The sequence below is a fragment of the Pieris rapae genome, chromosome 6, assembly GCF_905147795.1.
Source record: "Pieris rapae chromosome 6, ilPieRapa1.1, whole genome shotgun sequence".
NCBI classification, from domain to species: Eukaryota; Metazoa; Arthropoda; class Insecta; order Lepidoptera; family Pieridae; genus Pieris; species Pieris rapae.
In genome coordinates, this window is record NC_059514.1 from 7,611,876 (window position 1) to 8,126,857 (window position 514,982).

Sequence of the window (514,982 nt, forward strand, 5' to 3'; positions counted from 1 at the left end):
TGTTCCATTCGTTTGTCTAAATGACTTATTAGTCTGGCCATAAATACTGTTACATAAAATCTTTTCTTTTTTTCATCTCTTTAATTGTTTTGAAATTAAAACTAGTTTGTGTTTGTTGTTTTTAAATACTTCTATCGATTTTATCAAATTACAATACGGAATAGGTTGTTAAAGAAAGGATTGCACAAAGTAGCAAAACAATCACCAAGCTGCAAACCAAGTGTCTAACAAACGTTACATAAACCGTACCAACTTTTTATTGATTTATTGTAGAATGTGTAATAAGTGTAGAGGCGTAAAGTCAGGAATACCTAGGTTTCAACATTATAACCAGGGCGTGCGTAGTGGTCGGAGATACGTACGATACCATTCGAATAATTTACCGTCTCCTATAAAAATTCACATAAGAATCACCCTTCTTATAATACAATAGTGGATTAAACACAGCGTACATACACAGCGTATAACATAAATCTATAAAAATATCTAAATCTATAGCATAAAAAAAGAAAGGTAAGCTCGAGCATTATTTTATTTCGTCCATAAAACGAAAACCTCGCGGAGGTCCACTGTCCCCACGGTGCCATTCTATGTTCGCCCCAAAAATTACACGACCTCAGTAATTTTGTGTTATTCTTTGAGGCCCGGGAGATTCAATGTTATGATCTCATTTTAGTTAGAAAAAGTCCCCCGTCCATTGTCTTGGGGCGTTTACAGAAATCTTTTTGAATTTCACTTGTTTTTCTTTTGCGTAAATTGCATGGTTTCTTGAATTGTCGCACATCATTCACAAAATTAAACCTGTTGGAAACTTATAGATCTTTTCGCTTAGAAAACACAACTTTTAGTCGTATTTTAATCTTAGAACTCTACAATTCTGACAACATATTTAATTTTTATGCTTACAAAACGCAGATTGTTTTATTTCTGATTTGTTTTCCATTACTATACGTTATTATTTGTAACCTTCAAAAAGAAGTAAGGATCCTAATAATCTTAATGTTATTTTATTGTTTTTGTAATTGCTATGTAAAATTCTACCTTTTAAGATAAAGTTGCACGCCATTGTGTAGTAGAATATGCAAACTTCAGTTAGTACACACATTTTTGATATTCATACAAATTAATTATGGTTACACATTATTATGAAAAATGAATTAATATGGATATAAATATGGATTAAATATTTTATCATTTACAACTACAACTTACAACTATTATTAAAATAAACCATTACCCTCTTTTAGCGTAACAATTTAAAAATATAAAGATATAGTAATAATGTGATATCTTACTTAAATATAAACTTTGAACTAAATTAACTTCCTTTTCTTCAAAGTGCAAATAACAACAACTAGTCTATAGTTTTATTAAAGAAATAATGTAATTACATTATCGTAATGATTTTGTTTCTACAAACAAACGTAAAAGTAACTCAAACTTATCTCAAGTCATCCCATTTTCGCGCTTACGATACCTTCGGGTCACACTTCAGACGAATTTTACGACTCCTATTTCTTACTTTATGTACTTTTGAACATTTCGACGTAACATATAAAATTAATTCCCTAACAGAGTATGTCGTTACCTACCGTGTTCTGAATAAAAAAAATCGGTGGCGCTACTACCGTTTTAAGTCCTGGCCTCAGATTTCTGAATCTGTTTCATGATAATTTTTAAATCTAATAGGCACGTAGGTGATCAGTCTCCAGTGCCTGACACACGTCGTCGACTTTTTGGTTTTAAGACATGTCGGTTTCCTCACGATGTTTTCCTTCACCGTTCGAGAAAATGTTAAAGCGTACATAGGAAGAATAAATGGAAAATGCTTAATTACATGTAAATCTTGACCTTGAAATGACATACCTCAATTTGAATATAAAAAATTATAAAACGAGCAGATAGCTACACTATATAATGTTTGATCTCGGATCGGATTATAGATAGAATTTCAGGATGTGTATGTGAATAGCGTACGGTGACCAAATTTCCTATATAGACTTTTCGACTACAAATCAATTTTAACATTTGAGTGGCTTCAAAGCCCTGGTAATAATATATACTAATCTTGTAAAGAGAAACTGTATAATATATTATATACAGACTGAATGCTACGTTAAATTGCTTAAGTAACTTCACAAATTCATGGAAATTAAATGAAAAACTGATAAAGCAACTAAATGTTCTGCATATATATATATATGCTCGGCTAGTTTATTATTATTCTAATAACTGTAAGACAAATTTTAATATGAACCTAAAGATACCACATGTCTTCATATTTATGCCAGAAATTATACTGTAAGCTATCTTGTAATTGTTTGACCTTAAAATAATTAAATAAAAGCAATTACAAGTAATAAATTATAAGCGTCTGCGTCGTCCACATTGTAATTATTACAAGTCATTATTTATAACTGTTACTGTCTGTTTCGTAACACGTTGTTACAACTAACAAGTCCATAACACGAGCAAAAACAGGAACATTCATATTGCAAATTGCAAAGTCACGCCCAAGTAGGTATGTACGTAGTAGTGTCACCGCGCATACAACGAAAGGGGCAAATCTGTTGTAACATTGGCTTAACAGCCTGCGATTTGCTCCGGCTTAAGTGATAAGCGTTATCTAAACATATTTTGTTAAGGTATATAGTATACTGGAAATTCTTTTATAGTACACATAACACTATGTTATTCAAATAATTAAAACGCCAAAATGTGGACAAGATATTTATTGTAAGTTTCACGGGGTACTCACTTCACTTGTTTCACTCATCTTGAGGAACATTAGTTTAGCAGTAAAAAAAACTAAGTTCTGGAAAAAATATTTTTTTTATTAACAATTCGTTATCATAATATACAAAATCATACTTAAAAAAAGAAAAGAATAAGAGGTTATGCATACGTTATTAGGCAACGGGCGGCCCTATCGCTACAAGCAATACCCAGGCAACCCTAATATGGAACAATAAAAAAAGAAACACCTACAGAGGGCAAAAAGTACGAGATGTTCTTTTCATGTCACTTGCCAAAACTGTATAATATACACCGCGGTTGGATAGTTGAATGTAATAAAGAACATCACAGGTTCGCATAAAATTCATTTCCTGTTTTAAATTTAGAAAGACTGACACTAAACACTACTGATGTTGATTTATGGGACAATTTATATTTATTGTCAAATTTCACTCACCAAAAAGTTTAGATTCCTATTTTTTATACCTATGATAGCAACGCATCTAGATCAGACGGGGCTTAGAAAAGGATAAAAAAACGCTATTGCTTTCAACTGGTGACTGGCAAATGCACTCTCCGCTCAACGCGTCCACTAAAATCACATAGCACTCTGCAAAACTTTTCCTGACATCTACGTAACTATTAGACTACAGCTAACTCTATACGAGATTGAATAACAAATATCCTTGAACAATATATTATCAAGGATATTTATAGATCGAGTTTAGGACGTTGTCGGTACTTGGTGCGCTATCTGTCATACTGATGAATATATTTTTTTTAAGATTTTACAATTGTAAATATCTAGTATTTGCAATTGTAAAATTTGAGTTACAGCCTATAAATGTTCAACTGTTGAATTGATTATTTCTTTACAATTTATATGTGACACATGAGTTTGATATGTAATTTTTTGTGTGTAATTCCAATAACAAGTATACGAGTAATACAATCCAAACTTATTTTCATGAATCCGAATACCACTTTATGAAAGCGTCTAATTAAATAAACAAGTTGTTACTCAAAGATGTTCTCAAATTGTTCGTCCAAATGTCGTCTTTAATTATTCAGGGATTTCGTCGCCTCGTACAAACAGTCGCAATGTTCAAAGATTCAAGCACATGTTGCAAACTTGAATATACTACAGAATATCATTATTTATCCCTTTAGAGAGGTTTAAATATGCAGCATTACCAACACTTTACAGCCAACTTCCTTCGCTTTCCTTTCTTGGTCTTAAAATTGAAACAACCAAAAAGCAGCTCATCACATGTTGCCTTTCTCATAGCAACATATAGTTCTTATGTTCAAAATGAAAAAGTAAAGGTTATGAAACAATTTATTTTTTTCACTACGAAAAATGCATGTTTGTATATTATAGTCTATGGGATATTACCTATTTTACTTATGTATGGTCACTGGTAATTTGTATGTTCAGTCACATTTAATTTTTTTCCATAAATTTCATTTTATTACATTGATGTGTTAAGTTAAAAGTATTATAATAATCTCCTACTGATTTCGTTGAATAATTTAAATAGTACGAAGAACAAAGTTTATATTTATTTTATCGTGAATTACAACTAACAGGGATTTAAAAAGACCATTAGTTCTACTGTATTTAAGCCGTTGCGCAGATAATAAAAATGCAAAAAATTAATTAAATCCCATGACGGGCTCAAATTTCCTTGCTAAGTTTAATCTCAAACGGAGCTTTGAAAAACAATTGGCTACGAAGCCGGGAACAAGATAGATTGCCATATAAATCTTCACCGTGTCTAATTGACGGCTTGGTACAGCCACATTGCTGATTTACTAACTTTATTTGGAAAAGGTCTTGGAAAATTAAGTAGATAAAATCACTTAAAGCCGTATTACTCAGAGTGGTTCATTAATTGAGGTTAACTAATGAATTGAGAAATAATTTAAATTAGTCCATCATTATCCAATTAAGTCTTTATTTTTTAAGGTTTCCTAAATTTAAAAGAAAGTTTACATTTATATAGCTTACTAGCAGACTCGGCAAAGCGTTGCTGTGGCTAAGGTTTTTGTAATATTACATAGTAGTAAACTATTCAATGGAAATGGTAGAAGAGCTTAATATATGAAACGTTGGTACTTTTAACACAGCGCCATCTGTTAATTACATTAAATTCCCACCAATACTCTAATGCCGAGATCTATAGAGCGCGCTTTGACTTAGCTCAAACTTTACTAACGAAAAACTTAGCTTAGTGTACACTTAGCATAAACTATGATTTGGTATTTATAGACATTTTAACGGTAAGATTAAGCTAAGCACAAGCTAAGACAGAAAATGACAAAATACAAAGTGATGTTTCATTCCACGGAATACCTTCTTTATTATTCTTTAAAAAAGTATAACAATAACAAATATTTAAACGTCTAAAACGGTACACATTTATTGATATCTATTTATTTTATTATTGCAATAACTAGAATTTTACAAGTTTACCTTTAGAAAAATTATTTCAAAGTTAAATGACATAATTACAGAGATGACAATAATTTTTTGTTATGTAGAACGGATCGCATTGTTATGACAACTTGTATTTACAATTAAAAATTTTCAATCGCTTTTTCACTTTTGCTGTTTCTGTTTGTGTGAGCTGTTACAAATGTTTAATTATACTTTAAAACAACGACTGGCTTTGACTTGGACCTGGACCTAGCTTTATCGAAAGTGACATAATGGAGAATATAGAGAGAGAGTTCTTCTTAGATATATATATAGAGATCTTTAATAGAAAACATTGAAAGGGTAGGAACTGCAGCCGATATGAATCCCCGAATACCAAAAGTATATGTTCGGAACGAACACAACCAAAATGAAGCTAGGACTACGGTCAAAATTGACAAATACCAGTAATATAAATATTGCTTATGCTGTACTGCATAATATAGGTATAGAGAGATGGGATGCTTATGACGATGGCGATCTTGCTGATCAGACACCAGAAGTTGAAGAACACAAAAACAATGAAATATATCCTACCGGTCTAGCATTCCGGCAATCCGTGATTGCCCAATTTAACTACGTTTTTGGTAATAAAGAAAATCAAACAAAACTTATTGTATTTTAATCATTTATTTTCCGATTCTTTTTTTAACTGTAAAGCTTCTAATGATAATTTATTTTTTTGTTAAAGAATCTATTTCTAACTGATTTTTTAATTTTAAATGTTCCATTTCTATCTCATATTTTCTTTTGTTGTTGTCCAACTCTTGCCACAGCAATTTTTTTTAAGGTCCTCAAATGAAGGTTTATTTTTTCTGCTTGCTGATTGACTTTTAGTGGTGACTTCAACACTGGTTTCCGTCAACCCAGCTTCTTCAGTCCAGTTGCGGCTTGTTCCCGGCTGATTTACATATTTAAATGTGGCATCTATAGTGGACGCTCTTGCCCTCTTTGGTCTCCAGCTTTCACTATTATTGTCATGATCAGTACCAGCTAAAAAAGTAAACAGTCTAATAAGTAAACATTTAGGAATGTCTTTTATTGGCTAAGATAACCATTAAATTTTTGCCGCGGGCTTATACCTAATTAGTGAATGAAGTGTATGAAGATCTTTGTATTTATCTTACAGCATATTGATATTTATAGATAGTGTAGATACTTACAGTATGTGACACGGTAGAGAAGATGAAATATCTTAGATATTAATATTTTTAGGCAAACGAAAATAACAGATTTGAAGCGAGAGTTGAAGTTAGTTTGAATTTTGTTGTCAACATATGTCACTGCTATAGGGCAGATACGACAAAATAAAAAGTCAAGTAAAACATATGATGGCAAAGTAAATTTTGGGCCATTATTTTTGTTAGGCTTATAGTCAAAGTTTTTGGTAAGTCGTCGATTTCGTGGACTTGAGATAAAGCTAAGCCAACACTCCGAGAGATTCGTAGTTTGCTCTATAAATACCAAATATGACTTAACTCGATAGTTTAGTCTGAGCAAAGTGTAAGTGCGCTCTATAGATCTCGGCATAAGTATTACTGCTTCACCGGACCGTTAAAAAACTTTTGACTTTCCTGGTGTTGGCAGATTTTTTATTTACTGGATTTCATACTTCCTTTACGAAATCGTCCCTAACCCTCGAAATAAAAGACGATGAATTAGTGAATAAATGAATCTAATGTTCCGTTTTAAACATATTATATTAATAGAAATCCATGGATAATGTTCTTAGCCACAGCCCACATAACCTGTTTTACTGTTTTTTACATGAATTTGACAGAATAAATATCTATATTCTAAATAGTATTTCAGTAAAGCCTATTAATTACTATAACATAATACTAAGTCGACATTTCAAATTAATTTAGCTAGTATAAGTTTTTTAGGTTAAACAAGTATATTTATCACTTTAAGGGCCTATAAATCCTAATTAAAAATTTATTCTTTCTCGAGTTGACTGAAGCACAATGAAATGAAAAATTTAAGTCCCAAGGTTATTTATTATACGTTGACTTGACATAAATTGTACAGCGAATAATCATTATTTAGTTTAATTTCTTCAAGTTATTTTTATAGGCGATTTTTTCAACTGATATTTATAGTCCGATCTTGTTAAATATTTAGATTTAAAAATAAGGATATTAATATTTTAAATTTATTTATATGAACGTTTGAATGTTAGGCAAAAGGTAATAACAATATTCTCCTTATTTAATTTAAACATTACGATATTTTCAAATCAAAACACTCGAGATTCCCAATTTATTTTATATTTCCGTCACGGAATCGAAAAAACTCGTATATTGAGTAAGAAACCGCACTGATTGCACAAAGGGGTCCCGTGGGGTCGAATTATCGTCACGTCCCAAACCCCACTTCGTTAGACCATGTCTGATGACGTGTTATCCAGATCCGTATCCATAGAGAGACAAATCAATAAAATATATTTAATTAATATTATAAAGCTGCAGAGATATTCTGAAGTATTTCCGAACCAATTCAACTAAGGGTCCTTCAAGAAAAGAGCGTACCAATTCTTAAAAGGCCGGCAACGCACTCGCGAGCCCTCTGGCAGTGAGAGTGTCCATGGGCGGCGGTATCACTTAACATCAGGTGAGCCTCCTGCCCCTTTGCCAAAAAAAAAGGGTTTGTTTAGATAGTGCAAGAAGGTCCTTCGCTTTTGTGTCATCAATCTAGGAAGAGTATACAGGGTGGTCTTATAGCTCAGCTCCGGTTGTTTCTTTTTCTTCTTTTCAGGAACTTACTGTTTACCATTATGTCCAACACGCTTCGCCCGTCTTAACGAAGGTGAACTACGAACAACGGTTACTATAGCATAATGATTATAGCTAATCGGTATGTGTATCTTGTAGGTGTAGACAACAGTACTATTATATATAGTACCATGGAACTTGTGTATGTGTGATGACGTCTGTAACCTATGTAGAAAACAACAACCTAACGCGTTATCAGTGTGTGAATGGCTTTTGAGTTTATACTGTCTGTATCAAAAGCCTTACATGCATCTAATAGAAAAAAAACGTTGTCTTCCGCTTATATTAAGATTAAATTTAATTTGCATTTAATAATAACCGACGTTCGTAAATGTTAATCAGGTTACATATATATATAATATATAAATAATCTTTCATTTTTTTCTATAATAGTGAGATTATTTAGAGATTTTTACTAAGAGATCTAGTACGCTTTATACTATAGTCAAAGTATCTTACGAAGATTCTCAAGTCTATACAGTCTATAAAAATCTGCCAGTGCGACCTTGCATTTCTTTCCTAGGTCACCCTAACAAATAAATGTTGATTGCACAAAGCCCTCAGCTCAATCCCTCTGATTGCATAGTTGATTTGAGCTCTTGACAGCAAAACTATAACTAAATCTGTTTTTTACTGAAACTGTATCATATTTTATATCTGCACATACTTATTAATAAAATAATTATTATTTATAATGTGAAAATTTGGGGCTAAAAACAAGATTTTTAGTTGATTCATTAAATACCATTACTACAGCTTGTTGTTAGAGGGTCTGTTACCTAGGTAACACTAAAAATATTTAGAAAATGAAAAACGGTTAATGTTAAGTTGCAAATACTTTTATTGCATTTCGAAGTAACCTTTGTTCCTCTCTACACATCGTCGCATTCGATGGAACCACTGAGAAAAGCAGTGGGCTCATTCTTGCTTAGGGGTTTCTTATATGGCATTTTCGTCGAGTCTTAGCTCTAGTTCTTGGTAATAAATTAAAAAAGTGTAACAAGAGTTTTAGATTTGCCGCCAATTCACAAAAAAGGTTATCAAAGAGTTCTAAAATTTAAATTCATAAAAAGTTTTCAATAGCACTGTTTCTGACTGGCCAGTTCTAAAGACTTTCAGTGTTACCCACATATTATGTCTTAATTTTATATGATCATAGTATTCTTACATGCACCTAACACTCTGAAGACTTCCATGTTATATATTAATATTATAATTTGAGTAATAAATATACAGCTGCTCATTAAATTATCTCTTAGTAGAGGACATTGGCACGCTGACTACATCACCTGATTCTTTCACCATTCGGGTGCTATGTCGCTACGGAGATGTAATTGGCCATTTCGGTTGATTTGTTTTGTAAATTATCACGTTTCAAATTACCTTTTCATCGTAAAGGCTTTAAGTATGTTTAATGGTAGATTAATACTGGTATAACACGGCAAGAAAGTTAAATAACTGATAAGCCGTCAACTAATTTAAGAAAGCATAAGACTAGCGAGAATTTTTTAGACCCTTAAGCGTAAGTAACATTAAACTCTGTATAAACATTTATACGAGTGTAAGAAAAAAATATAAACGAGAGAAATTCAAGATAACTTTTATAAAATGTAAACGAATTTTTATAGTCTTTATGAACTAAAATTAGGCAGCAGGTGCTCGAAATAATTATGTATTCAAAAGGGCTTCTAATTAATATTGCGGTATTTAATTAGCCAGCCTTTGTATAAAGCGAACATATTATTGCATAAATTTTCACCTACTTTTAAAATTGTTTCGACACAATTTTAATACGTGTTTAAAATAAATTTGTTGTGATCAAAATTTTTCGAGCAATTCGAGAAAACGTACAAAATGAAACGTGGTAATCAGATGCTGAGACTTGAGAGTATGCTTAAGGCAAAAGCTAACATAAGAATAAGTTTTCTTGTTTCGGAATTCATAATAGATTGACAGGTTATATCAGTGTGACATCAAATAATTGTCTGTCAAGAATAGTTTAAAAAACATTAAGTACATTGTCAAAGGCATTAAGGTTCAAGTGAAAGTTTTCACGTTACGAATACTTGAAAAGTCCATTACACGCCTGACGGCGTTTGCGACCTTACGCCAACTTGTTTGTAATTACGCAGACACAGCCCGAGATTTCATTTAAACTTTGTGACAGCCGCCAGTAGCAGCTTTCGGCAATACTAAAAATTCCTACATAGCGTTTTAATGGAAAGAATGTGGACTTTCAATGACAACTATTCTATCCATTACATCTACGCTTATGTTTCACCAGATTCGATTTATTTAATTATGTAGAGATAAGATAATTACATATATTATTTTTAGACTTTCACCATGGACCATAAACTGTACAGGATAATGTTTGTAGCCATGTTAGGAGCTCCTGTAAAAATATATATATACATCGATTATATATTAATGATCGTAAAATATTTGTGGTTGAAAGGTTGTAACGGAAAATGGATTTTATAATGAAAACCGATCGTAGCAGTAAGAATGATGTCTTTTTAGAAATAAAAACTTCACACTTGGTGTTGGGTTATATGTTTTAGCCATGTCTGTAATTGAATAAATAAATAAATTATATTGTCTTATAGATCCCTTCAGAAATTTGTTTCATAGCATTAGTAAGATGTCTTGAGTAGTATAGATGAGTGTGTTTTAAAAGTAATGTATTAACTTTTGATACTAACTGTATAAAAAAATTATCTTACTTTCTTAAAATGATTTATTTTTTGTTTGCCTTATTGAATGTTAAATGTTTTTAATAGTAGAATAGTTAATGTATAACAAACTCAAATTCAAGTCTATTCATGTAGGTAACATAAAAGGAAGGGAAGGGAAGAACTGGCAATAATCTCTCCGTCATTCTTTTAAATTGACCAGTTTTTTTTTCAACTTATATCAAAATCAGTTAACATTTACAGTTATACTATAATATTTACACGAACAAAAATAGAATAAACCAATCCTAAAACAAAAACAAAACCATTTCATTAAGAGGCTACGATATCGCAAACATAGATACACGATTCAAAATTTAATGTTCGAGTTAAAATCTGAAGCCAGAAAGTTTTTTACTGTTTTAAACTAATCTTAAAACTGGATGTCGATCTCCAAATTGATCCCAATTAAAATTTATGCGGTTTAAGTGGTAGAGCTAACGATATACTTATGGCTATAATTGCTTAGTCTACTACTTGTTTGTGCACCATAACACTGCCGAGACTCACTACATCTATCATCAAATACGCAAAGCAAATTAAATTTAAGATAAAATTACATTATTTTTTTATATGCAAACTGTTTTATATCAAACGGGCAGGAGGCTCATCTGATTTCAAGTGATACCAAAGAAGCTTACATAAACAAAGGACTCGTGCGTTGCCGGCCTTTTGTATGAGCTTAAAAATATAAAAATACAAATTTTACACACGTCAATTATAGTACAGTAATATATAGTCACAGATTATATACACATACAAGCAAGGAAAAATCACTAAACAGTAACGAACATTTAAAACATATGCCTCCGTTCACGCAAATAAGCAAACATATGCTTGGTATAAAAGAAATTATACTCATATAAACAATCACTTAATATGACTTTAAATTATACAGAAGTATGTCAAGCCTACAAGCTATTAACTGTAAAAATTGTTTGAATCGAGAATCGAATTTCCATGTGTGTGCATCATTTTTGTATGAAATCCCGTTTAGGCTTATGAATTAATTAAATAATAAGTATTCGTCATATTAGAGAAAGGGTTAAAACACTTTCGTTTACTATACAATATGTTTTTTTTTTAATATTTTCCATATCGGATTCTTCAGTTCAATAAATTAACGTTTATGCTATATAAACTTTAATTTTATAATTTGCTAAGAAAACATTAGAAACATATACGTACGGCAATATATAAAGGGTCCCTCGAACGAAATAAAAACAGCAAAATGAAGCTGCGAGACCGAGCCGCGAATTTTTAGGACGACCCACTCGTTTCTAGAGCCGAAACTCACAGGTATTAAAAAAAAGTCTACAAATACTAACGCGTAATGAAACACGAATCGTGGAAAATGAAAAGCAAAATCCTCTTTTAAATAAACCTGAGCGATTCGTGTTTATTCATAATACGATTACTTTTGTACTCAAATATTTATACGAATGTCGTGTGCGTAATATGCTTTCTCAGGTATTTGAGGATATAATGCCTCTTAGAAGCTGTGAACTGTAAACATGTCTATACATGTCCACAGTTCTCTGTGTGTGTACCGATTTTTCGATAGATTGACACCGCTTTTTAATTTAGTTTCGTTTTCGATTAATATCTAGAAGACATTGCTCGATTGAAAATCGGCTTAGTAATATGGACTTATGAAGTGTCGTTAACAAGCACTGGCCGCCGCAATTTCATGTCTCTTTTATTAATCTAAAGCTAAGTTAAAGCTTATAAACAAGATCACCTTTTTGTTCCTGGTACACGTCGTTGACTTTTCTATTGACAGGTTGGTCTCTTCACGATTTTTTTTCATCAGTACTTATTACTAATATGTTGGTGGATTCAGTTCGCACGCTTAGATTTTTAATAGATCCGTTGTGCGTAAATGCTAATAAAGCTAAATGCTAACAAGAATAATTTATTGTTAAGTAATAATTAAAAATCCATTTGATGGTGATGACAGTAAAGTGTAGTTTAGTTCAAAGATACTTGATTTCTTCTCTCTTCAGATTGATTAGTAGACTAACACTGCTCGTAATAGTAAGATTGCTAAATTTATCTTAACTTAAATAACCGTAACTACTTCTATATTATGATTGAGCATTATACGACAATCGTCACATTTAAGCGTGAAGTCCTTGCTTTACTTTTTGATTCATTAATTCGAATTTAAGTATGAAGTATGAATTTATTGCGAAACGACATTTAAAATTTAAGTCAATATTCTTTTAGAAGGTAAAATGTCAAGTTTAAGCGGGCCCCAATCAATAGGTGATTGATGAGAGCTCTCTCAAAATGAGACAGACTCCGTTTATTTAAAATCCCTTGAGCAAATTAAAATGGATGGATTTTTCAAAGTCCATCCATTTTAATTTTCCATGTACATACGCAGTACCTAATAATTGTATTTCCCCTTTAGTATTATATAAGAATTAATATATTTTATCTAAAAAAGAAAACATTGTTTATAAGTTATAAATGACGTTCACATTAAGTTTAAAAAATAATAAGAATAAAATCAATCAAAAAATATGACTTCCTCTTGCTGTGGATGTTAGCTTTCATCTCTATTAAATAAAACACTAAAAATAACATGGACTTAAAAATATATAATTATGCTAAAACTAGCAGTGCGGAAATCCGGCAAATGTAAAGAATTGCAAACGTAGCATAATACCACTTGGTAATTTTGTAATCCATTCGTTAAATTCAATTTCAAAGTTTTAAGTAATATAAACGAGGTTTAAGTGAATTATGTGCCAGTTGGCCACTGCACCACCCGGAGTTAATCGTTTTTCTACGAAAAGCAACCAAAGAAACGTTATTTACTTCTTGAACGAGTATTTTTAGAACTAAGTTTTACGTAAATGCATTAGCTTTTTGTAAATTCGAAATTCAAATGAAATTCGGCCGCGGCTATATCATTGTCTTAAAATAGTTAATTTAATGTATCTCTTCGGGAAAAAATTCGGGGACTTAAGAGCACATTTAGAAATTTACTTCTTAAGAAGATAATTAATATAAATAAATTATCGATAAAATAAGAGAGAAAACGTGTAATAAACATAAACTCTAGTGGCTGGTGAAGATGGGCGTGACTTTATTAACAAATTACAATTAACGATGATATTGATATAATTAAATATATCTACAAATACGCTCAAACATATATACCTAAATCTTACAGCACATAATTAAGCTATGTTTATTTTAGTAGTATTTAACCCTGTTTTATTAAATTACACTTCAGACTGTCATTAATAAACACTAACGTAATTGTCACGTCCATTAATTATTAATCTCCACAAAGCTATTAGTTACACCAATCGTCAGCGATACAGTTGATTGATCTCAGGTACCAACATTCTAAGCCATACATTAATTTCGCTTTGAAACCAACAAGCCTGTTTGTAGAGACTTTGTGGTAAACAAAGCCGACCGTTATTGCACCTCGGTAGTCTGGGCTATTTCCGTGATATTAGATGCATTTACGAGATCAAATTACACAAGTAATCATATTCACATACCCAAAATGTTAAAATACAATAATGATTCGTACTGGTTCAGTAGTAGTAAAAATTGTCTAATGAATTTTAGGAAAAAGGTTTGATTTTTTTTAAGTTAAAGCTCAAATTTTTTACACCATTTAAATTATTAAATCCGTAATAAAATGTTTGAATGTGCGTTTTATATACGTTAGGTATGATGCCCTTCTTTAATTATGCCCTTGTATATAATGTCCTTGTAAACGATGCAGGTTATTTTAAAATGCGATTATTAATACATCGATGACCGCATTAATCAAATCTATAAGTTAAAAATAAGTTTTCAATGAGCCATTTAAGTTTTTTAACTCCATAAACGAAAGCTGTCAACGCTCGCCATTGAAATCGGCCGCCTTTAATTTTGAAGCCAATAAATTCTGTAATCCGCCAACGGAATTTATATCTGCTATTTAACGTCAATAAAAGAAGTTTGCTGACTCACAATCTATTTAACATACAAAGGCAAAGTTAATAATGGTTTCACGAAATATTACTTACCTAAAGTAGAATATCGGCAGCGACGGCTAAGACAAAGTATTTCTAGAATCTTCTCTGCATTTGAAACTTAATTTTATTTATAACTAGCAACCCGCCCCGGCTTCGCACGGGTGCAATGCTGATACTAAATACACCACAGAAAATCTGTTAACGTTGTATATAAAAATGTGGGTTATCCATAAGAAATAGACATATACCATCAGGGACTTTTCTGTAGTTATTATTTATACATATAAACCTTCCTCTTGAATCACTCTATCTAATAAAAAAAACCGCATCAAAATCCGTTGCGTAGTTTCAAAGATGTAAGCATACAAAGGGACATAGGGACAGAGAAAGCGACTTTGTTTTATAATATGTAGTGATAAACAAATATTGCTTTTAACAACGGCTTTTTAAATGGATGTTTTGCATTAGATACTATCGTTATGTTGCTATGTGTTTAAAAATCTTTATTAATTTTGTCAATTTTGTGTAATTTTGCATAACTATAGATCATAACGACTTATTCGTATAAATTAACAATGTACTACTTTCATTAAAATTTAATGGCGAGAGAAAATGTTATCGTCACTGAGACAAGAACAGACTTACGTACGAACACAGAAAAATATTTTTTATTCAAACCATCCTCGAATTGCAACGAAACTCGTTCAAGAAAACTCTCTTAAGTTTCTGAACTGAGTTTGTATATATAATTGCTGACATGTTACAGTTACCATTTTTTTACTAAAATAACCTTTTTCTTTTCTTAACTTACTGCTCTGCAATTTTGAAAGACCTTTGAGTAACAAGTGCGGGGACGTAGCAACTGCTGTAAACGAAACTTGTTCTTAGGAACAACTAAACGTTAAATAAACATTTTATGTGTATTTAGACATCACTGAACAATCTATCACAGATACACGCGTTCTCAATCCGTCACTTCCCATTAAACTGATCGGGCTCCATTGAGCCTGGGATTGCGTATGACAGTATACTTGTTCGAATCTAATCGTTCGAGAGTCACGCAAATTGCATCGCTTGTTTACGACAATGTCTACCTAACTCAATTTGCCTACTATTGTTAGTAGGGACCGTTAACTCAAGCTTTTATTGTGTCGTGTCATAAACAGACTATTCTAATTTCGGTCGATAATGTTGCATCTGCCCTCCTTTACGATATTGCGGGCTTTTGAGCTTGTCTGCTACTTTTTATCTTATTCGCTTTTATATAGTTCCATTTACTACAACCATTAAAAGTTCTACACATTTTATATTAAAACTACTGGCTATTACGTAAGTAAGCTTTAAGTAATTTAAATAGAGATTTTAATGATAGACTTGCATAGGCATAGCAACGATCACTTTCTCGAATAACTTTACATACTGTACGCTATATATACTTTACTTACATTAACTAGCTGAACATCTTTCAGGCCGCTTGTATAATGGCTAGGCTGTTAATTGAACGGCTAATAAAGCTAGTTGGCTGCGACATACATAAAAAGATAATTTTTTGTGTAATACCAATAACTAAATATAAAATATATTATTTAAAAGGAGTTCCCTTAGGCAAGGTTCCGAAGATACTGGCAGCGTTCCCCCTTTGTATAGCTAGACTAATTCTTTGTCCGAGGTAGCTGCCAGCTATTCGGTCTTGTGATGTCGGCTAACCTTTTTGATATTTGATTCCCTAAAAAGCCTTATAGCCCTAGGACCTCACGGACCAAGGGTCTCGACACCAAATAGGACAAAAGCATATTCAGAGCCTAGGCCTCTAAATATATAAATATTAAATAAATAAATATTTTATTATTATATTTATATTTTAATTATTAGATTTTAAGCTTAGTTATTCTATTTTGTGTAAAGTTTTGAATAAATATGCATGTCTGTTAGATGTCAAACATAATACACGCTTTATTTTCAGTAACAAACATTCTCCGTAAAAACTGTAAGTACATGTAAGTGCCTAATAATTTCGAACTGAAACTCCCATTCAACAAATGGTGGAATCGTGAGGCATTGTCGTCTGGTATTCGGCTCGAATTGAAAAGGGATTCGCTATCGTGCGACGCAGCTAAACGACGATCGCAAAGCTGAATACCTACCGATACAAAGAACTAGTCGGAATATTGATGCTTTCACGTCTGGATCAATATAAGGCTTATTGAATTGCCTGAATTTCTAATCAGGGAGTTGTGGTTGGAACTCAAGGCATTCTGCAGTTCCTTTGCAATTGCGGGTCCCTTAGGGTGATATCCAGAAACGCCTCCCGTACGATAAAAACCTATTGGATTTTAATATACCAGAGTCGCGTTAAGTCACGTTTCTAAAAATCACCCTAGAGCTCTTGCTCTACTGGTTTGCTGCAGGGTTGAAAGATAAGATATGTATTTATAGTATTAAATAACAATTATTAAATATTACGAACTAAGGCTTTTCAATCATTCAATAACAAAGACAATTGTTACCTTTTTTAATTATGGCAATAGTTCAAACTATATGCCACAAGAAACAATTATTACTTAAAAATGGTATTTAGTCAATACTATCTAATAAAACTTTTTAAAGAAATTCAAAAAGAACGTCAAAATTGTCTGTGAACGTCGGATTTGATAATCAACCATTTCGAGATGTTTTGAATAAATTTTAGTTGAAAATTTGAAAATGTTGCAAAAATTAAATCTACAGTGTGGTTACTGCTATAGACCAACTGCCAGGCGGTTAGCAAACTTCAAAGTTAAAGACGACTTCGAATGCTATTCAGAAAGTTATATTAAATGTTTCTGGGGAATGTGTGACCATCAGAGAAATGAAAGTAACTTTGTATCTAAAAAAATTGAGAAAGGTTGTTATTTATTTATTAAGTAGAAGTAAATTATTAAGTTTATCTGCTATAACTTAAAAAAAAAATGAATAAAAGTCACCATGTCGAATATACTGTCCAACAAAAATATTCAGGTGCCATATAAATTAATTATACTGCCTCACCAAAGTAATGGGTAATTTTAGTCAGTGTTATCTTACTACCTTTATTTTCAATTCCCAAAATCAACATAGTGACACAAAATCCAGGAACTATAAAGTGTAAAGCAGTTGTAATTACTCTGTCATAATTTTAACCGTCTCAGGTGTTTAGTGCTTAAGTCCTCCAGATTCGATGCAAAAGAAAAAGTGTTTGAGGTTGAGAAAAGGCTCTAACTTGCCTTAAAAGAATATTCAATAAGCAAGTGGTTTGATATTGAATGGTGAATTGGTGATTGGATTTGATATGGAAAATTGGTGAATTTGATAAAAAAATTTACTTAGTCTTGGAAATAATATTATAGACTCAAGGCAAAAATTTATAACAGTTTTAGTTCAATAGATTATTTAGTCAATAAAACTTTTTTGTTTCAGTGATAACCAAACAACCAAAAAGACAACTACCATTCTAAAATAACAACAAAATATATTTTAAAAATTAGCTGTTATAAACATATTTGATTTTCATTTAGTACTTGTCGCACATTAACATTAATTCTTGACTGTTCAACATATTTCTGAAACCTTGTCCATTCTTTCAAATTTCTATTCATTGAATCAATTATATCATCTTCTTTAATGTATTTAAAATTTTCATCAGTTTTTGTAACTAAAGTAGGATTATTCCATGGTTGTTTTGAGCTGGGTAATATTTTTGGTACAGCATGGTAACATAGACGTGCATCTTTGGACATGATAGCTATATCACCGCTTGAAAGTAAAATGGCAGAGGGTTCTATTGACTTTTCATGTCCACCAAGTAAAAATATTGCAGATTGACCAAAACTGAAATAAATCATAATTAAATAAATTGAAAAAGTTTTTAAAAATATGATTTCATCTATTGATATAATGAATGAATAATAGAGGTAACTATTTTTGATATGTACCAAACTTTTGTTATATGTTATATTCATCATATAAAAATAAAAGTTGAGATGTCATTTGTACAATATTGATTGTAGGGTATTTGTATACAAACTGTCTTCAACACTAATTCTGTATTAATCAATATATGTACTTTAATTTAAAATCTATTACTTGAAGAGTGTCAAGATTAGTCCATATATAGTGAACATAACATTTAATTGCTATTAGAAGACTATAGTTTTATTATAAGGGGATATGTGTATATTATGTATTAGAAGCATCTATAACACAATAGTTACCATATGGACTTATGATTGTCAGCTTACATAAGAAACTTTTATTATTATCTACAAGTCTAGCTGCTAAGATTTCAATTAAAATTATAAATCCTTACCTTAATGAAAATAATGGTGCCTCCAAATTTACTTCAGAATGATCTGTATGAGCAGATAATGTAGATCCCATGTGGTAAAAATTTACAATTGCTGCTTCAGCTCTGAATTTACTATAGCCAAGACTCAGGGCTATTACATCACATAACTCAGCTAATTCTGCTGGGAATACACCTTTGTTATCTTCAATGTAGATCTGGAATTACATAGATTATATTTTAGAATATGAGAAATTCATTTATTTTACATTTGGATAAATAGGAAAAAGCATATTGTAATAGATGCATATATTGAATATTACTATATAGTATTTAATAATTACAAATTGCTTAGATATATCTGTTAATCTTAAAAAAAACTATTCAGTACCATATGAAATGTGTTAAAAGAAATATTAACATTTTACTTTTGTGTCCCAATCATGATGGTATCCTAAAGTTGCCCATCGCAGTTTCTTTTGTAGCTTCCTATCTACTTCTTTTTTCTTAAAGCACTCTTCCCACCAATTATCTACATCAGTGTCTATGTCAATGTTCCTTTTATTGGGCTTTCTGGCATAGTCTTCCAAACATTTTCTTATCCAGTACCTTTGTCCTAAGCTAGTAAATGGATTTTTTATAATAATAAAACCAGGGTGTTTGCTCAAAGAAACTGCATTCCAATTAGAAATGTCATGTAAACCTAGAGCTCTTGTTCTTGAATCATGTTTTATTGTAAATGTTATGTTTTCTACCTGCAATGCATACGCCTTCTATAATAAACAATACCGTATGTTGCTTTTGTTTTGAAATAAATTCATGGGCAGAACTTACCTCTTTAGCAAATTTAAAGGTTTCTATAGATATAACCTCATCTAATGAGGGTTTTGGTTTGTTAGACTTATAGTACTTGAATTTTTTCATAAAGCAATCTTTGCTATCTATAGATCGCTTCATTCTTATCTGATAATCAGACCAAATGACTACTGGGCACTTTTCATAAAGTGTAAATTCATTTCATTCATAAATAAGTAATATTGCAACAAGTTCTAAACAATAACATATTATATACTGTACTTAAAGTACAATTATCTAATTTATAGTTACAATTAAATATGCATACAACACATAATATTTAAAATTGAACTTAGACAACAAAAACACCTCTGAACTTTCAGGAATCAGCAAGACCCCAGTTTTTTTAGACACTGACAAAAAATTCGAGAGCTGTCAAACGACAGCTACAAGCTATGTCAGCTATCAAAAGAGACAATACTAAATCATTGGTCGAAACCTCAAAACTGTCTATATGACGTTAGTTTTTTCGTGTCTTGAACTGTGTGTTCATACTTCATATTTTTAATACTGAATAGTGAATAGGTATTCACTATTCAGTATTATATCAGTAGGTACTGATTAGTGTTTAAACTAATACTAAAACTATTACTTTTATTGAAGTATACGTTTTAAATACTGATTACTATTTTTTTCTATAAAGTAGTATAACTGTTAAATAAATAATAAATAGTGAGTTTCTTTCATTTACCAGAGCAAACAAATAACAATTTGAATGAAATATGAAGTCTGGTCAAGAAGCCGAAGATCCTAAGGTACTTAGTTTCAAAATTAGATTAGAATTTTACTACGAATTAAAAACACATGCATCATTTAAATTTAAATCTTATAACTAAAAAAAAAAGGTGATATGAGGGGTTTTGTTTTCAGCTTTGTACAATATCATAATATCCTAAAAACGCAGTAATTTTTATATAAATTAAAGTTGTGTTTTTTTATTGTTATTATTATTTTTTTCAGGTAGAAGAGTTAGATGGCAAAGCAAAGTTACGAAAATGGCTTAACATGAATTTTAGAATAGAAATGACTGATGGAAGAGTTCTTATAGGTGTATTTTTGTGTACAGATAGGGATGCTAATGTGATTTTAGGTAACCTTTTTTATTTTTATAACATTTTGAGATTAAAATTGTTTTTTTGTATAATATTCTAGTAAAGTTAATTTTAGAAAAAATATTCATTTCCACTTTTTGAAAGCCTGCACAACTATGCAGACTTATATAAACTTGTGTTAACAAGTAGAGTATGTACTTTAATGTTCAAATATTACCCTCATATTGCTTTTTATTCAAAGTAATGTAAGCAGAATTATTTGGTATATATGTATATGAAAAATAATATATATTATTCTTTTAAAGGCGCTTGTTCAGAATATTCTAAAAACAGTGATGGAGAACCACAAGAACCTCGAGTATTAGGACTAGTTATGGTTCCTGGACGACATATTGTGTCTATACAAATTGACGATACAACACCACCACAAAAATATTATTATGATGAGTAATTTTACTTTGTCATTAGGTATGTTATAATAAATTTTTATTTAGAAAATAGTAAATGTTATTTTCATTCTGGTCACAGTTTACTGGTGTAGTGTCTGGTTAGTTAAGCTATTTTTACAACAATAATCTGTAGTAAATAATCTTTAAATATTTTACATTTTGTAAACATGGTCTTTAAATATATTTTTTTGATCACTAAGTTTATACATGATTCAAATACATACTCATAATAGATGGTAGAATTTTTATTCATAGTTTTTATGTAGATTATGTAACAAAGTTTTAAAAAAATTATCCTCTAAATATATATTTTTTGAATCATTAGCAAAAGGATTGTAATTATTTATATCTGTCTCTATAATTAACCCGATAAAATTATTTAAATCTGAAAGAATATGATCAACACCTTTTTTTGGTTCATTTAAGACTGAATCCATGAATTCTTTACTCAGTATTTTAATTAGACAAATAAATGCATGATAATGGTCTTTTTTTATGTTTTTGTAGAAAGCTGTACTTGTGTTTCGGATGTCTTCATCTTCGTCTTGTAGTAAAATAATTGCAGATTTAATTGAATTAATTTTAACTTCATCTGATAAATTAATAAATTTATCTGCAAGCTCATTGTTAGCTAATGCAGCTATATATCTCATGTCAGTTTCATTTTTGATAGGATTACAAAAATCATAAATTATTTTGGATATGAGATTAGCTTCAGAATTTGATAGAATTTTTGCTGCAAATGGAATTAAATAACGGATTTTATATAAAGACTCTGTCTCATTTAACAGCTCATTTACAGTATGAGTACACTCAAGAGTCATTAAATGATTGTGTGTAAGTGTTTTGGATAGTTTGTAAATAAATTTCCAGGCCCCATAGCAATTTTTGCCAATTCCTGATGATATAATTTTATTTGCAATACTTATCAACACTGTAGGAATATTTTTATCTTCATCAATTTTCATATAAAGATGTTCACTGTGTTGTTCAAAATCATCAAAAGTTAATAAAATGTGTATATTATCTGCTATTTCATTCCATGTTGCAGTTCTTATAAAAAATTTAATTCTATTGTTTGCCCATAGATATACCCCAGGCAAATAATTATTCTTTCTTGCTTCACAACTAACTTTACACAAATTTGGAACTTCATCTAAAAACACCTTATCAAATATAGTCCAACTTAAATAAGAACAGCGTCCACGGAAAAGACAACTGAACTTTTCTTTTATTTCATAAATTTTTTCATGTGTTAATTCAGATTTGTATACTTTCAAGAAACCTTCCAGTAGGAACATAATCCCATGTAAAGAGTTTTCAGAAATTTTATCGTAACTCATCAAAAATGTGTAAATGTCTTGAAATGAATAAATATTTAAAATGCAATTGGAAGCCAATCGCCTTACAGTGTATATTTGACTACCAAGCAACAATTTAAAATTCTGAATTTTTAGAATTTCTTTTGATTTGTATGAGAAATGATATCTTCTAGCAACACTTGCTAGTATATTTAAAATTGGAACCAAATCGGAATGGCTTAATAAATTATCATCAGTATTTTCCAATTGATTTCCAATAAAATCCCATAATTTTGGTGAATGAGTTCTAAATTCATCACATGCAACCGTGGACACAGTTTCTTCATCAAGACCAGAAGCCTTCTTCTGCCCTATTAATTTAGGGATAAGTGCCCCATACAGTTGTAGAGCGGCGTTTCTGGAATGAATGAAAAATGTATTATTTGCAAACCAGCGTAAAGCAACTATTATCGTCACTAAGACAATATTGGATATGATTAATTACCATTTTTTTTATGTTTCTTTTTGACACTCATTAATATTCAGAAAGATTTTAACTCATTATTTCAACCTATAATGACTTGAATTGACGATCTGGATTTATACACAAAAAAACTTGTAGTATGATTGCTGTAAATATATATATACTGGTACATTTCATGATTTTAGTTTAAAATTTACATCACCTATATATTTTACAGTTAATTTGTATAAACAAAATTTTATAGCGCGGTTTCCTGCATTGCTATAAAATTTGCTACTGGCTAACAAATAGGAATAAAAATGTTTCATGATAATGCAACAACATAACTTTGGCTAAAAAATAAAGTAATTAAAAAAAACGAACCTAATTTGCCAGTGTGAACTCCTTAAGTTATTGAATGCAAGTTCTGCTAATTTTGCTGAATAAAACATCATTTCTGAAGCGAGACTACTGTCCATCACGATTCGAGTTAAGAAGTGTATGTGGATGGCTTTGGGCAAATCTTTTTCAGGATTACAATCGTTTATACCATCCAAATCCATACAAGCTTCAAGCAAAATATTCATGAAGTAGTGAAATAGAGGCTGTAAAATATGGAGTATTATTATATTATATTATATATGATAGGATATTTTATAATTATTTTTGTTAATCCTTATCATGTTAATACCCTCCGATATTATTATTGCCTAATCATACTGGTATAACTTATTGCGGAATAGACGTAATACGATTATAAACAAAACAAATATCACCAACCGTTACAAATTTTTTAACAATTTAAAGTTTTAAAAAAATAAAAAAAAACGAAGTTACCTTTCCTTTCTTCATATCGCTGGAAACAATTCTATGTACCATGATAGACAATCCAGCACCCCTTCGAGTAACAGACGCCATTTTAGCTTCCAGTAATAATTCCTTTAGTTTTCTCTTTAATAAAATCAATGGTAATTTCGATAAACTAGAACTAACTGGTAGTGAAGTTAAGTGCTGAATACTCTTTCCTGAAAAGTAATATATTTATTAAATAATATTATTTAAAAACTTTACAATTATGAGACATGCTAAATAAGCTTTGGCCGTCTGCCCTTTATTTTTAATTTACAGCATTAGTATCATTGACATTTTTATAGATTCAAACCTAAACAAGTGCTGTTTAGCGGAGAATTAAATTCTGGATTTAATTTATTATTATTTATTTTTAATTATATAACATATAAGTAGCACCAGATTAAAAAAGTAACAAAAATATTAATATTTAAAAAAAGCCATCTAATATCTTTGGCTAACTATCTTGACTTCATGTGCGTGGTAAGTTTGATAAAAAAAGTGATCTGATATAATATATACATTTTCATATCCACATACATAATTTTTATGGAAAATTTTAAATTACCTAACGCAGATCCCGCTGCTTCTATTGCACCTTTATGTCTGCACGTTTCAAGAACATGCACTATTACGTTCAAACATTTATTGCAGATATTTTCATCTTCTACATACATAATTAATAAAGCAGATATATCACATGACACCTGAAACAAATTATCGTATATGAAAAATATTTTCCCGATGTTAAATTTTCAACCATTTGTATCCAAAATTATTTTGAGTGGGTATGTCTAAATAAAAATATTTCATTTGTTACACCGCCATCTACCGATCCTTCGGCCTGCTCTGCAGTTACACATTCAGTGCCTCAGTCTTATATATGTCACGGTTCACAATCTATCGATAGTTTACAATCTTACTAGATAGATTGTAATATATCGATGTTTACAATCTTACGGTGACATATATATTATAAACTCGTATATATATATTACAAAATTGAGTTTGCTTTTTTATTCTACCTGGCGATTCAAGAAAAAGATAAGTTTTACTTACCTTCACATTCAACCAAAGACAATTTAGCACAACTTGATGCATACCAGATATTTTTGTTTCATCATTATTTTTGATATTTGTACTTGATTTTTCTATTAAAGATTCAACCAACTCATTCATTCTTGAAAAGTCATAACTAACTGCACTACTCTCTTCACTCATAAACTGATTTGATATTTCTTCTAAAACATCAACAAATTTCAAAATTGTTGTATTTGGAAAATCAAGCTTATACTTATACTGTAAGCAACTTTCAATAATAACAAATAACAATCCTAGTATTGAATGAAGTTGCTTTCCATCATGTATAGAATCTACTACATTCTTCTTGAGATGTATTTCATTTGTCAGTTCATTATACCAGTGTTCAAAATACTGTTGCACACTTCTTACTCTTCCATCTATATTTTCTTTTAGTAAAATACTAATTAATAACTTAAATATAATTTTTCCACAATCAATATCAAAAAAGAATTTGCTCTCTGTGCATTTTACTACATCTTCAGTCATATAATTAAACATTAACTGACACTTAAGATCATTTGAATAGTAATTTAATAATACTTGTAGAACAGATTGCCTTATATCATCAGCGGGGTCCTTAAGCAAGCTTAGTAATTTTAGAATAAAATCTTTGCTTGACAGGTGCCACATATTTACATTTTTAAGCATTTCTATTAATGTTTGTGTACTTTGTTTTGATGACTTTTTAGGAACAGCATTCAAATGTTTCAATATAACATCAATTAGTTTAATGGATGTAATTTTTCTCTGATAGTTGCCATTGAAATTAATTGAAGCTTTGAGTAGCTTTTGCAAGTTTAGAAAGAAATGTTTGAGTTCTTCAATATCCTGATTTATTAAGAATGTACTATGTAGATGTGTTAAAAAACTGCTGAAGCTATTTATCATGTTAATTCTTAGTACAGTGCAATCAGAGTTTATATTATTGTATAAAAACTCAAGTATTGTGTTATATTTTAGTCGATCTGGCAAACATTTGCCATGACAAACGCAAATAATATCAAAAGCTTTAATTCGTATATGTGGATTATTATAACCAAGGCCCAGTTCAATAATTTTCTCTGTATCCAAACTTTTCTTGAGCAATGCTAGTTTATTACCCTGCTTCATGACACTTAAAGCACTTAAAAGACTTGATTCTGTTTTCTCCTTCAATATAGCAAATAAAAGTTTATCTAAAAGCATAGGGAATTTCTTCAATGTAATCAAGCACCAGTAGTTATGAAAGTTCTCTATTGCTTTATATGAAGTACCATTAAATATAATGCATAAATCTTTAAGAAATATTTCACACCACTCATCATCAGATTTTACTTTTTTAAGTACAGCAAAATACATATCAGATCCACAAGAAACCAGGCCAGGTTTATGCAAACTGTAGATTAGACCATGTAACCATCCATTATCATGAAGTAATGCATTAATTGAACTCTGTGATTGTTCAATAACTTCTGTTAACATAAGAAACTTAGCTTTATTCCAGTAAAAGCCATTAATCTCTTGCAAAATGGTGTTGTAAATATCTTTGTCTAGTATGGAAACAAGTGTTTGAAATATATTTCGAATCAAATTTCTTACACCAGTAATTGGATTTTCCCAATTATCATTTACTACATTCAATAATGTTATTTGATTATTCCTATTGAAGATACTGGATTGAAAATTTGTATCAATTACTTTTTTGAATGCTGATATAATTTTAAATGCTATGAAAGTATATTGAGAATATTTATATGCCTCTTGCATAAGCAGTTTAAATGTTGCTTCCAATATTATTTCCATCAGTTGAGTTTGTTGTTTATTTTTCTGTGTAAGATAAGATGATTGAAACAGACCATACATTAGTGTCATTGCATAGAAAGCCTTTTCTTTGTCAAATTCTTCTAAAGCATTGTTTATGATACTTAATATATTATGTAAATGAATATCCTGAGTCTCAGAATGTGTTAATAAAGTATAAAAACAAGTAGAACATAGTAATTGATCATCAAATTCAAACAACTTAGTCATTATATGTTCCCATAACTTGTCTAGTACTTTTTCTGTTAATTCATCTTTACCATGTACTTTTTTTGTTGAAGTTAACACCTCCTGAAAACATATTTTTTAATAAACATAAGGATTATGTTAAATTTTAAATAAAATTGTTGTTAGTGAATAATATATTTTTTTTATTAGTCACCTAATTAATCTCTTTATAACTTCAAGATCTTTAGTTATCATAACTTAAGCAGTATTTAGTAGTAAAGTCACTCCCATACATTACTGAACTGTAAAAGTAAAAACATTAAGTGAATGATGAAAACATAAACTAGTTTTACCTGTAATATTAAAGTTGTAACTTCATATGTTGGTACAGATAATTTCAATAAAACATTTTCTCCCATATCCATCTTTTCATTAAATGTAGCCTGTAAAAGTAAGATTGATAAATACTTAATGCAGCATGCCACATAGTATTTTATTAACAAATATATTTACCTTAACTTAGTTACTTAGAGAATAAAGGATTTATATAAAATAAAAGCCGAAATATAAATAATTTACTAAATAACTATATTTACAATTTGTATTTATAAATAACAACAACTAAGCAGCATCTTTAATAGGTTCAAATCCCTCTTTCTGCATTTGGACTTTGAATATATTGTAATCTCGCTTCCTATCAAAATGTGAGACCCATTTTGGAGGACAAGAGTTTTCAAACAGTTTCCTAAATTCAGCACAGGCTTTAGGATGTTCAGAATTATCTTTAACATTATGTTCATCTAAGCATTCCCAGAATTTGTCTCTAGCATCCCAACATGTTTTTCTTTGATGTTTATCAGGGAAAGACATTATTTCTTAAACCTAAAATCAGGAATATGGTAGTTAAAAGTATGAAGGACTAGGATCCCTGCCCGTCGTTCAGCACTTTTAATCGATGTAATCGCTTTCAACAACTGAGACATTTGATTTTTATACTTACTTTGAAATGTTGTCACCGTTTCGTATTTTGATTTAATAAAAGGGTGTTAGCGAGGGTTTTACAAAAAAATATATTTAAATAGCATTTATTTCATCTATAAAGTAACACCTAATGGAATATGGGATACAACTGAACTTAATACTTAATCTCTATACAACTCATAGATCAAGATTAACTCAAGTAGAGGTAAATTTAAACATAACCTAAAATTGATAGCACAGATTATTATTACTTTTTAGAATTGTCAATTAACATTTGGTAAGAAGCTGTTATGTAGCCTACTGTGGCCTTAATCATGACCACAATTAATAAATTATCTATACATAACATAAAATTATAACTATTGTCATAAAAAAAATCTACACGTAACATAATACAAGTGCATTTATATTTAATTTGCAGGTTTTTGAAAAGAAACGACAAAGATGATGTACATAATACATAATGGATCTAGAACCAGTCTATTTCACAGATCCCTGTTAACAATGTCTTTGTGCCTGCTTTCTCAGCTGATGTCCGACATAATCGACGTTAATAGCTATTTGCAGAGTTCGTTAACAGTAACGATATTGCATACTTTATGCTTTAATAAATTTTTATTAAATTTCGCCAATATCGTATTCGTTTAGTTACAGTTGAGCCTTCTGGCAATGTGGGTGTCATGGACGGCAGTTCACTTAACACCAGGAAGGCTCCCTGCCCGATTGCCCCGTTATATTAAAATAGGTGGATACTGAAATGCGTAGTTTTTACAACATATTTTTAGTAAAATATTGACTCTTAATGTTTATTTCATTTTCCTAATCCACTAAATCATACCTACCTACGCTATATATAAAATACAACGACTCCTATAATGTTGGATTGCCATCGACTTCTTTTAATTTTTTAGTTTAATAAATAAAAATTACAAAAAGTGATACCTACTTACTGTAAAAAAATTGGTGAGTTATAATATTATGTATTACGTATACAATACTACATCATAGGTACCTCGTCCATCCCGAATCAAGAATAAAAGTATAGTAAATTAAAAATGTATTCTATACATGGTAAATGTAACAATTTATCTGGCTTATTTTTATTACATAAAAATATGTTTCGTAATTTCTTTATAAAGGTAATAGTCCATTGATAACTTTTGATGTCTTTTCAAATTTATTCATTGTAAAGAAATGGAAATGCTTTACATCTGTTTCGTTGTAAATCAGATTGACTAAATTCTTGACAACTTCTTCGCTCGGTTGATTTTTTATATCATCCATTATTTTTGCATCAATATGAATTTTACACAAACTAATAAATTTCTCAACTTCGCCTTGGTTATCGAATGGAAATACACCTGGAATTATAGGAGATGTAATTCCAGCTTCCTTGCAATTAGCGATAAATGATTTGAAAACATTAGGCTCAAAAAAGGCCTGGGTTATAATAAAATCTGCGCCACTGCTGATTTTTTCTTTCAGGCTTTCTATGCTGGCCAATTTCTCGCAATGCCCAGCGACACCAACAGAGAAATAATTTCCTGTATGATCTCGTATAGATGCGACTAAATCCGACGTAGACTTGAAATCAGATAAGTTTTCGTCATAACCCTCTGAAAAAAATGAACGTGTAAGTTCACGATACATCGTAAAATTCGTATCGTGGTAATTCAAGGACCTATTAATACCTTTGTCTTGTGTGTTTAATTTACTATTCAATAATAAAAAATGCGGTGCCTGTTTTAAGTATTCTAGCCTGCTGTTTTATGATCTTAGTTGTTGTGGTTTCCTCACGATGTTTTCTTTCACCTAACCAGGTCTACATAATGCATAAATAGCAAGCACTAGCACGAGCGAGATGAGTGTCTAAGATCCATGCATAAGAAATATGGAACTATAATCAATACGTCGTTGATCAACCATCATAAGTCTCAACTTTAAACGCAACTTAGCTATAAATACTCAGCTTAAATTATAGAAATTAAACTTACCTCCTTGAACGATGAATAAATTGCAAATTTCTTTAGATTTTAGAAAATCTAGCACTCTATATAAATATTCTTTCCTCATTTTATGACACGATAAGTTGAGTAAAACATTTTTATTTTTACTAGCTAAAGTTTCAGCTAATTTTAGTGGTTGGATATCTAAATTATTAAAATCGTACAATTTGGCATGCCATGTTATTGCATAAAAGGCTGGTTCTAATTTTATACTGTTTAATTCTTCTTCTATAACGTTAGGAGTTACTTCAAAGGAATAGGAAAACTTATCAATATTGTTAAGTATATCTGTTATTTTTCGCGCCATCTGAAACCCATAGATAAAATCCAGTAACGATTTCAATATTATTACAATATTGTGAAAATATTATGACATTAAACGTCCAAACTTTATTCAAAAAAAGTAGTAGTGCATTGATACCCTACTTTTAAGTTTCTAAATTTGATTTATAGAATAGTTATGCTATAATCTCATAAAATGTAATTTGAGAAGCTTTTTGTTCAATGATAATACCAATAGTTCTTAAACTTTATCCTAGAAAATGCGTTAGACTGAAAATTACCTTCTATGGTCGGCTGCTATCATTTATGCCGTCGAACACAAACTGAACTGAAATGTTATCTCCGTTACCTGATAAAGTATAGGGTATTATTATTTAATCTATTTTTTACATATCAGCTTATTGTTTTTAATATAAACTTTTTATTATTTGATATATCTTGTTTATTACTTATACGTGTATGAACAAGCCACATAAGTATTGTTTCTAGTTCTCGTCTAATCAGTTTTTAATTTTTGTGATTTCTTGAAGTACCTACATTTTACCTGGGTTGTTTTTAACAGTTTTGTTTTGGACATTAAGATTAATACAAAAAAACTTATGCAATTTGTCTCTTTATATAAGTCACCTTATTGGGATAATTTTAAATCACTATATTTTTAAACATAACTCAAAACTCAAGAACGGCTGGCCCGTCCATTCAAATTATCTTCAGCTAATCTGAAAAACGACATTTATTAACTGGTAGGCGGTAAAAAGTACGCCAGGTCTTCTAGAAGTTAAATAAAACAAAGTTATGTAAATCAGTTAAATGTATTATGCCGGTCTAAAAAAAAACTTTCGTATCACAACCAAAATAGCACAAAAAATACACCCAAAATGCAGACAAATACCAAAACCCTATCATATTAATGCTTACGTGACGATTGGGTAGTGTTGAAATATCCATAAATAAATTATTATAAAAGTTTTCTTAAAGAAAGTCTGGTCTTCTTATCCATAAACATAAGCCAAATATTTTGTCCCGTTTCTAATGCAAAGTGATACGAGAGTGATAGGGAAAAAACATACAATAACTGAGGCTTAGCGTATGAATAAGATGGGTGTTCAAGCCGTTACAAATCTACTCGGTATGCTACATTGATTATTTTATAAAATTGACTATTAATATGCTGAATGACGGATTATAATACAATGGCAATATTTGTCTAATTGTGTAAAAGCATCCAAACACCTACTCTACGTTTGCTAAAAAAGATACACACTTAAATACTTACGTATGTAAGTTATTGTTATGGTTTGATAAAGCTTCGTTTATTATAAGAATCATTTTGTCTGAAATCACCTGAATTCGTAATACGGTTAGTATGAAACAAAAAATTGTTAACGCATTTATTTATTTTAGATATTTCAATGTATAGGACGACTTGGTGTTTTTTTGTTTACTATTAAAATACGCCTGTTAACCCGAAAGGACATGTATGCATTACGTTAATTACATACAAAACTGCTTTTATTCAAATTTAAGCTTATTTTTGTAAATGTTGCTACGAATGTCACGTGACATTGCATTAAAGAATTAATCAACTGGCCATACTCAGAGTCTTCTATCAAATTGTCTCTATATAACTAAAGACCAATGCAACTTAGCGTCGGAAGTACAAGATAAGTTGACGACTACATGGTTAAAGGAAACATTCCTTTTGCTTGCTTTATTTTAATGAACGAATCTGAGTACTGCGTTTGAGTCTATTTTACTTTAAAGTACTAAGGAACCGCCATTTGATTAACCCTGCAACTATTTCTCGGTTACTTTTGAAGCCAGGTCAAATTTTTTATCAGTTATGATCTAAGATACTTTGATATGTCTATATTATTTTGAAACTACAAAAGAACTACAGAACTTTAACATCACACGGCTACATTATTAGTCATCAAAAGTAAATCAGCAATTTACTTGCGACTTAATCCAGTTTGTTGTAAGGAATGATTGGTTTCATGGTTATCGTTTTAAATATCGATGTAACTTGTTTGGTTTTTTTACCCAAGTTAGCTTTTCATTACAACATTAATGGGGATAAAAAAAAGCTCAGTTATGAGGGCAACACTGTTGAGCTTTGACAGTTATCGGTCCCTTTTCATACGTACGCATGTGTAAACAAAAAGTTTTTAAGCAAATACAACGTTGTATATATTACAATATCACGGGAAAATTGTCTAACAAGGAATAAAGGTTTAAGCATTTTTCAAAAGCTGTAACTTAACAGTGTTGCCAACTTTATTTTTTACCCCGATCATTTGTTAGATGATAGAAAGACGCACAGCATTCTGAATTGACACAGAATTCAGTCTTGTTGCCTAAAACTAACGGTTATAACATTAGGAGGTAGATTATTATATACAAGGTATCGCATAGATAACAAACTTGTGGTAACTGATGAAATATCACTTTTATATTCGGGCTATCTTCGCATGAAATTCGCCACCACAATTATTTTACTTAAAATGCTTACAAACGAATTAATACATGATTATTATTATTAATACTAATTTATAATATTGTCTCATTGTTTTATACCTAACCGATGCCCTTCTACGCTTTTTTTATTTCGTGCAATGTTATGTTTACATATGTGATGAGTATATATTTCTACTTATTTAGTGTCTTATATATAACGGTATATTTTTTTCTAAATATGTAACAAACAGTAATACTAATGTAACGGAATGTATTGAATCACATTTTAAAGAACGTCCTTAAGTTAAACTTATTTAAGTGGTCGTTAAAATAGGAAAAGTTTCTATTTACAACACCACCTAGGAGTATGATCACGACTGCATAAATTTAATACATTTATGGCAAGAGGCAGTCGTGACTTAGGGTATGATTCAGGGGCGCTAAGAAAATCTTTTGTCTAACATAGGTCTTAATGCGAATGAGAGATAGTTCGTACTTGACTAAACTCTTAAGTCTCTGTAGACCTAACGCTAAGAATAAGATTTGGATTCAGAAACTTTGCATGTAACTTTTGTATGATGAGTAAAAGGCTTGCTGTAACTTCTTTGTCGATAATATAGCTTGTCTAAGCATGTCGATGTCTACTCCTAGATAGCGATTGCTAATAGAAAACTGCAGAGTTAAGTCTACAAAAAGTATACTCTATATTGACTCCATTTGTTCAGTAAGTTCCAGAATCGGACTTTCACTAAGCGGTAACATATTGGTGTTGGGCGGTAGACTATGACCTTGCCAGCTGGGCTGAAATTTAAAATTATTTTTTAAAATATTATATGAGGGAAGAAATAATATCTATTTTTTACTTTATTTGTGTTTTGTTTAAAGAAAGTTGTATTTTTTAGCTAATATTATTTGATTATTACTTACATGAAATAATTTTAGGGCCTGGTCATGGAATGATATATTTTAGAAAGTTGTAGAAAATATTCAATCATTATCTATAATATCGTAAAAGCAATGATCTACATCTATATGAGCAGACTAAGTAATATCAGCTAAGTGCCGACAGTCTAACATATTTTGAAATGATTGTAGTATCAGCCAATTTAATAACTCGACCATTATTAACATCTCTCGTTACTATATGGAAATACCGACAAACCTCCGCATAGTTTATGTCTATCAAAAACTACAGACTATAATTTCCATACAGCTCTATAATCTACTCTTATTACATGCAAGTGTAATTTAACAAGCCAAAAATTTGCAAAATAAAACAAAAAGATATATAAACTTTAATTTATTTAAATAACCTTGCTTCTAAATAAAGCTATCACATCTTACACATAATACGTCATAACTTAGCAACAAACCTATATGTACATATGGATGTCTAAAGATATATACAGCATAATAAATAGATAATTATAATATTAATAACTATAGGGTCTGTATCAATTAGGAACATTGTGATTATCTGTGGTTACCATAAGTTTCATATTGTAATAGAGTATAGCTATAGTCATAAGGAATTATTATATCTATGGCCAAACATTGTTGGCCAAAGATCCGAGGCACATATTATATTGCTCATTATGAATTGTGCATACAGTGCAAGTATGAAATTAACCTATTTGATATTGAATTTTTTGGTCAAACACACTAAATAACTACAAGATCAGAAACTAATTAACAACCTAATTAATTTTAGCCACAAAAAATCATAGCCTTCTTACAATAATATATGAAACTTATGGTTCATGGGTTTAACCTAATTATGTCCTCTAATACAATATTTGGCAAGGGGATTTTATCTTATACGTAAATAATAAATATTTTCGTGATAACAAGTGTAATTACTTGACAAAAATTTAAATCCCAAATTAGTATTATTTATTATTTTTTTATGATATTTGGCAGTTTGCGTAGAATGTTTAAAGCACTAGTTATTGTCATGCATACATTTTTATCAGAATAATATAAACTACTATTTCCTTCGAATAAAAACGCGTATTCTCCATATCGTTGTGTTGTGTGTTCCGTGTCTTTTCCATATAGTAGGAAATATATCGAAGAGACACGTCTTTATCCAATTTACGGTAGTTTATTTCATGTGTAACTGGCAACATATTTATGTTTAGAGCTAGATCCACTATTTATTTACTTCAATACTGCGTGCAACTACTGTGCTACATAACAGACAATGGAATTTGGCCTACCTGGCCTTACATAGAGGCATCTATTTTATAAGAGCCACCAGAAGAATTTAGTTAGGTAATATCACTCTATATATTTGTTTCAAATGCCAAAATAGCTAAATCAACTTTTGCGTGAATAACTCTAGTACTATATCGAGCTGTACTAACTACTCTACTCAATTGATTTGTTGGAATACCTGAAAGCAAGTCTGTGGTGGAAACAGTGAGGCATTCCATTGTCCTGGCCACAGTGGAGCGTCCAAGGAACTTTCTCCTTCTTGGGAGTCTTTCACCTCACACCTCGACATCTCGGAAATCTGACAGGCGGTTTGAAGAGTAGATGGCAAATTGGACCAATTCTCGTTACCCAATCTATCCTTCATAATATTTATTTCCATTGAACCTTGGTATGAAAATTTCGCTTCTTCTTCGTCCTCAACTTTGTGCTTCACTCTGTTAGGGTCTTCCACTATTGCCTGAAATGCTAGTAAATCTCTGCTCTCTGATTCAGTCAAAGGTAGGGGTGGTAAGACCGGTTGCTGTTGGGCAATTTTATAGCTCTGTTGGCGAAGCATCTGCCGCCTGCTTAAACCAACTTGTATATTATGTAGAGCGGTCATTTCGTGAACGGGAACATTTGGTGGAGTCATTTGCTTTTGAAGTAACTGACGTTTTTGCTGGAAAAGCCTATGTTGCATGAGCTGTTGTTGCAAGGGCGGTTTGCTAACTTGAGAAACAGAGACGCCGTGTGACAACTCTGAATTCTCTAATTGAGCGACCATTTTCGGACTAGCCGGCATCGGGGGTGATGTACTCGAGTAATGGAAGGATTCAGGTAGACTAATTCGCTTTGGTGTAGGATTTTTGGTATCTAAGTATGTAGTGAACGAAGCGGCGAATTGATTATGCTGAATTTGCCGCTGCGTCATCTCCTCTGCTGGTATCGTCGATTGGTACTGAGTTTTCAGTTTCTGAGCCTCTTTTTGCACCAAGTGCAGTTCTAGAACACCTTTCGCTTTGCAATTCTCATTTAATTTTTGACTGTTGAATGCCAAACTATTTTTTTGGGCATCGTCGGGTTGTGCGGCTTGTTGTGCCACTAACCCGTCACTGGCTCGTCGACCTTCTCTAAAATCGACCGGACTCCGAGTAATCGCTCGAGGACAACTTTTATTAGTGGATTGGTAGTTAATAGGGTTATGTCGCGCTATGAATCCGGTGCCGGCCGTTTTATTATTGTACGACGATATATAAACACACGGATGCATTGGACTCGTATTTACGAGAGAGCTGTTCTCATACGACAATCTGTCCTCGTTTGACGTACAACTGGGTAAACTGCTTGCAAGTTCACTCGAGCAATCCGAGAGTTGATAGTCGATACTTTCGAACGCAGAAAAGTTGCTCTGCGATGAGTCACAACTCAAATTTTGACTAAGACTCTTATTGTTAAAAAAAGTAACTACCCCGCTGCTAGAACTGGAGCTCGCATAGGAACTTAATCTGTTTTGGACCCCGCTTGAAGCGTTCACATCCTCCATATCCGTTTCGCAACCTTCGTCTGTGGATGAGGAATATTGCTGCTGAAATTTTGTCGCATCATTTGATGTTCCGGGCATGGCCTGGGTATATGTTTGTCCGGTCGTATATCGATTTAAAGAGAATTTACTATCAGGTCTATAGAGAGTATTCTGGTAAAGTTCACTGGCAGCTGACAAGTTACTTTCGGCAGGCATTTGTGGCAATGTATTCTGTAGGTAAGAGTAAGAGGGGATATGATTTATGTAGTCTTTAAATGGCGGCGTGCTCGTTTGTAACCTATTCATATCTTGGGCGGCGACGAGCCTACTGGATTCAAGTGGTTTCGGCTGTTCTAATACACTACTGAGTTTGGAATCAGTAAATTGAGACGGAATCGGGCTAGTACTTAAATTGACAGTACCCTTAAGGGGTAAGGGGGACTGCTGCAATGTGTTCATAAGTTTCGCAGCTTCGGAGCACATGGTGAAGGTGGTGGAATTAGGCATCTTCATGGAATCTAAGTTGAAATTAGTCGCAGAAGCGGAGTTTTGGAGAAAATTCGCAATTGCACTATTATCAGCTGCGGACGTTCTTCCGCAATCAATAGCACATTTTGAATCAAAGCTGGATGATGTTAACAACCTTCCGTCTGCTGTCTTGGGTTCAGGGCCAACTGTCGTCGACTGTTGCAAAAGCCGTCGGCAATCTTCACTAGATTGTTTAAGTATGTTCTGTTGTTGCTCATATGTTGAAGTGAGAAGTTTATGCGTGGGAGTATCGTTGAGCTTCGTTCCTAGCCGTTGGTTCGATTGTGCCACGTCGACGTTTCTCATAGAGAGAAGTCTTGTGGAATCAGATTCGTGCGATCGGTCGTTGACTAGGAAACTTCTGTGTGTGTCAGAGGGGTCAGAATTTCTCTGAAGCAGTCTTTGCTCGGTCATGTTGACCCCGGCAAGGGATAAAAGACGCTGAGTTTCTGATGTAGACTCAGAAGATGCAGGCATGTTTGTTCGGTTGTAGTCCCTCTGTTCGCCGCTGTGTAGTAATCTGGAATTGATTTAAAATAAAATTAAATAATAATCAATATAAACGCTTCGAGAACCTTGCTTTTGCTACAATTAATAAAGACGTGCTTTTAATAAGACGAGAGATTCTTAAGACTAACAATATCCATATCCATATCCTATACACCAATTTAGACTCTTAGTCAAATTTAAGTTACAGCTAATCATTTTAATGTTATTTGTTTTTGTGCATACATAAAGATAAAACAAACATTTCGAAACATTCATAAAATTAAATTAATTTTTATCCAAATTTCCAAAATGTTTTTATTACCTATTATGTTGCTCCCGCCGATCCTGAAGATCCCTCGCTAGCGCCTGGTCCGCGACTGAAGAGGGTCTGCGCGTGGGCCTTCGCTCAGTGAGGCTGGCCCTTGCCCTTAGCCGCTCCAACAGCAGCAGGTAGATGGCCGCGTGATGATCGTAACTGTTCGACCGAAGGCTCTGTTGGTGAAACATTTCTGTGACTCCAGGGCGTCTGGAGTTTACCTACATCCTATATTTGATTGCTGAGTTTCAATAGGAAATTGAAGTTTAGTCCCGATAGGACGTAGCAGGTCACTTATTTGTTAATAAAAAAATATCAACAAAACAGACGCTAACATGTACCTACCGCTTATGCCGTCATAACATTACGTACCTACTAAAGACTTATTTTAAAAAAACAACAGACAATTAAATGATCTCATTTACTATAACTGTAGGAAATGATGCCGAGTTTCCTGTCATTTTTTGTTCTAGCCAATTGACGCAAACGAATAATAATTGATGAAAATGAAATATTTTATTTAAATAAGAAAATATCGTGTATGGGCAGTTATATAACAAAAACCTTACCTCCTTCGTTTTAACAGGATCGATACCCAAGCTTTGCATAAGCCGTAACACCTGTTCGTTAGGTTCATGGCTATGAGCCACATGTGCCGGACTCCTCATTGGATCTCCAGATATGGTTGGAACCACATACGGCTCCGTAGACATCCATCTGTGTTTCTTTATCTGCTCAATAGTGTATCGCTTCATTGGTTCCAGCACTAACATCTTACGGATGAGAGACTCGCATTCTGAAACAGAAATATTTTATTTATTTAATACGTTGAATATACAGTATAATAATTACTATTTTTATGTAGGTATAATGATAATAATAATCATTCATAATTCAGAAATAGATAATTAAAACTATTTTTTTAAGTTTTATGCTATCAGCATCTCTTTGCAGTATTGCGATACTTATTCGTTGAGCGCAGAAAGCACCAGAAGCACACATTTAATTTAATTTAAACTATCTAAGTATACGTTAATGTAATTAAAATAAGGTTTAATTTATCTGGATAATTAAAAATAAATTGCCCATTTGGCATTTGGAAAAAACGTCACGCAAAATTTTTTAACAATCTTTTTAGGGTATCTTCCGATAAAACACTTATATTATTATTTATCTTTCGTTCGATATTGTAAAATCATATGGGAATTGTATTTACAAAACTTATTATATGTATTATTTTAATCTTTGGTTTTTATCACTTGTCATTTTTTCAGATTAAACCATCAAAATTGTTTATAAACTTTTTGAGGGTATATGATACAATTTAGTAACAGTAATGTAAGTACAATTACTAAATGAGTTAAGATTTTAAGCTTTCTAAAAATACCTTACACCCACCTAATAATTAGGCGCGATTTGCGTCATAGCGTGCCTAATTATAAATTAATTAATAAGATCTCAGCTTTAATTTAGCTTTGAGTTGCGTGTATTGTTGGCCTAATTGGAAGTATATTTTTAGGAATTACTAATAATTCGCCGAAAATAAACTTCGCTTTCCATTGCTTACTTATAATCCAAGTATATAGTAACATTGGGAAAATTACACGGAAAGAAAGGTCCGCAATATTCCTAAAAACCAAGAACCCAAAAATGTGCTTGATGAAACAGCACAACATTTTTGCGTATGGTCCCTCAGATAAGTTTACTTAAAATTGTTCTTTAAATATAAAGAAAATATGAGTGAAATAGCAGCAACTTTTAGCACGTAAATTAATTGTCTAAGCATACCAAGCCAATAAAATTACTACTGGGTCAGTGGTTTTACGTGATATTGTTCTTATTAAAAGAACCTTCGAACCAAAAATGAACAAAGCCGAGCGTAAAATCCGAGTATGACGTCACAGTGACGCGCGTTCGGACGTCAACTTAACCCCGACAAAAGGTCACGAAAGGGGTGGAGGCTTTGGCATTCACACCTTTGAAGGGTGGCTTATAACTCGATTACATTTATATTATATTGATCCTCTTACAGATTTTCCGACGTTGCATTCTGAGTTAACAGATTATACATTTGATGACACTTAAAATGTGTACCATCATTGTAGAGTAACCACAAACACTGCGTCTATTTCGTTAGTAATTTTCAAATGATCAACGCTTTGTGCGATAGAACCAGAAACTTTATTTCTTCACGGAAACTCAACGTATTTTTTGTAGCATTATTAGGTTTTTCTAATGATATTTTAAAAACTAAATCAATTGTCCTATATATGTAATAAATAACATACTCCAAATACAAAAATATGTTTGACAAACAGAAAAGCCAGTAACCACCGCATGTTAGAAGGATTTTTAAGTATACAAAAACAAAATCTTCAGGTTTAAACCAATATGACAAAGACATAAAATAATGCCCATTGTGGCTACAGTATGCGCGTGACTAAACTAATAGTTATTCAATTTTAACACGGATATACTTTGAGCCATAGACAAGGTGACAGGTGACGATAAGACAAAAGCTGACGTCACTACTGACGCTTTTCCAATACTGCGTGTGGTTTTTCTTTTATACTTCAGCCATGCTAAGAGGGCACAATTAACATTCATTTGTTTTTAATTTGCTTGTATGTATGTTTGGTATTTAGCACTCGTTTGTTAACTGTAGATATAGATCTTAGTATATTGAGCAATGTATCTTACAATTACGTTGTACGTGTTTCTAAATAAAAAAATAAAAATTATATACGAAGATTTTTTTTAAATAATTTCTGTTAATTATATTTATGTTTTCAATGTGTATTCGCCCTAGACTTTTGTGTATTATGTGGTGTAGTTGAGGGATATTGGAAATGAAATAAATTTATAACATAAGCAAAACATTGTTTAACTAATATATATGAGTCTATACTATGACGAGCATCGCGTTTCTGGAATATATAAAAAAAATTTACAACGTGCGATCGTTTCACCGATCGTCTACATGTGTCAGGCATAGAAAGCTGTGATCACATACTTGCCTATTAAGTGAAACTAACTAATAATAGTTTTTTTCTGTTTATGTAAAAAATTTCGTTTAGTCTCTGAAAGATTTTACATAATATGAAACAATTCGTTTTTCAAATCATTATTTGGTACAGATAAACAATAAAACGTCGTTTTAAATGAGATATGGTATAAACTCGTGTAAAGATTCTCCAACACTAATTGGCTCATTAAAAACTATGTGAACAAACTCATACAGCTTTGGTTCTTGCCAGTACAACACAAGGTGTAAAAACCAAAAACTTTGTATGACGTACGTAGACTTTAAACACTTACAACCACTTAAATATAACCAAATATTGTTATTGTATGCTAAAGACGCGTAGTCATTATAATGACAAAATAATAAAGGCAAAGTAAATAATTGTAACCTTTTCAATATGTTTTTTTTTCATATAGATATTTAAATGTATGGTTTTCATTTAAAACACACAACGTCTCAACTTAACTAGTTTTTCGAGTCCTCACAGTTAAAACTGAAATAGTTTTAAGATATATAAAAAATGTGTGCCTGAGTAATGAATAATATGTTTTTTGTTTTTCACTATGCGTGTATAGATCGACTTGCTTTCTTAGATATTTTTTAAATCACGTGTCAATGCTAATATTAAAATGTTTCTCTATATAATATATGCATATATATACACAACAAGGCTGTTATTTCGTCGCTTCTAAAGTTAGTTATGTAGTCTATTTATTATAAGAATTATTATTAAAATCGCATGCGTCATACAAAACTAAAATACAGTTAATTGCCTTAATGTGCTGAAAGACGCTCGACCGGAATAAATAAGTTCCATAACCAAAATAAACTTCTATAAATATTCTTACAAAACAGTCAAACGGCAAATTCGATTATAAATATTAGGTTTCGTCCGCGTTTTCCTCCAATTTAATCAATTCTCTTTTCAAATCGAAATACCTACGTAAATTGCAGTAGTCTTTTGGTTTATGGTGCTGTTTAGAATATAATCTGTCTAAAATTAATAAAATCCGGAATCATACACATTACAAAGTAGAAGTAAATTGTTTATTCTATTTTCAAAAATGTTACTTTCATTACGCATACGTGTCGTAATCCAACGTTTTGGCTTACCAAAGCTAAGATTTTGTACACAATTTTCGCTATGGTGATATTTTACTTTACTATACAAATAATATATTACTACAATGACATTTCTCAATATAAATAGGCGGCAGAAGTTTAAATTAAACTTTCATTTATCTCAAGACAAAATTTAAAGAAATAATTCGAATACACATGTCTCAGAAGTCTCTGAAGGTATAATTCACGGTTAAAATGTGATGAAATGAAACAGTCTAGTATCGCTTACTAACCCAGAAATAGAAACCAAAACATGCCGCTATTTTCCTTCTTTCACTTCCTACAAATAAATTCGATGAGTGGTCAATTCAGGCTATTTATAAGTTCAGACGCAGGCTGCCCGATTGACGCAAGTGTAAAAATGCGCGGGTGTAAAGTCGGGTGTACATGAACTTGTGCAATTTCACTAGCTGCGTTTCGTCTTATTATTCGTAATTAAAATAATATATTGCACAAACTTATGCGTTATAGGATTAGTTAAATACTTAATATTTCTATAAATATATCGAAAGTAAATATTAAAGTTTAAGAAAATATTGAAGTTATAATATAAAGTTTTCGCAAGTGTTTTTTTCTCTACCAGATATAAAACAGTAAGATATTTATGGATTATTGATGTATAATTAAATTATAAAATGTATACTTATCTCTGTGGACTAGTTATTTAAGAATAAAATTGCCGTATGATCCGTAGAAAACGATGTATCGGGATGTCATATTAAAATTAGAATGAATTAAAAAATATAAATGAAATTTAACAAAAGAACACTCTTTGACCTATTTTTAGAACTGGATAAAAACTTAGATGCCGTGAACTTGGCTTTTGGAACGTACGTCGCGTCGCTTGTCAGACGTTTGCCAAGCGATCCATAAATGTAAACACGCCATATAGCATTATTTCTATGATCTTTGTGGCAATTTTACATTGGCAAGAACTAAGGACTTAGTAAATATTGACGCATACGTCTGTGACGATAGTCAGCTCAAGTTCACCGACTGTTTAACGGTGAGCTAAAATTGCTCAATATAAGTGTAAACGACCGCTGTCAAGCCCTTTAACTTAGGGTTGAAGTAATCCATAATTTGATATAGTGAAATAAATACTTCATATTTCTCACTTACGATTGCTGTAAAGAACTCAAAACTTCGAGTTATTAATTACTGTCACTTATATTATATAATTGTATACAATATGTTGTATTATAATTTTAACTAAAAAAATTAAATTTATTTTTATTTATAAGTAAGTAAAAAGAGAATAGTAAAGAAAAACATTAACACAGAGCCATTTGTAATAGACAAATGGCTTTGTGTTGTGTTGTTCCTATAATGGCGTACAACAAACCACAATTAGATTTCCGGTATTCGGAAAAATCACACTATTCGGGAGAACATTTACACAAGCCTTGAGGGCTTTAACTTACTTTTACCTTATCGAATAGACTTAAAGAAAGACTTTAAGAAAATATTTTAAGATCCTAACCAGATTCTTTATAAGTATGGATATTATAATTAAGATGGGTTTTAATTTGAAAATCACTTATTCATAACTTCAAGATCCCGCCAAAACGCTTCTCTAGGCAAGATGGCGTCGCACCAGTCCTTACGACGTACCATGCTTGTTAAACTGCTTGGTAAACAAACGACAAAGCTTTACCTATTCAATAATCTTAAAAGAAACTTATAATTATTTTACTGTCAAATAGCTTGTTTTACTTGCTTTATGAATTATGATTATGAATAAGAATAACACTAATGTAATATACATGATATTACATTTGTGTTAATCTTATTCACTGCGTTTAAAATTGCGGTTCCTATTTATACATTTATGAAAATATGAAAGCTTTATTCTGTTTAAGTCAATTACGTTACATAACAGTGAATTATGTGTATTAGCACGTACGCTGTGTTACAATGTAAATGTATTCCTCGACAGTTCTTAATCAATATATATACTCAAGACTGAGAACCTATTTCTTATACAATTGATATTGCTTGCTGATTGAACCTTCAAATCGAGTGCTAAACATCGAATAAATGAATCATTGGTCCAGGCTTTGAAGATTTGATAGTAAAACGAAAAAAATATGAAATTGTATATTAATATATAACGGGTACATTAATATATACTTCATCATTTTGTTTATTTATTGTGCGAAACAAAACATAATATATAAAAATAAAAAACTGTCTGTGTACTTATGTACACGCGTTAGATGTTTACTTTCGCGTATGGAAAAAAAACTAAAATGCAGTAGTGATTAACGATAAATATCAAAAAATAAAAAAGATTTTATTTAAATAAATAAATTATTAGTTAACACTATTACCGTCGTATATGAAATTTGTTTAAAAACCACCAAAATAATATTTATTTATTTACACTGTTGAATTGTACTGTTACGAAACACGTGTTCTAAATATAAAAATACTAGAATATAAAACTTGAACATAGTTATCGATTTCCATGCCACCTAGACTTAACTTTACGATGTCGAATTTAGGTGTTGTGCGCGGGCATCGTAAAAATTCACTGTCATCATTTTTCTCCATCGCGCCAAAAGAAGTATAAAAATAACGTTGCACATGATGATGAATAAATATAACAATTAAACATATAGAGTAACAGAAGTGAGCACAACAATTAATTGGAAAATAAAACTCCATAATCGATGATTTAATAGAACCTGCAGCACCACTCAAAAGAGAACAACATATTTAAATTATCTTTATCATTATTTGGCGAAGCTGCCAAAAAATTGAAGATGGCAACTCTTGCGAAAACGTCATACCATGTATGACATGCACGAATGAAATTATTTTCCTTTAACATCGCATTTGAAGGGCATTGAGTCATAGACACCTTTATGTAGATTTATAAAATGTATTTTAGTGCATGTCATTAATGTAATCATTTACTTGCAATAAACGATTAATGAGAATTTTTTGAAATTAGGATGTTTGCCTAGGAACACGACTTCTGTAAATTGTAATGTTATAAGTCTTACTGGTACGAGCCGTAGAATGTTATTACTTTCGGAAACAACAGTACCAACCTTCGTAGCAACTTTTTCATTGCTACAATTCCTATATTATATATTACATAACGTACTCTTAAACAGGTCTAAAAGAAGAATAGTAGAACAATAATATAAGCAAAGAACCGAAATTAAATATCTCTTACAAAGAACAACTTTTAAAAGAATTTTATGCGTTTTGCAAAGTTTACAAATATTTCTTTGTAACTCAACATTCTACAAAATATTTGTACGCAAGTTTCAAGATTACTGTATTATTCATCAATTCTAGCATTATCCATAATCTATTGTATAAGAAATGGGATCATAAATAAATGCAATGTTTACTGGAAAAAGCTCACTTTATATCTAGAATTTTCTCTAGAGTATATTAGTAAAAGCTTATTTTAGTGTTAGTAAATGACTCAGTAATACCAATAACAATTCTCCAATGCCTGATTTATGTTCAGTTTTACAATAAGAACTTACCAATCTACATGAAAATCGCGTCTCTGAATCCGACCCCAACAATATTAAAAACGTCAAATTTCAGTCAGAAATCACAGTCAATTGTAAATTTTTTTAACGTGTATAATTTGCGAAAGTATTGTGTAGATAAAGTGACGGGACTAATTAACATTTCTTACGTCAAAAAGTTCCGACGCGAACAAGCGTCAATGGTATTATTTCGAGCCCGATGGTCGTGTGCTTATTGAATTAAGACGAAAATGCACTATTTGGAGGCATTTAACAAAGTACTCGCAAAAAAAAATTAATATACAAACAAGTTTAATTAGCTCGTGCTCTTAATTACTTATAATTGTAGTAAAGTTTGTATTAGCCACTTTTAATTATATATTTAAATAATAAAAAATATATTCATATTCATGTATGGCTTTTCAATGTCTTAACAGTAGAAGCAAGCACATCAACCAAAACGAGACTTCCTAAATATTAACAACTAGTATAAAGATGTTTGCAAATAACCACTACAAATATAACACGCCAGAAACATTAGTCCTTTGAAAAATAATACATATCATACGTAAAACGTACGCACTTATTTGACAAGACGATCCAAAAAAACATATGGTAGCATCACAATGTCTATAATATATATGCAATAGTTTAAAATCCGCTAGTATTTTATCTAAATACGTTTTAACAAAACGTGTCTCTATTGAATTCTAATGGTTTACGTACGTTCTACGTCAATCGCTTGTAGTAACAATTCTTTTTCCATTACGTTGATGATAGAATCATGATGATTAAACTACTTACATTGATTACATACGATTACATCATAATATATAAGCAAACTTCTGCGCAGAATGCTTTAGAATACTTAAGTAAAATTAAATCAAATATGTTTACAAATTCAAATATATATATATATATATATATATATATATAAATATTTGACAATTTCCATTCCGGCATTATAGTCACTGACATGAAAGTAGTGGGTACCTAAAATTAATATTATTTATTAGCAATCATTTATATAATTTCCACGTTAGCATATCGCAAATATGAGCTAAAATTTCCATATTATTTTGTACATTAGTATTAGCCTTATCTGTTGCTATCATTTGCGTCAAACAATCAGATAATGGTATTAAAACAACGATAATTTTCGTTATTACTCCCGGTTTTATAAGGATTCCCCAAAGGAAATAAAATTTAGATTATGATATGATATATAATAGGATACATTTGTATGTATCCCATTCTACTCAGACAGGTTCGTCTGTTTTGGATTCGATGTTTGTTACTCTTTAGGTAAATATAACTGAACGAGGAAATTCAAAGTAGTTTTGATTATACAAACAGACCACGAGCTGAAGTAAACCGCTAGGTACGGGTTTTGCAATTACGCGTTGGTGATTGAAAAAAAATTGTTGTAATTTGGTCTTACCTACGTTAAACAAGTGTTTGACGAGAAAAAAGTGGGGAATTACGAAATCGAAGTTGCTTACGTCAGAGTTCAATCATGAAGCTTCCCTTAGGGACGGCACTTTATAAATTAAGCAAAAATATGTGAAGCAGACATCATTTATCTGTGTTGAAAGTTCTTCATTTGCGGGACATTAGCTTAATTTTAGGTATTCTTTCTCTGGATCCCAAAAAAAGAACTGTCAAACTTTCATTTTAAGTGGAGCTCATGTATGTAATGTGTGGGCGCTACAATAATCAACCCTGCTATTACAATAAAAATTGTTCATTGCTGAAATGAGCCTTTTATAAAGTAGGAAATTGCACAATATACCGTTTATTGAGTAATTAATAACAAATAATAATTAACGTGTGCTAGTTATCTACGTTATTTCGTCAGTAGTTACGTATTTAGTTTTACTAGACCGTAACATTCGGAATATAACTTTAAAATTGTTTTAATACTTGATCGTAAACCAAAGCACTAATATTTCATGACGAATTGACAATATAATAATTATTTATAATTGAATTAATGTAATAAACCCACAGATTACAGAATGCTGATTAAAAATTAATATGCGAGCATTAAGTTCATTTCTCTCAATGTCCAATTATTAATAAAAGTATTTATTGATTGTGCCCTTTAGAAATGATATGTTGTTTGCTTTACAATGTATAACGCAGATACCGAGAATTGTTCGCCAAAATAAAAGGGAAGTATAGTTTAGTATTGCACGTTAAGAAACATTAACGTGACTTGCATCATCAAAGTTATATAATTTATTTATTTTATCGAATAAAGACTTTATAATGCCTGTAAATGTCAACATACGGTTTAATAAATTTAAAAGTTATTTAAGTGAGAAAATATTCTCATCTATGAAAACGTCTGCGTTTTATTTTAAATGTAAAAATAGCAGAATAATTCTTATTCGTCAAGCATTGATTATGTATGAGATTTGATTTTATAGATCTTAAAACATAAACTTACCTTCACTCATGAAGTAGGGTATCCTAAATCTTCCCGAGAGCACCCTGTCTCTCAACGATTGTAGAGTGGAGCCGTCAAAAGGCAGTGCCCCGCAAACTAACACGTATAGCACTACACCGAGGCTCTGAAAAACATAGTTACCAGTGTTAGACTGTTTATTATCTGAAGAAACAAAATAAATATTTTTTTGTTTTTTTTTTTAATTTAGAAGAAAGCAATGTATGTCAATATTCTTCTGTAAATTAGTCATAGAAATACATGATCTAGATTTTAATTATAAACAATATATTTTATAAATATAATCATTAAAACAATAAATCAGTGGCCCCATAACCTTTTTTATGTCTGGCATCTGATTCCTGTATCTGTTTCATGATCTTTTGTCAATATAGTAAGCAAATAGGTGATCAGCCAGTGCCGTCAACTTTTCTAGTCTAAGACAAGCCGGTTTACCCATGATGTTATCCTCACCGTTCGAGCGTATATTAAAATGCGCATAAAGAAAGAAAGTACATTGGTGCGTAACAGGGGATCGAACCTACGACCTCTGGGGTACGCTCAATCCACTAGGCTAACACTGCACTTTAATACGATTTGATATATTAACAACAATGCAATTGAGACCTATTTATAACGAAAAATTTCCAACGAAAATATTTTTATAAAATCTTATAAAACTCATTCAAATATATCATCGGATAAATGTTCCTGAACTAATATAAAGTATTCAAAGCGCCATTTACGTAAGCAGGACGTCATAAATTGCTGAAAAATTGAGCATTTTTGATAGAACTATTCTAAAACGGATTTTGCACTTCTGCAAAAAGCTTAATTCCGCGTGCTGATGATTCAAAACTCTCTTTGTAAAAACTATAAAGGGTTCTCTTTTGGTTTACATAAAGAAAATGGATAAGGTCTAAATGGCTCTGTCTTACTTGTTTTTTTTAAATGTACATGGAGGCTCCTGACTCACCTGATGTTAACTGTTATTGCCGCACTGCTGTATCGCCGACTTTTTTTATATACCTACATATTTAGGTATTTAGTCAGACAAGATTTAAATGTTTATTTGTCCAGCAAATAAATTGCTCCAGATTCGAAAAAAAAACGATTTAATATTATTATTTCTAGCAGGAAAATTACTATTGAATAACAAAATCTCAGAAAGTAACGTGCAGAGACCAAAGCTTACAATCAAAACATTAGGGCTATGCTATACACAACTTTCAAGTAGAAATAACATATAAAGAACTTACCCATATATCTATTTCCGGTCCCGTATACCGTTTGCCTTCAAAGACTTCTGGGGCGGCATAAGGCGGGGATCCGCACCAGGTAGCAAGTAGTTCTCCCTGGGCGTAGTAGTTACTGAACCCAAAATCTGCTATTTTTATGTTCATGTTTGCGTCCAAAAGCAAATTCTCCGCCTAGATGAGAAAAGTTAGTTTAACGAAAAGTTTTGCAAAGCGTAAATACATGTGGATAAAAGGACATGGAAAGGTTATAATAACTATGATAACGTCTCTTGTATAATCTGTGGCATTATTGCTTCTAAACGAATGAACGTATGGCTCTTTTAATGCGAGGATTTAAAAATGGCATGAATTTAACTTGGTATTATTCGGACTATGAACGCCACAATAGCTAATAATTCGTCTAAAGCTCTAAATGCTTAGTATGTTTACAGTAATTTATACAAAATAAAATTCGTACCTGGTTCGAAAATTAATTTTCATATAACTTTCATGACATATACCATGTACCATTATACACCATTACTTCATGTGTTTTCTATATAATGCAAAATACAAATCATTTGGCAAAAGAGCTCTGACTTCCCAGCGTTATTTATCTTCTTGATAGGAGTACGTAATGTTACGAATTCGGAATCCGTATTGAAAAATATTAACAAGTGGCCTTAATTATGAGGTTAAAACATGGCTGTTGACTTTAATAGTAAGTCCACTAAAAATCCAGTCATAATAAAATATACCACGGAGTTCTATAAGTGGAATTACAAATTATATGTTATTTCCAGGAGGAGGAGCTTGTCCCGGTAGAATGCGATAGCGACCCCGGAGCCTCTGTAACGCGGCATTGTAGGAATTTGTCGAGGTGTTTTTAGTGGGTATTGTTCACCCAGTCTTTGAATAGCAGAGATTTTGGTGTGGGTCGAGTCCAACATACCCCTACAACTTTTTAGGGCGGGGGGGATGCGCAAATGCATTTCCACCTCGAATAAAAAAAAGGAGAAGGAGCTTGGAGAGGGAGTCTCTCATCTTATACGTGATTACAGCCAGCACAATATTTGTATAAAGCCTTAAATAATTTTATTACAATAATGCCTTCCATGAAGGCTTGAATTTTATATCTTATGCAATATGTCTAAATATAGCTTTGTACACATTTAATATCCGTGAAGTTCAAACTGCCAGATGCAATGAGCAGCGAGGGTGCCGACAAGAAAAGAAAACTTGTGCTTACACAACTCTGAATGAAAATCTTCGTATAAAAGGTCTGACTTTATTGTACAATAAAATACTACTGATATAAGCTATCTTTTTCTGTAGGTACTTAAAAATAAAATGAAATAGAGAGAAAAATTTTCGAAGGCAATTTAATTTTACTTCGTTGTATCTATCTTTGTTTGAGTTATTTTTTAGTTAGAGTATTTTCACACACGTCATTGTTCTGTATCATACCAAATTAAGTAACTCACTCATTCGCTGATATAGTTCTTTCACTTTTACAAAAAAAAACACAAATTCGTTTAGAAGCAACAATGCAATAATTAAACAACGAATATCATCGGAAGCAGTATTTTCAGAAAATATTTTACTTCTATTAAACCAAGAACGGTTAGCGGTTTAGAAAAATCAGAATATTTACTTTTCTCTCGCAGGCCTTATTGTGAATTAAGCGAACTTAGTACTAACTTTGAGATCTCTATGTACAATCCGCCTCTCGTGACAATATTCCACCGCCGATAGAATTTGCCAAAACTTTCTTCTTGCCGCTTGCTCTGCCATCCGCCCGTACCTTGCGATGTAATCTAAATAAATTAAGGATGACATTTTTTATTAAGAACAAAAATACAGTAACCAGAAGAACATATTATCCATAACAAATACTATTTAAAAGCCTTTAGTAATAAATATTAATCAATGCCATATTCAAGTTGTACAAAAATGTATTGATCTTTCTATAAAAATAGTACGTTTGTACGGGTTTCATGTAATGGATATAGAGATAAAAAATTAAGCATTTTTGAAGAACATTTATGAATTACAGTCGAATTTCAACTACTGGGCGACATCTGCATGAAACAAAATTTTATCTTCATCCATCAAAAGGATTTACATTTTTTAAATTCTCTTTTGTTTTTAACCGCTTTCATGTTAATGTAATGAAACCTCTTTTTAATTTGTTGTTTCACTCTATACTTTATGCAGTTGGAAATTAAATTAGTGCACAAACGTTTATAAAACATTAATATTTAACATAATTATTCAAATTTATGTTTTTATATGATTTGTTCAAGTCCAATCTTTAAAATTATATTATATACTTTTTTTAGATGCGTTTTACAATTTATTGATTTCATAAATGGTGAAAAATCATCATTTTTGCTTTCTATGTAGAAATGTTTTAATAGTAAAAGAAAATATGAAATTTAGTAATTCTAGTGTAATAAAGCAAAAGAATAAAAACATCCAGTGACAAACTAGCACATTTTTAATTGGACTGAAATATTTTTAAATAAAAGCATTTTCAAGATATCGATACTTTTAAATATAAATGGTATATACAAGACCCTTTTACTAAATCAGAATAAAACATATATTAGAAGCTCAATTATAATCTTAGCTTATCGTGAATATGCGCGCTCCTTTATTACTGAAGTTAGCTTAGAAATAGAATTCCAATATTTTTTCAGATTGATATAATATGTAAATCCATAAAAGGCCACGAACGTAATACAATTCCAAAAATTGCTTTCTAAGATGAATATAAAAATTGGTATTTTCTACGTATATACACAGTGCCGGACTAACCACGTAGCAAGAAAAGCAAATGCCTACGGGCACCACAAATTTGGGGGGCCCCGTAGCATTCCGTTTGCGTTCCAAACGTACCCGTTACAAAAACATAATAATTTAAAACTCGATTTCTTCACGTTAAATTGTAAAAATTAATTAAGAATTTTACAAACTTTGTTGAATATATATCATATTTTTTTCTGAAATATGTCTGCATTGAAAGTGTTACTATCTCTAAATTTTCCGATATTAAATCCAAAAATAATTTATTTTGTTTTATTTAATACCCTAAACTTGAGAATTCTTGAAAGAATTTGCGACAGGCCCTGCGCTGGCTGTATCCGGCACTGTATATACAGAAGTATTATTTTAGAATTGATTTTATTTCAAATGTTTGCCTTTTACGAAAGTGGAGAGATACCAGTGACATTGCCAAGCAACCACTCGACTGAACTGAAGGCAAAAGGAAACTGGACCGCCCAAAACAGACCTGGGATTAAAACATCGTTGCAGAGGCGAAGGAAGCTGGAATGATGTGGAATGAAATTAAGATGCATGCTCAGGACCGATAGGGTGGTATTCTACGCTTGATGCCCTAATTGAGATTTGGGCCACATAACACATTTCATGGCGAACAGCTAATAATTACGTGTTTTATAACAGACACAACCGATGAATCAATTATATTTTTTTATAAATTCAGCTAAAACTAAACCCGGGCTACACCTTTAAAATATAACCGGGTTAAAATTATAAGTAAAAACAAACAAATTTTATCTTCAAGTGATTGATAAATCAGTTTAACGACCTGCAAAAAGTCCTTTTCAGACTTATTCTGATGGCTTAGGCTGATGTAGATTTCAATTGTTCTCAAAATAGACTTCCTGCAGAATCAGGTCCATACATTTGAATATTTTATATAAGATCTGCACTAAATTGCGTTTTGTGTCCGATGACAGTGTTAATACCAGTTTGGAGGTTATTCTTACTACGTATTTAGTTATGAGAATTATTTTATGACAATTTAGCTATTTTTCAATTTGCTTAACTCTATTTGGGTTCCGAGTATGTTTCTGACTAGAATGGGGCTTTGCAGTTCCATATATACCTTTAGTGATTTTCTAAATAAGATTAAGTGCCTTCTATATTAACGATACAAATTGTGCTAGAAAATAATTAATAGGTACTAATAACACTCTTAAAAAAGAACGTGACTTGTAAAAGTATAAAACGGTTTAATGTCAGACTTTAGATATTAATGCGAATCGGTGAAATTTAATTTTCTTCCACCTGCATTTTATGAATAATCCAGCCGTGCACCTGCGCCGGCCACCTGTCATTTCGGACTATGAATAAGAAATACTATTCTTCAGAGCTTCTATTGCTTTACGTAATCAGTAATATGTTTGTATAAATTATTTATTAGTATTTAAATAATCTACTTTTGCTTAGGAGAGAGGCTTCTACGAGAGGCTGCGACTATTATTGATGTACAATCCAATCAAGGTCATGAATTTTAAACCAAACTTAAAATCCTAACTAACACACGTTGTAATTAATTTCGTTAATCGATTAATGTATTTAATGAGGCGAACGCCCAACAACTTCCTTGTTTTAATTTCTTATCAACTTCTATAATAAAGAAAATACTCAAATAATTTTCCACTGCTGAAGGTCGCAAAAACTAATTTAAATGAATTGTAACTATTGGAATTTCCTAGTGTATTGTAAAAGATATTAATTAATAATTTGATACTTTTTGCATCATTTTCATCAAATGTTTAACCGACTTAAAAAACCGAACTTTATTCGACGTGTTATTTTTCTTTTGTATGTTTTTACAGATCCGCCGGCTGTTGACAGATCTGGCAACATCTGACAACATGTCAAATAATTGGGATTTGAAGGGTATAGGATTAATGTAATTTTTGACATTGACTTCCAATAAAAATTTCGGTCAAAAATTGTTATGCTTGAGTTTACGTATTATACTTAGGGGAAATTGCTTTGTATATTTATGCGTTTTAAATAAATAGTTCTTAACAACTTATATGATAATTTCGAACTTCAGCACCAGCCACCAATTGAGTCATTAAATTGTTTGTTTATCTTTAAAAACAGTTTGTTTCCGTATGTTTCGACACCAGCCATTTTTCAAAGCAGGAAAATAAAATCACTTCCCATTGCTAGCATCTTAACTGCGTAATTTAATACTTTATTAAGAACTTCCGAGTACTTTGTATATCCATGTAATTGAGGAACTGTCTCAATAAAAGCCCAAGTAATCCCAATTCAGATATGGTTTATTCGATACTCGGCTTAACGGATTTTTTATATACGCAATTAGTACTAGCTCATACAGCGAAGAAAACTCTAATATGACAGAAACGCTCTGACCTGTCAAGCAAATTTAAAAAAAGTGTGAAGAGACACGCCGTCTATTTTTTGGCCAAGCCGGTTTCCTCACGATGATTTCCTTTATCGTTAGAGCGAATGTTAAATTCGCACATAAAATCCCTTGGTGCACAACACACGCTGAAGACACTGGGCCAACACAAGTTATCTACTTATAGGAGCCCTTTTAAGTTGTGTTTAAGTTAATTCATAACATAATTATAATCAATAATAAAATTTACCTCTGAACGATAGTCGTGAACATGTGCTACACTAGTTATCAAACGACAATCACATTCCGAATTACTGTAAATTTCCATAGACGAATTTCAGTATCGTCAGCTGTGCGCAAAATTGCTACCCATCCCCTTCCCGGTGACGTCATTGCCAAACTGTTTACGTCATGCAGGGGTCGACAATGGTTGGTCCGTTTAGAAGTAATAAACTTCTAAACGTTGGGACGGTTGGGACGTTGGTATGTTAGTAAAAATTGAGGATATTTAAATTTTATGTGGTTTAGGGAATATCTTCACTAGTTTGGTTCTAATTTTGTAAACAGCAGGAAAACAGATGCACAGAGTTTTAGTATGTTTTTTTGTATATTCGCACATATTATTCACTAAAACCTGTTGCTCGTATATAAGGAAAACTAGGTGTTTTTATACGGATAGAGGAAAGAAATATGCAGCTGTCATGTTCAAAAAATAACTTACGAAACGATTATTAATACCTAAATATATAAATTTACGATTCGATTAGAATGTTTTGTCACTTTTGTTTATTTGCAAAATGGCACACTCGCATACTAAAAATAATAAAGCCAAAAATTCTGGCCTTTCGATATGAACGGCTTTCGCTTCTCGAAAATTTATTAAAATTATTTGGATATTGAATTTTAGTTTTTCATTTTATGCTTTGAAAATTTACTTACTGTGTTTCGTTAACAATTTCCTACCTAAAATCTATAATTTAAGTTTATTAAGTGAAGAATTACATTTTTTACATCAATAACAAATTATTATGACATTACCCTATCCAGTATAAATATAATATTAAGGGTATTCTAGTTGATAGAGTTGAGGTGATTCGCGACTTGGGAGTGCTATTTGACTCTGCTATGTCTTTTAGACCTCATTATAATGATATATGTAGAAGAGCTAACCGGATGCTATCCTTTATTCTTAGAACCGCTAAACCATTCAGGCGAGCCGACTCCTTGATTATCTTATACAGCTCTCTCGTGAGAACCATGGTTGAGTATTGTTCAGCGGTATGGACCCCGATATACCAAACTCATATAGATAGATTGGAGGCTATACAAAGGCGGTTTGTCAGAGCATTGTGCTATAAGTATGGTCTTAGGCGAAAAATAAACCAATATGACCAGCGTCTTGCCCACTTTCAAATGGTTAGTCTTGAAAGGAGGAGGTGGATGAGCGACCTGTGCACTTTGCATAAAATAGCAAATGGCTCATTTGACACCTGCCTTTTGGAGAGGCTGGAGATCAAGGTACCGACGCGTTCTGTGCGCATCCAGGAATTATTTGTTATACCTATGACTGATAACAATGTTTCCCAGAATGCTCCGCTCGTAAGAATGTGCAAATATTATAATGCTGTGTGTGCTGAGGTTGATATTTTTCACAATAATATTTGTAAATTTAAAAAGATAGTTCATAGTAAATACTTGCAACCTTAATTACTAATTTAATTGATTAATGTATATGTATATATACGTGTGTGTGTGTATGTATATATATATTTTTTCTTTTATTTTTTTGTCATTCGGTTTGATATGTGTATGTTGTTTAGTTGATATTTAGTGTAAATGCTGTATACAGATTGGAAGTCAGATTTTTAAATGTTGTTTAGTGTGTAATAATTTTATGTATGTAATCAATCTGTTTTCTGTTTTTGTACCTAAATGTGAAAATAAAATTACATACATTGAGCGATGGGGCATAATAATTTATGAAAGGCGAAGGTATGTCATGGCACAAAAAATGTTAGAAATCACTTTAACACTACAACCTATCTTAGAATAAAACCAAGTACCTCTTAAAACATTCTATATTCTGATAAGAAGGTTAAAACGCCCATCCTTTGAGTCCTTCTACGTATTGGGACATTCGTAGGTCGTAATTAGTTATTTATATTCCAAAAACACCTACGCGTAACATTGACAGTACCTACACGTTCCATACAGAATCAACCTACACGCTAATAATAAAATATATAATAAAAAATGCGCAGGCTTTGACGCTTAGATATTTTCTTTAAATCACTATTAGTGTAGTCGAGTTTAAAAGAGTTTGCGTTCGTAGTAATAAAATAGTAATTATAAGAGAGGTTTAATTTACTTTAAAAGTGAAGATCTCTTCAATACGATAACAATATTTCATACAATTAATACAATAATCCTGTATAACGTAGATACGTTACAGGTATACAGGACGAAAATACAGCTAACACTGTTTGTAACATAACGATTATATTGACCAAAATCAAAGGTCCCGGCTGAATTATATTGTATTAGGAGTACCAAATACCTATACCTATTAAATATATCGCTATAACTGGATTTTAACTGTAGTACTTTCGAAGAAATATCAATCGATAAAATATTTCATTAAACACAAATCCTTACCTAAAATTAGTGTTGAGAATTGTCAGAGAGCACAAAAATCTATAATACCTCGGATTCGTTCGATAAATCACGGGAATGGCGGCTATTTTTCAAATATCAACTCAATACCGTGACTGGTGTAATAACTAGGGTAGCTTTGCCCCGGACAAGCCATTAATATTATCATTTTACCACAATACTGCGAGGTAGATCGAAATTCGGTGTTCTTTATTTAAATTAACGATGTCACGAACGTAAGCATTCTTATCCACGATTTAGTTACGAAGAGAAATGATGTTAATTTTATTTGTATCTATGTTTTATATACAAATTAATTTAATGGGTTTGAAAACATACATAGATATATATACATTATAAATATACAAGTGTTTGAAATTAAAGTTAATTAAGTAAAAACATACGAAAAAATTACGCACTTAAATTATTATTTTATATTAAATTTTATTATTTACTAGTGGCCAGTCACGGCTTCGCAAGGGTAGACATTTATTAAAAAAAAAAATATTTTTCTATAAAAAAAATTTAAACTATTAAGTTTACATTTTTTTTAATCTAACATTATTGTAGATTTAGTAGGGATACTTATTTTTTTTTCTTGTCATTAAAATAGCCTTTATTAATCAGTGATAAAGTAGCATTCAAATGGTGAAAGAATTTTTAAAATCGTTCCAGTACTCTTTGGGCCATTTCGTTACAATTACTTATTCCGTATATATAAAAATAAGGAATTTAACGTTCTATTAAGGTATAGATGCTGTATCTTACTCAAAATAACCATCCTATTTAAAGCAATATTTCACTTCGGGGCCAAAAATGTTACTGAGTTGTTTTGATTTTCCCTATATTGTTGAAACAAGGAATCCTAATGCCTTCTAGTTTCTAACGTTACGCAAGTAACTAAATTAGATTTGAATGAAATGTTTACAATGTAAATGTAGTATGACTCACCGAAGATTTCTCCCTTGCTCGCGTACTCTGAGACTATGTATATCATGTTCTTCGTTTCCATGACCTGTAAATAAAATATAGTATTGTTATAAAGTCTAAATCAAATATACAGTATTTACAATTTTCTTTACCTACATATATTAATATTAATAATTAAAAAATTGATAAATAGAAAATTAAAGCACATTTAAAAAGTTTGGTCCCAGCAGTATACCTTTAATTCTGATATAATTTCCTCGCTGATTTTGATACTTGATTGATTATAAAATAAAAAATAATTGATTACGAAACACGGGTTGAAACGCCTGGGGTTTTCTTTAAAAAAAATGCCAATTGTGAAGGGTCATGTTTTTCCTTTGAAGCTTCTAATAGATCGCTATTAGAGTCTTTCTAATTTCATATTCAATGTGCAATTATCGGTTTTAATCTTAAGATGGCATCATTTAGACTTTATGAGTGTATGATACCAAGTGATATGAGTACCAAACCGTCAAGTAATTAGAAACTCTTTAGAAAATTTAACTAACTAAATAATCTCAAAACAATTTGAAAATAATAATTACAATATTAAAGTTCATTACAAAAAATAATTACATCGAATACGGAAAGATTGAAGTCATTCATCGAAATTGTACCAATTCAAAAAGTCTTAAGATTCTTTACTTAATCTTAAGATTGGTTGTTCTTAATTTAAATATCCACTTAATGGGAGTGTTTCAAATATTCGACTCGTTTTATTCTTATCTCAAGACATCTCAAATTTGTTCAGAGATTCACTGTAAAAGGTTTAACTTGTTCCACACTTTCTGATCCAATTAGGAAAGTAATTTGTGCTCGCGAATCACTCTAGAAAATAAATGCGTTCTAAGCTTAAAATAAAACTAATCTGTATAATATTATTAAGCTAATAAACTGCAATGTTCTGTATATTATTAATTACGATGTTAAATCTCAATATAAGTTCTCAAAAGAAGAACTGGCAAGAAACTACTACACACGCATCCCCACATATGTTCAAGATTGTTTTTTTTTTTTAAATCAACCATTTTTATTCTTGACATGATCAAGGCATTCCTTTAAGTCCCTCTTCCTTGTACTAGCGTCACTGTATTTGGTATTGCCCATATATTTTAGAACGGAATTCGCGTATGACGAACAACGGGTTCAGAATTGTTTAGAATGCGTTAATGTCCTTAAAGAGAGTATTACAATTAAGATACTAACTCTATTTTTGTTCCGTAAGATAAAGATGTATTTTACCAAAATATAAAAGGTTTTCAGTCAGTTTTTATTATGTTATGCTTTACAAATAAAATAGTGACATGATATCCCTCTTTGTGGCCGAGTTGTCAAAAGCAAGGCAAAATTACTAATAAATTAGTAATTCTACTAATCAAAATCCCCACTTAAATAAAGTTAGAATTGTATTATTTTTCATTAATGAAAAACCTAAGGTCGCGCCAATGAACTGTTAGCGGACACGACGAAAATAAAATTTAAAAATAAACTTATATGAAATGACGCATCTTTCCTCATGTTTACGATATACTGAGCAATTTATTCGAAAATCACTTTTTCAGTGCGAATTTTATTGCAGTCTTTAAGTTTATGCGTTAAATAACGTGTGAATTTACTACCTAATTCAATGTATCATTGTATGATGTAGTACGTAAAAAGCCGCTGCCGCGTTTGTAGGCGAGGTCCATTTAAACTTCGTAACACATTGAAATGTTTTCATCAATAATGACTATATATCAAAGTCGCTTCTAGTGTATTGTACGTATTTTGATTTTCATGAATTTTACTAACGTCTTTGAATTACAAAAACTGCATGTTATATTGTATAACTGACCTAATTTGTGGCGCAATTGCACATTTCCTGTACACTGCTTATTTATCAAACTTTAATAAAAACCGATAGATAATAGTACACTTATTTGATAGGCATTATTTAATTCAGTGACATAGCCTAAGGTTTGTCTAAATAAATTTAATTTAATAGCTAATTTTGTGAAAAAAAATATTCAATTTTCTTTAGAATTTTCTGTTTTTTTTCGGTAACACTGATTGTTTTGTGAAGGCACTGAACGATATATACGACATTACAAAAAGTGGACGTTTGTAACATGTTTGTTGCCATGGCTATAATAAAAATGTAACCACTTTTTATAAACGCTGAAATATTTATTATAAATGAAATAAGGCTGCGCCAGTAATACGTTTATAATATTTAAAACGTTACATCTGAAGAGTGATGCCAGAATAAGTTTATATAAATGTTAATAAAGCAGTATTTATATTTAGATCGCACGAGAATATCACGTGAAAGTCTCTTGACGTAAATAATACGTATTCTTCTCAGAATCTACTTGTGACAAAGGCAGAACCTTATACAAATGTCACCTATTTATATAAGGAGAAAAGCTATTAGAAATAATGATAGATATCTAATTTATAAATTGAATGATTATATTGGTGGTAATAGGAAACACGCATAGTAAATATAAAGAGTGTTATAAAAAATAGTGGCGATACGAGAACAAAATTCAAAAATACCATTCTATATTTTATATTTTTAATTTGTCAATACATTATTTTCTTAAATAATGTATTAGGTCAAAATAATATCAGACAGTATGTCTTTAGTGCGTTTGAATTGTATTTGATACTGGATTTTAAATCTATTGTAGCTTCCAAGCACATGTGCAAAATTTCTTAAATGTAAACTTAGTAACTGAATGTAAAATTGTGGTGATGTGATTTCAATCAGAGTAATCCGTAGGGAAGTGAAGTTTTATTAAATTTGATTTTGTTTTATGGCCTGCTTACAAGCCCTAATTTGGAAATAATAACGATAAATATTGAAGTGGGTTCTATTTTTCGATTCTACTATTATTTTTAGCAGATGCATACTCTTTCTTTATAAATGTTGTGCATATAATAACTAAAATATTACCTCGTGTGATACTATACATTATATATACCAATTTGGCTGTTATGACTTCATCAATTAGCGTTAATGCAAAATAAAGATAGTTTAAGTAATAAACTATCTTTATTTTTGGTTTTTGTATTGTAATATAATAAAAATATATTTTGTAATTGTAATATGATAAACATACAATCATATTAAATACTAAATTAGAGTTTATTGGTGCACATACAGGTATCGAACCTACGATCCCAAAGATGAGAGTCGTACTTTGAAACATTGCGCTAACCGGCTCACTTATAATAATTTATTAAAAACTTATGTTTTTTTTTATAACCACATACTATTAACGCCAGAAATCCATAAATAATGATAACAATAATTTTTAACGTTTGATAATATCATATTTCATAACTATAATTATCATATTAATTAAATCATAAATAATAATTATTTATACTTAATTTAATTGGATATGAACCGTAGTTAGTAGATACTCACGAGTTAATGTATTCTAGCAGCGCTCTCAACTTTGTTAGCACCCGACCAAAATAATGATGTGCTTCAAGCCTCCAACTTCACCTTAATTTAAGTTACATAGAGATTATTTTATGAGAGCTTTTAAAATGAATGTTTAACTATTATAAGTTAGATAACATTCCTTGCCCTATCACGCGAGCAACATTATTGAAATTTAGTAGGCTTAGACCAAATCAAAACACTTGTTTTACGGCCGCTTTCTATTATCGATCTATAATCCAAAAAAATTTGTAGTCCCGAGATGTTGCGATTGAGCCATCGATCGAAAATCTATATTTCTATATGACAATACCTGCTTTGAAATCTTTGTAATAAAAGGATTTGTCGCCACTCACGTGGTTTCGTTTTACGTGTTCCCCTTATTTGTGTAGTATCTCACTATATTATTACATGATTTTTTTATATAAAACGTAGACATTTATTGTAAATTCAAATTTTTTTTATATAACATATATAATATTATATATTTTATATATAACAGCATATTAAATTGCGAGTAACAGCAAAAATTGTTTGCATAATAGAAGTTTACATTACTGAGTGTTCAATATATCTTTATTTAAATCAATACATATTATACTATGTTCTTTAACATAAATACGTAAAACCATAAATAGTCTGTTATGAAGTAAGCAATCTAGGTAATACCACCTATTTAAGCTAGAACCAATGCTTATTATTTAAAATATATCTATATATTACCGAGTATTTAAATAATAACATAGTTCTCAACCGTAATTTAACAATAAAACCCATGTTATTAACTGAACCATTGATTGTTATTGTGCTTATCTCACGGAAAACCACAATAATGGCGATGTAGAAACTAATTTTAAGAAACTATGTCGTAACAATTGTTTATGGTAGTTTACATGTTCTCATATACTTTTAATAAATATGACGTACAAGAGCTAAGGTATTAATATATCTAATGTCGATTTAATATTTAAAGTTTATAAACCGACAATAAATACGACATAAACCTCTTAAATACTTATACAAATGTTTGTCACATTTACTCGCGTTTAAAGTCACATGAGTGTGATAAGGATAACACATGGAATACATGAGAAGACTAGTGTTTACTTCGTATACCAGATATCGTGCGCATTTAGGGATTTATAAGTTTTGTATTTACGACTCAGTTTACTCAGTCATAATCCTTTAATTTATTCCTTTTGGATATAATTGAACAAAATCTAATCGCGAATTTTACCCTACATAGTAATAATAATAATTAAAATTGATACAGAGATAATTCGCCTTAGGGTCCTTCAAGAAAAGAGCGTATCAATTCTTAAAAGGCCGGCAACGCACTCGCAAGCCCTCTGGCATTGAGCGCCCATGGGCGGCGGTATGACTTAACATCAGATGAGCCTCCTGCCCGTTTGCCCCCTGTTCTATAAAAAATTAAAATAAATTTATAAATTTGGTCTCTATGGCAGTATACGTTTAAATTTGGGAGCGTTTATTTGCTGTATTGAGATATATATTCGTTGATCGCGCAAACCACCAGCTCTGGGTTCACCGGTACTATCTATCAGACGCCAACTTAAATCTTTAATTAGCGCCTGTTCCCTTGAACCCCAAAGCCTAAAAATCTCTACTCCAAGGGGAACAAATTAATAAATTATAAAAGATATCTAAAAAATTAGAATGTCTTCAAACAAGTTTAATTAGTAGAAACTAATATAATAAACACATAAAATACTGTCGTTTTTAACTTTTGTATTTTTTACATAAGTATTTATAAAATTTGTTTCTTTGTAAGTTTTATTTCAAATATATGTATGTAACATTATTTTCAGTTTTGTAAAGCGGACGATGTATATAGGCACCCAGAACCCAGGGATGTCACTAGTGGGTCTAATAGTATATTATTATTTCAAATGTTTTTACACTCCGAAGAGATTCCAATCGTATGATTGCTGGGGATATTTTAGAACAGGCTCTTGATCCCGCAAGAATCAAGAAACGTAACCGCCCAAGCAAACCTGGTGACTAGGCTAGGACTAGGTGGAAGGCAAAATACGAAGCCCAAGACGGAACACATTAGAGACTCTATATCTCATAATTTTTTACTGTGTAGGTTGAGAATATTAAGAAGGTCAGTGTAAGTGCGAATAAAATCTACTGGCCTAATTTAAAATCTATTTCACCATTAGAATGCTGATCCCTGAGCAATATTTGTTCATTTCAAAAACAATCCGCATGAAGACGAGACAGACCGCCGTACCATGTGTATTTTTCAAAAACAAATGACGATGCGTTAACGTTGAACAATCAAATCACGTACAAACGATACTAACGACGATTTCACGTGACATTTAACGACAAAAGTACATACAGAACGATGCAATATGCCTAACGGTATATGCCATTGTGTCGATTTAAATGGTTAAGCCTGTGCGAACGGAAAATTGCACGGAAGTATGTGGAAAAAACTGTTTAAAAAAGGGTAATGTCGCCCGATCGTGGAATGGGTTCTTTTATCATATATGTATATAATATCAATGTGTTTATTAAAGTCAACATTTGCCTATATTTAATGTGATCTGTGCCCGTACTCAGAAACTTACAATAACGAAGCCGACGATTTTTTACAGGTCGAGATGAGCTGTAAATGTTCATAAGGCCAACAGCTCTTTATTGATATTCGTATTAGAAGTTACATAGTAAGGACTCAGTTATTGTTTGCTCAAAGTTTTCCCACACAATCGTAAGGTTGCGATATCAGAGCTACGGAAATTGAAAGATCTATATCTAAATTGTATACAAAAATGTCGCGTTTTCGCTATGAAAGGTACAGGAGACTTTAGCAAACTTACCTCGTAATTAACATACTGTCAGCCCATTTTTATATGAACTTTGTGATATTTAGTCTTATATTGTTAAGATAAATATTGAAGCAGGCCTAAGTACATACAATATTCAAACAAATAAATCTCACCTGATACAGCTTAATAATATGAGGATGGTCCAGCCGTTTCATTATATCCACTTCTCTGTAGACTTTCTGAAGATTGCTGGCATCTAGTTGTGATTTATCTATTATCTTAATTGCTACCTGTAACAAAAATTTAAATATAAAATTCATAAGAAAATCTATTATATTGTTAACTACCGCTTTAACCAAAACAATCAATGAAACAGACCCAGATATATGTCTGCCCCACATCAGAGATTTCATTACATGCGGCTCACGTCTACATGTTATGAAATTCCAATAATGTGATGGCATGGAAATCTAATAAATGTTATTAAAACAGGTTTTCCGTATAGCAAATCCTTATATTTATAACTCGGTAGCTCTTAGGATTTCATTTCTTGTGGGAATCACTGAATTCACATTTAACTTTTCTCGATAAATGGAACGCAACAAAAGAATCCACAATTTATACCACGACTGAAGGCATCGTTCAAGCAACAAACTCGTAATTATAATTAGTACAGATAAGTAGAAAAACAATTAGCAAACAGTTGTACAAATAAGTCTGAGTCATTGTCTGAAAACGTAGTCGAAATCGTTGATAATGTAAAGAAGTAATGACATTCGAATCTATGTTAGTACTACGACGAAAATCACCCGCTGCGACTCCAGCAAAAAAACGCAAACACATTTTCTTATAGTTTTTCCAAACGTCCAAGTTATTCATAATATAGAAGGCGAGATAAAGGCAGTGGAGATTATTTCAAACATATCACATTATAGTTCCGTGTTCGACTATAATGTTATATGTTTAATAGTTATATATTTATCTGTCTATATGTCTAAGTGTTTAGATTTACAGATAGAACATAAGATAGTTTTGCTCTTGACATGTACGTGAAAATGGAACATTCATCGAATTGATTTATTTTTAAAACAGACATAAACAAATTTTCATAGACTGTAGACTGGTAAACATAAACATATGGTATGAATTAGAATGTTTTCTAAATAAAAGATTATCACATTCTGAAGATTTGAAATGACTAAAGCCCTTAATGATTTTTTCCCATTAAAGTATCAAAACAAATCATCTTGCTCGGATTTCGAGTGTACGCCTATTTCTAAGCCAAATCTTGTTTTCTTTTAAGTACCACAAAAAAAAAACAAAAAAAAGTTACATCAAAACAGAAGTAATAAATCCAACTAAATCTTTAAACGGAAGAAAACAGTTATTCGGTGATTTGCCTTTAGCCACTGACGTCACACGGGCGTCACTCGCCAATTGACGCGATTAGAGACGACCTCACGCTCAATAAATGTTTAAATTCAATACTGGAAACAATATTTCGTGTTTTTATTATTAGTCATTTTATGTTCACGAATACCTAAGAAAATATAAAGCACGCGTCGAGATGTTATTATTCAAAATCTAGTAAATACTTATGAAATTGCAACGATCCAAAAAACCGTTCTATGATTCACTTTCGATAGATAACATGATTTACGTAGGTATTTTTGTGACGACTTTTACATGAAATAAGACAAAATAAAGTTTACAAATTTACATACATCTTCCTCTTATTTAAGCAATTTATAGTAAGTCGATTCGAATCTGTTTCATTTCCACTGGGTCACGCTCATGCTTGTAACATTTTGTTGATATGTCCGCTAGACTCCGACATTGACCTCATTGTCTCGATCTTTGCTTATAATTTGGCTTCCACGTTATAGGAACTTGTATTGCAGGGTTTTCCAGTACACAATCTTTTAATAATGCAGAAAATTCACTAGAAAATCGCTTAGGCCTATAAGAGATATTACTGTATTTTAAAATAGAATGGAAACATTGACGTCGTTAATATTTACGATTATTTTAAGCGCTGTCAAGTAAATTTTACGGATGATAAAATTTGTATAAAGATATCACTGACAGATTTGTAATAAAATATTTATATAGTTTCCAAAATTATTAGTTTAAAAATAGATATTGATCCTATGAATATTAAATTAGAAAGATTACTCATATTTAACTCTTGTTTACGTATTATAATTAAAATAGTGACGTATGTTTTTTAAACGCAGTAGGTCATTAACCTCGTGTCATTCAACCTTTAAGAAGCTTACAAAGGGTAAACTTGACAGGTGAAAACTTAAAACGAATTTTAACTTTTATCGGTACAAACATCCGTATTCTTAGTCATATTGCCTTGGGTCTGCTATGAAAGAAAAATGGAATCATTTGGTCAAACTAAATTTATTTAGAAATTATTTTTTATATCGATTTAAATGCTAAGATAATATGTACAATAAAAGATTGTAAAACTATACAGCACTTGATTCCTTGGCATAAATCCAACTGTTTCGGTGTTTTTTGATATTTTTATAATAACACTTTTAAAATATCATATTGACGCAAATTAAACGATCACCTACTTAATGTATCGTAATAAATGTAATAACTTAATAATTAAACACAAAACAATAGTACTGGAACAGAGGAGTTGAATAGAACTCGTGCCTTAAATGTTTCGTAGAAGTATCCATTAATGTATCTTGTTTAATCTTATTCAAGGATGATTCACTTTATTTGAAGTACTTTTAAAGGTATAACGTTTATGTTTTTTGTGGGCTTACACATTGTCAGCGAGTGAAGCCGCAGGAGAAAGTAAAGAATGTACTTAAAGAAGTATGACGCAAATATTGTCATTGACTAACTGTCCTCAACAAGAAGTGTGATAATGTGATTAAGCGACCATCGATAATTGATATTATCAACTATTTAATCTACCTCGTGACTGGTGTATATGTGCTCCAGACAACATTGAATACACTCCATAGCCTACGTGATATAGATCAAATTGACTATAAATATACCCGAATAAGATAATACTAATATATAATAAGATAATAGTCTATTAGGTATCCCTCATACCTGTGCCACCCCATGTGCAAATATTTAATCAATTACCATCTAAAATTCGCAATATTGATGTGTTTGACAAATTCAAAAAGGTAGTAAAGATGCATGTTAGAGTGAACACTGTTGACTAAAATTGAGATGGCTAATGACGTCGTGTATCTCGCTCCTATATACATATTAATAATATTATGTTTGTCATGTAAATAAAATATATTTTTTTGTAATGAGAAATAAAGTTCTTTAAACATAAAATAATTGAATAAAAAGGAGGGTAATTGGCCTAATCGCTTTCAAGGGATCTATTCTAGGCAACCACTGTGAGGACATAAATTAAATAATCTGAAAGCAAGAAATCACAACTACATAAGATATACAATTACTTAGACATAGATAATGGAACGAAACAAGGCAATTTAAACATATTTAAATAATTAACAGAGATACGATGTGGATATGATGCAATTAGATTGATTTATGAATAAAGGGACATGGCTGAAATCCATTCCCGTTTGCTGAAGGAAGAATTGGAAGAGGTGTCGTGATTATTATCGATAATTTTTGTAACCGAGATTGCGAAACGCCGCGATAAAGCTACTTTAATTGTGGTATAGATGTGAAAATGAAATGTTTTTCGGTAAAATACAAAAATACGATCATTAATTTCCTGGTGAATATGTAAACCTATACTAAGCTATCGTAAGCCGTAGTTGTGTACAGAAACTGTTGTGTAGGCACAGGTGCGGTTCTAGAAATTAGCTCTCCGCTGTGTAATTATTTCTAGACGTAAACGGTAAAGTCTCTGTCACGTAAATTATTTTATAATACTAAACTCCCTTAATCTTAGTATTTTTTTAAGATATCAACTAACTTATTTGGTGTAATTACATTCGGCTTTTGGATTACTGTTTTTTAATTCCTATACTGACTTTAATAATTTATTGCAGTGGTCGTCACATCTCTATAAATAAAAATGAATCACAAAATGTTTGTTAACGCAAAACTCGAAGATGATTTTTATATTCCATAAAATTCTTCCTTAGAGTTTAAGTTCTCTACCAGGAAAAATATATAGAATATTTAGAAAAATGTAGTAATTTTTGAGTATTTGTGATTTTTATTCCTGAATAGCAAACAGCCTCAATGGTAATCATAGCAAAACGTTTCATATAAGTAAAAAAATCACATTAAAGCGAAACGAAGTTTGCAAGGGTGGGTAGTTTTGAATAACACACCTATTTTCACACATATATAAGCTATCGCAGTATATAATTCAAAATCGCTAAATGACCTGCATCATGAGCAAACCCTTAATACACCACCCACATTCACACCGTCACACAGCACAGCCGAATTAAGTTTTAGGAACGTATTTAATATTTTTTATCAATTTTAGTCCTTTCGAAATATTATTACCTTTTGTATATACTTGTACTCCATATATTTAGTATACTTGTTTTTATTACTGTATATAATTTATGTTAGCTGTAGAACTACGAATTCAATATTTGAATATAGGGATAGTATTATTATTATATACCTACCTGAAAATCATCACCTTCAAGTATTCGTATGTGTTAGTTGAACATCTCAAACCCAAACAATAATTTGCGTCAATGCTTATCATATACTTATGAGATAAACCGCAACATAAAGTACCTATTATATTGACGTAGTAGATTTAAATCTCTCTATGACGACAAAGACAGTACCGATTATCTGTTTCCTGACACATAATTATTGATTTATTTGATTTAAATATTGTCTTTGACTATAGAATATTTAAATATATATATAAGTACGAGTATAAGAGCTGCGGCTTCGAATATAAAATATATATATATATATATATAAACGTAAAAAAGCAAAATAAATAATTAATAAGTAAGTAAAATAATTTAGTAATATCATAAAAAAAATTATGCCATGTACGGCATTAAAGGTTTTATCTCTAAAAACTTTAACCCTGGTTTTTACGGCCTACAATGAAATTCTAATTAAAAACAACCCAGGACAGTCAAAGGACTACTTTAGTTCGCAGGACATCCAACCCTGGGTCAAACAGCTATCAACAAGTCTAGACTACGATCAATATGGTGTGAGCGAGACGGGACACGTGCGAGAGGGAGGCACGCACCCCCGTAAGCCTCCCTATTTCCCGACTTGAGATTACATAGGTTGCATTTTATGTTTACTTTGAATTATCAATCTCGTCACATTTTGAATAAACGTCAAACGATATACGTGATAGTGAAAGTGTTTTTTTTAAGATTCATATTTCATGTGCTTTCTTTTCTATAGATTTCAATAACAAAACCTTACAATTAGCGCTTTTAATTCAGTTCAGTCAAGTCTAATATCAACTTTTCATACTTCATTGATATGAATTAAATATAGGGAATATTCACCTGTTAAAATTCATGCAAAATATGCCCGGAATATTCAAAATATGAAAGACATGGAACGTACGTTTTCCCTTTGTTGAGAAAAATCGCAATCTGTCAGGTACTCGTAGTAAGGGGGAGACATAGTGCACTCCATTCTAGTACCCCCCGCCCCGTAGTACATACTACGCCCTGAATTCAATTTAGCAGTTACTGTCAGTTCACATTTTTAATCTGTAAGGACTCATACAATTTATTTAAGTCTTTCCGTTTGGATAGATACAAAATTTAAATGTCACGAATGTATAGATTTTTAAGGTCGAGTTCGGCTATTGATCTGGATATATTATTTTTTAAATAGAAATCGGGGTCAGGCTAGGAGCACGATTATCAAACCTAGGGTTCGAATATCGTATCAGGTTTCTAAATTTGAATTGAATAAAGAATATCTTTACGTGACCAACATATCTTCATCCTAAAAATTTAAAACAAATTCATATTCAGTATTTCAATGTTGGTTATTGTTAGTTCTGTATTGTAATTTTTTTGGAGATGGGCACGTAGCGCGTTATACAGATTACAGATGGTCTAAACTCTAAAGCAGCAACCGAATGGACTGGTCCAAAAGGAACAAGAAACAAAGGAAGACCAATAGAGCGATGGGCTGTTGGGATCGAGAGGGTAGCTGGTAGAAATTGGATGACGATGGCACAAAATAATTTAGAATGGAAAAAGTTGGAGGCCTTGTTCCGGACAGGGGCCGCATCTTAGTTAAAATTGTATTTATATCTATTTTATTTAATTTATGTAAATAGGATGTGGAACAATAAAGGCTTATTTTTATTATTGTAATTTTTTACAATTTTTTAAGTTTTAACTTAAACGCCACTGGATTTTACCATATAATACATGTAAACAGTAAAACATGCTTTAACTTGCGCATGAGGTGTTTAATAAAATTGCTGTTCGTGTACTAGTGAACAACTTAAATGCAAATTCATTCTTTTGGATACTGTATCGAGAGATAAGAAAAAGCGGCTTACAAAATAAATACGTGACGTCATAAGTATATATGTATCTTGTTGAATAACATTTTGCTTGTTCATTTTATTATAAGTTTTTAAAAGAAAATAGTATTACTATTTAAAGGGTACTATATAACAGGTTTACTTATTTAAAGAAGAGATTCTACATATCTAGTCTCTAGTACATCATCAAATCATGAAATCTACGGTAGTTATGAGACAAAAAAGAGGGCTTAACATATTTAATACCACATTGGGCACATGACAATATAATATGGAATAAGATGATAAACAATACCAAGTTAAGTAATTTGTATATGCATTTGTTTTTACCCATTTGTTTTGCGATTAAGGAGACGAATTGGTAGCTGTTGAATAGTTGTGGAATAAATAGGCTTTGTTTTATACAAATAATATTGAACCAAACTGTATTCATTCAGAAATGAAAGTCCAACCACAAATATAGAAGTGGTGACCGCCAAAACGCGCAGATAACAAACTCTGACGCAGAAATCCAAAATAGATAACGCATTTGCGTCAAGCGCACATTTTTTAGCGCGCAATGTAAACTGAACTTGGCGGAAAGATTTCCTGACAAAGTGAAAAAAAATTACGCAAAAACCGTTCGCTTTCTCCTCAGAGGCCCAAGTATACGGCTGAAAAGGACCTGCAAATCGGCATTTACCATCTTTGGTCGGTATAGCGGTTATAGCGAATTATGACTCCTGTATGTCAAATAAGCTTATTTGACATTCAGGAGTCTGACCAAGTGTAAGCAAAATTTCAAACATCCCCGCCATATGAGAGGATTACTTACTTAAGAATAAATTTCAAATAATGTTTTAATTTGCGCTCCTAACGTCTATCAAACTTTATGTATAGGCCGATTAGCTACTAGTACTCTATTTAACCAATAAGCAAAATATATTTACAAATGCTTAAGCGGCAAATATTTAAGCAAAAGTCACGATTAAGTTAGTATGTAAATAAATTCATTTAAATATGCATCGTATATTCTCACGACTGATCACGCAAAGTGGACATGATCACTTTCTGTCTTTGGTATGAATCAATGCGTGAGACCAATTAACACGGATTTCATGTAATCGTGCTAGCCTAACATTCGTCAAAAGATAGATAAATGCTATGATTTTCTCTCCTGAGAAAGAGGGGATTTATGGCCAATTTTCCAGTACTTTTTAGATCTTAATACACTGACAGTCAAGTTTCTTTTAGACTGCGAAACTATTTATTAAATAAAAGTTATAAGAAGTCTGAAAACAGTATTTTGACTACAGGGAATCCTCAATAATAAGCAATTAGTACATAAACATAGAACAGCGAACTACAATTTTTGACTCACAAATATAGCAAATCCGTGTAGGTTGCCATTTATTAAGGAAGGTTATGTGATCGACAGATTGATAGACGTGTCATTCAATCTGTCGAAGTGATGACACAGTATTGACCATCACCTTGGCGCTAATGGTAAACGGGAAAAAGCCAAAAATCCATGCAACGCACACAAGGCCGCTATATTTCTGGATCAACCTCACACTGAACCGACTTTTGCTGATTGATGATTATGTTCTTCGAAATATTTCGCAGATGTTAAGTCAGTACTAACCTATTCGATAGATCGAAAATAGTTTGCAGTCTGTTTTCAAACATATGAGGATACAATGATTAATACGCATTCACCTCTTATTTTAATTTACAAATCGTTATGTATTTCACCAAATTTTCTTTTCGTAATTCTAAAAAAATTTAATCTATATTTTTATGTTACAGATTATAGAGTTTTAGAGAATGTAACAAATCCTGTTACCCTCGCTTTTGTACTCAATAAATACTATACAAAAATGGAACACTTTATTTGACTACGTTTGTGGCATATCAACAATGCAAACATCTCGTTCAATGTTCAACTGAAGGCCGCGACCAACCCGTTATTTCAGTGCATTGAGCACGCCATCCACTTGTGTCTGCTGTGGCTTTCTAAACAAACGCGTCTCTAATTAAACATAAATCAAAGTTTGAAAGTGTAGTCGTCCATTTAAATATCGTGAGTCATTCACGACAACGCCGGTATTCGGCCAACGACCTACTTCTTGGATAGGTGTTCAGTTCAAATGCCTTTTGTCTAATCCGTAATAATTATAACTGTATACAGCCGAATAATATTCAAGAGTACGTAACGTGGATTCCTTCATTTGCCCATATCAACCCAGCCAAATCTATACTTATTGGATTATTTTCTGATAAAACGTGGTTTAATAAAAACACGATCAACTAAGTGTATCGTTTCATATAGATGTCATTTGAAAAACATAATTCCCTATAAAATATACATATTTTTAACGAATTAGTAGGAAGAAGTAAAAATTGAACTTTCGTGAATCTAATCGCTACGCAGGTTATTGTCCCATTTAATTAATAGTTGACACTTAATTGGAGCGTCGTCGTTGCATTGATGATTTTTAAAGAACGTTTTAATAACAAATTAATTTCTATGCTAACTGAATACATTAGATTTAATATTATTCGTGGTTCAGTTGCTGCTTGAGAGACTATAGAAAGGACTACCATAATATTGAATATATAACGTAACTTCGTTATATACTTCTATGCTTCTCCTACCTTTTATATCTATATTTAAATATATATAGGGGGTAGAAACAGGTCTCCCCCAGACCCATACAGTGAAGTCACGTTGTTAAGAATTCACAGCTTGTTGGCTTAACAACAGAGATAATTATGGCAATTGCGTACTTATCCAATATTCTTTAAGAATAAAATTTCTTATATCCTTAATAAAATGTACCTACCAGATAGTATACATATATTATCATGGAGATAAGACCGTCTAGACCGTTATAACAAAGAAACCTAATTGTTTGTTTCCTTTAAATCACTTCATCTGCTTGATGCCATTACAATGAAATAAATTTATTTACTTACCTACATAATTATTATTTCCAGTCATGCAAAAGCTAATGAAAGTACTCAATAAAACTTACAGCTGGATAATTCTTCGTCAACGTTAGATCTTTTGTAACTTATAATAATATAAGTAATACAGGCAACTCTTGTGGACTCACTCAGAATATTAAAGCAATTGAATTATACATAGGTATATAAGAGTACCTATGTTCGCTTTAGTACTGTAAATGTATACCTTAATATTCTACATAAGGGTTTCCTTACCTCAGTCTTCGTTATTCGATGTCGTGCTAATTTAACGACGGCAAAATTACCCTTGCCAATAGTTCTCTCTATGTCATAAAATCCCACCCTGATGGTGGTTTTTGCAGGTCGTTCCCGTTCCGCCATTGCCGATTTTGAAATCATCAAATATCGTACTTTCACAGAGTCTCCTATTTATGAAAATTACAACCTTAACCGATTGAATTCGTTAATTAACCACGGCACAACATAATAGCACTTTATAGCGTTTGATTTTTTTTCAACTTGTATTGAATTTCTTGAAAAATTCAACAATTATTTTATATATTAATATGAATTATTAACAAATTCACTCATGTCATTGTCGTTTCTATAAAAATTGTATAATACGAAGCACTCCTATAAATATTTTGTAAGTCCTTAACATAAATTAAGTTCATCAAGTATAACATTGCACAACTGTAGTAAATGTATAAAATTATTAACAAAATTACAGAAATTCACGCAGAGGCGGCGCGCGTATCGTAAGTCACTAAATCACACAACGCCGCCGCCTCACCGGCTATCAACCCGGTACTGATAATTGAACATGAACGCTCAACGCAGCAACTGGCAAGTAAAACACTTGCTATTGGAGATACCAGGGTGGCCAGTAAAAGAATGTAAAATTAGACTAAACATTTACTCTTTTCCTTTAATACTCTAATTAATTAGGAAAAAATTATAATACTACAGATTTATTTATCAATTAAGGACCAACTATACTATAATTTACATAAAATTGTCTATGTACAAGCCAAAAATAGATCAAAATTATTTCACCCAAAACCAAAATTACAATCACACGTAGTCACACTCAGTCACGAACAAACATTCAGTCATCGACAGAAAATAAAGATATATATTATAAGCTATTTCATTTTTTTAAACTTTTTATGTTTTTTTTGCAATGTATGTTCTCCCATATCTTTTAGCGATATAACATCATTTACAGACTTCGTAGGTTAAATAAAATATCATATATTTAAATTCTGTTTCAATTATTGATATTTGATAATCTAATAAATTTGTAAGATAAAAAAACGCAGGAGCTTAATAATTTTTCTTGTGGTTTTTCTATATTATCTATAATGGATGTAGTCAGGAAAATTTCGTTCAATGTGTATATATGAACTTTCATTTATTCACTATGGTCATTGTCAAAAAGTCTATGGCATCTTTTTTGCAATGTGATTGTAGAAGGCTCGTATTAACACTTCTTATTGAAATTTTTATTCAATTGAAAGTATTATTTTCGTATGTCTAATTTAAGACGACAAGCTACTTTGTCATTAAATATTGTCATAACTAAGGAAATAAAATTGTATTAATAATTGGAAAGTGCATATTGAGCACCCAAGATGTCGGTAATATTCTTCTATGATTTTGACAAGAAAATATTTCACTAACGGGAAAGGTGATGGGTGGATGAGCTTACAGTCATTGAATGTGTACATAAATATAAATAGTTAGACGAACAAAAACATGAGTCAACGGGCAGATGATCACGTAGGAAACGTGAAAGAAAATTCTAAATGTACAAGCGTGAAAAACAAATCAATCAATTCCAAAGATCCTTCAGTAACACCTGACGGAAAGAGTATAGAAAATAGCGAAGATAAGTTGAACGAAATGATATCACAGTCACTTCATATAAAGCATCACAATAACCTTACAAATGGCACTAGTGATCATTTGAAAATTAATAAAGAACCTATTAATGATTCGACAGAACAACAATCTCCATGTGAAGATACTTTTGTAAATAGTGTATATTGTAGTGACTTAACTCAACACACAGAGAATACTAAGAATGGTTCATCTGAATCAAGTGAGAAAAGGACTCTTGATAGTGTCCAGATAGATGACAATCATTTTCAAGATACAGAAAATGATGGAAAGGTATTCATTGTATCATATGAATCTGAGTTACAAATGCCTGAAATCATGAGACTAATACAGAAGGATTTATCTGAACCTTATTCAATCTACACATATAGATATTTTATACATAATTGGCCTAAGCTTTGCTTTTTGGCAATTCATGATAAAAATTGCATTGGTGCCATTGTATGTAAGTTAGACATGCATCGCAATGTTGTTAAAAGAGGCTACATTGCTATGTTGGCAGTTGATAAAAAATATAGAAAAAGAGGGATTGGATCTAAGTTGGTTCAAAAAGCAATACAGGTGAGCAAATATCTAAAATAAGTTTTACAAATTATTATGCTTATATTTGATTGTCATTACCAGATAATATATATAAATATATATCATTATTGTATATAAATATATATATTCATTTGTTTCATGTTACTTACAAGTATTGAAATCTTAAACATTGTATTTCCATATAACATTTTTAATAAAATTAGTACATATCCAATGTATCTTCTACCCATTCCAGGTCATGATTGATGACAATGCTGATGAAGTTGTATTAGAAACTGAAATAACAAATAAACCTGCACTTAAACTGTATGAAAATTTGGGATTTGTTAGAGACAAACGCTTATTTAGATATTATCTTAATGGTGTAGATGCATTGAGATTGAAACTATGGCTCAGGTGAAAATTGCAGTTGTCCTTTGGGATATCTTAAATGTTGTGTTGTATTAACACTAACAGTTTCAAGTGTGTATTATTCATAATATAAACACTGAACTGTTATTTATATTGATACCTTACCAATGCATCTGCCACCTGGATTTCAGCCAAAAAAAATTTTGAGTCATGTGATTTGTTTTTTATGTAATTATTGTTAAAATTTGTTGACAAAGTAGCTGTATTTCTTACTGCAAATATTAAATAAATAAAATTTGATCTGTATTGATTTTCATAAATGTCATATAAATTTTTTGCTCAAAAATTTACCTTAAGAATTAAGGTCAGGTTGTCCAACTAACATTTGAAATTTATCATGGCTTCATTTACTGCTGTATATATGAAAAAGAATCTTATTAGAATTATAATTAAAAATAGAAGACTATTTACAAATAATTTCATTTCATAATTTATTTAGTTTTTATGTTCAATGTAAAATGTATATTTTACAATCCTATAAATTCATTTGTCTAAAGGATGGCTGGTAAGTAAAGTATGCCTTATAAGAAAATACACTCTTCAAGAACTACAGTGTACATTTATTTTAAGGTAACCACTACCCCTAAGTTATATTAAAATAAAATTGCTGTGATATTAGCAGTGATTTATTGAAAACCAAAAATATATGAATAGTAAAACTTTTAAAATGTAAAAGTTGCAGAATTAGTGGATGCTCCATCATAAACAAATGTATTATTAATAGGATTATATTGCTTAGTAACTAGTTTTATAGCTTCATGTGCCACACAACCACCAAGAAAAGCGGACACACTATGAATTTCTGCACCTCCATAACGACACATTTCATGAATATGATCATCTTTAGGGAATGGCGAACAAGAAACATCAGTCAATATTTTTGAGACACAATTTTTAAGTTTTGCTATATCACTTTCTGGCTCCCATTCTCCTGGTGCCCGACAATGTTCAGATCGAAACATATCAGCTGCTCTTAATAGAATGTAATGCACCATCATTACATCAGGTTCTTCTAAATGTCTAGCTATGTAAGATGCTACCGGCCCACCCGTCTGATATTCTAAAGCTATATTAGATCCTTTAATTAAATGCAAATCATGAGCATGCCTACAAAATAGCTTGACTTCAGCTTCACTCAAAGTGTCACATTGTAGCTGCGATACTATTTGTTGTACTTTTCTATAAACTATCTCTGCATCTGCCGCAGCCTGACACCGATAAATATTTTGCAGTTTAACATAATGTTCTGTGGAAGCTGTCATATCTGGTAATACACCTGTGACGGGTAACTTCCCTTTTCCTTCAGCTTCTACAAACCCTCTCAGGGCAGAACACATAATCCAAAATGCAGAACTATCTTTAGTCAAGTTAATAGCTGCACTGCTATAAATAAGTTCCTGAATTTTTACAGGTAGAAATGTAGGAAGCAATGCTGTATTTACTGCCCTTATTGCTTCTTCAAAGTTTTCTTCAGTTATTGGCAATCCATTTTCATCAATCCTTATGTATTGCTGGATTATTTCTTTGATTTCATTCTTTTCTTTTCTGGTCATTGGCCATCTGTCCAGATTTGTGATTTGCCATTGCTGTACTGCTTTGTATAAAATAACAATCCATGGGACATGGCCATGATCTTTCAGGTCAAGAGTACTGATATTAATGCTATCAAAATATTGTGATAAAATAGGGAATGGAACATCTAGACGGAGATCAACTCGTTCATTATCAGGATGGGTCTCAATAATTGCATGCTCTTTAAACTGTATTCTAAACGAACCTAAAAACCCAACTGATCTACATAATATTAAAGGAATATTTAAATCCCATAAGTGTTGTGATAAATCTATAATTAACTTCTCATTTAATGATGTTGCAATGACTGTACTAAATGATTTAAAAAAATCAGGGTTATCTTTTAGAATTTGATCTGGAGGTTCCTGAACAGAGTGACCCTGAACGGCATCATTAAGCTCTAATAACAATCGTAAAGTTTCAGAGCCTCTGTTTAAACCTTTACTGGAGGTTTCAAGAAAGAAATTACACCCTAAGTCCTCGTCGCTGGTTATGTTTTCATCCACTATAGTTATGGCGCCAACTCCAGGAAGAACTATCGATTTTAAAATCTCCGTTCCCAGAGCTGTTGCGTTAATTAGGCAGATATGACCATTTTCAAGCGCTGATTGTCCATGATCACCCCAAAGTCGAAGTTGCCGGTCGTATTGCTTCGTTTTTTCGTTTTGTTCAGGAGATTTCGGTGACGGGGAAGCCATTTAAACTTATAGTCTTTCAAATGAAGTGAAGCTGTCTTATTAAATAAATATTTTGGTTTTTAATTGATTATTATTATTATTTTAATCACCTCTTATTGTAGACTGCCAATTCAAATCAGATTTATCATTTGGAAAACGTCAAAACCTCATTTCTCAAAGTCACTTCACTTCACTTTGTCATTACTGAATACTGACACATGACAAAAACTGTCATTTATAATTTCCAAACCTTTTAACAAAATTTTAAGTTCTACGAATAATTTTATGGTCTCATATATATTTCACAATATTTGTATTTGACATTGATGGCGAATACCATAAATTTGATTCTTCTTATCTGTAGTATTCATTTGACGAGACTGATAATAATTTATCAAATCTATTAAAATTATAAATGTTGCTTAGTTATTCAATTAGCTTTGTTAAAAAAAGTTCGTGCGTACATAGTACACATGTCAGAAGTGCAACTTTTTTGTAATTTACTAAGGTAAAAGCCCCAATTAAATGATCATTTACAAGTGTATGATCACTCCATGTTAATCTATATTCACACTGTTTACACACTGTATACGTGCTAATGATAATATAAATAAATAAATCAACGTTTACTGCACAAGACGATGTGACAGAATTTCGATCTAAAGTTCTAATATGTAACTACTAAACGAATAAGCGTGAGTTTTTTATAGATCTTCCTTTCTCGCTCTCTCTCAATCAGTGTCAATCGATCTCCCCCTTGTCTTCCACAAACATGTCCATTTTCGTGACGATGCATCCCTAAAAAATTTATCCTCATACCTAAAGAAGTTTCACTTCAAAAAATTAAAGTATAAAATTGAATAATTAAATTGAGATTGAAATTAGCGGTGTGACGTTTCGCGCAACACTTCACAAACACTGTGTGACTTGATACTTGATAGCCACGGCTTGGCTAGATAATTGCAGGGGCTTGAGACAAAGACACATTTCGACAGGCGTGAAACACTAACAAACGAGTTTGTAAAAAATGGTCACGTGACATTCCTTAGACTGCTATTCCCAAATCCCAACTTATATTTCATTTAAGTTCAAGGCTAAAATGAGGAAGACGTAAAATCAAATTTAGTTTCTATTTTAGTCTATTTAGTCAACGGTGACAACTCTTTTTCTTATCGTAATGGTATACCTTTTAGTAGCATACTCTTGGATCATAGGGATTGGGGCCAAGTTGTGTTAATAATCTGTGGCTTTCCGCTGCGGTAATACATTCAGTAATCAACATATTTATCTGTCTAAACTCTAAATTCTTTTTTTACTATAATCATTAAATATCCACACTTTTTCTTTTAGATATTACAATTTCACTCAAGAAATTACCGAACTCACTTAAGTAACTGTAATCTGTATCCGTAAATCGTGTTTCAAAAGTTAGAAGTTAGAACTTGAATTCGCAGTTCAACAAAGTGCAATGCTAAAGTGGATTAAGAATACTCATTCAAGGTGAATGTGCACTGAAATGAATTTACAAACATTATTCCAGGATTTTAATCCCAGGTAGTTCTTCTAAATTTTATAAAACATATTGACTACTCATATTTAATATAATATAATATTTTTTCACATTATTTAATATAATAGACATTCATTACTTATTTAATTTTTTTTTTGTTAGTAAATTCGTCGTGCACACTTGTTTGTCAATTTTTACGGCATTACTGGCTTTAAAGTTGGACAACACAATTGATTGGTCCTACTGGTCAGTTTTTGCACCAATATGGATTTGGAAATTTCTTGTGGTTCTTGGTGCTACAATAGGAACCTATGTTTGGTGGCAATATCCACATTTCAGGTGTGTTTGCTTGCTTTTAGCTAATTCTGTTATTATGTTTAATTTATTAACTTACAATAAAGAATTTTATAAAAAAATATATCAATGTAGCAAATATATATTTACAGATTAGAAGGTGAAGCCTACATACATTATAAGGCAATGCTCATTAGTCTTGCCATACATTTAATATTGTTAATGTTTGAGCTGCTTGTGTGTGACCAATTGACTACATATCGCCATTTTTGGATTCTTATTTTCATACCATTAATATTTATAAGCATAGTATCTATTGCTATTTGTATATGGTGTGTAAAACATGACCGAAGTTATGAGGTATGTATCAGTTTATTTTAGTAATTATATTACTGAGTTATTCTGTGAAACATCTTATGACAAAGATGTAAAGAATATATAGTTAGTTTCTTATTCATGTCAAATAGTACAATAAAGTGTATATGATAATTTGATACTGAAAGTAAAGTTATATTTCATATTTATGTGTAGAGTTTCACTATAGCCTATATTCCTATCCAATGTATATCCAGAACATATCATATATAACTGTCACACATAATAAGGCAAGTACTTTATCAACATTTAGCGCTTGTATTTCTTTTTAAATGGTCTAGAAACCTTCAACAAAAGAGTATCATATCCCTCAAGATGTTAACACCTGGTGGTATTTGTCACCTTTGCCTGCAGGTGTCATTAGGGCTTAGCGCATTATTTTAAATACCCTGTTTGCTTTATAAACAATTATAATAAAACTATTTTTTTTAGTTGGAACTATTTTGTGCTGTTAACATTCTACAATTCATATTTTTGGCTTTGAAATTAGATACCATTATAACTTGGTCTTGGGAAGTGGTTTTTGTGCCTCTTTGGATACTAATGTGTCTTAGTTTGGTTGGTGAGTATAGTTCTAATTATTATGATTACAAGTATTAAAAATAATAGCAAATAATGATGAAAATATATATTTTCTAATCCCTAACAATAAAGAAATGCTATGCATTGAGTAAATCTTATTTTATATTAGCCAAACACCATTACAAATTTACTACACACAACATGTCTAACATTGAAGCAATGTTAGGTTAGGTTTCCAAAAGTATACACAGAGTGTTGCTTTGTTTTCATACAAATTTTTTTTACCATTCTATTATGTATTGTTTGGGCCCTGTCCTGTAAATTAGGATCACTATTTAGGTGTATAGTCTAGATATTACAAAAATAAATATAAGTGTCATAAACACTTATTCTATTTCATACAAGTAAAATGCCTGTTAACATACTTAATAAAAATAAATTTCTAATTAATTAAGCTAGTTTTTGCTAGTTAATATGAAACACAATGCAAAACAAACATTTTATTTATTTATTTTCCATTAATTAATTATTTATTATATTTATAAATTTATGTGTTAATACAACTTTAAAAGTTTCTAAAAACTGTTTAAAATTAATATGTAGATTCAAAGTATTTTTTTTATTTTTTATTTGATGTTGATGATGGTGACCTAAATTCAAGTTTAATAGTTATCATATTTTTGTCAAGTCAGGAAATTTTTTAACCTAATTCTGCCAACTCCAATGAATCTGAAATTTCAATACTTAGTATTGAAATTCCGAATTACTTTAGCAAATGCTTATATATTTGATTAGGCGGAAACTATTCTTACCAGTTCTTCTTGCCCGCTCTACGCCCTTGACTTGCGAACTGGTAGTAAATGTAAATTTAAAATTAATTTAAAAAAATTGACATTCATAACTGTACTTGTTTACCGATGCGAATAAAGATATTTGAGTTGAGAATCTATTGTATCTGGCATTAAGATGGATCTTGAGTCTGTAATTGAACTTGAGATGCTGTAGTGTCTAGAGTCTAGACCAACGGCTAACGATCGAAGGCGTTATATTAAATAGGATAATTATACATACATATACATTCTGGACTATGATATTTTTATGTATATTTTCAGGTGTGCTATATAGCATAATGTTCGCGGGTATTCTTCTACGCTCGCCCGAAGCCAACATCCAACAGCGGAGAACGAGTTTTAACTCCGCCATGGCCTATACATTCACTGTTGTACCTATTTTGGTGTTCCTGGTTAGAAATAAAACATTCCTAATTATAAAAACTTCCGCTATTCAACTTGTGTTGTAAAAAAACAGAAACCGCTAAACTCATTGTGATCAAACTTTTACTCTTCTAGTTGCGATTTGTTTTATTTATTACTATGTGGCCTGTACTAATACAGACAGTGTTTTTTTTTAAATATATAAAATTAATGCATATTTGGTTAAATTAAGTTAAAAAAAAATACAAAAGCTAATTAAAAAAACTTTTGAAAATTGCTCCTGTAATCTTTAGTATATTGTTTTAAAACACAACAATTATGTAAAGATTACTAATCTTACATTTGTTTAAAGTAAAATGCATTTATATCCATAGGTTCTACTAACAAATAAGTTGGATGATAGTCCAGACAACAGATTTACATACATCGTAGTAGTCAGCCCACTGTTTGTCACTTACGCTACGCTTATTATCATGTCATTCAGCTCCAAAGGAGGTAATAAATGTAAGTATTTATGTAAATTTTTATATATTTCACTATATCAAAAATCAAACCTTTATTAACACACACAATCATGCACTAGTTACATACATAATTAATTAATTCTGTGTTAGGTGTACATTTACTTTAAGTTTTTGTGAACCTGAATCGGTTTAGATTTCCCATAATATGTATATTGCCTAAACAAATATCTCAATAACTCTGGTATACTTTTTTTCATTTATATTCAATAATTTTTTTGTATATGTGTTCAATTCTTAAGGAAAGCTATAAATTAATATTGAAACATGGAAGGGAAATAAATATTAGAATAATAATAATAGGGTAAATTTATTTAACAGGACAGCGAATGACATTCTCTTGCTTACCACGATTACGCAAAGCACTCGTAAAATTTTACACACTTTAAATACAATCCTAGAATACTTATATATGAATATATTTTAGGGTGGTTTGGGATTCGAAAAGACTTCTGCCAGTTCCTTCTATCAGTGTTTCCTTTACTGCAAGAGTACGCAAATATCGCGTATAATAATAACGTCAATCGTGGATCGGTTCCAAACGAACCCGTTAATCAAGAACCTTATAGAGACGAAGAAAAGAAAGTCCATAGAAAACAGAAGAATCAAAAGAAAAATGAAGCTTTAAAGCCCGTCGTACCAGTAACTAGCATAGATATGCCCGATTGAAAATCCAATATTCAATCCTGGGTCAATCAAGAGAATCAAGGTAAATTATGCCAATTTTTTATAACTAACAATTAATTGGTAATATATTTGATCTTAATTGATGAGAAATTATTATAAGTTTAATCAGCAAATGCCTAATATATACCCGCGAAAACGTTGGCCGCCATGTTTGTATTCCTTATGTCAATATAGTAAATGTCAAATTATGATGGCTGACAAAGACAATAAACGAAATAAAGGTGCATATTTAAAAATGTCAACCATTATCAACTGGTTATTTGTTCAGAGAATGTTATTAAAATTTACACTTTTTTCACAATTGTATACACAGCTGTATGCGAGCTTCAGAAAATGGGAATCAAGTTTTACTTTAGTTTTTAGTATTAAATTATATGAAACTCAATAATTTGCACAATAGTATTTAGTATATATTTAATTGCACAATTATCTTTTTTTAATAACTTAGAATGCGTTAAAACTGGGTGGGGTAATTAAACCATAGACAAGGCGAGTCTGTAGGAAGAGTAGGATAGCTTATCTCGCTCCCCCAGATTGTACCAGTTACAGATGACAAAGATAGTATGAAGCAAAGAGAATAAGAATTCCTATATAATTTTGTATTCAGGTCAACTATATGAAACGTGGGTATTATTTTCGTTAACTCTGTTTTTTAAGGAGTGAATTTTGTTTTAGACCATGAGCAGCATGACAGTAAAGTAGTCTTTTTTGTATTTATATTGAACCCTTACTGTTATTTCAATAATGTGTTCAGTTGTCAATAGTTTGTACATGCATAGCTAACAATTCACAAGTATAAGCCTTAAATAGCTATTTAATGTTTTGCCCTCATCACCCCAGTGTAACAGAGACAAAATTATAGCGGGATAGGGATTCATTGATTCCAGTGTCTGATTAGCCCATTAAAATCATCTCATTTTTTTATAATAAATTAAGCGTATTTCCCTATTATTTTGATTTAGTTTTCAGTCAGTAAAGTCAACGTATATTACATAAAATGATTCACATTGTAAGTCATTTCGTACATTATACAAATTCGTATTTGCAATTGCTAATGAAAAGTGATTTTTTTAGTATTAAATTATTTTGTGTGTAAAAAGTATTTAGTCCGTAGTTTTGTGATGCAGATATATATAATTGTACAGAATGACAAGCACAATGAGTCGTCAGAGATCATCAGTCTAAAATAATCTTCCTAACAAAATTAAACGTAGCTAAAACCTATGTATGTCATTGAAGTCGAAAGCTGAATTTGATCTATAGAATTGCTATATTCCAAATCTCACAAAAGTCGGTTTCGGATATAAATTATTAAAAAAGATTGAAGGTAGCCGATATTTTACGAAACAAATATATTATATGTACTTGAACCGAATTTAGAAACAAAGCTTGCTGAATTTGGAAAGTATCTCGGAATTTAAGTAAATTATGAAAATCAATTTCTCTAAATGCTAGATGTCCTTCGTGACATGAACTAATAAATCCTTTGTTCTTTATTTGGTGGATAAGTTATTCGGATTTTATTGTATTTAACCACGCATATTTCCTCTTTACGGTTATTTTTTATATTAGTTTATGTATAACCACTAAATCAAGTCTATGTAAGCAAGTATGACACTTGCTTTAAAAAATCTGGTGAAAAATAATGTACTGGAATTTCAAATGTATAACGTATATTTAATTACTGTGCACAAAACTGAATCATATTTATAAACCTAAATAACTTAGAATATTTAGTAATATGACCCTACAAAATGTTAGTTTTTGGATGTTTATAGTGCGTTCATTTGTTATAGACATGACAATGTACTTTTTATTTTCCCGCACTTCTAGTATTATCTGTGTTAATCATAGAGCTAGTTTCAAATGTATAAACGTTCATAGAAGTATGTTGTTGGAACAATAGACGTAATTTATAATTTTTATAGATACAAAATAATTCGACCAATACAAATAAAGAAAACATTGGAAAGAAAAGTGTACAATAATAACTAGAATATTGAAATGCGTAATATTGTTTCTTAGAATACCACGGCAACTATATATATATATACAACTATTTAGTAATAAAACGATAGCATCCATTTTATTGTTATACAATCATTATATTTGCTTGCGATGATAAAATTGTACCCCAATTAAATGCCGGCAATCATTGTATATCAAGCATTGCTCTTCATATCATTGGTGTTTTAAATATAAATGGTGCTTTAAATTTTAGAATATATTTGTAAATATTGTTTAAAGTTATGTAAAGGGTTCAAATGATGCAAGTAGAGAATATGGATGTACTTAAAGAGATTTAGTAAAAAATTACTGATTCTTCTACTGTTCGCCATACTTTTTTTATTCTTTATTTTACAAAATAATATATAATAATACAATATGTTACATTAGAAACCCACTGTGATTTGAATTAATGTAACTGGTAACTTGGTATGTGTGTCGCGTCATTGTTAAACTTAAACGGTAAGAATTTATTTTCGTATATTAAAAGCAGAGTGATTAATCTGGCGTATATTTAATTTGTATAATTAACCACTATCAAAACTTAATCAACTTGGTTTAAATAAAAATAGCTGGTTTTCGGGAAAGAAATGGAATTCTCAATTGTATAGGCAGCGGCACGTAAGTCTAGCGCTGGTCGATACGTGGAGCGGATTGCTATTGTGTACTGTGGTGCGGGGGACGGAATGCGACTGGAGAGCCAATCGACGCTCTTCATTCCGCTAGCCCCCCTCAGGTTTTTTACTTCTGCGCAATAACGGTCAGCGCTAGAGTTTCGTGCCGCTACTTGTATTAAACTAATCGTCGACTTTTCGCATACTTAGGTAAATAAAATTTAAATAGCTATTTCATTAAGTAGATGCATATTCTCTACGATCTTTTTAAGTTTTAAGTCATAATTTATGTATTTGTTATTAGGCACTTGAATGTTAAGCAGTAGGTGCAATTAGGTACGAAGTATTTTTTTAATTAGATGTAACTAATTTAAGATTTTTGTTGCATAACAATGAATTAATACTGTGATATACTCTTCCTATTCGCTTCTCAGAATGTTATTTTGTTAATATTTTTTGTTTCAAATAAAGTGTGCAGTTGTTAAGCGATACTGTCTTTTTTTAAATCCCAGTTATACGTTTAAGTTTTATAAGAATTAGTTTAAAACTCCATTACACTGACTAAGTGACTAAGTCTACGCCAAAACTCATTGCAGTCGACACGAAATTTAGAACGACTTACCCCATATAATTTCGACCTTACGTAACTTGTACTTGTTCCCAACTTCAGGGTTTCAAAATTTAACACTTCTTAATTTATTAGTTAATAGTTTTGGTTCATTATTCGAGCTAGGTTTCATCATCTATGGTTTTGGCCTTTTAATACAAGTATTATTTCTATAATTTGGGATAGGGTACATTATATTTATTCTCCGAGTTAAACCTAATTAAAATCGCTTCTGTTAATATATATATACAATAAGAAAAGGAGGCCAAGATATATAGAAATATTTAACCTAAAAACATATACAGTAGACAAATACTGTATATACATACCTCCTTTTAATATATTTTTTTCAAAGTAAAATAATTCAAATAAAAAAACAATAATATAAATTTTGAACTACCCTAATAGCCTTGTAAAAAGCAAGCGGTAGTTACTCCAATTATTTCAAGGTCGAGGCTACCAAAACTATTCTCAAGCCTTGCCGCCCAACTTTCCACACCTGGCACCGACGTCGCTATCCATCGATTTTTATTTTGTTTACCCCAGTCATTAAGATGAACCCGAATAGCTAGCATTACACTATGCTAAACTCACTAAAATGACATCTAAAAGTAGAAAAATAATAAATGAAGAAACATCAGATGAGGTTGAACTATTTAACCATTGCAGAGAAATGGAAATTGTATGTTATGCTATAACTAAAGTTATTGTAGAAGCGAGTAATAAATGGCAGAGATCAACAAAATCTTCGCATTCGCTATCCAATAGAAATTATATTATGGAATTGGTGAATATACAGGTACGTAGAAAACGACTTACATTTTAACTAATTTTCTTAGATTCAAAAATTTAAAACGTATAACTTAAACTCAAACGTTAGTTGTAACATTCTTAAAGTAGTATCTAGAACTAGAAATCAACTTTTATTTCGTTATATATTTATTAATTTCGTACTCCTAACTAACATATATTATAGTTAATAGAAAACAATTATACTAAACATATAGTCAAGATAGAATACATAATTTAAACAAAAACGTTCAAATATTACAAAGGGATAAAACTATTAAAAAAATTAAAATTATGCACTATACCTACTACTTTGGCTGTGCTCTGTGATAGTGTAAAAGTGAGGATAAGTATTTACGTAAAGAGTGTGTGGGGTTTGCTCAAGATGCTGATGAATTTATATTAAATTTCGTCATTTTGTTTTAACAACATATTTAAATCTACTAAATTTAAACTACATTTCAGGTACTTGATCAAATAATAGACTATTTAACTAAGGTAGTTAAGTCATTTTACAAATTAAATCCTAAATTAGCTAGATTAAAAAAGGAGAATGAATTAATGCTAAGCAAACACGATCACATTTTCGATAAGTTGTGTAGCAGAAGATTTATAATGTGTCAAGCTATTAACAATTTAATAACGACGATATTATCGACCTGTCTACGAAGAGAAGATTCGAGGAAGATGATCGAATCTTGCTTATGGTAAGTTAGTCTTTTCTTTAATCAATGATAAGTGGAAAGATATGTCTGGTGTTCCGCGAGTAATGCAAAACTGTGGTCTTCTTCAAGAGTATAATAGAAGTTTATTGAGCTCATCTTGTATAAATTTACTTTAACATGAAAAACAAAACATTTTAGGATATTATTATTTGCTTTGTGTATACAACACTTCCATTCTGAAAGTCACAGGTAAAGAAAAACACGTTGAAATAATAACCTTCTATTATTAACTTTCGGTTAAATAAAAAGTATCATAAATTAATTTTTTAAAGAAGCATGATTTCCTTGACTGTATGTACAGACTTAGATAACTACTATGCGTTTACTTAATTATTTTTAATTAATCAATAGAGAAAAACTTCTCGTCGCTACTAAATCGTGCCCATTTTTACAGTTTAGTGGGAATATATAACAACTTGACAGGCCTCAGTTACAAAAAGTTTTCTGCGAAGTTCAATGTCTGCAGCAATACTTATCCAAATGCAATCAGCGAAACAAAACCCATCACGCTAACAAAGATTGTTCAGGTTAGAGTTATTTCATGTTGTGAGGCCGAGATGTTTTTCTTTTGTCAAACGAATAAATAATTTTTTCATATAGATTTCAATAACACTTCTTTCTTTGTTTATTTCAAGAAAAGGTAATAATTTTAATGTTTTTTTAAAAATATTTATTATGAAAATAAATATTTAAAAAAAAATCATCTGCTGATACATAATATCAATATATCTATAATTTGAAAGCTACACTTAGCTGTTCCTCCAGTTATACACGGTTTTAGCTCTGAATTTTCAATACCTAACATTTTACAAAATCGCAGCGTATAGGTAGGTACATTGTCTGTAGATTTAAAAAAAATCTTCGCTATAAGAAACCCTGGCTTAATCACAGCTATCTTCATACCTTGAATGACGTTAATAAAATTACTCCGACCGTTAAGACATTTACAACTTCTCGTCCTTAGCCACCGGGCCCTTAACGTCGACCAAGTAGCGGTTCCACTAGCATACTCCTTAAATGAAGGAAGAGCAGCACTTTCTTTCTTCACAAATGATCATCCATTTAGTTCCATCCATAGACCAAACTTAAGCGCACATAAGAAGTAAAAATTATGGCCTTGTTTCGAACTCACAACTTTCAAGTCCTCAATAACAAGTAGGACCGCAGGCTTGGCTAATAACTATAATAAAACAGATGAGAAAATCATATAAAGATAATTTGCTTCAGATCCTTTCAAAAAGTCGCACGGAAGTGAATTGTCACCGTCTTATCCACTGTCTGGTGCAAATGTATAAACCCGAAGAGCACCAAGATAACGCATCTTCAAGTAGCGCAGACAGCTTAGAAATTTATCAGTAAGTTTTATTATTATTACACTGAATTATTGCTTTACCAATAATATATATGTGAATGCTAAGCTAATATCAATAATTTAATTGTATCCATGGGATATAGAGAAACCATTTTCCAGATTATTAATATATGACGAAAAAAAAGCCCACCTCAAAATAATATAGAAAAAATGCTTTCTTGTTCAAACAATCAGTTTAAGTATATTAAAAGCTATCCCGACGTTTTGAGTCCATTATAACAAATTTAGACACTTTCAGCACGTTAACAAAGCACATAACGCCGCCATCTTCATCTGTATCCAAAATAGATATTAACAAACGCCGAGTAGCTTTTATTGAGAATCGAAAAGCTAAAATGAAGCAAGCGCAGAGTCTCATCGAACCAAAGAATGGGCATAAGAAACTGACTCAAGTTTTAAATCCACAGAATTCTGACTCAGAAATACCTTACACTTCACTTTTGAGCAATGAGTGTGTTTTGGATGTTCTTCTCAATGAAGGTGTGTACATATTCCTGTTTTTATTTTTTTAACTTTTTAACTTAACCCGTGTGATTTTTTTTGTAGTAGGTAATTCAGCCTTGTGCCTCCCACCATCTCAAGTAAAATATAATAAATAATAATTAATATTCTCCTTAATTCTCCTATTTCTAGTAGCGGTTGTAATATGGCTACAATATGTTATACAGTTTTTATGAATTAGCGTAGGTGTGGGCTTAGATATCGCTTGTATGGAAATTAAAGATACAAAGTTAAACGTCAAGAGAAATTGCTCGCATAGAACTTGTACCGTCATCTAGCGGTACATTTAAGCAACTCCGCGAATTTATGCGCACATTTAAAATGATTATTTTTTATGTTTTCATTTGGATTATTTCAGAGAACGTGAATAGTATTCTACAAAGCGAAGAAGTATATATTGAAGTATTGTTAGATACAGTGGCAAACATTTCGCCGTTGCTACTAGGGAATAAAGGCGTTAAGAAACTTAAATCAGGTAATACCTACATATTAAAAAATATACGGCACTATTTTTTATCAAAATATTTAATACATATTTAACCATCCAATAGGTCTTAGGTGTGTCTTGGCTTCTTTAAAGTTTTATGTGGATCATATAACAATACATTACATTAAAATCAGTATGTTATTTATATATAATATATATATTCAGAAGTATACAATATCCCGTACAAAACTCGTTTTAAATCTGACTTCTTAGTATCTGCAGCTTCTTCACCTCATTTCGGACAACCTTTTCTCGCATTCGTGACAACACTGCTCTTCTGTACACTTACAGCTGATAATTAATTTATTGAGCAATTATACATATGAATAATTAAATAAATAGTACAATAGAAATGTATGTATAACACATTGCTAGTGTGAATATGTGAAAATATTTATCTTCAGGAAAGTTACAAGCGAGTAAAAAAGCCGCGCAAAAGGTGACCGAGTATTATCAGAACATTCTATGGGGCGATGTTGGTAACTGTCTTGAGCACATTGTCTTATGGTGGTCCTCAGTTCCTTTAGCCACAAGGTAATATTTTACCACCTTTGTAGCTTAGTGGTTAATGCACCTAGCGAATATGTGCGTTCTTGGTTTATCGAAATAATGTTACGGTTCTGAAGCGGCAATGTATACGAAATCACCATATGAAACGATCCCAAATTTGTGTCTGTTCCTTGGAGCGTCACAATCGTACATTACTTGTTTTCTTGTCAATGTGTATAGGTTTTGTATGAAACATACATACGATTTAGAATATAAAACGATATAGATTATAATTTCGCTTGATTGTGAAAAATGGAATGAATGCAAATATGAATTCAACTGAAGATGGTGTCCAATCATACTCAAAAGAAATACTCCTTCATTTCTAATTAGGTTAACACATCCTTTCAGTTTTTTTATATAATAGTAATAGATAATATACAAAATTATACTCGACCACATCTATGTTTTTAAAAAGAATGTGCTTTTTCACTAGTTGAATTTTATATATTTGATACACTTTTGTTTTAAGGTCACCAAGTGTCAGCCAAAACCTTCGTGAATGGTTATTTTCTATCTTCAATGTTAATAGTAAGTTAAATGCTAATTAATTGTAATTATGTCAAAATTGAAAAAAAACCCAAAACGGAATCTTAATGGGACAACCCTAGAATTATGTGTTATTTTATTTCGTTTAAACTGAAAGGGAATTTATTACAAGGGTTTACTTGTGTTGAACTGGGTGTATTTGTAATGAACGTTACAGGTTTTACAACCCTTTAGCATCCATATGAAACGAAAACATCAAAACCTATATATATTTTCGTAATTTGCAAATCTTTCTTAGTGAAACCAAAAACAAAAGGTTTTAAGTTAGGTTTTTGTGTTTATTTTATGTTTTTTACTTTGTTTTCATTGTAAAGATGTTTTGTTTCCAAATATTAAATGAATGCGTGATTTCCCATAGACACGCCGGATTTGGTACTATCGGCACTGAGAATCCTCGCCGATGCTTTGGGCTGTCATGTTACTTCTACGTCGTGGGATAAGCACTTCGGGTAAATTTTATGCTGTCTGTGAAAAATGTATCGTAACTAAATGTATCATATTATATTTAATTATTATATATATTAATTAAGAGATTTAGATTACACAGCGTACCAATTTTAGACACGTTTCTCCATTAATTAAGAACTTGTAAAAAACATTATGACTGTAAAATCTTGCTGTTGATCTCCTTCAAAAATTCAATATGTATTTTTCATAGAATGCTTTTTTACATAACCAAGGATTTTAAATGCTTGGAAGATGCGTAAAAGTTAGGTACGATTTGGTTGGTTTTTTCTTTTGTGTGGTTGATGGTTTTCTATAAAAAGGGATTGCTAAATATCGTATAGAAAAAATCTACAGATGTAATCAAATCGAATTTACAGATAAGATCGGTTATAAAAGTCATATAGAAAAATCAACGATTCAAACCAAATACGACAAATTTTAGATATATGTAATATATAAGCTTAATTAATAGTAAATGTTCGTAACGAATTTGAATTATACCTACAATTCGTAATTTTCTTTGCATATAGGGCAACATTGACAACCAATTTAAGAATTACATCGTTGGCAGTCTATCCAGGACTCTCTATAAATATAACTGAGGTAAGTTTTATGGGTAAGGTAAATTTTTGTACTTAAGCTAATGATGAGTTAAGTCTAAAATATAATCAATTCACTTTAAAAGCAAGACTACCCTCACTCTCTTCTTTCTTACACTCCGTAATTCCAAATTAAAGGTTAAAAAATGTCGCTTCTTTATGTTGTTCGATTTATTACTTTTAAATGTTTATCTATTGCTGTATTTTTTTTAAAATATTTTTAAGGCAACTGAGACGGGAGCAAATTACGCCGTAATGCTGCAAGAGCTGGTATCCCTAAACAACCACTGCGAAGTGACATGGGACTACATCATGGGTGCACCTTTAGAAGATCTACCAATTGTTGAACAAATACCTATTTTACATAGACTTGGTAAGTCAAAAGTGTTTAAGCTTATCTTTTATTTAAAAGGGTGTTTATGAATTTAATCGTTATTTAATCGTTTGCTTTCACTCGACGACCCGAAGGTCCTTACATAGTCATATTTGATATGATATTATCAATAGTTAAATTTCGTCTATTCCATATTTTAATTAATAAATTATTTTAACCAATCTGATATGACTTAACACGTAATACACATATTTAAACATTATGGCATGCAAAAAAAAAACACTATGTAAGAACTTCATTCGTGGGATTTGAAATCGCTGCAGTGCTAAATTATTTTTTGATAAACCTAATACATATATGAAAAAAAATGTATCTAATTTTTGTGAGTAAATGAAATGACACATAGTAAATAGATTACTTGGCATAAATGCCACGCTGGTTTCTTTCCTAACAGCTATATATCCCGTTTATACCAAACACCATCTTCGGTCACTAGATTGTGACTTTTAAGCACTTTTTATTATGTTTTACAGACCATTCCATACACACCTACCGCTTATGGTGTCTCGCGGAAACTCGAAGACTTGCTAATAACTGGGCAATGGACGATTTCTTCCGCATCGCCCACAAAGACATGGTCGCATGTATGGAACAACTTAATCACTTACGATTCGCAGATCATACATTGACTATTGAATCAGGTAAAAATGTAAATCATTAGTTTAACTACATAACTATTATACAAATCAGATTATACAGGATGGCCAAAAAATCATGGATCAAACGCAACTAGGGGATAGATTATTATCATTTTTTTATTACCTACCTATCATCAGTGCTGTGTGAATCGGACTAGAATCAAACATGGACAGGCGGCTGCTACTACTTTCAGAATGCCTATTAAATGCACTAAAACTTGTAAGACAAGGTCACTTTTTGGTAGAGTATTTCTTTCACAGTGGGGTCCGATGTTAACTTAAAGAGTTGAGACTTTTTTATTTCGTCAAACTTAATATTATCTTCAATATACCCAATAAACATCCATAACTAGGATGTCTAACGCAAGTTTCCGTACCAATCTATCTATATTATAAAAAGAACAGACAGACAGTCTGTCTCTGACTTTATATCCCAACTGTATAAACGATATTATATATTACAGGAATTAGGTTAAAATATACACTATATAATTTTTGTGTAGTAAATGGTGGTACTTTTGTTTTCTATTTAATGCAACTTTTACTTTTTAGGAAAAATCGGGGTTCATGAAAATGTTTGCGCGAAAATGAGAGAAAAACTAGTGTCCGAAGTAAAAGTCAACATTCAAAAATTTAAGGTAAAATTATTGTATATTTAAATTATCTCTGACTTAGACCTACTGATTTACATATACATATGGAATATAAATTTCTTAAATATAATATATTTAAGATTTTAACTTTCGTTCAGAAATTTGTAATAAAAATATTTCAGGATGCCACAGAGGAGATAATATCGGTGTTATCATCTGTGTGTGGAACAACAAGTCTGGCTCATCTGACCATGATGTTCCCAAGCAACGCGGAATGGCGACGCGTCACTGAATCGTTGCCACAATATTCTTCATATGTGCACGAGTTTTTAGGTAGTCGCTTTTATCGCTGGAACATTTTCCTTATCTTACATTGCACTGCTTAACTTATAACGTGACAATCTACGACGCAGCGGCACGACTTTTAGATTGTTCATGAGATATTAATATCCTAATACTATTAAGCGAATTACAAAACCCTTTCTATAGTACCTCTTGGCTAGAATCATTTCACCTAAATCATGTAAGAAGAAGAGAGAGGTACGCGTCAGCATTCACAAAAAATGCACGTTTAATTGATAACCTCTATCGATTTTAGTTAATAAACACAAGACAGCAAGTGCAGATTTAATATAATTAGGTTACTATGAATGACATCTTCCATAATGCAAGATAATTTACAAACCACAGCGTTTTTCGAACGTGACATACTGTGATATATTATATTATTTTATAAAATAAAGAATAAATTTTTTTTTTAAAATAATATGTTCGCCTTTAATCAGACCACACTTTTAGGATATTTTAAGAGAGCCAAAAATTTTCTCTAAATGTTTTACGACAAAAAAGATTTTACCGCTTTAATTTCATTTCTATTGAAAATTTGGACACAGATGTCGAAGCATAGATACTATTTTTTTTTAATGTCTGTTTCGATTCTCTTTCTCTTTCGAGTTTCTTCATGTATTTTGTTTTCTTTTTTAGACAAAATGCTACTCCCCGTAATAAAAGCAACTGGTGATATTACAACTCTAAACATGGTGCTAAGAATAATGTGCGAATCCTGGTTACACCACATTTATGTGGCCAAAGTGAAATTTACGTAAGTATTTATAGCATATATGGGCAACTACCGGGCTGCTGTAAGATATGATCCAGCCCGCGAGACATTTTGAAAAAATCCAATTAAAAAAATATTACATTAGGTACTCACGGGCGACACATTGTAAGATTTATTGCTTTATTATTCTAAACTTGTTTATTCGGGATTATTCCTTCATTTTGCCTATATCAATAATAAATAAATAAATATCAGAGGCTGGATGGCCCGAACGTTCGTTCGTTAATTGAGCTACCTCGCTGATAATTTGGATAAGCGATATACTAACGAGTTGCTCGAGCAGTCAACTTGCTTTGTGATTTTGTTGCATGCTTGAGTGGTTACTAAATATAGTTGTTATTAAGCTTATTGAGCGAGTAGTAACAAAAATTATGTCGGGTGAAAAGAAACGAAAAGTAGGGCCGCCAGTTTCATGAAAAATCAAGTTAATTTTCGTCTATCTTCGTTTATTTTCGTTTATATTCGGTTATTTTCGTTTATCTTCGTTAATTTTCGTTTATCTTCGTTAATTTTCGTTTATATTCGGTTATATTCGTTAATTTTCGTTTATATTCGGTAATTTTCGTTTATCTTCGTTAATTTTCGTTTTTTATTCGGTTATATTCGTTAATTTTCGTTTATATTCGGTAATTTTCGGTTATATTCGGTAATTTTCGTTTATATTCGGTAATTTTCGTTTATCTTCGTCAATTTTCGTCTATCTTCGTTTATTTTAGTCAATTTCCGGTTATTTTCGTTCATCTTCGTAAATTTTCGTATATTTTCTATAAATTAAATCAACACATCGTACAAGACTGACGATAAGTTGTCCAAACCTGATTTATAGCATCCGGGCGGTATGCCGATTGTTCTAATTATTAAAGCTATTTATGTTTGAGTTATCTACCATGTAAATATTAAATTAATACAACATAGGCGAGTACAGTAGCCTATTTCTGTCTTTGATCGCCTTTTGTTTTGTATCCAATACGAAACAATTATTTTTATCAGAAACCTTTGATCTCTAAGTTATACCCTTAGGGCTATCATGCCGCATCACGCTTTTACAAATATTTATTTTCAGTAAAGTGGCTGCAGAGCAATTATTAGTAGATTTCAATGAGGTTCGTGTTTGGTTAAATGAATGTAAATCACTGACTACAACAGCAAGAAAACAAATGTTGCAAAACGAAGTTTTAAGGTAATTATTTTTACAATCCCTTGTAACCTAACCTTGCGGGATCCTACTTTTGTTTTATATGCTGTTTTACTTTACATATCTTTTTTATCTTAAGTGTGTAATTTCTTTTGGATTTAAAATAATATTTAATCAAAAAAATATTTAATTATCTATTATATCTTATCTACCTATTTTTTTCTGATCTTATGTTTGACACCTAAATCGTTTTGGTATTAAAATTTATTTGGAATTAATCTTATATGGTTTTGTTTATAGCTCATCTAATTATATATTTTTTTTATTGATCCAAGCTGTTTTTTCCTATTTTGCTATCAGGCGATGCGAAGGTGTCGGCAGGCTGTTATTACACGCGCCAGGAGATTTAATATCAATGCAAGAATCTACTATGCCGTCAGCGAAGATACGGAAAGACGGTAAAATTTTTAATATTTTTTTTAATACACTTCGCACCTGGCGACTATTATTAGTTTAATTTACCGCGATAAACTACAAAAACTTAATTGCATAATAATATAAACTGTTACATTCATTAAAGAAACTAAACATTTCCGAATTCAGATTGTCTTTGGGTTTCATAATGATTGAAAACTTTGACGATGTATGGATTAATTAATGATAAATAGCGCAATTTGCATACGAAGTTAATAATTTTATATCATAAACAGATAACGTTCACGAATAATGGAAATTAGATCTCATAACTAAATAATATTTTATTAAACATAGCTCTCTATTATTTAAACTTAACTCTATAAATATCTATTATTATCTTACAGATAACGAAACTCCTGATCAGATGATGCCCGCAGAGATGTATGTTCCTAATCAAAAGCAATGGTTGACGCTTCGTGCGAACAAACTCAGTGGACCCGTAGCATTCACCCTTTGTTGCTTAGTTTTATACTAATATCACGGTTTTGCTTTAATTAGGCTTAAAATTTCATTGTACTAGTTGCCGATATTGTTATTATGCCCTTTAAAATATTTCTTCCGCCTTATCCCAATTACATTTAAATTTAAAATGAATAACCAGTTTTATTCTATTATTAAAATATGTTTCAAGATTTTATATTTGATTTAAAGAAGAATATAATTTAGGATCTGTTATTATATTTTTTGTACCATCGCAAACTTATAACTCTACAAATCATAAATCCTGAATAAAAACATACCTATATTAAGACGTAGCGTCAATCCATTAAACGTATTATTGCGATCTCCCAAATCCAAGAAAATTGAAATCATCCAGTGTATCCAAAAAATGGTAGTTACTGGTTAGTAAAGAACTATATCTGGTTGTCAAATTTTTAATACTGACCGCGTAAGATAATTGTATAAAAATCTATAGTCACCACGTCAAACAAAATTTTAGCTAGCTACAAAACGTGCAAAATATTTATTTATCTAGAAAAATACTTACACTATCCTTACAGTACTATACTACGAAAATTAAATATTATAGAATATTCATTACATAAGATACAATATACCGGCTGTGAATTCACTCTGCGAACATATTATATAATATCGGAAGCGCAAGTTTCATGCGGAACCCAAACAGACGAGTTACTCTAACATACTTCCAACCAATGCGTCGTACTAGTTTAAGATGGCCTTAAGAAATAGTTATTGCCTTTAGAAGAAGATATTGCTGAGTTCCGGCTAAAGCACAGCGTCAGCTACATCCCTACTAGGATTAATATATCGGCGAAGTATCCTGCTTCCTTATTACTTTATAAGGGAGTCATTATCAAGAAAATAAAAGACAGTTATCCAGAAAGTTAAATATATTTAATCAATTCAAACACCGTTTACAAGTCTATTAAAATAATTAAAGTTCATATGCATACAAACTTGATTAGTCATCATTTACACACTAATTGTTCGTCGTCTTCGTACTGAAGCAATTCGTTATGGAGCGTCGTATGTAAAACACATAGTACGCTCCAACACGAAAATCCCGAAAATCCGTCGAAAACCAGTTCAACTTCAGAAAACCTGAACTTAACTTCAGGTCACGTTAACTCAAACTGAATATATTAAAACTCAGTTCGAGTTGACCGTCAGTCAAAATCCAAGTATTTATTATCTTGCTATGATGCCATCATACACAAATTGATAAAAAATAACCTAAAATCCAAACTTAGACCTATCACAGTTTTATGCAACTTACGCCCTATTCCCCGAAGTCATAAAAACTAAGCCTATTTGAAATCATTACCTAACTTCGCTCTTTTGTCTCTTTCCACCATATTGTGCTTACGCTCTGATGAAAAGAGACAGGTGACTAGTTAAAACGTTAGACTAAAATATTGTATTTAGTGAAGTATACAAGTAAATTAGGCCTTAAAATAGGTAATTGATTTTATCTACAGCAAAAGTAACAGACTTCAGCAAAATTTAAACTCATTGATTTATAAATAAAAGATTACGCCGTAATCATATATTTCCACAATTCATTACAATACTGTCTCTTTTTATCACAGAATAAGCATAATTTGACAGAAAGAGACGAGTGAGTCTAATTTTTATGAACAAGGGCAAACTTAAACCGTCACAATTCGGTTCTTCTATGACTAGCAATAAACGTAACGAAACTCCAAGATGTGTTTGAAGAAAATTTTGACCTGTCCTAAATATGACAAATACATTTTTTTATTGAATCCCCAGCGTGAATTCGTCTTGCGTCTCTTTCTATCACAATATCTTTACAATGTGATGAACAGAGACAAGCGAGTTAAACTGATGAAAATTGATTAATCTTTTTATGAATAATATGAAAATAATGAACAAAACTACATACTAACATAGACTACTAAACTACAACTATTGTTGCGAAATAAAAAGAAAATCTATAGTTTAATGATACACAATAAATGGTCGAAATTTCTAGCCTAGTGATTAATCTGAGTCTGAATCAGACTTCTTAGACATTTTCTCCTTTAACTTGTCATATTCATTTCTATCTATTAAATCTTGTTTGAGCTTCTCCATATCACTTAAAAGACTGCTCACTTGAACGTTCTCATACTTATCTGTATTTTCATCACTGTCCAGACAGGAATCTTCAACAGCGTTCTCATTTTCATCATCAGATTTTTCCTCGTCAGATTTATCATCATCAGATTTATCGTCATCGGATTTCGGTGCTTCCGTATCTGAAGCCGGTTCTTCTGATGAACTATCTTCCAATTTGTTGTCAGATCTATATGCTTTTGGTACGTCTTCCTCAGCTTTAATGAATAAGTCGGGTTTTTGACGCTTCTTTTTAAGCTGCATGCTTTTAGCAATTACGCGCTTTTGATGGTCCAATTGTGGGAATAATTCTGGAATTTTTTGAAAATCTCCTAAAGAAACCATATTTTACGGTGGTTATTACGATGACTTGATGGGAAATCAAGTTTTGATAACCCAAATATTTTATGTGCAATGGAATCTGGTTAAAACCCGAATAAAGCCTGTCCTTTGATAGCATAAATTAAAACTAAACATATTTTAATTAAAATAAAATTATATATAATCATACTTGTATAGTAAGGTTCAAAATTAAGATAAAGAAAAAGAGTTATATCTTTAAAAATGTATCATATAAATGAAAAAAAGGGAAAAAGAAAAAAATATGACATAAAAATAAATTATATTCATAAAATAAAATCGCAAATAATCAATTCTATGTCATCAAATATACACATTAAGCGAATATATCAAACTAGGATGAGAGCGAGACAAATATACGTACCCTGTTACGTACACGACACCATACGCGCAAGTAAGACGACGACATTTAGAAAGAGACAGATACATACCGTGAGCACAGCTTAATGCCTCTTTAGCCGCGTTCATTTCGGCCTCTTGTATGGAGTGGCCACGTCCCGCCGCCAGTCTTCGACCGCGGAAGTACACGCCCACTGTGTATACGCGTGTGTTTGTTGGGCCGAGGCATTCGATCACCCTAAAACGTTTAATATTCAAATTAAACTTAAAGTTGTTTATCAAATGTTCCAGTAAAATTATGTTTTTTGTTAGCAAGTCTTGGCTGAACCGCTAAACGTCGGAACATAGTACTAGCTGATCTGGTAAACATTGTTTTCCCGAATTTTACTTCTCGGGAAAAAAATTAGTTCAATAAAAACAACTATCGCCTTTAATAAAAAGTAGTAGTTCGAGGGGTATACACAAAATAAAAACTAAAAATGATGTCTAAAAAATAAAATTGACAACCCTTATCAATTGGGGGAATTAAAAATAGATGTTATCCAATATGCAATCGATATGCACACAAAATCTCACGAAAATCGAGCTGTTTCGGAGGAGTTCAATTAAAAACACCGACTACTAACTTGAGAATTTTACAAATCAGATTATTATTATTTTATAGCTTATATATCAGTATTTGTTAAAAAAATTTAGACATATGTAACTGGAAATATATGCTTACTATCGATGCAGTGAGAGAATAAAAAAAAACTTTTCGATACCTAAAAATTATTATATAAACATAAATTAAGCAATTTCAGGCATTAAACTGTTATTATCCCTGGCAATCCGAAACTTTTGGTAGTGATTAGAACCCAGATCCTCGGGTTGAATGCGTAAATAAAAATAAATACTTGTAGAATGGTATATCCGGTTCCCCTCCCTTCATAGATCGCAGAGTGAGACAGCACTGCTGGAGTTTCGACTTGGGGTCGTTCCAGCCTTGGTTCATTATGAACTCCTGAAGGCGAGGGAACAGACACGCATCGCAGAACACCTGGCAATACTCCAAATTCTGCAACATTTAGAGTGGTGGATAAACTTTGATTTAATATTAACTTTTCGCTTAGAAGCAATTGGAAACAAACTGTCATTCTAGAAAAGAGTATACTAATTCACCAAGGGTCGGCAACGCACTCACGCACCTTCCAAGAGTGTGTTAATTTTCTTACAGATCACGAAACGGTAAAAGTTAAAATTCGCATTTTGCCCTTAAAAAATAGACTTAATAAACAAAAAAAAAAACTTAGCAGGCATTAAGATTTTTTAAGTATCAAATTATTCCGCGGACTAAAAGTAAATTTTACAACCGGATATCCGAGTTACCTTATCAATATAAAGTGCCCCAAGAAATGCCTCTAACAAGTCAGCTTTGTGCTTCTTAGCCGTTGGTTTGGCTTTGGGATTGTTGTAAATCGCGTATTCCGACATATTTAAATCATCACAAACCATCGCTTGGGTGCGGTTGTTGACTAGAGACGACCGGAGTAGCTGAAATATGTGAAATGTTATGCAGTTAACTTTCGTTAGTTAACTAGCGTTATCAACTCATTACATATACTCATTGAAAACACAAAATTTGCCAAACAACAAAAAAAAACATTTGTGCAATTCACACATGGTAGAAGTGAAACCTTCAAAAACAAATATAAATTAATCATTTTCCACTATCTAAATGTGTGTGTTCTTTAAAAACAGTATATTTTAATTATACATTTTAATTTATAAGTTTAATATAAATCTTTAATTTGACAAAAACTAAAACAACGAAAGTTTGAAATTCGATCAAAAAAAAAGCGGCAGTAAATAGAGGCTGTATAATGCCTCCTATCTCATTTTCTCCCACGTTAAATCATATGATGAATTGATGTTTCTGTCTCTCTTTACCGCTGCATCCGGTTTGAAATCACGACGATTCGAAAGAAGTTTATCTATCTCATTTTCTCCCACGTTAAATCATATGAATTAATGTTTCTGTCTCTTTTTACTGTCGCTTTTTCGTTGCATCCGGTTTGAAATCACAACGATTCTAAAGAAGTTTCACTTCAATAATACTCACAGACAAGTGCCCCTCGTGATGATCGGGAAAATGGCGATAGAGCTTATCAGACACGACCAATTGGAGTACAGTGTCTCCGAGGAACTCCAAACGCTGATTGGAGCCCAGGGTAAGATTCGTAAAACCAACAGAACGGTCTGTGAAGGATCGGGCTAGGAGACGGATGTGTTTGAACTTCACACCTACGTACAAACCAATCTTTCACTTTAAAATAAGCTATTTTTTTTTTTAAGAAGTAATATTATGAAGCAATTTTCCGAATTATCTTCCTTCGACAAAAAAGGAGAATCGCAAAAGCAAAATCTGTAGGTCGAAGGCCTCTTTAATAAGTGATAATAGCTTTGTTAGCGCTGTTCAGTATATGACGTCATCGTCGTAAATTGTAGCCCAAGATTTTTAGTATTTTTGTTTAAGCTCATCGAGAAAGGATTTTAAAGAAATCAGAATTGTATACCGGTTCTCAGTAAGAAAGAGAAAGAAACTCTCCGTCATATCTTTTAAGCCAAGTGTACACAATACACAGTGTATTTTGACATGACATTTGATATGTCATTCAATGATAATAATAAAGTTTCTACTAACAGTAAGGACAATAAAAAAACCTACCAAAATTATAGCAAGTAAATGACGGTAAAAAAACATAATATCAGCATTAGAATATATTAAATTTACCTATAGATTCCTCAAAAACAGTTAATTTCTGTAGAAATTCAAAGTCCTTGATGTATTGTCGATCTCCTAATGGCTCCTGTTCTTGCAACGAGTGGGCCCGCTCCTTCATCCATATTTCATATAAATTGGGCTCGTTGTGCCACAGAGCTTGAGCGAATACGCGGTCTGTTACCTAAATATATAGATTTATATATCATTTTCTGTATAGGCCCACACACAAAGAAAAGTTATTCATTAGCAAGGTATACATCTACCAACAATTATCACTTTGTATTAGTCTTAAAACAAATGCAAAAAATATTAAGCAAAATGGACATTAAATAATACAGGGGCAATTCTAAATCTGCTGACAAAATGAAAATAAATGTTTGATTAAATCAAAACATTTACTCATATAGGTAACACAATTTAAACTTATGAACGTCAAAAACAGAAATGTATATGAAATACTTCTAATTTTACATTTATGTACTGCCAGTTCTTAAATCAATACACAATGTAGTTAATGTTTATAAGTAATAGATCATATAAGGATGCCAAAAAGTGTAGTCGTTACAATTAGTCCTGACTGATTCTGTAAATTCCATATTTTTTGTACTCTATGGCCCAACTTAATCATTTTCTTTAATAAATAGAATTAATTAAAATTATCAAAGAATGAATTTGTAAGTTTGTTGTTTTTGATCAAAATATGCCCTTGCATTACTATTTATAAAATTTCTTATTTAAAAAATACAAATACCTCTAAGCCAGCATCGAGAAACAACCCGCCCATGAGCGCCTCAAAGCAATTGGCCATCGCGTGACGCATTACCACTTCACGACATAAGTCGGAACCGTGGGCGTATAACATGTATTGCTCTAGGCCCATGTTCTGAAAAACAAAAAATAATAATAAATTATTATATTATTAAACTTTATAATATAATAGTTTAAACTTAATATGTAGATGCAGAAAAAAAAGAAAAAAGCAATGTCAATCACAAATACATTGCTTTTTTCTTTGTATTATATTTGTAAAAACTTCATATATAAAATGTATTTAATAATAAAAATTTTACAGTGATTTATAACTAAACATAACTATTATTAGTATACTTTGAATATTTGCTAGTAACAGATAATAATTGTGGATCTAAAACTTGGGCGCCCGCTTAGGCCAGCATACAAAGCTACAGATTTGCCAAAGATAGATGAAACAATGATAGGGAAGAAAAGAATAAACAAAATAAAGATTTTACAAGACAAATATACCAAAGTAATAGGCAGGGCACATGGCAAGAAGAACAGAAAAGTGGAGCAGAAAGTACTTAGCTAGTGTATAGCAAACGAAAAAGAGAGAGACAACTTAAAAGGTGAAGAAAAATTTTTTGGAATTTGGAGTAGGCCTTGGCCAAAGGGCACATATCTAAAAGAAGATTGAAATAGAAACGTGTTTTAAGTATCTGAATGATTTATTATTATAATTAACAGTTTATAAACCATTATTGTCTATTAATCACGATTTTCAAAGTTTTTCTTAATTAGTTAAAACACAGAAGTAACTAAGTCATCGTTATTGATTTTAGTAAATTGGTAAGTAATTTAACGTAGAAACTACACAAACGCAAGCCACTATTTGTGTAGTGTCTGGCTCGAAGGACCAAAACTGTACCTTAGATACATATATATGGCTATTAACAAGTTTTTTGCTAGAATTGTGCACATATTATGGTACAATGGTACACAGGTTGTTTACGTATTCTGTAAACTACAATGGCGTCCGTATTTGCTAGTAATGGATAAAATTAAAAACAATTATTGTAACATATATTATTGCCAAAGCATTTTACCTTAGCCAAAAGCGCTAAATGTTGATTTTGTACGATGGCAGCTCTATAAGTAGCCAGTCCTCCTTCAGATAATCCCGGGAACATTTTAAATAAATGAATAGAAGATATGAATTCTACAACTGCATCTCCTAAGAATTCCAGACGTTCGTTATGTTTGATCTCCGATTCTGTCTCATTGCTTTTGCCAAAACGCGACATTATGTTAATAAGTGTCACGATTCCTAAAAAAAATATAAATATAATGCTAAACTAGATAGGACGTTCTTGATTATGAATAATAAAATTCAGGGTAAACTAATTAAAACTGAACTTTTCATGGATATAATAAATACATTTAGGATTGAATGTTGTTTGTCATGTATTGATATCCGGTTTTCCACTCCTATTGTTAATTACAAAGGCGAACGCCATCTTTTGGGCAAATATTTTTTCTATAGAATCGCTCTAACGTTGATTTTTTTATATATATAGTACAAAAGACCTGCAGGGCATGATTGTCCGTTGGCTACGGCTACTTTTTAAGACCGTTAAAAAGACAGTTTATAAGAATGGATTTTATTACCTTTCTTCCTAGTATAATGTATCCTACGATCTCCATATTCCGGTTGACGTATACCACAATTTGTTAAGGTGTTCCTCGCATGATCTGGATTAGTCCCAAAGTTCTCCCTATACGATGGATGAGTTAACGCCGTTTGGAGCAAGGCGCGTTGATTGAACTTGTACCCTATTATTTCTTCTAGGCTGTCCAACGATTTGTGGAATCGTAAATGACGGACGAGTACCGGTATCAACATGGCGTGCTGAAATTTATATATAAAATAAAGTATATTTATATTATATAATATATAAGCGCATAAACTTAGCGCAAAGGACGACGCCACAAAAACATATAGGATTTTAAGATACTATAGACATACTTCGCACTAAAGCTTTTTCTTAATCTTGAGAGGCAACCTAGACTCGGAGACAAAATCATTTATTTAAAATATATATAATACACACCTGTACAACATCACACATTAGTCCCGTGGTATGGAATCCTTCAGAGGATATAGCTACAGTGACGTCACGCTTCATTTTACTTTGAGTCCTCATTTCTTGCAATTTCGCTTCTTTTGCTGCGAGCTTTTGCCTTTCATTGAAAGATGGCTTAGCCATATTCGCTATTAAGTGGCGGTATTTGACGTAGTAACGCCATGCTTTTTGGTACCTTAAACGTAGAGACAGTGATGAAATTTTGACACAGACCGGAATAGGAATATTCTAGTAATCATTGTAATTGTTTTAAATTTGTCTACATTTTTTGTACATATACATCGGGTAACAACTACAGATAAAAAACCACCACGAATCATAGGATAAACAAGCCTAGGCCAACAACTCTAGGCCTCAGATTTATAAATCTGTTTTTTTTACAAATTATAATAATTTGTCAATCTAATAGGCAAGTAGATGATCAGTCACCTGCGCCTGACACACGACGTCGACAGTCGTCGGTTCTTAGGATGCGTTCGAGCGAATGTTAAAATTATAACACAAATTACTACACAATTAATTATGTTTTAATTTTTTGAAATGCCCTTCTAATAACGCAACATGAACAAGAAGACTCGCGGACATGCGTTGAAATAAATGATGTCTATTATAAATGACAATATTTGATTAAAACATGTTCAAATAAATATTAATTCATTTTTGTTTTCAAATTACGGACTTTAATTTTGGCAGGTTCAACGTATTAAACATGGTTAATCACCTTAACCGACATTACCAAGTCTTGTACGTTGCACCCTGCAAACAAATACATATTTTGTAGGCCATTAAGACTTACTCAGGATTCCCAGCGTAACTCAATTGTGGGGGTCTTATTCCGAAATGAACGATTTCTGGGTAAAACTTCTTAACGTCCTCAGGGTCCTTGCAGTCAAAGGGTGGACTTCGGTCTATTTGATCCACGCGGACCGAACAGGGTTTTCTACCCGGGTAAGTCACTATCATTCCTACAAATGAAAGACTGAAGTTGACCCTTAAAACTGAATAGGCTTTGAACTACTTGAAGGATTTAATGTGAATTAAAACAGTTTTTACAATTACACATATAAAAAATATTTACAACCATTGTTACAGAAAATTAAACACAAATCTTCCAACTGCTAATATTTTAAATAGATTATGCAAATACTAAAAAAAAAAACTTAAATCGTCACGTTTTTTTTTTCATAAGTAACTGAATCATTGTTTTAAAAAGCAACCTTTTAACCTTATTAACCTTTTGCATTACAGTTTTTCTTAAATAATTTACTACATTAAGCGAGTGTTGTGGACGCGCCTATTAGCTATCGACATAGAATATACTTATGGATAGAAATCAGCAGCGCTTATTAGTGTATCCTCATTTAAACTCCTTCGAAACGGCTTAAACAATTTTTATGACTTTTGTGTATGTGATAAACCAGCCAGGCATAACAACAACAACATCGTTTGAATAGAAGTCGTGTATTATTTATTTGTTCGTATAGTAAAGCTTTATTGGAAACGGTTTACTAAAGATTTTTCATGTGCCCATTTATCAGATTTTAGTTTTGGTTGTAAAACTATTTCGAATTTACTTCCCGCCTCGGTTTTACAAAAGCTTGAAAAATCATACTCCGAACGTTCGTAAGAATTAATTTGCGTTTGACACTTTTCCTCTGGCATATTTTGCAAATCCGACTATCACAAAAAAAATAGTCTATGACACTCATAAATAACATGGCTTTTTATTGGTTTAAGAATTTTTAAATCGAATCAGTAGATCCAGAGATTACCATCATCACCATCACAAACATTACCTCTTATATCAGTTTTGACAAACAATAGTTAAATGCTACTTCTCTCTATATGACAAAGCGAACATAGTTTATTATTACGAATACCTTTAATCTTATCAACGAACTTCTGCCAATGATAATGATCCATTCTATGTACGTCTTCGAGCGATTCTGGTGGAATTAATAAATTGCTTTCCTCTATCAAATATCTCAGTACTTCACACATTGACAAAACCTGTAATCAAAATTTTGACTATGAAAATCGTTATTGGTCTAGAATCATCTAATTTTCTGGTGAGGTTACTTCTAGGAAACAAAACAAGTGAAATATTAAATAAATATAAAAAAGGTAATAAAAAAAGAGGCGGTATAAATAAAATATACCCCCATCAATACAAAGTATGGTGTTTGTAATTAAAGTACTCCGAAATGGCTCAGCTGATTTTCGTGAAATTTTGTGTGCATATAAGTTAGGTCTGCGAATCTTACATCTATTTTTCAGCCCCATGTTAAGGGTGGTCCACGCCATTTAATTTTTTATTTTTTTAGACAATTTTTTTTATAATACAGCGTACAAAAGTACAAGCGTTAATTTTCACTTCCATATGATCTACACCTATTATTTATTTATTAATTAAAAACTTGAATTATGGTTGGATCAATTCGAGCAATTTTTATATTCATTCTTTGAACTCTGAGAAAGGCTTTTATGGAGAGAAAATTAAACACTAAACGGCGTTCGCAGGGACACCTAGTATTATACATAAAAAAGTTGTTTTATTACGAAATAATATACATAATATACGTATAGATACGATTTATTTCATTCTCAATATAAAATAAATATATAAAGTTAAACCCTGGTCTTCAATCTTATAAAACAAACATCGCGAACGCGCAGTAAAAGAACTATAGTCATAACAATTTTACTGCCGTAAAAGAGACACAGAACTATGTCTGTATACATACCTCACAACCACCCTCCGGCAAATACCGCACAAATCTCGGCATAAAGTGAAATTGTGAACAATTCGTGTCAGTTCCTTTACCGAGATCCAAATCGACTAATTCCAATAATTCTTTGAACAAATACTCCTCTGAAAATATACGTTATTACAAATAAATTGACCTTTAAACTAAACAAATTGATGTCATCATGATATTACAAATAAATACTATATAAATAGCTATTTAACGCTATTATAAATATTAAATAACACTCTCCATAGTAGCATATCATTTAAAAAAATCCGAAGCCGCGTACAAATTAGTTGAAGAAGTCAATTAGGTATGAGGGTGTGCAATTATTTAATCAATTACCATCTGAAATTCGCAATATTGGTGTATTCGACAAATTCAAAAGGGCAGAGTAAAGATGCATGTTAGAGTGAACACAGTTGACTAAAATTGCGACAGCTAATGACGACGTGTATCTCGCTCGTATATATACATATTAATATTAAATTTCTCATGTAAATATTTTTTTTGTAATGAGAAATCAAGTCCTTTAAACATTATAGAAAAGTCAAAGATGAGATAATTCCGAAAAAATGCATACAAATTTAACAAACAAAATTAAATTCATTTTCGATAAAATTAAAAAAAAATTACATACCAAACAGATCCAACTCCTGAACAGTGAAATTCTTCGGGGCCGGCTCTTCGATATATAAAATAGTGTATTCAATATTGAACCTTATTACTTTACACGTGGGTAACTTCGCCAGTTTATAATGGGAAAACATAGAAAAGCCAGAAAATAGGAACTCGTGCTCATCGTGACTTATGATCGTCGGTGATTTTATGAGGAAATTTGTTGGAGGCGACACTGTTATTCTAAAACAATAATTTTTTTTTTTTTTACATGAAATAGTTTTACTAAAATACAATTTTTTCGTAACTAGAAATGTTTAACGCTTTTTTTGTAGTTGTCCACTCTTCTCTCTTATATTGTTTCAGAGGATAATGAAAATCGTTGGTTAAACTTTAAAAGTAAAATTAAGAAACAAGGCTAGCTATTTATAATTGTTATCAAACTTATAGTACAAATGCTCGCCCAAGACACCTTGTGTTTAAAAATTTAATCACATTCCCCTTGAAAGCATTACCCAACAGTGATCTATAACTTGATGAAACTAGATAAATAAATGTATAAAATATATTCAGTATTATTTCATTATATTTGTAAGTTTTGGTGCCAAATAAATATCATTACTCGTAATAACATTAGTAATCTTCATAATTTAATCTTAAATTAAATATTTAATCAAATACCATCTAAAATTCGCAATATTGGTGTGTTTGGCAAATTCAAATGGGCAGTAAAGATGCATGTATATCTCACTCGTATATATACATATTAATTTTAAGTTTCTCATGTAAATATTTTTTTTGTAATGAGAAATAAAGTTCTTTAAACATTAAACCATTAATCTTGAATTGTGTTACTCTTATTATTGCATAATTATGAATTTGTATTTAACTTTTGCACCTAAGCCAAGTATTTACTCTAAATTGCAATACTTTTAACTTATGTACATACTTCGCAGGTAAGACTATTACCAAGTAGGGCCTTATCGTCATAAATGGGTTGTACTGTGCATTTCGAAAAGAAATTAATTGTTAATTTAAAGGGGATTATTTTTCTTACCGATAGTGATATAGCTTATCAATATTACTCTGTGTGGGCACACATTTGGGAAACTGCTTTTCGGCAGCGTACACTCCATGTCTTATACCGTAACGCCGTGCTCTCGCGCTACACCTACATAATGGGCCACCATTCATTTCGCCCGTATTATTGAACCTAAAAATTTTTTTTTAAGGTACAGTAAATACTTTTACATTGTCCATTATATACAAGTATGCAAATCATACATAAAAAATTATTGATAATAATTATTTGAATTACAAATTGCATTTTTTTTTCAGTATGAGAACTACATGATTTTATGTGAAAACTAACATGTTTAATATGATTAGAACTGAATAGTTATACAAATAACAGTTCTCGCGTTAATACTCAATATTGAACAAAACTGCAACTAAAAATAATCTATTTCCTTTTTAAGTCCTCAAGCTTTTTGTCTTTCAAAATGCTTATCAGAAGCTGCGACTATTACACAATTCTCGTCATCAATCTTTAACCTATTTATTACAATAAAAATTATAATTCATGGTTTTAAAAGACTCACCATAATTCTGGATGCAATCTTCTTGGGTGACTTTGCTTCCTTTGTAGCTCTAACATCATTCTATCAGTATACCCTTGTAGATTCTCTTCATCTAGACAATCCTCCTCTTCAGAAGATGATGATGATGAGCTATCATCATCAGCTGTTAGAAACATTGTTACTCATGAATATTGTTAAATATTATTACTGGCAACTGGTACGAGACATTTTATACTTCAGATATTATATGATGTACATTTAAAAAATATTATTTTAATATATTTATAGTTAATTCCCCAGGATTTTAAACATATTAGAAAATTGAATATATATTCTATAGCTAATAGACAGTTCAGAAACATTATAATACTTACAATGTTTACACCTCTTAGCCTTTTGCGGTTTCAGTGGAGGCAACTCATCCACCTCAGGTCGTGCTTTTTGACCTCTATGTATAAGATATTTGTAGGAATTTTGGCAAATTTTCTCTAGTTTACGAGTTTGTTCCACACCTTCACCACCATTTATTGGTTTATAGTATAACTCAGCTGGTGAACTTCTATACCACATTTTTGAGTTCTGTAAAATATTTAATAATTTTTAATTATATATAGTTTAATTATTACTGATTACTGTTGAAATAATTATATTCATTTAAAGAGGGAAACCAATTACACTACTGTACATAGTGAGTAGATATATTACAATTTACCTCTTCTTCATCTGAATTGTGTTCTTTAGACCACTTCTCCATTTTTTTTATAAAGTCATCTGATGTTTTACAATAGTTTTTTCTGAAAGATAAAAGTTTTTAGTATACAAAATACTATTTGTTTCATTAAAATAAAATTTACTTAAATATACACCTATAGTCTTCTAAAATTTTCTCCCTGTCAGTCAATGGCCGATGACTAGATGATCGATATGAGCAACTAGATCGTTCCCGGCTTCTATATGATGAATGTCTATGTCTGTCCTCATATCTATCTCTTTCACTCCTGCTATATGACCTATGATCTCGTTCACAGCTGCGACGCTCACTTCTGTATCTTCTATTGTCATAGTCTCTTCCATCATCTCGTGATCTAGAATATCTCTCCTCACCACCTCTGGAACTTCGATAACTGGGACTACGGGAACGGCTGCGTATAGATCTACTTCTGTATCGTCTTTCACGTTCATGGCTTCTCTCTCTTCTTGGACTATAATAAGACCTTGAACTTTCTCTTGAACTATACTCATATTTGTTTAGTGGATTTTTAAATTCTAAAGATCTGAGAGGTGATTTTTCTGTGCTCATTTCTTCTGCTTTCCAATCTTGAGAATATTGATTTTCAGTGGTTGTTGCTTGGTGATAGTAATAATCATTGCTATGGTAGCCAGGTGGGTAAGGAGGTACATATGCTGGGGGTGGGAAGCTGGGTGGTGGTGGTGGGACATAAGGAGGAGGTAGCATATCAATAGGATAGGAAGGCGGAGGAGGAGGTCTTAAAGTTGGGGGAGGATAATTAAAGATCGGTTGTGATGGCGTCTCAGTGATAGGTGGCGGTTGTCCTAATATAGACGTAACTGGCGGTGGAGGTACAAATAACTGCGGAGGTGGAAAAGTATAGTCAACCGGTGGTAAAGACATTTGAATTACTATTCAATTTTGTTCTGAGAAAGTAGATAATTAGTGTGTAAACCGTGTCAAACTAATTTATCGCCACAAAAGATATATATCCTTCTTAAACTATCATTTTTTAAGAAAACCTTTTAGTTATAATAAAAAACTTAAATTCCATAGAATCACTGATGACTTTAAAATTGTTTTGGCAAACTCTAGTTTATATTAAAATTTGTACTTTTACAACTGACAACTGACAACTCCCACTTGACCATTCACCATTATGCATGCACTAGACTCTAGAGCCGCAAAAAATCACCACTATAAAGTTGCAGTCCCATACTTGACGCTGGCTAATGCACAAACAGTGTTAGAGCCAAAAAAAAAAATTGCAGTCTTTTTCCTTGCCATACGATTACTTTTATATTCGGTATGCGATTGTTTTGTAAGAAAACAACCACCAATAACTTCAATTTAGATGTTAGGCTCAAGCTACTGCTCAAGATCATCTCATGCTAAAGGATAAAGGCTCATTCAGACAATGCCCTTTTCTTGTACGTGCTAGAGAAATTATTGAATGCAATAAATGAAGTGTAATATCAAGATCATGAATTGTATGCAACTGTTAACATTTGAAAACTTGAATGCAATTATTGTATCAAATTTTGACACAGAGATAATTGCACATCTCTCTGTTTACATCAATACAAAAATCTTTAGAGAAGTCAAAAGTATATTTGGGAATTTTTATCGAAATGCCTACCAACCAGCCATGGGTGATCCATGCAATAAGTCCAAATTACTAATGTTATTATGACTCTGTAAGTGTCGTGTTATTATTAAATATGTAGTTACAAATGACTAAAGTTTTCTTTTACTATGAACTTAAAACGCTGCTACATTGAAAAAAATGTAACGTTTACTACTTTTTAAATATGATATTGAAAGGGTTTTTTTTAATTTAGTGCAATTATTGTAAGGAGCGTTAACCATTAACAAAAGCGAATTTTCAGATTAGGTATTAGTTTTTATGCCGCATTTACATTCGGCTGTAGTGAGCAGGAAAGTGGGCAGTACGAGTGTGTAAATGCCATACTTACGACGAAGTAAACGCTTAAGGTCGATTTGGTTTGTTTATCAGAGATGTAGAAGGAAACTGTATGTATCTATGTATTATGTGGTCTGTGTTGACTGTTGACTTCATTTTTTTGACGCTGATACTTATAATTGGCACAATGAACAATCTGTGATAAATATTTTAGCTCTAGGAGTAGCTTCATGATGTATGTTAAATTGACAAACAATTAATAAACAAATTTTTGTTGCAAAATAGTTTTTGATTTCAAGTTCTAATTTCTTTAATTTATAGCACTGTGAAATCAATACAATGTCCGAGACAACAGAAAAAATTGAAAGTAATGGTGATGCTCGGAGAAGAATACTTAACATAGCTGTATCAACTGTGCTTTTAGAAAGTGGATTCGAAACAGTAGACAAAATTAGCCTAGAGACGTTGACGGAGATGTTACAATGCTGTAAGAATTCTCGATTTAATTCTCAATTTATATGGCTGTTTCATATCACACTTTAATGTTTTTATTCCTAATATTTCAGTTTTTACAGAAGTTGGTAACTCAGCAAATCGCTACTGTGAACTATCGGGTAGAGTGGAACCTGTATTGGCTGATGTTATGTTGGCGCTTATCAATATGGGCAAGTTACAATATATTTATTACAACTGAAATAACTGATATAACATTTATTTTTGGCTAATTTTTCAATTGCTGATAGGAATAAGTCTTCAAGGCTTAGAGCAATATGCAGCAAGGCCAAATAGACATGTAATTCAGCCACCACAACAAGCACCTGTGCCTAGAACACCTGCTATGTTGTCAGCTGGTTCAAAAGCTAAGCCATCTCCACACATACCGTTCCACTTACCAGCATTTCCCGATCCGCATGCTTACATAAGAACACCAGTAAGTATTTCTTCAAATATTTGCAATTTCCTGCAACAATTTTAACTGTCTTTAAATCAAAGAAAACTACTGTAAGAGGTATTAACCTCTGTTACACGGGTGAAAATAATTAAATCTATGAAAATCTTTAGTTCTGATTGGCTAGTTTGAGAAATAGTAAAATATAAACAACACATTTTCAGACACATAAGCAACCTGTGACTGAGTATGAAGCAATAAGAGAAAAAGCTGCAAATCAGAAACGAGATATTGAGAAGGCATTGACAAAATTTCTTGCAAAAACAAGTGAAACACATAATCTCTTTAATACCGAAGACAACCAAGTTTTTCCATGTAAGGGGATAACACCTTTATTATTTTGTATACAAACAAATTTTAAATCAACCTTGGATTCAAATATTTATAATGAAGCCCTGATTTGGTTTCATTTTCAATGAAATTTTAAATGTAGGGCAGGTCTGTCGGTTTTTTTATATTTCCTGTGTTTTTTTGAGAATGGCAGGAGTCACTTATTTGAAAAACCATTGTTAGAAATTTTTCCTTTATTTCATGTAGTTTTATGCTTTTCAGTGATTGCATGTAAGCCAACCTTTCCGGCATACTTGCCTTGCTTACTACCAACTGACCAAGTCTTTGACTTTGATGAATTAGAATATCACTTTCAAGTTGCTAATAGAACAGAAGATATTCCAGCTGAGAAAAAAGGTAAATTATTTACAATAGTGTATACTTCAACCACATTTCCCAACAGTTACTCAAAGTGACACACAAGACTATACCAGTCCAAAGAGTCCAAGACTATCTAGTTTAGTAATCTGTTTTATTTTACCCTTAAATTACGTCTTAGTAAACATGTGCATGCTGTTATTAAATCATAGAATGGTAATTGGACAAAAGTACAATAAACATTATATTAATGTATACATTGTGCTTTTGATACTTTCAGACCAATCAGACAATGAAGGAGAGAATGGTGGGGATGGTGAAAATGCAAATAATTCTCAATCAGAAAATCCTGATTCTACATTACCATCTAGCCCAGATAGAATTAAATCTGGGGGATAAAACAACTACTTAACTTTTTATTACAATTATGTATCAATCAATAAAATGTTTTTCATAAATTCATTCATTGAGTATTAATCTATGACTTTCAATTTTTATGGAAAAGAGTGAACTCTGTAAACTACATATTTTAATAACAAATAAAGTACTTGTATTTGGCATGGGTACATTTTGGGTACAGATAGATTATGAGTCTAAATGGTAAATTGTCTTGGTTGTAGGTAACATCACAAACCCTAAAGTTAAAGTCTCACTTTGGCTGTTTGACATTAAAATTTATTTCATTTTGTTAATCAATATTTAATTATTATTTCAATGCTGGCATGTATAATTACAAGATTATCATTTTCAAAGAGAATGACTAAGCTGGTTGCAACTTCAGTCCATTGAATAAATGGGCTGTAACTGTAGTCATAGTGCTTTGTGAAAGCAGTGCTAACAATGTTTCATCTTATGAATCTTCTTATACATATAATATTCTTTATGTAGTTAATTATTTATATTCAAAATCTAATTTATTAATTTTTATATGGGTAATAAAGTAAAACAAAATCACCTTTCAAAATCTATATTCTTAAGAAAAATATTATGAAGATTTAGAATTAATAACAGGCAGGGTTCTTACACCATCATTATTGACAATAGTAACTTGAAAGTTTGGTAAGCTCACAAACAATCGCCGATGCACCTCTTGAACACATAGTTTTAATATATCATATGCTTCTTCTTCATTTAAATCTGAAATTAATATACAACTTTATTAATTTTATATCAGTTATACTATAACTAGTAGCCAGTAGTTCTAAGCTGGTATTACCTTTCTTATACTGTCGGTCCATGATACTCAAGCTGAGAAAACCTCCAAACCCATGAGCCGCAAATGGTACCTTCACACTGGAAGCTAGGTAATCCATGAAATAAAGTTCTGGGCCATTTTCTTTATCATAACCACCCATTAAAACATTCACAAAGTATGGTGTCTGGAAACAAAACAATTTGCATTTAAAGTGCAACAACATTTTCAATGTGCTGGACAATTTAAATTCTTAAATCACTGGTCAATCAGTGAAGACTCATTATATGCCAGAGATATCATGTCATAGGCAATATAATATGTGCAACATGTAAATATTCATTAATGAAAAGTTTATTTTTATTTACACTGCTCCGAAGGTACTCTGCCAAGTATCTCCTTGTAAAGTTAGCAGCAGCAGATGGACCAAGCTCATAACTGTTACGCATTTTGTATAGTTGGATATTTTTTGCTATGTATTCTGCAAACTGGGTTGTGTCTCCTGAATCACCAGCAACTCCCATGACAAGCTTGTTGGATATTTTATAAATTTTTTCTTCATCTGAAAAAAAAAGCTTTCTTTACTAGTAATTGAACTTGACTTATGACAAGATACCTCCTGTATTATCAAAAAAATTGTAAAGGAAAAATGTTTCAAAAACTATTACCTCTGCAAGGGAGTGAGAAACCTACATGATTGACATTTGTAGGTTCTTCAACCTATAAAATTCTTTTTCACTGGAAGAATCAGTTATATTTAACATAATGCACTGCAATTTATATGACAATTAAGATAACTAAGGTCTTAACGATGATGATATAATTTTTAAAATTAATTCAAAAAGTGCTAACTCACCATCTTTCATGACCATAATACTGTGACTGTTTGTCTGATCAGCAGCTATCATAACGAAATCCTTGCCTTGGATTCCAAGTAGACATTGTAATTGTATGTTCGACATTGTTTCTTGTATATATTAGTCGTAAAAATGCAAGCCGCAAAACTTCCAAACAAATCACGCATAAAACGACGTCGGGTGATCAGCTAGATTCTATACAAACGTCAACCCGTGAAATGTGAATCTATAATTCTATATTGTCAAGTCATTTGTCATTATAGATTAAACTTAATAAATAGTTTTAAAATTTAAACAGATAAGGTACACTTAGACTAAAGTTTTCTGGCTTATTTTTCAAATAACTCCTACACCCTCTTAATCGCTACTAATGTTATATAGAAGTAGAATAATTACTGCACAAAATGAAAAATCGGTACATTGGTTAATTTGAAAATCATCAGAATATGGTACATCTTAAACATAATCGAACAAAAAGGAAGATTGAGCACTGTCGAATTAAACCTATATTAAAAAAAAAGGTTACCGGTTACAGAAGTGATAAGTTGTGCTAATAATCTAGTTGTACTATTTAATTATGTAATGCTCAAAGGATCATATTCTTCTTCATTCATCATATTTTTATAATCACTTTAAAAAACGCTGATAGTTTGAGGATATACGCTCACGATGGCTGGACGGGAAAGCGTCAGTTCGAAATATAAATATCGCTGTCGGAGCCTGCTGGATAGACTGAGAGAAGAGCTTGATAGGGAAGTTCGGCAGACTGGTGCCGTTACGCGTTATGTAACCTCAAAAATATTTATCTAGGATACATACGAGTATTATTATATCAAATACAGACACGGCATTTTCGACTTTCATTTTAAGCAAATTAAATTTTTTACTACAATATCTTATAAGAAATGATTTTATACTTTTAGATAGATAGCCTTATCCATTTTTAACGTAAGGGAATCAGTGCTATTTCTTGTTTTTGATTTTAAACGTTGCCCTTAGTCTTGTTACCTAAACTATATTCTAAACCATTGTCAATAATTAACGATCAAATTCCTTCTACAAAACTATATAAAAGAGGTTTATATATTATAGTATGTATTTGGGTATTGTATTATAATAGGTTAGGTTTCTTCGCATTTATTAAGAAAATTCACAATAGTTCATTTACAATTAACTAAAATATGTAGGTACCATTTTCTTCGATAACTTTTTGTCATCTTGTAGGTAGGGGCATGATCCCATTGATATAGAAGCCCCACTTCTGATCAAAATACTGTGCAGGAAAATTATGAGATAATTTCAAAATTTTGTACAAAGCTGGATTTTGTCGATAAGAATTCAATATCGATACTGACGTCATCAATTAGTGCAGCACTAGACAATCATTTGTTTATTATAATATAGTTTGTCTATTCAATAATAGAGGTCAGTGAAAGCATTAATGGCAACTAAACAATTATTTAAAAATACGAGAATGTTCCATACCGGAAATGGGTTGAGCCTTGAAAAAGGAACTATGGAATTTTGTGAAGTATGTATATTGTATATACTGGCATTAGGCATATAAGAAGTTGCCTTGGCAACAAACATATTATAAGAAAAATGTTGTTAGGTTGATTAAAAAAATGTCTTACAGAAAAGTATTGTATTTCCCTATAATTAATAAAAGCTTTATAAAACTGATCTATCTTTCAAGTCGACTTGTTTAAAAACTTTACATGGTAGCAGAGCGTGGTTAATAAAAAAAAAGAAAAAGCGAAACACAAAATGTCGATCGCAAGAATAGATCCTCTTACAAAAAAAAACTATGATACATGGGTAATACAGGATGAAGCAGTCTTAGTATGAAACAAATTATAGAAATACATTGAAACTCCTTTGAGTAAAGATCCAAGTGCAGCAGAAACAGAAGGTGACAGAAAAGCTAGATCGGAACTAATTCTTATGATATCTCCCTCTGAGCTTAACCAAATTAAAAAATGCCTATCTGCAAAAGCCGTTTGGAGTACACTAAAAGACATTTATGCAAGCAAAGGACCTGCCCGTAAAGCCATCGTGTAAAGTTTGTAAACGAAGAGGTAATATCTTTAAACACAAACACCATAAAATTTGTTCAAACAAAACAAAGTGCTGGAAGGAAAATAAAGGTAAACAGGCTAAGAAATTTGATTCTTTCCATAAAAATAATTACATAATGCAGTGTTTTTTTTACAAATAATAAGAAATTTAAAAACAACATATGGGTTTTAGACAGTGGTTGCACGTCTCATATAACTTATCAACGAGACTTATTTAAAACAATAGATAGTACATCCAGAAAACTTAACTTTGCGACGGACTTTCAAGACGGTCTTTACTATGTGCATCCAGATCAAGATGAAAGGAACTGTTTGGTCAATGATGATGAGGTTACAAGTTCTCTTCCGAAGAAATCAACAACTTTATCAAGTATTAATGACTGGCATAGAAAACTGGGTCACATGAACGTAAATGATCTGAAATATGCACGTAGACATGAAAACTTAATCGGCTTAAATTTTGATGCATCGGAAGATTTGAATGACTGTGAAGTATGCATACAAGCATAACTGCACCGTGAACCTGCTCCACGTAATAAAACAACTCAAAGAACGACATAATGTTTACAAATCATTCACTACGATGTGTGTGGTCCTATTCAGACGCCCACCATACGCGGAAATAAATACTTTGTTACTTTTATAGATGACTATAGTCGATACTGTAGAGTTTATCTAATGAAAAATAAGAGCGAAGTACTTCAAAAATTTAAAGAGTTCAAAGAGTTAGCGGAAACACACACAGGTAACAAAATTAAGTTTTTACAATCTGATACCGGGACTGAATATGTTAATAAGCAGTTTGACACCTACTTAAAACAGTGTGGCATTCAAAGACGTCTTACCGCACCTTATACTCCGCACCAAAACGGAGTTGCTGAGCGTAAAAACCGTACCCTATTAGAAAAAGCAAGAGCATTGATGATAGATGCAAATGTACCATTGAAACTTTGGGGCGAGGCAGTGGCTACATCAAATTTGGCAAATAGAAACATAAATAATGCCATTAAAAATCAAACAACATTTGAACGATGGGATGGTAGAAAGCCCTGTGTAAAAAATTATCTATACATATTTGGTAGTAAGACTTTTGTTTTGAAAAAGGGATATAATGGTCACAAATTTGCACCTAAAGCAATTCCAGGGATGTTTGTGGGATACTCTGAAACGTCAAAAGCTTTCAGAATCTACGTTCCTTCGAAAAACCATATTACTTCAAAAGATATAAGAGTGATGAAATGCATGTACTACGAACAAAGCAAGTACGAACTTTCACCACTTTATAATGAAATTGAGTCTACAGCAAAACCTAATACCTCCAATAGTGCAGGAACTTAAGAAGAGGATACCCAGAGGGGATAAAATAGCGGAACACAATCCCAACATTATAGTAAATGTGCATAATATTACTGAAAGGGTTGTTATGTACAAATACCACGACAATTGGTTTTGGTAGTCGTCGCGTGATGTTAACCGGACACAGCCTAAAGAATTTTAATGAGACCAGAAAGGGTGAAAATCTAAAGTTACAAGGTCAGGACTCTACGGTGGATGCATTATCATTATCACTTCCCAGCCAACCTGTTATTTATTCTGAGTGGCTAAAGATGTATCAGGTTTAGCGTAATCATGATGAAAAACCAAACCCTTTCTGTTGAGTAATTCCGGCCGCTTCCCCACAACTTCTTTATTTAACTAAATCTCATCAATTTTTAGGTAGGTGGACTCAATTTCTGCAACTAGACTTAAATTTGGTCCGTTTTGTTTGTTAGAGTTCAGGTTTGATGGTCCTGCCCAGTGTTAGCAGCTGATAATGAATAATGCCCTTCCAATCCCACCACACACAGCATCACCTTGTTGCGAGTTTACCCGGGTTTCACCAGTCTGTCAAGCCTGACCAGCCTTTGATCACGACCTTTTTCGCATGTTCTTGTTGTACGTCATCCACTTTTCATCACCAGGTATAAGCTTCTTCAAAAATGTTTCGGTTTCATTGCCTCGTATATAGAGAATCACATAGGAGTACATAGTTCATTAGGTTTCTTTCAGTGAGCTCATGAGGAAGCCAAATATCAAGCTTTTCAAATGCGCCAAAACTGTTTTCTGGTCAATTCCCTCTTTTTTAGCTACGTCGTAACTACTGATATGCCAATCTTGCTCCACTTTTTCAAAAATGTCACCCATTTTATCCGTAAGAGGGTGACCAGAGCGACGTATATCTTTGACATCAAAATTTCCGGATTCAACACGCTTAAACTAAATTTGTGCTTTTCTCACAGACACTGCACTATGTCCATAAACATCGCAATATTATTTCTGCGGCATGCGTTCCTTTTAAACATTTTATGTAGTAAAATTTTAAAATGTATCGAATATCTTCATTAGATTAACTAATCTTGACAGTACGAAAAATTAATAAAAATCACACATTTTTCTAATTTGAACTTGGAATCATCTTCTTTAAAATTTAATCTTTTAATGATACCAACCAGCTAGATACAATAAATGCAGCTAAAGAGATTTCATTACATGTTCATACATACTATAATACGAAAAGAAATTCTCCCCAACCTCATATTATATTGTGCCACAATATCATAATGCGATCATTTAATGCAATAAATAATAAATATAATGTTACATGTATGTTTAAGCACTTCTATACTTTATGATTTAGGTCATGTTGCTAATTGTTAATTTGATTTAGTAATTTGGCATTTGACAATATACATTTACTGAATTAAGTCGCTATTCTAAAGTCACAATTCTGAATTCACCAATCGCAATTAGGTATTTCATTTTATAACAAAAAATATGCCATCTTTTATCCAATTACCAAAAACATTTGATTATATAATAAATAATTATTTAAGACCAGCATCATAGTTTTTATTTGATATTTCATACTTTTCACATTATAACAAAAAATAATAGCACAACATGTTCAAAAAAATTGCTGTGGGTATTTCTGGTGGTGTAGATAGTGCTGTAACAGCATTTCTGTTAAAGAGCGCCGGTACGTTTTTAAATATTCAATTATTTACTGTAAGATTTTAGTAATAATTTAACATTATTATTTTAACAGGCTATCAGGTGGAAGGAGTTTTCATGAGAAATTGGGACAATAATTACGAAGTCGGTTTTTGTTCAGATGAGAAAGATTATGAGGATGCATCATTTGTTTGTCGTAAGCTTGATGTTCCTCTACACAGAGTGCACTTTATAAAAGAATATTGGAATGATGTTTTCACCACATTATTAAAGGAATATGAATCAGGATTGACCCCAAATCCGGACATACTTTGCAACAGATATATTAAATTTGATAGATTTTTTGAACATTGCAGGAACAATTTAGCTGTAGATGCCATTGCAACTGGCCACTATGCTAATACAACTTTTGGACCATATTTAGAGAATTTTAAAGAAGATGAAAGTAAGTTGATATTTTAAACAGCAATATTATTATCAGTAAGCATATTTTATAGCTATTGTGTAGTCACTATATATTTTAAGGCCAAAAAATTTAGGAAGTCTTTTTTGTAGGTGTAAAGCTTCTACAGCCACTTGACAAACATAAAGATCAAACATTTTTTCTGTCCCAAGTAAAACAATTCTCATTAAGAAGATGTATGTTTCCATTAGCAAGATATTTAAAAAGTGAAGTAAGAGAAATAGCAAGAAAGAAAGGTCTTATGAATATTGCTAGAAAAAGGGATAGTACAGGAATATGTTTTATTGGCAAAAAGAAATTCAAAAATTTCATTCAAGAGGTAAAGTCCATTCTAACATGACAATTAGGCCATAATTATTATTCTGGTAGTTTTGATTTTAAAATGACCAATTTTGTATATCTTTGTTTTAGTTTATTCCTGAGAAGAATGGACACTTTATTGATATTGATACAGGACAAATTGTGGGAGAGCATACTGGTATCCATAATTGGACAATAGGACAACGATGTTGTTTGCAAAGCTTTAAAGATGCATACTTTATTTTTAAAAAAGATGTTGTTTCTAATAATATTTATGTTGTGAGTGTAATATTTAATTTCAAGTTATATTATATTTACAGTCTCATATCTAAAGAGGTGTATGTATAGTATTGTAGTAATTGGTTTGGGCCTAGAAACTAACATGAAGCAGAATTTTTCAAAATTTACAGAACTTGCAATTTTCCTTTTCAGGTTGCGGGTACTAAACATCCTGCTCTCTGGAATAATATTTGCTACACCTACCACCCTCACTGGATTTCTGAAGAACCGGTAGATTTAGTTAAGAAAAGTGTATGGAAAGCCTATTTCAGGTTCCAACATACTAAGCCTTTAGTACCTTGCCGGGTAGTTACAAACTCTGATGGTTTAACAATAATATTAGAGCAAAATTTAAGAGCAATAACAGAAGGGCAATATGGGGTTCTGTATAGTAGTAATGTATGTTATGGTAGTGCAAAGATAAAAGATATTCATAAAAACCTTAAACTGCCTTCAATTGAATAAGTCTTAATTTTTTATAGAAGGCTAATACAAAAGTCATGTATACATTGTGAATGTTAATATTATTATGATTGTAAATTTATTTATAAAAATAAATAGAATTTGCTAAAATTAATTATAAAGCAGAAAGCTCTTTGTTTCCAATAATGTCACCTTTTCCAATATTTTTTCTTGAGTGTTAATAATAAGTGATGTTCTGACTAAACTATAAAGCTAAACGAAAAATTACATAACGAAATTAATTGGGTTTACAATTCAATGCCTTGAATTTGATTATAGTATGTACGAATTTAAGCGTCCAAAATCGAATTATTATCTAGTTCGGTTAGGTTAGGTTAGTATATTAATATTTTATTTTAAATAACTGTCCAAAAAAACGAGTTATTATCTAGTTTGGTTAGGTTAGGTATTGAATTGTAATATTTAACCAATTAATTAAATCACGAAACATGTTCTGACATTCTGGCAGAAAGGTGGCTCGATAGCACGCACGAATAATGATTTGGCCGATTAGTTGGCTTTTTGCAACTGACTGGCTACTAGTCAGCCAATGTAATAGTCGGAACTCGGAAGATCTCTACTAATAATTTATATTGAATAGATTAATGTTCCTCTAAATTTTTGTTTCAACATCAGTTTGAATTTTATTTATTATGAGCATTTTTATCCCATAATATCTTTCTATTTAAGTTTTTAAATAGTAGTAGTTTAGTACCTGGAGTTTTAAGAAATAAAGTAAGAAAGGAAATTCACTTGTTAATATACCTACAATATTCTAAGCTTTTATTTAATCATCGTATAATTTTTTGGCATAAATGACACAAATCATGAAATCACAATATTAATGATAGGCAAGCAAAGTTGACTTTAATGCATAATCTGTATTGTGTGTCTATGTAAAAATTTATAAGGTCAATTGTTCATGCTGGTTAACATTGTCATTGTTGCAATGCCAATTACACAACTATTTAGTATCATTTTGTTGGATACCTAGTCACTGTGGTATCTCTGGAAATGTGAAAGCTGACAGTTTGGCTAACAGTGCTACTGTGACCGGTGACGTATACCCGTACAAGAATTATGGCCATGATCTTGCTGCTTTGCCCGGCATATATCTCCACAAATCGTGGAATATGTGTTGGGAAAAGAACGGCCGGATTAAGGGTCGTTTCTTGTATGCTATACAGTCTTCCGTTCCCAGGAAGCCGTGGTTTGCCAAATTGTCGCTTGGTAAAACTGCCACTTCTACTATAATCCGTATGCGTCTGGGACATAACAGCCTTCCAGTTCATTTGCACAAACTCGGTATCGTAACTAGTACCGCCTGTGAGTGTGGCGAGAGTTATTCTGACTTGAATCATGTTTTCTTTTCTTGTCCTAAATATGACCATTCTTCCTTATATACTTCTTTAGTTTCTCTGTCCGTTCCCCTTCCTACCAATATTTATTTACTTCTTCGAGATTTAAATCCCCTTGTATATAGTATTATAAGTATGTTTATTGTAAATAATAACATTAAACTATAATTTTGATTTTTTTCCATTATTAATTATTCTGATTTTTTGTAAATTTATTTCGCTTTCAATTATTTATGTTATGTCGCGATTGGTTTCCTTAGTTTTTTCATTATGCATAAACTGTAAATAATTAAAACAACGAATTATAAAAATCCCATACTTGACGCTGGCTAATGCACAAACAGTGTTAGAGCCAAAGGGGAAAAAAAAAAAAAAAAAACATTATCATTGACAATTTAACAATTGACAGCAATGACTGAAACTAAATAATTATTCTAAAATTTGCTTGATAAAACGAATTAAAAATAACGCTCAATATTATATACGATAAAATTATAATTACATTATATATTGCAATATTTAGTTTCACAAAACTTGTAACGCTAAGTGCAGATACATAAAATTATTATTACACGTAGGTATGTTACTTTCACTTTATCTAAAAGAATGTGATTAATGAAGTTGAATAACATAACAATAATTGAACTATTAACGTTTTTCTTAATTACTTTACAGACTTTAAATATTGATCATGGTGAAGGTATATGGACTTGTTGTTTTGTATAAAGGAGTAACCAGTGCCACTATTTTAAAAGCAGCATATGATTTACAAAGCTTTAGTTTTTTCCAAAGATCTTCTGTTCAAGAGTTTATGACTTTTGTGAGTAAAACAATTGTTGAGAGAACACATCAAGCTTCTAGGCAATCAGTAAAAGAAGGTGAATATATGGTTCAAGTATATGTAAGAGGAGATAACCTTGCGGGGGTTCTTATATCAGATCATGAGTATCCAAATAGAGTTGCACATACTCTTATAACAAAACTGCTTGATGATTTTTCTGCTAAAGTGCCAGTGGCAATTTGGCAGACTGGAGATGAAACAACTATTGACTTTCCTGTCCTCCCAGAATATTTAGCTAAATATCAGAATCCTAAGGAAGCAGATGCTTTGACTAAAATACAGAATGACTTAGATGAAACTAAAATTATTCTTCATGACACAATTAAAGCTGTGTTAGAGAGAGGAGAAAAATTGGATGACTTAGTTGAAAAATCAAATAGTCTTTCTATGCATAGTAAGGCATTCTACAAGACTGCTCGTAAGACAAATAGTTGTTGTAATTTTTGAGGGATTTTGATGTTGATGTCCAATTACTGAATAAAAAATATGCCTAAAACAGTATGAAAAGCATTTTATATGTAATGTGTTAAATATGTGCGTTATAGATGAGTCACTTTGTTCTTAGCATTTTTTGAGTATAGATAAATGTATAATCATGATATATGTATTAAAATAAATATTATAAATTAGGTAAGACTGATATGGATTTCCATTATGTAAAGCCCTTACAGAAAACTTAATATAAATGAGATTATCACGAATGAATCATTTTTGAAATCACAAATCAATGCCACTAAATTATTAGTACCATTTTTATGAGTGATGTTATGTACAATATTATAAAATGTATGAAATCTCAATAAATTATCTTATGTAACAAAAATATTAGTGTGTGCTATTTGCAATGTGTATTATGTATGGTCTTCTATATCAATGTATCTGTAGTACTATTCTAGTAGATATTGTTATATTTATATTGCCAATTATATAGCATGAATCAATACTGATTATAAAGTAGAGGTTGCCCTTACAATTAGTGTTTTCCAAATATGGTTTAACCTTTGGCTTTAAATTCATTGGCTGACACATGTTTGCAATATTTTATTTCATAAAATATATGTTAAGAGAACAAAAGGATGTGAAGAAACCACTTTACTTATGTAGTTTAATGTTTGTCTATATCTTGTTACTAGATGGTAATTTATATATTAACTATATATTATTAGCTATGTACTTGGAATGTAATGGTAACATTTTCTTGGAGAGTGTTCAAGATGCAATTGAGCTCTGTACTCCCAAGCAAAACAGTTACAAGATAAAGATTTGCATGTTAACTGTAAAGCTGTCTAATCAAGTGTAATGTACAGTTCACATTCTTATCATTCTGTTAATAATTTTGTCAGATACACATATTATTGCTGGGACCTTAGAAACTTACAACCTTTGCATATAGTTTAATAATATCTATGAAGCCTTGGAGTCAAAATACATAAAATATCATTATTAACGTAATATTTCGGCGATTGTCTCTCCAGGCCAGAGATGTAACGTGAAACAGCAGGTGCCCATAATAAAGTAAAATATCTGAACATAACTTGTAGTCTTTCTGTGATGAATTTTAAATAATTATGGAACATGATTTTTATTTAAATATAATGTTTTGTTTTGGATAACGAATTTTTATTTTATATAGTAAAGTTAGCTTAACTTTGCAAATAAATGTGGCATAAAGATCAGCCGTTATTTATTTTTATATATTTTTTCTCCTAAAATAATTTTTATTTTTGTCTTGGTTCACGCGACTACCAAACTTTTAAATAAATTTTAGTTTTTCGAATTTATTATATTATCTAATCATTGTGTTTTTTAAATTTTTAATACTGTGGTCTACCACCAATTTCAAAACAAAGAACCTATCAAAAGAAATCAGCCATTTTACTACTATAACTACTACTACTAAACCCTTTAAAAAAAAATGTTCCGGAGTTTCACTTTAGTAATTAATTACTTATGCATATCATTTTTACTGCGGAGATGGTATATGACAACGCGTTAGGACCGGAGCCAACTCAGGAGTACAAGATTGCAGCACAAATAAGGGGGTTGCCTGATTCTCATTCGCGGTATGGACCAGATAGTTATGGATCCTGTGAAGGGGTGGAACGGAGGGCCGATATTAATTCCCTTGGATAGCTTTGAAGAGAGACCGAAAGGCTGAGTCCCCCAAGGGAGGCGGACCAATGTCTCGCCAAATCTGGCAATGTACTCAGCCTTTTCACTAGTAGGTATTTTCTTGTTTGAAGGACCTGGCAGAGGCAAAGATATATGTGGCTGTGTTCTCTTGAGATTTTTAGTATTATTATAAATATGGCGACTGGTGAGATAGGGTAGTGGAATTTTTTTTTATTTACTTATCCACATTAAACATAAACTTCGCCTTTAACTTGCATATTATATACGAAGTGGTCAAGTCCTTATTTTTACTATCTAAACTTGAAAGCCGCGATGATATATACTTGCGTACTAACTACTAACTGACGTGAGACCGATCTTGAATTGGATTATCATGATTCATGTGCACTTTTTACTTTTTTTTTTTTTTTCTAGATTAAGGTTCTATAGATTAATATAAATATATTTTGTTTTTTATATTTAACGACTGGTTGTGCACTTCTTGCAGTAATCATTTTTTTTATTTATTGTTTTCTTTTCTTACTAGGGTTGCCTGGAAGAGATCGCTTGTTAGCGATAAGGCCGCCCGTGGCATCCCTTGTAATTTATATATGTTGTGTTATTTGTGTTTCTTTCTAGCAACGAAGTGTGAATAAATAAATAAATATATGTAAAGTAAGTGGGGGCAAGATGAAAGATGGGGTAAGACAATAAATCGTCTGTAACACCAATTTTCTAACGTTCCAAACCACATTTGAAGTTGCCGCCGTGCGTGGAGGGCGGGAATTTGGATAATTTCGGCATCTTGATTTTTTGGTATCATCAACTTATTTAACCTTACCCAATGATTCGTAACTTTAATGATAAAATGAGTGCCACTGTATCATATAACTATTTCATTATAGTTTTTTCTTCTTAGTTACTGAAATACGACCATTGGCCACTGACTATTGAGATGTTCTTTTTCTTACCAGGAAATTGTTATGTATACAAAGTTACCTTCATTTTCAGTAGGGAAATACTTATTTTTTCAGAAAGTTTCAGCGCAAGGGTAGTCACGTGGTATAGTTTTTAATAGAACCATATACAGTAGTTTTTAGGATTGGATATACCCTTTTCACGAAGATTCATTCTAGAGTGAAACTTCTTGCGTGTGAGACAAGGACGGAATAAGCGAAGGAGAAGGAAGAAGAAGAGACTGAATTTTAATTCAGGAACGTTCTAGAATTTGAAAACGAAAAAACGAATACAGTGAACATTTTAAAACCGGCGTCGTTGGTCGCAGCTGAGCGCTTCCTTCTTCCTCTACAATATCTGTAATACTACATATATTTTTCAGTATCTGTAGAAATAAATATTTTCTTTGAGTAAGTATGCTTCATAAATAATGTTGGCAATAAACAAAGGGCAAAATTGCTTTTTGTTTATTGCCAAACACGCTTATATGTGGAAGGATGGAAAGACAGGAGGTTATACGGATGTTAATTATTGCATACAAGGTGTTTTGACCAGAAAATATTATTTAGGTAACATACCTTCCTACCTAAGTTTAACTACGAATACGATAATATGTATGAACTTTTACCATTCATAAATATTATAAGATTGTTAATATTTTCTCGTAAATATAAAAAATAAAACGAGAGTTCAAATAAAAATACATATATTAATTTTACATCAATATTAAATTACAGCCAACGTAACTATGTAGGTTACAATAATAAAAATATACCTATATAATTTCCATTGAAACAAATAAATAATAAAACAAGGTATTTCCTTATGAATACACCTAAATCTAAAAATCATTATTGACTATAGAGTTTTGCAATTGCTGAATACCAGGTAACATTTAAAACAATCCACCTACAAGCAAGGAAGAGGTCACTTACACTATTCTCTAGTATGGAATTTACTCTAAAATTAACTAATAATGAGTAGTATCAGAAGAATATGCATATACAGGAGTTCAATAAACATTAGATTATCTTTTTGGCACTTGAATAAAATATTTGTTTTCATGGTGCACAATAATGAACCTTTCTCTATAAGAAATAAAGACATTTTTACCAGCGTTTTACAATTTTTACTTTAAAATTTTAATTAATATTGCTAGTATAATTATTACCAAATTGTGTTTTTGTAAATCCAATATATTGGTTACTCTTCGAACATTAAATATATGCATATCCTAATGATTATAAATTTTAGCCTAAATCGAAAAGAGACTGGTATATTGACAAAATAGATAAGTTTGCAGCTAAATTTTTGGCATCAAGCACAGAATAAGAAAACTTAAGCTTTGGAATAGACACCAATGAGGTTATGTAATAAAATCTGTCTCTTATTCATAAAAACAAAATCAGTCTGATTGCACTCTTTTATTTCTTTCTGTCAAATAATGTGTTCACCGTGATGATAAGGGACAGATATGTACTTTCAACCGGTGCAATTGGATTGATAGTATTTTTATGAATTAGGATTATGCGTCCACAACATAGTAACAGCCTTAGCCAACCAATACATCTGTCCTCGGAATGGGTTCATAAAATTTTGACGCGATTTTCAAGTGAATAAGGTAGTAAATAGTAGTAGCACAGTACTTATAAAACCTCTGTGAACTTGACAAGAAATTTCTTTTTTTTTTGTCTATGGCTACAGCCATTATATTCTAACATATATAACCTCATTGGATAGTTAAAGAATCACTAAAGTTTGTTTTTCAATCGATCCCAAGAATTAGGTCTACCACCAGAAATTCCTTTACAATATTCGGCATAAACGATTGAAAAACACGCTCTTACATAAATATATATACAAAAAATAATACAAAACAAAAAGAGCCAACGAAATTTGGAGAAACGTATAAACTGAGATATCTCCATGATTTAACATACTTTTGGTGTCCCGGCACCTTCATTTTACATGATTACATGTGCATTGACCTCTATCAAAACTAGTATTTCCCTTGAAATAAAAATATCTAGGTAAAAAAGGTAATTAAACACTCCATATCGAGTAATCCACGTATTGATACACTTGTCTAATTATTTACGTGCAACTAATAAAACAAATAATTTTAGCAAATTCTATTATATATAGTTCTTGTAAATAAAATTAGAACTTAGGCACCGGGACATCTACATAAATGCCCTTAATACACGGGAATTATAACATACTTATAGAAAATTTTATGTTCTACAAATCACCACCGAAATACATGATACAACGCATAAGACATTAGAATTTCAAAAATCTAACAGTTTATTGATAAATTAAAGGTCAGTTCAGGCCGCAGTTGAGTTGATTCTTCGAAATGGAAAATTGGATGGATTTCCTATGTACTATCAAATTTATATCACCTTTATAGGAGTCCAAAATTAGTCCAGCATTTATGTTTTATACGAAAAACTTTATCATGCAAGTAGATCGTCTTGTTACTTCCAAAAAACTTTTGTATTTTGATTCCATGGCATTTATAAAACTTATTGATTAAGGGAAAGTAAGATTTTATTGAACCGCGGTCTGAACGGACCCAAAAGTATTTTTCCCAAACACGGCAAGTCCCAATTTGTTTTCGGTTTGGGGTCGGTACCTCTAAGAGATCGTGCGTCTCTCCACTCAACACGTGTTTAAACTATCTCTAATTATTAAAATATGTTACAATGTTCCCATTTGTTTTTTTTTTACAATTAATCACTGATTTGTCAATTGATGTGATGAACTGATAAAATCGTCTAAAATGACCATTTGCAAAATCAGTCTTGATTAAGTTAAAATAATCCTCGAAAGCACAAAATTGAGGATTTCAAATTATTTTGCCCCGCTATTAATAAAATAAATACAAAAGACACGAATAAATATACCACAAATATCTTTGACCCGACACTCTAACCATGACAATGAAATTTATATTTCAAAGTGTCTCATACTCTTGTCAATTTACAAAACTGTCATGGCGGCATCACATTCTTGTCCCGTTAACAGATGATAAATGGTATATATGTTCGCATATAAGTGATTGAGTTTGTAATTATAATTGATCATATAATTCTTTGAATATGTGTAACATTAAAATAAACCCAAAAACTTCAAGATTTCTTGATTATTACCATTATTTGTAAAATTTTAACGAGACTACAAAAAAATAAATGGCCAAATTCTGTCCAATAAGGCGATTCGGTCGTGCACGCAGTTTATATAATTTTTATGGAGTTTTTTCTATGTACACTAGATATTATTCCAATAAATATGTGAAGTGATCAAATTTCTTTTTTATGTTCCTGATTGCTTTTTATATGTACACTTTTTAGGTTTTCCTGATATTCCCTTTTCAAAGTCATTTTGTGTCGCGTGCGCTTCCAAATCGGCCCAAATATCAGATATGAAGAAATATTAAATTTAGTCGAATTCGCATGCGATGTTATATGTGATGTTTACTGGGTCTTTCTTATATCTAGTAACTACATGACATACAGATTTTAAGCGATCTAAACTGATAATGGAATAAAGCTGAGGTATTTTGGGGTCAATCGCTAAAGGATTTCGCATAAGGGTCTATGTCATATACCTAAACATTACATTAACAATTTTGTGCGAACATCCAGAATTTTTTGACACAAGTTTAGAGCGTAACTACAACCAAATGAACTGCTCCGAGCACTACTCCGATTAGTTGTAATTTTAAAACCGAAGTTTTTGCCCACGCCTATACGTAAAATTAACTCTTAGAAAGTGACGAAAGTAACGTAAATGCTTTAATGTACTTAATTATTCCACACATACATTTAGTCTACGGAAGTAAGAAATCGGGCGCAGTCATGTCAAGCGAAAGGTTCTATTCACAATAATTATGCATCCTTCACTTAAGTCTACTTATTTTTTTATAAAAGGCATCATTTATCAACATTATTATCGAATAAGGATTAGCAAATTAAATCAATAAATCAACCTCTACGACATTAAAAGCAACGTACCACACACACGCTACTAAAGAAAAGTTTGTACTGATAATGTTGGGATCGCTTTCCCCGGCTTTGCCTTCAATTTGAATCCAGATTCTCGGATCGAAGGTTTCATTTATTAGGGACGTGTATTTTCTTGGTTCTGAAATCGTATACCTTCCGGCAGAAGAGTACCAGCTCCGGGGAAACGGAAGGAGGGAGTTTGGTGTCCGTGGGGGCTATGGCAGGCGTCACCTCACTGGCTGGGAAGGGTGGCACGATGGAGGGGGTGATTCTTATACCCTCCTCAGCCGCTTTTAGCCGTTTTCTATAGCTGAAAGTGACAAATGATAAATTAGTATAAGATTTTGTTTAAATTAGAAACATTTAGTAGAGCCTACAAGTATGCTTCTGACATGTACATTGGCATAATGGTATGGAAGAAATATTGGATTTTTAAATGTTTGTCTATGATCTTACATGAACGTTATTTATAATTCTAGCTTTTTTAACCAAAGAAAACCAACTCAATAATAATTGACCTCGACCGATTGTTATGAGATTTTTTATGTATATTCAGTATGTCTACTATCGGTCTTTTGAACCCCTAAGTGATAAGGTGTCCACCCAAAAAAAAAAAAATTAGGCGAAATATTTTGTTTTTTATATTTTTTTCATACAGCATACAAAAATACACACAATACTTAATGTTAATCTAAACTCTTAGATCAACCCCTATGTTTTATTGTTAGTTAAGAACTTATAACTCTCAGGTTTATATAGACAACAAATCATAGAAAAACCTAAAAAGGTTGCATTCCGGAAAACCAAACAGTCTCTGGGGTAGCACAGCAAAATGTTCCATGTTGGTATTATTACTACTAGTACTAAAAAGGTAGGCTAGGCATTAAGGAGAAACGAATTTCGCGGGGGCAGCTAGTTAAAATATATAAAAAACGTACCGGCAGTACTCGTTAAAGGTGAGTACATAGCATTTGTCTTCAATACAGGCGACCGAGTTGGCGTCCCTGTGTCGGGAGGCGAACACTTCATCTGGGGCGTCAGCAGGCAATCGGCCGCGGTCTGTGTGTTCAGGTCGATAGTACCACACAAGGGATACCATCATTTCTCCTAAAATACAAAAATTATTTCTTTGAAGTGAGCTAAATTAGTTAATTAAAGTAAATTTGTCTCTCATTTTGGAACTCTACTTCATGATAAAAGTTTAAAATCCGTCTTGCGTTCAATTCGCGGCAAGAAACATTTGCTTTAACCTCCTGGGTTCTGTACCCAGGCTTGCTGCCTGATTATGGAAACAGACACAAATGGATTTAGTAACCCCAGAAGGCAGACAACATGGGAAGGAAATGGAGGTAGAATTTTGCCAAAATGGTATTTAAACAAAAAGAATTTTTCTCCTAATTTAATCAGCTTCGAATAGTAGTCTTTCTAGCATAGTATTTATAGTTTTTTTTATAGAACAGGGGGCAAACTATGTAGTAGTAAATGAAAAGCTATATTATGCTACTAATGCATGGTATTACGGTACTTCCTTCGCTTAATACGCATAGTATGTAGCAGTTACCTTAACTTGTACTTGTCAAATCCTTTCGATATATAATAATATTTTTTTTATATAAGGCTAAGTTTAGCTGAATTGGCACATTTTTGGGTGTCAATGTAACGGAATGGAACACTGATGGAATCTTACCATCATCAGGGTTTTCCCACAGACTAGCGACTCTGGCTACAAAGGGTTGGGCGCGAGCCTGCGATGCTCGCAACAAAACACAGTCACCCCGCGCCACGCGGTCTCCACTGGCGTGGGTCATACGTGACCAACATCGCGCTGTGCGATCCAGGCGCGAATCATTCTGAAAAAAGAATTGTATACTATGTCTTAATCATAATTTATACTATTGAAACAGTTATAGCAGTAAGGTAGGTTTTATTCGTTATACATTCATTTGTGCCTACATATTATAAGGACCGCTCCATTTTAATATACCAATGAAATATAAAAATATCTAAATACAATAAATGTGAAACTTTCGGCACATATAGAAACAGATACCTAAACCCGATTATTTAGTGGATTTAAACCCGTTTTAAATGTATATGACAACAATTAAAATTTAAAAAACTTACATTGAGGTAGACTTTCGAGAAAAAGTATTCTCCATCCCAATTCCATCCATTGCTCCACCTGGGGGGCGGTCGCGGCTTGAAGTCTGGTGGGGCAATTGGAGGGGCAACCCTCCTAACCCTGCGACCCACACTACGCCTTCGCCTAGCGCGCCTCTTCAGCCCCGGCACGGGTGAGGAACAGGCATCTTCGATCACTAGAGCAGCCTCGTCCGTTTTAATGACAGTCTTTTTAGACACTAATAACTTGGCAACTTTTTCCACACTTTTCTTCTCACCATTCCCGAATTTACACCGTATTATCTTTTCCTCATCAATGTCCTTCTCCTCTTTCTCAGCTTCCTCTTGGGCTTGTCGCTTCGACACTAATAGTTTTACTACTTTCTCCACAGCTTTCCGCTTGAGATCACTTTCGATGGAGGTCGAAATTTCATCGATGTTTTCTTCTCCACCGTCGATTAAAGAAATGTCGGTTATTAGTTCCAGACCTTCCTTCTTTACACTTTGAGATTCACAACTGCTATCACATATAAACTTGTCCAGTTCGGTTTCTGGATTTTGGGTAACGTATTTACACTTTTGCGATTTTAACGCTTTAAGTGTTTTGGTATAATTTTCACATTTAATTTTATTGGATGTTATATTCTCACTTTTTACTTTCGAAAGTCCGCAAATGTCTTTTACACTAACACTTTTGTCCGCACATTTATCAACGGTTGCAAGCACTCGGCTCTTCTTATCTTCTTTGAAGTTTAGAAGGACGTCAGTAGAGGCATTATTATTTAATACTGATTGCAAATTATGCGTTATTTTTGAATCTATATTTTCTAGTTTGTAAGAGTTTTTACTGGCTAACTTTTTCTCGATTAGTTGGCTCACCGCTGCTATGGTTTCCGGAGTCACCCCACTAATATTTGTGTTATTATCAACAACATTGTTGTTTATATTTAAAGTTTTCTTTGTACTTTGAGTTATATTTTGATTGGTAGGCAAAAATAATGCAGCAGGATTAATGTCATTTTCAGAATTGTATCCCTCTACACTATTTTTCTTAATCAGATTATCTAAAACTTCAGCACTTTTTGTTTTTTGTGCAGGACACAAATTATCTTCTATTGACTTATTTAAAGGTGCAGCAACATTTTGGAGTCTTTGGTCATTATTTGATGCTGGATCTAGAAGCATTTTCTTAGCTTTTGGTTCATTGCAAACGGAATCAGATTTTCTTTTATTGCCTTTCTTCTCTGTTGGTGTTTTAGGTGTCTTTTTATGTTGACTTAATCTCTTTTTTGGTTCTTTTGTTACCGTTTCTGTTCGATTAGGTTCACTTTGATCACTCGAAACTTTGCGTCGCTTTTGCAATTTAACGTGCTCTCCTATTCCATTTGTTTTACAAACGTCTTCTAATTGAACGTCTTTCATCTCGATTTCAAGTTTGGATTTAGAATGCCTTCTTTTAGACGGTTTAGCCGAATCCGTGCCTGTAGTTTCCGATAGTGCCATGGTTGAGTTGTGTTCTCTCAGAGCTTGCGCATCAGGTTTTCTGCAGGGTGCATAGGTGGGGCCTTCGTTTTCTTTTTTAACATCAACGAGAGGGGTGGATCTTTCGTCAGATGACGAGAGGTCTATAGGTGCGGATATAGGCGGCGATATGGCGAGAACGTCGTCATCCATTTCTTGTTGAGATGAAGGCTGTGGAGTAAGTAGTATAGTGGTATCGTCTCCCGCTAGAGATCGCCTGGCCATTTCTTTTCCTAATCGAGCTCTTCTAGGTGCAATAGGTGGCGGTTGTGGAGCGCATATGCCGGCGGATCCTCGCGCTGGTGAAGGTGGGCCAAGTGCTTCCGGGCCTGGTAAATCTCCATTAATCCGTAGGCTGTCTCGTACGTCATAAAGCTCTCTTTTGGGCGAAGCCCCACCCATAGCCGGTTGCGGACACGGGTGGGGCGCGTCTGCTGCCGTCGGAGGCCCCGGGGGCTTCGGCTCCAAGGGCGGGTCCTGAACATACAAAGATAATATTTTTTTATTATCTGTAAAATATTGTCACGGATTACTACGAATATATAAAAATACATAGCCAACATTGTTTGGTTGTGTGACATACAATGTAAATACTCATTTACATTAGAAGAGCAGATGTCAATTAACTGAACGTAATTATAACACATTAGCGGCGAGCGTGTCCCAGCCATAAATCACTTAATTATCTCTTTGATCATTTAAAATTTAAATTACAATCTGTTTGTTTAAAGGTAACGTGGGAATAGTGATCTCGTTATGGACAATAAATAGTTGAGACTAGTTCTTTAGATGCAATGATTTAGTCAGGAACGTTATTATATATTTCTATTATCACTGCATTTATATGAGAATATAAATGCTTTATTAATACTGCTATCAACGAAATATCAGTTTTGACAATGATATTGTTACGGTAAGGATAAAACGAGAGATATATCTGATTTCCATGGTGATGGTTCTCTCTACAGAATTAAATCTTTCCAACAAAATTAATTTGCTTAAACACAACTGACCTTTCCGCTGCTATGTTTGTCTGCAGGGTCAAGCGCGCCCGCCCGCACCTTCGGTCGGAAGGCAGCCCCGGGCGGCGCGAGTGTTGAGGGAACGTCTGGGCCGCCACCGGTCGGGGCCTTACCAGTAGCGGGCCCAATAAGGACGTTTTTTGGACACGCGTTTAGTGGGCACGGGCATCCTCGATACTCTGAAAATAATGTGATATTAGGTGTTTGTATTCTTGTCATAGTCTGGGTAACTTTTTATATTAACTCTTTGAAGAGTTATACTAGTTGATCATTACAGTGTATTGAAAAGCGGCTTCCAAGAATTCTTAACAGCATTTTAGGCATAATCATGTTTTACATAAAATAATATACTAACCAACATATGGTATCCTTTGAGGTGAATGTTGGTAACATGGCGGTGAGCTGTAATACTGCGGTGGATAAGGCTCACTAACACCAACCATCTGGAATTATTAGAATAGCAGATTAATAAAATGTAAGAACTTTTCCGTCAACGATAATAAAATTCTGGTAAAACCTGCATCACACAGAAACCCTTAAACGGAGTTTAAGTTACGATTGAACAATACAAGGCATGTAATTTTACTAAAATTGTTTTGTCTAAAAGATTTGTCTTTAGTACATCATTACTTTCAACGATTTACACGGTCTTATTACCGGGGTATGTACCTTTAATATTATGTATGTATAAAGGTTCATAATATATGTATATTATGTATCTTTAATATTCATTCATAGGGATTTATAGACACGATTTCTGACAGTTTTATATAAAATTGCATCGTTTACGCAACGAGAAACCATATACTATAAATCGGTTGTAGATTGCCAGCAAATACCTTCTATCGCATATATAGTTTTAAAATTCATCATAAACTTATTAGGAATGTTTTAAATGCGTTTCTGTGACTCTAATACTTCGTATGAATTACTTTATTAGCGTTCTATGAATACGCCGGAATTAATGTTAGCACCTTATGTTTTCTTATGTTTAATGTTATTTTAGCAACCTTTTGACACGAAGATCGCACTTCACCACTACAACGCTACATCACATGTGGAGCCAGCTGCCCACTGAAGTATTTCTGAACCAATTCGACTTAGAAACTTCAAGAAAAGAGCGTACCAACTCTTAAAAGACCAATGTTCAACAGGTAATGTAAGTGTCCATGGGCGGTATCACTTAATATCAGATAAGCCAAAAAAAAATAATGAAAAAACCTTACCGGTGAGTCGGGCTGTGGGGGCGGCATGTGGTAAGGTCCAGGTGGCCGGTAATATCGCCCATAGCAGAGATCGGTTGGGTAATAAGGTCCATACTGTTGGAGAACCTGAAGAATAAAAATTGTTTGTTTGAAGTACTTACGACTAATAGACGTGGAAAATACGCTATTGCTTTACAATTTCGGTAGGTCATTGGCGATTAAAAAGAGTGGGGGAGAGTTTATTTCCAGTTCTTCCCGTCATATCTACGCCCTTTAAGAACTTGCAGTAAATATGAAATTAGAAGTATTTAATATGTATTTCTTTATTGACGTCCTTAAGTGTACATTGTGTTAATTAAACAAATAAATGATTTTGAATTTTATATCTATTATCTTCTTAACTTTATTCAAATTTTAAACGCTTATATTGCAAATTTAATTAAACCGTTTCTCCAGAAAATAATCCTAAAAATATTTTAATAGTTTCAGTTAGTTCCGGACAATATTAATATCAAAACCATAAAAAAATATGAAAACATGCGAGCCAGCTGACTAAAGGACAATATTCGAAATTACCAATCTCTTAGAAAATAATAAAAGGTTCCAAGTTGACCAAGATAGCATCTGAGTTTTAAATTCAAATTTTCACTTACAAATAACCGGAAACGGTTGAGACGGAAATTGCGCAGACATTTAAAAACGTAATATTTTCAAATGAATTCAGTCCGCGATTGTCAAATGAAGTTTATCTGCGGCATAATTTTATTCACGTTTATTTGAGTAATTTCAATTGTTATTACTACTACTACTTACGATCATATTTATTTAAAACTAGCCGCACGCCCTGGCTTCGCACGGGTGGACAATTAGTTTATTTTACAATCGACAATTTATTGTAAAATGTTCACAACATTAAAGAACATATCAATATGATATGTTCTTTAATGTTGTGGAACATTTTTTTATCATCAATAGTTCTCACAGCGCTTGCGATGCAAGATATTTTATAGGAATTTTTATTGCTATTAAAATTGCCTATATTAATCAGTGTTAATGAAGAATTCAAAAGAATTTTTAAAATCGGTCTAGTTCTTTTTGAGCCATTTCACATATTGTTACAAACATACATACAGATGTTTCGTCATTATAATATTAATATAGATAACTTTTTTAATCTCATACTAAATATATAATATATCTTGGTTCCTTTGAATACGTATCTTGGTATTGTTTTTCTCGTGCAAGTGAATTATATATTTAAGAAAAAAGAACAATAATAATTTCAAAATCGCCTGGTCATAACGACACTATTTAAGCCTTGACTTGTTTAAGCTATCACGTAATAAGCTTAAAGGAGTATTTAGAATATCAATAGCGCTAAATCACCTGCATGCTTCATGCATGTACTCAACACATACACATCCTCAGTACATCATACCCTCACTTTCACACCATCACACAACACAGCCGAATTAAGATTTCCTTTTTGTATAGATGTATTATATATTCCATCTTCGGCTATTTATTTAGTATAAGAGCTTTTTGTAACATCTAATTTATGTTAGCCGTAGGATTACGAAATAAAAAAATAATGGTGAGTTTGAATCAATGATTTATTTTTTTATTTTTTTTTATATATATTTTTATATATTTTATGATACTGTAATATATTTGTAAATACTTACAGGTGGATGTGGTGCGTGGTAGTGAGGAGTGGGGTGGTACCGAGTCAGCGCCCTTTCTGCATCTGCGCTGCTCTCTTTGATCAATGGACCTGCCGGCTGGTAGTATCCTGAAAACAAAGTTTATATAAGTAAGGTATATATTGGGGTATGTACCCCTTTATTATATGAAATTTATTCCCAGAATTCAGTTATTGTAATGTTTAATGAATCTTTTTTTTATCGATAAGTTATTTTGAAATAAAAAAAGACCGAGTTATTCATGCCTTTAATCCAAAAAAAAACCCATGATATATGACCCACTTTTTCTGTCAATTATAAGTTTTATTATTGTTTTATAGATTTGTATCGTTTTACATCGTGTATATTTCTTTACTATAGTTCGTACTTGTATTATAAAAATAATGATTTAATATGTTTTAAATAACTAACGTAGGAACGATTACACGATACCTACGAGAGCTATAAAGCTAGGATATTAAGTGAGGAAAAATGCTTAGTTGTGTTCGTTTTACATTTTATGACCGGCTTCCTAGATTTAATAGTTGCCATTTAAATTTGTATTTTAATAGAATTATTGTCTGTATTTAAACGTCATTACCGTATTGTGATTTATTTTGTGTCGTTAAGTGTTATGATCTCGGTAATTATCAATTATAGTTTTACACAATAACGACCAGTTATAGGTTTTATGTTTTCCAAGATAAATCTTCTAAAGAACTTAATTATTATCAATTTATTTCTTGGTAGTATATGTATACAATTGATCACTAACAATTACATTGCTTTCAATCCTAAATATATAATTTATCAAATAAATGAAGTACTAATACATTATTTGTTATTAGAACGCCTAGTTGTATGATTGACATTAATAATACATATCCACGCTAATACTTGACAGCTAACATTTCACAAAAGCTTTCAAACGCGGCAAATAGCAATTGAGAAAACTATTTAACATTCAATAAGAACTTGACTGGAGGTTTTCCGGAGTAAAGGGTTCGATTTAACTTATCTTTTCAATAGAGCAATCTAGCTTATCTAGTATCCGTTAGCATTAATACATGTTAATTGAGCTGGCAAACGTCGGCTCTGAAGCACAGATAATAAATAATGTAATATCTTGATGAACTGTGTCGAAACAAATGTTTTATTTTATGAATATTAATGTGCCAGTATATACATGAATTATTAAAGTCCATGTAATGGAAATTTATAATAATAAACCCTAATGGGGCCTAAACTGAGATTTGTGTTTGTTTTATTAATAATTTGTCATTGTACGCAAGTTACATGACATGCCGATTTCCTTCAGATGTATCAAAATCGTACGTCTCATTTTAATATTGAACGAAAGTGAAAATGTAATATATTTTAGGTGTAGTTTGGGGATGACTGGAGTGTGAACAAAAACCTCCACAGATAATAAAGAAGTGTATATTAAAGCGCTTACAGAAATTCCACTGGTTTTGTGTTAAATCTATAACATATATTGGATTTGCAACTTTATTGTGTAAAATACGAATTTTAAAGAACTTCTTTAACATCTCAATGGCATAAACCATCGTTCAACAAAGTGAAGTGACGAGATTTGCACTCTCATCGGAGCAAATATCGTCACTTAAAGATAAATATCTTATGTTTGACATAGCAGCGACCGTATAGTACGTAATTTGAGCTCAATTCTATTTTTCAAGAGCTATCAAACCAATGTGATATTTGACAGCGCTACACAGATTGTGACCTCAGATACGAAATAGATTATGGACCAATAACAATAAATAGCTTCAAAGAGCTCTCTCTATGTTTTCTTATGTTTAAATATGTCGGCTGAATGAGGTTGTGAACGGATGCGGTCGCCCACCTCCGTTGATATGGATGGAAATAGGAACATTAGCAATTGTGATAAAATTCTATTGCTCCACATATTCGCATCGTGCGGTAAACTTTATTTGTTTTAGTTTGTATATAGCATTGCATTTTATTATTTAGTAAGCGTGTTTTATAATATTCGAAAATCTCTACATTTTTATGACATGGACATTACGATTCAGTCAAAATCCGTTATAACGACATTGAAGGGACTACTTATATTTTGCCTTCAAAACCGACGTTTTTATTAAGTCCCTTATACAATAGAATTCAACCGGGACCTTTAATTTTAGTCAATATTTTATGTTGTTTTGACTGTATTTAACTTCTACATACTTTAATTCTGCTGTTAAAAAAATATGATGAATGAATGACTATGAATGATGGACGGTAAGGTGACCATCGTGGTCACCGTACCGTCCGAGTCATTATAGAATTAGAATCTACTTATAAAAACATATTTTAATTGTTAATGTTAGCACGGAAGATACGAAACTTAACGCTTATAGCACGACTAGCTTTAGCTAGATCGCTTGTGTGCCGCGATACCGTTATTTTCGTGCGAGGGCGGAGAGGCGGCCATAACGTGGACTATTGTATTAGAAATGTTTTTTCTGTCATGGAATTAACTTATTAAATAATATAAATTTTTTGGTCATCGAATAGAAAAAATGATATGTTTCTTGATTAGATAATGGCCTTTAACATAGATTAAAAAACATGTTTTTAGCAAAGGTTTACAATTTTTTTTGCTAGGGTCTCTTTTGCTTTTTACTGCAAATAGTACATTAAAATATATTACATACGAAGATGTGATGTCTATAAAGATGTGGTAATTAGCACCTCGTGTAAAATGTGTAATAATTGTTGTAATCAGAATAACACACTATATAAATAAATATTTAAAAGTAAATTACAGAACATTTGTATAGATAAGAAGAGTGGCGAATCGTAAGTCGTTGAAAAGACACTGCTAATTGGCTACAAGTTCTTGTTTCATCCGATAAACGCGTAAGTACCTGTACAATTCTAGGTATAGCTTTTAAATATAAACTTTTACTCTATAACTGCGGTTGTAAGTTTCTTTAAATGAAAATTAGAAATTCTATAGAACTTAGTGCGAAATCATGTCTTGTTACTAAATGTTTTATATCAAATGACAATATATCATGTTTTGATGGCAGTGATATATGTAGAAAAATTTAGACAAACAGTTTAATAAATAGATATTTATTTAAGTTTAGTAAATCTACGGTATATTAAGGGTATGTTAGAAATTCTTTTGTCTAAAATGTATGACAATTTAGGTAAACATAAATGTAACAAAACAATTAAAATATTAAAATTTAAAACAATTAAAGAGTTAAAATAAAGCTACAATAAAAAACAGAATTTTTGTTCAAAAATACAGCAGATTAGGTTCGCCAAAATCATAGGCTTAAAAATAATTTAATATTTTCGCAAAAATAAATGTTATAATAATATAAAATATATATAAAAGACATAAAAGTAATATTCCCGACACATCTTTTTATAGATTACAATCACTTCGACAAAATAACGGTAGGTTATTAATAGGAACGGATAAAAAAGTTTAAACGAGTAATAGATTATAGAGGAACGACCATAAATATGGAGCAGGTGCATTCAGAAACTACACGCGGACAAATCAAAGAAAACTTTTATTTGCTGTCGACTTACGCGACGATCATAATCATTGTGTAAATGATTATAAATGATTTACAATTTTTTAATGTTACAGAAACATATTTCGTATTTTAAATATACTGTCTGGACTTCTAGAACGATATCTATTATGAAGGGCAAAAATAAAAGACGTTTTAAATTAACTAAAACGCACACACATAGAGGCAAGAAGTATAATAACTAGTAGGTACCCAGGACAATTATGAAGTTGGATTATTACTTTTAATTACTTTTATTATTGTATCTAAAATAAACTAAGCATATTTAATTGAAGACAATCATAACAATTGTCATTTATACAAATATAGTTAACTTAATACTTAAAGCTTTAAGCACACACACACACATACAAGATACTATAAATAGTTACACAAAGTTTGTCACATTTATTTACTGTTGCACTAGACTCACTTTTTGCGATGCTTACGATCATATTTTTGAAATCTTTAATAAATAGATTAACAAACATTCGGTTTGTATCAGGGGTTTCTATACAAGTAAAAGGGGCAATATATTTTTATATGAAAAGTAAAATTAAAAGGTATACGTATATAAAGTATTCATAAATGCGTTAAATTGTGAGTATATATTTATGAAAAGACTAGTAGTCCGAAAAGCTTAAAGAAAACATGTTAACATTAAAATGCGATCTCCTCGCAATAAATTATCTTAAAAGTTAAGCTCGTAAATAACTTTTTTCACATCATTAAACTGCAAGTCGTGTATCTAGCGTAAAAAATCATTATTTGCACTCGGCTTTAGATACTTGTTCACCTTGATCCTTTATTCTTTGCAGCTGCTGAGGATATTTATGTTAAATGCTGCTTTGACGGATTCAAACATCTGCAATATTATTTTCATTTATTCTATAGGATTTCTAACGTCCGTACTTGAATTTTTTAAAAGCGAATTGTGGTCGCAATTACAAAGTCAAGTGAAAAAGGCAAGTATAGTAAAACTTTGAAAAAATTGCATAACTATATGTTCGAAAGCAAAAATAAGTGTTTTTTTTATTTACTTTGAGGTTAGGGTTAAGGGGCGGATACTAAAGCCAAGATTTAGAATAGTTTAGATATTCAGGCATCAGATAAATTATTAATTATCAATTCTTAAAAGTACGGCTAAAAAGGGATGCAACGCTAACAAGCGATAGCAGGCAGTCATAGTAAGGTAAAGGTAAAGAGCATTGAATACTCAGAAATACAACACAACATTGAGAATGGATAAAAGTCACTGCATTTTCTTTAAGCTTACAAACATTTTGGAATAAATATCGAGACGATTTAAGAGTGACGGAGAGTTTATCACCAGTTTTTTATGTACTTTAAGTCACGGCAGGAATCTCACCTGTCGTTAAGTGATACCTCCGCCCATGGACTCACATTGCAAGGGTCGCAGCTGCGTTGCCGGTGTTTCAAGAATTAGTACGCTCTTTTCTTATAGGTCCCTAAGTAGAATTGGTTCGGACATACATCAATGGGCAGCTAGTTCCACATAGTGGTGGTGCGCGGCAAAAACTGCCTTAAGAAACTCCTAGTTGTGGAACAACGGACGACGATGCAAAGTCTGAAGTTCTTGTCTGAGCTGTCAGTAAATGTAAATTTAGAAGCATAAAGTTACCTATATGAATATAAATTTTTGTCTGTTTAAAGATGAAACAAATTGTTTTATGAAATAGCTTATTCTAGTAAAATTGCTATATTAATATTTATGACAAGTATTAAAAGTTTCTACGACTCCTAAGCACGACTTCTACTTATTGCTAACTTTAAACTTGTCTCTAATAAGTACGAACTACGAACAAGTGCCATAAAGTAAATTGTTCATCAAGTTTCAAATTAATCAGTACTTTTATGAACTATGTATGTAATCAGTAGTTATAGTAACTACTGTATCATCTACGTATGTTATTTCGATAAATTTAATGCCAGCTAATATCAATTATTATTGGTACTTGTAGAAATGAACAATACTTAATTACTATTTAGAAGACTACTATAGTTTTGACCCCACAAGTTATATACACTATTATTAATTTATAAAGGGGAAGGCAGACACCAAGGATCTTCACTTGCGACAGTCATACCTCTCTCCCTTCATGCACTTTCATGTCATTCACCATGCATGCTCATCAGTTATGGATACTTTTACGTTGTCTATTTCTAGTACCTCCTCAGTTATGGCGTGTACGACAAAACCTACCCAACCCGATTTCGCCATCCCATTCTGTTAACCACTTCTTATTCATTCTTCTACTGACCAAACCACCTAAAGAGGACGAAATGAGAAGGACACAAAAGGGATTTTGTGTCCTTCTCATTTCGTCCTCTTTAAATCCATACTGCTTACGTATCACAATTACTGATCCTATCACACAATGTTACACCACACATACTTCTTAACGCTTTCATTTCCACGACATTTATTTTGCTTTCATTCTTTCTTTACCACACCCAACATTCACTCCCGTATGTTAACGTCAGGATAAGCGATCCCCTATTAGTTATTATATAATATAGTAAAGCTCAAGAATTTGTTTAGTCAAACGCGCTTATCTCAGGAACGATAGAATTTCAAATTTTCTGCGGAACTTATTTTAGGCAATTATCTATTAAAATAGGTCTATCGCAGAATCGAGATGAATGTGGCACTCTTACCGAAATGTGCATTTAAAATAACACATTTAATATAATCCACCCATCCGGAAAGGTATCCGATAATCAGATTAGGACAAATTTAATGTTTAAAAGAAAACCTTTGTTCAAAGCGGATATACGCCAATTAACATTTTCTTTAGACTTCAAGGAAGTTTTTAAGATCAAAAAGATACCTGTTCTTGACATTAAGCAGTTGTAAAAAAATTTTATAGAACGATATCTGTCGTATAAATTAAATTTAATGTTACATTAAGATTTAATTAACTCCCCTTCGATATTATGCAAATTATTTTAAGTGATATTTAACGAGCATGTCGAATATTATCGTTACATATTATTTTATAGTTCGTTTATGGGATTAAATCTTAAATCTGCTTTGAAAATTTTAATGTAAAAGAATTACACGCATTTAATTCCTGATGATTAAATTGTTGAATTGTTAGACAAGAGTATCTTCCAGTAGAAAACTAATCCTATGTCTTCTGTATTCTTCTCATTCGGTACGCTCTTGCCAGAGCGGTCATGATCGCTATGTAGTAGAAGTAGAAGGCACGTCTTCTGTATATTTAACTATAAATCGTATGCAAGTACCTAAAAGTATAGATCAGACCGCATAATCGCTGAGCAAACAGTATCTGCCGGTTGGTAACCGTTCAATTAACGACAGCGTGCAATTAGGTACGCCGCAAAAAGCGCGCGGAGTTTAATATCGCACAGATATCGCTAACACCGATTGTGGTGTAAAAGCGCCACAGATAGGGTTGCCATATATACTATACGAGAAGAAACTCAAGGTTTATTGCTTGCACCGCTTTTCTATTACATGATTTATTTGACTTGAACAGTTTATTTGTAGGATCAATGTTTTCACTAACAGACTTAAGCATCATTTCGACCTGTTCTATGCTGATACGTATTTTTCTTGTGTAACAGGAGTTTAATTTTTCAATTGTAAGGTTTATGTGGAATTTATTACGTCAAGTACCTAAAATCATTAATATGTCAAATGGAACACAAGGACACGGAATCCTAGTGTGAGGGATAATGTACTTTCTCTTTTAACTATGCATCGTTTTTATTTATGTTTAATTAAATAGAAAAACTTGTTTTCTTGTTTTTATAAACTATTTTTTTTGTATTGTACGTTATTTCTTATTTTCGACCAACCAGTTTACTTGAGAAGCTACTAGTAAAAAAAATTCAAACAACAATTTTTATAAAACGCTTTATCTCGCTGTTAAATGCTAAGCTTCGAAAAGTTAATTTAGCGTATAGAGGTAGCCCTGATAACTGCGACGCAGGCGCAGTCTATCTCATTTTATATAATTAGGGTGTCAATCTTGTTGATAATTTCGTAACGTGTGTTGATCATATAATAAATTATTTAATAACACTTTCGAAATAGAACGTTAATAATTTTACGCACTATAATTATTTTTGAACTTTTGGCTTTTGCATTGAACGTTGGGTGAATTAAACTCTAAATTAAAACGTAGTTTAACTTTGTATATAGTGTATTCGGTTTAATAAAACCGAAAACATATTTATGATAAGAAATAATAGACCGGTGTCAGGTGATGCAAACTGGGCAGTGATTAAATACTTCGTAATTTTTTTAGGAAATGCAACATAATATCTAAGATATTTACAAATAGGTACATAGCGACTTAGGCAAATTGTGGGAACAATGATATAAGTCCAAATAAGTCAATACAAATAAATAACATCAAACATCATTCGAGTAATTCGAAAAAATCTGTATACTAAATAACAAAACCCAGCGATATACAATCCAACATACTATGAATTGGGTCATTAAATGTAAAGATGCTTGCTAGATGTTTGCGAGTATTGGTTTAACATTTAATACAACTCCCCATGGGTTTCTCATATAAAATACTGTGATTATATTATATTATTTTGTAAATAAAAAAAAAGTGTCAACATTCAGTATTTGTAAAAAGTTGCCATTCATAAATTAAACATTAAGACACAATTTCTCGATAAAAAATGTATTTACATTTTTAATCACCTAATATGAGTTAAATTATGCAAATATGTGCAAATGATTTCTTTCAAAAGCATATCGATGTAACCATGTCAGATAACGTCAATTAAAATAATTTTACACCGAATGAAAGATCGTATCGTGTATGTCGCAGCCCGATTGTAGAATTGATCACTTCATAATGTGGCCAATAAAATAGTGGTGACTCATTGCCTTAAAACCTGCCAAATATCTGCATCTTCTACTACATTTAAAATAAAGAGTGTTCAGAGGAGATGTTCGAATTAATACCGGCAGCTGAGTTTCATCATCGGACGTCGAGGCAAAAGACGAAATTCCACCCGTATTACCTTGACGTCCGCCGTTCCACAACTGAGCGTTTTTGAAGACAGTTTTTGTCGCGGACCAACGCTATGAGGAACCAGCGGCCCACTGAAGTATTTCCGAACCCATTCGACTTAGGCTCCTTCAAGAAAATAGCGTACCAATTTTTAAAAGACCAGCAACGTACTCGCGAGCCCTCTGAGATTGAGTGCGGCGGTATTACTTAACATCAGGCGAGCCTCCTGCCCGTTTGCCCAATTTTAATTGAATAAATTTGCAATGTTGTTGTAGATCAGGCCACAACAGATGTTTATGTTTTAAATCGTTCGGAAGCTAATATCTTGATTTGTTTTACCAAATTATGTTTGAAAAACTGTATTTTAATCTGATAATTTGATGTAACCTTGGACACGGTTATATTAAATACATATCTTCCGCGAAAACACACAGTTATTTCTGTCTGAAAATGTTAAAAACGATGATTATTTGTTCAGTCTCATAGCGGTAGAAAGACTCCCGAGAAACATAAGCTACTTCCGTGCAAACCATACACTGGGACGGACCGTTGTTTTGCAACAGATAACACTCCACAAGACATAATTATATATAATTGGGTAATTAAGTTTATTACATAAAAACCACGCTTTATTTATTTTTATTAGCATTTATAAATGCGTGTTAATTGTGTATCATCTTTAAATGCCATTTTATAATCATTATAAAGTTTAATTATTGTATTATTTACTTTATTTATATATTTTTTTCACAAAGAGACAACAGATGATCATTCGGAATAATCTAAATATCTACTCTGTGTGTAATTATTTAATATACATACGACGTTATAATTGATCAGCCTGGTCAGTCTTCCCAATAACTTAGAAATGAGTATGCCCCGTTATTGTGCATTTACCTCAAATAAAGAGCAATAATAATTGCTTATATTGTAGAAAATTATGTATGGAATATGTGAAAAGTGATTGATTTAGGAATTTAATACCGTGCGGAGTTCCTTCACACCACTATTGTTTGGTCGTGAAACAATTACTGCTATCGGTACTTCGATCGGAGTGCCATACGTGCTATTATATACATAAACTCCATAATATAAAATTACTTTATTTGCAATTCCGCATAGTAGGTACAAGAGGTACCTACTATGCGGAATGAAATGGAATGGTTATGGAAGTAACAAAGCATTTGTGCTCTGTCGTAGTATCTAGACTTTACGAGTAATGTTTAAAAAAGTTTTTTTTTTTCCTTTGGTATTAAATGTAGAAATTTCAATATAACTCAAATACTCTACTACTACTAATGTACGAACTGGACGATCGCGACAGTAGCCAAGGATCAAGACGTGGGATGAAGAAGTGTTGATTATATGGAGGAGGCCAGGATCCATAAAGGGGTTTTAGTGCCACTGTATGTACATATATCTGTATGCTATATCTTTATTACTCAGTATACAGACGGAAAAAGAGTGGCCAAACATCGAGGCCAGCGAAGAATTATTATGGAGACCAAAACTTTGTAAAAGGGGTTGCACTTCATTGGATGTATATATTTTTACTAAGTACCTGACTCATGTAAAATGCTAGGTGCTGATTAAATTTTGTATCATAACTCTATATCTAGTAGTAATTAAAATTATTCACAAATCAGAGAGGAATGTACCCTGTACTTATCTTGTCCGCATTTACATAACAGGCTTCAGCTAGAACGAATTTTCTTAGTAGATACGTAAAATTACATTAAACAACTCCTAAATCTTTTCAAGATACAAGAATTAAATAACCGTTCTAAATTATCTATGTTCAAAATTATGATTAATTATCTGTAACGTAAAGACTCTATGGCGTAGCTGCACTATATGATATCATAAATGAAGTATATGAATGATAGAATTACATTAAAGATTGACTAAGAGTGACATAAACTTCAAGAAAACAGCGTACAAATTCTTAAAAGGCCGGCAACGCACTCGCGAACTATCAGGCATCGAGAATGTCCATGGGCGGCGGTATCACATAAGATCAGGTGAGCCTCCTACCTGTTTGCCCCCTGTTCTAAAAAAAACACACGCTGTTTTTATACAGTTACATCGAATACGAAATCTTTATTTCTCTTATAAAAACCGTAAACAATTAATAAAACAATCTATGCATATTTAAAATGTGTACCTAAGGTTAAATAACAAAAACCTTTACGTTGAAAGCGATAAAGAAAATTACATGCCAAATGAGGTAATGAGCTTTATAAAAACCAATGGCTTCTTTGACGTAAGCAATCATGCGTTTCATTTTTAGCTGTATTTTGTTTCATTTGAAACGTATTGCATACATTTAAAACGAGTGTTCCTTTTTATATGTTACTATTTTCCCCTATCACTAGGCAAACGATAATTTAAAACGATGACCTATGGAAAGTTTTGTTTATTTGTGATCAGTCAAACGTCGCAAAACTAAATGTTGACAGATCACAATCAAACGCGCTGTGAGGCTCTCCTGGGTCAAGGGGATGTTTTAAATTACAAAAGATTATTATATATATATATATATATATATATATTAATTTCAGCAGTCTCATTCAACAGGATAATGGTAATTTATGAATTGGTTTAAAATTTTTATTACCTACATGAAATGTGTGTTATTAAGATGCTTAAGATGCTGTCTGGCTGTACTCTCAGGGCGCAACTTCGACGATTTAGTTAATAGTCACGGTTATAAGACTAAGAAAGCTGAAGTGAGAAAAATGTACAGCCTTCGCTGGCGCTATCGTTTCTAGTTAAGTTTTTATTTTCATCCCCAGGGTATAATAAGATTTTAACTCGCAACATATTGTTTAGAAGCTAACAGTTACAAAATTAGAAATTAGAACGCGAAAAACGAAAAAATGTCTTCAGACAAAGATGAAAATTTTATTATCGTGTAGTGGATTCCAAACGTGGCAGTAATTATACTTTTGTATTTTAATACAAGGACTATTTAATTGATTGAAAACTTTTCGTGTTTGGATTAATCTTTCAAAGAGAACTGTGATTAACGTATCCGAATGAATATGACATACGCAAAAAAGAGGTCACTGACCGCCGCTATGACGTAATACCTAATGTCTCCACGTCTGAACTTGGATATGGATATCCTAATCCTACCTAGTTCTAGGAATTAAGAACCAATTCAACTTAGGATCTGTCAAGAGCGTAAACAATTCTTAAAAGGCCGGAATCCCATTCGCGAGCCCTCTGGCAATGAGTGTCCACGGGTATCTCAACATCATGAGAGCTATTGTATAAATAATATATATATATATATATGTTCCTACACATTTTGGTGTATAGTGGTGTGGTGGGTTAATGTTTGCGTAGTAACATTACATTACTACTTGAAATAATTTCATTTGTATGCCTGTATCTTTGTAAGTGCGACAAAAATATTGAAAAGAAAATTAATCTATTAAAGCTGAAAGATGATTATGAGAATTATCTGTGACACGACGTGTTGATTAAATAAACAAGTATTGTAAATGAAAGTTAAACTGTTATGCCTATTAATGTAGTTCCCGCCATTTTTAATGAAATCGTGTTGGTTTTTGTATTCATAGAGTCAAAGATCGCGAGGTCGTCGTCCTCACTCGCTATAGATTCGTGATTTTTTTTCATACTTTTTTCGCAACTCTCGTGCATTAACCCTCAGCCCGCCTTTCAGTATACTTCCATAGATAATAACTGTTCTCAACGGCATAGATTAAAATAGGTTTTGAATAGCATAGATAGAGTAATGGCTGAGGTTAGCATAGATATTAGAATATGGCGCATATAGCACTTTATTATACCCTATATTGTAAGTACATATATAGAATATTTAAAACATTTGAATTGAATAAAGCATTTTAGATAAACAACATCAAAAGAAAAATGTATATTACCTGCCATTATATGATGAAAAAAACAACAAACTAGCAGGAACTACGATTATTATTTTTTTAAATTAAACTCATTTTACATCTACATACATAATGAGTATTTAAAATTTTTGAATTTTTAATTCAAAGCTCAAATAAATACAATATAACAAAGCGCATACTCGAGCATAATAGGAATGACGTAACAAACAAAGCCGATAGCTTTTCTCGGAAAGTTTTAATAAAAAGTAACTCGTTGAAGCATTACATCTGCATTCTGCATTTATATGTATGTATACGAGAATCGATGTTTCTACACTGAACAATTATGCGATATTGGCAAGTAAGTGAATAAAAATATAGAGAAAAGTGTTCTAAGTTTTTCAACTTAATAAAGTGCAAGTAGCCAATAGATTAGTACAAGAAGCCGAAATTCAATTTTGTAATAAAATTAGAAATTATTGTTATTGCTTAGATTTGTTTATTTTCTCTTCTAAGTTCTATTCGTACAACGAAAATTCGCAAATAAAAAAAATGCTCGGTCCCTTGAAATTCGTTATAGCGGTTAAACTGTGATATGTTGTACTTTTAGTAATCCAAGTAACGCATTAATATATTTTATATGGATTATTTGTTTATAATCTGTTTGAAACTAGCGGCGGCACTAAACTGGAGAAAGGTTTAGCGAGCTTCAGACAACTGTTTGGAAACTTTCTCAGTTAATGCGGTCGCCGACGATTTGTTGATAATTAGTTTTTGCTGCTCAGCCAAAAGCTTTTATGTATTCAATAAGTTTGTTATGCGGTAATTTGTTTATCTATGATACCAAAAAATGAATTAGACAAAGTATTAAACCATATAGTATGTATATTTTATACATATTATTACTGAAAAATGAAATGTCAAATCTAATTCAATGTTTGACTAGGTGCAGCTGATAGTCAGTACATGGACCCAGAAAGCCCAAGAAAGGGAAATTTGGAAGGGCTTGCAGGAGGTCTATGTCCTACCATGGGGTTCTCATACTAAAAAGGTCTATTATTTTGTATGACGAAGTAGAGTGAATAAAACAAACCTAATTAAATAAACATAATATCAAACTCAAGTATTCATATTGACGGTTAAATGTACAAATGTACATTGAGCAAAGTACGATTCAAAAAGCTTGATATATCAAACCAATTCTAGTTGAAAGATAAACAAAACGTTTTAAAATAATTTAAAACGGCTGCAGGTACTGTGGGTAAAATAAAGTTAATTGTATCTGCACCCCTTTGACCTTGAACGAACGAAGGGTTGTCCCCTTCACAATCTGTACTATTATAAAACTAAACGATGAACGATATACTTGATGATGGTTTTTAAAATTTTATTTCACACTTTTCGGTTGATTATCATTAAATAACGAGGCATTAAAAATATATAAACACGATGCAAAAATCTCAGTTTTGGTGGAAATCACGATTTCTTAAGGCTTAAATTTCTTTTGTAGTACTTTACTGAACTTTATCGTACTATGAAAAAATTTATATAGAAAAAAAACTGTGTCAATCTGTTACTTAATATCTTTTACATTTGCATTGAATAGAAGACGTCGTTAAGTTTACCCAGAAGCCTGTTATTTTGTCTGTGGGCTGCAGCCTTTTCTAAGACAAGCCTTTTGAAGCCCTCTTGATCGCTCTACCTTCAACCTTAATCTTTAAACCTTTAAAAAATGCTGAATAAAAGACGGGTGGATAAACCATATCTATAAATAAAAAATACGATAAATTTGTATTAAAATTTACACACAGATTTGTAATGCCAATTTCTCTACGCTTTAAATCTTAGTACCACTAATGAATATTTAAGTAGGAAGGGTATTTTATGTGCTACAAGGGTGTTAAACGATGACGCAATAATGGGGATGAGTGGATGACGTAACATTTAGTCAATTTTATGATAACGTAGGAGAAACTACCAAAAACGTCATTCTGTACGAGAATTTCTGTGTAGTTTATGAAATATAATTTGTCGAACTTTTGGACAATAGATACATTTTACAGCCAAGTTGTTAATTCGTTTCTATAACCAATATATAACAATAATATACATATTTGTATTTGTTGTTACGTTAAGATTTGATGAAAGTTCCATTTGTTTCGTAAGAAACCACTCTATTAAGCTGAATTCTTAGTAATGACTGGTCACTTTGACTAAGCGTCTGGTGGCCTAGAAATTTATTTATTGCCATAATAAAGTAACAGTCTTATCATTTGACGATGTTATGATTGTATGAAGACCTACAAAATTCTTTTAAGTTCGTCATGCGTGACATTTAATAGTAACAAATATGTGAACGTGTAGTTGCATTAATTAAATCGAAAAGTCTTGAGTGAGATTCAAAAGTTACAAAACACCATTCCGCTACAATATTGCACGTAGAGTATCACGAAAAATATTAGCAATACGAATTTTTCACTGTCCGGATTCTGCCAGGAATAAAGGAAAATGGGAACAGTTTTAAAAATATTTTAGCTTTGTTTCAACGATAGAGATAGAAAATCCGTTACGTATATTTTGTATATACTAGTAAGTACTATGCAAGAAGTTAGTTTTAAACTTACGTAGTTGGGCCACGTGTTGCGCCATGATCGCTGCAATTATAATAGCCGCGACCAGGCTAATGGGTAAAATCCAGGGTAATCAGCGTATTGGTAAGAGGAATAATCATGGCTTTTTAATTAGGGAGTGGACGGGTATTGCGACTGCGAAAGAGTTGCTGCATCTGGCACAGGAAGAGACGCTTCACGAGACGGCGACCACCACCACCAAGAGAAGTTTTAATTTGTTACTTTATACGATTAAGTTGTTATAGCAAAATAATCCAATGCATGTCCTAGATAGTTTTAAATACGAATCGAGTAACAGAGAAAAACAAGCGAAATTGGCTTAGGTTAAAAAAACACTGCGCAAGCTCGACAGAATGAGATCTTGAATGCGGTCGGGTTGGCCTATTTCGAAATTATGAGCTTTTTAATAAATTGGAAATTGTTACAACCGCATTGCATACATTCTCTATTCAATAAATAACAAGATGAACAACAGCCTTTGAAACTGTGATTTAAAATGCAAAGCGTTTTTTTAGGTAACTTTTTAACCATTGGTGTTACGTGGTAGATACATTTCTGTCTGTTTACAAATATTATTCTTTAAATAATAACCTTTATACAGAGAAAAACATTTGTTAGATCTTGATAAGTTTGTAAATGGACTGCCACTGGAGAAGCGATCAATATTTAATGAGCGATCTATTACCTGAGGGCAATTATAGTTTCTCCGCAAATATGATAAAGATACTGTACCAATAGCCCTAGTTATAATTACACTGTTACAAATAAGTCGGTAAAGTGGGTTAATATATCCCTTCTGACAGACACTGAAGACATAGAACGTATTAAGGTTATAGAAGGTCGATGGTCTTATCTGTTTGTAGAACAATGTCCAAATCGGACGTTACTAAGCGCAGACAATTAACTTTTAGGGCATTTTCGATCATTATTTACGCTACCAGCGACAATGTCATGACCGCTAACATATTACCTAGTTTATTGACGTGGATTACCGATTGTCGAGTCTATATAAAATACTACTGACTCGCCCCAGCTTCGCACGGGTGCAATGCTGATGAAAAGCAGGTTTTTATTATGTATTGTTATTTCCCTCGCTGGAAAGCTCCGATAATATACGCGACATATACCATCACGGACTTCTCTGTAGACCTTTTCAATGTGTACAATACTTATTACATTATTTTGATAAAACTCGTAGGGTTCAGCCTGCGTTTGCAATGTAAGCGGAAAAAATGTAATTATTTACGACATCACATTAGAAACCTCAAAAATAACAGTACACTTCTCCACTATTTAATGGATGTTATTATACATATAAACCTTCCTCTTGAATCACTATCTATTAAAAAAAAATCATCAAAATCCGTTGCGTAGTTTCAAAGATTCAAGCATACAAAGAGACATAGGGACAGAGAAAGCGACTTTGCTTTATACTATGTAGTGATGATAGTGATAGTGATACTATCTAGTGATGATATATAGACTTTCGAAAATGCTTTGATTGAATAATATGATGCGCGATATTATGAAAAACTATTTTGTTCCTGAATTTAAATTATGTTCTGTCCTGTTCTTATGTCTGTCATTTTAATTTACTTAGTTCATGAAATAGTCACGATGTTGTCTCGTATTTCTTTAAACATTTTCCTTCTAAATATACAACTAAGTTTTATTCTCATTACGCAGACGCAGATTAAAATAAGTCACATATTGTTATCTGCCTTGAACTAGTATTCAAGTCTTTGATTCAATCATTCAGATACTAATAATAATCTATACACGATAAAACGATATTAAATTTAAACACAAAAAATATGTACATTGTACATGTAAGTTGCTTGCATGTTGTTGCTTTTCTAATTACCCAGACATTTTATCGTTACTAATAAAATTTATTAATTACAAAAAAAAATGATGGAGATTATATTTTATCGATTACGAAAATAGAATGTTACATTTCATTTTTCATTTTTCACATTTAGGTACAAAAACAGAAAACAGATTAATTACATACATAAAATTATTACACACTAAACAACATTTAAAAATCTGACTTCCAGTTATATCTGTACACAGCATTTACACTAAATATCAACTAAACAACATACACATATCAAACCGAATGACAAAAAAATAAAAAATAAGAGAAAAATATATCTATACATACACACACACACATGTTTATATACATATACGTTAATCAATTAAATTAGTAATTAAGGTTGCAAGTATTTACTATGAACTATCTTTTTAAATTTACAAATATTATTGTGAAAAATATCAACCTCAGCACACACAGCATTATAATATTTGCACATTCTTACGAGCGGAGCATTCTGGGAAACATTGTTATCAGTCATAGGTATAACAAATAATTCCTGGATGCGCACAGAACGCGTCGGTACCTTGATCTCCAGCCTCTCCAAAAGGCAGGTGTCAAATGAGCCATTTGCTATTTTATGCAAAGTGCACAGGTCGCTCATCCACCTCCTCCTTTCAAGACTTACCATTTGAAAGTGGGCAAGACGCTGGTCATATTGTTTTATTTTTCGCCTAAGACCATACTTATAGCACAATGCTCTGACAAACCGCCTTTGTATAGCCTCCAATCTATCTATATGAGTTTGGTATATCGGGGTCCATACCGCCGAACAATACTCAACCATGGTTCTCACGAGAGAGCTGTATAAGATAATAAAGGAATCGGCTCGCCTGAATGGTTTAGCAGTTCTAAGAATGAAGGACAGCATCCGGCCAGCTCTGCTACATATATCATTATAATGAGGTCTAAAAGACATAGCAGAGTCAAATAGCACTCCCAAGTCGCGAATCACCTCAACTCTATCAACTAGAATACCCTTAACATTATATTTATACTGGATAGGGTTCCTACTTTTTGTAAATGTTATAACTCGGCACTTCTCAATATTCAGAACCATAAAGTTTTCATCGCACCAAGCAGAGATAGTATTAATATCCAATTGTAATATCCAATTGTGGTCTCACAATCTCTTTCATCAGATATACGTCTGAAGACTTTAATGTCCTGAGATAAATAGACTATGTCCAAAATGTTAAAAACAAAAATATCCAACCGTGCGAAGCCAGGAATTATGGAACTAAGGAGATTTTAATCTAGAACGATAATTCGAATTATGTACGTATATATATATGTATTTTAAAAATACCATTTAAGGTGTCTTTTGTATATTATGTATTTAATATTATAAATCGACATCGTATTGGCTAATACCGTTAGGATATTTTATTTATTTTTGTGAATAAACACACTAAAAGTATATTTGTTCCAATGTAAAGAAAGTTAATCACTTTAAAAGCTAAAATACATTGATAATATTAAGCAATATCGTATGAAAAAAAAGACTTCAAGAACTAAAAACCCAGTAGGTACTTAATTAAAAATTTATTAGTAGCCGTTCTTAATTTCGATTAATTTGCATTTTGATTACGAATGTAATACATAGATTTTGAATAGAGATCGCGGAGTTTCAAGGTTATAAAATTATTACGCGTTAATTTATTGGCATTTGTCTCAATAAATCCAAGGTGATTTATCTGTATTTTAATCTAATTATCATAGGTCAGCATTTCGTAAATTGACATTTAGAATTTTAATAGATTGTCGTATTGCTTTATAGAATAAGGTAACTTTGCTCGATTAAATTTTTATTTATACATATTTTTAAATTTAAATCGAGAGACGTAGGTCCTGTACACACGTCTTCTGCATAAATCTTAACCAAATCACACAAATTTAATTAAAATCGACCTGCCGTTTAAGGAGTTTCATGACAAACGCACAGAAGATTATTTTTAGACTACCTGTATTTCAAATGTTATCATTCGATAAAGTATGTTATTGTTTTGATTAAAACACTTTATTTCACTATCAATAAAATCAAAATATAAACATTGAAAATGAAAATAACACCAAATTAAAAAAAAAAAAATTAATAATTCAGCGAAACATTTTTCGAGACGATAACGATAAGTAATAAAATCCACTAAAACACGTGTAAAGATATCAATAAAATCGCGTCGGTCACACTTTTGAATGCACTGCACAAATAATTAAAATAAAGATATTACTTACGTGCGTAAAGCTTCTTCCACATAACTAGACGCACGCGCACCGTGGGACAGTAATTCGGCAATGCAAAGAACAAATGACTATCATCGTTTAACTGCGTATATGATATCGACTCAATGATAACTACGAGGTCGAAACTGCCTCTCGCGAGGTCTCCAAGGCGACCTTCGCAAAAATTTGCGATTTACATAACTGTATTTACATTATCTTGAAACTCGGATATTGATATAAAAGATAACAAACGTGAGATCGCTAAATAGGAAGTGACAGACAATGCGAATGTCCTTGCTATTTGGCAACTTTAAGGCTGTATTTTGGATTAAGAAATAGTAATAAGTAATATCTGTATTGTATATGAATACATAAGAACGGTGTCGAAATCAAACAAACTAGTTTCTTCTAGTTTGTTTGCATTCAAATACATACAAAGTACATCTTATACTTACATAGCTCTTTCTAAATACGCTCCAATACACAATAATAATGATTGAAACTAGACAAGTCAACAACTTGTTTCTGTCCAACATGCGATCTATGACAAATAGAATCATATTTATACATTATACAAAGTTCCAATGTGAGTGAATTCCACAACTAAGTTGAAAATTAAATATATTCATAACGCCGAAATTGTCGATCCAGGTCAAGAATGCTTGTAACGACAAAGTCTGCAAATAGGGCCCAAACCGAGGAATTAGGTAACAGTATTTGACCCAAAAAAGTAGTATCATAAATCTCTTGGCCGAAATTCAATGAGCTACTTTCAAATAATACATTCAACGAGATAAGATATATAAATTAGGTGATAAATACGTTCATTTTTTTTCTGAAACAAAACATCGGATACGTTCCCAAATACAATTAAACTAAAGAGAAAATATAAATGGACTAGGCAATGTTTACGATCTGAAGGAATGGGTCGTGAAGGCTCGTGGTTTGGATGAAGCTAGGACTCGCAAAGAATTGTATATAGTTATGATATTTACTTCTATTTACTTCTACTTAACCCGCGTGAGTACGTATTTTGGCAAATAGGAAAGTTTTTTGTACCTAACTAGTAATTAAATGGTTAAGTATACTGTTAACAGTTAATCCTGTAAAAATACAGCAATTGCAAAGGCCACGACATGCATCAATAACAGTTTTTTTTTAGTTTTAACTCTTAAATGTATTTATTCATTAGAAGTTTTATCCTTAAGGCCCTATCCCAGCGCGAATTGATGTGTCAATGTAGCGTAGCGTTTAAGATACAGGCTAGGCCTAGTTTAAACGCTAGTGCTCATAGATGTATATTATATATAAGGTTGACCACAATGAATGTTGTAATTTGTGTAATGTGGTATTTGTTTTGGGTCAAATAAAGAAACTTTTTTATTATTTCTTTATTAATGTCTCGGTGTAGACAGCGGGGAGCAGTGGAGAGTTGGGGCACTGAGGCGCGCCGGCCCTTAATAACAATTAGTTGTGTAAAACATTCAATTAAAGTAATTTCATCAATAAAAAAATATTTTAAAAAATTCAGGTAACTTTTACCTATAATGGCTTTGTTTGTTGTTTCATGTTGAATATATGTTTTGATTTACCGATCTCGAATCTTACTACTGTGCTTTGTAAAACTGTGCTTTATGTTTCTGTTTTATATGTGTATTCCGTTTTGGCTTTTGTGTGTAATGTAATTGTTTGGTTATTGTTTAATGTATTAGCTGTAGGAATACTTAAATAAATAAAATAAATAAATAAATATATCGTGTAAACTAAAATCATGTAATATAAATTTTCGTCATAAAATGAATTCTAACTGTTGCAAATCAATTAACAAAATCGTGTATTGATCTTTCAAAATGGATACATAAACTACTCAACTCTACCATGAAACGATGACGTAAAATGGAATGAAACAAGGTAGATACTTTTATGGAGTTTGGCGACCAGATAATGCCCTCATGAAGCTAACAACTAAATAAACAAATACACAAAGCAAATTATTAATTGACTTTAAATATTTAAAAAAAACAGTGGCGCTACAATCTGATTAGGTCTAAGGATCTCAGATTTCTATATCTGCTTAATTATCATTTGTCAATATAATTGGCAAGTAGGTGAGCTGCCTTCTGTGTCGACTTTTTGGGTTTACGGCAAGCCGGTTTACCTTCACCTATCAAGTGAATATTAAATGCGCACATAGAAAAAATCTATTAATGCACAGCCGGGGATCGAACCTACAATCTCTGGGATGATAGTCGCATGCTGATACAAAAATAGAAAACTAAATATACAAATCTTAAATATCTTTATGAAAGTCTTTTTAAAACATTAATAAAATATAATACGTGACTAGAACTTTTAAAGAAAACCATTTCAATTGCGCTTCATTGAACATTGAGTCAATATAAGAGATTCTCTCTTTTGTGTGAGAAAACCAATTTTCAATATCATCTGACGCATCTGGCCCACGCAAAAAACTATTCAGAAATAAAGCGACAATAAACTGTTTATGTGATTGAGAAGAAAAATGTATTAGTCATTCTTACTGCGTAGGTGGCAATTAGTACAGAAAGGAGGCAGACTAATTTGTTTGAATAATATGAGCTGGATACCGTCTTTTTGTACGTCCTTAGTACTAATTATTCGATAGTTTTGTATTTCACGTATAAAGTAAACTGTAAGTATGTAATGTTAATTGGCATGAGAATCGTTTTTCATATAAATCTAACTGGGACGTGTTTTAGGTTGAGTTTGTCAACGATTACGAACAATTAAGCTTTAGTTTTTTAAATACGCCCACGTTGCTCAAGATTTTTAGTATCAGAAAAAGTAAAGTGTATTTAATAACAGGAATCTGCGCGTACGCAAGGGTAATATAAAATTATGATACCTATATAAAAACATATTAAAAAAATATGGAATCTGCACTTCTCAGGAATCTCTAAAACTTTCTATAGTTTTTTAAATTCCCTATAATCATATGTTTATATTAAATTAAATATTGGATAGAATTTAAGAAGTAAATTGCAGATTGACATTGAATGCGGGTGTTCAATGATCCCCATATAACTAATTTATCAACCCTAGTGTAGTTTTCGTTTGAAATTGGGTTTATCAGTAATCAGACAAATGCACATCTGTAGTAGTTTTTGTTTTTCAAAATATTTTTAGTACTTTTTGAGCACTTATGCCGAGATCTATAGAGCGCACTTTGACTTAGCTCAAACTTTACTAACGAAAAACTTTGCTTAGTGTACACTTAGCATAAACTATAATTTGGTATTTATAGACATTTTAACGGTAAGATAAGGCTAAGCACAAGCTAAGACAGAAAATGACAAAATACAAAGTGATGTTTCATTTCATGGAATACCTTCTTTATTATTCTTTAAAAAAGTATAACAATAACAAATATTTAAACGTCTAAAACGGTACACATTTATTGATATATATTTATTTTATTATTGCAATAACTAGAATTTTACAAGTTTACCTTTAGAAAAATTATTTAAAAGTTAAATGACATAATTACAGAGATGACAATAATTTTTTGTTATGTAGAACGGATCGCATTGTTATGACAACTTGTATTTACAATTCAAAATTTTCAATCGCTTTTTCACTTTTGCTGTTTCTGTTTGTGTGAGCTGTTACAAATGTTTAATTATACTTTAAAACAACGACTGGCTTTGACTTGGACCTGGACCTGGCTTTATCGAATGTGACATAATGGATAATATAGAGAGGGAGTTCTGTCATTAATAGAAAACATTGAAAGGGTAGAAACTGCAGCCAATATTAATCCCCGAATGCCAAAAGTATATGTTCGGAACGAACACAACCAAAATGAAGCTAGGACTACGGTCAAAATTGACAAATACCAGAAATATAAATATTGCTTGTGCTGTACTGCATAATATAGGTATAGAGAGATGGGATGAACACAGAAACAATGAAATATATCCTACCGGTCTAGTATTCCGGCAATCTGCGATTGCCCAATTTAACTACGTTTTTGGTAATAAAGAAAATAAAAAAAACTTATTGTATTTTAATCATTTATTTTCCGATTCTTTTTTTAACTGTAAAACTTCTAATGATAATTTATTTTTTTGTTGAAGAACTTTAACTGAACTATTTCTAACAGATTTTTTAATTTTAAATGTTCCATTTCTATCTCATATCTTCTTTTGTTGTTGTCCAACTCTTGCCACAGCAAGTTTTTTTAAGGTCCTCAAATGAAGGTTTAATTTTTCTGCTTGCTGATTCACTTTTAGTGGTGACTTCAACACTGTTTTCCGTCAACCCAGCTTGTTCAGTCCAGTTGTGGCTTGTTCCCGGCTGATTTACATATTTAAATGTGGCATCTATAGTGGACGCTCTTGCCCTCTTTGGTCTCCAGCTTTCATTATTATTGTCATGATCAGTACCAGCTAAAAAAGTAAACAGTCTAATAAGTAAACATTTAGGAATGTCTTTTATTGGCTAAGATAACCATTTAATTTTTGCCGCGGGCTTATACCTAACTAGTGAATGAAGTGTATGAAGATCTTTGTAATTATCTTACAGCATATTGATATTTATAGATAGTGTATGTTGGTGGATTACTTACAGTATGTGACACGTTACAGTTATTAAATTACTGCACCAACTGTACGAGCAGTTGCCTCTCAAATTCCGAGTAGGGTTTCGGTTTTGCCCATTTTCTGTTCTGCATTTTTTTGTGCGCGAGTCCGGTCCGAGTGAGAATAGCCGTGGTCAGTCGTTTAAGCAGGTACAAAATCCGTTGAGCAAGCAGGGTCGTCAGGTAATAAGAGGTAGAAGATTAAATATCTAAGATATTTATATTTTTAGGCAAACGAAAATAACAGATTTGAAGCGAGTGTTGAAGTTATTTTGAATTTTGTTGTCAACATATGTCACTGCTATAGGGCAGATACGACAAAATAAAAAGTCAAGTAAAAGATATGATGGCAAAGTAAATTTTGGGCCATTGTTTTTGTTAGGCTTATAGTCAAAGATTTTGGTAAGTCGTCGATTTCGTCGACTTGAGATTAAGCTAAGCCAACACTCCGAGAGATTCGTAGTTTGCTCTATAAATACCAAATATGACTTAACTCGAAAGTTTAGTCTGAGCAAAGTGTAAGTGCGCTCTATAGATCTCGGCATTAGTCTCCCAGCCTTCAATTATTAAAACTTCCGTAAAATACGTCTGCGCTAAAAGTTTGCACGAAACATGAATTTTGCGAGATTTTTCACAAAAATATTTGACTTCAATCTTACTACCCGTATACAAATAAATCCTTAAAGACACTAAAATTATATCAAATGCATAAGTAAATTGAAGTATATTTTTATTACATCATAGTTGACTGTATGATATAAATTGACATTATTTCACTACATACGTTCACTGAGACTTTAAGAATAGCTATAAGTACCTATAGACTGAATAAATATAATAAAGTTACAAGCGGTATAAAAGTTTTCAATGTTAAGTAAGACTAATATTTGAATATGCTTAGAAGATACTAGCTAAGATTTATGGCATCATAGCGCAGTGATATTAGCGGAAGTGGATAAATCATACTTTTAAAATAACTCATTTTAACGCGTGCTTCCTATTATTTATACAAATTCTTACAGATTGTGAGGAAAATGTATTTAAAGTGTTTAATATATAATCATACAGTGTTTTTTATAAGTTTTATTTCTGAATATGTCAATCAATTAAGCTGTTTAGTTAAGCATTTGGCTTTCGAAGGTTTTTCCGCGAACAGCTAAATAAAGCTTTTTAAAATTCGAACGTTTTCCACAGCTCTTGGGAAATCGGAAAATCGAGTGAATTTTAATTGACGTCAAGAGTTGAAAGCAATTAACGGATTGGTCCAATATCAAGGACATTATAAAAGCAATAATATAAAAGTATTTGATGTGGTTACATACTTAAGTACAACTGAATTCATAAGCTTAGTACTTTAATTCCAATGAATTAGTAGGTATATTCATAATCAATTAAAAAAGCGTAAAATACTGTCCTATTAAAAATTAAATCCATCAGTTGATCGTCAACATAATTAAAATAATGTCATATTATAAAAAGTCAGTTCCTTAATACATTATTCAATACGCAATGTTCCCACACTAAAGCTGCATAAGGGTGGAATGTTTATGGACGCTTTTGGAACATGTGAATAGTGTGTATGTAGTGTACATAGTGATTATGTAGTGCGGTGTATGGGAACGATGCGGGCGGAACGACCTGTCGACCTACTGCCCACTTGATTACTGCACTGAATCTAGTATAATACAAACAGTAGGTCAATTGAGAAATGGAGCATGGTTATTAGTCTGTCTCTTTGAGACAGGAAAACTATTGCCGAAACTATTAAGTCTGATAAAGCTATAAATATTTATGGTTGATTTTATAAATCTTAAGTAGGTTTTTTATATATTTATAATGAATAAAGTGATAACCACTGCCCATGGACATCGTCGGAAATAATAGGCTGATGAAATTAAAAACGTAAATTGTATTGGAATAAATCTAAGGCGAGAATAAGATTATAAATACATAATTATGAGCAATTCGTAATTTAATTTGTGTCAATTTTTATTATTTCATAAAACCAAATAACCTTGTAATCATATCGCGGATATCATTGTATTTTGCAAAGATAACGCTAGACTTAAAACGCAAAAAGTATCTGAAGGTTACGTTCGTCTAATTAAAATTAAACTTAAATACGTAATAGAATAATACTATAGAAAGTATAAGTGTGTTATTTACTAATATTTAATTTATCGGGTAACATGAGATATTTATATTTATTACTACTTCAGTATAGTTTTTTTTACCAAATTTGATTCTACTTTAATAGTTTTTGGGTTCAAGGACATTTTACACAATTCGATAATAAGTTATTGAAATACTATATAAAAATAAACTGTGGTGTGTAGTGGATTAAATTGGACAAAGGCTGAACAAGAAAATATAATTATGAAAGTTATTCAGGAACGATGAACATATCAAGAAATTCTATGCTTCATCTTGCTTCCGAAATTATATACTCAGTAATATAATATTTTTCTGGTGAAGTCTGGTTAGTAATTTTAAAACGATACTGTTAGTTTTCGCTAGTTTTGTGTAGTTTGTGTTGCCCCCAAATCTGTTTACAGAAATACTGAAAACGAAGTAATAGATGATCCGGTCATCAGTGAGACTAAAATACCACTATAAAAAAAATCTTGCCTGTGCCTAGGGATACAAAAAGGATCTGAATGCCTGCATGTTGCACTAAGGTGTATTTAAAAATTTGCTATCAAACTATTTAATCACCTTCTCAGAAGTTACAGATCACTACCGTGTAATGTTTTGAAGCGAAAGGTGATTCGATTTTTAAGACAAGGTGCATTTATAATGTGGGAGTATAAGACCATAAGTTTTGACGACAATTATAGAATTTCTGTTCTTATTATTATGACATTTGCATGCCTATTGTTATAGGACTATTTCTTCTATTCATTCTCAAACTTACCATACGGAAAGCTTGGCATTTGATCGCAGTATGGGCACGTTGACGACTTACCTGTAACAAGAAAATAACATTTTTATTTATTAGTTTATAAAAACACTCCTGCCTTAACAGGTGACCCTAAATTGACACGAGGGAACAATATTAATATACTTTACAGATAAAACAAAAAAAAAACAAACATTGGCACTTATAAATAATATATTTTTTGCCAGCAGCAACGGACAATGAAAAAGGTCCGTTAACCTATGTATTTCGTTAAGTAAATTAATTTACCGAATACTATGCGCCCTTGGCAGTAGGTACTAGCTGAGGGCATATGAAGTAACGGCGGAGGATGTCACTTTGTGACGTACCCATCAGGCACATTGAAGCTAATGCAATGAAGTACTGCCGAATTACTGTCTTTGCCATGTACAACTTTATTAAGTACATCACAAGCGCGAATTCTCGACGTACTCTTTGCCTTTAGAACCAAGAATAATGTTGGATACATGTGTGGATAAAAATACATATAACAAAGGAACTAAGGTCTTATACTCGTAACAAATACTCAAATTTATTATTGCATATCAACAATTTACGATAGCGTGGTGGAAACAAAAACTAGACATAGTTTTTCTGTATATCAAGATGTCGAACTAATTTAAAACTTAAATTCAAAGAACGATACATAACATAAAATTGTAATTACATATTAATTGGCAAATGTATTTTGCATTGCAGTTTCCAGACGCCCACATACAAATACTAGAAGAGTAAAGTTGATAAACAATTAAGTTAAAATAAAATTAGCTTCAGTGTGTAAAATTAGCACAAGGTTTGTTCAACATTTCTAAAAACATATCTACATGGTTTTCAAAAAGTTGATCAAATATTCATACTATTAGTAAAAAATTCTGAATAGTTAGAACTGATGTAGCGTTTTCGTGCAGTTTACGAATACTTTTCAAAATTCAGCGTAATTAATGATAGCGAATTTAGTATACGTCCGTTTTTAGTTTCAAATACGCCCTTCTCAAATTTTCCGTTTTAAAATATCTCGGAATATTCTAATACTATAAGTAGATTTAACATAGTTATTATTATGGGTATACAATTATTATAATTACAGATACATTTTCATGGTTATAAGATATTTACTATCTGAATTGAAGTGAGCAATTAATAGAATCGAAATATTGTTGGCACGAATATTGTTATTATGAAAAACATATATCAATTTGATATCAATTCGCAATGAATACGTGCAAATGAACGTTGTTATTGTCGATAAATAATTCAACACGTGAATTTCACTGCCCAAAATAGTTTATAAGCTATTAAATTCGATTTCGGTCATTCGAAAAAGGTGCGTTTCGTTTCTTAAAATTCAGGCAGTGTGTGTCAATGGAGCCTCCATCCCGTTGGCCTTATGTTTCTTTAAAAAAAATCGCATATTCTATATATACACGGAGTTAGAATCCGTGCGAAATGATAATTGTTTCGGATGAAAAACGGAAAAAACCTTATGAGTTTAGTCCGTGCTTCCGTTCTCAAAACTCAAGCAAATGCGAATTATAAAATTTAATAGAAATATGTACAGATTTGCTGTGGTAATTAAATTAGTCTTGTTTCGTAAATTATCAAGAAATAATCATAGCTATATACCGCGCATATTTTTATGTAAGATGCGTCTTTATAAGCTATCAAGTTATGTTAATATTGTTTATGATGTTAATGCGAAGAAAGGTTTATTATAAAATAAAAGGCAAGAGCTGTGTAAGATTGAGAGATGTAGCGAAAGACTGAGAAGAATTAACCACATAGAAGATTCACTAATCTACAAGTATGGACGGTAGGGACTGGTAGATCCTTTTCATACAATCCAGGATCAAAATAGTCTCAAAACAGACACTACCACCATTGTTAAATGTCTATGTTCTATACTGAGATTTCGTAGCACGCCTTGCTATTTTTTTTATCAGCGTTAGAGAGAACTATAACATACCGATATGACGTACGAAATCGTATCGAATCGTAGCAAATATAGGGAAAAGTATTTTGTCGAAAACTTTGTAGGCTTATATCCACAATGTAACTTCTTAGAAAATTTGTAATTTAACACCCATAAAGGGTGAGTTTCTGTGAATTTAATCAATAATGACATGTATTAATGTTAGGGGCAAACGGGCAGAACGACCATCGTATGTCAACATCGCTATAAATACGTTAACACGAGTTTAATGGGTTGTGAATTCCTTGCTGAAAACTACCTGTGTTTGTCATTTTAGGTTGTCTGGAAACTTCTTTAAGCTTTAAGACCCCATTTTGATCATTGGTCTTCTTTAATTTTCAAGTTTTCTAATATATATTTGTATAATTTTTCATGTTAATCAAGTATTATTATATTATATAGACTAACTTTAAAATTTACGACTTTGTTGAACAGTCCAAGACATAGACTTATATATAGGATTTGATACAGATGTTGACGAATCTATTAAACGAAGAGCAATGTTGGCCTAGTGGCTTTAGCGTGCTACTCTCAACCCTGAGGTCGTCAGTTGGATACCCGGCTAAGCACCAATGGACTTTCTTCCTATGTGCGCGTTTTTAATTCGAACAGCTAAGACAAACAACGTAAGGAAGCCAGCTAACCTTATACCCAAAACGTCGACGGCGTATGACAAGCTAGAGCTAATCACCTACTTCCTATAAGATATACAAATGATCATGAATTTGATACATAAATCTAATGCCCAGACCTCAAAAGGTTTTAAACCACTGATTGTATTAAACGAAACGTGCTTTTTAAGTTAAATATTCTAATAATTTAGCGCTACTGACTTACCCATCAATCCATACATGCATTTTCACGATAGTTAAAATATCTATTTTTACAATAAGCGTATAGCATAATTATTTAATGTTTAAATGCTTCACTGGTAGGGGTTAGTTAGATCGATGTTTTAAGGCCAATAAATACAAGAATTTTAATTAATTAAAACGCAAAAAGTTACTGTTTTTATTACAAACTAGCGGAACCGACAGACGTTGTCCTGTCTTAACTCTGAATATTGATTTCGAATTCGTATGACTAAAAATGTTTCAGAAACAAAGTGTTTATTATTATAAGGCTTTATTATATATACAACATTCTTTGTTTTCAGGACATTCTGGCAATGCAGCACACATTATGTTACTGTTCAAACGCCATACGGTTACATGCAAAATTTTTAATTGTAAAAGCGATATGCACTGACAAAATTTATTCTATTGTAACAGAAGACAGGATTACTTAATATTGAGGAGAATTCTGAAATTTTCTAAAGTTCCGCGCAATTTTCTTATTTTTTTCTTTTATAAGAACCTTCACCTGACAATTACAAAAAAATAATTAAATTTTAATCATTTCGGTGCAGCCGGTTACGCGTGATGCTGTGTCCATAAGGAAATAGGGATTCATTTCTAGATCTATAGATTATCATATTTTTGTATGCAAGTGCATGACGATTATAAGTATATTTTTAGTTTTCTTTATTTAGTCATACATCAAGTGGCGTTTATCGTATACGACTCTTAGAAAAAATGTGATAATGACGTCGATTGTAGTGGAAATTCTTTATTAAAATGTTTAAGGAAAAAGCGCGTCAATCGACATTGGACTATACAGAGGCCTTCATAAAAAGTTAACGATAGCATAAGCGATTTAACAAGTGGTGTAAAGATTTAAATCTATGATTATTGTCAGCTATTTTCACCAAAATATATATAAATAAAGGCAAACCGTCATTTACAATGCTTCCCATTTATTTACACCAGGCCCTGAATTAAGTATCTTCTTACGCCATTTTGTATTTAAAAATTATAATCTAGTTTTTTAGATAACAATAATTAAACAATTCAGTATATATGACAACAATAATAGTTAATAAATATAATTATTATAGTTGGTAATTTAAGAGTTAAAAAATGCTTATGAAGTTATAAAAAAAGTTTGAATAACATTATTTTATTTCAATTATGTAGAGATAAAATATAAATAATATATTATAATATAAAAGACAACTCTGGTTATATATCGATCTACAAGTTTTTAACTTATTATTACGCCATCGTGGGCATAACCTAGTTAAAAATACGAATGTATCCAGTCATAGGAACGAATCAGGGGAGACATCAGAAGGGACTCGCTTCACTAAATATTACTTTAACTTTTTAAAATAGAACAATCAGGAACAATAAACACTTAAGCGGCGTTCAAGCACTCGATGTAACACAAATAAATCTAGTACATTTATCGAACAGCGAAGTTTAGTTTGGATATTGGACTAATTTCTGTCGATTTCATTAAGTATTTTGTATGAAAGTATCGTATCTTTCTCAGCGTGAGACGAGATATATAGGTATTAAAAATAAAATAAAATAAGACGCAATTATTGCGCAATTCCCGTTTTATTTATATAGATTAGCATAAAAGAAGACAATTTATTAGATAGAAATATTTTGGTGGCATAAAAGCCTGTCATAATAATATTAAAAAAATGTCGAGTCTCTTTGTCTTTAGGCGTATATATAGGGGAAGCGGGGTTAATTTGATCTAGCCCAACCCATTGTCTATTATATTATTATATTTATTTAGGATCTATTCGAAGTGTTACACACATTAATTATTCAAAAAATGGTTAAATTAATATTTTAACAAAATCAATGTCGAAATCAAGAAATTCTTCCTTCATTACCAACACCTGTATCAGGCTATCAAGTTCCCAGTTAAAATTGCAATTTAAGATATCGGATTAGCCACTCCATCTCAGAGTTTATTCTAAATGAAAATGGTTTTCCATTTTCCTGTTTCACTACGGATAGGATTTCCTGACTCACTCGAGGTGACGTCATTGTTTTTATCTTTCTGTAACCTATCACTTTAAAGATATAGTGCAAAACAATGATTGTATTATTCATAAATCTAGTTTGAACGAGTTAATAAAATTATCGTCACTTTTATATGTAATATGAAATTAATAAAACAAAATTCAGTATTTAAAATCTTAAAACTAAAATACATAATAAATAACAATATTTTTCTGTTGAACACTATTTGCTAACATAATTTCATAACATACATTCACAAGAGTTGCTTGCTATATTGTTAGTTATAAGATTTAGGCATATAAGTTTAAATTTTTAATGTTTTTATGTAGGATAATTGGTGTGGGAGTTATTTTGGAGTTCTATCGAATTAGTAGTAATTGTTAAAGTAGAATAATGTAGTAGAAATAAATAATAATACTTTTTTTATTTTGGATAGGATTTAGAGAAGAAATAGATTAATAACCCAGTTTAAGAGCTTGTATGAAAGTTTCGTAATTTCACACAATGAGTAGAGGCGACGAGAATCTAGAGAAGCTAATCATGTTTGTAAACGCTAAAGGCAAAAGATCGAGTGGACGTACGCTACCGAAATGGACTGATCAATTCAAAGATTCGTCGTCTTCAAAATCATACGCCGTGTAAAAGCGCTGGATCGAAATCGTTGGGGGAAAATTATTCAGATTTTACCATGCAGCTGACCAAGATATTAAACTTTGTGTATCAAAGTGATCGCAACGTTTTGTATTCGATTTCGATGAAGTTCTCTCAATATCCGTAGCGCTGATGTACTTGGAATTGCGCAGCACCAATGCAATATTGACGCCGGGAGTTACGCGGATATGTCTAAACCCGACACTAAAAATGTAGTCAAACGAAACTAATTCTTAAATAGATATAAATAAATAAAAATAATGAATAAAAAAGTGTTTATTCATTTTTAGTAGGTACATTTTCATTCCTAGGTGTAAGATTTGGAAAAAATACCTGTGTCACTGATCTCAGCTCTTCCATGTAACCCAAACTTAATTCTTAATTCCTTAACATAATTACATTATTTAACCTTATTTTATTTATCTTTTTTCAAATCGTTATCAACACACCTGAGTGCATGAGTGGGTGCAAATGTGTGAGTGAGTGAATGAGTGAGTCAGTGCGTGAACGAGTAGGTAAAGTAGATTTGATAAGAATGACTAGAAGATTTAAAAGAACGGCGAATCTATTGAAACAAAAGAATTAATGTTTTTTTCCGACCGGTTCCACAATGTGGTTATTATTAACTAAAAGGTAACCAACCATAAGGAACAACTTACATACACTTTCACCAAACACTGGCATTTATGTAAATTTTTAAATGTATCAAATGCCTTAAGTTCGTAATAGGTAAATTCTATACCTAGATATATATTTTTTAGGATAATACTTGTAGTATATTTACGTATTCTATCGACTGTCAAATTAGAGTGTCCTGCTTATCGTCAAAATTAGCATTATCCAAGCATATTTTAAACAGTTACAGTCTAAAAATACCAGCGCACTATACGTTTTATATTTAACGATGAAAGCGTGTGCGCGCATCTTGAATTTGTCACACGAGTAGTAAAATAGTAATTCGATGTGCGCAGTAATTTATGTAGAGCTTTCAGTAAACAATGGCATATGTACATCGAATTTGCCTTTAATAATTTAATGGCTAATTAAGTACCTAGTCAAGTAAGAGCTAATAGCAAACTTGAAGCATATTCCAGTCAAGTAAATGAAAGCACATTTTAAAACGAGCAGGTCTCTTTTAGTAAAATAGGTGTTTATCCATTTTCTTTACTAACTTACCGAGAAAAGGAAATTCAATGAAAAGGAGTAAAGCTAACAGAGATCCTCGTATATCAAATTCAGTAGGTTTTTGACAGAAGTCGGAAGTCATACAAAGCGATAAATCTGAGACAGCGTTGAGACGGACTCCCGGACGTCAGAAATGTATTGTCGCGTTCCTAAACCTTTACTTACCCTAAGCGAAGCGCGAAGCGTAAAAAGTTCTGATAATAAAACTAACGACTGCCGCGATGCAAAATCCAGCATACCTGCATACATGTTTTATAGTGAACAAACACAGTCGTGTTCCGGAAATATAAGAAAAAACACAAAATCTTAATTTATCTGTATGCAGAGGTTTTATTTTAATATTAGTATTATGTTTGGGTGTTAGTATAAACTTAATGTAATTGGCATTGAAGTAATATTTGGCGTAATTAATGGCAATGGCATATAAGATTAGAATGGAAGCTGAGAATGTTTGCGGATGTGTTTGCGAGGTCGCTGTAGCTTATGCTTAAACTATACTACAGGCCGTTCAAGTATTCAGCCCCTCTTCCCCTTCTTAGCAATAGTAAGCAAAGCTCATAATGTATTTTTCATAGACAATATGTGGGTTGCCATGTGTGTCAAAATAAACAATTACTGCTAACGTAATCACCAACTACATCCCCCTACGCTCCATGTTATCAAAAATAAGAAAAGCAACCTCTTATAGTGCTTGCGCAATACTTGAACGCTCCAATTAGTTTTGTTATAGATATACATAGTTAATATACGTATAATATCAGTGAATTTAAATATTGGATTTCTATTAATGAATTTATGGCTAAAATGAGTTAAATATTGTTTTTAAACAACAAAAATTATTACGACTGACAGAATCAATACAATGGAATAATATTACCAGCCATTTTAAATGACGCGCATACAAACAATGACCCACGTTACCCAAGTAAAATTACGTAAACTGCTGACGTACTTAATCTCGATACAAACTTTAAATGCTTCAAGCATTACATTTTTAGTTAAATTTTAATAAAAACATAGTCACGCTTAACGTCACGTTTTCTTAATAAACATATAAAGGTGTATTTGAACGACTATATACATATTCATATACTATAATCATGTAATAGGTATTGAATGTTTTGTTCTTATCACCTAACATTTAAATATGGCAATTTATTGACTATACAGTTACGTTTATGAATAATGAAAGGAAGACGATAGACGCAAGACGAAACGTTTCGTTCGATTGTGATTGGTCAAAATATTATGTTTGATATGACGTATCATGTCGCGTGTCATGACTAGAGATGCTCTTGGGTAACCCAAGTTGGACGAAACGAGTCGTCTTTTTTCATCGTCAACTTTTACTAAGATATAAGCGAAAGTGATTATCTGTTAAGGATTTTTACAAATTGATAATGCTATTGAATAGTTCTAAAAATGCTCATGCGTTTACGAGATTAATATAGCAATGAATTTCTGTTCGTTTGTTCGTTTGGCGAATTTTGATCTGGAAATATTTTTGTGGAAGTTTGGAAAAGTCAGAATACAAATAAAAATAGTTTAATTTTCCAATACAACTCGGTTCTACCTCCATAATCTTTGACGTCTTTGTTTTTAAAGAATTAAAAATAAATGTATTTATATTTCAATCTGCTTCGCGTGTGCATTCTTAAACCTTTTCTAAACGCCGAGTATTTGTGTTTTCATGTAGATTCAAGAATTATCTAGATTAAAAATTAAGTACATGACAATATTGTATTTTAAGACATATTCATATACATAGACATATTCCTTTAATAAAATATAAAACAGCTACCAAATTGTGCCTGATGTCGCCAATTGAATAATGAACAATACTAAATGCATAAAGAAACAGTTTTAATACAAGAAAAAGTACCAAATATGCATTTAGTATTTTTCATACCATTAATTAGAATTCCGACCAAATTGTCGGTATTTGACGGTCAATGGAATTGTACTCACACGTGATAAAGTGGATAATAATCGTTTAAGATACTTAAACCAACACTTAAATTGGACAATAAAGTCAGCAATTTCTTACTTCTGAAATTTTGTTTAATTTTTGATCTGCAGCGGTTATAGGTCCATATATGTAATTGCATTGCTATCAAAGAAAAAATAATAAATCAATATCATATGTACAAAAAGGTATGGTGCTGTCAGGTAAGGTACCCGACTGATATTTTGAATTTAAACACATATATATAGATATATGTCTTATTTAGAAGAAAAAACATCTAACATGCAATAAATACACAAAATTATTTCTACTGTTAGTTGTTATTAGGTGCAAAAACTACTTGAGTGCACGATACTCACCGACGTTGGAGTGGTAATCGTGAAGCGGATATAATGGATAATCACCTAGTTTCAACAGGTATGTAGATAGCAGTACAGCATCAGGCGGATCCTGGCCGTGATGCTGGGCAGCCGGCCTCATCAGGGAGCTTATAGAAAAGTCAGTGGTTCGACTCTCGCACCATCCGTTGACGTTGCACAACTTACACTCCTTCATTGTAAATAAAACTATCCGTTTTTTTTGTACTCGGTTTGTACTTGGTAAATCACATAGAAAAATATCCAAATACACACATCACAGGAGATATCACAGCATAGTTCTTCACTGTACCGGTCTATACACTATAAAGGCACTAAGTATTCAGTCGATAACCTAAAAAAGAAACGTCACTGATTTTTTTTCGGCTTCAATGTTTAAACTAATGAAGGGATAGCTGAAAGTGCTTTCGCCTATCCCTTTATATGTGTAAGTGTCTATCTATATACACTCACACATATATTGTTCATTAGTATCACTTCACGCCCGTCTAACACGTAGGTATTTTTTCTAAACTACCAATCCTAATAGTAACTTGTTAAAGTTCATAGACAACAACGCGAAAAATGGCCAAGATTCTGGGATAATTTTTAGCGCGAAACCATCTGTCAAACGGTGATAGTATTTGAAAGCATAATACACTTGTCTTCAGATCAAACGCGCCTTACGAGGTTGGTTACCGCATAAACTATCACACGCACATCCGTTACAAATAATTAGAACACTTTTTGACTTATTGATAAAAACTTACTCTCTTGCTATGTAACTCCCAAGTTAGTAGTTATCTAAATTTCGATAGCAGTGATGTTCCAACCCTTGGGACGCGGAAAACAAAATCTCATTATTAAGATCGGCATCCTACTACACCGGTATCGCTATTATAAGTGACAGAGCAAGGTCAATTTTCGCGTTTGCTAACATTTGTCTCTCAATTCAAATTCAATACTACTAAAATATCTGTTTCATTCTATGCACTCTAACTAACAAATGTATTAGAAATAGAACAGCTGGTGTAGGTTACATCAAATGACTCTTTGTTCCATACAAAACGCCATAAAAACAAACAGAATTCAAATTCGATTGCACAATATAAGCATTTCGATTTATAAATAGATCATCAACATATATGTAAAGTTAGAAATGAAATCGGAAAATCTTGATGTCAGCGAACTGCATTGCGGAGTGTTATTTGATTTTCAAGCAAGCGATTCGCTATTGTTATTTATATTATGTTAATAGTTCTTTCATTTATTCGTTTGCACAACAGTTCAAGATATGTACATAGAAATATGAATTATAAGGCTATGTGTACTAGGATTATAAATATTTCTTATTTCCTTTGATAATAGTATATTACTAAATTTCCAAAACATGCCAATTAGCCGACTGAGTAGTTTTAATTTTTTGTTCGATAGTGATGTTTACACTTTACAGCACAATAAAGTGTAAATCGTAGGAATTAAGAAATATTTATCAAAATGTTTTTGAGCATAAATCTTATTTAAAGCATAATAGAAAGTTGACTATCTCTAGCATTTGTCAAACGGATTACATATAAGTGACAAGCGACATATTTTCTACGTCTTCACTATTCATTCAAAGTGATTTATTTTCGCTTTTATGCTCGTACCATTATCTGTACGTAGAAATTCATAATACATATTTACGAGATACGCTTAACATGTACTTAATGGCATGGTGCAGACGCAATTCTGTATCTACAGTAACTAACAAATACATAGTCTTAAAAAATCCATAGAAAATAAATTTTCATAAAATTTAGTCGTATATGATCCACGGCTTTTATCTCAAATAATGGTTGCAGGTGGAAATAATTAATTGGCATCGCGTCCGTTCTACGGCCGTGATATGAGAACTGGTTAAACTGAACTGAAAAGTTGATAAGTGTATATTAATTTTAAGCTACATTAATAAACATTGATTTTGTAAAACCTATCGATACAATCGTATAAAACATCACAGGCTATTTGTTAACTATAAAGAAGTGTTACATAGGAGAAATAGAATAAAAAAAAAACAAGTCTCAAATTTTAGCAGGCATCGTTATAGTTTTTATTTAATACGCGTACAATTTTTACTGAGCTGCGAACTAACGTCGCAATATGCAAGCGGCCTTGAATCGGAACAAACAAACGTCATATGCACACTCATGTCAAAACGAATCAAAAACTGTTTACATTATATAACATATTTTAAACGGGATATTTTAGATTAAGGGCCTGTTTCACAACGTCCGGATAAGTTCCAAATAAGCTATTTATTACTTATTGGTAGGATAAACAGAATTTTTGCGTTTCACGACTGTCAGATAGCGCTATTGGTCATGAAATGCGAAGTATCTTATTCGGAACTTTTATCTTTCGAATAATTTGTGTTGCATAGCTATTTGGTACTTTATCCATACATTGTGAAACAGCCCTTTTTGAGTTCCTAAATGTACGACTATTTTATTTAGATTTATTAGATATTTAAATTATTGTGTAGTACGTTAGTGACATGCCTTTAAGTTGTGTTAATTTTATCTCGCTTTTATATACGTCAAATAAATACTTATTTGTAGACGTATAACACCTAATATACCCAAGAAATAATCTCCTATTGTATTTAAACACTCACTGCCATAGGTGCGTTCTAGAAATTTTGGACAATAGAAAAGATGTTTGGTTCCTTGTAACGAAGGGTTCTGTAGGTTCTTCCGTGACATAAAAAATGGCCCAAATAATAGGTATACGCACGTGCGTCGACGCAGGGTATCGACAGCTGGCACGACAGCTGGCGGAAGATACCCGCCCCGCGCCCCTTACCTGCTTCACTAATTCGTAATGATCAATATTCAGATATTAAACATACCTGTTATACAAATTTACATCTATTTGAATTTTTAAATGCTCCTGATTATTTAAATTTAGAATATCTAAATCTTTATACGTATATATGTATAACAGGGGCTCATCTGATGTTAAGTAATACCGCCGCTGAATGACCGCATGTACACCGCTCACATTACCAGAAGGTTCGCAAGTGAGTCACCAGCCTTTGAAAATAAATGTCTGTCAAAAGTGCAGAAGGTATAGTTTAAAGAAAGTGTACTTTAAAATGACAAATATTCGTATAATGAGGCAAATTCTGCTGAACAGTTATTTAACCACTTTTATTGCTAAGGTTTGCCTAACTATTATATTTTTCCTGACACGTAACGACATGATTGTTCAAGCCACGAAAGTACATTATTTTCCATAACATTCAGGTTGAGAATGAAGAAGACCGCTTAACCACTAGATTGTAACTGTTTAATAATCAGGACCTGGATGACCGCTCGGTATTTTTTTTTTATAAATCGTGTTTTTTGGAAATTTTATTTAAGTAAGAATTGCATACTAATAAAATTATGAAATATGAATATAATTATCGAATAAAGATAATTATATTCATATTTAAGTTTTTATTTGACTGACATCTTTAAACGAGCAATTCTATGTTTAAGTTGATAACACACAAATAAAATGACATTTTCTAGAAATTATTCCTAGCTAAATCGATTTATCGCCCCCGAAACCCTCTGTATACTAAATTTCATGAAAATTGTTGGAGCCGATTCCGAGATTCCAATTATAATATATATACAAGAATTGCTCGTTTAAAGATATATAAGATAAGATAAGATAAAAAATGGCAACATTTTAAAACACATGCGCAGGTATTTTTAATGACAGCAATTGTATAGAAATTTAAACTTGTTATGTTTGTTAATTTACGTTTACTGTCATAGTTAGAACTCTTTTGGCAGTGGTACTTGGCGGGAGCCCAGAAATACACACCGATGTTCAATGCAGTATATTGTTTTATTAGTATACGTTGCATAATATTACTTATAATGTTTTGATTTTAAAATAATAAGTCTTTAATTTCTTGCCTGCTGTTGTACTTTTTTTTTATTGTCATATAGAATTAATTAGTCAGAATGTAGATTACATGTTAATAAATTACGTAAACATAATACATATTTGCAACTCCCATTTTTGAAGATTGTAATAAACCTGTGTTAAAGTGAGAGTTTTATCACAGATTTCAATTATCACCACCGATTACCGTATCAAGAATGATAATGCGATAAGCAAAATTTCCTTTCTATTTTAAATTGTTTATTATAATTTTCCTTACTTTAGAACTTGATTTTTAAGCTTGTCAAAAATGAGTTTTTAAAAAGATTTACGTCTAAATTTAACATTTACTTATATCCCGAAGGAATTTAGTTTAATATTAACTAAGTATAAAAACTATTTTAAGTCATACAAGTATCATTTTCAGCATGGAGTACATGTTGCGCAAGAGTCTTAAATAACTTACATAAGCAAAGCTTGCACAAACCCACTTAAGAAGCTCAAGTAATTGTAACTGAAAGATAGGTTTGAATTTGTGTACTTAAATAGTTGATCACATACTTGATGATGATGACTCACAGACTTCATGATTTTCCTACATTCAGATATTTGTTTGTTGTATAAATGTTCGATATAAGACCTTAACAACCCTTTATACCCATTTCCAATATTAGGTTTTCCCTAGCAGGATATTTCTTTCAGGCAATCTTAGGCTGAGGCCTACAGAAGTACAACGGTCTAAACTGGTTTTAACTGTTTTAATACTTTTTAATTCACACGTCTCCACATGGGTAACGAACTAATAAGGATTATATACTGTAAAGAGAAAATATTTGTACTTTTATAATTAAAAACATAAAGAAAGATTATTTCCGATTTTAAAACTTCTTTCACAATTTGAATGCTACATTAATTAAACTGACGGGATCTTTTATTCTATAATTAAACTTAGAAAATAAAATAATATTTTGTGTCGGAAAATCAACGTGGACTTATAAAAATAGCTTGTCAGGTTCTAAAAGAAGTTAGTACCGTCTTCTATTAGACATACCTACTCAATTTTTTTCGTGCCTCACAGTATGTGGGTCATCACGATTCTATTGTTCATCTCTGATACTTTTGATTTATTCCTTCCTAATGCTTTCTAATCATGTCTTCCGTTATGTGTTCTCGTTAAGATAATGTATTGAATTAAACTACATAGCGCTTTTAAAGGTCGTGATTTCATACGAATTTAATAAATATTCAATAAAAGTAGAGCTTTCATCGTAGCTGACACCACACCACCTTTTTTAATATTCCTTACTAAGGTATATAATAATATATAAATAATAGTGGTATGTATATATAAACTGGAGATTACAATTGAAGTATTAAAAATTATTGCCACGTTGGCATCTTGCTCGTGTTTTTACCAATTTTAGAAGTTGTATTTGTAAAATTAAATCTTATTATTAAACGAACGAAATACTTTTCTCTTTTATCATTTATAAAAAGTTCGTTCAACAAGTACATATTATTTAGTTTTTAATAATATAGATGTATAATTTAGTACAATTAAATAGAAAACTCTCTCTTCCGCTTATCTCAGTAGCTTAATCTATGGACAATTTATTTATAATCTGTGTAACTGATATTCGTATCTGTGAAATTTTGCTAGCAAAGGGCCGGAGGGCTGGTGAAAGCAGGCCTTTCACTTCGCGTAAACTAATAAGTAGGTATTCAAATGATTATATATCTTGTTTATCTTATTTCTTGAGCACGAATACTTTCAATACAACTCATCTTTAATTTTCTCAACTACATTTGAATATTAGGTAGCAAAACCATCCAAATAAGAAATATTTAAATATATATTTTGGATCAGATTAGATTAGATCAGTCTAGATGTTTTAATTATTTTTTGGAAGACATCAATATTTATGTAATTAATTAAGTTATTCGCCTAACTCTGTCATTGTTAGTAGTGTTGTTCTGTATACTTCCTTAGTTCTACTGAGTAATAATTATAAGTCCACTACTATAAAATAACCAATCATCGAGTATGTAATTAATAACATATTTGTTGTGTTTAATAAACGAGAACGAGAAAAATAAAACGATTTATCTTTTCTTACCTACAGTTATCGCGAATTCTCTAATCAAACGTACCTATAAACTGATATGGTTCGGTCGAAATTTGCATATGAATACTACAATTAACACGCAAAAATTTCATTAACATATAATGTGATTTAAACGAGTCAGAGCTTAAAATAATTTTATCCTAGCTAATATTACAAAAGAAGTTTAAAGAAATAAAAACAAAATTGCGACTGCCTCGTGCTCGTGACTATGGCTGTTTTTCTCAACATTGGTTTTACTTTGAAATAAGGCTTATACACTGTATTTAATTATTTTATTAAGTAAATATGTATAAATACCCTAATGATAGCTAAATGTGAAACATCACATACGCCTTTAGTCTTTATCTAGGGCACTAGGTACCGTGGAGATGGCATCAATTGATTATGTTCCAAATCTATAAGTATTTGGTGTACACGAAAATGCCTGCCAATTTAGTATTAAAGATAATGATCTAAATTACAAAAAGTTTGAAGTGTGATGGCTCTACCAAAAGACGCTTCAAAATATATATTTTAATGTAAAACATCCTTATATAATTCGAACAATTAAAAATCAAGGATATATACACGCAATTAAATATTCTACTTTCAAATTGATTTTATAGCTAATTACAATAAGCAAATAGTTGTACGTAAATGAATATATATGGGGTATTTAACAGTTTGTTGACATTTAGAGAATATGGTAAATCGTAATATGACACCAGCGAGCTGTTTCCATTTACGTCACTTATTTGTTAAATCAAAAGCCGGCTGGCGCGACACAATGAACGAAACCCTGAACTCAAAATTTATGTAAAGAAATTGTAAAGTATAAAGATAGATTTGATAAATTATTATAAACTACATGAGATTAATTCCCGATTGAGATGTGACATGTCGAAAACTAGTTAAGGCTGAACTAACCATAAAAAGCAACAGTACTGTTAACATCCATTCATAATAGCAATCCTTGGACACTTAATATAAAACACAGAAAATCCACTTTGTACACATTAACCGGTGTTTCATTGAGGTTATTTCGCGAACGGAAACGCGCGTGTTTACGCTTGGCGGCGCTTTTCAATTTGTACGAAACGACCGCTCGCCTCCGCGGTTGTAAGTCGACTGGCGTAGGGATGGCGATCTGAGATCGATTAATCGAAGAATCGATTTTTCGAGCAGAAAATATCGATTTTTTAAATCGATATGAAGTACTGTGTCGATTCACTGAATCGATATATCACCCTTGAAAATCGACATTCGATTTTTTCTGTTTTGGTATAAACCATACAATTATTTGCATTTAGTTGAATGTGCCTGAATTATAAGAGTGCTGCCGGTTAAAGAGTTAACTACTCATAAACTCGTGAGATGGCTGTATGTTTAGTATCCTTTACTCGCCTCTCTTTAATAAAAAAGTTACGTTTGTAGTCTTTGACTTTATGTATTTATAATCTGTGACGATTGATATTGCATTATTCATTTGTTGTTGTCGTTTAATGAATACTGTTATTAGCGTAATATAAGTATTTTCATGATTGATTTTCATCAGATTTTCATGTAGTGTTTGTTGCGAAATAATAACTAATTGAGAGTAGGTAAGTAAATAAGTAAAGCGCTTCTTATTTTTTACTTTGACGCTATTATTTTCAGTTTGTTCTGTTAGTTGTGATTATCATTTAAATTTACTTTTACACAGGAATAATCAGCATTGAAATAACTAATAAGTAATATGTGGAATTCTTATTGATGGAAGTGTTCATACTTCATTCACGATTACTTTATGTCCAATTATCTATTTAACGTCAAAGCATCAAATTATTCATCTTGTTTACAGAAAAAATAGTAAAGCTCCCATTATCATTTTAAAAATAAACTATCGCTTTTACTCTAATTTTTTTTAATCAAGTAATCGCCAGGCTAGGGATGGCGATTCTTTCCGAAAAATATCAATTTTTAAAGCAATTCGTACCTTTATTAATCGATTCACATTTATTTACCAGTTATAATTCCCAATGCTTAATATTTAAACTTTTAACTCTTACCTTATTTTTTACTTTTTTGCAATCAATAAAAACATTCAGTATATAAATACTTATTTTTTTTTTATAGTTGATCTTATAGTTTGATACGGTAATAAAAATGATTGTTATTTTTGAATTCCCTGATTTTATTGATAAGATATCGTTAATTGCAATATTAATCTTGTTTTTAGTAAAATTGATACAAATTTACATTGTAAACGCAAACTTGAAAAAAAGATCGATTTTTTAAGAATCGATTTTGTAGGCCTCGATTTTTTCGTGAATCGATTCATTAGACTACGATTCGAATCGATTTAAAAATCGATCTTTTTCGTAAAGAATCGCCATCCCTAGACTGGCGTAAAGAAAGCTGTGTGGCGGGGAGGGAGGGTCACCTGCGGGACGGGAGCTTCGAACTACGCAATAAACGCTCGATAGACTTTCTCATTTGGCGCGCCTAACCGTGTGAACGTAAGCTCGTTTTGCAAATGCAATACAAGTTACCAATTCACACAAGCCCTCTTAGATAACATGTGTCCTTCAAGAGCGAAAAGAAAACGCTAATCTATCGCCTTGTATCCGCGAGCACTGTCTGGAGCAGTTTATTTAAGTAAAGCAGAAAAACCACGCGGGAAAAAGCTATACTTTAAAGCTGTTATATCAGGCCATACTTCTGGTACCGAAAGCTCGGCGCTTTCGCATTAATACGATTGAATATTGCGTAAAATGTTAACTTATGTTACATCACGCTGTGAAATGTCAAAATATTGTAATGTAAGAAATTCGTGTCAATATTGACCAAAGATCATATCCCGTAAACCAATAATACAAATATTTTTACACAATAATTTAGTATAACATTAATATAAATTAAATTATTGTATATTAATAAAAGCTAAATAATAATAATAGGAAAAAATTAAAGCATCTATTACGGTAATTACGGTTTTATTACGATTACAAATATGAATAATTAAATGAAATATAGGTTTAAATTATTTTATTGGCTTCACTATTACTGACTTCGGATGTGCAATCAAGTACTACATCACTTACGATAAAGATTCAATGGACCTTACGTCATTTTGTATACAACGTCAATTGATGAAACCAATTAGCTAATGAGAAATATAGCGCAAAAATAGAAAAATTGTTTTTCATGCTTATAATTAAAAAAAAACATTAATGTTTAGACCGCCATCATGTCTAAATGTTTCCAGGTCAACGATTATGGTAAAACAAGGACTGGCAGGAATGGCTGACTTCTTTGACTTTGAACCAATAAGACAATAAGCCGAGAAGTATCACTCCAATGCCACGTTGGAGAGCTAGATAGGTACCGTATGTAAATAAAATCTTAATCTACATCAAAGATACCGTCTACGAAAACAAGTTTACGGTTAAAAAGTGATCACTATACCTTAAGTTTTACACTGTATATGGATTAAATTATTAACGACTTGACCATTAGGACATAAATTACAATTATATATATATATATTCTATTGAGTGTTTTAATGTTATTTTGTGGGCCAAAGTGTCTATAATAATTGCTCGATAGTTACATACATTCGGTAGAATCGAAAGCATTGTTTTTGCATGCACATCGCATATTTGCACATCTTCATAGTAATAAAATCTCTTTTTCTGTCTTTCGTTATTTCTATCTTTTCACTTCATTTGAATATAACGAAAATGATTAATACAATGAAATGTCTGAAAATGAGAAAAAATGAGATAACAATGCAAATGTCTTAAGAAGCATGACAAATTCCAAATTTAAATACTCTTCAAATCTGTAACGGTATTTATGGCTAGCTTAAATTTATTTAAAAAAATGTAGTCCTATGAATGTTTAATTTCTCTTGTAACTAAAAACACAACAAGTTCGTAGTACAAACCATAATTACATGTTAAAGCCACAAATACAATGTAGTTAATGTTACTCCAACAAAGTACACTCCGTTATTAAAAGTTAATTAACTGAATTTACCATTCCTCCTCTCCATACCCAGATAAGGAGCAATAATGTATGGCTGTAGTAAGGCCAGAGGGACCAAATAACGGAAAGAATCTTGTCCACTGTTCTTGTATATAATAAAAAATCGGAGATTTGTAGTTATTGCATCTTATTAATTGTATTTATATTATTATTTGATTATAAGTTAAACATTCCAGGAAAAGACAATTTATTAGCCTGTTCCATTGGGCAGAATAATGTAAAAGTTGAGAACTGTAAAAGAAAAGCAAACCATCATTTTGTTTCAGAATATCGTTATGTTATAACACATTAAAGTTTAAATTAAATAAATACTTTATATTCATTATAATAACTGAAACAGCAAAATTAATTTAGGTCAGATATTACCGCGTCCTTCGTTAGGAGTTTCCGAGTTACCTTTTTATTCTTGGCAGTTTTCAGTTTAATTCTAGATTATTGAACTAAGATATGTTTATCATATGATGTATATATTATATAATAAACAGCCATTTTAGTTATTTTTGTGTCTCGCAGTTTTGTTCCTGATTGACACATTTACACAAACATTTCTTCGGCTCATTATAATATTAAGTATAGAAAGATATTCCGTGTATATCGAATTTGTATCGTTCAAAAAGCGCTTCATCTCTTTAAACTACCAATTAAAATCTCGACCAAAAACGTTGATTGGAAAAAAATGTATGAGACCTATTAGCCGGCGTGGGCCATTGATTTTGACTCCACATACCGAATAAATAAACGTGCCTTCAAAGACATTTATTGAATTATTTCGTAATTATTGCACATTCTCATGATTCCTGGATTGACTTTGAGACGTGCCTTGCATACGAATGTACTTGATATTTGTTTTGCTTGAACAGCTTATGATTAATGAAGCGTATTTGGACTTTACTTAGACTTTGCTTACGTCAAACAAGTGAGGTTTTGCTCTGTGTAATCTGAGAATTTGAATCTTTTAGTCTAAAGGTGGCGACTGACATAAAATTTTCGCTCGATGTGAATATTCGCATGAATATTTGTTCGTCAGCATGCTCACAACACTTGAATATTCGCGAATCGCATATGCTCCATCCCATCCAGTTGCAGTTCATATGGCGGACGTAGAGGTGCTAGCGACTGACTTGCAATGTAAATGTGGGTACTGATCAACGTTACGAGATGTAACATTCACATCGAGCGTATTACGCTTTCGCCGTTAGTTCACTCAAGATGGCCGACGAATTGCAAGAGCGTACTGACCGAATTGCGTAACTCTCAAACGATTCGCCAAAAAACCGACAGCCGGGTAGAGCACTCAAAACGAGCAAGTTTCCCCGTAACACGACGTACTGACTGCACGAATGCTCGCTGTGTAACATGTAAGTTGGTCAGTTTTGTCACCCACCTTTACATTCAAAGGGATTCGCCAAAAAACCGACAGCCGAGTTGAGCGAGAGCGGGTGCTCGGCGCTCGTATCGAGCTGATCGGCTCGATGTGCTGACATGCCGAATATTCAACTCATATCGTAACGTGCTCACATCGAGCGAATATTTAAAGTCAGTCGCAACCTTAAGGATACACTGCATGCTAAGCAAGAACACATGCCATTTTTTTTTAAATTATATATTACTGAGAAGTAAAATAAGCATATAATAAATATAATATAAGTTATTATCGTTAATACGTAACCAACACTATACATTATAACGATACTGTATAATCAATATACAGTATCGTTATAATGTATAGTGTTGAGTTTTAAAGATTGATAACTAGTTTCCCTAGACGGTATCTTTGATGCAGATAAAATATAGCTTTTATTTACATACCGTACGCTCCTTTCTATATTGTAGACATGTAGCTTTTTAAAAGCATTAGATAGATACATTAGATAGTTTAATATATTGTTTTTGAAAGTAAACGAAATCAGCCGTTGTTTTCTACATTCAATGAAACCTCTGTGCACGAAACGCATCTGGCCGGTGACGACATATTTAAAGAAATATTTTAAATTTGGAATATTATTTGTGGAAAGATATTATAAGGATAATAGAATTACAGCTCACAAGTCATGTATAAAAGAAATGCCGTCGTCACTGTAAAAATCGTTAGTCTAAATAAAATACCCATTTATGCTAATATTTAATACATGCATCACCTCTATATCATCTACATTTTTAATATTTACGGAAATCATAATAATCATGCGGAGGATCAATTAAATTTCATATCCTACCTTTATGGTGTAGTAATAGAAATAAATATCAATACAGAATCTCTATACAATAAAAAGTTAAAACTAATAAATAATAATTCAGTGTAGAACAACACATTATTGCATTAGTGTTAAATGTGTGTGTGTTTTTTTTAAATGATAAGGAGGCAGACGGGCAGGAGGCTCACCTGATGTTAAGTGACACCGCCGCCCATGGACACTCGCACTGCCTAAAGGCGCTAAAAGTAACTAAAAGCGCGCTGTCGGCCTTTTAGTGTGTTGTTTTTTTAAACATTTATAAAACTAACGCCCATATACTAGAAAATCAAACAAGTGTTAAATGTCCAAGGATTTTCCAAGGTTATTCAAGAGTATCTACTATTTTGAAATTCAAACTGGATTACATAGATTAAAAATAAACAGATATCTCTTATGAGAGTAATATTTTAACTTCTGTCAACGTCAGTATAAAGCCGCGGGAAATAAAAGCGGGTACAGTATAATGGCGGTTTTCATACTTGTTTAATTACCAATTACCAACGGCACAATAGCCAAGTGATTAATTACTTACAAACCTTAATTCCGATAAATTACAGTAATTTAATACACTCATTAACATTTTCCGTTCCCATTACGGAAACGATGCATGTACGAAACCGCGAACCAAAACTTTTTCTAAAAAAACACAAAAGGTTCCAGCCAGCTGCGTCCGAGCATCCTGTATCCCATTGATTACGAAATGTATATCTGTCCTTCTCTTTCATACGGGTGTTTCGGGCGTGAAAAAGGGATGACTATATACGTTAAGATAACGGTAGTGCTTGATAACGTATTTTGCCTTGAAGGGCTGAGGCGCCTGAGTGGACAAAAGGTTGTCAACATGACAGTTGTGATTAGCTTCTTTGAGTTTTTATAAAAAGACTAGTCATGTTAAAGAGACCGTTGGGTCAACCGCTTATGTTAAGCAAAAAGTGACGTTTACGCCTTATTATTTGATTGTTACATGCAATATAACGAACAACTTTTGAGTGATGATCACACAAATAAAATTTACTTGAAAAACAAGTGTAACACAAATTTTATTACATTTTAATAACACTTTCCCCTATTAATGGTATTCCGACAACTTCTTCCTGGAAGGAAGGTTTAGGTTTCTAATTTTCATGGTTTTTATTTAAAAAATAACTATTACTGCTAAAAAGATGACAAAAAAACTTGCAAAATACATGAAATCGAGGCCGAAGATGCGAGCAAAAAAGCTTTAAAAAATTATACTTTACTAATAACTAGAATGTAATTTTATCTCATACCATAATTGTATCAATAAATGCATGTCCGATTTAGCGTTTGGTTCGTCTTCTAAACACTAAAATAAATGGAATAACTGTAGAATAAAGAATCTGCTCCTAGGGGACCGCCTATTTTCTTATGATTTCCATCACCTAGATACTTTTGTTATGTAGATTTAAACCTCAAACCTAACGATATAAATACTTTATCCAAAGCAAATATAACCCGTTGCTAGTCTTTAAAATGGTTCAATCTCAGATCTGTACGTAAAACTGTTTTACAAAAACCGATAAAGAGAAAACGTGAACAGTAAATAGTAATTACGGAATCGCAGTTTTTGCCGAACAAAGCTAAAATATCACAGTTTCGCAGCGTTTTCAACGCCCGAGTATTCCCAACTTTCGTTTTTGATATTGTTTTGTTTATCAATGGAATATTGGGTATTCTGTGGGGAAATTCCATAAACCAAACCCGAGGATGTTTTTTACAAATGCCTGTTTTTACACGATATGCTTTGTTTAAAGTGATAAGCGTTTGGAACTTTTCTATAGATTTTACGATACCACATTCGTTACAAATAAATTTGAAAAAGCTTGTATATGGTGTAGTAAATATTACTTATGTCATATATGATTTTTTTAATTCGGGATATTATTATATCATAATACTGTCTTGATGGCTCCAGCTGACGTCAGAGTTTCACAGGAAACGATTTTAAGTCGGGAAAAACTCCATTTACAAGAATCGCTACTTTAGCCCGAGTGACCAATAATCAAAAATTAAAGTACCTACTATTGTAAAATTAAAGACTATTTAAACATTTTTAAAGGTGGTAAAAGGTGCATTTTTGTATTACTGGGTAATGTTAATTGTTATTCATATATTTTTTATTATGCTTAAAATTGCGCCATCTATGCCCAACACTTTGAAACATGACACATATTTTTGTAACCCCAAACTCGTACTAAGTTGAATATATTGATTTTTTCCAAGTATTAACATTAATGCGAGAAAGATTAAGTTATATACTACTAGCTGGTGCATCAAAACGAAGCTAAAGGGCCAATTTATTATGTATAGACACAGTGAAGACTTGACTACGCAATTTTATCTTTGTATACTGATAACAACGCGAGGTTAAGGTCAGTGTTATCAATTACATGACAAATTTGACAAATACACTCAATCGTTTTTATTGGACTCGCGATGTTAAATTATTTTTTTAAACCGAGGTTCACATTAGGGTTTACATACATTATTTTTATACTAGGTACATGGGGCAAACGGGCAGGAGTCTAACATGGACTATGGACACCACACTGCCAAAAGGCTCGCAAGTACATTTTTCTCGCAAGCCTTTAAAAATTGATCTTATATATGCTTCAAGCCTCAGAAGTCGAATTTATTCGGAAATACTTCAGAGGGCAAAAGTGAAAAAGTGCCTTAAAAATCGTCGTGGAAATATAAAAGTATTGTCGAATGACGGACATCGTGGGATACGGTTGGTATTTTTGTATTCTGCATCTATCATCCGAATACCTCATTCAAACATTAATCATCATAAATACTCTAAAAGAATCAGAGGAAGACCCTGCAACTCTATGCAACGACAAGGTATCAAGCCGCTCGGAAAGTAACTTGACGTATACGATCCGAATCGCCCTTCGTTGGATATATAATATTCGTATACACACATTTATATTTGTCACTGACTTCCAAAAATAGTCCGCATAAGATCTTAATAACAAATAGTTAGTTATATCTAATTAACAAAAATACAATAAAATTTATATACATTTAAAATATATAAATATATTACTTAACACTATATACATACGTATATTAATAATTATATTTAAAATTAAAGTAATAAATAATATAGTAGCAATAGTTTTGTCCGCAATTTGCTTTCGTTTTCATAATTATTTTTATAAGCAAGTAGGTGATCAGCCTTCGGTATCTGACACTCGTCGATATTACATACATTAATTACATAAAAAGAAAAATCTAAGTTCTTGATAGAACCAGGTAATGGCTCAGTCGCTGTAATCACTCCTTCGCTTAAAGTCAAAATCGCGCTGTTTTTAACCTAAATAATTGTATTAAATCAGTCGGTCAGACATAATTTATTTTAAACATAAGATGTCATATAATGTAAAAAAGAATCTAACGTCTGGTTTAATAATAGATATTTGTCTTATGTATGAACTTAGAAACTTAAGTTTAGATGTTCGTCGCGATGGGAATCGTGAAAGAAGTCTCAAGCAAAACCTAGTTCAAAATTATACGACGAATCGAACTTTACAAGCGAACAAGGAAGGGACAAATGAAGGTTAAAAATAATAAAACATTTCAAGCATGCATCGCCTACCACATCCGGTACATATGTACATTCCTAGTGCATAATGCAATAGCTATTGCAATAATCGGGTTATCACAATGAGATGAATTGTTTAACTAACAGACATACCTATTTATCGTAAGCTATACTAATATTATATGTTCTCCTGGTATGTTTTTATTTAAAACTGGCATATCTTTATTAAGTTTAGATATATAAATTAATTTATTCTTTGTTTATAATTTTATTCACATGTCTCTTATCTTAAGTTCCAAGATAGTCTAGAGGAGATAAGGCCGGTAAATCTAATAATTAAATGAATAAAATGAGATTTGGCTTTCTAGAAGTTTGTAACGAACCTAAAAGCTACTGGACTTTTGAATACTACTGATTAAAACCAGCTCTATTTATGTCTAAGAAAAGAAAAACGTTAAGCAAGCAGGGAAAAATCTGTTAAAATAAAAATAATTGTGTAATACGTATGGGCTTAAAATAATAAGAAGATTTTATTTAAATATTTGTATACGTTATTGATAGTGATAAATCAAATACAAATTTAAACAAAAGCCAGATATATAAAAAGAGTTATTTTTTTAAGAAGAAATTCATACTAAAACAAAAATATCTATGACGAGAATATACAATGTATAAGGTAAATATATATTATAATACGACATCACATTTTTCACATAACTGCGCTTTTCTCTTCACATTTTAACAAGAACCACTGAGAATCTTCGCCGCTAAGAAAAATCAAAGTTTATTGGAGTAAAATCGAAGTTTCAGCTCTGAGAAATTGGTGTTTGAGGGGATTATAGTATGTTACTCGCAAACTGTGTAGCACAAGATCTGATCACTTTAGTTATACGATAAAAAGTAGTTAGAAGACTTGGTTAATATACTGTATATATTGGCTATTGTCAGAGCTACAAATGAGGTCCGATAAGTCATTCGTTAATTACGCTGGAGAAAACTGACTGGACAAAAAAGTTAAAAACGTCCAATACTACATAGATCTTTTCTATTTTATACTTTCTGTTGTGTTCTAGTAAAAACAGTGTAATTTGATTGATTTCATTTACCGAAATGTAGGTACTAAATAAATGTACGATGCTTGTGAGTTAACATTCACAAATCATGAATTTTGTATATGTATTAGATAAACGATTCTAAAAGACCATTGGGTTCTTATTACTAAAATAAACTAAACTATACTATACTAAAATCTTGACGCTAAGTAAGTGAAGTAGAGTATAAATTGTTGTCCGGATCTTAGACTAGTAAATGCGGAAGCTCAACAAATCACCGCCCTACGGGTTTCATATCAGGCATGGTTTTATGGGAACCGGTTTAACGGTTTAACCGGTATCAATTCGTAAGTAAAAATTAATTCCGCAAATCTTTTACTAAGTATTTCATGACTGAATGTATAATACTTATACTTACGAATTATACTTTTATTATACTTACGAATACTTGGGAGGCTCTCAGTTTTTTTTCTGGTAAAATAATTGTTTGCGGGTTGGATATCAGGACTTTAATGAATAGGTATAATAATTTATGGGTATAGTACAGACGAAGGAATGTTTGCTACAACGCTTAATTAATAAATTATCGATTAAGAACATAGTATTAGTACCTATTAAGGTTTTTAACTTTTGCATATGTGAAAAGACCTTTTCATAGGGATTCCAACCTATGTTATTTTTGTTGGTCGATTTTAAGGCATTACAACTGGATGTTGAGATCGAGTAGGTCTTGTCGTACCTGTACCAAATTGCGGACGTACTAGAGACAAGATAAGTCAAAAGTAATGAAAAAAATAAAATAAATCAATGTCGCTACAACCTCTTTAGGTCTTGGCCTCAGATTTCTGAATCTGTTTCATGATTATTTTTAAATCTAATAGGCAAGATCACCTAGATCAGCCTCCAGTGCCTCACACTCGTCGTCGACTTTTTGGGTCTAAGACATGTCGGTTTCCTCACGATGTTTTCCTGCACCGTTCGAGGAAATGTTAAATGCGCACATAGAAAGAAAGTCCATTGGTGCACAGACGGGGATCGAACCTACGACGTCAGGTATTTGTTGGTCAGGTTTGACTACCGAAACAGACGTGACGTCACTACAAAGGTAGACCAAGAAAGGTTTAGAAAAGTTAATAATATAACCCTTAAATATTCAGTCAATAGTAAAGCATAAGCAGCTAACACAGACTTTTACTTACCCCAACTGACATACTGAATCTAAACCTTAATTCAACAACAAATTGATTTATATTCCTATAGCTACTTATATTGTATAAACCCCTAGTCATCATAAGCTTATACAAAGCATAAACCGTATGTTGGTAATATCACATCAACTAAATGAATTTCGATAGTTCAAAGCGGTAATATTGAGATTTGCGACGTGTCTATTACAGTAATGAGTAAACAAGGGGTTTGTCTGAGTCAGAGCTCTGAACAAAGCGAGATGAGTTTTTATTTCTCATTGTGCTCGACAAAAACGTCTGACAATCGAGCATTCACTGTAGGGTTGGTACTAAAATAAAAATGTAGAGCAGGGAGTCTGCTATATCAATAATACTTTCGACATGTAGGAAAATTTAAGATTATATTTTAAGGGGAACGAGATTTAGATAATTGTGATATGTTTCGAGGCATTCCATTTTAAGGTTTGAAGTGTAAGCGAGAGCGCGGAACGAGCGACAAAGACGCACAATCGGCCTCCGCGTTCGGCAGGATACGTTCGTTAAAAAATTAACTGAAATAAATACCTAATAGATGTAACTTGATCAATTCAATTCCGATTTCCATTCACCTCCTTCTCTTTATCCATACAAAATTTCTATCAAACAAATAAAATTAAAATTTTCTTTTGAAAAATGCAACCATTCCATCAGTATTCTCTTATGACGGTGTCACGTTCAACTATAGTCAGCAAACCGACTTTATACACGACCGATTTTTTTTTACCGATATACAAAGTGTGAGTTAGAGTTTGTCGTCTAGCATGCGGGGATGCTTTTTTGTATGAAAATGCCTTTTCCTGAGATTTAAGGAATTTCTACAGCTGGCCCAGTGGCTTAAACGGACTACTTAACAGAGTGGTCTGCATTGGAATCACGACTGTGGATAGACCAATAGATTTTACTTTATTATTATTAAACATAGTTAATACTTGCTTATGTGAAGGCATCCGGAGTAAAATCGGCATGTGTCATATACGGAAAGTTCACTATGACTAAAAAAAATATAATGATCAGAAATAGATGCGATCGGAGGCCAAGATTCATATAAGATTGTAGAGCCGTTGTATTATTATTTAAACAGGCTCAATTTTTTTTTTCATTTCATATATAATAATCTATACTAATATTATAGAGAGGAAAGATTTGTATGTATGTAACGAATCGGCTCAAAAAGTTCTGGACCGATTTTAAACATTATTTTAACACTTTAATGCTACATTATCAATGATTAATATAGACTTCATTTTCATTGCAAGTAAAAATACGGATATTCTAAACCTCAGTGCAAGTTTTTAAAATTACCTGTTAATGAGTTGTATGTGTGATGTAATTGTAATGATGTGATTGTAATGAATGTTATATATTGCAATTTAATATAATATTAAATAATTTAATTTATTTATTAAATAATGCATAAACTTAAAATGCCTATACAATCTGAATAGCACACTATCAAGGGTGTCAGATAACAATTTGAGATAATACGTGTGAACTGTCAAAATTCATGTTTATCCAACCCTACACAATGGAAACAGCATCGACAGAGAGCGGATTTCCGAACGCCCCTCGTTCACAGGATGAAAACTCCACGTCATATTAAGCACACGCACTCATAGATTTGATTTTTTCAGATGATTGATTTAGTAACATATAGTATGTTGGCGTATTTGTACTTAACGCTACGTTAAACACATAAAATAATATACATACATGCAGTTTATTCCAGGAAATCAGTACGTACCTGCAACAAAAATACACGTTAAAAGGACGCGTCTTTACTCATGCACACACAGATATAGAAGACGATAATAACAGCCGTACTCAGAGTTGTCAACAGTTAACAGATACTTAACCTATTTAGAGAGTTATAAATAAATCCATCATAAATTCAAACAGAAGGTAGAAAAGGAATGTCTATGCTTACTTAAATCTGTTAACTACTCGTCATTTCAATATCGCTTTTAAATATATAATTAATCTACCTTTAGAAATAATTTAATGGACGGCAATAACGCTTCGTACCTGGGCCACGTGTTGCGCCATGACCGCTACCACCTTCAACTAATTATAATGGATAAAATTCAATGTAAACGGCGTGTTGGTCGAAGGAAGAAGTCATGGCTTCGCAACGTAAGGAAGTGGACGGGTATTGCAAATGCGGAAGAGTTGCTACATCTGGCGCAGGACGAGACGCGTTTCAGGTAACGGACGGCCAACCTCCAGTAATGGAGGAGAATGAAGAAGAATAACGCCTCAAAACACACCATAATCATAATTGCAAAGACGAATAATGCTGGAATGACGTGGAGTGAAATTCTGAAATAAAGAAATCTGACCGACGGATCAGAATGGTTTTCTACGCTCAGCCATCTTATGTTCTTAAAGGATATGACTGTAACATATGAGAACAGCAATGAATTTACACCTTTTCGACCACATTTGGCGTTATGTATTCCGTCCAAAATAATCTCTTTCATCAAAATAAAAAGTTTGGTGGAAGAGTTTAGTTCAATTTGAGGAACTTATTAACACAAATTGCCCTGTGTGTTTATCTATTTAATCAAAACTTATTCTACCAATTCTTAGCTTTATTTAACAAAATTTGTCTCGATATAATGTTACTGAACTAGTGTGTACTTTCTAAATTTATATCTATTAAAACAATCAAAGTTTAATAGAATTCAAGTAGTATTTTATGTAAGATCTCAAAGTTCTGAAGATATTCCTTAAGCCGATAGGAATTATGAATACTGCAGGTGAACTTAAAGCTTCTTCGCGGTATGAAGATGAATTCATTCAAGTAGAGCACTTTCGAGTGATTATATGATACATATAATTTATAAGATGGATTCCTTATATTTAGATCTTAATGTTACTGTTTACTGAAAAGGAATTTCAAAAAGTAAATAACACTTTGGATGTCTAAATTGGCATGGCAGACATATTTCTGCATCTGCTTTATTAATACTCCTATTATAAGGCATATAGGTAAGCTTTATGTGCCTGAGACGCATTATCAATTTTTGAGTTTAAGACAAGTCGGTGACCTTACGATATTTTTCACCATATTTAAAAGGCCAGGCTTTACCCTGGTTTGCCAAGGGTCCTTAAGGGTAGCACATTTAGCCAGTAGGTTAGTCCTTGACTCTGAATATATTGATATAAAAAAATATATTTTTAATTCATACTGTCATCGCAGCTATAGTTTACAGCTGACATTTGTAGGTACAAGTATTAATAATCTATAGTGGATTAGAGAAACAGATAAAAGGACAACTATATACGCGTAGATAATCGCGCATGACGATAACTTTTAAGATATTAGAAATACGATATGCAAAAGTAACGTTAACATGAGCAAAATTCATGCAAATTTACTTAAACAACCTATAATATAACAACAAACTTGGGTGTACAATATAGAATATATTACAAAGCCAGGCCGTAATTCAACTATGTGTTAATTAACACATAATGCCTGACACTGGTATGATATTAGGCGCATAGCTAATCATATATGGCTTAACCGATTTGAATTGTTGAAGCTTACGTACGGTTTAGGGTTAAACATGGGCTGTTTAAAAATTGGAGGTAACTGAGTTTTTTGCTGCGTCTGACGAAAAAAATCGATCGAGTTGAAAATATACGAAAACAATTTTTTAGTAACGTATGTGAACAAATAAATTGTTTTTCAGAAATAATGCATTGATTTTATTTCTCTATACTGACGTGAACGGCTTGGCATAAAAATAAGGTAAAATAATTAAGCAGTTTTTTATTTATCAATATGTACACGCCATTTTACTAAAGGGCCTAGATTTATTCGCCGCTGTCCATACGGATATACCTATCTCGCTCCATCCATTTTCATTATTCACCTTGCAGTTTGAGTACTTTTGACATATCCGACAAGTAATTGCAAAAATACAAGTTCAAGTAATTTTATTCAAGATTTAAAAATAACTTTGCTTGCGATTGATCTAATTTTGTACATATAATACTTTATACATATATATTATTTTTCATTATTACTACAGTTTATGTTTGTGTTTAACTATGTGTACCATCTGTGGAATTTATGTTAGCAGTAGCAATACAAAAATCAAAGTAGCAAAATTATTCCTTAGTGTTAAATATCGCCATAAACTAAACTCCTACCTACATTTGATGTTTATTAAGACACAATGTATTGTGATAGTACCACGAACTAGTCGGGATATGAACAAACAAACAGTTGAATTGCAAATAGATTTTCAAGAATTGAAAGCGTTTATTACCCGATTACAAAGTGAATTCAAAAATAAGTTCTCAAAACATATAACAATTGGTAGATCCTTAAGTGTCTGTGGATATGTTACATAAATACTCTGATTAGCTAAATAAATAAGACCGTTATAGTATAAAATATAACGTATAGATTTTCGATCTCCACAATTATTGTTTTTAATCAGTATAGTTAATCCCGAGAAGATGAAGGGCGTGTATGGAAAGAGAACAGGCATGGCGACTATTCGAACTTGCGAATGCAAGGCGTGATTTATTCTAAAAAAAACCATCTAATTTCCTACTAAGTTAGATTCCGACGTTGTGTTGTGAACATAACAAAAAGGGTTATCTGGCACTGCAGCGATTACTGATCCTGACAAATTAAATACTTTATGCCGCTACAGCCTTGTCTAAACATATTAAAGAACAATGCCCAATACTGTAAAATCAACCAGAGCTTGACTAATTTTCCATTCGTTTACAGGTTGTCAATCACATGAAACTTGGTTAGTCAGTATAATAATTACTAGTACTTGGTATATTTAAAGTATGAGCATTTTAACACGAGTAAACTACAGGAGTATATCTAAAAGCTATAAAATTGTGTTGCGTCATCTCTGCTAATATCAAGGACGTTGTTTTAAAATACTCCGTTTGGTCGTAAATTGTGTCAGTGTCATCCTGTTATAGCCAAATTATCTAGCAACGGTGAATCATTATAGTCCCAGTTTTTTGTATTGGATGATGTTATGGAAATCATTTTCTTATTAAATTTAATAATTTAATATAACCTTATTGGTCCCGGAAAATATAACCCAAGATATGTTTTTTATATAAGAGGGGCAAACGGGTAGGAGCACCTGATGCACCGCCTTCCATGCCTGATATTACATTTTATTGAAGGCTCGTAAGGGCGTTGACGGCATTGAAATAAATGGTCCGGTCTTTTCTAATATAAAATAATTACATACTTTAAAAAATAGAGTGTATTAACAGAACTCAAATAGGTCTTAGCATGAACAATTCGTAAAATAGATAGCGATTGTAATGGAAAAGTATTTGTATAAACTTATGGAACCACTCTGTCTGAGAATGTGTATAGGTACATACATATCGTAGGAAAAGTAAATACTTTTGAGTTCGTTATATACCAAAATTCATTTAATATATTTAAAAGTACAGCGCCTATAAACTCATTCGACTTAAATATATTTCTTTTAAATGCTTTTTTGAACTTTAATTTCTAATTTAAACTTAAGACATGTAAACAACTTTAACTGACGGAAATCACTTTCATACAGACACTAAGTGCCCCATTAACAACATAATGATTAATGATATCTTGCATATTAACATTGTAATTGTGTGACTGTTAAAACGATTAATTAAGCAAATCATTTAGAAACTAGCCTCAGTCCGCAATGGATGGATGTATTTAGACAATTATTTTTGCGACCGAACTATAACAGAATCACTCATAAACAAAATTAAATAATATGATAGTAAGTGCATCTAAACCTTCATCAGGAATTTTTGTGACTGCAAAAAAAAAAATTGAAAAGTTTTTGAATTTATCGCGTTACACACACAAACATACTTTTAACATATAAGTTAACTTTTAAGACTTAAGGGATTTGTTTTATATGATGGGTTGATATGTGGATTTAATTAGCAAGAGTATCGATGTCAAATTGTTTAACCTATTCGGCCTCCAACAGTTTAACGACTTCCGTCAAAGCTGTTAACTGATCAAGTTTACGCGCTAATCTTGAAGAATTACGAGATATTTAATGATTACAAAATAACAGACATTTAATAGATTTAGCCAAATATTTAAAAACTGTGTATCTTGGTTAAAAAAAATCAGTGGCACTACAACCTCTTTAGGTCTTGGCCTGTTTCATGATCAATTTTTAAATCTAATAGGCAAGTAGGTGATCAGCCTTCAGTGGGGATTCAGGTCTATGGTCTCTCATTTTTCTTAAGAACGATTTCCTTCACCGTTCGATCGAAGCTACGACCTCAAGTGTGAGAGTCGCACGCTGGAGCCACTAGGCCAACACTGCTCTTTCTGTGTTGTGTATGTATCATGTGTATGTTTGTTAACCTACGAATAAACGAAGATTTCTACGAAGGTAAGTTAAGGACGCATCGAGTTTCCATATATGGTTACATTCTGAAAATAGTTATGTCCTAAATAGATCAAGTATTTTCAGCTAAATTGTTTAAGGTTGTATATATCTTAAATGACATTTTTATATACATATTCGTTTCTCATAAGTCGACCAGAGTCATTGAATAAAAAATATGTTTATTAAAAAATGTATATTAATATATTGGGAAAGCTTCAACACGTAAATATGGAATTAACACTTTTTAATAAGATTACAATCGTGGTTACAAGGAACATCGCGTGTTGTGTAACAATTAATTACTTTATTTATGGAAAAATATGTTATAAAATAACAAGAGTCGTAATATCTTATTTGTATTGTTTAACGCGGATATCCTGGAAACTAAATAATTATAATATAGTGTCTTATATGTATGTGTGTTGTGTAAAATGACCCCATTATTGATAAAGTTCAGTCTTAAACGGCTATTTAATGTTTGCCCTTATCACTCTAATGTAATTGTGGTAATACATAATATAAATAGGACAAACATTTAGCTAGAAATTTAATAAACTATGTTTTAAACTCTCAAAAGGTATGAATATTGGTAAAAATAATTATTAACACTTCGTTCGGGTAATATATTAAAACAGAGGTCAACTGGCGGCCTTATCGCTTCCGAGCAATATCTTCCAGGAAACCACTGTGTGGAAAAATCGTATAAATTTGATTTTGTGACCGCAAGAAGTGCAAAACTACATAAGACATACATACTTACACTAAAATAATTAATAAACAAAGAATTATTGACATATTTATTACTTTTACTTTAATAACATAGAAACGATAACTGGAAAAACAAGAATTTTCTGAAGATCCCAAGAGTTTATTTAAACAGTTTCTTTATCTTCTGTAACACTGACCTTATAGTTTATTTACGTCTGACCACTGAATGCGACAACTATTTATGATAAGAATTATCTTATCCATACATACGCAAGTCCTCAATTATTTTAATAATTTGAAAGTTCTATGCAACTTTTGTATTTTTAATTGTATAGTAAATATTTTGCTTTTCATACTTATTATTTACAAGGGGGGTCAAGAATCTCCAAAAATTCCGTGACGATTACGTCAAGTATTAACTTGATCACTCCCTAAGGCATAAATATCATATAGCAACTTGTTAAAATGCATTTAATTGCGAGTGGAGTGTTAACTAAAATATTTAAATTTAATCAAGTTAACAAATTGAAAGGTTTAACTGAAAAAACAAACAAACAGTCGGAATGAGTACGATGAGCTCAGTTTTAATATAGCGATTCCTACGGACGGGTGCTTTTTAATTTAGCTTTCTATGTATAATTAAAAGTTACGACTGTGCCCATTTGAAATAACAATAGGGTTTTCAAGCTGTAACAAATATAAGCATTTTAAACGATTAAGGATTAAAGTTGGTGTGGTGAAAGAAACTTCCAGAAGGTGGTGTATATTTTGATGAAATTAATGTTATTTATCGTAACTATTAAATTTTATATAACTAGCTGCCCCCGCGGACTTCGTTTCTCCTTAATGTCTTTTATCCATGGCCTACCTTATTAGTTGACATGACATGAACCATTTTGCTATGCTGACCCAGAGGGTTATGTAGAGGGCAGATGAAAATTAAAGGTTGTATTTTTGGATGCTGTGTCATAAAAAATAAAAATAAGCTTCTAGCCAGAGCAGTGTTGGTCTGGTTGTTTCTGTGTGCGACTTTCAGGCTTGCTTTACCTCCAAAAAGTCGACGGCGTGTGACAGGCACAGAAGGCAGATCACCCACTTATCCATAAAGAAAAATTAATGTTCATAAAATAGATACAGGAATCTGAGACCTGAAAATGTTGTAGCGCCACCGATTTTTTCTATAATTTTCAGAAACCTTTTGAAGTTTCAGTCCAGCGCTGTAGCTAAATTCAAACTACCAGGAAGAATGTACCTAACCGAAAAAAATTATTACCACTGTGGCGATTCTCATTATTGGATGTGTCAAGGAGACCAATAAGGAAAATTATGATATATATCATTGTTAAAACTAAAGTCTTGTAATAAAAGTCGTTGTACCAAGTTTAAACACGATTAGATTCGGCCTACTTTCTCCATCAAAGGGTTTACTTTCCATATCCTACCTAGCGTATTCATTCCTCTTTATTCTCGAGTCAATATTTTTAACAATTATATTTTACTTACCACCTTATTAGAAACTATATTCTAATAGAGCTGATAACTTAATGAATAAATTGTCTTTTTATCAAAAATTGTGTTTAAGCGGTTAATACAGTGAAATTAGTTTTATGGTAATTTCTGTTGTATGGATAAGAGTGTATTAATTAAGATTATATTCAAACTCAAAATATCATTATTCATAAATAAGTACACTTATGAACGTCAAAAGAAGAAATTAATTGTAAATTTACATTTACTACCAGTTCATAAGTCAAGGTCGCAGAACAGGCAAGAAGAACTGGCAAGAAGGCTTTCCGTCACCCTTTTTAATCGATAAGTTTTGAGGCATACTTATTATTGCATATATCCTGTATACATGAGGATTATATTCTTCCCAACTCCCGTACTTATTAGTAGCTTACTTATTATTTATTTATTTATTAGAGCTTCACTAATGAAGCTTTAGTTGTGTTAGTGTCAGTTGTAATAATAATAAGTTTTTGTTAATTTTTTTTGTTATTGTATTGTATGGCCAATTTTAGGGAAAAAGCCATATTTTTCTAGTTTGTTATAGTAACAAGGTTAATTCGAAAAAAAATAACTAATAGTTTAAGTATCAGTTAAAGAATAAAAAACAGTTTTTCTTTTAGTACGCTCTAAATAAACCTTCATTTTCTCGAGGCAATTTTCCAGTTTCACTTCGACAAAATAAAATAAGTAAGTGTTTCGGTCAAAGTACAAAGGTTCCGAGTCAATTATAAAATCTTTTTAATCGCCGTGGAAAAAGGGTGTTATGAATTTGAGGTTTAACAAAATTGTTAATTGAATCTATGACGGCACTTAAAAGTGGAAAACAACTTCAGCTTTAATAAAACGTGGACTAAAGATAGAAGTGTTAATTACTATATTTACAAGGTTCATAAAAAATGGTAATCCTGGTATCTATTTAGTCCACATTTTACAATATGGCCGCCTTAGTTTATGTTTTCAGTCAGAAATGATTTTACAAGCTCAGTCTCTATTGGAGCGCGTCGAGCAATTTGCTTCAGCAAGGAAGCATTTGTTTGCGATTGTGATTGCATATTTCTGGAGCCGTATAAACGGGACGAATAAAGATGACCTACACGATCCTAAGATTGATCTGTAGTTTTAAAAGAAATAAATTCTAATAGATTTGTTTTAGTTTATATGATGTTGCTTTAGTAGTTGCTGCGTGCGACCCTATTCCCTGAGATTGTAGGTTCGATCCCCGGCTGTGCACCAACGGACTTTTTGTCTATAAGCGCATTTAACATGGTTGATGGAAACATCGAATAGTTAGAGCTAAATAGAGGGCGGCGTGGTTGTCACGAAGGTTGATATTCCACTTGTCTATTAGAAAACAAATTATCATGAATTTGAAGCCAGACCTAGGTTGTAGATCAATTGTTTTTTTTCTTGAGAATCTTTACAACTTTACACAATACACGTTCCAGAACAGAAATAATTAATACAAAAACATACAAGAATCTTTTAGCAACAAAACTGACCATTTTTTTCAAGAAATCTATTATAAATAAATAAAACTCAATGTTTTGTACGACAAATATGTTCTATCAACAATCTTGCAACTATTATTTCAGCAAGCATCTTCAATAAACGAGCACGAAACCACTTAAAAATTATCTAATCCCGCGTCGGGCTAATTAATATTCCTAGCTCATGAACTGTTTGGAGATGTATTTTAATCTGATCGTGAATTGAAAGGAGAAAGCGAGATATTGCTTTCGATAAATAACTTTTAACTAGAGCTACTGTTAATGGTGTCTTTGTCCTGTCACAGTGGTCACGCGATGTTATTGCTATTATATTTTCCAATACCAATATAATTTAAGTACATATATACAATGTTATTGTTAATTCGACGTATTCCTGTCAAGAAGCGATAGCGCGGTCTATTTTTATTTATATAATAATGCGATAATATTGATTTTAAGGCGAACCATTTTTGAGTAATATCATGTTTTTTACCTTTTATTCAACATAAATAAAAAATGACAAGAAAATTTAAAAAAGTATAAAACACTGGTTATTCATCAATATTAAAACAAGACATGATCCGTCCAAATTTAAAAATGCGAACCTAAACACAACGTCATTATTTCCACATTTATCCACGCACTTATATCGGGGTTAAAATTATCAAAAATTATCAAATAACCAATGATAATAATGAAACTATTGCCACGAATTTGGTACGTTAGGATAAAAAAACGGAATATTGCGAGTACTAATTTGCGATAGATGGCGTTAATATGGATACATCTCATCAATCATAATATCAAATAATTATCTAACAACTTGATATGGCTCGCCATAATCGAATAAATCCGTGTTTTCAATGTTTGCTTTCACCTTATTAGCTAAAGTTAATTTTGCACAAGTCAGAATTTTATTGAACAGTAACCAGTAAGAACCCAACTCCCTTGAGAATGTTGAAAACAATGGACTTGCGAATTTGAGTGTCCATGAGCAGCGGTTTCATTTAACATCAGAGGATCATCCTGCCCTTTTGCCGCCAGTTTATAAAAAAAGACAAACCGCTAACACTGATTCCTAAGTTTTCTCGCAAAGCGCACATTTTGATAAAGAGCAAGTCACATAAAACCCGGAAACTATTTAACAGTTTTAAAAGCCGTTTGGAAGTTTAAACGCTGGTGTTAAGATACATGAAGTATAGAAAAAATACGCCTTCGAAATTCAAATCGTGTTAGCTATTCAACGATGTTATAGCAGCTTTTGGCGGCATCGTAACTGCATTGCGGCAGTTAGTTAATTTTAAAGCACTTCTAGGCAGTGCTTTAGAAACCGAACGAAGACATGAGTGAATAGAATTCGTGGAAACCAATTTTCCGTAGAGGAAAACACTTTGATAAATTGACGCGGATATTTGGCTTTCGACCTGGGTTTAATTTGACTCTGCATATCTTGTGTAGTATTTTACAATTTGCTTTGTGATATAAATACATAAAGGGTCGATATCAATCTTATCCCTTCTCCCCCCAATTTCAGAACGTAGAATTTTCCTTTTTTAGAATCTATGGGATACTGATAATATTTTAAAATACATTTATTAGTACCAGTTTCTTGATATTAAATTTTTACTTTTTGTAGGAGGCGTACCTACTGATAAAAAAGCCTGAGGCGTCCCAGTTTTATTTTACGTAAGATTTGTCCAGTTAAGATACAACGGTAGTTACACTACTGTAAGTTGTATTTCGAAAGAATTTAAGACTATAAACAAATCACGCGAATATCATGTAATTTAAACATGTTACCTATTCATAAAAGTTGTGTTCGAGCAAAATTTAAAATGAATACAGCGCTAAGCGTGTAAATGAGTCCTTCTAATGCAGTCGAGTGCAAGGTAGAAAGAAAATTGCATAATTTACGTCAACTTTTATTCGATCATAAATTATGCATAACACCTTCACACTCCGTTGGGAAAGCATGGAGTCGCTTATCATCAGGGTCGTGAGGTAGACATATATTGCCGTTTATATTTCCGGATAGTTTTCAAAAGTATAAATGCAAACACGCAAAATTTTATGTACAAATTCATATATATATTACTAGCAGACTCGGCCAAGCGTTGCTGTGGCTAAGGTTTTTGTTATATTACATAGTAGTAAACTATTCAAGGAAAACGGAGAACTGTGAGAAAGGTAGACAGCTTATGTGAAACGTTGGTACTTTTAACACAGCGCCATCTGTTAGAATTGATTCAAATAATAAACAATTATTTGCAATAAAATAAAATTGCGACTATAATTAAAGCTCTAAGCTATCCTATTTCTAAGTAAGACTACACTGCTCACGGTGTGCCAAATTAATTTAAAATAGCTTAAGTAGTTTAGGAGTCCATCGCGGACAAACATCGTGACAGGAGATTTATATATATTAAGATGTAAAATAAATGAGTGTCGAAAAACGACCTTTTTCGGTCTGGGCCTCAGGATTATGTATCTGATTCATGACCATTTGTCAATCTAATAGGCAACTAGATGATCAGCCTCCTGTGCCTGACACACACCGTTCACATTTGGGTCTAAGGCAATGCGGTTTCTTCATGATGTTTTCCTTTGCCGTTCCAGCGACTGTTAAATGCGCACATAAAAAGAGGGTCGCACGCTGTAACTACTGGCTTACACTGCTCAATTTATGTTAGCTATGTTATTAATTCTCATTTATAAGAGGTATTATTTAAATTTATTTTGTATATCATGTTTTATCAGATTTGATGTTTAAATAATTATCTACTTACACTTAGATCAGCTGGTGTAAATATTAATTAGTTATTACATTTTTTTTTGATTATTTTTATTTTATGTGTTTTGTTAGTAATAAATGTTATGTCTATGTCTAAATATTTTATTGAGTGGCGCAACTAAGAACTAATGATGTCCGAATTCTAGACGTAGGCGTAATAAGTAATAAATCTATACTAATATTATAAAGAGGAAAGGTTTGATTTTTTGTTTGTTTGTTTGTATGAATTGAATAGGCTCCGAAACTACTTGGCAGATTTGAAAAATTCTTTCACTGTTGGAAAGCTACATCATTCCTGAGTGACATAGGCTATATTTCATTTTCAAAAAAATAGGCATCCTTACTAAAATTACGATAACATTAACATTTGTTTATTATTTGATACAATTCTAACAGATGGCGCTGAGTTAAAGGTAGTAGTTTGGCAAGACGACGTTTGCCAGGTCAGCTAGTATACAATAAAAAGTCATAATGAAACGAATTATGTATTTAATGATGTAAATTAATGAAATGTGCATTTATTACCGTAATAAGGAATCGTATATGTATATGCTTCGGAATTCGGCAAATTTCCAAGAAACTATCCCCAAACTTGGTTCTAACTTATCAAAGTGATTTGGCAAAACTGCTCAAAGTTCCAACTCTTTAAGTGAATGTCTCGACGAATCAAGTATTTTGTAATTTATAAGCTTTCAAAAAACAATAGTGAATATTTTAATTAATTTAAAGTTAAAAATTAAATAAAAAGGGTTTCCTTCTGCTAGTAATAGTAGTAATTTGTCTGCGATAAACTAGACAATTTTAAAAAAGAAGCTTAAATTGTTTAGACAAATATTTAGACAAAAGTAACTCTGTTCGGCAGCTCATGTTCTGAGCGTCGTGGTCAGCAACGAAGCATCTGAAGGGCACTATCAGTTTCCACCGGTTTCTTTCCAGCGCCAATCCTATGACAGTATACAGTTTTGTGGACGATGAGTACTTTACTTGATCCGTCCAGCCGAATCTGGCCATGTGATCTTTGTTTATAAAGAAAAGTATATAGCCATATAAATTAACTTCTCAATAGGACTATGTATAAAATAAAACTTGTGCCATTATTTAAGCGAATTGCTCTCCGTTTAAAGTTGCGAGTGTAATCTCAGCGCATTTAAGTTGCAGTAAACAATGATTTCGAGTGCACACTGCGACATTTAAACAAAAGCAAAAAATGCGGTTTTGCCATATATTGTATTGGATTACGGGTGAAATAGCTTCCGTTTTGTTCTTCCGCGTTATGTCGATCGTGCAAATATAATTTTACTAAATTCGCCTGCAATTAACTTATGTGTGTATATTAAATATAATTGTATTTTTTATAAACCCAGAACTTTACAGACGTTTGACTAAAATCCCACCTGATGTTACGTGACCTGTGGCCTATCGAAGGTCACCCTTGTCCATGTAGCTAAGTCTTTTAGTGAAAATATAAAAAATAGTGTTTATTTGTATTTTAGGAAAATAGCCCCTATTCTATACACTTTTTAACACTGTCTTTAAAGGTGCTCGTCGCTTTGCTTTAATAATTTTAAAAAGTCCAATGATAAATTACGATGTATATAAACAATTGAGGTAAGTAATATTAATATCGAAAATAGTGAAATATAGTGTCAATATATCATTTAGAACTAAAATATTTTTTTTAATAAAAGTATTTCCGAACGATTCGGACTCAGGTTCCATTAAGAAAAGCTCGTATCAATTCTTAAAACCGGCAACGCACTTGCGAGCCTTCTGGCAAAGTGGGTGTCCATGGGCGGTATTACTTAACATAAAAACCATGGCTTTTTATTATATTTTTTAATTACAATACGCAACTACATATAACAAACATTTCTAAAAATATCTCTTTCAATCTTTATATACATATATCAATCTTTTGTGTTCTCACATTTGTAATAGAACTCCTTAATAACTGATATTGATCATGTGTGTTCATGTCGATTCCAGAATAGTTTAGATTTACAATTATAGTATGTATAAAGTATTATAGACGTTCGTAAAATACGTCAATCGGGTCTGCTATATAAATTTGTTATATACATATCCTCCATATTTTATGTTCTTATAAGTAGAGAAGATTAGAAATCTCCGTCAAAGCATAAACAGATAGCGAAGTTATTCCAAGTTTATCAAAGTTTCGAAGTTACCGATAACATAACATGTTTGAAAGTCAATTTCTTAGATAAAAACAGGATAAACGATGACGGACAGATTTATATTATTAAACAGAACTAAACTTTTAGTAAGGAACAAAATCTCTTTTACTTATAACTTTATATCTTTACTTCGAAGGGACCGGTATTCAACTTTGACTTAGAGCCCTACAAAAAAAGAGCGTATTATTTTTTTAATGGCCGACAATGCATTCGCAAACCCTCTGGCATTTCCAGGACCACTGTCATCTTGTCAATCCATGAGCATGGGCAGTAGCAATTTAACATCAGGTTAGCTTCCTGTCCGTTTGCCCCTTGTTCTATAAAATAAGTAGTTCCTAGTTTGTTAAACTACCTATTCGTTTTAATTTTGATACAATGACTGAATTACAATTTTGTTAGAAGGGCTCATTTCTTTGTCTTTATCAACGTTTTCATTGGTCATTCTACCAACCCGAAATAAATATTAGAATCTATGAACGTCCAGTATATAATACTAAAGTTCTTTACAATAAATAATACTCATAAGGAGAGCCTAATGTTGAAAAAAAAATTGGCTTTTAAAACTTACTTATAAAGAAATAATGTATTTATTACATCTATTTAATAAAAGTACCTACTGATTTATATACTTCTTTCATATCATTTGTTAGAGTCCAATCAGTGTAAATTAATTAAGATGTCAATTCAGTTTTCATAAATAACAAGATAAAACATTATTTTTCTTATAATAAACCTTAAAGGCATTTTTGCGTAAACAAAATTAATTAGGTAAACAAATTAAGCTTGACTAAGTAATTCCATTATAATAGTTTATTTATATAATCTAAGCATTGTTTTTTGGTAAACATCTAAATGTTGCGTACATTTCATTTGGTCCTGGAAAAAATGCATGTACTTGTTAAAATACTTTTTTTAAATAGATAGTTTTTTTAAATAGATGAATAGCAATTTTCCATTAAGGCCTTCATAGTTCCACTCGAGCTGTTTTAGCGAAATAGGGATTTTCCCACGAATAGTGCAAGGGCGTCACCTGCGAGACGCGGACCTCAGCTAGGGCCGTCAAGAGGTGGTCAATCGCGAAAAGGGCAGGACGGAAGCTTACTGTAATCGAAGTGCGAAGTAAATAATACTGCAAGGTAGGGATCCTATTTAAGTATGTTTTTCTTAGATACGACGTAGATTAATTTATTAAAGTACATAGTTTATTTAATATAATAAATATATAGTTAGTTCAGTAGTTAAGTAATACGTAGAAGAAAAAAAAATATTGGTTTTTGAATTTTACGTACCTAAACCAAATAAACCACCAAATAAAGTTTGGTTAACCGCAAGATGTATATAATGTTTTTACTTACTATACTACGGTGTAAGTTACAATCTATGCTAATATAGACGACAATTATTATGTTTATAATCTTAGCAACATTCATTACTTTCCAAGACTATTTTCTTTCATAATTATTTGCTAAACAATGGCGATATCCAAACGAGGAAAACGATCCTCTTTAGCCAATATAAATATTGAGAATAATGTGTCGAGAGACAAGTAGGGTTGTGATACATATAAGTATTTTATCAATTTAGTGAGTTCTGTTTTATCTATACTAGTATTACCGATTACATTTTACGTTAAAGTATACAATTGAAAACATCGGTTATTGAATATCGATTCAGAACGCGTAGTAAACAATAATGCTATTCCCAGGTGTAATGTTGTTATGGGTTATTGATTAAATTGAAATAGAAGAAGAGATTTATATGAGAACTTAATACTAGAAATAACCAATACTAACATGCAATTATGATAGTGTTAGCATCAAATAAATGGGATTTTAGAAACCAAATTTTTCAATTGATTTATTTGCTGACAATGAGGTCAACAAATAAATTAGTTATTATTAAACTATCTATCTGGTGAATCTTGTTTGAAGACGTTTGCAAACCATAAGAATGTTACATAACTTTCAGAACCGCATCATTTAAGTTAATTTTTCGAAAAAGAAAACATTATTTATAGCACACTATTGTAAAATACGCACAGTCAGAACGTCAATTGGTGCACTGTTGGGGATTGTACGTACGACCTCGAGTATAACTGTCGCATGTTGACGTACTAGGCAAACTAGTATACGAAGTCCGAATAACATAGTATTACGTAACTGATAGCGCGTATGCATCACTAGACATCTATTTTTAGACGCGTCGTATTGTGTGCGAATATATCCGTCCAGACATATTTATATTGACACTACAATGGTCATACCGATTTATTCAAAGCCACTTATGAATATTATTTGAAATATATCAGACGAAAATCACCATATAATGCCTTCTATTTATATTTAAAATATAATAAAAAAGATGTATGATTTTTGATGCGATGAAACAAACTATACAAATATCTTTTGTACATTGCTAAAATGACCGCAAAATAAGTCTCAAAATCTTTGAATATAAATATTTTTCCGTTCTCTTACATTATTAACGTTCTTTGTTCTACAAAAGCGGTATTTAAGAAAACAATTTGTAAAATAAAATAAAAGATTAAGAAAATGAAAATGACAGCGGCTGAAAGTTAGGCTACGGCCTGAAAACAACGTAATTCCCACTAAACAGACGAAAGTAATTACGATTTGGGGTTGATAACATAAACGCAGATGTACAATTTTTTAATTAAAAAATGAGGCTATTAATACGAAAAGATTATGCGGGTAGGTCTTTTTGTTGCGATAGCAACAAATATTCCATTTATGGAAAAATGTATTTATTTTAAAATAAATAAAAAAATGGAATAACCTGAATTAACACAGCAGTATATCTGTTATAAGATTTAAAGTGGAACTTATTATTATATATATATACATTAATTACCTGGAGGCACTGTGACTGTGGTTGATTCCAAGCCAAAACATATAAGACTTAGCTTATGTAAGCATAAGCTAAGTCTATTTGTATCAAATTTAAGATAAATAATTCAAAATAGTTTTAAGATGGATTTTTTTATTATAAAAAAGGGAAAGGGGGCAGGACGATCTGATGTTTAGTGATAGCGCCGTCCATGGCCACCATTGTCAGACGGCTCGCAAGTGCGTTGCTGGCGTAACAGGAACTAGAAGGTTTTCTTGAAGCCCGTTGAATTGATTCGGAAATACTTCCGTATTACGTACCTATTCACATTATGAGGTCTATTATATTGCGTTGTTTAAGACAACTATACATTATAAATTAGTTCTGTTCCGTAAACTAATAATCATTCATTATAAATATAGCTGCGCTTACGTCTCTAATGGAAAATTATTCAAATACGACGCCGAGCTATTGAAAGCCTACTCGATGTTTTGAATAAGGTTCTAATAAATGACAGTCTTACTTTGTTTTAAAGTACGTATTAGTCTCTTTCTGAGAATACAATTCGATGAAGAAAGAACAGTATATATAAAATAGAATCAAAAATATCGGGTTGAAATTTCACGGAATTAGGTTTGAAGCTTTTAGTAAATACATTCCAATGTTAAAAGCTTAATTAAGTTTAAATGTAATATGTGAAACTACCGTCTGTAAATAGTCAAAACCTATTCAGGCACTATTCAGATTGAACTAGGAACGAATTAGAATGTTAAATACAGATGAACTTACAGAAATTAAAAAGCAATCGTGTTTTTTTTTCTAATAGCAAAGTAGGTGATCAGGCCTAATTTTACAGTTTATTGATGTTTCTTGGAAAGATATCATAGACGTAAAGTCTTTAAGATTACTTTTTAACTTAATTTAAAGTAGGTTCTGAATTAGTCAGAAACAGAAATTATTTCCGATGACGAAAAAAAAATGTTTTTATATTTTTCAGGCGGTTTAAATGTTAATAAATTTCATAGACACACTTAAAGCGATTTTCTTTCCTTGACACTTGCAATTGCTTCAGCTCCCAATGGAGGTTAGTTTCCCTAGTCTCTTAGGGCCTCCTATGACCTAGGTATTTAAAAATGTGTTCCTTTAAAACAACGCCTGAATTAATGCCTGAGAAAGGCATTAATTCGGCCAACGCATCTACTAATAAAATGGATGTACATAGGCTATAGACAATATATATATAGTAGATGCTTTTATATGCAGTTTTATATATCGTATAATATTCATTTCAAAATACACAAATTCATAAAACGAAATAATCCTTAAATTGAAAAGATTATTCAATATTCAGCGAGTTTCGACATTATTAACACAAGGTCAGAGGGGCTGAATAAATAAAAACAGTCATCTTAGGAGATTTTCGCTAAATCATATTTTCTTCACACCGTTTTAGCTATAATTTTCGGTTTACGACTTAGCTGGGTTGCTCATAAAACAAAATTTTTGAAATCCTTATTATATATACTCTGTGAAAGTGATGTTTTGATAATATTTTCAAGTTCAGATATATATTTATTAATTCAGGGAAACCTCAGAGAGTTAGCTCTAAGTGTGTCTTAAATAAGTAGTCGATTTGTTTATTTCTAATTATAAAAACTGATGCGTTATGTATGCTTGAACGCGCTACCTCAACAGCGGGTTTCAATTATTAGTCCTTTGTGTAGTCCATTAACAAGACTATAAGGGTAGGTATGTGTAAATGTAACAAGTTGTCAAAGCCATACATAGCGAGTCTTTTCCTGTTCATTTAAAACATACGAAGGTATGTTATAAAAAACAGGAAATAAAGATGTTTTAAGGAAAATAGTTTAGTTTTCCCAATAATATTAATAAGGTATTAATCCTCTATCGGCCGGCAACGCACCCACACATATGGGTGTCTATCAGCTGTGGTAGCTGAGTTTGGATGTTTGAGCTCGCTTTGGGGTCAAATGTATACAAAATTAAGAGTGTTTTTCTACATAATGATGTTATCTTTGATTTATGCAGACAATTTTATGGATCGCTACAATAAAATCTTTATTAAAAATATGCTGAAAGACCTATTTTCCATGAATTTTCATAATGCTTCTCACTAGTGTCAGTGTTTGTATCGAGTTTGCCCCAAATAAATTACGCCTCGATTGACCTAGATAGCTTCGGCCACTATAACAATGGACTTGAGCTTTATTTCAAAGTATTCTTTATGCAGCGATTAACTACAGTTTGTAGATTATTCTCTTTCATATAAAGGATGGAATTTATATTATGAATCAAATACATATTTTTTTACCGGTTTGTCTGTTTTTAATTCAAATCAAACTAGCCGTCCCTTGCCGTTTATTCAGTGATAACATGTTGTTATATATAATACTTCTACCGATAAATTCAAGTCTTCGATGTGCGACTGCGGTCGGAGGTCCACCTGTACAACAATATAATTTTTGTCTAGATACGCATTTAACAGTCGCATGAACGGTGAGGTGAGTTTGGGATTGATTGTGAAACAGATTCAAAAATCTGAGGCCGAGACCTAAAAAGTTAGTAGTATGTATTTTTTATTTGTTTATTTTTACTTTTTTTAATCCGAGTCAGTAGTTACTAGCTGTATATTTTATAAATGTTTAACATGTGTATATAAAGTAGGTTTTGTATAAAAGGTACAGTACAGTAGGTACTCTACACAGAAATATATACCTATGAACAACCTACTCTGTTTTAAAACAACTTCCATTCGCTTTGATCGCTTCCGTCAACACTGACTTTGTGGACTTAATAACATGTTGGTTTTTCAATTGGTATTTTGTTACTATTTATGTTTAGACAATTGTATGGCATCCTGTCTAAAGGGCATTGAATATACATATTATTACTCAGCGGTTCATCGCGTCGTTTTTTGCTACTTGTTTTATCGACAAGTAGGTGTATACTTGTCCTTTACATATAAAATTGGCGTTTTGTATGAGTGGAACAAAGAAAATTTAAAAAAATAGAATGTATTTAATTATTCAAAGTATTAAATAGTATATCTATCGCTATCTATGCACTGCTGCCATCTGCCTATAAGATGTGCATTGATCCCTTTACTATAAGAAAACATTCGGACGGGAATTAATAAAATCATTGAAGGCAGCCTCGTCTGTCCCATCAGAGTTGCAATTTTACTTTAAAAATTTCTAAAAAAATGGTAATCTGTTGGAGCGAGGTCCGGGGAGTATAGTTGATCTGTCGACTCGCGTTTGTCGATTTGCATCACTGAATTCGCGAGTTTCAAGTGGATAAAAAGAGTTTTATCATTAACACCGCAGGCTGCAGCTAAACTCAGACGTAGTTATCATGGATCGGCTTCGACAATAGCCTACATTTCATGGTCTTTGGTCTTCGGTCGTCCACGGGGCTTGATCTGCAGGTCGAACATTTCACGAAAACGTTAGAACCAAAAAAGCGCTGTGTTTTCTTTTGCGACACCGTCATACACTTCATTAATCCTTCGAGACGTTTCTGCAGCATTGGTGTCACGGTGAAACTCGTTTTAGTAAATAGCACGATATTTCGTGTTTTCCATTTTTTAATATTGGTGACGCAAATAAAAAACGTATAACGATAAAATGAAATGGATCCTGGTTTACGAAAAACAAATGCACGAGTAAATAGCTGTACAAAATTGAATTTCGAATTCCTAACCGAAGAGGAAATATTTCAGGTTCAAGTTCAGACGACAAAACGTCAGTTTCAGCACCTAAAATCTGTGCCTAATAAAATTTGGATCTAATGGTGAGATTTCCGTACATCAATTCCAAAACATTTATACATACTAAGCGCCTAACATAGACTGAATTTTATCCTATGACGAGCTGGTTTATGAGATTTCCTTCGCCTTTCCATTTGTTAATTGTGAATATAGAAAAACCTGTTGGTGCATAGCCGATCACACTCGATCTCAGATGGCTGAGACTCACGCAACACTGGGTTTACACTCACACGTTTTCGCCACACTTCAATAAACAAATTGATTACAAATCAAATCCTCCTATCCCGCCCTTGTCTTCATTTTTTACTATTTATGTCGCATGTTTAAATATTAGCAACACTGCTTATATAAAAAGACAAATTACGTGAATATTTTAATTTTGTTATGATAGATAATATTGGTCTTAGTAAATGAGTCATAAATGTATTCAACGTCTTGGTGGATACCGAGAAACATTAGGTATTTATTAGGGTATTTATTACGATATAATCCATAAGGTATGCTTCCAGGATACCTTATGGATTATATCGACATATTTGGAGTTTGACAGTTGTCATTAACAAACTCCAAATATTTCTAAATATAAAAAAAAATTCTACAAATAGAACATCAGGAAAAGTTTTATGACGTCATCGAACCAAATTTTTTAAAGTCAAAAGGACTTCCCATTACAAAGGGCGTATCGCGGTGGGCGTTTCACGCGTCGGTCGCCCACGTTTCGAAAGGTCAGACAACTATTATGTAAATTCATTACCAGTCCGGCTAATCAATTACTTTGTTATTGAAACTTGTGATGTATGGTTTACGGATCGGCTGGTTTTGAATGGAAGTAGCGCAAAGTTCAAAGGTCGAAGCTAAGAACAGCCAAACCGTTTACGAGATCAGAACAACATACCGGTTATATTGACCAAAATCAAAGATCCCGGCTGAATTCTATTGTATTAGGTTTATGACAACGTCATCGGCTGTTACGACTATCGGTTTTTACGACCAAGTAGTCCCATCGATGTCGTTATAACAGATTTTGACTGTATTTACCATAAACTTTAAATTGAATTAAAAAAAGTAGTATTTAGTAGTAAGAGATACATTGATACACGTTTAACGGATGAATGCGTGGTTTAAAATTGACCAGTTGTTTTACAAAACATTAAACAGTTGTAAAGGTAGACAATAGATTATAATAATAGAGTGGTTGCCTGGAAGAAATCGCTCGAAAGCGATAAGGCCGCCAGTTGCCCTCATTTTCATTTAATTATGTTTAATTTTTATATTGTATTGTAACGAAGTGTTAATAAATAATAATAAATATATTTGTATCATTCCATTGTCTAGATAAGCTAAATGTAACCTTTTTTTTTACTTAATACCTCTGCATAAACCTCATAGACTAACCAAGAACTTTAAAACAATAAAAATCTACCGGAAGCAAGCGTAGTTTAAAAGAATAGCATGAACTTAATATATTAGACAGGCTTGGCCGGCGCAAGACTTCGGAATATATACCTACAGTTTTTTGGCATCGCAATGCAAGTAAAACAATGGGTATCTAAAAAAACTAAAATGTTTCTATAATAACTATTTCTATACTAGTATTTGAAACCTTATCTGCTACGTGATGCTCTTGGCTAACGGCTCTTACAATTTAATTATTAACATTTAAGAAAATATTGATATTTTCACAACAACCTCACCTACTGTCTGTTTAATAATCTGCTAATGACGTTTAAGTTTTTAGTTAGTTTTTAATTGATTTTTCTGTATGTGTCTAAACTTTTTGACGTCATAATTTCTTAGCAAGCATGTTTAGGAGTAAGAATTAACAGAAACAGGGATAGCCTTTAAAATACAACTGTATCTTTATTATAAGGAAATCACACAGCAACATAACGTAGTTTGTGTTAACAACTCACAATATACGCGTGTGTGATGTGTGCGTGTCGTAGAAAACAAAAACAAATAATCATGTGTATTTTGCCTTATTTTTCTATTGTTCTATGGTCAGGTGCAGTTTGAGTAAATTCGGAAAGAACAAATTATCAATAAATATTTATTAAAAGTGAAACTGTATGAACATAACAAACAACCTCATAACCTTCGGTTACATCATCATTCATAGAATATATATTAGAAAATAATTATTTAATTCATTTTGGCCCATACTCTGAAAATAAAGAAGATATTCGACGAATACCAATGGATTTTTGTCTATGTGCTCGTATAACACTCGCTCGTACCGTGAAGGAAAACATCGCGAGGAAACCGGCACATCCCAAATCCCAAATCGACGACATGTACCAGACAGTAGGCTGATCCTACTTGTCTATGAAATAATGATCAAAGAAATGAGTGCAATATAAGGCCAAATGGAGTTATAACGACAATAAATTATTATTTTTAAAATTTCTCATATGCAATTGTTAGTAGAAATAAAATAAACTAAATAAGTTGGACAAAGCGAAATATATGCGAAATGATCAAAAGGATTTAAGTTTATACAAATAGCAATAAAAATCAATACACTGAAAGCGTTTTCCTGAGAAATTATTCCTAGAATTTTTCCGAATGTGTAATATAAACAGAGCGCAAAGCGAAAAGCTGATTTTCAGGAAAAAGTAATTACAATTTACAATTCATTGAAGATGCAAAATAATTTTCTTATTTGTTTACAACTTCAATTTAGCCCACATAAATATACAAAAAATTTTAGTTTATTTTAGTATTATTTTATTATTTAGTATTGAATATATAATGAATAACTTAGGAATTATACTTTTGCTCTACTTTATATTACATCAGCCTTCAGTCTGGCTCTGCACGGCTGGATATTATTAAAATGACATAGTTAGACATATGGTATCGAGTCGATAATGATGTCTTTAATAAAACTGCAGTACCTACATGTTTTTCATGTACAGATGTTTATTGGTATTTTAGACCTTGGATTATCTTAGTTTTCATATGAATTCCTAACTTTGAAAATATTCGCAATCCTTCCTCTTGATATTATTAGTGTAGATCGACTATCTGCCTCTTCTTTTTCACGCAACGGTTAAAAACATCTAAACCAAATTCATAGGCGTACTCCAAATTCTCTTGCCATCAACAAGCACCCACTTTAAGTAAAGATTATCTTTTTACTTCCTAATATTTCAATGAAGTCGTGAATGTTTGTGACTGCTGAGTTTTTTCTAATATTAAAACATCACACATTTGATTTAATACAATGGAGACTCATCTGGGGTTTAAGTGCACAGGTAGATAGTACCGGGAGCGAGTAAATGCTTCAGGATGGTAGCCAATAAGTAAAGGTGCCACTGCACAGGGACCATTTTAAATTTCTGTTAATTTTCTATTTATCCATTCCTAATCATTATAATTATTATTACTATGTATATAACGAATATTTTGAATACTGTATATTGTGTGTAGGAAATAGCAAGGACCTAAAATTGCCATAAACGGCCTGCCGTGGTAAATGTAATCGAAATATTGATGCGTCTGTGCGAGTGTCTGCGTGTGTATGTGTACATAATATTTTAATTTGTATTTTATCTTTCAGACTTATTTTTATTAATCAATTAAAATACAATATCAATATCATACATATCACAGTAGAGGAACGTGTAATAAAAAAATATTTATGGTGCAATAAATTGTACTTCTGACCAAGACGGTATATTATTTTTCATCTATTATTAAATCAAAGGGACCGTAGCTAATCTAAAGTTATGATATCTTTAAGATTACTTGCAATAAGCTATTTAAATCCCCCACACTTAATATCATAAGTTAAAGCCTCAAAGAATTTTTATATGGTAATCTTTGGAATAAAGAATTATTCAATTTACATTAAATATGTTGTAATATAATTTGTATTAAATTTTCCAGTTCATTTGTTATTTACATATGTATTCGTTAAGAAATCATTTCCATAGTGCTTGTGACAGCACGAATGCCTAGATTTTCCATACATCTCGGCAGTTTATTAAATGTGTGATCGTGGTTCCATTTAGTTTCATATACGGTAATTAATATTAAATAGTAACCCCCTTGGTCATAGAAACGAAAACATCAAAGTAGTTTCGTCTCTTTCTGTCAAATTGTGTTTGCGTAACGATGAACAGAGACGATTACTTTCGTTACAAGTGTGCAAATTTGTAATGGGTTATCTAAACAATCTATTAGTAATCTTAAAAATTAAACGTATTATCATATTCATGACTATTTGCTTTGAGAAAACAATAAAGAGGTCGCTTAATGGCTTTCGTTTTAATGTTGAGCTGAAATATTTTAATTATTCTGTTACCTTTCGAGCCAGTGATGGCTTAGTGTCATTATCGTGCACTCTCATCTCTAAAGTCGTAGGTTCCATCCCCAGATATTCACCAATGAACTTTCTATGATCACTTAACATTTGCTCGAACGGTGAAGTAAAACCGAGGAAACCGGCCATAGACCTTAGCGTGAGTCAGGCACAGGCTGATAATCTACTTGCATGAAACAGATACAGACGCTGGTTTAATGTTGGAGAGACGGTCCGAATAAAGCTTCAAATAACGTTTAAAAAATCGCCTCAGAACATATAGATAAAATTCGAAACATTTGTTACCAGCATAGAGAAATGGAAAATAACACCGCACAGGTTTTGAATTTGGGGCAGAGTGCTTTACGGCCGTCGTTAAATTACGTCGCCAGCTAGTCCGTTTTGCAAACATGAAAGTTTTTTCAAACAGTACTTTCGGTGGAATTCACTACTCTACGTGAAAATAATGATGTCGCTATATTGTTACTAAGTGTTTTACAACACAGAGTATTATTATAGTTTTAGGAAAGTTTATTGTAATGTGTAACTTTATTGTTTTTTCTTGATCATGTCACGGTATTATTTTCATGTGATTGAATTTTATATTTACTGAGAAAGGAATCCTAAAGTAACGATTTTTGTAATAATAGTGATACTTAATTTAATATTATTACTTTAAATAAGTTTTTTTAATTTGACTGACCCTCAAGTCTGAAGTATTCTAACCCCAACTGGCAAAATAGATTTTTCCTATTACTTGCTCTTTCTATACGTACAATACAATAATTTGGGATTGCTAATCAACAAGGCTATTTCCTATATAAAATATATGCTATATATATATATGTTCATAGAAAGGAATCGCATATGTAATGCCACCTTTCGACTTTATTCAATATACGAATCAATTACCAATGGGGGTCACCAACCACGACTAGGAAGGTCTGGTTTGTTCACCAGGGGAGTCTCTTTTCTGCCCTTTCCTATGAGATTTTATTAAATTAAGCTAAACCTGGTGGGCTTGTCCACTACTTCAGTAATAATTTTGTGGCAGATTTTTTTTAACGATCTGTGCTTAAGCTACATGTCGGATATGCGATATATGCCTGTCTCGAGCTTAAGATTAAATCGAGCTCTTTCGAATGTCAGTCAACAAGTAAATAATCCACCATCTTTCACCGCTCAATTATATTATAAGACGATTCTTAAACGTTTGTAATACGTACCGACATATAAATATGTTTAAAAAATATATTAGGTATGGCTTCCAACAATACTAGTTAATAATTCAAAGGCCAATTTGACGTCCGTTCAGATCACATTTAGACCAGTAACAAAACTTTAAAAAAATTGTTATGAGTCTACGTCAAAAAAAGCAAAAAACAGAAACGTATACATATAACAAAAAATGCGTATAACACATGTTAGAAGTGAAACTTCTTTATAAATAATTAATTATTACTAAGATAAAAGCCTCAATAGACGATCATGTTCCAGTATATGATCACTCCATGTATTTGTATATCAATATTCACACTGAAACAACAAAGAATCTGCGTTTAATGCACAAGACGATATGCGACAAAATTGCCATCTAAACTTCTAATATTATGTAAGTATTGAATGAATATATTATCAACCAATAAAGTGTATTTTTTTCTCAATGTCCCTTTCTCACTCTCTCTCAATCGGTCTCAATCGCTCTCTCCCTGTTCTTCAACAAAAACGCTGCACATCTCCGTGACGTTTCATCCGTAAAACATTACCCTCATGCGTCTAAGTTTCACTTCAAAATATAGAATTATATTTTATAAAATACTCATCTCATTACAATACTGCGAAAGCATAATTCAGAAAGAGACGAAAGAGCACAGTTTACTTTAACAATCAGACCAATTATTTTTATGAATGGTTATGTGTTTAGATAACAGTACGTATTAATTAAATACGCTCAGGTTTCGTAATAAGTTTCACAGTCATTTGCGTCTAATAATTGTTTCGATTTGAACAATATTGATCTGAGGATTTGACAGGCGCTGCATTTTAAAGGTCACCTCGACCTGACCTTACTCACCTGTCAAACATATACATCTCAATGTATGTGTCTGTTTGTTTGAAACAATTCAATATTACGTCGTAGCTACTGCGGCGTTTAATTTTAAACTTTGGTTTTATGTTCTCAGTACGTTCTTGTTACTTCAATTAGATAAATGAAAGTATATTTTTAATACTGTTTGTTGTATTAATAATATACTTTAATTTATCTAATATTTTTAATACTAAAATAACATATGATTATAAAGTAAATATAAAACCTCTCGCCCTATAGTTTCGCCTGAACTCTTATATTAATGATCTCTCAGTTGTATTCACTTATAATAAGTCTTTGTTCCTGGCAATGTTATTTAATGTTGACGTATACGTAATTATTTAAAAATATTTATCATTTGATATTTTGCAATTTTTTCTTACATATAAAATCAATAGAAAGATAGATATCATGTTTTTAGTAGAAATAAATGTAATAATTCAATTAAAAGTTACACTTAATGAATTAACATTTGTACCAACATCAGCGTTCCTTTTCACAAACAAAATTTGTTTTGGAAAACAGGACGCAAACGGGAATCTCGACTGATGTATAGTGATTATCACTTAAAAACAATACATATGGTTGGGAAATAATTCTTGTCCTTATAGATGTGAAATAAACCTAAATATGTCCTTTTGTATATTACAGGAGGCAAACGGGCAGGAGTCTCTTCGATGGTAAGTGGTACTACCACCCATGGACTCTTGCACTGACATAAGGCTCGCAAGCGCACTGCCGCCCTTTTAAGAATTGGTACAGTTTTGGGCAGCTGGTTCCATATAGTGGTGGTGCGTGGCAGAAATGGTCTGAGAAACGTTCAGTTGTCGAACGACTGACCTCAAGGTTATATGGATGGTTATTGAATGTTTTAAGTTTCGTAAGTTAGTCTATTAAATTTTGCTTTTGCTGTAAAGAAATAAATATAATTAGCAGTATAATTAAATAGCATAACATTAATTCGCAGCATCGTTAATTTAATTCGAAATCATTTCTTTTATACATGATATCTTAATATTGAATAAATATTGTTGACGTGTTAACAAAGACAGCTAATAAACTGTATTCATAGTAAATAACAAAGGAAACATGACATTAATTGAATTTATGAATGAATCAGTAAACAGGAAAATGATGCTCCCTTATTGTCAACCCGTCAACGCAACAAGTCGTCACGACCTTAGTACGCCATTATGACCTTTAAACTACCCACATCTAAATGCGCAATAACCTCTTAAGTCACATTGGTGGCTTTTCTACGCAGTATATAAAAAATTAAATAATAATTTTTATCGATAAGAGATAGTAAAGAAAGTCAATTATTGCATTTTTTCCTTCAATCAAATGCCTTTACATCGCAGTTTATACATCAGAAAAGTATTTGCGCGTTACAGTAATACGCAATTAAATTACTTCAAACAAGAGACTGATGCGACTATAATGCGCAATAACTTTCAGTAAATTTAATAATAGTTTTACTTAAACCTCAATAATTTTAAGTTAAATATTAATTTAATAATTGCTGTATTTATGGTCAAGCTTTGGCGCCTTTTCAGTGTTTATATATAAAAGCATTGTATAATACCAAGCGAACCGCGTCTCTCATAAGCCTCCCTTAAGCGCGAAGACAAAAAGCGATAGTCGAAGGTAGCATCTACTTACTACAAGCATACATTGGGTAAATTCATACAAATCTGAAGTAAATTGTCCCTACCGTTCGGGGACACTCGAAAATCCTGTGAAAAGTCAGCAAGCATCGTTTTGTTATGGTTTCGCGTTACCGGCGGCGCGTTGCGATGCGCAATGGAGACTGCCGCGCACTACGCGAGAAAAGGACGGAATATGGAGACACGCATGCGCCCACGAACGCGGGAAGTTCTAGAAAGCGGTGCAGCGCTGGGTGTAGCTTTGATTAGCTAATTGGAAGGACGAATATTTTAATCCGATGAAAATGGTATTTAGTGCCTGCATGTAAACATTCACCTGGAACACAAGCTAGCCTAATATAATGTAAGACTGTATATTTATATTACGTATGTTAGCAAATTAAATTGGAAGAATTAGGGATGTGCCTCTATAGAAAAATCATATAGACTCGTCCCGTGATCATTTTATAATTAAATGAAAAAAAATCAACAGAAAATAAAAAAGGGGTAATAAAATGGAAAAAGAAGATTCATTGCCGTATGGATTTGTCCTACGAATTTATTTAGAACATTATATATCTATATCTAAAATTAATTCATTATCCGACGCGTAAAGAACTACACACGTATTATGAATTTCGTATCATGCCGTATTAACCTATATGAAATCTTATTGTTTGCGTGACGGAGATTATCCCAAGTGTATGTAGATCTTTATGGGCCACTCAAGAACCTCTATAAGTGAGGACCTCTGAGTGTCGCCGATAAACGTTGGAAATGTATTTAATGGTCATTACAAACTAATTCATTGTTGGCCTAGTGGCTCCAGCGTGCGACTCTCATACCTGAGGTCGTAGGTTCGATCCCCGGCTTTGCACCAATGGGGTTTCATTCTATGTGCGCATTTAACATTTCCTGGAACGGTGATGGAAAACAGCGTGAGGAAACCGACATGTCTTAGACCCAAAAAGTCGACGACATGTGTCAGGCTCTGATCATGAAACAGATTCAGAAATCTAAGGCCATGACCTAAAGCGGTTGTAGTGCCAGTGATTATTTTTACAAACTAATTAATGGTACGAGTTGGTGTTATTTGATTAATATTTTCGTGGAAGTACTAGTTATCTACTTCAAAAGAGCAGTTGACCTTGTGGCGTAAGTAAGGTGGTACGTACGAATCACAGCTGTTGTGCACACAGGTTTAGTGGTGCTTCAATGGATTTTTCTTTCTATTCAACACTTGTTCGGCGAAAGCTAACATCGTGAAAAATCGGCATGTATTATTTATTTATTTATTGTATACATAATTTTAAATAGAAGAGAATTCGGTGTGGAAAAACAAATTGGACACAGTTTTTTTGTCCACTAGGACGTCGAAAATATTTAAATAATGAACTTATAGATATATTATGGGCAGTGACATATACACTATAACATATTTACCATTAAACAACTAAAATTGCACAAAAACGTCATAAACTAACTGAAACATTGACGCTCCATAGATAGCCGATGCAATTAAAACCGAAATAACTAAGTCTCAGGAACAGAAACGCTTATCAATTTCTCAATTTCCCGAAAAGTTTTAGTTATGGCTTATTCCAGATACGTATGATCAGACTGTCTAAAGAGTAAGTAAGAAAGTAGTGAGTAAGTAGTATACAGGATTGAGGTCCACATACTCCTTGTTTGTATTACATATACTACTACGTATGCAAAGCATAAAATACATTCTTGTAGTTGCTATATGAACTTACCCCTTCTAAATCTAGCAATATCCTTACCTGAAAACAAAAACAGAACATTAACATGTGAGTCTAACGAACTATGTGTAAAATATTTACAGGAAAACAAATTGTGGTCGAAAACTTTCCACTCCGATTGAGCAGCGAAAATATTCGCTTCTGCATACAATGCGAATAATTGAAAATAGCCACCGTTTTACTATCGTATTTGTTTGGCATATTTAAATGTACCAACTATTTTCATGTTTAAAAACTATTCGTAGCGTGGAATGAAAGGATTACAATTCAATGTATCAACCGAACGAGTACGGTTACCAATAACGAATTAAACAATAATCATGTTCCGCGTTTAATTTTAATCAGTCAAATTGTATTCCAACACCAATATTATTCATAATTATTCCAAATTCCTCGATCTAAGACCAACTATTTACAAAACTCGGTTATGTATCGTATACCTACAGATTATAACATAAATTACCAGCAAATTGATATATATATTTAATGTGACAAAAATTCTTAATTTTTTTTTTAAACTCAGGTATCTTTTACTTATAATGGCTTTGTTTGTTCCTTCATATTAAAAATATATTATAATCTATCAACCAATCAATCTTAGAACTGTGCTTTATGTTTCTCTTTCAATGTGTTTTGGCTTTTGTGTGTAATGTAATTGTTTGAATGTAACTAAACATAGTTATTAGCTGTAGGAATACTAAAATAAAATAAATAAATATATTTTAACTATTCAAAATGATTATTTAAAACTATAATAAACTTCCGAAATGGTTTTCATGCCTAACCGAGGTGAAAAGGATCAACCCGTATTATTTGAGATAATACCAAGAGTCTGGCGTTCTACGACAGAATGTATCAAGCACATCTTGCACACTTTATGGATCAAGCTACCGCATTTTAGATCCCATCTTGCAAGCTTTGCTGCAGGTTTCTATAACAATTAGCACTTTATTCAACCTTCCCATTGGGTCCCAATATTTAAGTCAAATAACAAACAAGGACTGCCTTTAGTCCATTCGATTGAATAAACTGCGTATTCAACGAATGTATGGAGTACGTAAAAATATTACAGTATTCATCAGGGTATTGGTTTTCTATGATGAAATATTACCTTTGATATTATTGAAAATTCAATATGATTTATACATCTAGATTTGAAAGGATGCTTTGAAGAATACTCGCGATCTGCAGATTATAAATGACTAGCTCCACTGGAATTTTTCGCAATGGATTTTGGATTTAAATAAAATTTAACTTTAGTATAAAACATGTCAATTTCATTGTTAAATTGTATTGCTTCGTGCAACAGATTTTTATGTTTTCTGCTCATGTAATTCGGTACTGTTGGCATAAACTCTCATAACTGAGGTCGCAGGTTGGAAGCCCAACTGTGCATCAGTAGACTTGTCTATGTGCATATTTAAAATTCGTTTGTACGGTCAAGGAAAACATCTTGAGGAATCAAAGGACTCACTCGAAGTGTATCAGGCATAGAATGCATATGAAGAAATAATGATCGCAAAACAGATACATAAATAAGACGAAAAAGATTGTATCGCCACTGTTTTTTCTACTCATAAGTCATACATTCGGCTACTTTAATTAAATACTTGTAATTCAAATAGTAAATAAATTTTAGTAAAAAATTACAACTATTTTACGCACGGGGTGACACTCGTTAATATAAATTCAGCTCGCGTAACAGAATATTGCCTTCGTAATAAGCCTCGAGGTTGCCAACTGCAATACTATTTAATCTTAACTAAAATTATAAATGCGAAAATGAGTTTGTTCTTAGATGAAACCTTAGTAATAAGATCGCTAACTAGATAAATAGCTTCCGATAGTAATTATTAAATAGTTTAATTATATTATATTGTATATATATATATTATTCATGCTATATTAATATCAAATTTAAAAAGTTGTTTCACAAATGCGGGTTTCTATATAATATATCTTAATATATATATTTCTTGTGTGCGTGTGTATGTGACTGAACTCCTCCTAAACGACTGGACCGATTTAGACGAAATTTTTTGTGTGTGTTCAAGGGGATCTGGGAATGGTTTAGATTCACAATTTTGTCCGCTGGACAATGTTTTTTTAATTAATTTTCAATTTATTATGTAGTTGTTGTTGATTTTGGAATGTTTTACATTGGATCCGACAGACGGCGCTACCATCGCAGTGTCAAATTTTAAATAATATTCGAATTTTAATTTTAGTCTGTCCCGAAATTTAAAAAAAGTTTTGTTATCATTGTGTTATATCGTGTGTGACCATGTGCTGGATCGTTAGATATTGTCATAACATATGAATAATAATTTTCATCAAAATGGCTTATTAAAAATTGAAATTTTGAAATTAAAGACGTGTAGACAGGACAACGTCTGTCGGATCCGCTAGTATATTTATATTTTTATGAGATAGATGGTATGACTTAACATCAGAGCCTTCTGCCCGTTTAAAGTTCCGCTTATAATATTATGTTTGTCGCTAAGCTTTCCGCCTTTGTGAATAAAATAAAAATAGTTAAAAAGTTACAGGTTTTCTCGCCCAATTCTCAACGCGTTAAAACCCGTTTGTGCATAAACAGACTTTTCTTTCCATATGTCCAATTAACACTTTCTTATGCGGTGAAAGACATCGAAGGAGAAATAAATTTTGACAATTGTCGGCACGTGGATAACTAAAGAGTAGTATTATAATCTTACTCCTAGCAGTGACAACTATAGAGTGCCTTTGATTTTGATACTATTATTACTATGACCTCCCCAGATCTATAGTATAAGAGATGTAGCTAGTTCTAATTCACAACCAGGCCAAGGATTTTCAGAATGAAAAACCCTGAAGTCCGTAATCCTCTTATTCAAGAGTTAATTCCTTTAAAATCTCTATTGTGATTCAAATTACAAAAGGAATTCTCGACTAGTGTTTACTATCTCGTTACGTTCGACATAATCCGATAACTGAGCAAGGGGCGTTAAATTATTATTGACTAGATTCCGTCTGCGGTTTTCATTTATTTCACATAATTAAATTTGTAATATTAAGTATTGTTTTGACAGAAATAAGATAGTGGTCCAAATCGGAGCTTCATATTTTGAAGGATTGTTTGCTCCTAAATTGGACGAAAGTTGTGGACACATTTTTTCTACAATTTTTTTGCAGACTATTTATTTTATTTTTATTTATTTATTAACACTTCGTTACATTCATCACAATATGAAAATTGAACATAGTTAAATGAAAAGGAGAGCAACTGGCCTTTCGCCCTTTCCAGACAGCGATCTTTTCCAGACCACTATTTTAATGGTAATGAAAAACCCAGGTTTCAACGTGAACTCATCCCTAAGGTCGTAGGTTCGACCCAATGCATCAATGGATGGATTTAATATTATTTCTTCATTATCTCCATGCGAATTAGCCTAGTGGCTTTAGCGTGCGAATTTAATCTCTGAAGACTTAGCTTCAAACTCCGGTTGTGGACCAATAAGAAGACATTCAAAAATCTAAGACCCAGGTCTTTAAAGGCTGCAGCTTTTTATATGGTAATCAACCCCTTACTTTTCCATTTTAAAACCTTTAGTAAAGAGATAAACAGATGACCTGGTGGAAGGGAGTTGCGCGGGAAGCGCTAGACCTAAACCAGTTCAGGAGGGCAGCGGACGTCAACAACAAACGAACTGATATATAACTTTAACGTATATTAAAATAGACATGTTGAAAGTAAAAAGTAGAACAGATATTTCCGGTAGAAACACCGTGTTCAACTACTTAAGCCGTGTGTCTTGAACTGTAGACGTCTCGAACTCGATTTTACAAAAGAATCCGTCTTTAATGAGAGAGCTTAGCCTAAGCTGCACTCCAGTAAAGGAATGTTACCTGGTATATATAAAATTGTGTTCGTACAATTGTTGGATTATTTATATTTTGGCAATATTGTAATAATAATAATAATTCATAATATAGTGACAGTATTGGGAGACTGGTTTCCAAACTAGGTAAGAACCTGTAATATGGATAACCAGGCTTCCATTCCATAGCAAGTCATATACATAACAAAAAGGAAGTTTGTAAGGGATTGTGTATGTGAGTGTGTGTGTATTTGTGTGTGATAGTGGGGAAGGGTATGCATGCGTGTGTTAGTGAGTGTTAAAGGGTGTTTGACATGACAAGAACATATTATTATGTGAAAATTATTATTTTATTACTTCTAGTAGAATTTCAGTTTGATCATAGCTCAAAGTAATTAATATTATGTGAGCGATAACGATTACTACGGCATTTAGAAATGGATAACAAGGCTTCTTGGCTTTTAACGACTTTTAAAAGGTTTCTTTCATTCAGCGTTAATAGATAGTTTCAGATAAGTCCTGGCACACACACTGGTAAACATGTACATATGATAGACCATTTACGTATCCGTATATATGAAATAATAGAACAATATTTATGGGTGTATGTTGAAACTTGAAAACACCAAAGGGCACATTATCTCCGTTAAATCTAAATGGCTTAAGTTACGTTTACGTGTTGACGTAACTCATAATGAATAACTCTGAGTACGACTAAACGTCGTACTAACATAATCATGTAAGTTTTATTGTAAACGACGGATTTGCATACTTCAAAACCCACAATAGTAATAAAAACAGAGGATAAACAGGCTTCATCCTTGCCCTATTAAACGGATCAAGGACATATTATAATCGATACACTTAACCACATCTTCCGGTGTAACTTAAGAATTTCTTAAGACAAATATACGAACTTGTTATAAAATATTGCCTTTAGAGTACGCTAGTTTATATAAAATAAAACTTTAACAAATAACAACGCGAATTAATTTAAATTACATTTCCAGTGTTACGTGGAAATCGTGATTGGCGAGACACAAATAATTTTAAAATATTCAGTTTATATAGATTGTAATAATTATTTATGAAATTATCTTCCATACAATTAAAGAAACAACAAACTCAAGATGCCATTTTTCATCATGGTGTAATGGTTGCAGCTCCTTACAAACGTTGTGTAAAAGAAAAAACTTGGCGATTTAAAAGAGTGGCAGAGAGTTTATTGCCGGTTCTTCTATTCCGTTCTACGCCCTTTATTTGAGAACTGGCAGTAAATGTAAAATTAGAAGCATTCAATTTATCTTTTTTTTGACGTTCATAACATTACGTAACCTACATGAAAATGTTTAATTTAATAATTTTATTAATTAATTTAAATTTAATTTATCCACACAGTCATAAAATTAAAATAGCCTTTATTCGAGGCCTACATTAGATTATATTAAGTCCATGTCATTACATTCTAGTAGGCTTTCGACGGAGTGAAGGCCTTCTCCAAATCCTTCTTTTCTCTTTTCTTTGCCATAAAATTTCCAATCAGCTATCCCTTTTATTTTATCTTACCAGATTTCTAGATGGTCGTTTTTCTTCCCACTGGGCCATTCCAAATCTTGTCATCGCAAACTTGGGTAATGTGACCGGTTGTTTTCACTTTAACTTATTTGTATGTCTGTATATTTGTAAGGCTTCGTATGACACGATTTTTAACTTTGACTTTAAGTTTTAACCGGAGAATAGAGGGATCCATATACCTTTTACTAAAATTTTCTTTATAAGTCCATACACTACAATTACAAAACCATTTCTATAGGATCTTTAATCATCATCGACTACTTCGTGAATCCGATTCCAAATTTACGACACAATCGAAAATGCCTTCTATCGTTAGATGACGTCAACAGAGTTCTTTGTTAGTAAGTGCAATCCAATTGTTAACTTGTTGAGTCAATCATTAAAATCACTGTTGAAGTGACGCGATAAGCTTTTCGAACCGAATAAATCGACACCGTTACGCATCGAATTGTTAACCCATGTTCGTTCATGTTTTCTTTGAAAATATTTAATGATGACATTGGTTGGTTAAAATTCCACTGACCGGAGCAAAAGAATAAAAGTACCATGACGTCGTACCCTGAAACTAGCAAACAAGGTTATTCCGATCGCTAAGAATATGAAGAAATGTACATCTCGCAGTCAAGTACTTTAATTATCCGTTCAATTAACAGCCCAGCCTTTTAACTAAACGGCGCCGTTTAACTAGCGGCCTAAGAAAGACTACCACGCAATATTGATCTTTTGGTGTAAGTGGATGAAAGTGGAACTAAATAGAAATGAACAGGATAGGCAAGTAATTCGTCATCGTCATGGACTCATGTCATTTGACTAGGTGTTTGATCAACTGACTGTACATTTTTCAGGGCGATAGTTGAACGGCGTCGTTTAGTTAAAAGGCTAGGCTGTTAATTCTAAAGCTGAAGCCATTGGGGATGTTAGACCAGTGTGGATTGCCTTGCCTCTTAAAAAGTGCCCAAGCGGGGAGCAGGGGTCCATGCGCTTCCAAAGAAGGGATGATGATCCCTGCAAGTACTGGGCCCGTTCTCCCCTAGCTAGTTGCTAAGCTAAGCTAAGCGTATGGCCCGGTCTGTGAAGGATACTTGCTGTTTCAAGTCTCACAAACCCACAATAGGCGTGAAGAGGCGGACGCAACTGCCCTGCTGTTACCGCATCCCGCATAAGGCGCTTGTTGGTGGCGCCTTGGGGTTTTAGTGGTATGCACAATAGCGAGTCCCACAAAACCCTTCCGCACCAAGCAGTCGCGCCGCGGTAGGGTATGGCGCAATGCATTTCCCCCAAAAAAATAGTCTGAGCTCCTTCAACTAATCATACAAGTCAAAGTGGCAGGTAGAAGGAGACCTGGCCGCAGACGCACGTCCTGGTTAAAAAACTTGAGACAATGGTTCGGTCAAAGCACCAAGTCATTGTTCAGAAGCGCGGCATCCAAAATTAAAATAGCCATTATGATCGCCAACCTTCGCAAGGAGATGGCACTATGAGAAGAAGTGGATTGGGTTAAAATACTACCATTATAGTATGGAGGAACAATACCTACATCTTACCACATACAGTGTACCCCGATATTATAAAAACATTAATTAACTAGAGACGAATAGCCGCATGGCTTAACAAAAATGCGAATCATCCATTTTACGTCACTTTTAGTTAACGGCTAGTTTTCAATTATCCTATAAAGCCTGCGGATACGTCGTGCCCAATTTTCTGTTATGAATAAATCGCAGGCAGCGCTCTTGGGTTCTAGCTATTAGTTTCCCAAAATCTCCATGTTAGCAGTAATACGATTTGTGTATGTGAGGTAAAAATTTGTTTTGGCAACATTCTGCTTTATTTACGACTATATAAAGGGAAACACGTTTTAGTAGATTATAATACACTTTATTAGATATACTATATTATTAGAAATATGCGATTATCAGGTAGCATGCGATTTCGTAATTCAATTGTAATTTATTAAAAGCCAACAAGGCAACACAAAAAAATTAGAATTTATAAATTTTGAAACCAATTTGTGTGTTCTCGGTAATATGGATGGTGTGCACAAACATAACGCATATAATGATTGTTTAGTCATTATTATACTTTATAGAGGCCTATGTGTACCTAGGCCTACCCGTTTTGGGTAATCAGGACATGCTGATTACCCAAAACGGGTCAACTGCTGTATTAGATTAAGTTTTTTATACATATAACTTAAATAAGTGCTAGTATATTATACTGGGTGTCAGCAATAAAGGCTAATAAATAAATAAAATACTTTATAACTTTGATAAATACTTGTGATGATTGTATAAAAAACAGTTAGTTTTATTAACTTCAATCCGAAATCATTCTTGTATACGCGCATCACAGAAGATTCAATTAAATTCGTTTAACCCTGAATTTGATTTCGAGCAAAGAAAAACATGACCGTTTAATGTTTATTTGTTCTGGGTTTGTATAGACGAGCTGTAACACGGAAGCACATTTTAGTATTAAATTACTTATAAAATCATAAATATGTCATGTTGGATATCAAAGTCCCGATAAAGGTGTCCAGAATTAATATTAAATATTAATTGCACAGTGGTCCATTTATCTGGCGTATATAAATGGTTGTGTAATTGAACTGTCGCACTCAATCGTTTTCATCCACTCCATTACGCGGAAAGGTCAAAAATAATTACATTTATTGCATCGCTTTTTGGTATTAAATGCATATAATATGCTGATTCATCATATTTATTAGCCCTGCGCTAGTCATGGCAGAACTCTATTATATAAACGCTTTTGCAAAAAAATATACACATAAGACACATAAGGAAATTTATGTTCTAAGGTACATTTGTTAAATTTAATTTAATTATCTGGTGTACTCTGTGTACTTATAATCGTAAAAATTAACACGTGTGAATTCTGGAAATTTACCTTTTTAATTAAAATTTTAAATACAATAAGTAATCGACATCAGAGACAAGTTTTGTTTTTCCTTTTTTTAATTACCTAAAGTTAAAACTGTAATAACAAGTGTGACCTCCTCTTGCCAAAATTACAGTTTGAGTCCTGGGAATGTTTTTACGATGTTTTTTAGTTTTTTTTTAAGGTAAATGGAAAAGTATATGGTGGAGTTGAGTAGTTTATGTATCCATTTTGAAATATCGATTTAAATTACTTATTAGAAAAAAATCCAAACACTTATGACGAAAATTTATGTAGAACATTTACTATATACATACTAGTCTGGCTTTACAGCCGCTATTCATGTTAATAGTTTTGGCATGAAAAGAAAAGATAAAAATTCATAGGTTAGTTTTAATTTTAACTTTGATTTTTAGATAAAATAAAATTGACACATGTAATAAAAATATCTCGTAACTAATAGAACCAATATTCTAAATATATATTTATTCTTATAATGAACTGATGTCTATATTTATATACCATAACATAATAACTAACCTTAAAATATTCTAAATATATATCGGGTATAATTTACCGCAAAAGCGGCATAAAGGCCGGGCATAAAACATAACAAGTTTCGCACTTAAACGTAGATAATGATATTCTTTTATTACTTCACACTATTGTTGAGATTGATTTAAAATTTAAAATACGCTTTATGCAGACAAATGGTTTATTCCAGCGCAAAAGAATTAATTACCCAACCGAATGCGAGTTGTTTCAAACGAAAACCGTGAAGGGTTGTCATGCTGAGTAATTTTAAAATTCTCAGCAGATTCCGTTAGTCTAGAACTCGGAGATTATTATGAAGAGACTGAGAGAACGCTGAAACAGAAGTATTAGTAGCCCAGACTCCTTCAGCGAACAGGGAACTGCGCAAGAGTAGGAGTATGAAATCGTATCTCAATCGGTCAAATAAGCATATGCTATGCCGAAGTAGGTACTGCTAGACATGACATAGACGGACGCGAGTGAGTCGTGTCCTTTCATATGCCAAGATATATTTTGAATCGCAATTGAATCATACTAATTAAAACAATTTGCTTCATTTGTCAAATTAAAGTAATTACCAACCCTTGTTTTTCACCTTTTGAACTGAATTTTCATCGCAAAGCTAGACGATTTCAATTATACAATCTGCTTACTACGTCAAAGTTAAGTTGGTAATTTACGTTCTACCTATCTTTTCCTATAAAGATGTTGTTATTATCTCTCGCCGTGTGTCACTAAACTGAAGTAAATTAATGTAAAAGCTTATATTAATTTTCAGCAGTGAGGCATAAACAGAAAAAACGGGATGATAGGGGATGACGAAATACACAGCGGGTTAACTGTGAAGTTATGAGTTTGATAGGTGTGGTAAATTGCTTGAAGAAAGTACATAAATAATATTGCTTCTCCCCTTCCTTATTAGAATTTATATAAATAAGAGACTTTTTAGACCCTTCTTTAAAATTACATTTTCCTTGTCAAATTACTTGAATTTTCTAAACTTGAATCTATGCCATAGTATTATGGCATATAATTGCTAGCTTTAATTTTATAGTTTTACTATTGAATTTACTCATAGAATAAACATAATATTCTTTAATTTTATAGTTTTTCTATTGAATTTACTCATAGAATAACATATTTTTTCAACAGCGCTTCCGCATGTTACAATAACATAAGCTAACAACAATGTAGGTTATGTAAGATTACTCCGACGTCGGGATAATTAACGCAACTCATGTAATTTGTAAACGTAATATAGAGAAGCTTAATTTTACCTGGATCATGATGTGCAGCTGGTGACGGCGCTGAGAAGGCACTCGAACAGCCAGGACGTCGCGAGAGGCCGCCTATTTCCGGCACTGAAAAACAAAGAAATTTAAAATAAATTAATTACTACTAGGACTACCCTTAATTTTCCTTATTAAAAGGTATTTACTCTTATTCTAGTGGGAAATCTTTCTATCACTTAGCGAGGTCGATCGTTTAATCCCAACATTAAAAAAAAGATTTATGTTTGTTTCGTGATCATTTGTCAATTTTATAGGTAAAGTGCAGCCGACTGTGTCTGCCACGCCGTCGACTTTTTGGGTCTATGACAAGCCCGTTTCCTCCAGATCCCTTCCATACCCTTCACCGTTCGGGTGAATGTTAAATGCGCTCATAGAAAATGTATCGAGCTCAGGGATGGGTGTCGGACGCTGAAGGATAGTTAGTACCTTACAACGCCAACACAACCTTTTGATCTAAAAATAGAGATTTATATACGAGAGCCTACAATAATATATCTTAATATATATATTTCTTGTGTGCGTGTGTATGTGACTGAACTCCTCCTAAACGACTGGACCGATTTAGACGAAATTTTTTGTGTGTGTTCAAGGGGATCTGGGAATGGTTTAGATTCACAATTTTGTCCGCTGGACAATGTTTTTTTAATTAATTTTCAATTTATTAGTTGTTGTTGATTTTGGAATGTTTTACATTGGATCCGACAGACGGCGCTACCATCGCAGTGTCAAATTTTAAATAATATTCGAATTTTAATTTTAGTCTGTCCCGAAATTTAAAAAAAGTTTTGTTATCATATTGTTATATCGTGTGTGACCATGCGCTGGATCGTTAGATATTGTCATAACATTTGAATAATAATTTTCATCAAAATGGCTTATTAAAAATTGAAATTTTGAAATTAAAGACGTGTAGACAGGACAACGTCTGTCGGATCCGCTAGTAGCCTATAAGTTGCAAATTATATTTATGTTTAAGTTTTATGCTGTATGTAATTAAATTTTATAAAATCTACATAAATCCTTGAACCGTTCACCTCAAAGTACACAATACAATTCCAAGTTATAAGCGTTTGTTTTTTCCGTAAACAGTTTGTCTCATTAAGGTTTCTTTAAGAAGTTTGTGCAATAATTTCACAACTTCTGAGCATTTTATAAATTCAAAGCGGTTGACTTTAATATTTTGTAGCCTCAAAGAAATAGGGAAAAACATGTTTGCGCTTTAAGTATACGAGGTCAAAAAATATCATAATTTACAAGATAAAAAACAAAGTATTTTTTTTATTTAAAATATAGAATAGTTTTATACGTATGCCCACTGCATACAATACAGCTATTAGTAATTTAACGCGTTTAAGGGTAATAAAGCAATTCGGAAGTCACCAGACTTATACCCCATTGGGGGACACCGCCATACAAAAGCCTCAAGCTATCGGCCACTTAGTTTTATAACCAATATGAGCGTCGTGTCAACACGTACAACTAACCACTTATGGGAGGGTGAGCCGTTTAGCGATACAGACCCTTATGTTAACTAACACAAGCACGTAGAGCTACAATATTCAAGTTTTATAACATTAGGGCATTCCTTAATTCCATTCCTTTTTCTAATCCTAATTTAATTTGGATTATTAGGTTTGAACTAGACTAGACGTTTATAGTATCTTTAAAATTGGCGTTTTCAGGTTATTTTTTGACATTATGTACTTTTTTGTTACTTGTGGTTTTCATGTGTTAAATTTAAAAATATTAATTTTTCGTTTATCTTTAGCCTTCTTATGCGGTACACTTTAGAATGAACGGTCGTCATCGCTATGAAGTAGTAGTAGTAGAAGCAGATGTGATGCGTTTCTCGACGTTTCGCCATCATTGCCTATTAGAGGTCATACATTGTGTGAACCTCATATTGCAGAATTGATCAGATCAGTCCAACGCGTAGGTGAAGTTCCGCGTAGTCTAGTGCTTGCCACCTTGACTTTAAGGCGTTCTATGGACTGATCACCACGCCGAGATCACGTATCGGAAGAATTTAAGGAAACGAATTAAATAAATTTAATAATTAATTTATTTAATTTAATTATTAAATTTTTAATTTTTAATATAGAATTTAATTATTTTATATTATTTTATGTACATATCTCGTAATCTTTAGCCTAAATGCGTCATATACACGCATTTAGGCTTTACGTGCTATTTTTATAAATATGTTAAGCTCGCGGCAATAGTATCGACAACTTTTGATATATAATTATTAATAAAATTTCCCTCGAAAGAGAATTCCCTTCCCACAAAAGCAGACTCTCACAAGGGTTGATGGTGAAATTTTCCAACAAAGGATTACAAAAAATGTATGATAACAGCATTCATTGCGAATAAAGAATCGCGAGAATAGAAATAAATATTTTGATATCTCGGCGTTGTCAAACAAAACGATGTGAAAGCTGAGAACTGGTATTAACTCTACGTTACATTCATTTACTCCGTTTTATCTTTGCTAACAGGGTTGGCAAATATACAGCCGCAATGAGCTTTATTGGTGGTACAAATAACATTTAACAATAATGAAGAAAATTGCTTGAATCATGAAAAGTGACGTTGGTCTTATAAACTTTTTAGCAAAACTGATTTCAAATTGCACTAAAAGTTAAAACAATACAGTTTCTTTAAACTGGCCTTTAATAATGTTATAATTAAATGTAATTATTATTTTAAACCTTCTATAGGGGCTTGAAGATTTTCTAAGGCAACATTTTGGAACCGTACAATTAGATTCGTCGATATCATGATCATAAATTTTCCCCGAAGATGTCTTAATGTTTAATATCGGTTCACCGACAGCTGAACAATGCAGATACAAAACTCATTTAACTTTAACAGTGAAAAATACTTAGAGGATTAAATGATACCAGTAGTTTTAAATGTATCAAAACAGAATTGGAATACCTGGATGTGGCGTATGATGAGCGTGCTCTGTTGGCGGCGGCTGCATTGAGGAAAGGGCTGACAATGGCGTGTACCGAGTACCATCTTCTCGAGAACATCCTTCCTGTTAATATATTAGTACATTTATGTTTATTCATCAATTAATTTGTCCTTACAAGTTTTACGTATAAAAAACGCTAGACAATTACAATTCATTACTATTTGAAATAAAACTTAAAAGTATTACTTGAAGTATTGGTTTAGAGCTACACATATTAAATAAGTAGGTCAAGTGAAAACTTTAGCTTTTTTATTGTTCTATTATTTCAGCGTAAGGTATATTTTTAGATCGCCAAAATTATAATAATTTTATATTTTATGAACGAACTTTCATCGGCCAAATTAATCACCTCTTTTAAAAACTAAATTTTTAAAAATATACTTATATAATTTATAGGTATAGGTTATATAAGTATATTTTAAGCGTTAAAATCAAATAAAACCGTGAAATTACTTTCTGCTCATACAAAGGTATAACAAGAAGAGTACGGATATTTAACATGTAAGACAAAACAATTACTGTCAAGGACATGCGTAATATCCTGTAGAATCATTATTTTTACGTTAAATAAGATTGAATCTTAACATAATATGGCGAAGGTTGAAATTGATATTAAAAAGTGAAGGATAAAACGGATAAAGTCCCGAGGCATGTTTACGTCGAACTTACTTCATTACCGGGTATTAATGAGATCCAAAACGCCTACGATCTTTATTACGCTCCAGTGTTAGACTTTATTTGTTTGATTTTAATAGGTACTTATTTACACATTGGAAATAGTTCTACGTTATATTGTATGATATATTCAGATTTGAAATCCGATTAAATAACTAAAAAGAATTTTGATTTACCTGGGCCTATCTTACAAATCACATTTATTTCATACTTTAGCTACTACTTATGTAAATTGTTAACTGTAATTAAAATCATAAAGAACCTTATTCTTTTTGTTGGAGTAAAGGAAAATTGATTGTACTAACCTTTTCACAATTAGCAGTGGCGGTGGTCTGCGTGTGACTTGTAGAGGAAATGCGATATTGCATGCCCGAAACAGTGCAGAAACCTTCATGATGGTGTGTTGCATAAACCCCTGTTATTGTGACATCAGTGTCTTGGTTGACGATAACCTCGACTTTCTGTTTTATATCTGGAAGGACACAGTCCTCAATTTCCTTTTTTGGCTCCTCAGTTTTTACTTCCGACTTCACGCCGGAATCAATTACGTTTTTTGGCTTTTGCGAAAATGATTCGTCGCTGCATGAGTCGGAAGTACTATCATCTTTACTTGATTTCGGAGATCGCTTTTCGTAGCTGGCTGCCAAAATCGCCGTGGCATTTAAGCTGGCCATACGTTTTTGGACTACCATGTCTTTTAAATCCATAACGACTTCGTTTCTGTTACGTTTCTTTTTAATAGGAACGCCAGCTGTCTTTTTCATTTTTGTCGAAGGTTTCTCAGACTCAGATTTTGGTGCAGAAGTTTTAATTGTAGGTTTCTTACGTTCAATATTTTTAGATTTAGACTCCATTTCACTGTCCTCACTAGAAGAAGTAGATGACTTAGGATCCCAGTATTTACCAGCACTTCTAATACCTGGTACTCCCCTTAGTGTTCTTTGTGGTGGACTGTCGTCAGAACTATCAGAACTATCCTTTTCTTTTTCTTTCTTATTTTCATACTCTGATCCAGATGTACTGTCCTGTTTATCAGAATCTTTTGATTTAATTTCTTTCTTTTTGGGAACTGTGATTTTTGAAGTTCCTGGTATTGGCTGTCTTTCAACTGTTCTCATTAAACCTAACTCTACATGGCTCCGACTTTCATTTTCATATAAGCAGTGTACTTTGGCCAAGGCGTTAAGGGAAGCCATTCTATGCTTTTTAGGCCCTGACCACATTGATAATAATTTAAGTCGCCGTTTAGTTGGCTTTTCGTTACCCAATAAGTTAGAAGTATCCTTTAAATCAATCAGCGAATCTTTTGATAGTTCTTTTAATTCTTTAGATGTTTTCTTTTTTAAACTGTCAGTAATGCGTTTATATTTTTTTTGTCTGGGCTTTTTGTTCTTAGGACTACTAGATTCGGAAGAACTCTTAAAATCTTGATCGTCATTTGATTCACTTACACTATCTTCTGATGAGCTGTAATGTTTAGTTTTAGTGCTAAACGCAAACTTTGATGAATCAATTTCTTCATCTGATAGAGTATGTTTCTTCTGTTGTTTTTTACCTTTTTGTGTTTTCTTGGGCGCAGAATCATTCTCAGTTTTAATAGAAGACTCCAGAAATTTGGTGGGGCTAAAAGGTTTTCCAGTGACGCTAGATTTTCTGGCAACCATTTTGTAGGATTTACTGACAATAGGCTTCGGTTCATCATTTATATCAGTTGGATTATTAAGCTCACAAGAGCTGGATTTTTCTTGTATAGGCTGGCTACTTTCTTCAGTCTTCTTGCTAGCTTTTAATTGTTTTACAACTTCTTCAATGGGTCTGTGAGGCGAATACTTCTTTCGTTCTGACTCTCCCTTTTTGTCAATTACTGTCCCTTTGACTCGAGCTATTGGTCGAACACGTCCAACAGTCTTATTTACAGAATTTCTGAAATCAGACAAAATGCTTTTTGGTGAGTCAACTTTCTCTGTGAAAGTATACACATCTATTTCTGGGCCTTGAGCTACGAGCGAACTAGAAGAAGTTTTTTCTTTGATGTCTTCAGTTTTGGTTTCACATTTTAAGGGCAAAAAGCGTTCAGATACCGTTAAATTTCCTTTAGAATTTTTAGAACACTTAACATCAATATCTACTGTTCTAGGAGATCTAGCAGATGTGAAAAATTTAGGCGGCCTGTCAATCTCTGATTTTGGTGTCTTCGGGGAAAGCATTACTGTAGTAGATTTTGGACTAATGCCTTCATTTTTACTCGAATAACCTTCTTGAGTGTCAGATTCTTGTTCTCTTTGAGCTGCCTGATTTTCTGATTTATCCTCTAATTTCTTATCAATAATATATTTTTCTGATTCTGTTGACACGGTTTCATCGCTGAACTCTTCTTTTGGAACTGGTATATTCTCGGAAATTGATTTACCCTTTCCAGCAGAAACTTCAGATTTTGTATTTCCTTTTTTAGCTTTTGCTTTTGTACTTTTGGATACTTTTTTGATGCCATCCGTGCTGCTTGTAGATTCACTATCAAGAACATCTTTAAAAGGTTGTTTTCCCTTTGGAAGAGTCATAACTTTCTTTGCAGGATTAGACGATTTCGTTAAAGGTAGGTTTTTGGTGAGGGTCTTAGTTGAGTTTAAATTTTTCGTCTCTTTTGACTCCTTCTTGTTTTTCTTAAGGGGCGTTTCATTTCTAACTGTATGTGGTTTCGTAACAGTTTTTGTACTTTCGTTAGATGATGAGGGATTGTCTTGATGAGATTTATTTCCGTCTTCCTTTTTATCAGTGTCGTCATTTTTATTATTTTTGGGATTTTTTACTGATTTTTGAAGCGCTTTAACCTTTTTTGGCGAGGCCACTTTCTTTTTGGTTCGTTTTTTGACGTTTTTTGATTTTACAGATGTTTTAATAGATGCTCCCTTCTTTGCAACAATTTTCGAGGCTTGCGACCGCATTGTCCTCAGCAATCATGTGAACTTCCGACATTGACAGCAGATTTTACTTCCTGCAACAAAAATAAGGTATTGTTTTATATATATATTATGACTATATCTATATTATATTAGAAATGAAGAATTTGAAATACGGTATAAAGAAGACAAATAAAATTTGTATTTCTTCATTGATTTTTCACATATACAGTTCGTTCAAATATCACAAACTATTTAGAAGTAGTTCAGTCAGCACATATAAAAGTTCAAATTAAAAATAGTTCTTAAGAATTAAAGTACGTTCTAAAGAGACTTAAATGAAGAAGGATGATTTGTTTGCGCAATAATTAAGCAGCGAGTCTGCCTTTTGTCAAGTTAATCTAATAATACGGCAGCTGAAAGCAGATTATGAGGGTCACCTTATACTGGTTGGGCTTGGCAAGTAGTTTGTACTTTATTAATTGTTTTGATCTTAGAGCGCTGCAGGAAGTTGTTATTTTTCATAGAAAGCGTTAAAAATATTTAAGAACCTAATTAAAAACCCAAAGAAAATTTTATCATGGAACCCTGGAGAAAGTGAGTTATTATATTTTATTTAACGTTTAACGGTATCGAAATAATAAATTATTGATAGATACAAATTAAAAGAACCGAATTATTTACAAAATACAAAGTATTTTAACTTCCTAAAACTCGAGCTTCGGTAAGTTAGTAAAGCGGAACACCGAACAGTGTTAAATCCTCTCTCAGTTGATCTTTTTGCTCGTTATTTCAACATTCTCGAGGAATTTGTGATTTACACCGATTTTTGCTTAGCAAATTTACCGGTTATTTTAACGTGAATCGATAAACATTTTACGCAAAGCCCAGTACACATATTATTTTATTTAGTTTTTTTATCAAACTAGCTTTAGTAAAAGCCCCAGACGCAGTGGAGTAAATATACAATGATGATGCAGCCAAAGAATGTATTGCATCAGATATAATTCGTTATTGTAAGCGTAATTCGTTCTGTATAATAAAATTAATTTAGTTTGAATAAAATGTTGTGTAGTGTTTTGTTAATTGCTTTTAGCTTTCAGCACTCATTCGTAACACTTAAAACACAATTTAATTATTTCTAAGTTCATCAACCCGTACCTACCCGAATTGTAACATAATTTATCAAACGAATCGAAGTAGTCACAGATATCTAAAGATAACTCACAGACGATAAAAAGGGACAATGTAAAAACCACATCGGCTGATTGCACATTAAGTATTGCTAACTCTATACAATCGTAAATCTTCTATCTTATCCATTATATTTAAAGGAATTTATATCTTATAAACTAAACTTAAGGCTCATAATCGCGTATATGAATATACCACCCACATAGCATTAACAAGCGTTTACAAACACGCTGAACGCTGTTTGTGTTGGTACTTAGTACATTTTATTTACTTATTTTCATAGACGGTATATTGATATTTAAAAGGGTAATGTAATCTTAAAACATATCAAAAAATCACAAAGGTTAAATTTAAATAGAAAAGAGCAGTGTTGGCCTTGTGGTTACAGTGTGCGACTAACTCTATTTCCTGAGGTCGTAGGTTCGATCACCGGCGAACCAGTGGAGTTCTCTATGTGCGAATTTAACATTTGCTCGGACGGTAAATAAAAACATCGTGAGGAAACCGACATGTCTTAGACCCAAAAACTCGACGACGTATGTCAGGTACTGGAGGTTGATCACCTACTTCCCGATTAGATCGGAAAGTACGATGAAACAGATTCAGAAATCTGAGGCCCAGAACTAAAGAGGTTTTGGCGCAACTGATTTTTTTTAAATTGTAATACTGTATCATCGAAAATTTGTGATTGTAATGGTGATAAAAAATCTATATTTAATACATTGTCTACTATTAATTGAATAAAATACAAAAATTATACACTTGTCTAAAATCTACTAGTGTCTCTTCTTTCTTTAGTCGCGTCCTGAAGCCGTGTTGTTTTGCACAACCTTCTGTCTTCGGTAAGCTTTCGCCTGTCTTATACTAAAGCCTAAAAGGACTAAGTTGGTCGGTCCACCGAGTCAGTGTCTTTTTACTTATGACTTTCATTGAAGAGTTTTTACTCTACAAATACTTTTATGAACTAATTTAACTAAGTACATTATCAATTAATAATTAATATAATTAATTAGTATCTATATATATAAAAGAAAGTCGTGTTAGTTACACCACTTATAACTCAAGAACGAAAGAACAGATTTGAGTGAAAATTGGTATGGAGGTAGCTTAGAGCCAGGAGACGGACATAGGATACTTTTTATCCCGTTCGACAGCGTTCCCGTGGGACTTGACATGAAACGTCAGTCACTATAAAAAGTGGTATAACAAATAAGAATCAGACTTGGAATAATAAAACGCAAATGATAGCTATGTAATTGACGTATAATGACAGCTATGTAATGACGTATATATGACAATTTGATATTTGTAAGAAATCAATATTCAAAATATTTCTATTAAATAAATACGTTTAATTATTTTTACAATTTACAATCTATATATATAAAAGAAAGTCGTGTTAGTTACACCACTTATAACTCAAGAACGAAAGAACAGATTTGAGTGAAAATTGGTATGGAGGTAGCTTAGAGCCAGGAGACGGACATAGGATACTTTTTATCCCGTTCGACAGCGTTCCCGTGGGACTTGACATGAAACGTCAGTCACTATAAAAAGTGGTATAACAAATAAGAATCAGACTTGGAATAATAAAACGCAAATGATAGCTATGTAATTGACGTATAATGACAGCTATGTAATGACGTATATATGACAATTTGATATTTGTAAGAAATCAATATTCAAAATATTTCTATTAAATAAATACGTTTAATTATTTTTACAATTTACAATCTATATATATAAAAGAAAGTCGTGTTAGTTACACCACTTATAACTCAAGAACGAAAGAACAGATTTGAGTGAAAATTGGTATGGAGGTAGCTTAGAGCCAGGAGACGGACATAGGATACTTTTTATCCCGTTCGACAGCGTTCCCGTGGGACTTGACATGAAACGTCAGTCACTATAAAAAGTGGTATAACAAATAAGAATCAGACTTGGAATAATAAAACGCAAATGATAGCTATGTAATTGACGTATAATGACAGCTATGTAATGACGTATATATGACAATTTGATATTTGTAAGAAATCAATATTCAAAATATTTCTATTAAATAAATACGTTTAATTATTTTTACAATTTACAATTTAATTATAATGATAGTGCTATTGCCCATTCGTATAAACAGTGAAGAGAACTATAAAACTCGGTATTGTCGTATGTATACAGTTCATCCAAAGAATGATGAATGTTTCTATTTGTTGTTGTTGTCGAATGACGCATTTAATCGAGTATTGGAACGGGAACGTGAATATGATCACCAGGAATTAGATTTAGTAGTTCAAACGAATGTACCCCTGTTGAAATACCAACAAAAGGAAGTTTATGATACTTTAATGAAGGCAAACGATGATGAAAATGGTGGTTTATATTTCCTAGATGCCCTTGGTGGAACTGGCAAGACATTCCTCATGTCATTAGTTTTAGCAACTGTTCGGGCGAGATCCAACATAGCGGTTGCAGTTGCTTCTTCTGAAATAGCAGCCACATTGTAAGAAGGATGCCGTACGGCTCATTCAGAATTAAAATTACCGTTAAATCTTCAAACTATTGGAGAACCAACGTGTAATATTGCAAAACACTCAGCAATGGCCAAAGTTTTAGCGGCATCGAAAATCATCATCTGGGACGAATGCACAATGGCGCATAAACGTGCATTGAAAGCACTTAACCGAACATTAAAAGATTTACGCAATGAATCGAGATGTTTTGGAGGAGCAATGATTTTACTGTCTGGCGATTTCCGCCAAATACTGCCAGTAATTCCAAGATCTACGGCTGTCGACGAAATAAACGCTTGCCTCAAATCGTCAAATCTATGGCGCTATGTGACGAAACTGCAGCTGACAACAAACATGAGAGTTACATTGCTTACTGATAAAAAAGAAGAAAAAGAATAAAGATGTAGATGACCTGAACTACATAATGGTATGCGTTTGGTGGTTAGAAAATTGAAGAACAATGTAATTTACGCTACGATAATGATAGGAAAATTCAAAGGTGAGGAAGTTCTTATTCCGAGGATCCCGATGATCCCAACCGATATGCCGTTTGAATTTAAAAGACTTCAATTTCCGATACGTCTTGCATTTGCCATGACCATCAACAAATCACAAGGCCAATCCTTAAAAGTTTGTGGTTTAAATCTAGAACATTCATGTTTTTCCCATGGTCAATTATACGTGGCATGTTCACGGGTCGGAAGACCATCAGCGTTGTTTGTTTTTGCGCCTGATAATAAAACAAAAAATGAAAAAATGTGTATCACAAGGTACTTAAGTGAAGAGCAACCTATGTACTAAAATACAGAAATAATAATGAATGATTAATGTAGGTATTTAATTTTTTTGTATATTTTCCAATAAAAAAACCCAAACTGCTTATTTATTGCCATTAAGGCGGAACAAAGTTCGCCGGGTCAGCTAGTAATTAATAGACTAAGCCGTAATCTTAGTGTCCAATTAAATTATCCCTAATGTAATGTTACAAATATATGTGTCTCTAAAAACAATGTAATCTATCTCCTAATTTAATGCCGGATTAAGTAGTTACTTAATATGAAATATAAATATAATAAACAAAGTTTTTAGTACTACTGAACCCGTTAATAGCTAATAAACGACTTCGAGTCGTAATCCTATAAAATGTATGCGTACATCAAAAACGTCGAAATTTCTACTAAGTATTCATGTCAAAAGCATCAAGTGCTTTCCGAAGATAATACGACACGCCGAATTTTACGTCAAACTTTTCCTATCACATCGTTGGTGACTCCATTCGTCAAAGGTTTATAGGCTACGGGCGCCAGATTTGAGTAAAATTTAGGTAGACAGTCAATTTATTTATTAAAGTTCACCACATCGTACATAATGCTATATCTACAGTATATATAACAAGCTTACAATTATGGTACTTAAATATAAATGTTACAAAAATTAAAGGAAAATAAAACTTTCTAGCAAAACAGCAGAATACTGAATAACCGAATATGTTAAGCTCTAGATAAGTAGTATTTATTCAGTTATATTCGCGAAAAATTTGAATGAGAGGTGCCGCCTAGGTTGTTTTATTAAACGTTTTATATTTTAAACGATAAAAAATCATATTATTCAGCATTTTTAATATTTTTAACGTTCCGGAGGCTCACCTGATGTTAAGTGGTACCGCCGCCCATGGACGCGTATGAAGGCTATAATTTGCCTTAAGAGTAAAATATAATAACCACCATCTAATTTCACACAATCACATCAATTGGATTCATAATTTTAAACATAGAAGGATGCGACAAAAGAAGAGGAATACTGCTCTTTTAAGTAAGTACATAGTCCGTCTAAAAGTTTACTTCCGGGTTCATTTCATCAAAACATGCGTAATGTCTTTACGAACATCATATGAAATGATACTCATAGAGAGAAAGATTAAATCTCATAACAACTAATTCCTCGATGGCTCATGATTGTCAATGAGCTGAACACAGAATGTGATACTATCTTTTGTTTTCAATAGGTAACGCTTATCTGTGAGTTTAATATTTAAGCAAAATATGCGCATATAATAAATGAATACATTTGAATCTCAGAGAGCAGATTGTGTGTAGTGATAGTGAAGTACTAATCACTCAAGAAAATCTAGCATGTTGCTCATTATATATTATGTTTATTCAACGCTAAATCTTGTTTCGAGAGAAGGCAGTCTTGTAGGACGTGTCACGTTTAATAATACGCAGTGAAGTTTTGTGTTTTGACAAAATATGAATTTAAAATTGTAATGTTTACGTCAAGTTTTGACAAGATTTGACAGTTCGACAAGCGTGTAAAATTTGAATACTTCATACAAAAATGAAGTTGAATATGTAGCTATGAAACTTAATATAATATATAAACAAGAATGTTAATATCGATCTTGAAACCCGTACAAATACACTAGCTACCGCAAAACTATTACATATAACAAACCTCATACTTTATGTTTAACACAGCAAAACTCTACAAATTTATAAACCATTTTTAGGGTTGACTCCATGTCGACCTCCATCCATGTATTATTATTATTTGTCTCTGACTTGCGTAACATGTATTTGATAAGGCGTTCTGTTACGTCTATGCACTATAAATTATGAATAACATTGCAAATAATTAGAAACAAGTTCATTTGACAAATGACGGTTGCTTTTAATATTACCAACAAACAGTAGTTTTTATATAAACGACTCTTAAATGCGATCTCTATACTATTTGAGAACACGTATAAATTATGCTTCGTATTTAAAAATAGAAACTAACAGTATGAGATATCAATGCAGATTCAAAATAGTTATGTTTTCTACAAACCTTTGAAAAATACTTTTCCCGTTCCACATTTAAAAACATGCCAACGCAAATGTTTTAACATGACAACCCTACATACCCAAACAATTGCAGAAAACCTACATTTGCGGAAAACGAGCGATATTATTGTACAACTCAAGACAATAAGAGAATTTGTCGAAAAGAAAATTAAGTGAAACATTTTATTTACTTCTTTGATATGATTTGGTTTTCGTGTTTATTCAATTTGTTTTGATCGGAATGTGCACAGGTAGCTAGCGTCAATTGTTAAATAATGTTTTCCAACACAATTTATCAAATGCTTCAACTGCTTATCTCAGGAAGTATATTCTGAATATCAGCTAGTGTCTGGAACTAGCCTGATAACTGATTGCTACTTAAATCAGTTTATTAATAAAATAATAGTATACAAACAGATTTACATAAAAACGCTATATTTTACGAACAATCAACATTTATTAATTTAAAGTATCTTAAATTGACTTAACATATATTTCAATAATAAATAGATATTAACAAATACTAGAAACAGAGAAAAAAAACTCAAACAAGCTCCAAAAATTGAAATTAAAGAATAAAATATAGGTAAGCAAGGACAGCCTTAAAACGCCATCAATTTTTGGTTATGGTTAAAATTTTACGATAAATTATCAAAATTATTGTAAATTACGATTGTATAATTACGATATCCCAGGAAAACATTAAATTCTTAAATAATAGGTTATTTTCCAACACGTTTATAACTTTAACTAGCAATGTATCTAATCTTTAGAATTAGACGACAAAGGTAAATGGTTCAGTAGAAATAATCCAAGCTAATTTGCTTGCATACTTAAATAAAAATATGAAATTGACTCATTATTTAAAAAGGTTTTTATCACATTATGGTAGGGGAGCCCACGATGCTAAATGGGGATTTACTCGAGCGTCGTGGAGACCTATTGGGTTGCAAAGCTTAGATGATAAGAAGAAAAAAATGTTATATGATATATACCTTTTCATCGGTGGGGAAAGCGGCTATAGATGTTTAAATATGTAAAAAAAAACTGTTTGGACATACTCGAGCGCGTCAGATATTGATAGCATCAATGTCCTACGTATTTTTAATAATGTACGTATGTTAATCTGATCATTTGCATGATGGGGGTGGTTGTACGTAAGGGTTAAAAATGAAAAAAAAAAAAATTTAATCGAGCGCGTCAGGTTTTCTAAGGGGGTGTTAAGTGCACCAAAAAAAAAGCTCTCATTCAATAATCTGACGATTTCGATCTGACGCAAACTCGCAGCCATTATTATAATGTGCAAAAAAAATTCGCCATTTTGAAATACTCGAGCGCGTCAGATTAAGATATATATGGTTCAGATTTATATTCTAAACGTACTGTCTCATAATCTGACGATTATCTAGAGGGATTTGCCTGATCTGACAAAAAAAATATTAGAAAAACGGTTCACCCTAAAGGCCATCCCTGCAATTCCATTCCTGGGCGCTTAAAATTGTACTTATGAGCTCGCTGAGTTCAAAGAAATAATATTTCTATGCGTTTGAGTTCTCCCAGCTCGAAAGTCTGATAGAAGTTTCATAGAACACTATTTTTGAAATTTTCAAACCCCAATAACTTTTGAATGGATCAAGCAATTTTCCCGCGGTTGACGGCGATCGACGCATTTTTTAAGCTCTAATTATTTAATTTCATCAAAAACGATAATCCGATATGAAATGTCGAAGTTATGTGATAGAAACACTTTTTTCGGTTTTTTTCGTTCACGATATCTCTCGAACGAATCAACCGATTTTGACCAGTTTGATCGACGTCGTTTTTCAAGCTTAAAGATGGATTAGTTTTTTGAAGTTGATGGATAAAGCCGTTTAAAAGTTATTGCAAAAAACCACTTTCAAAAAAACAAATTGTTATTTTTTTAGATTTTTCAAAATTTCTCAAAATCTATCGGTCCGAATCGGTTCAAATTCACATGAAATCTAATTTTGAGGGAAACGCGGAGAAGGAAATGTAGGCATCACGCAGCTGCACGAACTTTATCGACGAAATTTTGTTATTTCGGCTTGCGGAAATCGTCAGATTATATATTTTTCAATATTCTTGAATTATTTCATTTAAAATAAAAAAAAAATTAGCTACGCTCGAGAATGTCAAGATGACGTTTTTTTTTTACAACTTTGCTGCCCTCCCCTCTCTTTACGTCACTCTCAAATTGTCAGATTAGTGGAATATACACTTTTTAGGATGTGATTAACTCACACTACCTTAATCTGACGCGCTCGAGAATGTCTGATGATCAATTTTTTTTTACTATTCTGATCCTGTATCCTTCACGGGCGGCCTTATATATGGGCCTCATATTTGGTGGAGGTACTTAACCGGGTACAAGGTATCCCCCTGTATATTAATCTGCCGCGCTTGAGTAAATCCCGAAATCCCCTCTTGGGCTCCCCTACTATTAAACGCGTTAGCGTGTCTGAGATAATTAGCGAATTTTTCCTCAGTGTTAAGTATTATGATATTGAATAGAATTAGTGCTTGAGTGTTACCTTGCATTTTCCATAGCAAATGTAACTAACTCAAATTCAAACTCAAAATAACTGTATTCATATAGGTAACCAAGTACACTTATGAAAATCAACAGAAAATATGTTAAATTGATTCTTAATATACATTTACTACCAGTTCGCAAGTCAAGGATATATACCGGGCAAGAAGAACTGGCAAGAAACTCTCCATTATTTGAACTAGAGCGAATCAATACCAAAGATTATTTAAATCATCAAATTTATAAAAAGTTTTACTGATTAATTTCCGTTTAACGACAGTTTCCAATTCATTCAGTAATAATTTTCTAATTTCACTTGGGAGGGACTTATATTAAACCAGTTTCGCTAAAACGTTTGGCTTTCGCCTAAGATGTATGAATCTATTTCGTGTCTTTTGTTTTTTGTCTTATAGGCATTACATTACACACGCTGTCGACTTTTTGGGGTCTAAAGAATGCCCCCATAATGTAAGTAAACATATGTTAATTCCATCGGTGATCAGCACGGGTTCGAAACATCGACTGTCCGCGAACTAATACATATATATATAATACATGCAGAAAACTAATAATATTTCACAACCAGCATCGAAGCGAGAGCTTCACTGTATACGTAACAAAAGTCTAACCGTGCGCATTTGATTAATTAACAAATGATCAGTTTATTTAATTAACAACACACTAATTAGCATACATTTACTGTGACGATAATGGCACTTTTAAATTAAACTAATATTTACTTGTACCTATGTCATAATTCAAGTTGAAGTTACAGTATTTCTAAAATAGACCAAAAAGCTAACAGAGTCAACATTTAGCTTTCATTTCGGTGTTTACTGTTATTCTGAACACAATGTTGGTAACAAAATACGAATAGGACTATTTGCTTTTGTATATTCAAGTGCACATTTCATGTCTTTTATAAGTGTATTTTTATTAATATGCATGGTTCTTCATAAGTTATCATTTTACGTGTCTTTGAATTTTAATGACATTTAACGGCGTACAGATACGGTCCATAACGTGGTAGCTTAAAAGAGATACGAAGGGGCGTTTCTCATAATTTAATGGCGAGCCAATTAAGTTGCAGTGACGATGATAATTAAGTTTACGCGCCTATTTATATTATATTACGGTTTGAGATCAAACTACTATTAAAGGAGTTTTAAAGCGAACATTTAACAGGCTAATAATCTAGCAACAGCTACGTGTACTATAAACGTGTAATAAAATACGTGTAAAAAAACTTTATTTGAAATACTTATACACAAATAAAGCAAGAAATATCAAGTTAATGCAAAAAACAAAGTTCCATATAATTGTCGATCTTAAGATTAAACAAGTGGTAAAAAAACAAGTTCCAGATGACGTAATGTATGACGTCACAACCCACGTCCTCAAATAACATGAAGGCTATTCGTAACAAAATCACGTGCCTATTCATATTTCTATTCAGCGTGTTATATGCAATAATGGTGCTTATGATACATAGAAACTAGAAGGCCAAGCCTATAATAATCCTTAGGCCTATAAAATAAATCCTTTATTCTTCCATATCATAGAAATAGATATAAACACAATTTTAACTTAGATGCTGTCCTTATCCGGGACAAGGCCGCCTCCAACGTTTTCCACCCTCTCGATCCCGTCGGCCCGTCGCTCAATTGTTCTTCCTTTGTTTCTTATTCCTTTTGGACAAGTCCATTCGGTTACTGCTTTAGACCGTCGGTCATCTGTACAACGTGCTACGTGGCCTGCCCATCTTAATATATATATTTCTTGTGTGCGTGTGTATGTGACTGAACTCCTCCTAAACGACTGGACCGATTTAGACGAAATTTTTTGTGTTTGTTCAAGGAGATCTGGGAATGGTTTAGATTCACAATTTTGTACGCTGGACAATGTTTTTTTAATTAATTTTCAATTTATTAGTTGTTGTTGATTTTGGAATGTTTTACATTGGATCCGACAGACGGCGCTACCATCGCAGTGTCAAATTTTAAATAATATTCGAATTTTAATTTTAGTCTGTCCCGAAATTTAAAAAAAGTTTTGTTATCATTGTGTTATATCGTGTGTGACCATGTGCTGGATCGTTAGATATTGTCATAACATTTGAATAATAATTTTCATCAAAGTGGCTTATTAAAAATTGAAATTTTGAAATTAAAGACGTGTAGACAGGACAACGTCTGTCGGATCCGCTAGTATACATATAATTTTAGGTCAAATTGTTCAGCAACAATAATTTTAGAACCAAACCACCTTAAGCAAAAAAGAAGAAAGTGTAAAAGCGTTTCTATTAAAAATTTACGGTCGTCGTATTTTTTTATATCTGAGGTGGAAATGCGTATCCTCTGCAACAATGAAGGTTGTAGAGACGAGAGACAATGAGACTCACTTCAAGCACTGTGGTCTGTGTTATCTAGAGCTATTCCCACTAAACTTGGGTGGAATAAATCAAACTAACAGCGCGCATTGTCACTTTTCAAAAGGTACAACTTTTCTAAATTAAAAATATACATTTTTCAGTCGTTTAATACTTGCCTACTGACTGGTTAATTATTACAATTATTAATTAATTTATCAAAGCAACAACAACACTTTACTCTTTAACATTATTCTTTGTGTCTTATCAAAAGCTTTTGGTTTTAGTGTCTAAATCTTTCCTGTCAATCGTTTTTGGCTGAATTGCATTTTTATGGTAGGGGAGCCCACGATGCTAAATGGGGATTTACTCGAGCGTCGTGGAGACCTATTGGGTTGCAAAGCTTAGATGATAAGAAGAAAAAAATGTTATATGATATATACCTTTTCATCGGTGGGGAAAGCGGCTATAGATGTTTAAATATGTAAAAAAAAACTGTTGCATGGACATACTCGAGCGCGTCAGATATTGATAGCATCAATGTCCTACGTATTTTTAATAATGTACGTATGTTAATCTGATCATTTGCATGATGGGGGTGGTTGTACGTAAGGGTTAAAAATGAAAAAAAAAAAAAATTTAATCGAGCGCGTCAGGTTTTCTAAGGGGGTGTTAAGTGCACCAAAAAAAAAGCTCTCATTCAATAATCTGACGATTTCGAGCTGACGCAAACTCGCAGCCATTATTATAATGTGCAAAAAAAAATCACCATTTTGAAATACTCGAGCGCGTCAGATTAAGATATATATGGTTCAGATTTATATTCTAAACGTACTGTCTCATAATCTGACGATTATCTAGAGGGATTTGCCTGATCTGACAAAAAAAATATTAGAAAAACGGTTCACCCTTTAGGGTGAACCGTTTTTCACCGCCTTTAGGCCATGCCTGCAATTCCATTCCTGGGCGCTTAAAATTGTACTTGTGAGCTCGCTGAGTTCAAAGAAATAATATTTCTATGCGTTTGAGTTCTCCCAGCTCGAAAGTCTGATAGAAGTTTCATAGAACACTATTTTTGAAATTTTCAAACCCCAATAACTTTTGAATGGATCAAGCAATTTTCTCGCGGTTGACGGCAATCGACGCATTTTTTTAAGCTCTAATTATTTAATTTCATCAAAAACGATAATCCGATATGAAATGTCGAAGTTATGTGATAGAAACACTTTTTTCGGTTTTCTTTCGTTCACGATATCTCTCGAACGAATCAACCTATTTTGACCAGTTTGGTGGCGATCGACGTCGTTTTTCAAGCTTAAAGATGGATTAGTTTTTTGAAGTTGATGGATAAAGCCGTTTAAAAGTTATTGCAAAAAAACACTTTCAAAAAAACAAATTGTAATTTTTTTAGATTTTTCAAAATTTCTCAAAATCTATCGGTCCCCATCGGTTCAAATTCACATGAAATCTAATTTTGAGGGAAGCGCGGAGAAGGAAATGTAGGCATCACGCAGCTGCACGCGTTTATCGCACGAACTTTATCGACGAAATTTTGTTATTTCGGCTTGCGGAAATCGTCAGATTATATATTTTTCAATATTCTTGAATTATTTCATTCAAAATAAAAAAAAAATTAGCTACGCTCGAGAATGTCAAGATGACGTTTTTTTTTACAACTTTGCTGCCCTCCCCTCTCTTTACGTCACTCTCAAATTGTCAGATTAGTGGAATATACACTTTTTAGGATGTGATTAACTCACACTACCTTAATCTGACGCGCTCGAGAATGTCTGATGATCAATTTTTTTTTTACTAATCTGATCCTGTATCCTTCACGGGTGGCCTTATATATGGGCCTCATATTTGGTGGAGGTACTTAACCGGGTACAAGGTATCCCCCTGTATATTAATCTGCCGCGCTTGAGTAAATCCCGAAATCCCCTCTTGGGCTCCCCTACTAACCGTCCGTAAATCATTGCTTTACCGACACCAAATATCGGTAACATTTTTACATATATTTATAGTAAGTTTGGTGAGAATTTTATTACTTAATTAACTTAGTCAAGTCAGTTATTACGAAAGGAGTTTTTATTTAAAAAAATTACTCGAACACTGGCAATACCTGGCAGACCCATTAATGAAGTAAAAAGTATTTATTCAAAAAATGTGTAATTAACATGTAATAAATTTTAATTTACAGTTTAACGGGTACTTAAGCATAAGCATAATAATTAACCCTTATAATTAAACACATCACGCCCACTTAGGTTAATTCCGTCCATAAAATTTTATAAATACATGCAATTACACGTTTAGCAGTAATAGAACCTGTTTAGATGTTTCTGTACGAAGCACCTAAAGTGTTACAAGTCAACATTTAGCATAATTAAATAAATAAAAAAAAGAGACTACTGCACTTTTAAAGTATTTGTTTAATTTCGGATTCCTCTATCGCATGTTAATATAAATTTATTCACATTATTAAATGCATTTGCAGATTATAAGCTATCGAGATATAAAGACTATTTTAAGAAGATCTCGATTATCTGGCTTTCTAGGCAAACGCAAACTTAAACAAAACATCTGCGTCATTCCTTATCAGTAGTGCATCACACTTTCATAATAATAATAATTTTAAAAGTCGTAGAACTTTTACGTAGTATCACTTTTTAGCTTTTTAACATTTTAAGACTTAGTTGATCTGTATCCTAAATACCAGCTCGAGTCATAGATAAACCGATGACCAAACAAACTTGTTTCTACAATAACGAATCTTCAGTTATTTACCAATACTGCGATACTTGTTGTATAGTAATATAAATTTTCTTGTTACTGTCATATATTCAGAAACACGTACGCGCTCATAGTTTTTCAAAATCACTCATTTTATACTCCTTAAACCAAAAAATAAATATATAGAAACTCTTTTAAATTGGTATGCAATTATCACTATTTTTATTAATAATTTAAATAAACACTAAGAGTTTTTACAGTACACAAAACTTTTGAAATCTAATTATTTGTATTTTATTATATATATATTAGATGTCGCAGACTTATAGACGAATACGTTAATTGTAGCTTCGCTATTTATTTAGGTCAAGGATAATCCATGAGGGTTTATTACTTTTAATATTCTGCAAATATTTTATCAACACATTGATCATGCTACAGTTTAATAAGAAGACACACAAAGTAGGTACTAGTAAGGAATCTAACGCTCAAACCCAATAATCTCAATCTGTTTTTGACCAGCTAAGATCATCTTAATCCAATAACAATTAAATTTTCTCTGAACCTCCGCAATGTGGGGGAACTGTGCTAACAAATCCATAAGACTAATATCTAGAGATCTACCTTTTAAAGTGTCCTGATGTATGTTCGATCAATGTATACGATCTTGTATGGAGTATTTTCAACAATGCAATGATTATCCTTGAGAACTCATTTCACACGTCTATTTAATAAACAGTAAGAAAATAAAAATAATAATCCTCTCCCAAGCCGGCTGGTCACCGTGAGGGAAAAAGACTATTACCCTTCAAATCCCAAAATAAAAAATAATTCTCTCAAAATAGTCAATCGCCAAAAAGACAATCAGCACCTGTATATTGCAACAATTAATACTCTCACTCTAAGAAAGGAAGAAAGCCTTACTGAGCTAATATTAGCAATTGAAAAAATTCACTGGTCCATTATAGGCCTTAGCGAAGTTCGGAGGCTAGGAGAAGAAATAGAAGACCATGGTAATTTTGTATTTTATTTTAAAGGCGAAACATCAGGCAAATATGGAGTCGGATTTCTTATAAAAAAAGAACTTCGAAAGAATATCGAGGAGTTCTTGGGAATATCTGAACGAATTGCTATTCTGAACATTACAATGCCACAATCGAACGCAAAATGGTCTATAGTACAGATTTACTGCCCTACGGAACAAGCCAGTAACGCCGATGTGGATTCCTTCTACGCAGATCTTAGAAGAGCTATATTAAATTATACACATAAAAATCTCATTGTTGTGGAAATGGGTGGGACACATCGCAAGAGGTACAGAAAAGTGGAGCAAAAAACTGCTTAACAGGTGCCCAAGGTACAGCAAGCGCAAAAGAGGGAGACAACTGAGAAGGTGGATTGACCACATTAAAGAAACGGCAGGTGGTACATGGCAGAGAGTGGCACAGTGTAGAGAGGAATGGCGGGATTTGGAGGAGGCCTTTGCCAAAAAAGGGCACACAGATGCACCAGATTTAGATTAATATGAAAATTTGTTTAAATGTATATAAAATATGTAAGTATCTGAATAAAGGCTATTATTATTATTATTATTATTAAGAAAATAAGGATATGACCCCAATTATGATGCTTTGATGCTGTTTCGAGTATAAAGCAAACAAAAGAAACAGGCAGTATGTGCAAACGTACGTAACTCGTAAGTTCATATTCCTATTCGCATGTCGAGCTATAATCTTGCTTTGACAACTTCAATTAGAAATTTCAATTTTTGAAACCATAATTAGTTTGAGTATTTGTGTGTAAACATGCAGTTCCTAGGGGATGCTTACAGTAATAGATAAATATAATATTCACTCACTGACTCACTCATTCACCATTCACACATTTGCACCCACACACTTACTCATGCACTCAGGCGTATTGATAACGGTAAAAAAAAGATAAATGAAATAAGGTTAAATAATGTAATTATTTTAAGTAATTAAGAATTAAGTTTGTTTATGGAAGAGCTGGGAACCCTGACACAGGTATTTTTTTATTTAAAAAAGGGTTTCCAAATCTTATACATAGGAATGAAAATGTAATTTACTTAAAATAAAATAAACACTTTTTATTACTATTATTTATTATTATTATTATATTTAATATTCAGACAGAACAAAGCTATTAGCGGTAAGCAGTTTTTCCAATGATATTGATAATAGCGATCTTCAGCCGCAGAGCTCCTGTCTGCTTGAGCATCATGAGTATTTTTAAATTTGGGGTTTGATTTATTATACCACATATTTATAGCCTTGGATGTTCTGCGCATCTTTCACTCACTTAACAGATGCAGCGCCTACTCTAAATTGATAAATATTGTATTTTAGTCCTAAATAACGTGGACAGATGTTGATATTTAAATAACTAGTCCTATATGTGTTGTGTTAACATTTAATTATAACGTAAGTTCACCTTACTTAAATAATTATTAAACAATATAAATTTTCTATTCAATAGTCTACTTGTTATTCAAGATAAGATAACTTTCATAATGAAGTCGTCCTTTATATGCGTGAGTCGCTGATATATGTATAGCATTAATACAAACAGTAACATTACTACTGTCAAAATAATTTGAGTTTTTATGTCATGTAACCCGCCTTAGTATTTTTTTATATTATTTATTGCTTATAAAATGTCAAAGTTTTGTCTTTCCTATATTTTTTTATAGAACAGTGAGCATTTCCACTTGCTGACATACGTCTCTCGCTTCATGATTTTCACCATGCTCGTCGGTTATGGGTACTTTTAACTATCATGTCTAGTACATTCTGGAATTTACCCAGGTATGTACCCTACCCGACTTGACCAGCAACGATTGTCTTATACAATGTCTTCCTATTCATCCTTTCATATAGCCACACCTCCTATTATTTTTCGTATCCTTGTCAATAAGTGATTTTGTAACATTTATAATTACGAAATATACGTTATTGCATCGAAAAAGCTTTTTAAACCAATAAGCGGTACATAACATCACTCATCAACGTAACATCACATTCCCTTGATAATAAATTAAATTAAACCCACGCCATATACGTAATTCTGAAACGATATTTTCAATCCATTATATATCACACTCATGTTTACCACAATTTTACGATTAAATATTAGTTAAATCAAATAATAGTTAACGTTAAATATCCTCTGTGGTGCAATTGTACGTGATAGTTAATCGACATTTTGGATAATATTAAAAAATATAATGTTTAAACGCCAGCCTTTTGATGAATTTTCTAGACTTTGCTAAAGTCTTTTTAAATAGACAACTTTAAATTAGCTTTCATTAGGGTTATAGTTACTGGACTGTATTATATCGAAATTAATTCTTTCTCGATTATTATTACACTATTTAAGACGATGTAAAATTACTTACTACTGAATAAAATAGTTATTTTACCGTTTACTAAGTTCAGTACTTTTAAAGAAAAACACATTTTTAACGGATTTAAGTTATGTATTATTGTAAACTTATTTTCTACAGCTGTGATACTTTTTTGACATTCAACACCTTTTGTCTTCAGTCACCGTGACCAAGCACGCTGTAAAGCACGCGAAACGTCGGATAAATTTAAAATTATGTTTAAATGAGTATAAGTTTACACACATAAGAACGCTTATATGCAAACAATAAAATTTGCGGTGGTAGAACTTGGATGAACTTATATTTCCGTAAATTGGGTTCACTCAATAGAAGGTCTTTTAATCTCAATTAAATATTGCCTGCACTTTCTATATTTTGTGGGAGTCTATTATACAATTTTCCAATGCCATTAAAAACGTACACTATAGATGTTAACGACGAACGAACCTGAACCATAATTCTAGAATGGAATCATGTTTTGCAATTAAAGCGATTGTTCTTTAGGGCGCACGTGTTTAGTGCAATGTCCCATCCGGTCGATTTCACTCATATTTTTATCATAGTACGTCCACACAGACTGATTATTCAGTAGCGAGTAATGACTTCATGAGTACGACTCACTTTGGTGTAGTTACTACCGCGAGATATGCTCTTAGGGCACAGACAAGTAACCTTTTGGCCAACCACAATTTTGCTTTACGGGAACTGAAATTAATTTATTATTCTCCAAAGCACACAGATATATAGTTTACACACCGTGTTTGTTACAATGTTGTTTCCAAAAACAATGGACACCATATCGTAACAAATATCCTTCTATAATTTAAGTGCATTTTTAATACGGCCACAAATTTTGAAATCAACACCTTCCCCAAACCCCTCAACAACAAACCACAGTTGACATTTAACTAACGATTTTTTTGTTACAAAGTGCGAAAAATAAAAAATTTACGTCTTACGATCTGAAAAGATATATGAAAAATATACTTCCTGAATGAAAATTCGATTTAGAATTTCCTTATTATAAGCATATCAAACCCAGCAGTAAAAGTTCAACAAATAGATCCTGATAAAATACAGTTAACGTTTGAGTTTGTCTGGCAAACAGTTCAAAGTGACAAACGAGGTACTCGTAGATTTGCCGGTTTCAAATAACTGAAAGTTGAAGCCAATTCGAACGCGTTAGTTCATTCAAACTTTTTCTATTGCGCTCTTACTTTTATTTTACACCGTTGCGCAGCGTTTTACATTTTGTTTATATGTACGTAAATCTGACTAAGTAAATTATTTATTAAAATCTTTATTGAGAGCTGACAGCTGACATTTTCGAAAGCCAAGACGAAACGTTGCGTTCGATTGTGATTGGTCAATTAACATGACGTATTATGTCGCGTATTAGATCTGTTCAGACACTACAGATTAGATCTGATACGCGACATAATACGTCACGTTAATTGACCAATCACATTCGAACGCAACGTTTTCCAACGTTTCCATTTCTGTTTCGTTTGACCAATAAGGGTAAAACAGAATGTACAATCTGTATAACTGTGAAACTCACTAACTCAAACTCCAAATTTACCAATACAAGTTTCTTCGCGCTATAATCGAAATAGTTTACAAGTAGTTTAGTGTACGAAAATCATAAACCAAATGGTACTCGATTATTGACACAAATGCTGCCTTTCATGAATGAAACGGAAATTGTGTTGATTTAGTGCTATAAGTTATTAAAACTTACGATAAAACCTACAGGTTGTCGATGAATTATATACTACATAACACCTAAACGTATGTCCAAAATTTTAGTTTATATTTAATTTAATACTTAATATTATTTAAAAACTTGCTTTACCTCCTTTTTCACGTGTCTCATACACAACATACATACTCATACAGACACACACAGATTTAAATTAAAAGTGAGAAAAATGTACTTGAGATAAAAATAAGATAATAAGTATTATAAAGTACATGTAGCATGTCGACTATAACATATTAATTTTAATAGTATTGTAACAATTTTAATGCCTACTATCTGTCATTGATTTACGCGAAAACCTTTCAATAAAAGGGAATTTATTGCATTATTTACATAAATTCTGTACTTCTCTACTATTTTCAAGAGGATATAAAACTATTTAATCAAGTATGACACCATTTATTCGAAACTTAAAGTTAAGTGATTAATCGGGAGATAATCTTAACCCGTCAAGCACTTGATTAACGGCACAAACTTATACCTCTCGAAGTTGAAGCCTTTATGAATAAAACGTGGCGGAAAGTCGGTGTGAAGTTTTCTTGTTAACTTTTCATTAATTGCCAGCAGCCAATGTGAATTTTATAGCGTAGTTGGATACGCTTTACGAACATTTTCATGTTAAGGTTTTCCTTGTCATATGATATTCACCTCAGGCATCAAGACTTTATACTGTCTTTTATATTGAGTAATAAGAAACTTGTCAAGAAAATTAATCTATTATTGTATAAAATCCTTGTCTTGCTGCATGAATGGCTATTACTGTGGACTGCAACTATTGATATTTTGTAACCATTAAAAGGTTTTTCTTGTCATTTTATATTTACTTCAGCTATCAAAAGAATATATTTTTATTATAAAATGATAAATTAGAAACGTGCCGATAAAAAGCAGACATCAGCTTATGTGAAGCCCCATAACCTTTAGTATATATATATATATACTAAAGGGTGTATATATTATATAATTGGGTGTAGAGATTTTTATATTATTTTATATACTTCCGCGTCTCTTTAATTGGTATTTATTGAAGTATGTATGACTGACTAAATAGAATTTATAATAAAGGCATATTTTATTATATGAATACATTTTTTTCCAACTCGCACCCCTCTGCTTATTAGCCTTGTATCTTTTTTCATAATAATTATAAGTATTTATGTCGTCTTATGTGAAATCTGCCCTCTGCTGATATATTTGTAAATAGTTATGATTTTCTCGGTGAAATTATTGTACAAACCAAATATTCATACTCTATATTTTATTTCTTCTTCCTCACTATTTTCGTTTATTCTTATTGAAAAAAAGGATGTAAGTAAAATATGTGCTGAGCCACAGTGCTTATTCTATCAAATATAATATAAACTTTTTTACCGTAAATTTAGTCAGACTTGCACGTGAAGAACAAAAGTTTAAATAGCAATTGGATTGTTATCATACAATTAAAAACGTAAATGCGGTACCGAAAACTCATAACAAACTAATATATATTTAAAATAGTTTTATATAATTTTTTTGAGTTATGTTGAATAATTATACAATTAGATGGTTCCACCACCACTCTTATTATTCAGCATTTTGCAGCTTATCAACAAATTAATAAAAATATCCTTAACAAATACATTTCAAACGAATTTTAAACTATATTATATAACTGGAAATAATGCCTATGACCGAGCAATAAGTACGTTTTACGTAATAAGTCGTGTTATCGTGTTAATTATTTAAATGATAATACAGGTAATTTTTTCCATTTTGCTGAATCGTCGCCCACAGACTTTGTTTTAAATGTTGCGGTATTTTAAAATTGAATTTTAAATGTGATTCGATTAAACTTTACTAGATTAAAATTATTAAAACGGTGGTTTACTTAATACTATCACAATTTTCTACAGACTCTCTCTGCTCTTTGCTCTTTGATTTACATTAAGTACCTATTATATAATTGTTGTTTTAGATTTTTGTGGAAAGCGCATTTCAGCGATTTCATAAAAACATTTTAAATTAAGTAAGTAATTAATTTTAAAGAATAATAAAATCTAAATCATGTATATATTTCATTTTAAAATCACAGTGGCCTGTATTAATTTAACAATAGTCTTTTCAAGTCAAATATAAATAAGTATATATAAAAAAATTGAGCAAAATCTACGAATAGTATCAATAGCAAATGCCTTTTTAAAACCCAAACGTTATTAATGTTTGAATAATTACATAACTTAGTTGTTACACACTAAACGTCAAACTTCAAGCGCCATGAAAACAATAATTAATAAGTTTAATACCTAAATGGAATGTGGATTTTGTTACAAGCCAGCACAAACTATGCACTAACTCTGGACGAAATTCTGAAAAGTTCGCTGTTACAAGCTTTATGTTAATAACTTCGACTATTTGCAATGCTTATAAGCACTTATTAGATTCATGTATTTAAATATTTTATATAAAATTCTAGCTGCCCCCGCGAACTTCGTTTCTCCTTAATGAGATTTTACTGAGCCTACCTGTTTAGTACATACCAATATGGAACATTTTGCTATGCTATCCCAGAGCCTGTAGATTTTTCGGAATGAAATCTTTTTGTTGGTCACAGGTCGTTCTGTGAATTTTTCTTTGTATAAACCTCAGAATTCACAACATAAGTTTTTAATAATGAAATAAAAAAATAGGGGTTGATTGTAAAGGGTTGAAAATTCAGGGTTATATGTATTTACTAATGTTGTATCATAAAAAAATAAACAATTTTTTTTATCTAGATGTAATTCATGTTAATCAACAATATATGAAAATGATCCTTATTATTTGGTGTTCTAATGAAAGTCTTAAGCCGCAAAAACTTTCCTTGTTAGGATATTATTTAGTTTAATACTTTAGAAAATCGTTACATGTTCATATTCCATGATCATAACTTTAGCATTATTAACAACACATTAAGTACATTCTGAATAGATTATTAATTTTTAAATTTAATCGCAATTTAAATCGCTTTATTACAAGATTTCAATTATAAAATACAAATTATAACTCGGTCCCTACGTTTCGTATATATGTACCTATACCCTTGGCCATGCAGTATTTTTCCTTTAACTTATATTTGTCCTCTCGCGAGTCAAAGATCTATGAAAAGCACTTTGGACATTCTTTTCTATCGATCGACGTCTAGTAGCAATAATGACTGGAATTTTATTTAAATAAAGAAATAACAACGAACAAATAGAACAGAACAAATATTCTAGAACGAAAACGGCATGGTCTTATTTTTTAGAAAGTGAAAATTTAAAATTGGAATGCCTAATATCAGATTTAAAACCGAATTAAATGTGTCTGATAAAAAAACAATATGTCAAATTATATTCACTATGAACAGAAATAATTCCATGCATGGAACCCTCGTTAAATTTTTAGCACCAGGAAAGGAGCTATCATCAGCACCTGAAGGTAAACAGTAAAAAAAACAGAAGTGACAACCTTGATTGACTAATTAACGGCGTTGTCATTTTATTATGTGAACCCTAGTCTTATATTGCAAACACTAAAAGCGTGTTCAAACCAAGCAAACAACACGCTACAAATGAAATTGTTATCATAAAAGGAACGATAAAAGAAGCACGAACGAACAGATTACATATTGAAATGTTTTTAAATAACAAATAAACAAGCAGAGATTAAATCTGCAATATCTTAAACTTATATGAATTATGTTAATTATTTAATAAATCGATAAACTATAAGATATTGGATATAAAGTATTTAGCAAATTCGTAAAGCCGATGTGGTAATACATATTAAAACTCTTATCTGTTGTCTTTTGCTATTATTACCGTAAACATTACTATTGTGTTTATATAAATATATATATAGTACACAACTTTAAATTATTAATTGCTGTTTACGTATCCGTCATTTATATTCCAAAAGCCTTGATTCCCAGCAAAACGCAATAAACCCAAAGGTAAACAAGGACGTATATTATATTGCGTAGAAAACTCAAACGCAGTTAACGATTCTATAAAAAATATTTAATATATGTATATGCTTTTTTTAATAAACACAGGGATTAAAGTTTATCAGAAATATTGGATAAAAATTATAATTGTTTAAAATTGAATTTTGCGGACAATTTTGGTATTACGCTATATTTATGTGATTTATAAAATTTAACTGATGTTAATTTGTAATACTATATTGAAGCTAAAATATATATTATTATAACTGTTTACAATCAATAATAAACTAACGCGAGAGTCAGTCAATCAAATCAGTTGAAAAAATACACCAACAGCGCCCTTGGCCTCAGTCTTCTGTTTCCTCAATTATTTTCCTCATAAGCAAAGTGAAGTGATCCTTTTGTTGGTTGAATACTGATTACTGCTACCTGATTGTGATAGCGTGGTTCTTAAATTTGTTGGTATGCGTTCCTTCCAAAGAATTTCGAATCAATTTGACTTAGGGTTCTTTAATATGAGGGCGTATCAATTCCTTAAAGTCCGGCAACACACTTGCGAGCTTTCTGGGAATGTGAGTGTCCATGGGTGGTATCACTTAACATCGGCTGAGACTCCTACCTGCTTGCCTCCTGTTATATAAAAAATTACTGTGTTTCTTTATTTATTTATTGAGTTTACGACATCATACATAATTCTAAGTCTGATTATTTTACAAAAACTTACAAATGTATGACAAGAATGGCAAACATAAGTTTTACAAAAAAAGAAATTAATAAATTAAAACATATACAAGATAAGATATGCACATCATAAAAAGGATAATTCCATTAATTGTTGTTATTATTATGCAAAAACCATAAACCGATGCGAGCGTATTTGGGGATTAGGTAAAATTATCAAACTTTTTTTTGAAATAGTCTAAAGGTGCACTAATTACACTTTCCGGAACCCTATTCCAGTAGGCCACTACTCAATTTGGGAGAGTTACAGTTTAAAAGAACTATCACTTATATGTGTATTTTCACTTACCCAAAAATCTCAATTCCTGACACATTTTACTGGCCAGTAAAGATTTTATAGGTTTCAATGAGATTTCCTCTTAATTGCCAACTTCGTAAATCAGTAAGATCAACGCTTTCAGACGTTCATTATAAGGTTTGTTCCTAAGTGCTCTAGCCATTTTCATGGCTTTTCTTTGAATCCTTTCAAGCAAATATCCCTTATGTAATAAGGATCCCAAATGCTGTAGGTATACTCTAATAGTGGTCTAATGCAATATTAATATCAAGAGTGTAGTGTGAAGCATTTCTATTATTTTTTTCACTAAATAGAGCATGTAATTGCTCCGTAAATATATTCTGTATACGTAACTATATAAATATTTATATTCATACAAAACCACAGCTAGCTGCTAGTGTAAGGGCATAGACTTGCAACTTCCATAGACGAACTCCTCAGGCATTCAGCCAAGTAACAAAGTTACTCCTAATATTAATTTACTTGCCAACAGCTTCATTTAATTAACACATCTTGGCTACATTTATTACGGCGTTTACATACGTGAGAAACTGTATGTGTGATTAACTGGAAACTCTGAATGTGTTGTGAAGAATTGTTTGGGTTGATCCCTGCTGCCTCGTTTCAACACCAAACGAGCTATATCAAGTCAAATTTTTATCAACATCACCTTAAAAACAGATTAATGGCTTCACTTTCTTTTGTGCACTAGCGAACTCAGTAATCGACTCCCGTTGTCTTCGGTGAGATACGATCTCCAACTATTCAAAGTATGAGAGTATTCCCCTTTTAAAGGCAACGGCACTAAAAAAAGGTGTCCATAGGCTGCGTGACTGCCCCTTTTAGGCGCCCCGTAGGTTCGTTTGCCCCCTATTATACAAAAATATATAAAACCTCAAGAGAGCATACTCGTTTACGTGAAGAAAGCAATTGTTATTTGCAGTGCTCAGTACAAAAGCCCTACTGCTTTAATAAAGATTTTTTCTTAGTAAATGTTTCCTTCTCTCTTAATATCTACGCGCCGTGTAATCGCTGTAGGAGTGTCCAATTGCAGGCCATTCGGGTTCAATTAGACCAGATGAAGTTTAGTCTTACATCTTCGAAAGTAGACCGTTTTAATCTGCGACAAGTTATATATGTGCATTAGGTACTCCAAAGAGCAGGTTTGGTCTACTGGCGATCTTATAAACATCGTGAGTAAACCGGCATGCCTTAGACCCAAAAAATCAGCGTATGTCAAGCTCAGAATGCTGTTCACCTATTCAAAAAAACGTATGTGTACTTAGGTACACGCGTTAGAAGTTATATTTCTTTGGCGTAATAAGATAAAAATCTTTAAAAGAAATGTATTCTACGTTTGTAAAAAAAACGACACTCACTATGGAAAAAAAAGTCGAATATAGCTAATTTCAGGGTTTCGGTATTATATTATGGTGTGCGCGCGCATCGTAAAAATTGACTCTCATCATTTTTCCTTAACGCGCCACAAGAAGTACCTATAACTTCAAAAACAATAGTCACTTGTTTGATTAGCGTAGTAGCCCCACCGGTTTAGATTTTTGCAAATTAAGTAAGTAGGTCTAGGAAAATAATTGGATATGAGAACGTAATTGAGAATGTACGTAGGATTGAAAGGTGCCAATTTCAAATGTTCGAAATAAATTCACTGAACTACGAATATCAATGTGAAGGATAAAAGTTATTGATATGAATCTCGCAAAACGAATGTCCGCCAGTCAGATCCGATAAAATATTCCGTAAATCCGATCTCAGTCCAGAGTGTTTCAAACAGTTAAGCTACAAAAAACGCACACATAATTTTTTTCCGATAATTTTATTTGAAATATACTTATCATAAATTACTTTTAAGTTTAATAAAATAGCCTGACTATAATATATATAAGAATATAGTTTTTTTAGTTCAAACACTTTGCTTAAAAGTTTCGTTTCCACGTTCAAATAACGCCAACACTTTAAATTCATTTGAAATAAATATACAGATCATATATTATTGAAACTAGATCGCTGCAAAATAAGAAGCATGTCAAAATGTCTGAATGTCGAGGCCTGAAATACAGTTTTAATGAAATGACACAAAAACATAAACACCATAGACGACGTATGTTTATAACACGTTGTTTATGGCTGAATGAATAAGTGTATGACGAAGGCAGCTTAAAAACGTGCAGATAAATATCATTTGATAAATCGTCTGATAAAAGAGATCGACTTGAGAAAGTAAATTGCCTTTTAAGCAGTCAATTAAATAATGAATAAAAATCCGCTTTAGAATCCGTTTGTTTGCACTAATTTTAGATCAAGTCTTCGCATGTTATTAAATCAAACAATCGATTTAATCGACTTATCTACATAGTGCACAGACATATTAAAATCTAAACAAAAAGCTAGAGCAGAAAACTACAGAAAATACAGCCTTACGAGCTGAATGCAAGACAATATAAAACCTTTTTTGTGTAATTTTGGTTTTATTTTTACTTGTAGGTACTAATGTGTGAAACGTTGTGGTAGTGTTATAAAACATGTAGCCAGTACTGTTTAAGTTTGTCTTACAGATGTACATGGACATTTTCGTGATATATGAATTAATTATTGTTATCATCGTTTTCTATTATTATAATATTTAAAATGTTTGAAAAAATTAACAAAATAAACATTTGCTATATTTTATTCTGTAAATACAATCAGTTTCATTGATTTTTGTGCATGAATGACAAGTCTTTCGTGCTTGCCAACCCTAAAAAACTATTGTCGGAAGGGATTAAAAAAAATATATACGTGTGATTTCTCGTTCATCATACGCGGCAGTATATTTTGTTTTTAAGGGGTAAAAATAATAAGCGATTTTGAATACTACTAGAATTGCCTACTTACGGTTTTATTCATAAACTTACTATACGTTTGAGCTAAAAAAAATCTTGACAATTATTTTATATTACACGCGCTGTCGATTTTCTCACGATGTCGAACTAATGTAAAAAAGAAATTCCATTGATGCATTGAATTTGAATACACGCCCTCAGGGTTATTAGACTTACAAGCAAACAGTAGGCAAAAGTTTTTCTTTATTTGTCATATAAAAAATAAAATATCATGGTAATTTCTCGTATAGTAGAAGGTAGGATGTGAAACGGGATTGTATGCATTTACTCCACATAACCAGTGTAATCTCCAAATGGTTAGCGACAAATGGAAGTGTAAATTACTAATTGCTGACCTGATAACACAATTTAACGTACAGATTACGAGTTTGCCTTTCCACATGAATTCTGACAGTAAATTAATGATAGAGTTTAGTATAAGTTTAATTAATTGTTTTGTAATTGTGTATTTCTAGTAACAAGGTTTAGGCTTTAGGCTATGTATTTTTGATTGAATTTTGCCATAGATATTTTCTGCTACCGCTACGTATGGACACATGGAACATGGAACACATCGGCGCTTTATTTGATACGCAAAGATAACTTAATGCCCTTTTTGAAAGTTAAAAAAATAAATTGAGAGACCTAATCGTTATTAAAAATGTAACTAAATATATATTGAATTGATTTTATACGTTGGTCACGTGACACAAAACGATCACAGATTAGTATCTGTGATCGTTCTGAGCCAAATCTATAAATTATCTATTTAAAAATTACTTATAAGTAACTTATTAATATATATAGATAATTTACAAACTTATGAAGATTGTCTTAACAGTTTGCATTAAATCACGTTTAATTCGTATGTGTTACTATGCGTTTGTTAATTAAAACTGTTTTCATACGAATTGTCTTTGTAGAGACATTGACTTTACATAGAATACGTATTTCTATGCAAATAATGGTTGATGGAGACTCTCCGGACAAATGTTGGAATATTCGAAATAGACGTAGAAATTCATATTAGACATTGCATTAGTTGAAACAAATATATAGTTTTTTATATAAATATACTTTTTTTTCTTCGGTTTTTATCATATTAGGTACGTAGGACTAGTAAATTTAAATTCGGTGATCAATTCAAAGGCAAAATAGTTTAATAAATAGATACATTGTGTATTTACTAAATTTCGTTTATTAATACAGGTTTTATTATTTTATACATCGATTCGTTTGGTAAGGCAATGACACAGTCTTACGATTTAGAAGATAAGATCGAAAAATTAATGGATATGCGAATAGATTTCTTTATTTTTTTCTTTCAATTAACCTCATAAGCTTTTATTTTAATTTTTAACTACTTTTTATAAATACTTGCCAATTCACTTTTTATTTAATATCTTCGCTTTGGCTAATTCTCCGACTATATTTAGTAACTTATATTCTTATAGATGTTATCATTAGCAAAATAACACTTGTAGCTTACTTTTACTTTTCTTTCAGGTTCCTTGTAACTGTCTAAGTGTATTATATAATATGTAATCTGCTATAGGACATATGAAAAACTATACACCTTTAGACCTTAATTCTGACTTTTATTTATATTTTGTTGATTTATTTAAATAACGATTCCCTTATGCTGGTTGCTGACATGAAAATTCGCACTGAAAACCTGGTAATTATATTATACACTTAAAATAAAAAAAATCATATTGCTAAAAGCAGTATTTGTTTCGTTTCATTCCAAAGCTTGAAGCCATTAAAAAATAAAAATCAGAATGAACCATCGCCCACACAAACCCACGTGTGTCTAAAACCAACATTTGCTTGCGCGATTCAGATGCGCAGTACTCCAATAAACCTACGGGGTCCTAAACAAAGAAGTCTCAATCAATTGAGGTCATAGTGTCCCGTTTCTAGTCCTAGTACTACAATTATATGCACTTTAATAGTTTAGAAGCACTAACTGCGCTTGTGGTTGTGGTGACGCGGCAAAAGAAAAACGCGCAATACTTATACGCCAAAAAAAGGACAGACATATTACAAAGTAACTAGCCAGAAAGGGATAAACTGAGTCATTTTGAAAGCTGATAAAGAACAGAGGGGAACCATATTATGGCGCGACTCCGAACATAAATTAAGCTTTAATTTAAAAAAAATCTACTCTGCTTACGAGAAAGCTTTATGCCATTGTTCTGTCATAAAAGGCGTTACAGTATTAGAAAGTCTTGTTAGATGTCTATTGTAATTCTAATTAAGCGTAAGTCATCTAATGAAATCTACGTGTAAAATTTAGTTAATGAACCGTAGATTTCGTAAGATGTCTCAAGGTTTTGGCCTCCAACAATGAAACGAATAAAATATCAAAGCTTAATGAAGCTTACATTGAGATTTTATTAAGACAAGGTCTCGTAGAATGTACTCAGATATGTTTAATTCCTGTATATATATCAAATGTAGACGTGAAGTCAGGGAACGAGTCTTGTGTGTTCCTTTCTTTATGAACGTTTTGTAAAATTAAATTTTTTAATATTTTTACCTATAGGTCCAAGTAAGTGCAATGCAATCCATCATCGAATCCTTATCCAATTGCGGCACGCACACAAGTTGGCCGAACGCACACTAGCGCAATCCTTACACGAAGGGAAAATCTTCACACACGACACAGATAAACATGTCAACTGCTAGACATTGTTACCCTAATGTCTTACGTTATTCACCACTAAATCACTATAATGCACATTTTATAACACAAACAATACACAAGAACACAGAAACACACAATTATTTCACAATATCACTCGCGTCCGAGTCACGATCAAGCGTTTCGATTAAAATACGCGTTTATGTTGTAAAGTCGATTCGGCGACTGTACTCCCCGCCCTGTTCCAGAGGCGAATGGCGACGCCATATTGAATGCAGTGTTGCCAACTCTTTGAGGAAAAACGCGCTGCCAAAGATTTGAAAAAGCTTATGAATTAAAATGTATATATAATGGATCAAGAAATGGACTGTCATGTTCATTTGAATAACAATATAGCATAAATATACATAACAAAATACACAATGTTGAAAATCAGTGGAAAATGAGAAACTATGAATTTTATCGTTAACTAAACTATTGATGAAATTTCTGAGATTATATTTTGTAAGAGCTAATGATTCAGAGTTCTTTCTTGTTAACTATGTTAAAAGTTGGATTAAAATTAAAGAAAGCTGATTAAGTTGTCATAATACTATTAGATACCTATTATTCAATATTATGTGCTTTAACCAGCGCTTAAAGCGCTGCATTCGCCAACCGAGGTAACTCAAGCATCTATCGGCAAGCATTGGAACAAATATTCCGTAACTTACATTTTATCAATAAGTTTACTCAAAATAACATAAGACTATTATTAAAATATTCAGTTATACAATACACTTGAGCTTAGATGAATTTGCAGCTATAAAGACATTTTATAAGATATTTTTTAAGTTACAAGTTAGCCGCATACTGTAGAGTTTAGCTCAACATCAAGTGGTTATGTACAGAACCGGTAGAGTGCGTTGTAAACCATTTTAGGTCAATTCTTATTTATTCATTATCTTAAATTTTTATACATTGTAATTATGAGTGTGAAATAATTATGATTTTAAATGGGGCATGGGTAAATATAATACTGCGTCCGTATTAATGATATATTTTTATTATTAGTAAGAGATTAAAATCTTGTATTAAAAAAAAACAAATCATTCACTGCCCGTAAAAATTAGTACATACATAAGAATAATTTGCGTTTATCAACAAGAAACAGCGCTGTGAAATTATTATGAAGAATTAAGTTGTTGTAATAGATCCTTTAATAAGTCAGTAAATTCCACCCTAACTCTCCTATAGTAGATGACTTGTTAAGCGTAAAAGCGTATTTACCACAATGAAATTAAAGCTCCTTGTAAGAATAAGATTTTCTAATTCATAAATTCCACTCAATGTCAAAAGATTACAGTAACAGTAATAGCCGTGTTTTATTACTTATTGTTGAGACCTTCCTTTCAACGTAGCGTGGTTGTGTGTAATTATTAAACTCAATATGGTTCAATGTCATATTTCAATCAAATAACTTAATAATTTTAATACAATTTTTTTCGGGCGGAAACTGTTGTTTTTCCGCCTTTTTGTTTTTATTTTAAACCGGAATGAAAATAAATAAGTATGTTGTATACTATAAGCTGTTGCAAACACAAATTTTAATTAATTTAAATTATGTGAAAGTAAACGAAAGTTTGCAATTTTTTGAAATTAAATAATTGCATTAATTTTGTTTACTATGTTTAGCTTAGAAATAAAAATTACATAATCGAGAAAATACATCATATTTGAAAAAAATAGCAAGCTTCACGCTCTTCTTTCTCTCGAATAGATAAGAAACAACAATGTTTCATAATAGATAATAGATTTAATTGCTGCCGTGAAAGCCTTCCGCCACATTAATAATTTGGCATGGGTAGATGATTTTTTGTATATGGTACCTTAACCATTTTTCTTTAGACAGTTCAGATTCACATCAGATCAGCTTGAAGAACTCACGTCTTCATGGTTAAGAATCGCTTTTTCACGCACTAGGTTAACACTACGTCATCACAATCTTTTTATAACACATTCTTTGCGTTATTAAAATTATACTTCTTTTAGCGCGTTAGGGAAAAATGATAAAATTAAATTTGCGCGCCACAGCGTCACAAAAAACCGATTAGTGAACGTTTTAGATAATGCGTTAAAATAAAACTTTTAATGTAAAATACCTTTTTTCTATTGTTAGTATCGTTTTTTATTCTAACACGTGTACATAAGTACACATGTTTTTTTATTATTAAAATGTTGCTACTTATTCTTCTCCCGCATCGTTTATCCTCCAGATTATTAAAAAAAAAGAGTTAAAAAATAAAATGCGGTAATCGCTAAATATTTAGTACCGCAAGCATTTCTAATGTCAAATAAGGACCTGCATATGCGGAATTAACGGAGTCATATCCAGTTTTAGCCATAGAGAAAAATAATGCTGAGGTTGCAGTGCAGCATTCCTGACAAGGCAAAGAAATAAGAATCTTCGTTAGTTCGAAAGTAAACGTGCGATCGTCCGGACGCTTACGGCTTCGGTACTTTTTATTTTATAAGTGGACAGTGCCATTGAACCTTTGTGAATAAAAACCTCTTTGGAAACCTTTTTGGATACATTTGGATTTTTTTACAATCGCATTGGTATGTAACACAAATATATAATTTAGTAGTATGTACCTATATATTCGTATCACATTGCCTTTTTTAAGTTTGATATATTGTATCGAATTGATTTATTTCTATATTTTCACTTTATGTGCACTTAAAACTTATGTTAATGAATTTCGATTTTTATTAATAAAATAAAAGTAATATTAATTTGTTTCATGTTGCGTATAATTTGCCAAATGAGCATCAATTAACTAATGACTATTTTATTTTAAATTAATCTTCTTAACTGGCTAGGCAATTAAGACGACTTTGTATATAAGTATATAAAAATAATACTGGATTATATTATTTCAACATTCGTTGGCGTATACAATATAAGTATACTATTAGAAGCAATATACAACACACAAAGCTTTAATATTTTAATCGTAAAGCCTTATAATTCAATAAAATTTTATTATAGGTACAGTACAAATTTGACTGTTCAATTAAATAAAGCTATATCTAAAAAATACTACACGTTCAGTCTCTTTTCGTTTAATGGAATTGACGCGGTTAGGCACATGTTTATGTAATATTGGATACAATAGGTATTAAGTATAAAACACATTTAATATTAATTCTTTTAATAAAAATATCCACATCGAGAAATTTATTTAAATGTGCAGTGGCTACGCAGGTTTTGAATTTAATATTCATGTTATTTGATGGACAATAGCCTGTTCCAAACTAAATAAACCAATCATTAATACAAACCTCAAACAGATCCTGTCCTTATCGCACTCGTGATACTTTGCCATTATAAAACTGTTTAACTCTTACGCGCAAAAACCTTACAAGAACTAACGACTTGAAACTTATAAACATATATTTTTGCAAACTAAATAGGTACTTCCAAATTAGTCTAGCTTTACGATAGCAAGCATGTTGAATTTTAATTACGATTATTAAGATCTTCACCTTTTCTACAGAACTCAATCATATATCTCTCATTATTAAGGCAGTGTTCGTTCGACTGTAAAATATCAATTCCGACTACCACGACCAGGTATTTTTATTTAACAGTGGCTTTCTATTATTCTAAATACATATATAGTCTTATTCACAAAACAATGTATCATATCATAGGCACTGTGTTCAAGATTAATTTTTAATTAAAGAATTTGTGGTATGTGGTATCACATAACATAGACTGCCTGCATGCTATTCGGATCAAGTTTGCTTATTTGCTCACAATCACCATTTCTATTACTCTCTTTTATCGTGTATTGAAACGACCCAACCACTCTCTGCATTCCAAAACGTTTGTACAGTGTTTACAAAGTGATTTCTCGGGCGTCCTACATATTGCACTGGAAATGTAACGTGAAAATTGTGAATATATGAACGATTTTGTGTGAATAACCTACATTTAATGTTTACCTGTAGAACTGAATTCAAAGTGATATTTTGGGTTCTGAATTTGAATTTACAAAGGGTTTAAAAATATGGTCTCAAATTTCGTCGTAACCATTATCTATCATGATGAGAACTTGGAGAAACTGATCGTGGTTGGTAACACAGAAGGCAAAAGATCACGTGGCCGTTCACCAACCAGATGGACCGATCAAGTGAAAGACTCATCGTCTTCAAAGCTATAAAGTGTGATAAGGGAAGCGCTGGACAGAAACCGATGGAAGCATATAGTCCGCTCTAGATGCTTCGTTGCTGACCACGACGCTCAGACATGAGCTGCCGACTGAAGAGACAGATTATTTATTATATGATACGTGTCTTTGTCAGAACTTTGTAGAAGTTGTTGTTTCCTACTCTATAGGATCATTCAGTGACTGGTTTTTATTTTTTTACAAGCTAAATGGCACAGCTATAATGCTGATTTTATTGCCATCATTACAATTTGTAAATCGGTTTCCAATTCGATTAGATATAGTAAAAGTAGGTTATACTCGCAATATTTACTAACAATTTATAGGTACAATTTAATTGATATATATAAAAATAACCAGGAAAAAGATATTTATTTAACTTTCTAACTCCAGTAGTACGGTTTCCAATCAAGTTATGCGGAACGAGTGTTGGTTATCTATCACGAAATACTATGTTAGATTACGACTCACGCGTGCTTACTATTTTCTTATGTACTTTCTTTGTAAAAATGTTATAACATCTATTAGTATAGTCATATTAAATTCTTGTGGCGTTATCCTCCAAAAAGGGGCAGGAAGTCATCCTTCGAAAACTCCCTTTGGTCAATGTCAAATGTGACCAGGTAGAATATAAAAACTCTTTCAATTCAAATTCCTGTGTGGGAAAGATGGCCATTCGCAAAATGGATCAAATTCTGATTGGTCACTTATTGATTAAAATTCTTCGAGAGGTACAGAATGTTTCATGCATCGTAAATACGTTGTTTTAAATATTTTGTATAATATTCAGCTCCTTTATCGAGCCATTATGATCATTAATCGGCTATTAATTATGTCACGTCATAATCGTGCTGCATTGATGTCATTTCATTAAACAGCGGAGGTGACCTCAACTTGTTGACATTATCTTTATTTTGGGATCACTGGGGAATTAGGCAAATGTTGCTGGATTATAGCGACAAATTATTAGCCAAATAATTACAATACCAACACAACCCAAGTCAACTTAAAATGATATATATACAGTAAAACTAAAATTAGTAGTGTGATTGTTATCACATCATCTTAGTGTTAAATAGACGAAAACTGACTGAACCAAAAAATAGATGATAATAGAAAAGACTCTTGGTTAGATCGCATATTTATTATTATAAGACGAATTGCAATTGGAACTCCCATATAAAATTGATAAAAAGACTCATTTGATTACTAAGCCTATTTCTCTTTAGCTACTTTTTAAGTTCTACACTTACGAGGCTGTTAAATAATTAAGAATGCAGCGTATATATACAAAAAGGTATATATACGCTTTATATGGCGTTACGATCGCAATCAGCAAAAGTAAAAACTTGTTTTGCTATCACGTCCATAGATGTTTGCCGAATGCTACATTCTATTAATCCTACTGATTATTTTATTATCACAATCAAAAGAATATATTAAATATCAGGGTCCTTTGGACATTTTTGAATCCGATATCATATAAAAAACAAAATTTATAACTTTATATCGAATTAAATATTGTGTTTCTAAAATATTACTTTACAGTTTCAAGATGTTAACACAGACAGAAAAACTTAGCTTATTCTTTTTTATGTTTCTGGGGCAAAAGGGCTCATCTGATGTTAAGTGTTACCGCTGCCTATTCACATTTCCAGAGGGATCGCAAGGTCGTAGTCGGCCTATAGCTTGCTGATACGCGCTTCAACACGTATGTAACAGAAAGCTAATTACAGACCAATCTTGTGCCTTATTACATTACGTAAAGCATTTCCTAAATCCATTCTTCTATCTACTATTTTTATGTAATAGAAATTAAGAAATCCGGTCAAGCAGATCATCGTTATACAACTTTCATGCACATTTAACATCGCTGTTATGTAAATTAAGTTTGCATATAAATTTATTAAACTTGTTCCTTCAAATTTTCTCATTTTATTTCTAGCAGTATTCGCCAAAAACATATTCAAGTCATTCCATACTTGCCTTGCTCGCTTGTCATTGTTCGGAATTCTCGATAAAATGATACTTTTTCAATTCAATAACTGATAGCCGTATAATAGAGTCGAGAATTATCGCTAATTGTTACATTTGGATACATAAGGACTATGAAGACTTTAATTTGCCTTTACAAATGACGAAAATCTAAAGCCATGTTATGATGAGGATAGCTTATTTGTTTTGAAGTGAATATTACTTCTTAATATGGAGGATTTTAATTTAGAAATTTGTTTTATTATGTCATCTTCTGCCGTCTCTGCTTAGTTCATCCCAGCTTATACCCTGGCCTTTAATATATATAATCTTAAATCTAAAAAGGTTTATCAAACGAGTCAAAATGCAGTAATAGACCATCTATTAGACAATTAACTAATAAATTAGGCGCAGAAATATCTCATTATGTTGTAAAAGGACACACACATAAAATACAATGAAACGTACTATTCGTCTATTTATATAATCATTAAGTAAATGTCCCCAAATGTTACTTTCACTTAAAACACAGTTTCCCAAGTTTTTATGTTTGCGCTAATAGTTTCAAAACTTTGAACCATTCATTAGGAGTGCACGGTTCATTAAAAGCCGAAGTCACGGACGTTGTGTTAACCTGAATAGGGCGTGACTTGGATAAAAAAAAATACATCCTTTTTGTAAGTAGCAGTATTTGTTTGATGAGGCACTGTAGGTGGTGACTTTTTATCTAACGGGGCCTGTGGGTGGTAAGTGAAAAAACACAGGATGAGTAAATCGCTATGTCATAGATTGATATATCTTATCTGCAACACTCTTTGGTTATATAATAAGTTGTAAGACTTTTGGAACACACAATTCTTTACGTTTATTAGAAAGCTACAGCAAAGCTTCATAAAATCGCATAAGTTAATGCAATTTACCAACAACATTTTTTGCTTGTTATTAAATACCACATCTAGGGAAGTAGGTGGCGTTAGAAACTGAAACCCGTATTTCAAGTATATAAAGTTACATCTCATCTCAAGAACTGTCAAAATATGTATATCGTATATAAGAGTGGTTTGTCTGACAAAGTAGAATTACTTTTAGAGATATGTTTTCTCTTATGTTTACAACATTCACTTACTTACACGAGAAAATATATTTACATGCTTATTAATTAATTGTATATAACAGCAGTAATAAAATTACAACAGCATGCAAGTAAAAAGACTTATTAGATAAAAATACAGTAATTAATTTTTTTTAACAGTTACACCACACGAAAGGAAAACAACATAACATAAAGCAAATAAACAACAACAGTGAATAAAAAATAAATTAACAAATAACACTCCAAAATTGATGGACGTTCTGCAATAAGGGTCTAACTTTAACTGTCAGTGCAATTGTATTTAGCACTAAGCTTAAATACTTTGGCCATATTGCCAGGAGAGAACCGAATACCGTCGACAAGCTGTTAATGGTAGGGAGAAGTGATGGCAGGAGAAAAAGGTTGGGACCAAATTACTTAAGTCAATTATGGGTCTCAACTCTCATGACCTGAGACATGTGAAGGACAGAGTGGTGTGGAAGCAGTAAGTCAATGTATCGGTAAGGCATTTCAAGACAGGCACGAAATTATATGGGTAATATTATGAAAAATTAGCGAAATATCAGAAAAGCTTATATTTTAAAATTATAATATCTAATAATATGTAAAATTCTCGTGTCACAATTTTCTTTCTAATACACCTCCGAAGCGGCTCGACCGATTCTTATGAAATATTTTTATGCAGTAAATCTGAGTTAATTTAAACCCTTAACTTTCATCTACCCTCTACGATCAACCTTTATTTTGTATTTGTTTGTTAATAACTTATAACTTGAACTCTGTGGTTTATACATATATGAATAGAAAAATCACAGAAAAACAAAAAAAAAATTCCGGAAAACCGAATAGTCTCTGGGGTAGTATAGCAAATTGTTCCACGTTGGTATGTACTAAACGGTAGGCTAGGCATTAAGGAGAAATGAAGTACGCGGAGGCAGCTAGTTGTTTATATAAATAATTCACTTTTTCGATACTTTGTTAATCTCAAAAGCTATATTTCAATCGATGAAGACTTTCACCTTAACTTCCAGGAATAAAGGCCAAGTTTATATAAAACATTACGTTTAAGCAGTACTTGCTAAGTAGATAGAGAATGTTTACGGTCGTGAAAGCGGAAAAGTCGTTTGACGATCGACACGACGTGATGTCATTAGCAATCTATATGTTACCGCTAAAGATAGTGAAATTATATAGACATACTAGCGGATCCGACAGACGTTGTCCTGTCTACACGTCTTTAATTTCAAAATTTCAATTTTTAATAAGCCATTTTGATGAAAATTATTATTCAAATGTTTTGACAATATCTAACGATCCAGCACATGGTCACACACGATATAACACAATGATAACAAAACTTTTTTTAAATTTCGGGGCAGACTAAAATTAAAATTCGAATATTATTTAAAATTTGACACTGCGATGGTAGCGCCGTCTGTCGGATCCAATGTAAAACATTCCAAAATCAACAACAACTAATAAATTGAAAATTAATTAAAAAAACATTGTCCAGCGGACAAAATTGTGAATCTAAACCATTCCCAGATCCCCTTGAACACACACAAAAAATTTTGTCTAAATCGGTCCAGTCGTTTAGGAGGAGTTCAGTCACATACACACGCACACAAGAAATATATATATTAAGATAGCTAATTTTAAATGGTTATGCATTATACTTTAAATATGCGAGGTTCAAGAGTTCCAATCTCGTTTTCCGGATTAGGCTCATTGATATTTTACCTAAAAAACCCTCAATTAATACCTAATTAATTAATTTGTCCCATTCGGTGTCGAGACCCTTGGTCCGTGAGGTCCTAGGGCTATAAGGCTTTTTAGGGAAATATCAAAAATGTTAGTTGACAAAACAGGAGACCGAAAAGCTGGCAGCTACCTCGGACAAAGAATTAGTCTAGCTATTCGTAGGGACTCCTTTTAATAATATATTTTTGTTATTACATGTTAAGGTTAGTCATTATATTAGATTTATTTATAAAATAAATATGCATTAATTTGTATAAGACCTGTTGTTAATTATTAATCCCTTATCTGAGATCTACTAGTACCTAAAATAAAAAATGTCCCGTGTATGCCTATATAGATGTTCACAATATTATTAATATTTTTTTTAGTATTTATATCTATTATAGTTTCTTTAATGCATCATGTTTGTTATACGTATATATCCCTGTGATATAGACCATACAGTATAAGTTATTATACCTTAATTTATTTAAGTTATATAAACCTCAATTAAATACTTTATTTTTAGTCAAATACACTGTCTTAGTTTCACAACTATTTATCCGTAGCACATAAGCCAGCGACTCGTGAAAATCTTTATTATTTAAATAACGGAAATTGCGGTGAATGAACGCCTATTTAAATCTTGTTATTTTACGGTAAATACGAAAAATATTTAACACTTCTAATACTTCCATTTTGGTGACTCTAAGTAACCTCGATAAAGCAAGGCAAAGTGCCAAAAAATCCGTTACACTGACATTTTTTTGTATAAAAAAAAGCTACACCAAAACAAATTTATGAATATATACAAATTAATCAGCTAAACGTACGAAGAATGTGCAAAAAATTATCTGAAAAGAATACAATACTTATCCTTTTACTTATAATATGCGGTCTATCATATTTACTAATGATTTACATCATTATTACACATCGTATCACAATATTAACAAGTATTAAAAAAATGTTCTACTATTTTTTTTATTAATTACACACGAATTCCAATTAGCAACGAATTAATAGAAAAAATCAACTTTCTATTTAATAAATAAATATTAGTGTTAAAATCTCATGTAAAAGTGCTGTTAATGCACATCTCGATTGCACTAATTGGTACGTACATAATTACGTGACAACAAAGAATTTCCTAGAGACTGCTGACTTTACTAATTTCTAATGCTTTTCATTTAATAATTATTTATGTAACGTTATATATCTTTCACTACATGACGTTGAATAAAAACCTATATATGTAATGAAACAATGTCAATCCAGGTCACATCTGGAGATGTAACCAATCTGCTTAAAAATCGTATTCAAACGTGCGGTTTCGTAATTTGTTTGTCGTACAATTTCACCTACAAAAGGTGAATAGCCGTGGCGTATCTGCAAGACACAACATGGACTGCCGAAGTTGCACAGGCTGGCTGGGGACCACCTGGAAAGACCACATAAGCGATAAGTGGATGGAGGAAGCAAAGGGCAGATCTAAGTGGAAAGTGCAGGACAAGTCTTTTCGCCATAAGGAGTACATACTGCAGAATAAGAAGTAATGTAAATAACAACAGCTTACGTGGAGTAAGTGTATTATAACAAAACTAAAGAAATTAAGATTGAAAAAAATCTCTTTATTATTATTATCGGATAAATGTAATTGACGTAATAATAGTATAACGACGCGTCTAGTAGTCTGTTTTGCCAATGCTAACCAATCTCAATCGAAAAGCTCCCTCGTTTCGTCTTTTGCTTTACATTCTTAGAAATAAATACCGAGTTCGAAGTGCAGCGAAACCTTTGAATCCGGATTAAAATAGTATCAGGAATTTAATTCTAATTTAAATATTGTCTGCAGTTTGAGATTTGAATTTGTCTCTGTAATTTTGCCTGCTAATTTAATTGTGCTGTACTATTAGCCGTCCTATGTTTTCATGGCAAATTGTTACCATTATACGTTAACTGAAATATGGATGTTCCGCTAAGACCTACAATTTTTAATGTAGGAAATAGACTGCGTTTTATTCTTTCGTTTTTTCGATAATGATTGAGACAATTTGAGCAACGAGAGAGATATGTTTGGTCGATACACAACTGGATTCTTAAAACGTTTATTATCGAAGATAATTTATAGTTTCGACAAAGCAATGAATCAGTATTATTATTAATGGCTGAGCACGGAGTATCCATAGCATACATATACTTACAACATTCCGGAAACACGCAAGGAAATCCACTCGGAAAATGAAATTTTCTATTCATTATTCAAAACAATTTACATATAGTGTAACTGCACTTTTGCATGCAATTTATTCAGTGTTTTTACCCGGTTAAATCGTCTTTATTCAATTTTAATTAAAGCTAATATAAGAGATATGGGTTTTGTCTCTATTAAACCATGAATATTAAAGGCTGATCACCTCAGCGTACGCATTTAGTACTTACGTTACTTGACATAGGAACGTTAATTGAAAACAGAAATATAACATTTATTAATTATTTTCTAGGCATATATTTATGGCATTCTGATAAATTAATACAATGCAATAGTACCAGTAATTTATCAGAATTCCATAAGTATTGTATTATTCTGACCAGTGTTGGCCTAGTGGCATCAGCGTGCGACTCCCATACCTGAGGTCGTAGGTTCGATCCCCGGCTGTGCACCAATGGAGTTTCTTTCTATGTGCGCATTTAACTTTTGCTCGTACGGTGAAGGAAAACATCGTGAGGAAACCGACATGTCTTAGACCCAAAAAGTCGACGGCGTGTGTCAGGTACTGGCTGATCACCTACTTGCCTATTAGATATAAAAAAATACCATGAAACAGATTCAGAAATCTGAGGCCAAGACCTAAAGCGGTTGTAGCGCCACTGATTTATTTTGTATTATTCTACTGCTTGAATAGGTGTATCTAAATGTATTAAAAAACATAACACCTTAGCCCATCCAACCGGAAACACAAAATAAAATCACAAAAGGCGAAAGGAAACACTTTGAATTTAAAAACGTGTCACTGTGAATATCCTGTTATTATTGTGTAATTAAATATTCAAATCGTCGTTACCTATGGTAATCCGTTTATTTGAATACGAAATCAATTTTAGTTGTGTTTTTACGCTGACACCGCTGCAATTACTTTTTCTTTAGCGCTTTTTTATGTTCGGAAAGGTAACCGAGGTTTATTAGGGCAAAAGTAAGCACAAAATCTCTTCAATCAGTGGATTTTAATGCGGCGTAAAATAGTGAAGCTTTATAAAAACCTACAATTCATTTCTATGGACCTTTCTCATCCAACTTATTTGTACTTTTTATAATTTTATTACGCTAGGGTACAGAATTTCAATTATAAATGTAACCCAGAAGTTATTATTGATTTTATTATTTTTGTATAATACTTGATTATTATTCTAAATCCAAACAGAATGACTAAATCTTAAATTTATAGTAGAAATTAACACTAAAATTAAAAATTATTACTAGTAATAAAATTTTAAGCAGAGAAATGTATATAACTACAGCGGTCGGTAGATGAGGGCATATTCTAGTTGGTAGGTATATAAGCTAACTTCATATACAGAGTTCGTTCAAGTTTAAAAAAAAGTCAATGTGAGTCATGACTCGCATTGACTTTTTTTTAACCAGGAAGTAAATAAGAATTAAACCCATGGGTTTAATTCTTATTTAATTCCTGGTTTGTTTTCTTTACCCAATATTGTTTATGCCTGAACTTTACATTTGTCAAAACAACCTAGCAATTAGTTCAAACCAGGGTTTTTGTTTAGTATTCTACATATACAAATACATCTTGTTTGCAGCAGGGAATCAATAATTGCCAATACATAATGTGCACATATTATATGTACACGTACAACGTAATACAAAATTGCAGTTTATGCAAATTATTACGCAAAATTTCGTGCTTAACGCAGATTATGTTAAGCAACGGTTTATTTCCTATTTCATCCATTATTGTAAAAAGTCAGCGGAATGGTGAAAAGACTTTTCAATATATATTAATAATAAAATATAGATTATATTAAAAGAACTTGGCGATTAAAAAGAGTGGCGGAGAGTTTATTGCCAGTTCTTCTCTTCCGTTCTCGCCTTTGATTTGAGAACTGGCAGTAAATGTGAAATTAGAAGCATTTAATTTTTTGTTGACGTTCAGAAGTGTACAACCCGTTGTACATAGTGCATCGTTATTATATTTCTTTTTCAGCCTTTTCTTCTTGGATACAATATAACTAATTTTATTTGATATTAATACTACTATGATACTAATTTTAGTTCCGTTTGCTAAAAAAAATACAGTTTTCCGTCTGCGAGTTTAAATATGTTTGTATTGTATATAAATAGTATAGTAGACCTACGAATTACGTTTATCAATAGATAATTAGTTTTAACAATAGAGTCCCTGGTTTATTTTAAATGTAAATAGATCCATCTTGATATCACATTCCCTTTAAGATAATCTAACCCACTTATTTGACTTATGCGATTACCATAATTCTATTATGTGAAATGCAAACCATATTTCTTGCAGGGATTAAAATAGATCTTTATTGTTGTGTAGAAAACATTGCAGTGAATAACAGTTTGTTTAATCATTGTAACCAGCCGTTATCTTTCTAGCAGAAAGTGAAATAGTGCGGTTTAAGTGAAAGAAAAATACTTATAATTACTCGTCTTGTTAGAGGAACGTCACGTTCTTGACTATATTAGAGAATTCTATTTTACCACACTATTTTATAAATTACACATGGTTACAACATTTTAACAGTATTATATATAACTAATGTTTTGTTATATGAGATCTGAGATTGAATGAACTCAGGATGTGACCAGTAGACCTGCTAAATCTACACAATAACGTTACTTAAATTTCAGTTTGTTTTTTTAAAGAATATATGCTGAAGATCCAGTGGTGAAAAATCTTTGCTTTGGCAAGTTGATGATCAGGGTTCTGTGCCTGTTAAAAAAGGTACTCCAATTAATTCGCGATGTTTTCCATCACCGTATGGGCCAGTGTTAAACGCGCAAAAATTAATCGATTGTGTCAAGCCGTGGTTCAAACCTACAACCTTAGGGATTAGAGACACTCAAACTCACAGATATTTAAATATAAACGATACACTACAATTCAATTCTAATTTAGTTTCTTCTTATGAAGAGAATTATATTATTCTTTATTACTCAAGATGTCATATGGAACATGGTGTAATGGCTGCAGCTCCTTTCAAACGTTGTGTAAAAGAAAAAAACTTGGCGATTAAAAAGAGTGGCGGAGAGTTTATTGCCAGTTCTTTTCATCCGTTCTAAGCCCTTGATTTGAGAACTGGCAGTAAATGTAAAATTAGAGGCATTCAATGTATATTTCTTTTTTGAGTGTACATTATGATACCTACATGAATAAATTACTTTTGATTTGCAAGGATAAAGTCGTATTCAAGGGCCAGCATAACTATGTATTATTTATTACTTACTTTACGATTGTTTTTCTAAGTATGTCACTACGATTTCACTTCACGAACGCATCGATTGCTATACAATTTGTATAGTATATACAATGTAATTTCGTTTCGTTTCGTTCGATTTCGTTGTTTGTAAAAATTCATAGTGGTAAATCGTTAGTATTATTATTTATCTTAACTATTCAAATTTTTTTTGTCCGTGCCACGGGTCGCTCACTCGATAAAAACATGTACTAGATACTTTGATTGCGTGCCGAAAGCAATTTCAAAAGATCGCCCACGTCTACGAAGATTCACGCTTCAAAGGATTAAATGATTCATCTGAATGCGGTATGCGTTTCATAAATGTTTACTCTCAATGGCAGATTAATTCTGATGTATTGAAATATTTCACGCTTTTTGTTCGTGTTATATGGCATTTTTATTATGATTAGTTGATTTATTACTGTTGATTTCTTTAGGAGTGTGCTATCTGTATTTTACGGTATTATATCGTATAAAAGAGGGACAGAAACTATTAGACCAATGATAAATTATTTATTATGATTTCGTCGGTAGCAAATAAGAAATACATACTTCTTCAATGACCCTCAGATAAAATTTAAAAATTCAAAAATTTTAATTTCGTATAAAAACTAACAGTTAAAATATAACTTTTACATAAATTAAAAATAATGTCTCTAGTAACCTTCCTTAACGGTTCGGTGTATATTTTTAAAACAACTGAAAATGATGATTGACCAAGGACTATTTGCATGCTTGATTGTGGGTAAAAACATTAATTTCCGAACGAGAATATATAATTATATTAGTTCAAATAGGTAAAATGAAAGCAAAATTTATTTAATTATATTGGTTACTATGTATTCTTATGAACGTTAATATTTAAAATAATTGAGCGGATATAATATTTGTGTAGATACAAAAAAGCCTTGTTGAAATAAACTTTATTTCTATCAAAAATATACATTGAAATGTCAAAGACTGAAAATCAAAGATCTCTGTCCAGCGTAAATCTAAACGAATGTAACCAAACCCTAGTTCTTACATATTACTTAACAAGAATAATTTATATGCACGAGTATTCATAATCGGAAAAAGACTAAATAGTTTTTGTATTTGTGCTTGAAGGGTATGTGTTAATTACTCAATACTATGCAAGTAGGACAAAAACATTTCAAGGTGATCGCACCGACCGCTATATTATTATGTCTCAGACTTATATGACCCAGCGATTACAAATATAAAACGTGCGTTGCTATTTGAAATATGTAATATGTTTTTAAAGGGAAACAATAAGTATTGTACCTAATAAAATCTTAACCTAAGCTGTACATAAAAAAATATATTAAAATACTAAAATACAAAATATATGTTTCGTTCCTGTAGTAGTGGAAAAGAAAATCCTTGGTTTATTGTGAAACTTGTAGAAATAAAGAATATTCAGGAGAAAATTTAAGAAATACTTTGTAAGGCTTAACAAATTATTAAACGATTCAGTAATAGAAAAACGCTAGTACATCTCAGTATTATCAGCCTTTTTAAAACAATTCGTATTTAACTATACGAATACTACTATCTACTATGAAGTTTTGTAAGTTTTTGTGAGAAAATAAATAAAGATTATTATTACTATCCGAAAGCAAATGTCTTGAATGTTAGTGATTGTTTTTTTAGTTCCAAAAACGCACACAACTACGTAAGTATTTAATATAAAACTTAATTTTTTCAACTATCTTCAATCAATATTTATTTAATAGTTAGTACTGCAAATTATTATTTAATAGAATATATATTATTCAATAATTAAAATATGAAACTTTCGCCGGAATAAAAATTTGTTTAGTCTTTCTGGCGTACATAAATATTTTTATTTTATACCATACCTAACGTATTTAATAAGTTTTAATTCACCTTAAGCACGCCGTTAATTGTTGTAATTAAGCTATTTATCAAGTTTCGCTATTTATACACCAATTAATACTAAATATTACGGATGGATCATGCAATTCACTTTTAATTGGCCGAAAATTTTGTTTACGTAATATATAACAAGTCTTACAACAGTCTTGGTTTTAATACTATTCAACTTATTACTATTTGTTTAAATCAAACCAATTATATATTATAAATATTTAAATTTCCCTACTAAGATAGAGAGTGACAAATATTCTACTGACGTTACCAGTGGAATAGAAGTGGAGTGGAGGAGGAGCATGATCCTCCTACCTCGCCAGTATTATGTCTATGTTCTCATTTTTCTCACTATTTTTAAAACCAATTCAAATCACTGGTCATATAATCCTGAAACTGTGTTTAATAGCCCTTATACCTTAATCCAAGGTTAACAGTGAAATCTCGTTAGTATCAATCAATTGAAGTAAGCGCGAGCTTAGTCAATAGCTTCTATACATTAGTCCTAGACATTTGTATTACAAAGTAAGCTTGTAATCCTTTCGACGTCTGTAAATTTCACGGTTTGGCGAATAGCCGACACGGTCCACAAATTACGGAGTTAAAACGTAACTTGTTGCGAAATTCGATGTGTAATACTTGTAATGAACGCATAATAATGGTACTAATAAGTGTATATTGAAAATTGATGCCCTGATGGTTATGTACAGCGTTTAGTCTCAATTTGTGAATCACATAATACTCTTATATTTTGTAGAGATCTAAGAACGGAATATTAGCGGTAAAGTTGACAGTCGGTGTGTTAGTAGCTAAAGGCAGATGAGGAATTGATAACTCTTTGGCCGACTTTTTTTAATTTATTATTTATCTACAACAGTCTATAGAAGAATAGAAAATCTTGTATGTATATATTTTTTGTTTCAAGTAGTGGATGGCGTAATTATAAAAATGCATTTTCTGCCCCTTATCGAGTTAATCTCACCGGTAGAGTCGTTATGAAAAAGCCATTCAACTTTTCTTATCTCCGATCGTGAGCGTTACATTCGCACACCGTCGTGATTTACTTTGATATTTTTCTGCATACAAGATAATATTGTTTACAGTTCTTCTCAATTTTTACGTACAATTTTTTTTTGCGTGTTCCATGTTTTGCTTGCTTGCTTTCCCTATTTATCGCCATTGGGGTGTTTTTTTTTAAACCCCTAAGTTAAATTTAATTTTTTTTCTAAGAATTAGAGCTATTTGAGTAAGTTTAATAGAAACATATGAACTGCCTTTATTTTTTTTTAATTGGAAACCAAATCAGTCGAATTACATCGTTTTAACAAAAGTTGCGTTTCTTTTCATCACTGCATTATCTACGTATATATTGAACAAAAAAGAAAAATGACCGCTTTAGTTAAAAGGACTGAAATATAATTTTAAAATTGTGACACTCATTATAAGTAAAACAAGTTAATAGTAACTTAAGTTATGTTACGAGAGCGTTACCTACACAACGTTATCCTGATTTTATTATATTATTGGCATTACATTGATGAGTAGGATTTTATATTACAGTATACGGTGTATGAAGACCATGACCACGTCAATAAACGAGAATACATTAAAAATTCATAAAATTTATTCTTTACACATTTTATTTACACCCCGATCACTATTACGTATAATTGGGATACATTTTTTATAGCACTTGAATGAGAACGTAAAACATTTATTGTCATTTAAGTGTTTATGATAAAAATGTACCGCTCGTGATTGTATCATCAAATCTCAAAGGTATGCCTTGTGTATTGATTAACTGCGACCTTCTACAGCCAATCAGTGTATGTGATCTGTTTATTTATGTATGCCATTGGTTCCATTGTAAAATGATAGATCTGCTGAAGTTCCCGAAATTGGCCCGATCGAAAGGAAGTTTAATACAAAATTCTGTTTAATTTTTACGACTCTCTTTTTCTTTCATAGACTTATAGACTATCGTGTTCTTCGTGGTTCGTGCAAATGGAATTTAAATATCATACGATTAAGAACCTAATATGTATATCTACGAAAAGTTACATACAGTGTTTGTATTGTATAAGTACGTTTTCTTATTAGTAAATTAATCAAATGCTCTTGTCCACGTCTTGAGTTAGAAGCAATCTTGTCAGCGTTTATCTACATCTATTCAGGTTTTTTCTGTTTTTTTTATAGAACAGGGGGCAACTGATCTTAAGTGATACCGCCGCCCATGGACATTCTCAATGCCAGAAGGCTCGCGAGTGCGTTTCCGGCCTTTTAAAAATTGTGTTTTTCGTGATTGAGTAACCAACAATTTTACATTGATATATTGTTTTAAACGCCTTCATGACTCTAGTAAAGATAACGTGGTAATGTTCCCGGTGTGACCACTTATATTGTAGGTTGGTTCGTTCAAATAACTTATAAGAAACTGGCACCTACTAGAAAATATTAATAAAACAAATTATTGTATCACCATGCTGTACTAGTAGAAGAGCTCAAGCGGCGATTTCGGGATTTGCTACCCTATTATACGGGTTGCGGACTTCAAACACATCACGTAAATAGTGCTTATAACATACATGTACTTGTTGCGAACGCTTCAACATTGGATCAGGAAAATAGAATAAATTGAATTTGTGACAAGGTGGCCTTTGTCCCACTTAAGTTTCACCTCGACACAATATGACTATAATCCTACCTATGTGTGAATTTATTTGTTATTCAATTCTAATTTGCCATAACCTAAACGAATTTTCGATTAAGAATATAATATAGAATAAACACTGATTTTTTTATTTTGCTTTGTGCACATTTACCAAATACATACCTAACTTATATATGGGAAGACCTTTCCTCAAAAATTTTACATAAGTAATCATAATCTTTTCGCACCATTCTAAAGTAGTAATGATGCTCAAGACGAGCGTCTCACTAAAAGGTCATGTACAGTAAAAGGTAAACCTTTCATTGAAGAAATCGATCTACATCAAGAAAATATTCATCAAACCCACCTTTGTTATAGATTAACAATCTAGGGTTAATATTTGTACAAGTAAAAGAAAAATCTTATACTTTTTACATACCATTTTTATTCGCAAATAATTCAAAAATATTTTGTTTTATATCGTGCCAAAAAGGTATATTATGTCTACATATACAAACAAAATTATTAGACCATTGATTAAACTTTTTTGAAATTTTACTCTATATTTTCTGTCATTAAAAACGTTATGTACTTGAGAATTTTGAAACTGGACACAGTCAAAATCGGCATTCAGTATCGCCCCAAGCATATTACAACAGGTTTTCAGTCAAGAGTTGATTTGCAATCATATCCATGTACGATAAATTTAGCAATGTTAATAAGGGTCATATAACCACATTATATGTTTGCTAAATAATTTATTAATATTTTATTTTTCTATTACGTAATTTCACTGTTAGGGAATTAGGGACAATCAATACTTTTTGTAGCCTAGATGACACATTTTAGCAACACTCCCCTGGCATTGAGTTTTGACATCTCTCAAGTAAGGTGAGCTTGCTGCTTATTTGCTCTTTCTTTAATGCTTTATTTGTAGTAAAAAGTAACATAAAACTTAATGAATACAGGAACCTTACTCCGTAACTTCCCGTAAGAAGAAGTACTAGAGAAGTATTACACATTTAAGTACATACTTAAGCATTAATCTGCTACTGTTATTCAGATAGTTGATGAAAAATATTTGTCATAGATGGCAAAAAGCGACTATGAAATAAATGACATTTAAACCTTATAAATCGTTGTAGAAGTAATTATTTTTACATTAACTCTTGCGTGTATATTGTGATAATTTAGCTGTGATTACTCGTAAAATAAATCAAAGTAGTGGCCTCAATCTCACAGAATGAAGCCTCCGCTAATATTCGTTAAACTTGATTGCGTGTATAATACGTAGACGCTGTCTGTTTAGGTCAAATTGTTAGGAAAAATTCTTATTTATTTTCTTTGTTTATCTCGTCAATTCTTTATTTGAAACTAGTGACCCGCCCCAGCTTCGCACGTGTGCAATGCTGATGATAAGCAGGTTTTTATTATGTATTGTTATTTCCGTCGCTGGAAAGCTCCGATAATATACGCGTTCGATCGCTGCTAAATAAGCTGTAATGGGCTGTACAGATATATATATTAAATGAACAATGTATTCAAGGTATTTAAGTACTTCTCCACTATTTAATGGATGTTATTATACATATAAACCTTTCTCTTGAATCACTCTATCTATTAAAAAAACCGCATCAAAATCCGTTGCGTAGTTTCAAAGATTTAAGCATACAAAGGGACATAGGGACAGAGAAAGCGACTTTGTTTTATACTATGTAGTGATGATTAAAAGTAAATCATTATTTAGGTGCCGTTCAAGTATTACACAAGCACTATATTGGTGTGTGTTAAAGTGATTACGTAAGCAGAAATTATTTACTTTTTTACACCTATTACCCACACATTGCCTATACTTGAAAACAAAATGCACGTACTGTCGTTTTTGAGAGCTTTGCTTTGAGGGGGAAATAAAATGCAGTTAATCTACTTACGTAATACTTGAACGGGCCCTTATATTTATGTTTATTGATAAAATTCTATAACCAAAATGTTATTATTAATATAAAATATTAATATTCCTGACATTTTTATATGAATTAGTAATAACACGCAAAGAAACTTTAATGCTTACGTCATAAAAGTGCTTGTGTGAAGAATCTGCGCATTTAATCCGTTGTATTTTATATATAATCATACATATAAAAAATAAATCAATGGCCCTAAAACCTTTTTAGATTATCCTCAGTTAAGTATGTCTCATGAACATTTGTCATTGGCAATTAGATGAACAGCCTGTGCCTGGCAAACGCCATAAACTTTGATTCTAAAGCAAGCCGGTTTCCTCACAAAGTTTTCCTTCCAATGTTCGAGCGATTGTTAAATGCGCATAGAAAGAAAGTCCATTAGTGCACATCCAGGGATCGAAAACCTCAGGGAGTACTGAAGTCACTAGCCCAACACTGCTTTACAAATATAAACCTCAACAATATAATATTTTGTATTGCTTATTGATTTAGAAAATGACACAAAACATGATAGAGATAATAGCTATTTGTTTTTTTTAGGACCTTTCATATACGGTAATATATATCCAATACATGTTACATAGGCGTACATTTAATGCTTTAATATGTTATTGAGTACTATCTCAAAAAATAATAATAAATAATTACTTCAAATATCTCTTTAACATTTCTTCAATGTAGCATCAGCGGATGTAATTAACTCGTATGAGTAACTGTCGACCTTGACTCCGCATAATTACGCTTAAGCCTCCCACGATTTTGTAGCGGTTTCAATAATACGTTTATTTGGTGTAAATACTCGTATACTATGCCCGACTAATTTGTTGTAAAGAAAAAAGTTTAAACTTTTACTACACAGTATTTACGCACATTCAACGAGGATTTAGTTTCGATTTGTGTCAATTGTTTGGTTTAAGAAGACTAATTGCATCCTGTTCCATTGTTCAATGTGTGTTATGTGTGTGTATATTTTGTAAATTTTATTTTGTATTTTGTAAATCTTTCAAGGAATAAATGAGGCTTAATTATTATTATTAATTGCAACCTACATGCATTATCGAAATTTTAGGATAAAGAAATTTAATTATAATTGTGTATCTATACATTTGTATACAAATCAATTGCTGTTTTTTTATCTCGCTTAATCGCTGGGCTAATCTTTAAATATTTGTCAGCTCAGGGAAGGTTTATACTGTGAGAAATATAAATAATAAGGAAATAATAATACTAAAAACAACAATTGAATTTTCTAACAAAAACTGTTCCTAGCTGGGAAATCTTTGATGTCTTGTAATAAAATAAAAAATGTCAGTTTGTTTTCATAAATTTATTATGTATTAAAATACATTTCTGAAGGCTTCACCTTCAGACATTAGTTTCATTGTATGAAGTCCTCTTAGGTATTCAAAAAATATATATAAAGTTTTGACACAAATATATACGAATAATAATTATATTTTTTTATTGACATTTAGTTACCTAATACAAAACGATGTACTTTAGTAGCTTTTTATCTCAGACGAAATTTCAGGCCACCCTACTAAGAAAAAACTATTCAAAATATATTTACTGTTAAATTGTTCATTAAGATTCTTCGAATATGTTTTCTTATTAGTTAAATCCACGTGCTAGATCTTAGAACGCAAATCTAACGGTAGAACTCAATCAGTAATACCGTTATTATTTGGGCCTAACACCCAAATTGGTTCAACTTGGCCAAACGTTTACGGATAATCAGACCCAAATAGCTTTATTTGTCTTTTATGAACGATTTCTCTGCCATAAACAGTAACCCGAATACACTTAACAATCTCTTATTATAAGCTACTAATTAGTATATTTACAGACGGACTACGATCGACTTCTGACCAATTCCATGGCTAACAAAACGTCACGGAGAAAATAGGTACTTCATAGTCGTAGGCAGTAATTTTAACACGATTATTGTGAGATAAATCAACCTTCCAAATAAATCTTACTTCCATGCCCAGTTTTAAAATAACACTCAATACATGTAGTATCGATCTCTTTGTAATCTTATTTTTATATTTTACATAGAAACTTAATAAGAAAGGGACAAATAAATAAGATAAATTTCATATCCCTTATATAAGAAATAATATATAAATTAGATCTTATGTATATCGTATGTTTTCGATAGTGTGTGTAATCAAAATATTCCTTTTATTTCTAATTAATTTTTATATAACGATTATGTGAAGTGATAACAAGTTCATTACATTAACACTTTCTCAGTGACAAAAATACTTTCTAAACATTACTAAGCAACGCACGATCAGCGAGCAACGCTTACAAAACAAGTAAGTACCTGCCAGACCTACAGTTACCGCCTGAGCTGGTATAGTAGATAGGTACCCAAATTCCTTTAAACAAAAAAAACAACCAGTGGCGCTATAACAGTTTAGATCTCGGCAGATATTTCTGTATTTGTTTTGTGATAATATGTAATATGTAACTGACATATGCCGTCGATTCTTTCATTTGTTTTTTTCCTACACCGAACGAGTGATTAATACGGAAACAGATAGAAAGTCCATTAGTGAACAGCTGGAGATCGAGCCTATGACCTCAGTGATGAGTCGCAGGCTCAAGCCCCTCTCACTGTCAAGACAAATTCATTTTAACCAAATTCAAATGCTAATGTTGTAATCTTTCTGTAACTCCTCAATCATCACGTCAATTGTTTCACGTCTTTTGTAGCTAGTTTAAAAAGCTACATTAACTGAGAAACAAACTATAACAGATGCAGTTATTTTGCAAAGAAAATATTTGTTTGATGTTTCGCACTTTTGTGATATTTTCCCTCAATCCCTTTGCTTGGATTCCCTATGTAATCTTTATATAAAATAACTCTGAGCGACTGTTAGAAATAATAATTTTACGATTCTAAGGAATGCAGTTCTCAGCAATAAATAATAAACATAAGACCGGTATGCTAATGTTTGTAAACTTGAGATGACTCAACAAATATTAATACTTAATTAGCGTGTTTAATAAAGGTATTCGATGACATTTAATTCATTCAATCAACAAATATTAGATAATGTAATTATGGATTTAAAAAAAATTAAGTGTAATTTAATAGGGCATATCGTAAGATTCTTACGAAAAACATTAAAATTCTAAATCTTTTATCAATTTAAATCAACATACTTCTGACCATAAAGGAAAACAAAGTTTCTTCGGCATAAACGTTATATTATTTTTATAATATTCCACTGGCACTGATTAAGACAAGTGCGATTGCTGGCGACCTTTTATATATCAGAAATTTAAGAATTTGTATTATTTAAACAATACAATATATATAAAAAATCAATGGCGCTACAACTTTTTTAGGTTTGGAACTCAGATTTCTGTATCTGTATCATGATCATTTGTTAATCTGATAGGTAAGTAGGTGATCTGCCTTCTGTGCCTGATGTGCCCTCGACTTTTTGGGTCTAAGGCAAGCCGATTTCCTTACAATGTTTTCACCGTTCAGCGAATGGTTAATGCGCTCATAGAAAGAAATTCCATTGGTGTACAGCCAGGGTTCGAATCTACAACCTCAGGGATGTGAGTCGCCCGCTGAAGCCACTAGGCCAACACTGCTCAAACAATAGTAATACCTAGTAATTTAAACTTCCCAATAATTTTACACTAAATTTTTTGAGTCCTGAAACATATAGAGAAAATTTAAATTAGTCACATTATGTATTACCAAATGCATAAAAAATAACTTAAATGCTTATATTTAATGGAATAAGTTATATGATTACATATTTTTATGGTGTATTTTATGTTATCTATCCACGTGAGTAAGGGAATGAAAAAACTGTTGTTTAAAGTACTTGGACATAAAGATCTTTTTTTTAATTGGCTACAAAAGACGTCAAACAGACGGCTTACCGTTAAACGTATGTTTTGTCAAGGCTACGTGAAAAGCGGACCAATGTTGATGATTGAGGAATTAAAAAAAGGTTAATTCTGAATTCATATTGGCTTTTAAGTTGGTTAAAGGAGTGTCTTGGCAGTATTAGTCTTGCACTAATTCAGTTAAAGTTTAGTTTATCATTTAAAAAAATCAAATACACAACTACACGCAATACTCGTCCAGCGAGTTTGGTTATCTTGAAGAAGTCTATTACGTATGAGCAATTATTTAATCAATTACCATCAAAAATTCGCAATATTGATGTGTTTGACAAATTCAAAAAGGCAGTAAAGATGCATGTTAGAATGAACACAGTTGACTAAAATTGAGACGGCTAATGGTTAAAATAAGTTTCTCATGTAAATAAAATATTTTTTTATTGTAAGGTTTATGTTTAAAGTTCTTTAAACATAAACCACCAGTATTAAATAAACAAATATTTCAAGTTAAGCAAGTTAAATTCAGTTCAACCGTAATAGTATGTTATAAAAAATGTCTTACAAAAACATGTACCCAAGTTGTTAACACGGTGGTTCTCCTTCTGTATGTATGTCATGAGAGTTGACGGAATGTGAGGTGCGGCCTCACGAATTCATATACATAATGCTATTAGCTATGGTGTGGTTTGTAACATATAAAAACAGTAATTCGAAACGGTTTCGTTGATCGCTTAAACTAATAGTTGATAGAGTAGCATTATGATGAAATAAACATTTCAACAAAAATTAAGACTTGGGTAATTGCACCCGCAACTGTTAATAATAATAATAATATAATAATAAGCCTCTTATCCTGAACTGGTGTTAGTGGTGGTGGTGTCTGTTTATTTATAAAATATCTCTTAGTTCAGTGTGCCTCTTGGCAAAGGCGTCCTCTAACATTAGTGTTGCTATGTATAACTTGTTTTCATTCTTTTGTTTTTTATTCTTGTAAGAGGGTGATGGTTTAGATCTTCCGCGCGGACCAGCCGTGGTGGAAGACATTTTGTTGATTGCTTGTGTATATAATTCATTGTTGGTGTATTTGTCATTTGATTCCGGTGGTCCGGGGGCACATTTAGTTTTTCACGCAACTGTTACTGGATATCATATCTAAGTTTTTTAAGCCACTCTGTCTACGAGAATCCATAAAAATACTTATTTCTAGATTTGACTTCAAGGTCATCCAGAGTCTTCTAGCAAAGCGTCGTGTTTTGGGGGACGTGGTATCTCTCATAACCAACCTGTAGTGTCATATATAGATTACTCAATATCAATAGCGCTGATTTTGCTACAAGTTGGGATTTTTTTATAGAACAGGAGGCAAACGTGCGGAAGTCTCACCTGATGTTAAGTGATACCGCCGCCTATGGACACTCTTAACTTCAGAGGGCTCGCAATTGCGTTGCCGGTCTTTTACGAATTGGTACCCTCTTTTCTTAAACTACCCTAAGTCGAATTGGTTCGGAAATATTTCAGTGATGAGTCCCTACTGACTCTACGCTATAAATTAATTTTAAACAAAATTTCTAGCGATTTCACTCTCATCATGCTAAATCTGACCAAGGTGCGTGCCGAGACTTGTAACAGTTGCAAAAAAGTTGTGTGCAACGTTTCAGAATGTAGACATGACTGCCCTTCGTAAAAAATCTTTTCAGCTTGTTCAGTGTTACTTGTTAAAACAAAAAAAAATATACAGCTATTTATATGAAAGTTCCAATATAAATATTCTAAATTGAATGACATCTGTTACCGAATTAACTGAATGTATATTTGGACAGTAGACAAAATCTGTTTACTCTAATTCCAAAAGAATTTTAATTCGAAACAGATTTTTACGTTATTTAGGGCGTATGTTACTTTTAGTATCAAATAGTTTGTAACATTTTTCACAAATATTTCGTTGTGTTGAATACATAGTTTTTTTAATAATATAGTCCAATCTTATACTATAAAATAAAATACAAAGCACCTTTAGCGTGCGACTCCCATCCCTGAGGCCGTAAGTTCGATTCCGTATGTGCACCAATGGATTTTCTATCAATTGGCATAAGTAACATTCACATGAACTGAAAACATCGTGAGGATTACTTTACTTTAGACCCAAATATTAAAAATTCATGATCATTTGTAAATCTAATTGAAATTAAAACAGGTTTTTAGGCTTAACTTATCTTATATATATATATACTATGAGAAATATTCCTAATTAAAAAGGTTTTAGACATAGGAGACACAAAGAAGACACCACCTAATGACGCCACCTGGTGTCGCTGAAGCAAAAACGATGATCCAATACTTTGGACACCTTCAAGCCCTGGAATAAAGTAGATTACCAATCAAATTTAAGAAATGAACCTATCCAAATATATATGAATAGTCATGACGTACTATTTATAATAAAGTCTCGACAAATTCTAAGGTCGAGATTAAGAGTAATCTCTTAATCTCACACTAATATTAACGACAATGATTAATTATCGTTGTAAATATGATCGGTAACCATAGTAACAGACTCTTTTGTCCAAAATCCATAAAAATACGATTTTAATAATTAAATACGTTACGTTATCCATGATTGGAGACGAGAGTCTATGACTAGGAGTCTTTTCTAGAATAGTAATAGTTCAATGCTATCAAAAGTTAAAAATTACTCGTCTTGTAAGGGAAATACTTAATCTATTGTAAATATAAAGTAGAATCGACGCAATGGACCGTTAAATTAAACGCAAATCGTTCAATGATGACTTAAATCAATTTATTTGGAAACGTTTTCTTTTTTTTTTGATTTAACGATACGATAATTGTTTATGGTCTTCTTAAGTTTATATAAAAGACCACCGTGCTTATTTGGCGTTACTCTGAAGGATGTGGGGTCCATTCACGGTTAGACAAAAATTACGAGATTGTAGGGACAGTACAGTACGGTGTAGTAGGACAAGTTTGAAACCCTTAATCTTGAGGTCGTTTGAATCACTTTCACACTCACAGTAAAAGGAGATTTGGCAAAGAAACCGGAATTTCTTACACACAAAAATCGATGTGGCCAAGACACACAGGGTTGTGTCACTGGATTATTATTGTTTTTTAATAAATCAGACGATTTCTTGCCTATTGGTCAGTATACTTACAAATAGTAAAGACCGAAGAATGTATGAATTAATTTCTTTTTTTTATTTCGTCTATTTATTTGTCTAGGACACCTCATAGGATTGTATTTTTTTATAATTAAAAACATATTTAAGTAATAGCTGTACAACTAGTTAGTAACTTATTGCTTAACATATTAAAAACCTCATTTTATTAGTTCTCAATTCTCTAGGAACGCTTTCTTGAGTCGCGTCAGTTCGAGCATGTAATTGTTCGTAGGCGAGTAATGATCCGGTCGGGCCACTTACCGGGTCAAAACAGGCTACACTTGGTCTTACCTTAGTATGTGAAAGTTTCTATATCTATTTAATCACATGATAACGCATAAAAACAAGGGAAAATTTATACAAAGCGATACAAAGTAATAGCCAGAAACTAAAACTTTATAAGGCGAATTTTGATTAAGTAAATTCGTTAAAATGTTTGAAAACATGTATGAATGTTTATTATTATTTCTACAAAAAACCTTATTCAGATTCGAATGGTTGGCATACAGTACATTGGGTGCCGAATACTTGGATCCGAGAACTAGCGATGGCAATGGATTAAAAAAATGTACGGGATGCTCGCACGGATCCGAGTCGGCGACAATCTGAAAAAAAGTAAATAATGTGTTAAAAAAGCTAAAAATTCATTAAAATTTTTGGTCCCACTACTCCCTGATCGCCTGAAAACAGGTAGAATTTTTGTGTCTGTGTCGCTATCGCCTTATCATATGAATAAGACTTTAAATAATATAATTTCATTAAAATTAAAATTGCATTTTCGCCGGGAATTAAGCTCATTACATCAGGCCTATACGTTAGAAATTAGAACTATAACGGATGTCATAAACGATAAAATTTTAAGGAAACAAACTTGAAAGTGATGACGTGAGATCAAAAGAATTTTCTATTGAAGCTTTCTAAGGAAATACAGATATACTAAAACATTAAAAACAACTTTTTACATTACAATTTCATATACCTAGAAGCAAGAGCGACTCCTAGTATACATTAAACAAATCAATTTGTAAAATTTAAACAATCACGAATATACTAAGATAATCCCATATACATAGTTCATACTATCAATCAGACAATAGCTATCAAAAGAATTGATACTAACAATAAGACAGACCATTGAATACGCGATTGTTTCCTCCCATTCTTTAGTTTTCAACCAATCGAGGACAGTCACCTTAGCAAGGTTTCTATTTTTTCTGGGACGGGGCATAAAAGCAGGCACAGTTCTGCCGACCTTTAAACTATACTCCTTTCTTAAAATCCTTATCAGTTTGTAAATAAATCTATTCGCAGTTCGTTAGGTAGGCCACGTGCAGCCGAGTGCCATATACCGCTCTGTTATAGAATACTAGCTGCCCCTGCAAACTTCGTTTCTTCTTAATGCCGAGTCTGGCTTTTATTACACACCATCATAGAACATTTTGCTACGCTACCCTAGTGACATTCCTCAAAGTCCTTAAGTATCTAATAAAAAATTGGGTTTAATTGTAGATGGTGGAAATTTTATTTTTTTTATATGTTGTATCATAAAGAAATAAAAACAAAAAATTAGAGGTGGACACCCCATATCGGGTATGGGTATGCAAAATAGATAGTAGCTGCCTCTCAGACCTACTGAATGTGCATATAAAATTTGATAAAAACCGGTCAAGCCGTTTCGGAGGAGTATGGTAACTAACACGAGAATTTTATATACATATAAGATTATTAAAAAAAGCGAGCAACACGCGAATCAGAAATGTAAGCTAGCTGCGTATGATGAATAGGCTCTGATATTCTTTGGCAAATGACAACGCATCGATGTCAATCATTTTCTTTTATCTACAATATAGAATGTACAAATGTTGACTAGCATCAAAAACGCGTAACAACATTCGGCCTCATCGCTTTCGAGTAATTTCTTGATCCAGGCAACAACTTATTACTGGATTGGAAATTGAAGATTGGATTAATTCTTAGTAGAAAACAATGAACGCTTTGAGACTGCGCCCAACTGTCTAATGCTGCATTTACATTCAGCCGTAGTGAGCTGTAGTGTGTGTGGACGAGTGTGTAAGTAAACGTGATACTTCGTCGTAAGTAACGCGTCATTACATTATATATTTGAATGTTACAGCCTCAATTAATGAAGTTAATTTCCTGTTGTAAGCAAGCAAATCGGTTCTATATACTTTTGTCAATGGACACGTGCGAAACACGTGCGCAGTATGGCTTTGTCATTCGTCTATGCAATTAACTTTCAAATAGAATACAATTGTTATGTAAGCTTTATCATCGGAAAAGTTGGAGCGTACGAGTTAGTAGGTTATTTATATAGATTAATTATGTTTAAAGAACCTTAGGCGATGGATGTTTTTACGGGAAGTACAAATTACCAGCAAATAGAAAACTAAATAAAACTTAATAAATAATAAAAAAACTCTGGTATCCTTTTACACTTAGCTATTCCTCTTTTACATTGAATGTATTTTAATGAACAATGTATCTAACACTTTTTTTTCTATAAGTAGGTTATAAAGTTTAACCGTGTTTTATGTTCATGTTGGAATGTATTCTGTTTTCGGCTTTTGTGTATTATATAATTATTTTGATATTGTTTATTAAGCGGCTGTAGGAATACTGATTAGCAAGTAAATGCTATGTGGATCCCTTTTTATGTAATACGAGCCACTGCTTGATAAATAGGCAGTAGAAATACTGTTAATTTAATCAAGATCTCTATAGTGATTGATTTTATCAAAACAACTAGTCAGTGTCATTAGCGAAGAATTAATTATTAGTTTTCCTTTTTTTATAGTACAGGGGGCAAATGGGCTTACCTCAAGTTAAATGATACTGCCGTCGCCCATGAACATTTTGCCAGAAGGCTACACAGTAAGCTCTTTTCTATAAGGACTCTAAGTCGAATTGATTTGGAAATACATAGTTAGTAGCTGAAGCCACCAAGTAGCGATGCCCGACATAAAGTGCCTTATACAACGCTCAAAATACCCGCAAACTTTCCCCCCTGCCACCACCAAAATCTGACCATAAATAGGTATTAAATAAATGATGTTGAAATTTAAAACTATTTTTACAGTATTTAGAGTCAGATAAAGATGTATATTATTATATAATATATAATTGAATTTTAAAAGTACTGTGCGTGCTGCACTCCAATGTTCAATGTTTGATCGGGGTTAAGCATGTTTTCCTTTAATATTATATAGCATTGCAATCATGAATGCAATTTACCTATAATATACTTTTTACCGATAGACGACTCTTCAAACTTTCAACTTTCACTCATTGGTTGCCAGTAAACAAACAATAGTTATGTCATGCTAGAGACAACATTAGTATAATTTTAAAAATTTAAGTGTTTGTATAAGCCTACATAATATTAACAAAAAAATATGTTTATTTTTGTACGATAACGCTATTGACTAAGGGCATATTGTTTATAAAAACATCTTCTCTATCTCTCTCTGTCTTTATATATTGTATATCTTTATCCAATACATAACACGATAACATGATTATTTATTGATTACTTAAAGTAACGTCTACAACGACAAACGATAAAATGCTAAATAAAATACCTATTTTTACCACAAAGTAACATTCAAACATTGAGATAATAAGCTGTAGTCCAATATTACGACGCTAAAGATTTAAATCAAAATTGTAATACATAGTTTCGAACCTAGGTCTCTTCCGCGGATCGATTCGCTGAGCGCCGTGGTGGTCGACCGCGTTGGTTGGTTCCAACAGCGCTGTTTCTGACGATCTCCACCTTGGAAATCTATAATATACGCTTTCCTTAACCCCTAAAAAATCTCATATTTCTTAATATTTCGGTTGCAATAAGTAGTATAAGAATCGGCTTTGGCAGGAGTATTAATTGTAAAAGTACACATCGAAGCATTTAGGACGATTGTATTTTATACCAAAAACATTACAAGTAATTACGTGGTTGCATTCACTTTCTATTTTACGCTTTTCAAACAAAAACAAGTAGCAAATACATTTGATTCGATAACAAGTCTAACTAGTTATTATCACGTATATAAGATACGTGAAATTGTATTTGCAAAAATTCGCGTAAAGATATTTGAAACCACCGATTTTATAAGTAAACGAAAAAAAAATAGAAAATGTATTTAAAAAATAAACGTTTTGTATAAGTAAAGCTCCATTAGCTCGTCCAGCTTTGAAACCAAGCAAATAAATTTGCGAAATAATTCGGGTTCTAATAAAAAAAATACGATTAAAAATAACATTTCTTGCAAAGAGGATGAATGTAATTGTATACGTCTGTTTCATGAAATAAAAATAAATATGAACCTTGTTTTATTATGCCTATACTAATATAATAAAGAGGACCAAACAATATATAACGTAAATAGTGCTAATATTAAATAACACAAACATTTAATAATAATATAAATTTTTTTTATTAACGATTTTAAATGTTTCGTCAATGACCTTAGCGTATCTGCGTCATCGTACCAAAGGAAACGGCTTGAGTAACGGTAATTAATCTATTAATAAGCGATTTGCATTAACCCAATAATTATAGATGCATGCATATTCATATTTAATTCAGTCGAGTGTAAAAACACCCCGAGTTCATATGCTTTGCCGCTCTTTAGTTCTAGTAAATGTGCGATTTCCTTCCAACATGCCAAAATCTTCGTCCGATACGTCGAAGTTCCTTGCGCTAGATAAACCAGATTCGCGATAGTACTTATTTATGATTTTATTACATATTACCTTATTTATTCTCATGTGGTTCGTAGAGTCACACTCAATAAATTTATTTAGTCACTTTTAAAACGACTACATCTCAAAGGTCTCGAGGGAATTATACGGTGTAAAATCAACATGATACCGAAGGATTAGTGACAGGATCCAGGATCAATCGGCTCAGAGGTCGAGACAGTTCAGCTGTTATACGTAAATTCATTAACAATTGAGTAATCTAGGTTTGCTAATTATTCTTCGTTAATGGCTGTAAAGCACTTAGGTAACAATAATTTAAGAAAATCCCGTTTATATGTAATATTAAAATATGTAGTGCTCGCATAAGCTAAGATAGTTTCTGCATCAGTGACTTAGGAATTTACTATTAATAATAATAAAATTAACCTCTAGCTCTGTCTCTCTCTCTATCTTGAGCATGTAGGTCTCTCCCAATCTTCCCCACAAACTTTTTTAAGCTCGTCAGCCCACCATGCAAGAGGACACCTCTTCCTTCGCTTCTTTTCCTTGGTGGCATTTTCCACACAATGTCATAGTGCATAAATAATTTTTGTTTTCTTACTTATTTCTGTCTTTCAGTTTAAAATTTAATACACTACATTCCATTTCTTGTTGATCAGTTATAATTGTTTTATTTGTATTCAACATAATAGAGAATTAAATATATATTTTATTATATTGTTCATTCTACCTTCACGTCGCTAGTCATCCGAATCTTATGATCCGAGTTCGTTCACCTCTAACGTCTCAATAGGTAATAATTGTATTTGTACACACAAAAAATTAAAAGGTTCAAGATACATAAGATGCAGTTGAAAAATATCATGATATTTATCCGATTTAATAGTAAAGTGATTTCGGTGTTAAATTGTTAAATATGCTCTCCAATTTTGTTCATAGCATTAGAACAATTTTTGACTCTACTTTGAATTGCATATAAGTTTGATTAAGATAAGATCTTGGAATACGGGTCTTTGTTCGCGGCCAGTGGTAATCCGATGCCAACTAAAATATTATTTCCTATCTCGAAATCCATTTTTTTCTAATTAATAATTATAAAAAAATCAAATAAATATTTGACATTGGCCATGATCTTGCTTTGTTGTGTGTAACAAAAGGTTATTAAACTGAATTTTCACACGTTTTTGTCTGTTTTATGTAAGCGACGTTTTAACTACCAACATCCGATACTTTTATAAACAAAACATTACAATATTTAATGCCCTATTGTACGTTGTATTGATATGGGCACGAACCCGGTAAGATTTTGACTTAGTGGGGATGTCAACACGTCAAACGTCGCACATATTGTAGTCTGAGTACCGTAATACCTATATCATGACATCTACGCAGGTACGAAAATAACTTTCAAGTTTCATAGAAATTAGAATATGCTGTAAAATATATTCAATAGTGCCTAAAAATCAAACTTATCGATATGCGATACACCTTATCTCTTAATACGTATATATTAGAAATAAAATAAAACCCATGCGGATGTAATAAACTTTCATCTTTCCTTAGCTGGCTGAAAGGACTTTCATTTTTGAATTGCAAGTTTCGTTTAGAAATTGCTTTTGTGCGTAATAATTACCTACGTTTTATTATATAATATAATACGATATAAATCGTACAATATGTTGCTAAGCGCACAAAAGAAGACGGATCTATCAGAGTATTTTTTTTTATGTATCCATTAAAGTCTGAGGTTTTTTTATGGAGGAAAATAGTAAAAAATCATATTAAGGCAAAATGAAGTTCGCGGGGCCAGCTATTTTATAATATTAATAACACCAAAGACGGTGACGTTATGCATATATATTCAACAATGTTTTGTTTTAAATTGTTTTCCATATAGACGTGAAGTATTGAACTGAGTTGCTGGCCGCATTTTCAAAACGTAAATTCATTTAAATTTCTTAAAAATCACCTCATCGATATCGGAATCTAAGTAACATAAACTTGTATAGATTATAATATAGTTATTAATAATGATTAACCCAGATTTCATTAGTGCACGGAAATTTCTTTTTTAATATCTTGCGTTATTAAATTACAAGAAAACGCAAACTTAATAGAGCATAAACATTAGGTTTCCTTCAATAACGGTATTAATTTTTTATTTACTATTTTATATTTGTGACTTGAATTATATAAAGGGACGACTGTTTCACGGATTCTTTGACAAGATAAGAACTTTTGTTTCTTGTACGAAACTTCCTCGTCTGTAATCGAATCCATTCGATCGACCTAACTCTTATTTTCTCTGAGGTAATTTTGTTTAGTATTTTGTTTGTATTATTGTAGAGCGCAACGCATAGTCATGTATAAGTATATTGCGTCTATGTTCGTCGTCCTTGTGTTAGACCAGTGATTCCCAAAGTGGTCTATATCGACCCCTAGGGGTCTATCACAAACTGCAAGGGGTCTACGTCAGCGAAAAAAAATTTGGGGGTCTATGAAATGAAAATAGTCCACGATAGTGGACCCCAATTTTCTCTACTACTACTATTCTAATCAACACATACACTGATAGTACCTTTTTATTTACATCATACAATCTTATAATATCAAAACATATACATTATTTATAAAAGTACCTAAGAAGTTATAAAAATATTATCTATGTTTATAAAATTGTGTAAGTTGTAGGATGTTGGTAATTGGTATTCGCTTTGTGGTCGCAATATATAAATATTTTGAACTTGAAAAACAAAAAAAAAATCAATTCAATTAAAATGTTTAATGTGTTTTTACTTTAAGTACAGTAACACTAAACTTCACTAAGTTAGAAATTTACAAGAAATTAATATCAGGTAGGTAAGTAGGGGAAAAGACACACGGAAAAACATGGCAAGGGGCAACGACACAAAAAAGTTTGGGGAACTCTGTGTTAAACTATACCTTTCATTGTTTTAAGCTGGTCTCCAGATAGCTAAAAATACTTACGAAAATACCTTTAATCTACTACTTGCTTTTATACGGGCTACAAATACCTGGCAAAAAGTTGTAGAAATGGTTTTAAAATTTATTTTCATAACACAAACAACGTTGTAACATAACCGTGTCGGGAGACTTAATAAAGGTATCAGAAGACATTGTAAATACCTATTGAATGACCATTGTGATCTTTGTTTACTAATCGCATCCGCCGTCAGCCGGGTTTGTTGACAAACATCATAAATCCCATGTCAAACAGACATTTGTCAGTGTTGTTGAAAGTTTGCGAGGTAGTGCGCGTTGCATTACATTGTATCGCGCAGCAAAAGTATCTTTCGAATTGGTAAAAGATATTTTTTTTACAATTTTGTTTTTTTTTATGTTTGATGCGGCACTGATATGAATACATAAAAATAATTTATGTGCATGCATTCCGTGGTACCGACTTTTCTTTTAAGCGTAAGTCACTTGTGTTGGGGGAGTCTGAATTTCCTTTACTTTAATATTTATTATAAGTTATAAATTATATCATATATAAACAAATTAGAGCAATAAACATTCTCTCTTAAATAATAAACTAGCTTAACAGTTATAGATTATGCTTGTATTCTATCTAACTATATAAAACAAAGTCGTGTTAGTTACAGCACTTACACTGCAGATCGGTTAGCAGCAGCTGGACCGATGTTAGTTTTCTCTTTTTTGGTGGAGTCTTCTCCGCTCCTAAAAGCATAATAAATAATATAATAAATAAATTCATTAATTTTATTTTATTGAATGCAAACCGCGTGTGGTGCCATCTGTTGACAAAACTACTCATCATTTTACATCTTCATTCTTCTCTCGAAAATGGCAAGCTATAAACCATTTCTGTATGTGCAAACAAAGTTGTATTAATGTTATTACTTTAATAAAATCCTAAATTAAGTTTATGTAAAGTTAGCACATTATACTAGAGCTAGACTGTTAGGCGGAACGAAGTTAGCCGGGTCAGCTAGTATATAGTATATATAATACAATTATTTTTTTGTGAAACAACAACGCTAAAATGAATCGTTGATAATTGACGATTATTATATTAAACTTAAAATTAAGAGATAAATTCTATATTAAAAATTCACTACGATATTAACAAATGTTATACATTTTATAATTTTGTTTTCCTGAACTTGAAACTTGTTGCAGATAAAATGCACAAGTAATGGATACGCTAACCTGGTTGTCGCTCGGGCTGCAATTGGCAGCATTATGCTCCATCGTCGGTGCTCTACTTCTTTATTTGCTGAGGAAGGTGAAGGTCGCTGAAGTTTTGCCTGTTGCAAGTGCCAAGACTGTACTTGTGACCTCTGTGGACTCAGCATTGGGATTACAGGTGTGATTTGAATAACCGACGAAATATATATTATATACGTTGAAAGATTCTAAAGCGATAACAGATGTGTTTCTTAAAATAAAATATTTTTTTTTTCGATTCTACGAAAAACAAAAAACATGTTTAGTGAGATTGAGAAACTGGACTACTGATGTCTTCCGTATACTCTTGTGGTATTCCAACTTAGGTTGGTCAAGACTGTTGCTCGCGCTTTGGCGACATATGATTGCCAGGATTCATTGGAGAAAGAATTGAAAAAAAAAATAATTGCATGCATAAATGAACTGATAGTAAAGGAAATAAAGTACATGCCCGTAATGTACTAAAGTATTCAGAATGATAGAATTAATTCGCATGAATGTTTTGTATTTTTCAGATAGCCACATACCTAAGTAGCCGTGGTTGGCGAGTAATCGCTGGCTGTCGCCCTGGAGGCCTTGGATCTCGTCTGGCTGAGTCCTGGCTGCAGAACAATACCCCTGAAAACCAGCCTACACCACGATTAGTTACCTTAGAGCTGGATGTAGCCAGGGAAGATTTATTGGAGGAAGCGGCGAGAGCTACGGCTCAGCATTTGCCGGCTGGTGAACATGGTATGAAAATACTTGAATTTTAATATTTTACTCTTATATAGTTTGCAATAGCCGAGAATCAAACCCGGATCGCAAGAACAGCAATCTTGTACAGTACACTAGAAGCGCCCGGTAGCATTGAGAGTAAAGTTTATGTTAAGTCTACTAATAATATAATCGGGAGGATAGTAGGGGAGAGATGGCATGAAAGGAACATTTTTGATTTGAAGGATCTTGTTAACGATTGGGAAAATATTTGGAACAGATTGGAGTCGAATAGAACGCGTTTAATATTAAAGTATCGAAATGAATCGCAATAATTATCATTAATCAATTTTTAACTGTTTATTTCTGCATCTTTTAAAAATGTGTATTTTGTCCGTTTCATAAAAGGACTGTGTAGAAAGGGACGTAGTAATTTATGACAGGGACAGTACCTAATTTCAAGGAAATAAGTGTTAATCAATAATTAACAAGAAATGAATCACTAATATACATTTGAAAACAAATCAACAATTTCATACGTATATATTATATACATCAAACTATGCAAAATAAGTATAGTTTGATGATTTGCTTTTTTAAAACCATCAGTGTTTTTTACGCCGGCTATATCTCTCGGCCTCAAGAGGTTCAAATTTAATGATGTGGAATAAGTGATAGGTAAGTAGGTAATAGTAATAAATAATAATCGTATTTATTTATTTATATTATTTTATCTTTTTAAACTAAGACTGACCAGAAAAATAATTAAATATTGCTGTTTTTAATAGAATGACAATCTTAAAGTTTTACATACAGTCTTATAAATTTGAACTTAAAACTAATAAATATTGTCGTTTTTGTTGAGAAAAAATTATAAAAAACATCTATGATGCCACAGGTTTCATATGCCCATTTCGTGAACTCTTTCTACCACCTATTGAGTCAGGATCATCAGATCATCCCGAAATTGTTCTTATTTTACCGGTTATTTAAACTATCCCTTTCAAGCCACTTCTCCCCTATATGGTTATTAAATATTATAAGCCTGCAATATGTTTAAATATTTAAATCTTATTTAGCGCCATCTTTGGGGAAGATTAAAAATATTAATCACTGTGCATAGTTGCTAACGGTTTAGTAAATTCCGATAGATGGCGTTAAACTCAATGCCTTAGTATTAGTCTTCAATAATAGATGTAATTTTAGTGTACGTTTATTGGCACTATATATTAATATAATAATAAAATATATAAAAATAAGAGATTAATCTCTTTTGCAAAAAAAGGAATCCAATGGATATAAGCTTCTCGCTTCTACCCTTTCACGTCACCAGAACGGTGTGGATGATTAAATGAAGTAAAAATACCTTCTCTCTTTCCCGACTACTTCTTACCGATTACATTTAAATAATTATTCAAATATTTATTTTAAAAAAACATGCCGGACTTGATTTCACGTTAAATTAATTCACACGTAGGTATACAGAATACGTCAGACAATTAAATTTTATGTAATTATCTGAAATCGACCTTAGAACGTAAATTGGGTTAATATTGAGTTGTTAAGATTACTGCGTATCTTGCAGGCGTATGGGCAGTGATCAACACAGCTGGAAGTAGCGGTCGTGGTGGTGCTGCCTGCTGGGAGACAGCGCTTAAGGGAAACGTACTTGGTGCTTTACGAGTGGCCAGGACTTTCGCACCTTTATTGGCCGCTGCTGCATCAGATCATCCTTACGCTGGTCGATTGTTTTATATAGGTAAAGAAATGAAATATTCTTAAATAAAAATTCCGAGAGATGGCATCAAAGCAAGGATGCAGAATGTGTAATTTGCTTTCTATATACACCACTTTCACTAAAATATTTTGTAATAATGAAACTAAGTTATTTTAAAATAAATTTATAATCGGATATTTTTCAGGTCTAACATCAGATACGGCATGTGAAAGTCTGGAACGCCTGGATGGCGAGGGTGAAAGTAGTGCAGGGGCAGCTGCAGTTCGTTGGGGCACTTGGGGCGCTGCGCGTGCGCTTCGGGCCTCTCTTCGTGCGCGGAGACTCCACGTTGTACTCTTGCATACACCGGATCTGTCTTCAGCTGAGCTGTATTCGCCTCCAGTGCAATTGACGCCAGCAAGTCAGCCAGCCAGGTATTATTTATTAACTGTTACCAATCATACCCAAACTTTAGAAAGATTTGATTTAGAAGTGTGAGTTATTCGCGTAGGTACGTAGGTATTGTACTCAATATAATAAAAAAAAAAACAAAAAAAAAATATTTTTTTTTATTATTCTTTAAATATTTTCAGCCGACCAGATACTCCGAGCTCTGACGTAAGTTCTTCAACCTGCGCGGTGACTATGCCCGGAGAGGCCGCGGAGTACAGCGCTAAGGTCCTTCCTACGAACGCCCTCAAGGTGTTAGAGGAAGCCCTGACTTCTCCATGCCCCAGGGACGCCTACTACCTTAAGATGAAGCAAGACTCTTGGTTTACAAGAATGCCATCTCTAAGAGTCGCATGATTCCAATTATTAGTTATAACTGACATACTTAACGATACCAAAATCTTTACAAGATTCAAAATCACATTTTAAATTTAACGACTAGTCTGTGGGACAGCCAATACAACTTTTGACATATAAAGGGTATAATAGGTATATCTGTACACGATAAAGTATCAAGTCACAAATTAACAGTATATCGTACATAATTAATCTAACTTATATTAGATTATCAATTTATTCTTAATCACTGGCGATGTATCCTGCACAATATTTGCTTACTATTTATTCCTTATAATTTTCATCTGCATTATCATGTCCTTAGATAGGACATGATAATGATCTATAAGTAGACTAAAATTGTATCCATAAACGACAATTATGAATATAAAGAAGAATAATTTTATAGCCTCTACCGAATGAATTCACATATATGAAATTTTAATCTCAAAGAAGGCCCCATTTTGAAAATTGCTTGAAACTTTAATGGCCAACCATTATGTATATAGACTGAAGTCAAATTTATTGACTCCACTTAGTAATCATGGAATTCACTTACAACACACTGCGCCATGACAAATCCATCGCAACGCAGCGTATAGTGATTACGCATTGGAGCAATTTCAAAAAACACAGCTCATTATTTTATTTATAATCTATATTTTTACTATATTAAGAATCTGATACAAATATAACATACAAGTATAGTGTGAAACTACGGCATTGTATCCTTTAATCAATTTTGCGTGCGACATGATTGCGTACTGTAAGTCGTATTCAGTAATCTATACTAATATTATAAAGAGGAAAGGTTTGATTTTTTGTTTGTTTGTTTGTATGAATTGAATAGGCTCCGAAACTACTTGGCAGATTTGAAAAATTCTTTCACTGTTGGAAAGCTATATCATTCCTGAGTGACATAGGCTATATTTCATTTTCAAAAAAATAGGCATCCTTACTAAAATTACGATAACATTAACATTTGTTATTTGATACAATTCTAACAGATGGCGCTGAGTTAAAGGTAGTAGTTTGGCAAGACGACGTTTGCCAGGTCAGCTAGTTAGTTAGATTTTAGGAAGTTGCGCTCATTGTGCAAGTCCAGAGAAATCGATGTATATGGTTTCCAATTGTAAATGCATGTATTGGATGACATTTGCTTCTAGAAGCAATGTTTTGTAAATAAAATTGTTGTATACTTAATTGTATTTTTATTTATATTACCTCTGGTAAAAACTGTAATCTTAACACTGGCTCTTATATTAAATTTATGTAGTATGAATACCATTATTATAACCAGTGAAACAAAACTGTTGGACCTGCTATGATGGCAGCAAATGTATGAATAAAATTAATCATTTTTTATATATTTAAACTTCTCTCGTCTTTGGGTGTCGCAATAAAACTGAATATTTGTCTCTTAAAACATTTTATTTATATATTTAAGTTACAGTAAAATATAAATAAGGTTATATCTAAATAAAATAATAATATTAAGAAAACATTGTCTTACAAATTATTACAGAACACATTATCAAAAACCAATATCATTAGGATATTATTAATAATCTAGCTTATAAGTTTTTTTACTTGGAATTGCTAACGAGTTTATAATGACCCAGGGGTAGCGTATCTATATTATTTGGTAGAATGTATCGCTTGGTATCATTAAAACATAAACACGTTTTATTTATTTCTTGTGTGAAAATTGTATGTTTTAACGATTTAAAACGATACATTTTACAATATTGAACATTTTTATTAAACAAACATGGCTTATAATTATTTAACGTTATTTTTTTCGTGACAAACTTATTAACACCCTCCGTCTTAGTAATAATTTTATCATCTACCTGTAATGCATACATTTTTGATCCCAAACACACAAATTCTTCAAAGATTTTACCACAATTTTCATCTTTGAAATAACCTAATTTTTTCTTATTTACTTTAGGAAAATTAAAAACATTGTTCTCATCATAATCTGATGTATCGAAATATGTACAGAGGTCTGGTTTTATATCATTATAAAAGTTACTAGTAAATATTTGATAAATGAGACTGTCGGTATCTGTGTACAGTAGTTTCAAATTGGAAGTAAATTTCTCTTGCATGTAATTATAGTGGAAATCATACATTAGCGTTTTAGATATATCTAATATACAAAATCCGAGATAAATAGGTTTATTATAAATTAACTTCGATTTGTTTAATTTAATTGCAACAAGACTATCTGAAAATATTGAAACACTATGAAAATGTGGTTTAGCAATTAAGCTCCAGCTCCCAATACTTTGCCCCTATTTCCCCAGTGGGTTAATAGTTTAATGTTTACACGTTTCTCAATATTTTCCAAAGTCTTACCAAAAATAACGTTGTTCATGAGTTTATAGAAATCTTTTTCAAAATCAGAATTAGCCCGGGTTCTCAATTGTGTATTTAGATCTATATATTTCTTTAACCATGGACTCTGCTTAAATTGTAATATTCTATAAATATATATAAACTAATTTTGTTAACGATTTTTATTAAATTATCTTTCAGTGATACCATAAATTTTAAAGCACAATTTTCACCAGTATATGTTACATATTTAGACAATTTATCATCGTATGAGCATTTAATGTAGTATCCAAAACTATATACATTATGTTTTTGTACGTGATTTATTGTATGTGATTTTGAAGGATCGTTTGAACACGATGCTAAAGGACTCAAAAAAGCCTCAAAATTCGCATATATAACAAAAGGTAACATTAATTTACGTTGAAATTTATCAAAGCTTAATTTACTTTCAGATACAATATCACCCCACCAATTTTTTTTATATTTATCTACGCTTGGTATTTGTGTACAAATATGGGAGCAATCATTTTTTTGATGGTTATTTAAACGTTCAGATGTTAAAAAATATTGTAAACAAAAGTCACATAGATATATAGCTTCCTTGGATTTCGAAACTTGACTACTTATTAATCGTGACATATTCTTTATATAACAATAATGACCGATGTTACCCTGCGTCAAATATAATAAATTTATATGATTCCGCATTTTATTCTTTGTAAAATACAATGGCCCGACAATACAATGTTTTTTTCTTTGTTCATTATATTCTAATCCAAAAACATTAATGCTAATATTATTAAGACTTTCAATTTGGTGTAAATCGTTTAATTTAACTGGAAATTGAATATTACCAAACTTTAATTTATGACTGTATTTGGTGTACGATGATATTACTCTATCCGAATTTTTTTGAATTGGAAATAAAGCAGATAATAATGCCCACTTAAAACAGGCGTCATCGGTGTTTTTAACATTAATTACAGCTTTTTTTGTTTTTATATCATTCGGTAACTCAATAAAAGATTTTCCTCTTAAAGGGTTAAATTGATTTAAATTCATATCCAAATGTAAAAAATTTTTCAGACTCTACCCACTATCCCTTCTCTCGAATGAATTAATACAGTTTATTAGAGAATTCTTGAGAGTTGTATAAAATACTTTTAAATCATCACCAGCACAAACAATAAAATTCATTGATTGGAAATCAAAAGTGTTGTTTATGTTTTTTGTCTCCTGAACAAAGTCACCATATAAAATAAAATTTATTTTTAAAATTGTGTGATCTCCTATAGATTTATTAATTAATGTAAATATTGTATCTTTTATTGAAGCAAGAAATAAATCTGGTGTCTCAAACTGTAAATCATTTTCATTTTCTGAAGCTACTCTATAGGTTATTATTTTTTTACCGAACGCAGTCTCAATTATCTTAACATTGGGTTTTATTAAATGTTGTATTTTGTCTACATTATTTTTGTATGCATTGCTATTTAGATGACTAGCGAAATAGTTTTTGGAAACATTTCTATTACAAATACAGAAAAATTTCGTGTTAGAATTATTACCTTCATTCGATGATGATGGCTCTTCTGGAGAAATATATTTTAGATTTATGTTAGATCCAGATTTTATTATTTTGATGGTCGCAGAGTTAATATCAACATCTGCTTTCCTTTTAGTTCCGCCACCCATTTGATCATCCCTATCGAATAAAATTTTATTTAATTTAACTGTCAGAAATTCGAATATAATAATAAAAAAATGTAATTATTAAATATATTCACAAATTCCTTTCGAATTCATCACATAACACCATCATACTTTGATCATAAACTGAGTGATTTAAATCATTTTTTTCTATTTCATCACAAACATTGAAAAGTTCAATTGTATCAACGGATAAGCTTTCAAATTCATGATCCATTTCATCAACCTAATTTTATAAACGTAAAACTGTAATGTTTTGCACAATCTTACTCGGATATCTCCTTTGTTATGTAATATACAATATCCTTTATCTGAAGCTCAATGTTGGAATCGTTTTTCAGGTAATATTTAACACGAATATTAATAAAGCATTGCGGTACGTCCGTTGCAACGGGGTGACTTATTTTTACTGATCGATTATTGTCGGACCTGGAGCGGTATCGTTATCTACTTACCATATTTAAGTCGACTGCATGTTTGAACAAGTATCCTAGTACAGTAACTTATCAGTAAAATGTGGATAATAAATACAAAAGGCACTCTAAATTCACATACCATTTAGAATCTTATCAATCATTGCATTCTTCAAATATCCTAGAAATAGATATGAACAGAAATGTATTGTGTGGATTATAGTAGTTAAGAAAGAAATAATGTTTGAAAATATGATTTTTAATTTGAATGCCTTTTATATACTTAAAATTAAATTGATAATAATAAAACAGAATGAAATAATAATTAATGGTTTCTCATTTACACATTGCCTACTTTTCTACAACGTGATGTTAGTTTAGGTGGATGATTCGAATTGTATTTAATTCAGTATATAAGACTAGAAGGTCAAACGCGTTGGAGTAAAAAAGAAACTTGCAAATAAGTCTCCATAAAATACATCCCAGCCTCTAGTATAGCGTGTACCCCTCGAATCGCCTACCAATAGACATACACTTACCCGCCTTTATTACATGCAATCTCGACCCTGACTCACAACCAGTCTTTTATTTTGTAGCTATACGGTTCGTTGTAGGGAATCAAGTAAACACGTCCATCTCGTATGATATATCGTGTATAATTCCACTTAATAATTTACATTTCTCTTATAGACTTAAGCGTTACATATACGTATGTTATAGATATCTTATTTTATATTGACACCATATAGCTATTCATATCAACCACGGAAAAGTTCTGGGGTTTCAGTTTGGAAAATTACCTCAGAAATTTTAAATTTTTCTTTTAAGTTTCAATAAAATCCTTTTCCCATCAACGTATTTTACGAGACGTTACATCCTTGCGAATTTGGTGCACGAAATAGTAGCTGATAAGGTGGTGATAAGTAAATAGCTTTTTTTGGGAAAGCTATCTCTGAAACGGTTAGAGATATCGCTTCGGGAGTGAAAGATAAGAATATCGCTTCGTGCTATGACTCAGCACGACCTGTTTAGTGGTGAGAGTCCAAACTTTTTTTAGGCGGGCGCTGTCACGGCAGTAAGTCAGGCAGTCCCTGGGAATCCATCTACTGCCGGATTAACTTTGCGCGTTTTACAGGGTATGACGTCGTGGCAGTGATTATAGCCGTAGATTGTATGTGTCGCTAAAGGTCTAAGATCTGTATGTTAAAATACTAGTACTACTTGTAATTAATGGCTTTGATTAGGAACGAACGAAACTTTGCATATTCGGTAATATATACACAATCCCGTGGAAGTATCAGCGTGGTACTTTGCCAATTTATTTCCTGTTAACAGCTAAAGTTTGAGAATAACTGAATTTTTGTATGACACTTGGAAACGGAGTCAGATCGAAACTTTTGTATATTTATCTTACCCCGTAATATTTTTTTTATGGATAGATGAGATATTTCCTAAATTACTAAAAATAGGCGTATTTCGATGTAATTTTGTAACTAAGAATAAAAAACTATAATTAAATATTCTTATGAAACAGTGGCACCTATCTTGTGATTAAAGTTATAGTACACGGGGTAAGATTAAATCACTTGAAGATTTTACGAAAAAATCAAGACGCAGAAATTATCCAAATTTAGGTAGGTACGTACTCCACGGTGGGCGGCTAACTTCAACTATGGTTTGGAACGTTAGAAATGGCGGAATAAAAATGCCAAAAGTCAAACAAATATGTTAAAATTGGTGTAATAGACGATTTGTTGTCAACCCTTTTTCTACCTTGCCCCTTTTTACCTTTATTTAAATATCAAAATTTCAAGTACTTGCATTATCATAATGAGATGTTTTCTCATAGCGTTTCTTGTAAAAGTAATATTGAAAAGAAAATGGATTTAGAAATGTATCCGTTACATTGCGCAACTGTGACTAAATATGCAGAATATGCATATTTTTATGCTATTTCTACACTCAAGAACGCACACAAGTAATAAAACATAGTAATAAAAACCTTTTATTATACACAAAAAATGAAAAATTTACATTACAAAAGAAAATATTTACAGTAATAGAAAAAAGCGTCCGTGCCTTTGTCAGTAATGCGGAAAACTCCTGAGTTCGACTCTCAACGAAACCGTAACTTAATATTAATGTTTTGACTTCATCCAACAAATTCTGACAGATTCTATTCCCCCAATTGTTAGACTCTAATAAGTCGCTATAATAAAATAAGTCGCGGTAAGTACGCCTGCACTTCCGAATGGATTTACACAAATAATAACTATTTATAATCTATTTAATACAATTTTTCATTTATTAAAAGAAATCTTAACAACACCATATTTACAACTTTGCTTAAACTATTTATCACAGAAAACATATCCTTTGATTAGAGAAATCTCGCCTCTATTATTGCATGAAAAAAATATTCCTACCAATTACAGTCTTTTAATAATAGTACTCTTATATCTCTCTCTGTCATATTGAGTTTACGTTGTAATGAAAAGAGACAAAAGTCAAAATTCAATGAACCTTACTTTAATCTGAATCTCTTCTTAATCTGAAAATCTTGTGTCTCACTCGAAGCTAAGATTATAGGTATTTTAGTCCTAAGTATGTAGTAACATAGATTACTAACAAAACAAATACCTAAGAATCTTTAAAAGAAGGATTTTAATAACACTAGAATTCTTCCTTCTCTAAACAAATCTCATAATAATAAAGTATATCGACGTACTAAACTATTGTTTAATATCGCCGTGATTTTAATTTCTCTAACCAAAGGTTTAAATCTAATTATTACAAGATTGGACAGATTCGATTAAATGCGCGAAATTACCCCAAAGTATGGGACCAGATGTACAAACTGTTCCACCACCGCGGGACTCTTGGGGCAACTGAAAACATCTAATATTTAGTACAAAGAGATACATTAATGTCAGGATATATGTATATCAAATAAATATTTAACCGACTTCAAAAACCGAAGGAGGTTATCTAATCTAGGTAGGTCAGAATTTTGTATGTTTCATCATCTTTTATTAGTAGGTAAAAAATGTCGCTTTTTTGTGTAACAGGGTGCAAATGGACAGGAAGCTCATCTGTTGTTAAGTGATACCGACGCTCATACACACTCAAATTTCAAGAAGGCAAGTGTGTTGCCGGCCTTTTAAGAATTGGTAAGCTCTTTGCGGCAGTTGCCTTAAAAATGCTCAGTTGTGGAATGCCGGACATCGATACGGGTGGAATTTCGTATTCGGCCTAGACGTCCGATAAATAAGGTCCAAGACATCAGATTCCACACATTTTCCTTCACCAAAGTATAAATTGCTCATAATATATTTATTTATTTTATTTATTTATTTATTTATTTATTCACACTTCGTTGCTAGAAAGAAACACAAATAACACAATATATATAAATTACAAGGGATGCAACGGGCGGCCTTATCGCTAACAAGCGATCTCTTCCAGGCAACCCTAGTAAGAAAAGAAAAAAAAAAAAAAATGATGAGTGCAAGAAGTGCATAACCAGAAGTTATATAAAAAACAAAATAAATTTATATTAATCTATAGAACCTTAATCTATTAATAACTAACAGCTGAAATATTTTAGTTAAATATTTCATAGAAATAGGGAGCATAGTTATTAATAGAAACCAGTAAAATTTAGTTGTGAATAATAATTAAAAATAGAAATAATAATTTTTATAATGTATTCTTAAATTGTATTAAAATGTGTCTCCAAACAATAATTAAAAATGGTATAGTGTATTCTTGTAAAATTGTATAATTCTGAAAATAAAAATAAACAAATAGTTTTATTTCTTCCAAAAATCAAACTTTATCAGATATTCCACGGCCCGGAGAAGACCTCGTCCGGGGGGTAGGCCAAGTAGGGAATTAAAAAAAAAAAAAAAAAATAAGTAACAGCTTATATACTTACAGCTCTATTAATATCTCCGACACACACCCAGTAGTCGGCCACTTTGGTATCCTGACTATTGTGCATCTTGTGAGCGACGGCTACGGCCCATTTCGAGTGGTCATTGTGAGAAGTAAACGACATCTTGGCTATTGGAAATTTTAGGCGTTCGATGTTTCGGACCCTGTACATATTAAAAAAAGTTAATGAAAATGGAGAAATAAATGAAAAATTCTCAATCACAAAAAATCAAATGACGTGCGGTGAATTAAAAAAAATACTAATTCCTATACAAGTCAAGTTCTATTATATCAGTAGTTTTTTTATATATAAAATGAGCCTGCGGGTCGCCCAAAAAGGTAGTCATCGCAGCAGACTTTTTGAATTTTTAAGTGGGTGCGTTGCCGGCCTTTAAGGGAGGATTACGCTCGAATTTTGAATTGTTGGATTTGGACCCCCGCCGGTAGTCGATTCCTCAGTTCGCAAGTTGTTATGTATAGGTTATAAAATTGAACTATGCTTGTCCAGTCTAAGAATGTGTAAAATAAAACTTACTGGAAATTCCTATTACATTCCGAATCCAGAGTTCCCGGTCCATTCATCCAAGACTCAACTAAAAGATCAGACTGCAATACTTCAGCCACTAAACCGCTGTACAAGTCGTCGTTGAACATCGCACTTTTCGCAAATGACAGGAATTTGCGACCAACTAAAGTTTCGAAGCTTTCTATGTGGTACCTGGAATTATTCACACGAAAATTAATTATTTATAATCAATCTTATTATTACTCCATGCGCTCATAAAATAAAATATCTTTATTTCTTTTTTTTATTTACTAAGATTTATATTTCTGGCTCTTCTCGAAACTACGATATATAGGAACAATGATTTTTGAAAAAGGTGACCATAGAATCGAAATCTGCTGTAGAATTGAACAAGCGAGAAATACTTTGCCAAAACTAAAAAAAAAATACTTTGTAACAAGCGTCTAAACTCTAAATTTACAGTTTAAAACGCGCATTGCACGTTTTTACGTCTTCTCTATGCTACTTTACGGCGTAGAATCTTGGACGGTGACAGAAACTATGTCTAACAAAGTGAAAATTAATTTGTTGGTGTAAAAAAGATGCTAATATTGAAACGAAGTTCTAATTCTTTCTAGCTAGACGGACAAAATTAAGATGAAAAGTTGTAACTACGAAGCTAGCGACATCTCTATGATGGAACTGAACTTTTTCGTAAAAAAGGTACATAGGTGTCAATAGATGTATGTATCTTCAGATTTGTTGCCAAAATGAAACTATAAATTAATACTCTAATTCTAATTACTAAAATGGAGCCTACTGATTAAGTTTATATAACATTATATTTGGTAACATAATCTTTTTTATTAAAACTTTAAAAAAATTATAACAATTCCTTCCCTAATTAATCTAAATAAACTTTGTTCCATCTAGGTATCCCTTGACACCTCTCAATTTTTTTTCTTTTTATTCATCCATAACAAAACAATACAATTAATTTTAATATTATTACCAATAAAATCCAACTTACCAGGGCGATGCATCCACAGTCTTATTTCGAATTACATCTACTAAATTGGGTAATTCATTTTCAAATTCCTGCGGCAAACGATGATATACTATTGATGGCTCATTGTATTTCAGCTGCATACCAATTTGGTTAAGTGTGGCCGTTTGGACAGACACACAAAGGAAGGATTGCCCAAACTTCATGCCGCTTGTTGGATAACTATATGAACTTGTGTTTAGTCCATTACCTAAAAAAAGCATTGTTTGTTTAATTTACCGACTTCATCCCTAGGAAAAGGTTAACAATTTGATATGTAATTTTTTTATTTAGGTCTGTTGTAGCAAACAGAGACTTTTTATGTATTAACTAAGTACTTACTGTCAGGTACAGGTGGAAACCGTGGTACAGAATGAACAAGCCATGAGGAAGTGAATTTGTCACCGAGAATTACTCCTTTAGTGTGGCCATTCTCTACTCTAGTTTTCATGAATTTTGAATGCATTTTACACATCTCAGCTAAATCATAATCATCATAGTATTTGTCACCAAGTTTGAACTTTTTATATTTTTTCATAGTAGATTGTTTCGGTTGGCCTGAAAAGTTACAAAAGTTAAAAAGGGCTGAATAATTCTGAAACTGAAGACATTTGTATTTATATTGGTATAAAAACTAAATGGGCCTATCGAGAATATAAGCTATACTTATTATGATAATAGGAAAAGAAATGCCCCCCTAAGATGTGGAAGGGGGCAGATATGTTTCTAGTAATTCTGATTGCATTTACTATAAAAGCAAGTAGGTGTTCTACGCCTACTATCCCAAGATAATAGATTCACAGATCTTTCTTTAAGATCTGGTGACTTACCTTTTTTACTCTTAGAATACATTTCTGCCACAGATTGTAATAAATCAGGCTTATTTTCCGTTGATGGAGGTTGATCATTGTAAATTACTGAAATTGTGTTTTTATCCTGAAATTACAATTATTTTATATATAGAAAAGTAAAAACTTGTAGAAGTATAGGTTGTGTTGTTTAATCAATTAAAAATTTATACAATAAATGTTTTGAAAATAAAAAATTAACACTAGAATTTGAATCTCTACCTGATATAAAGGTGCTAATGTTCTGCCAACCATAGAACGAGGGTCACCAATTGATAAATCAGACATTATCCAACCCCCTCTAAGCTTAGATGGTGTCAGATGCATGTACGCTACACCTCGTCTAACTAAAGGATTCAAATGATTTCTTTCCCTGGGTAACTTGTAAACATAGAACCTGTAGTATTACATGTGTTAATTATTTATATTGTTATACATTCATATAATTTACAATTAAAATTATTGAAACTAAATATTATTTGTAAAAAATACATATAGTTAGTACCAGAAATAAAGCTTAACTAACATTATTTATATGAAATACTTGAATGTCACATAGATTCTTAATCAAGCATAGTCACTTTAAAAGTTTATACCTACTGTATATGGTTAAACCCCTTACTCATAGGTAAATGAAATTGCAAAAAATAAATCTCAAAGCAACAGTAACTTAATATACTCATACTAAACAATAATGCGATTTCAAAACAAAGAACCTATGTTAGAAACAAGGGAGATATTAATTAAATTTCTTCGAGCCGGTTTTTTAATGTACACTTACCAATCTACTGGCTCTCCTCGTTCATTTCTGCACTGCGGAGTCAATCCTAAACTATGTGTAAGGAATAATATTAACAATGTAACACTGGTATTCATTATGAAACGTGTTTGGCCCATCATTTCTACTGATCAAGTAACAAAGGAAACTCGAATTGCGAGAATAACATGATGTCATGTTACGAACATAACGATTAAACAATGTGTGTTTACAAACACAAATTGATATTGCTTTAGCTGCGTATCAAAAACAATGAAATAGTCTAATATATTAATTCATTTGCATTTTATTTACAAAAACTTAATATTTTTGAATACTTATTTACAATGCATAACAATAATAAGCAAGTGAATTTTATTTGAAAACCTGTTCTAAACGAGCTTTACTGTCAATGTCATATCTAGTTCTGAACTGATAAATGGATAACCGTCAATTACATGCGCTTGAGTCGATTATATTACCAATTTATGCAAATATTTTCTATTTAGTATTTTTTAAATTGATTACATCTACGAATTAAGCCAATGCCTCTGTCTAAATAGAAAGCTTAGAATTTATATTGAAATACCACGTGTTTAGTTGTAGGAGTCAACATAAATATCAATGTAAATTTTATATATGTACCTTACAATACATTCTTGACATACATTACCGACATATTACTGTTAAGTTATAAATGAAAGTCAATCGTTTTTATAGATATAATTTACTTAACATGATACATGATAAACCTTTAACAAAATATAATGGAAGACTATGTAACTGTAACAATATGACGATACAAAAAATAAATGCTCTTTACGTTTTCTCCTAAAATAACTAAATTGAGTATTACTGCTGTGTCGGCATAGAAACAGCCGCTTTCGTATGAGAAACGTCGCTTTGCCTCCAATATGACACCACCGTCTTCAACTCTGTATAGAAGTCAATACCTTGTTTACCACAGAAGTGATTTGTACCCAAAAAGCTTCCCCTGGTTCCACTAAATGAAAACATAGACAATGGAACTGGAATCGGCACATTTATTCCAACCTGACCGACGTCGATTTCTGCCGCAAATTTTCTGGATGTTGCCCCATTCGTTGTAAACACAGCAGTGCCGTTTCCGTATGGATTCGAGTTAATGAGATTAATTGCTTCGTCTAATGTATTCACGAAAAGGCAGACTAGAACTGGGCCAAATATTTCCTCTTTGTAACATTCCATGTTTGGTTTGACGTCGGTCAAAATTGTAGGACCGACAAAGTTACCCTTTTCGAAACCAGGAACCTTGACTCCACGGCCATCGAGAACTAATTTGGCACCTTCCTTTACACCTGGGAGAAGAAATTCAATCATATTTACTTTGTTTTAGCTTTAAAACTTTTTGACGTATACATAATTGAATTTTAGTCTTTATCGGATATTAAACATTGCAAATACTAATTATTATTCAACAAGCCAAGTAAGGTTAACCAAATTTCTGATTTAAATACTTGCCTATGTTAATTTATTAGTCAATTGAAATTCTATTAAAAACAAGTGTCGGCAATATTAATATAATTAATAAAAAAAGAAACCGACTTGGTCATGGTAAATCGGCCCTTATAATTATGTATGTATATTCTATCAAAAACAAAACATGGTTTTTGTTATAAGATCTTACATAAACAACAAATCATTCCGTATTGATTATAGCAGTCTACAGCATCATGCGTTGCGAATTAAATTATCACAGCAATATTTGGTAGTAATATCTCTCATTAATACATCTGCTTGATTACTACGCAATATGATAATTTAAAAAAAAAATCAAAGAGTTACTAAGCTATTATAAATGGTCCTTAAAATTTTAAGATTTAAATAAAAATATAAACTAACCTGATTCGACAAGTTTGTGTATCCGTTCCTTAGCTTTAACAGAGATGACGGGACCGACGTCAGTTCCGGGTACATGTCCCGCATTCACTTTGAGAGCCTTTCCTCTCTCAACTAAATCAGGGATCCATTCCTTAGCTTCGCCTATAAGGAAAATAATTCCATAAAATATTGTTGCTTTATTGGCATCATCAACATACATATTATGTACAAAATGAATCTCTTCGAGAGAAATCAAGAATAACATATGAAAAATAAATCAGTTAAACAAACATCTGAGTAACAACTCAGTTATGTTTATTGATAGAGAATATAAAAAACCAAAGAATAAGATTTTTTATTACCATTTTTAACACTACTGACAATAAAAGGATTATAAACATAAAAATAAAGACAACACCAAATTGTGTCGATTAGATAACGTAAGCTATTCTTAGTTAATACAAATATTAGCTAAGAATAGTAAAACATCTCTTTAAATTAAGTTAGAAAAAACTTGATGAAAGGGGCCAAGGGACACCCGGATGGAACGAAGTTCCTTTTACTTATTTAGTGAAGGAATTGTAATAATACTATTTTTATTATAAAAATAATACAATTTTTTTTTATTATTAACAAATATAATGCTATTTAAGCTTAATCAGTAGGTAGTAGGCATTAGTAATAATTGGCTTGTGGTAATTGAAGTAGGAAACATATGTTTGGGATTCTATTTTATTTATGTCTTGAAAAAACTGCATCGATGGTAGTATTATATTTTATTGTTTTCATTTCTTATCCCTAGGAAAAGAAAAAAAAAGACAACATCACGAGGTGTTCCCAGGCGGTCACCCATCCAAGTACTGACCTCGCCCGACGTTGCTTAACTTCGGTGATCGGTCGAGAACCGGTGAATTACAACAACTATAGCAGTGTCGTGACAACTTTTTGTAAGAATTTTTTCCGTCTAGCCTCTTTTCACAACGCGCGGTAAGGAACTTTGTACCAATAACAAAAGATTTTTGTTTATTTAATAGTTAGGTTAAAAAGTGCTTACCAACAAACACGACAGTACTTAGGGCCATGCACCTTTGTCCCGCGGCACCGAACGCGGCACCCGCTAGCTGGTTCAATGTGTGCTCTTTATTTGCGTCCGGCATTATTACACCATGGTTTTTGGCCCCCATGTTACTTTGTACGCGTTTGCCTAAAATCAGTGGGTAGATATTGGTTATTGCGATTTGAACTACCCTCATTTAATTTCCCGACCCGAACCAGGTTTTTTAATTACCATTGGCAGATGCTCTGCTGTAAATATGTTTGCCAGCCGCGTCTCCGCCAACAAACGACACAGCCTTAATGTCAGGTTTGTCGCAAATGAAATTCACTGTGTCGTGTGTACCGTGGACAACCTATAAAACATATTGAATATACATACTTTTTCTTTTGTGCAGTGTTGGTTAAAAGCATACAAAATGACACGGATTCGAAATTCACCGCTTACGTGGTTTGTCTCAGTAGAACGGATGAATAAGAACCGGTTAACAAGAAGGATATACAAGGCAAGCCTGGATGGTCAATTCGGGATAGGTAGACATTGTCATACATACTTGGACGTAATCCAAGAGGTACTTATGGTTTAAGTTAAAAGCATGAATGGTGAATTTTATGAAAGTGGATGAAGCGAGGTCAGGACTGTGGCAAATGGCTTGATAATATGAAATTAAATTCAATTTCCTTACAAGACATTTAATGTACTTTATATGTATTAACGTGTTTGCTTTAAAGATTTTTTTTAACTAATCATCAAGTCCCCAAACCCAAAAAACTTCATCATAATCATTATTCATGATGATCAGCTGTTGCAAAAAAATTGTTTATGAATTGATTTTTTTTCACCTATTTCCATACTACAAAATCAACTAAAACCTCTTTGTTCCACAACTGAGCGTTTGTTATCTGTCTACTGAAGTATTTCCTAACAAATTAATCTATAATACTAACTATAGATAATTTCTCCCAATTTTATATGGTTAACTTACGTTAACAAGGCCAGGTGGAGCTCCTGCTTCCTGAAGCAGATCCATCATCATTAGGGTCGCTCCAGGATCTTGTTCAGATGGCTTCAGAATACAGGTGTTACCAGTAACCAGTGCAGGTGGGAACATCCACAACGGAATCATCACGGGGAAGTTAAATGCGGCAACGCCTAATAAATTTTCGAAATTATAGGAAGACTGGTTCTGATGCCATAGATTATAAAACAAAGGCAATTATATCATTAAACTTAAAAAACAAATATATATTTATTTTTTAAGTTTATATAGATTAAGTATATACTATATAGATTATTTGTATTGTAATAAAACAGTCTGAACTGACAAGTTTATGAAACCTCAAGTCATAGGTCTCTGTTTAGCTGACATTTTATTCTAATAACCCCTTACTTTGAAGGTGTATATTGATTGTTACTCCAATATTTAAACCTGAAAAGTATTGCATAAAGTTTACTTACCACCAACCACTCCAATAGGTACTTTATAGCTATGAGTGTCCATGTCCCTAGAAATGTTCTGGATAGAATCACCAAGTTGGAGAGATGTGATACTGCAGCAATGTTCCACTGATTCTGTAAGAAAAACATATTTAACTGTTAATATAAGTTAAAAAAATATATTTCCAGTAACCACAACACACCCAACAGAAAACTGTTCTACAAGAAAGTCAGTTCTAGTGTTTTACTCATTTTTCAAAATTATTGTTTCACATAAAACATAAATTCATCTCATTTTTTTATTTATGAAATCACATAAATACTAAATCTACAGAACACGTTACAAACTCTTTATCTAAAATATAACACAATTCAGGTAAACATAAATGTTACAAGAATACAATTAAAATTGTATATACATAACTTGTATATAACAAAAGAAAATAAAAATACCAGAAATGTTTAAAAGTTACTTTCTAAATTATCTTTATTGAAATGTGAAAAACTTACGGATTCCTCTTAGAACATCGCCTTCAGCATCAGCAATAGTCTTTCCCTGCTCCTCTGTTATTTTGGCGGCCAACTTACTTTGATTTTCACGGAGTAAACGCGCGAATCTATTGGAATTAAAAAAGTAAGTTATGAGGTCCGGGTATAATTTACTCTACCATTTTTTTAGTGTGAGAAATTGTGAAACTGTGAATGAAAATCATCAACAAAAAGCTAAAGCAAATCTCAGGTAACATTTAAAAATCATAGTAATATAATACATACATTTATATTGTTACACACAGTTAAAACAAGGCTGTTAATCAATTTTATCATAGATTATATATTATTGTGTAATTTAAAAGTTCTTCCCTGAGTTGTTGCCAATAATTATAAAGTTCCCAAATATAATCATTTGATGAAAACACCACACCATATTTACACTACATTTTTATGCATACTTACTTGAACATAAGTTGCTGACGCGTCATAATAGTGCTTTGACTCCATGATTTGTAAGCGTTTTTAGCTGATTCAAGAGCCAAATTTAATTCATCTTGTGTTGCTTCAGGGACTCTGAATAATAAACAAAAACTTATTAATAACAATTCATATACTTTTAGTCTATTACATCTTTGCGATTTATGCAAAAAAAGTTATCATAATTCTAAGCTCAGATTGTAGCTACAGAAATACTATGTTTTTTATATTTAAGAGTAAAAATCGAAACAAATGAATTGAATAAATAAATTTTATTTTGCTTCTTAATATTATGTAATCTTCTGAAAATAACTGTAAACATAAATTTAGTATAGCAACCCATTATCTGATATGGCATATTTCATAAAATTTGTTTACATTCAGACTGATAAAGAATTGTATAACACAATTTATCTTTAAAGATTAATTAAAGATTCATCTTTAAAAAAAATTGACAATTTAATAATGGGAAATAATATAAATATATATACATATATTTTTTTTATATTACTAATTATGTATATAGAATTTTTTTTTAATAAGCACTCCACTCTCACATTGATTTCATTATTTTTTGACGGACAAATTAAAATAAATTATTCAGCACTTTTATATTTTATATATGCTCTGAATTTTAATGAGGTTAAAGTTTGATTGATTGTAACAAATAATAATGTAAAAAAATGATGTGTTTCAGAATAATGGTGTCTATTTATTCTTTACACATAACTTCTACAGTTATAGAGGTAAATAAGTAAAATTCTCATTATACATAGATATAATAATAATCTATTATAAGGCCTTATATGTCCTGAGCTTGTTTACTATTTCTGTGTTTAATTTTACAAAATAATAGATGACAAATCTTCTGTGCCTGGCACATGTTATCTATATTCTGGATCGAAGTCATCCAGGTTTCCTGATGTTTAGCTTCAATTTACATTAATTGGTAATTGTACACTCAAAATGAAAAATCTATCAGTCAATGTTGACAGTAACAGCTATGTCTTTAACCACAGCTTAAAACAATATAAAATAAATCTTGTGTGTAAATTATAAAGAATAGACCCCAGGTTTGAACCTTCTTCAACCTGAATCAAGATCTGCTCTCACTAAATACACATAAATAGATTGCAAATCACTGATCTAAGCCATAGATATGGCAATATTTTATAACTATGATTATATTTAGGATAATAAATACCTCCCAATGACTTCATTTGTAGCTGGGTTAGTAAGATCAATCCATTGGCTTGTCTTTGAGTCTACATACTGACCATCAATATATAGTTTTGTAGTTGGAGCTGAACTACTATAGTTACGTCGTAGCAGGATATGAGACTGAAAAGCGTAATGGAATCGGTAATTTTAAACATTCCTTAAGTCAAGGCAGTTTTTCAGCTTTATTCATTATAATTATTAATATTCAGTCTTGGTAAACAAAATTAACTCTTTTTCAAGTTTTTTATTATTCAAATACTAAATTGTACTCAAAAATCATTTGTTTGTGTATTAACCAGTTCTTTTTTATTTCTGAGATCTTCTAGTAACTCAAGACTAATCTTATATAACTAACTAATAATAAATAATTTCTTTTTGAAATCACAGATTGCATTAATAAATACTGTTTTTTATAAATGCATAAATTATATTCAAATTGAAAGTCATTCAGAATGTATTTCATTTTCTTTGATAGAATATGTATTTTTTTTATTGTTGTATTTGTCAGGTGTGTACACTGTACAATGTACATTTAATTATGTTAGAAATAAATGCATAAAGTCATGTTGCTTCGTAAGAAATATAAACTACTTACAACAACTACGCAACAAAACACAATGTATTTGGTAACATGATTTATTGAGTTTGTATTATAAATTCAAATTGAACCTAGTGATGTATTAGAATATATGTTTTTTACATTCCTTATAGCGTAAGAACGCAATAGAGTACGAAAATAGTCTTTCGACATTTACTTGTTTTGAAGATTAAATTCAAAAACACATCGTTTTACTACTTCATAGGTCTCATTAGACATTTCAAAAATATAAATTAAGCTACTTACTTCTGATTTTAATAACTTCAACATTGCTGAAGCCATGATTTAGAGTTTAGACTTAAACTTAATGCAAGAAAACTTGTTCCGAAGGCGGCAGTTAGGTTGAAAGGGGGCCTGGTTAACTGATTAAAATTACAAAGTGATATCGTGACCTTGCGGCTTGAATTGATAAAATTAAATTATACGGTCTGTCGTCATAGTAGGGATGACTTGTTTTGTACTGATTTAAAAATCTACGTTTTTTAAAGTTATTTTTACCGGTCACTGCATACTAAGCAAGTTAAATGTTAATATGCTTTGTCCCCGGTCCCGTTAGCGAATATGAAACCAACTATTTGAATTACATTTGATTATGTGTAATTTTGGTATAGCTGAAAATACTTTTCGCGTTTGTAATTTGTATTTATAAGTGAAATTACTAAATCTGTATTTCAATCTAGAATTTCAAACTTGGAAGTAGAATTCTGTGCATTGTATTTAAATGAATGCTTGAGATTTTCATTTTATAGAATATGTGTCAACTGTCAAGTATAATTTGCCAGCCGTCACTATATAAAATATAACCCGAATGACAATTGAACGTCAAATCTGACTGTTATCATCAAGGGTATAATAATAAATTATACAATTGTATGTGTTGTATTATGATAAACGAACCGAGTTTGTTAAATCTACAGTTCTGCAAATAATCGTAGTCTTTTTGTACTTTACGAAAATCTTAATTGATAACTTACATAATATAGAGAATAAGCTATTTATTTTTCACGATTAATACTGTGCAATTGTTCTTCATTTTTAACATGATTTGCATAAAATTACTATTTCAAGTTATACAAATGGATAATATAATTGTGTCATCTTTGATCATGTTCTTACTTTATTGATTAGAATGTCAATAGGTTTAAATTACAATATCAACTTGACTATATCAAAAGGGCATAAAATAACTCAAAAAACATTACATTATTGACCTAATCTAACGTACATTTAAAAATACGCTCCGGAGACTATATTCGTTTTATCAATATGGTGACTTATGTTAAATGTGTATCCGGTGTAGAGGTTTGCATAATGACTTCTTTGATAGGTCGTAAACGCACTGTTGATAAGGCCACACTTGATTAAACATAATATTAACAATCTTACTACCTCTTTACCTTAGCTGTTTACAATCTTTCATGCATACTTTATGTAACAATAAGGAAATGTAAATAGGAACTTAGTATTTTATTTATTTTACATCGGCCTAGAATGATACGCCCAACTTTATAGCCTTATTGTGTGGTTACCGAGTATCAAACCATTTTCTCATTAGTTATTTGTACATATGTTTAGAATTACATCTTTACACACTCTAGGCATGATAATAATTGATAGGCATTAAAAAACGATAGTTACGTTTTGCATTTAAAAAAACTAGCGACGTGAAGATTAATTATTTAAAGATTAAATACTTTATACAAGTACATATAGTAACGTAGTACATACACATAAAAGTAAAACTTTACTTGTGGGTTACACACCTCTGCACTTATACATCATCTTTACTAAAAAAAATCTACTAATCTATGTTTTGAGCCCATGGTGTTATTCAAGTATTACTGTTGTCTTTATCCTATCCTAGTCACTGCAAAGATAAAATCAACAAAAAATAAATTAATGTCGATGACCTGATAGTGTCCTAATCTCTAAGGTCATTCTTCTTATCTTCTTGTGAATGGAAGATTGTTAATAAGTCGTGTATGATTAATTACCATAGACCTGAAGTACTGAAAATGGTGCAGTCATGATAAGAATGTCGTTGCCCTCGCTATCGGTCATGCACTATGGCCATAGAGTACACACGGAACAAGCTTTAAATATGATAAAATTAACCCGTTATTTTTAATAGTTAGAAACTTTTTAAGAACAAAGGAAAAGCCGGGCAGGTGGTTCCACTGAACGGGCGAATGTGTTATCGGCCTTTTAATATTTACCCGTTTAGTTAAGGACTTTTAGGAGGAGGATTTAACGAGGATTAATTGTATATGCAACAATAATCAGACTTTACAATTTATATTAATTTCACTCCTAAACAAATAGTAAAGCAAACATAGTTTATATTAGATCTATACTAATTCATGTAAGGCGTTTAAAATATAATGAACCTAAACAGGTAAAGTCCATAAATATGTTATGGTCCAATTGTCAGATTCAATGCTCCTGATTGATGGCGGAAATATCCTCTTATGTCTGAGTGTATTTCAAGAAATGTCCTCCGCCAGCAATCGTCAGTACCACGAATGTTGTCTCACATAAACTGTTTCGCACTGATTTATGCGGATTCTAGTAGAATGATTGGGTGATTAAACCGATTTTTTTGAAGTATTATTTAGTTTAAATTTAGTTATTAGTGTTTCTTCGCCATGCCGTGCATATTCATTTTTATCAAAATCTGGACAGTCCGTTATATGCCTCAGCCTCCGCAAGTATCTTTCGGCATCGCAATCTATCTATTTAGAATACATGTCGTTTTGATGTCCTTGGTAACTCCAACCCAACAACGCAGCTTCAGTCGTCCGGGTTTTCTCGTGCCTCCAGGTTGTAAGATCACTAAGGACTGTGGTGTTATGTCATCTGCCATTCAGTGCAAATATCCACTACTTGAGCCTGTTGCATTTTATGAATTGTACGTTGTTATCATCGTGAAGGAGGCTAGCAAATTCTTCTTTGAAGCTAATACACCAAAAACCGTCGTCTCACTAGGGACGAAAGTTCCTCGAAGAATATTCCGCTGGATAATAAGAAGAGCAAGTTCGTCCTTCTTGCTAAGGGCCCAGGTTTCTGAACTAGAAGTAAGCACTATTCGCTGCAGAGTTTTGTATTCTTTGCCATAAGTCGAGATTGTAGTAAGTATGGCCATTTGTATTCAATATTGAAGTATGTACTATGGAAAAATAACGGTGACTTGTAACATATTATCAATGTCTAAGGAAATTACAAAATATGATGTGTAATAAAAGAGTAGTGCTTAAGCCCGAAAAAACACAGTGCCATTATAGTTACCCCTTTATTTATAAAAGCGAAATCTGACAACCACACTGTTTTAATTAAAGCAAATTACAATTGCAGACTCGAGGCCCAGACACAGACAGACAGAGAGTGTATTTTATTTAAAAGATTAATTATTTTTCGTTTTTAAGAATAAGACATTGGATGTGGTCAAATAAAAAACAAATGAAACGTCACATTTCATTGTCATGATGACCGATAGCTTAAAATCGAATTACCGTACAATGCCCGATAAAATTCTGTATCATAATATACATCGGATATAGTTTAATTAATTCTTACATATAAGCTAGGATAGATGTCCCGCTGTTAATTTAGTTTTCCAAGACAGTACGACAAACGATAGTTATAGTTTGGGCTATATATCTTTTCTCTCTAATCTCATCTAAATATTTATACTATGTATTTAATAAAATTAAAACCTTAATTGAGTGTATAAAAAAATATTTCTAGAAAAGAATACCCTTTTTATTAGACATATATGTTAGCCTTATACAGCTATCGTACAAAACATATTATCGTGAAATCAATTTATCTTTATGAGTAGGATTTTCTCAAACCTAAATATGTATATCTAAAACATAATTAAGTACAGTGTCTTTGATAACATTGATAACATGATTAGATTAAGTGGTAATACTTGTTACTATCCTCAGATACATACTTTGCTATTAAATCACATAAAATATAAATTAAAATGTAAATAGTGATTCTGCTAAAATTTACATTAAGTGCTATATATTTTTTATTTTGACGTTCATCATATTTTGCTTGATTTTAAAAATATTTTTCACGCATTATTTTTCTTTCAGTTTGGTTTTATTCTAAATAAACACATAATAGGACATAACAATACACTTGAAACATTTCCCTTTTATTTACGAGTGCACTATACAATATAATGTTAGATTTTCCGCGATGTAATTACACTAACACTTATGATCATATGAAACGATCTCAATTGGCGCTATCAATGCAATCGTACGCACAGCGTAATGTACTATTTCAGGTAGGGGCAATGACCGACATATCGCTCATTTAGCTATAAACAAAGTTTATCGAACGCATACAATAGAACGACAATAAAGCCTGCATGGCGTTTTTCCTTACAATTGTACAATTATTTATGCGTTGTTTCTCAGTTAATTGTGAAATGTAAGTTGTCAAAACTATCATAAGTCATAAAAATCTATTTGGCAGTTATTCGATAAAGTTTCAGATATTAAAGTTTTTTATGGGCCATGAATAAAATTAAAAAGTATATAAAATAGTAACAATATGACTTGGTTGACTGAGAATTTCAACCTCATTATGGAGACAAGATTTGTATTGTAAAAATTGTGTACCACATTTACCTATTATTTATTTAAAAAAATTCATTTGACGTAAATATTTCCAAATAGCTCGAAAACACGATAAACTTTAAAGACTTTATTAAGTAGGTACTTAAAACTGAAACAGATCATTAAACTGATAAGAAATATGAGGAGCGACTGAGTAAGTTGACCTCATTACACTTACGTCGATTATACGTTTCAGAACTATCTATTCACTGTTTATTTTACTTCTCTTAATAAACTTTTTAAATCTTACTAGATCACGAATTTATTAGGACTGAGTGATGTGTAAATCTTTTTTAATGTGTAAAATTGAAATAACCATTTTTAAATGGCATAAATAATATAGAAACATCATTTAGAATACAGCCAATATTTAAATTAAACTCAGAGACGACATAACACCTAGCTTCTATTAATTGCTACAAGTTACCTGATGTATACACAGCCTTATAGTAAGCATGATTTAAAAGTAAACTTTGACAACACTTGTTTAAATATCCTTATCCAAAATATGTATAAACAATAAGTAAGGTCCCAAAATGTTTCTTTGGAATGCTTGTTGAAAAAGTGTGCTTGATAAAAGGACGAATTTTAAGTTCAATATAAGCGTTAGAACTAATCAGTTTTATAAAAATTTAATGACAAAACCAGACCGATACCACTATATCAGACACCATTTCAGTAAACGATTATATAATAATGCTATTGATTTTAAAATTTAATTTTTATAAAAAATGTTAGCTATCGTGTTATCGTGGTAACATGTAGATTGAAGAGGTATCTCACAACTCGTCAAAGTGCCATTGACTCTTAAAAAATAAAATCACAACTTTAAAATAGAGATACATTGCAGTATAGTTTATTGATATGGACATATTGTTTGTCTATATCTAATAATATGTTTTAAACAGTGCCAAAAGTTGTCATCAGTTGAAATTATGCTGTTACTAAGGTCACTATCATAGATTTGTATCCACTACAAAGACGATGCCTCGAATTTAAATTGCATTTACTCAAACTCTTTGGAATCTATAGTTATCAATTGTTAGGAAAGATAATTTTATAACTGGGGTTCTTAAGCAGTTAGCTTAACATACTTCTTCAGTTTTAAAATGACTTTCAAATGTTAAAAAATAATTTTAATAGAAATCAGGATTTAGATAACAGGTAAATGAATATTATTAAAAACGCGTAAAAACATGGTATTATTCAAAGTCCAAAATGTAATATGATTTTCTTACCAAGCGGACGCAGGTACGGTAACTCCTATGGTAATCTGCAGAGTCAAATAACCCTGGGGAGACAATGTGGTAAACGGCCTCATAACAACAAGTCGGGTGCTTCTGAAGGCATTTCATATTCTCTATCATCGTCTATCAAATTAGCCTAAACATCATTAAACCTTAAAGATTATTTTAATGATCACGTTGACTTTATGACTAATTAATTTTTTACAGTTTAATGACCGAACTCATTACTAAACTATTTATTTTTGCTTTCATCGTACGTCATAGGCTTATACATATATTATGTATACTATTAATGTCTAATACATATAAAATTAATAAAAATATGTATACCGAAGATTAGATAAACAATAACATTAATCAGACCAGAATAAAATAGAAGAGATTGAAAAAAACATGGCAGGTCATGTTTTTTTTAAATCTCTCCTATTTCATGAATACACTATGATTAATAAAATAAATCTAAATATTATTAGAAACTCAGAGTTTAGTTTAATCTTCGATGGTCTACATAGTTTTAACGAAGGGAAGTTGTAGTAACCAGAAGACATTGCATCCGATACAATATAAACATTATTTAGGTAAAAATAATGAAATAATATCGTCTAACGAATGAATAACACTAGGCAAAAAATATTAAGTTATACAGAAATCAGAAGTCAATAACCGCACACTTTTGTTTAAGCTACTGGAGTGTCAAAGGCCATATTATTCATACAAATATGTTTTTTTTAATGTTGAATCATTTTACACATTTCACACGTATCGTTTAAAATACTACGCAATACATCATAAGAATAAAGTTGCTTTTATATTGCAATAAAATGTCTAGTTTAATCTGGATTAAGAGTATAATTTACGCTTTACAATCAATTTACTGCGAAAAAAAGTGAAAAAAATATATATAGAAAATAACAAAATTTGATATAAATCTATTAAATGAAAATTCAATGCAATTTTGCACGCCTTTGCTATAATGTATTCGTAAAGCGTAGAATTTCTAACTGGTAGTAAAATTAATAATTATTTTTATATAGTAGAACCGCACAGAAACTAATGGTTAAGCTAGGTCATAGATTGTAAACCCAGCAACGATGCGTATACGCTCGGGTTACGCAAAGCGTATCTTTATGAGCCTTTGTCTTGATTGCAAGCCGTGTTGCACGCAAACACTCATTCAACAAGGAAATTGAATATTATGAGTTTTTCTTTACAGAGCCATAAACTACTATTAGTTATAAATAAAACTACAATGCAGGCGAACAAGTTAAGCAGGGTTCGGGATGAAGGACGAGACAAAATGGCCGCCCGTTGTCGTAATTTCTTACACTTTAAAAAGTTTCTCAGTCCCTTTGTTTTTTTGTGTAATAGCTAAATTAAAAGATTTATTAACCAAAACGTCCTTTCTATCTGAATGACACTTTTTGAAGGTCGCTTAATTCATATAACTAACATTTAAAACTGTCTTCGTTTACATTATGCATTCAGGATAAGTATTATTTAATATCAACTATATCGTCTATCTTCTGTTCTCATAGTAAACCTCTTTAAAAAAATAAAAACTGTATTCGTACCACATATATTTTATCTACGATTTCTCTACTTACTTAGTGAGGTTATCGGTAGAAAACTGTCGTTTAAATATATGACTGGAGTAAATAGATCTTCAGTGGCAGTTTCAGTATTAAAAATTGTAACACACCGTACACTGAAGTGGTTAAGTTTCCGTTATTAAACGTGTCGGCTATTAGTATAAGTTATCTCTGTGTAGAGTTCAAAGGCCTTTTTCAATATTTAAAAACTAATCAACCGTTTTTACATGAATATTGGAATTCAATACGGTATTTTTTCACTCGTTCATTATTTTGTTTGGAAAAAACTGAAAGGCCGTTGTACTTAGGTTAAGCGGATATTAACTTTTTTAACAATTTAAATATATTAGCAAATAAAAATGCTTTTAAATTTAGATATTTTTATTTTTCATTTACTATATTATTCAAACCAAATCTCTCGACTTCATAGCGCAGTTGCATTTATAAGTAAATCGACGCATTGAGTCATGAAATTCTAGGGTCTATTTAGGTAAACTATACACAATTTTGAATACCAATTATAAGACTGCTTATACGAGACTTTGAGTTTGCACCTACATTTAACAGAATCAGGAGAGATTTCTTTTGTCAAGCGTGTTTTCTATGTTTTCTACGTGCTAAATTACATATACTTACTATATATGTGTACTTCCTATTAAAAGAATATCTGATTAGCCTCGTATTATACCAAAAATTATAAATTTGATAGAAACCGAAGCCAGGACGAAAAACATCTGCATCACCCACTAAGTATCATGTATTATAAGTGATACATAAATCAAGGTATTATCAACCAAAATACTAGCAATCTCTGTAAAAACTAGTCTATGTTTGTAAATACTATAAATTCAACTTAAAAATGCGTAAAATGTCTTTAATCTTACATGTTCAAGTTTAAATATACATATATTGAAAGCAAAAAAGCCCTTATCGATGGCTTAGCCCATAAATAAACACGGAATTCGACGACTGGAATCTTTTGGCATTTCCTTTTTTAAAGTTATCCTTGAAACTTAACTTTCCTTGTTTCTTTATGCGATAAACGATTATTATATAACTGTCTCGTTCAGCGATTTAATAATAATTTCACATAGACCATTTGGCAGTAGCATGGCCAAAACAACAATTCATATACTTCTATTAATATGGATATAATGTTTATGTCATATACCATATATGTATGTACCTATATATGTTTATGTCAAAGTGTAATTTTTTTAATACTCATAATTACATGGTATAATTACAAAGATGTAAATCTTTCCTCTTCCAGTGTAAGTATAGATTTGTATCCTCTTAACAAGAAATACAAAATAAATTTGGGTTAAAGCATTGATTGTCCATGGGCGGTATCACTTAGGTAACATCAGTACAATAATGAAGAGATTTTTAATCGAATGAACCCGTGATGAAAAATGGATACTGTACGAAAATTGGAAACGGTCATCGCCGTGGCGGAACAACCCAACCGAACCAGCCAAATCGGGCCCCTAGCGAAAATGGACCCCAAAAACTACCAGCGAACGACTAGCGCCGGGGTCGTTCACTATATCTTTAAAAATCTGGTCAGACGATTACGGCAAAAGTATATTTGTCAGCAGCTGCAAACCATAATGGAAAAGTAGCTGCTAAAAAACAAAAGCTGGTCAATCGCTCTAGGCCACTGCTGCTTCACTAGAACACTAGACCATACACTGTACAATAGACTGCTACCAAATTTGCCGACATCCACCGTACTCTCCGGAACTTGCCATTTTTTTCGAAATTTGGATAACTCTTGCAAGGTAGATAATTCAACTCCGATGGGCCAGTCAAAATTTTCAAAGATTTTATTGATTGACGTCCGAATGTTTTTTTTACCTAAAGGATGGCATAAGTGCAATGTGCATAGATAGCAATGATACATACCTACTTTGGTAAAGAAAATATGTTATATTTCAAATAAAACTTATTTTTGATCCTCCCTTACAAAAGGGAGAGCAATAGAGAGAAATAGAGAGCAATCATAAACAACGAAAAAGCATGATATTGCAGAGTTCAATGTAAGAAATATGTATTTAATTTTTAGTAACAAAATATCGTTGTCAATAGAACCACACATCTTTCTAGCTATCTAATCGCCATTCCTTCTACAAATATTAGATAATGTGTCGCCTTATCACACCCATCCAGCAGCAATTATTATTATCACTAAACTATTATTTACCTTCTTGCGTTCAAAATGTCTGTGTAGGGGAAGTGTAGAATTTATTTAATTATGTTTAAGGAAACATTTCCCGGAAGTGTAATCGTAAACACTGTTGATAAATTATATTAAAATACTCTTTTACATATCTTTTTCGCAAGGTTACCTATTGTATAGTAAATACGTATTATATATTTTTACTAAAGTTATATTCTTTTGGCGCCATGTAGAAAAATTATGAGAGTGAATTGAACGATGCGCGCGCACACCAACACCTAAATTCGACATTGTAAAGTTAGGGCTATGTGGCATGGAAATCGATAACTATGTTCAAGTTGTATATTCTAGTATTTTTATATTTAGAACACGTGTTTCGTAACAGTACAATTAAACAGTGTGAATAAAAAAAATTTTTTTTTTGGTAGCATTTTAGTTATTTTTTCCATACGTCAAAGAAGTATAACTTCTAACGCGTGTACATAAGTACACACTCTTTTTTAATGTGCTCACGATTTTTACGCGTTATGGGCGCTTTTGTTTCTCTGTGGTATGATGTACTAAGCACGAATAATACGTTAAATAGTTAAGTAACAGAGTAGTATTAAGCAATAATTCTGAAAGATATATCAGACCATCCTCGGTGATTTATTTATTGCTTGATATCTACATACTTACTTTAGTAATAGCTTTTCACGTCCACAAAATCCCTTTCTATAAGTTATTACAATCAGTCACTTCTCCTTCCCCTCATATTCTTTCTGTAAAGGTGTCTGCAAACATTTCCACCAATTCTGCTTATGAATGTTGATAATAGAAAAATCTAGGACTCCTAACAATCACGATTAGTACAATGCTTAAGATGTATTTATAAACATTGTTAAGTAATTTTTTTAAATAAAGACATGTCAGAAAAACTTATATTATTATTACTATTACTATAGATGTGCCCTAAACAAAGTATTACAACCCGCATGGCACGTACAAACGCGGTCGTGAAGTCACATTTATTCATTTATCAAAAACACTTAATTAAGACCACAACGTACTATAAAAATGGGTTCATTATGAGCACAGCAGATTATCGCATCCGTTTCAACCGTATTTAGTGTTTTTGTATTATAGCTCTTATTTCTACGTGAATAAGTCTTTATATTTAATTTAATTACGTTAAAGTGGTTTTGTCAAGGTTTGGTTATCTCAGTGTTGGGTTACAAAAGTGGCCGACTAGGCTCCAAGAATTGCAATGCTGAAGTATGTTTTGAATATCATTTAGAAATGCTGGAAACTTAAGTACGTTGATAGGTTTTTTTAATCTTTAATTAGCTTTATTATTTCATCTTATTTTTATACCACACAATATAACAGCTACACACATCTTTAAAAAATGAATAAATGTCTAAGAAAATATTTTTTTCTTCGCTGCTCATGGAGTCTATTAGTTAATACATGTTTATATTTCCATAAAAAATCAAGAAACTGCAATTACATGTTAAGTTTTCTATTATTTGTATCATGTATGTTGTCTAGACGTCCAAATGGACCCAGGCTATATCCTAGCGAAAAAAGCAGCATAGAGCTACCCCAATGTACCTGCCTTGTGTTGCCCACTTATTATAAATATTGCCTCAGGTCGGATAAGATATATAAAAGCTAATCGCCAACGCTTGCTTACGTAATGCAAAAACATTGCGAACTATTGTGATGCTTGTTCCGGGTTCGATTCTATTGTTAAAGTGATTTCACAACCATCTGTTGATCTTTAGCATTATTATAACTATGTTATGTATTTCTATATGCATGACAAAACTAGCTGACTGCTTTTAAGAAAGGGCCTGGTGGATGAGAACGTAATAAGTTCAGGCTTCGTATTTGTTTACCTACCGAATGTGAAGCCATCCGTTTATTCGTTTTCCTTTACATGATTTTCCATTATTAGGAGTATCCTAAGTATTAAACGCTAATATGCAAAACCTCTGCGTCAAATTAACCAATCGAATAAACGTTTTTGAAATATATGAGACATCGGCATTTTATGTCAGTGTTTATTTAACTTGAAGAACTCATACGATTCTTTTTATTTTTTTTTCTACCATGCAGTATTTATGCTACTTAAAGGCTTGGACAAAGGATGAGGGTAGGTGATAAAAAAAATATTAACATTATTATTTTGACTATAATTCAATAAAAATGCAGATGGAAATAAAGAAAACTTACAAGAAAATGTCATAAACAAACTTCTGCTACAATTTTGTCCGTTATAGAATATAGTCATTTTGGAAGATTAACTTATTGATAATTAAATAAAAAAAAATTAAATACTTAATTACAAGATACATAGGTACTAGAGTTTAAACTAATGCCTGTTATTAATGACTCGTTATATTTCTAACGTTAAGTTACAAAGTAATATTCAAACGGTTTAAATAAAAAAGAAATTAAATAAGTCAACTTAAATGGTTTATAATTCGTAATGAACTGATAATAAATAATATATGCGAACTTCATGAAAACGCTTACAACTAAATACTTAATATTAGGTACAAAATTATTATCTTAATGGTCTGCATGCAACGACTCGATTTATGGAGAAAAACTGAAAAAAAATCTACGGCATAGGTTTATGGGTAACAAAAAACAATACCATCTCGGTTCTATAATGTCTTTCATAAATAATACAAATCCAAATATAAGAAAATGGTCTTTTATTAATTATCAAATATCAATACAAAAATAGTCAACTCGACTTTTAAGAAAACATCGGTAGGCTTCTATCAGAATTTCTCCTAATCGCTTAATTGGTCCCTTAATTCTCAAACTTTTTTATATAAATATTATAAAATATCACACTTTAAATTCAAAGTAAAAACTATTCTACGTCGAAACTAACCACTTATAGCTCTGTCAAAAGTACAAAAAGTGTGCCAATTTGAATATAATATTCAAAAGAGACAATAAATAAACTATCTATTTAGATAATCTAAACATTAAATATTATATAGATTTATATCTGTTACAAGTAAAAGGCACTGTGTATCGCGGCGCGAGACGTTTGGAAGCGCGAGAGGGTAGAGTCTGCGCACCGCGGATCGCCGCCGACTGTTATAACCATTGTCCTTGATAAACATCGCTGTATATGTTAGTACAGAGCTTATGAGACATTGACGGGTTCATTCTCAGATTTTTATTTGCGTCCGGGTACGATAGCATCGAGCGAGAGGAGCTATACGGTGGAAAAAAAGCACCAAAACTCTAAAACTGGTTTGTGTTTGCTGCGCGCCCTCGCTCGACGCAAAAAAGACAAGTCACAGGCGAATGGCTGGAGGCGCGCTGCGTGATAGCTTCGATATTCCTTACGGAGTCAGATGATTGATATAGCTAGCGGCTGTTGTTGGTTCGTAATTCAGGATAATTCTGCGAAGGTTGTACCCGCGAACTCGTAGTTCTTACATTTGGAGTATTTTTTTTTTCAAAAAAATAAACCCGTCAAGTTTCAAGTCTTGTCAGTCAGATCCACTTGTGCATATTTTAGGCAAAACAATTAGATTGATGTACCAAAAGTGGAGGAGATCGACACGAAACGAGCCACGTCCCGTCGACGCATGCCCCGTCCGAATGCGGTGCGGAATCACTATGAATAATAATTATAGTTAAAGAGACTCGAAATAAATAATAAATTATTATCTTAATCCTTAAAAATAGATCACGAGCGCCTTCTCGCGGTACGGTACCGAGCGCGGATAGGCAGTTTACGAAATAAATAATAATGTAACTATAAACTAACTTTACAGAGACCACCGCTCGGCGGAGGATCGCATCGGGAAGACATCCGCGAGCTACTAAATAAATATTCTAAAATTATAAGGTGCCATTTACAAGTGCGTGCCGATAACTTAAATGATGTACATACGACTATATTCACACCGCAAACATTCGAGACGCCAGTGAACACTTTATCTTTACAATACAATTTTTACAAGGCAATGTACTTAGGACATCAGTAGACTGGAGATCATTCGTTGAGCGGGTGTGCGGGCAAAAGCGCGACGAGCGGGACGGCTCGGCCGCTGGAAGACGTCGAGGAGGCACTTAGGTGACGGACGATTTACGCTACGCTCGATTCGTTAACTTAGGACTAGTTGATCGCATCTAGGCGATCACAAGATCTCCGAATGCCGACGACAAGCGGTTGAATACGGGGAGTCGCTCTTCCTCGGGTTCCGGGGACTGGGCACGGCGGAACGCAAACGCCGATGCTGGCGGAGATATAGCTGGCGGTGACTGAGGAGTCAACGGAGACTGCGGTGCCAGCGGTGAATGAGGTGATCTGGGAGAGCGAGATCCGTCACTCATGTAAGACGCAAGCGAGCCCCCAGAAGACAGCGACGCTACAGATCCACCAGATGATGATGATTCCCGGGGTCTTGCCTCGTCAGCGTTATGGACGAAGTGGCATCGTGGACCATAAGGACAGAATCCTACAGAGTGGAAGGTACGGCACAGCTCGGTCTTGTATTTAGGGTGGCGTTGAAGATTGCGGAGCTCACGGATCCCATGCGCGAATTGACATTTGTCTCCATATTTGCACACACCGGCTTCCTCGAAGGGTCGGCACAGTTCCGTCTTGTATCTGCTGGTGGCTGGAGGCGGTGGAGCTGGGTCACTAGTAGTACGCTCCAGGCGGCGGTGGCCAAGACTGTTCAGAATGCCGACGAGGGTTCTTTGAGCTGGAACAGATGCAGCCCGCGCGAGAGCTGGATGTTGTTCCCAGCTAACGCTGCTGGTGACAGTTGTAGCACCAACGGGCCCCAGCGCGCTGTTCATTGTCTGCACTGGTCGAGACTGGTTCTGAAACGAGAAACATTAGGTTTAGTAAATTACACTTTATTTTTCTATTATTATTTTTACTGTATACGAGTACTTTAATATTATTAGGTAATGACTATTACGAATATGTAACAAAAATATAACATTAATAATATTAAATGAAGCCTTCATGGTATTTATGAATACAGCAATTACCAAGTCTTTCATTGTTTATTTAAAATAAAGATACTGGTGAAAAAATACTAAAGCATATATACAATTAAATTTCTACAACTTAAATAAAATAAAAAATTTCTAAAGATTTTCGCCAAAAAAACCTATACAATCTACGAAGGGTCCCGATACCTGCTAGCGAACAAAAAAAATCCCTAAGCATTGATTTCATCTACCTGCTATTCGGGTTACCTCAAAATAGTTAATATTTCCAATTAACAAAACCTAACTGGCACATTACAACCCCGGGGTGAACCGAATTTTAATGGCTACAACCAGATTTTACACGTCCGGTCTCCTGTTGTGAATTATTTATTTGTTTCAAAATGGTTTCTATAAATAGCTGTTTCTTATTCTAGTGGTGTTTTAAAAATGCAAATGTCTTTTGTTTCTTAGGATCGTCGAACTTGGCTATCACCATAACAATGCTTGCGAGGCGCATAGGCACAAATGTTCTGTTTCAGATTCTCGTCTTTCTTGTCAATAGGCATTATTCACTAAAAATCACAGTTATTTCCTTGGGTTGGTGAGGGACAGTAATTAGTTAACGTCAGGGGTCATTTTGTTGCGTTTTTTTGTTTACTGGTTGCTATTAACGATAAAGTACCTTCTTATAACAACTTCGCTCGGATTATACATTAATACATGATACTTCGCATCTCGTATGCGGCCTCAATCGATGTGAATAACACATTGTATATTCCATTCGCTTATGCTCCGTCCGGGAGTCGTAAACATGAAAACACTTCAGTTTTGATGCCTAGTATACAGCAAAGACTGCATTATGTTTAAATTAGAATATGATTGACTACATTGGCCATCATATATTATCAAAAAAATTGAGTTATAGTTGTAAGTCACCGGTTTATTTTAACGATACAATGCTTAGTGTTTTTTGTAAAACGTGCACATTAAAAGCACAAAGGTTAAAGTTACGGTCACCAGGTGTCGAAGGAAAACGTTGACTAAAGTGTAATTAAATGTTTATCAGAGCGGAACATTGGCTAAACGCTTTCCATCGGACGTTGCGAACCATGCTCTAGGGAAAATTGTAATCACTGTCGGTTTCGAATTTACTGTGTTGTCACTAAGGTTGTCAATTTTTAAAAGAGTACCGAGAGTTTGTTACGCCGGCTTTTTCTCTCGGCCTACACCCACTGTCTTCTTTGCCGATGAATAGGGATGCCCATTCAAATTTAATGACGTGGAATCTTATATTCTGTATCTTATATTGCAAATTAAAAAGTTTTTTTGGTTTATATTTTTATAATTGAAATCATAAAAAATTGACAAAACGACATAAAACCTAGAGGAATATACCTAAACTGATACTAACAGGGCAAAGTGAGAATTAAGTATAAAGTCGCGTGTTCAAACAATATCAACAGGAAGTTAGTATCAGCTTGGGAAGTGTTCACATTTGGTGCCCAATACTTGTGTTTCGGTATCGTCGGTAAGTAACATTTCCAAGAAATGCGTTTTTTTTGTAGCATGGGCTATGGTCGTGTGTCGTGTTAATTAGCGTCGACAGAGTGGACGTGCTTGTTTGTTCGTACTTAACAGCGTGTTGCACAAACCACCGACAAGAGTTCATTGTACAATACAAGCTTCAACGATGATGAAGATTGATGTTGGTTACTTTATATCTGAATTCTATCAAAAAATTACGCGTCTGACGTGCTATGTCATTATTACACGCAAATTTATAGAATTATAGCAAGTATTTATGAACGTTATTAAGACTATAAGTGCGATTATCCTTTTACATATTATAATTCATTGAAGCGTTTTTTTACATGAGTTTAACCTTGTATATTCGTAGAATGAAAATAAACTATAGATAAAAAAGGGCAATGACTCTCTTGTCATAAAGGTGATGTTATATCGACAAATGTAATCTCAAATCAAATGGTTGTTTACTTGCATCGTTGATTTAGTTAATTACATATTTACAATTATAATATAAATTTCACTGGTGCCATCTCATCTGGACAATCTGCTTAAGGCTTGAACAGTGCTCAAATCGGTCAACTAGCCCTAGTTTAAATTAAATTGTTGGAAGAACTGTCGTTCATATGCATTTGAAAAAAATATATATTGTGGGTTGAAGCCTACTGTATCGATTGATAAAATCAAAAAAGATAAAAGCAATACCAAATTCCCAAAAAAAAATTTACCATCGAACCGTAGATTAGACATAAATTACAAATTCGCTCCAAAACGGTTTATGCGATTTATTTTAATCTTACACGTATTATTAGATATAGCATATATTATTATTTTGATAAAAAAAAATTTGTATTAATTCGTTTCCTGGGCATGGAAAGTAATAAAAGGTAAATAAACTCAAGCGCAATGGGCTTCCCTCCGCAATTTCACACCCGCGAGCCCTGCATGCGGCTTGTCTTCAGTCCACCTCAACGCTTTGCGACGGGAGGACTACGATTGTGTGTCGAAGCCAATTATAATTAAATATTTGCGTATTTTAGTTTTTACCCGCGGACTTTTTTAGAAATGCCAAAATATAAAAAGAAATATCAAGTGAGGCGAGGACATGAACTTCGGAAATTATTGTATGTTATAAGTATATGTATATAAGTACCTACCCAAACAAAACTCAAATTTAGAGTTGTCAAGTTTCAAGTGCAACTTGTACAACCAAGTAAAATAAGTTGCTGAACCTGATACCTGATGGAATCTGAAAGTGGGTACTGGATCTCGAGGATGGTACGCAGTAGACATACCGTCATTGAGCTCGTTGTAATCAGCTCAGCGAGACGATACTTGAAATGTGACTAAATGAACCTGATGATGGACTCCGAAGGTGGGTACTGGGTCTCGAGGATGGCAAGCAGTAAACATACCGTCATTGAGCTCGTTGTAATCAGCTCAGCGAGACGATACTAGAAATGTGACTATATGAACCTGATGATGGACTCCGAAGGTGGGTACAGAGTCTCGAGGATGATAAGCATTAGACATACCATCATTGAGCTCGTTGGAATCAGCTTAGCGAAACGATACTAGAAATGTGACTATATGAACCTGATGATGGACTCCGAAGGTGGATACTGAGTCTCGAGGATGGTAAACAGTAGACATACCGTCATTGAGCTCGTTGTAATCAGCTCAGCGAGACGATACAAGAAATTTGACTATATGAACCTGATAATGGTCTCCGAAGGTGGGGACCGGATCTCGAGGATGGTAAGCAGTAGACATGCCGTCATTGAGCTCGTTGTAATCAGCTCAGCAAGACGATACTAGAAATGTGACTATATGAACCTGATGATGGACTCCGAAGGTGGATACTGAGTCTCGAGGATGGTAAACAGTAGACATACCGTCATTGAGCTCGTTGTAATCAGCTCAGCGAGACGATACAAGAAATTTGACTATATGAACCTGATAATGGTCTCCGAAGGTGGGGACCGGATCTCGAGGATGGTAAGCAGTAGACATGCCGTCATTGAGCTCGTTGTAATCAGCTCAGCAAGACGATACTAGAAATGTGACTATATGAACCTGATGATGAACTCCGAAGGTGGGTACTGGATCTCGAGGATGGTAAGCAGTAGACATACCGTCATTGAGCTCGTTGTAATCAGCTTAGCGAAACGATACTAGAAATGTGACTATATGAACCTGATGATGAACTCCGAAGGTGGGTACTGGATCTCGAGGATGGTAAGCAGTAGACATACCGTCATTGAGCTCGTTGTAATCAGCTCAGCAAGACGATACTAGAAATGTGACTATATGAACCTGATGATGAACTCCGAAGGTGGGTACTGGATCTCGAGGATGGTAAGCAGTAGACATACCGTCATTGAGCTCGTTGTAATCAGCTTAGCGAAACGATACTAGAAATGTGACTATATGAACCTGATGATGAACTCCGAAGGTGGGTACTGGATCTCGAGGATGGTAAGCAGTAGACATACCGTCATTGAGCTCGTTGTAATCAGCTTAGCGAAACGATACTAGAAATGTGACTATATGAACCTGATGATGAACTCCGAAGGTGGGTACTGGATCTCGAGGATGGTAAGCAGTAGACATACCGTCATTGAGCTCGTTGTAATCAGCTTAGCGAAACGATACTAGAAATGTGACTATATGAACCTGATGATGAACTCCGAAGGTGGGTACTGGATCTCGAGGATGGTAAGCAGTAGACATACCGTCATTGAGCTCGTTGTAATCAGCTCAGCAAGACGATACTAGAAATGTGACTATATGAACCTGATGATGAACTCCGAAGGTGGGTACTGGATCTCGAGGATGGTAAGCAGTAGACATACCGTCATTGAGCTCGTTGTAATCAGCTTAGCAAGACGATACTAGAAATGTGACTATATGAACCTGATGATGAACTCCGAAGGTGGGTACTGGATCTCGAGGATGGTAAGCAGTAGACATACCGTCATTGAGCTCGTTGTAATCAGCTTAGCGAAACGATACTAGAAATGTGACTATATGAACCTGATGATGAACTCCGAAGGTGGGTACTGGATCTCGAGGATGGTAAGCAGTAGACATACCGTCATTGAGCTCGTTGTAATCAGCTTAGCGAAACGATACTAGAAATGTGACTATATGAACCTGATGATGGACTCCGATGGTGGATACTGAGTCTCGAGGATGGTAAACAGTAGACATACCGTCATTGAGCTCGTTGTAATCAGCTCAGCGAGACGATACAAGAAATTTTACTATATGAACCTGATAATGGTCTCCGAAGGTGGGGACCGGATCTCGAGGATGGTAAACAGTAGACATACCGTCATTGAACTCGTTGTAATCAGCTCAGCGAGACGATACAAGAAATTTGACTATATGAACCTGATAATGGTCTCCGAAGGTGGGGACCGGATCTCGAGGATGGTAAGCAGTAGACATGCCGTCATTGAGCTCGTTGTAATCAGCTCAGCAAGACGATACTAGAAATGTGACTATATGAACCTGATGATGAACTCCGAAGGTGGGTACTGGATCTCGAGGATGGTAAGCAGTAGACATACCGTCATTGAGCTCGTTGTAATCAGCTCAGCAAGACGATACTAGAAATGTGACTATATGAACCTGATGATGAACTCCGAAGGTGGGTACTGGATCTCGAGGATGGTAAGCAGTAGACATACCGTCATTGAGCTCGTTGTAATCAGCTTAGCGAAACGATACTAGAAATGTGACTATATGAACCTGATGATGAACTCCGAAGGTGGGTACTGGATCTCGAGGATGGTAAGCAGTAGACATACCGTCATTGAGCTCGTTGTAATCAGCTTAGCGAAACGATACTAGAAATGTGACTATATGAACCTGATGATGGACTCCGAAGGTGGATACTGAGTCTCGAGGATGGTAAACAGTAGACATACCGTCATTGAGCTCGTTGTAATCAGCTCAGCGAGACGATACAAGAAATTTTACTATATGAACCTGATAATGGTCTCCGAAGGTGGGGACCGGATCTCGAGGATGGTAAACAGTAGACATACCGTCATTGAACTCGTTGTAATCAGCTCAGCGAGACGATACAAGAAATTTGACTATATGAACCTGATAATGGTCTCCGAAGGTGGGGACCGGATCTCGAGGATGGTAAGCAGTAGACATGCCGTCATTGAGCTCGTTGTAATCAGCTCAGCGAGACGATACTAGAAATGTGTTATATGAACCTGATGGTGGACTCCGAAGGTGGGTACTGGGTCTGATTGACTCTGATTTCATTTTCGGGCTTAGATATAACATGCTGCACTCGTAGGTTTCAGAACCAAGAAAAATATTTAAAATTTCAACTGGAAGACGAATCGTTGAAATTGATTATTTTTTCAATAAACTCAAAGAAATATAGTGGTATTATAGTAAATTACCTAATATTTATTTAATATTAAATATTAATAAGTTCATATAGTCACATTTCTAGTATCGTCTCGCTGAGCTGATTACAACGAGCTCAATGACGGTATGTCTGCTGCTTACCATCCTCGAGATCCACTACTCACCTTCGGAGTCCATCATCAGGTTCATATAGTCACATTTCTAGTATCGTTTCGCTGAGCTGATTACAACGAGCTCAATGACGGTATGTCTGCTGCTTACCATCCTCGAGATCCACTACTCACCTTCGGAGTCCATCATCAGGTTCATATAGTCACATTTCTAGTATCGTTTCGCTGAGCTGATTACAACGAGCTCAATGACGGTATGTTTACTGCTTGCCATCCTCGAGACCCAGTACCCACCTTCGGAGTCCATCATCAGGTTCATTTAGTCACATTTCAAGTATCGTCTCGCTGAGCTGATTACAACGAGCTCAATGACGGTATGTCATGTATGACAAGTTTTAACCTCAGAACGAATTAAACATGTAAAAAAATCATGTATGTACTAGTTAAATAATTGGCAGCCACCATTTTTTCTAGACCAATATTTATTTATAAATTTTTATATTTAGCTAATAATTGGTTTCGTATTCACGTAGTTTTGTTAGACTATTCACTATTTTGTTAGACTAGATGGCGTTAGTAAATTATTGTTTGTAGTAGAGGTCAAATCCTCAAAGTCATCGGCGTATGTTAGAGTCTTAACACAATAGTTAACGAAATTAGTTCGACTGCCAAAGAGACGTATCATAGTAGTTGAAGATGCACTTACACGTTGTACTTAGACGTTCAAAAGCGTATAGTATAAAACTACTGTCACTAATATTAACCCCACAAACACAATGATCTCAAATAAGTTGAACATAACCAAAAACTAAGTTTCCTCTTTTAGTATATTACTGACTCGAATTTAAATTAACACGTGCTGTAATGACCTTGGACGTAAATTTGCATGAGTATTTATAAATACTTAAAGTATTTATTTTAACTAAAATAAATAAGCCTATGAGTCGGTCTCAAGTACATAGGTTTACGGAATTAATTGCAACAGGAAGTCGGAAGAAATCTATGTGGATGGTGCAACAGATATAAGTAGAATCGTGTAGGATCATCACTGCATTCGTCAAATAAAGTAATATTACGAATACGGAAAGTAATTTCCTTGGTCACTGACCTATGGCTAAAATAACCATGACAGAGTATTTACACGTGCAATCAGCAAAATTTACACCTCGCGAATATTTGCGCAGATACCTAAATATATTCTGTCAGATAACCTAGAGGGCAACGGCATCACACAAAGAACTAAAACCAGGTTACTGGTTTTCAGCATGTTAATAAGTATTTTAACAATTCAAATCTCTGAAGATTTAAACCTAACCCAGATTTGCAACAAAGAGCAAATTTTCGAACAATTAAAGTTATCGGTTTAGATACCTTTTTAAATGTAAAGTAGTGTCGTTTCCCTTGAAAGACATTCAGAAACGCTAGTTTTATGGTTTAAGGCATATCGGTCTAATACATTAATACCATGTCTAGTATGTTCTCGTATTTGTTATTTATATATATGCCTTTTACTTGATAATTTACCATATATACAGTTAATGTTAACGACTGTTACATTATTAGACGCATGTGTCTGATTTCCTGCAACATAATACATTGCTTGATCTCGTCCCGTGACAATTGATATAACAAACGAGAAGCACATTGCTTAATTGAACGCTAATTGGTTTTAATCAAATGCGTTCTATATTTAAATGAACTTTTAACGATATAAAGCACTAATAAATGCAATTATTTTTCACTAATCAATGCGTCTAGACTATAGATTACGTACTGAATAATTGTGCAATATGATTAATAGTTTATATACAATCTTGAAGGAATAATTGCTATATATACATGGTTAGTAAAACAAACAAAAAATGTACCAGCACTCCATTTCTCCAGACTCAAGACGAGGGTCTTGATTCGATTTGAACCACGTTTATTGGATGATTGCGCGAAAATAGCAGCAAGTGTCCCCTCGGCACGGCAAACAGCCTCCAATAATCGCAATATTAACCTTTCAACGCCTCATCCATTTGTTTAACATACGAACAAAAACACAAAGGGGCAATTCACTGTTCTGAAGTATACACAACTTGTGCCAAGTGTATACTTACTCTTAGTAATAGGGCTAATAATTATAACCAGGATAAAATTACAGAAAATATTCATTATAGCATGAGATTGGCATTACATACTTAGTTTTCATGTTTGATCTTAAATTTTTAGGCAAGGAATAATAGACAAAGAGCAATTTATTATAGTTCAAGTAAAGTGTTAGTACAGGTCTTTGGGTCTAATAAAGAAAACGAGGTCAGATCAAGAATCAGAGTTGAGACTTAGCTCCTACGGACAACCCAATTCAAAGTCTGCTAGAAGTCTTATAGTGAAGATGATCGGTCAGTCAGTGGGTGAGTGACTGTCAAAATTAAGTCACTTTGAGTTGTTATAATTTTTAAACACTAGTTCAAATTGATAAAAAAACCGTTATCAGGTTTTATCTACAACGAAGTTATAGGGAGTCTATTATGGCTTAAATTAAGGATTAGAAAAATTAATTGGAACAAAGCCGGGATTTGAATGCACCAACTCCGAGTTCAGTGACACACCATTAGGCTATCACTGGTCTTAGTTATAACTCAATATGGAATACTTTAAATATATAATACAGTCGAGATAAATGACTTCTCATTCTACTTAAGTAATACTCATAACGGTTGAATTAAGACGAAAACGTCTACATTTGCATATAAGGGCAGTTAGAGGCTACCTCAGTCCACACATTGTCTGTATATCTATTGTTAAACTTTACGATGCATATAATATTGTAATACGCGTAATTAATATTGATATAGCACTTTGAGTCTTGGATGTTTTGAAACAAAAACAAAGAACTATGAATCAGTCTGTGTCAGAGTGTTATAAGCGACTGATGTCTGTTATATGACGCATTAAGAACTGGTCCTGTTAGCAGTATGTGTATACTGCAAGCGCTTGTTTGAGTGGCTCGCTTCGAATTTCAAAGGTTGCCTCATAACCAATACCTGGATGAAGAGTACATATGATATGGTTGATTTACTTTTAATCGAAAAAAAAAAGTTTAAACCCTAAATACCTACTTACAACAAATATAATATATAAACCATACAAACTTTTATATCAATATTAATACAAACTTTTATTACTTAATTTATTATGCATTTCATTTATAGTGACATCACACGTCTCCCGCAAAGATTAGATATAGAAAAACGTAATTAGAATGAACACTTGCACAGCTTCGGATGAGGAAGCTGAAGTTAAATTTAAGTCTTAATCCTAATTACTATGTATGTGGTCTATAAAACTAATTTATTCGTAATGGAGAACAAATGTCGCCTATTCAAATTACACATGTCTGTAATTATTATCATTTATCTAGATCATTTAAAATAATCGAGTGAACAAGGGACAATTATAATTCCACCAAAACCAGACCGGGAGCTTCCCGCGTCTTTAAATTCTTCCAAAGCAACAAAAAGTGTATTTAAAGTAAAATCTTTAAAAATCATAACGGTCTTAATGTTCAGTTTCAGTTTATACATTACGATAAAGACTTATAATAATGAGTAAGTAATCTCTCTACTACTTTTTTACGTCAGAAGTGGTTAGAAAATGTAATTAAATAGATAAATATGACTAAATTGTATATGCGTTGCTTCGTGCGTTAGATGAGTAACCGGACGCAAGAAGACCGGTCACGCATGTCGATGGGCAGTACACTGATTGCAATGCAACGCGCTGGCTATGGTAAAAATACCATTTATTTGAATACATTTAGAATAATTTCTGGTTATTATTCGAAACAATACATTGAGATATTTGCCGTCTACAGGATATCACGTAGACGATGTTTCGAGAATCGTTAAAACGGCCGTGCTTAGTTCGTTGACATAAACAATGATAGCCTGTTAACCGTTGTGATATCGAAGGCCGCGGCGACAGTCTCCCTTGTTAACTGTGCCTATTGAAGACGAGCTAAAGATCAAAATATCCTATTCATGTCACTGGATTCCCTAGGTATAACGTTAGCTGCATAATATGACTGTCTACTGCATCTTACATAAGACATAAGCTTTTGTGGCTTCTAAAACTATTTTACTCCGCATTAGAATACATCATGTCTTCGAATACACACCCCATATACAATTCGGATCTTACAGAAACAGGATAAATTTAACTTTTTATAGCCAGCAATTTTCCTACATCGACTACCACTGTTCTTTGATTTATGTAAAATATCACATATATTTTTACACGGATTCTTCGACTTGGCGTTTTTTCAAGTTTACAGCGCCATAAACCAGAGCGTGGTGGCCGTAAAGCAAATGTCAACAAAGGGTCATGCATGTTTACCCTTCGTTCAAAGCAGAGGAAGTAACCTGGGCCGCTTTTAGCACCTCCTTATTTATAGATGCAAGTCGTGGCGATTTGCAGAATATAACGAACCAACGTGTAATGAAAGAAATCGTTTTTTTTTCTACTGACTGAAAATATGTGTCTACGTAATTTCCTATATCTAAATGACTTTCTAGACTATTCCAGCCGTAGAATCAAAACCCAACAATACTGAACATTAGTTACATATTGGATTCTTTTCAGTACAATATTTTTGGAACATAAGTATAATAATCTCAAGAACGCGACTACTAAGTTAACTATAAATTCCGAATAAAATACTCCGCATTTCATGACAAATAGCGCTATCTGACAGTCGTGAAACGCAAAAATATTGTTTATCCTACCAATAAGTAATAAATAGCTTATTTGGAACCGGACATTGTGAAACAGACCCTAATTGTATTAATTTTAGTAACACCTAATTGCTATTTGTCAGACACTAATATTAAATAAATTTCTTGTTACGGCATTTAAGTTATAATGCTGTAATACTAGAGGTATCTAATCCGAGACTAAATGATAAAGTATGAATAACAGTCATTAGTGTCGACTGTCGATCATTAGGGCCCTTGCGTCAATCATACAATTCCTTTGTCCTCGCAAATTTTATTCTTACATCACACACTTTCCCCAAATGTGACTCATGGATATAAACAATGAAAAATCATTTTCAATTCCTATTGTGTTAGTAAATTTGGCTTAGAAAGTTATCAAAACTCTTTAAAACCGCAGTGGTGCAATACATGTATAGAGCGTAAATGAGTTTATAATGACATTAAACGAAATGCACTAATAGACTCTACCAATCCATAGTATATCAGTTAACAAGTGCTGGCTGTATGCCAAACTTAGGTAATTAAAAATACTAAGAGAGTTTCACATCTGTGTATTTTCTTTACTGTACTGTCCTGGCCTGTATTAAAACAAAGATGTCTTGAAAATCTATACGTAAAAAGATCTTCTTCGATTAAGAGAAAATCATCTTTGTTTTGTACATTGCATTTTAATTTATGAAATGACAAAAATATGACATGCATTACGGTTGGAATTCCAAACTTTCGCCAGTGGTTGAATCGATAAAGATTAACATAGTGTATAAAATAAAGGAAAGGATTTTCTTATAAAAAGCGACAAAGAAATCCGAGGCTTTTCAAAGTGCATTTGTTTAGACTGTCAACGTAGATAGGGGCATGTAAGCATGACGCATGTTAAATACTTGAAACATAAACACCTAGTCAGACAAGCAAACACTGTTTGCAAGTGCATCGACATTGCAAGGCCAATGTTACCTACAAGGTTATCATAGCTTTCGGCTATTTTTATTTGGTAACACGTCTTTATTACGCGTAACGAATTTATATTAAACTGCGACAAGACGCCAAACTTATTTCAATAAAAACTTAAATTTCTTTATCAATAAAACATTTGTGCTCCCAAATTGGTTTTCAATGTCTTAATAATCTATGTGTAGTGGACATTTTCAGATCACTTATTACAACTTACAGTAAAACAGCCATCATAAAAATCGGGCCTCACCTGAAAATAAAGAAAACATTAATTAATATAAGAGTAATTTATAACGTATTTATCTACACAGAAATTTACATTCTAGGAAAAAATAACTGGTTTATTCTGTGTTATTAGTTATATCGTTAACAAGGAAAATACCGCACATTTATTAAAACATAAAATTAATAACACGATCATGTAACAAGCGCCCTCGTAATTCTTTGAGAAAACATGAAAACTTGGATTTATTTGTATAGAAATATAAAGAAATGATCTTCTATTTGTCCATATAAGTACACTAGTATGTCTAATGTCATGCTATATGACAGATTAATAATAACATATATCCAATCCAATTAATTAACGACCGAATACAAATACTAAGGCAGTGAGTTTTGTAGCCGATTGTATGTATAACAAAATATTGTATGTATAACAAATAACAAAATACGATTCAAGTAAAAATATTTTTGGGGTATCTTTTTATACATTTAATGTTAGTACTAACAAAAATCTCAATTCAATCCAAGCAAGTAGTAACGTCAACCGGTCTATAACGAAAGCGATAACTTCCTAAGAAAGTAAAACTGATCGCCTTGGCCGGAACATGACCAAGCAATTAATTTACCCAGAACAAAGCAGATCATTAAGTAAGCTAAATAAAATACTTAACAGAGTAAAACGCGTATAATTCATCATAACAAGCTATGAATTAAGATTTATTCAAGGGCCAACAACATTTATTAACATTAAGTGGTTCGGTTTATGCCTAATCATCAACAAAAATTTAATATTACAAGAGTTAGGATTTATAGAAACCGAATTTGCTAGCCCCGTATTAATAAAAATCCTATAGCCCGTAGCGGCTGGAGTTTTTAGTATCGTATTAGTAGGAAATAAACTATTACAAGTAACAACAAATGGATAAATAACTAATACTAATAATACAAACTAGTTTCTATATTATGTGATCAAAAGACAATTGAAATTATAAGGTTAATTGCAAGAAAGATTTATAGCAGTGATGTTGAATATAAACTGTTTATTAAGTATTTCTTTTCCTAGTATTGGATTACGCTAATATTCATTTAAGAGCCAATTACCTACGTCAATCAGTTCCAATGCACTTTTGTAATATTGCATTTTACTAAATAACGTAAACAGAATTAAGGTAAAGAACAAGCACGCGGAAAACACTCAGTGCCGTATATTTCGAATTAAAATATAGCAATGAGATTTAAAAATAAGAATTTAATGTTATTAATGTTCGGTATTGTAACATTACGATTATATACTGTATATACATTAGGAAATGCTTTAATATTTCTATATTAAATTTAAGTACAGATACAAATTAATATTTAAATAATGACAAATATTCCAGGAAAAGATACCTTTCCAGCTATTCAACTGCCCGATGCCATTATTTAAGTAATTGTACCGGTTTGGTAACGCAACGAATAGTCACATACAAATATGATTTTAAAAGTATATAAATATGGGGAAAGATATCTTTTAGTTTTTTCTTCATAATATAAAGTAAGTATGTTATGAAACAAGAATATGTTAATAAAATTTACAACTTAGATTTACTAGCTATACATTATTACTTCTGCTTATTACTTAGGTCATAAAGAAGGCTGGAAAACAACATCGCGTTAACAGATACTTGTGTATACCAGAGTCTAAGCAATGCTAGGACAATATTGAATATTCAATATATGCCTTGCTATATAGCCATTACGACACTGCAAGACGGGTGTCACGACCTCAGCGCATACGACGTGCAATGCAACCGAGCGAACACTAATTAAATATGATGAGGTTTGCTTCGTAAAGTAAAAACAGTGTTATTTATCACCAGTAAATGCTTTTTAAATGTTTTAACGTATAAAAATATATATGTTTAGTTCTTTATATAAATTCTTGTATGGTTTGAATCAAAATTAGAATTAAAAGGACTACATTATTTACTTCCGTCAGCATTTTTGGATTTAATGATAACTATTATTTATGTTTCATGATATATACAAATTACATTTAACGTAAGCCGATTATAGTTTGTTTACTTGAATAAATCGGAGAAAAAGCCACAACAAAAGACTAAACCACCCAAAGATCACAATCAAACGCTATTTTTATCCTAATTCCACGCACAAAAAGCCATAGACACCGGCCAGTAGACTATAGTTTTAAATGACTGTTAGTGACGGTTGAAGTCGAACTCTGCGCTTGATCAACGAAGCAATCGCGGCCACTTGTGCTAATGAAACACTTCAATTGAATTGGGGACATTAATTCAGCGAGCGTATCTACTGTTTACATTGATCACATATAGAATAACAAGTAGGTACTGTAAATATACTATTGTCGAATAAAATAGCAGTCTGAAAACTGCAGTAACGATCAAAACGTAAGTTTATAATTATCAAACGTATTTTAAAAAATCACGTAAATCTAAGATAGTAAAGCAAATTGTTATAAACAGTCGATTAAACTTTAAAATAGAAATTGTGCAGTAATTGTGACAATGACTTTCATAAGCCCCTGTCAGCGATTTCAATTACCATTTCCGCTCCGAATAAATACAATATTCTTTAGCCTCAATAATGACTCACAGTCTTATGATCATCGTTGTACCATACATAGCAAAGAAATCTTTGACAAGACAATTTCAAATTAGAGCAATAAAGACTTCTGACAGGAAAGCAAAATAAAATTTGTACAAAAATGCACTACGACGGTTTGGCCTTGATCGATTCATTTGGATTTGAAAACTCTTGATAGTCGCTCCATTGTAGTTTAAGGCTGTCATGGTTTTGTCTACGACAAGGGTTACCTTCTATGAGCCGGTATTATATTTGTTCGGCTTTATGTAAATAATCGTTTCATTAGGGATATGCTAATTCGCTATTGCAGCACAGGTTAATTATGTAAGCAAACTAGACATCAAGGCCGCAAGTGTTAGAAACGACGAATTAAAATTAGCGATTGAACTGTAGAATGTATGTATGCATTACCAATAAAATTTGTAATATATCCACTATCCATACTTATTTAGGTACATTAATAAACTACCTCTTCGTACTTGAGATATTCATATTAGTGAAACCAAATTTTTCATACGCGGCCTGATAAGGGACGTGTAAACGAAAAAATATTGAATTGATCGAGAAACATTAAGAGCATTAATTTTAACATAACTTTAATATTATTGATAGAGGACGGTCTCGAATATCAATGGCTTATAATATTTCAACAACAGGCCCGCTGTGCAGTGATCAATATGACATTGTGAAAACCACGCGGTGATTCTATGGAACCAATCAAATATATCTGTAGTATTTATTGACCGAGTAATTTTTTCCTTTTTGTTGACATTTCATGTAAAAGGTTTGTTATACTCAAAGAGCTAAAACTTAGAAAAGTTTTAACCACATAATTAGATGCATAACCTATTTATGGGCCCAAATTCGCTGATGGTACGTGCCTCACAAAAACGAAACGTTAGCATAAGACCAAGTTACTAACAAAATTAGTAAATTATAGATCTTTGTATCTTCTTCATTCGGCCAATCCATGTGTTCCATACATTTATGATTATGATCCATCCAGTTCATAATTTACGAATAGAGACATATTTACGGATCTACGGTACAGTTGAGGCGTGATGCACGCGACAGCAACTCTTGCGCACGATGTTGCAATCACATTGCATTGTCACGCGAGCTGCATAGCTTCCATACAGATGTAATTCATGTCTGAATCGAATCTTGACAAACGTATAAGGCTAATCCAACATTCTAATTAAGCAGACATAGGCTGATCTTTTGTGATTGCGCGTCGGTTGATCTACGCGGCGCCGCATAGGCGTTTGGCCAATACGATAAAATAGTTACTTAATGTGTAATACGTATAACTGAACGAAATGGGACTCGTTAGCTAACGACATCAAAGTAATGCGGTTTTTAAGATTTCATTGCGTACATCCCGGAAACTTAAATCCGAAGGTCGATAGGCGGCCTTGCCGTCGGCTGTGCCACTGTCGGCTGTGCCACGTGCTTTTGTGAAACAATGCTTGATATGAACCATGCGCATAATTACGTCGGAAGGCCTATCCCAAGCCAATAATAATAGCCGCTACCTCTGTATAAAATCAGCCGAGAAGCACTGATAGAAACAACTACAGAATCAACGAATAACAATACTAGGTTTAGTAAATGTTAAAATACGTTGGCAGTAATACGATTGCGTCTTTTATGCATTGTTTTCAAAACCTTGGTTTCGGCTTATGATCACAGATTGTCTTAAGTAAGGTAACCGAAAACATTTCATGTAACCATCTTTATAGGTATCAGTAATAATTCCACGACTACAATAACATACGTCCGTCAAACGGACGATATTCTAATCTCGACCCGTAACAATATTTCTAGTGATATAAAGATTCACAATTCCTGAAAGCATTAAGAAATGTAGGTCTGTCGGTCACAATTAGATTTTGACGCTGTATGTCATAATGAGGGAAATCGAAGGTAGAGGGGATTGCAAGTATTGCATTGAGGTAACGCGTTGTGCAACGTTGTTTTCACAACTACACTGAAATACTGGATTAGCAACATTGACCAGGCCGCGGACGTGCCCACGCTTTAATATTACCCAGCCAGCAATTGCACATTTGTTAGTTTGTTTGGCAGAAACGTCAAACAAGAGGTGCACGACGGATTCGCAACAATCGAAATTTACTTATAGTCCAAAGATAATAAATACAAACAGAAAACTATATTCTGAAGAAACTCAGACCCGTTTTAAAAGGACATCTATAGCATACTTTGTCTGTTGTGCAAAAAAAAAACAAAGAATTTTACCCTTGTAAATTGCCTCACGTACCAATAATGACAGTACAATTTCGTATGCATTTCGAAATGAAAAAATTTCATAATTTATAAATCACTTCGGATAAATAATGAAAGCCTGCTGTATATTTGAAATATTATTATCAATCAACTAAGATATTGTTTGTAAAAACACAATTAATATAACAATTAAAGATCTAATGACCCTCTCTGTTGCCACACCTCCGTGACGAAACATTTAATTTTAACTTAAAATTATACTAATTTATACGGAATAATACATTAAGAACCGATCGAGGGCAAACCTGATATTCATATGTAATTAATTCACTACAAAAAATCTTATTAAACTAAATTAATTTATGTATTGAACTAAAAAAAACATTTTGTAAATCTAGATTCTAAGAAATGGCGGCATTGTGCTTGTTATATTAGTTTGATATTGATGGCGTCTGGGTTTTTTAGATTATGTATATAAAAGGCGTCGCCCTAAAAAGTATTTTTAAAACGACAATAGTAATAATTTAAGGGTCTGTGGCACTATTGTACAGAGTAATTTTAGTAAAAATAGCTTGGGCTGTGAACTATAGTTGGATAATGTGACGTAGTCGTCAAGCGACTTGAGCGAGCGGCTTGACCTTCGAGCGAGGCGAATGGGCCCATCAACAAACGCTTCACCTATTTCATATATTCGCTTTAATAATTATCTCCTTCATAATACATACAGATAGGCCGATAATGAGGCTTCTTATGAATTATACACTTAATTATTTATAACATATTTTTTACTGACTTAAAATTTAGTAGTTACCACCGTTGAATTAGGAAATTCCAAATAAATTATCAATATTTTATTTTGTAAATATTGCTTTGTAATGTGTTTTTTTTTAAGAACAAATCAATTCATTATTTGATTTGTACGAAAGCTTTTCGGTTATGATACTTATAATTTTTGATTAACAATTTATAGTTGGTTCATATTATTTATCTAAAATAAAAACTTTAGATTTTTTTGTTTTAAGTTCAAATTTCGAACATATGTAAATTTTTGCGTACTTAGGTAGGGTGGTAAGGTCTTCTCATTATTGAATTATATATTACATGCAGTAGGTATAACCCAGCTGTGGTATTAGGTAATACCAACGTGCAATAAGTACTAAGATCGTTATAAGTGTTTTACGTCAATACGATTACACAACGCGTATTTATTACATAGACGAGAAAAATATAAGACAATTTGGTTTCATAACGTGGAAATGAACATGAAATATCACAAAGTTTTTATACGATTAGTCAGGTTTTGGGCGAATTTGCTCACCTCCGTGCTAGACCCCTAGAAGTATCACAATAGGAAATAAACAAGATATGACATATTAATTATTTTGAATCAAAACTATATTTTCTTTATCTTTCTGCTGTAGATATAATGTAATCAACGATAATGTTAAAATTATGTTGAAAATGTATGAAATAGCAGTTTGTTCAACATTCCGTTGTAGCAAGAATTGTAGCTAAGCGTCTTCAATTGTTCAATTAAAAGTATATTTTGTTGTTTGTTGGGGTGGCTTCAATTGGGATGTCATCATTGTATGTATATCATATTGACATTTCACATCAAATTAGAAGCTATATACTTCGAGCTTTTAACGAAGGGCCAACCCTATTGAAAGTGTGGGAGACATTATGCGAACGTTCGTTCTCAGAGATCGCTAATTACTTTGTCTCCAAGGCAACAGATGTGCCACATCCGCTCAAATATTTTTCCAGTGCGAATTAGCACAAATTACGATAAAACACCATATTCAATATGTATCATCAAGGATCCATTAACGACACCAAATATTTAGCTGTTATTTTAAGTAAGTATGTGAAAATTAAAAAGATTAAAGCAATAGTACGTCTTTGTAAATAAAAAGCTTAATTTAAAATGCCTTCATAAATGTGAGATCTTGAGCACCAAACCTCAGATAACATTAATACAAAAACGTTGAAGGCTACTTAAAATACATAGGTTAGGATGGAAACAGAATGGATATTAAATACACCTGAATGTTTCATTAAAGGAATTTAAACAAAGAATTATTATCAAAGTAAAATTCGGCGCGAAATTTTTCGCCTTGTGCTAAATCAAATTATTTATGGCAATATTGTCGAGCCTGCTATTTTGTAATGTTTTGGTGTTGATATGACTGAACAGAAAATATAGCAACGAATATAAATGACCCTTTGTTGAGAGGTTCCAGTTCCACCTACGCTGACAGCACCACGCTACAGAATATATTATTATTTACTAAAGAACACACTATTACGATGAGATTCACTTTCAACGGTTCAGTTTGTTGTGTAGAAATTGTAAGTAGTTGTATTATTGTTAATACTTTCTGAGTGATTTCTACGATACGACAGGTTGTTATTTGTATTAAGTTTTTTTTATAAATCAATAAGTCACACATACACAACAAAATATACAATTTGGCGTAAATCACAAAGGCACCTTATTTATTGTACTTAGCTAAAATATTTAATGTTTTAAAATGATTGTTATATAACTATGTATAGATTTAGTATGGTTAATATATGTGTTATATAAAACGTAGTCGTTGTGTGTATAATAAAGTGCAAATTAAGCAAACATGTGCTCAGCGTCTGTAATTCATAGAAAGACATTGAGAACCGGACGTGACTCTTGCACGATTATTTTTAGACTTTACTGATGTTATTGAGACAAAAGTTTTTTTAAACTGTCCCTTTAATTATTTGTCGTAACTGCTATTGTAAAGCAATGTCTGTTTACCGAATTTTGAGATTGAAATCTCCTTTTGAAAAGCTAGTCATAAGTTGTATTTAAAAACCAACATGCAATAAGGATTATGGGGCCGAAACTAAGCCTCGAAGCTTTATAAAACGACGAAAGCTATAAGGTGCCTTGACGTACAAAACACAATTAGATTTACCTTGAATGTGCAAAGCCGGGGGAGCTTGTAAATAAAACAACAGGTTGAACAAACTGAGTTAAATATCGAGGAAACAGTATCAGCCTGGGTCAGCGAGATAGCTTTTGAACTTACGGACTAGTTTCGGATAAGTTATCGACTTGCGTCACGACCATATTTTTATTGATAATACGTATTTTTAATTTCTTTCAGGATTTCCTATTCCAACAGCGTGGTATTTTTTAAACTGCGTGTTTCTTTTCCTGGTTTGGATATTCGCCATATGTTTACGAATTTAGACATGCTTATGATTTTTCATACATACAAAAATATAATCCACACATTTTATTAAATCTGTATCATTTCTTAAAAACCTATGCTGAAGTCTTACAGACGTACATTATGCAGCAAACGAGGCTCAGACGTCCTATGGACAATCATTTTCCTCCAACACATATAAATAATATAAGACTATTAATAGCAACTGCAATCATGAGGTAAAATATAAGAACATGTATCGTAGTTTATTTTAAGAGCAGATTGAAAAAAGAATACATTAAGTTCGAGGTACTGATGCGTGTCTCTGCTTACCCCACTTGTCATGGTACTGACTCCTCACCCAATGACCAATAGGGTACATAACTAAGATCCTATCATAGAATTAACGATACATTTTTGTACATTATATGTGTACTGTTGGGGTAGGAGTATTATAATTAGATAATTGCTTGAATTAATAAAATTCATTCAATAAAATATTTATTGTAACCAACTGACCGTTTCCTCTCATAGCCAATACTCATAACATTTTAAATTCAACATAAAACTATACATCATTATCGCAATATGAATAAAACAAGCAAAAAAATAAGACTAATGATGCTTTTGATAAAACAACAAATAACAAACCTTATCAAAATTGTAGATACGAAATATATATAATTAATTATGTATTACAATAACTGCGCATTTAAACGAATACAGCTTAAAACGTGGCGGTAAATGCATTTAACTATTAAGTATTACATTATCTGTTTCTGTCGCCTCTATTACATTCGATTGTTTGCTGTCCACAACTATTTCAGCTGATCATCGTCTATCAAATTGCTTTAATTTGCTGCGGTTCTATACCATCAAAGATATTAACTAGTATAATAATTCACGTGCATGCTTTACTGCATTTCATGGGCCCTTGAGTTCGTAGGTACGAATCCACTCGTGCGCAGCCAAGCACGATGCATGCGATTTGATAATATTGCGCTATCGATCTATAATAGTATACGCAATAGTGCGTGATTGTTTTGAAGCAAACCTTATGAAACTTAATAGATATAGTAGCCGTAGTAACAGCGATGGCTCAACATATAAAACCCTTTAATATTGCTTAACTGGAAGTCATGAAATCTTGTCACCGTTATTAGTTGACCTAAGACAGGATATATTTATGAACAAATTATCTTTAAGTTCCCTACTTTAACTTTTAAACAGAAAATTTACTCTGTGGCATTTTGAAAACCGATTTAAGGCTTTCAGCATGCTCATGGAACTGTGAGATCTGTCGCATACTGAAATTCCAAACATACTTACTTGTATTGGTAAAATTGATAATGGGTTATTTGAATTAACCGTTGATCGAAATAGACGCTTTATTGATTGGCAGATTTATAATTAGTCATATTAATACATTACATCCACATTACGTGTATCCAGTTGCGTTGTTGCTTAGATAACCTCGGTAATAATAACGTGTAATATAAGATTACGTACATAAACATTCTAATATAACGTTACACAACCTTAAGGTAGTGGGAAATTCGGTATGTGTAATTGTGTCACTATAAAAATAACAAAAGACGACTAATTGGGCCCGTGTCCGTTACTTTTGCTACACATTTCGCAGCAAATTAAAAACCCGACCTAGAAGTGCTGATCTGTTATTAAAACGGCTGAACTGTATAGTAAAATATTACTACGACAAGCTGGTAAATAAAACAAGAAAGTCACAAATACGCATTACAAGAACAAAGAGAAATAATATTTATCTAGGAACAGTCATGGTCTGCCAAGGAGGAAGTACAAAGGAGACCTTGTAAAGTTCAACGGCATTAAATGATTCAACAAACTCAACCTAATTAAATTTATACGATCAGTTTAAAATTCGTAAAATCACTCCAAATGTAACAAAATACTTTAGCCCTTTTCCACGCTTATCGAGTTTTAGCGAACGGAAAGCCGTGTTCAATAAACCAGGAAATTTTGACAACCTTAAAAGTTCGTCGACTGGATGTCAGCATGACTTCCGTCACCCGAGAGAAACCTGACCTTTGAGCTATGCTCCTTTGCACACTTGACATGCACGTTTTGTATATTTAAATAATTCTGAACCGTCTACATGCGCTTACATAGAAAAGGTTTTTGAATACATGAACTGCTCTGTAGTCTTATTGCTTAGACATTATAAAACACGTAATCGCCGAATCCAAGCACTATAACAGTCAAGGAAGTTTCCACTCAAGAACTGTCTCAAAATGGTAATGTTTTGATACCGCGATCTATAGGAAGTACGTGATCGATCAGTTCCAAAAATGGTGGTATGATCATCGTGACATAGATTATGCAACGCGGCACTGACCTACCATCGTGCCACTTTCATTATTGACACACAAACTATAAACGAAGATCACTTACTATCACTGAAACGTGCTCACTGCTCACCTATAACACTTACTTCATACCTGTAACTCTTCCACGAATTCCGTAAAAGGTATACGTAATCACGAGATGTATTAGTAACGCTTAGTACATAAATAAACTTTTCTTTCTAAATGTTTATGTATTGGGACTGAAGTCTCGATGGATTATAAAGAAATAGTATCGGTTAAATGAGCCAGATAAGCTCCCCAAATTATGAATATGTATTTATTTCTTTTACCTTTTTAAAAATGAATAGATATTCTTGTACGTGACGTTAAGGCAAACAAGTACTTACAACTCGTAGTTAGGTACCGTATTTATCCATTGTAATAAACAAGCGATAAATGCAATTGCGTTCTATTAATTGGCATTTATTTACACGACTAGAAACAAACAATTCTTTAGTTATTACTACATCAGATAGTGAATATACATATTTATGTATGTTTACTACACGACTTATTTATACAGATTATATACCTTAAAATATAATTTAATGTGCATAAACAAAACTGGTTAAGATACTTCTTATATTTATTTTGTGGAGCTGCTAGCCTAGAAACAATTTCGCCAAACATATTTTGTCTTACATATATGTATCTACTTAAAACAAATGTGTTCCAATGAGCAATTCAAATTATTCATTAAGTAATTAAAATTGTCTTTATATTTCGAACCACTTATGAGTCAACGAGGGCACGCTAGGGTGAGTTTATTTTGTAACAGATTAAATTAGCATCGTAATGACTTTTAATGAAACCCGGATCCATAAATAATTTTACACACACAATGTGGACGACACATTGGAGGTCGTTTTACAGGTGTCATTGCGCAGTGGTTTTGGGGTGACACCCCATTTACATACGGAATTCCAAAATGTGAAACCTGTTTTATATATAGCAATACATAATTTAATACAATATGTAGTAAGCAAAGATGGAGGTAAGGAATTCTTTATACTATGTATTTATAGATATTTACTGTTGTTTCGCCTCAATAGTATCCCGCATTCAAATTATTGTCTTATACCATTTGACTTTTCTTAAACTTCAGCTCGTGTATTGTCACTAAATACACTTTAATGCCTTCACATTACAATATCTATTTAATGTTGTAAGTTTTCGTCTTGTAATCTGAAACCGCATTACTCAATGTTTAGTGTAATAGGTATGATTATACTAAACGGCAAATCAGGAAGGAAAATTACATAGGAAAGAGCTGACAATGAAACAATACTCGAAAGTGACTTCGAAAGTTCTCTTCCTCTTGGCACATAAGATATCAGTGCACGCGCGGATTATAATCGCTGTAATAGTAGTTTGTGCAATGCTTATGCAAACTGCAATCGTGCGCAACGTACGAAATGACGCTTCGCTGCAACTATTGCGCTCATCTCATTTTAATGTTTGACCTACTAGGGACTACTACATCGATAAGGTCTTAACAATATAGTTCTTAGGTTTATTTATTACACGAGAATCAAACCTTTAGGTCAACTAAATAAGTACTACTTAGTTGCTAAGTCTCACTAGTATAGACAGACTTCGATTCTTTGGTTTGTAGATGGGAACAGCTACAATTCAGGGAGTCATTTTGCTTTTTAAGATCAATGTAATATGAAGTTTGTAATGAAATACCGAGAAAATAAAAATAATTTTCAATTTAATCGCTTCTGGGCAGCGTGAAATGAGAAATGGTGCGTTAAGTATCGTACTCTTATTGAAAATCTAAGCTTGTGAAACGATAAGCTGTAAGGCTGTGTTACGAAACGAGAAAAGAAAGTTAAACCGTTTCGGCTGAGAGCTTGTCGCTCTACTTGGATTGCGGTTATGTTATTGTTGCACTTCAAGCATTACCGCATACGTCCTGCTTTTAACATACCAAAGACGACTAAAAGATCGCTATACAGACAATCGTTTCGATCTATAACTATCACCTAAGGTACCATTTAGTGAGGAATCATTCTGTATAAAAATCTAAAGTAAAGCATAATAGTTACATCAAGTAAATAGCACGCACCTCTAATAGACATAAAGAAGTTGTTAAATATAATTAGCGATAAGCAAAAAAAATAAACCCCAAGGTCAAGGATATAGCCATTCTCTATACTAAAACAATCGCTTATATCACAGATTTTAATCTAGTTTACCTCACATTTAAAAATTTATTTTTAAAGTAGAGCATTAAACAGTGACCCTCTCAAACAAGACTAGAATAACGATGTTTTGATGTTGCGTAAGATACGTTCTTTACGGGCAATTATGTAAAACGACTCAAAGTGGGTAGACGAGGTCGCTTATGGTAAAAGTGTTACGCGCCGTGGCCTGCGCTTGATTCGTCGTGACGCAACAGTGAATGTGTGCCAAAACTGCAGCCCAAAGTTAACAGATTAAGTTATATCTAATCTCATATAGATTTATTTAAAGGGCTTCTTGCAATGAATTGTTCAATCATGTAATGTAGACGCTGTTTCTACATTTGAAAGTGAAACGGATATCGGAACTGGATTTTGAAATTGTGCCAGTGTTCGCTTTCGGTGCACTTCATCATGCGAGGCGTATTGTATCAATCAAAAACTAGATCAATATAATGAACTCAGTCTATGTTACATAAATTTAGACAGTCGAATAAATAATAATTTAGCTGGAACTGAATGGCTCGTAGTTTTACGCTCGCGGTATTTTCATTTGGGATGCAAACTCAATTTAACGTTAACTAAATTTGCCCATTAAGGGCGTAATTTACTCTACGCGTAATATAATTTACGCTTTAGTGTAAATAATTGTTAAGAACTCCGGGTCAACAAAGGTTTGAAAGATATGTACAGGCATATTGTTGTCTGTTGGAACATTAATGTTCCAGTGCTTATCAGTCGTCGAGATAAGATACAGCACCCTTTGTTTATGTACTGCACTCCAACATAAGACCTCAGATATGCATTATCAATGTATTTAAGTACCAACTATTAACTTGTTTGAACTCTCAATTCTCGTCACGTTTATTAATAAACGTGTTTGTGAGAACCAAAGCAGTTTCATATTTAAATATCTCCTACGAATTCTATTCAATCGACATTAAAAAAAAGCGTCTATGTCTTAAATTAAGAATTTGCGCAACGTGACCTAAACAACGCATTTTAAATTCACGATTAATAACAAAACATGTTAACGATTTGCGATAACTTCGCTACACGTGACAGCTTATCATAAATGACTTAGTTTTTTGTAACGGAATATTAAAACCTATAGCAAAATAACTTAATGTCAGAGTTTAGATATGATAATATTATTGACTCCTATCTTTATGAACATAGCATCTATTTTGTCTTTTCAAGCGTAGGCGATCTTCGTCATCGCGGCAATGAACTCTCGCATTTGCTAAAACAATTAGCGACTATTGATGACATTCACTTAGAACTGGTTGGAATGCTCTCTGGTTATACATGTTTTCTTAATAATATTGAGTTTATGAAATCAATGCTTTTGTAACGACAAAAAATAATGAACTAAATGTTCACCTTACACGTGGGTGTCAAGATTGCAGCATAGCCATCAGGGTCGTATTTGCCTTAATTTGTGTCCCCGGCTGTCGAAACTGTGGAATGAATCTTCAGTGTGAACGATGTCCGTTCAAGGCGAACCGCATTTTAAATCAATATTCTTAGGAAAGATACCTTGGTAAATGACGCTTATAATATTAATACCTCTTGGTAACAAAGGACTGACTTATCGACGAATATCGATAACATTTTGTAAAGAATCTTGCCATGTTGACCTACTAAATACGCCATGCGATTAGAATATTTCCGTCGAACAATTTTGGTAAGATAACAATTGAATTGCGGTGGAAGTTCTGACAGATAACTTGTGGCTAAATCCTGAGCGCGATATAACGAAATTTAATACATTTTTTACAAATTGGAAATCGTTAAGGCATTAATCTGGTAACACGGACCGGTTGCATTAGACTAGTAGTTTCCACTACGGTAGGCTCATTTCGTAATATATTTGCTTGAGTGAACGCAACACTTAATGCAATTACTAAAGCTGAATGGATCACTATGCATGAAATGTAAAAGCATTTTAATAATTCTTAATAAAGCAGGCATTGATAAACGAGAGCTAATCTGCTGCAAATACTTGATGGTTAAACGTCCATTAAATCATGTATTTTTCAAGCCACTTTACAAGCGACTTAATGTTAAAGTCTTCTTCATAAGCGTTGCGAAAACATAAATGTCAACCTTCCATTTTGTCGTTTAATATGAAATGAAAACGATACAGGAAAAACTAAATTTTTAAAGAGCGAAAACAGCTAAATTGTTATTTAAACAGAGATGGAGCAAATAAATCTTTTCATGATATCGACGCAATTTTGGACCTTAAAGATGTTTTGATGTGTCTGCGAATGGCGCCAGTACAGAATAACATTTCGCCAACGCAGCATACAAGGAAATAATTCGATATGTGTACGACTATGATACCAGCTCCCACAATTGTTTGCGCTGTACTCGAAGGTTTCTGCAATCTTGGGAAATGACTTGAGACCAGAACCGGCCGTTTGAGAAACTTAATATTGCGAAAACTGGAAAGTTTACTTGAAGATTACCAACATGTAAATATTTGCGAGGACTCTGAACTGTGAGCATGTGTCACGGGAAAAATCTAGTTATCTTTGTGAAATAAATACTTTAAGCCGATACAATGAAGACTAAACCAGTGTATTGTGGTTTTTTATTGTATCCTTTAATTCGACAAAATAAACTCTTCTTATTCAAAAACCTCTTATAAGCGTCAAAGTGCTTATATTTGTCCTTGTATGAATATGGTGTCACTGTAAATTTATAAACACGTTCATACGAGTCAAAATTTAATTAAAGCTAAATAGGGTTAGTTTTCATAGCATTATTTGAAAATACTGAACGTAGCTAGAAATACTATTGTTAGCAAACGCGCATAGTTGTAGCGATAACACGCTCCGATACCCCTGATACTGACCAGCAATTGGCAAACTCAGCTGTAAAATTATATTCTAAATTGATACCAGACATAATTTTGCTTTGTAAACTTTTTAGCGAAAAGTAGATAATTACGTTCTTCCCAGATTATTTAACAATACAATTCCCATGTAATCCCGTAATCCGCAAAAACATACCTGCTGCTCCCGTCTTTGTTTGGTCTTTGTCTTAGGTATTTAATAAGTTTTTAATTTGGGAAATAATGGCGGAGATGCGATTTATTAAAATCAATTATTCCATGATCAAACTTCCTTCTAGCAAACCCGGCCGCGGGACTAATACAACCAAACAAAACCAAGTTTGTATAATAATATTTTACTGTGGCAAGTTCTATTTTCTTTCGAGCAAATTTTACCTTTAGAAATTGAGCTTAAAGGAATCTACTTGAGCTGGTTTGATTGTTTATCGTCCCCTCTTGTAGAAAAATCGAACAAAGCTCTATCTGCGCACAAAAGCCTTTTTATCTCGTCAGGCAAGTTGTAAATGGCGTGCATTGTAAATAGCAGGTAGACGGTTGTAGGTGTAGAACGGTTAAACGGCCAAAATTCACAAAAAAAGACGCACCTTTCAAAATTCCCATCGCAATCAAAGCACTCCTACTACTACGTGAAGTTTTTGTATAGATTGCTTTTCACGCAGCAGTGCTATTTCAAAAATGGAATATAACCATAAATATAAAAATAAATTATAAGCTTTGTTTTAGCATATACACGAGAGTCCTTCGAATATTTATATTTTATTAAAATTAGTAGGTGAAGCAAATAATTGGTCGCCTATTGTTATTTATGACAAAGTTAATGACGACTCACGTATATTTCTCCGCTGGTAACAATAACCAATCGTTATCAAACCAGTTTGTGTCATTAAAGAAATATATTAAGCATTAATTAAGTGGACGTCAAGACTTCGTTATTAGATTTGCTTTCAGTTCAAAAACCTGTAAAACAACAGACCTTTGAATGATGAAATTTATATTATAAAATATCTAATAGAAGTGGTATTTTCGAAATAAACCGGGACATAACACACTGTACGATGATTTACATTTCATATTAAGCTATTTTCATATTAAATTAAATGACTTGTAGTACTACTAAGGTACCTGTACATGATGACATCGCTAAAACTTGTCTCTGCTGTAAAATTGATAACGACCAATATTAATAATTTAATTAAAACATAATTAAATAACCGCTTCTCCATTTGAAGCACTTGTCTATCCTCAACGTATTTAAACCTAAAATGTAGGTTGATTTTTTTTATATATTTCTCAGTCTTTGTTACCCTCTATATGCTCCGTTGAATATAAAATAGGGCAACCCTAAGCAACAAGTGTACGCAATATAAAGAAACCACAAAAACTGAGCAGGTAGCGTAAATGCGTTTCGAAGAAAATATAACCGTATGAATTAGTTAATAGAACCGGTTTTGCATTGCCCCTAAAGATACAGTCGAAGGGCAGCTACTATTCTATTATAGGCTCTATTGCAATGGCTTAGGATTTATTTTCTCATAAGGGCGAAGATAAAACACCAGTCACACCACTTAGCTGTCTGCTCTTCACCCCTGCTGAGATTTGAAAGGATTTGTCAAGTTATAAGATCCTACGAATAATAATTGTGTTATCAAGTACATAATGGTTATATACTAAAATATTTGGAATAAATAAAGTGAATCCATTATAAATTCACAAAATTGTAATAGTTTATTTGTTAAAAATATTACATACTCTGCTAAAATAAAGATTTACACCCTATATAGTTATACTATTTTCATAGTTTTAGAAGCTTAATTTACAACTAAGTTTGAGGCAGATTAAACGTGTAAGGGTTTTATAATTTAAATATTTCATGGTCACATAAATTTACGCCTAAAAGTTCGAAAAATATTAAGATTTGGCTTCGAAAAAATTCCGTCCCTACCTACAAAATAAACTAAATTTTATAAAAATATCAAGTGTATCCTATGGTAGAACTTAAACCGCAGTATTTCTTAATCAGTTAGATATACTTTTACTTTTTAGAGGTAACGATTCTACTTTACATGTGACCGTTTAAGCTGCTAAACAATTTTAAGGTTTGTTCATTGTAAGAAATATTTTATAATATTATAAGACAAATACGGTAAACTATCCTCAAAAGTATAAAGTAGTATTTCGGTACATATGTCAAGAATCGCTATAAAACTATAATCTTTTTGTATTATCTGTAATTTCTATTGTTATTTAATTTCTATGCATATATAGCTATGTGTCAACTAAGCACTTATTACTGGTTTGAAAGGTTTTCCGTAAACTATAATTACGGCAGCAGGAACTAACTTGGGCGGTTTATGGCAACATGGGAAAGACAACTTACCATGTAAAGAAAACTTTGATTGCGTACTACCTAGTACAGTTTGCCGAGGGCCTAGTCAAATTTGAAGCAATAAAATTGGATGTTTTTATATGGCATTCAAGAAATCTATGATTTACTATAACTGTATAGTTATTGTTATTTACTATAATATATAATTTACATTCACTAATGTAAAAAAGATCCTTGATTCTTTTTATCTAAAAACGTCAACATTATCAGAGTTAATATTATATATTGAACCTAGGAAACAAATAAATTAGGTAGTCAGTCCTTATTCCTTAATCAATATTAAAAGATTATAGAACTAGACGGAACACGTGGGCGAAATGTAACATAAAAAAGTTCTAAGTTTTAAGTCAAGCCTTAAGATTTAGAATAGAAATAGGTAAGTGGACAATACGTTCTGTATGAATAGTAAATGTGGTTAAGCTTTTAATTGGCAACTATAAAATAAGACAAATGGATCTTACCTTCAAGAACAGATCACCAAAATCGTACAGCGCAGACTGATGCATTATGGCAGTAGACATGATGTAGAAACCAAGAAGGCACTAGTTGATATCCAGGATTTAGTTCTTGTGACGCGATACTATATTCGCCAACTGATCCACCACGGCACGAAATTTTATACGAATCACTGTAATTTATGAAAAACGTCTAAAAGTCACGATACGAATGAACTAAACAAGAATTTTGTCGAATGAAGTTGCAATGTTAGTGAATCGTTGCCTTTTTGTTTTTTGTTCGTTGACCACAGATTGAACCTGATCTAGATGGCTTAGGGCAGTTTTTTTATGTCACCCACCACAAACAAGCCAGTATTTTTGAACACAATTTCGCAAAAGTTGCGAAAATGTACAAAACAGTTCTTCTATTTCGAAATAACGTCTTCTTCACTTGTTTTTCGCGTCTATACGGAAGTTCACAATTTTGGTCAAAACTCTGCGCGAACTATTTGAAAGTAAGTATTGGACATAAAAAACTTTTATATGTCCCAATTTATACTCCAAAACGGCTTAAATTCTGGTCTGTATAAAACGCAAATAAAAAATATATCGCCGTGTTAACGTCCGCGCAAAATGCACCACACGTTCATTCCGTATCACGCTTGCTCGCGCACTGAGCCACAGAGCCTGCAATTCGGTTAAACACCCGTGACTCGAGCGAGCCGGCAACGAGCGGGTGGATTTTGTTTTCAAATCAAACAGCACGATCACGTTTTGGAATAAGCTTCGGATACTCTCGGTTGCAATCGTCGATACTCGGGAATCTGTTTTGTTATTGCATTGTTGCCAATTGAGCGCTGTTGTCGCTAGTTTAATAATATGTTAAATTATAAAGGCGCGTGTTATTATGTATAGAATTAACAAATGCTTTAAAGCAAACTTTAGTATCAGAAAATCTACTTGTTAAAATAATCGTTATTATTATTGATTTGCTATTTATATATTATTGCTATGTAGGTATGTACTTGTCTGAATTCAAGTTGATTCTAGCTAATTTTTATTGTGTGATAAAAAGCACAAAATAAAAATATATTGTACAAAACACTTAACTCATATTATACTTTTCATGACAGTATGCTCAATTTGCTTTATTTTAATCATCTAAAAGCGCATTGAGCGCTTGAAAGCGCAATTTGGTCTTTGAGAGTAGGTTCTTGGCATTACTTTGTTATATTGCCGGTTCTGGGCCAACAAAAATAAAAACTCCTTTCCATCACTGTCCTTTTTTAAAGAACGCATAATGACCGGTTGTTGTGAAATAAATTAAAATGCTTATTAACTATTTAGTAATATACTTATATTTAAATTATTATCAGTTTTGTTCATAGTATGTTTGTTTGCTGACTATGTCTATCGCGGATGAATATTTTTGTCAAGATTTTCATTTGTAATGATAATCCTAAATTGTTTAACGAAACTAGTTATAGTCTTATGTTTCGAATTTTTCACTAGGGTTTTGTACAAAGTTCTGAAGTAGAACGTCAGGTATCCCTTGAATTGTATAATATACATAGTAGATAGACTGGAGAATAATTCAGCTCTGACTTCATTATTACTCTGGAGAATGATGAGTAAAATCCAGCGCTATTTAATTTAATTTTAAGTATTGTGTTTACAGCATAGATATTTAATACTTATTTTTAGCTAAATTCAGCATAAAACCCGCTTCTTTCATGCAAGCAAGAATAACGGTTGTAATCAAAACGCTATAATTTTTAAAAGTCGTTTTAAATTTTACTAATAGTTTTGTTAATCTAAGAAAAGGCTCGCAACGTAATTTTAAAACACAAAAATATCAGACCAACAAGTTAAACTGGTCTATGTATTTATTAATTTTGGCGAGGAAGTGCTAAAAAATAAGTGGCCGGTCGGAACGGTGAGCAAACGCAAAAAGTTGTAATTTTAGAGCTGGTTCCACAAAAGTAGCTAGGCTATAACGCTCTCTTGTTAATGAAGCTGTGGACATTGCACAGGAGAAGCGTTTTTTAGAAGAACCAAAAACTCTTCCAATTGAATATGAAGGTTATATATGACTTTTGTGCAGGTTAAATATAAATAAATTTACTTCGCTACTCCAACAGAATCTGCATTTTAATGTTATGTTATACTGAACACATATTAAAAAAAACATATTTTCCTTGCACATCAAAATTGGTACAGATAATTAATGTTTAATGGCTATAAATATACAATGATTATATTAAGATAAGTCTGCGAAAAGAAATGTTTAGTTTAAAGATACAGTGTTTTCCAGTAGTTGTGCTCGTATTATGTTAATGTTATTTGAAACAATCGAATTTTAAAACCCAATAGGTATTGGCGTTCGCTCGCTCATCGCTTCCGCTAAATATATGTTACCACCACCGCAGAGCGTCCCTTGAACAACTTTTTATAGTATATTCGTTGGCAAACCCGTTTGTCTGTTTATCTTGCACCAAGCTTACGGGAATTAGAAGGGCTTCCAAACACCGTGGTTCATATAATTCGTTTGCTAAGAAGAAAATTGTCCTTGATTTGAACTGACATCAGAATAGGCAGAATAATCTATTCGATTTTGATATAACATTAGAGTACATTTGCTTAACGACAGGCGATGTCGACAAAGATGCAGTATAATTGTCAATTAAAGTGGAGTGGAGTGTCAATTAACTTATTAATGAATTTAATAGTTTTTATTCGGAATTACTTTGCAAGATATCCAAATAGTTTGAAAAAAAAATAATGTTGTAAACATAAACTAATAGATTTAAAAAGGTACGAATTTAGGTAAATTAGCGAACATAGCGCGCTAGTTTAAGAAAACATGACTAATCTAATTTCAAACGAAATACATTATATTTTTAGTTTTCGTTGTAAGAAAAGCTATTCACAAAGGATTAGAATTTTGTTATTTATGGATAAGTAACGGACCTGAGACATTTTTCTTCGAAAAATTCTAACACGAATACGGCTTCTATATACTTGTAGACTCATAGTGTAATGGGTATTAATATAAAAGAGCTTGTGCATTTTTTTTATTCTAAGCAAGTAGGAGATCAACCTTTTATGCCTGACTCGCCGTGGACCTTTTGGGTCTAAGGAATCTCTGTTTCCTCACATTGCTTACGAGGGGGTATGGTGAAGCCATACCCCCTCGTAAAGTGATTCTCCACCCTGGCCTACATATTCTAAAGAAGAGATCTATGCCTATCAATAAGTTTTCCCCTTTTCTATTTTTCCTTGGATCCACACTGTCAAGCTTTACGTCCATTTTTCATTTTTTCCAGTGATGTAATGTGCGTCTCTCATCCATAAAAGCGTAAGTTCGATCTTTAATTGTGTATCAATGGATTGAACACTTGGAACACTTTGTGAAGAAACCGGCATGGGTCAAACCCAAAGAACGATATGTCAAACAGAAGATTGATCATCTACTTGTTTATGAAATAAAAATGTTTGGATGGATGCAATCTGTGGTCAAGACCCATATAGGGTTTATATGTGAGCAATGTTGGCCCATTGGCTTCAGTGTAGGTACGAGTCTCATCCCTTAGGTCAAAAGTTTGATGTTCATCTGTGCCCCAACGGTCTTTCGATTTATCGCGGTCATTTGGCTTACCTAATACCCTTTATTAGGCCGGTATATACCAGCAATGAAATCGTTATTAAAATATTATCTATGAACTGTAGTTCTCAAATATCCCTAGTGTCCGTCACATGGTATCTGTTTTTGCATTGTAATGTTCACACAGTTAATTACATAATGTAAATGCTGTGAGAACTATATTGAAATACGAGTTGAAATATAAGAAATTTGCTTACGTATTTGATTGTAATTGTATCGCTTGAAAGATAATGCTTATTAGCTGTAAGGGCGCGCGATGCTCTTTCTATATTTTGTCAAAAGAAAACTGTACTGTTTCATTTCTTTCTAGATATTTAAGAAGTCAACTGATTATTATATCAGTTTTAAAACAACCTACATAATAAAACAGGTTTTTGGTTAAACGAACAATAGTAAAACGAGAAATCATTCAATACAATGTAGCAAATCAATTTTAAAGAAAGCATTGTTTAGTTGTATTTTTTGTAACATTCATATTTACCAAAATTGTCATATATTTTTTAGCTTGTAACATATACTGTAAATATTGTATGATGGGGTAAACTTCAATACATAAATTAATACATAATTGAATGTTATAGTACGATTATTCAGTTTCCGCAGGCGGCATGAATGTGATCAACCTACGACCAACGCGGTCGTAGGTTGATCAAATTTTAGAAATAATCAAACCTTATTGTAATCTGAAGTACGTTTAACAATAACATTATGTACGTATTCGAAATTCAATAAAATTATTTGATTTTTTAATTTAAAATTGTCTTTGTTAAAATTGTTCCCAGTAATTTCTTTAAAATTCTATTTAATTTAATTTTATTTTATTTAATTTTCTAAAAATTATGTACCTATGAATGTAGAGAAGAATTTTTGAAATACTAAGATGGGGACAATAAGGGTTGGGTTACACTGCTTTTACAAGTACAGTTTTACCAACCATCCCTATCAAAATGTCTCAAATTTCCGTATTCCTATATCAGTAACATTTGTACAGCCTATGAATAATTGATATAATATGGAATAGGAAAGTCCTTGAACATTAATTGCTATTTGACTTGTAAGCCGAAACATTGACATCGCTTGATCTCAAGTCAATTAATTCGCCTTTCGATTTATAGCGTCTAATTTAAAATCACTTTTTTACCCGGTACCCTTTACCACAGACTAAATAAATAACGTAGGGCCTGTTCGGATGTAAAAACTCGTGTCACCACTTTGCTTGACACTATTTAATTTCACATTTACAGGTAGGTAATGTAATTATCACCAACCACGCTTCCGTTCCTTTTTACCTTATTTACTACAAAGCTGTTGCTTAACTTACACCAAGGTTTTAGCTGCTTTGAGAGTTGAAAGGATAATACATATAAATATGTGTATAAAGTAATTTGGAATAATTAATCTGACTTCAAAAACGTGTCAACTGAAAACGAGTAGTTAATGATGTAAATCTTTATTAAAATCGGTTAGATTATGCAGTCAAAAATCTTTCTAATGTTGGTTTAATCTCCAATGTTAATAAACCAAATTTAAATTTTAAAAATGTCTATATGTGACTTATAATTTTAGTTTATGGAAAAACATAAACACTAAACAGTGTTTCGAACAGTTAATAGCCTTAATGGTGACACTCAAATGTAATCCACACCCATATCAAAGTGATAACCATTTAATTTTGGGGTTGAAAACTAAGTTCAATGGTTAACGTACTGCCGTGCCGAGTTGCCGCCGGGTCACCATCGCCCTCTCAACGACTAGCCCTGTAAAAGAAAGGTCCACACCTAGAAGAAGCTCCGCCAAAACTCTGTAACTCCCAATAGCGACAGCGATTGCGATGTTGACTTGAATGTTAAGTTTTTGTAGCCTCGATCGATTACGAATAAAGTTGCGACATCAGCGCGGATATCTACTGAGGGATAGTGACATTGCATACAAAAATCTCGGTATCAGTTTCGGTATAACTAAAGGGAGTTCCAAGAAGTTCCACGAGAATGTGAAGTACAGCCTCCTATTTCACCATACCTACTTCTGATAGACGACAAATCTGTGTATGTGGTGTAATGGTTGCAGCTCCTTAGAAATCTTCTGTAAAACAAAAAACTTGGCGAATTAAAAGAGTGACAGAAAGTTTATTGCTAGTTCTTCTCGTCCGTTCTAAGACCTTTATTTGAGAGCAGTAAATTTAAAACTAGAAGCATTTAATATGTATTTCTGTTTGACTTTAACTGTACCTAAAGGAAAAAATGATTTTTGAATTATGAAGTTCGGCTAGCCCAATGTTCTCTAACCTTTATTGTGCCATCTTTATCATTTCGAAAAATCTTATGCCATTTTTACTATTAAACATACATAATGTTTAATTGTATAAAGTTAAATTGTTCAGTTAAGAAACATAAATTATAGGTTATAGATAAAAATTACCAGGAAATTGTTAAAGATACACAGTAAGTCAAATTTCAAAACATACAACTAAAACTGAAATTTAAATTCCACATAATTTAACAAATTTTCGAATTGCCTTAACAATCGAATGTCCCCCTGTAGGGCATGGGTTGCAAAAATACTGGTCTAGCCCATGTCTCATTGAGGTAGATTTTATAGGTCTTCAAAGAACACACGATTGCTTTACTAAGCCTCGGTGAAACTTTGATTGGTTTGCTTAGAATTCGTTGAAACTCGGACCATAGATTTAATGAATACGCAGAAGTACAATCATTTTATTACGAAGCAATAAACCTTACAGATTGAACTAAGTAACTAGAATGCATTTTTACAGTTGTTTACAATGATTTACTGCCGAAAACAAAAGGCAGACAAAATTTTTAATGGAACTAATAAAAAAAAATATATATTATATAGCTTCAATCCGTTAAAAAAGTGTTTTCTTTAAATGTGTATAAGTTATGTTAATAAAAGACAATACTATGTGGAACTAATAAACAAAACGATTTGTATATAATTATTCTTATTATTTCCTTTAGTAACTACCGACTAGCTGGCATAACATGTCGAATTATATAAATTAAATAATATCAATATACGTATATTCGATATACGTATATTGATATATTATCTATATTTATCATAGATTATAATATTAAATAATTTTAGAATGGCCTTGACACAATATGTGGGCGTTACAATATAATTTATATTTGATTGCTAATCCCACATTTATTGAAAATTATCATTGTTTTTAAAATTAGGTCATACAACGATTGTGGGAAGCACAATCGTTGTTAATATAAAAGTGGATTTCAAATTGAAAATCTTCTGACACTCAGATGCAATCCCTAGGATTATATACGTAAAAATAATTTTCTTTTACCTAATAATAAATATAGTTTTTCCCTAAGGCGACCAATAAAATACCATTAAAATAGTTCATGCTGTAGAAGTTTGATATAAATTAAACAAATATTAACTTATTGCAACTCATTACATTACTTGCATATAGTTAATATTTTACATAATAAAGATAAATAATAATATTTAACTCATCGTTAAAATAATATATAATGTTTATTTTCGTCACCAATATGTCATAAAACACGTAATAGATGTTACTAGGCAACTGTTAAGCAAGAGGCATGTTCACAGTGTTTAACATGCGGGCCGCATTCGTTCATAATCGAAAAGATATTAAAACCTCATAATTAAAATATTTTACATCATTTAATCTTCATAAACTCGAAGGATGGTGTAGGACGAAAGTGTAAAATTGTTATGTCCTATTTCAGGGCAGAGCGATTTCTATATTGCGTCCTTTGATAATGTTTTTTAAATAATAAATTAATCAGATTGTAAAAAGACACTTGTTACGCCTAAACGCATCTTTTTACTAATTACAAATATGCAAAGTTAAGAAATTCTTCCAAAAGTGAGCTGTATTATTAGACATATGAAATAGAAAATTTATTAAAATTTATATTGAAAGTAATTCAATACTTCTTTCAAAAGTGACATCGTAAGTAATAACATGCAAAACCATTGTAAGAATAAATTCAAGATAATTGGCTATAAAGGCGTACATTTTTATGTCTGCTTGGGCCGTGGTCAAGGTAAGATCAGAATCGATGGTTCGTGGTAAGTTTAAACATTTGAATATGTTGTAAATAAGGTATCTATGTCCACACAGTATGGACGCCTCTTATCATGAACGCGAAATTGCAGCACAGTTTGTAACACGATAAACTATATTTACTGCTCCAAATACGTAACGAAATAACTGTCGTGCAATCACATTTTTACTTCGTCGTTTTACACGCACAGATAGTTTTGTTTAAATCACCCACAATGTCGGATGTTTTAATTATTATTTTGTATTTCACTTGCTTGACTACTACTTAAAGTCTTATGCGCCCCAAGTGGGGCATAGAGCATCGCGTAGAAAACCTCATCGGTACTGGGCGGCTCTCTTAATATCTAGATTATTCGTCATTGAAGGACGCTTCCTTCAGCCGATTGTACTTGCTTGCCATATTATGTTTTATGTCTAAATTAAGTTATTACAAAAGTGGGACAAACATAAAGTAAAATGACAGTCCATGTAGACTTAATTTAAACTTTAAGACGAATGCTTGATAGGTGAATTTTATTTTAATGATGATGATGATGTTATCACACGAGGTGTGTTTAACCTTATTTAGAGTAATAATTCAATGAAAAAGGAGCATAGACATAAACGCGACTTTGTTACGTCGTATCCTATACAGACGTTGTGGACATCATTAATATATCACTATTGCTATCTTTAAACTTAATACCTAAAAAAGTAGACAAAAATGTAATATGATCTGCATTCCATTGAGAGACTCATTATAATAAATTATTTAGGTGATATTGTTGGAATTGGATAATATTTGAATTCCGAATACGAAATCTAAGCCATTTCGTGATAATTTTGATTTAAATAACGTATGATTAAAATCTACCCAAAGCTAGACACCGAGAAGAGTGGAATAAAGGAGGCCTATGACCAAGGACAAGCTGTATAATACAAATTAACCGGCTTGCCGACTACTTATTAGTGTTTATAATTTATGGTTACAGTAAAATTCTGCTATAACGACATCGAAGGGACTCAGGTTTGGTCGTAAAAACCGATAGTCGGAACAGCCGATGACGTTGTGATGAAGGATCAAATACAATAGAATTCAGCCGGGACCTTTGATTTTGTTTAATAAAAGCGGTATAATGTTTTAACCGTTGTAGTCGTTTATATTTATACTTCACATTTTTATGTACTAGGTTAAATAATTTACAGCAATAAAGACGATTATTATTATTATCAAAATTCGTCCATTAGTTTTCGGGAAATAGGTATCGGCACATTTGTATAGGTGCCGATACCTGGGTGTTGAAAGGAATTGAAAGTCAATTTGTTTATGTTAAATTACTTAACTATCTGTAATACGAAAATGACGTTCATTTATCGATAATGCCATTCTAAAAAAACCAGTTCTATATCCCGATAGTATCTTCCCGGTTCGTTACGATTTAAAAGGGCACTTAACTGATCACCTCGAGACAACTACCGGGTGTAACATTCACCAGTGGATATCAAAATACTTTAGTCACAATAAAGGTGAATAGGAAATGAATTTTTCATTTCCTCTCCACCATTTCCGTCATTGCGTTAGCTGTTTTTTATGGTGTTGTATTGGTTTAACTTTAAAATTTGGCGTCTAAGAAGAGCAGTACAGATGTAGGATTTGATAATAATATATGTAGATTTTATTGAAATAAAAATAAAAATTTAGAAAATAGCTATAGGCGTCTTAATATTTGTTTTGTAATCGGACTTTGCAATAAATATTTTTTTCAATAAAAAAATATTTTTCAATTGATTGCGCTTCCATAGTGTGTAATTATTTATTTTCAAAATATTGATGTTCCCCAAATGTTCTATCAGAACCTTGATTTTGGTTTGCGTTCAAACTTTTCAACAAAATGTAAACTATTGATTGTAGTGGCAGTGCATATTAAAATCTTCTATTCAAACAAGTATTGTAAAAAAACGAAGAATTCACAAGCATTGTAATTGTAGATTAAGGAAGATAACACTGATAGTAATTAGAAAGTTTCGTCCTAACTTCTGATAAACCTCTCAATACATATTCTTTTGTGGCACTCACAAAAGGCTGCAATTATCCTTAGTATTCTTTCTCACTTGCAAAACCTTCGCGAGATTTCTACCAATTAATTTTATAGCAGTACTTAGAAATAGATAAGCATAAAGGTTCACTTATTGAAACACCGACAAATACAAGTATGGATAAATTCTTTATCCTTAAGGGTATTAAATATGAATCCACCCAAAACAATATAATATTGCAGACAATCGCTATAAACTATTTTATAAGCCTAATAAATATGGAACGGGACTGAAACCTCTTTGACAGCTAACCGCCTTAAAGAAATTTAGATATTGTAATCTGTAGTGCAGTTATTTAGTCGTTCATTTATAGATTTTTTTTACAATTGACAATTCTTTAAAATATTTCAGTGTCTTCAAATCGCTCGTTAATCGAACATTAAAATAATGGCATTTTATAGATGAGTATGAGTGAGTTTATGCTGCGCACTACCGCTATATCATGAAGTAAATTGGTTCTTACAAAGCCGGCAATGCGAGCTTTCTGGAGTTGTTATATATGGGCATTGGATGAGCCTCCTGCCCGTTTGCCCTGTTCTGTTCTATAAAAAAAAATTCAATGAGGTTTTTGAAAATAGAAATGGTCCAACTTCTGCTTTATAATGTCTGGAAGGATTCGGAAAAAATCATTTTATCTCAAAAAATTCGCATCCGAATTGAACACTAACAGCGTTATATTTCTATGTACCTATAGACATCAATCCGTGTTGTATGTATAATATTTTATTATCGACTTTTTTGACATGGCATGACCCAAACCACACTAATCTCCTGTTCAGATATGAATTAAAAGTAGGGTGGGTGATAAGAAATTCAGTTTGTTTTTCAAACGCCGATGTTTTCAAAACATTTTTGCTTTTCGTTTATATATTTTATGCGTATTTCAGATAATCGCGTAGAAAAGTGTTAAGTAATGCGATATTTAATTATTACAATTTTATAAATATGCGGCCATGGTACACGCCTAAATTCGAAGACTTTGTGATTTTAAGCCAATCATGAACTCTATTAATTATAGTATTATTTTGCGGTTGTCAAAATATATTTACGATGTTACGTTTTAAGAAACTTTAAAATAGTTTAGTTGAAGTGCGTTTTTATATAATATGTATGCATAACACTAAGGATTTGGTAACACACTGTAATAATATAATCGTTTTATTTTATTAGATTTATTTTTTATTGTAATAAATACATTAGGACGTGTAGAAATAAATTATTACAGTAATCCATCAATGTCACAATTACCTTGTTATGTATGTTTCTATGCACTTACGTATTTTATACAATGTTATCATATTAATGAGTTTATAGAAGTTAGAAGATTTAAATTACTTTTTGAGGTGGAAAAGATCAACATCCTGATAATGGACGTCATACTTAGATAAAACCCGAAACATTGGCGAATTATGCAGGTAATTCGGGTTCGTACGAGGCACACAGAACATTTTTGTGTGTCTTGTCGTATAAGGAGGAGGGATTTTAAAAGAAATTAACAATAGTAAATAGGGGCTATCTATTCGCCCATTAAGAATAGCGTTGTATCATCTCTTATATGTATTATAATATATTTGTATACTTGCTACATTATCATGTGTATACTGCATATAAGGATATTGAACGTGTATATTGAATTATATAATTATACTGTATTGTATTGTAGCTATTTGTTGTCTTATTGAAATAATTATTGTTGCTGCAGTAATAACATTATCATTACATATACACTTACTAAAAGCTTACTAATAATAATAATAAAAACTTCATTAATCACAAATAGGTAATGACAAAATTTATCCACCGCTAGTCCCACACTAGGGACTACTCACAACCTACAAAGTGGAGTGAGTGTCCTTGTATTGAACCGACAACGTGGTGTCTTCAACGTGCGACTGTCATCCCTAAAGTTCGAGAGCTGGCTAGATTGGATGGATTTGTCTATGCGCATTTAACACTCGCTCGTACAGTGAAGGAAAACATCGTGATTGTACCGGCATACCTTAGACAAATAAAGGAGACGGCGTGTTTGCATAGCAGTGTGATTACTAGCCTATTAAAAGAAACAAATGATTTCATTATAGACAAAGAACGGTTAGGCCAGAAATATGGGTTTTAACGCCACTGTTTTAGTTTGTATGTATATGTATGGTTTGTAACTTTCAATAGCGTTAAGTTTTTGTACCGCGAAATTACAAAGTTGCAACATCAACGCTAAGAATTTTGAGAGAGCATGCATTCAAAAAAGGGATGGTTATTGGAATTTACATAGTATTGTCGCTGAATGAATTTGATGTAAACTGTCAACAAGGAACAACATTTAATTTGGTCTACCGATGGCGATTGTACATTGTAAAAAGCAAACAATATGATCTTTATTCAAGGACTCGTAAAGAAATAATAATTAAGAATGACCACTGTATAATGAATGTATGTATTTATGGAAACAATTCACTACCAGTTACTATATAAGGATATGTACTATATGGCAGTAGTTGTTCTGGACTAATAAATACTTTATCTTTTGTATTCAGCTGGCTTTTCCGCTTAAACCATCTCGTATTTACTGTTTATTTTTAGTTCGGTAAAAAATCCATAGTACCTATTAACTAAGGAACAAAGTCTTAAGCAATAAAGCCTGGTACATTTTTTAAGACTGTTGCCAATAATATAATTATGTATCTATATTAATAAAGCACTCTGAGATTGACACCAAATTGTCTTCAAAACGCTCTATTTACCTATATACACTTAATTAACTATATCACTAACTGTGTACACATCATATTAAAAGAACAAACCACACTATCGTTTTCTGCATAATCAGATCTTCACCTTCTTTATGAGGTCTAAGATGGTTGTGCATTCAGATGACTGCATGAAGTTACTCTTAATATATAATTAAGTAATCTTACTTTTAAACCAAAGAAACAAAATTACGTATTTAAGTCCTAAGTTCCCCAGGTTGGGCAGAGGGAATCCAGCGTGGAAAACCAGATTAATCGGATCCAAGCAACTCTTTAAAATTTACTCCAGCTCCTTTCGCCTATGCAATGACTTATCTCTCATAGCTAATAATTCTATTGGGACTGAATATTCTAAGGATTTTCGAAGGCAGCGTTTCGCGAAGACCTGCAGTTGATGTGTGGTGCTGCACGTATACAGCAACACGATCTTTGTGTTGAATCGGTAGATGTTGAGCTTGACTCGTCGTGTTAACTTCTGTGATTGCCAAGCTGACATGAGACGTGCAAACGTTGTTCTGGCTTTTGAGATTCTTGAAGGTCCAGGGCGTATTCAAGAAAAATATATGCTTCTAACGAATTAAGAACCTCCCCCTTTTAAGTAGGTCAATAAACAATACTAGATTAGTATTAATTATATAAATTTTATAGTAATTAAGGAAAATATTATCATTCTTGAAGTTTTTATGAACGAGTGGTTTTCCTGTTATAATTAATTAATCTTGTTAACATAATAACTAATAATAACTGTGAAAAAGGAACTCCTATGTTGATATTTAATTTAATTAACTATTAATAAGTCATATAACGTTAGAAAATATCAACAAGTTACATACTTCTCTTCAAGGTTCGAATCCGAGTGAAAATATGAAATAATTATTGGACCTAATTGTAACTGTTGTCTATCGTACCGAGTGTGTCGATTACTTCATAATAATTGATTAAATAAATTTAAGATGTCTTAAAAATATTATTATTTTAGCCATGCAAAGTTGACAAAGTTTTCAAGGAATTTAGCCAACTTTAATACCTTTTCAAGGTTCACGACGCCAATCAAATATAGAAAGGGAAACGTCAAACAAATAAACAATAACAATATGCATAATCACACTGTATAATGAAACCATTTAAACTGGTTGGCAATGACTTAGTATCTCAAAATTCTAATTAAATACTAGCGAATAATATATAAATAATTTACAAAATATTTAACAGAATTTGAATATTAATAATATGCCATTTAATTCTATAAAATAAAATACTCAATATAGTTCTTTCAAATTAAATTTACGATGCCTCCTATCATTCTATGCTTATATGGTATGTGGTTTTATAGTGAATGTTACTACACTAACTTTGATTTGCATTTGACATAAAGTTAGTCCAAGTAGTCCAAGTGGTCAGACTATTATTTATGACTTAAAAAAATAAAATCAAAGCCGCTACCTTTTTAGGTCCGGGCCTCAGATTGGGCCTCAGATGATCATTTGTTAATGTAATAGGCAAGTAGGGGATCAGCCTTATGTGCTTGACGCATGTCCTCGACTTTTTGGGTTTAAGGCAAGCCGATTTCCTGACAATGTTTTCCTTGACCGTTCAAGCGAATTTTAAATGCGCACATAGAAATAAAGTCCATTGGTGCACGGCTAGGGATCGAACCTACAATCTCAGGGATGATAGTCACACCCCAAAGTCACTGGCTAACACTGCCATAACTAAATGAGCTATAAAAATAATTAAGTTGGAGGCAGTCATATTTAAACCCCTTATTATGGCGCTTTTCATAATTTCGGGAACATAACATGACAAATAGAGACGAAAGAGTATGGTTCAGAGAATGCAATTTAATTTTTATATATAGGGGGTTAAAATCAGGTTTTGACTGAAATTACTAAACAGGATGGATTGTTGTTCGTTGCTTTTACTATATTATTTTCAATGCAGAATTTGCATAAGTTCTTTACAGATATTTGTAAACGACATAGAAACCTTGTATTAACTTTGCGTGTAAGTACTGAGCGCCTCTCTCCAGTGACCGACCCATAGAAGAACGATATAACAGCTCGAACCAGCTCTATAAACAATTGGTTGAGTCCTAAAAATACATTTTATTTCATGCACCAGTAATTTTTCCTGACCGCAAACACCACTTTACGAGGTTCAATGGGTTATAGAGCCGTAAAACATTGCAGTCTGCTCTCAGATATAAAATCACCCACATCCTTTGCTCTAAGTGTAAGTATAATTATTTTACTGAACCGTTTAAGTAACCTACGTGAGAAGTATAAATAATATTCAACATTTTAATAACCCAAGGTTTTCTTATTATACCCGTTTCTTCCAGTTGTTAAGTTGTATACTGGATATTTATATCATATAATGTAGCTGAATATTATGAATTTGTAGTTTTTTTTTACCTTTACTTATTTATCTATTTTTGTGTGTTATACGAGTAAGAGGGGACGCAACAACTGTCGAAATTATTTGGCGATATTCGTTCCTAATTCCGTAGTTTACATCCAAGAAAAGTGTGTACCACACTTTATGATGAACGTATGTGAACGTACATACGTTCGTACGAATCAATAACATAATTGTTACCAAATTTTAATCCAATTATTTATCAAAATAAATATTTTTTTCTTGCTTTCATTTACTTTATGGCAGTCGGTCGAGGCAGACAAACGCGGCTGGGGAATATTATATAAAATGTACCTAACAGTACATAAACATGCACGAAAAAACACATCGGGCACGAACTATCGCAAAACCCTGAGCCCCAAATAAACAAACCATCTATCATTTTGGTCCTCAATTTTTTGTTAGGCTCATATTTAAGAACAAAGGTCCCAAAAAGAAAAGAAATAAAACGTCTCAACTAAGTTATGTTCCTGTGGAGCTATTCAAACCGACACATAAATTGCCAAAAGCTTGAGTGGAAAGAATACTGTGCTGTTTTTGCAATAGTAATTGTTTTTACATAATTTTAGATGAAGCAATCTTTACACTTAAAATATTTCGTCATTATACTGATGCTCTAAGAGGCTCTATCATTTCGTTGTTGTATTTTGTAGTTTATACATTTAAAGCCTATGTTAGCAGCGCCTGTTTATTTGATTTAAATTTTAGATTGTAGATCAATTATTTACCGTTTTAATAAGACTTAAATAATAATAAAATATCCCTTGATTTATGCAGCCTATGCCGCAGAAAACTAGTAACCAACTCACAGTACAAGACACTCAGGTAGGTTTTGGTTGACATACTCACCAAAATGTCATGTTCAGAACATAAACGATTCTATTTGTTATATTCAAACGTTCACATTATATTTTAATATTACACGACTATAGAGTAGTCATTTAGGTAGTCAGTAGTGTCGATTAGTTTAGGCAGTAAATTCATATCACCTCGGCTATTAAACTTTTATCTTTGGCACCATTCAATAGTCATTATTCTTATCGTCAAAAAAGTAGGTTGCGATGTTGATATTTCATATTTCCGGATGGTTATAATTGATATAAAGTTATCGGGCACCTTTTGACATATGACCTCGGCCCAATGAAAGAGTTCTTTTAACGATAAGAGCTGTTCAAAAATTATTTCTCGGATAACGAATTCGTATAATTTTGATAATTCTCGCTTTTGGATGCAATAATTTTAACATTGAAACTTAGCTGATTTGAACGATTTATTTTCTTTCATAAGTTAAAGTCATGATAAAAGTTTAATAATTTCTTTATCTTTTGAAGAAAGTTAGGCAAATTTTACCAAGCCGCTATTATTAAGAAATATGAAATTTACTTAATCCAATCAATCTGTAATAATCATATGAAACGTACGCTAAGCATTAAAATTATCCTACACGTCTATATAAATCCTTATGTATATAATACTAAATAAAAGGGCTCAATAATTCTCAAATGGTCCGAAAATTTGCGTGTCTGGCAAATTGGCTATGTATATAAATGGAAGCCTTACTTATAAACATAACAATACAATGTTGTACTTTCAAACTAGAAATTGAATATAACAATATATAAAGCTTTGTATTTCGTCCTGCAATTGATACATACGAGGTCCCTGATAGCGTTATCAGCGGCGACCCCACGCTGTGCTGATAGCGCCCGAAGGATGGATGTATGTATCCCATAATTCATATTAAATGCGCCTTTATCATATGAACTTGAGTTCATGATTTGATATTTATATACTTTTGATTTTGAGTTACCTAAAATTTAACAATATATTAAACAAGCAGACACTGACAGTATTATATTTATTTTAAGTTTACAGTGGAAAATATAACGAATTGGGGCAACATTTGTAATGCCAGCAAAATCGGCAATGTAACCAAAACAACATACATTGCCGTGTCGTTTTCGAGTATAATACTTATGTATAAATAATGTGCGATTTGAGCGAAGGGACACGCAGTGTAACAAAAGACGCAATTTCAAGTGCCTTCAATGCGATAATCTTATCATCGGTTAGATCCTCGAACGCCTCACACTACACCCCTTTCATTGTAAACCCAGTTAGAGTCGAACGTTCTCTTAAAGCCCGATAGCACACATATAAATCTGTTGCCGTTGCTGATGTCCGGACGACGAGAAGCACGAGTCAACCGAAGTGCTGTTACGAAATCGCAAACGTACACCATTTCTCCTATGTACCTCATACATCTCGAAAACGAGGAACAAAAGTAAAGTTTTATAGATCCATCAGCGCTTTAAAGCTAGAAAGGGTTAAACTAATAGAAATCTACCAAAGTTAGAAGGATCTGATAATAATATCAGATATGTAGTTATTATCTGTTGAAATTGATTTGAAATTGCTTTCAACTCCTAAATCTAATCGTTAATATAATGTTATCGTACATTGTAACTATTTCAGGGCATTTGACCGACAAAGAATATAGGTATGTATTTGTGTTTCAACACGTAATTGTATTATATACCTATAGTAGAGCATGAACAAAAATTGACGCCATTACTATGTTCTTTCGTCAGAAATAAAAAGGCTTTTTCCTTCTATCTTCTAATAGCATAAAGTAAACTTTTTTGGCATGGAATCTCGCTGATGGCCTCAAGGGCCTTTACAGCTCAGCTCGGGCTCTTTTGGCAAGTGTAGCTCGGCCTGAATGGGTAAAAAGTAAATATTTTAACTTTTATACTCGTATACTTTAGATATTGATATTTTTGTTAAACACATAAAAAGTTCTACTATTATACTTATCATTATCATTTATGTTCATATAATTTCTTAATGCCAACTGTGAGAAAATAATAATTAGTAAAAATAATATCAGATTAGTCTTTGTTCCATTCGAGATTACTTACGACTGCTACTACTACGACAACCACAATAACTTGCGCGGCCTCAGAGCAGGCTGAAAATCATAAAGGGCTCCAACTTTGATTTTGTTACTTTTGTTGTGCTTTTGTTGGGTCGTGGGTGCAACTGCTCATGGGTTAATTAACAATTGAAGGCGGCGCCTGATAGTCGATAGATAGTTCTGTGACCCCAGAGCTTTCCTAACCAAACCATAAAAAAAACAAAAAGTAAGTAGGTAACATAAGTTAGGGGCGGCCTTATTATGTATGTATGTGTGTAGGAAATAAATGTATATCAATTAGTAATATAGAAAAAACATAATATTACTTTCCACGATTTTATTTATCGTTCAGCTCATATTTAACCAAATATAAGAATAGAGATGCGACTCAGTTAAAGTTAAACCATTAACAATACATATACGAATGTAAACAAAAAATAAGCCAACCATTATTACAAATTAAGGTGTACAAAAACAAATGGTGTTTTTATTGAATACGGAAGCACAAAATGTATCAAAATACATTTGAAATAGAACAATATTAGTTTATTTTATTATACCGCCAACACCAAGAATGTCTGTTGTCCATACGAGAGAATATCCTCGGACGAAATTATACCATATTGGTTCTGTTCGTACAGATATCAGGGATTTGACAATGTTCAAAGGGATTTAAATGCATTTCTTAATCATGCATATATACGTACATATAAAAGGAAATAATTAGTATGTCCAACTTTTACACTAACCTTACCTAGTTTTCGTTGTGATTGATTTTTTTTGTAATAGGAGGTATACGGGCAGGAGGCCTACTATATAATTTGTATTTATATATTCCCATAAGCAGTGCTAAATATATGGAAGCACTGCGTAAGTTCTCCATATTAATGTTTTACTACCTATTTCATTTGTAAAACCTACTTGGCCAATTCATTAATCGAGCTTTGTACTGACGTCACCTTTATAATGACTACTTACCCTTCACATATAGTGCACTGAAAATTTTCTTGACAAAGAAGAACACTACGCCTATGTTATATAATATTTATTGTATGACCTTGAATTATATATTATCTAAATATTTTTTGTTAAAGCTTGTAATTACAATTTTATTATTCCACCTAAATCCGAGTAATTACAAACTTGTTTTATGTAGATTTTTTGTAGCGTGTTATTAATTTGGCGCTGTATAACCTACTTGCCAGTTATATAACAGTGAAAAGTAGGTCCGACATTGATATTGACATCTCGAGACCGGAAGACAAACCTCTTCATTTAAATTGAAATATTTTTTGGGTCGTAAAAGTCGAGTTTTTTAAACGCCAATAATTACGAAATAAATTTTACTTTTATAACATTACTACTAGCGACCCGTTCCGGCTTCGCACGGATGGACATTTATCATTTAAAGATTTTTTGGTAGATATTGATATGTTCTTTAATATTATGGAAGATTTTTTGTTCTATCGTCCATAGTTTTCTCAGCGCATGCTATAAAAAAATTTAATAAGCATTTTTATACACCTTGGATAATATTATGGTAGTTAATGGCAAAAAAAATAAGATTACAAACCAATCTTTCCTCTTTATAATATTATTAATATAGATTTTCTGTACCAGGGTAACACTAAAAATATTTAGAAAATGTTTAGTAGTTAGTTTTATTGTTTTTCGAAGTAATCTCCGTTCTCTCGTACACGTCGTCGCATTCGATGGAACCACTGAGAAAAACAGTGGGCCTATAATAATATCCTTAGGGGTCCTCTTCCATGGCATTTTCGTACGTCTTCACCGCATCTTCAGGGCTCGTAAAGGGAATACCTCGAATTTTCGTAGGGCGCCAGGTCAGGACTGCATGGCGGATGACTCATTATCTGACACCTGGCCTAGTCAAATATTCAACAGTCCGTTTTGCGGAGTGCGCTGAAGCATTGTCGTGGTGAAGGAGGATCCTGCTTCGAATATCGATTTTTTCCAAGTTATCAGGCTAACAGCGATTGACATACGATTCTAACTATCCTTCTATCTTCAAGCACAACTGTCGCGAAATGACCCTTCCAACCAAGGAAAGAGGCAATCATCTTTTTTCCTTGACTTCTTCTTTTCTTTACCTTAGTTGGCCAATCCTCACTCTCTTATCTTCCTCTATCATGCGTCGCACAGCACTGATGTCTGCAGTCGCTGTTAAAGGACGTCCCTACTCATTGAGATTGCTACGTCCACGCTTAAACTCATTTAACGAATTGTAAATAGTGGCATGAGATGGGGCTTCATTATGAAATGGCAATCCTAGCCTATCATAGTTTTGTTCTTGAGTAAGCCCACAACAAAAGTCATAATAAATCATTGACCGAAAAATTTCCCGCGTATGGTTAATTTTCACGTTTGACAAGAGTTTTAGATTTGCCGCCAATTCAAAAAAACAAATGACAAATGAATGCAATATACGTCAAATGCATTAGCTCACCAAAGAAGTATAAAATAGAAATTCAAAAAAGTTTCATTAGCAATGTTTCTAACTGGCCAGTTCTAAACATTTTCAGTGTTACCCACGTAGGTGTTTTTTGTCCAAACGCCATTTATTGCCATACATAATATAAATTCTACGATTGTATTTTGTAGCAGCGTTAAGTTAACAAAGTTTAAACAAAGGTAAATTTAAATATGAAATAAGATTTCGCACCTCGATATTATTATACTTAAAATTATTTTCATACTGAACAAGTTGTCTGAAGTTCTATACATAAATTAAATATTGTTTGGAGCATGACACGTGTCTATAATATCAATAATTTTACGAGCCTATCAGCCTGATTCTAGACGAGATGAAAATATCATACTTACCGCTTTCTGACTCAAATGAAAAGTGTATGATGTTGACATACGGAAATCAATGTTACGCCAAGAATAGAACCAAGGACCTCCTTATACGCTGCAACTAAGCCAGACAGAGAATATTGCATTAATGTTAAATATGGTTTATGTGAGTCGAGTAATTTTTTTTCCAAAACGTCTTGAGCTACTACAACCAAATAACTATTATTATTACATTGTATTAAGCGAAGCGAATAACGTTGGGCTTGAAGGCGCACGATATTACGTTTGTTAAATTACGATAAATTATATTACTGACCGAGTTACGTAGACGATTTTGTAATATTTCATTTCCTCGTCGCAGGCAATCAGTGCCTAGGTTAGTAATTTGTTCGCAAACACTTGTTTATTGGTTATTATTTATTAGGTAAGTTTAGTATACCACAGGTATCGGGTTTATGGATCCCCTCTTAGGATTCTAGGAAAATATTTCTAGATTTATAAACGCTCAGAGAATCAAATATCTGCTTAGTCTATATCTGGTAGCGAAGAAAACTTAATGTTTACCTTCTTCAACAGTGAAGCTGAAATTTGAATATCGAACACATAAAATCTCGCTCACAGGCACCGGATACTTTGCAACCGCCAGTGGCTTTATGTTTGAATATCGAACATAATCTCGTTCGCAGTACCAGTTACATTGCAAGTGACTTTATGTTTCCTCTAAAGCCTTTCACTAGCGAACGGCGGAAGCCAGATTATGTCATACCGTGCCATCGGCTGGCCCCAATAACCGGCACACTTACCCACCAAAACACGTTGCGTCAGAGTTATATAATATTTTGAACTCGGTGACATTCGATGGTTGTCGAAAAGTTTATTGGGTCTAGTGTTGTGTTTGGTGTATATGACAAATTTGGATATATGTGCTTTAAACCAAGCTATAACTCATTCAGACAGGCAGAATCTTTTATGTGAATGATTACCGATTTCAACGTTTTGGGAGATTTTTAGAAGCAATCGAAAATGTATGAAATAAATATATGTTTATATTTTAAAAAATTGTGTACCCCCAAAAAGAAAATAAAAAAAATCCCGTAAAATAAAGATAATAGTGTTTTTTATGTCCTTTATACAAAAGTCGCGTACTTTTTCTTCCATACAGCTTTATGGACCTATTGCAGCCAGATGTTATAATTGTATTTTTACTGTAAAGTAATAATAAACTTAGCTAGTGTATTTAATTTAACACTCGTAGGAGAACAAAAGATGTCCATCATAAGAGTATAATATCGAAAAAAAGATTACATTATTCTATAAAATATAGACATTATTAATGAGGCGAAATGCCGTTAAAAATATATAATGCCCCACGTTCTGAATGAGTTACGTCTTAATTTAGTAAAATACCTGACCTGGTTAATAATTGACCTCCAAAGATTTACATAAAATTTACACTTATTATTATCATTTGCAATTTGCCAATAATATGACGAAATATTAAAGTATCTTCTTGTTTACTCAGGTTTAATATTAATGACTGATTAGTCATGTAGCAATAAAATTAATTTTAAGAGAAATAATCTAACGTTGAACTTTGCACACTAAAGTCCATTGGTATAATAATTTTCATACAATACTCTAAGTGACGAATACAAAAAAAAGGCATTTTCTTAGGTGGTGGCGCAATCGTCATATTGAGTAAAAATACAGATATAGCAATAACAGTTCTTTTTTTGACGTTCATAAGTGTACATTGTGTTACCTATATGAATAAATGATTTTTGACATAGACAGTACAGTTTGTCTTTTTTTTTATAGAACAGGGGAGCAAACGGGCAGGAGGCTCACCTGATGTTAAGTGATACCGCCGCCCATGGACACCCTCGATGCTAGAGCGTCGCGAGTGCGTTACCGGCCTTTTAAGAATTTTTCTTAATTAGGTTATAAATATATTGCGATTTTTCATCGTCAAATACAATTTTAATCATATTTATAAAGGCACAACGTGAATTTACTGGAAAAGTCGACGAGTCTTCGATCATAGTTATATTTCCCTTAGCACGCATAACACGAAGTATCTGGTAACAACTTTACACGCTTACTAAGTGTCAACAAAGAATAGTTATATCATTTTACAAAGTGCCGTATGCAGTTACGTGTAATAAGGTTTTGCGTTCAGCTATGTATAATACACCGTATGTTGATACTTCCAGGAATTTAATAAGTGTAACACAGCAAATAAAAAATATCTACCTATCTATCTATCTATATCTAGTAGCTTATTAAATATCTTTATAGATACTAGGAAATACATTGCAGAAAAAAAATATTACTCAAGATTCACTACCAGTTACTATGTATGGGTTGCAACGGTGTGTTGCTAGCATTATCTGCGATGGACGCAATTTTTTTTGTTAGAGATTTGGTTTGACATTATTTTTAACTGTCGGGATATAGGATGCTAACTACATTTAATACTTCAGTACTTATTATCAAATTATATTTAAAGTTTGATGGAAAAAGCATACTTGTTCCTTGTTTACAACAGAGTTTTTGAGGTAAAGAATTTTCTACCCAATTCGACTTAGGGTCCTTCAAGAAAAAAGCGTACTCATCCTTAATAGTAAGTGTCCAAAAGCAGCAAATCTCTAACATCAGATGAGTCTTCTGTCCCCTTTTATATAAAAACAAAAGAATTATAGTCCAAAGTTTGATAAAAATTAAGAACACAGCCAGGACTAACTTTCTACAAAGGGCACATCACATAATATTCGGTATATTAATTTACTTAACGAAATACATAGGTTAACAGACCTTTTTCATTATCCGTTGAGTGAGCTGTTGTTATATTGCGCCTAGTTGTTGAAGTGAAGTTATATTATGCCTGCCTATAGTAGTTAGTAAATTTCTTGTATTTTCATTATTTAATTTCATATAACTTTCGTAAAACTTATTGTTCACCCGTGTGAATTTAGCGTCATCCGTTAAGGCAGGAGTGTTTTTATAAATAAATAAACATCAAGTGTATGTATAATTTGTAAGTTAAACGAAAACATCTTTATGCAGATTCACTATTGCTTAATAAAACCTTTCCTTTAGCTATTAGATAATCGATTTGATAAGGTCATTGGGGCACAAATTAGACGTAACTCAAACGTTATACGTTCTATGTTTTATTTTTCGATTAATATATTAAGATTTGTAGTAGTAGTAGTAGGCAACAGGCAAATTTTCAGAAAACATTACACATGTTCGAAAATATTGAAATACAAGTCTATAAATAATTGAAGTAAGTCAAAGTGTAAAATTTTAAAATATGCCAGTGACACCCTGTGATAGCCATCAGGTGTAATCTCCATGTTTAATCAGGAGCCTTCCAACCTTACTTTGAGCCTGCGTCAAAGTGCGGAAACTCAGTCTACACTAAACACATGGTTTGATTAAGAAGGTAATAAATAAGGACATTAGTTAAGTTAGGAAACTTCCTAACAGTTAGAACATTCCATTGGTGGAGATGTCATGCGCTTGCTCTTGTGGTACTCCGGTCGTGTCGGATATCCGTCCCATCGAACTGTCAGTATGAGGGTTATGGGTACTTGCGGCTGCAAACACGCATTCTCTGCTTGATTTGCCGCTTGTTTGATAGAATTCTGTAGTTTTTACAAAGTTTTATTGTAAGGTTGTAATTTAAATAGCTTGTGTATTGGACCATAGCGGTTCGAATCGGTCTTAAACGTGGTGGAAAACGCAAAGTCATCGCCACTCAACTCTAGCACCCACTTCCCTATATCTAGATTTTAGATAAAGCTACAATGTATACTGTCCCAGTTTTTAAATGTGATTTTATTTCCGCGTGAGTGAAAAATGATTTGGTATCTTACAGTAAGATTGAGAGTCGAGATTTAGCACTAAGCATTAGTCCTTTCGTCAAAAATGCATATGAATTTAACATAGTCTCAACTGGATTCTTTACCTTAATACGATGATTTTAATTAATTATAGTATGCATTTTGTAATTAACTGATATTATATATTCTACATATAAATATTGATTATTTAGTGACGGTTTACAAATATGTAATTAAAAAAGTTAAAAACATATAACGCAGTTTATATGTCCAAATTTAAATTTAAAAATTATTTCTTATTCATAATGTTAAGTAATCTTTCAATTTTAGTTCAATGTAGTAATAAAACTAAATAATAGAAATTAAATAGGCGTTAGTTATAAGACAATAAAATATAATAACCACGACTTTTTGTTTAAATATCATGATTTCCCAAACATTAAGAAAACCTAATTTATTATAATAGTAAGTATAAAAGCAAGATATATCGTAAAACTTAATTAAAAAGTTTTTGGTCAGTGCAACACTAAATTACAGTAATTACGTTGCAATTCTTCTTGAAGGAAATAAAAAAAATAAATGACAGTAAAAATAGCTTCTTTAATATGGCACTTCCTCAATAAAGGCATTAATCTTATGACGTCATAGGTCCCCTGGCCCTCTTGGAGGCTGTAACTTCCTAGTTGAGTACGCGCACAGCTGGTAACTAGTGAGAGTAAATCGACGCTCGCGCAGTTACGTCACGCACACACACACGCGCACTTTCACTACTATTAGATAATTCTATAATACGGCGCGTCTAGCATAACATAAGCCCTTGTTTCTGTATACTTATGGGGTTCGGGTGTAATTAGCATTTCCGTTTATTATACCTATTACTGTTAGCGCTAAAATGTGATTTAAACGATTGTTCGTGCATTCTAAAGTTGGTACATTCCACACAATAAGTGATCTTACATTAAAAGGAATTATCAGCTAATTTGACTTACAGGGCAATAGTTTGACATTGACTACCCAATAAAAAGTTGAGTGACAAAATCACGTTCAGATAAACCATATTTATTGACAATATTAATTATTGCTCAATTCCGTCATCCTAATTTTGTGTGTATATGTAAGTACATAAATAGAAAATACGGTCTGAATAATTTCTGTATCGGTTTCATGATCATTTGTCAATCTCATAGGCAAGAAGATGATCGTCGACTTTTCGGATCTAAGGCGAACCGGTTGTCTCATGATTTTATCCTTCACCGTTCGACCGAATGTTAAATATTTTAATAAAGCAGAAATGAGAGAGAGAGAGAAGAACAAGAACCACGAACTCAGGTTTGAAAGCCGCACTCCGAAACCACTAGACCAACACTGCTGTTGTACAATACAATCTAAATACAATCACACAAACTTTTTCTCTAATTATCAGAACGCAATACTTCCCGATTTTAAGTACATATGTACGTTTAGAAAATGAACATGGCATGATAAATACGTTTAAGTATTTTTCCACACCCATATCACGATTCCAGGTTTAACATACTTTGTACATAGGTGATATATTTTTTCCTCATTTCCTTTGTTAGATATCTCAAGCCATTTATCGTGTTCTAGTCTTGCGTTTCCTATTTCCTTGAGAGGTTATACCATTACTTTTCCTTTCTAATAAGTGTGAAACTCGATGTTATGGAAATGGTCTTATAATGAACATGATTCCGTTAGAATTTTATAAAAATATATATTATATTAATAAGATATACAATATATGATTATATTGTGATAAGATTTTGATTAATTAAGCCAACTCTGCTGTTGGGCGTTTGAACCCAGCTTTTTTCAACTCGTTTTTCTTTGTTCTTTTTGAATTATTTTTCTTTTTATTTTATACATTCTTTTGGTATGCTGAAGACATAATCAATGACGTGTGTTGGGCGAAGTTAGTCAGAAAACCCTAACGGGATTACTAAAATTTCTTCATATTTTTAGCGATTTTTGTTACTAGTTTGCGCCTTGCGGTTTCACCCGCTGTGTATCGGTGGTAGCTTGTTATTATATATTTCATGAAACCCGCTGATAAAGTAGCTGTAGTAGTAAAATAAAAGTAAAAAATCTAGAAGTAGTAAAATTGTTTAATATAATAATAATAGCGTGAAAGATACAAATAATTTAAATTGTCAATATTAAGTGCATTGACCTGACATCTCTACATTTATTTCATTTAAAACACACTGGCTGAATTTAGTCACAATATTCATAATTTGTTATAAAAAGGTTTGTGTTTTGTCTTACGTTACTTTTGGATTATTAAAAATTTTTCTATTGTTTTAAGCAAGTATAAGAATATAAAACACAGAAATAAATTATAAAACCCAGTAAGAACAGAAAGACAGTTCTTACTGAGAGTAGTCAAATTTTTTTACGCCGTCGAAGTTTTTGTGATGCATGACCCTTTCACGCTCTGTTACACAAATCCTGAGATCAAAAGTATTAGATAAGAGAAGAAGCGGTCTCTGAATACAGTCTTATTAAACTCGCGTTATTATTTGATTAGAACTCTGTATATAAACTTGATATGGGTTTAAAAATGAATGTTATTTCTTTTATTTATAAAAGGAAAAAACAAGAAATTCTCACTGACGTCAGCCTGTGTACAATATATTTAGTTCAGTCTAATATAAAAGTTATTTCAATTTCTTATCTGTTTTGATAATCAATAATTATCAATACACAGAAGTGTGCTTTTTGCATACTAAATATGGGCTACACGCTAACCACGTAAAATATTCTAGTTGCAAATTATGGGACCAAACATTACGATGTATCGCTAACCACATACAAGATTTAGCAATCGTTTTGTTAAAAAATTAAGGCCCGGCGCTCATTATAGGCATCGGCACGGCTGAGGATTTAGGTGATAAAAAGCATTATCTTTACGGCAATAAAATAGAAATTTCCATGATCGTAGTAACAAAAATACCGCTTCGGTAAGCTTGAGGCTACTGCATCGGCAGCATTGAGGCATCTTCGGGATACTTCAGGATCCTTCGGTGCGCCGTCGCCCGCCGCGCCGCCGGTGCCGAGGCAACACTCGGGGGTAGCTAGGACGGTGCGGCATACTTAACAACGGCTCGTTGAAGAACGTTGCAGCATGCCAAGACAGAGTTTTCAACAGTATGCTCTTGCATGTAGAAATACCGAATGATCCCTTTCCTTGCCTATGCCGATAATGAGCGCCGGGCCTAAAGGGCTTCATCATCACTCGGTTACGGCTCAAAATACAGGTGAAGAACTCTTCTATATAACAGGCGAGACGTTTACCTCTGTGATCGTTACGGGATTTCAAACATACGTGACAACAAAAACTGAGACTTGAATATAAGATTCACTTAACAACAATGGCCCTGGCGTATAGCATGTGTCTATTAAATCGTTCGTGGGTTGGTAACAAATGTTTGATATATCCGCATATGACGACCTTGTACATGTTCACCAACTTAATTCTTTCCGTATCGTGATCATGGAAATTGGACACCTTGTACCTCCCACAGTTCGGCGTCTTTGTGTTCTTATAACAAAAACAAATGAAGAACTAGGTGTGTATTGTGTGTGTTTAAGTCCTGTCACAGTGAAGCAAACGTTGAAGTCACTCCCATACAGTGTTATGGCACAGGCGGCTCACGGGCATAATATTTCTAGGACGTCTTATTATTTATAACACATCGCTAGTATAGGTATCGTAGGTATTCGCTAGGTATCTATTTTGAGAGCATTTAAGATTTAACACGCACCTTTTTGTGAATATAAAAGACTGGTCACGAATATAAGCAAAAAATTCTATCTCGAAGTTGCAACCTTGATCTTATAGAAATAATTATTAAGCCATTGTGCCTTTCGATATCCGTAGGAACTGAAATAAATTAAGGATTTTTGACAAATATTTTATAATACTTTCGTAACGAAGGCTCGGTCAATAATCACCGAATTTCAAAAACAAAGAATTTGCCATTCAAATTATATGCTTTATTTAATGAGACTATTTTGATGTATAATAATATCTACACAGCATGTTTGTACGCTTTATTTTAGATATTTAAATTATACAACGCGAATGAAATCGTGAAGTTCGAGTAAAAATGCTTATGATATCGGTTCTGATTTTATGGATACTATATTTATAATTTAGAAACTTATTTACGGATGGATTAAAAGAACGAACGTTGTACCCTTTATATAAATAGCACATAATAGCTAATATATCACATTAATCACGATTAGTGGCTATTTTAAAATGAAAATTAAAAAAATTAAATATCTTTATTATGGAACAAAATATAGACAGGTACCTATCACTTATTCCACGTCATTAAATTTGAACTTGTAGGCATCGCTTTTTTAATAGTAGCTACTAAGTACTATTATGATATAATGAAAGAGTGTATGATGTGAATATACATATACAAATCAGGACTACTCAAATAGTACCGTCAAATAGATCGACAATGAGAAAACAAAAGGTTTTGTATGTTTTGTGTCCATTTGTATACCAAAACATAATTAAATCTTGCCTCGTTTTAATTTAAGTTTATTTACAAATTTAAATATACTCGTCATAAATCCATTAGATATTGACAAATTGACCATTTTTATTCCGACCTCATAGTCGAGAAATAACGAAACCAATTTACCTATTTAAGTTGAACGTGACTAGCATGTTGTTAACCGATTCAAAAAAGGAGCACTTCTCTGTTTTTATGTTTGTTTGAGGCTTAAGTTCTCAGTTGGTCACGCATTATTTAATGTTTTAGCTCGGTAATATTGGGTTCGATGCACAACAAATCTTTCAAGTCATACTCTTATCAATGTATGATTGTAGTAAATCAATATATCCCCAATAGGCAATGGGGCTAATACAATGATTTATATTTTTAGCTCATCTGACGGTAAGTGATACCGCTCATGGACACACTGAATCAGAAGGCTCGCTAGTGCGTTGCCTGCCTTTTATATAGATATTTTAGAATATAGATTTTTTTGTTATATCGCCGCGAACTAGACCTGGACAAGCTGGTTGTCGTCAGCAAGGTGGAAAGCAAAAGCGCAGGGTAAACCGCTGGTGTAACCAAGTCACGATTGTCAAGGGTTAACAGCTGCGCTTAGAGAAGTTATAGCTAAGTAGATATGACTAGCAGGGCAGCACGATCTTTAGTAATGAAAAATGCGACTGTGAAAAAGCCTTTTGACGTTACTGTTAAATGTTGGCCCAAAAAGATCTAAGAATATAATTAGAGAAACAATTTAGTTATGTTAGACGCTACAGTCGTTGTAATACCTACAGTTTGTCATAGTAGAAATCTGAAGATAACTCATTAGAACAAATGGTTAAATTTGCAACGCCTACGCTACACTAGTAATTGGCTATTTGTTAAAAATGTGTTAGAAAGTGTCTAGTTAGCGTATATTGAATAATATAGATATGGTTGAGTTTTGTATTTTAAAAATAAATTTGAAAAACGTGTCTGAAATATGAATCTATACATTTTTGTTTACTGCACGAATTCTGCATATGCAGGATCTTCAAAAAGTCGACGGCATATGTAGTACACGCGTTAGAAGTTATATTGCTTTGTATTCTATGTTTATAGGAAAAACGACACTAACAATAGAAAAAAAAGGTATTTAAAGCATTGAAAGTTTTATAATAACGTATTATCTAGTTAAATAAAGTTTATTTTAACATCATAAAAAACGAAATGTAACTAAATATATATATTATGTATAAACTAAACTGACTATAGCTACTTTTAGGATATCGGGTTTTTGTAACGGCGCGATGTGCATGTGCATCGTAAAAATTTATATATGACGAGTTGGTTAGTGAATAAAATAAAACATCTTTTTACGCATTGTCCGTGCCTCTAATAAAGGTACTTATAAAGATTTCTGATACAATAGCTGAAGAAAATTTCCATATATACCGTTGTGTTAAGGACGTTTACATACGAATAAATATTTAACAGTTCTCAGAGACGTTGATGTTAAAGAGCTGTATAAAATACTCATACATTCATGTATAGCATAAACTTGTGTATTACGAAAAGTATTGGACCGATACAGATTTCAAACTGCGTACTAAATCTGTTGTTTGTCTAGACATTTTATACTATGTAACAGTTTCAATTCAATTTTCTTACGTTATTAATGACACTTTAATTTATTATCATGGAAAAAAAGTATTTATTCATTTGACAACAATCCATTAGTGTAAGATGGGAACTCTGAAAGGGTTACCAGCTCTTCCATAACGAACTTAACTATAAATTCCTTGAAAAATAATTTAATTATTTTAAATTTTCTTAACTGCTTTCAACAAGCTTGAGTGAGTGAGTGAGTGAATGAATGAACTGAAAGGGTTCCCAGCTCTTCCATAACGAACTTAACTATAAATTCCTTAAAAATAATTTAATTATTTTTAATTTTCTTAACTGCTTTCAACAAGCCTGAGTGAGTGAGTGAGTGAATGAGTGAAGGAATTAAATGTGTAACTACTTACTACATATTAGGTCTCAGAAGGATTTTCAATACTGCATAAGGCGAGTTCATATTGCCTAAACATTTTAATAAAATAAATTAAGGCTTAGTCTTCTCAATTAACGCGTGCTTATACGGTGGGAAAACTGTCATCTCTTAGATACAAAAATTCTATAACAAGTCAGACACAGAAGGCTGATCAGCTATTTGTGGTGTGTATATGAAGGCAGTTTTGGTTGTCTATAAAATTATCAAAAACACAGATGTAATCTGAGGGCTTTAGAGTTGTAGCGCCACTTATTTGAAGTAATATATTTTACGAAAACGCTTTTGGGCATACTATAATGTTTAAAAAATCCCGAACATTAAGCTAGATATATTGCCGGAATGCCAGTATTCAACTACTAAGATTACGAAAAAAGTTTTAATGAAGATAAAGTTGAAAGATTTAATTTTCCATAGGGCGCAACAACTTTGACACCTTATGAATTACACTTTACCTTATAAATTACAAATTCTTAAGGCATTTTTTGCCGCTCAATACCACAATGTGGGACCAGCTGCCCACTAAAGTATTTCCAAAGCAATACGAATTCTAAAGGCCGACTGCTCGCTTGAGAGTCTCCTGGCAGTGCGAGTGTCTATGGGCAGAGTTATCATTTAAGATGAGCCTCCTGCCCGTTAGCCTCTTGTGGCATAAAAACAACGCCGGTTTGTTAAAAAGCGAATTTAGGACATTCATAAAACACGAGGTGCTATTATTAAGATTTTTTTGCTAATAACATTGTTGGATTCAGTGGTGAACGCATGAAATTACGCGCGAGACAGCCGCAACGAACGATTTGCACTTCAAGTTTTGAGCAACTGATTCAAAATTTGTCCCACACTATTCGATTACAATCCGTACTTAAACATCCCTACATATGCGGGTCGCGTGCGCATCGCGTGTCCCTCATAGCGAATTTCACAATAAAAAGCTTTGGTACTCGAATTTTATAACACTTAGGGTAGGTGAGAATGAATATCAGTGACAATATAAACCACTTTTATTATTCGTATTCGTTGGCCAATTTTCTCATGATAATATGTTTATTTGTGACGGGTGTCTATGGTATTAAAGTTATAAATAATTGACCGTTTAGTCTTTTTAATAATAGCCTCTAAAATGATTTAGTGTTACATATATCAACGCAACAATTCAGTATAGAAAACCTGCGCTTCTTTATACGTGTCATCATTACGCCACTATTACAATACAAACAAAAGCCAAAATTCAAATATAATTTTCCATAGTATAATATCTAATTAAAATGAAATTCCTGAGTGCAGTGTAGATTTAAGCGGGAAACTCTCATCCTTGAGGTCGCAGGTTTCATTCCCGGCTGTGCAACAATAGACATTCTTTCTATGTAATAACATTTAAACAGCGAGGAAGATATTGTGAGGAAACCACCTTGCCTTAGATCCAAAAAGTCAAGGGTGTGTGTCAGATACAGGCTGATCAGCCATATGCCTATTAGATTGATCATGAAACAGATACAAAAAACTGAGCCCCAGAGCTAAAAGGTTGTAGGGCCTCTAGAATTATTTTATAATATCTAAATAAACATATCATTGGATTTTTCCACATCAATGCATATGTAAGTAGTTTATAAAATGAATTGTACCTAATTATAGTAAAGTCGTGCATGCAACGTATGTGAATAAAAATGTTATAAACTATACATATAAGTATAAATATGTATAACCGGCACAAACAGATTTACATAATTAACTAGATACACATATGTTGTAAGTATATAACTGGTTGATATTTCTCAACCGGTTATATACATCATTATGGCTTCTCGTATCATACACATAAGCTTATATTTCTATAAATATTTTTTATGACAATCACACAGAACAGTCTATTACATACATAATTTATTAATGCGGAACAATATTTAATGTATTTAACATAAACATTAATACGTACTCTGTAGTTTTAATATTGATGTAATAAAACGTGATTACTTAACACAATTTTTTATTACAATGAAACTGGATCTTACGTCACTCAAATTAACGTCAAATTCGCGAAACGTCAAAGTTACTTGACATCGGTTAATATGCTTTGTTGTAAAATATGTCAACAATCTCAAACTCAAATATAGAGTTTACACTGTACTGCAAAAATGTGATACTCTTGTATGATCTAAGATGGTGAAGAGTAATATTTAATTCAATTTGATATTCGCATTTTCAATTTCCGTACAATGAAGCAAACATTGTGAGGTAAACGACATTATTACACCTTAATTAAATATTGCTGAAATGCCAGTATTCAACTACTAAGATTACGAAAAAAGGTTTTAATGAAGATTAAGTTGAAAGATGCCGCGCACCACCACTATCTGGAACCAGCTGCTCACTAAAGTATTTCCAAAGCAATTCGGCAAAGAAAAGAATGTACCAATTCTAAAGGCCGACACCGCGCTTGAGAGTCTCATTAAAGATGCAGCGGTATCATTTCAGATTAGTTTCCCGCTTAAATCTACACTGCACTCAGGAATTTCATTTTAATTAGATATTATATTTGAATTTTGGTTAGTCGACATCACAGGAGAACGAAGAGCTGGCAGCTACCTCGCACAAAGAATTAGTCTAGCTATTCAAAGGGGGAACGCTGCTAGTATCTTCGGAACCTTGCCTAAAGGTTAATACTCCTTTTAATAATATTTTTTAATAATTAAATTTTAAGGTTAGTTATTAGATATATTTTTATGTATTATGTTATTTCTGTATTAAATATTAAATACTTCTGTTCGGCTGAAACATGATTACGAGCGTTGAGGTCGCGCGGTATGTATATATTTTTAAGTGTGAAACGTCTTAGCCAATTTAGGTTATAAGATAACTTTGCTGTATTTAACTGTAGATCATAACTAGTGCTGCAACGAATATGAATATTATTTCCATTTATAAAGTACATCCCTCTATTGTCTCCGCAGAAAGGTTTTTTGACCGGCTGGAATGTAAAAACATGAAAATAGAAATTGCCTATTGCCTGAAATTGAAGGACAACTTGTCATTCGTTCATTTCATTTAGTATATATCTTAGCAAATTAAATATGTTGTGAATCATTTATTTGAATTATTCGTATTCGCATAATAATAGGTTTGATTTTTGTAATCGTTAAAGTAGTATTCGTTGCATTACTAATCATGATATGATTATTCATTGAGGTATATATACTATATTAATTTTGTGTTGTTTCATATAGTTTTTGTTTGAACTAAATTACGCTTCAAGAAACACGGTAAAAATATGGAGTATTTTAAATTAAAGGATGCTTAATTTTTAAACAGGAAATTTATTTGACGTCAAAGCAAGCCAGCATTAGACCTTCATTCATACCATTTTTAACTTCCTTATCGCGGTTTGTTTGAAATTGTTCGGGAATAATTAATATCGTATAAAATGACACATTGAATGGTATAAACTTAAGGAAGAACATTTGATTAAAAACGGCCCAAAACAAAAGTTCCAAAATCGGTCTACATACTAAATTTCGTTAACACTATGATAAAACCACATAGATCGTAGTAAGTAAACTTATAAGGATTATTTCAATTCATAAATTAATAATTTTAGCTAGGATTCAGTGAATAACTCCTTTACATTATCCCGTGGATTAAAACAATGTTCAACGCTTTAAGAATATGATTACATAAAAAAGGCATTGATAGTAAAAATACTGAAATAAAAATTAATTTGTTTAAACACCCAGTTGCGGATACAAACAAATTTTAAACAACATTCATCAAAAATAAAACATAAAGCGCGGGAAAGGACAATTACAGATTGTAAATTTAATGGATAGGAAAATAAACCCAAAAGTGAATCACCAATAAACCAACGTTTTTGTAAGGAATGTTTATTTCGTGTCATCATAGAAATGTCACTCAAGACCCAACATTTATTAAAGTATGAAAAAAAACACGGTTAATTACAATTACAAATCGTAAATTAAATTGATAGGGATAAACCCAAAATTGGATTACCAATAGCTTTTGTAAGATATGGTTCTTGCCATCAAAGAAACAGCCTCTACTACATTTTTACGAATCACTAAGCTAGAAAAGCGGTTAGGATAATAATGGATACTCACCCTTTAATAGATACGTTGGCGTCACCCCCTCGACCGTTAAATAACTGTAATCAAACCAATAAGAAGGGTAGTCTGATATTTTGCTCATGAAGTATCGTATAAATTAACAGTTGCCTGATGACCACGACTCAACGATTAACATAGTCTATCCTTCTAAAACAGCGCTGTTCTACTCATGTCTCGTTACATTACAGCGTAAACAAAATTTGACAGAAAGAAAAAATAACACTGAATTCGTTTTTATAAATAAGGTTTTATTATTAAAAGTCAAACTGAAATATAATTTTCTATGAATCTTATATGTTAACTTCGCAAGAATATAGTAAGATTATTTATAAGTTGCGTTAGGTCATAATTTAATGATATCCCGAATAGAATTAAAATCCCACGACTATCAATTGTAGCGGATTTAATTTTCTATTAATAATTGTCCTCTAATAACACATAAATAAGGGGTGCAAATGCTGGAATTTTTGCAATACAAGAGCATATCAACTACCAGCCCGCATATTGTACCCTTCATAATTTTGGGTGGTTTAGTACTTTGTGGGTGTGTGCACTGTAATTTTTATAGTTTACATGTTTAAAGTATCTTTCTCCAAGTTTGATTTTGATAATAAAAACATATTCTTATTCAACGGGCGATTTAAATTGTCGACGACCAATCCCTCTCCTAGCGGCTTGATCCTTTGGCGTTACGTAGAGATGCGGTGTCTACCGCATTTATCATGGAGTGTTCAGAGTAGTTGCTCTGATGACCTCTAGTAAAGTTTCATCATCGGACGTCGAAGCAGAAACGTATTACGACCACCGCTATACCACACTATCACTATATGGAACCAGCTGCCCAGTGTAGTATTTCAATTCGACTAAAGGTCCTTCAAGAAAAGACCAATTTTTCAAAGCCGGCGACACACTCGCAACCTCTCTGCAACTGAGAGTGTCCATGGGCGGCGGTATCACTTAACATTAAATGAGCCTCCTGCCCGTTTGCCTTCTGTTCTATAAATATATCTCATATTTATTTAATATTTTCATTGGTATGGAAAATAAATTCGGTAAAAGCAAAGCCTAGTGCCTAAGCGCAGCCTCAGATCGTGCATTCGAATTACAAATGAATGATTTTATTCATCATACGAAGAAGAAAAAATCGCAAAGTATTTTATTTTCACATACGGGGCTCTTTATCTTACTTTTAAACTTAAAAAAACCATGGTCTGTGTCATCAGGTTGATCACCGTGGATATAGACATATAAATCTGAGGCTCAAGTGTTGTAGATATGTTGCTCATTACAAACATTACATTTAAATATATTTAACGAATATAAACGCGAATTTATTTATGATTGCAATTGCTGACGAAATTAAATAAATTTATTCCTTTATATTTGATTTATAAACCAAAGACAATTACACATTACATTAGTGTTGTTGAACTAATATTGTGAATAATAATGAATAACTAAACTGATCCACTTAACCACCCTTCCTATAATTTTAATAACCCGCGTAGGGGAGTGAAACTAGATTGGCAATGCGGGTTGGTTTTATCTCCCCACATTCCCCACGCATAGCTTTTTATTTTGTAACGGTCCAAAATTAACATATTGATTTCGAGATTAACGGTTACAAATTTCTATTTGTTTCTAACTTATTAGCTTTCTTAAATAGAGTGATTATTGTATACTACTTTAATTTGAATAAAATATAGTTTGTCCTGAAGTTGTCTTATGTAATCACAGACAACAGACAGAACGAATATACATGACAATTGCCTCTACAATTTGACATAAATAACAATTGACAATAAATAACTATACGTATGGTACTGTAATACAAATAATAAATCGGTATTCTTTGTAAATAATGAACTGTAATCGAAATCCTGTCATTAAAGAGTATTACTAAGAATTAGTTTACAAAATCAACTCAACAAATTAAAATAATTCATTTTAGCTCTTATATTAATTACTTATTAAATATTTTTAATGCATAAAGGTTTTATTTATTAAATCTCTGAGATAATTTCTGGTAAGTAATTGAAAAATTTTGCTGCAAATATCAGGAATAAAACGTTCATAAAGATGTAAACTAAAGAGATTCAGAACTAAAAAGTTCATAAAGACTAAACAAAAAGTATAATTTCGTATAGCTGTTCCAAATTTAAAAATTCGCATGTATGAGCGCGCGCGCCGTCACGTTTGAAAACAAAAGCCTCGCGGCGACCACCGCAGGATTTCTTAGAAACAAGCAACTTTTGTAGCATATAGAATAAGAGATTGACGTAACTAAATGCTCGAGGCAGTATAAACAGTCTATGTAAGCTTGAGTCTTCAAAGTTAGTGTAACAAAAGTACGTCGTCCATTTAACCAAAAATCTAATATTTTAACGGATGTTAATACTCGTTTGTTACATTATTTATATGTATCAATATTTAGCCTATGCCATGCAACGACGAAAGCACTAAATGTGTACATTTCTAGTCAGTTGTTAAAACAAAAACAGTTAAACTACTGTTTCTGATATACCTACTGTTTTTAAACTTAACTCTGACATTTCCACAGTAAAGTACCTATTTTCCTTAACTGGATATAGCAGAAGTGCAATCTAGCTGTATTACTTATGGCCTCGTTTTTATTAGATATTAATCCTTTTTGGAATAAAAGTGTATAGTATTCTGTTGTATGACTCTTAGACAATCCTCATCGCGTGTAAAAGAACACTTGGCTTGCCAGTTGCAGCTATTCACGAGTCGTAATAATGCATAAGATGTTTCTATTAAACAATTTATAGCGAGTTTTGGGTTGGTTCTGTCAAGTTTTTGTAGCAGTAATCAGAATCGTTAAATACCAGTTAACGGGTTATCATTCTTCAATTAAATCTTTCTCTAAGATTCAGAAAATCGCCTATGTTTCACTGAAATGTATTCTTAATACAGTCGTTGGTTTAACGCGTATTAAATTATGATTTCCTTGAAGTTAGGTTAATTGAGGACTTAGTCGTCTTGGTCAGTAGAGTCATCGTACTAGAGAAGAGATAGAATACTGACAAATAAATCGTAAAATCTAAATTTATTTATTCTGAAGGTGTGGTATGAGCATCATAAGAGTCTTAAAACAAGAATCAAATAAATTTTTCACTTTGCAGATCATTTAATAACGTTCAACAAATAAACTAATATTGGAGATTCGATCGCTTAAATATTCCTTGACAACCGATATTTTAATATTCGTTATCTATATTTTCTCAAAAACTTATATTAATTATTAAAATGTATATAAATCGTAGTCAGAACCGCGGCAACTGGCTTTAAGTAAATACACTAAAGCTCAAAAGCTTGTTGCCACACCCAAATTCTTACACAATCTGTTATAAATCGCTCCACTTTGATAAGGAACTTATTTCCTACAACAATATTTTACCAATTAGATAATGAATATTACTCAACACTATCAATAAGGATATTTAACTGAACTAATTCTAAGCGTCGGTTTGAAATATGTTCCAAATTCTCAATAGTTGTGTGATACAAATTTTACGGTAATGTATCTATTATATATAATGGTAATATTTTCTATACGTTCAGATTACTTGTATTTTTTTCAAATGTATATTAGTGATACCGTTTTGGTGTAAAGCTAATGTTCATTTTTTCAAAATGGATAATGCATATTAATTTAAAATTATTAAAGAGTTCCCAATATTAACATTCACGTCTATAGCTCGTTTATATCATATTCTATATAACAGAGTAGTGTTGACCTAGAGGATTAAGCGTTCGACTCTGACTGCTTTAAATTATTCATACCAAAGCAGCAAAGACGTACAATATATAATATAATATGCTTGAAGTCATACATGTCCAGCGTCAACAAGCTCCCATTCCTCGACTACTCTCGACGCTTAATGGGTTTCTCGACTCTTCACCGGAGAGCGACCTATTTGGTGAGCGCACAGAACATATAAAGGAGGTTTATATGTTCTCCTTTATATGTTCTGTGGGTGAGCGTATGGCGGTAGTGTACTCTGATTTGAGGGTATACTTGGAGAGTATTAGGGGTTAGAATAAACTGTGTTCTATGTTATTTTAATTAATTTTATATTGTATATATTATAGTCTATTTTATTGTGAGTTTAGCCATGTCTGTAATAAATAACTAAATAATATAAATAAATAAATAAATGAATTCGCTTGGCACACAATAAAAATATATTCAGATAAAAATATGCTTTCAAGGAAAATACTCGTCGTGATGTAGAAAAAACATATTATACATATATGGATGAAGAATAACATACATAACATACAATTAAAGACCCGTGTGCAGAATTATATCTTCTACGCATATATATGAAATTTATAAAATGTGGAAACAATGTTTATGCTATTAAAGATAAACGACACAGACTGTTGTAATAAGGCAAATTTTCCTATAGATTAGTTCCAAAATTGTTTTTTGCGGCTTTGGGATAACTAGTTCACATTTGCTTTAATAAAAATCAAGTGATTAGTTCCTTTTAATTAGTCAATTTAATGAATGGTTTTGTTTTGGGTCAGAGTTAAATCTGTTGAAAGTTTTCATCGTTAAAATAGTAGTTAGGCCTGAACACAGAATAAGATTATCAAAATAGTTATACAACCAAACTTATTATACTTTTAAATCTATTATTTTAGTACGTCTAGCCGTAGTATATACGAATTTATGTACATGTTACCGGAAATGTATGAAATCTTGGAATAGTATAGAAATCCTAGGAAATTTAAATACTTCCGAAGCTATTTAATAATGTTTCGAAAACTATTTAATGCATAAATGTCCTAGGAAATGTGTACAATTCCTAGTAATTGTATGTAATTCCAATATCGTATTAGAAAATGTATAAAAATAATTCTTAACCTTTTTTTGTATTATTTTATTCTTATTTTTTTTTTAATTTTCGATGCCTGCAAGTACTTCTCGGTCTCTCTCGGCTTGAATCTAACCTAACGTTCAGCTAAGACGTCATCAGCGAGATCGCCTGATCACTGATCAGAGAAAACTATACACTCCCCTCGCTCCGCTATCCCCGCATACCCATTGACATCTCAAATACATATTTACATTTCCGATTGATATTTAGACAATGTATAGATTTCCTAGGAAATGTGTCTAATATAATTTATTTAACACATTTCCGTGCGATTTTAGGAATTACGTACAAAACCGAGTAAATCTATATAATGACGGATTACATAGATATCCGGTAACATACAAATTGATTCAATGTTACACAATTACGCTGGCTTCTTCTAGCAATTAAGTTATACAAGCCGACAAAGCCGTAGGGCTTGCCTTGACTAGTGAATGCACAATCCATTGGAACCTTCAAAAAAACCTTAATACTTAATTGCTATTAGGAGATGTGGTCTTAATACAGTCCTTATGACGGGCGATATTAATCATAAGTTTTGCAATAAGGTTGTATATTTGGTATGCCGATTGTTTATGATTCAGATGTAAAATTACTTACGCAACCTTATCTAATATGATCGTGCTATTTCTCTGTTAAATTATGATTACTTATTTACATTAAGTCAAACCAGATTTTATTTCTTATTTCAAAATATGTTAGGATTTTTTTAGTGATTGAATGCTGAGTGTTCTACCGAGAAAAGCCGTCAAGAAGCTCAAGACTTAGGGTCTGTTTCACAATGTCCGGATAAGTTCCAAATAAGCTATTTATTACTTATTGGTAGATTACAGTTTTTTGTGTTTCACGACTGATAGCGCTATTCGTCATGAAACGCGAAGTATCTTATTCGGAACTTTTATCTTTCGAATAATTTATGTGTTGCATAGCTATTTTTTACTTTATCCATACATTGTGAACAGACCCTTACTGTTTTAAATGCCAAACAAATTTAATCATGAGGTTATAAGTAGCGTTAGTATCTTTAATGAATATGATACATATATCATACACCATTGAAACTAAATCTAAACTATTTTATATAAAAATATTATATTTCAGCGATAACTTAAGTGACAAGCTCAGTGCTCAAATGAGTGACAAGTTTTATTAGTTTATATAAAATAAAGTCTTATCACATACATTTCAAGAAGGTTTTTTTTAGTTGAGCTTAAACTACTTAACTTTTTTTACCTTAACTTTAACGTTTATGCAAATATATGAGCGAACTAAATGATTTTTTTTTTTACTTTTTCTGTAACAAAAAACGTGCTATGACCATCTTCACTGCCCTCAGTGCTACTTAATTTGTAATTATAATATCAGCTGCAGCCGAACGGAAATCTTATTTCTGTTTAGTAATATGATTTAAAATGCTATATTGAACATGCATGCATTAGGTGTATTTATATTAGATAGTTCAAAGTAACTTTTAATCAGCTCATGTCAATCCGTATTCCAAGGAATGAGCAAAGAAAGCTTTAAAATACACAAGCCAGCAAATAGTACGTATCAGCTATGTAGATATGCATGTCAAGACATGGTTTAGGTATTGATTAGCGGACCCGCAACCCGCATGCTTATCAATTCAAGTAAACATCGCGACTGTACGATATGTCAATGATAAGGCGAATTTGTTTAAACCCGAGATAGGGTATATAAACTAAAGTGGAACTAAATGCTTCTTATTGGAACATGTTATATAAGATACGTCTTTGCAAATATAGGATCGGGCTCCGAATATGATTTTATCCCATTCGGAGTAGAGGCCCCTGATCCTACTTTATAAGACTTATGTTAGTCGACATCACTGGCGATCGAAAAGGGACAGGACAAAGCTTTAGTCTAGTATTCAATCGCTGTGATTATCTGCGGAACCTTGCCTAAGACTCCTAATAAAATATTTTTATTGTATTATAGTTGTTGTATTTTGTTATATTAATTTATATTAGGTGTTGTATTACTTTAAGTAAAGTAGAAATGTCTTGCCAAGAGTACATTGGACCGTGATAATACTAATAAGCATCAAAATTGTGTATCGTTTATTTATCTTATATATTGTATTTGTCTTATAGCTCCAATTTCCATATTAGGAGAATATTTTATGCAGCTTTGACTGGGTAAGGTATCCTGAAAATGTGTTATGACAGTACAGAAAGTAGGGTTTTCGAAACGAGTAAATATAATTTTCATTTTTTTTTACTTAGGTTGTAATTTTTTAAATTTTATTTATTGACTGTATATTTAAGTAAAATCGGGGGCAAACACATAAATACAACAGTACTAGAACTTTTTCATAATTAAATTTTAAAGTTAAAATTCTGTATTAATTACGTGATTAATCTGTATCTATTACGTCATTATATTTATGTTTTATTTATTTTTTTATCATTACGTCACAGCTACCAGGCTGGCTAAAATGATTGAAGATTTTTGACCATAATTAAATAAATATTTACCCTTATCACGTTAATGATAACAACTGCCTGAAACAAAGTGAGTTAATATAAATTGTATGAAAAGTTAGCGTGACCATTCAGATTTCGAAAGTTTTCACAATCCAGGCGACCTGAATATGAAAATTGACGTTTATAAATGACGGGCTGAATGTATTCACCGGCCATGTTTTGAAATGGTGTTATAAATTTCAAATGAGTAACGGCCGTGTTACATACATTTCATTGCAAAAACAATAAAAAAAATATTTCAAAATGTCATCTTCAACCTTAAAACATGGAAATGGCTTTATATTAACAATTTATTACATTATAAAGTTTATATGATACAAAACTTGGTGACGCTGAAAATTGTTAATAAGATTTTTTTTAAAGTGTTTAATCAATTCAAGTACATTTTCATTCTTAGGTGTAAGATTTGGAAACCCTATTAATTAAAAATACCTATGTCAGAGTTCCCAGCTCTTCCATAAACAAACATAATTCTAAATTTCTTAAAAAAATTACAATATTTAACGTTATTTAATTTGTGTGGGTGCAAATGTGTGAGTGAGAGGAGTCAGTGAGGTAATGAATAAAATATTTAATTACGTACTAGGTCTCAGAAGCACCTCTAAAATAAAATACTATAATATAGATAATATTATGTAAAATGGTGAGATGTTTTACCTATAAACCACCAGTAATTTCGTTACTATAACCCCTGAGTACGCATTACTAATTATTTACTAAGCACTTTATTTATTTAAATATTACTCATGGTAATATTTGGATGAAAATATGTAGTTTTTGCGAACGCGTAATTTTTTCTGCCACAATGTATTTGCCGAACATTATAAAAGTCATCTCATTATAGGTTATTCGAATTAATTTAAATGATAAAAAAAAAGATTTAAACGATTTAAAAGTCTATAACTTAGTTGACTAAGTTAACGTCTTGCAAAACTTATCTACGTTATGTAAGGATGAGTAAGAATCAAATGCTATGCGAGCGCCCAAGGACAGTTGCTCCATCACTTCCTCGTTGGCAACCAACTTGAGCCAACCTCTCACCCGAATTAGGCTTGCCTCATATATTGAAGCGGTCAATAAAAAGACAAACACACTTAACATTCAATTACGGTGGCCAAGCTTTCGACATTTCGGAATTGGTTTTTGAAATATGCATGACTGCTGCGTAGGATTGGGACAAAATATAAAAAATTACGTTTAATTATTAAAAACTTGGATATAATATGACAAAAGCATTTAGCTTATGGCGTTCTTAGAAGATACAATACATTAAGTAACCTTTATTATATTTTACTTTTGAACAATACATGTACACACATAACGAGCATTTTTTGTTATTAGAACATCTATATTTAAATCGCTATAGATTCATAAATAAACTTTCGGGCATAAATACTAACAATAAAGTGTATTATTAACAATCACAAAATTTTGTAATGCACAAATGTCGTGTTAAATTTACCAATACTAAGAAATAAAACAAATGATAATACGCAATTCAGTTAACAAAAACAGTATTGCAATATTCGTCGTTCAATATAATTTGAGGTTGATATGGTAATCGAATAATAAAATAAATTAACATAAACAGTAGTGAGACCTAGGCTCGACTATCAGTACCGCATTGCAATTCAACTTTCAAGGCTAAGCCGCTCATAGAATATGAGACAGGTGCCCACCTAATGTAGGTATATTAAACCCATCTATGCTTATTTTACAATATTTTTTTAATAGAGTTGAAATCGTAAAGGTAAAGATGCATATACTAAAATACATAATACAGGGAACACATTAATACATGCATAACATTTAAATTTAAAGTCATTATTGGGAAAAGTATTTCATTTGTATTAATGTGGTTTTCTAATTATTTTGTAATTATGAAAGGTTAAAATAAATATTTAAATTTATTACGATTGAAAATCAATGTAATTGTAATTGTAATTTGTAATATAACATTGTTTCATCATTTAAATATTAATATACACAAATTAATTTCAATGTATCTGCGTTTCAATCATCTATGTTCACTGTTTAATATTATGGAGTGTCGAACAACACGGCAAGAACTCGCTACTTTTTTATAACCTATTACAAGCCCATACAAAAACGTTTATTCTCCCAAAATAGTCTAATAATTATTTTTTTATTTTCTTATAGTAAGAAAATTAATAGATAGGTTTTTGTTATGCTTTTCGATCATTTATCTAATAAACACAATAATTCCAAGGAAAAATATTAACGCGAACTTCAACATATTACGCCCTTTTTCTAAAAGACGCAAAATATAATTATTGTTTGTTTTGTCTCCTTCTACTTTGCAAATAAATAAACGTGACCAAAGATTCTTTAACGAATACTAGGCCTATGAGTCTGTATTCCTTTGTATGAGAAATACGTGCTTGCGAGGACTGTATTCGTAGGAGAACGTAGAAGAGAACACATTAGTCTTAATTTATTTATTTACTAACACTTTTCAGAGCCGTGTTAACGAGCGAGCAACTCTCATCCATTAGGTCGTAGGTTCGAATTACGGCTAGGGCACAAATTAATTATGTGTGCATCTCAGGCTCGCTCGGACGGTGAAAGAAAATATAGTGGAGATCGCAAAAGTCAACGGAGTGTGTTGGCCACAGAGGCCTGATCTTCAAATGCCTATTAAGAAGCAAATCGTACCACTTTGTTTCACACATTAATTAACAAGAAATTGCAATTCAAGAAATAAACATTACGTATAGTAGGCAAGACAAGCCGAATGCATGTATAACTAAAACGTTGTTAACCTTACAAAAACTAAAGAAAAAAGTTATGAAATGAACATGTTTTTTTTAAATAAATCTAGGGTGTTTCTTGGCAGTCACTTTGTAAGATGTGTCGACATTCTGTGAACACAATAAATATTTCGACAAACAATTATGAACCTCAATTATGAACTTTCCAATGTCACAAACAAAGCATTTTAAATACAATGTTCATAAAACGAGGTGTGGGGCCGGATGTTTATTCATAACAAGTAGGTACAGAAATAGGGTTGCAATCCCAATTACCCTTTTGTTTTAAAATAAAAGTAAGATTTTTGAATTTTCGTTTCGAATGCAGCTTGGGACTGTAGCCATTGCGTAAAATATTTGTTAAGAAAATTTTTCATATCAATATTCTATGCAGACTTGTCAAAAAAAATCAGTGACACTTCAACCCCTTTAGGTATTGGTCTCAGATTTCTGAATCTGTTTCATGATCAATTTTTAAATCTAATAGGCAAGAAGTGATCAGCCTCCAGTGCCTGATTCACGTCGTCGACTTTTTGTCGACGATGTTTTCCTTCACCGAGCAAATGTTAAATGCACATATCCATTGGTGCACAACCGGGGATCGAACTAACGACCTCAGGTATGAGAGTCGCACGCTGGAGCCACTAGGCCAACACTGCTCTTGCAGACTTGTCAAATGCGAATAAAAATCAATAAAAAGAATTGTATCTGAATGAAATGCTTCAGATACTTGAAAAGTTTATTAGAGATAACGCTATACCATAATAATAGTTTTATTTTGCTTAAAACTAAACATTATATTCAAACACTATTCTGCATCTATACCTACCTACATATTTCTAAGAAATCATCGTGCGGCATCTCCCTTTACATAAATTCGATTTAAGGTAACAGGATTTTTTTAGTTTGCAAACCAGTTTTTTAACTATCGCGAATAAATTAGGTTAGCTATTTTGTTAGGTTTCTCAAGGTCTTTATATCTGGTTAAATTAAGCAGGAAGTCATTTGGAATGAGCATAATGTTATTATCAGTATTGTTTTCTTGTATAACAAGCTAATTAAAAGCGTTGAGTTTAAATTAATTAACATGAGTATTTTAAAAGTTTATTTCTGAGTTGGTATTTGTAAGAAAGTCAATACTAGATATGTATACATAAAGGCTCATTGTGAATGCGCGATTTAGATTCAAAATGAGAAATTATGATTATTTAATAGTAAATTTTTCCAGGAAGGTACATGCGACTAATAATAATAATACAAAGTGTTATATACAAAATAAATATCACATTTGCTTTGTAGATAATTATTTTTCGTTTACGTATAAATGTTACCAAACTATTTGTTTAGTCTGGGGGAAAACTTTTAAATTTGGAGTTTTGTCATGATGCTATTATTATAAGTCATTTTGCTATGAATACTTGCGTTTGTATTAAAACATATTTTACCCGTTTAAGATTCTGTCAATGTAGCGTTTTAGTATAATTAATAAATATTTATGAGTGTGTCATACTTCCACTTTCAAAAATATTAAGAGTAGAAACGTTCTATAGAAGTACCATATACCTATAACATGTAAGATAATAAAAAAAATCTTACCTTTAATTTTCATACCCATTTTCCTTATAGCAATCAATAACTACCAATTTATGTTTTCTACGCATAGACACCAAAGACGTAGTAATGTTAAACGTAATTCAACGATAAAAGACGTAGCCGGAAGTTGATGTCAATTCACATAAAATGTTAAACTTTTTTCGGTAAAAACAAGTTTTAAATATAATGAGTATTTTAATGAATTATTCATTAATTCATTGATAGAAACTGTTTATAAAATATTAAATTCAATTAATTAAAATCGACCTTTGCGCTAATGCGGATTTTACTCGGATGATTTAAAACTATCCACTTACGATACATGTTTATTTCTTTTTCGCTGCATTAATTCGATGAACTTCGGTAGACTTATATACTATTTGGACTCGCTAGCATTATTTAATTTAGATGCCACGTATGACCGATTCTTCTGTTATTATGTATCGTTTATTAGAATTCAATTTGTTTGTTTAGGCCAACAACGCAATCGCGACCACTCAAGCACTAATAGTGTCCATGGGCGGAAGTAGCGCTTTACATCGTATGAGCTTACGTTTGCCTACTGTTCTATAAATAAAATGTTTACAACAAATACAGTATCTATAATTCACTCTAGAAATTAACAGACTTAACCTAACCTAATCGTCATCAATCATTATCAATGTATAATCAACTCCGTTACTAAGATAAATCGCGTGATAGCAATCACAATAAATCTCTTGGCCTATGGGTATCATACTTTACGTAATTAATGAATTCTTACATAATAATTGCATTTAGTGGAAAAAAACTTAAGTCTCGAAGCTTATTCGTAATTCTGTCCATCTTCATTTTTACAAACTATAAAATTGGTGCCTGCAAGTAAATACATATATAAAACTATATAGGACAGAATTGTTTGCCTTAATTTTACAAATGAGTATACGATTACCGTAGTGGTCAAGGCAACATAAGTGTTGTATTTTTATTCGTGTATATCAAATGTATTAGAACTTATAAAGCTAAATAGTACATTGTTATATCTAGTACCTACTCCCGTCCTCTCTATCGTTAAGAAGTATGTAGAACACGCACACTGCATTTGTGATATAATTACGATTTATGTATGTTTATTTTTACAATTATTAATAATCTTTCATTTTTCGTTCGAGTCGATATAAACGGATCCAGGGTTACAGGGATCATGACTCCGCCCTGGGTCTTCCTGTATCGCAATTGTTTAATTAAAACTGATACAAAGTATTTTTGATATAAGGTATTTATAGATTTTGTACCTACCGTAATTGTAAATTTAACTACTACGATCATTCAAGAAATTTGTGAACGCGCGAATTCTGAATCCGCTCGTCTTAGAGGTTTTGTTTCATAAATAAATTAATATTGTTATTATATTATATATAAGAAGTTATATATTATATTATGAGATTAGGGTATTCGTAGATTCTCATTTTACTTGTGACGATGAATCCGCTTTCCGCTTTTATATACAGGTTTCTTTGCGAATCTTTAAACACTTTTCGATTGACAGATTAGTGTTCTGAATTAAAAAAAATGTCAATATTCAAGAAATATATTTTTTCAAACTTCACTCGATAGTGGCCGTATTAACCAACCAATGCGTGATAAACTTTACTCTGGTCATTAGAACTACAAATAATTAAGACGCTCACGCTCTACTGGTTAATAAAAATCAATAAAAAAAATATAGCCGTGAGCTGGATCAATCACCTATGAACCAGCAATGAATCGGTCATGCAACATGCATGGCTAATGTATCTCAGGGTAACTGATGTAATTGTATAAAAAATGCACTTACGTAATATCACGAGTGCTGATCACGAGTATTGATTGCTATCGGTACCCTTAGCACAAATATAGTAGTATTTATATCAAATAAACATATGTATACTATTAGTTGTAGGCGACATGAAAATCGTTGAAGTTGATGGTACTTTTGGTATACTAACCGAAAGCGAAGTCATTTAGTGCTTCCGTTTCTTGAGTACTAAAAGCTCACATACAAAGTCCATCGGTGCACAGCCGGAATGTCGAATAGGTATACGAGGGATGAGAATCTCACGCTGAAGCTACTAGACTGCTCTACAATTTAATTATGCCTTATTTTTAAATCCCATATTCTTATCGCTTTGAAAAATATAAAACAAAATTCAAATGTTTTATATGTTTTACGTTTATAAGGGTATCTTCAATGTTTATGAGTTATTTACTTAGTATATATAAATTGGCATTTAGTTTTTGAGTTGGGAAAATACAAATTAAAGTTCGTCAGTAATTTTTAAATAAACAAAAACTCATCAATATCGACGAAGCAGAAAAACCGCACTTATGAAGACATAATTTAGTTTTTACCGATTGAACACAGACACTTGAGGGTCATACAGTCTGCGAAAATCTTTAATTATAATTGTGTTTGTATGTTCTATTAAATGTCACGATGTAGTTTGACTCTTAATTATAATCATATATTAAAAAAAAACTTTTCCATTATTACTATTTCGTTTATCAGGTAATGAGTGAAATTTCAACCGGAACTTATATAATCCCTAAATTAAAGTGTAATTTCCGGGTCAATATGAAAGTGGCACTATTTATTAAAAAAGTATTTTTATTTATAATTATATTAAGTATTTAACTCATTCTAGAGATTCAGTTGAAATTGTTTGAGTTATCAAATTACATTAGAAGAATTATTTTAATGAATTTATTATTATTATTTGTATTTAATAAGACTTCGGTCATGAGTCACTACGAGATTCAGCTACAACTAAGAAAGAAGATGAACTTGGAACAGTGTGTAGGTCGGCCTCGGTTAAACATGGTTCCACGTATCCTTTTTTCGATTTTGAAAATACATCTATCCTATATTTAAAGAACAGTCTTGATCTAACGTGGGCGTCTTAACCCTATGCACAATTCGTTGTATGTGCACTATTACGATGGCACGATCAAAACACCGTAAGAAGACCGAAATCCCTTATACCTACCAAAAATCGTGAACACAGACGGATGACCACCTATTTGGTGGTTAGAAGTTAGTTAGATGAAACAGAAACCTGATAGACCTGCAGTATGAAGTAGCATTCATCTTGAAATTTATTAAATCGGTCCAGTAGATTTTGCATTTTGCACATAATATGACAAAAATACAAATCCTTCCTTCTTATAATATTAATAAAGAATTAAGATTATTTTATTCTTTACTAAACAACTATATTTTGCTGTATGCCAGCACAGCAACTTTGTAAGTTCATACATATAACATTTAAATATAATTCTTCCGCATTTTACTTGTTTCGATTTGACATTTATACATACCTAATATGTTAATATTATACATCATTTTAGATTTGTGGTTGCATTATTTTATTTTTTGCTTACCGAATGTCAAATCACAATTTCCAATATTTTTATTACCGTTAAAGTTTCAAGTACGGATATATTTCTGACATACGGGAGCAAGACTTAGCGGTAAGTTTCGTTATTGAGTCTTACCTCAAGAGACCGGCTCTCGAATGACGTTTAAAAAGTGCATTGTATTTTTTATATTGGTTTCGTTTTAACTCAAATCATATTAAGTTTAGATAAGTGCTTACAAGAAAAAACCTGTACAAACACTAGTGATTAGTATGTTTGTGCTTCACTCTCCCATTAGCTCATTCAGGCTTTCATGGAAAAATACGAATGCAAATAGTTCCGTAACTCGCACTACGAATCCGTTACAAGATATTGTTTTAAGTACATTGCCTTTTCTCCCGAACTACGTCTTAAAATACAAATAAAATCAGAATTGTATATAACGTAAATAAATGTTTCTGTATAAGATTTGGTAGTGATGTGGTGGAGAATGTTGTAGTACAGGGTTTGCGTGGGCCAAACGAGCAAGACCGGTCCCCAGGTGCCGAGCCAGCTCTGCAACTCGATAACAATTTATTTTAATTACAAACCATATTGATCAATATTTTACACAATTTATGTTGTGCGGACTTAATTTCCTTGTCTCATATTCTTTTGCATTTCAATTAACAATAATCTTCCTTGTATACTTTTATTGAAGTCGTTACACAACAATGTTAGATTTGTTGATGGTTTAAGTTAAAAACTCTCTCGTAAAATGAATAAATACATAATGTTAACGAATATCTTGCCGATACTAATATATAGCGGATATAACAACGCATTTGTTATTGCATTTAGTCCTAACAATAAAAAAAGATTAACATAACATAAATCGCTAGACTATATATGAGGTTTAGGTACAGTGAACGGGGAATAATAGATTTTTTTTTATAGAACTGGGGGTAAACGGACAGTAGGCCGTTATAAAGTTGATCTATATACACTAGCAAATACCTTAAATTATTACGTATATAGGGCTCGGAGTTTCGCAAGATTGTGAGATCTCTATTATAGATATAATACAAATAATTATAAGGAAAACCCCAAAAACCTGATTCTGTCAAGTCTACATAGTATTTAGATATACATATACTGTGAAGTTGTCCAAAGCTTTATTTGGATAATGTTTTGTCTCCTCGATTTAGGCAATTACAATACTTAGCAAATAATCCAAAATAACTCCAACCATTTATATGACTTTGAATATTCGTTTTGAACTACATATTGTATATTTGGTATTTTAATTGCAAATCGCATTTATAATTATCGATTGATTTTAAAGCTATAAAGAAAAATAAATATACATTTATTATATACAAATGTATTTTCTTATAAATGGTATTATTATGAGAATATATCTCGTTCGGATTTCCAATGTTTTGACTATGTGTCACGACTATTTTTAACTTTTATAAATTTATGTATAAATATATAATTTTTTTATAAAACAGCAGCATGCAGCAGCAGAAATGGTTAAACGCATTAAGATAAACAACGATTAGTTAACTCATGACGATAATTTTCACGAGTAAATGCCATGACTAAGCTTCGTGGTCGTATATTTTCTTATACACTTATTTAATCTTGCGTAATCTAAATTATTACATAGTTCTTTGTTTATTCATTGGTATACGAGGCACGTTTTAGGCACAAGTTTTGTACGTGCTAGTAGGTGACTTAATAGGGACAAAGTCAATGTCGACTGTCTCATGCACTTTGACGCCCGAACTCAATAATTAATCCACAATCATCGGTCTCATCCCAGATTGTTTCCAATCTGAGATGAGACCGTGACAGTCGATCGATCTTCTATCTGCATCCCAATAACCACACCCTACGAAGACAATCTTGGCGACGGATAGAATGCAATCTTTTCGCTCTTTACTCTAATATTTGATAATAATCAATACAAACCAAATAAAGTAAATAAAACCGTACAAATAACATTAAAATATGTCTATGTTTAAAACATATAAAATAGCTTTTTAATTATTTTAAAAACTGGTATAATTTAAAATCTTCAGATTCGATATTGACAACTGTCATTTTCATACAAAGATCCGACCTACCATGAATAGCATGTATCAACAGATGGTTAACACAATCCGTCGATTGATTATTGACACACATTTATCAATATTTGGATGAGATGTATAGACATATACATATCATCATCATATCTGATATAGATCAGATAGTCAAAAATGGATTGAGATAGGTCATTGGGTTTAGGAGGTAGTAATTTTAAATTTGTTGGATAGACTTCCGCAACCCCACTTGTAATAGATAGTGCATAGGTTTTACTTATTATTGGCGTACAGAGTCTGTACAGAATAGCATATCATACTGCTGTATAGCCTGGCTTATATACACACTCTGTCACCAATATCATGAAGGCGTAAAGCTGTAAAATAATTATTGGTTAATCAAAAATCATGCGAAACCTGTTCCAGCAGATGCTTTTAAAGGCTATCTTTATTTTATTTTTATAAAAATGAAAGGTGAACAGGCGTGTACTTTAACTAGGATAAATGTAATTTCTGTGATTTTACGGCAAGAGATGAAGATAATATACAGCAAAATTACTATTTGTTGTTACTGGATACAATATTCATATTTTCATTAAATCCGCCTAAATATTGGGAAGGTAAATAAATTTCGAGAAATTACGCCCTAGAAATACTCGATCAATGTTTGTGCGGTCCCGAGTTAGTTAAAGTTATTATAAACGATTTTCCGATTTTCATACGTACAAACAGCCCATAATTTATCTTAAAAAACGGCAAAATGGGTGTGGGCTATTGAGCAGCGATATCATTAAACAAATTCACTCCACGCTTTTTGCACACTTGACATTTTCCTACGTATCATTAGTTATTCAATGTTTTTTTTGTTTGCTTTTTATCAGGGCGAGGCAGACTGGGCGTTACGAGGAACCAGTTCTTGAGAATGATGAAGTGTCTTATTATGTTTTTTAAGGGCTTAAAGCATGCCGTTTGCGGTTGACTCGTAAGCATCTAGAGTACATGAGCCTTGCCTTGCTGTAGGAGACCGCTGTCTTCTGTTCTAAACCATTGTTTGGTCTGGAACCAAAGCCGGTCCTAGTTAATTTGAAAAAGCTGGAAATGGATTAATTCACATCCGTAAATTAGTTCCGTTTGGTTTTTGGTTAGATGCTTTATTATAAGGACAAGAGTTTTGTAAATACTATCGTTAACTACTCTTGTTGCGATAGTACAAATTTAATTTAAATAAATGTTTAGAAAAAGATAAATGTCGACAACAAATTTCTAATGAATGCAATATACCACATTAGGTAACTAAAGAATTCTAAAATTAAAATTCAAAAAAGTTTTCATTAGCAAAGTCTCTTACTGGCCAGTTCTAAAAATTTTCAGTGTTACCCACGTATTTCTTCGTAATTTAACTTTTTATTCAGTTGTTTATTTTTTAACTACTTCATTCAGGGAAGGTTGATTTTTTTCATATGCCTAACTTTGAACATTTTATATACCTACTGCGTAAACTATTTGCTATCTCTTAAACGTAAGACTTGCCAACAATACAAATATGTAATATAATGTTTATGTTATGATATATAAAGACACCTATGTTTACCGCTGTAGTATTGACCCTTAAACAGCGTAACATAAATCATTAAGCAATGTACAAAGATTTAAATATTTTCAGAAAAATAACACGAACTACTTCCGCAAACAAACCTTAATTAATGCGTATTCAGTCTAGTTTCGACAAAATCTAACTCGAGGTTAGGCTGAATAGGAAGTCATTTACTTCCTTGCCCATTGACTTCCCATTAATAGGTTGCATTTATTGGTGTCGCTTCCTTAATGTGATCACGTTTTTTATCTTTGACGCTTCCTGATGACGCCTGAACCTTCAAAGAAACCATATTGTTTGATTTATATAAGGATTATATGATACCAATAAAACTTCTCATACTTTTTATATTTAAATATCTTCATGTCAGATAACGAATTCAATGGGTCAACACCATGGGTGTATTACAAAGAATACAAGACATAAATTCTACTATTCTAACTAAAATACTTATTTCTTTTAATTACGGTTTTTCTTTTTTATTTGGGTTTTTATGGAAATAGAACATAAAGTACTTATGTAGGTAAATATTTTATTTTTAATAATATAATTTTAAAATTTAAATGATAATTTAAACAGAAACTAGACCTGAAATAAAATCTTCAAAATCACTATGATTTGAAATATTAAGTGTGAAAATGTTGAAACAAACTTTTTCATATTTGTTGTAATAGTTGAAAATTTACCATGACCTTTATTAGATGGCCTATTTATATAGTTGGTTTATTTTCACTGAACTGAATGTCTTTTGTTTTCGAGTTCGCAGCAATATATCTAGCTTTCATCACCAGTGATGATGTCAAATACAGCATTTGAGTCACCGCCGTTGAATTTATCTAACATTTGGCGATACTAGTCCATGCGCAGGTGTTTCTGGTCGTCGGTTAAAGTATGGGGAATCCATCTGGTACAAAGCTTCCTACACCTAAATGTTCGTGTAATATTTTTTGAACTTTATTCATACCAATGCCTAGACTTGCCCGCATCTGCTGATAGATATGCTGCTGATGTTTTTTTAACTGGCCAGTTCTAAACATTTTCACCCATTAAGTTTTTTTTATCCAGAAGATCTTATAATGCGTATTTATCTGAACACAAATTTGTCTTATAATTGTTAAGTATAATTTACACAAACAAAAATTTGGCAATCAAGATCAAAACTTCGAACTTTATTTACATAAAGTCGTCTCATAAGTCTCGGAGGCCGATTACGTCACTTCCGTCTCGATTACTTCCGCTCGGAAGCGCTCAGCTTCCTGTCCTCGAGGCCGTTGCCATATACTTCTGGTAATTTTACTACCTGGACCACCTAAATTGCGAGCAGCAATTTGTAGTTCTATTGCTTGATTAATTATTAAGATTTTATAATGAACCTCAAGGACATATTTAAATAACCAGCATGATTAAATGACTACTGACAAAAAAAATCCCATTAAAAATAAAAATAGACTGCTTGAAGCACACATGAACTTCTGCCAAAAATTTACTGCATTTCTTAACCAATGTATTTTTTTTAATTTAGATGGTCGAATATCCTTACTATATTTATGTATCCTTAAATAATAAAAAAACAATAATATTTTTACATTACTTTTTAATAATTCGTAACTACTTGAAAACATTAAATATAATATAATAAGCCCTTGGCTAGATGCTTAAATAGTTTAAAACTGGCCTAATACACGATTTGCTAACATTTGTCTTCATTATATAAATTGAAATTACATAAATTCTCTAAAGGACAACCATAGCCAAGTGTAAATTACTACTGACGACCACACAGATAATATTTTGTAGCTGTAGTTAATTGCTACAATTAAGATTAATAACGATAAAAATACTTACCAAAGATTTTACAGGGGGAACTTTTGAATACCTGGATAAGTTTTGGATAATACCTCCCCCCCACAAGTAATTTTACTTCTCATTCTCATAAATTTAGAGAGAGAATGGTGAAGCCGGATATCGATTATTTAAAAAGAACTTATTTTTTTGTTATTTTTCGTGTATCGTTTATACGATCAGCCACAACCTTGATAATCAATTTTAAAGATTAAGTACCGACCACCGAGATTTTTGAAATCAACCGAGGTTTAAGCCGCAAAAAAGCCGTTTAAATATTACAATCAATTTAACATCGATAGTAATATTTTTGCATTGGTGTTGTATGTATGAAATATCATTTACTGGGTTTACTGAACCTCACCAATTTGCCTACAAGGTGCAAAATAAATAATATCTTTATTGAATTTGACATCTCTACTAAATATTGACCACTGAAACATTTATAATCTTAAATAGATTTCTGACATTCCTGCATCTGTGTCATTTATGTTTATAGGCAAGCAGGAGATCAGCTTCTAGTTCACTAACGCCCGAACCCAATAATTGTGGATTTCTCAGATTGAAAACAGACCGTGACTGTCGATCGATGTCTTATCTGCATCCCAATAACCAAATCCAACGAAGACAATGTAAACCACATAAAAAAAATAAAATCGTACAAATAATATTAAAATATACATGTATATGATTAAAACATATTGGGTAGCTTTTTAATTATTTTAAAAACTGATGTAAGTTAAAATGTAAAGATAGGATATTGGCACAGCTGAACTGTTATTTTCATACAAAGGCCTATCCACATCCACCCATCCTACCATGGATAGCTTGTATCGACTGGTTATTGGCACACTTTTTTCAATATTTGGATTAAGATGGCTATCTCAGATGGTCAAAAATGGATTGAGATAGGGTTTGGGCGTTACAGTTCAAGTCGAGCGAAGAAGTGTTTAAGCACAGGGAAACTAAATATATTGGTACAACACATGTACAACAGCATTGAGCGAATGACACTCTTAACCACTGAGCCAATAGATTATATGTAGGTTATACGTAAACAATACAAATTAATTATGCAATGGATTGTGATTTCAAAACCGGTGCAACATTACTTACATAACTGCATTGGCTTAATCCGTGCTACTAACTCGTTCAGATGCAAACTGCATGACTAATTTTAGTAGACTTTGAACTAACACATGACAACATCAATAAAGTCTAAACGTTCCGGGCAATTAAAATTTTATAACCGCATGAGAAAATAATCAATAAATCGCCGAAAATAGTTAAAGCTAATATTAGGTAGAACTGTGCTTTCCTCCAACCTCCATGTAACTTAAGATAATTATTTATTATATTCTTAGTATGTTTCTGTCCGCAGTGTCACACTGAAACTTTATGTGCAATTAATACTAGCCCATAGTGTAAAGGAAAACTTCGTCAGGAAACCAGCATGATTTACCATGAGGCTTACAGTCATTTCACTATGACCCATATCGACATGTGTCAGGCGGAAAGGCTGATCCCCTATCTTAATATATATATTTCTTGTGTGCGTGTGTATGTGACTGAACTCCTCCTAAACGACTGGACCAATTTTGATGAAATTTTTTGTGTGTGTTCGTGGAGATTCGAGAATGGTTTAGATTCACAATTTTGTCCGCTGGACAATGTTTTTTTTAATTAATTAGTAGTTGTTGATTTTGGAATGTTTTACATTGGATCCGACAGACGGCGCTACCATCTGTCTGCACTGTCACGCACTGTCAAATTTTAAATAATATTCGAATTTTAATTTTAGTCTGTCCCGACAGTTAGCGCTGCGATCAAATTTAAAAAAAGTTTTGTTATCATTGTGTTATTGTAGACCATGTGCTGGATCGTTAGATATTGTCATAATATTTGAATAATAATTTTCATCAAAATTTCATCAGAATGTTTTAGCTTATTAAAAAAAGTTTGAAATTTTCAAATTAAAGACGTATAGACAGGACAACGTCTGTCGGATCCGCTAGTTTACCTATAAAACATTTTGTGTAACGTCAAAGGACTATTATTTATCATTAATGGATCGTTTCGTTAAACAGTGTGTGGGTGGAAGTCTAAACCCTGCAGTTGACCGTAGATAATTTCACAAGAATAATTTTTGTAGTTTTTTAAGTATGTATTATAATTATCACGTAGTATTTGGTTAATAGTAAACATGTATTATTGAAGGCTACATATAAATAGAAAATAATGTATTAAGACGTTTATATATAGAGAACGTTGGACTTCATATAAACAAAAAACTGCAAAGCTCGTATGAACGTAAAATTCGTAAGTTCATTGAACTTTCAATGTTAAATTCACGGTGTGCAAATAAAATAAATATTTTTGATCGTCAAAATTGCGTTACAATAAATTGCCAATGACGTGTTTGCTTACGTTGCAATACATTTTGAAGATTGATTGCAGTCGGGACCTCAGTAAAATTATTTGTTGCATTCCATGGTGTAAATATGACTGATTTTTTTTGATTTTAATACTTGTAAGCTTATATGATGTATCGATATATTTTTGGGTTAAGTCGTTAACAGGAACGTTGAATCCAGATTGTTCTATGTTCCTGTTCTCTACTATGCATTAAAAACAAACATCGTTAAATATTCAATACAAGTATGGTGTGATAGTTAAAGTGGCTCTATGAATTTTACTGACAGAGTTATACTGATATAAGTATACTATGCTATATGCACTCAGCTACCTCCATAGGATTAATAATATAATAAAATTAGTTGAAACTAATTTCTTCTAATACTCTTAAAGTCATTATATGAATAAATTTAGACAAGTTACAAAATAATTTATAACAATTAACATGCCATTTTTGTGAATCTTTCCACACAAGGCCAGACCAAATTATAATCGGCCGTGTCCCAGATTTCTCATCTTAGGATTTAATAAACACCTAACAAAGTCCTTGTTAAATAAATCTATAACTTGTTGAAGAGCTTTCAAATGGTTTAGTTTACACGGCAGAGGAATTGTTAAGTTTCCTACGATTCAACGCAACACCATTGCAATTAAGTAAGTATTAAAATTAATTTTATTAAACACGACTATATTATGATTTGATGAAATAGTCATTTCCAATTCAAAACAGACCTTTCTTATCCTCTTATTAATAAAAACTAAATCTACTCACTCCAACTTAAGTACTCAGTCGTCTCTGTCTGTCAATTTGTATTTAGGCTATCATGAAAAGAAAGATAGTTTTTTTTTAATGTAACACGAGGCAAACGGGCAGGAGACTCATCGTTGTCAGAAGGCTCGCGAGTACGATGCCACCCTTTTAAGACTTTGTGCGCTGTTTTCTTGAAGGACCTTAAGTTGAAATTGTGTTTGGTATTTGGTTAGTAATGCGTTAATGTTTACTTTATTCTGTGGTTTGAAGAAATTTATTTTTTAAAGATTAAATATGCAATTTCAGTGCGTCCCGAACCTTAAAGATAAAAACAGGTTACGGCCCTCTTTGATACTTCATCAGTGTACAGAGATGAACTGCGTAAATTGCGTCCTTAAGGACACTTCGTTATGTTATGTTACGATAATGGCGTCTTTTAAGTACATTATATTTGAATATATAAAACTCTACTTCCGTCCATTTCTATTGTTTAGTCCAGTTAAACAGTCGTTAATTTTTTTTTATAATAAATCAGTGGCGCTACAACTACTTTGGGTCTTGGTCATTTTTAAATCTAATTGGCAAGTAGGTGATCAGCCTCCAGTGCCTGACACACACCGTCCTTTTTGGGTCTAAGACATGTCGGCTTCCTCACGATGTTTTCCTTCACCGTTCGAGCAAATGTTAAATGCGCACATAGAAAGAAAGTCCATTGGTGCACAGCCGGGGATCGAACCTACGACCTCTGGTATGAGAGTCGCACGCTGAAGCCACTAGACCACCACTGCTTTTTTTTTGCTCTTTTCAATTTTTTTTAATAATATTAAAATAATTAGACCAAGTTGCAAGTTGGTGCAAGCCACCATTCATTAGCAACTACGTTTTAAAGAATAAAGGTTTATCGGGATCACAGGCGTGTCTTCTTTACGATGTTATGAGACAGCTGTCGTCAGTAGTTTCATATATTTTATATAAAAACATTTTGACAAATTAACACAAAAAGATTAGGCAATGAAACAAGTGCGAAAAAGGCTATGAATTTTATCTTACGTACACGATAATCACTCTGCATGTAAATCAAACGTTTTTAGAAACAGTTCATCCAAAAAGCGTTACAAATACCGAAAGCCAAATTCTCTAGAAACAAAGAAACTCCGTCGCTCCAAATCCGCCGGTCCAGTTAATTGGTGCCGAATTCCACGGAATAATAAACGATTCAAACGTTATTTTCTTTAATAATTCAATAATGGCTCTCATTATAGGTTCTGTTATCCACATTAATTGTAGCCAAGGAATGTATTAAAAAGTTATTCGTTATTATTTCTTTATTTAGGTAAACGTAAAATACTGTTTTAATGTATTCGTATGAGTAAAACGTATTATTTTATTAATCGAGATGTTTTTGCTGCCTTAACCATCAAGAATTGGAGTTTTGAAGCCCTGTTTAGGAGCAGAAGTTATAGGATACACTCCACTGCAGGTGAGCTCTGGGCTGAACTATTTAAATACTTTTTTCGACAAAATTCACAAATAGGACGAGGCATTAATATTATACCTGTAGCAGAGTTGGCCTAGTGGCCCCAGCGTGAGACTCTCATCCCAGAGGTCGTAGGTTCGATTCCCGACTGCATCAATGGACTTTCTTTCTATATGCGCATTAACCATTCGCTCGGTGAAGGACAACATCATGGGGATACCGGCTAGGCTTAGACCCAAAAAGTCTACTGCGTGTGTCAGACAGAGGAAGCCGATCACCTACTTGCCTATTATATTGACAAAATGATCAAGTAACAGAAACGGAAATCTGACTACAGATCTAAAACGCTGCAACTGACATATTTTATTTTTATTAAGATTATAACCCATATATACAATTAAATCTTGTATGTACTACATCTCACCAAATTGAGTTTAAAAGTGACTAAACGATAAAGGAAATTGGCACCAAAACATTCATATCACGCTGAGCTATATTTATACTCCTTCCTCATAATATAAGTCGTACATGTATCGTCATATGTAGGGAACTTGGGCTACACAAAGAAGCCTTGTTCGTGAACCAATGAAGGCCAACCAGACGAGTTCTCGCGTGCTATAGCGCATTTTGAGGTTCATGGCTGTAGCATTTTTATATTATCGTCCCGGATTTAGCCTGATGTTTAGTTTTATGCCTAGCTTTATATTATAACAGATATCAGTTTTTTTTTAATTTATTGTTAGTAGACATGGTGTCTGCTTTGCACAATCGGTGGGAACAACGAAGAGGTTGATAAACAAAGCTTTAGAGCTTTAAATGCATGTTGGTTGGTGTAAATATAATATAATATAATATATATATTAATCAAATTCCCAACAGTTAAAATATGCGGAATAGCATTAATAAGTCGGCTGTATGACTCACATAGTTGAACACCTTTTCTTATAAAAGTCTGATCAGTCAATCGTATGATGAAAAATTGTTAACAGGCAAGTTACACATTAATAGTTTTGTGAATGATAAAAATCACGTACAAATTATGTAAAAAACGTTCTTTGTTAACTCGCAAAATTTTGCTTCAATTTGAAAGGGTAACAGATTCGTTTACGTTATTCGTATGTACATTGTACAGACAATTGTTATAGACAAACTCTTGAAGAAGGTCAAGGACTTTTGGCGGATGCCCGCGTATTCCGTGCCAAAATTTTATACTCATTACATTTGTCTGAGTAGCTGGTATTAATGTATGTGCGATAGTAACTAATTCATTCATAACGAGTTCAATTCAATACCAATTATTAAAAGTATGTTATTTTCCATTTCCTCAAAGGTTGAGTGTGGTTGATACATCAAATATAATCAAATACAGGTGTAATCTGAGGTCCACACCTCAAGAAAGCATAGGATCATGATATTAAGTTTTTCCTAAGTTGCGTTACTCTGTTGCTTCATTCGCTATTCATCAAGATTATTTACGCAATAAGTATAATAAAAAAATTACCTATTTTATTTCTATTATTTCTGTTGAAATATTCAGACACCAATGAATACTGCGTCTTTATAACACACTTATTCCAAAATTAAAGATTTTTACTTTCCATACCTGATACCATGCCTGGCATAAAAGCATTAGACTTAAAATATTCATAGTAGCACATAGAATTAGCATTTGATCGTTATGTGTCCTTGGTATAAGGATACTGCGACTTATCTACCCATACTTATCAACTTAAAACAAAAATAAAACGTTTATCAATTTACCAACATATATTCTGTACTGTTGGCTATTCATTGTATGTGGAAACAAACTAGCGACGCTTACTTGTGACTGAAGCATTAGGTTGATGGTAATACGAGATGGTGAACCATTGTGGACGTCTTCTGGCCTACTTGGGAGAGGTGGAGGTTATTATTCTATCTCTCCCAGGTGGGCCAGTAAGACTGAACTAACGGTGAATGTTCTTGATAATATTATTTGCGGTGCGCTGATGTTAGTTTTTTCGACTATGTATTTGCATGTTGTTTCCACAAGAATGTAAGTGCGTGCTCCTATTTCACCAAGCCTGCTGATAAAGGACACATCTTTGTTTTTAATTTATTTTATTTATACTATACTATATATATTTTATTTATTACTTAAGATGTAAAACGGAACATGGTATAATGTTTGCACCTCCTTACAAACGTTGTGAAAAAATATCTTAGCGATTAATAAGAGTGGCGGAGAGTTTATTACCAGTTCTTCTCTTTCATTCTGCGCCCTTGATTTGAGAACTGGCAGTAAATATAAAATTAGAAGCATTTAATGTATATTTCTTTTTTGAAGTTCATAAGGGTACATTATGTTACCAACATGAATAAATGATTTTTGTTTGTTTGGTAATCTTCCAGTACAAATCCATCAAGTTATCGGTCACAAAATGGAACTCGATTCTCGTAAAATATTAAAAAAATAATCCCATGGCGCTGCTACCTATAAGGGTTTTGGCCTCAGGTTCTTTAATCATTTTGATTGCTTAGACAAGTCGTGCACATGTTGTAGATTTAGGTATTTGAGTTATTCCTCACGATGTTTCCTTCACCGTACGTGCCAGTGTTAGATAAGCACATAGACAGAAAGTCCATTGGGGCACAGCCCGGGGTTCGAACTTATTACCTCAGGGATCAAAGTCGCAAGCTGTAGCAATTAGCCAAAATTGTCCTTTCAATCGTAATAACTAGCCCTACAATATATAGTTTTAAGTATGCTCTCTTATTATCTAATATATAATATAATTCTCGTGTCTCGGTGTTTGTAATTAAACTCCTCCGGTACGGTTTGACCGATTCTCATGAAATTTTGTGTGCATATATTTGTACATACGTGCACATATGTGCAAAACTACGTATGCCAGGTCAGCTAGTTTTATATATTAAATAGGTTATATTCGCTAAAGATGTTTCGTGATATGTTGGTACCGTAAAAGCTTCGTGAAACTTTAGCAGTAAAGGAAGTTTCAGCTACTAGTAAAGAGCGTTATAAATGTGATACATCTGTATCGGAAAAGTTGAAAATGCAAGATGTTAATGCAGTGTTTAAATGTTAATACATTGAAAATGTCACGGCCGTTCACCGATTCTGTATCCGTTTTATAAATAAACTTTATACGTTACTACTCTGTACGAAATTTGGAAGAATCTTATTGTTCATTGTCTCGCAAAATTATATTTTATAAATCAAAAGTATAGTGAAGTAAAGTTGATTTATATGGGTACTTCTAAATTTACCCGCTAATAACGAGTATTGAAAAGCCTCCTAAATAGAAAGTTAGTAACTAAATCTTCGTAAAGACAAAAAATAAATAATTTTATTATTACTATTATAATAAATAAAAAGTATAATTAGACAAATCCATTTGACAGTTGCCATTGTTTTCTATTTGTATACATGTCGATTCGAGTATTTTCTATTTATTTTTATTTCTAGATTTTTGTAATCTTACGTAAATTATAATATTATTATTATTGTACTGTAATATTACTACTGTAAATAAAAATATTACCGATGTAGCCGGGGCGTATTTCCCGACGCGTAGCACGTCATTCGTGAAAAAGTGTATTGGAAATAATGAAATGTATATTTTTGTGAGATAGAAAAAGTCCCTGCACACGATGGCTGGGGAGTAGAGTAAATAATAAAAAAAATATGATATATAGTAATAGTTATTTTTGTTTTATAATAGTTATTTTAACAGAGCCCATAACCATTATTTTTATTATATGACATGATATTATACAGAAAGGCAATGGGTTTAATATTATATTCACCAGTGCAACGGTGGAACTCGTAGGTACCTACTGGTAAATAAGGCGAAATGCCATGTTCTCCTTTTTATAAATAGAATGACAATAAAACGGGAATCAATCCTGGTTTTTGAAACACATATGCTATAAAATTTTAATTTGGATTTCCTTACCAAAGAAGAGATATTTGAGGTCAAAGTCAATTTCATATGTTAGGACCTAATATATAGTATTTATTATAAGTGTACCTGGTAGCTATGTATATCTATGGATGTAGAAGAATTTGGCAAATTTTAAAACAAAACCAGTGCGAGAACGGGTTTCTCAAACCAGTGCAAGTTTTTATACTCGTAAAAGCACTTACGCTAACCGCATCATCTCAAATGGAACAATAAAAGTGAAACACCGAGATGCAATATAGTACATTAAACTTGGCTTGGCTTTTAATGGATATTAATTTGTTTCTTCAGCTTTATCTGTCTTCGTACCTATGTATCTAGGTTATAAAGCAATTTATACGTTAGGGCTGATATTAGGAAATATATTGAAGACTAGCTGACTTTGCGAACTTCGGCTTAAAGTTATTTATATGTCTAGTATGTATTTATTTAAACCACATTAGTAATAGAACATTAGCTTCAACAATAGCTACCCCATAGAGTCTGTCCGCTTTTCCAAAATAAAAGATAAGTACATGCTAATTAAAAATACTTCCTTTTTAAGTTTGATCTTCGTAAAAAACTTCGAATTGATCCAGCCATCTCCCAGTTTTGCGCTTAGCGACATCTTTTGCGATTCATTTATTTATATACAGTTATTAAAGCAATGTCTGTATATTATTTATATACAGACATTGCTTTAATAATTTTGAAATCGTATATATTGAAATGATTTCATACCTAAATCATTTTAATACATAAACGTTCTTATGTTAACAGTTATGTTTTCAAACAACTGAATTGGTACTATACTGAGGGAGTTTTTATCAAGTGTCGAACCCTGAACTCCGAGGTAACGTTAACGGCTTTACTTGACATGTAAAGAAAGAGGATGAGTATAGTCTGCGAGACAATAGATCGGAACGTTTAGGGAAGTGCGTGACCAGCCTCATAACTTGCGGTTACGTAGGGTTGTAACCAAATCATCGATAACTACTAATATCGATAAATAATAACGAATTAAATACTTATAGTCCATGAGGCATTTTCCGTTTGTTTGTGATATTTTTTAACGCAAATGGCCAGCTTATTTCGTTTATGAATGTTGTTATAAATATGAAAACGATATTGCATACATACTAGCGCCATCTAGAGACACGTTTAGTTGTACTGGATTGTCTATTATGTAGTTTCTATTTTCCTTAACAAAAAGTTATTAGTTTCCGATACTAAGCGAACTTAGGCAAGTTATTTTATTATAAATGTAAAATAGTAATGACATTTGCATGGAATCGCTTCATAGAGTTAGACACCTATGGCATTACATATCTACAAAGCTTCGAAGACTAACTTATCATAAAATTATTTTTAAATCGAATAAAACAAACTAAAATTTTCTGAAACATTTTAATTTTAAGCATTCAAATTTAGATTTACTGTACATAAATAAAATAAAACTACTTTTTTTTAATCAAATACAAACTTTATTGCTTGTACCAGTTTAAAATTTTTGTATCAGTTTATTCATTAATTATTTTCATACAAAATATGTTCTTTGACTATTAAGTTTGATTGAATATTGTCGGTACAATATATATACAAATAATTTGTTAAATTGTTTGGGTTGATTCCTTCCTGCCTCGTTTCAACACCTTCCGAGCCAAATTTGATCAACCTTCCGATCACCTTGATGACCAGAAGTCTTCCACAGTCTGCTCGTTTGCCCCCCTATTATATAAAAACAAATAAATCAACCATTAAGAAAATATACAACGTATATTCATCACAAATGTCTTTTATTTATGTTAAGTGTATTACAACAGAAGCTTTAGGAATTAGAACAAAACTGATAATTTAAAATACAATGTATATTATATAATATATATATATATATATATATATAATATAATGACAATGTAAAAGTAAAATAAATATATAAACTTCCGAATACTACGTTTAAACAATGTACGAGATACATATTTTAATTATAACAAAAGTTTATCGATATTTCGCCACATCACTTTGCGGTGAGCCTGACGCGTCTGTCGAACTATAAAAGTGCATTGTACACCTCTTGGAAAATATACGTCAGACTGCGTTTACATATAGGTACTAACTATACGTTTGTCACCAGACGTGACTCAACTCATAATATCCTAAGCCTACAAAATATGTTCGAATTCTGTTTTAACACATTCGTGAAGATAAATAGAATGCCATTACAAGAATGAAACAATAGACAGAATTACTTTTCGGAACGCGCCTCTCTGTTACTAATCATTTATGCCGAAGTCGGCCTCTGACGTTTCTCCGAAATAAAACAAAAGAATCGCGACGTTTTGGCGCTCCTATTTTCTAAGTTCGAATATTCGATAAAATCGTTTGTGCGATGCGAATGCTGAAGTGATAAATGATTTTACGATTCAATGCTTATGTTTCATATAACTAATCAATTCTTAAGACACTTCATAGTTTTAGAAAAATACAGAGCAAAGTACAGTTTTAGTATTGTGTACATAAGTATCAATTGAAGTCAGATAAATAATAATATTATACATATTGTAGAGTACCGTATAGTCTCGACAATCTAGTAATGGTAGCGAGGAGTGATGGCAAGAGAAGTGGGGTTTGATCGCCTACCCTTGATGCAATGAGTTTTTATTTAGAAATGGAATCTGGCCTTTACTGCTCAGCTCAGGCTGTTTTGGCGAGCATAGCTCTGCCTGAATTGGCGGTCTGCGAGACTCGAACTTCGGCCGTCGCGGGGTGGTCAATAGCCTGAAGGGCAGCGACGGAAGCTCACTGGAGTGAGCGAAGTACGCAGGCCCTCGCCTTGATGTTAACAGGTCAGTTTTACTGCCGCCCACATATTGAAACCGATTTCCAGGTTTATTTTCCGCAGTGCTAAAACTAAGCTCATTACTGACCACTAATGTAGTTAAAGACATATTATCAAGAAGTATTTCCGAACCAATACGACTTAGGGTCCTTCAAGAAAAGAGCGTACAAATTCTTAGAAGGCCGGCAACGCACTCGCAAGCCCTCTAGCATCGAGAGTATCCTTGGGCGGCGGTATCACTTAACATCAGGTGAGCCACCTGCCCGTTTGCCCTCTGTTCTATAAAAAAAACGTATTATATAACTTTTCCAAATCATTTTACGCTGGTTTGTTCATTTTATTAAGACAGAGAGCCAACCACGTAGAGATATAATCAAAGAGATCCGCTTACAAACGTGATCGCATTTCGCAATAAGGATTTTGTTAACTTTGTGAAATAACCCGATTGGTTGCCTAGGTGTCCTATAACGTAAACTTGAGAATCATGAGGTAAACGAAATTCAGTATTCGTATTATTTATAAACATGTTATATCTTTTATATTATAGATGTGAAATATTTTTATAATCGTGATGAAAAACCAATCACGCGAAGACAGAACATATTTGATATAACTATATCTATAAATGTAAAAGCTCATTATAGATGAGGATATTAAAATGGCAATCTATCAGATTACATTTTGTAAGACTAAAAAAGAAACTAAATTTTCATGTGACACAGGCCTTTAACCAAATACGTAAAGAGATTACAAATCAAATCAAAATTTATTCATGTAGGTATCACACTGTACAGTGTACACCTATGAACGTCAAAAAAGAAATATACATTGAATGCTTCTTATTTTACATTTACTGCCAGTTCTTAAATCACTGACGGAAGAGAAAAACTGCAGGAAACTCTCCACCACTCTTTTTAAGCGTTAAGTTTTTTATTTTACACATCGTTTGCTTTTGATTTGATTTGATTATACTCTGCAATACATTATATAGCAATATACAACTGCTTTAGACCTTACATTTGGTATTTATAAAAAAATATTTAAAATTGTTATATTTAAAAACTAGCCTAGAGTAGAGAGTGACCTTTAAAACTCCTCAAGCAAAACATATTGTCTAATTCTGAGGTTATTGGAAATTCAAACAGCAACATGATTGATTATATTTTATAAGTTGATACGTAATGTCGTATGTGATTATTGATATTCTATGTTTCTTATTTATTAATTTTGCTGACGTTGCAGAAACATAATACAATTAACTATTTAGTATGAGTTGTGGTGATGGGACTTTTTGAGAGTTTTTTTACATCTAGTATACAAAGTGTTACCAAAAACAAGCTTAATATTTCTGCATGCGATTCTCATGGCTAAGGTCGTGCTGGCGCTAATAAATTGTATTATGTATGCGGGCAATTAACATTTGTTCATGAAGTGAAGAAAATATAATGAAACTTTTTTTCTCAAAAATAAATACGAAATTACTGTTTCTTATAAATAATTAATATTGTAACAAACGCAAAAATACTAGAGCATTTTTAGACACAATTTATATTCTATACTATTTATTATCATTTTATATTATTGGCGATGCAATATATAAGACAGACTTGTTCGATGTTTTTGTTTATAGATATGACCTACCTAAGAACAGCAAAGATATATAAATGATGCAATTCAAAATGTAAGTCAGTTCTCTTTAAAAAAAGAACAAAAAATATTTTGGATCTCTAAACAATACTCGATTGTTTTTTCACAGAATCGAACGCTACTATCACGTTAATTCTGTGTAAAGCACCTTTAATTATTTTTTTTATTTTTCAAGCATACGAAAGATAACTAAATTCCTGATTAAATATGCTATAAATATCTGAGTAAATACACTTGATCAAACAAGGCAGGGTGACTTAAGTCAAAACCATTATTTCGTATACATACCGAAATTCTTCCTTGTCACCATATAAAAAGTTAGTTTTTTGTACCCTCGTCTACTTCATCCCACTCAGTTATAAACAAAATAGTGTCGCGTCGTATTGATGTCGATATTCTTTTAACATTTTCTTTTTAAGTTATAGATCAATACGAAAAAATTATATATGTTAAAAGAATTTCAGCGCGCATTTACAATATTACTAAATAGCTAAGAATTGGTATAACCAAAAATTACTGCATTCATTTAAAAACAAAAAGTTATTTACACTAAACTATAAGAAACGCATAAATATATACGTATTTAATTGATTTAAAACTTTGTATCCTTTGTTTAACTCTTAATTAATTTAACATACAAATATATAAATCCAGAATATTGCTTCAACTGAAAGATCACGTAAACCACACCCTTTCCATTTAATTAAAAGTGTAATTAAACCTCGAAAATCACCTAATAGTGTGTTTATGGCTATAGTGCCTAAAAAATTATATCCTAGCGGCCCTTATAAGTGAGCCAAAGGGTTATTTTTTATCGTTATCGATATGATCTTAAATAGCCCATCACTGGTGTCACTCAGCTGACAAGTGCAAGTCGTATTGGGTTAGGTTAGGTGTCGCGTCACCGCACATGTGTACCGCACAGACCTCGAATATAATACAAACTACAAAAGTGTTTAACATAAACATTGTTTAATCTACTCTAATAGCAATTTTTCTTTCTTCGTGAAATTAAAAAAAAAAAACAAGAAAAAAAATGTTTTTCTAATTGCAATTTACTAAATCTTATCCCCCCCCCTGAGCTGAGGTTCCAGGACCTAGATGGACCACTAATTGAACATAATGATATTATTTCAATATAAAACCTTGCCTATAGGGACTCCTTTTAATAATTAAATTTTAAGGTTAGTTATTAGATATATTTTATTTGTTTTGAATTGTATGTAAATTTTATTTCAATATATTGTCACCATCCAGATTTTATGTAACTACATATCTTCAATATTTAAATAATTTCATATAATATAATGACTTTTTATGAGAACAAACGTATAAGTTCTTGACTTGACCACGACTTGTGACCCCCTCCTGGCGCTTAAGCTGCATCCGCCCTTGCACAACGACTTGACAACGGGTCTTCAAGTAGTCACTGAAATGTCCACTATGCTTATTATGAAAATATGATCCGTTAACTTCAAAATTATCTTCTTCATCTTCAAGTGCCTCTCCATTGCTGGAGGTTGGCCGTCAGTTTCCCGAAACGCGTCTCGTCCTGCGCCAGATGTAGCAACTCTTCCGCATTTGCAATACCTGTATTTTATATACCTAATTCAGAAATTACATTATCTTTTAAAAATTGCATAGACAACGTTCTATGTTTATCTTTCTATCACGATCTAAGAAACATGAGACTCATGAAAACAGCTATCAAAAAAACACTATTCATTGTTTGAAATTGGAAAGTCCAGGGTGCAGAAAAATATGTCCCTTTAAACATATTTGACAATATATCAAAAGTGATGCAGGTAGATAAATCTCGACCAAACGATGTTCAGCCATTTTTTGTTGCTAAACTGCAGTTCCAGCTGAATATTATTCAATTTCAAAACATCGTGTTGTCACAGAAATTTCTTTGCAATTTTCTCTCATTTTTGTGTTTAGCGGTGTTAAAGTACACATAACGAAATAATAATATTAATAATAAATGTAAATACTTCGTATTTTTTAATTTTTATTTTTTTGTATAAATGATATGTTTCATTAACTCTAAACAAAATGCCTACTTTATTTTTATTTTTTTTCTGTAAGTATTAATCATATTTTTCTTAAAAAATGAAAAACAATCATTGTTATTCAACACATACACGCAAATAATTATTTATTTTCTTGAAATTTAATTCTGTTTTCATTTTCTTGTACACCTTGATATCCATTTTATAAGAGTCAGGTAAAAACGAAAGTTCATTAAACCATCACTATATCGTTATCATTAAGACAATGTAAGTCCTGTAAGTAATCCGTTAACAATCTGTCATCATTGTGTCATGTTTTTGATGTCAACAGTACTTCCTTAATTTACCCGATTTCCAAAAGAGTCATTTTGTATTATACTTGGTTATTTAAAAAAATAATTCACATCCACATCGCGGTATCGTTCCGGAACCGCTTCTCGCATTACTATAGTATTCCATACTATATAATACTATAGTAATGCGATAGATAATATGACTAAAGAAGTCTTTGGGCTTTAGCTTTACCGATTTTGGTCAAGGTAATACGAAGAGCCGCTCGGCGCTCGGCGTTCTGTAGTTTCGGAGGCCAAAGCTCTCTTTGGGTCCCAGCAGAGGTGTAGGGCCATGTGATTTTACATATTCGCATAGAGAATATTTTTTAATCGCAATGTGTTTAGGATCCAGGTACCGACCTTAGTACAACACGCAATGCGTGTTCAACTACGGAAGCAGTTGATTATTTAAAAACTGGATTTTTTTAAACAAGCGGGATTTTCATCTCATTTAATCAATTCTAATCAATTAGGCATCTATCAATTATCGTCAAGCTGTCGTTGAAGCCCTATGCACAAACCCGGGAGGTAACCATCCTAGCAAGAGCTCTAAAAATCTCATTTCAGAGACATTTAGTTTGAACAACGGTAACTAAAAAGGCCACCTTAACTGGCCGACACCACATGGTGTTTCGCGGGGTGAGGGGAGTCGTGGGAACGTCGCAGGCGCACATATGGAGCGCAGCTTTATCTTAACCATAATACGCGTATAATATTTAATTTTTGTTTAATAATTTATACTGCCAGATGTCCGGGAAATTCTATGAAAATTGATCGTGTTTAAAAAAGGGTAAATTACGTTTTGAGTTCGTTCCAAAAACCAATTATAAATATAATATTAACTGTTCAGGAGCATAAACAAAATCTTATGGACTAAAGTACAGTTTAAAAAAATAATTGTTTGCCTCCGGAGATGTGTCGCAGTAAATCAGAATTTCATCGAAAACAAAAAATATTAAGAGTCCCAAGTTCAACATCGCCTTTAAACTTGAGATTAAAATAAGTGCCAAGATTTATAATCTCGTCGTCGAATATTTCATACAATTAATAGTAATAAAAAAACATTTCTTTTATATGTGTTGTCAATTATATTTCTTATCAATCTAGGTTAGTAGTTAGTTCCAGTTCACCATTAAAGTACCCTGAAACATATGAATCCCAACAATGTATCAGAAACCTAATGCTATGTTTCAAACACATCTTGTAATAAAGACAATGAGGATGAATTGAGCCATAAAAGTGACATTTCAAATTTTTTTCCCGTCACAGAAATTGATAAATTATAATTAAATAAGCTATTAGAAGTCACCATATATATGTCATACAAAAACGATCCTTGGTTGTTAATCAATATAATTAGAAATAATATACACATTAGACTAGATGTTTTCCGTCGTCCTACATTCTTAATGTATTATACCATTGAGTAATAATAAACAACACATTTTATGAGGGACGTACGATCATACGAAATGGATATATTATACAAGACAGTTTATATGAAATAGATGTCTGAGCCAAAGTAATACCGTCATTTGTCATGTTTCGAAGAAAAATCGCTAATACAGTGCCAAGTGCCAACAGTCAGATAACTGTCAATTTTCACTTTATAATATTTCGTAGTTACACTAGCACCGCGTTTAGATGACCAATTCACGAATACGCGAGAATATATATGACTATCAAAATAGATTTCAGACGGAAAATAATAAACTGATACAAGAGTCTATCCTCCAACATTAATTTTGTTCCGTTTGAGATACACTCTTGGGCCATGGGTTTAAAGTGTATAGAAATTAAATATTTCAGTTGGCACCTGGTAGCTTTCCTCGCTCAACGAATAAGTATCACAATACAGTGAGGAAACGCTGTCATCATGGTACACAAGGACTAAAGTTTTTAATTTTTTTTATAGAACAGGGGGCGAACGGGCAGGAGGCTCACCTGATGTTAAGTGATTAAAAATTAAAACTAAAATTAATTTTAGTTTTCTATTTTTAATTATTATTATTACTGTGTATGTTAACTATATTGTAAATACACTTTATTTGTGTATTATAATACTAAGTTTTTCTTTTTTTGAGGAACTACTCTTCGACATATTATACACCACAGTGCGGCTGCATAATAAAATTATGGCTATTTTAAACTGTTTATTTATTCTTTCAATTCGTTTTTACCAAGTCAAACGGAGCCAGTTAGCGTGGCTGTTTAACTCGTTCGACTTTTGAGTGATCGCCTGGCCTCTGTCCAAAAACGTTCAATTTTATAACCTTCCATTTCACTTTCGGAAACTCAGGTACGTTCTCATATGTCGGAAATAGACAAACAGTTGAATAACCGTCCTAGCTCGCTCAATGCCATTGAAATCTATATATAAAATTTGACTTTGTGTATGTTTATTTATCATTTTTGTTTAGGTTTGTTATTAAACTTTTTCGATACATAAGGTTTAAAAGTAAATTTATGACAGCGGATATTGAACTACAACGATATTGGGTTTTGTTAGATAGTGTATTTGGAGTTCTTTGTACAATCTCTTCTCAAAGATTTTTGGTGTTATTCGATATCTTGATACATATATATATATATATATGAGCTTTGAGAAACATCAAGTAGATATCATATATGAGGGATATATGAACTGATAATAATCAGTTATGAAACTTTTCCCTAAACATCAGGCGGTAATTTTCGATGCAATGCAACTGATGGAACAACATGCCAGATCCGCAACATCCAAAACATGACTTCTTTCAGGATATTATGTAAAAGTTGTCTTTTGGAATGTCAGTCAGATATGCTGGGGATTTAGCAGCATATTTGATTTGTTTGAATTTTTTTTAATAGGTAATATAATTGGGAAATATTTTTCGTAGTGTATTTTAATAATGGGTATGTATATGTTTATATCCAATATGTGAATATGTTTATTCTTTCTGTCTTAATTTGAGAATTGCTATGTTTTCACTTTTGATGTAATCTTGTAGGGCCGAAGATAGGTTGTGATGGTTCATGGTGATAACTGATAAGTGTCAAGTAAATTTACATACTTCCATATCGTATCCTTAGTTGCAGTCAAAAATTTAGATTTAATTTTATACCCTTAAAAGCAAAGTTACAAACACCAAGGCAATCTGCCAATAATTATCAATTAATTATCCATTACGGTGCGATTTTAATGTATTGGAAACATTGATCGTAGATACCCTGAGGTGCTCTCATTACCATGCTCTTTTATTTTGCCTATCTAATATTTAGATTGATAGTCTACCAATGATTTTAAAATAAACTGCGATATTAATATAATCTAAAGACGAATATTTATTTATTCATTCATACATTACATATAATTATTTGCTTAAATTATAATTGCAGATTTATTATACGCAAAGTTATGGACAAGGCTATTTACACGTTAACTTAAATGGTATAGTAGTATATATATTAAAATCAGATGTCAGAAAGTAAACAATCACCATCTGATAAGACTAATATGAAATTCATAGCAAATAATTTGTTGCCCACGACTTTATTTCAGTACAGTAAAAATGAATTCATTTGATTCGTCGTTGCAATTTTTAGACAAATGTTACTTGGAAGACAGCCATCATGGAACCGCAAGTATCTGTTTAAAATCGTATAATGAGATGCACAATAATAATATAATTTATAAGGGTCAGCTAGTTGTAAATGTTTTCTCGACGCACATGATGACTATTAAAATATGGACGAATTGTGATGCGGAAGGTTTTAGCTGGCTCTGTGCCCGTGTTGTCATGGCAATGGGCCAGCCAGGGTCATGAGCGGACGATGCACTTCCATCATATGACTATGTAACAATGGGTATTAGTCTAGAAATCTGAAACCTAAGTCAGATTTGACATAATTATAAGGTATATATTTCCGACTATATTTCACACATATTATATAGGTGTCTCATAAGAAAGTTTATATTTAGTTGATCAATTTATAAAAAAGTAAGTCGAGTATGAAAATAGTGTTTGTTCACGCAGTAAGCTAAATGTAAACTTTCTTTTGAATTACACCTGTAATATTTCTAATTGTAATTCCAAATGATTAATATTCATTTTTTTATTTACTGTCGTAGTATGATCTGTGTGGTACATATTATATAATATACTATATAACGTATAACGTAATGGTAGAGACACTAGAAATAATAAGTAGCCAGTGAAACACATTTGACATAAATCTAGGAAAAAGAACCTGCCTTCCCTAGTTATATTTATAGAGAAACACTCCTCATTTCAACCAGTAAAAACGCTTATATCATTGCCAAGACTTCACACGTTTATGTAAATTCGTATCTTACATAGCAATAGTTCATTATCTAAAGCTAAGAAGTGCCAGGATAAGATAAGAAAGTAGTTATCTAACCCTTAGGGACTTAGAAAAAACAACACAAAAAGTTTTGTTTACTATGCAGGTAGTTTCGTTTAAAGCTTGCTAGAGAATATTTTTCGATTTTACTTTTACACAAAGTTTAACACCACTAAAATGAAAAAAATCGAAAGAGCATTTATGGGTGTGTTTATTTCTATGAAAAATGATTTGTGATAAACAAAATAATAATACAAGAATGTTGCAGACAATAAAAACGTATAAATACTATTTAAAAAATTAATTTGATTTACAGCTGTAGGAAAAGAGAACTTCCCTGTTCACTCGATAGTGAAATTGTGATTTTCTGAGCTGCGGTATGAGTCTATCTTTTTGTAGATTTTACAACAGAAAGTCAATAATTGTGTGTCTCATTTGACAGTTATAATAGCTAGTAACTAAAAGGTCACGTTTAGCAGTTCAATACCACTTGCAATACGTAGAAGCAATTATACCTAATCACTGGCATCTAGCGATGGTAGTTGTTCAAATCTAGTTTGCTACGTTAAAGAAAAATTACCTTTAAGAGGGTTAGGCGTTTGCAGCCGTATGCGTATGTTTTTAAGGTAAACACACATAACCTTAGGGGCATTGGTTCGCTAACATTAGTGGCCAAACAGATGTGTGAGATGTTTGTTTAGGCAACTCGTTAACGATATCGGACGATGCTTTGAACTTTCAAGGATATTTAGATGTGAATTGTATGAAAATATCAATAGATCATAATTGTATAAAGAAAACGAGATAAAGTGTCTATATTTATTGCTTATTGCTATAAAAAAGAACTATATGCCAAGGAGAAAACAAGTAGGCCACGCACAAAAAAAGGTGGATAGAACAAATAGAAGAAAAGTCATAGAAAGAAAGTCATAAAAAAGCTGGAGGAGGCCTTTACCTGTGAATGGGTTCCGATCGACGGTACTGACGGTAGCTAGGATATAGGATAACAAGTAAAAATATTCTAAGTTGTATATTATATTTTTTGTCATGATTGGAAATAAAATAATATATATTTTATTATTAATTAATAAAATAATTATTAAATAATATAATATATTATATTAAATATATATTATATTATTAACCTGATAAATGGTATAATCCCATCAAAGTAAAATAATATTAGTAATCTATATTTGTGATAATATATACAATGCTGTGTTAAGGGGTCTGGAGGACACACCACATCTTTGTTGCCCTCTTGGCCCAAATTTATTATTCTTTTCAATCCAGTTTACATAATAATATAGCGAAACCAAGTATAGATTATTTTATTAAAGTATCTTTTATAGAGGCCTTGTTGCCCTAAGACGAACCTTATTTGCGACAAAGTTAGTAGCTTCCTATATTTTTTGGAATAATTCAAAACGGAGGGTGCATGTGTCATGTGCATTTATTCACCAGTGCTGGCGAAGTTCCAGACAACTAAAATAGCTGGCGATGTCATTGTACTAAAAGGAAGCCCTATATCCCTTTGTCGTTGATGCTTCTTTAATCAACGCTTGCGGAAATTTTTGCCTTCGGCCCGTAGTAATTTGGGTGATTGTGGAAATCTCCAATTCCTTTTTTTTGTCCAAAAGAAAGTTTTTATGATATATTTTAATATTTTTTATTCAACTTGTTGACTTGATGTGTAAATTGTTACATATTAAAAAAAATATAGTCTCGCGTCTGTCTGTATGAATGCAATATGCGTACTACGGAAGGGACTTACTTTGTACGGTACCAATACAAAGTATACGTAACAAAAATTACAAACAAAAAAGGTAATTATAACAATTATTGTAGAAAAGGTCACAAAATATTTTGCTAATAAACCCGAAATCAACGTGGAATAACGGATCTGTTCCTACTGTTTCAACGCAATACATTTATTGCGATTATTCTTAACAGAGTAAAAATACGATACGTATACGATACGATACGATAAATACGATAGATATGATTTCTACATAGTATATTTTATTGCAAGTAAATAGAATTGTTATGCTTTTCTATAGAGTTAGTTTTAGGATTATCTGTTCAATCAAAAACATTTATCGCGAAATTTTTATTTAATTGAATACTCTATCATTGCAGGATATCAATTATGAGTATATTAGATAACATGGCTGTGTTCCTTCTTACCATTATCTTCTATAAATACACATTTATGTACCTATCTTATATAAACATGTACAAAATTATCATTGATATTTAATATGAACGTTTTATGATTGTAATATTAAAGCCATACGTTTTTACAATATTTTATATCTTGTACTCTAAAGAGACATTCCTATCTTTGAACAAAAGTTAAAGATTCCTTGTTCGATGATTTTTTTATAGATAATATGAGCTAAGAACAGCATGGATTCAATTTAAATAACAAATACAATTCAAATCTCCCCGCCAACATCAAAGACAGAATTCTGTTTAAAAAAATAACAATATTTGAATTTGGAACTAAAAACAATTATCGTTACATTTTGATAGAGTATACGATATTATCACCTTAACTTTACCGTGTAAACTATATTAATTTTAAACTACAACGATTTTTTCACTGAATTTCCGAACGTGTAAAAACAGAAAAACTATAGAATATTTGGCTGAAAATCACATAATAGTTACTAAGGCAAAAAGTGCGACGAAGCGCGAGCCCTTTTTAGTCTTATACTCGAAATAAATTTCGAAAGGAAACGTGATTCCCTCCAAGGTCAAGTAAATTAGTATTCGTATGTGTTCGTTTGACCGGACGCAAAAACTTGTTAATATGCGACTTGACGAATTTTTTCTAACAATAAGCCTAAAGCGATATATCGAAGGTTAGGACAAAATCAATTATTTCGTCCCATGAGAAAATTTTGTACATTTTCTAGTTAAAGTTTTCAAAGTTAATTAAAACCTTTGAGGGATTGCGACGTTTATCTAAATGTTTAACTTTATATACTTAGGATTTATAAGAAATCTTAAATAGATTATAAACATATAGTGAAAATACTTAAGTTAGTTACTTGCAACGCAATAATCACATTACGTAAAGTCAAATACTGAAATTAAGATTATTGTTTTTTTTTATAGAACAGAAATTGTACTGAAAACTTATCCAACGCTGTATAGGCGCATTTAAACAGAGAAATAAAACTAAATTAATCAATAAGTCAAATCAATTCAAGTGAGTATAAGTCATTTTTAAATCATAAAACTTTATCAAAAAGGCAACAGTCTCCCGACAAGTACAGTACGGTAAAATAATATTATGTTAAAGTGAATATGAGAGCAACAGAGTAATATACTAGCGCTAATATACTATGCACCCTTTTTATTGTAAATAATAAGGTTTTTTATTTCTTCTTCATGACATTCATTGTTCGTATTGGCAGATATCGATTATCTAATCTAGTTAAACTTGACAAGTCTCCAAAAGCCTGAGTTTTAGAGCAGTTTCTGCCCCTCTTTCCTAAAAATAATTAACCAATTTCAACATCATATAAAAATTCTTTACTTTGTTGTCTCGAACTTTTTTAATCGAATTTCCTTTTCTTTATTAAATTCTGAAAACTGCAATAAACTGTCCAAACCGGCGACATCCCTCTAACGAGTTCCTTGACAAGTTCAAAGTAAAAACGTTTTATTTACTTACCTTCTCTGTTCTTACATAATTTTTAATACTCAGTTGTAAACGTGTTCTAGTTTTTTTATTATTTTTTATCATACACACAGCTTCAGTGACTCAGTGGACCAGCAAATTTATTCTATAAACTAAACGATTACGCCTTGGATTCGATTTTCGAAAGCCATGTTTGTTAGGTTCTGAATGCTGGTGACATATCCTAGGCTATAAAAATTGGAATTATGTAGTAGAAAAAAGTCTGCCTTACATGGTACGGGCTTCACTATTTAAACATTAAAATACATTTTATAAATGATATTCTATTCTGCATTATCTTTAATTACATTATTTCATAGCTTAAAACGAATGTTTATTTTAGTAAGCTTATTTTGAAAATAGATTCCCAAATAACGCTTTTTTTATCAATTTTTATTTTATTTATTTATTTATTTATGAAGTCTACAACATCATACATATTACGAAATCTTCTGATAATTTTATAAAATCTTTTATCTAATATGTAGGGCAATAATTACTTAATCTTAAAATTGAATCACGATGAGGGAATGAAGAAGACGAAGCAATCGCTGTTGCGATGCTCATGTCGAGATTTTAAAATGTTGTGGTAAGTGGTTCATCCGGAATAAGAAAATAGGTGTCAATCTGCTTATAGGATTAATGAGAAGGCAAAGACATTTTGCTTTTAAAATTGATCAGGCGATAGCAATGTGGATATGCGAGAAACGTGAATCAGTTAAATTCGGCGAAACCAGACAAGTGATTCATAAGACTGATCTTTATTTTTTGTAAATTAATAACTGATATACATTTTATGTAGAATGTGTTTTTAATGTGCTAATGTATGCGTAAATATTGCGTAAAATATTATTATTTTATTAAATAAAAATTTATGACCATCTAAAATATAGGTTTCTAATAATATTTTATTTATTCACAAAAATTGTTTTACAAATAATATAAATATAAATTTATTCGAAAGTCACGTGAAATATTAACGTGATTCTTATATTAGTAAATACTTGACAACATAATAATTATCATATATAATTAGACTAGTAAGCCGCTTATTGAGCGGTTAATGAACTTTGTTAATTCAAGGAATCAATTCTAAAAATGCCGGTGTCTTAGTCATAACCTCAACTACTACCAAGAAGCAACTAGGAAGACAGAAAGGGACCACGCAGCCGCTCAATGTTGTCGCGCATGCGCCCAGCACCTTTTACAGATATCATAAACCCCGAACGAAGCACAAAGCAGGAAACTCTAGGGCCCGTCGTACCAAATGTCGGGAGTTTTAAATCTCGTAATATTTTAATTTTATACCAACCTTCAGTGAAAACGAGCATGTGATTTGCTAGTGCTACTTCTAACAGTGGTTTTTACGTCATCATGTATAAAACTGTGCGCCATGGCGAAAATAGTCTTCAGTATACTATCCTTCCGCAGACCGAAGAAGTGCTTAACAACAGTGGACTTAAAGGGAAAGGGCGCGATTACAGCCCCTCAATTCACGTGAGACGGTCCAGGCGAAGATCAACCCTCAAATATGTATTAATGGTTATATTTGGAACCGTTATAGCCCTAGCATTGGCTTCGGTTCCTCTTTACGTTATGAACGGTGCTATATTTGCACGAAGAATGCAATTCGATCACCATGATACTACGACGCCAGCTCTCACTCCTGGTGGAAGAGAAATATTACGATCCCGTAAAAAGGAACTGAAGATGTCTGCTGAAACTACCATGAAACCTAAATTGGACATTTTAACTACCACAATAACTTCCTCTACTACTTCACCAGTCCCCATAACTGTGACCAGTGAAAAGATTACAAATCCATGGACGATGCCTGCTTTAAGGTCTTGGAAAGCAGCGTCATCGACGGCTCTACCACAATTACCAACAGAAGATATCGAACGGATTCCACTCATTGGTACACCTTCAGGAAGTGTGCGTCTTCTAGACCATTACATGTCCATGAGGCCATGGGATAAGGACATAATAATTAGACCAACCGTCACCTCAGAACCTATAACGATTCGTGACGTTTTTAACTATTATTCCATTCACTCTACAGAGAAAGTTGTAACGGATAGCCCGAAAGTATTTGAAGATGTATTGATCACCACAAAGGCTACGATGAAGAACATAGCAACTACTGAAGCTAGTGCGAGTGATCTATCAAAGTTCAATGACCTAAAAGACACACTGCTATCCGCAGATACCGATGAAGAGGTAAAGGAAACGCTAGAAGAGGACGAAGTATTTTCTTTACCACCATTAAAACCAGATACGGCGGTGGGCTCGGATTCAGATGAAGTTACAGTTTCTAAGACCACAAATGGCTGGTATGGCCAGAAATGGCCATTTGTAGATTCCTCAACTTACTTCCAGTGGCCTGTGAATGTAAGTATTTCGATAACGATCGACTTGTGATAATTGATTTCAATAAACAGGTTGGTTATTATTGTGCCAATGCCAAAATAATATGTTGGTTAAAGTAAATTACTTTGCCGTTATAATATTGGCAGTCATAAGAATATTTTCCTAAATCTTTTAGTGATATTAATTACTTAGAGCCTTTAGTATTCTCTAGTATATTTTTAATATCCATTACAAATATATAGGCAATGGATTTTTAGGATGTCCTATGTGACGTTAATCAAAGGCAATACAAACCACAATAATAGTCAACAAATATTAAGTTCTAAGAATTGGCTTTGAATTTACAAAAAAATGTTTTCTTCATATTTTTTTCGCATTGCCTGAAGAATTTGTTTACTGTTTATTTGTTGTTGCTTGTTGTTAAGTGTAAAAACCCGATTTCTTGGTTCATAATCAAAAGATTAATCCTAGTTCATATTAGTTCTGGATTTATTTTGTTTCGCTTTGGGAAAGAAAAGTTCATTAGGATTTTTGTTATAACCACGAATCCGATATTACCTTTTACATGATTACAGGTCTAAAGACTTTTATTTAATAAGCTTTTTCAGACATAAATAAGTCGAATTCAGTCAGAATTCTGGTGTTTTAAAGATTCTTTTTCACAGAGCCCCAATGATGGCATCTTACTACCACTATTAACAGCGGCTTTATCATCGATGACTCTGGTGCTACTATTGGCTTTTGCGATCAAGTTAAGAAAACGTACCAGCCATCCCTGCGCTCATACTGGGGTAAGAATAATAATGTATCAGCTCTTATAAGAAAGCAGTGTTGGCAGTTGCATCAATCGACTGTCTATGTGGGCATTTAATACTCACTCGTACGGTGAAAAAAAACATCGTTAGGAAGTTGGCCTTAGAAACAAAAAGGCGACTGGCGTGTGTTAGCTACAGAAGATTGGTACAGAAATCTGAGGCCACATTTTCATTTTCTAAAAACGTTAATATAATTCATATATAAATCTTTTTTCTTATCACTATCGTGTCACTTTGCAAACTTTGTTGTTGTTCTTGTTCTTTTCTTACCCTATATGTAATTTTTATAGACATTTGTTGGATCGCATCATTTTCTAAACCTAACCTTTACGCTTTTAAGATAAGCACTTACAGTTTACTTACAGCAGTTTTGCATATTATGTTAGTTTACAGCGATGCATATATCGATCGATATGTCCTGTCCTGTCGCATTAATAATATAGCGAGAACGGTGATGTAGACGCCGTATCGGACCTAGATCGATAAACTGGACACCTGCTTGGTATCTCCTCAGTAATAGGCACAAATAGTGAATAGAAACTTCTCTAAAAGATCTTTATTTCTTGATTTTTAGCCTGCTTACAACTCTTTTTTAGTATCTAAATAAATAAAGTAGTAGCAATGTGCATGCCGGCTTGAGTGATTTAGTATATAAATAATTTAATTGTGGTATGGTAGCGTTCAAATGCGTCGAATAATCTTTTATTTCAGCATAATATAACATTAATTGTATTTGTCATACGATTGAAATAAGAGAACGTAAGTAGGTACTCTTATTTCAATCGTATGACAAAGACATGACGCCCAATAGATTTCTTCACGCCTTAACGTTCCTAAATAATATTATTGACATCTTATCAATTGTATCAAATTATAATAATAATAATATAATAGGCATCTTTATTTATTGATTATGATTCGTTTATTCTGCTAATTGCAGTTAACTCAAACATAATTATGAAATAAGTATATAGGTATTAGTTTGGGAACACAGCGTTCCTGTCTTCGTATCAACATTTATATGATTTACCTATGCATATTGATAACAGTATTATATTTTGATTTTCTAGAAGTTATCCGCCGAATCTCAAACTGACGACAACACTAACTTATTGACGGCTGAAAATCCAGAAGAAGTCGAGGAGTGAGATGAGAAATTATAATTTAATTTTGCTTTTTGTCATATGCACATTAAGGAAACATTTTGAATATAAAATACATGATTTTTAGATCCATTTCCATTTAAATACTATAAAAAAATCTTTTGATGAGTAATTTTCCTAATCGTGCATAAGACCTTAAATGATAATTAAATTTTACATAATCTATCATATAACAACCTAATGTCTATGGTATCTCATTGATCGATAAAAAGACATCCATATACAATGTTCATTATTAAATTCGTAGACGGACTATGGTTCTATACTCTATCTACGATTAAATTGAAGTCTGTGACCATAGAGCATATATTTAATTTTACCAGGCTTTGTCATCCTAAATCTATGGTTTTGCTCATAAACTGTTTTAGACTGAATGAGAGGAATTATTGCCAAATTTAAAATCACCATTAATCAATGCTGTATTGGGTTACCATTTCCTAATATTATTGAATTTAATAAATTAAATAATTTCTATTAATATAACGTCTTAAACATAAAATATAATCTTTAGCTATCATGAGCTTTTAGACACTATCAAAAATATATTCGCTGTTTCCGAAACGCATTTTCCATATCTGAAAGTATTTTAAGAAATCTCAGTATTAATAAATGTGGTGTGGACATTTATTTTTTAATATATTGGACTAGATTAAGTACCGGCGTACCTACATTCACAAAATTGCTTTGTTAAATAGATATAAGACTGATATAGCGTTTTTGTTAATTTCTAGTGGTAAAGTCCGATTAGTAACCTATTTTTGTAAAAGCACTAGGTATTTTTTGTGCTTCGTTAGAATAAGGTGTGTTATCAAGGAAGGGCATAATCGGTTTGTGATAAAATGAAAGGAATTGCACGGCATCGTTTTACAAGTGCCGAACACGCTGTATCATGCGAAATTTTATATCATAAGCCGCACATAATATCTAGATGTTAATTTCAAGCTTTTGTGTCCAATAGTTTGTCATAATCTTGTGCTATGTACATAAATTAAATTGTTTTACCACCTGTATGTTTTATTATTTTAAAAGTCTCCTGTGAAAGTGCCGTATAAATAATCTGCGAAAAACGAAGCGCGCCATCGCCATCTAAACTATATTCAGCAACTAATTATATACCCACTCAATTCAGGAGTGGTGTAAGATCCAAGATATAAAGGCTGGCGTTCCCAATATGACCGCACCACCTTTCTGAATTCCTTACAATTACTATATGATCCTTTTTCGACTAAAACCTCCTGCCTTTTGCTTTATCCTTTATAGTATTATAATGTATAATCTCCTTTCATAATCAATAATAATATTATAATAATTAGATTTAATTATCAAATGTTTCTTTATTTCTTCTCGCGTGTAGTTTCTCTACCTTTTACTTGAAACTGGCACAAAGCTGCCGCATGATTAAACAATCATAATTATTTTCATACGTGAAGTAAAATAATATAAATTGACAACACTGGTCCAGTACAGTATCGAATTTAGGAGCATCCAAAGGACCTGTTTATTCCATGCTTTAACGGCGACCTCTTTCAATAACAAAAAAAATTCATCCATTCATCGGTAAATAAAATAACCAAAACTCTTAATTGACGTTAGTTTATTTTAACTGAAATAATGAAAACATACTAAATAAAATAAAATTAGATTATGTACACCTTAAATAATAATTTATATTACACAATATTGAATTGTAAGCGTAAAAAAGCGGGTGAACATAAATTATTCTTTATAACACGTTCCGTTTTGCATCTTCAAAATAATAAATAAAGAACTATTAATTTGGTGTCAAATCGAAATCGACCTGAAAAATATCGTTAAATTATACCTTGGAAAGCGCCACTACTAGTACAATAAAACTAGGATCTACTCAAAAGTCATTTGTCAAAGACAAACATTCCTTTTGGCGGAAAAATAAGCACAGCATTGGTTGATTACTAAAATAATATTAACATATTCATCTAGCCCATAGACTGGTAAACATACGTACGTTGTTCATACGTACGTTGGTCGTACGTAAGTTGTTCGTACGTACGGCCACGTGTGCGAAAAACACCAATTTAGTATCTACAACTTCATACAAAGGTATATTCTAGTCTAAGGCCCGCAAAAAACAAAAACCGAAAAAAAAAATTAAAGTAGAGAAGTTTTTATTTAGTAATACATTTCAATAGATATATTAATTCAAGAGATAGACAAGAGTATTACATGCTCTTACGCATAAAAAATGTATTTAACATAACTAAATGTAATAAAGGGTAATGGCCTATTCAATATCAAGTACAGCACGGGTACTCTGTTGCTTGCAACAACGATAGTGATCATGATGAGGAAGAAGGGAATAAACTGGACTTTTTGACATTTTCTGGCTTTTATACACTTTTACATTCTTTAGCCGTAGAGCTAAGTTGTGAGTTCGAAAGAAGAAGCAGTCCAGTCATTTCGTCTAAAAAAAATTGTTAGTTGGAAGAAAACAAATACTTCCTTTATTCCCTTCTTCTAACTTAAACATAATGCTTAAGATGAAGTCGGGATCTGCAAATTGGCAGTTACAGAGTACCACTGCTGGTATTACAAAATCTTTCATTTTCGCCATAAACAATAAAATTGGAAAACTCACAAACGTCATCGGGGCTGTCACTTATACTATATTTTGTTTAATCTATCACAGAATTACAAAAGACATTCCTATATTATTTCCTAACGTTCATGAAATGTAAAAAGTTATGAAAACATTACTTATTGCTTGTTTTATATTAATTTAGAGAATGACCTGAGCGTTAATAATGCAGAAATAAATGAATCGTAATCTTTTTTTTTATGGAACAGGGGACAAACGGGTAGAAGACTCTGATGTTAAGTGATACCGCTGCCCATAGACACTTCAAATGCCCAGAGGACTCGCGAGTGCGGTGCCGGCATCTTTGTTCGGCTAGTAGGAATTCAAATTTCGAATCGCAAAAGAATTATTTCGTTACTATATTAAGACATAAAGTTAAACATTGCGCCAATAAAAAAAAATCATATTTGACCAATCTTTTGCTGCAGACATGACCACACTCGAACAAAACTAATTTTAATAAAAATGTAGTTTCTATGGTAAAGTGTATATTGATACTAATAGGTCTCAGTTCATTCTCGTAATTATATAGCACCTACTAACAGTTACATTTTCTACTAACTAATATTAGTAATTTGGCTTTTCTAAAACAATGAAGTGTACAGTGATATGGGTATCTCTACAAAACAACTGACGATAAATAACAGTTCCACTAGCAAGCAATACTATTTATCGAAAGAGGTGAAAAATTATCCGAACCACGAAATATCTTTGAAATTTCAATTTGGCCATGAGAAAGTTAAAACACTACTACATTTGTATCGTAAAAGATTTCAGTAATTATTTTGTCAACTCACGAATCAGTCCCGATAGTTGTCTCTTTCATTCAGGTAGTTTTAGAAAAGGACAGCTCTGTTTGATTGACGTCATACATATGATACCCTGAGATCGCAATGTTCTTTTTTATTGGAAATAATTTTAAAAAAAAATATCCCGTTACAATCTTTCATGATAATGTCACGATTCGGTCCCGAGTTCGATATCCGTTAAACAAAAAAATTCTCGTACTTTAAACGCCAAGACGCAAATCGATATTCCGAAGAAAAATCGATATCGCAATTGTAATTTACAGAGTACCGGTTCTGTTGCCTATTAATTCGTACGAAGTTTTTATGTATATTGCTAGTACTTAGTTTTTAGTTGCTAGTATTTAGTTCCGATATTGTTTACAAATTTTGACATTTCTCAATATAAAATTTTAGACTAAGTAGTTTTGGAATAATACTATCAAATCTAAGTTAATTAATACAATATTTACAAGTATATACAATCAGGAGGTTCATAGTCGAATAGCCATTGTTTTGTCCTTGTCACTCTTTTGGCTTATTGAATATAAAAAAGAGACAAAACATTTCAATTTAGCTTTGTGCATATCAATAAGAACATCAGCCTGAAAACACAAGATACACTATCAAACACCCATTGTATGTTCTATCCTGGTTGCACTTAAGGCTTTTTGAATATAAATAAATGAGACAAAAGAGGCGTTAATTAATATAGGTCTACTACAGGTCAGTGAATATCATAATAAAATCTACAAAAAAACTTCTTACGCATAAGATTCAGTCTAATTTAAATCAACCAATGAATTTTTAAGTTCATCAGTTCAGAATAATATTAAATCACTGCTTCGACAACTAAACCACCAGACATATGTAGAAACGACTCCATATTAACTGTTATGCACAATTGAACATCAAAAATCCTTCTTAAATTTCTTATGTAAACCACTACTTGAACAACTAAAATACAAATCCAGATAAACAGAATTTATTTTCCTCAATGACGTCATAGGGGAACCAGGCATAATTGAAACCTGTAACAAAGACTAAACACTTGAATTGTTCCTATCCATTTAGACAGCGATTGTCTTTTGTTTCTAAAAACGATAGCTTTTGTTTTTATCCTATTGGATTCTTAATTTTGACGCATCAATTTTTTTGGGACACTCAATAACTAAAGGACTATCACTGCTGCGGGTTCGCAGGTCTCAAAAGTCTCGCCAAAACATGTCTCCCGCCAACCAGTTTCAGATGCTGTCCATCCATTAGAACGCTTCGAATCCCGCTGGATGTCGCCACTGTGTTTGGTACCGCACCCTGGAATTTTTTAAACATAATGCAAAATCGTACGTATACGTTTTGGTTTAATTATTTATTTTAAAAATGGCAGTTTGGGCACTGGTTAGTTAAGCAGTTAAACATTGTTAAACTTATTATGAATATGTGTAATGTAAAACATTAATTTATAACTTACAAAAAATAATTAATATTTGCATTTGGATGATACTTTTGGTAAATTTAGCAAAAAATAACTTTTGACGATGGCAAGTAAACCTTTTTAATACAGATATTATATTTGACTTATAACACCATTTCCCTTATAAATAAAAACTAGATTAGTATGACAAATTTCTAATTAAAGTTTTTATCAATCTATCAATCAATTGTTATGATTTTGGTAAAAAAATATCAACACAGGTTGAACCCAGGCCGTCTTTATATTGTTGTGTTTACGCTGTGATAAAGGTCTATCTTTTAATATTAAAACTTATCAAAAATTACTTTTATCATTAAAAGAGTATATGAATATTTCAATATGACCGAAATTTAAACCAGAACCAATTCAAGATATTAGTCTTATAACATGCCCATTATATATGTATATTTCATGCTCAGAAAAAATCCCTAGATAAAATAAATACTTAAATACAAATTTCATAATAAACTATATTGAAAATATTCTTAGCCAGGTTTAATATTAAATCCAGATATTATAGAGATCGGTCGATCTATCTTATGTTTATTGTAAAACACATTTTAACGTAAAACTATTGGTTTAACCATCTTTCATACAGATATTAAAAAATATATGTACACAATAATATATTACTATATACATATTATTGTGTATATATATAACTATTTTATTTTATATAATACTTGCGTAACACAAAAAAATATTATATTGTTTTGAACGATTTCAAATCCTACATTAGTTAATTAATATAATAAGCATGCATTTTCTGGCCCATAAACTTATATTATCATTTTTTGTGTTAATACTAATTCAGATTTGTATATAATTTGCAGTGCAAAAACCCATGCATATATTAAATTATCACCTGTTGAATTTTTATTCCTTGCGCTAGTTTAACTTGTTGTAATGGATTCACCTATAATAAATTGTCTTATTAAATAGCTATAGGCCATTTTTGGATGGATTCTCTTTGCTACAGGCTTTTAAACGTTACCATGGTAACAAATAACACTGTTTTAAAAATGTTAACATTATTTGATATTATATTAAGGATATAGGATGAAATATAAATTATTATAATGTAAATATAGTCTCCCATTCTTTTTATAAAAAAATATGTATTCGGAACTATGGTCACAAACACTACTATATAATATAGTCTACTAGATACTACATGTAGTCCATCTTTTATGATATGGCTGTCAATTGGAGAACTAAAAGTATGTTTCCAAATAAGTGGCTTTTTGTTTAAGAAAATTGATTTATTTATCTCAAGTTTTATTTTTCAATTTAATAAAATAAAAAAAATATAATTTTAATAATTAAGGTTGTACATACCTGCTGCAATTTCAGAACTGGAGCAGTAGTCGTTGTTGTATTTGCAGATTGGGCACCTAAAATGTGAAACAAATGGTATAAAAATTTCAATATTATTTATTTTTCATAATGAATATCAAATATATATAAATTCGCTGCCAATAAATATAATGTTCTTATAAAAACGAGTTCAAACATATTTTAATGGTTTAAAGGTACTGCTGGAACAAAAAACAAACAAAATTTGTAGATTTGAATGCACATACATACAAAAAAAAAACAAATCAATTGCTCGACAACCTTCTTAGGTCTATGTGATCGTGAGTGTTGGTGATCAGCCTCCAGTGCAAGACACACACCTTCGTCTTTTTGGGTCTAAGACAAGCTGGTTTCCTTACCGCCGTTTTCCTTCACCGTTCCAGCGAAAGTTAAAGCACAGACAGAAATTCCATTGGTACACAGCCTCTGATCGAACTCACAACCTCGAGGATGAGTCGCAGTGTGAAGCCACTAGTCCAAGAATGTCTTTGTATTTATGATTTAATTTCACAAATTATTAAGTAAAATATTGTTTTTATATCTTTTATCAGCAGTTGGCCTTGAGGCTTTAGCGTCCGACATCCCAGAGGTTGTAATTTCGATACCCGGCTGTACTACACTGAACTTTCTATGTAGGTATCTAGTACTTGTTCGTACGATGAAAAGGATAACATTGTGGGGAAACAATCAAAATTATCAAAGAAACGGATGCAATCTTAAGACACAAGGGTTGTAGCACCACTTACCATTATTAGAACATCTCTCTTAAAGTAAAAAACATTAATAAATTGTAAAAAAAATCATATCCCTCATTAATGATGTTAAATACAAATTTTACATCTTTTAAAACTGTGAAATGAATTCTGACATTCATAAACGAATTTAAAAAACGCGCCCGGCCAAAAAGGTTCGCCATCTCTGACTTGACGAAATGATAACTGTCAGAATTCTTCGGACTTAAAAATCACAGTTAAGTAATAATAATTAATCCCTCACCTATATTACTAATAACAATTGTCTGCGACGTTGCCGCACCGCTACTGACAGGAACCCGTATTGCGTTACCGTCACTCTGAAATATAAAATATGTTATATATAAAATTCTTGTGTCACGGGGTTAGTAACCGAACTCCTCCGAAACGGCTCGACCGATTCTCATGAAATTTTGTGTGCGTATTGGATAGGTCTGAGAATCGAACAACATCTATTTTTCATCCCCCTAAATGTTAAGGGTGGTCCACCCCTAAATTTTATTTATTTATTTTTTAGACAAAATTTTTCGTTTTTATTTTTTTACGATACACCATACAAAAATACATGCAACCCTAAATTTTCACCCCTCTACAATCATCCCTTATTTAATTTTTTGGCACAAAAACATGGCAAAACAACGTTTGCCGGGTCAGCTAGTATATAATTCTACTGAACGAGTGCTTGTCACTGTCCTCCTCTTAAGCGGCTGGACCGATTTTTTTTAATACCAACCTACTTTGTTTAACATCCTAAAGAAGTTTTAGCGTCTTTGAATTATTTTTTAATCCACGTACAGATCAGATAAATAGTTATATTTTAAAGAATTACCTGTAAAATAATATTATGCAACGGCTTCCCGGAGGTCAACAAAACTGGTCTTGTGAGACGTGTCGTAGGAGATAATACTCTCACGCCCCGACCACGCCCACTTCCCACTCCCACCACCCCGCCCATGTTCCGATTCATGACTCCCTCTAAGGATATCATTTGGCCCTGAAAAATGTATTAATAAATAAGTTTTATATCAATCAACAAACGACAATTTTATTTAGCTTTATAATAAACGTACCTTTCATTGTTATATGTATTTCTATACTACTGATACTGACACTATAAGTAATTCATTTAGGAACTGTATTGTCTGACAATATATAAATAACCAATTTTTTTTTATTTATTTATTTCCAACCAATAATTTTTATTTATCAAAAAATCTTTTTGAATAATTTCAAATTATATTTTTAATCTCGAAAATAAATATATACTTAAATACGATTCTTTATTTCTTAAATCTGTTCCGATGCTAATAGCTGTTATTTTTTTATATATAATAGGGGGACAAACGAGCAAACAAAAATGGCAGTCATCGCAGCCCATAGAAACCCATTTTTAGTGGGTGCGTTGCCGGCCTTTAAGGAGTAAGCTCGAATTTTGAATTTATAAAAATAAGGATACGAAAAAAAGTAACAAAAATAAAATGTAATGAATACAAACTTATCTGAATGTTAAATAAACATAGTTTTATAATAACTTAATAGACAATTAAAGAGTCCGATTTTGTAAAGAAATAACTAGCGTAGCAAATAAGAATTCCGCGTAGATTCTAGATGTTTCTGTGAAAAACGACTTACCTGTGCATTGGTTAATAGTTTAGCCACTATTGGCTGCGTCGGTTTGTCTCCCGTAGCTTGGGTCCTCACTTGAGCTATGGATTTGGGCGTTTGGTTCAACTGTAGCGTTTGCCCACTGGCCAACTGTAATGTTTGGCCACTGGACAGTTGGACCGTTTGACCACTCAGTTGTAACGTTTGACCACTGGGCAACTGAACTGTTTGTCCGCTCAACTGTATTTGATTGCCTAATTGTACTGTCTGGCCCCCCAATTGTGTCGATAATTGATTGGACAATTGAACGTTTTGACCGCTCAACATTGACTGGACATTTCCACCCAACTGTACCGTTTGTCCGCTTGGTAATTGGACACTTTGGGTTGGAAGCACATTTTGACTAGCAACTTGTACACTCTGCCCACTCGGGAGCTTAACCGTGTGTCCGGTTAACTGTACGCTTTGGCCCAATTGGACAGTCTGCCCGCCTATTTGCACCGTTTGTCCCGCTAATTGTACAGAAGACACCGGTATTTGGACTGTCGGCCGGACGGTTGGCGTTTGGGCGCGAGGATTTTGATTCTTTTGGTTCACCGCTCGTATTGCTTGAACTGTTTGTGGGGAAGCTAACTGGACAGTTTGACCGCTTGGTAAACGGACACTATGAGTTGGTAATTGAAGGGATGAAAGTTGGAGGGTGTGGCCAGATAATTGAACAGCTTGTCCGCCTGCTAACTGGACAGTTTGGTTTGACAATTGGACAGTCCGACCTCCTGGTAATTGGACAGTACGAGTCGTGATTGACGACGTCACAGGAGTAGTCACACTACTAACAACATTGGTGACTGTTGTACTCTGCAACAAGATTTGATGTCATCAATATTAACTTTTTTTTAATTTATGAGATCCAATCACATAATACTACCCATATTACAAGACAAAGATGCGTTTTAAGATCTCATATTACGTTGTCACTATATTTAAAAAAATGCAGAAATTATACCTGTACGGTCGTTGCTACAGCCGTCGAAGGCAACGAAGGTCGCTTCTTTGCTGTTGTAGTCGCTGCTGTAAAAAATATATGACTGACTATATGATATGAATTGCTTATTACCAATATAAACACCCGTGAAGCGTCATATAATAAATAAAAATACGTCCACGGCCGGCGACTAATGTGCACAATTTGCACTTATTCGTACTGTGTGTAAATATTTGACACATGTGACACAGAAAGCTGACCAGCAACTTTTCTATAAAAATATCAAAACGATCCAAAAATTAGTTATTAACATTTAGGGTTGAACATTTATTATTTTAATACGAACTAGAATAACATAGAAAAATAGTCTAAAATAACTCACGTTGCTGCATAAGAGCTCGTGGTGATATGAGGGACTTCCCCGCAGCTGTGGCCGGACTCAGTACTCGGACAACGCCGCGACGCGCACTCGAAACCACCTACAATTAATATTAAATCAACCTTATTAATATAGATAATAGTGTATTTGTTATAGAACCCTACCAGTTTTATCAATATAATGTAAACACTTTGAAAAGGTCTACAGAAAAGTCCTAGATGGTATATGTCTATCTCTTATGGATAACCCACAATAACTTTTTTTTGTCATTTACTTTTTACGACAAATAATGGCTAATTTTCGAAGCGATTTTGATAAATACAGCATTAATCCTTAACCAATTAAATACCTTGAATACATTGTTCATTTAATATAGATCTATACAGCCCATTACAGCTTATTTAGCAGCTATCGAACGCGTATATTATCGGAGCTTTCCAGCGACGAAAATAACAATACATAATAAAAACCTGCTTTTCATCAGCATTGCACTCGTGCGAAGCTGGGGCGGGTCACTAGTACGGAATAAATGTAACCATGGTAACAAATACGGTGCAGGATTTACATAATTTATAACGTACTTTTAAAGACATAAATATATTTACCTGACTGGAAGGTGTGCATACAGTGACCGCAGTCACAGTTGCCGTGGTGTGCACCACTGGTGGCCTAATAAGCAACGAACGGGTCACTTGGGCCTGCAATAATAAGCATATATAGTTTTCGTAGATTCAATGCGATGAATAATTACGAAATTGGTGTTACTAGCGCTCGTCCGCCGCAGGCGCCGTTCGGAAAGGAAGTCGAGTACTCCTACGCACTACTGACAAATTGACTTTGACAATTGACACATTTACAACCTGCAAGATCTCTAAGTATATTGCATGGTGCTACCATTCTAATAAAACAAATGACATGGTGTGACAGCCCGAAGATAAATCTTTTTTTGTTAAAAAAAACAAAATTTTTACTTTGGAAACCAAAAACTGGATTTAAAATATGTTTTTATACACATAAAGCAGTCGCTAGCTGGCTTCGACACATACATATTATAAAAAAACCTATGACCTCCTCCATACTTACTTTCATTATAATAGTATAAGATTACCTTTGTATTCTGAATAATAGTATTCTGTTGTATAGACGTCGTTACATTTGACTGTATTAATGTCGGCACGGCAATAGAAGACGGCAGATTCGAAGTAGAGGTCTGAAAATGCACTTTGACATAAAAAACATCGTAGAACACTTTATTAAGAATTACAGTCAAAACCGGTTACGACATCGTTCAGAACAACATACCGGTTATATTGACATCAAATAAAATCAAAGGTCCCGGCTGAATTCTATTGTATTAAGTTCTTAATAACAATGTGATCGGTTTTACGACAAAATTAAGTCCTTTCGATGTCGATATAAAAGATTTTGAGTGGATATAGTTATTTAAAAGCTTAACTTAAAAACGAAATTAAACATAATTTTATACGATTCTTATGGCGAATAACCGTGAGATAATCGAAACACGGCAGTAGTAGTAAAGTACGGTAAAGGAATCGTCATAGCTTAGAATCAATGACGGCGTACTCATCAAATCAGTCTTATATGCCTGACATAGCAGGCAGGACTTGACTATTAAGAACACGATAGATACATAAATATCAGGCTATCGATACTGAGGGCTACTAAAAGTTTTAACGTCCATGTTTTTTGAGCAAAGACGTTTTATTAGACAACACACAATTATTATTTATTGGCAAACAGATATTAGATAGCCTAACGCTAAACAACATAAACTCTAAATTTAAAAACTACTTTTATGTGCGTTTGTCGCACTCCTAAACAGTAACATACTGATATATTATATTATTTACAAAAAATATATTATTTTGTAAATTAAAGTGTAAAATAATAGCAATTTACGTATACGTACTATAAACCACCAAAATACAATTATTTAGTCACTATAACTCTTGTTACATGGAACATAAGAAACCCTATTTAATATGGGCTTTAAACTTTTGTATTATAAACATTATTTAACTAACTAAAACATATACGTACACAGCTTTGAGAACTGACAGAAAATATTTATATTTTATATTTGGAATTTGACTTTAATAAAAAACCGTAACCATTTTCACTATGCAATGAAACCCTTTTTTTTACTTAAAAATATCATTTAAATCAGTCCAGTGGTTTAGTCGTAACACAGAACATAAAATGAAGATTATGAAAAATAAACTTACCATAATCTGTGAAGTCTCTATTTTGGATAAAGACTTTTGTTTGACAATAGGCGTCCGTGCTGCATTCATCTCATTTGATAACATGCTTTTACTTTGCGGCTTTTGTATTGGCTTAGGCGAGGAAACACTAGGTTTAGGAGATGCAACACTCGGTTTAGGGGAGGCCACACTAGGTTTAGGAGAGGCGACGCTAGGTTTGGGAGACGCAACACTCGGTTTAGGGGACGCGGCACTGGGTTTAGTTGACGGAACGCCTGGCCTAGGGGACGCTATAGTTTTAGGGGAAGTTAAACTTTTAGGTGATTGAATCGGCTTCGGCGATTTAGGATTTGGCTTGATAAGTTTTGTATTTTTCAACTTTTGCGCTAAAATACTCTTTTGTTTAATCTGATTTATTTTGAGTGCTTTTGGTGATATTTGTTTGATTATTTTTGGTTTAGGACTTGGTTTAACTTTAGGTGAGGGCGTTTTGGGTTTCGTCTGGGCCTGTGTAGCTTGCATGAGTAGTTGTGCTGAGGATAATTGACAGAGATTGGCTGAAGAGCCACTATCATCTACATCCACATCAGTATCTGAACCATCTAGTTGTATATCATCGCTGCTTCCTACTTCGACTTCCATCTGAAAAGTTATATAAAATTGTTAAAATTAGTCTTTGAGTAATATTGAGAGACTTAGGTCCATATTTAGTTCCGTATCAAGATCAATCTTTAGCTTCAATATGCAGTCTTAACGTTATGTGTTTCTAAAGGTCTAATTCGTATATCAAATCACAATCTCGTCTTGAGATCTGTCAAATTTATTGGATAAACCAAGACAGAATTGTCTTCAGTTCAGTTCAGTTCAAAACTAGCTTAAAGTAAACGCTGTGAAATAATCTTTATGACAGACAATGTGCGGGTAATATTTATTTTTATTTCAATCCATCTGCAATCAGCCTCTTGCCTTTTATAAGATTTCATTTGAAGTTATGGCAATTAGGGAACGCAAATTCAATAATTTGTTTATTTCCTCCGTAAGATCCGTAGATTATCAGACTGCGGCAAGTTTCGCCCTTTTCAGACGATACACATGTCCGTCGTTTCTAAGAGGCCTAAAGCTAGGGGGTTGTCGTGTTGAAGTGCGGGTAGACGTTAAAACCAAATAAGACAATCAAATACCCTCCCCTCCCTTCAGTGCTTACGTAATACTTGAAGACCCTAAAAAGTTCGTCATATTTGACAGCGCTCAAGACAAGACTGTGACTTTCCGAATAAATTAGCCCATAAACCATTAATTTCAGTAACATAATTGCATAAAATTACTTTTCATTCATACATACATGATTAACATTGACTTGCGTTTTTGGCGAAGGATCAGTCGCAATTGACTTAATCGCCCGATTCCGAGTATTGCTGCATTTCAACCAATCTTCTTCAGTTCTAGAAAGTTATATTTAAGAATTATAGTTAGATCATATGTTAATAAAACAGTGGCCTTCAGCCTCAAAGGCCGGCATCGCATTTTCAAGCCTTCTGTGAGTAAATGTATCCATGGGCAGCGGTATTCACTTAACATCAGATGAGCCGGTCTGTCCTATTACATTAAAAAAAGCCTCAGATTGGTTTCGTGCTACTTATATATAATTATTTTCTTCAAGACAATACTGCTCTCTGTCTCTCTCTATCTCTATAAAAATCTAAATTATTGTCCCTGCCCAGGAAAGTGTCTGGTTTCTGGAGAGTTAAACATCAGATGTAAATGGACCTTCGATCCAGACAATCTATAAAACTTACCTATTTCTATGCAAGTACGTCCAAATAGCGGCCCTCTGATCGTATTTAACTATAGGATCTCTTTTTATTGCAACGAGTCTGTCCAACGCCGTCGAAATAGCTGACGATAGCGCTTGATCGGTACATGGAATGATCCATTGGGACATTCTGAGGAAAGAAGAAGATATGTAATATTATAAAATTATTGCTAATGATCCTTACTTTTCCCCAAATTAATTAATATAAATTATTATTTTATTGATTTTTTTGTGACGATTCCAACTTAAGGAATAGTATTTTTTTATTTAAATCGCTACATACTTTTATTAACTAAACATTATACATACTTAAGCATCATTAGTAAGTCCCGCCGTGTACCCTCTCCATTAGGCAGTCTGGCTAATGCGTCCCTCAGAAGAGCCAAAAATCCCGCAGCGCGAGGTCGTTGAGGCGTCACCAGGGACGTACACGCCCCACCGGCGCTCGCACGTACGCCACTCGCCGGACCCACTACTGACTTATATCTACACCCAACAACATAAGTTTTAGCCCCGTTTCCAATCCAAATCACGAGTCGTAGGGATATATATATCCTATATAAACTTTCCCCTTTATGTGCATTGACATTGACATATTAAGCAGATGAAAAAAATTGTAAATAATGTTTTGTTGAGTTAGGTAGGGTACGATTGAACTCTGAACCTAATGTTTGCGTATAACAATTTGTAAGACACCTATTTAATTAATACGTAATCACCGAATTTATATTTTCAACTCATTTTAGATTTTTTTTAAAGTGTAGTTAAAACGGATACACATACATACCCATATTGTAGATATGTAAACGGTTTAGATGCAGACGCAAATCTTCGTCGTTCTTGAGATCTAAACTCGGCTATTTCCGTATTCGTAGGCTGACGCATAATCCAGTTTGTTGGGTACCTGGTACATATTCTATTATTTAATGGGCATAAACAAAATAAAGAATAGGATTTAATTCTATTTTTAACTTTTACGAGCAGTGTTGGCCTGGGTCGTAGATTCGATCACCAGCCGAGCACCGATGGACTTTCTATTCGAGACGTTTACGCATCTTACACTCGCTTCTACGTTAGGAAACCGATAAAGAAACCGATCCTGATCGAACCTGATCGGTTTCTCTGTCTCACACAAAACTATAAAATAAAAATGAAATAAGAAACAAATGCAATCTGAACTCCATAGAGAATAACACAAAATTATAACAATATTCACATATCATTGTCAAAATCTGATTTCAGAGTTTTATTGACAAAATTCCAAACTATTTTTTAATCAATTTTATGTGTGTGTTGTGTGTACGGCATGCATATTTTTGTAAATATAACAAACGCAGTGTTGCGTATGTATATGCTTACCTGGGTGGAGGCGGCGCATCTGGTTGCTGAGGAGTAGGCGTGGCGGCTCGCATCCATCTCTCACACAATCGATTGAGAATCGCATCACAATCGCGACCCGCCCCTATCCATTGATATGTCTGTAAATAGATATAAATATATACTAAACGTATACCACAGGTGTATATGAGATGGCATCGCAGTATTGTATACAAAATTAAGCGTATTAAAGAATAAATTATGTTATGTTATCTCAATTATGTAAGGACTAATAACATATGTATTGGCGTTTTGTACGGGAAAAACAAAAAGTAGATTTTTTTTATATAATTATTATATTTGTTTTATAATAGAATATATTTTATTAATCAAAGTTCTTATGTACCAATGCTATCTATGCACGTTTTCCATCTTATATGTAACGTTAATCTATCGTTCCCTTTACTAGAAAATTCGGACGGGAATCAATAAAATCTTCGAAGGCGGCATCGACTGCCTCATCAGAGTTGCATTTTGACCAAAGTCCGGGGTGTATGGTGGATGTCTTAGATATTCCAATTGAAGCTCCTCTAATTTGGTAACAGTGTGTTGTGCAATGTGTAGGCTAGCGTTGTCTATAATTACTCACTATATATGTATATATATATTACTGTCTTACTTGAGTATCTGGTATGAACTGGAGATATGGCACGAAGTCATCTGGATGTGGTCCCCGCTCTCCGGCTAAGAAATCCAGCGCTGAATTTAACTCGGCACACCAGTCATCTGATACTATAAATCATACAATAAAGTTAGTTGAAGTTCCTCTAATGGTGTAAAGAGCAAACATTGTTCTTAGTTCTGTAGACTTTTTAAGGAAGTAGTTGTACCTATTTAACTGTGCCTTGCTGATAGTGGGAAAGTAGTTGGATTTTTTATTTAAAAATGATTAACTGCTTTTAGAAATAATGAGAAGCAAATGTAAAAAAAGTAAATAACTGTGACTGTAAAATAATGTAAGGTTGGAGGTGCTAATAAAGATTCTATAACAACATCCTTTTCGTTGTTATATAGGGACGATTTTTTTACCAGTTCTTCTCGTCCTAACTACTCAATTTGAGAACTGGCAGTTAATCTAAATTTAGAAGCATACATTTTTTCTGACCTTTACGAGTTCAAATAAAGTTAACTATTTAATTATATTTCGATTTGAATTACTCTTAGAAATTTAGCCTAATTTACATATCTAAAATTTAAATATAAACATATTAAAATTAGAAAAACAATTTAGGTAGAATTTTATGTTTTAAAATGGTAAAATATAATGGAAGAATGACACAAGCCCTGTATATAAAACTCCTCAAATGCGAATGAATACATTACATATTTACGTATCTGATATTAGGCGCCAAATTATAATTTAGGTGAAGCGACATATGTTGCCACTTATTAAGACTTAATTTCAAATCATAAAATCTTAATATTAGAACATTTACAACAAGTATAGATTTTAAACACTGGCCCAATCATTCAAAAAAAAATCAAAAAATCCGTTTATTCTCTATTATATATATCCGTAATTATAATAATTCAAAGGAAAATGTCATAAACCAAAACGCCATTAAAGTTGCATAAGTAAAAAATAAAACTCAGCTTTAACAATGGCCTGAATCGACGTTTCGAGAATACAGATCACGTTGTTGTCATTTGATATCGAGAACATCCTTTCTGATCAAAGAACATATATTCTCTTAATATACCAACACACAACTTTTAAAAATGATATTTTCATGTTGGTAATGCGACTTATAAAATTTTACTATGAATTAAAGTTTTAAAAAAATATTTTGGGATTTTAAATATTTTTTGGGAAATTTATAAGTATAAAATAAAAAACAATACTTACAATTATACCAAGTATTAAGCGGAGCAATGGGCGATCTCATAACTGCAGAACACCGAGCCTGCAACTCCCTTTTAGAGGCCCGATGAGCCGACTTAGCGGGGAACAATGCCCGGACCAAGGACAGAAAGTTCGCATGCGTGGTCTCTGTCAGGGCTTCGTCTGGACTCTTTGGAGAATCCATAGAGTCGTCGGCCAGCTCTACTGGGAGCGCCATCATGTCTATAGAAGAATTAACTTTTCGAACTTTGGGTTTAAACAGCCATTAAAAAGAACTTAAGAAAATAGGGTTATATTTTAGTATTGGCTTCAAAAATGTGTGCTTTATTTTGTAAGTATATGCATGTTTGTTCACAAGTTTCTCGGAAACTGAATGTCGTATTGCGATGCTCTTACTTAAATCAGGTATATTGCAAACTTATGGAATCATAATAAGTTTAGAGGTTTATGAGATATTAGTTCACATTTTTCTGGAGGGGATCTTATACTTATACAAGAAAAATAAATTATGCCATTAATAATATTTCACTAAGGTTTTGAATTTAATTTTTTTCAAAATATTATATTTCATATTATTACTACAACAAACCATAGTAGCATTACATTAATCTCATATTACATTAAGTTATAATAACTAAAAAATATACAGGATGGTCCAACTGGTGACGTCAAATTTTTTTTTAGATTCCTCACACCTGGAGGTGTACGAAAATACCCCATTTATGTTCCGCGATTTTTGTAGTTTTTTTGTGTTTTTTGAAGGTCTTCTGCGAGCGAGATTTCAAAAATTCATATTTTTTTGTAGTAGTTATTTCGCAGTTTTTATTCTGTGAAATGATTGTCAAAAATTGCGGAACATACATGTGGTATTTTCGTACACCACCAGGTGTGAGGAATCTTAAAACAATTATTGACGTCACTAGTTGGACCATCCTGTATATTAATAATAAACATTTTTATCTAATAACAAAAAATATATACCTATGCCATCCAAATCTTCCAACTTAATAGGTACAGGCTGATTCATCTTTGAATTGCTTTGTGAATCTTGAGGCTCCTTTTTAATACTTTTCTCAAGAATATCAAATCTTGAGCTGGAATCAAAATATACTTTTAAGACAACAAATTAATCTTGATTTTTCAGATATCATTTATGACTAAAATAATTACATGTCAAATTGATAACCTACTCTTTTATTTTCGAAGTTTTTTGAAAAAATTCTATATATTAATAAGTAGTATTATTTTACTGTATAAAACTGTGCCAAAAAATATTATGATACTAAGCATTGTCTAAGTCATATTTCATATGATTCATCAATATGATTTAAAAATATAAAGTGAATTAATATTTTTTTCCACTTTTACGTTCTACTAAATATTTACCGTGAGATGTCTAAGAAAAGGAAACTTACTTTTGGTTCTCACTATCAACTTCTTGCTTTATATCGGCATGGTCAATAACTTTCTTATGTCTTGGGCTTGTTTGTTCAAAGAAGCAACTTTCTGAATCTGACTCCTCTTGCTCACACTTTATCTTTATATGTGGTAGAAGTTTATTTTCACTGTTTTCATCATCTTTTGTTCTTTTTTGGGGTTGTTTAAAATCTTTACCCCTATGCTGCTCCCTTTTTATGCCTTTTCTAACTTTTTGTATTGGTATTTCTGCTTTAGGCCCACCAAACATTAGTTTTTTTGCTCCATTCATTAAAGACACTCTTTGTTTAATATCTTCTAATGTTATACCTGTGGTATTGAGTTCTGGATGAGTCTGAAATAAAGGGACCTTGTAGTAATTGTATTGTTATTTGTATTTGAATTAGGTATGTCATATATTTCAAGACAATAAATGTTACATAAATGATTAAATAAACTACCTCCCTATGTTGTCGCCTTGCTCTATGTGTAGACAAAACATTTTTTAAACATGCTAAAGATGGAAGGACCAGTTCCCCACTACCCAATGTACCAGATACATTGGAATCACCACTCTGTAATAATATAATAAAATTATGGAAATTGTTTGTGTCATAGATATATTTGGAATGACTTATCCTGCTTACAATACAGTTTCTTTTTCCAGTTATTTTGCATAAATAGTACTATTTTCATGATATTAATTTTAAAAAATTAGTCAGCTTTCATTATAACCATATCGAGTGTAATACCTGTGTTTGGACTGCATTATTTCGTTTCCTCCTCTTTGAGAAATGTTCAGGTGGGCCTTCTGGATAGTTTTCATCGTCTGACCCTTGACAGCCAACTTCACTCCATATAGCTGTTAACTCCTCAAAGTATCTATGTCTTGCTCGTACATACAATGGTTTGTAGTTGTTTTTTGATGATGGCTTAGGTGGAAGTAATGGTATAGGTGGAATTTGACCTGGCGGAGATGACTTTGCCACTGCCAATAATCGTTCTCTGGATATGAGAACTTCAGGCAACAACTTTGCATAAAATGACTTTATCTGAAACAATAATTCGAACATTAATACATACAAAAAAAAAACAGTAACTAAAGATTATAATTTAAATATTTGACCTTATGCCTCTGTTGTTTTGCTCTAGCTTTTGTCAGAAACTTTCTCATCCGTGCAATATCAGGCCTATAATTACCTTGCCTTAAATTCTTAAAGAAACAAGTTAAAGGAGATGTAAAATGAAAGGGTTCATGATTAAAAAGCATTTTCAGGGTTGCTTGCTTCTCCTCTTCATCATTTTCTTCAAATTTTGGCAATAACTCTTTAAGCTGATCTTTGTGTTTTTCAGCCAAACTGTCCCAGGTTTTCATAGAGAAGAACTCTTTAAATAAGTTAGGATCTTCACAGAGGTCTTGAGGAAGTTCCAATGTATGACCTAGTATGCGAACTTGCTCCATAATCTCCTCATCACTCTCAGAACTTTCGCTAGAACTATCTGATGAACTACTGCTACTCTCTTCACTGAAACTTTGATCACTATCCGCCTTCTCTTCCATGGTTCTAAAGTATTAGCGCTTGCTTGCTCAAAAACAAAATTAACTACTTCTTTTTTAAGGTAAGGCTCTGTTAATAAGTTCTTATAAACATTTATTTTACTCCCATTAGACTGTAAATAAGTCTTGTTTCGTATACGATGTTTACGAAAATCCGAACCAACGATGTATCGCTATCCAATAGAAAGCCATGGAGTTTTTTAAATAGCCGTCAAGTCTTGTCTAAAATAAAATGCAACGCACACGCCAAACTGAAATTTTTCATACATACTATGCGCCAGAACGGCACATTGCGATGAGAAAATAGCTTGACAACCAAGATCAGCGACATTTTGCCCATACAATTTACGAAATGGAATTTAAATGCATATTGTGGATAATCTATGAAGTACTACAGTCTATGTACTTGTCTATGGATGTATTTTACAGATAATAAAATAAAGCTATAGACTTTATCATACTTTTTATTCTTACGGGTACCTCTATTAACTAGTTTGAGCCTATGACGTTGTCTGCGACGGATTAAATAAAATGACAAATACATTAATACCTTTTCTAAATGCTACTTAAGTTTACTTTCTACTAGTTTTTTTAATTAGTCCAGAAATCATTAAAACATTACGATATTTTTGATAGAAACTACAAAAATTCTATACAATGGAGCAAATTTTACTACCGAAATTCAAGTCGGATTATCTACTTTTTCATTATCTCTATCTAATCGTGGTAAAAATACAACAGTAAAAATTCATTTTAAACTTGTTACTTTTTTGAAAACTCCAAAGACAATTACTATTATCCAACACAGACAAGTCATGGACACTATATTTATTATTTGCATACTCTTGATCGTTCAGCAATCAGCAGCTCTCTTGAATGTTGAGTCTTGACTCACGTTTGACGTAATATTTCGTGGTGTAGTAAACATGGCGGAGGAACTAAATGTTGATAGTCTTATTCACAGACTTTTAGAAGGTAAAAATTCACTATAATCGTAATAAATACTTGTTTTTAAGTTAATTAAAACGTGTGGCATTAAGTGTAAGAAACATTTTTAGTGTTTATGTGCACTACATTGCGTAATTAATGTGATTCAGTGTTATGTGTATAGGTATAGTAAATTAGTCTTTAACTTCTAAATAAATCGATTATCCCGATTCTTAGATGAATCCACTTTGTCAGAGTATTAAAAAAATTGTACAATCTAATACGTTTTCATATTCTTATTAATTTTAAGGAGGTTGAGTCCATTTTAAAAAGTGATATGTCGTATGATTTTTGACGGAATTCATAGCTTCAATTTCCATCGGCTTATTGTTGTGCTTTGTTCACATTGTATATTACTTTACTGTTTGATTTCACTTTATCATGCTGCTTATTATGGGTTACATCAGTATTCAGGCTGCAACAGGAAACAGCACGGCGGAAAGGCAAATTCAAAGACATCTTTTCAGGAGAATGTATGGTTTAATTCCAGACTTCTAAAGATTGTACTTTGCTAGATATTTCAGTTATACTTTTGTTCTTCAATGTGTATTCAAATTGTATAATTAATGCCTTATGTAGCATTTGCTTTATTTCAATTTAACATCTATGGATTGTAAAATAAATTTTCTTTCAAATGTTATTTTTAGAGTCCTTTTAAAAACTTGTAATTGTTTATAGTATATAATTTCTGCTCAGCTTTTAAAATGTGTCAGAGTTTCTGTAAAAGATTATGTGAATGTAATTTATAGTTTTAATTGTATTTAGTGCAATAAAATATAAAAACAACACACTTACTGCTGTTAAACACAAAAGCTGATCAGTAAACTCAATTGCGATTTTAAATGTGATGTAAAATTTTTAATTTTTAAAAATTTTAGAATGAGTATTTCAAATAAGAAAAAATTAGTTAAGTACCTAAAATGAGGTGATGATTATTTTGGAATGATTTGAAATAATATTTAAAATATCTGGTATATAAAATATAATAACTTCTAGTAATAATAACACTTCCTTACTTAAGTTAAACTATTTTGGCTATCTGTTATACTGTACATATTGGCAGTTCGAGGATGCCGCCCAGGGAAAACAGTGCAGATGTCAGAATCTGAGGTACGGGGATTATGCACCAAGTCCAGAGAAATATTCCTACAACAACCAATACTTTTGGAATTGGAAGCACCACTCAAAATTTGTGGTAACTATTAAGATAATTTTGACGACAAACCTTTATTTAGATTAATTATATAATTAAAATATATAAATTAAGGAAATATTTTTTCTTATGTTATTATCATGTTATTAGTAAACAAATGTGTTTTACAATGCACTTTGCAAAATAATATTAAAAAAAATACATGCTACTTGTAATAATTATTCAATTTAATTATGTAGTTTCATACTTAATTCCAAGCCCTAAAACTAAATGCAATGTAAGTACATACATATTTTGCTTACTCAAAGTAACATATTTTCTTGCATGAAGGATTCCTATTAGAAAAACTGTCTCAATCAGATAAACTATGTAAATGAGTTTCTTGCATGAAAATGATCAGACAGACTGAAGTAATATGGCCTTCAGTATTATTCAAACCAAAATGTCAATAAGAATTTAAATAAGACTACAGTTTGTTTTATTTTGTAAATGGAATCTATTTTTTTCTGTAACCAAGAAAAAAACTATTTTCATCATAGTTAATCTACATGTAAATAACGTTTTTATAGACTAAATAATTTCACTTTAACACTGCAATTATGGCATTATTGTTTTTATAACCATAGCTTAAATATATATCAATAAATATTGAATATATGTTTGTTTCCCTGGAATTTGCATTGTATTATACATTGGTATGTTTTTGGCTGAAAAAAATTATCAGCAGAGCAGAATGGAATCTACCCTGTGTTTATTCAGGTTACAAGTTTTAAAGGCCTAAACCTAAGATTATCGACATTGCAGCGGGCGTTACATTTTCTAATTAGAATTAAATGTTTGTTTGAAAATTTTAGAGTCAAGATTTAATGCATACTAAGTATAACATAAAATAAAAATGTTATTTGTTTCAGGTGACATCCATGGACAATATACAGATTTGTTGCGTCTGTTTGAGTATGGTGGTTTCCCGCCTGAAGCAAACTATCTATTTTTGGGCGATTACGTAGATCGCGGCAAACAGTCTCTTGAAACCATATGCCTGTTACTCGCTTATAAAATCAAGTATCCAGAGAATTTTTTCCTACTGCGCGGTAACCATGAGTGTGCGAGCATAAATCGTATTTATGGTAACTATTTGTTTATTCTAGCTGTATAAAGATAACATGTTAAGTACTAAAGAAGCTGTTAGCTTTCCATATGCCCACACAGTATTTATATTTGAATAAAATGAATATATTTTATAAGGTTTATTAAATAATTGCATGTATTTCTCTTCCGTTCTAAGCCCTTGATTTGAGAACTGGCAGTAAAAGTTAATTTACAAATAATTTAATTCTTTTGACGTTCATAAGTGTACTTTTATACCTATATGAATATTTTGATTTTGAATAAATTTTATTGAAATTAACATTGTAGTACATTCCATTTCAATATCCTCCGAGCATTCCAATGAGCCTCTCAGAGATCGAATACTAAACTACAAGACATATCACAGATAGAATTTAAACTTTCAGGATTTTATGATGAATGCAAGCGCCGGTACAACATAAAACTGTGGAAAACATTCACGGACTGCTTCAATTGTCTACCTATTGCTGCTATAATTGATGAGAAGATATTCTGCTGTCATGGTGGACTTTCACCAGACCTTCAGGGCATGGAGCAGATCCGACGAATTATGCGACCCACAGATGTGCCTGATACTGGTATGAATATTTTACTTATAAAATACCTATCATCTATTTATTTTTTATTAACAAGTATGTATCCAAATCTGTTAATAATTTCTTTAAATTAAGTTTTTAGAACTAGACATGGGTTAGCTGATACTTAGTGTGCAAAACCTTAGGATGAATGTTGTTTTAATATTTGTAATATTATTAAAATTTGATTGTAAAAACAATCAAATTTTAATTACACAGACTTTGAATGTGGGTGCTCCATTTATTTAGTCATAGTCTGAAAGGTGTTGTGTATTCATTTGTGAATTTTTCTTAGCCTAAGAGAAATGTTTATGTCTTCATAAGGCGACATAGTCCACCATTACTTCATGTGCAGACAGCTACAACCAACCATTAGTTAAAAAATTACATAGGGTTTTTTATTGTTTAATGAATTAAGTGACAAAGGTTAAGTATTTTTTAGTGCCTGTACTTTTGTGAATTAATTTCTTAAGCTTGTTTCAGGTGAAACATTTGTGTTTTTTTAAATTATAAATGATAAATATTTTGATATAAATAAATTTAACTCTTGCAGGATTACTTTGTGACTTGCTGTGGTCAGATCCTGATAAGGATGTGCAAGGATGGGGTGAGAATGACCGCGGTGTATCATTCACATTTGGTCCAGATGTTGTCAGCAAATTCCTCAATAGACATGATTTGGACTTGATCTGTAGAGCTCATCAGGTAACTTTTGGATGTTTTAACTAATACATACTTAAATATATTTTAATGAAATTAAGTTATAGGTATGTGTTTCACTTATGAAGTAGATACAATATACTGCTAAATTAATTTATAATATGGTAATATTATCTTGATGTTATACAGCTTTTTCATTAATTTGTTACATAATTATTTTATAGTGAATTGTTACAGTTTCTTTGTAAAAAGACAAATTTACACAGTAATTTCGTAAAGTTTCTATCTATCACATTACCAACAGAATCAGTATTGCTCTAGGAGAACCAGTATTATTAAATAAAAATGATGTGGCATAATTGTTTTGTAATAAATATGGAGACTAACCCCATATTCATGAATTATATTCAATTAAAAAGAGACAGGTGTATTTCAGTTCAAATTAATTCTGACTTAGTTTTCTGAATAAATGTGTAATGAGAATTTGTTTTCTTAACTACAAAATAAACCTTGATCTTAGACTTATAATGCAATATAAACTAGTCCAAACAATTTTTACCATGCATTTGTGTTTTATTAGCAGCTGTTATAATAATATTGTAGTACTAATCAAGGTTTTATATTTGTCAGGTGGTTGAAGATGGATATGAATTCTTTGCCAAACGACAACTAGTAACACTCTTCTCAGCTCCTAACTATTGTGGTGAATTTGATAATGCTGGTGGCATGATGTCTGTGGACGAGACATTAATGTGCTCTTTTCAGGTTAGTTTTTCTATTTTTGTACAAGTCGCTATAACCAGTATCAATTCAAATAGCTAGTGGTCACATGAATTTTTATTTGAATGAAATTTTTAATTTAGATATAAATACTGTTAACTTAGTATCTACATATTACTATGTACATACTAACACAACATCTGAATATGACTTGTATACAGTTTGCAGATGCTTTTTATTGTTTAATATTTTATCAGAAATAGCAGAAATCAAGTTAAGTCAATACTCAATTTAATTTGTACATTTAAAAATAATCAATTTTATAAGTAAAACATAAAAATAGTCTAATGAATATTTCAGAAATTTCATGATACAAAAGTACATAAAACTTGAAATTGAGTTCTAAACAGAGTAGGCTCATCATCAGCATATACTATAATTGCAATTATTAATTAGGGTTGTGTAATATCTGATATAAATTAGAAATTGTGAAACAGATACTGAAACCATCTGAGAAGAAAGCTAAATATCAGTACAATGGGATTAACAGCGGGAGGCCGGCCACGCCTCAGCGGTCGCCGCCCAAAAAGAAATAACTGACGTTTGGGATCCAGTGTGCTGCACAGTGAGAAGGATGCTACAAATAATTTTATTGTATCATAATATTATAATGCAATCCTAAGACAAGGCCGAAATTTGTATAGTAAATTATTTTTCCACTTTATGTGCCTTTATTTTGAGAATGACCTACTCTTTTTTTATCAAGTTCGGCGGTGTCTCTCGATTGCAGCTTTTTCGGTCCCTTATGCAAGCCTTTCCTCTTCTTTGACTCATCGTAGGAAAATTTAGTGAAAGTGGCAGATGCGGGCATTGGACAAGCGTTGAGGCATTTTAGATTTAGCTTTTAGTGGATCGAAGACGTTTGAGTTTCTTATTCTGTAACTAATGTGCCTATAATGTAAAGTATAATAGGTCTTAAGTAAAATTGGTTGATTAAAACAAAAATTATAAGTTTTTACAACAAAGTTTTCTAAAAACAGTTGTTGTTCTAAATTATATTTGGTGTTATCTTTTATTTGGACAAATTGACAGGAGGAGCTGGCCTAAGAAATGATATTAATCTTCATTAGTAGCTAATAAGTTTATTTAAAAAGGGCTTTGCAATTTCATAGGAGTTTGCTGATGTCCCCAGTGAAATTTATGTTAATTGTCATGCAGTATTACTTTATAATAAGTAGATATTTCAAAATTATTGGCAAATTAGCAACACTCCTCAAGAGGCTTTATCTTCATGTCCATTACTTGATATAAATTATGACTGTAGAAAGCAGTGTAGTCCTCGCAACAATAGTGCAATTGCTATATATAAAAAATTATATGCAGGTTTTGCATTGTACAATTTATTGTTTAGCTATGTTAACAATGTCAATAGTTATTAATCATTAATAAATATTACTTTATAAAAATCATATGTTTATTTTCGTTTTATTTAGTTGCATTAAACTATGTGCTTTATCCAAGATACTAGGTGTATTCAATGTTGAAATCAACTATGTATAATGTGTGTAAAGAATAAAATTATCTATTTAAAAAATTTATATAGTATAAAACAATTTAATTTACATTCATATTATTTGCTTATAAAACACTGTAGTAGCTTTTGTGCAATTTGCTTTGAAGTATTGAAACACTTACACATTTCTTCACAATTGTAACACAAAGTACTAATTGATGTTAATTTGACTTAGAATAAGGTAAATTTTTGTTATGTTTCTCAAGTGTGTACATTTTTTCTGAAATATAAATTTTATTGAATATTCCATTCTTACTCAACATCCTTCTGGGTCTTACTTAACCATACATCATTATCAAACTTTGGTGTAATCTCCTCTCCCAATGCAGTATGAGTTTGAATCTTCTCACATAGTTTTGACATCACTTCTTCAACATTTTTTTCATATTTTTGTATATCCATTGTGACAGCTTTAAGGTATTGTCTTTTAGCCTGAACTGTCTTCTGTAACTTGTTTACTTTCTCATCATACTCTTTTAATAAAGATTCTAGCAATGCTTTTTGATTTCTTAAAATACCAGCATCTAAAGCCCTTAATTGATTATTTACACTATCATGCTGTGGTCGCCTAAAACAGTTTTAATAAAATTAAATATAAAATAGTAAAAATATTTGTTTAAATACAGTTATAGTTTTGATAGAATTTAGAAATAAATTCATAGTTAAAAGTATTATCCCAAACTTAAAGTTTTTGAAGTTTCAATATTAACTACATTTTTATTTCAATTTATTCAATTGGTTTAAATATTTATTTAAAATGTAATATAAACTTGATGTTAAAATGGTTTCTGATGCACTGTCAACCAATACCATATTGTTTCCACTGTGGTACTAAAACATACAGCAGTATAGTAGTAGTATGTTAATGGTATTCTGACTAATATAGGTTTGTACAATTACCAAGCAGAGTTATGAGGGTTCATTTCTGCATATTTTTCTCTCTGTGATTCAAGTATCTCTAACTTTAGACGCATATCTTCAGTACTCCACATTTTGTTCATTTCTCTAACCATCATGTCTAAAATATCTTGTTTAATACATCTGAATACTGATATCCAACGAACACTTTCGATTTTTTCTTTAGGTACAGTTGCCAGAAATTCTTCATCACTAAAATAAAAATATGAACTAATTATGTTTAAGTGAATAGAATTTATAACAAGAAATAAAAATTTAATTACCTTAAGCTACTTGATATATTAGAGAATTCTCTCAAAATGAAAAGATTGTCAAATGTACCCTGGAAAACACTTGCATCGCCGTCTTCAACATTTTTATTATCCATATTTGTTTAGACCTTTGTGAGTTTTTGATTTTTAACGTCTACACACACTCAAAGATAATAAACTGAACGGGAACACTAAACTGTAAATGCAATTTGCAATAACTAAATTTATAAGAGCGTTTGTTTATGTAAGTCGATTGTCGGTTAAATATTTAAATTTTATTTTGACATTGATAGCAACAATTGACATCTGAGATCTGAGATGAATCAACACATCAACCGTAAAGTGCTGATACGCCTGGCCGGCATTTTGTTTACTTGCCCAGGCGCCATTTTCTCCTTCAATCGTGCATAGGCCATAGACTGCCATATAGCGTATCTATATACTACACTGTAGTCTCTACTTCATGTATTGCAACGGTCTATTAATGCTTGCCCCGTAAATTCAATAGCAATTCTATTTTAAAACCATTTTACTTAGCCTAGCGTCTTTAATATTTTATATAGCTGGGAATAGTGTAGGTTTTACTTTTAAGTTTTAACATTGTCTAATACTTCATTTTATATTAGTCACCTTAAACAAGGTCGATCCCGGTTCAAATTTGATTCCTATACGGCTTGTAGCATTTGTTTACCACACAATTGCATAAAGTTACAGTTATTATTTATATTTTCATTAATTAAACTTGGATTTTATTTTTCAATACTTATTGTAGACACACAGAATTAATTAAGCGGCGCGTAGTCATGGGACGTTTGAAAATATTAAGCCCAAAGTTGTCGTAATTTCAAAACTCTTAAGATGGATTATGGATAGGTTTTGCATCTATATCAACATTGAGCACCGATCTGACATTTTTTAATGTAACGTTGAAAAGGCCCTAATTTTATTAAAAATCCCGCTTTAGAAAAATTAACCAATAACCAACCGGGTGGTGTAGGTACCCCAGGTAGCAAAATATTCTTCAGCATGTAGGATGGATTAGTAAGACTTATTCTGATAGATATTATTACTGAACTTATATCTAATGGTTTAGGATTAGGTTGTAGGTATACTTACGTATTGGTATGAATCCTACAACCACAGGCGAAGCGGTTTCTTTAATAACCCTAATTGAAACTGCCTTAGCTTTGCAAGATTCTTAAGGGGATAAAGATTGGGATTCTAACCAAGCATACAACCGATTAGGTAATTGTTGGGAACAGGAAAGTTCAGACGTCATAGGCCTAGCATAACTGCTACAGATATTGCATTGTACCCGCCTTGCTAGAGCATTCACCAGTGGCTGCTTATAAAGGCGGAGACCAACAAAATAATTGTGGTTCAACCAGGAATTAAACCAGCCCAGGAAATATCAGGAAGATAGCCGAAACTTCAGTGTCCCATTATAATAATCAATCAGTACCTAAGAATTTATTTAAATAAGTACTATTTAGTTTACAATAATGGATATAGGACAACATAAATAATGACTCATTTTATTCAACTTTTATTATTTTTTTGTGCTTTGTATTACATAAAAACATTTAAATATAATAAAAAAACAATTACTTAACAAAGTTTGTGACTGTGGCAGTAACTATGTTATTGCAGTCTTTGATATTAAAATATTTTGGATGGAAATTATCTGTTTGGTGTAACAATTTTTCGTGTTGTGTGTTCATAATATTTATAATAATTTACACGACATTAAATAGTGGCTTCGTTGACTGGCCGTTAAAAAGCAGTAGCTGAAAAAATAAAATAAAATTAATAACTCGAAATATGTATATTGTATAATAATTAACCACAAATAGGGAGAACTCAATCTTATATCATAGTAATATATTACAGAAACTATTCGAAGAGTAAGAGGAGCCTAGTTGGTAACAGCGCTGTTACTATATACGAGTAGGTACCTAACTGTAATTGAAATAGCCATAGCGATCCCAACTTCAATATTAAGATTTTGTGCTTCATTTGCGACGTCAAGGCTACGCATATTAAAAATACCACATGTTATCGTACATGTCAATTAGACATTTATCTTAGAATTAAATTGGAGTTAGTTAATAGGTAAGTATTTTTTAGAATTTTATATAGTTGCAAATGTGATGTAAATCGTACGTTTTCTTTTACGAGTAAGACGTTAAATGATGAAAATAATTAGTGATGGTACATTAACTATGTGCAGATACATTTATAAAATATAAAGTATATACAGGTTTTTATGGATGTATTTTTTCATGAACTGAAAGTAAATATCGCAAGTTATGAAAACAAAATATATGAAAATATTGAATAAGAAAGTAATGAATAACAAAGCATCCTCAATACGAGTATTAAACGGTAACATTCAACAAAGGGACCAACATCTGACAACGATCTAGCTACTCGGGGTCCAAATTTACCTATAGAACATACCCCATGTTCACATTCTATAGACTACGAACAAAGGGCATTGTCTTGCTTAGATCGTCCACAGTGAACATGTCAGCCATCATTAAATCTGCCGTAATGAGAGAATAGCATTAAATAAACCAATACATTGTTAGAATAGAAGATAGAAGGTGATATACAGCTCACAGTGCGTCAACGGCCACTAACCTAAGGGCCTGATGGGATGTTTGTCCCAAAGGAAGGTGCGTTTCACTGGAGACAAGTAGGAGTCGCGGATGTAGGAAGGGCTGCGGTCCCATCTCGCCATGGGCCTCAGCTCAGGCCAATCGTACCAGAAAGGATCCCTCGTGATCGCGGTAATGGGCAGAGATGGGCTTGGGTTGAAAATGTTAGCCCACGGCCTGCGTCTTAGTCCGCCAGCATTGTACAGCGGTGCACCTATAGTGTATACTAATTAATTTCAGGCAACCCTCTCTTCGTCAGCGCCCTTATTTAACCACAAAGCATTTACAAGCACCAAATGTTATTTCAGCTAATTATTTCTATAGTAAGAATTCTACATTAAAATTACGAATCTTTTTATCAAAGATTGTTATTCAGCTGATCTAAATTGAAATTCTAAAAGTATAATTATAAATTAGTTTTGTAAGTCAAAACTCAAATCACTCAAATGGTTGTTAGCAGTAATAAGTTTATTAGGTATAATTTTAGCGTGCATTGTTAATGAACATGTACACTCAAGGAATAAGATGTGAATGTAGACGTCTTTACTCCAATTCACCAAGTTGTATACACTACTACTTGAAAACTACTTTTTGAAAACCAGATTAGATTTGTAGACAAGAGACAAGAATTTGAGGGTTGTGACGAAGAGATAGTGCCCTTACCATCTGAATCAAAAGCAACCTCGCTGTCACGAGGTTGACTTATCCGGGGCTTCACAGGTGTTGGCGATTTTCCTCGCAGGGACCGATCGAAACCTGCCCATTTTTCGGCATCAGCAAAAAATGGATCCTTAGCGAACTCATCCGACAACCGCGATGGCCAAGATCCTTCATTGAAGTCTCATGGTCAGTACCACTCGAATGGGACGATTAATAAATATAGAGTGTACTGTTCGATGCGTTAAACATTCCCAACAATGTTCTCTTGCGTATATTTACAATGCAGTTCATGCACGTAACATGAGTTTGTTAGCAGTGGCGTAACAATTGGACCGGTATTCTTATAGTAGGTCAAGCCTCGTAGGTAAAAGAACTCCCTACATAGGACTAGGAATATTAATGGGCTCCACCCAATAACAGCTATCCACATTGGGAGTAGATTAAATTACACCACTGCTTGACAGAATTTTTCGTGAAGAATTTAGAGCAATGAGAGGAAGGGACTAAACTACTAAATTAAACACGATTCTTTTGTCTTTTATATTTTAATAAAAAATGGTTGGTTAGTTGTATGTAAATAAATTTGTACTCGGTATATAACAACTTACATATATTCAGTAAATTAATAGTAACATCTCAATTATTGGTGAGATTATCAGCACCATTTCAAAATTAAAGTTTTAATTTAAAATTATTTTTTAATCTTGAAAATTATAAGAGAGATATTCTATTAGATACTGAACGGTATACAAATCTTTTGTTCAGAAAATTTAAAAAAAGCATTTTTAAGATTTTAAATATAAATATAATAGATAGGCAAGACACGCACAGAAATTCATTACGAGAAAATTTCCTGGTGAGCATTGACTATTACTTTAAATAACTAAATACATAATTTATCTCGTGTCTCGCTTTGGCAGGAATGTATCCAAAATAAAATTCATCCTTTCCATTTTCCATTGGACGCATTCAAAGCCTAATCGCACCACGGATCTAATTACTTGAAACAACCCATTCGCTAGTCTTTTTGAGACACGGTAAAAGACTAATTCCACGAACGACGTAGCTCCAATAGTCCATTTCACGAGTTCCTATTTACATTCGAGGCTTGCAGGGCTACCACAAACTTCGGTATGTTTTTAAATCTAACGCTGATTCATGTTTTCCTAATAGCTAACTAGAATGTTAATAGTTTCCCGTGAGTTGGACTTAATCTTGCAAAAATTGTCGTGCATAAATTAAAATTTACCTGTTCCCCAGTGGGGTTTGTTGTCGGGTTCATATTCGATGCCTTTAAGGCTCTTGGGGTTCAATGGGTCGACAATGGGGGCGCTCAGGTCAGTGATGGGGTAAGCCCTGTCCTTCAGGTAGAGTCCGTAACGGGATGGGTACAGACGGTCGATGGCGGCTAGTCTGTCTAAATGGTCTTGCCAAGCCTTGTGCGAGTCGAAGGGGTCTACGCCTCGCCGGATGCGCCTGGGCACGTGGTAGACTACGCGAAAAAAATACAATTATTATAATTAAGGTAATAAGATATAATTTGAAAATACGAAATAAAAAACACGGTCCTTTTTAGAGGACTTTTATGTATAAAAAAATAAAGTAAATGATAAATCTAAATGTCAAACTTGAAACGTCGCGTCCGTAAAATATATGCCAAACTGAAGAAATGTATAAAAATATTATATAAGTAAAAAGATTTATATATAGTTGAAAAGTGTTAACGTTAGATAGCGTAGCAAGCTTTAGTAATGATTGTATTGTAATTTATAAATATTTTTCATAGAACTCACCTTTTAGCAGCGACTTGATAACCCTGATTCATACACACCTTACTTTGAAATAAACTTATAGGCTCACTTCAGAGTAAGAAATTATAAAATGAATCAGAATTGAAGGGGAATGAATAAATTAACAAAATGTGACCTGGGGAAGGCTTGAAGATTTAATGAAATTGAATTATTATTGACAATAAAACTAACTTCAAAGCGGAAGATGCAATTGTGTTATGGCTTCCATTTAAATTAAAAGATCTAATAGTATAGATAGATATACTTGCCTAGTTTATATATATATTAGAATTTTATTTATTTATCTATAACTAAATAGATAAATAAAATTAAAAGGTAACTCAACATTCTGACATACTGTTTCTATTCGATAGTATTGTTTCCCTTAATTTGCGTTTACGAACCGAATGTTTAATATTCAGGATATCTAATGTATTTTTTATTAGGAGGATTTTTTTTTAATTACCGAAATAAAGCTACGAATATTGTTCGTATATAAACACCAAACTAAATTAAAAACTTTCTCCTATTTGAAGTTAGTTTTAATAAAACAAGTGTAGATGATTCATGTAGAGGTGACTTCTAATGTGACATGCTGTTATGCTATAACTAGCAAGCAGATATATTATGACCAAACACATTTATGCCCGAACGAAATGTAATGTAATGAACGTTGGTAGTGGAAGGGCTTGTCTAAGGTAAAAATATTTTGCGAGAATGTGTCCTTCACTGGAAATGTTAATAGCTGACAAATGAACATGACCATACACTGACTGACTGACAAGAGTGACGGTTGGTCACCTCTGTCATAGAATTGTTAAAGATAAAACCTAAATGTTCATTGACTTGATTAAATAATATTTAATGTACGTGTTTTCTGGGTTGTCGGTGCGTGTATGTGAGACATAAACTGTTTGATAAATCTTCGAGCGTTCTACCGGTCTCACTTAAAACTTTAGCGTATGGCTTTATTTAAAAAATACAACTTATCATTACATGACATTGGATAGCTTAAGCAATAGTAATAATATACATAGTTTTAAGTACATATGAATGTTTATTTAAGCATATTCAATATGCAGAATTAGGAAGGATAAACCGCTCCGGCTTTTGACGCTGAAACAATCAAAATAATGACGCCGTAACATTAAATTTTAATGTAAAGACAACTTAACCATTTTGAATTATATACGTCTGAATATATACAAGTTACATTTAGGGGTTTTAATGAGTTACAAATAATGTTGCAAGAATGCGGAATCAAATTTCGAGCAGCTTAGAGCAATATCGTTACTAACTTGGCCTGTAGGCTTCGAGGGAGCGAGGGTAGTTGTGCGTGTAGATAGGCCTCGGGGAGTAGCCGTAGACTTCACGGTGGACAGGCAGGTAACGGTATCCAGGGACTGTGATCCTCTCTGCAGCACCTACGGGGTCGTCGTAGATGGATTTGCTGTAGGGGTAGGTCGAGAGGAGCTCAGGGAAAACGCTGCGGCGGCTTGGCCTGTATCTCTCTTCAGCCCTGATGTCTTCTGATCCTGTTAAAAGATCAATATAAAAGATACAGTAGAACAGATGTTTCGTATATAAACTAAAATATTATGTCACACCACGTTCTGTTTCATAATATTGTTACAGATGATTAAAAATGAGTACAGATTTAAAATACGCAACTGATTTAAAAAAAACAGTTAAATCAAAGTATAATAAGAGTTTACCTTTTAGAGATCGTACGTAAGACTGCCAAAACCTGGCCTTCTTCGTTGGCGTCTCATTTCTCCCAATCATTTCTAAATGACTTTTAAACATTTTGACGGCTTTGTCGTGCTCGTTTCTGCAACAATACAATTACAAATTACTTTCGTACAATGTTTTATGGTTATCAGGTGACATAATACAATGCCTACGTAAATAGAGCAATGACGTAGGTGAACGCTAGGAATAGCCGTCTCGATGGCTAGGTGCCGTGGCGAATGGCCCATGGACTTGGCCAATCGCCAATTTAAATAGTGACGACTAAAATGCTCGTTTTCACAAATGATGATTCTCTGGCTATTTTCAAGTTTTAGCGACCTTGTTGCTATTTCTAAGGCTTACAGTTTTCGACTGAAGATTCAAGGTTTGTAAGTGATTTGAATTATCTTAAGATTAATAATGTAAGAAAGTAATATTTTATTATTATTTCATCATACATAAATGTTTTATTTAATAATTACTGATTAAAAACAGTTCCATTAAAGTATTATTTAGAAGCGGAGACGAACGTTGCTATTATCATATTAATCCGCGCATTTGCGTCAATAATCTATTTCTGGAAAGCAGAAGCTTCATTCATCAAATTCCGGACGTGAGATCGACAGCTCATGTATTTTCACGTTATTAATAATTGGCATAATTACTATTAGCATCCGTTGATTTTAATAACACAAACGTAACGTATAGACGCACTATCGTTATGGTCGAAAATATTCACATGACCAGTACTAAAAAGTGTTGAAGAATACACATTAATAATCATATAATCAATCTAGAAACTTCCAATATGACGGTACAATAATTTTACTAACATTAAGTAAACTTGACATTAAAAATTTTTCATCATGCTATATCCGGTTGGAGAATGAAGGTTAATGACAAGATGTGTATTATTTTGATTTTGACTTATTTAGAACATAGTCAATGTCAAGTAAGTAAGTGGAGATGTAAAAAATGCGATTGTGAAACCGTACAAAAATACTTGAAGACGCGTCGATAGGTGGATATTGCAAATTTGGCTCGGCGTGTGCGGCCAAAAATAGACGCGCGGTGGCCGGATCGTATTCACAGCATTCAAATGTTAGCCGCTGACACATAACTGACGTCGCACTTACAATATTGTACAACACTGATTACAATAAACAATTTCTTGTATGCATCTATTTTCTCGTGTACATTATGTGTATAAATTTTAACCAAAACCCGATGGAAAGCGATGTCTAATCATTACTTTGATTGTTATTAGGTTAAAAACTTGCTTAAATTTTGTAAGTCAAGATTGGGTAATAAATCAACGTGGAAAAATTATCAACACATTTTTTTTCTTTTAGACTAAACTGCCTCTGTCATTATTTACTTGTGTCAATAATTATCGATCAAATATCTTCAAAATTTATTGACAAATAAATTATTACGCTTCCCGTTTATAAAAAAATACATGTTATGTCATCGTAAAACTTACGTGCAGGCGAAACCCCCTAAAGAGGCAATACAAATAACACCTAAAGCTAAGTAAAACACTGAAGCCACAATGAGGTTGTGTACACTTGCACGAGGAATCACTAGATCTTACCGATTAAATAATGATCGTTATTAGCGGGTGTGTGGTGTGACGAGCCGACGTCGAGTGTCGGACCTGGGCGGGCGCGCACTGGCCCGCAAGGGCGGCGGCGCCCAACCATTTCGCCCGCCCCCGCGAATACTGTAAACATTTCATTTTACACTTTTTCTACTAAATTTACTGTCGGACATTTTTCATCAATGTCTTTGTTGTCTGGTATCCTTTATCTGAATAATTATTAAAGGTAAATACTTTTAAAATATAAATTTATTTTTGTAATAGAAAACAAAAAATCATGATAAACATATGATATATATGTGCCTAGTTGTAGTAGTGTCTATTTTATTAAATATAATTATGAATACATTAAGATGATTCATCATTTCTAAAATTGATAAATAAACCCACCTACAATGAATGAGTGTACGGTATAAATAAGTTTCACCTGAGTAATTTGGTCAAATTTATGATATACTTTAATGATTCATATTTGGTGTGGAGATGAATTATGAAAGTCGTTTTCTTTACAAATTAATATTCAACTCCTCTATTCCAATATAATTTAGGATTTGTAATATACACAAGATATGTGTAACAATATAGTCCCATGTCTATGAATGAAATACATGTCTTTGATTATGATGCTTTTTTATGTCAATTAAATTATTTCAGCTTTTTTTTAAATATTTTTTTTTACATAGATATATATAATAACATAAGAGAAATACTTAAAATAATTCTACTATACTTTTAATAAATGAAAGGTAAAAATGTTTCATTTTAATTCAAGTATTGCGTCGTAAAATAAATTATTGTTTATGTTTCAACTTCTTTGGGAACGGAACATAAATCAGTCAAAAGTAAGGTCAGAATGTCTTTCCCAAAACCGGATGTTGTTGAAAGTTATATTTATATTACAACACAACAACACATATATAATTAATATATGTGTTGTTGTTATAAAAATATAATCAGTCGAGGATAGATGCTACGTGATTGCTACGGAGCTACGAACTAACGATTCTTAGAAACTGAATTTTATTAAATATCTAACGCCCGAACGCAACCAACCCGTCATTGGAAATGTATTTTTTTTCAAATTTCAAATGATATTACATAAATACGCTTCTAGTTCGTGTTTATAAGTAGTTTTATTTTTATATATGTATCTAGCATTCTGTACACTATGAAATACAAGTACATGGCTGACTAAAATTAAATAAAAAAGAAATTGCACCCAAGTTATCTCAGTGAGTAAGTGTTCACTTATTGAAAAAATGAATTAAAATGAACAAACATTTTAAACAAAGCAGTTAAGTGTGGGATTGTAAATCTTTTCGCTTTTACTATTTGAATACTGGAACGGTAGAAGTACGTTTCGAATAATAAACAATACTCAACAATTCTTCTGTATCTTTCAAAAATTCTCGCTTTATTTTCTAAAAGAGTTTCATAGATATTTGGCTCGTTATCAACGATATATTTAGCTGTGCACGCTCAAGATCAGACATTATCGTAACGACTTTCGAATACTCTGTTACACGTCTCTTGCTAATTACAGTTTAGCTTCATTTTATAGAGACATCAGTTATATGTTTTGATTTGCCATGTTTCGCGATTCACAATAGTAGTATTGGTACTTCGGGATTAAGTAGAGCTTTAACACAGTGGTTGTGCGATGTTAAATGAGTCTGTTGTCCGAAACTCTTTAGAGAGGCATTTTAAATTGATATATCTGAGATCTAAAGATTATACTAGAGTAAATATATTTTATAGTATAAAATTCCTTAATCTAAAAATAGTATACTTAAATAATGTTGAGTTACATTAGTTCGTTATACTACTAGTGCGTAGATACTATTAGTAAGTAGATTTTTGCTACTACAACAGATCCATTTTTTATAACATATTATTTCCAATTATATTTTTTGTTCTCGTTTAAGTTTATTTATTAGTAATCTTACAGCTAATATACATATTCAAAAAGAGAATATATAAAACTGAAACTCATTAGATACATAAACATGAATAAAAATATGAATCTGAAAACATACGTAGTAAAAGAAAACTGAACATTCAACACACGGTCATTAAGTTGTTACTGCTAAACAAACATCCTCATTGGTGAGGTGGAAAATATCATCATCGTTATATGTAATTACTGTCATAGATGAAACCCGAAACATTGGTGAATTATGTAGGTAACTCGTGTTCCTCTGAGGCATATGGATAAATTGTGTCACAAAGGGTGGATGGATTATTAGAGAAATTAACAGTAAATCTGCCCGTCCACTGAGATTATCTTGCAAAAATAATAAGCCTTCTTGAAGCCGTCGAAATTATTATTAGACTAAACTTGAAACTAAAATATTTACAAGAATCTGCATTTGTAAAGTTGTTTTTTTAAATACAGTATACGTGATTGACAACAGACTGCTCCGTGTACTTGATGTAATGGTGCGAAATTCATTCATAGGCTGACTTATTTTTCACGAAGTTTTTGAAAGATAGATCGATAAATTAATTAGTACACAGCCGAATTTCGAAAGCACGATTTCTGACAGTATAAAACCTACTTGATCACGAACACAAAATAATTCCGTAAATACATTATATTAAAATATATAAGGAACGTAATGATAAATTATTGTTTTTTATTATTGAAAGATAATACATATAAATTTAATATTGCACCTACGTTTTAAACCGAGTAAACATCATATACCAAAATACTCTATTGTCTTGTGTACTATAATTATTAACAAAGTTTATCATCTATTATTTTAACAATAAAATTTACGATGTTATATTTACATTAGTATCACTTGCCAAACTTGATGACATGTACAAATGGCTTCATTAATAAATAATTTTATCACTTATTTGTTTGTAGTTATTAATTTTGCCATTTGGCGAGTAACATCATTTGCGTAGTATCGTTCGACAGATATCCCTATAAGGCGAGAATAAGAATAATATTAGTGCAGAATGTCAAATGCAATTAAAAATAACCAATGGCGCTCAACGCTTGTTTTGATTCCGACGTTGTTGTATGCAATTATGTAGTTCTCTCAATATCCGTAGCGCTGATATCGCCACCTTGGACTGCGCAGTCGTCATTGAGGGTAAGAGATTACCGGAGCAGATTTCTGCGGTCTTGTCTCGTTAGCCACACCATAGCAAGTATTAATTGCATAGGAATACTGAAAAATCCCCAGGGTAAAAAGCCTCCAGTCTCGCCACCGGGCTACTATAATCCATAGACACGCATTAATTGGCGTAATTGAATCTATCGTATTTTTTTTACTTGCCAATTTAAAAATAATTTGATTTTAGTATTTTAAGGGTAATTTAAGTTTTATGCGTCTATAACTAGTGAGCAGATACATAATTAAGTAGTTTTGATTTCATTATTTATGTAGTAGGTACAATATTCCTTTAGAGCTAAACTGTTTCTTATCTTCGTATCTCCCTAGATATTCTATTACTTAAATTTCCCCCCATTTGTGTACGTATAAATAGTGAAAGAGTATAGAATTCATAAGTATCGCATATAAAACTTAAACTTTCAAAGGCAACATTGAATGGGTACTACTAATAAAATGTTACAAACATTATTTAGTAAATCAAAACCAAACCCGACTTACGTAGCTTAAAAAGAGTTTCGTATTTTTATATCAGTTAAAAAAAATATACAAATTAGTAATTTCCCTATGGACAGCTCGAGGTGACTTTCAATCTGGCCATGACGTACATCAATACGCGTAGGCAGTGAAAACATCGTGTATTTGATCTTGAAAGTCGACCATTTTACTAAGAGCTCCATGCCATTAAAACCGTTTCATATCTCGGGAAATATTTTCAATGGAATTCGTAGAGTTCAGGTTAAAGTTGTTATAGATTTTGTAATACTATATCCTAACCTTGCTGTGAATAGTACGCGCCCACGCGCGACTTACAAAATGATGCGCTCCTAATTTACCTTGCCTTAAATTAAATTAATAAAGGTAGACAAGTACCTCATATTTATTTATGTAGTCATCAGTCTAAAATAATAGGTACTAAAACAACATTAACTATTGTTGTAAGTTATTAGGTTTTTTTAACTACTTTGAAATCCGCAGATAGATTTCATTCAGTATGGGTTACTTTAAATACGCTTTCATTCTTAAATGTTTTGCATTTGCGTTTTATTGTTTCTGATTTCACCTAAACGATTTCAAGATTCCATAGACGCTTGTGTTTACATAAATCCAAAGAGTCAGTATGCCAAAATCATATTGGATTTGACTTACGAAAGTCATGCTAAGTGTTCTAAATGGTTATCGAAATTCATTATGGAACTTGATATGTTGTTCTGTGTGCTTCTGACGTTTTAATCTAATGAGTTGTGAAATTATACATTCTTGAATATAAATATAAAATTCAACAACCAATAAATCTACTCAAGAATTGAATAAAAAGACCCTCAAGGAAACTCTAAGGCATCCGTTGTTTGTTGACAACTCAAGACTTTTTGGAGAAGCCGGAAACGTGTCAGTGTAACGGACAGTTGTAGATGGCGCCACAATAGCCAACTTGCACAACTCCCCCGTACGTAAGTTTCCACCTTCCGGTGGGGAATTTCGCGCATAGAAATGGCAACATTACTCCATTGTTACACAAAACTTTGCTAGTAATGCTCTTCTCTATGCGTGCTTCACTCACTAATTCTGGGGTCACTCGGACAAGTTGGACAGTAAATAATTCTTATTAGACTATTCACTTGTTAAGAACCTCTAAGCTCCAAATTGGTAATTAGACCACTGTATGTATGTAGAGACTCCTTTTCCGCACTTAGACTCTTAGCAGGTCCGTTGTGCGTGAAGTCCTGGCTAACTAAGCCAGCCTAACTCCTTCCAGAAGCACAGAAGCTTCCTGGGCACTTCGCAGGCTTCTCGGAGCGACCTCACTGTTTTGAGGATATCTGTACGTTGTTTAGCCACAGCCTCGCATTCCAGGACTACGTGGGTGACTGTTTCCTCTGCGCTGAGACAGCCTCTGCACACGGGGCTATCTGTCACGCCTAGGACAAAAAGATGTTTGTTGAGGAGACAATGGCCCGTGATTGTACCTATCATTGTTCTGAGACTAGTTCTGTTAAGGTTTAGTAGCTGTTTTGTCATTTTTGGGTTAGCTGCCGGCATAGCCATTTTGGATTGCCTACAGTCCTCACTTCGTGACCAGCGTTGTTGCTGGAGTTCTTCTGATCTTTGGCGAATCCATGCTCGCACCTGCGAGAAGGGCAAGGGCAGGAGAGGATACGGGCCATCAGGCAATATGTCCGAGCCTCTTCTCGCAAGTTCATCGGCAGCATCATTGCCAAGAGATCCACTATGTCCTTTAATCCACTGTAGGGTAACCCTGTTTGTCAGGGCTATTTCCTCCAGTGCATTATGACATTCTAGTACCAGCAAATTATTTGTCGTTTTGCTTGCTAGTGCCAACAGCACAGACGCACTGTCGGATACAAACTTAATGCAAAAGTTGTTTACTCTTAGTCGCTGCACGACTCTGGCTGCTTCTGTCAGGGCGACACATTCGCATTGAAAAATCGAGCTGTGCGTGCCTAGAGATAAGTGTGTGTTAATGTTGAGATCCAAGGAGAATATGCCAGCGCCGGAGCCACGCCCTGTTTTTGAGCCATCAGTATATATTCGAAGCTCATTCAGGATCGATCGATCACATTTCTCTTCTTCCATTTGGACCTGGTATTTCTTGTTTATTATATGTTGGTTAACGATCCTATCGCATGGCGCGGCTATTAGAGGTTGGTACTCTATTGCCCTGTTGAGAATCGCTGTGTGTGCGCTATAGTGATTTTTGCCCCCCCATAGATCCAATATCATAAGCCTAATGGCTGCTAATGCTGCCTCCTGCTGTATGTGTAGATCCAGGGGTACAATTTTTAGGGCCAACTCCATTGCTGCAGTTGGTGTTGTTTTCATGCAACCACAGGTAGCCGATAGAGCGAGCCTTTGGAAGCGCCCAAGTTTCGTTATTGTCGTTTGTAGTTCTGTTCTCGGCCACCATACCAGGGCACCATAAGCTAGCATTGGCCTTATTACGGCAGTGTATAGCCATAGGGTGATTCTGGGTGATAGGCCCCATTTGACGCCTAGCATCTTTTTGCATTGATAAAAGGCGATCGTTGCTTTGTTTAGTTTATGTTCAAGGTGTTTGTTCCATAGCAGTTTACTGTCCAGAATCACACCTAAGTATTTAACACTTTCTTTTAGTTTTAGTTCAGTGTTGAAGAGTTTCGGTAGCTTGTGCGGTCCGAGAACTCTCCTGTTTGTAAATAGCACTAGTTCCGTTTTTAATGGATTGACAGATAGCTCGTGCTGATTGCACCATCTCTCAATTACTCTGAAAGCTCTTCCCATGAGATCGCATAAGGTGCTTTCAAAGTTTCCCGATGCTAAGATAGCTATGTCATCCGCATACCCTACTGTGTAAAGATTGATAGCATTTAGTTCTGTAATGAGCTCATTTACCACTAGATTCCACAAGAGCGGCGAAAGGACGCCACCCTGTGGGCAGCCCCTGCAGACAATGCCTCTTGTAGTGGTATTTACGGTGAACTGTATAGCTCGTTGTTTTAACATATTATTGATCCACTCTGTAAGAGTCGTTGGTACTCCACAAGATACAAGCGCTCTGGTAATGCTCGCGAAATTCGTTTTGTCAAAGGCACCTTCAATGTCAATAAATGCGCCAAGGGTTGACTGCTTTATCTTCAATGAGTTGCCTATGCGGGAAACAACGTTATGGAGTGATGATTCCGTTGATTTGCCTGAGCTGTAGGCATGCTGATTGGGATGTAAAAATCTAGACAGGGATACCCGACTACGAATCTCCAGATCTCCCAGCCTCTCCAGCGTCTTGAGAAAGAATGAAGTGAGACTGATGGGCCTGAATGATTTGGCCTGGGTATAGTCCTCTCTACCCGGTTTTGGGATAAAAATGATTTTCACTTCTCTCCATTTCAGAGGTATATAGCGGTGAGCTAAGCAGGCTCGAAATACTGGTACCAGATGGTTCACCAAGATATTCCCACTCCATCTTAGTAGACCTGGGAATATGCCGTCCAAGCCAGCCGCTTTGAATGGTAGAAATGAGTTGATTGCCCATGTTACTTTTTCTTTCGTGATTATTTTGTCAGCTACCTGCCAGTCGGAGTTGATGGTGGTTCTTTCCGAATGGGGTTGCCATGATTGCTCGTTGGTGATTACACAGCCTGGAAAGTGAGTCTCCAGTAGTAATTCACAGGTTTCAGTTTCGGTTTTTGTAAATGTTTTGTCTGGTTTTTTAAGGCAACCTATCGAGTGATGGGTCTCACTGGAGAGACACGATTTGACTCTACTTGCCTGGTTATTGTTTTCAATACTAGTGCAGAAGTGCCTCCAGCACTCCTGCCTTCTAATACGAAGAAGTTTTTTGAATCGCCGTCTTGCGACTGTGTAGTTGTCCCAGTCGGAGGGTAACATTGTGTTACTCGCTCTATTGAAAAGCTTCCTGACTTTCCGGCGGTGCCTTTCCAGCTCGGGGCACCACCAGTTCTGTTTACCCTCCCATCTTGGAATGGTGAGGGGACACGACTGCTCATAGCATGTCAGGAGTAGGGACGTTAAGTTGTTAACATGTTTATCTATGTCCTGTACGTCAATGTTTGTTGGTATCGTTAGTTTGTCTACCCCGGAGCTGACAAGTCTGTAAAATTTTGCTGAATCAGTTCTTCGAGGTATTCTTCTTGGTTGTGGTTTAGGTAGTTCCCCTTTGATTGCAAAGCGGATCCACCTATGATCCGAGCATGATAATTCTCTTGATACGTGCCAGTCCTGTAAGTGATTTGTCAGGCCTGCCGTTATCAATGTTAAGTCAATTATGGTATGTGAACGCGCGTTGATGAAGGTTGGTTCTGAACCGATGTTTGCTAAGATAAGATTATTACTAAGAATGAAATTAAGCATATTCTCACCTCGAGCGTTGGTATTACTGTTACCCCATAGTGTGTGGTGTGCGTTGGAGTCTACTGCGATGATGAGCTCCAGTTGGTCCCTCTCGCAGTAGTCGGCCAGAAGGCTGAGTTCCGGAGTGGGTACATCCTCGTCGCCCGGTAAGTAGGCTGACGCCAGGACGATGTCTGGTTGCTCGTTTCTGGGTAACCTAACAGTTGTAAGGTCCCTTGAACATAGTTCGTTTATTAATAATGCTGGTACATGTTTAGGTATTATTATGCAGGTTCTTGGGTTACTTACGGAGGTGTCCAGTAGAATTTTACCAACAGTGTTACCCAGACCGCATATTTTGCCATTCCGGATCCACGGCTCCTGGATCGCAGCGATGGTCTTGGGGTTGGTTTCCAGCAGTCTGCGCAGGGAAGCCGTCGCTGTTTGACTATGCTGGAGATTAGCTTGAATGAGGTCAGTCCGGCGAGGGGGAGGAGCGCAGACAGCTGTCGCTGAGTTCACTCCCCCCTGTCTCCTGAAATAACTCTTCATCAGAGGTTAGTTGTGCCGCCTCCATGGGGGACTGAGTTTCGGCTGTTCGGTCATCCACAGCCTTCCCCTTCGGTGACATGGGAGGCACTGGCCCCGTCGTCGCCGTCCCCGATGTACTCGCGTTGGTTACAGGTGGGGCTTCAGCTACCTGTGAGGACTCCTCCTTTTCTAGGATCCGGATATAAATGTTCCCCAACAGGTAGTATATCCGCCTTTCCTGTGCTTTAATCGTTATGATCTCGGACTCCGGTACACGAAGGAAGAGAGAGACACCTGTTGGGTCCTGTGTTCTCCTTTCGTGTGTAAGGGTCCATGACCTAATGTTTAAGTGGCGGTTTTGCCTCGTTACAATTCTCATTAGGCTCTCCGTACTGCCAGTGTACTCTGGAACATGTAACAGACACGGAACCTTCCTTGGGATTGCGGACTGAGGCCGAACCACTAGTTTGGTATCGGTTATGGGGTTGTTGATGACTTCGCAGGTTCTGGTTAGCCACCTCATTGCGAACGCGTCCTCGCACCAAATCTTGAGGACACCGTCCGAGAAATGGGCTTTACCCCGGAACCGGATGTCATTTGGTTCTGTTGTCAGGGTAGCATCATAGTCCGCCATTAGTTCGTCATGTAGCTTACCCTGGATTTGTAGGCGGATATCTTCCGCTTGTTCTGGCGTCATATCTAGGAAAGGCTCAGTCATTACGGCAACACAAAACTTATTAGCTTTGTATGATGCTGCCGCTTCCGCGTAACTCGCCGAGGTCCCTCCCACCGTACGAGGTTTATTGGGTTTTATCCTTTTCCGTTCTCCGGTCGGTGTTACGGAGTCCTCCGGCCGTACGCGTTTCTGGCCTTTCGTCGGTTGGTTGGTTTTTGGTTTTTTGGGGTTGTTGTTGGCTGGGTTCTTAGGTACCCCTTTCCTTCCACCTGTTGCCGTGGTGGCTTCAGGGGCTGGTTTAGGGTCCACTGGTGGCCCTTGAGCGGTGCTTGACCGCTTCTGCCATTCTGCCGCCCTGCGGGCTTTGTTGAGTCGACGCCTCTTTGAGGCGCTTAAAACCCTGGTCATAGCCGGTTCCTGAATAGCGGTTTTCAGGGCCGTCATGTCCATGGACGAGGACGGTGCACCAGGTGCATTCGCCATCGCAGTCTCAGTCTCCCGCATCGCTTTTGCCGCAGGTGCCTCACCTTCAGACGCAGACTGTTTTGTTGCATCGTCCAGAGTTGCTACCTTTGGCTCAACCGACGCAGTCAACCTAGCCGCAACGGTGGACGCTTCCTTTTGCGGTGGTGCTGTTTGTTCCGCTGGAGAGGGTACGGTCCTGGGAACAGCCTGGTGTGGCTTTTCCACAGTCGATTCCCTTTCCTTCGGAGTTATGGACGCTGCCCGAATGGGTGCATCCATATGTGAGATGGGGGCATCTGAGTGTCGTGCCACTGGTGACATGCACCGTGGCTCGTCCTGAGACGCCACCCTGGGTTTATTGGTTTGTTTCTTTTGTTTTGGTTTATTTTTAAAAATTGCCTCTTTATCCATGAGGTTAAATTAAAATAATTTCACCGTTGGAGCTCTCCACCCGCCACGGAGCCCTCAGTCGGGGACGTCGCTTGTTCAGCAAGCAGACGTCAGAGCTACTCCTCCGGTATAGAGCCAGCGTGTAGGCAGGTAGACGCGTCCGCACGCCGCAAGGGAGTACGAGGCTGTTTGCACCACGAGACAATGATGCCCACTAACCCCGAGTCCCGTGCGGCGCCGACGGCCTCCCCCCCACACCCCGACTCTCGCTAGGTAGCCCGCTTATGGGATACCACAGCCGGTTGACCAAGGCTAGCTAGTCCCTGGCCTCCCGTGTGAGGGGAAATCCAGACCAAAGAGGTGTGTTGTGTGCAGCGCACAACTGTAGTCCGGCGCACTGCTACACTCAACCACCAGGATTCCTTCATCCCCCCGTACGGGTCCCCGCGCACGGCACAAACACGCGGGAGGTCATTGACTGTCCACCGTCCTGTCTTCTTGGACGATGAACTCGCAAGGACATGACCTCTCCATCCCTGCAAAGGTCCGCTTGGTGGTTTCAGTTGCGTCTATTACTTAAGGTATTAGACCAAGAACGGGGTCGGCAACCTCGAGAAGGTTAGTCCACCAAACTTGCCTTGGGGATCTCAGCGACGTGCGCTACTCCCAAGACCACGCCACCCTACCCATCAGAATGATGTGGTAGAGTAGGTCTGTACCTGTGCTACCATGCAAAGCGAAGCGAAGCAAAGCAAGCATGTCGTGCAGGGAACCGTAAAAGCGTAGGCCCAGACCCCCCCCAATTAGACCACTGTATTTTGGTTGTATAAAATAGTTTTACGGTCGTTATAGAAATAGAATTCTACATCCTTTATACAGAAATCGGGCATTAGTATTCAAATAGTAAATTTGAAATCAACAATAATAACCTTTTTCCAAGTTCCATGAACGATTAATAAATAAAAAGTTTGTAGCTTCTAAAACTTATTAACATAAGTTATTTTATGTGGTGTGGTGCTTATAGGAAAACAAATTTTCACCTTGGAACACTGACCGCTTAGCAGGTAAATGTTCAATCGAGTACACAAAGGGCGCGGCAGGACAATGTTTGTCTATTGCATACATGACACCGCCTCTGTACAAACTGACATACGGTTCTCACATCTATTTATATTTGATCTATTTGTTACGTTAATGACCGATTTAATTGTTACTGTAAGGTTAAATGTTGTTTGCTTTTGGCACGTGTGAGAAGCATATTATTTTACGCGCAATAACTCTGTCATAAAATAACAAAATTTTATTTTATTTTTATTTTTTGCTTACAAAAGTTGCTAAACAAAAAGTTTTATAAAAACTTAAACCACTAGGGTAACAAAAAGTATTAAGGTGGCAACTGATAACCCTGTCTCAGACTGTGGTTTGAATTTTATTCCTGTGAATGACATATTCTTGAACAATGAAGAAAAACGTTGGCAGGAAACTGGAATGTAAAAAGCAATCTCTAAGATTTTTGTGTGTCAGCTTAAAAGACTGTCAATGTTTAATTTCAACAATATCACAATCAATTCGTTAATCATACATTTATAAAATTTATAAATTAAATATATAATTAAATTGCTGTTATTTTTATTTGTCAAAAGATTATATATCCATTCCTTGTAGACAAGATTCGCCATATTACATATATGATAAATTCGTTCTTGTTAGTACTTATTTAAAATTGCTTATTGGAAAATTTGTAAAGCTCTTATTGGTTCAATCTAATAGTCTTTACGTTTTTAAAAACTCGCAGAATATTATATTTTTTCTTATCTAAGGATGTTTACCACGATGATTTACCAATACAAGTTGATTTAATGTAAAAGGAGACATCCTTACGCAAATATTGACTACATATAGAGTCACTGACATGACTTTAATTTATAACAGTGTATAAAATTACTCTTTAGATAATTATTAAACAACATTTTTCTGTACGGTCTGCTGAAAAGTGAATCGTTTTTACTGGTGATAAAGTTTAAAATGCATTTAGGGAGAGCTTATTGTTTTAGCTGGCAGCACTGCGTGATTGTTGTAGGGTGTAATTTAAAGATGGCGCGGCACGCGTCGGTCTCGTGTCGGAAGCGCGGGCCGGAAACGCGCGAACGCCTCACCCGCCGAAACAATACAATCCTGTAAATTGAAATAAATTGATGCACTTAAATTGTTTATTCTACACAAACTTCTTTTTCTAAATGTTTTTTACATATGAAAATAGCTATATTGTGTTTTGTGTTAAATAATGTCTTGGTAACACTTAACATCGGTATTTCTTAGAATGTGTTTCTGTTGAATATAAAAAAACTGTATTGGTTAAGCGTTATTATTTACAACTATAAAATACCGGTAAGTATATTATGATCTTCAAACCAATATTATGACAAGTTGTAAATATGTTTAAAATAATACTCAAAAAGCATTTAGTAAGTACCAATGTTTTATCAATAAATATCTCCCACGGGTGTTGGGATACCGAGGGCGACGGTTTCCCGCGCCCTCAGTGACTCGTCGCGCTAATTACACAATCAGTTCTCACAATTACGTGACACTATGGTCAATTACCTGCTGAATTCATTATCTTCGTTTTAATCAAAATCCTCAGACAAAACAAACATTCTGGGGTTTAAACATTTAAAATACAATGGAAACACCGTCGAATTATGTACAACACATTGCATTGTAATATAAATAAAAGTACCAATATCATTACCAACTTATACTTTTTAATATCGATGTTTTTTTTCTAAAGAATTTACCTCTTGATTTCTATACAAAATAATTTACGATAATGGCGTATTATTTAATTATTTATTAATAAGGCTTACTAGTAATATACATACTAAAATAACATATTTACTTTATACTAAAATACAGAACATCAATTACAAAAATGCAACACATATTATACAGAACATATGAAAATGAAAAGAGAATAGAATAAAAAATATCATTTATAGATCAAAAAACATCATGTATCCTTTTTATCACACTTGTAACGTATCATATAACGTATCAAATACTCAAGTATATTAATTAGTATATTTAGTATGGGGTGGATTTATAATTCTTAAATATTTGTTTCATAGTTTATCTAAATGTAATATGTGTCTATTAAATCAGAAAATACACAATATTCCTTAATTTTTTTTAATACTAACATGGCCATAAGAATAATAATAATGATTGACTCTATGGTTCCCTTAGATTGGGAAATGACAAATTGCGCCGGAAACGATCCATTTTGGCGGGAAATGCTACACGGAAGTCGATTCGCCAACCGCGAATACCGTCGGCGCCACTGCAAGACTTGTCATTTCTACTTCGGAAAATATCTATCCGTATAATTAATAACTCTTAGTTTGATCTTTAGAAAACCCCTTCCTAATGGCAGCTGCCATTCGGGCCGCCTCCCAAGCCATCTGCACATGTTTTAGAACTACTTAAATAATAACATTAAATATTATATAATATAAATTAAACAACCATATTGTAAGGTCGTGCTGTGTCGAATTGGGCTAAATAGATAACGATAAAAAATACAATGAAATCATGGGGTAGCCAGGTGATATAAGTTTTTGACAAATGACATTTGATTTTTTAATTTGTTTTGATTATGTCAAAATTCATATTAACCAACATTATAGAATATAGCATTTATGAACCAAGTAAGTCTGTAATAAATTTATTTACCGTGTAAATACGATTTATTTTTATAAGAAGTATTTTAGGAATTACAAATGATAACATGAACATGATTTTGTATAACTATGAATAGTTTAGGTGGGCAAGTAATTACTCGGTTGGTAAAACTGTTTACAAGTGACTGACGTCTATTACCATGTTACTTACAAACGATTTAACCATCTTTGATATACTTACATCCGTTATGATATGATAATTACATCAGATTTACAACAAACGCTTATAATTATGACGTTTAAAAAATATTGTGTTTATTTAAACAAATAACGATGAATCTATAAGTGACGTAAAGTTATTACTGTCTTCTCTTAAGGCTTTTCTTGGATAATTAATTGAGTGTAATCACTTCTTGTGTTCTTATGTATAAATCAATTACAACTGCGCTGTAGAAAATATTTGTACTTGTGTATATACAGAAAGCATATTTTAGTTGGTGACACTAATAAATACTTGCCCTAATAAAACACAATATTAGGGGTTGTATTTCACGTTTAAAGTCATTTTGTGATTGCAGGGTGATTACAGTGCACACGGCCGGTTACGATATGTGATAACAGTAAAAGTAATGGGCAATGGCGACAGACGCCAAATGTGTCAATATAATCGTCCCGTGTTAATGGCGTGGGCTAATTGCTTCACCTATTTAGAAAGAAAGGAAAGCCTGTACGTGTGTATCGCACATGCGGAAAATAAAAAATAATATAATAAAACAGAATTTAAAAGGGCATCGAGAGTGTCCATGGGCGGCGGTATCACTTAACAGCAGGTGAGTCTCCTGCCCGTTTTGTTCCTTGTTCTAAAAAAAAAGAATTTAAACTGCATTAATTAAAGCAATGCACATTTTATACTGAAATTCGATTTTGATTCTAATACCTGTGCTACACTGCCTGTACATAAAAACAAGTGAATAAAATTAGATGACCTCATTGGCATCGGCAATTATTAGAGAATACCAATTCCAGTCAATTTTGGTGATATACATACAAAGTAAATCGGTGGGTAATTATTTTTCATAGCCTGCCTTATTACGAAACCCAACATATATAATTATGTAGGTAGGTATTTAATCGTTATACGGGAGTTGTAATAAAATAGTGTTATTCCGATTAAAGGAGGTAACATATATTAAATAGGGTAAGTTTTCTTTTTATTACTAGTATGTAGGTTGAGAAAATACGAACTCTTTTGTTAATTACTTTAATGGTCTTTGGGTGTTATAAAATCGATATACATTTATAAATTATTTGCAATCTGGTTTGACCAATACTCAAAGGTTTGTAAATGGGCACTTACCCAAGTGGACAAATCACTCGTCAGCCATCAAGATCACATTTTTGATTAGGTTATTGACTGGTGAATCATCTCAATCTTTTTGCATATAAAATATATAAACGCCTTAAAACTTTAATTTATGTTGATGTAGTACCTACTACAGCGTGAGGTGGCGTGAGGTAGAAAATATGTAGTAAGCGACAAAAATATTATTTTTTCCAACTAAGACTTTTCTTTGGAGTAGAGACTTGGGGTACAAGTGTACATTGGCAAAATCATAGAGATACGTGCCGTGTGCACAACTAATACATAACTGTTTTATAAATGCATCAGTTTTAATTCGCTTTCAGTTTGATCAATTTTAAAAATCTAACATCTACATCTAATCTAAATAAAATATTTTCCAGTCATCTCTTGCGCATGCTTTATACAAGAATATTTCTTGTTGTTAACATGTAGCGTGTTTAGTCTGTAATGCACTTGGTTTCCAGATACCCAGATCTTCATCACAGCAAAACAAAACCATTTTTTATTTATAAGCACAGAAGGCTGATTAATATTAACACATTAATATTAACGACACAGAGAAATCTGGGGACCAGATACGATACCTATTATCTGAAATATAATTGTCAGCTTGACTTTATAAACGTCTTAGGGTTAGCAACAAAAATTGCACAAGAACGATTAATTTTACTTCCTAACAATTTTACAAGACCGTAACATAAAAGGGCTATTGTCGGACACCTGTGTGTACATTAACCAAGATGAATGCATCACAAGTGGTTAAAAGTTCCGATCCGAAGTCATATCCGATTGACTAATGACCGGTGGTGGGTGGAAACATCCCGCCGATACTCAATACGCAATACGTCATTGCGTAAAAAATACGTTGCGTTTGTCGGCAGCGAGTCGGCGCGAATTGTATCCGCTCTTCCGACTTTTGTGTGACATCCTATTATGTCCGATATTTTTGATAAAATTAACAACACAATGGAGGGTACGCTCAATGGCTTGTTGTTCGATTGTTGCATTATTGAGAATGATAAATGTAAGGTCTTTTGCTTCCTTCCGACGCGTTTGCTAACGATTGCGCTGGATAGTAAATGCCTTTAGATTCATTACAGTATGTGATGCTTTTATTCAGATACGAATGGATGGAGACGAATACTATTTAAACATATGTACTACATTATTCTTAAGATTTTCAATTTACTTATTTCTATAAAGCATACTGCATAAAGTTTATGGAATATGCATAAAAAGGAAACAGAATTTGTAATTTAAAATTGTACAAAGATTACAGTGAAGTCTTTTTGAAATCATTATAGCTTACAACACAACTTGTTTTTCTATATAGGGCTCATTTGATACTACATATTCTCTATTATGTGTGCATTGTAATTAAACCTTTTTTGAAATTATCCACAGTATTTAAGAAAAAAATGAATAAAAACGTCACAACACATTCATCAGACCCCTTTCCACGTTGTCAGATTTAATTGCCCGAAAACGGTTGTTCTACTTTCCCGATTTTGGGATTGTTTTACGCGCTATTAAACTCGCAATTCAATTATGGAAAAAGGTTTATGTTTACAATAATAAATCTTGGTGCATAATTATTTTCGTGCGGGAATAACTAAAAATATTTGTGTACTTTGTACAATAAAGAAAAGTTTAGTAGTCACATATTCTTAATGCTTCTTACTGTTGATACCAACAAACCCAATTCAATGCATATGGAAAAAAAATGGTTTTATTTAAATGATATTAGACAAATCCGCTGAAGTATACTGATGTATCTTTATAATTAAGAAAGCGTCCTTCTGTGCGTAATAAAAATACTCACTGTTATAAGAATCACATACATGTGATATGTACGTATATATAATATATACGTACATAGCACGTACATAGTAAGTACATAGTAGAATACATTGAATGTTTAATACAGGAAATCATATTCTTTACCAGATTAAACCTCGTTTTTTATAATATTATTTATTCAATACTATGCTCTCGTTATAAAGATTAAAGTTTGAAAAAGTGATAAATGATCTGTTGTCATATTCAGTTTATTTCATAACTGCATCGCAATAACATATATTAAAAAATAATATACACAACAAACAATCTTCTCTAGCATACTTTATAACGTTAATAAGCCGGATAAATAAAATCATTTATTACACCTAACACGATAAAACAGTATTAAATCGGTTCCACTAAGACTGAATCAATATGAATGTTAAAACAACAGTTAGTAGGGTGTGAAGGCAGGGATGATTAGGCAATATCCTGAACCCTCGCCCTCCGACCTTAAACATCTCACTTAATGCACCCGAATAACTTGATCAGACATCTGATTTTGTATCTGTTATATCCGTGTTCCAGAACATACATTAAACTTAAGATTAATAAGAGTACTGTCAAACCATTTTTAAATAAAAAGCTTGATTGGTTTAGATGCTTTGTTCATAGAAACTAACAACTTTAGTGATATGGTAAAATATAAATATATACATATGTCTATATAGAAATTTCATAATTCCATTTGTAATTATGTCATATAAGCAAAACCTTAATAAGTAATTTCATTGTCCTTTACTAAACTTACCTGATGGGTACTTTAAGGCGTTTGATGGATTTGCGTACTCAAATTAAAAAAAAATTGCTGACTCTGTATAGTCGACATCATCTATATATTCAAAATCCCAGTTAAAAAGAAAATAAACAAAGACCTTATCCTATGCAACTTTTCTGTGATTTTTCGAACAATAGCCCTGAATTTTAAATTTAACTTAGGGGATTGGTCTAAATTGGACGTATCAGGGTGATATTAAACGGATCCATCACAGCAGATTTGTGGTGTCACCCTTTATACGCTTAA

At 32.3% G+C, this 514,982-nt stretch overlaps 26 protein-coding genes and 1 long non-coding RNA gene across 43 annotated transcripts; 10 read left to right on the plus strand and 17 right to left on the minus strand.

Moving 5' to 3' along the window:
• Nucleotides 1-5,948: 5,948 nt before the first annotated feature.
• On the minus strand, nt 5,949-6,749 carry LOC123689291. Its single transcript, XM_045628700.1, has 2 exons — nt 6,379-6,749; nt 5,949-6,208 (listed from the first exon to the last, which is right to left on the minus strand). Exons 1-2 carry the CDS (start codon nt 6,743-6,745, stop codon nt 5,949-5,951), a joined length of 627 nt encoding a protein of 208 aa, XP_045484656.1. The 5' UTR covers nt 6,746-6,749.
• Nucleotides 6,750-18,180: 11,431 nt separating this feature from the next.
• Nucleotides 18,181-20,241, minus strand: LOC110991334 (nucleic acid dioxygenase ALKBH1). The gene is made up of 4 exons (XM_022256665.2): nt 19,848-20,241; nt 19,442-19,768; nt 19,038-19,231; nt 18,181-18,559 (listed from the first exon to the last, which is right to left on the minus strand). The coding sequence occupies exons 1-4, from the start codon at nt 19,968-19,970 to the stop codon at nt 18,220-18,222; spliced, it is 984 nt and encodes a 327-aa protein (XP_022112357.2). The 5' UTR covers nt 19,971-20,241; the 3' UTR covers nt 18,181-18,219.
• A 193-nt stretch (nt 20,242-20,434) lies between these two features.
• On the plus strand, nt 20,435-22,016 carry LOC110991335 (N-alpha-acetyltransferase 38-A, NatC auxiliary subunit). 2 transcript variants are annotated; one of them, XM_022256666.2, is made up of 4 exons: nt 20,435-20,623; nt 20,829-20,958; nt 21,226-21,388; nt 21,877-22,016. In XM_022256666.2, the coding sequence occupies exons 1-3, from the start codon at nt 20,591-20,593 to the stop codon at nt 21,369-21,371; spliced, it is 309 nt and encodes a 102-aa protein (XP_022112358.1). In that variant the 5' UTR covers nt 20,435-20,590; the 3' UTR covers nt 21,372-21,388; nt 21,877-22,016. The 2 variants fall into 2 exon arrangements, with proteins under 2 accessions (XP_022112358.1, XP_045484438.1); XM_045628482.1 differs by lacking the exon at nt 21,877-22,016 and having other exon boundaries at nt 20,450-20,472; nt 20,563-20,623; nt 21,226-21,425.
• LOC110991333 (cytochrome c oxidase assembly factor 6 homolog) lies at nt 21,540-28,226 on the minus strand. 3 transcript variants are annotated; one of them, XM_045628480.1, is made up of 7 exons: nt 28,034-28,146; nt 27,387-27,476; nt 25,042-27,156; nt 24,551-24,689; nt 23,971-24,158; nt 23,518-23,738; nt 21,540-23,088 (listed from the first exon to the last, which is right to left on the minus strand). In XM_045628480.1, the coding sequence occupies exons 2-7, from the start codon at nt 27,456-27,458 to the stop codon at nt 21,615-21,617; spliced, it is 4,209 nt and encodes a 1,402-aa protein (XP_045484436.1). In that variant the 5' UTR covers nt 27,459-27,476; nt 28,034-28,146; the 3' UTR covers nt 21,540-21,614. The 3 variants fall into 3 exon arrangements, with proteins under 3 accessions (XP_045484436.1, XP_045484437.1, XP_022112381.1); XM_045628481.1 differs by lacking the exon at nt 23,518-23,738 and having other exon boundaries at nt 22,905-23,088; XM_022256689.2 differs by lacking the exons at nt 21,540-23,088; nt 23,518-23,738; nt 23,971-24,158; ... (1 more) ...; nt 25,042-27,156; nt 27,387-27,476 and adding an exon at nt 27,601-27,915 and having other exon boundaries at nt 28,034-28,226.
• An 832-nt stretch (nt 28,227-29,058) lies between these two features.
• On the minus strand, nt 29,059-30,729 carry LOC110991352 (5,10-methylenetetrahydrofolate reductase). Its single transcript, XM_022256688.2, has 3 exons — nt 30,584-30,729; nt 30,009-30,327; nt 29,059-29,630 (listed from the first exon to the last, which is right to left on the minus strand). Exons 2-3 carry the CDS (start codon nt 30,325-30,327, stop codon nt 29,146-29,148), a joined length of 804 nt encoding a protein of 267 aa, XP_022112380.2. The 5' UTR covers nt 30,584-30,729; the 3' UTR covers nt 29,059-29,145.
• A 3,315-nt stretch (nt 30,730-34,044) lies between these two features.
• LOC110991383 (serine/threonine-protein kinase SIK2) lies at nt 34,045-74,455 on the minus strand. The gene is made up of 9 exons (XM_022256729.2): nt 73,873-74,455; nt 64,358-64,474; nt 57,936-57,999; nt 50,843-50,958; nt 49,163-49,333; nt 47,907-48,030; nt 38,380-38,606; nt 37,817-37,986; nt 34,045-37,525 (listed from the first exon to the last, which is right to left on the minus strand). Exons 1-9 carry the CDS (start codon nt 74,014-74,016, stop codon nt 35,134-35,136), a joined length of 3,525 nt encoding a protein of 1,174 aa, XP_022112421.2. The 5' UTR covers nt 74,017-74,455; the 3' UTR covers nt 34,045-35,133.
• A 586-nt stretch (nt 74,456-75,041) lies between these two features.
• On the plus strand, nt 75,042-77,025 carry LOC110991344 (N-alpha-acetyltransferase 30). Its single transcript, XM_022256680.2, has 2 exons — nt 75,042-76,080; nt 76,298-77,025. The coding sequence occupies exons 1-2, from the start codon at nt 75,376-75,378 to the stop codon at nt 76,460-76,462; spliced, it is 870 nt and encodes a 289-aa protein (XP_022112372.1). The 5' UTR covers nt 75,042-75,375; the 3' UTR covers nt 76,463-77,025.
• A 61-nt stretch (nt 77,026-77,086) lies between these two features.
• Nucleotides 77,087-78,959, minus strand: LOC110991343 (NEDD8-activating enzyme E1 regulatory subunit). Its single transcript, XM_022256678.2, has one exon. It carries the CDS (start codon nt 78,741-78,743, stop codon nt 77,136-77,138), a length of 1,608 nt encoding a protein of 535 aa, XP_022112370.2. The 5' UTR covers nt 78,744-78,959; the 3' UTR covers nt 77,087-77,135.
• Nucleotides 78,960-80,003: 1,044 nt separating this feature from the next.
• Nucleotides 80,004-86,955, plus strand: LOC110991349 (transmembrane protein 185B). Its single transcript, XM_022256686.2, has 7 exons — nt 80,004-80,276; nt 80,395-80,571; nt 80,679-80,886; nt 81,334-81,463; nt 82,536-82,666; nt 83,012-83,141; nt 83,586-86,955. Exons 1-7 carry the CDS (start codon nt 80,227-80,229, stop codon nt 83,825-83,827), a joined length of 1,068 nt encoding a protein of 355 aa, XP_022112378.1. The 5' UTR covers nt 80,004-80,226; the 3' UTR covers nt 83,828-86,955.
• A 683-nt stretch (nt 86,956-87,638) lies between these two features.
• LOC110991368 lies at nt 87,639-98,033 on the plus strand. The gene is made up of 18 exons (XM_022256705.2): nt 87,639-87,872; nt 88,328-88,569; nt 88,982-89,114; nt 89,815-89,942; nt 90,198-90,439; nt 90,819-90,935; nt 91,352-91,481; nt 91,969-92,027; nt 92,404-92,494; nt 93,023-93,095; nt 93,317-93,464; nt 93,959-94,126; nt 94,676-94,761; nt 94,899-95,049; nt 95,701-95,818; nt 96,900-97,016; nt 97,332-97,429; nt 97,793-98,033. The coding sequence occupies exons 1-18, from the start codon at nt 87,672-87,674 to the stop codon at nt 97,921-97,923; spliced, it is 2,433 nt and encodes an 810-aa protein (XP_022112397.2). The 5' UTR covers nt 87,639-87,671; the 3' UTR covers nt 97,924-98,033.
• Nucleotides 98,034-98,788: 755 nt separating this feature from the next.
• Nucleotides 98,789-113,121, minus strand: LOC110991356 (ribonuclease 3). Its single transcript, XM_022256692.2, has 19 exons — nt 112,188-113,121; nt 112,034-112,115; nt 111,696-111,900; nt 111,343-111,484; nt 110,799-110,954; nt 109,764-109,984; nt 109,118-109,245; nt 108,254-108,383; nt 107,170-107,338; nt 106,341-106,548; nt 105,898-106,138; nt 105,336-105,556; nt 104,246-104,377; nt 103,504-103,675; nt 102,832-103,013; nt 102,099-102,263; nt 101,627-101,787; nt 100,823-100,968; nt 98,789-100,342 (listed from the first exon to the last, which is right to left on the minus strand). Exons 1-19 carry the CDS (start codon nt 112,952-112,954, stop codon nt 99,918-99,920), a joined length of 4,053 nt encoding a protein of 1,350 aa, XP_022112384.2. The 5' UTR covers nt 112,955-113,121; the 3' UTR covers nt 98,789-99,917.
• Nucleotides 113,122-114,131: 1,010 nt separating this feature from the next.
• On the plus strand, nt 114,132-116,034 carry LOC110991347 (transcription initiation factor TFIID subunit 8). Of its 2 annotated transcripts, XM_022256683.2 has the most exons (7): nt 114,132-114,210; nt 114,297-114,462; nt 114,542-114,640; nt 114,719-114,906; nt 115,089-115,239; nt 115,477-115,611; nt 115,853-116,034. In XM_022256683.2, exons 2-7 carry the CDS (start codon nt 114,315-114,317, stop codon nt 115,969-115,971), a joined length of 840 nt encoding a protein of 279 aa, XP_022112375.1. In that variant the 5' UTR covers nt 114,132-114,210; nt 114,297-114,314; the 3' UTR covers nt 115,972-116,034. The 2 variants fall into 2 exon arrangements, with proteins under 2 accessions (XP_022112375.1, XP_045484551.1); XM_045628595.1 differs by lacking the exon at nt 114,132-114,210 and having other exon boundaries at nt 114,230-114,462.
• A 489-nt stretch (nt 116,035-116,523) lies between these two features.
• Nucleotides 116,524-117,845, minus strand: LOC110991348 (proteasome subunit beta type-2). The gene is made up of 4 exons (XM_022256685.2): nt 117,621-117,845; nt 117,133-117,326; nt 116,789-116,951; nt 116,524-116,709 (listed from the first exon to the last, which is right to left on the minus strand). The coding sequence occupies exons 1-4, from the start codon at nt 117,724-117,726 to the stop codon at nt 116,558-116,560; spliced, it is 615 nt and encodes a 204-aa protein (XP_022112377.1). The 5' UTR covers nt 117,727-117,845; the 3' UTR covers nt 116,524-116,557.
• Nucleotides 117,846-122,470: 4,625 nt separating this feature from the next.
• Nucleotides 122,471-124,967, plus strand: LOC110991375 (mitochondrial tRNA-specific 2-thiouridylase 1). The gene is made up of 5 exons (XM_045628645.1): nt 122,471-122,715; nt 122,785-123,135; nt 123,246-123,472; nt 123,565-123,732; nt 123,886-124,967. Exons 1-5 carry the CDS (start codon nt 122,640-122,642, stop codon nt 124,195-124,197), a joined length of 1,134 nt encoding a protein of 377 aa, XP_045484601.1. The 5' UTR covers nt 122,471-122,639; the 3' UTR covers nt 124,198-124,967.
• Nucleotides 124,968-125,953: 986 nt separating this feature from the next.
• On the plus strand, nt 125,954-126,894 carry LOC110991360 (synaptobrevin homolog YKT6). The gene is made up of 2 exons (XM_022256697.2): nt 125,954-126,130; nt 126,228-126,894. Exon 2 carries the CDS (start codon nt 126,244-126,246, stop codon nt 126,838-126,840), a length of 597 nt encoding a protein of 198 aa, XP_022112389.1. The 5' UTR covers nt 125,954-126,130; nt 126,228-126,243; the 3' UTR covers nt 126,841-126,894.
• Nucleotides 126,895-130,529: 3,635 nt separating this feature from the next.
• On the minus strand, nt 130,530-273,202 carry LOC110991387. Its single transcript, XM_045628631.1, has 12 exons — nt 272,859-273,202; nt 240,539-243,225; nt 239,519-239,621; nt 236,564-236,647; nt 141,027-141,133; nt 139,363-139,467; nt 138,492-138,579; nt 138,128-138,315; nt 135,597-137,591; nt 135,160-135,322; nt 134,411-134,579; nt 130,530-133,782 (listed from the first exon to the last, which is right to left on the minus strand). Exons 2-12 carry the CDS (start codon nt 243,173-243,175, stop codon nt 133,581-133,583), a joined length of 5,841 nt encoding a protein of 1,946 aa, XP_045484587.1. The 5' UTR covers nt 243,176-243,225; nt 272,859-273,202; the 3' UTR covers nt 130,530-133,580.
• LOC123689273 lies at nt 164,376-165,373 on the minus strand. Its single transcript, XR_006750301.1, has 2 exons — nt 164,818-165,373; nt 164,376-164,638 (listed from the first exon to the last, which is right to left on the minus strand). It is a non-coding gene; the product is annotated as an uncharacterized LOC123689273 (long non-coding RNA).
• A 2,226-nt stretch (nt 273,203-275,428) lies between the features above and the next one.
• On the plus strand, nt 275,429-313,948 carry LOC110996933. The gene is made up of 6 exons (XM_022264837.2): nt 275,429-275,561; nt 309,923-310,109; nt 310,486-310,702; nt 312,252-312,425; nt 312,589-312,817; nt 312,977-313,948. The coding sequence occupies exons 2-6, from the start codon at nt 309,939-309,941 to the stop codon at nt 313,188-313,190; spliced, it is 1,005 nt and encodes a 334-aa protein (XP_022120529.1). The 5' UTR covers nt 275,429-275,561; nt 309,923-309,938; the 3' UTR covers nt 313,191-313,948.
• A 287-nt stretch (nt 313,949-314,235) lies between these two features.
• LOC123689276 lies at nt 314,236-317,716 on the minus strand. 3 transcript variants are annotated; one of them, XM_045628644.1, is made up of 2 exons: nt 317,681-317,716; nt 314,236-317,220 (listed from the first exon to the last, which is right to left on the minus strand). In XM_045628644.1, exon 2 carries the CDS (start codon nt 316,575-316,577, stop codon nt 315,627-315,629), a length of 951 nt encoding a protein of 316 aa, XP_045484600.1. In that variant the 5' UTR covers nt 316,578-317,220; nt 317,681-317,716; the 3' UTR covers nt 314,236-315,626. The 3 variants fall into 3 exon arrangements, with proteins under 3 accessions (XP_045484600.1, XP_045484599.1, XP_045484598.1); XM_045628643.1 differs by lacking the exon at nt 317,681-317,716 and adding an exon at nt 317,496-317,648; XM_045628642.1 differs by lacking the exon at nt 317,681-317,716 and adding an exon at nt 317,303-317,648.
• Nucleotides 317,717-319,630: 1,914 nt separating this feature from the next.
• LOC110996932 (deoxyribonuclease-2-alpha) lies at nt 319,631-325,077 on the minus strand. The gene is made up of 8 exons (XM_022264836.2): nt 324,754-325,077; nt 324,195-324,369; nt 323,955-324,060; nt 323,467-323,682; nt 323,110-323,335; nt 322,110-322,292; nt 321,576-321,738; nt 319,631-320,526 (listed from the first exon to the last, which is right to left on the minus strand). Exons 1-8 carry the CDS (start codon nt 324,870-324,872, stop codon nt 320,422-320,424), a joined length of 1,293 nt encoding a protein of 430 aa, XP_022120528.2. The 5' UTR covers nt 324,873-325,077; the 3' UTR covers nt 319,631-320,421.
• A 362-nt stretch (nt 325,078-325,439) lies between these two features.
• LOC110996931 (probable methylmalonate-semialdehyde dehydrogenase [acylating], mitochondrial) lies at nt 325,440-332,526 on the minus strand. The gene is made up of 10 exons (XM_022264835.2): nt 332,115-332,526; nt 331,254-331,390; nt 330,035-330,145; nt 329,591-329,697; nt 329,102-329,215; nt 328,629-328,795; nt 327,878-327,998; nt 327,644-327,793; nt 326,611-326,751; nt 325,440-326,066 (listed from the first exon to the last, which is right to left on the minus strand). The coding sequence occupies exons 1-10, from the start codon at nt 332,148-332,150 to the stop codon at nt 325,582-325,584; spliced, it is 1,569 nt and encodes a 522-aa protein (XP_022120527.2). The 5' UTR covers nt 332,151-332,526; the 3' UTR covers nt 325,440-325,581.
• A 12,466-nt stretch (nt 332,527-344,992) lies between these two features.
• LOC110996930 (protein TIS11) lies at nt 344,993-377,484 on the minus strand. Its single transcript, XM_022264834.2, has 2 exons — nt 376,779-377,484; nt 344,993-346,368 (listed from the first exon to the last, which is right to left on the minus strand). The coding sequence occupies exons 1-2, from the start codon at nt 376,836-376,838 to the stop codon at nt 345,670-345,672; spliced, it is 759 nt and encodes a 252-aa protein (XP_022120526.2). The 5' UTR covers nt 376,839-377,484; the 3' UTR covers nt 344,993-345,669.
• A 79,787-nt stretch (nt 377,485-457,271) lies between these two features.
• On the plus strand, nt 457,272-460,689 carry LOC110992985. The gene is made up of 3 exons (XM_022259018.2): nt 457,272-458,496; nt 459,141-459,266; nt 460,361-460,689. The coding sequence occupies exons 1-3, from the start codon at nt 457,480-457,482 to the stop codon at nt 460,436-460,438; spliced, it is 1,221 nt and encodes a 406-aa protein (XP_022114710.2). The 5' UTR covers nt 457,272-457,479; the 3' UTR covers nt 460,439-460,689.
• A 1,886-nt stretch (nt 460,690-462,575) lies between these two features.
• Nucleotides 462,576-480,979, minus strand: LOC110992949 (nuclear factor related to kappa-B-binding protein). Of its 5 annotated transcripts, none has more exons than XM_022258960.2 (23): nt 480,204-480,979; nt 479,830-480,129; nt 479,539-479,652; nt 479,077-479,432; nt 478,643-478,755; nt 477,665-477,898; nt 476,438-476,550; nt 475,801-475,919; nt 475,229-475,345; nt 474,751-474,927; nt 474,425-474,571; nt 473,971-474,070; nt 472,650-473,270; nt 471,512-471,613; nt 471,009-471,101; nt 470,407-470,503; nt 470,046-470,107; nt 469,067-469,897; nt 468,264-468,428; nt 467,679-467,754; nt 466,665-466,720; nt 466,192-466,242; nt 462,576-465,166 (listed from the first exon to the last, which is right to left on the minus strand). In XM_022258960.2, exons 1-23 carry the CDS (start codon nt 480,636-480,638, stop codon nt 465,035-465,037), a joined length of 4,611 nt encoding a protein of 1,536 aa, XP_022114652.2. In that variant the 5' UTR covers nt 480,639-480,979; the 3' UTR covers nt 462,576-465,034. The 5 variants fall into 5 exon arrangements, with proteins under 5 accessions (XP_022114652.2, XP_022114655.2, XP_022114653.2 ...); XM_022258963.2 differs by having other exon boundaries at nt 477,665-477,883; nt 480,204-480,978; XM_022258961.2 differs by having other exon boundaries at nt 470,046-470,110; nt 477,665-477,883; nt 480,204-480,978.
• A 482-nt stretch (nt 480,980-481,461) lies between these two features.
• LOC110992945 (serine/threonine-protein phosphatase PP1-beta catalytic subunit) lies at nt 481,462-487,327 on the plus strand. The gene is made up of 7 exons (XM_022258953.2): nt 481,462-481,610; nt 482,686-482,817; nt 483,687-483,902; nt 484,290-484,481; nt 485,032-485,183; nt 485,769-485,903; nt 486,356-487,327. The coding sequence occupies exons 1-7, from the start codon at nt 481,562-481,564 to the stop codon at nt 486,452-486,454; spliced, it is 975 nt and encodes a 324-aa protein (XP_022114645.1). The 5' UTR covers nt 481,462-481,561; the 3' UTR covers nt 486,455-487,327.
• A 112-nt stretch (nt 487,328-487,439) lies between these two features.
• LOC110992946 lies at nt 487,440-488,979 on the minus strand. The gene is made up of 3 exons (XM_022258954.2): nt 488,613-488,979; nt 488,332-488,541; nt 487,440-487,999 (listed from the first exon to the last, which is right to left on the minus strand). The coding sequence occupies exons 1-3, from the start codon at nt 488,714-488,716 to the stop codon at nt 487,684-487,686; spliced, it is 630 nt and encodes a 209-aa protein (XP_022114646.2). The 5' UTR covers nt 488,717-488,979; the 3' UTR covers nt 487,440-487,683.
• Nucleotides 488,980-490,130: 1,151 nt separating this feature from the next.
• Nucleotides 490,131-497,183, minus strand: LOC110992943. 7 transcript variants are annotated; one of them, XM_022258946.2, is made up of 8 exons: nt 497,036-497,183; nt 495,426-495,541; nt 495,009-495,245; nt 493,170-493,412; nt 491,924-492,088; nt 491,244-491,474; nt 491,061-491,145; nt 490,131-490,387 (listed from the first exon to the last, which is right to left on the minus strand). In XM_022258946.2, exons 2-7 carry the CDS (start codon nt 495,514-495,516, stop codon nt 491,075-491,077), a joined length of 1,038 nt encoding a protein of 345 aa, XP_022114638.2. In that variant the 5' UTR covers nt 495,517-495,541; nt 497,036-497,183; the 3' UTR covers nt 490,131-490,387; nt 491,061-491,074. The 7 variants fall into 7 exon arrangements, with proteins under 7 accessions (XP_022114638.2, XP_022114637.2, XP_022114639.2 ...); XM_022258945.2 differs by having other exon boundaries at nt 491,048-491,145; XM_022258947.2 differs by having other exon boundaries at nt 491,048-491,145; nt 496,925-497,137.
• Between the last annotated feature and the right edge of the window lie 17,799 nt (nt 497,184-514,982).

Excerpts from the sequence above, each read along its gene's own strand:
- LOC123689291 (XM_045628700.1), bottom strand. The coding sequence starts at position 6,745 with ATGCCGAGATCTATAGAGCGCACTTACACTTTGCTCAGACTAAACTAT. Across the intron at positions 6,209-6,378 it reads TCTCTACCGTGTCACATACT|CTGGTACTGATCATGACAAT; the intron begins GTAAGTATCTAC and ends TTACTTTTTTAG.
- LOC110991334 (XM_022256665.2), bottom strand. The coding sequence starts at position 19,970 with ATGAAGCGATCTATAGATAGCAAAGATTGCTTTATGAAAAAATTCAAG. Across the intron at positions 19,769-19,847 it reads CCTTTAAATTTGCTAAAGAG|GTAGAAAACATAACATTTAC; the intron begins GTAAGTTCTGCC and ends TATGCATTGCAG. Across the intron at positions 18,560-19,037 it reads GCACCATTATTTTCATTAAG|TTTTGGTCAATCTGCAATAT; the intron begins GTAAGGATTTAT and ends GATTTATTTCAG.
- LOC110991335 (XM_022256666.2), top strand. The coding sequence starts at position 20,591 with ATGAAGTCTGGTCAAGAAGCCGAAGATCCTAAG. Across the intron at positions 20,624-20,828 it reads AAGAAGCCGAAGATCCTAAG|GTAGAAGAGTTAGATGGCAA; the intron begins GTACTTAGTTTC and ends TATTTTTTTCAG. Across the intron at positions 20,959-21,225 it reads GGATGCTAATGTGATTTTAG|GCGCTTGTTCAGAATATTCT; the intron begins GTAACCTTTTTT and ends ATTCTTTTAAAG.
- LOC110991333 (XM_045628480.1), bottom strand. The coding sequence starts at position 27,458 with ATGGATATGGGAGAAAATGTTTTATTGAAATTATCTGTACCAACATAT. Across the intron at positions 23,739-23,970 it reads GCGATATGAAGAAAGGAAAG|CCTCTATTTCACTACTTCAT; the intron begins GTAACTTCGTTT and ends CATATTTTACAG. Across the intron at positions 23,089-23,517 it reads AGTTCACACTGGCAAATTAG|AAACGCCGCTCTACAACTGT; the intron begins GTTCGTTTTTTT and ends CATTCATTCCAG.
- LOC110991352 (XM_022256688.2), bottom strand. The coding sequence starts at position 30,327 with ATGGCGCGAAAAATAACAGATATACTTAACAATATTGATAAGTTTTCC. Across the intron at positions 29,631-30,008 it reads TTTATTCATCGTTCAAGGAG|AGGGTTATGACGAAAACTTA; the intron begins GTAAGTTTAATT and ends CATTTTTTTCAG.
- LOC110991383 (XM_022256729.2), bottom strand. The coding sequence starts at position 74,016 with ATGATTTCAAAATCGGCAATGGCGGAACGGGAACGACCTGCAAAAACC. Across the intron at positions 58,000-64,357 it reads ATATTATTAAGCTGTATCAG|GTCATGGAAACGAAGAACAT; the intron begins GTGAGATTTATT and ends TTTTATTTACAG. Across the intron at positions 48,031-49,162 it reads GACCGGAAATAGATATATGG|AGCCTCGGTGTAGTGCTATA; the intron begins GTAAGTTCTTTA and ends TATGTTTTTCAG.
- LOC110991344 (XM_022256680.2), top strand. The coding sequence starts at position 75,376 with ATGAGTCAACGGGCAGATGATCACGTAGGAAACGTGAAAGAAAATTCT. Across the intron at positions 76,081-76,297 it reads TGGTTCAAAAAGCAATACAG|GTCATGATTGATGACAATGC; the intron begins GTGAGCAAATAT and ends TACCCATTCCAG.
- LOC110991343 (XM_022256678.2), bottom strand. The coding sequence starts at position 78,743 with ATGGCTTCCCCGTCACCGAAATCTCCTGAACAAAACGAAAAAACGAAG.
- LOC110991349 (XM_022256686.2), top strand. The coding sequence starts at position 80,227 with ATGTGCACTGAAATGAATTTACAAACATTATTCCAGGATTTTAATCCC. Across the intron at positions 80,572-80,678 it reads TGGCAATATCCACATTTCAG|ATTAGAAGGTGAAGCCTACA; the intron begins GTGTGTTTGCTT and ends ATATATTTACAG. Across the intron at positions 80,887-81,333 it reads AACATGACCGAAGTTATGAG|TTGGAACTATTTTGTGCTGT; the intron begins GTATGTATCAGT and ends TATTTTTTTTAG.
- LOC110991368 (XM_022256705.2), top strand. The coding sequence starts at position 87,672 with ATGACATCTAAAAGTAGAAAAATAATAAATGAAGAAACATCAGATGAG. Across the intron at positions 90,936-91,351 it reads CGTTAAGAAACTTAAATCAG|GAAAGTTACAAGCGAGTAAA; the intron begins GTAATACCTACA and ends ATTTATCTTCAG. Across the intron at positions 97,017-97,331 it reads TTGCAAAACGAAGTTTTAAG|GCGATGCGAAGGTGTCGGCA; the intron begins GTAATTATTTTT and ends TTTTGCTATCAG.
- LOC110991356 (XM_022256692.2), bottom strand. The coding sequence starts at position 112,954 with ATGTCTTTACCACCGGTTGACTATACTTTTCCACCTCCGCAGTTATTT. Across the intron at positions 109,246-109,763 it reads TCAGGAGTTGGATCTGTTTG|AGGAGTATTTGTTCAAAGAA; the intron begins GTATGTAATTTT and ends GTATATTTTCAG. Across the intron at positions 108,384-109,117 it reads TGCCGGAGGGTGGTTGTGAG|GTTTTGTCAATGTGTGAAGT; the intron begins GTATGTATACAG and ends TTTTGATTACAG.
- LOC110991347 (XM_022256683.2), top strand. The coding sequence starts at position 114,315 with ATGTCCGAGACAACAGAAAAAATTGAAAGTAATGGTGATGCTCGGAGA. Across the intron at positions 114,641-114,718 it reads GTTGGCGCTTATCAATATGG|GAATAAGTCTTCAAGGCTTA; the intron begins GCAAGTTACAAT and ends AATTGCTGATAG. Across the intron at positions 115,612-115,852 it reads TATTCCAGCTGAGAAAAAAG|ACCAATCAGACAATGAAGGA; the intron begins GTAAATTATTTA and ends TGATACTTTCAG.
- LOC110991348 (XM_022256685.2), bottom strand. The coding sequence starts at position 117,726 with ATGTCGAACATACAATTACAATGTCTACTTGGAATCCAAGGCAAGGAT. Across the intron at positions 117,327-117,620 it reads TATTATGGTCATGAAAGATG|ATGAAGAAAAAATTTATAAA; the intron begins GTGAGTTAGCAC and ends TTTTTTTTTCAG. Across the intron at positions 116,710-116,788 it reads GGACCGACAGTATAAGAAAG|ATTTAAATGAAGAAGAAGCA; the intron begins GTAATACCAGCT and ends TATTAATTTCAG.
- LOC110991375 (XM_045628645.1), top strand. The coding sequence starts at position 122,640 with ATGTTCAAAAAAATTGCTGTGGGTATTTCTGGTGGTGTAGATAGTGCT. Across the intron at positions 123,136-123,245 it reads GAATTTTAAAGAAGATGAAA|GTGTAAAGCTTCTACAGCCA; the intron begins GTAAGTTGATAT and ends TCTTTTTTGTAG. Across the intron at positions 123,473-123,564 it reads TCAAAAATTTCATTCAAGAG|TTTATTCCTGAGAAGAATGG; the intron begins GTAAAGTCCATT and ends TCTTTGTTTTAG.
- LOC110991360 (XM_022256697.2), top strand. The coding sequence starts at position 126,244 with ATGGTGAAGGTATATGGACTTGTTGTTTTGTATAAAGGAGTAACCAGT.
- LOC110991387 (XM_045628631.1), bottom strand. The coding sequence starts at position 243,175 with ATGCGGTCGCAAGCCTCGAAAATTGTTGCAAAGAAGGGAGCATCTATT. Across the intron at positions 239,622-240,538 it reads CCACTGCTAATTGTGAAAAG|GAAGGATGTTCTCGAGAAGA; the intron begins GTTAGTACAATC and ends ATATATTAACAG. Across the intron at positions 139,468-141,026 it reads ACCACGCACCACATCCACCT|GTTCTCCAACAGTATGGACC; the intron begins GTAAGTATTTAC and ends TTTATTCTTCAG.
- LOC110996933 (XM_022264837.2), top strand. The coding sequence starts at position 309,939 with ATGGATACGCTAACCTGGTTGTCGCTCGGGCTGCAATTGGCAGCATTA. Across the intron at positions 310,110-310,485 it reads ACTCAGCATTGGGATTACAG|ATAGCCACATACCTAAGTAG; the intron begins GTGTGATTTGAA and ends TGTATTTTTCAG. Across the intron at positions 312,818-312,976 it reads CCAGCAAGTCAGCCAGCCAG|CCGACCAGATACTCCGAGCT; the intron begins GTATTATTTATT and ends AAATATTTTCAG.
- LOC123689276 (XM_045628644.1), bottom strand. The coding sequence starts at position 316,577 with ATGAATTTAAATCAATTTAACCCTTTAAGAGGAAAATCTTTTATTGAG.
- LOC110996932 (XM_022264836.2), bottom strand. The coding sequence starts at position 324,872 with ATGATGGGCCAAACACGTTTCATAATGAATACCAGTGTTACATTGTTA. Across the intron at positions 323,683-323,954 it reads GTATTCTAAGAGTAAAAAAG|GCCAACCGAAACAATCTACT; the intron begins GTAAGTCACCAG and ends GTAACTTTTCAG. Across the intron at positions 323,336-323,466 it reads GTTTCCACCTGTACCTGACA|GTAATGGACTAAACACAAGT; the intron begins GTAAGTACTTAG and ends TGCTTTTTTTAG.
- LOC110996931 (XM_022264835.2), bottom strand. The coding sequence starts at position 332,150 with ATGGCTTCAGCAATGTTGAAGTTATTAAAATCAGAA. Across the intron at positions 331,391-332,114 it reads TGAAGTTATTAAAATCAGAA|TCTCATATCCTGCTACGACG; the intron begins GTAAGTAGCTTA and ends TACGCTTTTCAG. Across the intron at positions 327,999-328,628 it reads CTCCACCTGGCCTTGTTAAC|GTTGTCCACGGTACACACGA; the intron begins GTAAGTTAACCA and ends TATGTTTTATAG.
- LOC110996930 (XM_022264834.2), bottom strand. The coding sequence starts at position 376,838 with ATGTCTACTGCCATAATGCATCAGTCTGCGCTGTACGATTTTGGTGAT. Across the intron at positions 346,369-376,778 it reads TTGGTGATCTGTTCTTGAAG|AACCAGTCTCGACCAGTGCA; the intron begins GTAAGATCCATT and ends TTCTCGTTTCAG.
- LOC110992985 (XM_022259018.2), top strand. The coding sequence starts at position 457,480 with ATGTATAAAACTGTGCGCCATGGCGAAAATAGTCTTCAGTATACTATC. Across the intron at positions 458,497-459,140 it reads ACTTCCAGTGGCCTGTGAAT|AGCCCCAATGATGGCATCTT; the intron begins GTAAGTATTTCG and ends TCTTTTTCACAG. Across the intron at positions 459,267-460,360 it reads ATCCCTGCGCTCATACTGGG|AAGTTATCCGCCGAATCTCA; the intron begins GTAAGAATAATA and ends TTGATTTTCTAG.
- LOC110992949 (XM_022258959.2), bottom strand. The coding sequence starts at position 480,638 with ATGGAAGAGAAGGCGGATAGTGATCAAAGTTTCAGTGAAGAGAGTAGC. Across the intron at positions 468,429-469,066 it reads AACTATTAACCAATGCACAG|GGCCAAATGATATCCTTAGA; the intron begins GTAAGTCGTTTT and ends TACATTTTTCAG. Across the intron at positions 465,167-466,191 it reads AAGGAATAAAAATTCAACAG|GGTGCGGTACCAAACACAGT; the intron begins GTGATAATTTAA and ends AAAAAATTCCAG.
- LOC110992945 (XM_022258953.2), top strand. The coding sequence starts at position 481,562 with ATGGCGGAGGAACTAAATGTTGATAGTCTTATTCACAGACTTTTAGAA. Across the intron at positions 482,818-483,686 it reads AGCACCACTCAAAATTTGTG|GTGACATCCATGGACAATAT; the intron begins GTAACTATTAAG and ends TATTTGTTTCAG. Across the intron at positions 485,904-486,355 it reads CATTAATGTGCTCTTTTCAG|ATACTGAAACCATCTGAGAA; the intron begins GTTAGTTTTTCT and ends ATTGTGAAACAG.
- LOC110992946 (XM_022258954.2), bottom strand. The coding sequence starts at position 488,716 with ATGGATAATAAAAATGTTGAAGACGGCGATGCAAGTGTTTTCCAGGGT. Across the intron at positions 488,542-488,612 it reads AATATATCAAGTAGCTTAAG|TGATGAAGAATTTCTGGCAA; the intron begins GTAATTAAATTT and ends TTTTTATTTTAG. Across the intron at positions 488,000-488,331 it reads AACCCTCATAACTCTGCTTG|GCGACCACAGCATGATAGTG; the intron begins GTAATTGTACAA and ends AAACTGTTTTAG.
- LOC110992943 (XM_022258946.2), bottom strand. The coding sequence starts at position 495,516 with ATGTTTAAAAGTCATTTAGAAATGATTGGGAGAAATGAGACGCCAACG. Across the intron at positions 495,246-495,425 it reads TTACGTACGATCTCTAAAAG|GATCAGAAGACATCAGGGCT; the intron begins GTAAACTCTTAT and ends ATCTTTTAACAG. Across the intron at positions 491,475-491,923 it reads GGTTGCTTTTGATTCAGATG|GTGCACCGCTGTACAATGCT; the intron begins GTAAGGGCACTA and ends TATACACTATAG.